The sequence below is a fragment of the Lissotriton helveticus genome, chromosome 5_1, assembly GCF_964261635.1.
Source record: "Lissotriton helveticus chromosome 5_1, aLisHel1.1, whole genome shotgun sequence".
NCBI lineage: Eukaryota > Metazoa > Chordata > Amphibia > Caudata > Salamandridae > Lissotriton > Lissotriton helveticus.
This window is the reverse complement of record NC_136065.1, coordinates 1,846,087,076-1,846,663,791: the sequence shown is the minus strand read 5'-3', so window position 1 is coordinate 1,846,663,791 and position 576,716 is coordinate 1,846,087,076.

Genomic DNA, 576,716 nt, shown 5'->3' with positions numbered 1-576,716 from the left:
TACGCTCCTCTCAAATCAAGCTTTGTATATATCATGGCTGCTCTGACCTGTTCCAACAAAACCGGAATCAATGGAAGCGGGTATTGGTTTTTTATGGTAATGGCGTTGAGGGCGCGATAGTCGATACAGCACCTCTTCTCTCCGTTCGCTTTGGGGATAAAAAACAAAGGAGACGAAGCTGGTGATCTCGACGGACGGATGTACCCAATGGCCAAATACTTGTCCAGGTAGGTGCGCAGATAGTCGTTTTCAGGCACTGTTAGGGCGTATAACCTTCCATTCGGAACGATGGATCCCGGAATAAGGTCGATCAGACAGTCAAAGGGCCTGTGTGGAGGAAGTTCTTCGGCTTGTTTGTCACTAAACACTTGTTTATAGGCGGTATAACAAGAAGGCAACTCCACATCCTTTTCTGCGGCCGTGGCGACCTTATGTAACAGGGCCAGATTCCTTGATGGGCCATCCGTTGTTACCAGGCAGTGCTCTTTGCAGAAATCAGAAACAAAGTTGATCTTCTTGGATGTCCACTGAATATGAGGTTCGTGTTTTTGGAGCCAGGGCAACCCCAAGATGACCCCATATTGTGGGGCTTGTATGATGTTAAATGAAATCATTTCTTGATGCGTGTCGTTGTACATCAGCCTATACTCCGGCGTCTGATACTTTATGGGTCCTGCTATCAACTCGCTGCCATCCACAGCATTCACTAGTTCCGGCTGTTTCTTGGTGATTAAATGTATGCCCAATCTTGTGGCTTCTGCGTAATCCATGAAGCACCCAGTCGCCCCGGAGTCCACCATCGCGTTGATCTCTTTTTCTCCCGAATCTACCATCAGGGTCATGGCCAAGAACACGTGGTTCCTCTCTTGTTCACTACCAGGATTAATCGAAGGGATGATGTTCTTGCTTGAGAGTCCCCCTCCGTTCTATCTCAAGCACTGGAGTTTTCCGCTCCTTTGTCAGACGCTCCTGCGGCTGCTTGTCCAACCTTGTATTTGCTGGTCTTGGGCTTCACCGGACAATCCCTTAGGAAATGTCCTTTCCTGCCACAATATAAGCAGAGACCGTTCTTCCTACGATATTCTTTTTCGTTCAGAGTTAACGCAGCCCTGACTGCTCCTATTTCCATGGAGTCAGACGACGAGGTGGTCTTTTCTCCTCCGCCTCTCTCATAAGCCGCCACTGTTGGTTCTTTCTTTTTCAGTTCGCCTTTTCGTTCTCTAATCCTGTGGTCCAGGCGAAGGGCAAGATCAATAAGAGCGGAACATGTGCGAGGTTGAGGGTCAATGTGTGCCAACACATCCTTCATTTCGTCGCACAAACCCTGATAAAATAACGCTGACTGCTTCGCTTCTGGCCAATCTGTTTCTGCTACCAGGCGACGGAAACTGTTCAGATATGTCACCAAGTCAGAATGGCCTTGTTTAAGGACCAACAACTCTCGGTCTGCTGAAAACGTTTCAGCTCTTCGATCAAACGTCTTCTCGAACTCGATTCTAAATTCGTCCCAATCATAGAGCAGGGGGTCATCTCTCCTAACCACTGGTACAGCCCATTGAGCCGCCTCCCCCCAAGGTAGGAGATTAGAAAAGCCACCCGAGCCTGGTTCGTTGAAAACATCTTTGGTTTACACATGAAGTGTAATAACACTTGAGTCAGAAAAACTTGAACCTTCTTGTTGTCCCCATAGAACCGTTCAGGGGGAGCTAGTGGTATCTGAGTGGGCATGTCCACGACTAAGGAGGGGGGTTGGGTAGCTTGACTCCCTACATCAAAGGGATTCCCCTGCATTCTATCCATCCTAGCCCATAATTGCGCGTTCTCAGTTCTAGAAGCCGCCACTTCTCTATTGGAAGCAGCCAACTCCGTCTGAACCAACGCCAAAGCTGCCAGTACATCGTCAAGCGTGGCCATTTCTTTTCAACACAGCCAAGAGGAGGATAGTATTCTTGGGCCGATAATTCTGCCAGGCTCCGTCGATATACTCCTCGGGACTGTGCAGAAAAGTCCAAACCCACACCCACACAACAACTCCGGAGCCTGACTTAGTATACAGACTCACGGAACCATTCCGCGGGCGCGGGAAAGGAAGGGGACAGCGGGGAGGGAGATCTGTAACGACAAAAGACACTACAATTAGAAGAAACCCCCCCCCTTCGTAACCTACTTGGATTCCTATCACTACCAAGTCTTATGCAATCACTTTTATCACATAACCCCTACCTGAAAAGGAAAATACTGTAGGCGGTGTATACAGGAGAGATAGGTGTATTACCAGAGACTGCAACCAACTACAAAAGGAACAGTAAACAGGATGTAGCGATGCAGTATATCCATAGGGTTACATACACAACATCTTTCAGACATAACCTACCACATACTGCTGTGTTCTGACTTGGGCTGCTCATGTGCTCTGTGTAATACCCCCCCAAGGAATGTTCTCTCCTGCACTGGATAAAAGAATGCAAAAAAAAGGTTGTGCAAACAAAGAAATGAAAGAGGACACTGTCGGTTGAAATCACCACAGTTCTGTCTTGCTTCACCCAAGGGTTCGTGAAGAGGTAAGAATCCTTTATATCATTACTCAGTCACTGATACACAAATGAGGCGATTTGCACATAAAACCTTCTTTGAAGATAATATCGCCTGAACCAAAAAAGCAAGATTTGAATTGTCCCAAATACTTCAGAACGGAACACCTCAGTCTCCTTTACTAGAGTTCCAAGGTTATGTTCCCTGCATGAGAGAGCAGGCGCTCCTCTCGTCCAACAGGGAACCAATCACAGTTTTTACCCGCGTAAACAGTTCGTTTTACCGGGTAAGAATTGCACTCTCGGAGCTGCCGGTATTACAACTCTGTGACCCCCAGCCGGGCGTCACACAAGGCTGTCTTAACACAGGGAGGGTTTTTTTTTACTCACGGACACGCTGGTAACGGCTTACCGACCAAGGCACCTTCTCAGGAAGAATTATCGGCGTCTTCCTGTGCTTCCGCATCTCCATTTGATTCCTTGGGTGTGCGTGCGTGACGGACGTCCTAGCGCTACGTCACCGCAATGCTGCTGGGTATTGTAGTTCGGTCCGACCGGCGTGCCGTTTGTCACGCATTACGCGGACAGCGGCACTCCGATGACGGAACCCTGACATGAGTTTTTATGATATCATAACTTCATTTCTATTATGTCATTTCAATTTTCTTATTTCTTTTTATATATAAATTTTCTTCATAGAAAAACAAATTATACAAAATTCATACAAAATATTAAATTTACATGATCATTAGATACCATTTTTATATAAACAAATCATATTCAAAAGAAAAATGTGTTTTCCTGCTGTGAGGTGTAGCGTCTGTTACTGCATGGAGGGGTCTCCTGCTGAGGGCCTTCAGACGCCGCCGGTTGCTGAACAGGCGTGGCTCCATTGTGTGGACGGCGGCGCCTTTGCTGAGTGGAGGCTGCAGTGACCTGTGGGCCATACGTTGGCAATGTATTTACCCTCCAGGCTGCCTCTGAAGATCCTGTGCATTGAGGCGCTGGGTCTCCTATGTTGATTTGGCTTGGTGGCGGTACATTCACAGCTCACCCCTGTGGTGGGTTCCTGCGAAGAGTTGATCTGACGCGAGTCTGCTTTGCTGCCCTCCTTCCTCCTCATTATTGTGGTGGTGGTCTTATGTGGAATTGAAGCCCCATATCGTCGCCTCACCTGCGCTCGAGGCATTGCTTCCCTGCCTGATCTTCACCTGCGACTCAATGACTCCCTGCCACTAATCGGACTGGCATCACTGTCTAAATTATATGTGCTAACTCTGCTGCATTGCTCCCTCCCTTGTGCAGCTGTGCCTCTATACCAGCCATGTGCAGTGCCTGCAACTCTCTTGCTGACCCGGTTTTGACTGGAGACCTTCTGTCTGGCTGGCATTTTTCCTGTGGGCGGGCCTGGCTGGGGATATTGGTGGCGAGCTGCGGGTCCACTGCAAAAAAACATTGTGCTGCGGACTGCTCAGTGCCTCCTTCCTCTCGCCATTGCATCATTTCTCTGTGGCATGCAACCTGACGAAGAGAGACTCACCTCCTTTTTTATTTTCCTGTCCGGGCCTAGCTCCGACCGTCATAGACTGAGTCATCATCATGGGCAAATCCGGACGCGGCCAGCTGTGTCTCATGTTTGAACCACGCAAGACTAGTCGGGCCTCTCAACCTGCAGCCTCTGATTCTGAGGCAGACTGTAGTAATGAATGTCCACACGTGGTAGAATTCAAGAACCTTTATAAAGTTCTATATAACACAGGTGCCCCCAGCTTGACAGGATAGTCACAACAGAACATTCTACTGCTGCCTTCAAGTGACAGCACGGGCCATACCAAGTGGGAAAGAGGCAAGGGGGGAACAGGGAGGAATGGGTGAAACCAAGGGTAAATTACAACACATCATCCTCCCTAGGGAGACAACAAAGGGATGGGGAGAAGGGCAGGAGACACGGAGGTGGGTGCGGAATGGAGAATGGGGAAGAGCGGGGAAAGGAGAGACGAGTAAGAGAGAGAGAGAGAGAGAGAGAAAGAGTGAGAGAGAGAAAGGCAGGTGTACACAGGAGGACATCATAGCGCCAAAACCAAAGGTGGGTCCTACAAGGAGGACCCAGGCCCCGGTGGGACACCGGGATCTACCCTATATGATAAACCATGGCCTCTACCAGGCTTGGCAGAGTGCCCCTTGATAACTATAACAATGTCTATGACAGGGCGGGGAGGCGAAGTCCTGTGGCGGGTGATAGTATCCTGAGAAACCAGGTTCTCTGCCCCCCCTTTCCTACCAATAGTAAACTTGACTGCAAGTCCCCTTCACCCTCCTAGTCATCTCTAATGGTGACGGGAAGAAACTTGGCCAAAAACCCCAACTTCCCGTATGCCCCGGCCACCCCTCAATTCTAAACAACAGAACGGTAAACAACATGCTCCTAGTAGTACATCTGTCTGTAATTGAGGAATCATGTAGACTCGGGTTACCATGGTTCTCATCCGTTTTAAGTTAGCAGGGAGGGTTACTTTAACCAATGTTCGTTAGATCAGTGTAGGCCCCTCCCATAGTCTGTCCCTTCCATTTACAAGGAAGGGAACGTATAATTAGGAAACGCAAGGGCCTGACGATGAACAGAACTTGTGCTCAATAGCAATTTCTAAATGCATCAGTGCACCCCTTAAGTTTGCTTCATGGTGAGGGTGAGTTCCTCAGGCTGCCACTGGCCACGGCGGTCACTTTTACTATTTAGCTCTAGTCCGCCATGACTTGTACCCTTCTCCACTCAGGTGGGTGCCCACCCTTACAGATTTTTTTTTTTTCTTAGGAAATTTCCTGGACCATGTAACGCTGCGTTTACACCAACTCAAATGTCCAGTTTCCTTCTCATCATAAGGATCAGCATCGGGTCTAACGACAGTTCTCTTACTGCTCTCAGCCTTTATACTCTCTCTTTGGTTCGCTCACACTTGAGTCCACTTTTCTTTCCTGTTGGCCATTGACCACATAATCCTCCACCACTTTAGTCTTGAACTCAGGCGACATGGTTCTTCGCCCCGTCTCTTTGCACTTGAATAGGTTACTCTTGCATTTTAACTTCTTCCTCTCTTTAGCTGTGGCACTTATGCGTTCTCCCTTCCTTTCGAATACTTCTTCTTCTCCAACTACGTCTTCACTGCTTATAATTTCCTGTTTCTTACGTACTTCCCTCTCATCCACCAAACATTGGTAAGATTCACGTTTTCCTTTCAGGTTGCCCTTGGCTATATATTCCCCACGTTCTTCAATACTTGCTGCACCTTCAACCATGGTGATCGGCGTGAGGACCTTCAATGCACCACCCTTAGTTATGCTCATGCTTTGCTTCTGTGCTTGCTTCTTCACTTGTTCTATTCTGCTTCCATCAATTGATATTCTCAATTTCTTTTGATCCTCCCACCCTAGCATGGTGGGTCCACTTTCTGTTATATATATGGCACTCCTAGTATAATTTCCCTTGTGCATTAAATCCATGACTTGGAATCCTATTACTTTGATGTCCTCCCTGTATACGTCTTCAGGGATATGTTCGCCTCTTTCAATACATTTCCATGTTTTTTAACTAATTTACTATTCCATTCGCTCTTGCTTACCAAGCTTTGACGTGATCCTGAATCTAATATCATATCTGTCATTACTCCGCCTATGCAGATAGTACACCCCGGCTCTGTTTTACTTAGATTGACTTCCACGTTGCTCCCCGTTCTTTCCTTGCACACTTCTTCTCTTGTTACTTTTCTCCACGAGGCATGTGCATAGTATTCATCCAGCACACTCAAGATGTTCTCGTAAATATTACTGACTGTCCCTTCCATGAATGCCTTTTCCATTTCGCGGTACGTTTTCTGTCCCCCAGTTCCTAAACTGTGAAGCAATAATTCAGCCTTTTCCTTGGGTACAAAGGATACTGCTTTTTCCTCTAAGACTGAAATGTAATTTTCAAAATACTCTCTCCATACACCCCATTCTGCAACATTTTGCTCATCCCTCTCCATAAACGGCTCTTGTGGCGGAAAATTATACTTCTGGCCCCACTCCATGTTGCACGTGCTGTTGTATCTATGAATGCTCAAGAAGATGTAGAGTTCACCTCCCGCCTAAAAATGGCGAATCAAGTGCGCCTCGTTGTACTCCCTTTTTCCTCCGGATGGTTAAAAGTAATGTGAAGATGGGGTAAGACACATTCAGTAAAATCGCACCTTCAGGCCTGCTAGTAGCGGGTTCCTCCTCTTCCAATGTTCCAAATGCCTCAGAAACCGGAACACAGACTTGCCAGTCCAGCTATTTCGCCACTTTCAGCCACGCGGAATTTCCTCAAAAAATAATACTCTCCACCAACATGCTCATTAAAATCATTAGTACCCCTTTATATATATTTTTTTTTTTTTTTTTTTTTTTTTTTTTTAGTACTCCTCTCACGTCTTTTAAAAGTTTAAGTCTTTATTCTTTATTCCCTCAATACAGGATTGTAAAAAGATTGCATTGAGAAGAATAGCCCACTGGGTGGCAGTGCAGTATGGCGTCTGCACCACTCTCGAACTGTAGGGGGTGACACTTGCGCCTGTCAAACTTCAATACTTTATTCTTCTGAAAAGGAGAGCTGATATTCTAAAACCCACTCTAAATTCTCCTCACAATCAATTCATTGGGTGCACACCTCAGGGTGTCAGGGACATGTCACAGTACGGCCGGTTGGACTATCTTCTATCTCACGCTTAACACGCAAGAACTCCCCCCGTACTCAGTAAATCCCTTGACAAGCAACGTTATTGTTTATTTCAAAGGCGTGTGTCAGTAACTCACTCAGACTTCACCTTTGCGACTTTTTTTTTTTTTTTTTTTTCTTGACTCATATCTTCCTCTATGAAAACCAAACACTACACGATGTCATACCTCAGCTTCACCGGGGTTTTTGTGCCGCCGACAGCTACTCAATCTTGAGACGTTTTCTGACTGAATATGTCTCTCGGTGAAGCGCCGAACACTCTGTATCTTCAGTACAGCTCACGGCTGGGGCCGTGTGACAACTAGTCTTTGGCACCTCGTCCTTATCGCCTCTCACCTCGTCTTCACACCTCCTCCCCCGGTGACGGATCTCCTTTGCCTTAGTTGTACCCAGGAATACCCCACACCTACGTCTGTTAAGGCTCCGCCTGCAGCACCCTCCGGGATGTTTACCGATGTCGCTTCTTGCTCTTCAACCCAGATCAGCTTCGTGCTGCATTGCGGTGGCGCGATGCCAGGAGAATGGCGGCGTGCTGACCAGCGGAGGTTTTTTTTACCTCAGGTAAAGATATTCACTGTTGCTGGGGGTCAATTAACTTCCTTGCCTCCCAGGCTCATGAGATTAACTTCACCAAACATAGAACGAATTATAAATACTTCCGTTCCTCCTCCGCTCAGCATCTTAATGCTCTGCTTTCCACATTTGCATCACATGCTCACCTCACGAACTTTCGCTTAGTTCAAAGTGCGTCAGCTTATCAACTCGGGTCTTACTCCTCATCAGCTTCTATCTCGCCAGAACGCCCGACGTAGCACATCAAATCTTTTCTTCCCCAGGTTTTACCTTCATTAGTTTCAACTGCTCACCTCACGAGCTTTCGCCTCTTCCGATGCTCTTCAACTCGGGTCTTACTCCTCCTCACAAACTCACTTTTCATAAGAACGCCCGAAGTATATCATCTCTTAATATGCTTCAGCTGCTTTTTTCATGGATTTACTTCCACAGAGCTCATTTCACATTTTTTCACCAAGGCTTTTAATATCCCTTCAAAACGCGGTGGGAGCGATTCACTGCAATTTCGTCTCCCGCTCCGCTCAGCCTTCCTAATTAGCTTCAGCTGTTCTCCTCGCTATATTTCGTCGATTTCACTGCTCTTCCATTCGGGTCTTACTCCTCTTCACCAACACATTTTCATCAGAACGCCCGACATAGATTATCACTTTACATGCCTCAGTTGCTCATTTCAAGGACTTTCTCCTTCAGTGCTCTTTTTCAACTTCATCACCAAGGCTCATAATTTCAACATCAAAACGCGGTGGGAACGATTAACAGCAAATTCGTCTCCCGCTCCGCTCCTTTCCTCATTAACTTCAGCTGCTCACCTGACGAACTTTCTCTCCGTTCAAAGTTCATCCACTCGGGACTTACTCCTCTTAAGCTTCTAAATCTCCTTGGAACGCCCGACGCAGCTTATCACCTCATTTCTTCATCTATTCTCCTTGTCCAAGCTCAACTCACTCCAGGGGAGAGCACCCCACTGACCCTGGCTCAGCTCCGTTTCCCTCGTCGCCACAAATGTAGTAATGAATGTCCACACGTGGTAGAATTCAAGAACCTTTATAAAGTTCTATATAACACAGGTGCCCCCAGCTTGACAGGATAGTCACAACAGAACATTCTACTGCTGCCTTCAAGTGACAGCACGGGCCATACCAAGTGGGAAAGAGGCAAGGGGGGAACAGGGAGGAATGGGTGAAACCAAGGGTAAATTACAACACAGACGCTCCCGCTGATCTCCTCACTAACATAGTCTTCAGTCTTCAGGAGCGACCCCTGACCCTGCTTGCAGGACAGATCACTCTCCACCTGCCGCACAGCTCCACCCGTGTGCCGGTGCCTTCCCTCCTCGCTGCTACTGCTGAGCGCGATTTCGATCCTGCTGTGCCCCCTGAAGCGTGTTGACTGTTTTTATGCTCTTTTCTGGTAATCCCCTACGCATTTTACTAGTAGTGTACTATATTGTTGTACCTGTTGTGCCCTCTCTTCCCTCATCACCCACGCACTGCCCCCCTTTTTTTCTGAACCCCCAGGCCGATTCCCGCCGCTGCTCCCCTACGGCCCCGCCCCCTGCCTTCCATTCACCGCCCCGCTCCCACCTCCCACCTCCCAGCTGCTCCTCCCTCCCTCCCCGCCTTAAACGTGCGGCCGCGTGCAGCGGGCGTGCCGCCGGCATGCCAGAGGCAAGCCAATCTTCGCACATCCACGCCTGGACCGCACGCAGCGCCAGAACCCCAGGCCCCCGCAAACGGCACGACAGCAGAATCCACTACGACGCCAGCACCCTCCACGCACTCAACGGCAGCCGAAACCACACCTGCTTCCAGGCAGCCCTGAAACGGACCCACGGACCCTTCTCCTGCCGCACCTGCAGCTTCACCTGCGACAGAACCACCAAACCTCCAAGGACTGGACCAAACCACCTCCTCTGCATACTACTTAACACCAGCTCCGCACGCAAACATGCCGTCGAGCTCTGGGATCTGATCGACACCTCCTCCCCAGACGTGGCCTTCCTGACCGAGACCTGGTGGAACGACTCCTCGGCGCTCTACATCGCCATAGCCATCCCGGCCGGCTACAAGATCACCCGTATGGATCGCGCCAACCGGGTCAGTGAAGGAATAGCCATCGTCCACAAGTCCACCCTCAAGGTCGCCACCCACGCAGACGACACCCTCAACACCGCCGAACACCTGCACTTCCGGATCCACACCGACCCCAACACCACCCTCAGAGGAGCCCCCCGACCCCAGACTTAGTTCAGCTACTCCATCGCCGACCTCGCCAGCACCCACGCACTCGCCTCCACGGACTACATCCTGCTCGGGGAACCTGAACTTCCACCTTGAGAAAAACAACGATGCCAACTCCACCACCCTGATCGACAAACTTGCCAACCTTGGCCTCAGACAACTCGTCACCGCACCCACCCACGCCGCCGGCCACACGCTGGACCCCGTCTTCTCCACAGGCTCCCACATCACCTTCGACCACACCACCGAACTCCACTGGACCGACCACCGCTGCATCCATTTCATCTTCAAGAAGCCAACCACACACCACCGCACCCAACAGCTACCTCGCCGCTGCTGGAGCAAAGTCACCGACGACCAGCTGATCACCACCCTCGCCCAGAACCCACCCACCGACCCCACCAACCCAGACACCACAACCCGCAACCTCAGACAGTGGATCGACGACTGCGTCAACACCCTCACCCCGCTCAAGAAACCCTCCAACAGCCACGCCAGCAAGAGAGCCTCCTGGTTCACCTACGAGCTCCAGACCTCCAAACGTGCATGCCAGAAACTGGAGAAGACATGGCTCCACGAACGCACATCGGACAACCACGCAGCCTACAAGGACGCCACCCACAGACATCACCGCCTCATCAGACTAGCCAAGAGATCCTCCTTCAAAAACCGCTTGGACAACAACGCACACGACAGCATAGAGCTCTACAGCATCGTAAAGGAACTCTCCAACCCCAGCACCAACACCAACGACATCCCGCCCTCACAAGAACTGTGGGACTCACTAGCCATCTTCTTCCACCGCAAGATCGCTGACATCCACGACAGCTTCAACACCACGACCACCCGAACTACGCCAGACGCCACCTCCCCTGTGAACACCACCATCGCTAACCGTCTGACCTCCTGGTCCAACGTCAACGGTGACGAGATACGCAAGATCATAAACTCCATCCACTCAGGATCCCCATCAGACCCGTGCCCACACCAGGTATTTAACAAAGAAGACGCAGCCATCGCACCCAATTACGGAAGGTCATCAACATCTCCTTCAAAACAGCGACATTCCAGGAAAGCTGGAAGCAGGCCGAAATCAACGCCCTCCTCAAGAAGCCCAAAGCGGACCCCAAGGACCTCAAGAACTTCCGGCCCATCTCCCTGCTCCCGTTCTTGGCAAAGGTCATAGAAAAAATTATCAACATGCAATTGTCCCGCCACCTGGAAGACAACAACATCTTGGACCCGTCCCAGTCCGGGTTCAGATGCAACCACAGCACCGAGACAGCTCTCATTGCCGCCACAGACGACATCAGGCGCCAACTAGACAACGGCGAAACAACAGCCCTCATCCTCCTGGACCTGTCAGCCGCCTTCGACATGGTATGCCATCACACTCTAAAGACACGCCTCCTAGAAGTCAGAATCCAAGAGAAGGCCTTTCACTGGACCACGTCCTTCCTCTCAGGCAGAACCCAGAGAGTCCGCCATCCACCCTTCCGATCCGAAGCCACCAACATCATCTGCGGCGTCCCCCAGGGCTCATCCCTCAGCCCGACGCTGTTCAACATCTACATGGCCCCCCTCGCACAAGTGGCCTGCCCTCATGACGTCAACATCATCTCCTACGCCGACGACACCCAGATCATCCTTTCCCTCACCAAGGACCAACAAAAACAACCTCCATGAGGGAATGAAGGGCGTCGCTGACTGGATGAGGAGCAGCCGTCTGAAGCTGAACTTGACAAGACGGAGGTCCTCATCCTCGGACCCACCCCCTCAGCCTGGGACGACTCCTGGTGGCCGACCACGATGGGAACAGCACCAACACCCACCTACCATGCACGCAACCTAGGATTCTTCCTCGACTCCTCCCTCTCCATGTCTAAACAGGTCAACGCCGTCTCCTCCTCCTGCTACAACACCCTCTGCATGCTCCGCAGGATCCACAAGTGGATCCCGACCGAAACAAGAAGAACAGTGACACATGCCCTTGTCAGCAGCAGACTGGACTACGGCAACGCAATCTACGCAGGAATCCCAGCCAAACACCTACGACGACTACAACGAATCCAAAACGCCTCCGCCCGACTGATCGTCAACATCCCCTGCCGCAGCCACATTACCCCCCACCTGAGAAACCTAAACTGGCTCCCCATCGACAAGAGGATCACCTTCAAGCTCCTCACCCACGCACACAGAGCACTCCACAACGTCGGTCCAGCCTACCTGAACAGCAGACTCAGCTTCCACTTCCCCACCCGCCAGCTCCGCTCCGACAGGCTCGCCCTTGCCGCTGTCCCCCGCATCCAACATACGACCTGCGGCAGCAGATCCTTCTCCTACCTCGCCGCCAAGACCTGGAACACCCTCCCTACCCACATACGGCAGACCCAAGACCTACTCGCCTTCAGAGGACTCCTCAAGACCTGGCTCTTCGAACAGTAGCAGCACCCCCTCCTCCCCTCAGCGCCTTGAGACCCTCACGGGTAAGTAGCACACTTTACAAGTACTCTGATTGATTGATTGATTGATTCAGTCCATAGATGGAAAGATTGACCATCTGAACTTAAGCATGGATCATATGTCCGCAAAACTGGACAAACATGCGCAACGCCTGGGGGAAGCGGAGACCTGCATATCAGACGCGGAGGATGATCTGCAACAAGTTAATGCAAAAGTGACATCCATGGAAAAGGTGCTGGCAGTCATACAGGCCCATAATGAAGATCGCACCGCAACTATGTGCGCATTACGGGCCTACCAGAGTCCACAAACACGGGCCGTTTAGAAACGTACCTGGAAAATCTTCTTTGTGAGATCTTTGGGTCGGAACAGTTGTCCCAGTTCCTGATTGTGGAATGAGCTCATCGTTCTTTGGCTGCCCGCCCTCCTCTGGGTGCGCCGCCGCGCTCTATCATGGCCCGCCTTTTGAACTATAGAGACCGGGACACTGTGCTCCGGCTGGCAAGCGTGAAGAGCTCCATCACATATCAAGGGAACAACCTTGCCTTTTACCCTGACTTCACGGTGGCGATACAGGAGGCTCAGAGAGAGTATCAACCCGTAAAGAAGATCCTCAGCGCAGCGAAAATACTGTATGCCATGCTGTATCCCCCAAGACTGCGCATAGAAGACAATAGAAAGCACAAGATCTTCACTTGCCCGAAGGCTGCGATGACTTTTGCCTCTGGTGCGGGGCCTAAAGCCAGGGGAAATAGTGAACCGACAGATGAGAGATAATGTCTATTATCCACATGTGATGTCTTGGATTTCGTTTAATGTGTTATTTTCCGGACAGAACTGTCGTCCATCAATCACATTGCCATACTGACCTTTACCGCTAGTGTTGTTGACAATTGCCATGCATTGCTATAATGATGAATCTGATGTTTGGTTGAAATATTTGCCCTGCGCTGATGGTTCTTTTATTGTTAGGCGATGCAACAAGTTGGCTGGTGGGTGCTATAATGATGGCTTGGCCAGCTCCTTTTTTCACCGGGAGAGATACTTTGCTCAGGTGCCTCCCTAATGGTTACTTCCTTGGTATTACACTTGGCAATTGCTCCTGGGGATTTGGGAAGACTTTGGTATTTTGAGGCCGCTAAAGTGGGTGGGGGGTGCTGGTGGGTGGGGGGTGTTGTAGGGGTTGTTAACATGACTGACTCTTTTCTAAATCCTCTAACAAATGCATGTATGCACCTTCAAAGAACCACAATAGTGCTTGCTTAGATGGTGGGGATAGGCTTTTGATGCATTGGGCTGTTTTTGTATCAGATATAATTTGCTACAATTATCCATAACAATGTTATATTCATCTCCTGTTTAACAGGGAATGTACGGGGGCTTAATTCGCCAAAAAAGATTCGTCGGGTACTGGGGCACTTGGATCGCCACGTTATTGGCATTGCCCTTATACAGGAAATGCACCTGTCACAAATTACTGATAGGCTAGTGGGCTGTTGCTGGGCTGGATTTCGGCTTCCTTCTTCCTGTTCATCCTATAGCCGTGGGATCCTCACCCTTGTCAAAAAAGTTCTTCCATTCACTGCAATCCAAACTCATGCCGACACTGCAGGGCGCTATGCCATTCTACATGGGAAGCTGATGGGCACACTTGTTACTATTGTTAATAACCAATGGTCCAAACATTGATGACCCTACACTTTATTAGAGTATTCTTTCTGTTCTGCGTGGGCACACGAACGCTATAATTCCCCGGGGCTGGGACCTAAATACACACTTGGATCCAACTAAGGATAAATCCAGCGGCAGGGAGGGTCATTCTCCTGGAGCAGCGCGAGCGATCAAAGATGGATTGACGGACTTGGGACTGCTGGATATCTGGTGCCATAGACATCCTGACATGCTGGAGGGCACCCATATTTCCACAGTGCTTGGCAGCTGGTCCTGCCTCGATTACTGGTTAATAAGTGAGGGGGCAATGCGCTGAGTTGGCGGAAGTGGTTGGGCTGCCGCGTACACTCTCGGATCACTGTCCTGTTCGCCTTGTCCTTTCTGTCCCGCAGAATGTCCCTAGGGCCTTTACGTGGCGCTTTAGGCCTGAAGAGCTATTGGACCCGGTTTACATGGAGACGATCCTGGAGACTACTTAAAAAAAAATTAGAGCAGTATTATGAAGCTGCGCCTTGTGAGTCGACCCTAGCTTCCATTAAAGATGCTGCACTTGAACATGCGAAATTGGCGGAAGAAGAGATGAGGTATATTTGTAACCGCCATAGAACTCACGCTTATGGAGAGGGTGGCAGGCCGGGACATCTCTTAGCTAATTAGATCAAACGCCGTATGGAGAGAGAGGTCATTACTAAAATCACGGATGAGGCAGGACAAGATCACTACAATGTTCCAGACATTGCCAATCAATTTTGGCAATTGTATGCGAAATTATACACCTTCCAAGGTGAAACTGACGTTGCCATCCTTGATGAATATCTCTCACAGATGGTCATCGCATGGCTGTCAGATGGTCAGAGGGAATACCTCAATCAACCATACATGGTGGAAGATATTCGAATGGCGATAAATGCCTTACCCAATAAGAAAGCGCCAGGCCCTGACGGCTTCCCATGTGAATTTTATAAGGCCTATGCTGAAGAACTCACACCTTATTTATTAGAAATGTATGCTGAAGCATATGATTTAGGTAGACCACCGACGTCTCTCCGCGAGGCACTTATCATAACACTACTCAAGAAAGATAAATCCCCCACTACTTTTGAATCATACAGGCCTTTGTCCCTTATTAATATAGATGTAACAAATCTGGTGAAGGTTCTGGCCACTCGTCTCCAGCCACTCATGCAAAAATTGGTCCTGCCAGACAAATCTGGCTTTATTCCAGAGCGCTCTACCTCCCACAATCTACGGACGCTGTTTGCTATGCTTCACACTCTCAATCCTGAATTGCCGCTGGCGGCAGTCATGCTTGACGCCACAAAGGCATTTGATTCCATAGAGTGGGGTTATTTTTTTTATGTGTTACAGCGGATGGGGTTTTCACCTTTCTTTATTAACTGGGTGCGTCTCCTGTATGCCGGGCCTACGGCGCACGTCCGAGTAGAGGGCTATACTTCTGACCCAATACAAATTACCAGGGGCACTCGACAGGGGTGCCCGCTCTCACCGATGTTATTTGCCCTGACATTGGAACCTCTAGCCTGCCTTATTAGGCAATCTCATAAGTATGCAGCTCTCAATTTTTTACATCGGTCAGTCATTATCTCTCTTTACGCAGATGATATGCTGCTTTTTATACATGTACATTGAGAAAGGGTCCCAGTACACGTTCATTTAAAACCAAAGAGATAATAGGAAAAAAATGTAAACATATACCAAGTCAGACAATCAAGCAGGTACACTGTTATTTAATCATAAATAACAGTGTACCCGCATGATTGTCTGACTTGGTTTATGTTTTCAAATGTTTTGCTCCTATTATCTCTTTGATTTTAAATGAACGTATACTGGGACACCTTCCCAATGTACTGCTATACACCCAGGTCCCAGGGACATTAATTGGGTATACCCTTCTTGGTAACACACGCTTTTTATACGTGAGCCCCGCACCTACTTAGCGGCAGTTATGCGTGAGTATATCCGCTTCTCACGTCTTTCTGGCCTCCACATTAACTGGTCCAAGTCCGTTGTGATGCAGCTGCCGGAGAATACCATCTCACATGAACTTGAATTTCCCCTTGTGTGGGCCATGGATTCGGTTAAATATTTGGGTGTATGGAACCACCGTAATCCAGAAGTCGTTATCCGAGACAATTACGGGACTGCCACTGTGATTCTTGAGCAACAAGTGGATAGATGGGTAAAACTCCTGCTTTCGCTTACAGACCGTATTGCATTGATCAAAATGGTGGTGTTACCCAAATTTTTATATTTTTTCAGTAACATACTGCTTCAACTCACGCATGTTTTAAAATAAAATCTGCGCACTCTGCTGCTTTGCCTCATCTGGGGTGGTCGACAGGCACGGGTGAGCTGGAAGACTCTCACACTGGATTACAAAAGCGGGGCTTTCAGTGTACGCGATTTTTATCTTTACCACCTTTGTGCACATGCACTTCTGGTTCACCTCCCATGCATTTGTCCCCCACGTGGCTGTGGAACACTGGGATGCACAACCCATCCCATTGAGTTATTAACACATAATCATAGGCCTACACCCAGCAATAACTTAATCACTATTAACTCGAAGATTGCTGCTTGGCAGGCATTGGGCCGTGTGGCGGGAAAACTACCATTATACTGGCATATCAGTAACACATGAACAGGGAGCACTGTGTTCACTGGCGCAGGTAGGCATTAATAAGCTGCAAGATCTCTTTCCTGGTGGCACTTTTCTGGCAAACACTGACATGACTATAGTCAGAGTAAGACACCGCTCTTCGTGTTTTACATACATAGACTAAAAAAGTTGTTGCAGATTCACTATCCCACATTCCCGACGGACCCACCAGAGGCACTGGCGCTGCGCACACTGACCATGGCCCCTACTTGACATAAAGTAGTTACTAAACTTTATCGCGCTGCTAAGGAAGACAAGCCCCTCTTATGCGATAAGAGCCATAGCAAATGGAATGAGTATCTTGACCCACAACTCAAGCAAAAGGAATGGGAAGTCTGCTGCCAACTCACTAGCGCCCTCAACTCTAATGGAAATTTGTGTATCATACACTTTAAATATCTTCACCAGGTTTACTACACTCTGTTTAAACTTCTTAAATATGGGCTCCGAGACACGGATGCTTGTAAGCAATGCTTGGCTTTGGGGGCAGATTTCTGGCATCTAGCTTGGACCTGCAGACGTGTGTTGGAATACTGGGCTGCTGTGATTACCACCCTATCAAGGTCATTGGGATTGTGTTGCAATGCTCCCCACAAATATGCTTACTGGGTCTTGTTCCCTTCCTAAAAGGTGTCACGGGCACTCCTTATCGCCAAGTGGCGATGGTGTGGGATAGAGCACTGAGCCCCACCTTAGAACAGTGGCTTACAGATTTGGTATCATGTAGAGAAAATTTGGTCCTGTATGTGGAGAGCTTCGTCCTCTAGGCCCAATGACATCTGGGAGCCCCTGTGGTTATACTTGCGTTCTACTGCTCAGTCAGACCCCCCTGAAGTTGAGTCTATGTGAACATCTATGCTACATGCTGTATGTAATGATGTCAGTCTGTTTAAGTTCTCTCTCATGTAACCTCATTTATAGTCACGTATTGGTATATTGGTATTGGTATATTAGATTTCTATAGCGCCTTATCACCCAGGGGTCTCTAAGCGCTTTGCAGAGAGTGAGCACCATGCTAGAGGGAAGAGAGTTAGGCAGTACCCCAAGCCTCCTGAAACAACACTGTTTTTAGCTTTTTTCTGAAAGATAAAAGATTTGTTTCTTTGCGCAGGCTCTCTGGCAGTTTGTTCCATGCACTGGGGATTGTATGGGAGAAAGTTCGCCCTCCAAAGGAGGAAAGTTTGAAGCGCGGACAAATCAGTAAAGCAGCGTCTGCTGATCGTAAATTCCTGCTTGGGGCGTATGGAACTAGACGTTTCTTGATATATTTTGGGGCTTGTCCGTACAGTGCTTTATGCGTAATGCATAGGCCCTTGAATTTGGCCCGTTGTTTCACCGGCAGCCAATGGAGTTTATGGAGGAGGGGAGTAGCCTGAGTCCTCCTAGGTTTATTGAAGATCAGTCTGGCGGCATCGTTCATGACTATCTGAAGTCTACTCAACAGTTTTTGAGAGATATTGTCATACAGAACGTTGCCATAATCCAGACGTGCCAGGATCAGTGCTGATACTGCTCTTCTAAGCGTGTCTACCATCAGGATCGGGGATAGTTTGCGCAATTGCCTCATTAGCCCCACACAAGTACCCACTACGGCTGAGATTTGGGCAGACATGGTGAGGCTTGCATCAATAATCAGGCCCAAGCTTTTCACTGCTTCAGCTGGTATTGGGGATGGCCCTAATTCGGTAGGCCAGAGGAGATTGTTCCAGGGGCTGGATGCCGTTGTAATCGCCAACACCTCGGTCTTATCGGGATTTATTTTTAATGAGTTGGTCGTCATCCAGTTCACAGTGAATTTTAGGATGTTCTGCATTCTCTGGTATGCCATTGGACAGTTGTCAATTTGAATAATAATCTGCGTATCGTCGGCATAGTTGTATATACTGCAGTCCATCTGATTTAATGTTGAGATGAGAGGTTGCAGGTAGGCATTGAACAATAAAGGTGATAATGCCGAGCCCTGAGGGACTCCGCATGTGATACCTACTGCCTCCGATACCAGGTTAGCCAATTGCACTCTCTGGACCCGTGACTCCAGGAAGGATGTCAGCCAGGCATGGGCGGTGCCCTGAATACCGAGATCCCACATCCGCGACAACAATAGGTCATGCCTGACCGTATCGAATGCCGCGGAGAGGTCTAACAGCACCAGGGCACATGGGTCCTTCCTGTCCGCTTTAAGTCTCAGGTCGTCCAGCACGGAAAGCATGACCAATTCCGTGCTATGGTGGGCCCTGAAACCAGCCTGGTTAGGCTCTAGTAGAGAGTTATTTTCTAGATGTTGAGAGAGAGTGGGCAATACGTGTTGTTCCAAGATTTTTGCTAGGAACGGTAACTGTGAAATGGGCCTGTAGTTTTTCAGGATCTTAGTATCAGCCCCAGCCTTTTTCAGGAGGGGGATCAGGCGAGCCTCCTTGAAGTTGGATGGAACCTGTCCAGTTATGAGTGAGCTATTCAGAAGTGATAGTATGTAGTCCTCTAGCCCTAACCATGCTTGTTTAAAGACCCTTGGGGGACACGGGTCCGCCGGTGAACCTGATTTAACTCGGCCCATCACTGTTCTGATAGTTTCCTTAGTGAGTAAGGGTATTGAGGTAAGGGGCTGAGTGTTGTTGTTGTTTTTTGTTTATTTCTCTTGATTATTATCTGATTATGATGTACAGAATGCTGTTTTTTTTATTTCTTTTACATTTAAAAAAAAAAGATTATTCAAACGGCGCCAAAGATATCGGCAAAATAAAAGAAAACGCTTTTTGAATAGAAACTACCTACTGGCAAGCGCCAGTAGGTAATATATATATGGGGATTCTGTTGAAACGCGTTACAGCACGATAATGGAATAAAAAGCATAAAAAACTGAATCTGCGGTGTCGGTGTCCGGTTCAAAAGGAAATACAGGGTTTGATTTGAATATATATATATATAAAAATAAATATATATATATATATATATATATATATATATATATATATATATATATATATAAACGAAGGAGACTCCACACAACCTCCAGCAAGCAATGAAGCAACGCCGGCGAAGAAGGGGGTGGACCACCAGGCTCAGGTACGATGTTTTAGTTCACCACAACAAAGAACAGTTACGCGTTTCGGGCTCAAAAGCCCTTGTTCACACTGCAATTGTCAATAATGTTTGTTTCTTTTTTTATATGCTTAGTGATACACACCCTTGTTGATTACATCACCGATCACATGATCATGGAAAGCGAAAACATACATGTTGTTATTTTCGTTTTTTCCTTTTTCTTCTTACAGAATAATTCCTGTTGTACAATATGTTTTCATCATTTGAACAAATATTAATCATGAGTATTTTAGTGTATTCAATCGCGTTTTATACACCCTCTATTTTTATTTTTAAAGAGGTTTATCGTATTATTTAATATATTTATATATATGACCAAGAGCTTGTTTGCTCGAAACGCGTCTTTGGTTTTGCCAGTAATTAAACAAATATTTCGTAAACTGTATCGGTATGGCTCATACTTTGACGAACTGGAAGAGTTGCCCATACACATACCGGAGTGTGGCGGTGGTGCAGTTGGGGGACACAAGGAGTCTCGCTATTGAGGAAGGCTTTGTGGGACACTGTGAGAGCGAGCCGCCAGATGGTCCTGCATTCTCCACACTTTGGCGGCGGTCCTGGCAACCTATGGCATGCTGGGATCGGTAGTTCGCCTTTCCAACGGAGGACTCGAGCAGGTGACACTGAACTCTGCTTGAGGGAGGAGCTAACAAGAACTTAACCTGTATCAGGTGGGACAGAACTGTTTGGCGGCGCAATCATTTTCTGTTACATGCTGGGCGCTGAAGAGGCCACACGGCCGAAATGCGTACGCCCGCGCCCCTTTGCCTTTACTGCAATAAAGAGCCTCCGAGGTATTCCCCCTATGCGGCCTCTGACTTTCTTTTGAAGGTGTTTGGGACATATATATATATATATATATATATATATATATATATATATATATATATATATATATATATAAATATATATATATAACTATATATGTATACATATATATATAATTTTTTTTACCAATCCTGGCAGCGGCGAAAAGACAAGCACCGACTCCGTGAGATGATGACAAAGAGAATTTTTAATCCAACAACGACCTATACGCATTTCAACGGCGAACTGCCTTGATCACTACATCAGGTACATTTAGATATTCTGTATTTATGCAAACCACTCACTGTTAGTTGTCACGGCAACCCGTGGTTGGGCAATAGACATAGAAGTATCATATGTCTATACTTGCATGACAGTGACATTTTAAATTTATACAAACACAATGAATGCACCAAAGGAAAAATAAAATATCAATGTTAATAGATCCTTCCTACAATAGCACAACAATACGCAAACTAATATTAAGGGTTTAAACACATCATGAAATTAAAATGTGAAAATAATCCCTGTGACAACAATAGACATAGAAGAAGTAACATTATGTGTTGATGGGCTAAATAATGTACAAATGTATGAACCGGTTTAGTTGTGTTATTAAACTCTCATGGTAGAGTCTGTGTTACTTGGATAGGTAATGTGGCCAAATCTATGTGTGGCACAGCGCATGTAAATTTCAAACTAATGGAAGTCCTCTAGTGTGTAGCGCATGTCAGTCACAACTCATACAGTCTAAGTCTGACGATAGCCATAACATTGAGTATGAGAGACCCATTGGGGATAGGAAACACAGAGGCTACAGGGATCAAGCCCAAGTGGGAAGAGTGTTCCAGACTCGATTCACTTGACAGTGAAATCACTATTAAAATCACCATACAAGCAGCACCGCATACTATCTCTATGTTAAAAAGAGTACAATGTGGAAAGAACTAAAGTGAGTGAAAAACGTTAACGTAAGCAAAAAGAAAATAAAAGTGAAATGTGACCTAACATTATGGAGACTGGTCAGGGGCGGGACAAGTGGCTCAGACAATTTACAAGTGCACATTTAGTGCCTCATTCACATTCATCCCATTGGGGATCTTTGATTTGAGGAGGATGATGTATCTTGATTCTAATCTTCTGAGTGTGAACTGTCTGTTCCGTCCCCTTGGGCTTTTGCGAACTGTGTCGATCACATAGAAGAAGAGGTCTTGGGCATTACCTCCATGAGATGCGTTTATTTGTCTGGCAACAGAATAGGTTTGGTCATTATTAGAAATGGCCCTAAGGTGTTGCAATATGCGGACATGTACGGAGCGGATTGTACTACCCACGTGTTTCTTGATGCATGTGCATTACAGGACGTAAACTGCGAAGTCACATTTACAATTAAAGCTGCCTCGGATTTCGTAGGGTGAGTGTCCGAAAGGCATTTGAACTGTGTTGGTGTTTGCACGCCTTACATTTCACGCTCTTGTGAAAACCTTTTTGAGTCTTAAGCCATGAGCAACCTTTTGTTATACTGGGGGCATTGTTGACTAGCTCCTGGCGCATGGATTTGGCCCTCCTGAATGTTACCGGTGGTGCTCTAGTACATGTTGGGCCTATGACTGGATCATTCATCACTAAGCTCCAATGTCTGTGTAGGATTCTGCGCACTTTCGCGTGGTAATCTTTAAAGCCTAGGATAAGCCTGGGGGTATCTATTTTGTTAAGGTTTTGCTTAATCTCTGCCTTTTCTTTTGTCCTGAATAGCAGAGCCTCCCTCATTATGTTTGCACTTTTGGCTTTTGCTTTCACTAGTGTGTCTGTGCTATACCCTCTAAGTTCTAATTTATCGCAGAGGTTGTCAGTGGACTGTTCTAACCCTTTATTTGTGCTACAGTTACACTTAATGCGCAGGCATTCTGCATATGGTATACACTCTTTCAGGGAGGTGGGGTGGAAGCTCTTCGCATGGAGTATAGCATTACCCGCGGTAGGCTTTCTATATGTTCTTGACTGTAATTTGTTATCCTCCACAAATATTTCTAGGTCTAAGAATTGTATGCACTCAGTACTTGTGATACACATAAAGGTGAGATTAAGGGAGTTGTTATTTATTTCTTCCGAGAATGTTTTGGCACTTTCTGCGGTACCTTGCCGCAGAATTAATATGTCATATATATCTGACATATAGGATGACGTTTTCAGTCATTTGTTCTTCCTGTTTTTTCATGAGTACTTGTTCATCCCACCAGCCCATATGCAAATTAGCATAGCTGGGGCAAAGCAAGTACCCATGGCTGTGCCCTGTAGCTGTTTGAATGTGAGTTTGTCAAACATGAAAATGTTGTTACCTAGACACATCTCGGCCATCTGTAATAGCATCATGGTATGTTGGTGTAAATGTATGGGTCTCTTGCCAAGGTAATGGCCAAGAGCATTGAGTCCATCTTTCTGTCTAATACTGTTATACAGTACGTTCACATCTAGTGTCATCAGTATATAGTTTGTTTTCCACGATATATCATAATTCTTTGTCAAGAAATCACCAGTGTCTCATATGTACGCAGGAAGTTCACATACAGCCGGTTGTTCCCAGGGGGTCCTAGGGATTTTTGTGTATTTTGGGAAATAAATACAGCTGGGGTGTTACTGGGTAGTCTGTTTTCAAAAATTCTAATTCTTGTTTAGACAACAGCCCAACTCCTCTCTATTCATACAGGGCTTTGTGGAATTTCTCTTTGACTCCAATGATGCTATTAGGACTGATGCGGCTGTAGCATTCTCTATCTTGAAGTTGGTTTAGAGCTTCTTTGTTGTATTTCTCTAGCGGCCAAAGGTCAACATTGCCGCCTTTATCCGACCATCGGAAGACTATATCTTGATGTTGCTTTATTCTGTGGACGAGCTCATTATATTTGGTCATTTTGTTCCGGTTGGTGCAGATAAACTCTTTGCTACTTTTGTGAGCTAGCTCTTTCACATCTCTATAACATCCTCTGCAAAGATGTCAAGTCCATCTTTTGGCATCAGTGGGATGAATACCGATTTAGGTTTACTAGGTGTGCGCACTGTGCTAAAAATGTCAATACCTGCTGTAATGGCAAAATCAGTTGTGGTTTCTTGAGAGTCTGATTCTTCCATGTTGACCAGATTCTGAAGGAGGGACATGTCTCCCACTGTAAGAGCATTGCTGATATCAAAGTTATTTGCCGTGTCATTGCATTGTCTTGATGTGTTAAAAAAAGTGTTTTTGCAATTTAAGTTTTCTCATGAACTGAAACAGGTCTACTCTTGTCTGTGCGTAATCAAAGTTGGTTTTGGTACTGAAAGTCAGACCTAACGAAAGAATACTTTGTTCTTCATTAGTAAGCTCCATATTTGTAAGATTTATTACTGTCTTGTCATAGACTGTAAGCATGTCTATCTCCGTCTGTTTCTTCTGTATGGTTGTTTGTTTGGTTTTTGAGTGTCTTTTGCCCCATCGTCTGTCTTTTCTCCTCTTTCTCCTTGGATTCTGGCCGTGTATTTGGCTTCCGGGCGCAGGCTCATTATTCGTTCTAGCCGTAAAAAAACAAATATGGTGGGCATTTTCTGCTTTTCACTGCCTGCTGATTCCAGGTCGGACTCTACTACCGAACTTACAGCCTGATTCATCAACGGGCCGTTTTGCGTGGCCCTAATAGCGAATCATAGCGACTCGCTATTGAGGACACACAAAACGGTATTCATGTAGGAATTGCTAAATAAATAGCGATTCCTACATGTTCTCTATTTGCGAGTAGCAATTTGCTACTCGCAAAAAAAGGAATAACTCCCCATTCATTCCTATGGGCCAAAAGGCCCATAGGAATGAATGGGGAGTATCCCTTATTTGCGAGTAGCAATTTGCTACTCGCAAATCAGATAGCGATTTTAAGGGTGCCAGGGGTGTCCAAAGGACACCCTGTAGCACCCCTTAAATGCACATTTGAACAGGTGTTGCGCACACACATGTCCAAAGGACATGTGTGTGTGTAACATGCAAAAGAAAAAAATGCATTAAAGTGCTTTTTACACTATTTTCGCAATTTACCACCAAGTCAGACTTGGTGGTAAATTGCGACCAAATATTGCTATTTCGCAATTTCTAATTGGTTGATGAATTGCATTTAAGGAATCTCTATTAGAGATTCCTTAAATCCAATTCCTCGCAAATATGCGATTTCGGTAATAGAGATTTTTGCATTTGGGATGATGAATCCCAAATGCAAAAATCGCACTCGCAAAGGGCCAGATTCTCAGAATCTGGCCCTTTGCGAGCGCAAATCAGCTTGATGAATCAGGCTGTTTTCAGATCCGCTCGGTTCTGTTGGTCTCATTTGTGTTTCTGTGGTGGCGGATAATTGTTGTCGGCGTATATTTTCAAATTTCTTAGAGAATGTGTATACCTTTCCATTCATATAGTCATTTCTGTCTCGCTGAAATTTGACAGCCTTTCTGTCTTTTATCGATTGCTCATATTTACACAGCCTTACTTTCATGTTCGTGAGTATTTTGCCGATCTCATCTTGGTTTCCAGATGTATTCAGTTCTTCAAACAATACATCTATTTTCATCAGAATGTCTTCTCGATCACTCGTGGCGTATTTTATGAGTATTTGCAACATTCTCTTTGATGAGTCGGCACTGTTGTCCGCCTATTCTTTCAGCATCTCAGGATTTATCTTTTTTTCACTCACTGAGGAAACCAAAGGTTAAAGTTATGTTGTAGTTAACTGAATATGTTAATCACAACATTAACATTTTGAACAAATACCAAACACAGTAATTCATCAGGGCTTGCTAACTATAATTTGCACCCCTGCCATGCACTGCTCATGACTTAACACACTACATCATTATGACATCCCTGTGGCATCTCAAATGGCAGTGAATTTCTATGGGTTTTCTTTAAACAAAAATAGATATTTTTATGCCACCTAACTATAACGTTACTATAACCTTTGCTTTTTTCAGTGATTTAGTACGTTTTTTTTAAAGGTATAAAAATATTTTATTACATACGTAAGTCAACCCCCCGCCAGTGGCCAGGTCCTGCAGTTAAATCCACAGAAGGCAGCCAACCCCACACTGCACACTGCCTTTGCCGTACGCAGCATAAGGTTGACCTTTGGGCCCTGGAGACCCCATCCAGGGCCAAGTACAAGGATAAAGGGGAGGTGTCCATGCGGCGTCCCCTCCCTGACCCTTATTAGGTCCCAGGGACCCCATCCCCGGGCCTATATAAATAAAAAAGTGGAGAGAGGCCCTGTGACTAACTTCCCCAAGCCTCATTAAGCCCACAGAGGAATTTCAGCAACCTCATCACTGACCTCTTCACCCCCCCTGCCCTCAGGTCCAAAAACTCCTCAGTGACCTCAACTTTGATCTGGATGATGCCACCGACGCCAACACCGCTGGCCTTCTGGGCAGCCTCCTCAACGTCGGCCTTACACGGATCATGACTGGCCCCATGCACACAGTAGGTTCAACACTGGACCCCATCCTCTCCACTTGCAACACAGTCAAAGTCAACCACACCCTCGCAATCACCTGGATGAACCACTTCATCATCCATTACAAAATCTTCATCACCCTCACATGCCAACAGTAACACCCCCTCCAAGAACCGCAAGAGGAAAAACATCACCCAACAAGCATGGATCAACACACTCAACCTACACTATCCTTCTCTCTTCGACACTGCTAACAGAAATGCCCAGTGTCTCAACAAATGGCTCACCTCCTGTGCCAACATCCTCACTGCCCTCAAGGTCATCAAACCCAGAAAAACCCCAAAACATGCACACTGGTACACAGACCTCAGGAACTCCAAGAAACGCTTCAGCTAGCTGGAAATCCTTTCAAAACCCCACAGACAGGAGCCCATACAAGAAAGCGCTCAGATCCTACCACCGCAAGCTTTTAGAGTCAAAGAAGATAGACTTGTCCCAGAGAATCAAAGAAACAGCAAACCTGAAGAACTCTTCACGATCATCAAAGAATCACCCACCCGCAGCCACATACAACTCCATCTCAGGACCTCTGCAATTAACTCTCAGGCTTCTTCCACAAAAAAATCGCCAACATATACAAGAAGGTAGACCCTCCACCTCCTCCCACTAAACTCCCTCATGCACCTCATTCCGTCACCACAGGAGCAACAAATCTCTCCAACTGGACCCTGTTGACTACTGAAGAAAACACTACAATCATGGCATCCACCCACTCGGGTGCACCCACGGATATCTGCCCGCACTGCCTTTTCAATCGTGGCAGCCTCACGATAAACTCGGTGCTATAGTACATTATCAATACATCCATTATGAGGGGGGTGTTGCTAAGCCGGACCAGATGGAGGATGTGCCCGACTAGAGCTCTGCATGCCAGCCTCAACAAGCTGCAGGCATCCTGATTGGTGGAGCTCAGCAGGGGTACGAAACAGCGCCTGCCCACCACCGAACTCCTGGGGCACAGGCAGAGACTGCCAGCGGCAGTGACATGGGGCCACACTGCAAGATTGATTGGACCCGACCTTGAGTATGCTTCCCCTCAAAATGTCGGCCGGCACAGACAGAGCACGGAAGTAGAGGCAAGCCAAGAATGGCCGAAAGCGGAGAGAGGCACCGGCCCGACCCACCACTGCATCCTGCCTGCGGCTGCTGGGCCACTGCAGGCGGGAGGCTTGATGGTGGGAAGCGGAAGTGACCGGACCCGCTTTCCCCTTCCCCCCACCAGCGTTGAGGTGCCCCCAAGCAAAAGTTGTATTCCGATGGCCAGACCAGGGGCCGACACAAACGAAGACCCTTACCTCCACAGCTCCTTACTATGGACGTGGGGGACCGGGGACCTCCTCAGAATCCCCATCAGTAATCTAACATCTGGCCCTGGCAGCGGGAGAGGCGGAACACATAGAACATCAGTGAGCTGCAGCCCACGCAGAGCAAAGGCCGGAGAAGTACCGGCACACAGTCCGAGGATCGACCTGGGAGACTCCGACAACATGACACAGAGCTCCCCCCTAAGAGCAGAACTGAGGGGAAGCAAGAGGGCCACCCCATACCAGTCAGCAGCCACTCATGGGGAGGCACTCCCACCACTGAGTGCCCGACGCCATTCACGCCGGGGGCCCGGAACTGACATAGAGTCCTGAGTTGGCGATCCCACTATCAGAGGGAACCCTACCAGGACTGGCCCAGACTGAAGCAAATGTGTGGCCCCCCAGATGAGGTGTCTATCCCCCTCAACAAACCCTCCCCCCACAGGATCACCTGGGCAGTAAGCAGATGACCTCGGAAAGTCTCCCGAGAGCCACTGGTGCACGGAGCACTGAGGAGGAGTGCAGAGGCTAGACTTTGGACCCACCCGGGAAGAAGGGAGTCAGCGGATCCACCCTGAGGCAAAGCCCCAGGTTGAAGCTATACTGGGCGCTGAGGACTGGACCACTCTGGAGGCGCCCAACCAGACCGCAAGCCAGAAACATAACACTCCAGAATGTCGATCCAGCGGAGCACACCCAAGCAGCGGGAGAAAAACAAGAAAGCATGCGGAAGCAAAATGCAGGCAAAGAGCCAGATAGAGGTGAACAAGCACACAGCCAGTACCGTACTGACTGATATCGCGCCGGGGCACACGAAAGGCAGTGAGCAACAAACAAAGCTTGGGACACACTATCCCTGCGCCAGATAGCGACAGGGGAGCCCCGGGTGGACAAACCGAGAAACCCTGGAGCTAGGGTCAAGCACCTCCAAACAGGACACAATCCCACCATACCTAGGTGCCACCGAGCGGGGGACCAAGCACACAGGAAAGAAAATCTGCAGAGGGTGGTCAAGTCATTGTGCAAATGAGGTTCTCAATTCCTTCGCTCGCCCTCGCCTCCAAGGAGCTGCCCCCCGGCAGAGGCCATGCCAGCCACACAGGCCGCCGTAAACAGCGGACCTCATCAGACTGCTCCAGGTGCCGCATAAGTAAGAGATCCCGCCACGCTACCGAGAACACCATGGGACGCCCATGCCAAACTATGGGATCACAGACACTAGTCCCTGACCGACATCCACCCCTGATAATCTGTAGCCCGACCTCAGAGATTGGGCCGGCTACTCCACAGTCAATGTCCGACAATCTGGACAAAGTGCTAGTGGCAATCAAGCACTCGCGGGCCACAGTGGAGGACAGGTTCGGAGCCCTGTCATCGGACCTTGGCCTACTGCGAGATGATCACCGTGAGCTAGCCGATAGGGTAACAGATGGGGCGAAGACCCTTGCCACCCTCCAACCGATAGCAAAATCACAGGAGGAAGCTCTACAAGATCTCAAAACTAATATGAACAGGCTGGAGGAGAGAACAGACTTGGAAGGACAGTCACAACGCAGTGATCAACTTACCAAAAGGGGTCGAAGGACCCATCCCGGTCGCATTTGTGGAGACATGGCACAAGCCGTTCACACCAGATACCAAACTCACCCCCTTCTTCTCAGTGGAGAAGCCCACATGGTTCCTGCCCGACGACCCCCCTCCTGGGATGCCCCTGCAACCGCTACTCCTGAAGCTGCTCCACTTTCGGAACTGAGTCTCTATGCTGAGATACAGGGTTCCTGCCTGACTACCCCCTCCTGGGATGCCCCCACAACCGCTACTCTGGAAGCTGCTCCACTTTCGGGACAGAGACGCTGTGCTGATAGTGGCCGGGCAACATGGGCCACTCCTAGTGGAAGACAAACAAGTGATGGTCTTCCCGGACTACTCCAGGGAGGTGCAGAGACAACAGGCCTATATCCTGGAGGCAAAGAGGATTCTCCGTCAAAAGGGTATCCAGTATTCACTTCTTTTTCTAACCCGCCTCAGAATTATACACAATAGGAACACCCAATTCAAAGTCAGTGTTTGACTGGATGGAACTCCATGTGATGAAGGACCTCCTGCGGGAGACGGCCCCTGACACACGGGTGCCGCAACGCAAGCGCCAAAAATGGAAAAGAACATCCCAGCGGCAGGGACCAAAACATCAGAGCCCAGTGGTTGGCCCTCCCAACCTTGAGGAAAAGATAACAGAGCGAAGAAGAGCTATGCAAGTGGTGGCTAAACCTTGACCTGGCCCAGTCAGGCTCGGACAGAGAGGACGACCCACACATCTTCTCCTCTGAAGAAGACTCCAGGGACACAAGTAAGTATATCCTCAACTCAACAAACCCTCACCTGGTGACTCCCCAAACGGCAGATACAATGATCTGAGGGAACACGACATATAGGAACACATTTTCTCCCTTTTCACTTTTCGACCCCACCCAACTGAAACACCCGCACTGCCCACACCTCGGGGGAGACAAGTTGAGACTATACTGCCTCCCCAGACATTTTGCGACCCACAGCTCTTCTCTACGCACAATTGGCTCCACCTACACCATACCTGGGAACATAGGCCATCACAGACGGCAAAGCAGCACCCCAAACATGCAGCCCCCCACACAAAACACTTGGACGTTAGTATAATGCACAATGTGGACGTATCGCCAGTTGTGATAGGTCTGAAATGTTGGGACCTGGCCCTCACAAAAGGTTCATACTTCCCTTCAGTTATACCCCATCCCCACGAACGTAACTCCCTCCAGGGCAAGCATCTCCACAGGGCGTCCTCATATGACAAAGGGTAGGCTCAGAGCAAGGTGTCCTATAGCCATCCCTCCAATACCAGAACACACCCAGAAATGCAGGTAACAGCAGACACTAGTATCATGTCCCCCAATGTCCGGGAAAGGCACACAGCACGCAAAAGGTACTCAGTCTACTCCTATGCTAAGCGCCAGAAAGCTCAGATGATACTTCAGCAGGAGACGCACCTCACAAAGGTCGAACTGGAATGGGTGCAAAAGCGCCCTTTCTGCGCCACCACATTCTCTGCGTTAGCGCTGATTTGGATAAGATCTAAGGGTCTCGTTCAGGGAAACCTGCAGAGTAGTGGATAAAGATGAGAGATATGCCTTAATGGAAGGGCTCGTAGATGTCAACCCCTACTCCAAGGCAGTATCTATGCCCCAAACACTGACCAAGGGAAGTTCTGGGATTCCCTATCAGCAACTCTGATGCAGTTCACAACATCGCCCTGGGTACTGGGGGGAGACTATAACTGCTTGCTAGACCTATCCCTAGATCGTTCACACCCCCAAAAGCCGGCTCCCCTGCTAAAGCACAAGCAGAGCGGTTCCGTTCATGGGTACAGCAATGGTCCTTAATGGACGTATGGCGGAACCAAAACCTATCCTCAGCGACCACTAAGACCTACAATGCAAAGCAGAAGCATTTCTGTATCTGGTGTAGGGATAACAATCATTATCCTCTTCGAATTACACCTCCTCAAATTCTCTAATATTTGTTGGATCTAGCTAAAACTGGACTTAAATATTCTTTAGAGTCAATCTGGCTTCAATTTCAAGATTCAAAGGAATGGAACATTCATCATCTACTTTAAACTCTCAGTGGATTACAAAAAGGTTTGTAAAAGGGCTCTGCAAAGCATTCCCACCTATTTGACATTTTCCGGTCTCATGGGACCTTAATACAGTATATGTATCAAAAAGAGAGGGGGGGACCAAGGAGCTTATAAGGTCCAGTGTCCGTGCTCCGAAAATCAATGTTTAAACAACAAGGAGGACAAAGTTCCTATGCCAGGGAGCAAAAAGTCACCCATGCATCGTGGTGCAAAAAGTCACCCATACTTAACAAATTGGAAGAAAAAGAAAGGAAAAAGAGAAAGGGGGATTCCTAGGTATAAAAGACCCAAAGTTATGAGAGGGAAAGACATTGTGTTTCCTCTGTTGCCCTCACACACCCCGAAGAGTGTCATGCTTCATCATCGGGCGTTTGCTCCTCGTAGGGCCGGCGCTGCAATTCCCTACGGGTCCACCGAAGGGTCACTTTATCGGAGATCTTTTAGAGGAATGCCGGATGATGCATGCGGGTGTGCGGGTAATGAGTCAAGAGGAGGGTAAAGAAAAATCGTGCCAGTGTGATAGATTGAAATTAAAACAAGGGTAAACATGCAGCGATATGTTTAAAAGTATACCCTTGGCAGTCAATACTGCTAAAAATTATTGACCCAAGAGGCCTATTATGCCTAGGTGTCAATTGTCAAGGTCAACATGTTTCGCGCTTCCGTTGCCCATAGGTCGTTAGCGCTTCGTCAGGACCATAAAGAATATATAAAGTGCACGTGATTTAGTGAGTATAAAAATTACCCTCTTATCTCAATCAGGGTGGAGTCGAACCTGTGTACCCTTATCATGGTCACAGCTAATAGGTGGAAGCCACTCCTGAATGAAGCCTGCTTTGGCCCTCCAGTCCTCTAGTCTTGTCTTTCAAAGGTTTCTTTTCCGATGTCCAATCTTGAAACCCTTCCTCCGTCATGCTGTTGTTTCCTGCGGCTGAAGGCCGGGCTGGGCCTCGGTTTGCCTTAGGACACCCCCCGATACATAAGGTGCAGTCGAAATTGATCTCCTGGAATACAGCACTTCTCCTTGTATTGACATCTGCAAGGAGACCGAGTGCAATTCAAGTGTTCACCATCAAGGAACCTTTCCTCCGCTTTACAAAAGAGAAAGCAATTTTGAGAATCAACCCTTGATTCATACCAAAGGTTCCAACTGCATTCCACCTAATTGAACCTGTCCTTCTCAGATATTTCATTCCGAATCTATCGAAAGCAGCATAAAGATAATTGCGTTCATTGGACTTGCATATACGTCTCAGGTTCTACATAGCATAGACGTCCCAGGTTCTACATAGCCAAAACAAAGGACATACACACATCAGACCAACTGTTTGTGTGTTTTGGACAACCACAAATAGGTCATCCCCTGTCTAAACAGGTGATAGTTAGTTGGCTCTGAGCCTATATTACCCTCTGTCATAACAAGAATAAAAGTCCACTCAATGAAAGAGTGAGTGCACTTTCTACTAAGAGCATGGCATCAACTGCTGTGCTTTATGTTGGTGTGGGCTTGAAAGATATCTGCTGTGCAGACAGCTGGAAGAGCAGGCTCACGTTCAGGAAGAACTACTGCCTAGAAGTGGAAGTGGAGGCTGACAGCAGTCGGAGAGGCAGTCCCGAGAAACCTGTTTTGATAAAGATGAGCCTACTTCCCGCTTTTCTTATGTCTAATAAATAATGTGTACTACTTGCTATTTAAGCATGTGCATATATAATAGATTCAATGTTGGAGAAGAAATTAGTTACTTTCCTGTAACTCCAGCTCTCCAAATATTTTAAATATACACATGCAACCCTCCCTACTCCCTGGCCAAAGGCTCCTATATTATTTGCTCTTCTCACACTTATGCTTTGAAATCTGAACTATGGTGACCTCTAGAGGGAGTAGGAGAGCTTAAGCTTCTACCTCATTGGCTGATGTTTGGGTTCTTTCAAATGAGATGGATGTGAAACTAAATAGATATTGTTGCTTCAGGCCTAAGGCCATTTTAACAATGTACACTGCTATTTTAATGTCCTGAGAATTCCCAGCCTGTCGACGGGGAATAATTCAAGCATGTGAATATGTAAAAGAGCCAATGTTGGATATATACCCTGTTTGGTATTGGCAAAATTGGACAAAATTCTCAGGATGATTAAACCATTGTAAATGTAAACATTTATGAAAGTAGGCAAAGTGTAAAATTGAGGCCCATTGGATACATAAATTTGATTTGTAACCACATTCGACTACAGCAATCATGAGGAAGTGTAAAAATGTATAGAGGCATGACAATGAGGTATAATGTCAGCAGCTATAATAGGTATAATGGGAGGTTGGATGCAGGTGGAAAAGGGCATTTGCAAACAGATTAAGGAAAATAGTATGGTAAGCGGTACGAAATGCTGGTTCGGCACTTGCCAGTTAATAATGAGCCGAAACTGAATGATGTACAATAGAGTAGACATTTGAATTGGTGTAAAATCGTTAACTTGTATGATTAGAATTTACTATAGAAAGTGTTACTGTAGTATAACAGAAACGACACCTTGAGGGCACCGGCCGTATAGAGTAACATTAGTGGAGTAGCACTAATTCCAAATGACTGTGCCTACAAATACTATACAATGTGTTGAAAATCTAAATGTCCACAGCAAGTTAGGGATATGAAATTGATATATTCTCTTGAATGAATTGAGCATAACAAGAAAGTATTACTGTTGAGAACCGTTATGGATTTGCTTTGTGCAAAGTCTTGTTTCATTTTTTATTTTATTTTATCTTTATTTAATGCGATTTTATACAACGCGAACTTTACCCGAAGGTGTCAGAGCGCTTTACATAAAAACCAGTTGCAAAACATAAGGATTAAGGATTACATGCGTTACATAAAAGATACAAAAAAAAAAAAAATTGCAAATGTACAAGATGTAAAGTCACACAAGGAAGAGATACACACCTAAAGAAAAATTGCAAATGTACAAATAGTAAAGTCACTCAAGGAAGAGATACGAATGGATATACTCTAAGAGTCATATAGGAATGGTAGAGAGTACAAAGGTCTACTGCATATACTAGTGATTAGAGTTATCTCTATATACATAAGGAAGGGATACTAATGGATATACTCTAAGAGTCACATAGAGAGTACAAAGGTCTACTGCATATACTAGTGATTAGAGTTATCTCTATATACATAGGGAAGGGATACAAATGGATATACTCTAAGAGTCATATAGGAATGGTAGAGAGTACAAAGGTCTACTGCATATACTAGTGATTAGAGTTATCTCTATATACACAGGGAAGGGATACGAATGGATATACTCTAAGAGTCACATAGGAATGGTAGAGAGTACAAAGGTCTACTGCATATACTAGTGATTAGAGTTATCTCTAAATACAGAAAAGCAGAGTTCCATTAAGTGGGGTCGGAGGGGGGATGCAGTCACAGCACCAAGGGAGGGTGGGAGGGATATAGGGGTATGGAGAAAAGGCAAATCAGAAAAGGGAAGAAACATTTGAGGATCGTCAAGGGGAAAACGAGGGAAAAGGGTTAAAGGACGAGGGAATGGGAAAGTTGGCGTGTCGGGCTCCAGAGAAAAGCGGCCGAGAGCAGCAGCAAAATGGCGGTCAGGACAAAAGAAAAAGTAAAGAAGTCCAGGAGAGTCCATGGCGTAGTTTCTTTCCTTCTAAGTGGCTGCAGGGATGCTGCCTACATCTGGTGTTTTCATGGTCCCGCTGTTTTGTTTTGCGGAGGGGTGTGTGTGCCCCGAGGGCCGCTCAGCACGGGCCCTCTCTACTGGCCCAGAATTGCGGGGGCTGCTGCAGACGTGGGGCGGCCGGGGAGCGCGGCCAGGGTTCACCTTTCTCGGCGGGGGCTGCATGGTGGCATTGTTCATGATGAAGTGTGGCATTGACTTGTTAAACCACAAAATAGAGATGTTATAGACCCTCAGTCAGCAACATTAGTAACTAAGGGTAGGCTTGTTATAACAGCCAAACAGACCATTTAGGGATTTGATGGTTATAACATGTGTTTTAGCACAAAATGGTTTCGTACTTCACAGTATACATTTCATTTGTCGGCAATAACGTAAGAGTAACTGGACACATTACATTGTTCATGTCAATCATTTTTTGATCACACTTTATATTGCACCATAACATCGGTGTGATGGCGATTCAATGTGAACATTCCGAAGCATTACTGTACTCAAGTTTTATACATTATGCAATGCTTGCTGCATGACACTTTGTCTGTTTAAACGCAATTGGACAGGTCAATACACTACTACTGTATCTACATTGTGATGATATTTGTATTCAAACATTGTATGTTAAAATTTCACCACTCCAAATGGCAGCTGTACTCAGTATCGGGTTGGATCTACGACGTAGTCCTCTTTCTACTCGTATGTAATGCTTATATACCGCAATGTATTCATGTAATAGTTGGTGTGATCAAGCCGGTGGGACTGCAGAAACGCGTATAGATTTATGATGCAATAACTCTATTTTGTATCGATATTGCCTGGCTGTTTCCTGAGTGTGCGCTTACGTGTGGTGTTTTGGATTTGTTCGCTGTGTACTCTGCCGGCCCTGCGCGCCACCTCCCAAGGGTCTGGGCTTCCCAGATGGAGTGATTTCAGTTTCGGATACTACAAATATATATATTTGGTCGAAACGAGTAGGTCATTTGTTTGTTACTGATGTATATAGCACTTTGCACTTTTGAATGGAAAATATTTGGGGATAGAAATACAAAACAGAAATAAAAATTAAGAACGCTTGAAAACAACTACGACTTGCCTCAGTTTTGCTGCTGTAAGTGCTGCCTCTCTGTGTTCCTCTGGAATTCCTTGCAAGCATCGGAGGAGAAAATTCAGGAAATCTGTATATATATATATATATATATATATATATATATATATATATATATATATATATATATATCCACAAACAAACTCTCCAAATGTCGGGAGCCCCCATCCCTGCAGGGCGGCTTCAAAACGGGAATGGAGAATCCCGTAAACGGCTTCGCGCCGGCAACACCAAGAAATAATGAAGCCACAACTCAATGACTTTCTGGCATTTATTACCAAATGGATTGGCAGCATGTCAGTCTTTACGCGTTTCAGCAAATAGCCTTGTTCACAGGTGAGCACTGTTGTAGTACTTAATTTCTCATACCAAGTGGTCATGTGACTCGGGTAAGAAACTACTATGCCCAGCATGCACCAAGGTTGTTGAAATAACACCCGAACTGTGTAAAAATGATCGTTCTTCTAAATAGCGTTTTATATCACACAGTCTCAATGTCTTTTAAATAAAGTGCAAGTTACAGAAAAATAAAAGTCACATCTTCATTGCAATAGTACCAGCGTTGCTCATTTTATGCTGCCTTACTGCAAATCCTTGCTTCCTTCAAAATGCCAGGTTCAGTCAGAGTCGGTAGGAAGAGATAATTCCCCTCCTCTCCCTTTCTCCTGCTCGTGGACAAATCCCTTGGAAATCCATTCAGGGTCACACAAGAGCGAGCGGGACATGCTCCCCAATTTAAATCCACAAACAAACTTTCCAAATGTCGGGAGCCCCCATCCCTGCAGGGCGGCTTCAAAACGGGAATGGAGAATCCCGTAAACGGCTTCGCGCCGGCAACACCAAGAAATAATGAAGCCACAACTCAATGACTTTCTGGCATTTATTACCAAATGGATTGGCAGCATGTCAGTCCTTACGCGTTTCAGCAAATAGCCTTGTTCACAGGTGAGCACTGTTGTAGTACATAATTTCTCATACCAAGTGGTCATGTGACTCGGGTAAGAAACTACTATGCCCAGCATGCACCAAGGTTGTTGAAATAACACCCGAACTGTGTAAAAATGTTCGTTCTTCTAAATAGCGTTTTATATCACACAGTCTCAATGTCTTTTAAATAAAGTGCAAGTTACAGAAAAATAAAAGTCACATCTTCATTGCAATAGTACCAGCGTTGCTCATTTTATGCTGCCTTACTGCAAATCCTTGCTTCCTTCAAAATGCCAGGTTCAGTCAGAGTCGGTAGGAAGAGATAATTCCCCTCCTCTCCCTTTCTCCTGCTCGTGGACAAATCCCTTGGAAATCCATTCAGGGTCACACAAGAGCGAGCGGGACATGCTCCCCAATTTAAATCCACAAACAAACTCTCCAAATGTCGGGAGCCCCCATCCCTGCAGGGCGGCTTCAAAACGGGAATGGAGAATCCCGTAAACGGCTTCGCGCCGGCAACACCAAGAAATAATGAAGCCACAACTCAATGACTTTCTCGAATGTATATTGCCACACGAGAGGGGAGGAGACCAGGAACGAAAGCTGAGATGTAGAGAATCAAGACAAATTCGGAATTTCCGAACAATGACCCCATGGGGATTAAATCAGAGTGAAAAACTTTATGTACATTTATAAGTCTTCTGTGGAGGGGTGTTTTGACAATAATTGATCCTTGGATTCAAGAAAGAGACAGTAGTAGTAACAATATAAAAAAGACAATGAAAAATGAAAAAATGTAGATACATTATAGATAAATTGGTTGATAACGATATGATGCACTGAGAGAGCATGTGTGAATCAGGCGGCCTCTTATCTACTAAAGACAGCAATATGTGCGGAATGTAGCCCTAAGTGTGTTGTTTATAATTTAAGGTTAACCTTAGTGGTCTAGATGTGCTACAGTTGTTTTTCGAACACCAGCCGCTATAAAACAATATAATGTATACAGAGTTAAGTTAGGATTGTAACTACTCGTTGAATTATGTAAATCGTAATAGCCCACCAGAGGGCTGTATTGTGAGAATAACACCCTAACGATAAGCGAGTGTAAGTTAAGAACGCAGTTGGATGTGCCCACTAGAGGGCGAGATCGTCCATTATCTAAATAATAATGCGACATGAATAAGTAATAAAGTGCATAAAGAGGGTAGACCACCGGATAAACATTGAGGGCGAAGGATATACAAGATTAACGTGTATTACAACTTTGCCGCCTGCCGTAATGATAAATTAATGCCGATAAATGCATACATATCAAATGTAAGTTATTTGTGCAAAAAAACTACATTTCCCATCTAACTTCCTGTAACTTAACAGGAAGTGAGATCACTATCAGAGAGTTTCTGACGGGTCCTTCGTAATATAGGAGGAGCAATAAACATTGTTGTACTAACCGTGAACAAGTGACATTTAGTTGCGAAACGCGTTGGTTTTTTACTTCGGAATGCTGGAGCAATGACAACAAAATAAAAGATTGGGAAAGGAACTTTTGTGAGTGCTGACTTATTCTCTTCGAAAAAGAGAGTTGTGGAATATATCAAAGTGTGGCTCTGTTTGGAAGTCAAAGCACCGGTGGATAGAGCGCCATTGGACCACAAAATCGAGCCAAGGCTGAGGATATATATATATATATATATATATATATATATATATATATATATATCAATGCTCGAAGGTGTCCACCTTTGAGTAGAACGCGAACAGCAGCTTGGTTTATGTATAGGTGAGGACGGGGATCCACTCGTAGACGCCGCTCCGTACGGGATCTGCCCGACGCGTTTCGAAGCTCCATATGCTTCTCTTCAGGGGCTTTAACGGAAGCGGTGTGCGCAACCGCCGACCCACTTCCCCATGTTATATATAACACACCCACCGATGGGAGGCTCAAATGAGACTGTGCATTCTGGGAAGTGTGGTCCGGGAAGCACACAATCAAGTCCTGTATGGACTCCACAAGTGGGCCCGTCCTCGATTCCAAGTACGACTGCTGCTTCACTTAAGTGACCCCCAGGGTACCGGGGTGGTGCATACTCCGCGGCTGGACGGGCGCGTATAAATCAATGCTCGAAGGTGTCCACCTTTGAGTAGCACGCCAACAGCAGCTTGGTTTATGTATAGGTGAGGACGGGGATCCACTCGTAGACGCCGCTCCGTACGGGATCTGCCCGACGCGTTTCGAAGCTCCATATGCTTCTCTTCAGGGGCTTTAACGGAAGCGGTGTGCGCAACCGCCGACCCACTTCCCCATGTTATATATAACACACCCACCGATGGGAGGCTCAAATGAGACTGTGCATTCTGGGAAGTGTGGTCCGGGAAGCACACAATCAAGTCCTGTATGGACTCCACAAGTGGGCCCGTTCTCGATTCCAAGTACGACTGCTGCTTCACTTAAGTGACCCCCAGGGTACCGGGGTGGTGCATACTCCGCGGCTGGACGGCCGCGTATAAATCAATGCTCGAAGGTGTCCACCTTTGAGTAGCACGCGAACAGCAGCTTGGTTTATGTATAGGTGAGGACGGGGATCCACTCGTAGACGCCGCTCCGTATGGGATCTGCCCGACGCGTTTCGAAGCTCCATATGCTTCTCTTCAGGGGCTTTAACGGAAGCGGTGTGCGCAACCGCCGACCCACTTCCCCATGTTATATATAACACACCCACCGATGGGAGGCTCAAATGAGACTGTGCATTCTGGGAAGTGTGGTCCGGGAAGCACACAATCAAGTCCTGTATGGACTCCACAAGTGGGCCCGTCCTCGATTCCAAGTACGACTGCTGCTTCACTTAAGTGACCCCCAGGGTACCGGGGTGGTGCATACTCCGCGGCTGGACGGCCGCGTATAAATCAATGCTCGAAGGTGTCCACCTTTGAGTAGCACGCGAACAGCAGCTTGGTTTATGTATAGGTGAGGACGGGGATCCACTCGTAGACGCCGCTCCGTACGGGATCTGCCCGACGCGTTTCGAAGCTCCATATGCTTCTCTTCAGGGGCTTTAACGGAAGCGGTGTGCGCAACCGCCGACCCACTTCCCCATGTTATATATAACACACCCACCGATGGGAGGCTCAAATGAGACTGTGCATTCTGGGAAGTGTGGTCCGGGAAGCACACAATCAAGTCCTGTATGGACTCCACAAGTGGGCCCGTCCTCGATTCCAAGTACGACTGCTGCTTCACTTAAGTGACCCCCAGGGTACCGGGGTGGTGCATACTCCGCGGCTGGACGGCCGCGTATAAATCAATGCTCGAAGGTGTCCACCTTTGAGTAGCACGCCAACAGCAGCTTGGTTTATGTATAGGTGAGGACGGGGATCCACTCGTAGATGCCGCTCCGTACGGGATCTGCCCGACGTGTTTCGAAGCTCCATATGCTTCTCTTCAGGGGCTTTAACGGAAGCGGTGTGCGCAACCGCCGACCCACTTCCCCATGTTATATATAACACACCCACCGATGGGAGGCTCAAATGAGACTGTGCATTCTGGGAAGTGTGGTCCGGGAAGCACACAATCAAGTCCTGTATGGACTCCACAAGTGGGCCCGTCCTCGATTCCAAGTACGACTGCTGCTTCACTTAAGTGACCCCAGGGTACCGGGGTGGTGCATACTCCGCGGCTGGACGGCCGCGTATAAATCAATGCTCGAAGGTGTCCACCTTTGAGTAGCACGCGAACAGCAGCTTGGTTTATGTATAGGTGAGGACGGGGATCCACTCGTAGACGCCGCTCCATACGGGATCTGCCCGACGCGTTTCGAAGCTCCATATGCTTCTCTTCAGGGGCTTTAATGGAAGCGGTGTGCGCAACCGCCGACCCACTTCCCCATGTTATATATAACACACCCACCGATGGGAGGCTCAAATGAGACTGTGCATTCTGGGAAGTGTGGTCCGGGAAGCACACAATCAAGTCCTGTATGGACTCCACAAGTGGGCCCGTCCTCGATTCCAAGTACGACTGCTGCTTCACTTAAGTGACCCCCAGGGTACCGGGGTGGTGCATACTCCGCGGCTGGACGGCCGCGTATAAATCAATGCTCGAAGGTGTCCACCTTTGAGTAGCACGCGAACAGCAGCTTGGTTTATGTATAGGTGAGGACGGGGATCCACTCGTAGACGCCGCTCCGTACGGGATCTGCCCGACGCGTTTCGAAGCTCCATATGCTTCTCTTCAGGGGCTTTAACGGAAGCGGTGTGCGCAACCGCCGACCCACTTCCCCATGTTATATATAACACACCCACCGATGGGAGGCTCAAATGAGACTGTGCATTCTGGGAAGTGTGGTCCGGGAAGCACACAATCAAGTCCTGTATGGACTCCACAAGTGGGCCCGTCCTCGATTCCAAGTACGACTGCTGCTTCACTTAAGTGACCCCCAGGCTACCGGGGTGGTGCATACTCCGCGGCTGGACGGCCGCGTATAAATCAATGCTCGAAGGTGTCCACCTTTGAGTAGCACGCGAACAGCAGCTTGGTTTATGTATAGGTGAGGACGGGGATCCACTCGTAGACGCTGCTCCGTACGGGATCTGCCCGATGCGTTTCGAAGCTCCATATGCTTCTCTTCAGGGCCTTTAACGGAAGCGGTGTGCGCAACCGCCGACCCACTTCCCCATGTTATATATAACACACCCACCGATGGGAGGATCAAATGAGACTGTGCATTCTGGGAAGTGTGGTCCGGGAAGCACACAATCAAGTCCTGTATGGACTCCACAAGTGGGCCCGTCCTCGATTCCAAGTACGACTGCTGCTTCACTTAAGTGACCCCCAGGGTACCGGGGTGGTGCATACTCCGCGGCTGGACGGCCGCGTATAAATCAATGCTCGAAGGTGTCCACCTTTGAGTAGCACACGAACAGCAGCTTGGTTTATGTATAGGTGAGGACGGGGAGCCGCAGAGTATGCACCACCCCGCTATCCTTGGGGGTCACGGCAGTGAAGCAGCAGCCGTACATGGAATCGAGGACAAGCACTCTTGCGGGGTCCTTACAGGACTTGATTTGTGCTTTCCGCACCACACTTCCCATAATGCACAGTCTCATTCGAGCCTCCCATTGGTGGGTGTGTCATATGGAAAATGGAGAAGTGGGTTAGCGGTCATGCACGCCGCTTGCGTTAAAGCCCCTGAAGAGAAGCATATGGAGCTTCGAAACGCGTCGGGCAGATCCATTACGGAGCGGCATCTGCAAGTGGATTCCCGTCCTCTCCTACACATAAATCAAGCTGCTGCTCGTGTGCTACTCAAAGGTGGACAACCTTGGAGCGATCATATATATATATATATATATATATATGTGACTGGAACTTCGCCATCCGCCCCAGCAGAACTGGAAATCGAATAACGAAACGGACCCATTCAGGTTGAATTAAACGCTTAGTTTATTCTGTGCACCCTCTTGTCCGCCATGACGCGTTTCGGGCCCTGGAGCCCTTGATCACATGACATGGTCAAATTTCACCTCGTGATTTGTAGTGCAGAAAAGGTCACATGTTTCCAAGCCTATAGAAATAAAAAAAGTATTTCAGCCTAATCGGAAATGTTTTTTTAAAAAAAATGATGTTTTGCAATATACAATCGTTTTCACAGTCTTAATCATTCCCTCATTATTTTGTACCCCACAGTGATGTGCAAAATTCGCAATAAATATAATAAATATTTAAAATATATATGTACAAGTGTTTGCAAAATTTCAGTCACAGTTTCAACATTTATATACATCAATATTAATTTGCATTATTTGACCAATATGTACACATTTCCTTTGAACTATTCTATAATTGAATTTTTTTTAAAACAAAGGAAAACTTCTGTGCAAAGTTGGCAAAAATAAAGTGCATGTTGCTTAACTGAACTTGTTTCACTGTGGAATTTAGTACTCAGAGAGGAACGTATAATACTACCCTAGTGGGCAGAGTCATTGAGTTTCCAGATCATTGCTACTATACTGCTTGGACCTTTTGTGTAATTCCTGCACTATGAAAAGAAATAGTGTGGTTTACCCTTGATATTGTGATTAAATTGATTCTGTTTAAAACCTGGCAGCGCTAGATGGTATGCTATGTTTGACGACATTTATGCCCCTATCACTCTTATAGGGCTACTATATCTCTCTATAGATTTATATCACCTGTCTTGTGATGTTATTCCAGATGTAAACAAGTGTATAAATCTTCAGTCGCGTTTAGGCCATACGGTGTCTTGGTATCGAGCTCCAGAATGTAGCGGGTTTCTAATACTCTTAATCGTGCTTCCCTGTTGCCCGCTCTTCGTAAAGGCTGTACCATATCTATTGCAAAATATTTCAGGCAGTTTACATCCCCCTTGTGGCATAAATTAACGTGCCTCGCCACAGGGTATGCTTCATCTTGATTTATTACTGCCCTCATATGTTGCAATATCCGCTTGTGGACTTGTAGCTTAGTGCTACCAACGTAGCACAGCCCACAAACGCATTCCAATACGTAGATAACATAGTCTGACTTACATGTTATCTTCTTGGAAATAGTGATCTCTGTCTCACTAAATGGAGAACTATATGATGTTTTATTCTTCCCTATGGTACATGCTTTACATACAGCACATTTTAAGAAACCCTTGCTTTTACCTAGCCAGTTGTCCCGGATCGATATCTCTGGACTGCTCTTAACCAGCATGTCACTCATGGACCGGGCACAACTATATGTTATTGCAGGAAAGGCTGCCATAGTTTTTCCAATCACAGGATCCCCTGTGATTATGTGCCAATTTTTCTTGACAATATTTTGTATTTGCCTGTGTTGGCAACTGTATCCCAAAATAAGTCTTGGCTGACACCCTGCATTATTAGCCGTTGTACTTCCTGCCTCCACGACTGCTATCGCGGACGGGAACATATCTGCTTTGTTGGCCCTTATCATTGCTTTTGACACCACACTTTCTGTATAGCCTCTCTGTAAGAATCTTGCTTTACTTTCATTTTGTGCTAAAAAACATGCAGCATCTGTGCTACAGATTCTTCGAATCCTTAGCATTTCCCCGTAGGGGATGCTTCGGATTAGGTGGTTGGGGTGCTGGCTGGAGGCATGGAGGATTGTGTTGCCTGCAGTTTCTTTGCGATGTAATTTAGTCTGCAGTCTTCCTTCTTCCACATAAACCTCTACGTCTAAAAAATCGACTTTGTTCTCACTTATAGTGCCTGTGAAGTTTAAATTCAGTTCATTCTTGTTGATATCACAAATGAATTGTTCTGCTTCACTCGCTGTCCCCTTCCAAATTATAAACAAATCGTCTATGAATCTGTACCAGGTTACCACCTTGTTAGCTATGATCTCACTAAAGGCATTGCCCAAGACCTGCTCCTCCCACAGCCCCATGTGCAAACATGAGTAACTGGGGGAGAAGCAGGCCCCCATTGCTACTCCCCGCAGCTGCTGAAACATTTGATTTTGGAAAAGAAAATAGTTGTTATTTAAACACATTTCCAACATTTCTATCAACATGATGTTATGCTCCAACATACACACTGGTCTTTTGCTAAGAAAATGTTTAACTGCCCTCACTCCATCAACATGGTTGATACTTGTATAGAGAGCAGTAACATCTAGTGTGACCAAAAGATATTCTGTACTCCACACTACTGATTTAATTTTTTGCAAAAAGTCCATAGTGTCTCTGATGTACGATGGCAGGGATTTGACAAACTCCTGGAGGAAATGATCAATATATCTGGACACCTTTTCAAATGTTCCCCCACAAGCCGAAATTATGGGCCTCCCAGGTGGTCTAATACTGTCCTTATGGATCTTAGGAACCAGATAGAACACTGGGGTTATCGGATGGTTAGTTTTTAGAAATTTCAATTCATCCCCACTCAGAAGTCCTTGTCCTCTCCATGAGTAAAGTTTTGTATTCAACTTATCCCATGCTTGTTTAAATGCCTGTCGATCACATCTGTTATAGCACAATCTATCGCCCAGTTGTTTGAGTGCTTCCACCAGATAAAGGTTCAGAGGCCAGAGGACGACATTGCCCCCTTTGTCTGATTGCCTAATTACAATTTTTTCATCATCCTGGAGTTTTTTCATTAGGCTACCAAAAGAATTGTTATACTTTGTTGTTCTTTTATTCGCCATCAAAGTTTTTTTATTTAACTTCTTGATCTCTGTTGTTATCATGTCACTAAACACATCGATATTATCATGCGCCATCACTGGGTTAAAAGTCGATTTGGGTTTAAATGAGGTATTACCTGGATTGTTAGTTATAGTTGTGCTCACTGTTTCTTGAATATTTATATATATACTAGCAGCCCGTCCCGACGTTGTCCGGGTATGAGATGCTGCCGGCCAGTAGTATATTGTTTTGTAGGATTTCGTTTTGATTGCATTTCTTATCTGTGACAGGCCTGTGAAACGCTCCGATTCACAGTGCACTGCTGATGCACTTAAGAGTGCGCGTTCAGTAGTGTGTGAACTCGAGTTTCCCTACTTTATTTTTCCTTGCAATATTATATAGCGCTAACTCAACAACATGGCATGAGCACAATTTACATTACAGAAGAACACATTCATTTATGGTAGGCACGGGGAGACAAAGCGATTTGCCTGGAATCACAGGATGTTGAGCTGATGCAGAGATTCGAACGTAGCTCCCCAGCTCTAAAGTTCGCAATTCTAGAACTTGTGGCAGGAGGTGTGTCTAAAAGTGTAAGTCGGTGCTGGCCATCAATGAGAGAGACCTGTGCATTTTTCAAATCGGTGGTGAAAAAATATAAGTATGTTGCTGGAGATGTGGGCCGCCGTGCCACCAATGTACTTACCGGGGGAGGGTAAACAGCAATTATTCCGCAACTTTCTTTCCGCATACCATCACTCCGCATACTTTCATTACGAAAGTACCATGACTCCGCAATGCCATTATAACGCATGGCATTACATTTTATATGCTTTTACCATGCATACATTTACGAAATTCGTTGTAAATGCATGAACGCTAAAAGCATCTTTTTTTTAATGTTTGGATAAGGTAAGTATGGGTATAGGGTATATGTTTTGGGGTACTGAGGTATATGTTTTGGGGTGTTTGGATATTTTAAGTGTTCAGATATAGTTTTGGGTTATGGGGTACAGGGGTAGTTTTAGGATTTAGGGGTAGGTATGGGTTTTGGGGTACAGGGGTATTTTAAGGGTTCAGGGCTAGGTTTGGGTTTTGGGGTACAGGGGTATTTTTAGGGTTCAGGGCTAGGTTTGGGTTTTGGGGTACAGGGTATATTTATAGGGTTGAGATGGGTTAGTGTTTAAGGGTGTTGGGGTATTTTAAGGAGTAAGGGTGGGTTATGATTATGGGGTGCAGGGGTATTTAAAGGGAGCAGGGTGGACACCTGGAGCTGGAATGTACAGAACCTTGGAACAAAAAACAATGAAATATTGGGCACAACGCTGGCTTTTTTTCCCATAATCCTGCGCCCCGAACACGCCCACACCCCCAGCACACGCCCACAGCACACGATATGAGACATGGCATGAAGGGCGGAACGTACCACACGCCCCCAGCATTTGTCACGCCCCCCAGCACACGCCCAAAGCACAACGAAGACACGCCCACAAGGGACTACTTTGCTGGCACGGTTCTTTTACCTTTTAAATGTATATGGTGGGCGTCTGCATAGCCTATGTCCTTCTGCTGCAACTGCCCTTTCCAACGCTGTATTGGGTGTTGTGATTGGTGCTGTGGTTCCTGAGATTATCCGCCTCAAACGTTTGGGCTCTCTCTTTATTATATTAGTATAGATATATATATATTTATATATATGAAATTAAAAACTCCTCCTCAGCACGCTCTGCGCTCGCAGACACCGCCTCCACGCCAGCATGAATGAGGAACGGACCAGCAAAGTCAGCAACAGATGGATTTATTACAAAAACAGAACCAGCGACGCGTTTCGAGCTGCAAAGCCCTTGATCACGCTGCAACATGTTTAAAGGTAATAATGCTTTTTTATATGCTTATAGTGACAATATCACCGCCCCCTAGTGGTGATCACCGGTGAGCAACAAATAGTGAAAACATACTAACGCCGTAGTCTTTCTTTGTTTTTTTGACACATAGTACATAGAGTCAATGCAATTCCTGGTTAAATCCAATTATCTTCTAAAAATCACATTGTAAAAAGGTTTTCTGGCAACCACAATTATTCTATGATATACTTTTTTTGTGCAAAATAATGCATTGTAGCAGCGAAAGTCTAAAGTGCAAATAAGTGTATAAAAAAGTGCATCAAATTGGAAATATGTATAAGAGGTGCTAAGTGCAAGGAGGAGCCGCGTTACCATAAAACTAGAGATACCTAATGCTACTTATTGATTAACTTTTTCAATTTCATAGATTCACAGATCTTTGCTGTGTTTACTAACAGGTTCTCTAAAAGTTATTAATGGTAAAAGTGGATATCAAAATTGTTTAAAAACTAAAATATGTAAAAATAATTCCATATTTCATATATATACACAAATATATTCTCTTATCAAAAGCCAACAAACTCAAATATCCATATTATACAAAAAAAGACCCCTATACCAAAAAATTAATTAATACATAATAATGAACAAACATACGAATTGATATACAAATATTTACATGCATGTACATTTCAACCCTTCCTAGCAAACACAGACTAGACTCTCTAATATCAGGATGAATCCAATATGTAAAATACTGATAATCTGGAAGGAAGTATATGATAAAATACAGTACTAGTGAAATCTTAACGCTCAGAAATCATATGGCACACAAACATTACACTAATACTTCATAATGTGGCATCACGAATGGAAATACGGTATATTGTGCCCTCTAATAGGGAACCTAACTAGAGGGCCGGAGTCCACATATAGAACCGAAAACTAGAAGGACGCTCACTGGATTAAGAAACTGCAACCCAAAACCTAGATGTTTATAAATAATGGTGCATTTCTTCAATGTTATTGAGCCCATTAGGCCAACGTCTATCCAGCTCAAGGATAAATCGAGACTCAAGTTTTCTTAGCTGTAATTCTTGATCACCCCCTCTTTTCAAAACTGGTACAGCTCCGATGACAAAATAGCTAAGATGTTTTAAATCCTTGTTGTGTACCCGTTTAAAATGCCGGGCAACCGGATATGCTGGGTCGCTATGTAATATAGCCCGCAGATACTGTAGTATCCGGACATGCACCTGCAGCTTAGTGCTGCCAACATATCTAAGCCCACAGGTGCATGCCAAGACATACACAGCGTGATCTGTTCTGCAGGTATAATGACCAGTAATAGGTTTAGAAACAGTGCTGAAAGGGGTAGAGTAGTGTGTGGTTGTAGTGCCAAATTTGCAAGCCCGACAGCTCGTACACCTGTAGAAGCCTCTAGTTGGACGCAACCAAGGTTTTTTCACTTTTAACTCAGGAGCTGTTTTATCCAAAGAGTTACCCATGGTTTTGGCCCGTCTAAAAGTCACAGTAGGGGTAGCTGGTAATCTAGTGTTCAGTATAGGGTCACTTAACACTATTGGCCAATTCTTATTTAGAATGGCTCTAATTTTTCTGTCCTCCCTGCTGTATGTAGTAATTAGACGTGGGCATTCCAACTGGGGCTCGATAATGTTGGAATCTTCAGTATTAGGCGTAGATGTTGGAAAGAGACTTTCCCTCGATCTAGACAAGGATTTGTTCATGGCTGCTTTTAAAATGGTGTCCGAATAACCCCGAGCTCTTAATCTCATCATGAGGTCTCCTACACAGTTGTTATAATTCTCTGGGGAGCTACAAATCCTTTTGAGTCTCAAAATTTCGCCATACGGGATTCCTGAAATGGTGTGTCTCGGGTGCATGCTTGTGGCGTGCAAAGTAGCATTGCCCGCTGTCAGTTTTCTATGTAGTGTTGTATGTAGTGTATTATCAACAACATACACTTCAACATCCAGAAATTGAATTCTGGTCTTATCAATATGTGCTGTGAAGTTTAAATTGAATAGATTGTTGTTAATATCTTTGATAAACTGAAGGGCTTCCTCTTTACTACCTCTCCAGGCAATAAATATATCATCAATATATCTTAATAAGCACATAACATGTCTATCAACACAAGCTTTATGGCGAACATTGAGGACCTGCTCCTCCCACCAGCCAACGTGCAAGCACGCATAGCTAGGAGAGAAGCAGGCCCCCATCGCCACTCCCCTCAATTGTTTGTATATTTCTTTGCCAAAGGAGAAAAAATTATTGTAAAGACACCATTCTATAAGGCTTGAGATGACTTTGTTGTGCTCGTAATACATAATTGGCCTGCTAGAGAGGTAATATTGTATGGCGGAGAGTCCTTGCATATGGTCAATACTAGTATACAATGCCTCTACGTCTAAAGAGATAAGCCACATATCACTGTCCCACTTGATGGTAGAAATTTTTGTGATAAAATCACTGGTATCCCGGATGAAGCTGGGGAGGTGTTTCACAAAATCCTGGAGGAAAAAGTCGATATATTCACCCACTTTCTCACCCACGCTGCCAATGGCCGATACAATGGGCCTACCAGGTATAGGTTGTACATCCTTATGCACCTTCGGGATAAGGTAAAGAGAGGGCAAGATAGGAAAATTAATGTACATAAATTTGTATTCTTCAGATGAAATCAAGCTCTCTCTTTTCCATTGACTTAACATCTTATGGAGTCTAGTGATAGCATTCTCATATTCTTTTTGTGATGATATGGTGTAACAAAGAGGGTCTCCGAGTTGGCGCTTTGCCTCCCGAATATAGTCTAGTTTAGGCCAAATTACCAGGTTACCCCCTTATCGGATTTCTTTATCACTATATCTGGGTTTTCTTCCAATTTCTTTATCAATTTGTTGTAGGCACGCTTTGTATGTATCTCTTTTTTTCGGTGTTTATTGTTCACCTGTGTGTACAATTTTTTGATGTCATTGGTAACGCAGTCATTAAAAGTGTCTATCGCATCTCTAGGCATCAAAGGAATGAATTTCGATTTGCTGGCAAAGGGACTCAGGCCAGCACCTTTTTGGGCAATGGGCACCCGCATTAGACGACTTTGTGTTGCCTCATCACATTCTGATTCCAAGTCGCTATTCGAGTCCATTAATTCATTGGCGTCCAAAAAGGTGTGGGTGTCTGATGCGCATAATTCATGTAGCTCATTAGACTCAGTTTCCTCATTTAGATCGTTGGTTTTGTGAAGATCTTTAGCATTTTTTAAGGCAAAATGTTTTTTTAATTTCAACTTCCTTATGAAGCGGAAAAGATCCACTCTCGTCATGGCATAGTTCAGGCTTTGTATAGGCGAATAATTCAACCAAGTGAAAGCAGTTGCTCCTCAGCTTTATTGAGTGTCACGTTGGATAAATTTATGATGGTATTCTCGCCTACCGACGTTTCCCCCAATTGTTTTTCTTTTTCTTTTGCTGTTGTTGTTGCTGCGCCCCTGCGCTGTTTGGATCTGCGCCGTCGTGCTTTCCTGCGTTGGTTCCTCCTTTGCCTGTTTGTGAATTGGGTTGCCATGACCTCAGAGTTTGCAGTCTCTCCTCTACCACAAAATCCATTTCTTGCTGGAGATTGAATGCTTCCAGTCCCATTGAGTTTAAATCTGAGCTAGTAGAGCCAGATGATAAGGAATCAATACTAGATAGGCTTGTTATGGAAGAGGTCTCGTTGTTTTGTTCAGCCCCCTCATTAGTGGAAGTACCCGATGCAGTTGCGATAGCATTTGTAGCTAAATTAACATTGCTGGTGTTGCCAGTATTACCTCCCATAGCATTTTTCCTCTTGGTATAGGCTTGCCTTATCGCTGTATTGTATTTTCTCGAAAATGTGAAAATCCTGCCATAGCGATAATCATCAGCATCACGAGTAAATTTAGTAGCTTTTATGATTTTGATTTTTTCTTCATGTTTGCGTAGCTGTTCATTCATATTGTCATTTAGTTGTTTGATTTCTGCTGTATCTGGGCAAGCATTTATTTCAGTTTCCACAGTTTTGATTTTATCCAGCAATTTCGCTCTGTCAGTTACGGCATATTTAATTAGAATACAAACCAGATTCATAGACGCCGCTAGGTTGCTTTCCCCCCACTCCTGCAGCATCGCTGGATCTGGGTCATCAAAACAAGGTGCCAATATGAGGCGCAATCCACGGGGAACCCGACCAACTTGTTCATATTTACTGAGGGATTTATGCTCCCACCATTTTGTGCATTCAGCTTTGCGCAGCTTTGTTAATTCTTTGAAAAGATATTTCAAGTCCCTTGTTTGTGTGATATTGCGATTATCCTGCGATAAGGCTTTATTTTGGTTGGGAGAATTATATATAAAAGTGTGTGTGAAATGTTGAACTCGTCTTGTGGCCCACACCTGATTTACTTCACAGATGTTGATCCTATATTTCAAGCCTCACTGCACTTCTCGTTTCTAATGCTTTATGTTGGATGCAATGTGTAAATGTGACATGCTATTGACTTCATGGCATGCCTTATGCTCAGCTTGCTATGCCTTTGCCCATGTCTATGAGTTTGCATACTAATGCTAGTCTTGAGTCATGGCTCAGTTTTCCAATATTTGACATACTCCATGAATGACAGACCTATGTTATAAGCCATGTGGCTCAAATCAACTTGAAAACCATCATGCTCACTCACAAATCTCCTAGAAAACTCCCAATAATGAATAATAGGCACAATCTACATCAACCACTTACATCTCCCCTCATTTCTCTATAAGTGGGATGAGATCGGTTCACGCTCCTTACACATTAAGAAGGGAAGCATCTGTAGGTTTGAATAATGCCATATGTAGGAAGTACACATGCGCTTGCATGATAGAGGGATGCACTTATCATGTGACTTTTAGCAACACCTCGGCATGGAGCTAAGAGAAGAGGAATGAGAGACAGAGTTGCTTACAATTATGCTTCCCATTGTTCACAGTGTGCCCTACGTAGGAATTATTTTGATGATGTGTGATGACCCGAAGGGTACACTTATCATGTCACGGCTGTCTTGCTGCTCCACATAAGTGTGCATGGAGTGACACAGATTGAGAGACACATTTCCTTATGCTGGTACCTATCATCTACCATCTTTGTTTGGGTTTCTCCTACTTCATAGAGTAGACAAATGAGGAACCCAGTTACAAGTCGTATAGCTCTTTGGTCTTATCTCATTGTTACTATATTTAAACCCACGCAAGCTAGTTCTTGACATGAACAATTCAATTTAAAAAAAAACTTCATTTCAGCTATTATAGCCATAAAAGCACATTTAAATTGACAGCACAATAAAATCTCAAAAAGGGAAAATGCTAAATCATCAAGAACACTGGAATGTAGACCTGTAGACATAGGAAAGCCACTATAAACGATGGGGAATACAAAATCGTCATTATGGGCAAATAGAAGAAATAAAACATACATTAAGAATATAATTTAAGCTAAAATATATAAAAAGTAGTTAATCACATCCATTATTTTTATAAAGCCCAGGATCAAAGTGCCAGCCAGCTGGGAGGTATTTCTATCTCTCATATAGAATTAACTCCCAATACCTGACTTACATGCTTAGTTTTTACATTCTAAATAATCAGAGCAAGTTACAGGAAGGAGCTAGTTGTTGCTTGAAATCAGGTCAGATTTTTAGTAGGTGCCTTCGTTTAGACCACATAGCAAAAAGGAATTTCGAGATTGCAACAACATAAACCGGGTTAGGAGGGGGCGTGGCTTAGCAAGCCACGATGGCGGCTGTGTCCTGCTGAGGCTCCGCGATCGGGCTAGCATCTTGCCCAGTTCCCGAGATCGCCGGGAGCCTCAACTCGCCCAAGAAAGCACCTGTGATGTCCCTACACACTGGGGCGTCCATCGACAGACCCGGAACTGCTGCGGACGGACGGCGCGAGCCGGACTGCCTTCTGCCGGAGCCGAGTGGCGCCAACCCCTGAAAATGGCGGACGCGGCTCTGGCCTGAGGGAGGGCGAGCCGCTGAGGAACGGCTCCCTGAACGGCGGCCCCGGCGAACGCGGTCGGCTGACTGCTGCGGAGGAGCCTGCGGAGGTGAGGAGACCAGCCCGCCGGGAGGGCGCACCGGACGGCGCCTTCCTCCGTTCAGCGTCCCGACACCCAAGATGGCGGACACCACCCAAAGGCTCCGGTGCTCCGGAGCTGTCTCCCCGCCAAGGACCTGACCGGCCACCAGCCTCAGCCGGCCTGCCGCCGCGGATTGCGGGGGGCCAACGAGCGGGTCGCCTTCGCGAGCGGGGCACTCCGGAAGCCCGCAACCTACACAGAGGGCGGTGAGTGCGGATTTCTCCCCTCCCCCCCCCGAGGATCTCGACGCCGGCGCCCTGGTGGCCCCCTCCTCCCTCGGGGCCCCATAGGAGGTAGCTGCCTACCTGGGGGACCCAGAGTGCGTTCACCGCCACACGTCGCCTGATGATCCCGGGTGCCTGACCCTAAAATGGCGCCCATGGAAGCCTGACGCAGAAGCAAAACGCGAGCCTCACCCCGAGGGCGGGGGTGCCCCGCTCGTGCTGAAGGAGGTACCAGTGACCACGAAGAGTCCCGGAACAACAGCGAGACCGGCCCTCAGAGGTCTGCGCCGGACCGCGCCCTCTCCCTCACCACCCCCTTGTTGTAAATTATACCCTCTCTCGCTCCAGTGCCCGAGCGCGCAAAGTGGCAGCCGCTACACCGGGGCTCCAAGGTGCCGACCCTGATCACACACTGGGAGCCTGATCGCCCTCCGATCTGCCACCAAGAGGTGTGGAAGACCTCGAGACGCTGCCGGTGGCTGTCCGCCGCCTCGGTCCTACTCGGATTCCCACCACCTGACCTCTGGCCCCCCCGGCCGGGGTTGACACTGCGCCACCCGCAGGGCCTCCTAACGCCGTGGCCATCGGCCCCAGCAGCCACGGACCACATCTGGCGCCCTGAACTGGTGAAGGCTCCCTGAGACGGAGGAGAGCCGCCCTGAAGCCGGGGAGGACGGGGGGGCCGATTGACACTGGACTGCCTCTGGCCCTGATACGTCTGCTATCCCCGGAGGGCGCGGAGACCCGGTGGCCCACCCGACAGTACCTATGGGGAAGCCAAGGGCCCCGCAGGTGACGGCTGTCCCTGAAACGGCCGTTGAAAAGATGCCACACACCAGGACGTGGACGCAAGCCAATACGTCACAAACAGACCCTGCACTGTCGGCGAAACTGGACCAGGTGTTGGCGGCGATCGAAATGTCTCGCCTATCAATGGAGGAGAGGTTAGGTGCCCTGACGACGGACATTAGCTTGATCCGAGACGAACACCGTAAACTGGCGGACAGGGTAAAGGAGGGCGAATGGACCGTGACCGAGTTACGACCCGTGGTGAAGATGCAGGAGGAGGACATGAGAGAGGTACTTCGTCGTGTGGAGGCCCTAGAAGAGCGCACGGTGGACTTGGAAGGACGCTCGAGAAGATGTAACATCCGCGTCCTGGGCCTGCCGGAGGGGATTGAAAATTCGGATCCTCTGACCTATATGGAATCCTGGACCAGATCGTTCACCCCGGAGAGTGAGAGATCACCGTACTTCTCCATCGAACGGGCCCACAGAGTCCCGGCCCGGGCACCCAAACCCGGCCTCCCTCCACGACCCATGCTAGCTAAATTCCTACATTTCCGAGACCGAGACGCGGTACTCCGAGCGGCCCGGACAGTGGGCCCCCTGCAGGTGGAGGATCAACATGTTATGGTGTTCCCGGACTACGCCCGGGAGGTCCAGCAGCGGCGATCCACCTTTCTGGAAGTCAAGAGGCGCCTTCGCGCTAACGACCTACAGTACTCCTTGTTGTTCCCAGCCCGCCTCAAAGTACTGTACAATGGGAAAGCCCTCTTCTTCACCACGGCGACGGAAGCACAGGATTGGGCTGAACTTCACTGCCCGCTGATCCCTAAGCCCGGACCCCAGAGGGCCCGCAACAACGACCCCAGACGATCTAGACGGCGGGGTGCGAACCGTGCCCAGACTGGCCGCCCCAAGAGCCAGGCGTCCTCCCCCACAAGGTCGCCCGACCTCGCGCAAATCATGCAAGAGCGGCGAGATGCCCTGCGAGCGGTGGTCGAGCTTCACACGTCACCCCCGGCATCAGACCTAGAGAGTCACCCACACCTGTTCACCCCAGAGAAAGACCGCGACAGCGATGGAACGATGTCGGGATTTGGCCCGATCTCTTCCCCACTCATGGCGGCACCTACATTGGACGCTACCCTGGCCGACCAACCTAACACCTCCTCATGAACAATGAACTGTCGATTCCTGTATCCTTCTAATGATCACCTGTTGTATTGCGCGATGTCTAGGTGCCTAGACTGTTTTGCCTGATTATAGCATGTGCATCCGAGCGATGGACTCTTCTCCTACAGGAGCCCGACCCGCGCACAGGCCCAGCAGCGACACATGCTGCCACCCCCGCAGTTAACTGTTGTATTTCTCCCCTAGTGGGATACTAGTTTGGATATGCCACCTCCGGTGCTATATCCCCAGTATTGGGACTGTTACCCACCCAAGGTTATACTAGTTGTTACTCCCCTTCGTCCCTCCCCTACAATTGTGGAAGCTTGGCGCGCAGGAACACACGTGACCCATATACACAGGCGACTTTTGGGTATTATAGGGGGACCCTCATCCCTACCACGGCACCCCAGGAATGGCAGTCCCACGCTCAGACATTAACATCCTTACTTTGAATGTACGGGGCCTGCACACGCCCAGCAAACGATACTCTGTGTACGCCTACATTAGACGCATGTCAGCCAATATCGCACTCCTTCAGGAGACACACATAAATGCTACCGAACTCACTCGCCTGCAATCTAAATGGCGTGGAACCCTCTGTGCCACGCAATACTCAGCGTTTGCACGCGGCGCATTGATCTGGGTCAGACCGGGTACTCCCTTCCGGGTGCTCCGACGGGTGGTGGACAAAGAGGGGAGGTATGCACTTCTGGAGGGAATACTGGACGGGCAGGGAATACTCCTTGGCAGCATTTACGCCCCTAATACAGACCAGGATAAATTCTGGGATCACCTCACGGGCATTCTGGCCCAGTTCACCACAGTCCCGTGGGTACTGGGGGGCGACTTTAACTGCACACTGGACACCACCCTGGACCGCTCACATCCTCCTCCCGCACATTCCCCGGCCCCCCGACAGGCAGAACTCTTTAGGACCTGGGTCACACACTGGGCGCTCACTGACGCATGGCGACACCTCCACCCACTGGCTCGCATTTACTCCTTCCACTCGATCCCACACAACCTCCGGGTCCGCCTAGACCGCTTCCTCTGTTCTGCGCCAATTCTCCCTAAGATCACGTCTACGGACTACCTGGGCCGGATCCTCTCGGATCACGACGCTCACATTGTGCGACTAACCTGGCGCCCCCCCCACCCACCGGTCCCCACCTGGCGCCTTCCTCGGGATTGCCTGACCGACCCAGTATTCAGAGACATGCATGAAACTTGCATACGGGACTACTTCGCACATAACGCGAACACGGCGTCGTCGGTGCTTGTGGAGTGGGACGCGTTTAAGGTGGTGGCTAGGGGAGAATGCATCAAACAGGTGGTGGGGGTTCGCCGCACCCTGGAGCGGACGCTCCTGACCTCGGAGCAGACTTTAGCCACACTCACTAAACGACTTGACGACTCGGAAGAACACGCTGTGCTCACGGCCGAGGCCAAGACGGAATATACGACCGCCTGCGCCGATCTCCGGAAGTATAATTTCAGGGCTTACGCCTCTAGGATGCATAAGGACAGGGACAAAACGGGGGCGCTGTTGGCTTGGATGGCGAAGCAGGACACCGAACTTAAGCCGATCACAGATATTATCAACCCGGACGGTGTGTTGGTGCGCTCACAAGCCGAGATTCTCCTGGCGTTCCAGCGTCATTATACACGAGTGTACGGGACCCCGACCCAGTACTCCCCATCTTCTGTAGACAATTTTCTAGACCCTCTGACTCTATCCACAATATCGGACACCGACAAACGCTCCCTCGACGCCAAGATTGCCCCATCTGACATCACCCAGGCGATACGGGCCATGTCTCGTAACAAAGCGCCGGGGTTGGACGGCTTCCCACTGGAATACTACTCGATGTTTTCCCCCCTGGTGGTCCCTCGTCTGTCGCGGGTGTTTGGGGCGTCTCTTCATCTAGGCAGGCTGCCCCAGTCACTACGAGAGTCCGTGATCGTCACCTTTCCCAAGCCCCACAGAGACCCACTCCATTTGGGGTCGTATCGCCCCATCACGCTCCTGTCTGCCGACTGTAAGATCCTGGGGAAAATCCTGGCGGACCGGTATGCGAAGATCATTCGCCCATTGGTCCACCCCGACCAATGCGGCTTCGTGCCGGGAAGAAACACCTCCCAGAATCTCCGTCGAGTCTTCCATGTCCAGGATCAGGTGCGTGACCGCTTTCCTCGCGCCGCCTGTCTCATTATGGACCTGGAAAAGGCATTTGACACCCTCACTTGGCCCTATCTCTTCTCTGTCCTGCGGCGCCTTAATATCGGTCCGACACTCATGGCGTACACACGCCTCCTGTATACCGATCTCACCGCCCGAGTTCGGATCGGGAAACATATATCACCAGCATTCGGAGTTCGGCGGGGCACGAGACAGGGGTGCCCCCTGTCGCCGCTCTTATTTGCGTTAGCGGTCGAACCGCTGGCGGTTCGGCTACGCCTGGAGGGTGTGAACTGGGGCATTCCCCTAGCGGACGACATGCATTGCGTGTCCATGTACGCGGACGATCTCCTCATATACGTCCGGGACATCGAAACGGACCTGGCCCCCATAGGAGCGACACTGGTGGATTTTGCAGACGCCTCGGGCCTACAGGTGAACTGGGACAAGTCCACAGTTTACCCCCTACACCCGAGCCTACCCCCCCGGGAGGTCGAGCTCGGTCCACATACACTCTCATGGTCCGCGGAGGCTCCCCGATACCTCGGTGTCCGCTTATACCATTCTCCGGCGGCCATGCTTGAGGGTAATCACCGCGCAGTGCTTGCTAGTCTGCGCCCGACTGTCGCCTTCTGGAATAGACTCCCCCTGGCCCCGATAGGACGGATAGCCCTAGCTAAAATGGTGATGCTTCCCCGACTCCTTTACCACTTCACAAACCTACCGGTTATACCACCCAGGTCCTTCTTCCGCGCTGTCGATTCCCTCCTAGGAACCCTCATCTGGGGCGAGGGCCGTCACCGGGTTGCCCTGAAAACCCTCCAACTTCCCACGACGCAGGGTGGACTCGGAGCTCCATCCTTTGAGGCGTATTTCCTCGCGGCACAACTCCAATGGCTGTCTTACTGGACGGCGGACCGCTACCCTCAGGAGACTGTCACTTCGGCCGGCAGAATCGCAACCCCAGAACTCACCCGTCTCCTCCTCCCGGGCACCAAGCCTCGGCGCACATACCCCCTTCAAGAGGCGATGGCGCGCCGGTGCATGATGCGAATCCACCGGCTGTCCCCTAATAGACCTCCGTACTCCCCGCTATTGCCACTGATAGGCGGCCCCAGACAGGACTCTTACTTCACCGCTCCACTGCTCACCGAGTGGTCTCTCTGTGGCATCACGGATTTGGAATCACTCTTCGAGGATGGCCAGCTAAAATCGCTGGACCGCCTGACCGCTGAATACGGACTCCCCTCAGGCCAATTCCTCAGATATAGACAGCTGCTTGACGGATACCGGCCCCATTTTAATCTCAGCACCGGCGAGCCAGACACGCATCCAGTAATACACACAATCCTACAAATGGGGGTGGGACGCCACTTAATCACCTGGTTATATAAGTCCATCCGGGAACTCTCACATACTCCCCTTACGACTTTGAGAGCCACATGGGAGGAGGACATAGGTCGCGCACTACACGATTCTGAATGGACTAAAGCACTTGAGGCCCCTAAACGCGTCTCTAGAAACGCCCGCTTCAAGAACATCCAATACTACATCCTACACAGGGCATACCTCACCCCAGCGCGCCTGCAGAAGTTCTATCCCTCCACAACATTCCTTTGCCCCAGATGCTGCTCCCCTACGGCGGACTTTCGGCACATGTTCTGGAGTTGCCCCAACCTTCACCCCTTTTGGCGGGCGGTACATGACACTCTGGCAGACCTCACGGGTCTCACTACACTAGCTACCTGGGAGTCCAGTGCACTAGGCATCTTTCATGTTCCCAAGGGAGACCCAGTGCGCAGACGTTTCGTATCATTAGCACTCCTGTTGGCAAACAGATGTATAACCATGCGCTGGCGCTCCCCGGAGGGTCCCCCTGTAGCGGCATGGAGGGGCGCGGTTGGTAAATGGGCGGCTGCGGAAGAGGATGCCCTTAGAGAGGAAGAAGCCAGGGGTGCGCGTAAAATTCCCTTGTCCATGGACTGGGCCATGCTCCTCCACAGCTTCCGACAGTCCACACATGCAGAAGACCAGCCTACTCCTCCCCCCCCCCACCCAAGAGAATCAATAACCTCTACATGGTACCTACCGTCCCGGGACCGTCTCCCGGCACCCTCTACATCCTGCTCACACTCTCGTATGCCATGCCACCCACCTCGATGCCTGCATCCCCGGGGGTACTCACCCCCTGCTCACCCCTCTTATCCCCCTCCCTCCCCCTCTCATGGTGCGCAGACCAACTAGCTCCGAGGCCCCCCCCCTGACGCCCGTCGCCAGTATCCCCTTGCCTAGACCCTGCTAGCGCCCATATGCTTCCCACCCACGGTTTTTGTCCCCCTCGTTATCAGGTGCCACCACTGTATGGACAGTGCAGACCTTGATCCAACGCTCTCAAGGTGGGATCCTATATACCTGCTATTATCCACCGCCCCATTGGCGATATAGATTCACTGTTTCCCGACCTGCGGACATGTTTGTACGATCTACATTGATCATTCAAGAAAATGTATGTTAGCACCAGTTATATAGATACTAAAAAACGTTGCACGCCTGGCTGTTCGTGGCTGAATGTTGAGGCCATGTCAGCAGATCAATTACACTGTACCTGTATACTTTGATGCAACAATAAAATAAATTTCAGCAAAAAAAAAAAAACATAAACCGGGTTAGTATCAGATTTTAGGATCCTAAAGAATTCACGAAAGTTCCTAATACCCAGGTTTATACAAAGTTGTATAACACATTTAGACCTAGCCTGTTTGTATGCCGAGCAGAAGAGCATTACGTGGATTGCTGTTTCTTCCTCCGCTAGGCATCCAGGACATAGGCGGTGGGTTACACCCGCCCATTTATTGGTTGTGGTGTAAAGGGGGAGTGTCCCATATCTAAATTGCAAAAACAACTTCTTAGCTAATAACGGTTGTGTTGAGTCCAACACCAGCTCAAATTTGTATTGGGACTTAAAATCCAAAAACCCATGTTAAACTCGAAGGGTTTACTGCCTGTAAAATGCTAATCAATTTGTGCTCTTTCACTGCATTTGCCAAATTGATTAGGAATTTAGTATAATTACTTACGTATATTATGTCTCTTGTTCTACTTTAGCTTTTATATTATTTTTGTGTTCCTATGTCTTTTTTTCTTTTTCTTTATTTTATTTTTTTAAGATATATGTACTCCTGCTTATCATTACTGGATTGAATTATTGAATTATTGAAAGATTGTTTATGTTATTTGCTGACTTGTTGAATAATAAAGACATTTAAAAAAAAAGGTTAGGACATCATGGTCTTCCATCCATTCCTGCAATCTTCCCAGTAACACCCTTGCAAAGATTTTTTGTGTTACATCAATAAGGCTAATTGGCCTATAATTAGCAGGTTCAATGGGGGACCCTTTTTTATGAATAGGGATAATCTCTGCACCAGCCCACGTAGAGGGGGCTGGGAGGCCATGAAGCATTGCATTAAAAAGTGATTGGAGATATGGGGCCCACACTTTCTATATAGGTCCCCAGGGAGTCTGTCTAATCCCGGTGCTTTATTGGGTAATAACTTGGCTAAGGCAGATAATACATCAGCCGTAGTACAAGGGGGGTATATCCCATAGAGAATCAGGGGTAAAACTACACAACGTGATTTCACTCACACTTGATACAGCAGGCGGGCTTAAATATAACTCCTTAAAATAAAGACGCCATGCTTCCTCATCAATATTTGGCTCGATAATAGTCCTACCCTTGGTTTTACCAGTGTGGAATAAACGCCAAAAACCTCTCATGTCTTTTGAGTCCAAGGCAATCTTGATAGCCTGCCATCTATCTAATTTCCATTCGGATTTTGCTTGTAAAAGGGTTTTCTTAAAAAAAGCCCAAGCTTCCCTAATACACAAGCTATCACCCACCTTGAGGGATGATAGCAGGGCTCGCTTAGCTTCCCTACAACTCCTGCCATACCAGGGGTTTTTATCACTACAGTGGTTACACTTAATGGACCTGGTACTATAAAAAAAATCCGCCAGTGTTGCAACCATATCCTGATGAATTTCCCCTAAGTAATTACCGGGTCCTAAGTTGGCAGTATTTCCTGGTGCAATGCTTGCCCTTTCTAGCAGAGGGATAATACTATTATACATGTTTGACATTGTTTCCGGGGATTGATTTATTGTACCCCAACAGATACGTCTCCCTCCTTCAGTAATGACTAAATTATCTTGGAAGGGGTTATCAGGACCTAGTTCTGTTTTTGCCATGTGAAAATCTAGCAATGCGACCAGAGGATTATGGTCACTTTCAAAGCTCAAATTGACGCTAAACTTTGCAACATTATGGCAGATTTCATTACTCAATAAAATATATTCAATAACTGCTGCCTGGCTAGGTCTCTCAAAGGTGAAATTACCTGAATTATCACCCGGAAACCGTCCGTCACAAGCCCTCAATGAAAAAATGAGGGTAATAGAAGTCAATTGGAGGACGAGTGGGGTCCACCCCCATATCGAGTATGTGTTAGGCACTGGGATTGACCAGGTTGAATCCTCGTCCCTAGTAATAGGTTTAATCAGACCATTGAGAGGTTCAAAGTGGCAATTAAAATCCCAGCCAATTAAAAAGTATACATTCCCCGAGAGTGAATTAAGGAGGCTTACCAAACAATCTAAAGTCGGGGATGTCCCACCATGCTGAACTGGCCGAGAATAAACATTAATGATGGCCAGTTTTGGTAGGTTTCTATGGGTCAGAAGAATGCATATAAAATCAGGAGAGTGTGTTTCTATTCTCTTTACCGTACATCCTAAGTGTGTTCCCACCCATATACATAAACCCCCCGAAGGTCTGACCCTAGGGCCCTTCACTGCTGCTTCTCAATATGCTGCGAATCCTACTCTGTATAGGGGATTTAGGGCCCAAGTTTCTTGGAATAGACAGATGTCATGGGAGTCAATGTAATCTCCCCAATCGGGCAGATCTAATTTAGCCGCCAGGCCTGCAATATTCCAGGACAAAATTCTAGGACCACCAGGTCGCACTTCCAAACCACTCCCAACAGTTACCTCCAATTCACGGCTATCTAACAGTCCAGGGGATTCAAAGCTAGTAGCGGGAGGGGCTAATTCTTGGGGATATGGTCCAACCTCACAGATTGCGGGAATAGTTCCAGTTTGAATATTAGGATTCCCAATCTCCTCACCTATATTAGCTGTACAAATTTTGCCACTTTCAGTAACCCCTAATACATCGCTTTGCAGCAGTTGTTGGTTTAATACCCCAGCCCCCAACCCCCCAGTTTTATCACACGGCTGTTTGGTAATTATCAGTAAACAGGAATCAATAGGGGTCAGTCAATCCACCAAATCTAATACACTAAATCTATTGCTGATTGGGACGCTTGGTGGACACGCAGTGCCCTTCTCTATAACCCTGCATTACTGGTTGGCCAAGCCTACCCCTGCTATTTCCGTGATAAACAAAAAAAGCCATATGGTTTGGGGGAGTATAGCAGTAACTCAGGACCAGGGTCCGGATGGTCGATCTCATATTTTTAGAAAAAACCCGCACAGATATATTCCACCGCCCTACTGTCCTTAAAATTAATAACAATGCAATCCCACGCTATATTTTTGGGTCTACATCCTACCCATCCCACTCTTCGAGCAAACAGGATTTGGCATTGCACATTTGGGGGAAGAGGTCTATTATTATTCAACCAATGAATCGTTTTGTTCTTTAATTCAATGTAGGATTCAGCTCTACCAGTTTCCAGTTCTGGAACCCCAGCCAAAACAACAACAAAGGGTGAGCAGTCAGGGGGTAGATCTATGTATGGAAGAGTGTTCTTAGGGTCATTGCCATTGAGATTCCCCTTAAAAATTCCTTTTGATTTATGCATCTGACCCTCTCCCAACGGATATTGATTTTCTGTCTCTCCTTGGTTGCAGGCCATGTTTCGCTGAGCCTCTAGACCAACAGTAGTACTTGTGCTAGCCGCTTCATTCCTACTCGAGGGAGGGTGCATTGGATTTGGAGCAAGGCTATGAGTCAATAGAGAGTTTGTAACAAAAGGACCCTGTGATCCTTTTTTCGCAGGTTCATGGGCTTGGACTTGGCCACAGTTCGCCATTTTGTGCTTAATACATTCCAGACTAGACATGGTATATTCTTTGAATTTTTCCAGCCTATTCTCAATTGACGCTTGTCTTTCTAATAGGGGCCGCAAAGACGATGAGGCCACCTACTTTTAGCCAAAAACCCTCATCCAGCTAGGGCAGTGAGACCACAGTGTCGGCCACGTTCGTAGTGATTGTAACGGGCGACGTCTCCTGAGGTGCTTCGATGGTTATGGAATCTAAGATTGTCGAGTTGCCGTTCTTATAAAGTTTCTGTATCTTTGGCTTTTTCCCCCTTTGGGGGGCTCCTCCTCGCTTCCTCTTGGAAGCCGCCCCCTGTGCATGCTCCGGGGGTTGTGAAAAGTCTTTAGGGGCTTCCACGGTGCATGTAGCTGTGCCACTATCGGGGTTTGGCAATAGATTGTGAGTAGATGGCACAGGATGGGAGACATCTCCAACCAGAGAAGTATTACCTATTTCTTGAGATAATTGGCTATTACTCTGGCTCAAGGACCCAGAAACAAAAGCAGTTTGTGTGTGCCGCTCCGGTGTCCATGCTTTCATCAAGCCCCCTTGTGAAGATCGTTTAAGAAAAACTGGATCCTGTGAGAGACGACGCTCTGTAATAGCTATTTCGTGTTCCAGCACAGACGTAGCCCTTGTGATAAATTGGTCAAGAGTCCCGGCAATGTAGCCACCCATTGTCGCTTTCTTCCCCTTACCAGCATGCCTAGACATTATTTAGAAAATATGGCAGAATGTAAACTAGTGACACTTATTAAGGATTTACGAAAACCAGCCCTAGGAGGATAAAACTTTGGAGGGGGGGCCCGGCCTCCTCCGGTCTTCAACGGGCTCAAACGGGCCCGCCCTTCGCCCGGGCTTCACCCGGCCCGCACCCTCACGCGTTCTGCGCAGCGGGTGCCGCGAGGAGTTAAGTAGGGAGGGGCTGATGCGCCTCAGGCGGTGCGGGCGAACAAAGTGTTCCTGGGACCTGGAGTCCCTTCCAAAGCAGGAAAGACTCCCAACAAACTCCTCCAGCGATGCGGCACCAGCGCAGCGGGTGCCGCGAGGAGTTAAGTAGCGGCTGGAGGGAGGGGCTGATGCGCCTCAGGTGGTGCGGGCGAACAAAGTGTTCCTGGACCTGGAGTCCCTTCCAAAGCAGGCAAGACTCCCCAACAAACTCCTCCAGCGATGCGGCACACTTGACATGAACAGGTAATATCGCATGACACTCAGACTACAAGCCTTGCCTTGGGTGCTATGGGAGAAAAGACCATTTTCAACGTGGAATGTGTAACTTACAGTGAGCACTGGACAAGAGGACCTGACTACCTCAGCAAGCTGATTCACGCCAATAGTTACTGAAAAGTGAAATATGAAGCAGCGAGAGAACCTGGTTCACCTCTTCCTTTCTGCTCTAATGCACCCTGCCATCTCTCTCCCTCCCCCATCTCACTCTAAGTGTATTATAAAGTACACGAGTACAAACAGAAAGCAAATTACTTTAATTCCTCCAGAACTAGTAGGCATCTCGTTTGCCACTCTTTGCACATTTGAGGAATGATGTTAGAATGTTGTGGCTCAGCTCATTATTCTGTATTTTTTGCATTCCTCATACTTTTGGGGCCCTGTGGTACTACATTATGATGCATCTCATAGTTTCCTATGTTTTCTTGTCCTCACACATTTGGGGACCGGAGTTACTTGTTTATGGCTTGGTTCATTATTCTTTATATTTAGAAACTCATACATTTGGGGCATGTGTCATTCATTAAGGCGTGCCTCATTGATTGTTTTATATGTCTGCCAGATCTCATGTGTAGGAAAGTCCCCTTTTTGTATGGTCCGCACCCCCCACACACACACTTTTTGCTCCAATGCTGATGGTTATGAATCTGAGAGTGCACTGGAGCCTGATAACCATGCCCAAGTGCCAGTCCCCTCTCCCTAAAACTGATACATGTGAATTAGTAACCCCAATTGGCAAGGACTTTAACTCCCTTATAAGTACCTAGTATATGGTACCAGTAGTACCCAAGGCATGGGTGTTAAAGGGGTCACCAGGGCCTGAAGCTCTGTTTGTGTCACCCTGAATGACCCACGTAAACAGATGAGAGCAGTCCTGCCATTGCAGATTGCGGAAACAATGCAAACTGCTCAAACTTGACTTTGCCCTCACTATGTGGGGCAAAGTCAATGCACTAATTTTAATATATGTCATTCACCCATAAGGGATGGCTCCTGAGCCCTGTAGGCAGGGTGCCTTATATGAAAATTGAGGACATATAAGTGCAGGCTTACGTGTCCCTATAGATGTCTTCTCTATTAAAGGCTAGAAGTGATAAGCTGTTGACAGGATAACATGGGCTGGCACCCTCATAGATCCGTAGACCTGTGTGAGTTGATTATAGCGCAGCTCATTATGCAATATGTTTGGCACACCTCATAGATTGGGGGTCTGTGCAACTTCATTATAGCTCGCCTGATTATTCTATATGTTTGGAACGCCGCCTAGATCTGTGGACATGTGCGGCTTCCTTATGGCTCAGCTCATTATGTAATATGTTTGGCACACCTCATAGATTGGGGGCCTGTGCAACTTCGTATGGCTCGCCTCATTATTCTATCTGTTTGGAACGCCTCTTAGGTTCGGGGAAATATAGTTCGGTTCATGGATCTATACGTTTGCACCGCTGCTCATAGATCTGTGGACCTGTGTGGCTTAATTATAGTGCGGCTCATTATGCAATATGCTTGCCACGCCTCATAGATCGGGGGCCTGTGCAACTTCATTATGGCTCACCTCATTATTCTATATGCTTGGAACGCCTCACAGATCTATGGACGTGTGCAGCTTCCTTATGGCTCAGCTCATTATGCAGTATGTTTGGCACGCCTCATAGATTGGGGACCTGTTTGGCTTCCTTATAGCTCGCCTCATTATTCTATCTGTTTGGAACGCCTCACGGCTTCGGGGACCTGAGTTCATTATGGCTCAGTTCACGGCTCTATACGTTTGACCCTGCTTGGGGCCTTGGGCTCGTGTTTCTGTTCTCTCAGCTCTCTTGATTGTTTTATAATAGTCTTTCTTGGAAGCAGGCCCGGGTTGGAAGACTTGGCACCGAGCGCACAAGCTCAAGCTGCTTCATTCTTGTTCGCAGCCGAATCCCCGATTCTTATTTTATTTTATTTTTATTTTTATTTTGAAAGTTTTGTATAGCGCGAACAAGATCTTCGCAGATATCAGAGCGCTTTACAGCGGAGGGGAGCATGTATACGCAGATACATCAATCATGTTAACGGTACATTGAAGTGATATCATAAAACAATCAAGTAAGTCAATTTAAAAGTCAAGAATAACAAATATAAGTGTTCGAACAATTAGTACAGATGAGTAACGAGTCTTTGTAGTTATTCCTCAGTAGTCATTCAAGTGTATTTAGCCATGAGGATCGCTTTTACTTCTCTCTTGAAAAGTATGGTGGAGGTGATAAGCCTTGTTTCAGGGGGGAGCGAGTTCCAAATCCTGGGAGCCATTCCTGAGAAAGAGCGTTTAAAAGTTTTTTCCTTGCGGAATCTTTTAGGCTTTAGCAAAAGGTTGTTTGTGCCTCTAGTGTTTCTGGAGCCTCCAGAAATCGTCAGCTTCTGAGCGAGGTATCTAGGTGAGCTCAGGTGGACCGCCTTGTGGGTCAAACAAGCTATTTTCAGGTGTATTCTGGCTTCAAACGGCAGCCAGTTCAATGATTTGAAGTCCGGGGAAATGTGTGAGTGTTTTTTTGATCCAGTGATAAGTCTCGCTGCGGCGTTTAGAGAGGCTCTTATGGGTGCCGTAGTCGCTAGGGGGAGGCCGCAGAGGGCGGTGCTGCCATATTCTATCCGAGGTATGACTAGTGATTGTACCGCAGTCTGGAAGTCTTTGGCTGGAAGGAAAGGTTTAAGTTTCCTAAGGGTGTTGATTTGGTAGTTTGCTCCCTTAGTTGCTTTGTTGATGTGTTCCTGCATGCTGAGATTGGTGTCAAGTGTTATGCCCAAAGATTTCGCTGAGTCCACGATGGTGGGTTGGACATTGAGCGCCGTTAGGTCTTTAAGCCACATTTGTGCGGTAGTGATCTTCGCTGGAGGTGAGATCAGAAGGAACTCTGTTTTTAGGGCATTGAGTTTGAGGTGATTAGTGGCCAACCAGGATTGGGTGCTTCTGATCGTTGAGTTCAGGAGTGTGATGTCTTTGGGTGATTGCAGTTTGAGATAAAGTTGGGTGTCATCAGCATACATGTGGAAGTGTACATTAGATTCTTGCAGCAAGGTTGTGAGAGGTTCCATAACTAGGTTGAACAAAGTTGGGGATAGGGAGGATCCTTGTGGTACGCCTAGCGATACGGGTCTTGGAGCGGACATCAAGTTGTTGCTCTTGAATTTCTGCGATCTGTTTTGCAAAAAGGAAGTGAACCATTTGAGCACAGTTCCAGATAGGCCCATTCTTGTGTTTAATAGTTCGAGTAAGCTCTCATGTTTGACGGTGTCAAATGCGGAGGAGAGATCAAGGAGGATGAGGAGGCAGGTATCGTTATGGTCTAGGATTTGGAGGGCGTCGTCGATTATGTGAATCATGGCAGTTTCCGTACTGTGATTAGCTCGGAAGCCTGATTGATGAGAGTTGAGAAGATCAAATTGAGTAATGTGTTTAGTCAATTGTATTTGTGCGCATTTTTCCAGCAGTTTGGCCAGAGTCGGAATGTTGGTAATGGGACGGTAGTTGTTTAGGTCAGAGGGGTCGGCTGTAGGTTTCTTTAGCAAAGGTGTTACTTGTCCAACTTTGAGGGAGTCGGGAATGATCCCTTGTTGAAGTGAGCTGTTGATGATTTTGGTCCAGAGTGGAAGGAGCGCCGGGGTAAGGACCTTGACAGCATTAGCAGGAAGGGGGTCCGTGAGGTGATTGGATGGTTTCAGAGTGCTGAGCAGTTTGCCAATTTCTTCTTCCGTGTAGGTGACAAAGGTTGACCAGGTTGCATTGTTTTTTGGTTTAGTGGGTGTTATGCGGTGGGGTTTGGGATAGAGGCTTGCGTCCATAAGGAGATCATTCTTTATGTTGTCAGTTTTTTGGTTAAAGAAAGAGGCGAAGTCTTCGCAGGAGGGAGCTTTGCATATAGTGTTGAGAGGTTGGGGTTGTTCTTTGGTTTGTGTTCGGATAAGCTCAAACAGCTTTCTCGGACGATTTTTGGCTTGGTCGAGCTGACGGCTGAAGAAGTCTGATTTTGATCGTTTTATTTTCCTGAAGTAGGCATTTCTCTTTTTCTTCAGGTTTTTTAAGTTCAGTGCAGAGGGAGCTGATCTCCAGGAGCGCTCTGCCATTCGCATGGCGCGTCTATCGTCATTGAGACTCCCGTCGTACCAGGGATTGGAGATTTTTGTGGTGGCTTTTTTTAGCTGCAAGGGTGCGACTTCATCAATTATTGCGGTCATATTGTTAAGATAGTGATCAGTCAGGGATTGGACGTCCTTAACGCCAGCCGGAGGAAGTAGTAGGTTGCAGCTGTTTGGGGGCAGAGAGTCTGAGTTTAGTTTTTTCATGTCTCTTTTCCAGACTTTGGGCCCGGCGGATTGAATAGGGTTAAATTTAACTTTTTCATTGATGAAGAACGTGATAATATGATGGTCCGACCAGTCACAGGGTTGGATAGATTCGAGTTGGATAGAGGCCTCTTTGGAGATGATAAGGTCGAGGGTAGAGCCTTTCTTGTGTGTTGGACTGTTGCAAATTTGTGTAAGGTCTAGGGCATTAAGGAAATTCTTCAGGCCTTTTACCACCGCATCCTTATGATCGTTCCAGTGGAGGTTGAAGTCCCCAAGGTATATTTGTGTGAGTTGCCGCCCTGAGTTGGTTGAGATCATGTCCATGATTTGTTGGGAGAAGGTGAGGTTGTCACCGGGTGGGTGGTAAACGCCGTGAAGAGTGCAGATCGGTTTGCCCTCACTGATAATATCTAGGCTGATGTATTCATAGGACGTTGGGGAGGGTAGGGGAGGGGAAGGAACTTTCAGGACAGAGAGGTTGCTCCTGTATATAACTGCGATTCCGCCACCTTTTTTATTGCCAGACCTGTCAAGTCTAGTGATGTGGTAGTTGGGGGGAACCAGAATGTCCATTATAGGTGTAGAAGATTCTGTTAGCCAAGTTTCAGTCAGGATGATTAAGTCAAGATCCAACTTTAGGATGAGATCGGCGATAGCGGTGGAGTGTCTAGCGGCTGATCTGCAGTTTAGGAGAGTGCATTTGAGACGGGGTGTGTCAAGGGTGGAAGGATGTTCTGGAGCGAGGGGGACTTTACTCAGGTTACTGTGGATAGCGACTCTGTTGTTCAGTGTGGGGGGTCTAAGGGGATTGGAGTGAATCGTAGGTATGGCAGTGAGAGTGTCGGGTGTGTTGCTGAGGGGAGCTGAGTCATAGGAGCGGAGGAGGATGATTGTGTCTAGGTCCGAGAGAGGGTTGCAGGAGCGATGGGGGCGGTTTTCACGATTGAGAGCAGGGATTGAGGTCCAGTGCGGTGGGGGTCGAGTGCGAGAGTTCGCCGCCCGGGTGGGGGACCAGTTGGGAGGGGAAGTGATGGTGGAGACGCGTGAGTGATGTCTAGGGTGTGTTCTGAGCAGTTGTTTGATGATGTGAATGTCTTGTTTGATCTGGTGGAGGGTGTTGGGTGGGGGGTGGCTGGAGTGTGATAGACAGAGTAGTTGTTGTTTGATGATGTGCATGTCTTCTTTGAGTTGAAGGAGTGAGGCCGTAATGTGGTCCGCAGTGGGACATGTGTTGGAGGTGGGGATGGGAGGGTCAGGCGTGGATGACATAGGGGAAAGGTTGGTGGTGCGGATGAGAGTATTGGTGGAGGGCGTAGAGTGAAGGGTGGAGGATGTGCACTTATTAGTGGTGGCGGGGGTGGGTGTTGGGTAGTGGGGGGTGAGCCTGGGAGGGGAGTGGGATTGTAGATGGGGTCGAGTTGAGTTGATGGGGGTGGCGTGTTCTGTGTGATTGGTTAGTGGGAGAAAGTGGGGGCTGAGAATGGGTGGGGGTAAAGGGTGGGGTTTGCCTTTGTGTGTGTCGGTCTGATGTTGATCTAGAATAGGCCTGTTGCTGGAGGGATCTGTGGCATCAGGGGTGAGAGGGACGGGGATGAGAGGAACGGGGATGAGGGCTGGTGTGTAGGTGGAAGGGGTGGTGTGGTTGTTGTAAGAGGGAGAGAGATCTATGTCTGTGCTTGAGGGATGTGGGGTATCTACGGTAGGTGGGATGAGGGCTGGTGTGTAGGTGGAAGGGGTGGGGTGGTTGTTGTAAGAGGGAGAGAGATCTATGTCTGTGCTTGAGGGATGTGGGGTATCTACGGTAGGTGGGAGAATGACTAAGGTGCCGGGAGTAAAGGGGTGGTGCATGTCTTTTTGGGTGGGGGCTGTGGTATCAGGGGTGGTGAAGGGGATGAGGGCTGGAGTGTGGGGGGAAGGGGTGAGGCGGTTGGTGTAAGAGGGTAAGTAATCTATGTCTCTGCTCGACGGGAGGAAGGTAGATACGGTAGATGTGTGAGACACTGGGGTGTCGGGAGTAGAGAAGAGGTGCATGTTGTTTTGGGGTTGGGCTGGGTTAGAATGAATGTGGTTTGAGGCTGTGGTGTCAGGGGTGACGGGAATGGGTGTGGTATGGGAGGGTGACAAGGTGAGGTTGTAGGGGGGGGAGAGGGTAGATGGGTGAGTGACTGGGGTGTCGGGAGTAAAGGAGAGGTGCATGTTGTTTTGGGGTTGGGCTGGGTTAGAGTGAAAGTGGTTTGAGGCTGTGGCGTCAGGGGTGACGGGAGTGGGTGTGGTATGGGAGGGTGACAGGGTGAGGTTGTAGGAGGGGGAGAGGGTGCCGCTGGAATGTGTGTGTGTGGGATCTATGTCTGTAAATGTGGAGAGCGAGGTAGCTACATTGGGTGGGTGAATGTCTAAGGTGCAGGGGGTGGAGAGAAGGTGCGTGTCGATTTGTGGTTGAGCTAGGTTAGAAGTGTTGTTGTTGGGGGCTGTGAATTCAGGGGTGATAGGCCTGCGGGTGCTATGAGTGGGGGTCAGATGACTGGCGAGGTGCTGTTTGAACGTGGGGAACAGCTTGTCTAGTAGTTCCAGGTTCTTGTCAGTGGATTGAATTAGGATAATTCCGTTATTGTATATAGTTATGGTTGTTTTGCCCGGGAAGAGTTGTGATGGAGTGATGGAGAGTTTTAGGCCATGCGCGAAATTCCTGGAGGTGGCGACGGTGAGTAAGGTGCGGAACGTGTTTCTCCATTGGGCTCTGCGTGTGGTGTGGAAGATAATATCAATGTTCAGTGAACCATTGACTGGTGAGAAGTAGGTGTCTGCACAAGGAGTTTCCGGGTGGGACCTCAGGAGGTTGTGTTTAAAGCGTTTAGCGGCTTGTTTGGTGAGTGAAGGTGGGTAGTTGATTTTGTATGTGTGGTTGCCGATAGGTTCCATAATGGGAGGACAGTCTAGGTAGGTGTAGGAGTGAGGGTGTAGGGGGGAGGGTGCACTGTCCTAAACAGTTGCAAGGGCCTAAAGTGATACTAGTGCGTGCACATTAATGTTATGCGCAGAGTACCGCTGCAGACAATAATAGTGAGATAATTGGGAGCGACACTAGTGCGCGTATTTGAGGTAGTAATTGGTACATACAGGATTGACTGACACTAGTGCGTTGGCAAGGTATTTGAGGTAGTACTCGGTGCATACAAGATTAACACTTGAGGTGGGTGCGAGTTGCACAAGTATAGGGTGCGCAATAAGGATATAAGGGTGCAGAAAAATGCAAGCAGATAACACATATGCGGTAGTGGTCAGTGTATACGGGAAGGGACAATGTATGTGCAGGTTACATCAGTGACAGGTCTATGTGAGAACAGCGATAATACAGTTTAGGTATAGGAGTGAGGGGTGACAAAATTGAATAAAAAACTGCGTACGGTACAGGAGTCTGTGGCAGAATATCATTGCACATACAGCTTATATGAACCAACAAGTGACATTAGTGATCAGCAACGAAAAATGTATAAGGTATAGAATGTGAAATGTGAAATGTAGCACTGAGAAAAATACTTGAATAAAGTAAACTAGCTGTGCAGACCATAAAGAATATCTAAATCGAAGGTGCCAATAGTGAGTTAGTCAAAAATCTAAAATAATATGAAGGTACAGTGAGTCTGCGCCAGGGAACCCTTGCACGTACCACTTATATGAACCAGCAAGTGACATTAGTGAGCAGCAACGAAAAATATATGAGATATAAAATATGAAATGTAGCACTGGGAAAAATACATGAATAAAATAGACTGTGCAGACCATAAAGAGTAACTCAATCGAGGGAGCCAATAGTGAGTAGTCAAAATAAGTAAGGTACAGTGACAGAATACAATTGCACACATAGATTTAGATGACACAGACTAAATGGCACAGCAGGTGGTATTAGCGAGCAGCAAAAGAAAAAGAGAAATGTATGAGGTAGCAAACGGTGCATTACCGTTGACGATAAAGTGGGACGTGCAAACTACAGTTAGGAATATATAGAGTATAATGCTTCTGTACGAGGCAGAAATATATGGGTAGCAATTGCGTTTGCAATTGGTGCAGAAAAAGTGAAGTGTGCTGGAAACAGTTAAGGAATATAGTAATACATATCACTGCGGCCAGGAAAATAGGAAGTACCAGTCGGTGCATTAGCTACAAGTAGCCCTTAGACTAAGCAGGCCACCTCAGTGGATGACTAGTCCAAGATGGTCGTCCGAGTATCCTATATGGAGACAAGCTTCCCTTGTAGTAGTCCTTTGTCTGTTGTGGATGTCTTTTTGAGAGTTTTGTTTCCCTTTCTCTCCTCTGGGGCCGATCTGGTTAGTCCCTCATCTATGTTCGTTGGTGGGGAGGAGAGAGTCCCTCATCTATGTTCGTTGGTGGGGAGGAGAGAGAACATCTCCAGTGTTGCAGGGAGGAGAGGAGAGCGTCTTATCTCTTTTTTGGTAACCCTTGCCCCTTTGGAATGTAGCCTCATGGACGTCTGGTGGGCAGTGGAGGCGATTTATAGCTCTTCTTTATGGCCCCCGCCATTTTAGTTGGTGAAGAGAGCAGGAACGCTTTGTCCGGAGAGATAAGATCTTGCAGGCATAGAGACTTGCATGTAAAGGACCCCTGTAGTGGTCGGTTTTGCACATTCAATATAATTGTTTGCGTGCAAAAACCTTCACGAGTCTCGAGTTCGTCATGCCTACATTGGAGTTCTCACTGTCGAGTTCTCACTGCCTACATTGGAGGGGGGAGGGGGTGACGGGGTGCATCCAGCTGAGGGGTTCGCTAGCTAATTCCGCGTTGACCCCGAGAGAACCCCCGGGAATGAGGTCGCTCTCCCTTCTCTTCACTTTGCCTCCCCTCGCTTTGCCTCCCCTCTGTGCAATATACAGCTCACCTTCCTCCAAATGTCGCCGCGTTGTGCAGATTCATCCCGGGGCAGGATTTAGGCGCCGCGCAGGACAGCCCGGCACCCTGCTTGAGCGGGGGCACCAGTGTTGCTTGCGGCGGTGAGCGTGATTGAGCAACGGCAGCTGCAGGCAGGCAGGAGCAGAAGTCAGGCGACCAGCCCGCAGGACAGCAGGCTCCCGCCGTGTAAGGGACACCAGGGGTATCGGCTGTACCTGTAGGCAGTGGAGATGACTCGTCTGCTCCTCTCCTGCGAGGCTCCGCGCACCAGTGCATGCAGGCTCCCGGAGCCTCAACCGCTCAGTCCCGGCAGCGCGTTGGGGGTCTGTTGTGTCCAGTCGCACTGGTGATCCACTGGATAGGAGCCAGTGCCGGCCGGGTCAGTTCAGTATCCGACCGCTTGTGCTCCGGATTTCTTGGAATGGACGGGCGGGCGGGTCCGTTCTCGGGTCTCGTCCTTTTTGCAGCTCCGGCTTAGCTACCGGCGTCTTCTACCGGCGTTTTCTGCCATGGGACCGGCCAAGAGGGGGTGTCTCTCTAAACCCTCCGAATCCACCGATGTTCCTCTGCTGCAGCGATGATCCGTGGGGAGGTGTGGGCTCCAGGATTTTCAGGCGCACAGTCCAGCAGCGCGATGTGGGTACCTGAAGGCGAGTGTTCAACAGCCGATCTCTGGGCTTTGCATGTTCAAGCTTCCATCGATCAGGTAAACAGGCAGTCCGGAGCAATCCAGTTACTTTTGTGTTGTTCCAGTTACTTTTATGGTTTTTTCCAGTTACTTTTCGTGAGGGCTGATGGGTGCTGACAGGGATAAAGCCTTAAATGGGATCCCGAGCACTCGGAGCTCTTAACGGGAGCTCCTACCAAGCGGCCATCTTGAGATCTTGGATCTGCCTTTGCTTGTGATTGTTTCCCAGTTCTCTCTGGGCGAGGGAGGTGGGCCTCGTGGCTTTTGTTGTTGGCGCTTCACGCTTCCTTAAGTGGGGCGTTGCCAGGCAACAGTGCCATCTCCGGAGAGTGAAGGGGAGACGTTTGATGAACGGGAATGCTGGCCAGCTGCGCTCTGCTCAGGTGAGGCCTGGCGCGAGCGTTGGCACGAGGCGGAGGCGGAAGGGACGCCTGGCTTGCTGGGCCTATTATCCCGTACAATGACGCTGACTCACTCCTACAGATGTTTGGCTCGCAGTGAATGTAATTTCTATTTAGCAGTGATTGTTTTATTTTTGTTTGTGGGATTGGGTCAGAGGATAGCTCGGCTGTCCTAGGCACACGCAGCCACCAGCTGTGGAACTTGAGAGCGGAGAGAAGCCCAGGAAAGGTCAACTTATTCCATGCCCGAGAGATAACAAGAATTACTGGGACAGTATAAAGATAGACCCGAGCAAATATGTATTTTAGACGTGCTTTGGGAAAAAAGATTATGTAAACAACGAGGTTGCTGTCGCTAGTTAACAACTCATTCGTCTGTTTTGTTGTAGAGCACCTCAGACTCTATATTAGTTTACTTGATTTTGCCTATGGTTCCTTTTAAGTAGCATCGTTTGATGATGTTGCATGCCCTGGCCCCCAAAGTGTTTTCCAGTCCAGTTCAAAACTTTACAGCATGACCGCCATAGACTTCAAAGGCATGGTCCTGATGCTGCAGATGCAGGAGATGGAAGATGTTAAAGGATGCTCTTAGTGCTTTGCTGCAGACCGTGGTGCCTTTGCTGTTATTCCTCCATCCACGAGTCAGTTGGGGTGACTTTGGCCACAGAGATCAGTGTCCCTCGATGTCCTCTTTAAGACAATAGAAGGCCAGCTGCAGCAGGGCTACCAGTCTCTATCCTCAGCAATGCCCAGTGGATGCTGCTGTCCCTCTTGGGCAACCAAATTGGAATCAGACAACACTTCTGGGTCCAGCTGACTTGTGTGTCACTTTTGGCTGTCGAGGATTGGTCTCTGGGATGTCCAGCAGCAGTCAGCAGTGATTCTTCCAAAGTGGCTACTAACTTGCCGATTTGGGCTACTTCAGCTTTGATGGCCTTGGTGCTCGTTCCAGGTTGTCAGCCAACTGTCCCTTGGATTCACTTCTTTGATCTGGGGCGGGGAACAACTCTTCCTCAAGCCAAAAACCATAGGCACAATCCTTTCTTGACTAGTCCAAGGTGCGGCAGGTGCAGTTAACAGATGGTGCAGCCTCTCTTTGCCAAGTCCAGAGGTCAGCAAGGAAGTCCTTTTTCGGTCCTTTCTCTAGTTACGGCATGATCTAAAGTTCAGGGTGCCAGGGGTGACATATTTATCCCTAGAAAATGCCCTGGGAAGATGATGCGGTCACTAGTCAATGGGCTACCCAGGCCCTTCTATCTTGATGACAACTTTCTGGCTATTTGCGGCATCTAGGTCTGAATCCTTCTTTGGATGGCAGGAGCTTGGTAACCCACCCTACAGGTGTGGCTACCTGTGGGCTACATGCCCATGGGAAAATTTGTTTGGGCACCCTTTTCTATTCATGCCCCCTTTCTATCTACTTGAACAAAGAGCAGCCGTTCCGGAGTGGGATTGCCATTTGCCAACAAAAGCCTTTTGAGCCAACACCCTGAGTGGCATCCTGTGAAGGATAGGTAACACCTCACTCTGTAGCTGGCTGCTATTGTTCCTAAGCCTGAGAGTCATTCACATGACTGCCCGAAAGCTGGCATAACAAAACTTGAGGGGGACCCTCTGCAAAGGATATAGATGGGCCCCCCTCCAGACTCACTCAGGAGCTCCCGGGCCTGGATACTGTGCTGAGGGGGCACCATGAAGCTTGGGTCCACCGCACTGCAGGGGCCTTTGTTATGTCACTGGTCTAGTGGCCAGTGACCATGTGGGCCACTGGACAAACAGAGCCACAGAGTGGCGACTTTCTAAAAGTGGCGTTTTTGAATGCATTAAATTCGACTTGGACATGAAGTCGGGTTAAACGCCATGATTAGATTGATAACTTACAGGAGCCATCTAAGTAGTCCCACTCAGAAGTTAGCCGGGCTGAGTGGTCCGCCAGTAACCCTGTGCCAATGGGGCTACCAACTCTCCAACAGCAAAACAATAATTTGGAAGAGTTCCTCTCAAGACATATATATGTAAAAAATATATGTCCTGCTTAATAATATACAGTTCCCTGCCTTAGAGCTTGATAGGCCTTGGAGACTTACATATATTATTAAGGGAAGTGGGGGCTTTATCATTGGTTTGATAGGTTTCATTTTCCGATGCCCCGCCCACTTACACTTACGCTTATGAGTTGGCATAATGTGTCTAACTAATGATATAATCATTTATACATCTACGTTTATATTCTCCACTTCATTATTCATTTATGCGTGTGATATTATTCCGTTTTCTTAACTTAGCTTGTGTGCCACCATTTTGGAATGCTTCTCTCTGTGTGCGAGTCGCACTTGCTCACCCCTCCCGTAGGAATAGAAGAAAAAAAACCTGAACGCAGCTGTTCTCGTTTCTTGGCTAACTGTGATCGAAACAAATAGCAAAGCTTCTTATCAGCACTGTTCCCATACGCTGGAGACGCTGAGGTCTGGCTCCGTGGCCTTGGACCCAGATAACCAAAATGTTGCTATTGCAGGTGCAGATGCCTCTTGTGTGAGGCCATTGTTCACTCTCTCCGAGGTCCAATATTTTTCCAGTATGGGCGGGTTTTACTCCACTGTACCATGTTATAATGTATTGCTGTGATGAGATTAGGCAGTCCTCTCGGCGCACTCTTAGGGGTGAGGTCGGACAGGGCCCTCTCATATGGGAGCTTGTGGCCTAATAAAATACTTTGTTTATTCTTCTCTACTGTCCGGCTGACTCATTACTTGGTAACTATAGGTGAGTGCGGTAAGTCACTCGGGTGGATTTGAGCCACGCTTATCAGATGGTGCCCAAACAGGGACCCCGCGATAAGGATCTTTCTCACCCGTAAGTGGGTAGCAGAATACCGGGGACCCTCTGGTCAGCACGGTGGGTCTGGGTACCCACTTTGATGCCGAGCTTGGTTCTCGCAGCGCTGCCCCACCCTGCTGATCGGGAGAGGTCCCGGTTCATGATCCTGCGCCGGGGTCCGGAAGGCGGAACTTTGGAGTTGACCGTGTTGGTCCCGGCAGCCGGCGGTGGAGAACGGTAGAGGTCGGTACCGCGTATAGAAGGTGAGTGGTCCGACTCTTGATTGAGGGAGCTGGGATGCTCCATGAGACCGGTGTGTCTCTGAGACCGGTGCGTCTCTGGTGATTGGAGGAGCCGGTGTGCTCCTGGGGCTAGTGTGCTCCGGGGAACTCAGGGTGCGAGTGGCGCCCTGACAGACTTGGTGGACATTGGGTGGATGTTTGTTTTGGTCATCCGACCGGATGGTACTGCGGTCGAGGCGTGGCTCACTGCGGGCGGATTCTGAGACTTACCCGAACCCCTACGGTGAGTGGTTCGCTGGGAACAGGTCCCGGGTCTCACGTGGTGTAGTGCGCAGCAATCTGTAGTGCCGCCCGGGAGGCGGATGTGTTCCTCAACTTCGGAACGGTGTGTGTACTGTTCGGTCTGCGGTAGGGTCCAGGTTCCCCAGGACTTGGTCGACGGACCTTGTCCCATTTTGGTAACACGTGTTTGGCAGGGATTTGACATATAGGAAGAGTGAATATATGTATGTACTTAGTAGTGATTGTGCGGTCTGGGAGTTGGTGAGAGGGTGAGTGTACATTTTGTGCTGGTGCGTGACTGAGTGAGTGAAGATGCTGTGTTTCAGTAAGCTACGGTGCCTCGGGTGTTGCTGCAGCGCCTCAGACACTAGATTGGCTGAGAGTCAACCCGCCCCGGTGGAGGGCTCACCTAATTTTGAGATGTATGTTAAACATGGACTGACTCCAATTTTGTTTAATACTTTGTGGCATAGATATACCAAGGGAAATGTAGATTTACAGTGACCCTTGACTGGTTCTTTCGATGTGGCAAAACTAGATTATTTACAGGACAGATTATTTGCTAGGCGTAGTCGCCAGAGTATGTTCGATTCCTTGAGGATGTGTATGTATGTATGTATAGGCATACTTTTATAGTGCATAACTGTCACCAAACGGTCATCCTGGCGCTTAGACTGTTATGACACATACATGATGTTTCCAGCAGCAGAAGCAATTACAGTATCCTAGGGAACAAGTGTGTTTTTAAGGCCTTCTTCAAGGAAGAAAGGTCTCCCAAGCCCCTCAAACCTAGTGGCAGTGAATTCCACAGTCTTGCTGCAGTAAACCTAAAAGAACGACCACCCATCCGGGATCTCAGAATCTTGGGCACTACTACCAAGTAGGCCGAGGCCGAACGGAGTGATCTAGACGGGTTATACCAAGAGAATAGGTCCTGCAAAGGGGACGGACCTTGTTCTTGAAGAGCCCTAAATACCAGACACAAAGCTTTAAAGTCAATGCGCTGAGGGACTGGCAGCCAGTGGAGGTCCCTAAGTGCCGTGGCAGAGGAGTCCAAGCGTCGGCGCGAGAGTGCTAGTTTGGCGGCGAAATTCTGTACACGCTGCAACTTTCTCACCAAAGTAGCCGGCACCCCCAGAAGTAGTGCGTTACAGTAGTCGAGCCTACTTAAAATTATCCTCCGCACTACCTCTGGTCTAGCCTGTACAGGGAGCATGGGTAAGATCTTCCGAAGCGAGCAGAGTAGTGCCATGCAGGTGGCCACCGTTTTATTCACTGTGCAGCAACAGATACTTCTGCGCGCGATTGTCAAAGTTAGTCTGACCTGTCAATAGGAATGCTCCACTTTTAAGTCCCTTCTCAGACACGGGAGTCCTGCAGTGAGATCACTAGCCCCCCAACCAAGATGGTGCCTGGTATTCGGCCCTCCCTGGTTCCCTCACCTAAGATGGCAGCTACAATCACCGCGACGCGATATCTCCCCGAGCCCAAGGTGCCCTAAAGTGCTCTAAGTCCCACAAAGTGCGGGGTTAGGTCCAATTATGGTGCAGGTGAGAAGCTATTCTAAATACTGCCCCCCGATGACGAGCAAGGAAAGGTTGCGCCTAGCGCCAAAGATCGTCAGCGCGAACGCGCAATAGAACAAGTGATTTTAAAATAATTAAAATGAGCAGTGCAGCAACAGATCCTTCTGCGCGCGATGGTCAAAGTTAGCAGAATGTGGCAGAAGGAAGTAAGAGAATGACAGATGAGAGAAGAGAAGGTGGCTCAGAAGAGAGTAGCGCAGACGATGGCACAAAAAGCGAGAGAACATACTAAGAAAGAGAATGAGAAACAGATTGAGCGCGCAGATAGACTTCATAGGTTACAGACAGGCAAAAGCTATGTAGTAAGAGAGGAAGAGCAGGATGAGATGGAGGATATTCTGAATGCCCGACCCCCTCCCCTGTATGCTCCGCAATCATTGTACCCCTTGCTGAGTGGTTCTGCTTTCCCTGGGGTGGTTTCAGTTCCACAAACGGTTACTCCTCCCTTGATTGGCACTTCTACTTCCTCTGTTTCGGCCCCTACTTTGTTAAGAGATGTTGAACAAACCCTATCTTCCGTCACCTCTTCCATGACCGCGCCCTTGCTTTCTTTCTTTGCGACGAGCCCGCCTGCCTCCTCTGTGATCTCTTCTGCACTCCCCACTGTTTCTGCTAGCGCTACCCCCCAAGGTGAGTTGCCGACCCCGACTCGAGGTGCGGGAAGTGGGCTACTTACCCAGGTATGAAAATTGCTTACACGTTCTACTGTTGGGTTGGATGAAAAAATGGTAATGGCTAATCAGGCTTGTCAGTGGGCTAGGAATAATATTTATGCACTGGAAGACATCTGGTCCACGATGAAAGATTATGAGCCCCTGATGCAGCAGCATGCTTTATGGCATATGTCAACAACATTAATAGCGTTGTGGGAGCAGGGCTATGGTGGAGCGGCACCCCAGGTTCTTTATGACATTAAGGACAGAGCCTATAGGGCTAATACAGGGGTGAGGGATGTGTTACGGAGTCTGCGGACTTTGTTGGAATATAGAAATGAGTTACCGGCATCAGGAGGACCCCATTTTCCTGGAATACATCCAATGCGTGAAGTCCACCCTATTTTCCATCCTGAAGTGCCTGAAGTGGTAGACCCAGTAACTCATAATGTGACCAGGGCTCATGTGGAGGCTCATTTCCAGGAACAGTGGGTGTACACACCTTGGAAAAGGAGCGAGGTGTTGGCGCTGAAAGCGCAGTTGCCTGATTCTAGAAAAAACCCGACTGCTTATTACAAAGAGTTGACGGAAGCAGCTTCCTCTACAGTCATGACTTTAGCAGACATAGAATTGTTTTTTGGATTACTGGTTCCGGTGGATGTGTGGAGACGGGTAAAGGGTACAGATCATGCGGAGGAATTTGGTGGTACTTGGGAGGAAATTAAGGATTGGGACAAGGAGCGGAAACCAGGGGAGAAGCCAAAAGCTGAGATTTTAGCATTACCAGGGCGAATAATAAAATATATGCACTCCCTTATTCCTCCAAAGAGGGTGGATTGGGATAAATTGACTGCATGTAGACAGAAAAAGGATGAAGCAGTTTCAGATTTCTTCACTCGTTTCGAGGAAGCCTTTATGGATTTTAGTGGTCAGGATCTCTCACAGGGGCTTACGACTTTTTGTTAATAGATTCGTAACAAATTTGTTACCAGAAATATCGGCTAGATTGCAGGCATCGGAGAGTACATGGACCACATCCACCCCCTCTGGTATTCTGAGTATGGCTCAGTATTATGAACATAGAGAGAACAAGAACAAAGACAGACAGGAAAAGAAAGCCAAAGATTTGAAGACCAGGGTGTTGCTGCAGCAGGTGTCGAAGGGTCGGGGACGTGGAGCCCCACCTATGGTAGTGGGTCGAGGTGGAAGTAGTTATAGAAGGGGGATAAGAGAGAGCATTTGGGGCCGAATCAGTGTGCGAACTGCAAAAAGGAGGGGTACTGGTGGAAAGATTGTCCGGAGCTTCGGTCCAATGCTGGAACAGGCAGAGGTAGAGGTCGTGGTGGATTTCGCAGGGAAGACAGGCAGTTTGATGAAGGAAGGCGACCAGGGAGAAATTGCTTTGATGAGGAGAGGGACCGACAACATTTTCAAACAGAAGGTGACCATAGCAGAGACAGGCAGTACTACAATGACGCATACACTTTGGATGACTTGACTGGATTCTCCCATAACTAGGACAGCGTAGGACAGAGCATGGGACCGGTTTCTGTGGATGTTGATCAACGAGGACCCTATGTGACTGCGGATTTGTTGGGGTCCCCTCAGAAATTTTTGGTGGACACGGGTGCTATGAAAAGCTCTGTAGCACGTTCTCAGGTCCCAGGGGCGGCTCTGTCTGGCAAGAATAATATTTCCGTAGGGTTCTCAGGTACTCCGGTGATTAGCCCCATTTCAAAGCCTCTTGCTCTTACGAGAGGTCCTTTCACTGTTGACTCTCCTTTCCTTTTGACTTTGCATTGTGACGAAAATTTGCTAGGTTTAGACTTGTTGAAGAAATTAAATGCTACCATTTACTGTTCCCCGGACGGTGTGTACGTCACTTTGGGTTCCACTGTTGCACCTGCGCAGCAGTGTTTCTCAAAGGACAAGCCTCTCCCGGCTGAGTTTGTGGGGATCCCTGAGACTTTGTGGGCCAGTAGTGATACCGATGTGGGAAAGATGGATATTGCAATCCCCGTGTCCATCAAGGTTAAGGTGGGAGCCCAATTGCCACGAATACCACAGTACAAGATATCCAGGGAAGGTGAGAAAGCCTTGCTACAAATAATACAGGATTTGATACGATCAGTTGACGTGGAAGAGACAGATTCAAATATTTGTAATAGTCCTATTCTCCCAATTCTTAAAAGACCCTCTGCCGATGCAAGTGATGGTGCACCTGATGTCTATCGATTTGTGATTGATTTGCGCCACATTAATAAGGTGGTTGAGCCCCAATATCCGGTGGTCTCTGATATTACCACGATTTTGACAATGATCTCTCCCACGGCCAAATACTTCTCTGTTCTGGATTTAAAAAACGCATTCTTTAGTATCCCTGTACACCCTGATAGCCGTTACCTTTTCGGATTCTCATTGGCTGGCCGAAGCTTCAGATTTTGTAGAATTCCTCAAGGCTATACCGAGAGCCCCAGCATTTATAGTCAGGCTTTGAAGGCTCAATTGGATGATTTGAAACTCCCCAAGGGCAATGTTTTATTGCAATATGTTGATGATATTCTCATAGCATCGGACACAGAGGATGGGTGTCGAGATGCTACAGTTAAATTGTTGCACCATTTGGCTCGCAAGGGACACAAGGTGTTACTTCCCAAATTCCAATACTGTCGACAGGAGGTTACCTACTTAGGTCATCTTCTATCGAAGGAGGGGAGGAGGTTGACACCGGAGCGCATCAAGGCGAAAGCTAACATGGCTGTATCTAACACGCAGCGAGAGGTGCGCGCGTTTCTGGGCATAACATCATATTGTCGCCAGTGGATACCTAATTATGCCTTGCTAACAAAACCCCTTTTGTATCTGACTACTAAAGAAGTGCGCGAACCCCTACGCTGGACTCCAGCATGCCAAGAAGCTTTTGAGTTACTAAAAACTGCTTTATGTTCTGCACCTGTTTTTGGAACTCCTGATTACCAGAAGCCTTTTGTGCTTTATGTACATGAGGCGGAAGGTTGCGCGTTGTCTGTCCTAACTCAATGTTTTGGAGGGAAACAGAGACCTTGCGTTTACTTTTCTGCTATGCTTGACAATGTGGCGAGAGCGTTGCCGAGCTGTCTAAGGGCTACAGCGGCTGGGGTTCGTGCTGGGTTCAGATCTCACAGTAATTATACCGCATGTTGTGGACATTTTACTGAACAGGACGCAGATGCAGCATTTAACTAGTGCTCGTCTTACTGGTTATGAGATGACATTATTTGCACCCCATGTTACGATTAAAAGGTGTGCCACTCTGAACCCGGCCTCGTTGCTACCCATCCCTTCAGGTGAAAAGGATGATGAAGTCCATGATTGTTTGTTTCGGACAGAGGAGGAGACGAAGGGAAGGATAGATTTAACGGACACCCCCCTCGAGAATCCTGCCGGGTAACTGTATGTTGATGGTTCTTGTTTTAAACTTGCGGATGGTACCTCAACTGCAGCATACGCAGTCACAACATTGAAAACAGTGGTGGAGACATCTAGGGTCTCGTACCACTCGGCCCAAGCCGCAGAAATAATAGCATTGATCCGAGTGTGTGAACTGAATGAAGGACTGGATGTGAATATTTACACTGACAGCCAATACGCCTTCGGCGTGGCTCATAGTTACGGGCGACTGTGGGCAGAAAGGGGGTTTTTGACATCACACGGACAAAGGATTCAGAATGGTCCATTGATATTACGACTATTGACAGCATTGACGCTTCACAGATGACTGGCTGTGATCAAATGTAGTGCACACAAAGCGGTGGTGGATGACGTAGGACGGGGAAATGCATTTGCAGATCAGACAGCTAAGGAGACGGCTAGGACAAAACTCCCACGAATGTTTGTGGCAGGACCAGCTAGGTGGGTACCGGACGTTAATATGTTCGCGAATACTGTACAAAGTGTGCGGAACATACAAGAAAAGGCAACTGAGGATGAGTTAAGAACATGGAAGGATGGTGGGGGGGCGGTTGGACTCGGATGAGTGTTGGACGGATGTGTCAGACAAAAGACGGTGGTTAGTCCCGGATGCATATGTCCTCCCCGTGGTGACAATGGCTCATGGGTCAGCTCATATTAGTGCGAAGGGAATATGTAAATTACTAGATCCAGTGTGGAGTAACAAGAACATTTCCAAGGTGGCAACCCATTTAGTGCAGCAGTGCATGGTTTGTTTAAGACATAATCCTGGAAAAGGAACACCTGTTCCGGTTGGCAATTTTGCTCCTCCCTCTTTCCCTTTTGAAGTGATCCAAATGCATTATATTGAAATGGAGAGGGTCAACAATCTTAAATATGTCCTTGTGGTGGTATGCTCCTTTAGCAGGTGGGTGGAGGCTTTCCCAACTAAGGATTGTACGGCTATCTCAACAGCTAAGATGTTGATAAAGGAGTATTTTTCGTGTTATGGTTTGCCCCGGGTGATCTGGAGTGATAACGGTACATCTTTTAATGTTGAATTGATGAAACAGATATGTAAGGGACTGCAGATATCTCAAAAGTTCCATGCAGCACAACACCCCCAGGCTGCGGGTTTGGTAGAGAGGTTCAATGGGACTCTGAAGTTAAAGATGGCCAAGATACAAGAGAGTACAGGGTTACGTTGGCCGGATGCACTACCCCTGGCTTTGCTTTCCACTAGAGTGACAGTAAATTCCAAGACAGGTGTCTCACCCCACGAGGTCATTTTCGGCCGACCGGCCAACATGTGGGGTGTCCCTAGACCTAAATGTTTCTCAGAAATATAATATCCTTTGTTGATAGATTACCTGTATGCTTTGACTAAAGATCTCCGTTCTCTTCATCAGCAGGTAGCAGACACCATGAAACCGCTGCCGTAGGGGCCAGGCCACGCCATACAACCCGGGGACTGGGTTGTCATGAAGAAGTACCAACGGAAGTCCTGCTTGGAACCCAGGTGGTCGGAGCCAAGGCAGGTGCTCCTCAACACCCGCACCGCACTTCGGATCCAGGGCCGCAAAGCATGGACGCATGCATCTCATGTAAAACGCGTCCCCTTGCCGCTGCCATATGACGAATGGGTGAGAAACGGCGTCGCTGACCACGAATGCGAGGTGGTTCCTCGGTATATACCCTTCTCGGATGCTTCGTTGAGGGGTGAGGAGCCGGATCAAAAAGCAAAGAGGCCAGCTCTGATTGCAAGTGGTGAGGCCTCTCCTGATCACAGTGAGCAAGCATCAGAGGATAAGTCCCCTGCCATTGAGCCCCCCCATTCTGTTCACAGATCCAGAGGTGCGAGGGAGCACTCGTTATAATCTGCGGCCCAGAAAGGAGGAGAAGAAGAACTAAGCACTGGAAGAAGGGCTGAGATATGGATTAGATGAGAACAGTGCTGAAGAATAGTTAAGTGTTAGGGATGGACTGCTGGTAAGAGCCCTGGTGCACTGTCGAGACATTGTCAAATGGGACACTAGGATTGCGCCTGGGCCGGATTCAGTGCTCCTGAGTTGCAAAAGCTGTGCGACTTCGTCGTGGGATTAGGGAACGAACAATAGAAGCCTGCCTGTGAGGCTTTAACGGACACAGGGAGAAGATCCCTTTTGAGGGTGAAGAACCCCTCTGGCCGGCTTCAGAGTGACTGGAACTGTTTGAATACCCTTTTAGTTTAGTTTTGGACTTTTAGTTAGGGAACATGTACCCCTTTGGCCGTCCCATTCCTGAGGAGGAGCAACCTTTTGCAGCTCCTCGTAGATTGGAACAAGATTCTCCATGGCTCCCTTTGTCACAGAAATGGAAAATGGTAGTCATCGTAATATTGATCATTGTATTTCTAATAATTCTCGGAATACTATTTTTCCTAGATGAAGCTTATCCTATTCACAAGTTTATCCCTACCCCTTCTGCCCTTCCCGAACATAATATGGTTACTGTTGATTATGGTGAACAATGTATGTGAAAGGGCTACCGGGATAATGTTTTTATCAAGACTCTACATCATGCCCATGCCGTGTATATTATGACAGATTGTTGGGTTTGTGGGTTGCTCCCTTCTGCTGCATATAAAAAGGATAGATTGCTGGCACTTCCTTTAACACCTGTGAATAGTTGTGTGGGTTGGTACACCTTAATTGGCATGGTAAAATTCTTTCAACCTGATTTTCTGGACCCTCGATTGCCTAGCAAAGGATCGACTTTGACGATGCGAGTACGCCCTATGCCCACCTCTTCCCTTGGACGGTTGTTTACTGACGGACGTTTTGATCAGACATTTCTGGAAACGTGCTCGAGGAAAGTAGAACGATTTGTGACCCCTAACGACACTGACAAAGTGAGGGAGAGTTTTCTACAGTTGATCTCTTCCCTAGCTTATAGACACCCTCCTTCGACAAATAGTAGTGGTCGTTCTTTGGTACCCCTGGCAGTTGTTGGGCCCTCACCATTTTTCTGTATCCTAGGGAGGGGTCCTATAAAGGTTGGGAACAGCTCCTGCAATCTGACTGCCTCGATTCGTCTACCCCTTAGTCCTTCTTTAGTCACTCCCCCGAATATTTACTTTGTTTGTGGAGATAATGGATATCTATGGTTGCCTGAGGGTTGGGGTGGGGTCTGTTATCTGGCTTATTTGCTTCCTCCTGTCTATGTCGCACCCTTAGATTATCATAAGACCCATCGTCGGTTTGCTATAATGCCCGGACAGCGTGAAAGGAGGGCTCTTCAGGTTGAGGATGTAGACCAGACCGACACTTCTTTGCAGCAATGGACGGATTTCTCTATGGGTTTATTGCCGTTCTGGGGTCCCATCTTTAGTAGTAGAGCTATTAGGAGACTGTCAAGGGTGATGGAAAAGGTGGTAAACACTGAGGAAGACATTGCAGCCAATATGTCTATTGTGATGCAGGCTATGAGATTATTTATGATCCAGAATTGGATGGTGCTCAACGTCATCCTTGCAGATAGGGATGAAGCCTGCTGCGTCATCGGGATGTCTTGTTGCATGTATATTCCTGACTCGGCCCGACTGTTAACTTAGCGGTACAGAAACTCCATAGATTAGCTGTTGAACTTCATCAAGATACTGGTACTTAGTTACTACAGACATGGCTGTGGGGTGTTTTCTCCTCTTGGGGCTGGAAAATTTTGATGGGTGTTGTAGGAGTCGTTGGTATATTGCTGACTTGTTGCTTATGTGTTTATTGCCTTCCCCCTTGTTGTTCCATGTGTGCCAGCAATTTGTGAGTTCCTAGGAGACCAACACGCCAATATCCTGTTTCAAATGATGTTGAGCTCCATGATATTCACTGGTTGATGCTTATTGATGATGATATATTCGATTGATATGTTGCCTCGTCCCTAGAATGTTGTGTAAAGACCCTACCTTTTGGTTAATAAAGACTGCGCCCATGTTAGCCACATAATGCTAAAAGGAGGGTCTGATAGGTTTCATTTTCCGATGGCCCGCCCACTTACACTTACGCTTATGAGTTAGCATAATGTGTCTAACTAATGATATATTCATTTATACATCTACATTTATATTCTCCACTTCATTATTCATTTATGCGTGTGATATTATTCAGTTTTCTTAGCTTAGCTTGTGTGCCACCATTTTGGATTGCTTCTCTCTGTGTGCGAGTCGCACTTGCTCACCCCTCCCGTAGGAATAGAAGAAAAAAACCCTGAACGCAGCAGTTCTCGTTTCTTGGCTAACTGTGATCGAAACCAATAGCAAAGCTTCTTATTAGCACTGTTCCCGTACGCTGGAGACGCTGAGGTCTGGCTCCGTGGCCTTGGACCCAGATAACCAAAATGTTGCTATTGCAGGTGCAGATGCCTCTTGTGTGAGGCCATTGTTCACTCTCTCCGAGGTCCAGTACTTTTCCAGTATGGGCGTGTTTTACTCCACAGTACCATGTTATAATGTATTGCTGTGATGAGATGAGGCAGTCCTCTCGGCGCACTCTTAGGGGTGACGTCGGACAGGGCCCTCTCATATGGGAGCTTGTGGCCTAATAAAATACTTTGTTTATTCTTCTCCACTGTCCGGCTGACTCATTACTTGGTAACTATAGGTGAGTGTGGTAAGTCACTCGGGTGGATTTGAGCCACGCTTATCAAGTTTGAATGGCAAAGTCAAACTAGTAGTGTTAACACTTTCCTCCCAGTTTGCAGTGGGAGGCTGGAAGCCATTTTTTGACTTTGTCATACACAGGGTGGCACAATCAGTGCTGCAGCCGTGGGTTGGAACTCTGCCTACGTGCCCTGGGTATCATATACTAGTGACTTATAAGTTAGCCTGTCTGCCAATTGTGATAGCCAATTCGACATACACTTGGTGAAGGGTTAGAACTCTGGCACTAAGGTCTGGTCAGCAGGCCACAGTGCACTTCCAGAGTCGAAAAAGTAGCACCAGTCCAAAAATGTGGGCAAACATGCAAAACAGCCATTAACGTACAATATCAAAAATGCATTGATGCAACACAACTAAGATTCTGTTTCGTGCCTTACCTTAGTAGTATCTTGACGATGTGCATGACAAAAATAAAATACCATTTCCTTTTAGAGTGGCATACATTTCACTCAAAGCTTTTTTCCCTGAACAAAATAATGTTGTTTTTATAGGTTTGAACACCAGCTGAGTCATGTTTCAGATCTTTGAATAAAAGACAAACCTGGTGCTGTTTTTACAGTAGACATGTCACTCTCACACTCCTTCTGCCCCTCTTACTGCTTCAAGATCTGACAAAATGTTTAAGTATCCACTTTCCCTGAGACGGTCTTCAACATCTTCCCATAGTCTTGATCAAGAAGCAAAGGTCTCCGCTTTACCCTCTTTCCTACACTACCAATTGCAGGTGCTTCCAGGTTCCCCGATGAGCTGACTGATGTTGCAGCCTGTACTACGAGGCTCAAGGAACTCTATCCAGATGTTTGATAGTTTTGTGAAGTACCAACGAAATAAACTAAAACCTGCCCCCATCTATGACTACAGGCACCAAATTACCACTGCAAAGACGGTCACAACCTCAGGTGCCATATTCAAAAGTTCTGAAACCTGAGATAAGCAATGCTGAAAAATGTCATAGCATCTCTAGCAAACCTCGGCATCCATGCAGCTTCTCCCATCTAACAGCCATTGGTGGAAACAAATGTGCTTCACTTGGTGGAAGGTAAGTCTTTGGAAATACGTTTTATAGTATGATTAACAAAAACATTTCTCCCATTTATACAAAATGTCTATGGACAGAGTGGTCAAACAATGAGTGCACAGATTTCTCATCTTTATCACTGTTGACTTTGCCTCACTGCCAATGCCAATAACACCACGAAAACCGTCATGCTCTCTCACAAAGCACCTAGACAACTCACAATAATGAATAATAGGCACTATTCACATCAACATCTTGCATCTCAATTAATTTCCCCATAAGTGGCCTGAGGACTCATCACACATTTAATCTTGGAACCTTTCGGTCTCGAACAATGAAGCTGAACAAGGGAGTACCTCAGGTTATCCTGTCTCAGTCCCACTCTCTGTAATATTTATGTGCCCCACTTGCGAAAATACTTAGAGAATTTTACTTTATTCCGATCTCATTTGCTGACAATACTCATCTCCTACTATCATTCAACAGAAAGACCAACAAGACATACTAGATGCGTTCCAGCACTATTATGCCACCGTGTACAGCACTCAGACACACTATCGGTAGGATGCGGCCTCACAATTCCTAGACTCATTGCCACTTCCCCATATCGAGAAAGCAACCAGGGACACCCTGGATGCGAAAATCACAGCGACCAACGTCTCCAGCGCGAGACGTTCCCTAGCTCGAAACAAGGCCCCAGGCCTTGATGGGCTACCTCTCGAGTACTACAGTACCTTCTCCACATTGCTGACCCCCCGGTTCACGGCCATGATCGCGGACGCTCTCGAGCGAGGGGAGCTCCCGAGCTCTCTCCGAGAGTCGGTGATTGTATCCTTTCTCAAACCGCACAGAGACCCGCAACAGCTATCCTCCTACCGCCCCATCACACTCCTTTCAGCGGACTGCAAAATCCTGGGGAAAATTCTGGCCACCCAATTTGAACAAATACTTCGTCCCCTAATACACCCAGACCAAAACGGTTTTGTCCCCGGCAGGCACACATCCCAGAACATCAGACGATTCTTTCATATTCAGGACCAGGTGGGCGACACCCTTCCACGCGCGGCCTGTCTTATCTTAGATCTCGAAAAAGCCTTCGATACTGTTACCTGGCCATACCTCTTTGCTGTACTCCACTGGATTGGAATAGGTCCCACCCTTACACAATACACTCGACTGCTCTACACTAATCTGACATCTCGGGTCAGACTTGGGAAATACATCTCGGCCCCGGTGCGAGTCGAAAGGGGTACAAGACAGGTCTGCCCCCTATCACCGCTGATCTTTGCCTTAGCCGTAGAGCCATTGGCGATTCGCCTGCGAACAGGAGGGCGCGGCATGGGGCATTCCCATAGCTGATACGATTCACTGTGTCTCCATGTATGCGGACGATCTTTTATTATACGTCCGGAACTTCACCAGGGACCTAACCCCAATATGGACAATCCTTTCCGAGTTTGCAGAGGCATCTGGCCTCCGAGTGAACTGGAAGAAATCGGTGGTGTGTCCCCTGCATCATTCCCTAAACCCTCAAGCAGTCCAGATCGGTATGCAGCACCTCTCCTGGGCCGAGGGCGCCCTACGGTATCTGGGAGTCCGCCTCTATCGGTTGCCCACTGATATGTACGAGGGCAACCATCGCAGAATCCTCGTCAGCATCCGAGCCTCGGTAGGCTTTTGGAAACACCTCCCACTGGCTCCTATCGGTCGTGTAGCACTCGCAAAGATGGTCTTCGTCCCCCGACTATTGTACTATTTCACCAACCTCCCGGCTGTCCCACCTAGAAGCTTCTTCCGCGAGTTGGACACGCTACTCCGCACACTGGTGTGGGGAGACGGCCGGCATAGAATAGCCCTCGCCAAACTTCAACTACCCACCACACAGGGAGGCCTGGGTGCCCCTGCCTTCGAGTCATATTTCCTAGCAGCGCAACTCCAGTGGCTGTCATACTGGACGGCTGGCAGACACGCTGGGGAAACTCACACATCACACGGCCCTATCCCCACACCAGAACTCTGTCGCATGCTGCACCCCGGTACCAAGCCCCGCCGGACATATCCTCTGCAGGTATCGGTTGCTCGCCAATGTATGTTATGTATACACCGTTTGGCGCCAGGGACTCCTTGCTATTCCCCCCGAATACCACTAGTGGGTTGGCCGTGTGGGCACTCATACTTCACGAGCACCATGATGTACGTATGGACAGAATCAGAGATCACAGAAGCGGAGACGCTATTTGCGGAGGGCCAACTTCGTCCGTACGACCAACTTATAGAGGACTACGACCTCCCGCCCGGACAGTTTCTGACACACCACCAACTCATTGACTGCTTCCGCCCACATGGGAACCTAACAGCAGGCGAACCTGCAACGCACCCCGTAATTCACTCCATCCTTTACATGGGCTGTGGCAGACACCTTGTCACTTGGCTCTATAAGTCAATCAGGGAACTCACATACAAACCTTTACTCACTCTGAGGGCTACTTGGGAGGACGAGTTCGGATGGCAATTGCACGACGGGGAGTGGGATAGGGCGCTCGAATTCCCAAAGAAAGGTTCGAGAAACGCAAAGATCAAAAATATCCAATTCCATATTTTACACCTGGCCTATCAGTCCCCTGCACGCCTACAGCGGTTCTTCCCCGACACACAGTTTCTATGCCCCCGATGTCCTACTTCCTGGTGGTGCCAATACTCGGTGGCCATCTTATTCGGTTGACGCTCCAGTCTTCCTCGAGCCCTGACTACAAAGGCTCCTAGCTCTGACTCGTCGAGTCAATCTTGAAACTGATCACTTCTGCGCTAGCGCACTGGGTGACAACATAGTATTGTATTGTTGCAAGTGTTTTTTAAACCACGTTTTGGGTATTTTAAAAATATTGCTGCTCTTGCTAAATGCTAATTGTGCGCTGACTCCCCGGTCCACCGCAGCGATTTAGGCTGTTTGTTGTGGAGGGAGAACAGAGCGCTCCTACTTCCTGGTGGTGCCAATACTCGGCGGCCATCTTATTCGGTTGACGCTCCAGTCTTCCTCGAGCCCTGACTACAAAGGCTCCTAGCTCTGACTCGTCGAGTCAATCTTGAAACTGATCACTTCTGCGCTAGCGCTCTGGGTGACAACATCGTATTGTATTGCTGCAAGTGTTTTTTAAACCACATTTTGGGTATTTTAAAAAGATTGCTGTTGTTGCTAAATGCTAATTGTGCGCTGACTCCCCGGTCCACCTCAGCGATTTAGGCTGTTTGTTGTGGAGGGAGAACAGAGCGCTCCTACTTCCTGGTGGTGCCAATACTCGGCGGCCATCTTATTCGGTTGACTCTCCAGTCTTCCTCGAACCCAATCTATATGAGACTTTGTTTCTCCGCGCAGCGGCACGCACAGCGGGAGCGCCGTAGAGGCGCCGAAGAGGCGCCTAAGAGAAGCCAGTCTGCGCCAGTCCGCGTCCAGACGCTCCCAGATCCCAGTCTCGGCCCGGCACTATGGCAGGTAATCGATTTATAAATAGTTCTTCTTCCCTGCACACTTTAATATCCACCGCTGACCCGCTATGTTTACATTCGGTCCTCCCTATAAACAATAAGGCCCGTTGCAAAATATGTAACTGGGGTCTGTCTACTCCAATCACAGGGAAACGCCCCCCAATATATAATTGGAGGATGTTCCTTCTTAATTGTCGATCGTTGCCGAAACACTGCGCGGAACTGGCCTTGCTGATAGAGGAGCTCAGCCCTGATGTCCTCTTTCTAACAGAGACGTGGCTCCAGCTGGAAACTGATCCTGCTACGGTATGGGCCACCCCTCAGGGCTACACTCTAAAGCGACTGGATCGCAAGATAGGTAGAGGCGGAGGGCTGGCCATCATTTACAGAGACAACTATAGATGCCGTGTCACTCCCTCCACCATGCCAGTCTGTGAGAGCCTACACTTTACTCTCAAATTCACCCCCACTAATACCTTCTCAGGCATTTTAGTTTATCGACCGCCTGGTACCCCTAATGACTTTGTCGCAAATATGACGGATGTAGCTGCTAACTTAGTGCTCACCTCGGCAAACTTTACCTTGCTGGGTGACCTGAATCTGCATCTAGACGACCCGCTTGATTCAGCAGCTAACAGTCTTCAACTGAATCTTCAAGCCATTGATCTGCTCCAGAAAGGCTTTCTCCCGACACATACTAGGGGGCATCTTTTAGATCATATCTATAGCAATCTGGACAGCCTAAAGGTCGAGTCACCTATACCACTGCCTTGGACCGACCATTACCTAATACCTTTTATATGGTCTATGAGTGCCCCCCCACCCCCATCCTACAAAACCATAAGAAACACTGGGGGAGGAAATGGGCATCGCTTCCCTTTTCCAAGTGGGAATCGGCTCTCGCCGAACACATTCCTCCGAAGGCGACCAACCCCAATACAGCCACTGTTAATTTTGACAGTTGGATTCTTAACTCTCTTGTTCAAGTTCTCCCGAAGGAATCCCTGCATTTGATAAAAAGGTCTAAAGTAGCTCCCTGGTACTCCCCTGCCTTGAGAATTATGAAACAATCCTGTCGCAAATTGGAGAGAGTTTGGAGACAAGAACACTCACAATCCAAGAAAGCAGAGTATAGAGCCGCAATCAAGCTGTATAAAAATGAATTGAAATCCGCACAAGCCCAATTTTATGAATCTAAAATCAACCTTGCGGCAAACTCCCCCAAAGAAATTTTTTAAATTGCCAAGTCACTGATTTCCCCTTCCCCCGAACGTCTGTCATCTGACGGCGCCCGAGCCCGATGTAATAGCTTAGCCACCTTTTTCTCCCAGAAGATTCAGGACATCTACTCCTCCTTTACCACTGGTAGGAATGATCTGGAGAATACCGCCATTGCTAGTTCTGACCTGTTGGGTTCCTGTTCACTTGACGAGTTCCCCCTCCTGGACACCGTCTTATTAGACAGAATGATCCTTAAAGTCACCTCGGGATCTCCCAACAACCCGGCACCCCCGCAGGCCCTCACCAAGGTCATTGATGCCATTCGCCCGGTCATTCTAGATGTCCTCAACTCCTCCATCATCTCAAGCTCTGTTCCTGCTCCGTGGAAATGTGCGATGGTTAAATCTCTTTTGAAAAAGCCCTCTTTAGATCAAAACAACTTGGCCAACTTTCGCCCAATTTCCCTGCTTCCCTGGATAAGCAAGTTGCTTGAGAGGCACATTAATAACATCCTAGTAGACTATTTAGAATCTAACAATCTGCTATGTGCCTCTCAGACGGGATTCCGCCCTCAGCACGGAACCGAAACAGCTCTGCTGGCAGTGACGGAAGAAACTAGATCTGTCCTGGACCAGGGAGGGAAAGCAGCCATCATATTATTAGACCTCAGCGCCGCGTTCGACACGGTTAACCATGCCACTCTATTACATCGTCTGAGTGGCATGGGCGTGTCGGGTGCGGCCCTGGCATGGCTGACTTCCTTCCTGGATGATTACAAAAAGGGGGTGGTGATGGACAGAGTATCTGAGTTAATCAGAACACTCCTACCCAGTCAACAGATCAGGGCTTGATCCATCACCGTTCTTTAGCTCACTGCACCATCCCAGTTCAGAACCTGGCTATATGCAAATTAGTCTGTCCCTGGCCCAGTGCATCATGGGAACAGGGCAGACCAAACTACCAAGCCAATTCTTCACTGGAAAGGAAACAAGCTTCCGGGGACCGGTTTCTGGCATTACAGCCGTCTTCGGCCCGGCTTGCTTGAATCCTGATGGTGCAATGAGCAAGGGACTCATGTCTGAGCATACCCTTCCACACTCATGGTGGCCAAAATAATTACAAAAAGGGGGTGGTGATGGACAGAGTATCTGAGTTAATCAGAACACTCCTACCCAGTCAACAGATCAGGGCTTGATCCATCACCGTTCTTTAGCTCACTGCACCATCCCAGTTCAGAACCTGGCTATATGCAAATTAGTCTGTCCCTGGCCCAGTGCATCATGGGAACAGGGCAGACCAAACTACCAAGCCAATTCTTCACTGGAAAGGAAATAAGCTTCCGGGGACCGGTTTCTGGCATTACAGCCGTCTTCGGCCCGGCTTGCTTGAATCCTGATGGTGCAATGAGCAAGGGACTCATGTCTGAGCATACCCTTCCACACTCATGGTGGCCAAAATAATTACAAAAAGGGGGTGGTGATGGACAGAGTATCTGAGTTAATCAGAACACTCCTACCCAGTCAACAGATCAGGGCTTGATCCATCACCGTTCTTTAGCTCACTGCACCATCCCAGTTCAGAACCTGGCTATATGCAAATTAGTCTTATTAGACAGAATGATCCTTAAAGTCACCTCGGGATCTCCCAACAACCCGGCACCCCCGCAGGCCCTCACCAAGGTCATTGATGCCATTCGCCCGGTCATTCTAGATGTCCTCAACTCCTCCATCATCTCAAGCTCTGTTCCTGCTCCGTGGAAATGTTCGATGGTTAAAGCTCTTTTGAAAAAGCCCTCTTTAGATCAAAACAACTTGGCCAACTTTCGCCCAATTTCCCTGCTTCCCTGGATAAGCAAGTTGCTTGAGAGGCACATTAATAACATCCTAGTAGACTATTTAGAATCTAACAATCTGCTATGTGCCTCTCAGACGGGATTCCGCCCTCAGCACGGAACCGAAACAGCTCTGCTGGCAGTGACGGAAGAAACTAGATCTGTGCTGGACCAGGGAGGGAAAGCAGCCATCATATTATTAGACCTCAGCGCCGCGTTCGACACGGTTAACCATGCCACTCTATTACATCGTCTGAGTGGCATGGGCGTGTCGGGTGCGGCCCTGGCATGGCTGACTTCCTTCCTGGATGAGCGCTTCTTCCAGGTGTTTGAGGGCGAGGTAACTTCCTTCAAGCAACCACTTAGTTGTGGGGTCCCTCAGGGCTCCGCCCTAAGCCCCACGCTTTTTAATGTCTACATGAGACCTCTAGCAGAGATAGTCCATCCCTTCGGTGTGCGTATTGTCACCTACACGGACGATACCCAATTGGTGGTCTCTCTGGACCACAATGAGGGTTCGTCCAACACACTGGGTCCCTGTCTAGAGGCTGTAGCCAAGTGGATGCAATCCTCTTATCTCAGACTAAACGGGGAGAAGACGGAGATTATGCTATTGGGCACCCCTGCACCGACCACTCTGGCTTCCATCTGGCCCACATGTCTAGGTTCTCCTCCCCTCCCTAAACCTCAGATAAAGAGTCTTGGAGTTTGGCTCGATAAGGCCTTAAACTTCTCCGTCCAGGCCACTAGAACAGCATCTACTTGTGTCGGGCTAATGAGAATGCTTCGGAAGGTGCTCCCTTTGCTTCCATTCCAGGCGAGGAGAGTCATGGTTCAGGCCCTGATTCTTTCCCGCCTGGACTACGGAAATGCCTTATATCTGGGAGCCCCGACAGCAATGACCAACAGACTCCAGGTCACTCAAAACTGCGCTGCCCGATTATTATTTAACATTCCTCGTTGGCAATCAGCCAAGAAGGCCCTAAGAGAACTACACTGGCTTCCAGTGGCTGCAGGAGTTCAATTTAAGGCCATGTGCATTCTGCATAAATCTTTCCATCGAACAGGTCCTGCCATCCTGTTCCCCCTAGCTGTGCCCTATATTCCTTCCAGAGCCCTCCGCTCTAGTACACTGCATTTAGCTACCACAACCAAAATCAATAAAGCCCGTTGGGGCGGCCGCTCATTTTCGCACACCGCTGCGAGAATTTGGAATTCTCTTCTCTGGTACTCAGAGAGAACAACAACCGGGTGGCCTTTAGGAAAGCCCTAAAGACCCACTTGTTTGGAAAAGCGTGTTAGTCTACCCTGTACCTCGCGATAGTAATCAGTTAAAGCGCTGCGAGGCCTTCGGGTAGATACGCGCTATATAAATATAATTTTTCATTTCATTCTCCGGACGCACACTTCCTACACATGTTCTGGAGTTGCCTGACTCTTCAATCCTATTGGTCGGCCATTCTTGACTCATTTGCACCCTCACGGGCCTTGCAGACCTTCGCTCCTGGGAGGCAGTTGCGTTGGGGATCTTCCGCCGGCCGAAGACGCACAAGGTACAAGTCAGATATGCAGCCCTATCCTTTCTCTTAGCAAAAATGAACATAGCCATGCAATGGTGGGCGGCTGCCGGCCCCTCATTTGAGACATGGGTGGGAGCGGTGAAAAAATGGGCTATGGCAGAGGAAGATACACTGCGGGACACTGGACACTGGACCGACCCTGCGCCTGCACGCTATTTAAGACATAGGGGAGTGAAGACTGCTACGGAAATCGGGGCGCTGGTGGGATCGCGTGGTGGAGACGGAGAAGTGCTAGCTGGAAACTGTAACTACAGTCAACGGAGTAGAAGCTAGCCAGGAGGAACATTCCAAAACTGACGAGCTGCGCTAGTTGATGACGGAAGCCTCGGTTCGCCCGTTGGCGGAGGCGGAAAGGGAACATCTGGCACCAGACTGAGAACGTTAAAGGTAACTGCAATGGGGCGACAGGACGCTAGACAACCAAAACTGTCCTTTGACTCGGCCCCACCATCTAAGAAAAACGCCAGGTTGGACTCGGATTCTGGTGGCTCTCACAACGCGACTGCAGCGGGGACCAGCCATGGCGCTACTGCACCAGATATGCACCTTATCCTGCAGGAGATGAAACAGGGCTTTGCGACAGTGGTGGACAAGGTGGATCGGCTCTCCTCCAGAATGGACGCTATTGCACAAAAAATGGACGTTCACGAGGAACGCATCACAGCGGCAGAGATGAGGATATCGGACAATGATGATCAGGTGGCATCCCACGATACCAGGCTGACCAGAATGGACAACATCCTTCGGGTAATTGCTGCGAAGAATGAGGAGTTGGAAGCGCGCAGCCGCCGCAATAATATACGCGTGATTGGTGTGCCGGAATCGACGAACACTGGGAGGATGGAAGACTATGTGGAACGGATACTAAAAACGGCGGTAGGAGCGGAGGTTTTTTCACAGCAATTCATCGTCGAACGAGCGCATCGCTCATTAGGCCCAATACCCAAACCTGGTGCGCCGCCCAGACCGATCATAGCACGATTGCTGAATTATCGAGATAGGGATACAGCTTTGCGGGCTGCAAGAACCTCGGAACAGTTGTCATGTGATGGAGTTAACTTTTCCCTGTACCCGGACTTCACGCCGATGGTACAGGACCAGCGACGGAAGTTTTTAGAGGTGAAAAAGAAACTGAGAAACATGAACATTGATTATGCTCTACTATACCCTGCAAAGCTCAGAGTCACACACCAAGCGAAACAACACTTCTTTGTGAATCCGCAGCAGGTTGAAGAATTCCTGAAAACACTGAGAAAGGGGCAAGGTCCGCGCCGAGCAGCGGAAGAAGCGGGAGGTGAAGAGGATTGACCTACCGTAGGCAACTATTGGTGTGGAATTCCGTCTGACTTGCGACTCGAGGAAATGACAGTGGATAGCTTCAACTGAAATGCTGGACTAATGACTTTGTATGGAAACTGGTGATGTGGGACCGAGATGCTGGGCCAATCGGCGTTGGGACTGACGGTGGTAATGTATGCCAGGCAACACCCCCTTCTCTCGTGGAACCCTCCATAGGGAGGTTCGTAACGGAGAAAAGGGTGGAGGGGGTGATGACGTGCGCAATCTAGATGGCCCCACTAGGGTGTGCCCCATTAACATTGGATTTTGCACTGCAGCTCATTGGGGGTTTGCTTGCGGTGATGGGGGAGGTGGGGGGAAGAATTGCTGGAGAGTTGGGGATGCTTCAGTGGGAGGGGGGTGGGCGGGGAATGCAAGCGGTATGGATGATGGAAGTACTACTAAGGGGATTGAGGATATGGAAGGATGTTATAGACTCTGATTGGGAGGAGGGAGGGGCGATTGGGGTGTTTGACTCGGGTGGGGGGGGATAGGGAAACCACGTTTGGTTGTACAGGTTGGCTACCTCGGACAAAGGTTGCACAGGACGCAGCATTCTATTTGGAGGATACGCACTGAGATGGCTGGCGGGGGGAGCGGGGTAATGTGTCTGAGTGTCATTATATGTACCACAGGACGATATGGCTGTTAAATCTGGAAACTTGATCTCGATTATGTCATGGAATGTGAGGGGCATTAATGATGCGAGGAAAGGAAGAAATGTCCTTGCTTATCTGGATAGGCATAATGTGCACATAGCCCTGTTGCAGGAGACGCACTTTAGGCCGCGGCTGGACCCACCTTTTGCTAGGAAATGGGCTGTGATCAGGAAATTTGCTTCATATTCCTCGTACTCTCGAGGCACTGCTGTACTTATCAAAAACTCTGTGCCCTTTCAGTTGGTTGGTGAGATACTTGACCCAAATGGGCGCTTTGTACTGTTATGGGGAAGATTGGGCACAGACACTGTTGCTATTGTGAGTTGTTATGCTCCAAATGTTGACACTCCTGATTTCTTCATGCAGATTTGGGGGCATGTATTAGGGACGGGGGCCTCTCCTGTTCTATGGGGGGGGGATTTTAACGTGGCTTTAATTCCTGGTATGGACAGATCGGATGGTTGCGCACAATACAACAGACAAGCGCGAGATATATTGGTAGGCATCATAGAGGAAGCTGGGCTGGTGGATAGTTGGAGGCACACACACCCCACACACAGGGAAGGTACACACTTCACATCTTACACTAACACTTGGGCTAGATTGGATTACTGCTTCGTGACGAAGGGACTATGTGAGGGGATGGGCACGGTAACACACTTGCCAAGAACTTACTCCGATCATTGCCCGGTGCTGCTGGGGCTGGCAGTGCCGGGTCATAATAGATTAAGACCTCCCTGGAGGATGTTACCAACCATGCTGTTAGACACAGTGTTTAAGACTGAGCTGGGGGTTGAAATCGAAGACTTTTTCCCTAGGAACAAGGACTCGGTGGATAGTGCGGAAACGGTGTGGGAGGCAATCAAAGTCACAATAAGGGGGGTCTGCATATCTAAGGGAGGTGGAGTGCTGAGGGACATACAGGGGACGTTGAGCAGGTTGGAGCGTGAACTGAAAGCGCTTGAACTTGACATGACGACACGACCAGACGCAGGATTACATAAGATGTTTAGAGATAAACTAACTGAATATGAGGTAGAAGCGGTAAGAGAGATCAATTTCAAAGGGAAGTACTGGACGGCGCGTCGGTATTGCGAGGGAGAGAGACCGGGCAAAGTACTGGCTGCAATGACGAGGAAACCACGTTTTAGTTCCAACGTGTTGGAAATAGTGGCACAAAATGGGGTGCGGTATTGTGATACTGAGGGCATCCAGAGGGAATTTTTGACGCATTATGGTCACCTTTACACCTCGCAACAAACCACTGCGGTGGATGTGAGTGGCTTCCTGGATGACATCGCACTATGTTGGATTAGCGATGTACACAGGGCATTCCTTAGTGCGCCGCTGGAACTCGAGGAAATTCGCGACGCTATAATGTCATTGGCGAACGGTAAGGCGGCGGGACTGGACGGACTCCCTGCGGAGTTTTACAAATGTTACATCGATATCATGGCGCCAGTCCTTCGTGAAGTATATACGGACGCTCTGGAAGCTGGAGTGCTGCCGAGATCAATGAGGGAGGTGGTCATTACCTCCTTGTTGAAGCCGGGGAAGGACCCAGCAGATACAGACTCCTACCGTCCGTTGTCTCTGATAAACTGCGACGCTAAAATTCTAGCTAAAGTTCTGGCGACGCGTCTTTCACTGATAATGTCTCAATTAGTACTGCCGGATCAGGCTGGATTTGTACCGGGCCGTGCAACGTCGCATAATCTAAGAACGTTGTTCTCTTTGATTCAAACGATTGCACCTGATATCCCTGTCGCCGCCGTATTCCTAGATGCCACTAAAGCATTCGACTCGGTTGAATGGACCTACCTAATTGCCATCTTGCACAGGATGGAATTTCCGAAAATGTTCATCGGCTGGGTGGAACTGCTATATACTGCGCCGACGGCCAAAATAGTCATCAACGGACTCCTGTCTACCCCCATCCCGATAACCAGGGGCACTAGACAGGGGTGCCCTCTCTCCCCATTGCTTTTCGCAATAGCAATAGAACCCCTGGCTTGTCGTATCCGGCAACTGCACAGGGACAGTGCCTTTCGCTGCTTCCAACGCCAAATTGGTGTATCATTGTATGCCGATGACATTACGATTTACGTGAAAGATCCGCAAACTAATCTAAATCCTATCTTACGGGAATTCCTGGTCTTTGGCCGACTGTCAGGAGTACAAATTAATTGGAAAAAATCTCAATTTTTCCCGCTCACGGAAGCGGTTCAGAGGTTCCCGCTGGACTATCCGTTGGAGTGGTGCGATTCGGATCTTAAATACCTGGGTATTCAGATATCCCTGTGCAGAGAAGAGACGGTGAGGATGAATTACGGTGTGGCCATTTCGAAATTGGTGGATAACGTAACGCGGTGGAAAACACTACCGTTGTCAATGGCAGGAAGAGCATCGCTAATAAAGATGGTGATACTGCCACAGTTTTTATACCTCTTCCAAAACATCCCGTATTATCCAGGGGCCTTTTTCTTTAAACAACTGAGGTCGGAACTCCTTCGTCTGTTCTGGGGGGGAAAACAACCAAGATTGCGATGGGACATTCTAACGCAACCTTATGAGAAAGAAGGTTTTGACATACCAGATTTCGAGACCTATTATAATGCTGCGCAAGCACAGTACGTATACCACTGGATCAAACCCATGCCTTTTATGCCACAAGTCGCTGCTGCAGACTGGATTGCACGACCGCTGCCACTTAATGGCTTGATATACGGAGCAGTGCGGGATATAGACACGCCGTACACTACGGTGACATGCACCATAGACGCATGGACTCGCATAGCGAAGGGGCTTCATACCACGCACCTATATTCGCCTGCCTTGCCACTAACATACCACCCTAAAATGCCACTCCTACAGGAGACAGGCTTCCAGCTGATGTGTAAACGCCTAAAGGTAGCCACTTGGGGAGACGTGTTCCTCAATGGCCAGGTTCGCACCAGGGCACAACTATTTCAGGATGTCGAGCCTTCCCCTTTGGAGGTTTTCTACTACGTCAGGCTTAGACAGGGACTGAGAGCGCTCCTGCCTGATTTCCCAAAGGAACCTGAAGTGGTGTTGCCACTACACGCAATGCTCTTATCTGATGGCCGCCATCTTGTATCTAGGCTGTACAATAATATAAGACTCCAGAGCCAGGGACCTGACAGCTCAGCTCGTAGCCAGTGGGGCGAGGACATGGGCGTGGAGATCACTGATGATCAGTGGTATTACTGTTGTGCCATCACGGCCAGGATCTCGTCTAGTAGTAGGCTGAGGATTATACATTTTAAATTCTTACAACAATTGTACTATACACCTGTTAAAAAGATGCGATTTGGGCTGGCAGATAATGCTCGTTGTGAACGCTGCAAAGCAGAGGGGGAGGGCTTTCTCCACTTAGCATGGGAGTGCCCTGGGGTACATGAATATTGGATGCAGGCACTAGACGCTCTGCAGACTATGACTGGAGGGGTGCTCAACAGAGATCCGCTGACACTGCTGCTGGGATACACACGGGATGTACCTAAACCTGTACGCAAGTTTGTAGAAGTTGCGCTCCTGTTAGCCAAAAGACGCATAGCGTGTAGATGGGGCAGGGGGAGGGCCCCAAAGTTCAAGGATTGGATTGCCGACATGGTATATTGTCAGGATCAGCAGTCTGTATATGCTGAGTTGCTTCCACTACGAAGCAGGCCGAGCGACATTTGGGGTCCATTGCAGAACTATTTATTGAGAGGCGCGGAGGCGTCAACAGAGTCGGAGGCAAGTAGTCAAGAGTAGGAGATGCATTGGTTTCTCCACCGCTCCTACTAGGAGCACCCACTAGACACCTACAAGGGATGATTCACTCACCTACTCCGGAGCGTGGGGTCCCTCCTTCTTACAGGAAGACTGGCTGTGTGAGGCTTAAATGAATGTGAGAAGGGGGATGTGATTTTGAGCATGTAAACCGTCCAGTATCACGAGACTGTGGAACAGTCATTAGGCAGAGTCCTCATGCATATTGTTCAAATGGGGATGTATTGTTGTTTACCCTTCACAGATGACATGCAACTTTGTATTGTTTTCCTGCTATATAAGATTGGTTTCTCACGTTGTGGAACAGCGTGGAGACCTGTTGTATGTTGGGGCTCGGCCTGGTCGGGTCCGCTCATTGCCGTATTATAGTTATGTATGCGCTTACGGAATGTAATGTGGAACTGTGTAACCTACCTGAAAGCCGTGATAACCTGTAGTTTTGTCAAGAAAACGTTATAAATAAAGAGTTAAAAAAAAAAAAAGCAAGCAAAAAGAGATAAGAAAGATAAGAATATGTCAGTACTATAAGGTGCTGGGCAGTTTAAGGAAGATGGAGAAGAGCGTGCGAGTGAAGTCTCAGATAGACAGCGTTGCATGGCCATTGATAAATGTTATCCGGCCTTGCCGTCTTCTCCTCCGAAAGTGATTGAAGATCTTGAAAAAGATCCTTTGATCTCTCATCTACTAAGATTGCCACCCCCTTATGTGCAGGGTGCTACTGCGCCTCCATTACCCCCAGTTGTTCCACCCTTTGTTGTTCAACCTCCTGCTGTTGTTCAGCCACCCGGTGCTCCACAGATGGTTTTGCCTCCTACTGCGCAACCCACTCTAGGGTCACAAGCTTTGCTACCAGCTTTGCCTCAAACTCCTTTGCCTTCAATTCCTGTATCTTCGACTCCTACTGCTCTTGTCACTATACCTCTTTTGCCTCAAAATACTTATTCTCCTGTTCTTATGTCTGCTTCTTCTCCTTCTGCTCGAAAACGAATGACTGAGACTGTTGTTAATCTGTTGTCTCCATTGTTTGGGTCACTGAGTATGACCCCTGTTTCGGAACGAAAGCAGAGTCGTAGTCAGCTTCCTAGTTCCGAGGAACGGACAGTGTTGGATTTGTTGGCTTGTAAATGGATTTTAAATGCTTCCAGGTATAATTTGCCAGCGGTTATGGATGTTTTCTTTCAGTGGGAGCCGCCTAAGCAAAGGTATGTTTTTGATGTAATGTGTACTTTTCTCCGTCAGGAATGGGAAGATAATGAGTTGGGTCCGATTCCGCAGGAAGTGCTTGATGTTCAGTCCGAATTTGCTAAAGGGACGATAGTGGAATCTGATGTTACAGATGCCGTGGAGACGATACTTGTTTTTAGGTCTAGATTACCGCCTCAAACATTGTATGGACCTGATTCCTCTGTTAGGAGGAAAGTGAAGCAGTATCCTATGAGAGAGGTTCCTCCTGTATGGAGAGACGCAGTTCAGGCTGATGCCGCTCATAACATTAATGCTGTCCCGGCTCATTTTCAGCGAGTATGGGTACATATTCCTTGGAAAAGAGCAGAGGTCTTGGGTCTTAAGCAGACCTTGCCTGATCCCCGTAGGAATCCTGCTGGTTATTACAAAGAGTTGTCCCAGACAGTTGATGTGTGTATTATGAATTTAGCTGACATAGATATATGTATATGATGGGTAATGTAGTCCCTCAACCTTTGTGGGTGAAGATTCGTCATGAGAATCATGCGCAAGAATTGGGAGATACGTGGGCTAACATTGTTGCTGCAGATGGTCGGCAAGTAGGAGGTGCCAAACCTGAGCCCTTAGTTGCAGAATTACCTGGTAGGATTATTAATTTAATGAAAACTATGATGCCTGCTTTGCGAGTGAATTGGGACAAGTTAGCAGCATGCAAACAAAAGAAAGACGAAAGTGTGTCTGATTTCTTCACTAGGTTTGAGGAAACGTTTATCGATCATAGTGGTCAGGACATGAGTACGGAAGGTGGTCAAAGGTTGTTCGTGGACAAATTTGTCTTTAATTTGCTTCCCGAACTTTCTAATAAGTTAAAGGATTCTGAGAGTTCATGGGCTGTTTCTTCGTCGGCCCAGATATTGGCTACTGCACAATATTATGAGAATAGGGATAAAGATGAGAAGGATAAAGCAGAGAAGAAAACTAAAGATCTAAAGACGAAAGTTCTTTTGCAGCAAGCTTATCGGCCTCGTCAGATTCAGCCTCAGTTTCAGCAACCTCCACAGTTTCAGAGATTGTTACAAAAGCCTGAGCCTTATGCTCCGCGATTCTTTCCTGGTCCTAACCAGTGTGCTTATTGCAGAGAGGAAGGTCATTTCAAGAATAGTTGCCCGGCTTTGTTACAGCGTGCGAATGGCGTATCTGGTCAGAGAGGTCGTGGTGGTTTCCAGCAAGCTCCTAGGGGTAGGGGACGTGGTATGTTACCCCAGAACGAGCGTTCCTCTTCCCTTCAGAATTCTGCGAATTATTTTGACAGACAGAATGTTTCGAGTGGTCAGTCTGCACAGTACTATGTTGATGATTATTATGTCGAGAGTGAGAGTGCTGGTTATAATGATAGTTAGGACAGCCATGGGCAAAGAGAGGGAGTAGTGTCAGTTCCAGTAGATCAGAGTGGACCTTATGTTGAAGTGATTACATTAGGTGTGGCAGAACCTTTTCTTTTGGATACTGGTGCGACGAAGAGTTCTATTATGCACTCTAAACTTCCTGGCACACCTTTGTCTGGCTTGACCAATGTTTCCATAGGATTTTCAGGCGCCCCAGTTCGTAATCCGGTCTCTAGTCCTTTGTCCCTTTCTATTGGACCTTGTGAGTTGGAAGCTCCACTTATTCTAACGACTGGTTGTGGTGAGAATCTGTTGGGTTTGGACTTGCTGAAAAGACTGCATGCGACATTACATTGCTCTCCTTCGGGAGTACATCTTACGATGGGTAAGAAAGTGATTTCCCCGATGTATTTGTCTAAAGATTGTCTTCCACTGGAATTGCGTTCTCTTCCTGATACACTTTGGGCTACAGGTCCTAATGATGTTGGTCTTTTGCAGATTCCACCCTATGTTGTTACCCTTAAGTCGAATGCTAGGCTACCTCGTATTCCCCAATATAAAATATCTAGTGATGGCGAGAGAGCTCTTTTGGCGATAATTTTTTGGTTGAGAAGGGTGTAATTGAAGAAACGAGAGGTAATGTGTGTAACAGTCCTGTTCTGCCTTAAGCGTACTGATGCTTCTCAGCCACCTGTGTATCGGTTTGTGATCGATCTTCGAGAAGTGAATAAGATTGTGGTGCCACAGTTTCCTGTTTGTCCCTGATATCACTGCTTTGTTGACTCTGATTCCTGCTTCGGCAGCCTGGTTTTCTGTTATCGACTTGAAGAATGCTTTCTTCAGTATTCCGATTGCCGAGGAGAGTAGAGATATTTTCGGCTTCTCTTTAGGAGGCCGCAGCTTCCGGTTTAAGAGAGCTCCTCAAGGTTATTGTGAAAGTCCCTCCATCTATAGTCAGGCGTTGAAAACTCAGCTTGATGGTTTTGTGTTGCCTACTGGTGCTACTCTTATTCAGTACGTTGATGATCTGCTGGTCGCTGATGATGATGAAGAGATTTGTAAAGAAGCTACTCTTTCTTTGTTACGACATTTGTCTGACCTTCATCATAAAGTGTCACCTTCAAAGTTACAGTATTGTCGACAAGAAGTAACCTACTTAGGTCATCTCTTGTCGAAGGAGGGAAGAAGGTTGACCCCAGAACAAATTCAAGCGATTGCGCAAATGAGTGTGCCATCCACACAGAGAGAAGTGTGTGCTTTCTTAGGTATCACCTCGTATTGTAGGCAATGGATCCCTAATTTTTCCCTACTAGCGAAACATCTGTTAGCACTGACTCTTAAAGATACTCCGTATCCTCTCCCTTGGTCTGATGATTGTCAGAAAAGTTTTTCTGAATTACGTGATGCATTGTGTTCGGCTCCGGTATTGGGTACTCCGGACTACAGTAAACTTTTCACGTTGTATGTTCACGAGAGAGAAGGTTGTGCATTGTCAGTATTGATGCAACAGTTTGGAGACAAGCAACGCCCATGTGCGTATTTTTCAGCGACGTTAGATCCGGTAGCTAAAGCGTTGCCGAGTTGTCTGAGAGCTACAGCGGCAGCGGCTGTTTCTATCCGACAGTCTGCTGGTTTGGTATTGGATAATTCGTTGATTGTGATGGTCCCACATGCAGTGGATACCTTATTGAATAGGACTAAGACTCAGCACCTTACTAGTGCACGTCTGTCAGGTTATGAGCTGACTCTTTTGGCTAGCCATGTTCACATTAAAAGATGTAATGTGTTGAATCCAGCTACGTTCTTGCCGATTTCTTTAGAGACAGATGCTCAAGAACAGCATGATTGCTTTCTTCGGACAGAGGAAGAAACGAAGGCTAGAGTTGATTTAAAAGATACTCCTCTTACGAATGTTGATGGTACCTTATGGGTAGATGGTTCGTGTTTCAAGCTTCCGAATGGTGAGACGACTGCGGCATATGCTGTCACAACTTTACATACAGTTGTTGAAACAGCACGCATAGCACAGAATTCTGCGCAAGCAGCAGAGTTGATTGCATTGACTAGAGCGTGTGTGTTGTCAGAGGGAAAGCGAGTGAATGTTTATACTGATAGCCAGTATGCGTTTGGTGTTGCCCATAGTTTTGGGCATTTGTGGAGAGAAAGAGGATTTCTTACTTCCCATGGCACGAAAATTCAGCATGGGCAGTTAGTGAATGAACTTTTGGAATCACTTACTCTCCCAAAGCAGATTGCAATTGTGAAGTGTAGTGCCCATAAGAAGGTTGTGGATGATGTGGGTCAAGGAAATGCGTTTGCGGATGAAGTTGCGAAGGAAACGGCGAATGACATAATGAGCCGTATGTATGTTGCAGGCCCTGCTAATTGGGTTATGGCTGGTGGAATGTGTGAAGACACAATAGAAAGTGTGAAGTTAATTCAGGCTGAAGCTACGGAAAAGGAAGTGAGTACGTGGAGAGAAAGTACGGGTATGTTGGATTCGACGGGTTGTTGGGTTGAGTTGTCGGAGCACCAGAGATGGTTGTTGCCTGATGCGTATGTGCTCCCAGTGGTTACTATGGCTCATGGAATGGCTCACATTAGTTCAAAAGGGATATGCAAGTTGTTGGCTCCAGTATGACAGAATGCTAGAATTCATAAATGTGCTGAGAATTTGGTATAGCATTGTATGATTTGCTTGATTTGCTTGATGCATAATCCTGGCAAGGGAACCCCAACTCTAGCTGGTCATTTTGCTCCTCCGGCGTATCCGTTTGAAGTGATACAGTTAGATTACATTCACATGGAGAGATGCAACAATTTGAATTATGTCCTTGTGGTTGTTTGCGCCTTTTCCAGATGGATAGAGGCCTACCCCCTAAAGGATAATACTGCCTTGTCTACAGAGTAGAAAGAGTATTTCACTAGGTATGGTTTGCCGAGAATTGTATGGAGCGACAATGGGAGTGAATTTGTGGGCCAGATCATGAACAAAGTGTGTGCGGGTTTGGGTATCAATCAGAAATTCCATGCTGCGAATCACCCCCAGTCAGCAGGTCTGGTCGAGTGCTATAACGGCACGTTGAAGCTGAAACTAGCTAAGATACAAGCGAGCACTGGTCTTACATGGCCAGATGCCTTGCCGTTGGCTCTTTTGTCAACAAGTACGACAGTGCATTCTCGTGTGGGACTTAGCCCATACGAAATAGTTTTTGGTCGTCCAGCGAATGTTTGGGGTGTGCCTTGTCCTAAGAAATACACTCCCCCGAGAAATGCGCATGCGCGGCCGCCCGCGCATGCGCATTGGTATCCAGGAAAAGGACGCTATTCAAAGAGGGAGACCCGGACGAGCCCCGGACAAGGTAAGTGCTTTAAAGTTGTTTTAATCCGTGTAATTGCTTAAATAAAGTATCTAGTGGAGGGCGGGAGGGAGGCGGGTGGCGGCCGACTCGGCTACGCTCACGGAGTGGGCGTAGTGTTGCCGGCTACGCTGTCTACGCAAAATGCGTAGAAGGCAACACTACACCTACTCCGTGGGCGTAGCCGATTCGGACGCCCACCCTTGCATACGATCCAACCTGGAGAGTACATCTTGATCAAGAATTTTCAACGAACCAAAAACTTGGAACCAAGATGGACTGGACCACAATTGGTCCTTTTGGTCACTAGAACTGCTGTTAGGGTAGCTGGTAAAAAAAACTGGGTGCATGCCACCCATTGTAAAAGAGTTCCTTTGCCCCTACCGTATGATAAGTGGGTGAGGGATGGAATAGCCGATTCCGAATGTGAAAGGATTCCTAGATTTGTACCTTTTAGTGATGCACATTTGATATGGACTCAGTCAGAACGCGAGGATGGCGACATTCTGCAATCTGCTGTGCCTTCGCATTTGAAACTTGACACCACGAATCCAGAAACACTTTTTAAGGATCAAACTGTGCCTGGCAAAGAGTGCTACAATCTGAGATCGAAAAAGATACATAAATGGACAAATAAAGATTGAATTTTTTTTATGTAGTGAAATACACCTAGTCAGATCAAGAGACTTTTTTGCTTTTTTCTTTTTCGAGTCACCATCCGGACTCAGCTGCAGGGTCACGGTACAGCCTTAAGGGGTGAGCCGCGTATTGACATAAGGTCTGTGGTTCATGGTCGTGACGCACACTTAAGTGAAGAAGGTAATAGCCGTGAGCAGCACGTTAGAGGATGGAGTCTTTTGAGTCTGATGAGGGCATTAAGAGAATCAAGTTTAAAGTGAAAATGTGTTTATTGATCCGTAACAAATGTTTTTTAATACTGTGTTTTCTAATGCTTTTGAATATTACGTTAGCTTGTGTGGGTTGGATTGTCTATGTTATACAACAGACGCATGCCTCTACCTCCCAACCTACTCTTTCTTTTTCTACTGTTTCCCCACATGAGTTTCCTACGTTGCCTGAACATGAACAGACACGAAGATCAGAATTTGTGAACAATTCGTTTGTACAGATGTTGCATCAGCATCAGTTAGTAGTTAATACCACGAACTGCTGGGTTTGTGGTCTTATGCCACATACGACAGATAAGGGAATGCCATATTTAGTTTTGCCGTTTTCGCCTAATGGGTCAGTATGGGCACTCCAAGCAATGTTTATCTATGCGAATAAAGGATCTCCTGTACGTTCTGTTAAAGATATTGCGAGTAATAATGCCTTGATACAGGGAATAGTAGATATGATCAGAGATATTGATGCGTATAATGCTATCCCTAAAGATGAGGTACGAGCATATGTTGGTTGGAACAAGACGAGATATAGCATTAGTCATTTTTGTCTGCAAGGTAATGGTCAGAATCCGAGAGCTCAGCTTGGTAAGAGTGTGTGTGTGCACACCTATGTCTATACATCCCAGAAATCTCCACCGTTCGTGCCAGCTAGAAGCACGTATTTTGTTTGTTATGACAGAGCATATACATGGTTGCCTTCTGAATTTTCAGGCACATGTTATGTGGCATTTTTGCTTCCCCCTACATACACAGCTGCTTTCAATTACCATAAGACAAGATATGGTAGATATGTTATCGATGCGAAAGATACTGTCGCACAAGAAGCTGGAGACTTCTTTATGGGTTTTCTGCCCTTTTGGGGTCCTATGGCTAATGGTAGAAATATTCGTCATCTTACGAGAGTGGTCGAGGCCACTATAAATGAAACTGCTGGTGCCCTTAGCAATATTACAGTTGAGCTTCAAGCGGATCGCCTTATGACATTACAGAACCACTTTGTTTTAGATATTATACTTGCAGATAGAGGTGGGGTATGTAAATTGATCGGGTCTAGTTGCTGTGTTTTCATTCCAGATAACGCGCCGACAGTGTACCAAGCCATCTTGAGGTTACATAAGTCTGCTGAGTCTATACATGTAGACGAAGGGAACTGGTCATTGATAGAATGGTTTTGGGAACTGCTGTCCAAATGGGGATGGAAGATTCTGATGTTTCTTGGTATGGCTTTAGCAATCCTTTTCTCGTCTTGCTTATGGATCCAGTGTGGTCCCGCCATTTGTAGTCTTTGTGCTACGATCTGTGTGAGAAGACCAGTCCCGAGAGAAGTGAAGGATAATAAGATGATGTTACAGCAACACCTTGATGACCTGATGAGAATAGATATAGACCTAGATTCAGATTGACGTGAGTTTAGGTCATTGCCTACGTAATGGCAAAAGGAGGGTCTGAGGTTCCGTGATTTCGAACCAGACTCCATTTTGTTTGCGTTGTTCAAGACGCCAATCTGTGTTGCCCTCACGTAGGCCGTGGAGGTAACCGAACGAACAAAGTTGCATGGGCCTCATTGTTCATGTATGCATTAACAGGCCCTTTTCTGACTTGTGAGTGAACTGCAAAGATGCTGACCCCGTCACCTGAAACTGGCCCTTTGCGAAGCCAGTTTTCTCTAGCTGATCGTTGTCTAAAATTGCCAATCAATGTTCAGGATATCGTTAACTTTTAGTTTCTTGCACATATCTTATCCTACTCTACATCTGAATTGTTTCTTTCCTTACGACTTTTCATTACATGGGTAGTGCTTTCAATTATGGGTTTGTCAGGCTTGTGGAAATTGAATTTGGGACAGTCCTAATAATTAACTTTTGGGTTGGGTTACTGTAAATTGGGTTTTTGTTAATGTGATACTCAGTTAGAAAATGTGTCCTATTGGTCAGAATTTTGCGCAGTGGGTCTACATTTGTAATGAGAATATGGTGTATAAAAAGTGATGTCTTGTTCTATGAAATTGAGCAGTTTCCTGAGTTGTACACCTGAGTTGTACACCGTGTTGTATTGCTTGGTTTACTGTTACTAGCTGCAGCTAATAAATTTGATCTTTGACGCCAGAAGTATTCCGTGTCTCTGTATTCCAAGACAGGAGAATCCGAAGACTTCGGGTGTGTCCCTGGCACCGCTGGGTTCTAAGAAAACCCGGTTCTTCAGGTGGAGGACAGGGGGGCAAATTATAAGAGGCAAAAGCGCCAGCCAAACATAGTGAAGGGCATAAAACAACACATAGTGCCCCCATTTGTGTCCTGCCTGAGGGGAAACAGCCATGACCTCTCTACTGTTACCATGCAAGACCTTAACCACGCAGTCTTTACCACACAGATTAGTATTTGTACCTTTTCCATGAAGTACTTTAAGACCGAGGTCAGTATTTTGTTTTTAATATCCTACTTTTTATATCATTTAAAAAAAGAGATTTTAGGATTTAGGGATGGGTAGAGGTAAAGAGAGGTAAGGGCAAAGTAAAGGGAAGTGAGGGTGACTTGAGAGTTCAGTGATTGTTAGAGGTAAAGAGGGGTGAGAGTGACTTGATGGTCAAGGCTGGGTAGGGGTAAAGGGAGGTGAGGGTGACTTGAGGGCTGAGGGGTGGGTAGAGGTAAAGGGAGGTGAAGGTACGTTGATGGTTATGAGGTGGGTAGAGGTAAATGGAGGTGAGGGCAACTTGACAGTTCAGCGGTGGGTAGGGGTAAAGGGAGGAGAGGGTGACTTGAGGATTCAAAGGTGTTGAGAGGTAAAGGGAGGTGAGGGTAACGTGAATGTTTAGGGCTGGGTAGAGGTAAAGGGAAGTGAGGGACACATGAGGGTCCAGGTGTAGGCAGAGGCAAAAGGAGGTGAGGGATACTTTATTGGATACTGTGATATGATATGGGCAGTCATTTTATAGTATGGTATGGCATGGGCTTTCATTGTAGGGTATGTTACGGTTTGAAATGGTTTGTTGTTGTATAATATGGAATTTTCTGGTCAGTGATTGTATAGTTTGGTATGTCATGGCCTGTTATAGTATAGATCATGTCAGGTGCGCCTTGCTCCGAGCGCAACGCACTTCTGTTAACACGCTGTTAGGGTGGTGTGTGGGACATGGAAATCCGCGTCAGGATCTACCTTCAAGCTGAGCGGTTAGGTGCAGGCTGCGGGGGTCACACAGATGGTTCAAGGTGCACCCTTGGAGCCAGGTTTCTTTGACATTCTGGGCAGGTAGCCCTATCTTGGATTATTAAGCAGCCCAATCTAAGATGAAGGGCATTTTCTGCCTGTGACTTGCTTCCTGTTCCTGGTTAATTAACAGTATAGAAGGTTGCTAGACCTCGTCAGGAGAGCATCAGAAACATCCTCATTATGTGCACACACTCCTAATGAATTTTTTGTGTTCTTACTGGTATGCCTGCTTTTTTTGTCCTTTATTCCAGGTTGGTCCTCTCCGTTGTCTACAGCCCTTCTGGGATTTTTCCACCATTGGCTTTTCCTTCTCCAGAAGTGGTTCCTTTCACTGGGCATCCGCTAGCTTGGGATCTTCTCCCTGTTGGCAGGGTGGCTTCAAGAAGGGATTGTCCTTTCTTCAACATCAAGATATCCAGGGTTTGAAGCCAACCACCATGACCATCGATTGACAGTATATTATGGTATGTGCATGGCAAAGCGTGTTATTGAAGCATACATCCTATGAAATGCTTAAAACACACACAGGCATGCATTTAGGCAAGCACCAATGTCACCAGTTGGTACAATTTTAAAACATGTAACTTATGTTGGCTTACCACATTGGAAAGGAAGGCAGCTTTACAGGAAATGCAATCAAAACAAGGACAAGTCATTATCAAACGCACCCTTAGTGAATGTTTAAATATATAACTTTACTAGAAGTTATTAAATTGTGTTGGTGTGTTGATAAGTGACTTGATCAAGACTGGCTGGAGAAAAGCAGCTTACTGGAAAGTGAATTTTTTAAAAACCTGGAACGCAAACAACGAGTGAGGGGAGCTGCAGGTCCAAGACGAAAAATCGAAAATAAAGGGTCACAAATGCAGCTAAAAAACTAGACAGAGCACCACAGTTCTGGGTGAAAAGAACATACATATAAACAATACACTCTCAATACACACTCACTAAAGAAAGTACCACAATCCGAGTTCAAGACAGGAAGAAGAACACTGATCAAGAACTGAATCAGTACTTAGTCCATGCTCCAGGGAAGAAAACAAAAACAGAGAGAAAAAATGAAGCTGACATGCGCAGACACACTTCACCAATGTGGAGGGAAAAAAATAGGCGTGACAATAAAGCTAACCGATAGTAAGTAATGGGTGGGCTAAATGCTCTTTTTGGAGATTTTTCTTTAGAAACAATAGACCATTGTATGCGACAGTGCATGCACGCTATCTCAGGAAATACGTAATATTAGTGTATGCCAGAAAAATATTTTTGGGGTAGGCTGGAACAGCTTTTTCATGCCACAAAGACAACTTTCATCTCAAAAGCAAGTCACACCTGTTCTAGTGTTTGGGTTTTCCCTTTGGTTCCTCTTCCCAGCGCGTCACATTCATCTGGCCTACCGTCAAACTGGACATTTCTTTTTGATAATGATGGTTACTGTTATTCTATACTTAGAGTCCTTTGCTGCTGAAGCACCCAGTCATGATTAGTGCTAGCCCAAGTGCACTTGTGGAAGGAGGCCCCAGAGTGGCCCCATAACTCTTCGACTTATAATTGGAGGTCATGTGAAGTCTTACGAAGGGCAATTCCATTAAGATAAAATGGAAAATGTCTACAGGTGTAGCATGGTGAATTACATCTAGATCAAAAACCCTGAAGTGTCATGTATTCCTATCGGTTCTGAATCGATCCCCCTATTCCTGACCCTATTCTAGTTAAACAAACCAACAAGTTAACTAGCAGTCAGCCCATGAGGCAGAAAACCCCCATGATGCAGATACCGTTATCTGACGCAGTCACACTACGGCACAGGAACGTGTTATCTGATTAGGTCATAACGCTTGCGATCTAATTAGACAAGCGATATTCCTCCAGCCCCTGATAAGGCATACGGAGTTCTCATAACAAATCAAACCTATGACAACCTGGGCAAAACCCTGCGGCCATTGTTTTGATTTCACCGAGAACTTTAGTAAAAGAATGTGCTAACGAGCAAATCGTATGACATCTTTATTGACGTATCTATGTCCATCCTTACGTCAATCTCGGCACCTTAAAGGTATAAATATTACCGATCTTGCCATATGCAAACACACGCATGGTGACGAGACGGAGCAGCCATACTTGCCGAAGCCGAGAGCAGAGCAGACCCCGCTGGCAGCAGCCCCGCCTTCCTGACGCGCTGAGACGCGCTGCTTTCTCCTGCCGAGAATCCAGCACCGGCGTTTCTGGGTAGCCCTCGCAGGCAGCCTGGAATATCGAGACCAGAGAAAGAGATACCATTCCTCATTCATCCTAACTTCCAGGTACAGAACTGAATAACCCCTCACAGAGAATTCTTTAGTTATTCACTTGGAAAAAACAAACTTAACTTAAACTGTAACTTTCTATTCCCGCCCACGTATTAGGCTTAGGTCAGGTACACGGGGTAGGCGTATTTAGAAACACCAGTTGAGTACGTTTAGTCAAATGTATATGTGTATGTAAATATATTTTATTCATTTTAAACATCATATGGCTTAGAAACCATATCAATGTTTTTACAGTATTACTTTATACTATTGCTTTTAATGTATGCACTTTACTTAACTATAAGTATTGCAATAATATCGATCCATTTCTCTTGTATGAGAAAAGAGACTGATCAATAAATAACACTTTTTTATTGAACACGCCCGTCTCTTCCTTTTCTCTACATTCTGATGAGACTAAGAATGCACGTACTGACTGAGTAAAATAATTTGCCTTTTGTTCACACGACTCTCGAGATTGACTCTTGATTAGGGGAGAGCAAAGTTGTCATGTTCTATGGTTGTCAGAAACTAAATCCCTTCTTGTCTAATCAGGGAAGTTAAGTCCTCCTTGAACATTCGAGAAAGTTTCTAGCGAACTCTGAGCTACGCTGGCAAACCCAAAACTTTAAGTCTAGTATCGACAGTAGTAGACCTAGTTAACGTCTGGCCTAGGCCTTTACTGCTGTAGGTATTATTCCAATGCGCAGAGCCTATTGGGAAGATAGGAACTACACTACATGGCGCCCAACGTGTTTGGAAAGGGCGATAAAACTAACGTAAGACATTTAGAGTAACTCAGTCGTGCTTTCTCACTCAGACCCCTTTTTCCATAATACTCCAAAGACGTCTGGAGTGGGTGAAAGGTTATATCCGCCAGACCTCGCAGGAGGGAACTCCTATGTATGGTTCTTGGTATAGTCAACGTTGAAGGATAAACAGTTCCAACATATTGTGCATCTAATCTTTGTTCCATAAGAAACCTGATCTGCAAACAAACAAAATAACCTTCAGGACAGTAAAATGTCAGAAAATGAAGAAGAAAGAGAGGCAGTTAGATTAGCAGCTGACATAGCAGAAGCTGATACTGCACTACAAAATGCAGACCCGGATATAATACTCATCCCGGTCATTAAAAGAAAATCTATAACCTTGAAACTTATAGAAAATGGACTGACACCTAGAGGTGGCACAGTCATATTCGTAATTGAGGCACACGAATGTCGGCAGACAGAGGTATATTATTCATGGATACATTTTCCAGCAGCAAATGCTGTAACAAAGTACTTCCACTATTACAAAATAGAGGAACCTCCTAATGAGTACACTCCTTTCGAGGAGGTGGAAGTACCACTCAAATTCCAAGAGCATTTGCTCTTATTTGATGGCGCCCTAAAACATAATAATCACATCACCAGGCTCGGTCCTTTAGGTAGACCAGGAGCAACGTGGCCGGTCCTAGCCGGATACACACCACATCCAGACATCAATGGGATGTCTGCAGCAGAGCTGTTAACACAGCTAAAACAATTAATAAAAATTCATAGACAATTAGTTCAGTATGTGATGCGGACATCAACAATTCAGCCAGCGATTAAACTTCCACAGCTGACCCCTCAACAAGGGAACACAAATAAAATTACACCACAGAACATCCAGTCCTGCCTAGGTAAAGTACCGGCTAAACGGGAACAAATACCATTCTGGTTGGCACAGAAAATTACCCAAATAGAGGCGGTGTTTCCTGACACCACCCCAATAGAAAAACACAGGATTCTGACTATCTGTCTCCCAATGGGAATCGCACCACACATTGAGGACTGTGACACTTGGGGTACAGTCTTTGCTTCCATCTACACAAAAACGCACGGTGTTCCATCCATTTCGGTGATACCAGATGTGCTAAAACAAATTCAAGACGAATACGGTCCAGAGCCCGCTTTAACTCTTGGTATGAAATTACTGAAAGACTTCAAGCAGGTCTCGGCTATATTATTAGCCAACATAAAAGGTGAAGCAGCCAACGTGGCGATCCGCCAGAGGTTAAAAGAGACAGATATAGCAGACCAACCAGCTGAAATTGCCAGAATCATAGAAAAATCCTATGAGGAACTAGGTAGAGATAGTTTAGGTGGAATACCAGTAAAACCGCAACTGACTGAAAGTCCAGAAAAAATATTTTTTAATAATAATTCACCAAAAAAGAACTGGGATGGAAACAAACAATCCAATCCAAAAGAAAAGAAATTCCAGACCCGAGGAAGGTCTCCTAGGCGAAGGGAGAAATCTCCGAACCAGAGACACAGGTCACCCCAGAGTGACCCTTCTGGGAAAAGATATAACCTTAGAAATAGGGATAATATAAAAAAGCCTGATAGATATCAAGACATTGATATACGTCCCTCTCAATCTTTTCAGAATTCCTCGCAGAAATCGGAAAGAAGAGGACGATCAGAACAAAGAGAAGAGCACGCCAAGTCCAAAGACAAGGAACCTGCTCAGCTAAAAAAGAAATTACAATTTCCAAAAAAGAAGGTAGCCAGTATCAAGGTAGTTAACAATGCCGAGAATACTGAGGACACAACTGAAAAACGGAGAGTGGGCTCAGACAATGCTAGACAGCGCAGCAGAAGTGAGCATAGCTCGCAAAGTCCTTATGAATCATCTGGAGACAGTGGACACGAATGAATATCTTCAAGTGGAAACTGCAGACACCAGGGTTAGCAAACCCCACAAGATATACGAGATAACATTACGTATAGAGGGAGATAAGACTAGGAAAATAAGGGGACTATTTTGGGATAATCTCTCCAAGGGCTATGATATCCTTCTAGCTGAAAAAGACTGGCCACCAGAGTTTGTCAGGGAGTGCCCTCATGGCGAAGAAGTAATTATGCCTGCCTTCTCAAATCAAATTCCAATTCATAAAAAATACACACTTGCTAGAATGTGGGCAGTGGCTCTAGCTCCTGCTTTATATAAAAATCACGTAGGATGGGATGAGGACTCCCCTCCTCACAAAATCCAGTTAAAATCACAACCTACTGCACAAAGGCAGTACCCAATTAAGCAAGAAGCTAAAAAACAGGTAAATGAAATACTAGATCAGCTAGAATACCAGGGGGTGATTGAAACTTGCACCTCACAAATGAACAACCCTTTGTTTCCGGTCTCCAAACCAGACAATTCATATCGTCTAGTTTTGGATTACCGACACCTTAACACATGTTGCAAAACTTTTGCAGTGCAAAACTCACACAGTGCTGCACTAATGAATAACATAGTGCGCAAAAAATACAAAACAACCTTGGACATCTCCAATGGATTCTTTTGTCAAAACATAGCACCAGAGAGCAGATATTTAACTGCATTCTCAGTAAATGGCACTCAAAAGCAATTCTGTCGGTTAGCCCAGGGGTACAAGAACAGCCCGGGGGTATTCTCAGCGAGAGTAACAGAATTACTTCAACTATATGATGATGAAGCATTATCTTATGTCGATGACATCTACTTAACAGATGACGACTTGGAGACTCACTTGAAAAGAGTGAACACCATAATACTTGGGTTCGCAGCAGAGGGTTACAAATTCAACTTTAAAAAGTCCAGAATTGCCCATCTGACGGTCCTGTACGTAGGATATGAATTATCAAGTATAGCCTGGCTGACAATTTTCTAAGAACTAGAAGAATTGAAAAATCTAGCATATGAAGAAACATATCCTCTGCCAATCGACATTCTGCCTTTACGACATTACGCCTGTGTAATCTATACAGACGGACATGCTCAACCGTCCGTTTGGGGGGAACAAGCATACAACCCCACATGTGAGATTACAAAAGAAGTGTGGCGCGGAGGTAAACTAAAACCTCTATTAACAAAGACACACTCAGTAGAAAGTAATTCAGAACAACAAACTGAAATATTAGCTTTAAAAATGGCGCTAGATAATGCGGATCGCGAATTCCCGACACTTATAGTGTCAGATTCATATTACTGCGTCAAATCATATAACAGCGATTTGCAGACATGGATTCAAAACGGTTACAAAGATGACACAGATGCACCAATAAAGCAGAAACTGCTCTGGGAACAAATAGCTCTTTTACAGAAAGAGCTACCAAAGACTCACGTGACACACTCACTGAGTCATCAGCGTGATGGCGTTCACGTTGTAGGGAATTCATTGGCTAAGACAGCCACAGCGGCAGCCACTAAATCGGCTCCCGTAGATCGAAAAAAGCGTACATTAAAATACATTGACGGTGAAACAGTGCTGGCAGTGAAAACGTCATCAAAAGGCGACTGCTCAGCGTTACCGATCAACTATCCACTCAATTATACATACATAATCGATGCAAACTCCGTCCCTTTTGCTCGAATCCCTGGAGTGGGGGATAGAGTGATTCCAAACATGGACAGGAGAAACTTGTTAATCGCAGACGCACACATGGGCGAGGGTCTCAGACACCTTAAATTAAAAGATTCTCTGGAAGAATTACAATCACGGTACTGGTGGCCAGGCATGAGCCTGCGTCATACCATGTTTGTAAAAAACTGCCCAAACTGTAACAGAGATCGCAGTAGGGAGAGAAACAGTTTAATACCTCGTCGTTCTACTCCAAGAAAAATCAGGAGTAATAAGGAAGGGTTGCGATTAACATATACAGGCTAGTTCCACTTATAATGTAGATCACCAGCACTCGGCTGACGTCCGGACTGCTATACAAAGATTTGCGAGTCTAAATGGCATAGACGCTAAGCGCATGCTACGTTTGACTATTATTTTCACTCAAGCCCTCCAGCCTGGGGAGAAACATGGTCAAATGAGCACAGTCCAGCGGGAATCTTCTCACTTCCTTCCTGAGGGTACGGGACGGTGTAAAGAAAAAACCAAGACATAAAGCAATCTATAATGGAAAGGATATTAGGTTCGGGAGCTGGGTGGGTCAAACATCTAATAAGTGTCCAACGTAGTCTCAATAACTTGCCAAGAAATTCTCTGAAGGGATTCAGTGCGTACGAATTATTATTTGGAACTAGGATGATGATCTCTGACATTGATAGTCAGACTTCAGTGGTGAAAGAAAAAAGCTTTGATATCAAAGACCGTTTGGCTATTTTGCAGGACTTAAACAAAACAAGAAAAGACCTGAGCAACATTAAGTTGAAACAACAGCCAACAACCACTGAAGAACCACCACCTGTCCCAGCAAGACCTGTCTGGATTCCAAAAGTCGGGGATCTAGTCAGGGAGAAGATCGCGGTAAAGAAGGAATTTGGGCCTTCTTACAGAAAAGCAGTTCCTGTCTTGTCTGTCAACGGGACAAGATCAGTTGTACTACCGCCACTTGCTGGTAAAAAGGAGAACCGAGTTGTATCCATCGACCTGGTAAAACCACAACATGTGGCCGATAACAAATAGTAGGCCAAGTGGACTCCCAATAAGTAGCAGAACACCAAGGTTTGCTACCAGTACAGAGGTCCTAACGAAGAGGCTCATCACTTTCGAAACGCCTACAGAAGAACAACAAGGACTATGCAACAATGCAATAGAACTCAGACCTCTGAAAACCCAAATAAAAACATTTAGCAGAGACACACCAATCTATAATGAAGTACCAAGTGACAATGCAAGAAACAAAAATCCTGAACCAATTGGAACAATTGACAGAACTGCATCCGGCTACTTCATAAACTTCGATGATTCCTCTGAGGGCTTCAGCGAATCAAAGACACAGCCATCATCAAAAACCTTTGAAGACAAAGCTAAGGAACTTTTGAAACAACTGAAAGAAACATATCTGATTTCTCCATGGATTGAATTTTGGGTGGGTTTTGGTGCATTTATCCTCATACTTTGGCTCATCATGGTACTTACTTTGGGACGCTTCATTGAGGCAAAATATGCTAAAATGGACACAGCAAGTCAGAAAATCAACTTGATCCTCAAACCACACACATCTTCACACGTCGAGAAAAGAGAACTTTCTTCAGCCAACTTCACAGCCAATCCAATACCTGGTGGGGTAGCCTGGGACAACACTGACTATGAAATTTATGGTCCGGTCGAGATCCTGAAATATCCACACCAAATTAAGATCTCATTGAGTGACTTTGCAAAACCAAACTCATTTGCTGATGATTGGGACTTCGAAAGCATTAATAACATGATGTCTGACTTAGTAATGTCTGCTAAATTTACCAAACATGATTATTTGCAGGGTTCTACAAATTATGACAGTATGTATTGCTATAACCACTATGGTAACCACTTTTTACATAGATCTGCACAACCTAGAAATGTTTTAAATTATAATCAATGGGAACATTGTGCAACACCTCCAAAAGGGAGCTCAAGAACCGTTTACGACAAATATTCATATTTTTCAGGTTTTAACACAAGTAATGCTGAAGCATTTTATTTTAAATTGTCAAACAAGACAGGAACAAAAACCATGATAACCAACACAAAATTGTTATATTCAGACTCATTTTTCGAACAAATGAATACTTTTGGTTTTGATTATTGGGACAAAAATGTTGAATTGAAAAGTGTTTGGGGCACAAAAGAATGGCAAGTACAGGGTATAGAAGCTTTGTTTAGAGCCTGCATGATCCCAGAACAAATGATATTTTTAAATGACACTGTTCAACAAACCACCTGTCTTGGCTTAGCCAAAATCAAAGATTTAAATAAACCGTCTATTCCAAAGCCAATAATGTTTAGCAATAACTCTGATACAGATGAAGAGATAGACGTAAACCATATATTAAACCAAAACAGAACACATCCTGATTGGAAACAGTGGTTGATCTGGCCCACAGATACTAATAACTGTCAAGACAGATTCCTGAACAAAACGCAAGGTTTCAAAATGACCAGGCCAGACCCTAGATATCCCCAAAGACATCACCCAGGGATAATTACCACCTACAGTGTGGGCAAATTATGCCTTCAATGGCTACAAACTTCCACACTGCCTGAAATTAAGCAACACCTAACTTTACTTACTGATGGTGCTGACTTGCGTGATTTCACTTTGGGACCACGCAAACAGCGTCAAAAACGTTTCATAGCAGCCTCTGTATATGCAGCATACAATGAGGCCTGGAAGGTTACTCAAATTGAAACAGCAGAGAGAATACGGGAAATTGACCGTATTAATTTGGAAAAATCACTTTCTGTAGTGGACAATGGGTTAATGACTCTGTCCTCCAGAATTTTTTCATTGGACAGCATTGTGTCGTCAGCAATCGATATATTATCGCAAGACTTACTGTTATTACAACATGGTCAGTCACAATTGCGTTCTATTGTACAGCTTGGCTGGACGTTACAAAATCTGCGTTCAGGCTATGTGCTTTGGCGTTTAATCAACACAACGTCACTATTCCAAATCTTTAACCTTACTGATAGACAAATCGGTATGGCGCAAAAGGGTGCTGATTATACAATCTTGAGCATTGAAAAACTAGAAAGATTACCAATGACAATGTCAGAACGACCTGTCAGTGAATGGATAATACACGGAATCATAAATATTCCAATCTCAACCTTCAGGTTTCAATACTGCCAAAAATATATACAGGCTGGCATGTACGAGAAATTAGGAAAGGGGTACCTTAAAACAACATGGAACCTGCCCTATTCACATGCATGTGTCAGTAATAAAGGCCAGAAAGTGTTTCTTAGTGGCAACAATTGTGCGATGTCACTAAGCGGCACGCTTCTGTGTAACGGAATTAGTTTGCATGGAGCCTGTGAAGGGAATTCATACAACCTTTCATGTCACCAGCAAGGCGCACCTGCAACAGAAATAGAACCATTCTTTCAAAGACTCTATAATGGGAGTTACATTCTTATTGTAGACTGCAGATGTTGTAGTCTTATGCCGGGACTCCTTATCTAGTAACTACTACTGCGAAGGTCAAGTGCTGTGGACGCACATTGTTCCCCAGCTCCTTCCCAGACAGGGAGGCAAGGGCATGGCCCGATTTGAAAATTACTTCTATTCGAATAGATACTTTAAGCAGAATGAAAACAGTCCTTCTTCAGACGCCTACCAGGCTCTCGTCATCAAAAGAAACGTATGATCTACAAGTCGCAAGGACGACTGCAGAGATACATACATTATTATCAACTAATTCCCCCGTACATTTCGCGGAAATCCTAAGTGAAATCTTAAATATTTCTGATACCAATGGGATCTCAGGGGTATTTAAGACAGTATTTTCGATGGCATTAACACCATTCAAAGCCATACTGGGTATTTTTCCAGATTTCGTCCATTCGATTTTTGGCGGACTTCCCCTGATCCTGGGACTAATTGCAGGAATCCTATTCTTAGTCCTAATTTTTCGTTATGGCAACCCATGTCACAGACAAAACTCTTGCGACAAGGGAAGAAACAATCCTAGCCATTGGATACCGGGACCGGATATAAAAAATCCTGGGACTCTCCCGGCTTAGAGACCTGAACATGACTTGGTTTCTATCATTTCGACCAATGTGGCAAAGATGTGTTTTACCTGTATTGAGGTGTCTGCTATGCGGAGAAGAATGCGTGTTAGACACCTGTCTGACGCTACAATCGGATGCGCCGATGGATGCAGAAACATTGTTGAGCCCGATCAAGGTTCATGCTTTGTGCTGCCCTCAAAGGCTACCAATCCTGATGACGGCATTCGTGGAAGCTTCACCACTACGATTGATGGGTAGTGAAGTTCAAGATGAAAGCAGCATTGAACAGGTGCGACCTTCTGTCAGTAATGCAAATCAGAATGTCAATGGAGACAATCATGCGCAAGAATGCATGATTACACCTATTTCCGAGTTAGTGGAACTTTCCCAGGAAGCTGTTGACAGTTTTTTCGAAAGCCTAAATGATATGATGTTCTCACCCGAACAGAAATAGAGACTTTTGAGCAAGCTCGCACATGGCGTTCCCTGAATTCGGCCTTCAACTTTAAAAATAAAGTCACATGAACATTTTCGCTCCAGTTCACGGACAGCAGTTTTTCCAGCAGCCCCAAATATTTTTGCATATTTTTCGGGATACTATCTTCTGCTTAAAGTAAGAACTATTCTTAAAGAACTAAGGTTTCTAAAAAAAAATTAAAAATAATTTTTTAGATAACTTATAGACATTAGCTGCCCGCTGGCATGTTCATAAAGATATTTTATTCTGTGATGGAATGGTCTCGAAACTTTTTTCTGTCAGAAACCATTTCATGTGTAATTCTCATATACGAAATAAGCAATAATGTATACAAATGCAGTTACTTTGGCATTTTTCTACAGCTTGAGTGCATACCATATATATATGTCTGCAATTTTTCCGTATATTTGAAAATTTCAAAATGCATTTATGTATTTTGGGGTGGTAAGGTATACACACTACTCTATAGTATGTTGTACTATGTTATACTATGCCTAGATTAGTAAATATTTCCATAGTTAGCGTGGAGTGGGTGTCATGTATTCCTATCGGTTCTGAGTCGATCCCCCTATTCCTGACCCTATTCTAGTTAAACAAACCAACAAGTTAACTAGCAGTCAGCCCATGAGGCAGAAAACCCCCATGATGCAGATACCGTTATCTGACGCAGTCACACTACGGCACAGGAACGTGTTATCTGATTAGGTCATAACGCTTGCGATCTAATTAGACAAGCGATATTCCTCCAGCCCCTGATAAGGCATACGGAGTTCTCATAACAAATCAAACCTATGACAACCTGGGCAAAACCCTGCGGCCATTGTTTTGATTTCACCGAGAACTTTAGTAAAAGAATGTGCTAACGAGCAAATCGTATGACATCTTTATTGACGTATCTATGTCCATCCTTACGTCAATCTCGGCACCTTAAAGGTATAAATATTACCGATCTTGCCATATGCAAACACACGCGTGGTGACGAGACGGAGCAGCCATACTTGCCGAAGCCGAGAGCAGAGCAGACCCCGCTGGCAGCAGCCCCGCCTTCCTGACGCGCTGAGACGCGCTGCTTTCTCCTGCCGAGAATCCAGCACCGGCGTTTCTGGGTAGCCCTCGCAGGCAGCCTGGAATATCGAGACCAGAGAAAGAGATACCATTCCTCATTCATCCTAACTTCCAGGTACAGAACTGAATAACCCCTCACAGAGAATTCTTTAGTTATTCACTTGGCAAAAACAAACTTAACTTAAACTGTAACTTTCTATTCCCGCCCACGTATTAGGCTTAGGTCAGGTACACGGGGTAGGCGTATTTAGAAACACCAGTTGAGTACGTTTAGTCAAATGTATATGTGTATGTAAATATATTTTATTCATTTTAAACATCATATGGCTTAGAAACCATATCAATGTTTTTACAGTATTACTTTATACTATTGCTTTTAATGTATGCACTTTACTTAACTATAAGTATTGCAATAATATCGATCCATTTCTCTTGTATGAGAAAAGAGACTGATCAATAAATAACACTTTTTTATTGAACACACCCGTCTCTTCCTTTTCTCTACATTCTGATGAGACTAAGAATGCACGTACTGACTGAGTAAAATAATTCGCCTTTTGTTCACACGACTCTCGAGATTGACTCTTGATTAGGGGAGAGCAAAGTTGTCATGTTCTATGGTTGTCAGAAACTAAATCCCTTCTTGTCTAATCAGGGAAGTTAAGTCCTCCTTGAACATTCGAGAAAGTTTCTAGCGAACTCTGAGCTACGCTGGCAAACCCAAAACTTTAAGTCTAGTATCGACAGTAGTAGACCTAGTTAACGTCTGGCCTAGGCCTTTACTGCTGTAGGTATTATTCCAATGCGCAGAGCCTATTGGGAAGATAGGAACTACACTACAGTAGGACACTGTAACAAGGACTTGATGATATAAACAGTGATGTCATCGATTATGCCATTAAATGAGGCATGGCCAGGGAAGAGACTTAGCAAGATGTGTCTTCTCTGAGCTCCGACGTAGAGACCCCCATCTCCCCCAAAATATGGCTGTAAACCTAGAAGAACCGGCCCAGTCAGTTGACTCTTCAAGCCCTGATGATATGAGGGACGGCGATAGCCCTGCAAACCGGCCTCGAGCAGCGACCCAGATGAGTGGACAATATGGCGGCCACCTTTTCCCCAGAGTGGTACTAGGCCCTCAGGCCTCCTCTAATGAAGATTGCAGAAAAAGTCACTGGACTAATGCAAGTAGGAGCGGTGAGCCTGGGCAGCCGCTGAATGTGCGGAGGTTCGAGCACTGTGAGTGGCAGCACTATCTGCAGAGCCACAGTGGAACCAGGTGGAAGCTGGCCTGAGTCCTACCGTGCTGGGTGAGAAGGTTTAGCAGTTGCCTTGGGCCAAGGTGTTAGGCTGGGGGGGCACGAAGACATGGGTGTGACTAAGGGCTGGAGCAGAGAGCCTACGTCTAGTGGGGGAACGCTCCTGATGCAGCACACAGTGGATCACCAACGACGGGTGAGTGATTACCTGGCGTGCGGGAGACAATATGTAGGCCTTCTCCTGACCTTGATCGAACAACATACCTAGAAAACCTAGAATGCGACCCTGCCACAATGCAAGACAAACTCTACAATCTAGAAAATCGATCAACAAGCAATAATGTAAGGATCAGGTGCATCTCTCCAGCGGACCTCAATACTCATATCCAAGCCTTCTTCATTCACATTCTCCAGCCAGTGGAGGATGCCTCGATACTTCTAGATTACACCAAAAGTCTACTTTGCATATCAGCAACAAAAGTACTTCACACCGCATGTCCTCACTAGGATCCACTACTTTCGTATAAAAGAAAAAATTCTACAAGCAGCTCACCAGAAAGAACCTGTGGTGTTCCGAGGTGGACACCATCTCCTTGTTTCAGGATGTCTTGGACCAAATGCTTATGTGACGAAGGGAATTGAACGAAATCATGCACCATCTGCACAAAGAAAAGATCCCTTATCAATGTGGGTGTCCCATCTACCTGCTCTACACATGCAACGATAAGCGATATGTAGAGCGCACTCTGACAGAACTGAAGCCCACCCCCTCTCTCCCCACCTCCTGCAGGTGGCTCAGTCCCAGGACTTACCAAACATCAACTTAGCAGACAGGGGGTTATCTGGCACTTCCAGTCTTCATGCTCCACTTGTGAGAAGATCGGCAAACAACAATGCCAAGGAGAAAAGGAAGGTAGACTTTCCTCATCGGAAGAAGACACATTGCCGTAAAATTGTCTTCTGGCTCAGGACATTACCATGTGGACAGACTCACCAGAACTTAATGACTTGCACGTCAGCCCTGCTGGTGGTGGGGGCTCCCACAATAGTCCCAGGAGCCTGCCCCTACTTTCCATGGCTATACACACTATTCCATAAGTCATGTTATCCCCAACACTTATGTCGGATCCACAGCCTTTACAGGGGACCTTGACGTCCATTCTATCCATCTTTTTGCAGTTACCCGTTTGTTCTCCAGTGTTACTGTGTTTCTTTCAATCCCAGTTGTTGGAAGCAGTGGTTGTCTGGTTGGCTGAGATGAGAATCTATTCAAACAAAAGTTACCACTCACGTCAAGGGCAGGTGATTACACTAGCTGTGTAACCTGAGCTCACCCTTGGGTAGGTTGGCACTGAGTGGCCAGGCTTATTTCAGAGGCAATGTGTAAAGCATTGGCACAGGACTCTCTCACAATAAATATCCGGCACAGTACAAGAGACTTCATACAAGGTGTATGTAAAAATCGTTTGTATTCAACACACATAAATAATCAATGCAATATGAACATCATGTACTTTTGGTTATAAATTACATTTGGAAATGTTACTAGCAGTACTAGACCCATTTGTGTTGTGATAATATGAAGAATATGCAAACTGGGACAAGTCCTAATCTCACCCCCAACCCAGCATATAGCACCCTTATGCGGTGCAACACATGATCTATCCCAGGTCCACCCCAACAATCCTTTCAATTAAATCCTGCACAGTTATAGGGGGCACCCCGGGTCATAAGGAAATCAGAAACATGAACATTCAGGAAATTAGACCACTTTTTAGCAGCACTGCGGACAGGTTCAATTCGGGTAAAACAGGTGTCAAATGCAAAGGGCTTTTGGCATGAAATCAACGTAGAAACCCTCACCGCCAGCCAATATTGTGAAACATCAGTAGCACACACAGTGCCACTCTCACACACACTCACTCTGCACTGCTATGCGGCACCACTCATACCAACCTAGTCTGTACGGAATGTTCTTGCACTCACATGCACTCAGCACCCTAATGTCGTGAGCTGATACTCAGAAGGTCAATTGATAACACTCCGCGACCCAAACCTCCCTCCACCCTCCTATTCACGCTGTTTGTCAGGTCCCACTTAGTCTGGTTCTCCGAAGCAGATGGAGGAAGTAACAAGTTTAATTAAGATGTAGATGTAAACAACAGGGGTGTTAGTCTCCACTCAGGAAGGTCACCCACAGATCGCAGAACACAAGGGAGTCACGCAGTATTCTGACTCACTCCTGAACTGTCTCAGAAGCGTTCCTCTAACCCAGTCAATCTTTTTTGCTAGTACCTGGCACCACAATGTCTTTGGGAGGGGCCAGGTGAGGAGAGGCCAGTGGGTCAGCCAAAAAGAGGGTCAGGAACGGGAGCAACGATGAAAAGGAGAATAACACAGGGAGCCTGCTGGATGCAGTAGGCACCCCTCATGTTCACATTGATCAGAGTTGAACCCATGCAGTCTGGGTACCAGGTTTGGTGTGTGTTGATATGGGTCGCACCAGACACACACAATGAAGAGATGTAAATTCCGTACCTCCCTGGATATGAGGCACAACGCCCAGCGCACATTGATATGGGTTACACCAGACCAGTCCGGTCACACACACAGGCACAAGTTCAGCCGAGCCACATGAGGTAGAATGAGGCACTACTACGGGTACATCCCTACCTCGGAGGGTTGCACCAGATGAATCAGTCACCACACGCAATGAGCATGCAGTCGCCGTGACGCATGAGAGAGATGCGGTATGAAATACCAAATGAGCCATGTGGGGTCCCACAACCAGTGAATCCACTCATCTCCAACAAGACACTTATGAATGTCGGGGTCCCTGCAGTACAGTAACCACAAACGTTAGATGCGGACAAGATCTCTGGGTCTTGGCACAAGGCAATTTGGTCTCCAGTCACAGTTCTTAGTCCTACGCCCACGCCTCGCTGCCCGATAGGATGCAGCAGACGAAGTAGGCATTTATGAGGGCACCAATCTCTTAGAACAGGCGGCCTACCAACGGGCCCTTGGAGAGCACAGGTCAGGGCACCATACATCAGCAGGTTGTTAGCCCAGGTCAGCCACCATTTGGACAGTTAACCTCTGTGTGCACAACAGAATCCTTCCGGCAGTGTGCACCATGCAGTCCGGATTCTCTGGTCCCACATCCCACAAGCGTATCTAACCCTTTGCTGAAGGTTGGCACCAGTAGTTATATTGAAGTGTGCCTTTGAAGTTGGGGGTGGTTCACGGGGTCTTCATCTGAACCACAGATGGCTCCCCTAAAATTCGGGCATGTCTGCCATGAGCCCATGGAGTGCAGATCCTAATCTTTAGTCGGACCATGATCCGGCCCGAGAGGCTAAGTGTCAAAACCTCGCCCACCAATCAATCCCACTCAGCCCTCAAATGGTGTAGGTCTGTTGTTCCAGGGCAGGCCCAGGGTTTATAGCTGCCTTTGGGAATGCACAGATGTGCTCTACTGGCCCCCCAGTATCAACTGGAGCCATGACCCAAGGCACACAAAGAGTTTTAGAAGATAGAAACGCCCATATTCTACATGTGGCATTTCTAGTTGAGCTATGCCTAAACCACCTTTACCAAATGGAAAGGGTTTGGCACTTCGAGTCCATTGATAAGAAACACCATGATGCTGCTTCACTGCAATCCACGGTAACAGCCCGAAGTAATGTCAAATATTCTCCATGTTGGCCTATCAGAAGAGCAAGTCTCATAGGTATTGAAATCACACTTTGGTATTCTACACTACCTGAGCACACGTGCACAATTCTGCACCCAGGTCTGCGATGGCAGGCTGGACACATGGACCCTGGCACCATCAGTGTCAGAGCGCTCACAGAAGCTTGCAAGGGCAGGCTGGGTACGGGTTTAACCATCCCTGGTGCAAGGGCACCCTCACATGCCTGCACTGGCAGGCCAGACACGTAGTCACTGGGACCATAGGTGCAATTCCGTATGCACAGGCATGCAAGAGCAAGCAGGACACTTAGTCCCTAGCACCATTGGTGCGAATGTGCACACACTAGTCTGCAGGGCAGACAGGACACAAGTCCCTAGCGCCATCTGTGCAAGTACGTACGCACATGCCTGCCCTGGCAGGCTGGACATGGGTTTACCCCATATGGGGGTAAGTGTGATCACACATGCCTGCAACGGCAGGCCAGACATCTAGTCACTTACAACACGGGTGCAAGCATTCACACTCAGTCCGGTAACTGTAGGACTGACCTGGGTTTTTGGAACATCAGAGGTGTTGGTATGCACACACCGTTAAGTGATAGCAGGCTAGGCACCTAAGCCAGATACCGTAAATGCTAATGCGCACCCAACAACCTGCAATGGCAGGCTAGACGTGTATTGAAGCCCGCCCAAGGCCAGGGCGGACACCAAGGCCTGCACCGGAAGGCTGAGCACACAGGTCTGAAATGGCAGACTGGCCATTTCTCAGACATCGTGTCAGCACCACGTAATAATGGGAAACAACCTTTACAACGCAACCATTACAACGCACTACGCTTACTATGCAGACATTACATCGCAACATCCTTTACAACGCATGACACTGCAACGCAGGCATTACAACGCATACCATTACAGCGCATGACCCTACATCACATATTACTGCAATGCAGGCATTACAACGCATACAATTACAACACATACTATTGGAGTTAGAATAGTAATTTTTAACCCCTTTATTATCCAAAACTTACCCTACTGTTGCACCCCCTTGAGTTAGAATAGTAATTTTTACCCCTAAATTATCCAATACCTACCTTAAATGCAATGTAATGGTATGCATTGTAATGGTATGCATTGATAAATGTAGTATGCGATGTTGTAAAGGTAGTTTTTAGGTCGAGCTGGAGAAAGCAATGCGCACGCCCAGGCCGGCGCAGTGCACATCTCCTGTGTCAGATTCACAGCAAGACAGCCTCTCGCCGCTCTCAATCGCGCGCACACATACCACACTCACGCATGCGCACACACACACAGGCACAATGCATCAGGGCGCACGCACACAGACCCCCATATACACACGCACAGCTAACAGACACGCAGTCACACATATACATACATCCACATGCACAGCTACACACCAGCGCGCACATACACAGCTACACCCATCCCCCCTTTCCCTCGTACCTCACCGGGCTCTTGTCGCTGTGCATCTCTTCATCATCTGGCACACGCGGGGCTTCTCTGCCAGCACGACGCGGGGCTCTCCCCATAGGCATGGGAGCCCTGCAGTGCTTTCCGATGTTCTTCACCCGGCGCTTTGGAATAAGCTGCCTCCTCACCTTCTCTCTATTAATGAGCATCAGCAATTTCGTAAAGCCTTGAAAACATGGCTTTTTCCTTAGCAGGGTTCCCCTGTCCGTTGCTTCGATGCACGCTCTGTTTTTGTCTTTTCTTAGCCGGTTCTTATGCTGCAAGCGCCTTGAGACCTTGCGGTGACAAGCTGCGCTCTATAAAAACATATGACATTGACATTGACATTGACACCCGGGCCCCCTCCTGGGACCCGGGACTTCAGCTGCCGGACCTGGGAGGGCGGGGGCTGCCCGCGCATGCACGGCATTTGTAACCGGGGCTCTTCAGAACTAAAGTTAGAAATGCCGGGCAAGCGCGGGCAGCCCCCGCCCTCCCAGGTCTCCTCACAGCCCGGATACAGAGCTTGTTGCTTTTGCCTTCACTATTTGAAATTCTTCATTTCGATGTGGACAAAATAAAAGTGGACTCGAGAAAGAGGATTTTTAAAAACAATGCCATTTGCATAAATTGTAAAGCGATGAGACAACGAGGATGATAAATCAGTGGTAAGGCTATGGCAATATACTATGTATATGATTTGCTTTCATAGTAACAAACCTCGATTTATTTAGCACTTCCTTTAAATCTTTCCATTTAAGTTAAAATAAGTCGTTAGCAAACACCCTCAAACTCCCAAATGTCCAACATAGTGCCCCAGTAGAGCTAGTGCACTAGCCACCAGTCTGTACCTGCACTACCACAAACATTCCGGCCCGCATCCTGGCATTTGGTTTCTTTTCTGGGGGCACTGCCGGTTCGGAGGCTGATGCATGGTACTTCCTAATTGCAGAAATTAGTCCGACCTTCCAACAGTCCAATTACAAGCTAGATACAGCCAACAAGGTTTGTATTTTTTTTTTGGGAGATATCACATGGGGTGGGGTGTGGTCTCTTTAGTGGTGCTAGAGTGTTTTTTCCCCTCCATAAATTTGTGCAAACCCAGGAGCACATGACGTCTAGACTGCACCCATTGTTGGAGCCTTTCTATAGTAACAGTCGGATGTTTGGGGTCTTACATAACAACTGTTCTGCTTCGCGGCCCCTTCTTATCAGAAAGTACCTAGTGAAAAGGGGTGACAGCCTGGATGGAGACCCAGGTGGTGTAGGTATATACTAAGTGGACATGCCAGAGTAGGCCTTCATGCCAGCATGTGTAGGGGGAAGCCTCTAGGACCATTACTTGATCGTTAATGGGAGTCACCAGTTAGGAAGCCAGAGTATTTTGATGCTTCAAGTCTTGACGCTCAATCTTACAAAGAGCCATGTCTAGATGTCAATGCTGTTAGACCGTGTTTGGTGGGTCTTGGATGGAATCCTTGGAGGTTAAGAGCTGTGTAGCTACTAAAGAAACTCATTCTCTGGCACTCTTGCGCTCCTTTGCATGTTTGTAACTCTGCCTCTTAAAGTAACCCTCCATTCTCCTGTTAGGTGATTATCTTCTTAGTCTTTGAGTGCCACCCCCTCTCCCGGGTACTTTGTCAATATGGGAATTAGGTAAACAGACCACACAAAGCACGTGGGTTGTTGCAGCTGTTTCTCCCACATGCAAGACATCTGACAAACAATATTGTATGATTACTGTTGGCTAAGGTAGAAAATGTCTTTGTAAACAGTTAAAATGAAGGGATTTCGAATTTTGGGTCAAGTGTGCAGAGCAGTACTGTCCCTGTGCTCTCTGCGCAGATCCAAAACCCGTCTTCTCTCAAAACAGCAAACAATTGTAAGGCACACACACTCCACAAGTGACCTCTTTGTGTTCGGTTAGAAATAACACAAAACTAGTTCAAATATGTTCTCTCAACGTTTCAAGCTTTATTACAAATGTCACAAAAAAATGTTAATATTCCACTTCTGTTCTTGGATTTTCGTCACAATACAATACAATGAACATAATCTTCACAAAAGTTATTTACAAAAGCTATTGCCATTATAAATGACAATAACTTTTTTAAGTATTCATTATTTAAAAAAATAAAAGCCATTTTGATTTGTATATCAATACATCTAAGTCACGTAAATACAACACATATTGTATTACACATGCGATAGGTGTCACATTTGCAAAAGTTAAAACTATTGGCATTGGAAATGACAAAGCTATTAATTTCGCTATTTTCAAAACCAACACATAAATAAAAAATGTGTCATTTACAATACCAATAGCTCAAACTTTCCTAATGCGAGACCTATTGCATTGCAAATGCTTGTTTAAAATGCGATGTAGTGCCATGCGATGTAATGGAATGTGTTGTAAGTGCATACGTTATAAATGTATGTGTTGTACCATCATTTATTCCATACTAACACGTGTAGGAAGGGGCTTGCACTTCCCACTGTCTTTATGATGAGGAAGTGCCCCGGGCCCTACGGTCACTCAAGAGCACTGGCAACACATGAGGAGTACTCTGTGAGGGTGGCACACCCAGTGCTTTGTCCCAAATCTAACCAGTGCTCTACCTGCCCCAGGTATGTGGGGTACCTGTTTATGAGTTATGCCTAGGTACATTACCGTAACCAACCACATACACACACCCTTCTTAGTAGATGCAGGATGTGAGGTTCCGTGATTTCGAACCAGACTCCATTTTGTTTGAGTTGTTCGTGACGCCATTTCTATGTTGCCCTCACGTAGGCCGTGGAGGTAACCAAACAAACAAAGTTGCATGGGCCTCATTGTTCATGTATGCATTAACAGGCCCTTTTCTGACTTGTGAGTGAACTGCAGGACGCTGACCCCGTCAGGTGAAACTGACCCTTTGCGAAGCCAATTTCTCTGGCTGATCGTTGTCTGAAATTGCCAATCAATGTTCAGGATATCGTTAACTTTTAGTTTCTTGCACATATCTTATTCTACTCAACATCTGAATTGTTTCTTTCTTTACGACTTTTCATTACATGGGTAGTGCTTTCAATTATGGGTTTGTCCGGCTTGTGGAAATTGAATTTGGGACAGTCCTAATAATTAACTTTTGGGTTGGGTTACTGTAAATTATTTTTTTGTTAATGTGATACTCAGTTAGAAAATGTGTCCTATTGGTCAGAATTTTGCGCAGTGGGTGTACATTTATAATGAGAATATGGTGTACAAAAGGTGATGTCTTGCTCTATGAAATTGAGCAGTTTCCTGAGTTGTACACCGTGTTGTATTGCTTGGTTTACTGTTACTAGCTGCAGCTAATAAATTTGATCTTTGATGCCATCCAGAAGTATTCCGTGTCTCTGTATTCCAAGACAGGAGAATCCGAAGACTTCGGGTGTGTCCCTGGCACCGCTGGGTTCTAAGAGAACCCGGTTCTTCAGTTGGCGCCCAACGGTGGGGCGACTTCAGCGGTACCGGTCCAAGCCCGAGGATCGTGAGGAGCCCCGTGAGGAAATTCTGGAGGAAGGCCAACCACTTCATCGACCCCTGTATGTCGACGTGGCCTGAAAGTTTTTACTGCGAGGCTTCCCGCTTTCCAACGGCTACGAAGGACTGCTGCCCTGACTGTCGCCCTGTCTTGGACCCTTGATTGATCCTTTGTAAAGCGAGACGATAGACGGTCTTCTGGTGGCGTGACAGACATTTTGTTTAAGTATAAGTGGGTCGCTCCCACGATTTTGTTTTGGTTCTTGGTTTTGTTTGATTTGATTTTTGCAAAAATCGAAGCCGAGGGGCTCGTATATTTACGAGTGTATCAATAGTTAATAACCCCTTGAAGTTTGAAGCTAGATTAGTGAGCTATAAGATGCCTGGTCTTAGCAAAATTAGGAAATGGTTTAGTTGTGGTTGCATCAGGGATTCCCGATTGGAGGATTCATGTCCGATACCTCCGGCTGGAACTCCGACTTATGAGCTCTATTCAAAACACGGAGTGGGTCCTATTACTTATAATGAAGTATGGGTTCGCTATACAAAGAAAGATGGTGTTTTACGATGGCCCCAACATGGTAGTTTCGAATTAAATATTTTAGATAATCTGGAAGTCGCGCTATTTAGGAAGAAAGCCCGGCTGGCAATGTTTGACTCTTTCCGCCTTTGGCATAAGGAAGCCAAACAGCGAGAAATTAAGCAAGCAAAAAGAGATAGGAAAGATAAGAATATGTCAATACTACAAGCTGCTAGGCAGTTTAGGGAAGATGGAGAAGAGCGTGCAAGTGAAGTTTCAGATAGACAGCGTTGCATGGCCATAGATAAATGTTATCCGACCTTGCCGTCTTCGCCTCCAAAAGTAATTGAAGATCTTGAAAAAGATCCTTTGATCTCTCATTTACTGAGATTGCCACCCCCTTATGTGCAGGGTGCTACTGCGCCTCCATTAACCCCGGTTGTTCCACCCTTTGTTGTTCAACCTCCTGCTGTTGTTCAGCCACCCGGTGCTCCACAGATGGTTTTGCCTCCTACTGCGCCACCCACTCTAGGGTCGCCAGCTTTGCTACCAGCTTTGCCTCAAACTCCTTTGCCTTCTACTCCTGCATCTCCGACTTCTACTGCTCTTGTCCCTACACCTCTTTTGCCTCAAAATACTTATTCTCCTGTTCTTATGTCTGCTTCTTCTCCTTCTGCTTGAAAACGAATGACTGAGACTGTTGTTAATCTGTTGTCTCCATTGTTTGGGTCACTGAATATGACCCCTGTTTCGGAACGAAAGCAGAGTCGTAGTCAGCTTCCTAGTTCCGAGGAACGGACAGTGTTGGACTTGTTGGCTCGTAGATGGATTTTAAATGCTTCCAGGTATAATTTGCCAGCGGTTATGGATGTTTTCTTTCAGTGGGAGCCGCCTAAGCAAAGGTATGTTTTTGATGTAATGTGTACTTTTCTCCGTCAGGAATGGGAAGATAATGAGTTGTGTCCGATTCCGCAGGAAGTGCTTGATGTTCAGTCCGAATTTGCTAAAGGGACGATAGTGGAGTCTGATGTTGAGGAAGCCGTAGAGACGATACTTGCTTTCAGGTCTAGATTATCGCCTCAGACAGTGTATGAACCTGATTCCTCTGTTATGAGGAAAGTGAAGCAGTATCCTATGAGAGAGGTTCCTCCTGTATGGAGAGACGCAGTTCAGGCTGATGCCGCTCATAACATTAATGCTGTCCCGGCTCATTTTCAGCGAGTATGGGTACATGTTCCTTGGAAAAGAGCAGAGGTCTTAGCTTTTAAGCAGACTTTACCTGACCCCCATAAGAATCCTGCCGGTTATTACAAGGAGTTGTCCCAGACAGTTGATGCGTGTATTATGAATTTAGCTGACATAGATATGTTGATGGGTAATGTAGTACCTCAACCTTTGTGGGTGAAGATCCGTCATGAGAATCATGCGCAAGAATTAGGAGATACGTGGGCTAATATTGTTGCTGCAGATGGTCGGCAGGTAGGAGGTGCCAAACCTGAGCCCTTAGTTGCAGAATTACCTTGTAGAATTATTAATTTAATGAAAACTATGATGCCTGCTTTGCGAGTGAATTGGGACAAGTTAGCAGCATGCAAACAAAAGAAAGACGAGAGTGTGTCTGATTTCTTCACTAGGTTTTAAGAAATGTTTATTGATCATAGTGGTCAGGACATGAGTACGGAAGGTGGTCAAAGGTTGTTTGTGGACAAGTTTGTCTTTAATTTGCTTCCTGAACTTTCTAATAAGTCAAAGGATTCTGAGAGTTCATGGGCTGTTTCTTCGTCGGCCCAGATATTGGCTACTGCACAATATTATGAGAATAGGGATAAAGATGAGAAGGATAAAGCAGAGAAGAAAACTAAAGATCTAAAGACGAAAGTTCTTTTGCAGCAAGCTTATCCGCCTAGTCAGAATCAGCCTCAGTTTCAGCAACCTCCACAGTTTCAGAGATTATTACAGAAGCCTGAGCCTTATGCTCCGCGATTCTTTCCTGGTCCTAATCAGTGTGCTTATTGCAGAGAGGAAGGTCTTTTCAAGAATAGTTGCCCGGCTTTGTTACAGCGTGCGAATGGTGTATCTGGTCAGAGAGGTCGTGGTAGTTTCCAGCAAGCTCCTAGGGGTAGGGGACGTGGTGTGTTACCCCAGAATGAGCGTTCTTCTTCCCTTCAGAATTCTGCGAATTATTTTGACAGACAGAATGTTCCGAGTGGTCAGTCTGCACAGTACTATGTTGATGATTATTATGTCGAGAGTGAGAGTGCTGGTTATAATGATAGTTAGGACAGCCATGGGCAAAGAGAGGGAGTAGTGTCAGTCCCAGTAGACCCGAGTGGACCTTATGTTGAAGTGATTACATTAGGTGTGGCAGAACCTTTTCTTTTGGATACTGGTGCGACGAAGAGTTCTATTATGCACTCTAAACTTCCTGGCGCACCTTTGTCTGGCTTGACCAACATTTCCGTAGGATTTTCAGGCGCCCCAGTTTGTAACCCGGTTTCTAGTCCTTTGCCCCTTTCTATTGGTCCTTGTGAATTGGAAGCTCCTCTTATTTTGACAACTGGTTGTGGTGTGAATCTGTTGGGTTTGGACTTGCTGAAAAGACTGCATGCGACATTACATTGCTCTCCTTCGGGAGTACATCTTACCTTGGGTAAGAAAGTGATTTCTCCGATGTGTTTGTCTAAAGATTGTCTTCCACTGGAATTGCGTTCTCTTCCTGATACACTTTGGGCTACAGGTCCCAATGATGTTGGTCTTTTGCAGATTCCACCCTATGTTGTTACCCTTAAGTCAAATGCTAGGCTACCTCGTATTCCGCAATATAAAATATCTAGTGATGGCGAGAGAGCTCTTTTGGCGATCATTTATGATTTGGTTGAGAAGGGTGTAGTTGAAGAAACGAGAGGTAATGTGTGTAACAGTCCTGTTCTGCCTGTCCTTAAGTGTACTGATGCTTCTCAGCCACCTGTGTATCGGTTTGTGATCGATCTTCGAGAAGTGAACAAGATTGTGGTGCCACCGTTTCCGGTTGTCCCTGATATCATTGCTTTGTTGACTCTGATTCCTGCTTCGGCTGCCTGGTTTTCTGTTATCGACTTGAAGAATGCTTTCTTCAGTATTCCGATTGCCGAGGAGAGTAGAGATATTTTCGGCTTCTCTTTAGGAGGCAGCAGCTTCCGGTTTAAGAGAGCTCCTCAAGGTTATTGTGAAAGTCCCTCCATCTATAGTCAGGCGTTGAAAACTCAGCTTGATGGTTTTGTGTTGCCTACTGGTGCTACTCTTATTCAGTACGTTGATGATTTGCTGGTTGCTGCTGATAACATGGAGATTTGTAAAGAGGCTACTCTTTCTTTGTTACGACATTTGTCTGACCTTCATCATAAAGTGTCACCTTCAAAGTTACAGTATTGCCGACAAGAAGTAACCCACTTAGGTCATCTCTTGACAAAGGAGGGAAGAAGGTTGACCCCAGAACGAATTCCAGGGGTTTCCGCAAATGAGTGTGCCATCCACACAGAGAGAAGTACGTGCTTTCTTAGGTATCACCTCGTATTGTAGGCAATGGATCCCCAATTTTTCTTTGCTAGCGAAACCTCTGTTGGCACTGACTCTTAAAGATACTCCGTATCCTCTCCCTTGGTCTGATGATTGTCAGAAAAGTTTTTCTGAATTACGTGATGCATTGTGTTCGGCTCCTGTGTTGGGTACTCCAGACTATAGTAAGCCTTTCACGTTGTATGTGCACGAGAGAGAAGGATGTGCATTGTCAGTGTTGACGCAACCATTCGGAGACAAGCAGCGTCCATGTGCGTATTTTTCAGCTACGTTAGATCCGATAGCTAAAGCATTGCTGAGCTGTTTGAGAGCTACAGCGGCAGCGGCTGTTTCTATCCGACAGTCTGCTGGTTTGGTATTGGATAATACATTGATTGTGATGGTCCCACATGCAGTGGATCTTTATTGAATAGGACCAAGTCACAGCACCTTACTAGTGCGCGTTTGTCAGGTTGTGAGTTGACACTTTTGGCTAGCCATGTGCACATCAAAAGGTGCAATGTGTTGAATCCAGCTACGTTGTTACCGATTTCTGTAGAGACAGATGCTCAAGAACAGCATGATTGTTTTCTTCGTACAGAGGAGGAAACGAAGGCTAGAGTTGATTTGAAAGATACTCCTCTTACGAATGTTGATGGTACCCTATGGGTAGATGGTTCGTATTTCAAGCTTCCGAATGGTGAAACGACTGCGGCATATGCCATCACAACTTTACATACAGTCGTTGAAACAGCACGTATAGCACAGAATTCTGCGCAAGCAGCAGAGTTGATTGCATTGACTAGAGCATGTGTGTTGTCAGAGGGAAAGCGAGTGAATGTTTATACTGATAGCCAGTATGCGTTTGGTGTTGCCCATTGTTTCGGACGTTTGTGGAGAGAGAGAGGATTTCTTACTTCCCATGGAACGAAAATACAGCATGGGCAGTTGGTGAATGAACTTTTGGAATCACTTACTCTCCCAAAGCAGATTGCAATTGTGAAGTGTAGTGCGCATAAGAAAGTTGTGGACGAAGTAGGTCGAGGGAATGCGTTTGAGGATGAAGTTGCGAAGGAAACGGCGAAAGACATGACGAGTCAAATGTATGTTGCGAGCCCTGCTAATTGGGTTATGGCTGGTGGAATGTGTGAAGACACAATAGAAAGTGTGAAGATGATTCAGTCTGAAGCTACTGAGAAAGAAGTGAGTACGTGGAGAGAAACTACGGGTATGTTGCATTCGACGGGTTGTTGGGTTGAGTTGTCAGAACACCAGCGATTGTTGTTGCCAGACGCGTATGTGCTCCCAGTGGTTACTATGGCTCATGGAATGGCTCATATCAGTTCGAAAGGGATATGCAAGTTGTTGGCCCCAGTATGGCAGAATGCTGGAATTCCGAAATGTGCTGAGAATGTGGTGAAACATTGCATGATTTGTCTGAAGTATAATATTGGAAAGGGAACTCCAACTCCAGCTGGTCATTTTGCTCCTCCGACGTATCCGTTTGAAGTGATACAGTTAGATTACATTCACATGGAGAGATGCAACAATTTGAAGTATGTCCTTGTGGTTTTTTGTGCCTTTTCCAGTTGGATAGAGGCTTACCCCCTAAAGGATAATACTGCCTTGTCTACAGCCAAGGTTTTGCTTAAAGAGTACTTCCCTAGGTATGGTTTGCCGAGAATTGTATGGAGCGACAATGGGAGTGAATGTGTGGGCCAAATCATGAAGAAAGTGTGTGTTGGTTTGGGTATTAATCAGAAATTTCATGCTGCCAATCACCCCCAGTCTGCTGGACTTGTCGAGTGCTATAATGGTACCTTGAAGCTGAAAATAGCTAAGGTACAAGCGAGCACTGGTATTACATGGCCGGATGCTTTGCCGTTGGCTCTTTTGTCAACAAGGACGACAGTGCATTCGCTTGTGGGACTTAGCCCATACGAAATCGTCTTTGGTCATCCAGCGAATGTTTGGGGTGTGCCTCGTCCTAAGAAATACAGCGAGATCGAGTACCCTATGTTGGTGGATTACTTAAATGACTTCACTGCTAAATTACGTGTTCTCCACCAACAAGTCTATGACAGTTTGCCGACAGCTACTGCAGATCCAGGCCATACGATTCAACCTGGACAATACGTGCTAACGAAAAACTTCCAGCGAACCAAGAATTTGGAGCCGCGATGGACGGGTCCCTATTTGGTACTATTAGTAACTAGAACTGCTGTTAGAGTAGCTGGTAAAAAAAACTGGGTACATGCTACCCATTGCAAGAAGGTCCCTTTGCCCTTACCGTATGATAAGTGGGTGAGGGATGGTATAGCCGACGTTAAATGTGAAAGAGTTCCTAGATTTGTGCCTTTTAGTGATGCTCATTTGAATTGGACTCAGTCAGAACGCGAGGATGATGATGTTCTGCAAGCTGCTGAAGCTCGACACGACGAATCCGGAGCTCCTTTTTAAAGACCCAACTGTGCTTGGTAAAGAACGCTACAATTTGAGACCAAGAAAGACTGTTCTCATGGACAAATAAAATCTGAATTTTTTTATATAGTGAATTACACCTTGTCAGATCAAGAGACTTTTTAAACTTTTTTCTTTTTCGAGTCACCATCCGGACTCAGCTGCAGGGTCGCGGTACAGCCTTAAGGGGTGAGCCGCGTATTGACATAAGGTCTGTGGTTCATGGTCGTTAGTACGATATTCACTTAAGTGAAGAAGGTAATAGCCGTGAGCAGTACGTTAGTGGATGGAGTCTTTTGTATCTGAGAAAAGTGTTGAGAGAACTAATTTCAAAATGAAAATGTGTACATTGGTCCGTAGCAAATGTTTTTTAATACTGTGTTTTCTAATGCTTTTGAATATTACGTTAGCTTGTGTGGGTTGGATTGTCTATGTTTCACAACAGACGCTTGCATCTACCTCCCAACCTACTCTTTCTTTTTCTACTATTTCCCCACATGAGTTTCATATGTTGCCTGAACATGAACAGACACGAAGATCAGAATTTGTGAACAATTAGTTTATACAGATGTTGCATCAGCATCAGTTAGTCGTAAATACCACGAACTGTTGGGTTTGTGGTCTTATGCCACATACGATAGATAAGGGAATGCCATATTTGGTTTTGCCTTTTTCGCCTAATGGGTCAGTGTGGGCGCTCCAAGCAATGTTTATCTATGTGCGAATGAAGCATCTCCTGAACGTTCCGTCAAAGATAATGCGAGTAATAATGCCTTGATACAGGGAATAGTAGATATGATTAGAGATATTGATGCGTATAATGCTATCCCTAAGGATGAGGTACGAGCATATGTTGGTTGGAACAAGACGAGATATAGCATTAGTCTGACAGAAAAGGAGAGACAGAAAAGGTCTCCTCCTATTTGGATTGTACCCCACCGAGGACATTTTTGTCTGCAAGATAATGGTCAAAATCCGAGAGCTCAGCTTGGTAAGAGTGTGTGTGTTCACACCTATTTCTATACGTCCCAGAAATCTCCACCATTCGTGCAAGCTAAAGGCATGTATTTTGTTTGTTATGATAGAGCATATACATGGTTGCCTTTTGATTTTTCAGGCACTTGTTATGTGGCATTTTTGCTTCCCCCTACATACACAGCTGCTTTCAATTACCATAAGACAAGATATGGTAAAGGTGTTATCGATGCGAAAGATACTGTCGCACAAGAAGATGGGGACTTCTTTAAGGGTTTTCTGCCCTTTTGGGGTCCTATGGCTAATAGTAGAAATATTCGTCAGCTTACGAGAGTGGTCGAGGCCACTATAAATGAAACTGCAGGTGCCCTTAACAATATTACAGCTGAGCTTCAAGCGGATCGCCTTATAACATTACAGAACCGCTTTGTTTTAGATATTATACGGACAGATAGAGGTGGGGTATGTAAATTCATCGGGTCTAGTTGCTGCGTTTTCATACCGGATAACGCCCCGACAGTGTACCAAGCAAATGTTGAGGTTACATAAGTCCGCTGAGTCTATACATGTAGACGAAGGGAACTGGTCATTGATAGAATGGTTTTGGGAACTGCTGTCCAAATGGGGATGGAAGATTCTGATGTTTCTTGGTATGGCTTTAGCAATCCTTTTCTCGTGTTGCTTATGCATCCAGTGTGGTCCCGCCATTTGTGGCTTTTGTGCTCCAATCTGTGTGAAAAGACCCGTCCCGAGAGAAGCATAGGATAATAAGATGATGTTACAGCAACACCTTGATGACCTGATGAGAATAGATATAGACCTAGATTCAGATTGACGTGAGTTTAGGTCATTGCCTACGTAATGGCAAAAGGAGAGTCTGAGGTTCCGTGATTTCGAACCAGACTTCATTTTGTTTAAGTTGTTCGTGACGCCATTTTTGTGTTGCCCTCACGTAGGCCGTGGAGGTAACCGAACGAACAAAGTTGCATGGGCCTCATTGTTCATGTATGCATTAACAGGCCCTTTTCTGACTTGTGAGTGAACTGCAGGAAGCTGACCCCGTCACCTGAAACTGACCCTTTGCGAAGCCAATTTCTCTGGCTGATCGTTGTCTGAAATTGCCAATCAATGTTCAGGATATCGTTAACTTTTAGTTTCTTGCACATATCTTATCCTACATCTGAATTGTTTCTTTCTTTACGACTTTTAATTACATGGGTAGTGCTTTCAATTATGGGTTTGTCCGGCTTGTGGAAATTGAATTTGGGACAGTCCTAACAATTAACTTTTGGGTTGGGTTACTGTAAATTAGGTTTGTTAATGTGATACTCAGTTAGAAAATGTGTCCTATTGGTCAGAATTTTGCGCAGTGGGTGTACATTTATAATGAGAATATGGTATATAAAAGGTGATGTCTTGCTCTATGAAATTGAGCAGTTTCCTGAGTTGTACACCGTGTTGTATTGCTTGGTTTACGGTTACTAGCTGCAGATAATACATTTGATCTTTGACGCCATCCAGAAGTATTCCGTGTCTCTGTATTCCAAGACAGGAGAATCCGAAGACTTCGGATGTGTCCCTGGCACCGCTGGGTTCTAAGAAAACCCGGTTCTTCAGATGGGCGCGCGCACCTTCCCTCAGTTTTACAGCCGGAAGGTGTCCAGAGTCCTAAGGTCATGTGGAGAGAGTCAGCAAAAGCTAGAAGGAAAAAGCAAAAAGGTTTGGGGTAATTTCTTTAAGAATGGCCATGTCTAACACCAGTTGCCATGCAAAGCATACACCACAGGAGATAACACACCCACAATCCATTCCAATGCTCACACTCAAGGTATATGTGTGCAACAATACATTAGACACTATGACACCTCTAAAACTGGTATCACTTATTGTGCAGGGCCAGAACTCCCTGATTAGTAGCTGAGGTCTATTGAAATGCCTCAGGAGGAAAGCGGCAGATGCTATACTGTTACAGGAGACCCATCTCCTTTAAACAGATACTGAATGCTTATGATCGTATTCGTACCTAGTGCAATTTTCCTCCTCGTATATATGCAAGACATGTGCGTTGGCAATTATTTTCCGCAAAGCCTTATCCTTCTACATAGATAGTATGTACACCAACCATGAGGGCCGTCAGGTGAGGACACGGGGAACCCTGGGTAGCATCCCGATAACTATGGCCCGAATAAGGACGAAGAAAATTTCTATACTGGCCTCTTCCCCATAATTTTCCATTACGGAATGGGCAATATCATAATAGGTGTGACCTCAAGACCCTCTTGAACCCAGGGATGGATCGCTCCAACCCCAGACATGGTGACCCACACCACTTCCACATCTCTGACCTAGGGGATAATAGACCTGGCTTTGGTAGACACCTGGGGCTATCATCACCCAAGAGAAAAAGATTATAAATTCTCCTCTAACGTCCCCAGAACCTATTCACGCCTCATTTCCTGGTCTTACAGAACCTACTGCCCAGATTAATGGACTCAAATATAGATAGCAATGTCATACCTTGCCAAATTTTGGCTGCTGGTGAGCCCAGCCACACCACAAAAACAGTTTCCAAAACCATGGGTCTTAGACAAGATAACGAAAAGAGACCCAGTCCTGAGGGACTGCACCAAAGAAACCGTAGAACATTATTTTCACCGAAAATGATCATAGGGATGTGACTTCCTCAACCCCCTGGGACGTGGTTAAGGTGGGGCACTCATCTCTCACACGTTCAAACGAATGGCTGAGCATTGTGAAACAGAGTTAGAGTCTAAAATCTCTCAAGCCAAGGAACAACACTTACAGGGGGGCATGACTAGGGGGTACAACAGTAGGGTAAGTGTTGGATAGCGTAGGGGTTAAAATTACTTTTCTAACTCCATGTCTGGCCCTACCTAATTTCTACTCAAGAAGATGGCTTTATCAGAATTTGGCACTCGAACCATAACACAACATTGGGGATGACATTCCTGGGGCCTCATTTATGAAAAGTGACGCATCGCTGCGTGAAAACAGCGATGCGTAACTTTTCACTGCGCTCTCCCTGCAACATGATTGATGTGTCATATTTATAATATGACGCATCATGTCGCAAGGAGTTACAGATACGTCAGTATTTCTGACGTATCTGTAGGCGCAAAATTGACGCATTGCTGGAGTGTGTCACAAAAGTGACGCAACTCCAGCAATGCTTCCTTTCACATGGGGAAAGCCCCATGTGAAAGGGCTTGCGTCAGTCTTATGCCTGCTGTGAGGCAGGCGCAAGATTTTGACGCAACAGCATCCTAAAAGTGACGCAGTGAAATCTCATAGATTTCACGGCGTCACTATTACGAGGCTTTTTGCGGGTGAACGCCCCCTCTGCATACATTATACCTGACGCAGGTATAATGTAGCGCAGGGGTTTACAAAGTGACGCATCTGCTTAGATGCGTCACTTTGTAAATAGTGCGCATAAGGAGGCATGTTTTACGGCGCCGATGCGTCACAAAAAGTGACGCATCGGAAGCGCAAAACTCACGCAAGGCCTCATAAATGAGGCCCATGGAGGGGCCGAAAAACTAAGCCAGCTGATGGCCAGTCTCTCTCTTTAGATGTCGAGGTCTTCCACAGGCTGCACTAGCCGTACCTATCAAAGTTGCTGGACAGAAGTCATATGACAATGAAACTTAAAAGTAATGGGGAATTCACATCAGACATCCCCCTACCCAAAGGCACGAGGCAGTGATGCATGTTGTCTCCCCTAATATTCACCCTGGCCATGGGCCCTCTGGTATCCACGATACAGAACAATTCAAACATCCATGGCGTGAAGGTGGGAAGAAAGGAGCATAAATTAGCCTTTTTTGCAAATGATATCCTATGTTTTCTGACTCATGCAGAGACTACAATACCAGTGCTGCAGCAGGAATTAGACCACTTCACACACATTTTTCAAATTAATGATTCCAAATCTCAAGGGGTAGCAGATCAACATGACAAACTAAGGGGACCTAATCAGCGAGACGGGTTTAAGAGTCCACTAAAAGATATTAGGGATTAACCTATCATCACACCTGTGGGAACTATACAATAGCAATAATCCCCCATTGATCACTGCCTTATTCAAGAATCTATATTGCCGGGGCAAACTCAAAATCTCTTGTTTTGAGCGGCTGAATAGCCTTAAAATGAATGTTATGCCCTGTCTCCTTTACATATTGCAAACCGTCCCTCTAACAATCCTAAAAACAATGCTCACACTAATAATATAAGAGTATGCTAAACTTTGTATGGGAAGGCAGGCCTTGCTGTATTTACAGACTGGGTGAACAACGCGGTGGATATGTTTGCTACGTCATTTCCTCCCAGGTTTTCTAGGGAGTCTCCTTCGAAACCCTGGTTCACCCCGTAACTTAAAGCGCTCAAACATGAATGAAAAGTACTTCAGCGGAAGTGGCGCTGCAGTGACTTCTGTCCAGCGGCTAAGCTGCAATTTAGGCTTACACAAAAATCTATTATGAGGCCATAATCCAGGCCAAAAGGTGCTTCTATTCAGCATGCCTTGACTCGGCTAACGATAATTCCAAGGAAATCTTTGCAATTGCCCAGAGCTTCACGTCTCCTACTGCCCAATCAAAGACGTCTCCATCCACGGACTCGGTGTGACAATCTTTCCTGCTTTTTCAGGGATAAGATCTATACCATACAGGCGTCTTTTTCCTCTTGTGACAGTGCTGTAGGGGTTTTGGCGGTGTTATCATCGGCTAACCCTACCCACTCCCTCCAGGCTTTTAGTCCAGTGGACCGGTCTGATTCTCTTAAAATTCTAAAGGGCCTGAAGTCGGGCTCTCCTTCGGACCCTTGCTCAGCTCAGGTTGTTGGCTGCTGGGGCTAAGACTATCAACACCGAAGAGGACAGCATAATTAATTTGTCCCTGCAGAATGCTTATGTTCCGTAGGTATGGAAGCAGACAAAGATTCTTCCCCTCTTAAAAAAGCCTTCTTTAGGCCCTCTCAGCCCAGGGAATTACTGCCCCATCTCCCTCTTGCCCAGTTAAGCTAAGGTCTGTGAGAAGGTAGTGACTAAACAACTCAATGAGTTTGTTGAAAGCGCAGGCCTCCTGTACCTGGCTCAGTCAGGGTTTAGGGCCTCATACAGTACCGAATCAGCCCTAGTAGAGGTCTCGGAAGCCATCCAGGAGTGTTTGGACACCGGGGGTAGGGCGGCATTGATTTTCCTGGACCTGTCAGCAGCGTTTGACACGGTCCTCATTCACGACTTCTTACGCAACTTACTGAGATTGGGGTCTCTGGCACTGCGTGGGGCTGGCTCAGGTCCTTTCTGGATGGACGAGTCAGGCAGGTCTGGCTTCCGCTGTTCTCTTCCGCTCCCCAGACAGTGACCACAGGAGTACCCCAGGGGTCCTCGCTTAGACCCCTCCTTTTTAACGTTTATGTTACACCACTGGTTTGCCTGGCAGAAAAAGGGGCAGAAAAACTGGGAGCAAAGAGTATCGCGTATGCTGACAATACACAGCTCCTTTTCACTTGGGAAAAAAATACAGACTCAGTCTCTTCTGCGAAGCATTGTTTGTCCTCTATTTTTAAATGGCTTGCTTCCGCGCAGCTCAAATGCAACAAAGAGAAATCCATGATTCTTCTCTTCGGGAAGTTTCCACCTAAGTTTAGGGACACTCTCTGGCCTTCAGTGTCCCCCCTGCCTTACTCAGTTGGAAAGCCTGTCAAGAATTTGGGGGTGTGGCGTGAAGAGAACCTTTCCTTCTCCACTCAGGTCAAAAAGCTTACCGGATCTGCATTAGCCTTCTTAAAACCCTAAGGAAGTTCGTTCCCCTTTTGCCTATAGCTGCAAAGGAGACAGTTATCCGCGCCCTTGTTCTATCTCGGCTGGATTACGCCAATACTCTTTATGTGGGTATCCCTGGCTACTTATTGAGGAAGCTTCAGGTGTTCCAGAACACGGCAGCCAGGCTTCTCCTTGATATATCTTCCAGAAGTAGTGTGAGCCGCCACTTGTGCTCATTGCACTGGCTGCCCGTGGCTGTAAGGGTGAAGGTTAAATCACTTGTCATTGCCTATCGTACTCTCTACGGCTCAAGCCCTTCCTACCAGCAAAAAATGCTTCTCTTTTTATGCCCCTCTGAAACAACTGCGCTCTTCGTCTCAACTTTTGGCTCGGGTTCCCTGCTTAAAATGCCGAGGCTGGGGGGCAGCTCTCTCGCCCGGAAAGCTGCAGTGTCATGGAACGCCCTTCCCTTTGCCTTTTGGAACACTAAGGATCCACTGGCTTTTAAAACACATCTCTTTATCTAGTTACTCTTTCCACCCCTCATATGGCTCCGTGCCGGGACACTCCTGAGTATCTGTGCGAGTTATAAAACAAAATAACATAACATAACAAGGCAAGTCCCCGCAAGTGGTGAAATCGACCCTCTCGCATCCAACAGCTCAAGGGGACTAAGCTTTCCCAAAGTAACAATGTACATGCTGGTAGCTAAAATACGCCCCTCCCTGGATTGGAACTACGACCCTGAGGGTATACCATGGATACAAGTAGAAGAAAAATTCTATAACGAACCAATAAAAGATTTATTGGGCTACCAAGCAAGATGTGGATACAACCCTCCCCACTCTTGCCTCTCAAAGTCAAGCTATTGACCCACTGGCAAACTATAATGCACAAACAGGAATTTCCTACCTACCCTTTCCTCTTGACCCCTTTGGCTAATAATCCGGACTTCCCCCGGGCATATCAGATTCCTCACCTGGAATCAGGGACAACCCCCACACCTAAAATATTTTTATAATGGTGATGAACTCCAAAGAAGGGAAGACCTCATTGAAAAATTCACCTTTACCCTGTGAAATGCTTATAGGCTCACACAAGCCCTGCAATGCATGGGGGTTGCCTGGCCCAGAGAACGCTGTTACGCATGCAGCACAGATCGAATCATTGTATCATAACGCAGACGCAAAGGGATATCCTTGATTTACTGTTCTATCCCATCCCTTACCTCCAACTAGAAAACATGCCTATATTACACAGTAGGAGATGGAACTGCAAGTAGAAATTCCACAGGAGACCTGGAAGACCATTTTGCATAGAGCTTAAAAGTCCTTAATCTTCATACGCTACAACAAAAGTCATATAAATACTGACAAGAATGGTAGCTCACCCCCATACATCTACAAAGGATGTTCTGCAGCCCCGAACTTTGCTAAAAAGACTGAGGAGATATGGACACCTTCTTGCATACATGGTGGTTGTGCCTGCAAGTCAGGACCTTTTGGGACGAGGTCCTCACATCAACAAAGACAATAAGAAACATTACTTACCCTCATAATCCACTCCTTATTCTTTTGGGGAAACCTGGGGAACAAAGACTCTACCCTACGGCGACCCCACTGCAGACACTGTTCCCTCACCTTCTTTCTCAGGCCGCATGCATGAACATAGCCCAGATGTGGGAACAACAGCAGGCGCCGACCCTCAACTTGTGGTGGGTGAATGTATGATCTATATATGTCATGGAGAGACTAACCACTCTACTCCACGATAGGGTCCATACATTTGAAAAAACATGGAGGCGATTTGTCATGTATATAAAAAGAGAAAAAAGAGCCAGCAGAATCCATATGATGATGTCTAAGACTTTGCGTGTTTCAGGTATTTGTGAGATATCCTACTCTAAAGCTGACAGCCACTCATCTTACATAGCTCAGGCAAACTAAGCGCTAGACAAGCGGACAGATACTCATAACACAATCGGGTTGAGGCAGACAAGGATGGCCCCAGTTTGCAGTGAATAGTATTCTGTGTGTTTATTATGGGCTACCCTCTGTTGCTTTGTATACTAACAGTTATACAGTGTTAAGAAATGTGATATGGCTCTGTGTGCACTTTACCCCTATTAAAACCTAAAATAAAGTTGCTAAACATAATTATGCCACTTAACATGTCATGAGTGATGTAATGTGTAAGGTGATAAGCAGTGCATGATGGTGCGCAAGTTGTAGTTAGCTCAGTAAACTATAAGTGGTGAATTTCAGTGGTTTTATTTTGGTTTTCAGCATTTATGCTTTTAAATACCTATGATGTCACTTAAGCCTTTGTTTTTTGTTCAGGGAATATACAGACACACACATTATGCATAGTAGGTATATATAGTTAGGATTTTTTCTCTATGGGTTTTTTGAAAATTCTATGTCTAATAACTTTGGCGTTTGTGGACGGAATTGGCTGAAATTTTCAGGAAAATGGCACATTTTGTTTCTGAGCAGCCCCTGAAAATTGGGGGGGGGGGTTCGTCCAGGGGGGGTCGAGAAAAAAGGGGGGTCCCAAAACGTGTTTTTAACATTGAGTTTTCCATAGGGCGGTTGGCCTCACTTTTAGCCCGAACGGCTGAATGGATTTGCACGAAACTTGGCAAAATTGTAGGGACTGGTAGCCCGATGTGCCTTTTGTATATGTGCTCCAGTGGATTTTGAGAAATTAACGTTTAAAAAAAGATATATATCTGTAACAGCGGACCGGGCAGCGCTCCAGTTCGCGTACTTTTCGCTCAACGGAGCTTTGTGAAGCAAAGCTGATTGGTTCTCCGGCATCTGTCAACATTCCAAACAGTCCGTAGCGGCCGCCATCTTGTCTCTCGGTAGGATCGAGAGACAAGAGGAGGCGAAAGGGAAGGGGCAAATGACGATAAGGGGGCATAGTAGATCCTCCCTGACCTCTTAGGTTTGATGTACCATTTTGCCAAGTTTGGTGTAATTCCGTTCAGCCATTCAGGCTGTAGACGTATCTAAATGTCAATAATCGAACGGCTGAATGGATTTGCACGAAACTTGGCAAAATATTAGGGACTGGTAGCCCGATGTGCCTTTGCTAGGTCTCAATATATGTGCTCCTGTGGATTTTGAGAAATTAACGTTCAAAAAAAGATATATATCTGTAACAGCGCTCCGCTTCGCGTACTTTTCGCGTTACGGAGCTTTGCGAAGCTGATTGGTTCTCCGGCGTCTGTCAACATTCCAAACAGTCCGTAGCGGCCGCCATCTTGTCTCTCGGTAGGATCGAGAGACAAGAGGAGGCCAAAGCGAAGGGGGAAATGACCATAAGGGGGCATAGTAGATCCTTCCTGACCTCTTAGGTTTGATGTACCATTTTGCCAAGTTTGGTGTAATTCCGTTCAGCCATTCAGGCTGTAGACGTATGTAAATGTCCTATGGAAAATTGCATGGGGAAAACACATTTGAAAGTGTTGAAATTTAGAACCAATTAAAATGTTACTTTGGTTTTGTATTTGTGTGTGATGAAAGTTAATTGGTTATGTATATATGTCAAATGAGAGGAAACCACAGCCATTTTGTGATACTACTGTCTGAGGTACATTTGTGAGGAATTTTTGGTGGTGAATTTCTGGTGTTTGATTTACACAGTACTAACACTTCTCCTACTTTTAAAAAGGTGAGTTGTTAATTTGTAAGGGGAACTATGTTGTACACTTGAAGATAATTTGAAAAATGTTTTCTGTTATTTATTTGCAGTCCTTTCTGTTATACTAAATACTTGATAAAGTTAGTTTTATATTATGTATTACTAAAAACGATAAATGAAAGTGATTATTTTTTTCTGCAATTTACAGCAAGCAATTTCAAAATAAAATGGCTCACAATGAAGAGACCGTGGCAATTTCTTTTGAATTGTCCACTACATTGATTGAAATTGAGAGCACCAATAATGAAATATTGTCACATGTAGGAGATGACTTGTATGATTCCATTAGATTGATTGAAATGGACAGCACCAATAATGAAATATTGTCACAAGGAGGAGATGACTTGAATGATTCCACTACATTGATTGAAATTGAGAGCACCAATAATGAAATATTGTCACAAGGAGGAGATGACTTGTATGATTCCATTAGATTGATTGAAATGGACAGCACCAATAATGAAATATTGTCACAAGGAGGAGATGACTTGAATGATTCCACTACATTGATTGAAATTGAGAGCACCAATAATGAAATATTGTCACGAGGAGATGACTTGAATGATTCCACTACATTGATTGAAATTGACAGCACCAATAATGAAATATTGTCACAAGGAGGAGATGACTTGAATGATTCCACTACATTGATTGAAATTGACAGCACCAATAATGAAATATTGTCACAAGGAGGAGATGACTTGAATGATTTTTTTGATCAATCTGTTGATGGCGAATTTATCGAATGTTTGGAGACCATAGAGTTACAAGAATCATCATTGCAGACTTTTCATGAGGAAATTGCTGATGAGGACATGTTACTAGTTCTTTCAAATTTAGAAAATTCTGAAGAATAAATTTATATTTAGAAATCAGAAAATTGTTTGAGACATTATTCATTTTTATTTTTAATTTATGAGGTTGTAGCGAAGTGATTGTAGTATAAAATGAGACTTATAGTATAGAGTGCAACATTTTTATGTTACATGGTAAGTTTACTCATATTTACTTCCCTTCTGCCACTATATTATCTCCAATGTGTATTTGACATCTCTTCTTCATCTCCGGCCTCCTTTCTCTCACTGTGTGTCTCCGATGCATCTTATCGCTGCTATTTTGTGTAATTACAGAAGAGAGTAAAATAAAATAGTTCGGAACGTGAAAAGGGGGCAAAGTAGAGTACCCCTCACCCCGTAGGCCTTTTCAGGCGGTCCCAAAAGGACCGCCTGAAAAGGACCGCTAAGCGCGAATATCTCCAAAAAGTTATACCTGCCCTGAGCAGTTCTTAGCCATGTTATCCAATGGGAGGTGGATAACATGGCTAAGAGCATTAGCTCGGTAATGCATGAATATCGCTGACTTTTTAGCGATATTCATGCATTGCGGCCGTTTTTTATCGCATTTGCGATAAACCTTGATAATAGCAAGGTTTATCTTCGATAATTTCTGACGATGCTTAGCGGTAAAAAATTCGTTGGTAAGCATCGTTAGCGATAAATATCGCTTAACTTTGGTAATATGCACCAACGTCTATTAACGTTCGATTCGAAGGAAATGAGGAAGTGTTGAAAAACATTGTTTGCGCCATCTTGCCTTTTTTGAAATGCCACACTTTTGTCGTGCACGGCAGCCATTTTAGATGCCTTGACCAGACCCACTCTCTGCACGCTGTCGATTCGTAGCATGGCTCCCCACCCTCGCAAGCATCTTCCCCAGGCACTGGTCACCCCCGCTCTCTGTCTTATGCATGGGCAATAAACCTCCCCCCATCTGCGCTGCTCTTCCCTGAGAATCACACTCTGTGCCCGCCCGACACCTCCCTTTCGCCCTATTCACTACCGCACCCTCTGACACTCCTCTTCCTCTGTGTCCGATTGTCCAGGCTATCAGCTAGCCCTGCAGATGTAGTTTATGGCTCCAGCTGTAAAGAATCACCCCTCTTTAAAGGAGTTATAGTAGATCAAGGCCCACACCCGATGAGATCCGTCACACCACACGTGTTCCTACTATCTGAAAACCATCCTGTATTGTGATTGGGGAGGGGACCGAGCCTGAAGCGGAAGATTGCAGGAATGACTCTTTGTACATCAAAGTTTTTACAATTATGTGTCACATTAAAAATATATAGCACTCCAACAAAGTAGTAGGAATATAAAACTTTAATAACATATAAATATATACAACAAAACAAAAACAGTAAAAACATTTAAACAACGAAGAGACCGTGGCAATTTCTTTTGAATTCCTGATGAGGACATGTTACTAGTTCTTTCAAATTATGAAAATTCAGAAGATGTTGCCTGGGGTGGTCAGTAGCAGTCTGTTGTGCGAATAGTTCCAAGGCAGCAGAACGCGCTGAAATCTAGATTGCATGAAAGTGATGTCTAGTAAGTTGCCGCCCAGCAAATAATGGCGTGGGGCGCCGCGGGGGGTGGATTGTCAGTAGCGGTCTGTTGTGCGAATAGTTCCAAGGCAGCAGAAAGCGCTGAAATCTGGATGTCACGAAGGTGATGTCTAGTAAGTTGCCGCCCAGCAAATAACGGCGTGGGGCGCCGCGGGGGTGAGTGAGTCCAGTAGGCACCACAGCTATTCTTACCGGCATTGCAGAATTACTGCTGGGGACAATGCCTGTGCTGTAGCAGGGTCACAGCAGAAACAAAAAGGATTCTGTTGAAGATGTTGTTGGTTTTCAATTTGAAAACAGTTCTGGTGTCAATTGCAATGCTAATGTAGTGGTTAATGTTTTGTTTTCTCTAGAAAATGTAAAAGAGGGGGAGGCAGTCCAAAGTTCCGTTAAAAGGGCAAAGGAAAGGATCGGTGGTTTGAACTATCAGTCAAAATGGGGAGGGGGTGCAACAATTTTTCCTACCGGGTCACACTGTGCTTTCACCGGAACTGAGGTCTGCAGGATTCTAGTAATTCAAAGTGAGGCTGGCGCCAGCATGGGAGCGCCGACGTCCCGCGGATACAGTTTCGTCACTCCACGGGCGATCATGGCAGTCATTCCCCATCGGGGGTGTCTGCGGGGGTCGGAGACTCCCGCGGCTCCTGTAGAATCTTCAAGGTCGTGGAGGACTACGGTGGTGGAGTCAACCAGTGACCGGGCCATTTCTTTATGCTGGGCCCGCTCTTGCCAGGTCGACCGCCATTTTGAGAGTTCGGTAGCTACTGGCGATCGCGGGGTCAAATGAGCGGACGGGCTCCACCCTGCCGGGCGAGACGTTGCAGCATCGCCACAGTGGAAGAACCCTTTTCCGGGCGCTTGGAGCGCTGAGGGTGCAGGTGGGAAGCCTCCACTGGGGAGGCGGGAGAGGCCTGTTCGCATCGTCTCTCCCTCCCAGTGCATCCCACGGCGTCTCGCTTGAGATTTGTTATGGCCGGACCAGGCGATGAGGACGAGGGGGTCGGAGGCATGTGCAAGACATCCCCCCCCAGTGTTGTCGCAGCCATTATTCAAGAGAGAAGAAGTGTCCCGTCCGTCTTCGGGCCGGGCTTCCGGTGGATGTCGGCCGGACGCCCCTGGCTCTGGCCCCATGAACGGGTTTCTTGGTTTATCGGCTGCAGCCGGATCCCGTCGGCCTCGGCCCCCCGACCGTTGGTGGCCGGACCGGAAGAGCATGTGGCGGGACTACCTGCAACTCTCAAGGGCCACCGCGGCCGGACTGGGAGAGAGAGGGGAGGGTCGAGGAGACATTCCCCCCCCCTGAAACTCTTCAGCGTTGTAAAGGCAATCCCCTGGCCGGGTCCCGCTGGCCTCGGCCTCTCCTCCGGCTACACCCTACGTTAGGATCTCCTGGCCGAGGCGTGGCAGCAGGATCCGCCTTATATGGGCTGCTCCCGGCTGGGCGTAGCCGCAACCCTGCCCCACCTTGGAAGTTTCCAGAGTGGGGGCGGATGTTCTACTGACTTGCATTTTCCCTAGTCTATCGATTTTTTTGGCGTGGCAGGCGGTGGGACAGCGAGGGGTGATTTGGTTTCTCTTACTGTTTTTCTGGTCTCTCACCACTGGCATATTTCTAACGTTTTCTTGTTTCTAGGACATTTATAGGTTTTATCATTACGTTATGTTATCGTTTCTTTGTTCGTTGTTTAATAAAAGTTTATGTTCATCAGTGGCCTACTGATTTTCGTTTTCCTATTCTTTTCTTTCCAGGTTGTTTCATGCTAAAGTTTCTGTTAACAGGATACAGTGATCACTTCGTTATTATTGCATATGTCCTTTTCACTAGGGGTGCTCTCTGGTCGGGCCAGATGACGTATCTCTAGTAAATGGTCCGGGTGAAACAGGTGCATCAATCAGTGGGGAGTAGATAGGCATGACAGATTACAACGGGGGAGAAAGGTCCGCATTACGTACCCTTTCACTATTTGCAAAGATTTTCCTACGTATATTTGCAAACAGGGAATACCTCCAAAAAGAACCAATTCCCAAACAGTCAATGTTTGGGGAAACAATCAATCAATGAGGAACGAAATAGGCACGACGTGTTAAAGGTTTGCGTTACCTACCCTTCACTATCTGCAAAGGGAGAGAGAATATTCCTATTCTTCCTCGTTTGCAGGCAGAGAAGATTTTTAAGAGAACCAACTTCGAACAATTCAATGCTCGAGTCAAACAATCAAGAAGGGGTACTGTGAACACAAATGAACGCCGCTTATGTACATACACATTGGTATTATCAACAGGTTGTTCCTAATGTTTCTATTTTAGGGAGGTCAAAAAGAGATCCCATTAGTGGCCTACTGATTTTGCTCGATTCCTTTTCTTTTTTTACACGATTTTTCGCTATCTGCAAAGACTAAACAGAGTATTGCGACTCTGTGCTTGTTTGTAAATAGAGAATGAACCAAAGAGAACAATCAATCAAATGGAGAGAGAAGCAGGCACGACGGATTACAACGGGGGCAAAGGCCTGCGTTAACTACCCTTCACTATCTGCAAAGAGAGAGTACTCCTAATAGAAATGAGGGGTGGGGGGCAGCATTCAAAGCAGATCAGTGTGCATAAACACGAAAATGTTTTTACTTACCACGTACTTGACATTCGACAGCTTATGATATTTGCTATTAAAAAACCATTGAAATTCACTGAAAAAAACATAGGTTATAGACCATATATAGTTAGGAATTAGCATTTAAAAAACCTTATTTTACTCACACAAAACCATTGAAATTCCATATATAGTTAGTTGCACTAACTATATATCGCGCACCCGCAATCCACTGCTGATCATGTCACATATTACATCATTCATGACATGGTCAGTGACATCACTGATGACATCAGTGATGACATCTCAAATGACATCACTGATGACATCACTGATGACATCTCATTTGACATCATTCTTGTGCTAATACGATAAACCTCTTCAGACTCTAATATAACCTTAGATACACTCAGTGTATACAGACACTCACACACTGCCACTCATCCATGGAGTTACTCACACACCCAGTCAGTCATGCAAAGAAACAATCTCACCTCCATTTCTTCAACTATACAGTTAAACACACCTTACTTATTGAAACATATACTAACACATATTTACTCTCTTATACAATCCCTGATACAAGTTCACAATGATCGATACAACCACTCACTCATTCAGTGGCTCTCATGCACAGTTATTTATATATGCCAACTCTCACATGTACTGTGTTTTACATATGTATTTAGTATGACATGTAGCATTGAGATATCCATTCACTCATCAATACACTCATGCACACAGTCAACTGCCCATGTAGCTGTTTCCACATGCACTCTTGAACTCATACACCTAGTGAATAAACTGCTCACACATCTATGCACAGAGTCACACACCTTACAGCCACCCCCACACAAACTCAATCTCCCATAGAAATACTTGGGCAACCAATTAATAACACATATAGCCTCTCGTATAGCTAATGATCAACACATGCAGCAGTTTACATCACAACAGACATAATGATGCACAAATTAAGACAGTTTAGTCACTAACCCATGCATTCAGTGAGACATATTTAATCACTCACTCATACAGTCAGTCACGCACCTACTAAATCCTTCATCCAGACACTTATACATCCACTCATTCTTCAATATGTAAGACATATTTTAACTTTACAGAAACATACAGTCACTGGATGTTGTCATCAGTGATGTCATCAGTGATGTCATTTGAGATGTCATCACTGATGTCATCAGTGATGTCACTGACCATGTCATGAATGATGTAATATGTGACATGATCAGCAGTGGATTGCGGGTGCGCGATATATAGTTAGTGCAACTAACTATATATGGAATTTCAATGGTTTTGTGTGAGTAAAATAAGGTTTTTTAAATGCTAATTCCTAACTATATATGGTCTATAACCTATGGTTTTTTCAGTGAATATATATATATATATATATATATATATATATATATATATATATATATATATATATATAGAGAGAGAGAGAGAGAGAGATCCTCTGAACAATAAAGCACGCATCTGACTGAAAGCTCTTTTATATATATATATAGTAAGGCGTTTGACCCCCGCTAGCCGGAATTACAGCAGCAGCAGAGACTCTTGTCATCGAACTGCGGTATACGAGCCCACGCGGAAAACGTGGTGAACCGGGAGATTAAGGTACCGGCAAATATTTTCTCGCATACCAACGAAATTCAAAACACGGCTTAGCGGGTAAAGAACAAAGTGCATTGGCGCACTGTTTACCAATTATCACATCGGGGCAGATTAGACGCCAGACTAACAACTTTAAAATTGCAAATATGTCGGCTGACAGTGTTCGAGATCGGGAAGCATTGGCAGTTACAATGTTTTCCGATAGCTCTCCTCTCCCAGTTAACATTCGGGGGAGAAATAATGATGGCGCTAGTAACGGCAGCAGTACAGCGCTCAAAGATCTCTTCAAAACCCTGGAAAAGAAATCCAGGAGCGAACAGTCCAAGTGGTGGGAATCAAAATCGCTTCAGCGATATATTGAAAGTAAATCGGATCCCACGTGGTCTACGAATGTTGACTGCCCCCACCTACGAGGACCCCAACCCTGATCTAATGAGGGAATGGGCGGAGTATAACCTGGAGGCATCACGTCGACAAGTCCAGATACTCATCAAATATGCTGACATAGATCGTGCAAAACTACTAACGGAAATAGCTACCATTCAAGAGCAATTGGAAACTACGGTGGAAGACGAGGAGAGAGCCAAACTAATGAAAGCAATGAATGAACATTTGAAGAAGGAGGAAGCCAAAATTATAGAGAGAAAGACATACAAATTCCAGCGTGATCGTAGTGATTACGAATTGGGTCAGATCTTCACGTTCTCCAGGAAATATGATGCTTTTGGCAGTGGTATGGCCAACCTCAATCTAAACCCAAGCCCAACAGACAAAATCAAGAACAAATTGACTCAAGCAATTCCGCCCTCAGCTGTGATGTAGATACTGAATCTGATTCAGAACGCCGGAAACAAGCACAAGCCGGTGCAAACCCAAAACCATCGCTGGGACAAGAGATCAGTTTTTTGTGCCAGGAAAGACTTTCAACCTTAAGGCCCCGGACGCGACAAAATTACGCAAACAGTGGGCAAACTACAGGAGACGCAGAAGGTGCAGAGCGTCCAAAAAGAAATTACCAGAGAAGAAAGAGGGGCGGAGGGCAGGGAGCTGCCAACCAACAGGAATAAGCGGTGTAAAAAATCAAACAATAGTAAATTTAACCTCTGTTATTTTAACATCGAAGGAAGAGGAAATACTCAATTTGGGTTTAACATTTGCACCTATGTGTATTCCAATTATCCTACAGTAAGATGCGATCTATACAAACCAGTAAGAAAACTCAAGCTACGGAAATTATACACACTGAAAGCAAAAGCTAAAGAATCTACACTGCTACAAAGTGGCAATGAGGAGATGTCGAGCAGTGCATCTCAAGACATGGAGGCTATTACTGAGCTTTGGGAAACTGATGGTGCCGGATATGAGAACTCTCTACCAGCCACAGATGACATGGGAAAAATAGATGCAGTGGGGAACAGGATTTCACAAAAAAACCATTCAGACCCCCTTCAACATTTACCCCTGTACTACCAAGAGATGCCATCGACATCTTCCATGAGAATGTTGTTACACAATTAAAGGATTTACAAAGAAAGGTTTCCAACACCAAAAAGAAACATGATGCTCTATCACAACGATACACAGCCCTTACAACTCGATTCACCAAAGAAAAAGACATTATAATTCGAGGAAGTGATAAGGGTGGGAACATTGTCTTGATGACTAGAGCTGACTATGATAAAGAGGCGTACTCACAGCTGAACGACAGGAACTGTTACGAACGTATAAACGTCCAGGTTCTGAATACAATCAAGAAAGAATACCATCAACAACTGGTAAGATGGAAATCCACTAAATTAATCAGCGAGTTGGAATATAAATACTTAAGAAACGACAACCCAGTGACACCCATAATGTATTTTATCCCTAAAGTACATAAAAATTTGACGCATCCCCCTGGCAGACCTATCATCTCTGCCAGGAACAGCTTGTTGGATCATACATCTGTATATATAGACTATTTTCTTCAAGGATATGTACAAAAACTTGAGTCTTATGTACAAGACACTGGTGATTTTTTACAAAAGATCAGACATATTGATTGGGTGGAAGGGGATTGGCTGATTGCACTGGACGTTACAGCCCTTTACACCAGCATTGCACATAGTGATGGGTTGTCAGCGGTAAAACACTATTTATCAAGACGTGGACCTCTATTTAAAGAGCACAGTACAATGTTAATATGGATGTTGGAATTTTGTCTAAGTAACAACATTTTCATGTACAACAAGTTACTGTATCGCCAATTACAAGGGGTGGCAATGAGGGCCAGCTTCTCCCCAAGCTTCGCATGTTTACACATGGGAGCTTGGGAGGAGGTGGTCCTCAAAACCACACATGAGCAGGCATATGTGAACAATGTAGCAGGATGGTATTGATTTATCGATGATTTGCTTATAGTGTGGAGAGGCAGCAAAGAGGATGCTATAGGATTCATCCATGATATCAACCAAAATGAACTAAATTTAAAATTCACTGCCTCACTTAGTCAGAATTCAGTAACATTTTTGGATATAGCGAATGGACGACTGGAAACTAAAATACACCGCAAAACCACTGCGGGCAACAGTATTTTACATGCGGCCAGTGCACACCCCGCACACCTTGTTTCTAGTATCCCTTATGGGGAGATGCTGCGCATGAGAAGGGTGTGCAGCAACCCCATTGACCTAGAGAAGGCTCAACAGGAAAGCAAAGTTCGTTTTCTGGAAAGGGGCTACACAGAACAGACAATTGAGAGGGCCAGGATTAAATCATTGACAAAGACCAGAGAGGATCTGCTAACAAAAAAAGATAACAAGACTGAGAATGCCGTTGTGCCAGTGGAGGGTATTAGACAAACTGAAAAAGAAAAAACCTTCAGAATTATCACTGGCTACAACAAGCAACATAGAGATATTTACAAAATTGTAAATAAGAATTGGCCCATTGTAACCAGTGATCCAATTATTGGAACTAGCCTACCCAAGAGGGTGTCATTAACATTCAGCAGGGCACCCTCTCTCAAAGACCAAATAGTTGACACCAACCCTGAGCCAATTGAAAAGACTACGTGGTGGCAGAACAATAAGGGATTCTATAGGTGTAAAACCTGCAAGGCCTGTAATCACGGCATAAATGTCAAGTCATACACTGATAGGTTCAGTGGCTTCTCACATCCTATTTCTCAGGTTTTAACATGCAAAACTGAGTTTGCAATATATGTATTGCAATGTCCTTGCTCACTTCAATATGTGGGAAGTACCAAGCTACCGGTACATAAACGTATCCTCCAACATTTGAGGGCCATCACCAATGGAGACAATACATATCCGGTAGCGAGGCACTTCCGTGAGTTCCATCAAAGTATGAACTCTTCATTAAAATACTTTGTCATTGACGCAGTTAAGGCCACTAGACGTGGTGGAGATAGAGAAGCCAAATTACGTAGACGGGAGACCCGTTATATCCTCCTATTCGACACAAAGGCCCCTGGAGGATTAAATGTAACTGAAGACATGTACACATGCCTCCCTTAATTCAAATAATCTAACTGTTCTGTTTTAGCCCCTTCAAAGGTATCAATATCATGAGCCTGTTTCTTAATATTGTTTCCCGGCTGGGAAACGGTAGTATTGGATTTTATTGGGGATACAACAATATACTGATGGATTAATATGCTATCAATATCTTTTGATAATTTGAAGTAGATCTATTGAGAGCCTTAATTGCTGCTGTTTATATGAATTATGTTTCCTAAAAGAAGGGCTAACATCATCTTTAAGACCAGATGGGTCCTTAATACCCGGTTGGTCTTTATCAAGATGATGTTATTCATAGTTTTTATTCACATTAAGAAGGAATTTCACCTACAGGACAATCAAAGAGGTAATTTATAATTACTTTTTTGTGGATTTTATGCACATGGGCTGTTTTAGGACTTGTAATTGTGATAAAACCAGGAATATGATGTTTTATCAATAATCAGATAATGAATTGTGGCTGTTTTTAATGTAGTTTTTAATCCATTTGAAAATGTGATAACATGAAGGCAGTAATTTTGCAGTTTTTGCACATATTTATTACTACATGCACTTTAAAATGTTCGTATTATCAGAACATGCTATTTGCACTATTGCGTATTTTGCACAGAAATCCGAAAAGATTATTATCTGAGGATAAAAATATGTTGCACTATTGCGTAATTTGCACCAAGCCTACAATGTAGCAATACAATTTTACTGCACTATGAACTAAACAGATGTAAGAGATAGGAACAACATACGTTAAACAGCATTTTTCTGGTTGACTTGAATAATGGTATTTGACCGTAATTTTTCTTGTTTTGAAAAACAGCCCATATTATTGCTTTTAAATCCACAGTATTCGGCTTCATTAATGCAGAGATCATGATCACAAAATGTATCTACTATTAATTTTATATTGTATTATTTTCTGCAAAAAAACTATACTGATTCATACAATATCTCTGCTTGTCATTCCGCCTCTAGTATTTTGTCTATGTTTATTACCAGCCCGACCAGGTGATGTTGTTTTAACTAATTACTGGCACTTTAAATGAGCGTTCTCTACACTAGAATGTTGTCATGTGAGCAAGGCTCCTTGGAGCCGAAACATCATGCGGCTGAATTTGCACAAATAAATATTTTCGGCACTTACCTGGTCCGTGTCCGTGCTGTTTCTATCGCGGTGGGGAAGTGAGCCACTGGTTGGAGACGCGGTTTGCCGGATGTATATATATATATATATATATATATATATAGATATATATATATATCTATATATATATATATATATATATAGATATATATATATATCTACAATGCAGGAACTGCAATGAACATGATGCATAGAGGCGGATTGCCGACCATGACACGCCCATTGGGGCGAGATGTAACAATAAAAGAGAAGGTCCTACTTTGGTTTTGGTGCACATTTGCATGAGGGGCTCGTGAACATTGACTACTCGTCTAAAACGCGTTGATCCAGCATATTAGAAATGGGAGAGCTGTGAGCTGTGGAGGCCGTGTCCTCACGTTCAGGATTTAACCTTCCGGGAGGGCGCCTCCAGATTGGTAAACTTTATTTTGTGTCTGGACAAAGCTATACCTCGCAGAAGAGCTCTTATTAGAGTGAAACACTGTGTCAGGGGTTGCATTTACTCATTTCAGGTTGGCTTGAGTTGGTATTTTACCAATTCAGAGCTGCAATACTGTGCCTGGAGTGATAAATTACTTTTGACATTTTACAGCTCGGCAAGGACAGTATTGTGCTAGTCCTATGCTTAAAGACTTTGTTGTAGAAATGGCAAAAGACTTTGTCCTTTTCTATCTCGGCATGGATGGCACTTTGCTAATCCTATGCTTAAAAACTTTGATAGGCCCACTTGCGGGGTACATACAGGACTTGATTATGTGCTTTCCGCACCACACTTCCCATAATACACAGTCTCATTTGAGCCTCCCATTGGTGGGTGTGCCATATGGAAAATGGAGAAGTGGGTTAGCGGTTGCGCACACCGCTTCCGTACACCTCTTCCGTTAAAGCCCCTGAAGAGAAGCATATGGAGCTTGGAAACGCGTCGGGCAGATCCATTACGGAGCGGCATCTACAAGCGGATCCCCGTCCTCACCTACACATAAGTCAAGCTGCTGCTCGTGTGCTACTCAAAGGTGGACAACCTTGGAGGGACAATTTATACGTGGCCGTCCAGCCGCGGAGTATGCACCACCCCGTCATCCTTGGGGGTCACTGAAGTGAAACAGCAGCCGTACACGGGATCGAGGACGGGCCCACTTGCGGGGTCCATACAGGACTTGATTATGTGCTTTCCGCACCACACTTCCCATAATACACAGTCTCTTTTGAGCCTCCCATTGGTGGGTGTGTCATATGGATAATGGAGAAGTGGGCTAGCGGTTGCGCACACCGCTTCCGTTAAAGCCCCTGAAGAGAAGCATATGGAGCTTCGAAATGCGTCGGGCAGATCCATTACGGAGCGGCATCTACAAGCGGATCTCCGTCCTCACCTACACATAAATCAAGCTGCTGCTCGTGTGCTACTCAAAGGTGGACAACCTTGGAGCGACAAAATATATATATATATATACATATATTCCATATGCAATTGCTCGCAATTAGAAGACGCCCACACGAGGTACCTGTTCGGCAAAGATGCAAGCAGAACAGTAAGCTGAAATGCAAGTCTTACAGTGACCTGATGGAAGTTATTTTTGGAGGGAGAAGCACAGGGAAAGCTACTAAAGACTGTGACGACGGGACTACAAGATCCAGCATTCCACTGGCCACGCCCACTGAGGGAAGATTGCTTTGTAACCACACCCATAAGAACTGTGTTCGCTGTTTCTTTCCCCCAAGATGCCAAGCCAATGAAGAAGAGAGGACATCTCGAAACACGTATGGCAAGAATTGGCGTATGTTTCCACTGCAAGGCTTACTTCCAGTTAGCTGTTGTCTCCCGAATAAAAGGATAAAGCAAACGTTGTGTGGGCGTCTTCTAATTGCGAGCAATTGCATGTGGAGTATATTGTGGCCCGCTCTGGTCACGAAGATCGCCCCACTGCTTTTCAGCAGGTTCGTGTGCCGTGTTTACATGGCATGGAGCGAAACGAGGTGCCTGTTCGGCAAAGACGCAAGTAGAACAGTAAGCTGAAATGCTTAATTCAGGATGCAAATGCCTCTGATAAACACGGCCATAGAAATGAATGCGGATTCTAATACGATAATATTACCCACTGGGTATGGAACTATCTTCTGTAAGAAATATGGAGGTTAATTTACTCACCGTCAGCTCAAGGTCTCGGTAGCTCAACGAGCAAGAGCATGGTGCATCAGATGTATTTTGGCATCAAAAGACCAGGGTTCGTGTCCCGCATGATACATCATTTTGTATCAGGTTTTATTTTGTGTAATTAGCACATGTTGGCATATGTATTTAAATGCAAACAACAATGTTATGTTTAAATTAATTGCACTGATGATTTACCGATTGACATATGAGAAATGTAGTCATCGAGTCAAATTTCGAAAACAGTCATGAAATGGACATGTAAATACCGCGCCTGCAAAATGAATTTGTTATTATGATTCAATGTTGTAGAGTTGCCGTTCTAGCGCTCACGCTACGTCACCACGTAGCGTGAACGGCGGCCATTTTGGGTCACGCGCCGAGAGCGCAAATTCAGTGCCGGAGCGCGAGCTGAGTGCAGCAAGCTCGGCGCTCTTCGTGATTAAGCCATAACATATGAATAAATACAGTGAATTACATAAGAAGTTGTCCTGTCGTAATTAGGAGGAACCACACCTTCACAGTGGCGACGAGGCTGGGACCTGGAAAAGAAAATACTACCACAGGAAGCAACCCACAAAAGCACCAAGGCAGGACAGCCACACAGCAGCACAGGCAGGCCCCACACTGGAGAGGCCGGAAGATCACGGTGAGCGCGGCAGAAGCGCAGGAAACCACCAGAGCCAAGAGGGAACAGCAAAGAACCAGGTACAAGGGTACTGCTCACCCAGAGGCAAAAAGGGGAATCACCAGAACCAAGAAGGGTGAGGGGAGCAGGAAGACAGTCAACCACAGCCACCGCACACCCAGCACAGCACGCAGGGGCGCTCCAGGGTTCAGAGGGAACCCCGTCTGAGCAGAAGCACTGGTGCAATCAAGGGGCAGTGAGGAAGGAGACGCAGAGAGCCCCCACCTCCAACCAGAACAGGGAGAGGAGAGCAGTGCGCCAGGCAGCCCCAAAAGTCAGAATACAGTACCGGATAAACGCGATACCATGGGCGCGCAGGCGACTTCGGCGACTTCGGCGACAGCCCCAATATCATTTCTACCTAAACCGGGTGAACCCCTAATGAAGTGGGATGACTGGCGGGAGTACATCCTAAATTACATAGAGGTCCTAGAAGACGAAAATGAGGAGGCGTTCACGAGCAAAAGGAAAAGAGGAATTTTGCTGCACAACCTAAGCCCGGAAGGGATCAGGGTATTCAAGAACCTAGTACCCAAACCTCGGCAAGACACAGACGATTGAAGAACTCAATGAGCACTACCGGCCGGCAGTGTGTGTGTCGATAGACCGCTATAACTTTCAGCAGCGGAAACAAGAAACCGGAGAATCCATTGACGAGTATGTGGCAGCATTAAAGAAGTTAGCGTCGACATGCAAATATGGCGCACTCCATGATGAGTTCATCAAGGGCCAAATTGTGATGCACACAACAAATAAATCGGTGCAAGACAAACTATGGGCGAGCGGAGAAGCCTCATTGAAAGAAGTGATCGCGATAGTGAAGAAGGCGGAACTGGCGCGGAGATGCGCAGACGCTGCCAAAAGAGAACCAGCAGTAAGGCCGAAGGTGAACAAGATTGACGAAGAAGGACCCAAAGGGGGGACCAAGAACATGAATACGGCTTACAGAGGCCCCAACAAATGGCCGGGCAAGCCGGGTCCACAGGGGAAGCAGTCGAGAGGAGTGAGGAATCCCTGCTACCGTTGCGGCAGTTTGACCCATGAAGCACATGACAAGAGATGCCCAGCGTTCCGCGTCAAGTGCATGTTTTGCGGTGTGATGGGACATTACGAAAAGGTATGCCGGAGGAAAGCGAGCCGCAACACGGTGAAATACATAGACCAAGACCAAGAAGGAGTGGAAGGGAGATGTGAAGAGGAAGAAGACGAGGTGCTATGTATAGAGGAGCAAGTTCTAAGTGTGGACAGCAGGAGATCGAACAAACCGGTGTTGGACATGTTAATAGGCGGTGTGATGATAAGCATCGTGGCAGACTCAGGATCGCCATACACGATAGTGCAGAGGGCAGTATGGACTGAGAAGTTCATGCCTCAACTGGGTCTGCAGTTGGAACCACCAGACATCAGACCTGTCACGTACCTGGGAGACCGCATCCCAATAGTGGGATTTAGACCATTGACATTTGAGTTCAGAGGACGCAGTGCCGCTTGCAAATTATACGTAGCGGAAAAGGGCCCGTCGTTACTAGGCTGGATGGATCAAGGAGACCTGGGCATCAAGCTGGACCCCGGCGGAGCTGTACTGGTGCTGATGATGGAGCCGGAACAATGGCCAGACCTAGAAAAGTGGAAAAGAGACTTCCCCAAGGTGTTCGGTGGAAAAATTGGGAAATTGGAGAAATTCTCTCACAAGATCGTCCTCAAGGCGGATGCCACGCCGGTATCACACAAAGTGAGGAATGTGCCGATCGCTGTGAGGGAAGCGGTGCAACAGGAACTGCGTGAACTGGAAAGGAATGGTATAATCGAACCGATCACGTGTGCGGAGTGGCTGGCGCCCCTGGTGGTGGTCATGAAACCTAATGGCAAGGTCCGGTTGTGCGTGGACCTACGTGAACTAAACAAAAGTATCGTTATGGAGAAGTTCCCGTTACCCCGCATCGAAGAAATGCTGGCGAAAAACAAAGGAAAAAAATGGTACTCCACCATTGATTTGACGTCGGCGTACCACCAGATAGCGTTACACCCGCATAGTAGGAAGCTGACGTCGTTTGAGCGCAAATTCAGTGCCTGAGCACGAGCTGAGTGTAGCAAGCTCGGCGCTCTTCGTGATTAAGCCATAACTTATGAATAAATACAGTGAATTACATAAGAAGTTATCCTGTCGTAATTAGCAGGAACCACACCTCCACAAATGTAATGATGGACCGTGTATATGAGCACATTGAAAGTCACAAAGTCTGTTTTCAGTTACCGTTGTGAGAAGGATCACATGGTGTGTTTTTGAATATAACTTTATGGAGATGATGGTGCACCCATACTCGTGACAAAGAGGCTGAAGCTGCGAAACGCGTCGGGTGAGGTGATTGTGCCGAAATAAACTTCATGTGAGGAATGATTATGGGCTGCAGCTTTTTGTTTTATTGACCGAAGAAAACAGCTATTCTGTGTATATATATATCTATATATATATTCACTGAAAAAACCATAGGTTATAGACCATATATAGTTAGGAATTAGCATTTAAAAAACCTTATTTTACTCACACAAAACCATTGAAATTCCATATATAGTTAGTTGCACTAACTATATATTGCGCACCCGCAATCCACTGCTGATCATGTCACATATTACATCATTCATGACATGGTCAGTGACATCACTGATGACATCACTGATGACATCTCAAATGACATCACTGATGACATCACTGATGACATCATCCAGTGACTGTGTGTTTCTGTAAAGTTTAAATATGTTTTAGATATTGAAGAATGAGTAGATGTATAACTGTCTGGACGAAGGATTTAGTAGGTGCATGACTGAATGTATGAGTGAGTGATTAAATGTGTCTCACTGAGTGCATGGGTTAGTGACTAAACTGTCTTAATTTGTGCATCATTATGTCTGTTGTTCTGTAAACTACTGCATGTGTTGATCAGTAGCTATATGATTAACTATATGGGTTATTGATTGATTGTCCAATTATTTGTATGGGAGACTGAGTGTGTGTGTGGCTGGCTGGGAGGTGTGTGACTCTGTGCAGATCAATGTGTACTTGTATCAATGATTGTATAAGAAAGTAAGTATGTGTTACTATATGTTTGAAAATGTAAGGTGCTCTATGTTTAACTGTATAGACAAGAAAATGGAAGTGTGATTGATTCTTTACAGGACTGACTAGGTGTGTGAGTAACTCCATGGATGAGTGGCAGAGTGTGAGTGTCTGTATAGGTGTATGAGTGCATATGATAGTGTTGTAAAGATGAGTGATTGTATGTATGAATGATTGTATGGGTGAATGAGTGAATGTGTGTGTAGACGTAGGAATCAGTGAGTACGTATGTAGTAACTAGTATTGGTGTGTCAATGGTTTCAAAAATTATACTCTGTATTTAACACTGGGTGAAACAGAGGTTATATTAAAATGTGAGGAGATGCATTGTATTGTCACATGAATGATATCATCAGTGATGTGGTCATTGATGTCAAATGAGATGTCATCAGTGATGTCATCAGTGATGTCATTTGAGATGTCATCAGTGATGTCATCAGTGATGTCACTGACCATGTCATGAATGATGTAATATGTGACATGATCAGCAGTGGATTGCGGGTGCGCAATATATAGTTAGTGCAACTAACTATATATGGAATTTCAATGGTTTTGTGTGAGTAAAATAAGGTTTTTTAAATGCTAATTCCTAACTATATATGGTCTATAACCTATGGTTTTTTCAGTGAATTTTCAAGGTTTTGTAAATGCTAATTCCTAACTATATATGGTCTATAACCTATGGTTTTTTCAGTGAATTTCAATGGTTTTTTAATAGCAAATATCATAAGCTGTCGAATGTCAAGTACGTGGTAAGTGAAAACATTTTCGTGTTTATGCACACTGATCTGCTTTGAATGGTGCCCCCCCCCCTCATTTCTATTAGGAGTACTCTCTCTTTGCAGATAGTGAAAGGTAGTTAACGCAGGCCTTTGCCCCCGTTGTAATCCGTCGTGCCTGCTTCTCTCTCCATTTGATTGATTGTTATCCAAGTATTTACTGTTTTAGAATTAGTTCTCTTTGGTTCATTCTCTATTTACAAACAAACACAGAGTCGCAATACTCTGTTTAGTCTTTGCAGATAACGAAAAATCGTGTAAAAAAAAAGAAAAGGAATCGAGCAAAATCAGTAGGCCACTAATGGGATCTCTTTTTGACCTCGCTAAAATAGAAACATTAGGAACAACCCCTCATGACAAATACAAAACTAGTGAGATGAACTGAACTCCACACAATGATGGCTGCAAAACAGCTCGGCTCCGCCACCCACCCCGCCCAAAATAACGATAAAGAGCGGCTGCCATGATTGGTTGCGGAATGGCCACAACGGAGCTACGAAATGGTGCTGCTCTCATGCTAACCCCAGCTTCGGTCTGAAACATCCAGAAACACTGTAGACTACCAATTCGATCAGTTCCGGTAGCGCCCCAATGTAACCCGGTAGAGAAGAACTAGCCCTCCCCTCTTTGACTGATGGTTCTTGTTGCCTGTCCCTTCTGTTGTCATTTAACAGAACTATTTAGCCTGCTGAAAGGGGTTGTGTTTCGACCGCTGGTTGGTGGAGACATTTTGACTATATTCTGGACCTGCGTTGTCGCGTAATGCGTCATATGACGCGCCGCGTTAGCGCATCCGGAAGTCATCCGGGGCGCGCAGCGCGTAACGTAAGCATAACAAGTCATGTGACTTGTTAATAAAACTTTTCATTGGTTCATTTTACTTTTCTTATTCTAATGATGAAAGCCTTGGTCATATCACCTAAAAATTACGCTTTTAATTACTTCCGAACATTATTTTCTCTTAAATATATGTTATAATGTTCCAGGCTAATGTACTTTCCCGGAAATTTTACAACTGTCCTGCAAGTAAAATATATTCTTTTTTCGAGAAAAAGAGCGTTTCTTCGTCCCATGACGGAGCCGTTGAGCAAAAGAGGGTCGACCTGCTGTCTTAGTCGCCGATACGCCTGAATATGAGATTCTTATCGATCACTTTATGTTGCAGGAATAGAAAACACAACAGCCCTTGACCATTTATCTTTACTGCGTTCCTTCGTATTATACCTTTTACCCTTCATGTAATTGGTCTGCTTTATTTCACTTGCCTTTTAATGATTCTAAAACAGTGACTATTATTAAAAACTTTACCAATGTATACACTACTACCATGTTTTCTTTTAAAAACCTTTATTGTGAAAATTTCATTATACAAATACGAGCCTATAACCACGTGGGCCTGCCACGGAGCAAACTGTAATCGTATATGATGAATAGACATTTACACTGTAGAGGAACGTAACGGGCGGGCCATTAGGTTGCAAAAACTAAGGTGTCTAACAGTTACGGAATCGGTGGACGTACATTTTATAATTAAAATACGACAGGGCCAGTTACAATAAAATTATCTAGATATACATTTGCGGGCAAGTACCATGGGTGACGTTAATTCGAATTTTCAACAGTACAGTAATCAATAACACATCAGAACTTAATATCAATAGGGATGTCGAAATATTCAATCAATTCTCGTCCCCGCCCGCCATGTGCTTCAAAACTGCATACGTATCTCGTGATTTCAAGGTTCTGCAACCAGTACACAACAAGGAGTTACGAGTCCCATTTATTCCGGCGCCATTTTGGGCGAGGACGGGCAGGTCCAGGATATAGTCAAAATGTCTCTACCAACCATCGACTATGATGATGTTCATATGCTGTATTTATTAGAGTAACACTCATCTGCCCACATGAAATTAATTTACCACAATCTAAACATGTCATTTTAATCTTTCCAAAGTTCTTCTAAATATTTGGGACCGTTTCCCTTGCCTCTGAAGCTCTCAGTGCCACTTCTTTGATGAATGTACTAGCAGGTCAGGGGTTCTCCTCCAAATCTCTCTTTTATGCAGCACTATAATTAATTGGTGCCACCTCTCCATATGACGATGCATGGTATAGTTACCACAACTATATATTTTTTCGGTTCCTCTGGAGAGTTCATCGTGGCAGATGAAGCGTGTAACATACCGGGCATTTACCTTTTTTTGCATGTACAGGAAAGGAAAAAAAAATCGAGCGTTCAAGTTCTTAGGTGTCCCAGGGCCATTTTAGTGGACCAGGCCCAAATCCAAAGAACAGCTATCTCACAGGCTAATGGGGCGAACCACGCCGAGTTTCAGCATTGTAGGATGACCACACAAGTACAGCAACTTGCTAGACATCACCTCGGTGCCATCCGGATCTCGGCGCCCCACTGCAGATGAAGTGCCTCTCAACTATGAAACCACCACGGTGACATCCGGATCTTGGCGCGTTGTGCTGCCTTCGGCCTATTCGCACATCGGTCCGCTACTGACGCCATCTCACAGGCTAATGGGGTGACCCACGCCGAGTTTCAGCATTGTAGGATGACCACACCAACTTGCTAGACATCACCTCGGTGCCATCCGAATCTTGGCATCTCAACGCCTAGTGGTATCTTCCATACAGAAAATATTGTTACGCTGCCTTTGGCCCCATTCGCACATCAGTCCGCAACTTAGACATCACCTCGATGCCATCCGGATCTTGGCATCTCAGCGCCTTGTGGTGTCAGTCAGAAAATATTGTTGCGCTGCCTTTGGCCCCATTCGCACATCAGTCCGCTACTGACACCATCTCACAGGCCAATAGGGCGCCCCACGCCGACTTTTACCATTGTACGATGGCCACACCAGTGGCACAACTTGCTAGACATCACCTCGGTGCCATCCGAATCTTGGCATCTCAACGCCTAGTGGTATCTTCCATACAGAAAATCTTGTTACGCTACCTTTGGCCCCATTCGCACATCGGTCCGCAACTTAGACATCACCTCGGTGCCATCCGGATCTTGGCATCTCAGCGCCTTGTGGTGTATTCTCTTCAGAAAATATTGTTGAGCTGCCTTTGGCCCCATTCGCACATCGGTCCGCAACTTACACATCACCTCGGTGCCATCCGGATCTTGGCATCTCAGCGCCTTGTGGTGTCTTCTACTCCGAAAATATAGTAGAAAATATTGTTGCGCTGCCTTTGGCCCCATTCACACATCAGTCCGCTACTGACACCATCTCACAGGCCAACAGGGCGCCCCACGCCGACTTTTACCATTGTACGATGGCCACACCAGTGCCACAACTTGCTAGACACCACCTCGGTGCCATCCGGATCTTGGCATCTCAGCGCCTTGTGGTGTCTTCAAATCAGAAAATATTGTTGCGCTGCCTTTGGCCCCATTCGCACATCGGTCCGCTACTGACGCCATCTCACAGGCCAACGGGGCGCCCCACGCCGACTTTCAGCATTGTAGGATGGCCACACCAGTGCGGCAACTTACTAGACACCACCTCGGTGCCATCCGGATCTTGGCGCGTTGTGCTGCCTTCGGCCTATTCGCACATCGGTCCGCTACTGACGCAAACTCACAGGCCAACGGGGCGCCCCACGCCGACTTTCAGCATTGTTGGATAGCCACACCAGTGCGGCAACTTACTAGACACCACCTCGGTGCCATCCGGATCTTGGCGCGTTGTGCTGCCTTCGGCCTATTCGCACATCGGTCCGCTACTGACGCAAACTCACAGGCCAACGGGGCGCCCCACGCCGACTTTCAGCATTGTAGGATGGCCACACCAGTGCTGCAACTTGCTGGACACCACCTCGGTGCCATCCGGATCTTGGCGCGTTGTGTTGCCTTCGGCCTATTCGCACATCGGTCCGCTACTGACGCCGCCTCACGTGCCAACGTATTTTCTCCGCATTTTATACCCTATGCCGCATAACAGGTCATGTGACTTGTTTATAAAACTTTTCATTGGTTCATTTTACTTTTGGTTTCCTAATGATGGAAGGCATGATCATGTGACCTAAAAACAACACTTTTCATAGGATGAAAACTTTTTTTTTTTCCCAAACGATGAAAGCCCCACCTTGTTTCTGGATGTTTCAGACTGAAGCTGGCGTCAGCATGATAGCACCACCATCTCGTGGCTCCGTCGTGGTCATTCCGCGAGCAATCATGGCAGCCGCTCCCCACCAGAAGCCTGCAGGAGTCGGAGCCCCCAAAACTTTTGATGAATTCTCAAGGCGGAGGGGACGCTTTCGAGAATGGGGTCCAAGACCTAGCAGACAAGCGTCCGATTTCCAAGGTGTCCCAGGGCCATTTCAGTGGACCAGGCCCAAAAAGGAAACAGCCTGCCGCCATTTTGAGAGTCCTGTGACAGCCGCCTATCGCTGCACCGCAAGAGTGGGCGCAACTCAGCTGAATTGCGGCTTTTGACACAGTGGACCAAAAACGGACGGAATGGCAACTGAAACGGTAAAGGGGCGCCCCACTACAACAGATGACACTCCACCTGGAGAGGCCCGTTCACGCCGCCTCCCCCGGGGCGCTCCACGCCGTTATTCGGAGCAGCATTGTAGGATACCAAAACCAGTGCGGCAACTTACTGGACATCACCTTGGTGCCATCGTTCTGCTGCCTTGGAACTATTCGCGCAACAGTTTGCTACTGATGACCCACCCCCCGCGACGCCCCATGCCGTTATTTGCTGGGTGGCAACTTACTAGACATCACTTTCGTGTCATCTAGATTTCGGCGCGTTCTGCTGCCTTGGAACTATTCGCACAACAATTTGCTACTGATGACCCACCCCCCGCGACGCCCCACGCCGGAAATCTGGACGTTGTGCTGCGTTGGGACTATTCGCACAGCCGACCGCTACTTCGTTGTTTTTCCCTAAAAATGTTTATATGTTATTACTATTTTTGTTTTCTTGTATATATTTATAAATTATTAAAGTTTTATAATCTTACTACTTTGTCGGAGTGCTATATATTTTTAATGTGACACATAATTGTAAAAACTTTGATGTACAAACAGTCATCCCTGGAATCTTCCGCTTCAGGCTCGGTCCCCTCCCCAATCACAATACAGGATGGTTTTCAGATAATAGCAACGCTTCTGCTGTGACGGATCTCATCGAGTGTGGGCCTTGATCTACTATAACTCCTTTGAAGAATGGTGATTCTTTACAGCTGTGGCCATAAACTACATCTGCAGGGCTAACTGATACCCTAGGACCAGCCTGGACAATCGGACACAGAGGAAAAGGAGTGTCAGAGGGTGCGGTAGTGAATAGGGCGAAAGGGAGGTGTCGGGCGGGCACAGGGTGTGATTCTCAGGGAACAGCAGCGCAGATGGGGGAGGTTTATTACCCATGCATAAGACAGAGAGCGGGGGTGACCACTGCCTGGGGGAGATGCTTGCGAGGGTGGGGAGCCATGCTAAGGATCGACAGCGTGCACAGAGTGGGTCTGGTCAAGGCATCTAAAATGGCTGCCGTGCACGACAAAAGTGTGGCATTTGAAAAAAGACAAGATGGCGCAGACAATGTTTTTCAACACTTCCTGATTTCCTTCGAATCGAACGTTAACAGACGTTGGGGCATATTACCAAAGTTAAGCGATATTTATCCCTAACGATGCTTAGCAACGATTTTTTTACCGTCAGAAATTATCGCAGATAAACCTTGCTATTATCAAGGTTTATCGGAAATACGATAAAAAACGACCGCAATGCATTAATATCGCTGAAAACTCAGCGATATTCATGCATTACCGAGCTAATGCTCTTAGCCATGTTATCCACCTCCCATTGGATAACATGGCTAAGAACTGCTCAGGGCAGGTGGTAGCTTTTGGAGATATTCGCCCTTATCTCGAATATTTCCAAAAGTTGATAATAGGAGATAGCGATGTTAGCGACTGTTTCCAGTCGCTAACATCTTGGCATGCCCACTTTGCATGTCATTAGTGATAAATATCACTCACATGCAAAGTGGGGCCCAAGATGGTCGCTATCTTCTACTAGCCGTCGCTAACTGGTGTTAGCAACAGCTAGGTAATACACATATAATTTTATCTCCGCGAAGCGGAGCGCTGTTACAGATATATATCTTGTTTCTGAACGTTAATTTCTCAAAATGCACTGAAGCACATATATTGAGACCTAGCAAAGGCACATCGGGCTACCAGTCCCTACAATTTTGCCAAGTTTCGTGCAAATCCATTCAGCTGTTCGATCCTACCGAGAGACAAGATGGCGGCCGCTACGGACTGTTTGGAATGTTTACAGACACCGGAGAGCCAATCAGCTTCGCTTCGCAAAGCTCCGTAACGCGAAAAGTACGCGAAGCGGTGCGCTGTTACAGATATATACCTTTTTTTGAACGTTAATTTCTCAAAATCCACTGGAGCACATATATTGAGATCTAGCAAAGGCACATCGGGCTACTAGTCCCTACAATTTTGCCAAGTTTCGTGCAAATCCATTCAGCTGTTCGATTATTATTATTTTTATTTTTTTTTGCCCCGCGGGGCCCTTTTAAAACCTCCACATCAAACCTAGGGGGTGAGCGACAATGTACTATGCCCCCTTATGGTCATTTGCCCCTTCGCTTTGGCCTCCTCTTGTCTCTCGATCCTACCGAGAGACAAGATGGCGGCCGCTACGGACTGTTTGGAATGTTGACAGACGCCGGAGAACCAATCAGCTTCGCTTCACAAAGCTCCGTTGCGCGAAAAGTACGCGTAGCGGAGCGCTGCCCAGTCCGCTGTTACAGATATATACCTTTTTTTGAACATTAATTTCTCAAAATCCACTGAAGCACATATATTGAGATCTAGCAAAGGCACATCGGGCTACCAGTCCCTACAATTTTGCCAAGTTTCGTGCAAATCCATTCAGCTGTTCGATTATTATTATGTTTATTTTTTTTTGCCCCGCGGGGCCCTTTTAAAACCTCCACATCAAACCTAGGGGGTGAGCGACAATGTACTATGCCCCCTTATGGTCATTTGCCCCTTCGCTTTGGCCTCCTCTTGTCTCTCGATCCTACCGAGAGACAAGATGGCGGCCGCTACGGACTGTTTGGAATGTTGACAGACGCCGGAGAACCAATCAGCTTCGCTTCACAAAGCTCCGTTGCGCGAAAAGTACGCGTAGCGGAGCGCTGCCCAGTCCGCTGCTACAGATATATATCTTTTTTTGAACATTAATTTCTCAAAATCCACTGAAGCACATATATTGAGACCTACAAAAGGCACATCGGGCTACCAGTCCCTACAATTTTGCCAAGTTTCGTGCAAATCCATTCAGCTGTTCGGGCTAAAAGTGTGGCCAACCGCCCTATGGAAATTAACATGGGAAAAACGCGTTTTGGGACCCCCCTTTTTTCTCGGCCCCCCCTTGACGAACCCCCCCAAAATTTTCAGGGGCTGCTCAGAAACAAAATGTGCCATTTTCCTGAAAATTTCAGCCAATTCCGTCCACAAACGCCAAAGTTATTAGACATAGAATTTTCAAAAAACCCATAGAGAAAAAATCCTAACTATATATACCTACTGGCGACCGCCAGTAGGTAATATATATATATTTATATAGATATATATATACACACACTATGTGCATATATATGTATGTATATAAATATACACACACATATATATATATGTATCAGGCGAAACGCGTCCCTCGTGAGCTGACCCAATAAAAGGATTTGGTGGCCGATACACGGTGTCGTCGTTCTTGACTGGCCGTGCTACGTGGATACATTTTGACGAGATTAAGGACCGGTACTTGGGCGGTCCTCCTGATGACACACCCGCTGTTTTGGAAGGCGACGGCTTTTTCCAAGCTTGGAGGAGTAAAAAAAAAAAAAATATATATATATATATATATATATATATATATATATATATATATATATATATATATGTATATGTATATATATATATATATATATATATATATATATATATATATATATATATATATATATATATATATATATATATATATATATATATATATATATATATATATGTTTATAGCTACATATATATATCACCAAACACTCCTCGTTAGTAAAGGATGTTGTGGACACTTTAAAATTTGCAATTAACTTCACGCATTTCAGCCATAGCCTTGGTCACAGTAAGGGAACTGATGTGGTCATTACATACAATAGGTAAGTGACCTGAACAACAGACAAAATTGAGTGACAAGTAAAAAAGATATCGAAGGCAGCCGAAGCTTCAGCACCAACCCCTGCCTGCCAGTGTGCCCTAGGAGGGAGAGGAGATTATTGGAGTGAGCCAGGTCCAGTGTGGAACCCTGCATGAGGTTTCCATCAGCGAGGTGTGAGGCTGTGCACTGATTGGGCTGTTGCCTCTGTGCAGTATTGACTCTGCAACCCTCATATGCCAGGAGAGGGCCATCTTGTTTTTAGCAGTACTGGAACCCCCCTGCAGGAAGTACCAGGCTGCACTGCTACGGGGACCCCATATTCTAAAGGAGGACACCAGTGAACTGATTTTGGGCAAGAAGCACAGGACTTGTGATTGTCGATTCGGCAACCCTGTATACCAGAAGGGTCTGCTGGTATCACTCTGGCCTAAGGTTTGGGTCATCGTCTGAATTGGAGGAAGACTGTTGTGACCAATGTGACCACACCCTGTGATCTGTACCTGACAAAGTCCTCGAGGTTCACCTAGATGCCACAGAGGTTGGTGTATCCTCTTTGGGATTCTGGTCAGGAGCCAGGGAAGAGGAACACACCAGCATTACACACCCCTGCTAAGGGGAAGAGCGAAGTACCTTTGTGTACGCCGAACGGGGGCAGCTCCAATCACTGCTCGATGAGGAGAGACTGCGCCACAGGTGCTGCTGTGCTGGCTGGAGTGTCCAGACTTCGCAGTACAGGACCTGAACTCATAAGCACCTGTACTCGCTTCATCGCTGAACACTGCTACATGGCTGGAGTGCGTAAGACTGGAAACAAGGGGGACTTGCTGCTAATGTTGATGGGGCACCATAGACACTTTGACTAATTCCAAAAGAGGCAAAGGGAGAGCTCCTGAGTACGGCCTAATAGTTTGCCTTCCCTGGATGTGACCACCAGTGCATGGGAAATAACCCTGAACATGTTACACGAAAGAGGGTGGGACAGGGACCTGTGTGATAGCTACTTGAGTCCCGACCTCCAGGGGCATTGTGTTATTGCTTTTGAATGCTGTGTACATTTGCATGTAGAGAGTTAGAAATAAAAATACTTATTTTTTAAAGGCAAGTATTTGATTGGACATTGATTTATTGTTTGTGCAGTGTGCACGTTCGAGTTATAGGTTGTGTTCTCTGACCTGTATCTACATATTCCCCTCCCCCCGAGGAGCCTTAACTGCTCGACCACAGCTACAATTGAGAGTCAATTGCAGAAGGGGTACTTAGCCCAGTTTCTCAGGACCCATGGTAGGTCAGGCCCTGGGACATCAGGCGCCTCAACCAGCACAGCTGGGCCCAGTAGCCACTGCGTGCCCCATGGACCTCTGAAAGGGGTTCTGACAAATATACCTGCTTAAAGGGGCTTTGAGTCAGCCCTCTTCATCCATTGGTCTGTTATTATGTCATTTACATCTTTGTTCCGCCCAATACTAGCACTGGGTAACTTCACTGTGGCTGATGGCATTCTACCCTTCACAAAGAACACATCCACATACAAAGCAGTTCCATTCAGTGCCAGGGATTACTTTGGCATGTGTGCGTTAGAATAAATAGTTTAGCTTTTAGCATTTTTTTCTTTTTAACTGATGATGGCTTGGCAGTTTCCCCACCAATACAAAAAACCGTGACAAAAAAAAAGAATTTGCAGAAGGCTGGCACCCAATGAAATACATATTGACTTTGCCAATGCTTGTTCTTCCTTTGGCACTGTTTTCCTACCTTACCCCTCCTCCTTTGTTTCCACTTTTTATTCTTTCTCTCTCTTGTCCCGAGTAAAAGTCTGTTGATGAAAATAAGCCCCGGTCCCCAGAAATTAATGGTAGTTCCATCAGCTGCAACCACTGGTGCAGATCAAACACTGCCATGTGCCGTTCAGCATAAGAAATTGTGAGATCAGCTCACTCCAAAATGCAAACCGACCTCTAGCTGACCTCTGTCTGCAAAATGGCTATGCTTTTTTTCCCAAGCTACCTATAGAAGTTCTGGGTTTTAAATACTAGGGGCCATATTATCAAGAACGGCGATAACATTATCGTCGCTGTAGCAACAGGAAACTGCCGCTAAAGCGGCCATGAGGGGCTTGATAATATGCCCTTGTGAATTCCCATAGAAGCCCAAGTTTGATGTCCTGCATACCAGAACCTGGGTTTCTATGGGAATTCACAAGGGCATATTATCAAGCCCCTTATCGCCGCTTTAGCTGCAGTTTCCTGCCGCTAAAGCTGCGATAATGTTATCGCCGTTCTTGATAATATGGCCCCACAAGTGCAAAGGCACAAACAAAAGCGGAGTTGAACAGAGGGGTACTCTGGTTAGTATATTCATTGTAGAGGGAATAACTCAGGAAGATAAAACGTTGAGAAAAAAGTTAACAAAGGAGCTCCACGGCTGTTTTAAAGCAGTCCTATGACTGACATCAACACAGGGAGAGGGTGACTCAGGAAGTACAAGGCAGTGAGAGGATGGAGACATTCCAGCACTGAAACAATACCAGCATTTCACAGAGCAGATTATGAACACTAAGAGGGTGACTAAGACAAGGCAACATACAAGAAGGCCATTGATGTAAACAAGATCCCGAGTCTACACATCACCCACCCTCATATCGCCCACTTGCAGAAATGACCACTTCAGCGCCCCCAACAAAAAGCAGGTCACTCAGTTAATAATCTCCTCAAGTAACAACAAAATGAAATCTGCACAGCATTAACCTGGTCGAATTCAACTGAGCATTCCCCACTATCAAGTAACCCGTGAGCAGCACTCCATCAAGCTTCCAAGCTCTCATGGTGAAAGGATGTCTCATGCCTTCAAGTGGGAATAACAAAAAACACAAGCCAAGACCCCTCAAAGCACAGACTACAATTGAAGTTTAAATATTGAGAAAACATGATAGAGACCTTGAAAGGAAATGGTGAAAATCAAAACTTCATGCACACCATTTAGTTTGTCACATATGCCATCAGGATAACAAGCATGGCATAGCCCAGGCTGCAAAATCTTACAGTCACTAACAGCTGAGGCAGACAACTCCCTGAAAGAGCTCGTACTTGCATATTGGTGAACTCGTAATCTCCTCACGGTGACATCATGACATGCATCAACAAGATAGGCACGCTCCAAACTAACATCACCCCTCTAACCAGAGCATCACCACCCCTGCCTCTCCTCTGAGATGAGATCATGCGACCCACAAACTTCCACAATCTTTTTCCAGTCTCTCATGGAACTAACGAAATCCTCAAACCTTTTACCCTCTAACACATATCAGCATTGCGAGGTTCCAAGCAGGAATGAGGTTTTTTTCTCCTTTATGGTCAAGTGTTTATAAATGAATTTCACAAAAAAGCACTGGACCTCATTAGTGCAAACCCACGATACTCACACCTTTTTCTGGAAAAAATTTAACAGCGATCCAGCAAATGTTGGGAAAAACCACAAACCTGCCTGTTGTTTACTCTGTATGGTAAAAGCCCTGATAATATAAGTCATGTTCCAGCTCATTTGATATTTGGTGCATCCAGTGAAGCGTCTGTCGCCACAGAAATGGAAATCAACTTTTTAAACATCTGGCAGGAGTTGCCTGGCTCCATGGAAACAGAATATGAAGAAATCTTGACATCACCTACAGAGTAACCGAAGGTTTTTTCAATACCTCCCAGATTCCGCTCACAAAAACCCTTGACAGGTGCCATGTAGGCTATGCAGATGACAGCCAAGCCACATTGACCTCAAATTGTTAAAGGGAACTAACGAGCAACTGCAAACCATTAATTGCTTAATGGAAATTCCGAACTAGGTGAACTACAACTGCCTCTGCTTGTATGGTGCTGGGAATTAAAATCTACTCATTTGCCCAGTAATGGAGCCTCTTTTAGCTCTGAAGCAAAATGTCCACTCACTCGATATACTTACTGACCCCTCAAATTTAGAAATTGTATGGTCCATTGGTTTACATGAACCTTCGTACACAAACGTTAAACCAAACATTACAGCCAATAATGGTGCAAGGTGAATGGATCAGCCCTGAAAGCCAATGAAGGACAACCAGTGCCATTGAGTGTAGGAGTTTGTGGGAGTGTGGGGCTCTTAAGTATGGAGGTCTTGGTCCACCACCTGAGCCATTTACAAGACTTGGTATTGCACAACCCTGGAGCTAGAGCGTACACTGTCCATTATTGATTCATAGGGTGTCTTTAGATACCTTTTTCTAGGGCAGCTCATTTCCCTTCCTTGTTAAACCACTTCAAAACATCTAGGCTAGATCTTTAATGTGACAAAAATGGAATTCTACCATCCAGTTTCCTCTACCCCCAGCAAATCACACTATTTCTTGCTTTAGGCATGTTTTGTCTCAGTTTCCACAACATGATATACATAGAGAAGGTTCCTCTTATCTTCGGCCAGAAAAGTTCCGACCGTATGTCCCATTCATAACGGCCCTCCACTGATTCATGATCACGGATAGATCAACCTAGAAAATCCTGTGCCTCCGTACACAGCCATGCACCCGGGTGGTGACCAGACTAAGAGCCAAGATCCAACTGAAACAACATTCATGGTCCGCCTCCCCAAACAAAACTGCCTGCATGCGGCCCATTACACATGCTTTGGGTATGAACTCTTCATACACAAGATTCCATCCTCTGTAATTCACTCCCACCATAACTGTGCCTGAAACAAGACTTCATGAAGTTGATTTGTGCCTTAAGAACCAAACTGGCACAAGCACATTCACACACAAACAGCATAAGTGTTAACGCAGGGCATTCATTAGTATCTCATTGTTACCACAAAGACTTGGACGTAAAGCGACATCCAGGATTAGCTGAAAACCTGCTGAAGAGCCATTATCTTTAGCTTTCCATGCAATGTATGTACCTTTAGCTGACTATAATACCCTGGAGAGAAGTTTTCGATTGTTGTGAACTTTGAACCGGTTTACTGAATGAAGAGAACTTTCCCCAAAAGCCAACATATTTGTGGAGGAAAGGTCTACTACATTCTCAAAAGAGATGTGTTGCCTCAATGTAATATTTGCTATGTATGAAGGAATCTTTTGTCTTCGTTTGACCGGGGGACCATCTGTACAGTCACAGAGCTTTTCATGCTAAAGGTTTAATAAACAGGTATGGTGGTTCAATTTAAGTGAACAATAAGGACTGTCTGTTCTTGCCCCAGTATATTGAATATAGCTACCAGAGCTTATCAGCAGACCGACACAGATAAACTGAGGACAGACTAAGCCAGACTCATGTGAAGCTGATAGGGTTTCCTGAGATGCCCTGCTGACGTGAGCTCAGGGCATAAATGCTCAGTGGAGATCTTTGAAAGTTTCACAAATGGCCCTGGAACATTCCTCAAGGTGATGGAAGAGGAGGTTGGAACAGGTCAACATCTGCATGGGGGCAGCGTCCCCAACAATGCATGGAAACAGTCAGAAAACAGAAGATCAAGTAAAAAGGTCGAGGGCTTGAGGATTGACACTGGAGGAACTGTGATTCAGCCATGTTGGTGTACATATTCCTCAGATTTGGCGTTAATGGTATCAGTGACACATTATATGGTTTTGCCAGGTTTAAACTATTGTGTGGAGTATACAGAAGCCTTCTTACTAAAAAAGGATGACAAACTCCAAAGAACGAAAAGTTATGCTGCCCGCTGCCTTCTCGCTACGGAGCGCATCTCATTTCTCGCTGACATTGATGTTATGCTACTGCCTTCCGATCAAACAAATAATCAGAATCAATACCTTACCTTGTAACTGACTTCTGGGAGTTCAGAAAAGCCTTGAAAATGTCACACTTTGGATGCCCCCAAAACTGACTGTAGCTGAAGAAGCAGCCGTCTGAGAATATGTGTTCTATGAATCTGGCTACCCATGACCACAGCACCTAAGCTGGTGGTAGTCGTAGGAGATATCAGCTAAGGACCAACCACGGCCATCACTCTGCTGACTTTGATAAGGAAGATCACATTATACAAAGCATAGCAAGGAGCAAGTAAAGCCTGCAGTGACACGGCCGGAGTCCCAGTCAACACTTCCCATAGACCAAGTAAGATGAAACAACATTAGACCTGACACTCCCAACCTGGAGGAATGCTAGAGCCCTGACTATATGTGCCTCGGAGGGGTGTAGGTATGTATCACGCCTGGTAAAATCCGATACTCGGGAATTTGGAATTTATCGGGTGCAATAAATTCTGCCTACCACAAGATTTGCCCTGAAACCTGGTCATGCAGCGCGGTGCAATCCATATGTCTCAGTAATTACCAGGCCTTTTATCCGTCTTTAATTTTGACCAGCTGAAATTTAACAAGGGGGAGCGGGGCATGTGTGGACTTTAGTACACCCATTAATAAACTCCGCAGGCCTTGTGGGGATTGTGGAAAATGTTCTAAATTACAGTTGTTTGGTGATCGAAAAGCTGGTCAGGAGTTTATTGTCCCTCGTTCCATGTGGTCATCTGGTTACTTTAACCATTCAGATTCTAACACAGTATAGTTGAAGTACGAGCTTTGATGATGATGAAGACATGTATATAGTGTCCTATAAATAAGTGCCTTCAAAACGCTGTCAGTGCTTAATCTGTAAAAAAAATAAAACACTGGGACCGGGGCTAGAACCAAACATTATCCTCCCTGTAAGAATAAAACGCCGGACTCACTCCTTCTCTGACGCTGAGAGTCTGTCGGACCAGTGAGGAAGTAGAGATGAAGAAAGAGTGACGGCTCGAGGCACCAGGACTCCCATGAGCCTATCACAGCACAGCAGCACCGCACTCCCTAAACCAGCACCCATTCCAGGCCAACTGGATGGCAGCAGGGGCAAAGGAGGATAGGCAGGACAGTGACTGCTGGCCAGATGGGCATGGCTCGCCAAGGCATGTGTAGACAGAGAGATGCTTGTGCCCGCTGACTGCCAGTTAAAAGCATCAGCCACAGACAGGCCAGGCAGAGGGCGGTGGCAGCCTCTGCTGTGAATACAAACATGTGACACGCATAAGGCAACGCAAGGGTAGGCCTTCACCCCGTCCCACCTCCAAAGTTATAACCCATTTCAAATCCCAAATTATCCAGTTCCAAGAAATAAGTAACCACCAGCACAAATTAAGCAGGGGGCGCTTTAGAATTAGCTGCTGGAACCACTGTCCGTACTAAGACGAATGAGATGAACACAGGTGTGTTACTGAGGATTTAAACCGAGGCTATTAAGGTTGCAATCTTATCAATAATATTCTAAAGTTGGACGTCCCTAGTAAATAGGCTTCATCCCTTTACTATTTACAGCTGATAAAAGAAAGGACTTAAAAGGCCTTTGTTAGCCATTTAAGCATTCTTATTTCCTGTAGATATGCTAATTGAAGACTAGCATACTTTGGGTTCATCCATCAGGGCATCTATGCAACAAGAATGAGCATTTAAATTCAATTATGCTTACAAATTTCAGATAGTGAAAGTTTCTTCTCTCGAGATACATATTCATATTTTCCCAGGCCACATCGATCCAGAACCCTGAGTTCTGGGCTATCAGGAGCCAGCAAGTCAGCCTGTTCCTAAACCCAGATCAAGGGTGTCTGGAACTGACCAGGGCTCCTCCCACCAGAGCACACAGATAGTCCAAGATCAGACAGGCTACTGTTCTGAATGGAAGCCTTTCTTGATTGATACATTGTTGGTTTGAGGCTGCATTGTAGGGACTCAGTCCACTACAGTACATTTTTTATTACTTCAAGGGCTGAAGAATTCTAGAGGAACCTATCAATGTCAGGTTAGCTAAGTTACTTCCCGTGATAGCTCCGCACACTTGCAGGAGAGGGTCCTTGAAAGCGGCAGCGCCACCCCACCAAAAGTGTAGAGTTCGAATGAGGGAGGAAAAACAAAAGAATATTTGTAAGAACATCAGATCTTTCACTTAGGCATAAATATAAAAAAAATGTGAAAAAAATATTGTGTGCACAAAAAGTGGCGGAATTTGGAAGGATGGAAACATTCGCTTTTATAAAGTGCCAGAGTTCTAAGTCAAAGGGCGGCAAAATGAAGTATTTGGGAAAACAGAGGACCAGCGGGAAGGCCTTCAAAGTAATCAACGACCCAAGTGGACGTTGAACAAAGCATGGCAGACAAGCAAGGTAGACAAAAGCTTTCTGCAGATGTTCATTAGAGGAGGAAGTGTGGGCCAGAGGTAAAAGAATGGAAGGAGGAGATGATGTGTGCGGAGGAAGACCAGGAAAGAGGAGGCACTGGCACATACTTTTGGGCAGCAGTCATGGCTGAATTTTTTTTTTTATTGCTCCCAGCGCCAATAATACAGGTGCAAGCAGTCGGTCAGATTGCAGAAGAGCCAGGGGGACTGCAAGAGGCCAACTGCAAGTGGCCAAAAGGTGCAACCGTTTGGATTGGACAGAGCAGGCAGAAGATTGTGCTGGATGCAAGACACCATCTCTAGAGCCAAACACAAATCATCCCTGATCACACCACACGTCACGTGGTTCGTACAAACAAACAACGTGTCAAAAGAAACAAAAGCATAAGAAATAGAAACTGCATACAAATTACATGCAAAAATGTTTTGCATATATTGTGGAACCCAAGCACACTGCCCTTTGTTGTTGTACAAGAGAACAAAGAGTTTTAGAAAGACTGGGTACCTGCCCAGTGTACCACTCACCTCATGATCACCAGATGAAAACTGGGCACCAACTAATGCTTCATGCCTGTCTGGGGCACGGTACTAATTCAAGAGGGCATGGCAGCCTATGCTGTGAATACAAACATGTGAAGCGGCATGCGGCAACACAAGGTCTACGCATACCTAAAATACATAGATCTACTCATATCTAAAATTACACCAGCCTGGTATAATTGTATATGTGAATACATCTCCTCATAGGAGTTGGCTTTGGGCCTTTCAAGACAGGGGTACCTGCGAGGCTCGGTGAATCCCCACAAGCTTGCAAGATTGTAGCCATTCCCAAACCTTTTACAAAGTCATGTATGAGAACTCCCGGAAACTGCAATATATGTAAGGATTTTTCAAAAATTTCGAGAAAGTCAGAAATTTGCTCCAAATGTGTTAGTAACTTTATGTTAAGCAAATATACAATTTCTTTTTGAGTCAGGGTCAAGTTATTAGTGAAAGGGAATGTAACGATCTGTTCAACTCCAAGACAGACTACCTATAGACTAGCATAAAAGGGACGTGTGTGGTGTGTAAAACACACGGCAGCTGTGGAGCTGTGAGAATAGTATGGTAGCTCACCTTTCCCACTATTTGTGTTGAATGAGGAAGGCAATAAGACCACAACCTTTCTTTGAAGGCCCTAAGGAGATCCAGAACTACTTTGTATCAATGAGCACAACGTAAATTGTGGTTCAAATCACTCACCGACTTTTTGCAACCTTCACAGTATTTTGCAATGTGAATGAAGTCCTAATCATTGTGATGCAAACCCTAAATGCACAGAAGGTTGTAGAAGCCTCCTGCACCATGAATATTATGAGGCAGGTCACATTTTGCAACCCACTATGAATAGCTGCGAATGCAGGGATGGAGGCCTGTGAGGAACAGCAGACCTCCACCCTTGCCTTTCCACTCCCAACACACAAACATTTAAAAGAAAAAGAACAGGTCGGGTAAAGATGCTGCTTTGAAATGTGTGAAGCTGTGAGGAGGAGCATGAGGTTGTCAAATTGGCCCACTGCCTGCTTCTCCTGAGTCTACAGGGACAGCTCCCATCTGCAAATCAGTTACCTTCACATGTCAGTGACGGCCGGGACAGGTAAGAGCAGTGGGGCGGGGTGGTGGGGGACAGTCTTCAGACAACGACGAGGGAAAATAACATTTAAAAAAAGAAAAGCATTTACCTTACGCTCGTTGCATCACCGATTGCGATTGCTGCATCGACGACTCGGCAATGCGGCAAGGTGTGTTGTTTTCTTTTTTAAATTCTATTTTCCCACATTGTCGTCTGTCGACTACCTCCCCCCTCCCCCCTCCCCAACAGTCATAGGGGGGTTGCAGTGCGTCCTCACTGCCCTGGGCCGCTGGTACTGCACTGGATGTATTCATGTTAGCTATGCACCTGGATGCTGGAGCCTGAAGCCTTTCTATCATTCCACAGTTGTAAAGTACAAACTTATCACACCTAAGGGTATCCAGGCGCTGGGGGCATCGGTGAGATAAAGTGAACTATTGCCCAGTCACATGATGCTGAGCTGATCTGCCTCTGGGAATCGAACCGTGAGCCCCACGCTCCGGAGTCAGGTGCTCTGGCTGCTGGGCCATGATAAGGGGAAGCCTCACAGGAACTTTACCAAATACTAATATTGCAGTTATGCTTCTTTATTTACCATTAATAAATTAGCTCTGTTTAGGATACACTTGCAGAAAACAGTGTTCCGTTCTGGAGCTGTGCCACTCAGCATTGAAAAACGCAGCAAAAGATGTACTTGCAGTAAATTTCTGCAAACTTTTGCCATTCTGGATATGATATGATATGATAATTATAAAGTGCCCTGCCACTCAGTACTGCGAATCCTGGCGCTAGCTCAGCAAACAAACATAGTAGACCATCAGCTAACACAGAAGAATGTAATATTAAGACCCGAGGGGAGTAAAGTGAACCTAGAAATCAGTCGGGTGGATGCCTGCAGGATTCGTCAGAGAGAAGTGTTGAGAAGTTTCCTGAATTCCGTTTCACTGTTAGTAAATCTGAGTGGGCCAGGAAGCTGAGTCCAGATTTAGAAAAACTTTAAAAAGGTAAAGCTGCAGGGAACATTTTGCCTACATTTTTTAGCGCGACGGAGTTCAACTAGAGTTAAAATGATCTCACTCTTTGGTGAAAATTATTTAGCAATTCAAAAAACACCATGTACAGGCAAAAGTTAACCAATTGATGGTAATAATTGAAAAACGTCATAATTGTCCATTTCGTATTAGGCGCCGCTCATGAAGCAGATCCTCGACAGCACTACATAGAAAGGCCTAGCTATCTTGACTGACTCCATTGACCAAAGTTTGGTTGATTGAAGCCTTTTCAACTATTTTTTTTTAAAAACTGAAAACACTGTGAGCACCATTCTTTTTGACCAAACTCTGTCACCAGACCCCCTTTGCAGGCCACTGCTGCTGTCAACAAGAACAGTTTCATCTGGATCCCTCGAGATACGCCAGCGGGTGAGCGAGATGTCCGCTTTCACCACAATGGCTGCTGGTAATTACTCTGTTGTGACTCTCAGTCTCACTCTAATATACCTGCGAGCTCTGCGCTCAGGGGTTGGGTGATCTTTGACCGTAAGATTATAGCATAATTTAATTTATAGTAATATAATTTAGTTGTAAAAAATGCCTAGCAGGGGAGGAAACATCTGGATGCTGTTAATATGAAGAAAGACCCGGGGCCAGATGCTACTCGTCTAAAAGTGCTCGAGGTACTCCTGGCCAGGCAGCTTTATTAAACCTTTTTATGCACCAATGAAAAAGGGTTTGAAGAAGCTGCACTGGGAAATGCAGAGAGTGTCTACGAGTAAAGAGTGCAGAAAGAGTGAGACAGGAGAAGCATTTTTTGTAGGTCTTCTATACTTGGGTTATAATATTTGATCCTAACCTGACAACAGTTAGAATTTAGTGAAACATGCAGTTTTTTAGCCGCTACACGTCGGTTGAAAAAAAAAAAGATTCTTTAAGCATTCGAAATCATCTAAAGAAGCTACAGCAATAGAAGTGTAGAATAAAGATCTTTTGTCAATTTTATGCTGAAAGTTTTTTTAGTTCTTTCACATTTTCTTCCCCCATAGTATATCTACATTTATATATCACGTTTCACTGCTTTTATTGCTCAAAATACAGTGATACAAAAACATATTCCAGAAGTACCCATAATGACAGCTCCACTTTTGCAGGGCTTTACCATTGTTCATTGAATGATCAACTTTGTATTCATGGAAAGCAAACACAATCTGAACATTCTAATTCCAATCAGTGGCCTTTGTTAGCTGCATCTCTCCCTTCTACAGACACAATGTGTTTTTAACAAAGCAAAATGTGCTTTTTCTAAAACATAACATTCTTCACTTTGTAATTATGTTTTCTCTTCTTTATCCTAAAGACAGTCTAAAAGTATACTCCAGCATTTCTCCGTTTTTAATAAAAAATAATTCTTGTTTGAAGACCCCTACTTTTTATTATGCCCAAAAAGAAATAGCAACATAAAAAAGAATAGTTAAATGTTTTATGTACCTATGTGGACATTTCAGGTTCTGGTGATATTTACAAAACACACAGCATTCAGTCCTATGGTTTATGATTCCACCAGTATGTGTTGATTACAATATGGAAAAACAACAAGTGATGGACTGTCCTCGGATGCTTGATTCCGGTCTGGGAAAGATATGGCTGTTGTAGTTCGGACTGGACTGTTCCCATGGGGCAACAGGGTCAGAGCTGATTTGCATAAAGCCATTATCTGACCCAGGGTGGTGTGGAGTGCAAAAAAACGATGGATTTGGGCCCAGATCTTTTGACTGGGGGAGTGTGTGACATTGATCCACATTCAGTCCATCACTTGTTGTTTTTTGATTACAATATGGGCCATAATACATGGTTATCCTATATATTTACATGAAATAGATAGACAGATAGATGGACAGATAGATAGACAGATAGAGGCATAGATAGATAGGTAGATAGATAGATAGATAGATAGATAGATAGATAGATAGATAGATAGATAGATAGATAGATAGATAGATAGATAGATAGATAGATAGATAGATAGATAGATAGATAGATAGATAGATAGATAGATAGATAGATTTTTTCATGCCTGATTATTCATTAGTTTGTTTGGGTAAATGTCATAAAACCTTCCATTGTTCACTGGCATGCTTAATTCTAGCTTTTTAATGGACAATTTCAAATAATGCCATGGAAAGGGTTATGAGCTAAACCTTCAGTGCCAGAGACCACCGAATCCACCACAACAAGACCTGGGTTCTGAACTATTTTCACATGTAACCCTATCAGGTGCGACCCCCAGACGAATTCTGAAAACTCGGGCTAGTTCGCAACGCTGAGCTAAAGTAGTGTAACTTGCACGCAGGCCAAGACGAATATCTTGTGACTCCACCACGCACAGACTGCACTCACAGTCCTACTTTCAAATGAAGGCATGCTGGAACAGATTCATATGTTAACATGTTTTCTGAGAGCTATATTAAAATTCTGAAATATATATTGCCAATATATTACCATGAAACCGTATACCTAGGGCTATGCAATTCACATGTTGGCCACGCAGAGAAAGATTAAGGCCTGGATCTGAGTTTGGTGGTGTGGGAGCGGGGTGGCATGCCGATTACAAATTGCCTCGTTGCCTGGCAGGCTGTCCTTTGGCGTTACCAATGCGGTGCCTATTAAAATGACACCACAATGGGAATTAATGCAAAGCTTTCTCAGCAAGGAGAAAGCAACTCTGAGCACTACGTGAGTGACACACGGGTCTTATTCCTTAAATGATATAGTTATTCTTGAGGTAAACCATGAAATCTTCCAAAGTTCAAATTCTTTATTTTTTCAAGATATTAAGGGTGTTGAATCATTAATCAACGAATTGTATATTCAATAGCATATCTCCATGATTGAAAATGTTTTAAACGATGATCACACATCCCGATGCATTTCGGGCAACGCCCTTCTTCAGGGGATAACTCTACAAAACAATCCAAAATAAATGATATTCAAATACACAGTAGTATGAGATCAAGAATGCAATGTGTCGAGTAGTAAAGCAGATCCGAAATAGCTAAGAACAGAAGAACGCTAAATGGTGAGTAAAATCCACATAGTTAAAGAACCAAGGATACTAAAGGGTGAATACAACTATAACTGAACAAAACATGCCGCAAAGGATATAACAAGTGATGAGTGAAAGACCGTCACCAAAAAAATCGTGAGACGCTCAACTAGGTAAGTAGACAGAAATATGATAAGTGAGAGACCGTCATCAAAAAACATCGTGAAACGCTCAACGAGGTAAGTAAACAGAAATATGGTGCGTGTAACCAGTTAGCGTGATTATGGCAAGTAACGTGCCAAAGTGTGAACCAGCCACGAAGTCAAACAAGGTGAAATCCAATAAGTGGGTGCCGCATGCACGGTCCTAAATCTAATGCCTTCCCAAACGGGTTACTTACAAAGATGTGTCCAGATACACGCTCCACGGACAGTCGCCGAGAGCAGGTTGAACCGGAGCTGATACCGGTCCCCGGTAAAGTAAGACGTGCCAGTGAATAGAAATAGAAAACGGACTACCCTGTGTGGACAAACAAGTGAATAGACATAAAAAATTATTAAACCTAAAAGGTAGGTAGAAAGAAAGACTCAATAACTCAAGTGGTAAACAGATCAGAAATCATAAAGAAGAATTACCAATAATAGTTGAGAAAGAAAATAGATAAAAATAACAATAAAATAAATATGGTTAGAACATATGACAATTTCAGATAAATGCTTTACAAATAACAAAGGAATTCCATCCGATCATTAAGCCCATCGGGCACCATGGTGGACATAAAGCGGATCCAAAAGTTCTCTCATTTCAGTAATGTGTTCTTGTTGTTAAATGTAACCTTGACTTGTTCCAAGATCAGAAATTTCAATTGCACCACACTGTGTCTGTTTTCATGAAAATGATTCGCCACACTCGATTTCTGATTGTGGGTGCGAATATTGCTTTTGTGTTCTAAAATGCGAACACGGATCTTACGTTCAGTATGTCCTATGTAGCATTTACCACAAGGGCATTTCAACATATAGATGACATTGCTGCTGTTACAGGTGGCATTAACTCGCAGTTTGATCGTATGTCCTTTCATCGGGTGACGTGTAGTGTTACCCGGTATACAATTGTTACAGTTACTACAATTATAACAGGGTTTGAGTCCCGTGTATGCTGAAGGAGTCATGGTGGATTAGGGTTGACTAAGAATTTCCTTAACGTTTCTGCCACGAGTAAATGCAAACAAAGGTTGTTGACTGAATAATCCCTGAAAGTCAGGTTCCATGGATAGAATGGGCCAGTGTTTGCGAATTATGTGTTGAAACTTGTTGGATATCCTCGAGTGTTTAGAGACCACGACCATGCGGTCGGAATGTTGCTTGGGTTTAGGTTGCAGCATTCCGACCGCATCGTGGCACAATTGAAATTTCTGATCTTGGAACAAGTCAAGGTTACATTTAACAACAAGAACACATTACTGAAACGAGAGAACTTTTGGATCCGCTTTATGTCCACCATGGTGCCCGATGGGCTTAATGATCGGATGGAATTCCTTTGTTATTTGTAAAGCATTTATCTGAAATTGTCATATGTTCTAACCATATTTATTTTATTGTTATTTTTATCTATTTTCTTTCTCAACTATTATTGGTAATTCTTCTTTATGATTTCTGATCTGTTTACCACTTGAGTTATTGAGTCTTTCTTTCTACCTACCTTTTAGGTTTAATAATTTTTTATGTCTATTCACTTGTTTGTCCACACGGGGTAGTCCGTTTTCTATTTCTATTCACTGGCACGTCTTACTTTACCGGGGACCGGTATCAGTTCCGGTTCAACCTGCTCTCGGCGACTGTCCGTGGAGCGTGTTTCTGGACACATCTTTGTAAGTAACCCGTTTGGGAAGGCATTAGATTTAGGACCGTGCATGCGGCACCCACTTATTGGATTTCACCTTGTTTGACTTCGTGGCTGGTTCACACTTTGGCACGTTACTTGCCATAATCACGCTAACTGGTTACACGCACCATATTTCTGTTTACTTACCTCGTTGAGCGTTTCACGATGTTTTTTGGTGACGGTCTCTCACTTATCATATTTCTGTCTACTTACCTAGTTGAGCGTCTCACGATTTTTTGGGTGACGGTCTTTCACTCATCACTTGTTATATCCTTTGCGGCATGTTTTGTTCAGTTATAGTTGTATTCACCCTTTAGTATCCTTGGTTCTTTAACTATGTGGATTTTACTCACCATTTAGCGTTCTTCTGTTCTTAGCTATTTCGGTTCTGCTTTACTACTCGACACATTGCATTCTTGATCTCATACTACTGTGTATTTGAATATCATTTATTTTGGATTGTTTTGTAGAGTTATCCCCTGAAGAAGGGCGTTGCCCGAAATGCATCGGTATGTGTGATCATCGTTTAAAACATTTTCAAACATGGAGATATGCTATTGAATATACAATTCGTTGATTGATGATTCAACACCCTTAATATCTTGAAAAAATAAAGAATTTGAACTTTGGAAGATTTCATGGTTTACCTCAAGAATAACTATATCATTTAAGGAATAAGACCCGTGTGTCACTCACGTAGTGCTCAGAGTTGCTTTCTCCTTGCTGAGAAAGCTTTGCATTAGTTCCTTCGGATTCTACACTGCCAGGCCAGACAGTGTTTTACTCTAGCAGCACACTACAACTTTTCATTATCTCTCAACCTGTGATTTATCAAGCTGTGCGGGTTCCTCCCTATCATAGTAGTTACCACAATGGGAATGCCAAAGCAAGTTCCTGCACAGCATGGACTGATATGTCCATGCTGTGCAGGAACTGGGCATGCATGCAGACAGGGGGGGCACTACATGTGCCCCCCTGCATGCATCCCCATGGCCTGAGGCACTAGGGCCTCCTTAGTTTCCTCACCACCCGCAGTTTGATGGCATGAACACCACCTTGAGACCGCTGGCAGTGAGGAAACTCGTAATATGCATGGTGGGGTCACAGCAGCCCCGTCAAGCACATTGTGGGCTCATACCAGTGGCGTAACAAACCTTGAGGGGGCCCCCCTACAGGGTACGTGAAGGGGCCCCCTCCGTACTCAATCTAGAGCTCCCCAGCAGAAGTGCGGTGCTGACGGGGCCCCCTGGAGGGTGAGGGCTCCCCCGCAACGCGGGGGCTACAGGGGCCTGTGTTAAGCCCCTGGCTCATACTGCCATGCCATTGCCAGGGATCGCGGAAGCTGACGGTTGCAGTAGTCCCATGGAGGTCCGACCACCAAAGTTGTAATTCGGCAGTTGGACCAGCGCACCACCGCGGGTTTGGCGCTCCAATGGACTGCCAAACTCCTTTTCTCACCCTAAGTTTTTGAATCAACGTAGGCTAGTGACTAGTAGTGAGATGCCGTGCTCCGGCTGGACTAGTGAGGTTTTGCATCTCGCTAAACATTGGCCTCTGCTAATTTAAAGCTTTCCAAATTATATATGTGTATATTTTTGTTTTCGCATGTGAATCGCCGCGTATTTGTGAACTCTCTATTGACACAAAGTTGTGGCATGTCAGAAGTCTTGCTTCTTAACTGGTCTTCTGAGGTAAACTGATGTTTTTTGCAATATTTCGTGCAAAAATGTGAGAAAGACAATATTGACAATTCGGGTCATATCATCATCAGCTATTAAATGTCAATGTGATTGAAAATTATTAAATTATTAAAGTTCGGATTAAAACAGAATGTTGCGTTGAAACCCCGGAAATTCTACAAGGTATGGGGTGACTGGATTACGTATTATTCCTTGGAGTTACTGGTCGATTGACTACAGGCGTTGTAGTGGGTGTAAATGTGTTATCAATGTATGAAATTCTGCCATGGTCTCATCTACCGTTTTCCCTCTCACAGTGTGTCGACTCAATGTAATCTGGGGGAAGGGGGATGTGGGTTTTATTTTGCTCCTCCAGGGGTGCACGCCTGGTGCCCCGTTTAGCTGTATTGTTTGTTTCTGTGGCAAAATAAAGTAAAACAGCCAAAAAGCAGATTTTTGCTTCAACCAACCACATTACAATCAAAATTATATCAGTCATGTTCCATCTGTACTACAGTTCCTTAAAGTGTTCCATAATTAAATATTCGCCCTTATTTTGGGGCTTTGCCGTAGGGCAGCGCCGCAGGCCTCCCTGCTGTGCTGCCCTATGGCAAAAGGAAAGGGCAGGAATGCGATGTATCTATATGATACGGTGCATTTCTGTTCTTTTTCTAAGGGGACCAGCGCACAAAGGGCTGCAGTGCGCCAACGCAGGCTCCTTTGCACCATGGTGCAAAGATGCCTGCATTGCGGGGATGATTGATTTTGTGCAGGAAGGGACACGTACTGCACAAAATGAACCCATTCAGGCGATTTCCTTTTTCTATGTGTGCTACACAATGCAGCATACATAGAAAAATGAAAAGCATGAGGAGAAATGTTTTCATTTCTCTTCCTTGCGCCTCCCTGACGCCATCCCCAGGGAACACCCACAGCAACACCCATGGAACGCCCCTTTCATGCAGTTTTCTGCATAAAAGGGGCACATATTTATAAGGCCATGAAGAGCCATGTAAAGTGGCTTTACGTGGCCTTTTAAATATGCGGTGGCACATTGTGCCACGGAACGTCAAAAAAGTGATATTGCGGTGGTGCAAAAGTGCCAGTAGTGCCTCATAAATGAGGCCCATGGTCTAAACGACAAGTTAGTGACCTTGGCATGTAAATATCTGGGTTTTAATCTTGTTTTGAAATTTAACCGAAAAAGGTGTGACTTTAGGAAAACTGTACTCCTTGTGCCTTATTTGTAAACATGTGAAATTGATATATATATAGAAAATAATTGCACCATATGCAGACTACTAGTTTCACAATTATAGGTAACCCATGTCTTCACCCATGATATCCTGGTTTCTGATATCTCATCTCAGCGAGCCTCAATACACCTTCATGCACTATGTGCACGCCCGCGTGTTTGAGATGCTCCTACTATAAGTGGGAAGGAGTTTTCTGCATCCTTCAGAGATTCCCCCTGGTAAATATCGGCAGGTCAATTTTTCTGGCATTTACTGGGTAAAAGGTCCTTCAAACATTGAGACCTGTTCATGTTGGTACAGAAAGAGCCAACATTTCCATGGTATTCCAAACATAAAATCCGCATTCCACAATCCAACGTAGGAAAGTTATAGTAGGTGAAATTTTTTGCACCAGCTAAATGCCAAACTCCAGGGTATGGATATTTAATACTTGCAATACGTAACACCAGTCCCCTGGGTCTTAGAGTAATGTGCACAGATGTCAGTGTTTGAGGCTTTCAACTTTTCTGGCTAGTGCTACTTTTTCAAGGATCACTGTGTTGTCAACAAGCAGAAAACCCAAGCAACAGAATTCAGGTCAACATTCTGTTGAATTATTGGTCCTCATGTGTTGTAGCAAATATATGATGTTACAACACAAACAATTACAACGCATGCTTTTACAACACAGTTTTTAGATTGCATTATTTTACAACGCATGCCATTACAACGCATTTTTAAAAATACCATTCCAACACATTCCATTACAATACATACCATTACAACGCATACTATTACAACGCATAATACTTTTAGGGCAACAGTAGGGTAGGTTTTGGATATTGTAGGGGTAAAAATTACTATTCCCACTCCAGTGAGTGCAACAGTAGGGACAGTGTTGGATAGTGTAGGGGTAAAAATGACTCTTCCCATGTAACCCAAAACCCATACCCACCCTAAAACATAAAAATCTCCATCACATACCTTATAATGCGTTGTAATGGCATGCGTTGTAATAGTATGCATTGTAATAACGTGCACTATAAAGGAAGTTGCGTTGTAACAGTTGCGATGTAAAGGTTGTGCGTTGTAATGACTGTGTTGTAATGGATGTTTCCTGTACTAGCATGCCACAATCACAGTACTCTATGTTATTGTCAGGATGACTATCATTTTTTTCTGTTGCAGCAATGCATTGTTTTGTTCAAAGAGGGTTTTCACAACAAATATAGAACCTATTTCTAGTGCGACTAGAATCAGTGCTGCTGTACTTTAGAAGCGTTGTGCATTATTCCAGTACTGAGATCTCGGGTTAGCAGAGTCTTTGAAATCTGGTCATGTCATGTGGCAAAATGGCACCACATTAATGGTTTGTGTGCACGTCTCCTTGTCATATGGTAGGGAAGAAAGTACACAGCAACAGTGAGTGTCAAGGAACAGTGAGGTTCTGCCTCTCCTGCTATGCTTTCTTATACAACAGACTCTTGTTACAAGTCTCTTGACAAGGGCTCTACGTGATTTTCACATGTTATTCGCTAACAGAGTACTAGCCTCTTGGGTGATAATAGGTATGCCGAAGTGGTAGCCTTTTAACAGGGGTGTCTACTGTCCCCATGACTAGACCATGACACTTTTAATGGTTGGTGGCACCGGATTAAACCCTCCTTTTCACATGTGCTCAAGTGAGGAGACTGCGTAAAACTTCTCCTTTGTAAATAGTTATAGCTTGTCATGATTGGGTGCACCAATTTTACGTCAAATGAACAATAGGGTTTCAGTACACGAGATGTGGGGCACCCGTGATGGGGATCCCCCAATGAATGTACGTAGCCTCTAAGGTTGTAGGGTGTCATGTTAGTAAGTGCTTCTGTCTCTTCGTCTCCCTGCAAGCCTTCTGTGCTGCGCTCCTATTTTTACTCTTTCTGTAGAATAAATTGTAAAGTCGAGTGCATGTGTCTGATTTTGAATTCACATCCCTTCAATGGAGCAGGACAGATGTATTCCACTTCATGGATATAGGCCAAGCCACTCCCAGCAGGGCATCCAGTGGCCTAACAAGAGTAAAAAACCTCAACAATGACTGAGGCAAAGGACCTGGGCAAATGGGTGTAAAGCTTACACTAAGGGGTTAACTACCTGCCCATCTCCACATTAGTTCTGTTCTGGTGAAAGGCAGGCAACAGCACCTGATTGGCCAGAGGCGGTCTGAATTTTAATGCACCACCAGAGAAAGATAGCTCCTTTGTGGCTAGTTGCCATGGAGCTGTGGCGCACCTGGAAGGAAAATGCTCTGATAACACTGACTTCCCTCAAATGTTTGAATCAGCGTGGTCAGTCGGTCAAGTACAAGCACCACTGTCGCGGAATCAGCTTATTCTTTAGGCCTATCCATTGTTCTCCTTGTACCACAATGATTTCTTCTGTTTGCGAAGATCTGAGCCAAGGCTCAGAGGCAGAATGCTTGTCGGTCCTACGGTCCGGAGGTGCGGGCTGTTCCTCCAGAACTGAGGCAAAGACTACACTGTGGGTGCACCTGAAGATCAGAAGGATGTAAACTACCCTGCACTTCCCTTTTCCATCCAGAAACCAAAGCCAGCATTTCACAGCATTGCTCTAAGTAGAAGAATGGTTCCTATCTGAAAAGATCAGAAATCTGCACACCACTGCCCAACCCACCCACTGATATCCATTGCAAGCAATCCTGCTGCCTGCTTGAGAGCCCGAGTGCTTCACTTCTGCTTCTGCCAGGTGAACCTAACTGCTGGGGACACTATGCCGGCGCCCCAGTGTTCCCAAGCGAATAACCTGTCTTCAAAAACACCATTAACAACATGAGGCCAGTGGGTCAGTACCTTGCATTGCCATTGTAGTTCGCCCTCTACAATGACATTGGTGTCAGTATGAGGCCTGTGTGCCTGCATCCCACACTGCCACTGTAAGCACGCTTCTTCATCAAAGTCAGTGTCAGTATGAGGCCCGTGTGCCTGCATCTCCTATTTGCCACTGTGGTGCCCTTCTGCATACAACACTGGTGTTAGAGTACTGCCCAAGTGCCAGACACTGAAGGAAACACAAGGAGATGATTGACGGAGCGCTAAAACTTTTCAGACACTCACCCCAAGTCACAGTTCTGGGTTGAATCCATCATCGTTCTTTAGTTCACTTCACCACCCCAGTTCAGACCCAGCTAAATGCAAATCAGTCTTGACCCTGTGCCTCATGGGAACAGTCCAGCCCGAACTGCCAAGCCATGTCTTCCCTGGACCGGAAACAAGCATCCTGGGACCGGTTTCAAAGTGCCAGACAGCAGCACTGCTGCTGCGGACCGCTCTACTTGATCCAGTGGTTGCCATTCAGGTCGGTGTCCTCAACCAGCCGCTGCCATCTTTCTACTTCCCAAACTATAACTTCTGCTTCTTCCTCCGCAGCGAATAGTCAAGAACTATACGACCACTGCCTGACCAGAAGAGTGCTGAGCAGTGCAGCCTCTGCATGCATCTCATGAGACACTGTTCATGCTGTACTCCTTGATTGCAACAGATATAAATTTCAGCGGAACCAGATGTCCCACCCCAGCACCACTCTCCAGGAGTAAACCTTGATTGCTAGACCTGGCTGACCCCCTCACAGAAAATCATAAGGCGGAGGTGCATGACCTTTCAGTAAACTTGCAGTCGGATCTGGCTCCTGCTCTTCCAAGGAGCTGGTAACAGACCTTTGTAACAATATATAATTCCAAAGTGGGTACGTTTAAAGCTGCATGGTTGAAAGAACATTGAAACCTGAAACAGGGGTCCCACTGATACTTGGTCCTTTTAAACCAACAAAGAAGAAATTGGCACAGATGCTGAAATATAAAAGAGCATCTTTATTAACCTCAAATGAGTGAGACTACGTCACACAGAAGCCTCAACAACTGAATGAGGCAGTCTGAGGAGTACAGAAAACAGAGGCTTTATATATGCCTAGGGTTACATACTCAGCATAAGACCAAGGGGCAGTCCTGGCTCATGTAAGCATGCAAAATGACTAATATGGGTACACAAGATCTGCTAGCTCAACAAAGTGGGAGGAGATTTACTTCTCCATACAGCAGCAAAAATAGCCTGACAGTTATACTAGAGAAGCAGGTGCATTCTACTAGCTAGGCCCTTCTGGGCATGTGCGAAGTGGAAGATGCTAAATATAATTTGTCTCTAGGCAGACTACAAGAGCAGTTAACAGAAAGGTAGGACAGAGCACATGGCAAGCACATGGAAAAAAAATGGCTGCCAGAAGTACAAAATGGCTTTCAGCTCATGCTAACAAATCCGTCCAATATTTAACATGGTGGTAGTGCCCTAACGATCAAGTTGTGTTTTTTATGCTACCAAAACGGACATATCTTGAAAAGATTCTCTTTTAAAACTGCATCATGTTTATAAATAGGCTCCTGGCATCAGTCGACCACTAAACTAAAAACAAAGCCCAGCGTGGGGAAAGCAGGGCTTGATTCAAGCTAGAACTATTACAGGATGTCCACATAAGATAAAGGTACTAACACTGAATCCTAATTCAACCCAGAGTTATCCTGAAAATATGACTTTGATCCAGGTTTCCTGGGCATTCACCGGGCAGCCTTGATTTAAATCAACTGTACCTGTAAAAAGTCACTTGGGAACGTGGGCACTTGTCACTGGATGTTATGTTATGTTATTAATGGTTTTGTAGCGCGCTCAATTACTCAAAAGTATCCTGGCGCGTAGAAATGCAGTGAGGCGGGATAGCTGGAATAATTACAATGACAGTTTAAAAAGGTAGGTTTTAAGTGCTTTTTTAAAAAGATTGAAGTCCTGGGTAGCGCGTAGCGGCAGGGGAAGGTGCACTATTTCCAACTGATTGATCAATAGTAAGGGTGTGCACACTTCCCCCCGAAATTATGCAAAATGTTCGGAAAGTTATGTGAAATTTTATGTTATTTGTGTGAAGTGCGCTTTGCGTTATCTTAAGTGAAATCTGAATGTGAAGGCATACCTTGCTTTCAAACCTCACCCAAGCTCTAGGTAAGGGGAAAATATCTGTCACCACAAATTTTCTGCTAGAGCTCCTCTTCTGCAAATAATTTTCTGATTGAATCAGTTCCCTGCAGCATAAGTGTGTGAGAACTTTCACACTGAAGTAAATTTCAAACTTTTGTTTAAAGCGACATTGTAGGATTTATAATAATTGCACAAGTGTAACTCAATAGTTTGCATGGGCCTAGTCAACAGGTCACTCTGAAGAAGACGCAGCGTTACACGGCGGCAGGACCCAGGAGCCGCAAGGGAGCCCACGAGACCAGCGGACCCTCCCCCTTGCTACGGGGGGCATTATCTTGGACTTCGCGGGAGACACAGCGTTACACGGCGGCAGGACCCAGGAGCTGCAAGGGAGCCCATGAGACCAGCGGACCCTCCCCCTTGCTACCGGGGGCATTATCTTGGACCTCGCGCCTCCCGCTTCGCGGGAGACGCAGCGTTACACGGCGGCAGGACCCAGGAGCCGCAAGGGAGCCCACGAGACCAGCGGACCCTCCCCCTTGCTACCGGGGGCATTATCTTGGACCTCGCGCCTCCCGCTTCGCGGGAGATGCAGCGTTACACGGCGGCAGGACCCAGGAGCCGCAAGGGAGCCCACGAGACCAGCGCACCCTCCCCCTTGCTACCAGGGGTGATTTAAGCAAGCGCCTTTTCCGGCGCGCGGGCGTGCGCCGGGCTGAGCCCGGGACAAGGGTGGGGCCGCCAAGTCGTGTTTTTTCTGCTACCAAAACGGACATATCTTAAAAAGATTCTCTTTTAAAACTGCATCATGTTTATAAATAGGCTCCTGGCATCAGTCGACCACTAAACTAAAAACAAAGCCCAGCGTGGGGAAAGCAGGGCTTGATCCTAGCTAGAACTATTACAGGATGTCCACATAAGATAAAGGTACTAACACTGAATCCTAATGCAACCCAGAGTTATCCTGAAAATATGACTTTGATCCAGGTCTCCTGGGCATTCACCGGGCAGCCTTGATTTAAATCAACTGTACCTGTAAAAAGTCACTTGGGAACGTGGGCACTTGTCACTGGATGGTATGTTATGTTATTAATGGGTTTGTAGCGCGCTCAATTACTCAAGAGTATCCTGGTGCGTAGAAATGCAGTGAGGCGGGATAGCTGGAATAATTACAATGACAGTTTAAAAAGGTAGGTTTTAAGTGCTTTTTTAAAAAGATTGAAGTCCTGGGTAGCGCGTAGCGGCAGGGGAAGATGCACTATTTCCAACTGATTGATCAATAGTAAGGGTGTGCACACTTCTCCCCGAAATTATGCAAAATGTTCGGAAAGTTATGTGAAATTTTGTGTTATTTGTGTGAAGTGCGCTTTGCGTTATCTTAAGTGAAAACTGAATGTGAAGGCATACCTTGCTTTCAAACCTCACCCAAGCTCTAGGTAAGGGGAAAATATCTGTCACCACAAATTTTCTGCTAGAGCTCCTCTTCTGCAAATAATTTTCTGATTGAATCAGTTCCCTGCAGGATAAGTGTGTGAGAACTTTCACACTGAAGTAAATTTCAAACTTTTGTTTAAAGCGACATTGTAGGATTTATAATAATTGCACAAGTGTAACTCAATAGTTTGCATGGGCCTAGTCAACAGGTCACTCTGAAGAAGACGCAGCGTTACACGGCGGCAGGGCCCAGGAACCGCAAGGGAGCCCACGAGACCAGCGGACCCTCCCCCTTGCTACCGGGGGCATTATCTTGGACCTCGCGCCTTCCGCTTCGCGGGAGACGCAGCGTTACATGGCGGCAGGACCCAGGAGCCGCAAGGGAGCCCACGAGACCAACGGACCCTCCCCCTTGCTACCGGGGGCATTATCTTGGACCTCGCGCCTCCCGCTTCACGGGAGACGCAGCGTTACACGGAGGCAGGACCCAGGAGCCACAAGGGAGCCCACGAGACCAGCGCACCCTCCCCCTTGCTACCGGGGGCATTATCTTGGACCTCGCGCCTCCCGCTTTGCGGGAGACGCAGCGTTACATGGCGGCAGGACCCAGGAGCCGCAAGGGAGCCCACGAGACCAGCGGACCCTCCCCCTTGCTACCAGGGGTGACTTAAGCAAGCGCCTTTTCTGGCCCGCGGGACGCACACGGGGGTGCGCCGGGCTAAGCCCGGGACAAGGGCGGGGCCGTCTGTGGCCGTCAGGGGCCAGAAGAGGCCGGGCCACGGACTTTGGTTTTACTTCTTCGAACCCTGCCAAAAACTGTGAGATTGCGACCTAATTATTGATTTTTTAGTTTCATGGACCTTGTGTAATGTGTAAGAAATAGAAGTCACTGCTGGGGGACCCCATTTGGCTGTTACAGCATCTGTGCTATTAACTTTTGAGGAGCCAGTAATAGTGACCTAACCCCCTTACAATATCTAAACTCAGATCGGCAAACTTAACGACTGAAACTAGGACATTAGACAACTATCTTGTAAAGGTGGTTAACAAAATAAACAAAGAAAGCCGCCTCTCATTAAACCGGGGTTGCCCTTTACTCTCACCAACAAGAACGCAACCCCCCTTAGCCTCCCCGGGAGCTTCTCCTGTCCCAGTGGGTGGAACTAATGCAGACGTGAATGATGGTTCTAGTATTAATGATGGAATTGTAGAACAAAGGCAGGATGAGCGGGAAGAACTCCCTGAAATCATCGCTTGTTTATCTCCGACACCCTCCTCGAGGCATTCCCCCACACCAACACCGTCTCCATCACCAGTGCGAAGATCAGTGAGGGCATGTAGGAAGGCCCCGACTAAAAGGGGGGGGAGGAAATCAAAAAAGACGGGGTCAACACCTACTAGCTCTGGTAGTGTAACTGAGACCATAAATGATGTGGACGCGATTAACCTGCCTCCTGCCCATATTGAGTTCCTGGCACGTGCTATTGAAGCAAAACTTGACCTCATGATTAAACCCCTCGTTGTTAAATTAGACCAGGTCACTCAAGAGGTATCTAGATTAGGAGCCCTCTTGAACTCACATTTAAACCTGACCAAAACAGATACATGCCTTAAGGCAGGTAACAATGTTACAGGGGTTGTGGGTACCTCTAGTAATGGGGAGAATAGGGCTACTCATACTTCACAATTGGCCCAACCCCTTAAACCATCTTTGGTGCTACCCTCCAAGTCTCCCCAACCGGTAGTTCCAGCAATTCAACCTGCTCTAACGAACCCTGGTAACCAGAATCACACAGCTGGGGGGAATAACAGGGGGAGAAACATGCCCAGGAGAAGAGTTCCAGTCAATCTCCCACCAGAATGTGTGCCTTACACTGTTGTACTAACTAACGTCCCTGAGGTGGAGTCCCATCTTACTGACCCTAGGCTAGAAACACACAAGGCCTTAAGAAATAAAGCATTGGCATGGTCAAGTAGGAAATGCGGCTTTCCTCTTGCATTCTCCAATGACATAATCTCTACACGTAGAGTCAGTTGGATTGGAAATTCCAGGAAGAACACTAGGGGGGACTGTATCATTGTAAACTTTAAGCATCCACAACACGTTGCTACAGTCTTGCTAAGAGCAGCCTCCTTACCTATAGCGGATAACACTGTATGTGCACGGCCACTTGGTTTTTTCTACAACCATCTTAGTAATACCCAGCCCTTACAATCTGCCCAGTCTAATTTTACTGCCTCATCACACCGACGGGGCTTTGCCACTTGTTCACAAAATGTTTATCAACCCCCAGTTAGACCTGACCCATATGGAAAGCGGTTGACAAGGCAGTACAATCATTTTGATCAAGTTCTACCCCTAACCAATCGCTATACACCCTTATCCTCACTGGAGGAAAATGATTGACTGTCAAGTGAACCTAGGAATAAAGTGGAGTCTAAATTAGAAAGTTTTAAAATTGTAACCTGGAATATTGCGGGGATTAAGGCTAAAGCAGGAAATGACCAATGGATTAGGTCATTAAAATCCTTTGACATTATAGCCCTACAAGAGACATGGGATCAGGGGAACAGTTTCTCTTTGGATGGATTTAGCCATTTTTGCATTCCAGCCACTTGTAGTGTGGCAGGTAGAGCAAAGGGTGGTCTATTGTGTCTATTTAAACTTGATATGAAGGGAACACTTTCTCAGTGTATTTCAGGAAGTGAGAACTGCTTAATTATTGAACTGTCTACCCCGGATAAGACTAAGATTTTATTTATAAATTTTTATAATTCCAACGCAAATGAGTGCACCGGTCATAATTTGGATGTACTGGAAACATTTTTGTCAGAGTACAGTGTAAATGTAAATACTTTTGAAATAATACTCTTTGGGGATTTTAATATCCACCCGTGCAACCTACCATGTGCTAGTATGGAGGGAGATGGCCCTCCTTATTCTGCAGCTATTCACCTGGAACATACTAGACGGGGGGAGTATCTTGAAAATTTCCTGGCGAGATGCAACTTATATAAGTCGGGTTGCGGGGATGGTGGGTGTAGGCTCCCTACATTCAAGGGAATAGTCGATGGTACTATTATTGATTATATTTTTATGTCTTCTTTTTTGTTGTCGAAGGTTTTAATGTATAAAACGGAGATCTCGGTCTTTAGTGATCATAATCCGGTATTCATGGAGGTAATATCAAAAGATCTTTTCTCCATGAAGACGGTCCCACATAAAGATGGCGTAAACCTGATAGCTAAAGATCAAGGACGCAGGATAAAATGGTCAAAGATAGTCCCTGAAACATTCCTGCCTGAGGGTTTGGAAAAGGTTGAGGAGGAGGTGGCCACATGCTTAGCAAATGGGGAGCAAGATAAATCAGTAGTGGTCCTTGCCTTTGATACCATCTGTAGGGAAATCAAGAAAAGCCTACTAGCCGGCCCTACTAATAGGACGTACTGTGGCAAGAGATGGTTCGATAAAACATGCTTTAAGGCACATGGAGATCTACTTAGTGCCCTGAAGGCCACTCCAAATGATCAAGCCCTAATAGCTAGCCTTAGATCCACATACAAAAAGGCTATCTTTACAAGAAAAAAAGAGCTGAAAGATGAGGCCTGGGCCCAATTACTTGACCCAGATATTCTAAAAAATAGTGGATCATTCTGGAAAAATTTTAATCAACCATTATTCTCAGGTGAGGAGAATTCACCACTTGAGGCCAATAATCCAGATGAGGGCTGGATAAAACATTTTAGCAAAATATATTCTGACCCTAGTAAAGATTCTCAAATGGAGGACCCCACGTTTTGTACTGAGGGCCCGATTGTAATCTTCGAAATCGCAGAAGTGGAAAGAGCGATAGATCTGACTCAAAAAAATAAGGCTCCTGGACCCGATGGGGCTCCTGCAGATGTTTTTAAATGTGCCCCAAAATTTTGGTCAAAGGTCCTGTGTAATGTTTTCAATGTTTTAACCCATGATAACATACCGCCATCATGGAAAAAATCGATCATCATCCCGGTCTATAAGAAGGGAAACAGGCAGGACCCCTCTTATTATAGACCCATCTCTCTAATTGACTCCTCAGTCAAAATACTGGGGCGAGTCATTTTGTTTAAATTGAATGAATGGGTGAATGATAGAGGGGTTTTGTCCAATGTACAATATGGGTTTAGACCAAAGAGGAGCACACTAGATCAATGTCTCAACCTGCACCTACTCGTGGAAAAATATACCAAGGCCAAGGAGGGTTCCATGTACCTGGGGTTCATGGATCTCTCGTCAGCTTTTGACCTTGTAAATCGGTCTAAGCTTTGGAAAATCTTACTTAACATGGGCCTTGATAGGGCTTTAGTTTACCTCTTGGCGGACCTACACTCTGGGTTATCAGCTTCCGTCAGGGTTACTTCGCAGGGTCGTTGTTCTAGTCATTTTAATTCAGAAAGGGGGGTCAGGCAAGGGTGCATCCTGCTCCGCTTCTATTTACGATCTATATAAATGCTTTGGAACCCGCATTAATGGAGGCCACACCTGACATCCCGCGTGTAGGTGACCTGGGTATTCCAGTTCTCCTATATGCGGATGATGCTGTCCTCCTTTCACGGACGGGGGTTGGTTTACAACGTCTTTTGGATGCTTTTGAGAACTTTATGGGCTCCTTGGACCTAAAAATAAACGTGAAGAAGTCCCAGATTATGATATTGGGAAGGTGCTCAAGGTAGAAGTATGTCAAAACCTTCACCTGTGGAAAAGAGGAACTCTGCAGAGTCCCTCCATTCCCCTATTTGGGGCTTACCTTTGACGATCGAGGAAACTGGGGACCGGAGTTAAAAAATAGAAACATTTCTCTGGCAAGATCTTCCTCTGCTCTTCAGGGTTTCCCAAAGAAGTTGGGGGCCAGGCCAATAGCAGCACTAACGAAAATTTACAAAGCAAAATGCATTGCAGTGGCCACTTACGGTTGTACAATTTGGTGCTATAGTCCCCCTGATTGTTTACAGATCACGGAAAACAAATTCTTGAGATCTGTCCTCTCTGTGCCACAGTCTACCCCCTCACATACAATCCATACGGAGTTGGGGATAGGCTTTATTGCAGATATGATAAAAATGGCCCCGCTTTTAGCATGGATGAAGGAGACTCCTTTAAATCACTCCATCTTGAAGGATTGTCTAAATTTAGATAAAACTAATAAAATCAAGTGGCCGACATATATCAAAAACAGTTTTGTCAAGCTAGGGAGACCCGAGTTATTTACTTCACCAGAGTCAATAACATCAAAGGACATTGCCCAAATTAAGGGTTCAATGGGAGAAATGCTAAGCCTGGAGAGGGAACAATCGAAATTAAATAAACCTACCGTGAGGATTAACCTCATTATATCTTCCCATGAAGGACCTGAAAAGTATCTAAATATTGTGAATCGGCCTTTTCATAGGTTCCTCCTAACCAGATTTTGCTTTAACATGATCCATTTGAACCTAGGTTATTTCCCCAAATGGAGTACCCCTGAAAACGCAATACCGTGTACTTGTGATAATTTTTCTACCCAGAACACAATGCACTTTTTGATGTTCTGTGGTCATTACACGGCATTAAGGAAGAAATTTCTGGTACCTATTTTAAGGGAGGCTGGTTTTATTCAGGTTAAGCCAGCCCTCTTGTATTTGCAATTACTGCAAACACCTAGGATCATGTTTCATGTCGCCAGCTTTCTAGTAGGGGCTGTTAGGACTAGGAACAAGAATAGGGATGATAACTCTTAAATGCGTAAATGAAAAAGGAACATTTGGAGTTTTATGTTTGCATTAAGAAATTATAATCAGGTTGACTATATTGTATGATGGCTCCTTCCTTTTTATTATGACCTAATTATATGAACTTGTTTTAAAAAAAAGGAAAATGTATAGAAAATGTATATAAGATTTTTGATACATAATTTTTTTATAGTGTATAATTAACTCTGATTTTAATATGTATATTTAATATGTCGTAGTATTTTTATATTCTGTATAGTACCATTGCCTTTTTATGATATTGAATTATCGAAATAAAGTATTTTGACTGAATGCTTCATTGTACATTAAAGTCTACAGCTAGACAATGGTACACCTTCACCTTGAAAAGCCAGAAGACCAGACTCTTCTGGTCAGTGCTCGCCCATCGTTGTCCAGTGCTGTTACCTGCGTATTCATTTCAACCAGTTTTCACTAGCACCACAGAGCCGTGGTCTAAGAGGCGGTATGCAATGTGGAATAGAAGTCCGTCACAACACAATGTAAGACAACAACACACAGAGCAACGTGTTTGTGTTACCTTCAGATCACCCTCATAAATCTCTGCACTGCAGAGTCAAACTTGCATTCTTCCAAGTTGCTAAAATCTGTTTCAATTATTGTGGAGATATTAATAGATGTTATAAGTTCATTGAAGATTTACAGAAAGTGCTAGTTAAAAGTTAATACTATTTTATTCGGAACCCCCACTACAAGTGTGCAATAACCTATAATTTTTTGTTGTCCAATACTGTTGTCCTCTTCATACATGTCATACCATGGTTTTGTTGGGATAGGGCGGAGGGGGGTGGGCGAGAGTTGTATCCATAAAAAGGGAGAAAAACACTGCTTTAGATGATATGGTTTAATATTGTCGTATATGCTTGTAATATTTGCTATGGTCTATATATGCGATTTAATAAATAAAAAAAATGTAAACATGCATAGTTATCCAAGCAAACTGCACGTTGAGATTGGGCACTTTAAGTTTATCTTTCTTAGGAAGAATTGTGTTTTACTGTACACAACCTCTTCTCACCTTCATCTAGCAGAACTAGCTCTGACCACATTATGGGCCCATCAATGAGTCACAAAATACGACCCCCCACTCTTTCCTCTTGAACCTATGTGCATGCCTGCCGGACTTTTTTCAAAATGTCTTCCTACAGAGAACTCACAAAAACTATCCCCAAAAGTGTTTATATGACTCCTAAGAATTTTGTGAAATCACACATGTTGCACTGTACAGGCCCTAGATCTGAACAAAGGACTCATTTACAAAGCTTTGCTGGCAAAAGTTAGAAGTCTACTCCCCTAGGCCAATCATATGTTTGGTGTGCATTTCTGATTTGTTGAGGGTTTATAAAGTGTTTAAACTTTGCTAATGGAAACAAAGGATATTCGATACTCTTTCTTACCAAAATCTACTCAGGCAGATTTTGTATTTGGTGAAACATCTGCATGAGTAAATCTTTTAGAGGTGTGCATTTACTCACTTAACTTTTTTATCTTAAGGGAAATAATTTTTTTCTTATGAAAAAGCCCTTCCTATGCAACATCATTGAATATGGTGTCATCCTTTCCTACACTGTAGGGTACCTGCAACTCCCTTCTACAGGAATAGTTCTACACATGGTGAGAAGTTATCTGAGAAATGTTTGGAAATATCTACAAACATGTATGTTTGGGAGAGTTTACTGCACTTTGTATTCTTTCATCCACTTAAATGGCCCTTTAGAGCACTAACCCTAAATATACAATGGTGCAAAATCCACTAGAAAATCGGATTTTCCACTGCAACAAGCACACTTTACAGTTCAGAAATTCCACTCATAATTTCATTAGTCACGGTGTGTAATTTTAATTCATCAACAGCTTTTGGGGCACACCAGTAGGTGAGGGGGGGAAGCACTGACACAGACAACCAGATTGTGTGACAAAGGCCGCTTTATTGGAATCAGGTGCACCTACAATACAATCCCCCTTGGCCTGTGCCGAACAAAACTACTGCTCACTAATTAATAACTGCCTGACAGCCCCCCACCCCACCCCTAAAGTTAAACCCCAACATTGCAACTGCAATACAACACATCCGCTCAGCCACCTACCCCTCTATGAATTCCACAGTGACCTCCATGACCTCACCCCCGTCTACCATGCAGTCCCAGGCCTCCAGCAAACCACCCTCTCTCCTTAGGAAAGCGCCCCCAGCAACCGCACCTGTTCCAGCGACAACACAATTTCCCTAATCAGTGCACCATCAACCAACAAAACCCCTCAAGACCAGGACCAACCCCCCACTACCCCATAAACCAAGGAAAATACGTACAAAGGGAGGGAGGGCGGGACACAAGATTTCCTACGACCCCCTGGCTGCTGTGTCACTGCCACGAAAACGTGTGCATTGACCTAAAATGGCCGGTTAAATACCGCAGCCAGCCCAAAAGTAGCCCAACCAGCCCACCAGCCCAAAACCAGCCCAAAAACGCCGCCTAAGGATACTCCCGAGGGACAAGCTTCTTCCTTCCCCCCCCCCCTCCCCTGGTGCCCCAAACTTTCCCGGGGGGGAGAGCCTCCCGCTGGTCGGCCACCCCCCAAATCCCCATTGGGGCACACCAGTAGGTGAGGGGGGGGAAGCACTGACACAGACAACCAGATTGTGTGACAAAGGCCGCTTTATTGGAATCAGGTGCACCTACAATACAATCCCCCTTGGCCTGTGCCGAACAAAACTACTGCTCACTAATTAATAACTGCCTGACAGCCCCCCACCCCCACCCCTAAAGTTAAACCCCAACATTGCAACTGCAATACAACACATCCGCTCAGCCACCTACCCCTCTATGAATTCCACAGTGACCTCCATGACCTCAGCCCCGTCTACCATGCAGTCCCAGGCCTCCAGCAAACCACCCTCTCTCCTTAGGAAAGCGCCACTCAAAAGACGCTTACGCCTTTCGACCCCCCCCTAGGACTCCTGCCTCCTAGGATACCTGAGCACCCCCAACGCCCCGTCCAATGCCTCCCTCAGCTGGACTAAATACAACTCCATGCCATACCTGGACAGGTGAACCCCATCCTCCCGGAAAAAATACACGGCGCCGTAGCGCAACTCCGGGTGCTCCATCTGTCCCACCCCCTCCTTGGCACAGAATTCTCGCATCTCCCGATTAATTTTCCTCCGTGCCCTGTCGATGGCCCCTGGGCGCTCCGCCCCCCTCCACACCCGCCTGGGAATAAACTCAGACCAGATAATGTGGCATCCCGCCCATTGCTTCTTAATTTCCCGCAGGTCCCTCTTCATTTGCTTAAGCAGCGCCAGCCCCTTGCACTGCACCAAGTCGTTCTCACCCAGATGAATCACCACTACATCCGGGCAAACCCCCCCTCTCACCACTGTGTTCAACAAAGGCATTAACTCATGCCACCACCTACCCCCTTTTCCCCGCCAATGACACCGATACAACCCCGCATCCAATCCCAAATTGAGTGTCCGATGCCTGTCGCACTCCGCCTGTTCTGCCCTCTTGACGAATGAGTGTCCCACAATATATAAATTCAGAACAGCCACCTCCGGCCCGCCACAGCACCTGCAAAGACACACATATCAATATCTGGAATCACCATTACAACAACCCCTCCACCGCCCTCAACCGCACGTACGTCCTATAGCAATCGGACTTCCACCGTCCTAGCCTCTGTATCTCTTCCTTACCCCAACCCTTCCGTGCCGCCTCTGTCGCCGCCCCGATCCGAAATGAATGCGTCCCGAACGCCAGGGGGTCCTCTCCCATGTACCGCAGGGCGTGCCGCAGAACCCCCAAAGCCTGAGATGCCGTCACTCCGTCCCCCCCTTGCCGGCCAAAAACCTCCCCCTCCTTCTCGCCACCGCCTGCCATCAACCTCCTACCCCACGCCGCCGGGCACACCCCCTCCCGGCCGCCCGGCCCCAATACCACCCAGGTCCCCACCCCACGCTGATCCGTCTTTGACCGCCGCAGATACACCGCCACCTCCCGCGCACGCACCTCCACTTCCCCCCACAACACCCCCCGCCTCCCCTTCGCACCCAGCAGCTCCGACACTCGAAACGCTCCAAAGAAAAGCCAAGACATCAAGGTAGAAAAACGTACCGCCTCGCCCTCGTCCCTGCACACCGCCGGGAGCGCGCTAATTACTCCCTCCAGCAAAGCGACCGTGATGGGACGGCGCAGCCGCACCTCCGCCCCCCTCTCTCTTGCCCACCCCTCCAGCAGCCGGGTCCCCAACTCACCCGCCGACGGGGGGTAACCCCACCACAACTTACCCATGAAGGCCACCGCCGACAACTTGCCCGCAATCGACACCCGCGTCAGCCCTCTATCCATGAGCGCCAGCATGAACCTTACCACCTGTTCCTCGCGCCGCCACCGATCCCCTTGCCATACCGCACCTGACTGCAGGAACTCCTCCAATGCTAGCTCGTATGCCTTCCACGTAGACACTGCCACCGACGTCTTCACCAACTGAAAGACCCGGCCTCGCCCACTGACCACATTTCCTCCGGCACCGGCGTCCTGACTTCCTCCGCCTCCGTGGCTAGCCCATGGAACCTCTCCCACTGTGAACGAGACAAGGCATCAGCGATGTCATTGTCCACTCCTGGGACGTGGCGCGCCTGAAACAGTATGTCATTCTCCAAGCAGCGCAAGACAAACACCCTCATCAGCTTCAAAACCTGCGGGTCCCTAGCCGACTGCCTGTTCACCATCTGCACCACCGCCATGTTGTCCACACGGAAAAGCACGCGCTTGTGAGCCAAAGCCCCCGCCCACACCGAGACCGCCACCACCAAAGGGAACAACTCCAAGAACGCAATGCTCCTCCCGCCCGCCTGCCAATGCTCCGGCCACTGCTCCGCACACCATCGTCCCTCCCAGTACAGACCGAAGCCGCCAACGCCCGCCGCATCCGAGTACATGGTGACGTCCCACACCCAGTCCTCCGCCGGCGCCATGGGCACCCCATTGAACCGTTCCAAGAACGCCCACCACATGCGCAGGTCCTCCTTCATCCCCGCCGAGAGACGCACGTGATGATGCGGCAAAGTCAAACCGGACAACGCCAAGCCCAAACGCCGGCAAAACGTTCGGCCCGCCCGCACCACTCGGCAAGCAAAATTCAAATGTCCCAACAACACCTGTACCTCACGCACCATCACCTTTCTTTTTGACAACATACCATCCACCAAAACCATCATTGCCGACCTCTTGTCTTCCGGCAGGCGTGCTTCCATGGCGACTGAGTCGAGCTCGATGCCGAGAAAGGACAACACCGTACTGGGACCGCACGTTTTCTCTGGCGCCAGGGGAACCCCAAAGTCCCCCATTAACCCGGCCAAACCATCTAGCAGCCGCTGACAGTCCACCGCACCGGGCCGCCCCACCAGGAAAAAATCATCCAGATAGTGCGTCACTGACTCCGAACCTGTGCGCCTGGAAAAAACCCACTGTAGGAAAGAGCTGAAGCGTTCAAATAACGCGCAGGAAATGGAGCACCCCATCGGCAGCGCCTTGTCCACAAAGATGAGACCTTCAAACTGGATCCCCAGCAACTGGTGATCCGCCGGGTGCACCGGAAGCAGTCGGAACGCCGACTTGACATCGCATTTCGCCATCAACGCCCCCCGTCCCGCCGCCGCGACGAGCTTGCGCGCGACGTCCACCGACGAGTAAGTCACCGACGCCAAATCCGCCGAAATGTAGGCATTGACCGTTTCCCCCTCCGGCCACGACAAATGTTGTATCAGGCGGAATTGCCCCTCCTCCTTCTTGGGCACCACCCCGATGGGGGAGATGATCAAGCCCGGCAACGGAGGTGCCGTGAAAGGGCCCGCCATCCGACCTTCTCTGACCTCTTTGAACAGTTTCTCCCGCACAATGCCCTTATGTGCGTTCACCGACTTCAGATTGTCCGCCCAGCGAGCAATCCGAGGGCCCTCGTACCCCAGCCTGAACCCCTCCCGAAAACCCCGACGCAACACACAGTGTCCTCCGCCCACGGATACGCCGCCAACCAAGGCTCCATCCGCTCAATCCTAACCGGCGTACGAGCCTTTTCCCAGAGCCCCCGCTCCTCCCCCTCTGCCTCCACCCCTCCCCCACCCGGCCCCCCTCTGGCTGGGGCCCCTCCCAGCCCAGGTTGCTGCCCCGGCAGGCCTCCGAGCCCCCAACAGCGCAGCACCGGGTGCCTTCGTCCGCATGACGAGCACTTGTGCCGGAACCGGCATGCCGCCCGTCCGCAGGCTCCTCTATTAAAATCCCAACAGGCCCCGACCGAGGCCTGGCTGCCAGAGTCTCCCTGTCCCACCCCTCCAGGGGTGGGGCGGGCCGCAAAGGGGGGTGGCACCAGCGGCAAACCGCTCGCCGTGTAAATGGTGCGGCCAAACTTGGCCCCTCCCATCGTTTGCTGGTACAGATCCGAATCCAGCTCCCCCCATTGCGCATCCGGATCCGCCGCCATGCGCGCCCGGAACTCCTCGTCGTAATGCGACCACGCATAACCGCCGTAAGTCACCTGAGCCCTCCGTACCACATCCATATATTTAAACAGCGCGACGCACCGGTCCGGGAACTTCTCGCAGTACACGCTCGCGTATATGAGGAATGCCGCCGACCAATTGTCTAACGTCAGGGGCACCTTTGGGCGCCTAGCCAACTCCTGCTCCTCTTCCTTCGACCCTTCTTTGGACGTCAACTCCCGGTGGAGAAGCTTCAAGAGGTCAATATACTCCCCTTTCCAGATCTTCTCCTTCGTCGCGGCAGAAAGATGTGCCCCCAGTGGCTTGGTCAGCCCCATGTACGGTAGCTTACGCACCGGCACCACACAACTCTCCTTCCCTCCCCCCGCCGTCGCTGACGCACCCGCCGCCGCCGCCCCGCCGCCCGCGCTCGACCCGTCACTGCCCGGCGCCGGGCCGTCCGTGCCAACCCCCGCATCCTGTACATATCGGCTCTGCACCAACCGCCACCCATCCCCCCCGTCTCCCCCTGTCCCCACCGAAACCTCCACACAACGCCGCTTGCCACTCCCCGCACCGTCATCCGGCTTACCTGGCGTCAAGGTCGGCGTCCTTGCTGGATCCCGCCGCCTAACCAGTGGAACTGAGGGGGCCGTCACTCTGGGCTCAACCTGCCTTGCTGGCACCTGCAATACACTTTCAACAACGTTACAAGCCCCCCCGTCCTCCCTAATCTCACCCTCTTCCTCCGATTCTCCATCGGCCAGCTCCACACCACCCCGGCCCCCCACTTGGGGTTCCAGCCGGCTCAAACCCGCTCTCTCACGACACACCCGCATCAACTCTCCCAAATCCACACTCGCCCCCTCCTCATCCACTCTCGCAGTCAACGCAGAATTGTTCTCATCCATCCTCACTCCCCCACCCCCGGCGGCTGTAAAGACCCTTCGGGGAGGGGCTGTCGGAGACGCATCCCGCCTCCATTCGCTGCGGTCACGAGTCAGGTCCCTCGTTGGAGCGCGGCCGCCCGCACCAGACAGAGCCGGCCCATCCCCTCGGTGGGTGGGAGCCGCATGCTGCTCCCCCGAGCGCCTCGCAAACAGCTCCTGCCAAGGAAAAAATGTGGAGTCCAGCAAGCCAGGGTGATAAAACCCCCCATCTCCCCCCCACGCGCCACTCCCCCCCCAACTCCCCCATCCCATAGCCGCTCACCCCCCCATCCTGCCGAATGACCTCCGCGCCTCGACGGAATTCCCCCGAACCCCAGATCCCACCCCCCTTCCCCGGCCCAGCCCCCAGGCCCTCCCCACAACCCGGAACCCCAACCCGGCCCCGCCCCCCCCACACCCAGCACCCCAGGACCCCCACCTGCCGCTCCCCACCCCCTCGCCGCCACCCCCCCCACAGCGCCCACCACTGCCCTCCGCCCGCCCGTTCCCCTGCCTTCGCACCTCCGACCCACCCCCCCGTCCCCGACCTACCTCTCCCGCCCGCCGCCCTGCCGCCTCCGCGCTCACCACCCCTGATCTCAGGTCTGTCACGCCCGTCCGCCCAACCCCTCCCCCCACCCCTCCCCCGCAGCCCCGGCGGCGCCAACCCCCCAGCGCCCCCCACGCCCCCTCCCTCCTCCGAGGACGATGAACCCCAGTCCAGCTCCGTGTCCTCCCCCCCCAAGTCCTCCTCCACCTCGGTTTCCTCAATCAAAAGCGGGGAAACCGCCCCTCCTGTCCCCCCCTCCCCCTTCCCCCCTTGACCTGCGTCCCTCAGACTCCCTCCCCCCCCAGCTGCACTCCCTTCCCCCACCCCGGCCCCCTCCCCACTCTCGGCCCCCTGCCCCCCCTTCCCACTGCCCCCCCCTCCCCCTGCTGCACTGCCCGTGGACCTTCACCCTCCCCCACCCCCCCTTGCTCTCCCAGCACCACCCTTGCTCCACGAACCGTCCCCGGCCCCCCCTCCCCCCACTGCCTCCACGAACTCTAGGGGCCGCTTCCTCGCCTTCTGCCCAGCCTTCTTAGCGCCCTGTGCCTTCCCCCCCCGAGTGCCTACCTCCGCTCTGCGCACCACTGCCCCCCCTCCTCCCCCGCTGAGCCGGCCGCGATCGAGGCGGCTCACATGCCGCCACAGCCGCAGCGACGCCGCTGGCAGCGCGCCGCTGCGGCCTTACCTTGAGGTCAGGCCGCACGATGTCCATGCGGCCCGCCTCGCTCAGGAGCCGCAATGCTTTCGCTACCCGCGGGTCCTCACCGTCCGCCATCTCGCCCACCACGAGCGCCACACAAGCTGCACACCGCGCCGCGGCCCGGGCCACAACCGAATCGTTTAATTCTCCGCCGTCACCGACGCCGCTTCCTCCACCGAGCTAGTTAACCCCCAAAAACAGGCACCGGGCACCAGACAACACTGGAGTATACACCACAACACAAGATTTCCTACGACCCCCTGGCTGCTGTGTCACTGCCACAAAAACGTGTGCATTGACCTAAAATGGACGGTTAAATACCGCAGCCAGCCCAAAAGTAACCCAACCAGCCCACCAGCCCAAAACCAGCCCAAAAACGCCGCCTAAGGATACTCCCGAGGGACAAGCTTCTTTCTTTCCCCCACCCCCCCCCCCCCTCCCCTGGTGCCCCAAACTTTCCCGGGGGGGAGAGCCTCCCGCTGGTCGGCCACCCCCCCAAATCCCCATTTTAGCACTTTTACTGTGCTCTTACATGTGCAAAAACCTAGGTGAATTGAATCTAGGAAACGTATATTCCCATTACAAACACATGGGAAAAGAATGCATCAATTTGAGAACTACGCTCTGAAGTCTACATTTCTGGCCATCGCCTCCTACACAACAGGGATAAATATATTACGGCGGTGTTCTATTCGCAGACACTGACACCATATGCTTGTGATTATCACTATATAATGTGTTATTGTTCTTTCATAAGGCCGAACTCCAGTTTCTGGTAAACAGCTCATACCATTGTTACCCATTACAAATGGCGCTGCCTTTGTCCACCTCTGAAGGCGTAGAGCTGCGCTAGTTTGAGTCACTGAGCATGGCTGCGGGTTTTCTCATCTCACTAGCCGGCCTAAACAAAGACTCCGACTGTTGAGAGCATCACAGGGCCTGGCTGGACCATAAAATTAGCTCTTGGCAATGAAAACTATCTTTGGAGATCAGAAAGTTCCACCGCGAGGCCTACGAGGGGAGAGATAGGGCTGATCGGTTTTTAATTTGAAAGAAAAGTTAACGACTAGAAAGCTGCTCTTTGAGCACATTTCATCTCGGGGTTTCATGAGTCTCGGTCTTCTGGTTTATATCACCACAATGAATAAATGCATAAAACACATGTTTGTGTGTTACCTTGGGTATTTTATATAACTAGAACAGTATTGACTTATTTTGCGCTTCATACCTGGGCAAACCCCTGTTTGTCTTGCTCAGAGTTCCAGATCTTAAAGGATACAATTACAAAGTGTTTTGCATTGACGTTATCAATGCTATCAATCAGTAATTTGCAGGTTTTTTAGTGAGCTCCCTTTTTAGGTCTCGCCTACTCTGTGCCACTCCACTCCTCGCCACTGTACTCCACACCACTCTACACCACTACACTCTATACTATTCTAATCTATGCAACTTTGCTCTACACCACTCCATACTACTCTACACAATGCCACTCTACAGCACTCTATGCCACTCTACTCTAGGCCACTCTACTCTAGGTCACTATACTCCCCACAACTCTACCATACGTCACTCTACTCTAAGCCACGCCAATCTACACCACTCCACTCTATACTAATCTAATCTATGCAACTTTACTCTACACCACTCCTGACTACTCTAGACAATGCCACTCTATGGCACTCTACTCTATGCCACTATACTCTCCACAACTCTACCATACGTCACTCTACTCTATGTCACGGTACTCAACGCCACTCTATTACACATCAATTTATGCCACTGCACTGTATGCCATCCCACTCTATGCCACTCTACTCAAGCCATGCCATTCCACTCTACTCTACGCCCCTCTACTCCACTTCACCCCACTCTATACAAATCTAATCTATGCCACTCTACTCTACTCTACGCCACGCCACTCCACACAAGGCCATTCCACTCTACTTAACGCCACTCAATCCCACTCTCCATCAATCTACGCCACTCTGCTCACAGCTTTACGCCACTCCACTCTAAGCCAGCCCATTCTATGCCATCCCACTCTTCGCCACTCTACTCTACTCTACCGCACTACATTCAACTCTACTTTACTCCACTGTACGCCAGTCTACTTCACTCTGTGCCACTCTACTCAGTGGGCCCGATTCACAGAACTAACATAAGACAAAATCCTAAACTTACTACCATTTTGGTATTCACAGAAGGCGCTTACTCATTTTGGTATTCACAGAATGCACTTACTCATTTCGGTATTCACAGAAGTTAGGAGTCCTAACTTTAGGACTCCTAAATGCCTTCTGTGAATACCGAAAGTCTTAAAGTTAGGATTTTTCTCAGTTTAGGAGTAGTAAAGTTAGGACTCCTAACTTTAGGACTCCTAAATACCTTCTGTGAATACCGAATGTCTTAAAGTTAGGATTTTTCTCTGCTTAGGAGTAGTAAAGTGAGGACTCCTAACATTAGGACTCCAAAATGCCTTCTGTGAATAATGAAAGTCTTAAAGTTAGGATTGTTCTCACTTTAGGAGTCCTAAAGTTAGGACTCCTAACTTTATTACTCCTAAATTAAGAAGAATCCTAACTTTAAGGCTTTCGGTATTCACAGAAGGAATTTAGAAGTCCTAAAGTTAGGACTCCTAACTTCTGTGAATACCGAAATGAGTAAGTGCATTCTGTGAATACCAAAATGAGTAAGTGCCGTCTGTGAATACCAAAATGGTAGTAAGTTTAGGATTTTGTCTTAAGTTAGTTCTGTGAATCGGGCCCTATGTCTCTCTTCTCTAAACCTCTCCATGTCATTGCGGTCCATCCACACAATGCCACTCCAAGGCCCTCTGTGCCATCATACTCTATACCATGCTACTCTATGCCACTCCACGCCACTATAATCTACACAACTCCACTCTGCAGTACACCACTATGTGTCTGTCCACTCTATTGTGTGCCCCTCTGCTATATGCCACTCCACACAACTCTCCTCCATGCTGCTCTACTTCAGCCCACTCTTTGCCACTCTACTCTATGCAATTATAATCTATGCCACTCAACTCTACGCCACACTACAGCATTCCTCTCTATGCCACAACAGTCCTCCTCACTTACCATACCCTATTCTATGCCAGTCCACACTATGCCACTCTATGCCACTCCACTTTACTCTATGCCAATTCACTCAATGCCATTCTTCACTGCTCCACTCTACCCTGCTCTACATTACTCCACCTTATGCCACTCAACTCTACACCACTCCACTGCAAGCCACTCTATCTCATTCCGTTCTTTTCCATTCCACCATAGTCTATGCACTCTACTCTATGCCACTGTACTGTACGCCACTCCACTCTATGTCACTCCACGCTATGCCACTCTAGGCCACTCCATCCTATTCTGTGCACCTCCACTCCACTCTATGATACTCGAAACCACTCCACTCTACACAACTTCACTCCACACCACACCACTCTGCCCCACTCCACTCTACTCACCTCTACTCTATGCCAGACCACTCAATTTCAGCCATGCTGAACAGCAGCCGCACTGATGTACAACATGGCTAAAAACATTGGCAAAGCCAATAGCTGTCCGTAGATGAGACCTATTGGCTTTGCCAATGCTTGATGTAAATTAGCTGAAGAATAGATCCTTGCCATGATTTTGGTGTAAGTTGTAGATGTAGGCACTAGTTGAAATGAGGGGGTAACTACAGAGGCCCAAAACTCAGGGGCAGATTTACAATAACTGGCGTATCCCTGCATGTCAGCAGGGATGCGCCAGTTATTGTGCGCCATGCCTCCGACACCATGAATGTGCCGCATTTACAATGCGGCGCACCATGGGGCAAAAATGGCACAGATGCATGACGCATCTGTGCCGTAAAGGCGGCGCATTGCTGGAGTTGCGTCGCAAGCGCGACGCAGCTCCAACGATGCTCTGGGGGGGGCCTATTCTTCCAATGCTGCGTCAATCCGTACGCCTGCTTCAAGCAGTCGCAGGGTTTTGATGCAGCATGGGCCCAAAAGTGACTGAGTGAAATCTTGTAGATTTCACTCAGCCACTTTTAGAAGGGGTTCCTGCACCGAAACGCGCCCCCCTCCCTGCGCAGGAACGCCTCCTTCTGGCGCAGGGCTTTACAATGTAACGCATCTCCCAGATGCAGCTCGTTGTAAATACCCCGCAGCATGGCGCATCTTTTGCGCTGCCGCTGATTCACAAAAGTAACGCAACGGCGTCGTAAAAGAGGCGCAAGGGGCTTGTAAATGTGACCCTCAGAATCTATTTTGAAGAGGCCAACTGGTATAGCGTTCAGTCCTGGGGCCCTCTCTTGTTTGCCTTTTTTTGTATTGTTTGGTCCATTGCGTGGAAGCTGACGGCGTAATTGGCTTTCCCTGAAATCGCAGAAGCTTTTCTATACTGGCCGACAAGGACCACTCCTTTAGGGTCGGCCACCAGAAAGAAGGAAGGGTCTTGGTTTGAGTAGAGTGTCTTGACATATGGAATCCACCGGTCCTAAGAGATATATTGCTTCTGGATAGTTGTTGTTTAATGCGTTGTTTGTCACCCAGAAAGACCTCTGATTCCTTTTATTGCAGTCAAAAGTGAGTTTGACTGAGTCTGGCTCTGGCATTCCTTTTTGTTTTCCAAACTAGGTTTTTGCTGAGTTTTTGCATTATTTTAATTTTAAGTAAAGAGTTGCTGTCTTGATGATTATATAGGTGTAACCTGATTGATTTCTGAATAGACCTTCTTTGTTCATTTAATTCAGTTGTAAAACAAGGATTTGGGTGGTTGCCAAGGCTTTTGTGGGAGCTATATTTTAGTTTGATATTTTCGTTTGCCTCTGATGTAATCTCATCTGATAAGCCTTCCCATATTGTGATCCAGTTGATTAAGTGGAATGTCAGATTCGTTTGCAAGGAGACCAAATGAGAGAATAAGCGCGGACCATTGTCTGAGATATTTTGCCAGTCGCCCCCCCCCCCTATTTTAATTTCTCAGCAAACCCATGCGTGTAAGTGCTTGATGTTGACATAAGGAGAGTCATGGAATAGAACTTCAAAAGCCTGTGGCATATGATCACTCTCAACTCTTTTTTTGATTTTTAGGTTTTCTACGAATGCCAAGAGTTTAAAGTCCACCAAAGTCTAATCTAACATTGACGCTTTGCCAGATGAAAAAAAGGATTGAGTTAGCTGGCTTGTCGTTTGGAAATCTGCCATTGAGAATTCTTAAAAATGCTGAAGTTATGGCCTTGCTAAGATCTGCTCCCATGGATCTCTTTTTCTGTGAATTGTTGCAATTTCTGGGATTTCAGCCATTTCATCGAGTAGCAAAGTGATCTCATCCAGTGGCAGGGGTGTGGCGCAGCGGCCAGAGCGGCTGACTCCGGAGCACGGGGCTCACGGTTCGATCCCTGGTGCCAGTGTCAGCTCATCTCAGCATTATGTGACTCTGGGCAATAGCTCACTTAATCTTCCTGAGGGCTCCCAGCGCCTTGAAACCTCAAAGGGTGATATGTTTGCGCTTTACAAGTATGGATTATTATCATTTCATCCTCAGAAATAAACTAAGTTAGATTTGAATTGAAGTCACCTGTTAAACCCCTATTGTCATTGGGAAAACAGTTTTTAGTGAGGCCATGGCATACTTCATTTCTAATATCACCTTTCTTTTTGATTTTGGAGCAGAATTGATGTAGACATTAGTTAATAATGTAAATGACTGTGTATATGCTGGCCACCAATTTTCTAGCTATAATGCTTTCAGGAATTTCTTTTCCGTGAGTATGTATGATGATTTCGGGTTAAAATCAAGGTCGTGTGGCCTGTTTTTTTTTGCTTCTCTTGTTGTACATTCATGTAAGCCTGGGAAGCCTAGCACTCCACCTTCAGATTCATTCCCTGTCATTTTTTTTCTCCTGAAAATCTGTATATTAACTTTTGTACCGCACACAGACAAATAACGAAACTGAAACAGAGGAGAAGCGGGACGCTACGTTGGAGCTCCACGCCTCCACGTAGCACCTGGGCTTCCTGTTCCTTGCTCCTCCCCCCTATTCGGCTCCTCGAGGTTGATGGCGTCAGAGGAGGTTTTACAGCGTTCTCACCGGTGCCTGTGAAGTCCGTGCGGGCTGAACTATAGGACTCGTGCTGGGATTTCTGACGTGCTGTGACCGCTGTGATACAGGTTGCTGCCGGAAAAGCGGAGGTAGCGAAAATTACGAAGAAAATGACCTGCTCAAAAGGTACATGCTCGTTATGAAGTCGCTGGGAGAGCGCATGCTGTGCATCTAACAAGAGAGGCATTTTATTAAAAATTAAGCCTTTAGACGTTTCAGAGGCGCTCATAGCATATCATTGAAAGCAATGCGATAATCAGCGACATCATTGATAAGAAGTGTGGAACTTGGTATTGAGCACGCTGAGCTCGGTACCTTTATTGGCAAATTCTGGAAGAACGCTTTTCAGTGCTGCAGCCAACTTAAGTGTTCCTTAGAGGCTGGGTTCGAAAATCTTATAATTCCAGACTGGAGTAGCAAGTATTTAAGAACCGGCTGAAAGGCTCGAAACTTTTGGAATGATGACTGATTAAGATTGTGTTATACCCACCATATTACCTATATTACGGGACACTAAACACTGAACAATGAACATTGTTGTTGATAATGCGGTAAAAAAGATAAACTTCAAGTCCCAGCATTCCTAGCGACCTCAGAGGTTACTGGCCCTTTTGATTTTGAATACTTTCCCCTGCTACTTTTACTATATAGTACTGGGTTGAAATTGCTGTGTGGTCAAGACATCGAATAACTGGGGCCCTGCCAGCAATAGGAGATATCGCGATATAGTGAATCATAAGTCCTAATATTTCTGACGCTCTGGCTTTCCTTGTTATCTAATACACCGACTCTGTCCTGTTAAAGATTGAAGATCAGTGACTTTGAGGTGAGAGTACTTCGCCTTGTGTTCTGATTATGGCCAAACAATTGACGGCTAGGACCAGGGCGATAAAAAGACGTCAGCAACTGAAATCAGAAAAAGCTAAACTGGCAGGATCTGCTACAGAGAAGGAGAACTCTTCTGCTGAAAATTCGGAGAGCTCTGGAGAGGGTGAAAATAATCTTCCAAGTGAAAATATAACACAGGCTCAGCAACAAGATTCCGGTAACTCTATTGCTAGTAAGGGGAAGGAGGCGACGGAGGTATTAGAGCTGCCTGTGGTTGGAATGGATATGGCCCTATCAAGCTTAGTACTTAAATCACCAGGAATGGTACAAGGGGTGAATGCTATTCTAGCACATGATCCACAGGCCCCTAAAGATGCCCTGGTAATTTCTACTCCTAAGGTTTCTAAACAATTCCCGTTATTTGAGCGAAAGGGCATAGGGTATGCAATTACTAATATCAGCACGAATGCAGTTGGGACCAGGGCAACTTCACCAGAGGCCCCAACCCCCTTAAATCCTACAGATTCAACGACGTCAACTAGTAATGTAGTCAATTTAATAGACTCTCCGTCCGTAGATACAAAAACTGCATCTTTGAGTAAGAATGAAGTTTCAACTCTTTCTTCTACGACTGTCCCCTCTGCTGCATTCTCTATCTTGCCGCAATCTAAATTAGATTTGAATGACGATGCTACAGCATATGCAACGACACAGAGCCCGATTTTGGAGATGGGCACTAAGACTACTGGAGACTTTCAAATCTCAGTAAAAGATATGTTAAATCTGATACTAGGAGAAATAAGAGAAATGAAGCAATTTCAAAAGGCTGAATTGGCAGTGATCAGTAACCATCTGGATAAAAGTGAAGACTCAGTGGCTTCTTTTACAAATCGATTTCAAGAATCCGAAACTAGAATTTCAGGGCTGGAGGACAATATGATCACTGTGCAGAAGGAGGTGTCTACTATCTGTAAATCTTCAAAAGCCTTTGAAATTAAATTGGATGAGTTAGAAAACTATAATAGAAGGTCTAACCTTCGAGTTGTAGGTGTGCCAGAGAATATTGAAGGTTCGGACATGATGCAATGGATTACTTAATTCTTTTCTCGAGAGGTTATCCCTGAATTCAAGGGAGACCTAACAATTACATGTGTGCACCGAGTTCCAGCTCGTCCATTTTCTAACTCTCCTTTTCCTCGGACAATTATTGTTAACTTTGCTGATGTGCGGGTCAAAGAAACAATCTTATCACAAGCCTTCAAGCAAAGACAATTTCATGCCAATCCTACTACTAAATGTCGGATTTTCTCCGATATGTCGGCGGCTGCTGCGAGACGGAGAAAAGACTTTGTAAAGATTTTGAAATTATTTAAAGAAAAGGGTGTCCAAGCGTCAATGGCACAGCAGGCAAAGTTAAAAGTTCTGATAAAAGGCAAATTCTATTTGTTCACTGATCTGGATGAGGCACGTGAGATGCTTAATCAACTGCAGAGTTAATCGAAACATGATTGTGGGGGGGAGGGTAGGGGAGGAACAGGGGGATCACAGGGTTAGAGGCGCAATAACAGGCGCCTCCATGAGAGGGGTGAGTGTCAAGTGGCCAGCGTGGGGAGGAGGTGAAGGTGAAGTGCAGGGCCACAGGACTGGGTGTTGGAGGGGAGCACCTGAGGTGGGGTGCGGGGTGGGGGGAGGGGAAAAAAGGAAAAAATTGAAGTTCTTGTTGGATTTTGATGGGAAAATAAGTTGGCAAGATGTGTGTTTTAATAAATTATCATTGAGTTATATATATGTCTATTGGGGGGCTTAGAGTGATTTCCTTCAACGTTAATGGGCTGAATAACAAAAAATAAATGCGACCAATTGAGCTCTGGGTTAAATCAGAACGACCAGCGGTTGTAATGCTTCAAGAAACTCATATTTCTACAGACAAAATTAACTCGTTTTCTATGTTTAAAACCTGGTCATTATATAGAGGGTTTTCATGTGCGCAAGAATCTAAAAGTGGGGTCGCGATTTTTCTAAATCAGAATCTAGACGCAGAAATTGTTCAGTATGAAGATCGGGGGGCAGGACGGTGGTGTTGGGTCACGTGCTTAATAAAAGATAGGAAAAGACCAATTACATTTGTCAGTTTTTATGCCCCAGTGGAAGATCGCGCCCCAATCTATGACAAGTTATTTCAATCTTTATTGTTAGTTAGGGGGGCATAGTGATAGGTGGTGATTTTAATATCCTCATGGATATAAAATTAGATTCCACTAGTAGGCCAAGCAAACAATCTAAACTTAAATCAAGAAGGTCCATTATGCAGAAAATATCTTTATTGAATCTCTGTGACCCATGGCGTGCTAAATTTCCACAGAAAAAAGAATTCACGTGTTGGTCTGGGAGACATAGAGCCTCATCTCGACTAGATTTTTTTCAGGCTTCAAGGCTATTAAAATTTTCCTACCAAAAATCTTTCCATAATGGTTTTTCAGACCACGCCATGTTGTTAATTGAATTTGAAGTAGGCGATGAGATTAAGCCATCTAAAAGATGGATATTTAATAAAATGTACTTGCAGGACAATAATTGGATCTCTTTTTTAAAAATTGAAATTACTGACTTTATAGCACGTAATCTAGATACAACCCCACTCCATATTGTATGGGACGCATTAAAAGCTTTTATTCGTGGGATCATAATCAGTAAAGATGCGGAAGAATGGCGCACTATTAAACAAACTAACACCTCACTTTATCAAAAAATCCACTCATTTACTCTGTTGCGCCAAGTTAATCCTTCCAGTGATGTTCATAAAAAATTAAATGAGGCTAAACGTGAACTTAATACGTTTCTTTTTTCACAGAGTGAACAGCAATTCTCGATAAAATCTCAGAGGATTTACGAGGAAAATAACTTTTCTGGGAAACTCCTCGCATGGCAGGCAAAAGAGCAAGTTGCCGCAAAGTTAATCCACTCCTTAAAGTGCCCTGTCACTCAAGTCGAAGTATAACAGACGGATGCTATTGGCACCATTATGTTGTCCCACTATAAACAGATTTACAGCCAACAGAAAATAATAGATAACTCCAAGCTCTTAAGTTTTTTATCCAGATACAATATGCCCTCCCTAGCGCAGGTAGATAGTGATTCAATGCAGCGGTTATTTTCCAAATCAGAATTAGAATTAGTGGTTAAAAATTTACCAATTGGTAAAGCATGTGGCCCGGAAGGCTTTCCGGCTGAATTTTTTAAGAGTTTCTTTACTGCGTTCTCTGATTTATTAATACAATTATTTAATTATATAATAATGGGTGGTCAAGTCTCGGATTCTTTTGGGTAGGGGACTGTTGTTAGTTTTCCTAAGAAAGGTAAAGATTTAAAAGACCCTAACTCGTACAGGCCTATCACATTACTTAATACCGATTATAAGATCCTTACTAAATTACTTGCAATACGTTTTAATTCAATTGCAACTGATCTAATTCACTTAGATCAGAATGGTTTTGTGGCAGGCCGACAGTTAGTGACCAATACCCATTTTCTCACGGAAGCGTTAGATTATTTTCAAGTTAAAAAAATCCCGGCCTTAATTTTAATATTAGATGCTGAGAAAGCTTTTGATTTAGTGGTTTGGACAACTTTATTTTTTATTTTAAAACACTTTGGTATCCCTTCACAAATTATTAGTTTAATTCAAAATTTATACACGGATGCCAGAGCAAAAATAATTATTAATTCTGTTATGGTAGGCACAGTTTCGGTCCAACGGGGCACCAGGCAAGGTTGCCCCTTATCCCCCATCCTTTTTGCTTTTTTTATTGAACCGTTAGCCATTGCTATCTGCGAATCTGTAAATATCCCTCCACCGATTACATCTATGGCAAAAATTAAACTTTATGCCGATGATATCATGTTGATAATCAAGACGGATATTCAATCTCAAACTGCTGTTTTGCAGCTTTTTGAAGAATTTGAGGCCTTAGGAGGTTATCGAATTAATTAAAAAAAACTGAAATATTAGTGTGTGGTGGGGGGGAAGTAGATTTACATGCGGATTTAGCTGGTTGTATTAATTTAAGACCAAAGCGGTATTTAGGGGTTATGTTTTCCCCCTTGGTATCAGAATTAGTTAAGCTGAATTTTGACCCGCTTTTACGAAAACTACAATCTTTATTCACTAGATGGGACTCATTACCACTCACTATTATGGGACGGGTGGCGCTTATAAAGATGTCTGTACTTCCACTATTTAATTTTTTATTTTCAGCTATTCTGTGCTTCCTACCTAGTAGTTTTTTTTCAAAAGTAGAATCATTATTTTCAAGCTTTATATGGGCTAAAAAACGTCCTAGGATGCAATGAAGACACTGTACGTAGATATTGAACTGGGAGGCCTATCTCTTCCCAACCTTAGAGATTATTATAGTGGATATTTTGCCCAATATTTAGAACGATTCAAATTAGGAATGCAGAGTGCAAATTTATTTATCAATTTCTTTTTTGACCAAATTAGTCAAGAGGTAGAAACCCCAGTTCCTTTGCACATCCCTAAATTGCCAAAACTCACCCGATATAAAATAATGTATCGGTTCTTTGGAGAAGTGTGGCTCAGGGGTTAGAGGCAGCAGACCCGGAAGCTGAGATCGGTCCAGGACCAGGGTTCAATTCCCGCCTCGGCGGGTCTTGGGCTAAAAATTCCACGGACTTGATAATTCTCGCCCCGGTGCCTCCTCGACTCACGGGTTCACACTCTGCGACTCTGGGCAATAGCTTGCTTAATCTCCACAACGGCCCCTCGCGGCGGGATGCCTGACTTTCACCTTGTGGATACCCTGCTATCTCACAGGGGAATACCAGGAAGGGTTCCCTAAGCAAGCGCCGGGAAACCCACTGCGGGTAGCTGTGCGCTATTTAAGCTCAACTACATTTACATTTACATTTACATTCTTTAAATGTCGTGACGTGCTTCTAAAAAGATATTCTCTTCCGCAGTTCAATTCTAGAACTCGTCTAAGGAATGCTCTCATTTTTATGGGAATTAAAATTGGAGCAGATATTGTTTGTCAATGGGAGCAGGCTGGGTTTTGCACTCAATCAGATTTTTTAAGAGAAGGGGCCTGGCTGTTACCAGGAGAGATGCAGCAATTAATCTCAGGAAAGTTTATGTTATCCAATTCATATGTTTCGATTTTTAAAGTATTGGGACAAGTTAAGTTAAGAATGATCGACTCTCCTTGTCAGTTGTGGGATGATTTGTTTTTGATTCCTCAGAATAAGAAGCCAGGAGCATGGAAACGTTATTTAGCTCAATATACTGAATTAGATCTTAGCACAAGAGTCATTAAAAAATGGCAGCAACGAGAGAATCATGTTCTTACTATGAATATCTGGAAATGTATAAACAAATTGAATTTTAGTGTTCTTCGTGGCTCTAACTGGAGGAGAATGTTTTTTTTAACTAAATGGCTCCTATATCGAACTCCTGCCGTCATCTGAAAAATGTATACGAATGTTAGTGCCATCTGTTTTAGATGTAAGCAATATAGTCCTGCCAATTGGTCTCACATTACAGTTCACTGTGTTAAAATTGTCCCTTTCTGGAATGAGATATTCGAATATTTACAAAAGTTTTGTGGGATTCAGATTGTCTATAACGTCAAACTAATACTCTATGAATATGATACTGATCTCGGTTTGCTAGAACAGTTGGTTAGACTACTATTTATTGTGATGGCAGTAGCGAGGTCCTTGGTGCTTCAGAATTGGAAATTAACACAAGCTCCTACGTTTAATGCCTGGCTTCAGAAAATGAGAAATGTTAGAATAAGTGAATTTCGTTATGCACAGCGAATTGGGGGGATAAGGATAAGGAAATTTGATAACATTTGGAAATCATATTTTGAGTAATGTTGGAAATTGTACTCTGTAAACTATGATTTTGTATTCTTTGGTTGTCAATATACGTACTTTATTTTTACTAGTTGAAACCTGATACAAGAACTTCAATAATAAAAAGTAAAAAAAACAAAAAACTGAAACAGAGGAGCCACAGGTACCCGCGCCACTCCCCCTCTCCCTCCACCACCACCGTAGCATCACTACATGTCTCTTGGAGACACATACAATCAAAAGACTGTAAATAAGTGGTTGCCTCCGGGTCTTCAGGCAGCTTGGAGAGACAAGCTATGTTCCAAGAGCAGAAGTGTACTGAGTTGGAGGCCGGTCATTCCTTTATACTTGATTCCAGGGCTTCATGCTGTGTGGATCCACTCCCAAGATTCTAGTTTTTGCCAAATCTGTATATTAAGTTTTGTACTGTACACAGACAAATAACGAAACTGAAACAGAGGAGCCACAGGTACCCGCGCCACTCCCTCTCTCCCTCCACCACCACCACCACCGTAGCCAGAGACGTTTTAAGGCATGGGCAAAGTGGGCTCTGGCCCAGGGCCCCAACCTTTCAGGGGGGGCGGGCCTGATAGAGCTGGTTCTGTTCTTTGGAGAGTCTTGCCGTGATGACCTTTAATAATTCTTAAATAGATTGATTGAAATACCCTTTTCTATTAATTTATTGTTAATGTGGGTGATGTGTGAGAGTCTGTTATAGGCATTTTGCAGATAGATATGTGTGTTATATGTTTAAAAAAAGTTTCTTTTACATAAAACATGACCTCACATATGAGAAATGGGAGGGTGTCACAGAGATTATTTGCAGTAATATTAGTGAGCTGCTGCTGTGTTACACTAATGAAAACACGTCACTATCCCTAAATATTACATGTTAACACATTTTGAATCTGGACGAGTGTACCTGTTCACTGTTCGTGACCTGGCCAAAGAGGGCACGAAAGAGCTGGAATTTGATCATAAATTCAAAGCTGTTCCGAACAGGGGCCCCAAAAAAACGTTTTGCCCAGGGCCCCCAAAATCCTTAAGATGTCCCTGACCGTAGCATCACTACATGTCTCTTGGAGACACATACAATCAAAAGACTGTAAATAAGTGGTTGCCTCCGGGTCTTCAGGCAGCTTGGAGAGACAAGCTATGTTCCAAGAGCAGAAGTGTGCTTAGTTGGAGGCCGGTCACTCCTTAATACTTGATTCCAGGGCTTCATGCTGTGTGGACACACACAGCATGAAGATTCTAGTTTTTGCCCAATCTATGGTGGAATCTCCACCTGGTGGTTTGTCTGTCCTTCTGAGTTTGATATTCTGCTCTCCAGCGTCTCTATTGCTTTGTTATTGGTGGAGGCTGAGTTTCTTAGGGCCAATAGGGGGTGAGAGTATGGTGCATTGGTTTTACCTCCAGCTAAGTTTGAGTGGTGGCAGTTAGCTATGACACTGAGCGTAGGGATTAAAAGGGTTGGATATAGGTCAGGGGAGGGTTGCTGATTTTAATGTCCATACTATGAAAAATTTCCTTTTTCAATAACATGTACGATGCACACTCTTCAGAGTCCCAGGTAAGTCTACTTGATTTGTTCAAGTGGTTTGATTGCGGAGAAACAAATTCAATGGACATTATGTTAGCAGAATTAGGATAACATAGATTGTCATGGGCCACCAAGAGTTTTGGGATGTTGCCTCGGGTGAGAATGTCAACATTTTCTCTCGATTTGAATTTGGGCTAAACATCTGATGCATGTCTAACAGGACATTCTGGTTTAAGGAAGATGGAAGAGGTGGAACAGGACCTGCCTTCATCTCCCTGTCTTTGAGAGAGGCTGCTTCGAACGTTGATAGTCACTGGGGTTGTTTTAAGGTGCCAAGTCGGTGGGGGGCCTGGGCTGCCAATATGCATGTGCCCAAGCCCGTGGAGGTATTTATCTAGAAGTTGTCTACCTTTTTGGCCTGTATAAGAAGCTCTTTGGCCTGAATGTTAGGCTGGAGGTTAACCAGATCTTTGCCGGGAGATGCAGTTTTGGCCTTTGCAGTGATTTTGATGGCCACGCTTTATAGAATGAAATTGTGTTGAATGCTGATGAGCACCGGAATGTTCACAATGTGGTTGGGCTTTTTGCAAGCCCTTCGGGCAGCCGCTAGAACTTTGTGGATTATTGTGGGCAGAAGAAATCTTACTTTTTTCGAATATGGGATAGCAAGGGGTTTATTGTAATGGGTGATAGCCTTTATAATGGTCGATAGCTTTGCTTTTTCGTTGTGGGTTTTCTCATCCATTTCTGTTGCGAAACAGTCGGAACACCGTGGTCTTAACCACGCGTGTTCTGACTGTGGAAGTTCAACCACGCTTGCCATAACCACACATATGCGTGGTTAAGGCAGTGCGTGGTCAGCTGGCTGCTGCTGTGGTGAAGGCGGAAGCAGGAAGACGCCAGGAAAAGTTGCAGTGAGGTAAGTGGGGCTGGAGGGGTAGTTTTCAGGGCTGGGAGGCCTGGGGGGATTTGGTGGGGTTAGCGTAGTTTTGAGAAAAGCGCGAGGGGTGGGGAGAGGGTCAGGGTAGTGTATGTAAAGGGGCAGGATTTAGGCCTTAGGGCAGGAGGAGGGGAATGGGCAGTCGGGTACTATTTAGGATGGGGGGTCGGTAGGTCTCATGGCAGTGGAAAGGGTTGGTGTAGTTTAAGAGACAGTGTGGGGTGGGTGAGGGGTTCAGAGTACTGTAAGTAAAGGGGCAGGGGGGTTTTAGGTCTTAGGGCAGGGGGAAGGGAATGGGTACTCAGGTAGTTTTAGGCCTGTGAGGTGGGGGAAGGTCTATGGGGAAGGGGTAAGTGTAGTTTAAGGGACAGTGCAGGGGTGGGTGGTCAGGGTAGTGTAAGTATGAGGCAGGGTTTTAGGCCTTAGGGTGGGGAGGGGAATGGGTATACTGGGTAGTTTTAGGGACCACTGGGGTGGGGGGGTCAGGTAGTGTTTGTAAAGGGGCAGGGTTTTAGGGACAGCACAGGGGCAGTCGAGGGTGTGGGGATGGCAACCTTAGACACACATGCCCCTTTACCATTCATAGCTATACCACGAAATTGCATTGTAAAGGCATGTGTGGTAAAGGAATGCGTGGTTATTTGTGGTAGAGGGATACGTGGTTTAACCATTCGTGCCTCTATCATACAACAATTTCTGTTACCTCTTGACAATGCACTCTGGATGCTGGAGATGTTGCATATGTTCTAATGTAAATATAGCACTTCCGTTCTTATCAGTCTGGCAGTGGGGTTGGCTGGGGGTTCCAAAATTTGAATGGTGCTGTCATCCGCCTCATTGTGTACTTGTACTTTGTGAACTAGTGGGAGAGGTGTGGCGCCGCGGCCAGGGTGACTGACTCCAGAATCTGGGAATCACGGTTCGATCCCCGAGGCCGGCGGCAGATTAGCCCAGCACCATGTGACTCTGGGCAATAGCTTGCTTAATCTTCCTGACGGCCCCCAGCGCCTAGAGACCCTAACGGGTGATGGTTCGCGCTTTGCAAATGTGGATTATTATTATTATTATTATTATTATCATTATTACTACTGTTGGCACTGGAGGCTTTATTTCCACCACCGTGTTAGTGGCTGGTTGCTCTTCCACAGAGTCGAAAGCAGGTGAACTTTGGTACAATTAGAAGATTGGCTTCTGAAGAGCGAAGTGGATGCACCAGACGATACTGATGTAATTCTGTCTGAAGGTACAATGGACCAACTTTATGAACTGATTTGTGCACCAAACATAAGGATTTAAAGATGATCCTTTTGGGGCCTACGGACAACGCAATTTTTTAAACACTTCAGTAGCTGAAGAGCCGTGAGGTGGAGGTAGGGCTTGCTAGCCATGCTGCGGCTGTCTGAATCCTATGCAGCCATTGGAGCAGGTAGTCTGGAGAGCTCAGGGAGAGAGGAGTACCATAGTCCAACCTACTCAAGATTGTTGCCTGTACTAAGATGGAGAGAGTAGAGGTAGAACTTTTACCAGAGCAAAACAAGTCAATCATGGACTCTTGACTGGTAGGCATAGCGACCGACCGATCGGTATCGAACCGCTACCTCAGATCCCTTACAGCCATAGATGAGGCTGATGGAGCGTCCTCCGGCCAAGGCCAGAAATCAGATGGAAAGGGCCTGGGCACCTTGTCCTTGGAGTAGCAGATCATCTTTCTCACCACTGAACATAAGTTAGTTCGAAGTCAGCCATTGGTAAATGTCCATCATATCTGTAAGGAAGGTTCCATGAGGAGTGGGTGCCAAAGGACCCACTGAAATAGAGTGTTCTGTGTTGTGTGCATAATTCATAAACAAGGCACCATGATTAAGAAATAATGTGCGGGTTTCTTTTTTTGCATTCTTTGGCATCAGGTGGCTAAAGCCGTCCAGCTTTTATTCCGTATATGCAATTGAACCTGCATTGTTTGAAAAAGGTCAATTTGGAGCACGAGTTTGCTGGACTGGAAATGTAAGTTTGTGGCTGATTCATTCAGAGTTGACATAAGAGTGACCACAGCCTGGGTGGCGAGGGCCTGCATAGACTATGGGTAGTGGAGGGGGGGGCTCCAGTCAGGCTCTGGACGGCCTTGAATGTATTCGTTTTCTCTCCACATGGGAGAGCATGTGTCATAGATGAGCCTGGGGGCGAGGCGCTTGGTGGGTTTTGGGACTGGATCAAAGGGTTTTGGTTTGGTTGTGAGTGGGATTGGGGATGTTTAGCCATGTGAGCAACGGCAGTCTAAGGCCCCAAAAGTGTCTCACCATCCTCAAGTGCTGCATCTGTCGTAGAGAAGAGGGCGGGGGTTCCATGAATAATGGCGGTTTTTGGAGTAAGCACTTTTGGTTCTTGGGTAGGGTATTCCTCCCTTTTTTGTTTCAATATTTAGTCTTCAGTTTGGCCCAAAGGCATTGGTTTACTGCGGGTGGCAGTGGTTGGATCCGAAGTATACTTTCCTCCCAGGGCTACTTTGTTTACATCTGTGGAATTTCTATGTATGGGTAGAGGTGCAATTTCCGTTCTGATTCGGCCCCCCTCATCCTTGCACCGCTTGAATATAAGGGACCTGCTGAAGAACCGGGTTATTTAAGACCCAGCGGCGCCAGGGGCACGCCCAAAGTCTTCGGGTATCACCTGCCTTAGAACACAGAGACACAGAATCTTCTTGGTGGCGTCACAGATCAAATTTATTAGCTGCAGCCGGTAACAGAGATCCTAGAAGTACAACACGGTGTATGTTCTCAGGAGACTGCTCAACTTTACAAAGCAAGCCATCCCTTTTTATACAAAAAATTGTGCTTCAGGCAAACATTCCTTATTTACAGTTTGACCACTCACATGTTACCACAACAAAAAGCAGGATCATGATGACAAGCCCATTTTCCAGTTTGTCCAGCCCATAATCAATCATTGGTTAAACTTAACATTTTTCATCAGACAGGTCGATCGGACCCATAATAAAAACGGGCACATCCCCATCGTAAATAGGTCATAAAGAAGGAACAGAAAGAGATGAGACGCAAGATAGAAAGGTGTGTGTGTGTATCATAAACTCAGCAATGTCCTGCTCTTTGATCTCTATCTCGATCAGCTAAAGGGCATGAACTGGTTTGGCAAGGTCAGCTTCAGGTAGCAGGGTCAGTTCATTTCAGGTCAAACAGGAGTCAGCACAAACTCAAACTAAGGTGCACGTGTCCCAGAAACTTGTTCAGCCACAGTCATGGGCCAATGTGAGGGCAACCACAAAATGGCTGCCATGCACAAAATGGAACCCAAGGGTTTCAGAACGAAATCGTCAAATACACAGTGAATCCATCAGTGTAACATGACGGAAAGACTCATGCTTGCTGAGCTCACTGTTTACGGTTCGCTGTTACCAAATTCGTAACAAAACCACGACCATTATGACCCAGGGTCAGAATTCACGGAACCTCACTGCCCCCTAAACATTTCCAGCTGAAGAAAATGAAATAAAGAACGAGTGGACTGGGGGGGGGCGAAGGCTGGCTGTTTGTGGTGGAGATTACCATTCCTTGTGTGCATCCGGTATCAAGGGTAGGCTTATAGGCAGACTAGCTTATTCAGACATTTTCAACAGGTTTATGCGCTCAGTCTTTAGGGCGCCCACATACGTGATGAGCGAAGAGCGTCGATTTACATACAGGTCGTCATCCCAGAGCCAGCCTAGCTGAGGGCCCTGAGGCAGCAAACTGCAACTGAGCTGCCTTCCCAAGTAGGGCGACCCGCAACACCACCAAGGCCAAGAACACGCCTCTGCTGCGCCGCTAGGCCCGTTCCCTGGCTACCAGAGTGGTGACAGGGGCTAATGTGAAATATGGGCCCAGGAAGAAGCTGGCCGCCTTGCCCGGGGGGCACGAGCTTTTTCGCTGCTTCCATTGCAGTCTGTGAGTCTCTCCAGGATTCAAAGCGCAGCGAGTCGACTGTCTTGGCGCATGCTGTAGCACCAGGACTCACCAGCTCGTAGTGTCCCCTGCGCTTTGTACCACTGATCCAGCCGGGTGTCATTGGGTGAATACTTTTTGGCATATTTAAAATGGCCAAAAGAAAAAATAAAATGAAAATAACGAATCGTTATTATCATTTTATTTTTCCTATTGAAGTCAGTGGTTCGCTGGGCGGGGCTGGTCACAGTAGGGGGGGGAGGAGTGGTTTGCACTCCTTAAGTGCGCATTACGGCTTGGCCGGCGCTCTTGGGCTGTCCAAGCAGTAATGTGCAATTTGCATGTTCCCCACCAGGCTGCATTGCACAGCCTGGTGAGGAACATGCACAGCCTCCTGGTCCTCTTCTGAGCGCCGAATCATGATGCTCAGACCAACCACAACATTGCATTGCATTATTAATTCCTGTATTTCCCCGCAAAGAAGCAGTGACCTCTTAATGAGGGCCTGAATCATGAAATGGTAACACCTAATAATTAGAGTGCTTAAAAGTGGCATATGTGTGGAATATTATCATTATTAGTAATAGTGAGTACTCTTGGTCGAAGTGCATATACTGTTAGGAGGTCCAGGATACGTGATTGATGCCATAGGCACAACTGGCACCTGGCCACATACTAAGTAGGTGACAATTATTTCCACCCATCTTCCATAATTACAATGTCAAAATTCAAAGCCTTGCAATCTCAGTGTATTTTTTCCAGACATCGTGAAAGCACTGAATCTTTTAAACAAGAATATGCGGATTTCAACCATGGCAGTGATGGGGACATTTTCACATTCCTGTCATCATTTCCTGCCACTGGCTATCTGGATTAAGTTGGACGGAATATCAAACTACAGAGTTGTTCCTTGCTGACATTAGTAGTTGCCCTAGTCCTGAGTGACAGTGGGAAAACACAACACCCGCAGCAAGCAAGCTGAATCATCTCTTTTTCCCGCAGCTAGCAGTCCCAGGGTGAGTCTTCTGTCAGCAGGGAACAGAGACGTGTGTGGTGCTGCTGAAAGCAGCTTCTGAGGGAGTGTTCGCAGCCCTGCTTGGCAGCAGGAACATTCCTCTCTGGTTAAACGGTTTATAAATCTGGTGAGGTTGTATACTCACATTTAAGAGGGGCCAGAGGGAGGCGTGGCCCGTGAGGGAAGATGGTAGACATTTTTGCTCCAGTTACTTAACGCATCCAATAAAAATCTTGCTACATCTTTTCACCTGGCAACGAAAATAGTTTCTCAGCTGGTCCGAGAGGAATGAGATCGCCAAAATGCCAAGGACTTTCTCCTGAACAGATATTTCAGGACTGACAGAATTGACTGGACTTTGCAGGCAGGCTATTAAGACAGGACTTAAATGGCAGAATAATTGACACTGAAGGTCTAGTGTCTGCATTGCGGTAGTAATGCCCATTTTGAAAAAACCATCTCTCGACCCCACAAAATCGGAGAACTACCGCCCGATTTCGCTTCTCCCGTGGCCAGCCAAACTCGCGGAGGTGCATGTTAACACCGCCCTCACTGATCATCTGTCGCGTGCCAACATTCTGGACGATACCCAGAATGGTTTTCGGGCTGGCCACAGTACGGAGACAGCATTGTTATTTATGGTCGAGCACCTGCGGGCAGTTCTGGACGCAGGTCAAACGGCGGCGCTTGTTTTGTTAGATCTAAGCGCCGCCTTTGACACGGTCTCCCATGAAATTCTCCTGCAGCGTCTTGAGGAGATAGGGGTGACCGGTACTGCACACCAGTGGTTTCGTTCGTTTCTCAGGGATCGTTCCTTCTGTGTGGCGTCCCCGCCCTATCAGTCCAAGTGTCATCCTCTGTCTCTTGGGGTCCCGCAGGGTTCCTCGCTGAGTCCCACGTTGTTTAACATCTACGTGAGGCCGCTGGCTGAGGTTGTGAAGCTCTGTGGTATGACCATGGTGTCGTACGCAGATGATACCCAGCTAGCGGTCACGATCAGCGGGGACTCCGGGGTGGATGCCCCAAGATTCAGAGAAGGACTTCGGGCGGTAGCGGGTTGGATGACGTCCAACTGTCTCCAACTAAACGCCAAAAAAACGGAGGTGATGGTCTTTGGGAAGCGGACGGACCTATGGGGAGACACTTGGTGGCCTCCTGAGCTGGGTCCCACCCCCACTCCGGTTGCGGAGATCAAATATCTGGGGGTTTGGCTGGACCCTTCCCTCAATTTTGTTGGCCACACCAAAAGGACGGCGGCGTGCTGCTTCGGCATCTTGCGCAATTTGAGACCTGCCCTTAAGTATTTCGATGCCGCAACTCGTCAACTTGTGGTACAAGCAACGGTTCTGGCTCGGCTGGACTATGCCAGCTCCCTTTTTATTGGGTTAAACCAGGCCGAGCTGACCCGACTTCAAAGAGTGCAGAACGCAGCGGCCAGAGCAATCGTAGGTCTTCCTAGGTTTTGCTCGGCCGGTCCAACTTTGCGAGTCCTGCACTGGTTACCCGTTAGGCAGCGGATCCACTTTAAAGTGCTGTGCATATCTTTCAAGATTCTGAAGGGCCTGTCGCCTCCCTTATTGCGCCAACTTTTGTGCCCTTATATCCCGGGCCGCACTCTGCGTTCGCTGGACCAAGAATTAGCGGTAGCCCCTCGGTTCAAACTCAGTCGGGCGGGGGGTCGCTCTTTTAGGATGCGGGCAGCCGCACTCTGGAACGCTCTCCCCTTGAAATTCCGGACTCTTGGCAACTTGCTTTTCTTTCCGCAAGGCCGCTAAAACTCTTCTGTTTTCCCAGTTATGTTAAAATCTAAATCCCCCATTTTTAATAACATTTTCTGTTTCCTGTTGTGTTGTGTTCGCCACCTTGTCGATGCGCCGGGACGCTCCTTCGCTGGAGCAGCCGTGCGCAATACAAATAGCACTAACATAACATAACATAACATAACATAACATTTGAAGCTGCACAAGATATGGCGAAACCCCAGTAATTTACTGTAGCAAACCTGGTCAAATCAACCAAATCACTGGAGGAATGCTCCGAAGATGCTGAGGGGCGAGCACACAGAATAGCTTACGATTTGTGGGGTTTGCTGAATGACTTGCAGTGTCTAACCTTGATCATTTTCTGATACAATGGCACAGTTCTGTTCTCATTGAGTGCGACAATCGAGCACTACAGGAGAAGTCGTCTCCAGGGGCTCTGCCTGACCCATGATTGCTCATCTCATTAATTATAAAAACTCAAGATGATATTCTCAAATATGCACGTGAACAGGGTGCTCACCATCATCAATCAGTATTTGTATTGCGCGCTTATTACCTTGGGGTATTCAGGAGCTACCTGGGGTGGGGCTATGCAAACATTCTTGTCTTGAGGCCGCTCCTGAGTTCCCCGAGGAAGGTAGAGGTTCGGAGGTGGATGGGGAGGTCAAATTCAAATTCAAATTCAAAATATCTTTATTCGATTTTCAGTATGAAAGCCACAAAAGTACAAATTTACACAGAAAAACACCATTAAAAATAGACAAGAACATTAATAATTCATGATATGTTGAAAAATAAGGTCTCTTATTCTGTTCAGTACATTTACTGGAGTCCGTGTTAAGAAAAGTTCTCAGATTACTCATAGATTCGTACGGTGTTTAAGGCACATTCTAAGCTAGTGTGCCACAGATTTTGAGACTAGGGGATTCTCCAAGAACTGCAGTGCCAGAAATGCTGGACGACATCTTCTGACCTTCATTACTTTTAAAATTGGTAATATCCATCTCTTACGGAATGGTGAATAAAAAGTACAAAAGAAAAGAACATGGATTGTGGACTGAGGAGAGTTAAAGTCACAAGGGCACGCTGTTGTGTTATGTGTCCAGTTGTTCTGGGTGGGGAATGAAACGATGATATGAAAAAGATTGAGCCTGAAACGGGTGAGCAATAACTTTTCAAATTGAGTCAGGTCTTGCTGCAGATATGGTTGTATAGATGGAACAGTTTGTATCATGAGGCAGTGTTGTACTGATGGTTTGCCTATTTCTGTCATCAGCCTTAGTTGGGTTAAGTGAGACAGACATATCTTTTTTAGCTCTTTTTTAGCTATGTCTGTTACTGACTGTGGGTCGTTAAAGAACCTCAGAAGGCCAATATCTGCAAGGAAGGTTTTTACATAGTGTAACCACTTTATCTTTTCCATGTGCTCTAGGTTCATGCAGTCCTCAATAATTGCTCTAGTGAGTGTACATTCATCCGTAGCCCATATTCTACGCCATAGCATTATGGGTTTGATCTTGATAAGGTCGGAGATATGTTCCACTCCAAGTTCTAGGTGGCATCCGAAGGTGGTCGTGCTCTTAGGAACTGCTAGTAAGAATTTGAGGAAGGTGTTTTCAATTCTTTGAATTTGTTCAGCATTTGCGATTCCCCAAACTCCTGCTCCGAATATGGCCGTGCTAATGCATTTTGCATTATAAATCTTTAACATTTCTACCAGGGTTTTTTTCCCTAGGCGCAGAGAGAAGGCTTTTAGAGCGCCCACTGTTCGTATAAGCGATAGCTTGCGGGAATTGATTACGTCTTTCCATTTGAATTCCTCGTCGATGATGATACCAAGATATGGATAGGTTTTTGTTGTTTCAAGCGGTAAATTGTCCACAAAGATTGTTTTCATCCTTTTCCCCTTACTGCCAGCATGCATCACAAAGGTTTTCTTTATGTTAACTTTCAGGTTAAGATTAGTCATGAAAGAGCAATAGTTGTTTAAAGCTCTTTGTAGCTGAATCGGAGTTCGAGCGAGGATCACCGCATCATCGGCATATAACAATGCCGGGATTGGTCGCCGGCCTGCTATTGGAAAGTCTTTTGTTCCCTGTAACATTGCTGCCTCTAAACCATTAGTGTACAGCGTGAATAGGAAGGGGGCCAATACACACCCCTGCCTGACCCCCTTCTTTATTGGAAAGCTATCCGTAAGTTGTCCTTCCAGCCCGTATCTTACCTTGCCTGTGGCGCCAGAGTATAGCTCACGTAAAAAGTCCACTATTGCAGAGTCAATCCCCATTTCCAGCATTATTAGCCAGAGTTTGGTGTGTTCCACACAGTCAAACGCTGCCGTAAGGTCAACGTAGACCATGTGGAGACTAGTTTTTTTTACAATTGTATATTTTGCGGCCAATAGAGTTAAATTCAGAACTTGGTCCACGGTGCTCAGGCCAGCCCTAAACCCGTATTGAAGGTCTGAAAGGACCCCTTGTTCCTTGGACCACTCCTGGAGACGGTCAAGAAGTATCCTTCCTGCCATCTTTCCCACTGAGTCCAGGAGCGAGATGGGTCGATAGCAGGAGGGACTGTCTCTGTTGCCTTTCTTAAAAATAGGGACCAAGATTGATGTTGACCATGAGTTAGGGAGATTGATTTCCTTGGCTGCATTCAGTACTTTTGTTAAAAGTGGGGACCAAAGGTCAGGAAGAAATTTGTAGAGGTCCATTGGAACGGAGTCTGGACCCGGAGCTTTGCCATTTTTTGCCAAGTTAATAGCTTTCTGTATCTCGTTGATGGTAAAGTGTATATCTATCGGATATTTCACCAATGAAAGGACAGGTCGAGAAATTAGGTCTCCAGTTTTTGCCTCTCCAAAGACCCCTGCAAAATACAACACCCAATCCTCCGCATTTATTGCGATGTCTAAGGATGGGCCCACATTGTTCCCAGCTAAGAATGGGATTTTGACTATTCTCCAGAATGCTAGGTTATCTTTTTGCAAACTGCTGTCTAAAAGCTGAGTCCAGAGATTAAGTTGTATCTCTTTTTTCCGTTGTTTAAGTGTGTGCGCGTATGATTTCCTTAATTTGACTATCTCTTCCCTATTTCGTTCTTTCTTTGCTAGGGCTTTCTTTAAATTAGAATAGGCTTTTGTACACTTGGTATCAAACCATCCTTTTCTTAGTGTGTTGTTTTGTTTTCTAGGTTTGGTTAATTCATTTCCTATGGTGTTCACTATTCTGTCATAGTCGCTCAGGATTTCATCCGCAGTGGCAGAAGGATTTAAGCAGTTATCGATAAGTGTCTTACATTTTTCAACTATTCTTTTAGTGGTCAGTTCTTGGTCTAAGATGCCCCATTTTAGGGTGAAGCCGTTCAGCCTGTTTAACGTAAGTTTTTCTTGACTCAGTAAAGCAGAATGGTCCTTTGCTGGATTCTTGTGGTGATCAGGTTCTAAGTATGTTAATTTAAGGGGATAGTGGTCACTAAGTACGTTATTAATCACTTCAAAGTGCTTTATGCGTTCTGCGTTAATGATAGAGACCAAGATGTAATCAATTGTTGTTTGAGCGCCTCTACCATAAAAAGTTGACGTGAATGGGATTGTTGGTGACATTAACATATTCGCAAACCCTAGATCCATCTCAAACATAGCGGCTTCTATATTAGTTCCTTCCTCCGTATGTAGAAAATGAGTTAGAGGGTTATTTTGTTCATCGGTAATCCCACAGATAGGTGTGTTACTTTTGCCGCAGATATGTAAGTTGAAGTCTCCGCCCCAAATTATTGAGTGTGTGACTTTGGCATATTTGATTTTTTGAATGTTTATTACTTCAGTGATTTCGCTTAGTGTTTTAAGTAAGTCCGCCGAGCTCATATTATTATAAAAGTTTATTATTGTGTAGGAAATTTGATTAGTTACTTTAATGTTGATTACTTGGTAGTTCTGGTGAAGAGCTATAGGCGTTATTTCCTGGCAGGGCCAAAGGTTCGAAATGTATGTTGTTAAGCCCCCTTTACTTCTACCTGAGTGTGATTTTGTAGCTTGCGAGAAGTAGGTTCTGTATCCCACCAGGTGGACTGGGTCATTCAGCCATGTCTCCTGAAGACCTATTAAATCGTTTGTGTGGGCCAGGTCCAAAAAGGCTTTCTCTTTGTGCTTGGTTGCGAGACCCGCCACATTCCAGAATAACAGGTTCCTCTCGACATTGGTTGTATTGTCGATAGGATGGGTCGTAGGGGGAGGGGATACTTCATATACCATTAGATTTGGTTCGTCTGCAATCTGGACCAATTCAGGCATTCGCTTTTTTAAGGGAGATAGTGGCAGTTTCTGCAGAGCTGAGACCAGATTGACATGATGTTGTCTGGTTTTAAACTGTCATTCTTCGTTTTGAGTTAAAGGTTTTGGGGTAGCGTCTTTCGTTCTTAGTTGTAATGGGCTTTGGGCCTTTCCTAAAGTATTTGGTATAGAGATACCAGGTGGTGAAGGTAGTGACGTGCTAGGTTTGTGCAGTTGACTTGGCGTGTGGGACTGTGATGGTGGTCAGTCGACCATATCTAAACAGCTAAAGTGATTAAAGGTCGGAATTCCCGACCATGGTTCGTTGTACGTTTGTTGATATGATCTCCTACCAAAATTATTCCAGTCACCTCGTTCTCTTTGTTCATATCCCCAATCCCCCTGAGGGTGGAACCTTTGGATATTTCCTTGTCCTCTGTTACCCTGATGCCAATTTCTTGGTCCTTGCTCGGGTTGACTCCAGGACCAATTTGATGGCCAACTGGGGTCCTCAAAGCGGTGATTTTGTCGGGGGTAGAAAAAGGATAGGCGTTTGACGTTTATTCCTTCGTTATTTTCTGAAGTGTCCCAGGAACAAATGTAATCGACTGCGCGTGGATTTTCGAAGTTTACGATTATGCAGTCTCCAGAGATTGTTTTTGGCTGATGGCCTATCCAAGGAACCCTTCTTACCGTGTTTATTCTGGTGTTGTTATTAGAGTGGTTGGGCCTGTTGATATTTAACCAGTATCGCGCTTTATTTAGTAGAGACCAGGTGGGTTCGTCCATGTCTCTGCTTAATGGGGAGGTCATTCCAGGTGGCAGAAGGCCTGTCCTCTGGTTCCCATGCGCTCGATGCGGGGGGCGGTGACAAGGACTAGGATGGTGGGTAGCTGGTGGAAGGTCAGGCGGTAGGTCAGGTATTCTGGTCCAGTGTTGTGGGGGGTTTTGTAGGCATGAGTGAGCAGTTTGAAGTGGCATCTCTTCTTGAGGGGGAGCCAGTGCAAGCTATGGAGGTGGGGTGATGTGGGATCGTTTGAGCAGGTCCAGGATGATTCTTACTGCTGCGTTCGGGATAGTTTAGAGACACTTGAGGACGAGGGTGGTGGTTCCGGCATAGGGTGGTGGTTCCCGTAGTAAAGTCGGCTAGTGATGACAGCTGTTGTGGTGGTACTTCTGGTCTCTGATGGGATCCATTTGATGGCCTTACAGAGCATTGTGAGGATGTTGAAGCAGGTGGAGGCAATCAAGTTGACCTGTTGTCTCATGAATAACTCACTAACGAAGGTGATACCGAGGTTGCGGGCGTGGGTGGTGAGTGCTGGTTCGAGGGCGGAGGGCCACCAGGAGTTGTCCCACATTGAGGGGGAGTCTTCCGGAGAGGAAAACTTCTGTTTTGCTGGTGCGAGTTTGAGGTAGTTGGTGCTCATCCAGTCAGCAACATCGGTCATGTCATACTGGAAGTTTGCTCTGGTGCTGTTCATGTCTTTGGTGAGCGAGAGTATGAGCTGGGTGTCGTCGGCGTAAGAGATGATGTTAAGACTGTGGCTGCGAGCGATGGGTGCCAGCAGTTTCATGTAGATGTTGAACAGTGTGGGGCTGAGTTAGGAGCCACAGATGATGCACTTGGGGTCAGAGCTGTATGGTGGGAGGTGGATTCTCTGGGTGCGCTCGGTCAGAAAAGAGAATAGTAGCTTCAGGCGTTGCCGTAGATGCCAATGTGGTGAAGTCTTTGGATAAGGAGGTGGTGGGAGTCTGTTGAAAGCCGCAGACAGGTCGAGAAGGATCAGGGCTGCTGATTCACCGTGGCCAAGGATGGCTCTGATGTCCTCCCTGGTGGCTATAAAGGTGGTATCTGTGCTGTGGTTTGAGTGGAAACCAGATTGGGAGAGGTCAAGCAGGTGGTTGGATTCCAGGTCGTCTGTGAGCTGGAGGTTGACAGCTTGAGCTTTCTCCAGAACCTTGGCTGGTAAGGGGAGGAGCGTGATGAGCAGTAGTTCTTTAGTTTGGATGAGTCTACTGTGTGTTTCTTCAGAAATGGTTTGTCTTCCGCGTGCTTTCAGGAGTCCAGGAAGGTGGCGGATCTGAATGCTGAGTTGATAATGCTGGTTAGCGGCGGTCCAATTTCTTTATGTCCGAGGTTGAAAGCTTAGTGTGGGAAGGGGTTAGTTGAGGCTCTGGCATGGATGAAGTTCATGCTGAAGATTGTGGTTTCAGTGTAGAGAGGTGTGAGGTCGGTCAGGAGGTAGGGCGGGAAGAGGGTTGGAGGAGCAGGAGGTCAGGCTCCGGTAGTTGGGCTTCGAAGTTTTTGTAGGTGTTGGCAATCTTGGTGTGGAAGAAATTGATGAGTGCATTGCAGAGGAGCTGGGCAGGCTGGATAGTTGTCAGGGGAGGAGAATTCGCTGACAATGAGGAAAGCTATTTGGTGCGGTTTGTGGACTGGAACGGATGACGAGTGTGGCTTTCTTTGCTTCTCTGATGGCGTGGTGGTAGGATTTGAGGGCCGTCATGAATGCTGTGAGGTCGTCTGGGTCTTTGCTGGTTCAGCAACATCTCTCCATAGGTTTGAATTTGCATTTTTCTGCTTTGAGTTAAGGGGTGAACCTGGTGGCGTGCTTCATGGTTCTTTTGTTGCTGAGGGTTTTGATGGGAGCAATAGAGTCTGCGCTAGTGGTGGTGATCCATTCTGATAGGAGCAGACAGGCTTGATTGACGTCGTCGGTTGTGTGGCGGGTGGTGGTTTGAGGGTGGTTGTCCATTAGGAATTGATAATGGTGTTCCAGCTGCAGTGGGCAGTGGGGGGCAGGGTGACGGTGGCTTGTCGGTTGACAGCGATGGTGAAATGGACGATGCTGTGGTTTGTCCAGGTGAGCTTGGTTGTGTGGCTGAACTGGACTTTGTTGCTGGATGTGAAGATGTGGCTGAGGGTGTGGCTGGAGGTGTGCGTGGGGTTGGTGATGATGTGTTTGAGGCGGAGGTTGTCAGAGTAGTCTAGCAGGGTGGCTGAGTTGGTATCTGAGGTGGTCTTCGAGGTGGAAGTTGAGGTCGCGGAGGAAGAGGTAATGTCTGGACTCCAAGGCGAGGTGGGTGATGATTTCTGTGATGGAGTTGCAGAAGGGGGGTCGGGTCCAGGTGGTCTGTAGGCGCGGGTACCTCTGACGGTTGAGTAGGCGTTGGCTTGGATGTCGAAGTTGTGCAAGTGTGAGCGTTCCTCCTTGTGACAGAAGCAAATATATGTAAAAAGAAGAAGAATGAAACTAAATGTTGATTACTTTGATGAAAAATAAAGAAGAAAAAACAAATGACTAATTTGGTGGCATATTTTGTGATGCCTAGTTAAGCAGTGCACCCGGCGAGGGGTGGAATCACTCCCTCTTACAGTGCGTTTCATTTAAGTAACGTGGCAGGGCTGTCCACGTCAACCGGGGCAGCACGCGACAGAGAGAACAACAGGATAAACATAACAGAAATGTAAAGAAAAGAAGGTGTGCACCGTGACCCTCATACAGTGAAGTTGTGCATGTTTCATGTCGGGTAAGGGGGGTCATCAGAGGTGGTGAGCTTGATGGTATCCTTGTGGATGATGGCAATTCCTCCCCCGGTCTGACTGGCCAGTCCTTGTGGGTCAGTTTGTAGCTTGTTGGAGTTGTGGTGTCTATGTCGGGACTGAGGAGTTCTTGAGCCAGTTCTCTGTGAGTAACACAACGTCGGGCTGGTGGTGGTGATGGTGTCCCAGAGTTCGATGGCGTATTTGGTCAGGGAGTGGACATTTAGTAGCATGCATCGTGTTTTGGGCTGGTGGTCGGTGGTCGTGGTCTTTGTGGGGACCCATGGTTCAGTGGAGTCACAGGTGACGTGGCAGTGGCTGCAGGCGAAAGCTTCTTTGGTGTCCAGTGGTGAGCGGATGCAGCAGAGGGCGCTCCGGCATCCTGGGCCCATTCCTTGAAGAGCAGATCTGGAGTAGCGGTGGATGGTCAGTGGGCCTGGGGTTCTGGCTCTGGGCACTGTCGGGACGAGGACAGGCGCAGACGAGCTGGCCTTTGGCATGCCTTTGGTGCACCCGCTGCACAGTCTATAAGTAGCCTGGGGGGGTGGGCAGGGCGGTCGGTGGGACAGGGTCGAGGCCTGCAATGCACTAGTGTCATAGGCCGGTAAAAGGCATCCAGCCGGTTGCCTAGCAACCGGTCGCGATGGTGGCAGGGGCAGCGAGGATCGGAGAGCCGAATCAGGTCTAAAGGCAGTCAGGCTTCAAACGTCAACGGCTGGGAGATCAGCGGGTTACCAGATGTTGATCAAGACAGTGGGTTCGCGGAAGACACAGGCTCGCTAATACCATGCAGCGTCCAAAATTAAGTTGCATCGCGGGTTGGGGGGGCTGGGCGGTGGGCAGGACTGGGTGTGAGGTCTGCGTAGGCCTGGAAAATTTTGGCACGCCAGTTGTCTAGCAACCGGTCGCAATGGTGGCAAGGGCGGCGAGGAACAGAGAGACAATCAGGCTCTAGAGGCAGTCAAGCTCCAAAAGTCGAAGGCCTGGAGTTCAGCGGGCTCCCAGACGTCATGCAGTAGAGCGGGGTCTTGAATCATGAGCTTCCCAGATTATACCAAATACATCCAATACCAAAGAAGATCCTTCAATGGGGAGAAGATGAAACTACCAGCAATGAATGCCCATTACATACTCCACAGTGAAGCCAAGTTGAAAGTCATTTTCCAGTCACATGCTTTTTAGGGCTTGGCCTACATCCCACGAAGTGGGTGTGGCTTCAGAGTCCTCTCGAGAGCAGTTCGCCATGCTAACCTACGAATTCCAGAGAAACGCGTGAATTGTGTTCGGAATTTATGGCAGCTGCATGTCAATTGGCCCGCGCATGGCTGTGTTTTTACAAGCCAGCACGCAATAGGCCATAGGCTTTTGAGCTGCTCCGCGTCCTGCATATTCCGTGCGGAGACGCGCACCAGAAGTCTATATTTCATCAATTACCAGCTATCAGGGGCTGCGGTAATTGAAGCCAGATGCTCGTCGCGCATTCACGTCTATGCACTTACTCTTTTTTTCACATGTGTGTGCGTGCATGCTGGCTCCCTGCCAAAGCTTTCTTTTTTTCATACGTGCAACATTTTTTAGAATTGGTAACGGTAGGCAATGTGTGCAGTCCACTGCAACGTGTTTTATTGCCAGCAATATGCACGGTATATTCGGAAAAATGGGTCATTTAAGGGAGTTTAGGACCAATCATGAATAAGAAATACGGTCCGTGTTATCCTCGCGAAGGGCCTTGCGCTTCTCTTAAAATGCAGTGTTCACAGCGCATGTCTGAGTGGCATTGGTTTATTACATTTGTTATTGTGTGGCCAAAGGCTGTGGGCCAAGACACAATAGTTGGTTCATAGGGCGACTACGATATAATGTATCACTTCTTTTCACCCATTGTGTTTGAAACGCACAGAAAGTTTAACACGAGTAATTCAGGGGCGGCATCCGACGTCCAAGTGCAAACGGCTAAAAACCAAAGTGCGCAACACCAAGGGACGAAACAAAACGTACTTATAGCAGCCTGATAAAGTCCGTCAGAGTTGGGAGTCCGAATTGCATGAAATGCGACTCATGACTGATACTCTCCAGGCTGTTTAAATTGCGGTGCACTTCGGGGGCGCAATGTTTTTAAAAAAAAAACAAATTGAGTGTGAGTGCAGAGTGTGAGTGCAGCGTGTGAGTGTGCAGAGTAGTGAGTGTGCAGAGTAGTGAGTGCCGAGTGCCTGTTCCAGAGAGAGTCCACACCGACCCCAACACGTAGTGAGTGCAGAGTAGTGAGTGCAGAGTAGTGAGTGCAGAGTGTGAGTGCAGAGTGTGAGTGCAGAGTGTAGAGTAGTGAGTGCAGAGTGAGTGTGCAGAGTAGTGTGTGCAGAGTGAGTGTGCAGAGTAGTGAGTACAGAGTAGTGAGTGTAGAGTAGTGAGTGCAGAGTGAGTGTGCAGAGTAGTGAGTGCAGAGTGTGAGTGCAGAGTGTGAGTGCAGAGTGTGAGTGCAGAGTGTGAGTGCAGAGTGTGAGTGCAGAGTGTAGAGTAGTGAGTGCAGAGTAGTGAGTGCAGAGTAGTGAGTGCAGAGTGTGAGTGCAGAGTAGTGAGTGCAGAGTGTGAGTGCAGAGTGTGAGTGCAGAGTAGTGAGTGCAGAGTAGTGAGTGCAGAATGTGAGTGCAGAGTGTGAGTGCAGAGTGTGGATGCAGAGTGTGAGTTCAGAGTGTGAGTGCAGAGTGTGAGTGTGCAGAGTGTGAGTGTATAGAGTAGTGAGTGTGCAGAGTAGTGAGTGTGCAGAGTAGTGAGTGTGCAGAGTAGTGAGTGTCAAGGGCCTGTTCCAGAGAGAGCAGGGTATGCTTGTGCGCTTACACGGTGCACTGACACACAGGAGCTAAAACAAAGAACAGCTGAACACGTGGGAGATTCATGGAGGCAGCCGGCCCTCGTGAGGGGAGCAGCAAGGACGGGATGCCTCAACCAATCAAGCACAGCTACTCACAACCTACTGTACGATTACAACACAGCCCAAAGGGCAGAGCTAGGTCTTTTCGCATTACGGAGGCTGAGCAGTGTGTGAGTGTGTAGGGTGAGCAGTGTGTGAGCGTGCAGGGTGCACCTCCACAAAACTCACGCTATATACGGCTGAAAAATAGCACTAGGCGAGGATAATGAAATTCAACAGTACTGCGAAAGCATGGCTTACATTACAAACAAAGTCTTGCAGTTGCCCATTGTAAATGACAATGCCATTTATTTAACGATTAAGCTATTGGCAATGTAAATGACAATGCCATTTATTTATGATTTAAAGAAATGTCATGAACAATGCCAATTTATTTATTTATTTATTTGCGGGTTTATACCGCGCTAGGATCACCTCCCGAAGGAGTATCTCCGCGCCTTTGAAAACCTTTTTTCAGCTTGCAACCGTAGGTACACAGATGTCACTAGTTAGGAAATAGAAAGGTTTTTAACTGTTTTCTGAAAGGGAGATATTCCTGACAGAGTCTCAAAGAGAGAGGGAGGCTGTTCCACAACCTTGGACCGGCTATAGATAGGGCTCTTCCACCTTGCCTGGTCTTTCTGGCTCTTGGAACCTGTAGTAAAGCTTGGTCACTGGATCTCAAGGACCGTACAGGTTTATAGAGGGAGAATCTGCTGTTTAGATACTCAGGGCCTCTATTCTGGAGACTTTTATGTATTGTACACCCTATCTTGTACATCACCCTTTGTTTGATGGGTAGCCAATGTAAGGTGTTCAAGAGAGGCTTCGATGGTGTACGGGGAGGCTGATTTAGGACAAGGCGGGCCGCAGTGTTCTGGACTACTTGCAATCTCGCAATAACTCCCTCGTTTGCTGATAGGAGCATCCCGTTGCAGTAGTCCAGACGGCTCAGTATTAGGGCCTGCACTAACGTTCTCCTAGTTGAGTCGGGGAGCACAGGAAAAACTTTCCTCAACATGGCAATCACATGAAAGCATGAGCTCACCACTTGATTGCTGTATTGTTTCAAGGAGAGCTCCTGGTCCAGACGTACGCCGAGATTTTTTACCACCTGTTTTGGCTCTGGGACTGGGCCGAGATCTTGCGGCCACCAGTCTGGGGACCATAGGAGCTTTGCCTCACCGAACAGCATCACTTCCGTTTTTGCAACATTACACTGCAGGAAGTTAGATGCCATCCAGTGGGCCACTGCCTTCTTTCCCGAGGAGAAAGAGTTCCTGACCGTCTCCGTGAGATGTTTGAACGGAAAGAGGAGTTGGGTGTCATCCGCGTATGACATAGGGATGAACCCATGGGATCTCATGATGTTTGCCAGGGGTGCCACATAGATATTAAACAGGGTCGGGCTTAAACAAGAGCCCTGTGGCACCCCCTTTGAGATCTCCAACTCCTCTGACCGATAGGCACCCAGGGTAACAGTCTGGGTGCGGTCTGTCAGGAAACTCTTTAGCCAAGCCAGGGCTCCACCTTCCAGACCGATGTTCACAAGTCTGGTGGTCATGATGTCATGTGACACGGTGTCAAACGCCGCAGACAGATCCAATAGAACCAGGATGACGGAATAACCCCCATCCTGGTACATATGTAGATCGTCTGCGACTGACAGTAAGGTGGTCTCGGTGCTATGTCTTGGCCTGAAACCCGACTGGGAGGGGTCCAGCCCATGTGTTTTCTCAACGAAACTGGACAGATGTCCGTTAACAAATTTCTCTATCATCTTGCCCATAAAAGGGAGGAGAGAGATAGGACGTAGGTTGGCAAGGTCCGTCCAAGGAATGGTGGTATTTTTCCTTAGCGGTCTTACCAGTGCCCGTTTCCAATCTCTCGGAACTTCTCCCGTACTTAATGATAGATTAATTAGCTTCTGGATACCTGGACCAAGAGTTTCGGCCAACATAGGCATGATCCGAGCGGGGACAGTGTCCTGCGGACTACCGCTCTTAATCGTTTTTGTAAGAGCAATGACTTCCTCTAGGGAAATAGGGGGGAAGTTTTTTAGGCGACTAGCCTGTATGTTCTGCTGTGAGCTATTGTGAGGGGAGATATTAGAATCGGCCACGTTGGTCGATTTAGTGGCCAATATCTTTACATAGATCGAATCGATTTTCTTCATGAAGAAGTGTGAGATCCAATCACATAGTTCTTGAGAGGCAACCTCCGCCGTCTCGCATGCTGCAGGCTTGGTAAAAGTTTGCAGGATTTGAAAAAGAACTTTAGAGTCCTTCCCAGCCTCTGCAAGTTGCATAGCAATGTGGCTTTTCCGGGCCATCCTTATAGCCTTATGATAGGATCTAAGGGATGTTAAGTAGCATTGTTTATCCTCCAGCCTCCGAGATTGTCTCCACACTTTTTCCAGCTTCCTGGACTTTTGTTTCATATGTCTCAGGTCTTCAGAGTACCAGACTTCTTGTCTGGCTGCTTGGCGGGGTTTGTACATTTTCAACGGAATGATGCCATCAATTGCTTCATTTACAGCCTTTACAAACCGATTGAGCTCAATTGGCATCGTTCCCTTGTGATCATTAATCATAGGGACTTGATAAGCTTCTCGGAAAGAGTCCTGTGTTAATTTGTGCCAGGGTCTTCTCTTGGTCGCTAAGGTTATCGGTACATTTGATTTAGCCATGGGCTTAGTGTAAAATTTTAAAATAAAATGATCTGTCCATTCTACTTGAGTGGGGGGTGTACACATATTTAAGAATGTGTTGGAGAACACCAAATCCAACGTGTGACCTGCCTCATGTGTGGGTCCCTGATTCATCTTTTTAAGACCTAGATATTACATGTCCGTAAGAAGTGTTCTGGCCTCCAAACATGTCTCTAATTCACTGTGGAAGTTAAAGTCTCCCACTAATAAAAAGTGCTGATTATTTGAGATGAATGGCGCAAGAACCTCCATGAGTGAGATCGAAAAATCCACACTCGAACCTGGGGGTCGATATAAGACCGCACCCCTTCTATTCTCCCCAGAGGCAGAACTGAGTTTAAAAATCATTAGTTCCATCAGAGGGGTACTGATTTCCTCCAATATTGTGACAGTTAGTTCCTCCCTATATACGATGGCTATTCCACCACCTATTTTGTGTGGACGGTCCAATCTTGAGACCTTGTAACCCATCGGGATGCCCAAAGTAATGGCTGGGACTGAGTGAGGCTTGAGCCAGGTCTCTGTTAAAAAGCAAAGATCAGGCTTCTCTGTGGATATCAGGTCCCACACCTGAGAGGCGTGCTTTGGCAATGAGCGCACATTACATAGTAAATGTTTGCTTCCTATAGGAGTGGGATCTTTGATAGTCTTTACTGGGCCAGTGTTATGTCTAGTACATGGCGTTTTAATTGGAACTCGCAAGGGATTATTGGCCACCAGGTCAAGGCCGAAATGTGTATGACAGTTATCACATGTAAATGGGCCTTCTAGATTTGAATGGAAAGTAACATCACAAGTGGAACCTATACTGGGACGTAGATCCCATAGTACCTGTGATGAGTATGTTAGGTGACCGGTGTCAGGGGTCCTCGTGATGGTGGATGGGACAGCCATGGACTCCTGCCCCTAGCCCCGTCCAGTCACGGACGGGCACAGACGGGCTTCTCTCTGGCTTGTCTCAGGCGCGTCCTCAGGCGCTCCCCTGCGCGCGACCGCTGCGCGCTCAGGGCGACGAGGGGGCTAAATAGCCCCTCCTTGTGGGAGGCTAGACCGCTAACCGAAGGGCAGGCGGAAGTGTGGTAGTTTGTCAGGCTCTTACCTGTCCGCCCTCCGCTCAACGGCAACAATTGCCGAGTCGGACCAGGGCGGGCAGGCTACAGCATCGAGCGCTGACTTCACAGTGCAGGTAAGTCTCTAAATCACCCCCAATACACTGGTCAACATGCAAAACAGATTTTACAATATGAGGCAGAAACGAGTGGTTTTAAAATCAACCAATCGCGTTTTTAAAATTGTTCAGTTTTCCTGATTTCAGGCAGTTAAAAGCTCGTTACTATGTACCTGACCTGATGCAAGCTGTTGTCATCAAGCAGAACGGGCGACACTGCCACTGTCAACCCTATCCGCAATCAGCGCGCAGCTCCTCGCTGCCTAAATAGCCCCTCCTTGTGGGAGGCTAGACCGCTAACCGAAGGGCAGGCGGAAGTGTGGTAGTTTGTCAGGCTCTTACCTGTCCGCCCTCCGCTCAACGGCAATAATTGCCGAGTCGGACCAGGGCGGGCAGGCTACAGCATCGAGCGCTGACTTCACAGTGCAGGTAAGTCTCTAAATCACCCCCAATACACTGGTCAACATGCAAAACAGATTTTACAATATGAGGCAGAAACGAGTGGTTTTAAAATCAACCAATCGCGTTTTTAAAATTGTTCAGTTTTCCTGATTTCAGGCAGTTAAAAGCTCGTTACTATGTACCTGACCTGATGCAAGCTGTTGTCATCAAGCAGAACGGGCGACACTGCCACTGTCAACCCTATCCGCAATCAGCGCGCAGCTCCTCGCTGCCTAAATAGCCCCTCCTTGTGGGAGGCTAGACCGCTAACCGAAGGGCAGGCGGAAGTGTGGTAGTTTGTCTGTCAGGCTCTTACCTGTCCGCCCTCCGCTCAACGGCGGGCGGTCAATAGCTCTACCTTTAATGATGCCGAGACCATTGCATTGTAAGTGCTTATTTTTTATGCATCTGAAGTGGCTTTGAAATGGGTGAAGAAAAGAGACATACTTTCATGAGCTAATGACTTATCCCCCTTCAAAGGTTCTAGTGCACCCACAAAAGAAGCATACATCTCTCTAGGTCCGCATTATGTGAATTCTCTCCTCTCTCACCTAGACAGGTTTAAGCACAAGCTGAGACTATGCTCACAACTGCGCACATGGAGACTGATCATAGCAAATGATCATACGAGATCCTCAAAAGGAAAGCTGCAAAGTTTGCTCTAATAACTAATAAGCAGATCGGTATCACACCATACAAGATTCAGTCCCGAGAGGGAATCAGATGGGGATAAAGAGGGAGGAGGGCATCAAGAAAGAAAGATTGTCTTTTAGGGCAGATTTACAAGCCTGTTGTGACACTTTTGCTCCGCCGTTGTATCACATTTTGTGAAGCAGCAGCAGCGTAAGCAATGCCCCACATTGTGGTCCATTTACAACGTGACGCATCTAGGGAGATGTGTCACATTGTTAAGCCCTGCATCACATCACATCTGCGTCAGGTATATGTATGCAGGGTGGGAGTTCCCACGCAAAAAGCCATGTAGAACTGACGCAGTGAAATTTACAACATTTCACTGCATCACTCTATGCCTTTACTGCGTCGAAATCCTTACGCCTGCTAAAACCAGGCATAAGGAATGACACAGGGCTTTTCGAATGGGACTCACCTATCGGTTGTGGCGAAGTGTTGGAGTTGCGTCACTTTCATGAGCAACTCCAGCAATGTGTCACTTTTGGGTCAACAGATACATCAGAATTTCTGACGCATCTGTCAATTATTGTGTCATGGTGCGCCGTATTGTAAATACTGTGCATCCATGGCGGCACATGGGTTTCAAATGGAGGTGCAGGGAAAATGACACATCTGTACAGATGCGTCAGTTTCTTGTAAATCTGACCCTTACTCTTTTCTATGCATTTGGGGGCAAGATTATGGGTAAAGATTACAGCCCAAATATATGATTTTTTTTAGGGTGGCTAGATTAGGTAGGGAAGTTCTTCGCTTTGGTGACCTGTTGTGGTTCTATTGTATGACCGAGGCTTCATGTTTCTGAAGTGCAGTGGCAACTACGAAGAGTGGTGAGCGGGCAAATGGGTGGTAGGTGGGTGCTTGCACAGGTGCCACATGTCATTCAGATAATTCAAGCAAGACATGGATTATACAGAACGTTTTTCAGTAATATTATACAGCCCATTAAACATGCCAGTAAGGAGGTTTTAGTGCCAAGAAAAAGATGAATGCTCTTATATATTGCGTGCGGTTGGACCTGTTCCAGGTTTTCAGGATAATTACATGAAGTAAATTACATGCAAAAATAGTGAATTTGAATGATTTCTACCCGCAGAAATTATCATAAAACTACTTTCAGTGCCTGACATGGAACTGTAATGGGCAATCACGTTAGTGTATCACAGCAGTACAAGATTCCCTCACACAAAGAAAACAGGCATGGGCGGCTATACGGCACACATGCCAGTGCCACCCTGCACACACACACTCTCTCTCTCTTTCATTCTCTCGCTCTATCTCGCGCTCTCACTTTTTGTTATTCTTACTTGCCATTCAAGAAGAACATTTTCGTAATGACAATGACACATGCATGAGGATGGTTTGCTTGTACAATTTTAGTTGTGCGTTGTTTATGGTTGTGCATTGCTTATGTTCCTTGTGGGCTTGTGTCACAACCTAGCATAATTACACTAAGAATTATTTCTCCATTTTCCAGTGTGAAATGTGCTGAAGATCACAGGGTGTACCACAACCGCCTGGCTACCTAGTAAGAAATTTCAACTCGTCACATGTCTTAAGGGAGTTGAGGGCACCCATAGGAATGTATGAACTGACCAAGGCAGCCGATTATCAAACAATTGGGTCTAATTCTTGTCTAGTTTATTGACATCATGATTTCCAGTTGCCCCTATTGCTTCTAAAGTCAACAAATAAACACATTTATTGAGTCATAATTCGTTCTGTGTGATAGTGCTGTGGCTTGTCCCTTTAAAATGTACAACAGAACCACTGGGTATTCATAAGGGCAGTGAGCTCCGCATGGCAGCTGCCTCATGTATGGAAGCAACCGGGTGCGGCGGCACTGGGACTAGCATTAAATGTCACTCTTTCATTTACAGCCTTTCTCAGTTTATTGACGATGATTTGTCATCTGAATATTGCCTTACCCATGTAGGCAGTGCTTAATTTGTAAAATTAGAAGTGCAGGTCACAAAATGTTTTCGTAGGAGGCCACCACCCACTTTCCTGGCTCTACCCACATCCTCCATTGGCCCCACCCACTTCCACTATTAGCCCCAGTGATATGTACCCCATGATGTGGCCTAGATCATGACTAGGCTGTCCGGTTTTATGTTTAAACCAATATTAACTGATAAAACCCCAATGAAAGAGAAATAGCCCTTACCAGTGAAAACATATAAACACTGAAAAAACACCTGCACAACCACAAACTAAATGCTATTCAAAGACAGGAAAAAGAGAGTGAAAGAGTCTTTTTTTCTCCCTGAAGGGGCCAGTACAATGTAACGTATACAAGCTAGCAGTAAGAAAGTCTGGGCTAACATTTTTCTGTTTGGGTTTTGTTGTTTAGGGATGCCACTAAAATATTGTTTCTTCGTCCTTTTGTTCCAATTCTGTGGCCCTTGGTCTAAAGATGCAGGGTTTAGAAGCATGTTTTAGGTCCTTTTTTATTATTATATAAACTATAGAAAATCAGGAAATATCAAAATTATATTTGATATTTTGGCTGCATTTATTCTTTCATTGATAGGAAAAATGGCTGGTTTCATGAGAATCTTTCCTTATATGTGTCATCACAGTTACCCACAGGGAATGGGTAAAAACCCTAAATACATCAGCCCCCAGTTTGTAGTGAGTCAGTATTGATAGTAGGCGAATTACCAACACCTCAGGCTTTAAACATTCAATGCAAAGTATAGTGAAAAGTATATGTGAAAAAAAGCACTATCACCAGGCATCTGGGGTAGTGGTTAAAACATGACACCATACTTTTGGAATACATTGAACACAGTGTCACTTGGAATGCACTGCAAAAAAGGTTCTTTCCAAGTTCAACAAAAATTGTAGTACATTGTTTGTATATGCAGTCATTTAGCTTTGTATATGAAAAAGTTGTGTGATGATGTCAAAATTGAAACCTGAGCTGAAGTGCTGCCCTGTAAGAGATTGTTGACACTTGTTAGATGGTATGCTGAAAATATCTTTACAATCTTCAGAGTTAACGAGGAATGCTATTGACTTTTTAGTCCATTCTTGTGCACTGTTTTCTTATGCACAGGAACCAAAACACAACTATTTATCATTTCGTGCTTTGTGTGCCTTCAAAGAAAGAGCCATCCCAACTGTGACCCTTAGCTGATGGTTCTCAATCCAAGGGGCAATGAATGCTATACTATCCATTTGTTACAGAATTTTTGCTGAGTGATGATGCCATAAGCAAGGAACGTGAGGATCTTTGATCACATATTGATAGCGATGTGAAAAAGTACACTCTACTGCATTCTTAGATTTTTACAGGAAAACATAACTGTTGTAGTGGCCATAATAAAAAATTTTTTGTCTATAAACACCCTTGTCTCCAAGTATTCAGCATAATTGGTGTAGATGTGAAAAATCTCCTTAATAGTTGGCTGGGTGACACCTTTAGTGACTTTGGCCCTGCAACATGTTCCATGTTAGAGTGCTTGTCGCTTGGTAAGCAAAGCAATGGTGAAGAGCAATTCAGGAACCTTTATTTTACAAAGTATGAGAAATGGCTTGCAATGATGCATAGAAATGTCCCTTCACCACCAATGGCATTTGAAGTCAATGAAACCTCACTGGGGTACTCTGTTCTAGATCCCTTCCATAAAGGGGAATGTCCTCTGTAGTTTCAAAAGTGCTGCTTCATTTTTGACCGCTTCAATAACTCTGAGGGCATAAGCACCCAGATCAGTGCAAATGTTGCAGAACCTGCCCCGAGAATCGTAATCTTCAAGTGAACCAGTATTGACATTGAAAGCTATGTCAGTGGCTAGAGTTAACACATTGTGTACTAGCTGTTGACCATCTCAAGTGCCAATGTTGAGAGGGCCTTCTCACAGACGTTTACATGGGATGGAAAGAGCGAGCACACATAACCAAAGACTCACTGAAGAAGTATTGTATGGTGTAGTACAATAAATTTAATTTGCAAAAAATCTATTTGGACCTCATATACACTATACTGTCTATTTACCATACGCTATCAGTGCAGAAAGTAAGCAATAATAAAAGTAAAACTTTCCATAAAACCGGAAAAATACTGTTTCTGTAGTTTTTAATGGCGCGAAAATGTGTAACGACTGATAACCTCTGTTGTATTGAAATCACTTGAAAACACTAAAAAAAACACCAGAATTTACCAAAACACAGAAACTGAAAACAGGAAAGCCTAATAATGGCTGATTAAGCAACTTAGGCTATGAAGGCTAATAAGTCAAAGTCTAGACAGATTTCTGTGCAACGCTCATCTTGAGCTCATGTTTTTTGAAGGCGCTCTAAAAGTGAAAATTAACAAAAAGGCTATTCGCTTGTTGAAATAGACTATTTGCTTATGATCACACCATTTGATCACGCACGAAAGCCAGGTTTGACCCCAGATTCTCCACTTTCACACTCTGCAATTTACCAATTAAAATCACATTTAGATGTGTAATTCATTCTGGCATCAATGTTTAACACTTTGTCCTTAATCCAAGGGGCATAAGATTAGTGTTGGAGGGACTAGCAGCAGCCACATTTTTTTGTGCTGTTTTACATGGTGCAAACCCTGACGTGGACAGACAGAGCGAGCATGAGGCAGACACAGACTATGTTACACTTTTATTCCCGACACATCCAGATTTGCTAGAATTCAAAGGGTGATGCCGAGCCCAGGGATTTGAACCTGCTTTCCTATGTCCCTCCCCTGCCTTTGCCTTCCTACAAGCTCCTCAGACTTTCAGCAGCCTCACCCACCTCCATCACAAGTACACACACACATACACACTCACACATACAACATTAAGCAGCAATGGCCCAGCACTGACAATGGTCTCTATATTTGCCTAAGATCACACGATTTTGTTTAGCAGGAAAGCTGGGATTCATCCCGAGGAAAATGCCCAAGTTTTGAACTGTGCAATTCAGTCACAATGATTAGATGGGCATACCTTTCTGACTTCAAGGGTTAGTGCTATGTCCTTAATTTATGGGGGATGAGATTTGACATTTGGAAGTGCTTGAGGTGTGCCATGTTGGAAATCCTGAATTGATGAGCTGATGACCTCTTTTTAAAAATATTTCGTGTCAGTAGAAATGTCTTGCCCATAGTAATTCACGCAGACCTCAGGTCTGACCCTGGCGGCGCGCTACTATTGATCATTCTATACATTAGCAGCAGCAGCACAAAGGGATCCACAAAAGGGGCATATACGAAGACACTGGAGCCTGAGCAGACAAGTGATTTTAAGGATAATAGTAACTTAAATTTGCTAGACACGCTATAGCATATCATATAACAATTTCGGACCCAGAGCGCAAATTATCTATCATCATGGGGGCAATCATCTCATTTCGGGAATCATTTTATCAAGGTCTTCAAATTCAAATAACAATATCTCCATTTTAAAAGTACACACTCGGGGGCGTGGCTTGGCTGCGAAGCGGAATGGCTGCCTGATCTCGCAGCTCCGCTGACCGAGCCAATTAATCCGGCAATTATCGGCACTTCTGAAGTGTAGAATCGGACCTTCCTCCCCCAGATATCAGCTCAACGGTCGGACAGCTGCCCGGTGGTGAAATTGGTCGCAGAGCGCAGGCTGGGGCGAGGTGACCGCGGACTGCCTGTGAGCGGAGCGGAGGCCTGGTGGACGAGCGGAGACCGGGGGCTCGCGTGAATCCTTGGCCCGGAAGGGTGAAGTTGGACGCCGCGCAGGACCGGAGCCAGGTGGGGGGGGCCTGTGCACGAGAACTGCGGACACACATCGGACTGCGGGAGGCACCTGCGGGCCGGTCTATGCGCACCGCAACACCTGGTGAGCAATAACTTGCGGAGGAATCCTAGCACTGCAGCGCACCACGTGGGCGAATTGCCGCGGATCACCCTAACGGTCTGTGCGGTGATTTGGCGAGTCTCCTGGTGAAAGGTCCGGTAAGGATCCATCAGGGCGTGAATTGAGGGCTGCCGGCTTCCGATCTATTCGGAGTGCTGTACACTGTGTGGTTGCCTTTGCATCAAGCCTTCGGATTTACTGTAGTGGGCGGCCGTGCCTGAGTGTCTTACGGCGTATACTTGCAGACTGATCCCCCTCGCTCTTAACCCTTGCTAAGGCATTACTCGAGGTCCTTTGCTGATGCTCTGAGGCCGCATCGTGATCGGCGCAAAGGCGTGTAAGTTGTGTGGGGGATCCAGTGAAAAATGCTACGGTGACCCGGGACGACTGTCTGAGGCGCCAGCGATAGTGAAACGAGAGAGATCGAGGAGACGAGCGGGGCCATTTTGTCCTGTGTTTGCCCCAGTGTTAAACCCTGTCGCTTCGGCCTGGAAACATGTTGGAGATTTGAGGGCCCTGAGACATTTGTGGGTGCTGTGCCGGCCTTGAAGGGATACGCCAGAGGCTCTGACCACAGGGCAGCCCCGGAGGCACATTGGACTCGGCGGGCGCGTAATAGGAGGCCCTTGCGGGCGCATTGGCGCGCAATCTGTTGCTGTTGGGAGACCAGACACAGTAGTGTGGAAGTATTTACTGGAGCGTGACACTGCATATATACTGCTGCGACACAGCCACTCCTAACTTGCCGTGGTGTTTGGGGCCAAATATGGGGAAGCCAGACACGAGGCAGCCGAGGCTAACCTTCGACAAGACCAAGCAGAAGGCTGCTGGCCAGGACCAGTCGGAAGACGACGCGACGAAGAGTGACCAGTGTGGCTCGCAAAATGCGGAAATAAAATCCATGTTCCAAGAACTGAAAACGAGCTTGCAGGGCATAGACCACAAGATGGATGATTTGGCAGCCCGCATGGACAGTATCACCAGGCGTTTGGACAAGCAAGAAGGTAGAGTGGGGGTGCTCGAAACGCGAGTGACTGAAACGGAGGAGAGTCAGACTGATATGGACAAAAAACTACGCGGCATGGACAAGATTCTGTCGTTAATTCAGCAGAAGAACGAGGATTTGGAGGCCCGCTCGAGACGCAACAACGTCCGCATCACGGGCATGGCGGAATCGACAAACATCACGAAAATGGAACTGTATGTAGAGGCAATGATGACCGAACTTTTTGGAACGGGGCTCTCGCAGATGTTCCTGGTCGAAAGGGCGCATAGAACCTTGGGCCCCCAGCCTAAGCCGGGCGCTCCGCCCAGACCTATTATTGCCCACATCCTGAATTATAGAGACCGTGACACTATATTGCGCATGGCAAGGGACACGAAAGATCTACAATATCAGGGTAACCACATCTCAATATACCCGGATTTCACCATGCAGGTACAGGCAGCCAGAAGGGAATACGTACCGGCTAAAAAGATATTCCAGCAACTCGGCACCCAATACTCGCTTATCTACCCGGCGAAGCTGAGGGTGCAGGGCCCAGGTAGACCATCCTTCTTTGTGGACGCAAAGGCAGCACTGCAATACGCCAAACAACTGTCACGAGATCAGAAGAATCAGACACACTCTGAAGAGCCGGAAGAGCGGGAGCGGCTGAGTGACATTGAGTGACTGAGGGTTATAAACGGAACTACATATGATGTGCCTCTACAACCACGGGTGTTGGATGACGAAGATGTCGGCCTGTGACACTGCTAAAATGACCTGTACAGATAAGTTGCCAAACGTAAATACGTGTGGGGGGGTGGGGAGTCCTTGAGCAATCACTACCAGGCCAGCGCTCGGTCGCCCTGGCAAAAGTACAGGGTTAGTAGGTGACCAACCTGCGTTCCCCAAAGGATGATTCCCATTGATTTGTGTTTGCTGGAGAATCCTAATGGGTTCTTGAAGTTGGGGGGGGAGGGGGGGAGTTGCACGACCTGATTGGGGGGTTGGAGCGGGAGGAGCTAGGGGTGGTTCGAGATTGGGTTGTAATGTTGAGTTTTGTTTAACTGTGAGTGATATGCCGTATGAAGCAAATACCAACACTGTATGGTGCACTAGACAGCACGGGCTATTTGGCCGGCAAGGGTATCGTGCAAAATGCTGTCCGGGGTTGGGTAGAAATGCGAACTGGATAGTTGCCACTCTGATTACATGGATGCAGGAATCTGGGTTGATGTATAAATCCGACTGCTAATGCTACTGCTGTGCTCCGACACAGTAGATGGGGGGAGATTGTGCACGTGCCTTATTCAAACTACTCACGTGGGGTGGCGATATTGGTCAGAAGAGGCCTTAATTGGAAGACGTCAGAGGTGGTACGGGATTTTGAGGGCAGGTTCATATTTCTGGTGGGGACGCTATGTGGTATGCGTATGATACTGGTAAATGTATATGGTCCTAATGATGATATTCCTGATTTCTTTTGTGATCTTTGGCATAAGATTCAGACTCGTGGCCAGGCCGCGGTTGTGTGGGGGGGAGATTATAATGTTGTATTGTCGGACACCATGGACAGGCAAGGGGCGTCCAGGGAACATCACCCTAGGGCAGCGACAGCACTTGGGGATATAATATCAGATGCTCAATTGGTAGACTCATGGAGGTTACTGCACCCCGAAGCCCGGGAGGGTACATGCTTAACGCTACATAGGGCGGCATGGTCCAGATTGGACTACTGGCTTCTGACAAGGGATATACACGCCTTAACGCAGGAGGTAGCACACCTGCCTAGATCGCTTTCGGATCACGCCCTAGTCTGTCTGACGCTGTCTACCCCATCACAATACGCCCAGCCTTTCAGCTGGAGATTCCCCTCTCGGGCTCTTCGTGATTAGGTTTTCAGGCATGAGCTGAGGGAAAAGCTTGAGGAGTACTTTTAACTAAATGACGGCTCGGTGGACTCCCCAGGCACACTCTGGGAGGCATGTAAAGCAGTGACAAGAAGGTATTGCATGTCACTGAAAACAGGGGTACTCAGATCCATCAGGGACACCCTACAACAACTAGAAACCGAACTGGCAGCGCTTGAGGCTCTGTTAACAAAGGCACCAACAGATAGAGTCCGGGCTGATTTCAGAGCGAAACTCACACAATACCAAGAGGAGGCAGACAGAGAGGTGAAGTTTTTGTCCAAAGACAGCCAAGCTCGACGATATGGAGAGGGCGACCGGGCTGGGCGTACCTTGGCTAACATGCTTCGTTCACCGAGGGGAACGGATTATGTTTTGGAACTTACAGATGAGGGAGGAGAGATTGTTAGGGAACCCCAAGCCATACTCAGGGTCATGACTGATTACTACCGAACACTGTACACATCCAGGGTCACACCGGATGACATAACACTTACAGACTACCTAGACACAATTGCCATGGCGTGGTTCAACAATGGGGCCAGGCAGTACATGGACATGCCGTTCACACAAGAGGACATAAGAGCAATAATTGCAGGCCTGCCTCCAGGTAAAGCACCAGGGCCAGACGGACTCACAGCAGACTTCTATAAGGAGTATGCGGACATACTAGTACCCAGACTTCACAGGGCCTTCGAGGAGGCGGTAGAATCAGATACGCTCCCACAGACGATGCGGCAGGCAATGATTATTACGCTACTCAAGCCCGATAAAGATCCCACAAATCCGGACTCGTACCGTCCGCTTTCGCTCATAAATATTGATGCTAAAATCTATGCGAAACTGCTCGCGGATCGTCTTAAGTATATGTTGCCGCAAATAGCGCTCTCTGATCAATGTGGCTTCGTTCTGAAGCGGTCCACTTCGCATAATCTGAGGGTGCTGTTCGGACTTCTACACTATCTTGATCCCAAGGTGCAGGCTGCTGCCGCGCTACTGGATGCAACTAAAGCATTCGATTCTCTTGAGTGGAAGTTTCTACTCACCCTTTTCACCCGTATGGGATTTAGTCCACTATTCGCCAGACGCATCGGCATTTTATACAACAACCCGACCGCTAGGGTTAGGGTGAATGGACAGACCTCGGCTCCTTTCCCGATAACGAGGGGTACCAGACAAGGGTGCCCGCTGTCTACGTTGTTGTTCGCTATTGCAACGGAACCACTAGCGGCACGCATGCGACAACACCATACCCAGCGAAGCATTGGCTTCACATCGCGCGGTCAGCTCATCTCTCTTTATGCCGACGACGTAACAATATACATGGTGAATCCGGCAGAGAACTTTGACCCATTGATGAGAGAAGTGCTACGATACAGTGGCCTTACTGGTATCAATATTAATTGGTCGAAATCTACCATGCTGCCGTTGACGGACGGCACGACCAAATGCCACACTGAATTTCCGATAGACTGGGTAGTGGATGAGGTCAAATACCTGGGAATTAGGGTCAGCCGCTCTATACAGGACATTTGGCTGTCAAATTTCGGAGTGGCAATGGACTGGCTTGAGGGCAAAGTTAAGAAATGGAAGTCCCTACCACTGTCACTGACAGGCCGCATAGCTATCGCCAAAATGGCGGTGGTCCCCAAATTTCTTTATTTATTTATAAACATACCCCTTCCCCTGACGATGGCGTTTTTCAGCCGGCTCAGGTCTGCTTTAATCGAAGTGGTCTGGGCGGGAAGGCAGCCTAGAGTGGCCTGGAACCTTCTTACTCTTCCATTTCATCAGGGAGGGCTGGCTGCACCGGATTTTGAGCTATATGCGTATAGTGCGCAGGCCCAATACCTGCACTACTGGCATCACCCGACCCCATATCAACCGCACGTGGCAATAGAGACTGACGTGGCGGTCCCCTGCCCCCTTAAGGCTGCGGCGTACAAGAAATACAAACGGTCCCAGGAAGACATTGATACTGTAGAAGTGGTGCGCTGGGCTTGGACGGGTATTGCTAAAAGTGCAGGGGTCAGCGAACTGTATGCCCCGAGCATGCCATTGGAGGGTAACCCACTGCTGGGGCCACTAACGGACGCGGCGGTAGTCCGCAGAGCGTGCGAACGGGGTCTGAGGGTAGCGGGCGATTTGTACCCCAAAGATGTGTTTATTGCGCTGCAAGATATGACTGAGTCCACTGACCCAACGGCCTCAGAACTACTGCTGTATTACCAACTACGGGCTGCGTGCAAAAAAAGGTACCCGGTCTTCCCTGAGGTCCCACCGACACTGGCGGCTTTGGAGGACGTACTATCGAACGCCTCCTCGCATAAATTGATAACACGAATATACAGGGCTACACAGAATGCGACGCCTGTCCCACACATTGACTCACGGGTGGCCTGGGAGGTGGAGGCGGGTATAAGCATCACGGAGAAACAATGGACATTTTGCTGCACACAACTGGAACACCTTTCGCCCAACTATAGGTTGCGGCTCATACACTTTAATTATTTACATAAAACATACCGCACACCCCAGCAATTGGTTAAAATGGGTCTGCAGGCGGATGCCTTTTGTTGGAGATGTGGTGCGAGGGAGGCTACATTCTATCACCTGGCCTGGGAATGTGGCCCAATACATACATTCTGGGAGGCAACCTTCCGTAGCATAGGGCAGATAGTGGGTGCACCCATGGGCCCTGACCCGCTTGTCGCGCTACTGGGATTTGTCATGCCCATACCTAGTGCATCCCGGAAGCTGGTAGCCCTCCTGTTACTACTTGCCAAGCGACAAATAGCACTTCATTGGAAGCAAAGGGCTCCTCCTACAACATCCAGTTGGGTAAAATCTGCACTGTACTGTAAAGACCAGCTGTCAGCCTATTGGGAACTGATGCCATTGCGTTCCAGGCCAGCAGACATTTGGCAACCATTGGTGGACTGGCTGGCTAGATCGGACGGCAATGAAAGTGACTGAGAGATGCGGGTGGGGTGAGTCTGGGGAGAATGAGTGGGTGGTTCAAGGCTTGCGACCAGCTTTAGTGGACAGCAGCTGATAGCAGCAGTGCCCAGGGATATGCATTTGGACTATTGCTTGCTGATATGCGACACTCACTTACGTATGTTGTGGTTAGTTGATGAGTTCTAAAAAAGTGTTGACACCATGCACAAGTGTACGCCTTATAATATCTGGATGTATAATGCAATGCAATCAAGCTGCCTGCCTCCGGGTTGTTGGCTAAATAGCGGTGTACTCATTGAAGATAACAATAAAGGTTTTCAAAAATTAAAAAAAAAAAAAAAAAGTACACACTCAACATGGGACTTAGACGCCCACACTCCACATAATAAAGCATGAAGAAGAAAGCACAAAAAAAGGCCCAGATACAGGAATTAATAGATCCCAGTTTAAGTAATTGGACTAAATAATCCATTAACGGAAGAGAAGAAATTTTGAAGACAACCTAACCCGCCACAACACCCACAGAGGCATTGGCAACTCTTTTGCAACCTCGATTTAGTACACTAATTAGATGTTATGGTTCAGACTTGAATTCAATTACTATCTCAGTTGCAGATACAGACCCAGATGAGACTTAGACTCAGTTTCACACGTCACAGGCATATATGATTCTAACCTGACAGCCCTTCCTGTAACTTTTACTAAAACGATTTGTCTACACCAAATTACATCCATAAGTATCACTAACTAAAATATCAGAGACACTGATTAAACAATCTCCGTCATCAGTCAATCCGACAGCATTATTAAAAGAAATTTCTCCGAGCACGCAGATACTAAAGTAACGCAATAAAGACAGTTTTGTTACATGTCTCTTGCACGCACATGGCAAAAAGCAGCAAGGGCCCAGCACCGCCAATGGTTTCCTCTGCTTACCTGCTCCAGGAGGGGCGATTAATTAATTCATGCACACCAGATCGGTGTCCACTACTCATTATTACATGCGGTGCCGATGCCTTGTGCATTTTGCTCAGCTGATCCCCGTAATGTTGTGCTTGCCAAACTCAAGCAACGGTAACGTAGCAATTAAGGTGCTGGCAGTCAAGTGCAGTACAGTCTGTACAGCACTCGAATATAAAGTGGTCCCATGGGAGTCAGTGGTGGGCAACGAGCACACCAACAAAGGTGGAATTACAGCCATTTTACGAATGTAACCAGTGAGGCGGACAAAATGTACATACACACTTTCAGCTCGCTCTTCATTTACTACACAGGCCTTACTGAACACTTCATCTTGCGCCTACGTTGTCCCTGCCTGCCATGCCTTAGCTCAGGTCTTCGTGGGTGACAAAGTATATTTAAATCAGAGCATATTTCTTGTGAAAAATGCATATGTAAATTTCGCTCTGGGGTCGTCTGTTTAAAAATTATTTGCAGATATGTCAGCGGTCCAAAAAAGCTGGCCAGATAACATTTCAATATACTCGCCATAGTTTTACAAAAGATCAAGCAGAGAATGCTTCTAGCCCTGCACACGCGGCTGCAGCAGTCGCCTGCTTTACAACTCTGCACAACAGGTTTTCTGCTCAAGTCCCCAACGAGGAAAAAATACACACTCGGCGCAGGAGTAAGAAACACGGAAATTACGCAAGATATATAATCACTAACGGTGATGATACATTGTGATGATTGTGCCAGGACCTCGGTGGGCCAGTCAGTAAAAACAGATCCGGAGCCACCCGAAGGAAAGGTACATTTATTTTTAAGTAATTATCAAGTTCACTGCTCTGGCCGTGTCAAATAACTGCCTGTGCTGAGCACCAGAAAGCACCGGCACAAATTAAGCACTGCTTGTAGGCACCATCTTTTATACAAAGTTTGTTTTTGTAATTCTGTCAAAAATCATATGTCCGAGACATGAGGTACTGACTGATGAAATACGTGTTTGCAATCTAAACGTTGCATAAATTGTGAATGGCATTAAATCACAATGTAACTTGAAACAGTTTAACTGGTATGCCGCTACCTTTCAAAACAAAGAGAACTAATATATTTATTACACAACACATATTGCATGATTCACAATCTTTGTATTCAATCCCCCGCTCTTCCCAGAGTCAGTTCAAACGTGTCTATATTATAAAATAAGAATGCGCTTACCTTGCTTGCTGCATGCTCAAGTTCAGTGTTCTTCTCTCCAGGTTCCCGCGTGGGACCCAGCCTACTATCCTAACCAATCCTGACGCCACCAGCATGAGAGCCGGCCCAGGATTGGAGGGAGCAGGGCTGCTTCTAGGTGTTTTGCCGCCCTGGGCGAGAATTGAAAAATGCCACCCCCTCCCTTTTTCTCCTAATTTGCTCATTTTTTTTAGCTGTTTGATTTCAAATTAATAAAAAAAATCCTCCTTTTGCCACCTTAGGCGGCTGCCTAGTCTTGCCTAATGATAATAACGGCCCTGGGAAGGAGCAGCCTCACTAACAGCCTGATTCATCATTCTCCCGTTTTGCGAGCCCCTAATAGCGATTCATAAGGAATCGCTATTAAGGACTTGCAAAACGGGATTCATGTAGAAATTGTATAAAGAAATGCGATTCCTACACATTCCTTATTTGCGATTAGCAAATTGCTAATCGCAAATAAGGAATAACTCCCCATTCATTCCTATGGGCCTAAAGGCTCATAGGAATGAATGGGGAGTTATTCCTTATTTGCGAATAGCAATTTGCTAATCGCAAATAAGATAGCGATGTCAAGGGTGCCAGGGGTGTCCAAAGGACACCCTGTAGCACCCCTGAAATGTAATCTACATTGATGTTGCGCACACACATGTCCAAAGGACATGTGTGTGTGTAACATGCACCTTAAAAAAAATGCATTTAAATGCATTTTTCTAAGTTTTCGCTATTTACCACGAGGTTTGACCTTGCGGTAAATAGCGGCCCAAAATAGCGATTTCGGTATTTTAAAATGGTTCATGAATTGCATTTAAGGAATCTCAAATAGAGATTCCTTAAATGCAATTCCTCGCAAATATGCGAATTCTTTAATAGCGAATTTTGCATTTGGGATGATGAATCCCAAATGCAAAAATTGCACTCGCAAAGGGCCAGATTCTCAGAATCTGGCCCTTTACGAGCGCAATTAAGCTTGATGAATCAGGCTGTATGTGCTTCTAAGAGCACTGGAGGCCTACACTTTCTCTAACCAAGCTGTTTAGGACAGCTAGGTGCGAGAAGTTTATAATGTGCATGTCTGCTGGCCTTTGCAAGACAGCGGCCAAAGTGGCATACGAACTCTATACTTGAGTGCACAGCTCACTGCTGCCACTCAGCAGCAATGGCCTGTCCTTTCGGTTCAGGACAGGTTGGTGAAATATATAATGGAAAAAATGAATTTATTATCATTTTATTTTTCATCTCTGGAGCTTTTCTGGGGGCATTTTAGTAGTGGGGCGATGCTCCTTCGCTCAAATGGAGGCGCCGCTCCTGCAGAATTGTTGGACCAGGGCGGGAAATTGGCACAGTCAAAGAGTTTATGGTCTGTTTAACCTTTAAAGGGCATCCGTCAACATGTTCCAAACCACTGCACTACCTTTACAATGTGGCTGACAGGTACATGTTAACAACTGAACAGGAAAATGCTTCAATAAAAAATATATATATATATATATTTTTTTTTCAAAAATCAAAGTTGGGAAGCGGGGAAAGCAGCTTTCCTCATGTTCAAAGTTTTATTTTATTCTACGTTGTTATGTGCAGCGCACTGTGCGTACTAAAACTAGAGCAAAACAAAGTAAAACAAGTGAAAGTGATGTAGTCTGCTTTCACTTTTGACCGACGCCAGGGGGGCATAACTCTAGCTTCAAGCACCAAGAAAGGGGATCCTGTCAAGCCTATATGGTCTTTGTATTGCTCCTGGTTTAATTGGTCCCGTTGCAGACGCTTGGCCCAGTCACATGCGCAGAGTACCGTTTTGATCTGGAGAAAACTGGAACACTGGGTGGTAGACATTTTGTGGATCCCTGCAGAATCTGGAAATTTTCCTCACAGAAATGAAAGGAAAATGCATGATTTTAGCCAAAAGTTGAGGCTTACAGGGAATTCTGGTTATGAAACAAAGTGCGAACCACGCAATTACCACCACTATCTTGTTTTAAGAAATGTCTGGGTTTGGTATGTTTCATTGAGTGGTGACCTAGCCCAGGTCCTGGTTCCGCAGCTATTTACATTGCAAAAAAGATTTGATTTTGATGGGGACAATTTGATGCCTCTGTCTTTACGCCCTATGTAGCAGAACTTGACGAACTCTGATTGTAACCAGTTCAAAGCGATGCTGTTGATGGGATTCTGAAGGAATGTAAACTATCCCAGTTCTATCACTCTTTGGTCATCAACACCCAAGATTCCTTTGATAGCCTGAGATGGGAATGGGAAAATAATATTGGTGAACTGACAAACGATGAATAGCCGGAAGGCAAAGTGGCTCCATGTGAATTGATATTTAGCACACAATTTAGGCTGATGCAGCTCAACTGTTTACACTGCTCCTACGTAACTAGAGAGAGGGTCTGGAAGATGGGCTAGGCCAGGTCCCTGGAGGACCTCAGATGCAAACGCCAGTCTGGAATCATATTGCACACAATTTGGCAGTGTTGCAAACATAGACCTGCTGGGGTGTATCAAACGATGAATTGAGGTGCTGGGCTGGGAAATAGCACCTGACCCCAAACTCGCTCTGCTGCATGACTTAGACGATAAATTGGCATTGTTAGGGACAGAACTAAACAGCAATAAGTTGGCATCCTGCAGAGCACCCTTCCTTGGCAGTTTGGTGAAAAGGAATGTTTGGACTCCCCACATGAAGCTAAGTTCATAGTGACTTTTCTTAAAGCCACCATCATATTACGCCCAAAACTTTCAAACTGATCAGAAACACTTAAAACATAAGCTTCTGTTAAGTATCTTTTTTAACCTTGTCTTTTTTTTTAAACTTATGTTTGTGATAACAACTATCTTTCTATGTACTTTTTATGATTATACAATTGATAATCGAATAAAAGTTATTGAACTGAACTGAAAAGGAATGGATCAATGCATAACTCTTGAGATACCATCTATAAGGCAAGCGGGAGCACAATAAGATCTGGGTGGACTAGTGTCAATACAGAGGCATAATATTTGATGCACCCCCGGCACCTGACTCTGGTATTGATGACCAGGAGTTTAATTATTCATGAGGTGGACAATTTCATGTATCAAATCTGATCGACATTCTGCAGAAGATGAATGAACTTTATTGTACTGTTACTGCTATTTACTATTGCGTTCAACAAATCAAATAAAACTTTTTCCGCCAAAAAGAGAGTGTAGTGCCAGCGAGTCTATGGTTTCAGGTGATGCACTGCCCATTCGGCACTGCCTCAATAAGGGTGAAGTAAGTTCCACACCTAAGATTTCCCAACAAATGTTCATGTTATATTCCTGCGAAGATGATCATTCTTTCAGTGCTAAGCAGTTCTAAACCCTGTACATCTTTCAAGGCTCCAGACCTGATTCAAGAGAGTGTTCAAATCGTGGTAATTTCTGGACGAATACATTCTCGAAGGCACATGCATGTCAAACATGTGAGATGAGCATCACAACGTGTCACCAGACAGCTGCTGGTGAGACCTGGGATTAGCCAGCCCTGCAGAGCACTCATGCTCTAGGCTGGGAGGCACAAGACGCATTTCTCCGCTCCCTCTGATCCACGGGTTAAATTCTTGTTAGAGTTGAACCTCTGAGATTTGTCAAGGTCTGTGCTCCTTGGCTGCTCCTGCACTACTCCCTTTCGGGGATCCCTGCTGGATATCCTTATTAAGTGTGAAATGTAAGCAGGGCGATTCCACGGATATCATCCTTGACAAGCTTGAGCCGGGCGCCTGGACCGCAGCGGAGATCCAGTTATACTAGATCAGCGCAGGCCGTGAAATCCTGGGTATGACTCCAGTTCGAAATGTAATTCATCTTTACAACTGTTTAAATCTTACACTAATGAAATAGATCTAAAGTATTAAGGAAGGGCCGCAGGGAGAGCCAAGCAAAGGTAAAACCCAAGAATACGACATATACTATGGTTAAAGATAAACATCTCTCAACATATTTATGTCAAGAGCAACAGTACAGAAAAGGAAAACAAATCAACACACTTGAAATTAGTTACAAATATTAGTATGGTATGTGTATAGAGCACACTATACACGCTTAACGCTCATCGTCCTAACCTGCACAACTAATTTCAGCTCGTGGTATGACTCCTCCCCAGTCTCTCTGTGTTCTTAACAGAACAATACGTGCCTCACACTGCTGTGAAGGCACACCTGACATTTTGGGCCATATGTAAACATTTGAAAGACTGCGACTATTTAATTGCGATTGTTCACTGGGTTTCATTTAGCAATTCCTAATGGGGTCTTAATTGACCTACCTCATGGATATTAATGAGGTAGGCCACAATTTGCAACCCTTTAGGAATCACTGCCATCACAGGGATGGTGGCCTACTGAGGTCAGCAGACCACAATGTCTGTGATTGGTTTTTAGGTCTCGCCTGTCGATGCGCATGCGCATCGAGCAAGCGAGACTATAGGGGCTCATCCACACTTTATCTAACTTGCAAGGAATCGTGGCGATTCCTTGCAGTGCCCGTGACTTTTAAGCTCAATGCGCATGTGCATTGAGCTTAAAAGCGCGTGCACATGCACCCAGCCGCCTACTCTCTCTCTCAGCCTTCCCACAACTCCGCCCCCTCACTACTTGATTGCACGGCCGCTAGGCCGTGCCTCCCCTACTCTCCTCCCCCCTCCTCCTCTCCTCCCATGCCTGCCTGCCTCAACTCTCCGCCTCCCGCCCCCTCCCCCTAGCACCCCCAGCCCGAGGCAGCTTCCCCTGCACAGACCTGCTCTCGGAGGTTCACGACGAAACCATAATGTTATTTGTTCCTTTACACATACTCTCCTCCCCCCTCCTCCTCTCCTCCCATGCCTGCCTGCCTCAACTCTCCGCCTCCCGCCCCCTCCCCCTAGCACCCCCAGCCCGAGGCAGCTTCCCCTGCACAGACCTGCTCTCGGAGGTTCACGACGAAACTAACACAGGTACGTGAAAAAACCAAAAATTTACTTAACGCTACCCATTCGACAATCAGACGGAGCAACTTGGGCATTAGAACGGCAAAAGTATGGATCGCTTCTTCAATTCTCCTCATCCACCCCCACCCTAGCCCCTTGCCTTGATAAAGCGGACTATTTCTGCCAATATTCCTGCCTGCCTCAACTCTCCGCCTCCCGCCCCCTCCCCCTAGCACCCCCAGCCCGAGGCAGCTTCCCCTGCACAGACCTGCTCTCGGAGGTTCACGACGAAACCATAATGTTATTTGTTCCTTTACACATACTCTCCTCCCCCCTCCTCCTCTCCTCCCATGCCTGCCTGCCTCAACTCTCCGCCTCCCGCCCCCTCCCCCTAGCACCCCCAGCCCGAGGCAGCTTCCCCTGCACAGACCTGCTCTCGGAGGTTCACGACGAAACTAACACAGGTACGTGAAAAAACCAAAAATTTACTTAACGCTACCCATTCGACAATCAGACGGAGCAACTTGGGCATTAGAACGGCAAAAGTATGGATCGCTTCTTCAATTCTCCTCATCCACCCCCACCCTAGCCCCTTGCCTTGATAAAGCGGACTATTTCTGCCAATATTTCTGAAGATGATAGAAGCTGCGGCCAGAGTTCGCCACAGGTCTATTTTCTCCCTTTCTCCTGCCCTCTCTCTCTCTCCCCCTCCCCATCCCCCCCCCCCCCCCCACCAGCACCACCTGCTGCTCTGTGCTCCGGTAAGGTCACCCCAATGCAATGTAACACCCAATGCAATTTAACAGGTGCGCTCGTCATGCAGACGAATTAATGGCTGCATGCTTATGAACAGCTCTAATGTCTCACACCCCCTATTCTTTCTCCCCCCTCTTATTTTCAACAACCCCCCTTTCCATTGCCCATTACTGCGTACTCCGTGTGGAGAGGCATGTAATGGCTGCAGGTTTATGAATCTCTCTCCTCACCGTATTCCCCTTTGTCACCCCCCCCCCCCCCCCTGCCCCCAGTAATGCCTCCATGGCAGGTGCTCTTGGTGGAATGATTAAAGCGGCGGCTGGTTTAACCAATGCACTTTCCGGATGGTTAAGTTAACGAGCCTTGAGAAGATACATCTCCTGGCCTGAAAGCTTCTATTAAATAAAGAGATTTATGCACATAACATGCAGCTATAAAGGTTTATCATGGGGTGAGCAGTGGAGGGCAGAGATAGACATAGCACTCCAGTGCTCCATGTGGGAGGATTGCACACACTAGCTTCGATTTATTGTGTTTATATTGCACCAAGTTGTAGCCTTATGGTCCCTCTCGTGTACCATGCAAACAGTTGAGTAACAGCCTTGGCAAATACAATAGATCTGGATTGAATTTGCTAACACAAGCAGTGTTCGCATATTAGAGTGAGCCAGCAGGAGAGAACAGAGAGGGCAATAGTTCTAAAGTACTGCCACATGCTGTTAAATGCAAAAACTTGCTTGGAGGTGGAAGGATACACACAAAAACCCAATAGCATCAAGTGAGAGATAATAATTACTGGATTGAGCCAAGAGAGACTGACAAAGAGGCAAACTAATAACTGGGGACGCGCTGCCACCAGATACCTCACCGCTGCCAGTTGGGACTCCAAGTCCCAGGGTGCTGCTTTGCCCAGAGGGAGGAGCCTGCCGTCACCGCCACAGTCCATAGCGCCCTGTAACACCACAGCGCAGGACGCACTGCCACCAGACACCACACAGCTGCCAGTGGGGACTCCAAGTCCCAGGGTGCTGTTTTGCCCAGAGGGAGGAGCCACCCGTCACTGCCGCGCTTAATAGCGCCTTGTAACACTGCAGCGCGGGCCGCACCCTCACTCACCCTCACTCACCCTCACTCACCTTCACCCTCCCTCACTCACCCTCACCCTCCCTCACACAGTGCAATAGTTCTCAGACCATTTCAGTTAGAGCTTTTAGAAATGTTTATGGCTTTTTTTATTTGTAATACTTTACCATTGGCTACAGGAAACAAAAATGCTAAACATTTACAAAAAAAACCCATAAACAATTCTAAAAGCACTAACTCTAATGGTGCGAGACCTATTGCATTTCCAATGCTTGTTGATAAAGCAATCGTTTTTTAAAAAAAAATTTATGCAGCTCGGTTTCCTAAAAGGAAAACAGGATGTATTGTAAAAAAAGAAAATGAAACTTTAAAGTTTCATTTTTTAAGAGTAGGCAGTGGTCCATGCTAATTCTTTCAACACTCACAAAGGTGAAGGGGTCACTTCCCTTTTGCAAATGGTTACTACCAACCTTGAGTTGTTGGTAAAAATGGAATGTATTGTCACCATAATTTGCACGAAAAATATTCATACATGCCACTGCCATTCGTTATTTAGAAGGGACACTCTAAACACGCCCCTTCCAAATACCGAACTGCTACACCCAAATTGTGATTCGGAAACATGTTACCGGATCACAATTTGTGTTTTGTGCATATTAAAAAGCATTTTTCACCAAATGGGGTCGCACACTGCTAGTACACCAGCGGGATCACCCCTAAGGACCATGGTAACTGTAGTACTGTTCTCTGCGATACATCTTCTTTCGAATTCTCGCGTATCTTCAAATCTTCGCCATCCCTGTACACGTGTTTTGGGGTATTTACCCCTCATCAGCAGGGATTAGGCCATCTTCTTATCTTCTGGGGTTGCTGCGTTTTTGCTGTGGGAAAAGCACGATTCTGTGAATCGGGTCTTTACCGACCGCAAACAAGCTTTTGTGCATATGCCCCTATGTTATTACTCAGCTCACCCAAATAAGGGAGATGTGGACTAACGGCCAGTACTGCTAACTTTAGAACTAGGGAACCAAGTTCAAGACACCGTGTCGGCTCAACATTCTGTGATTCTAGGCAAATCACTTAATCTCTCCATGCCTTAAAATAATAATGCTGTTTTCTAATGTAATCTGGTGCTCATGTAATGCGCTACGATACCCTTGGGCCAAGTTTGCGCTATATAAAAACTGCAAAAAAATAAAATATAAAATAAGTGGAACCTAGTCGATTCTGATGCAAGCCCATGATAGCTGGGCTTGTGGCCTTCCCTGGAAGGACACAGAGCCCCTTGATAGTCCATAGAGAAATGTGTGGGCAACCGGGCCAAAATGTCATCCCCTGGTGTAGACTAATTTCCTCACTACCCCAAAGAGCCAGATGAACGGAGCACCCAGCTACAATGAATGCCAGAAACAGTTGCAACGGAATCTATCCCCCAACCCTATAAGGAAATAAAATTCCTTATATCCCTTCCTTATATCCCCCTTGAAAGCCAGATCCAATAAGCCAATCATGCAAATTATTTTTGAGAGATGCTAAGGTGACATGAAATCTCACAGCCAACCATGAACCTACTCTTCCATAAATGAGACAACAGACAACACAAGCATGTGAAAAGAGTAGGTAGAAGAAAAACAACCATTGCAACAGAAGTCTACCACCCTGCAAAAGACAATTCAGGGGGCTGGGATTGCAGGAAAGCAAAACATCTAATGGGGGGCAGAGGGCACAGGAGCAGCCGCACGCATTCAGCAGCAAATAGGCCGCTAAACCTTTGACCCCACCATCTTGTAAAGGTGATTGTGCCACACCCCCAACCTCCCACAAGCACATGCGTCCTCACCAGAAGCAGACATCCAGAAGGGTCTCTTTAGGCACTGAGGCCTTCCCGTGCCACACCAAGGCCGCCAGTACTCCTCGTCTTCCGGTGCCAACCCGAGGCCTACTCCTAACTTCAGCTCCTCCCCCCAACACTACACTAAATGCTAAATACAAATACACTACCCTACACATAACAAACTCTAATACACTACCCAAACACTACACTACCCTACACTACTCAAACACTACCTCACAACCCTAAACCCTAAATCACTACCCCCAGCTTGACCCTGCCCCTTCCTCCAGTCCTGTCCTTACTTCCAAACACTACCCTAAACCCTAAACCACTACCCTAGACTACACAACACCACAACACTACCATACAAACTAAAATACTACCCCCTGCACAACCCTCCCCTGACCACCAGTCCTGTCCCTACCCCCAAACACTACCCTGCACGACACCCCGACACTACCTTAAACCCTAAAACACTACCCTACACTACACTAACACCTCAACACTACCCTAAACCCTAAAACACTATCCCCGGACAACTCGCTCCCGACTCCCAGTCCACCTCCTATACTACAATACTACCCTGCACGACACCCCAACACTACTCTAAACCCTAAAACACTACACTACACTACACTAAGACTACAACACTACACTAAACCCTAAAACACTACCCCCTGCACAACCCTCCCACGACCCCCAGTCCTGTCCCTACACTACAACACTACCCTGCACGACCCCCAACACTACCCTAAACCCCAAAACACTACTCCTCAAACATAACACTATCCTTAATCCTAAAAGACTACCCCATGCACGACCCTCCCCATAACCTTTAAAAACAGCCTCTCTTACCTCTCTCTCCTCGTGTCCTCTGTTCTCTTTCTTCTGCGTCATCAGAGGGGTGGTGATCGTTGCCCGTTACAGTGATGGGTATACAGTGTGATGCTCTCAGGAAAAGGCACTTCTGGAGGTGTGGCGTATACATAAATGGATGCAGATGTTAATGTGCCATAGTAGTGGTGGCGGATAGATAAGTATGCACCATCCAGTATTCATCCTTTAAGGTTGGAGCACAAGGTGTGCCTGTGAATCGTTACATCTAAGAAGCTGTATTAGTCTTTATATGTGTTCCACATCCTAGCGTAAGGTTCTAGTCAAAATATGAATGGTCCTAGGCTTAAAGAACATTGTGAGATGTATAGGATAGGTGAGAGTCGTAAATAGAAAGGAACCATGATAAGCTCCTATCCGGCGAAGAGTAAAACTCTGGTGTTTCAGCCTAAATTAAATGACTGGCTTACCAACCCAGGCACTGAATTATACTACTTTACGAACAGAGGAACACTTTTTTTCAGGCAAAATGCCATCACTCACAAAGAATTAGAGCAAGCGTTAGAAATGGTTTACCACATAAAGTGTACATTCATGGGAATAAGTAGAATGTGAATGTCATTAGAACAGATATACAAGGGCTGAAACAAAGATAATCTATGAATGTTTTGATTACAAGGGCTTGGCAGGCCTCCTATAATGTCTAGCAAGGATTATCTCAGTGCAAATCTTTCAATCACTGCCATCTGGCAAAGAAAGAATCCAATACCAAAATCCTTGCCTATTGCTGTAATCTATGAGATCTATGCAACAAAATACCTGGCCACTTTTCACAACAAATAAGTCAGGCCTACTGCCTTTGTGGTAATGATTTATATTAAACATATCAGGTATATATCCTTACTCATTGGCTCATCACCATAATGAACTTTGTCCTGATGTACTGAGCTTTAACTTTCCCACAGGGCAAGCAGTGCAATTCTTCAAGCCCTCTTTTTCAGGAGAAGCACACAACTTCTGCCACATTAAGATCTGTATTGAAGAAAAACAATATTTGGGCAGAGCCAAAGCCACTTTTGCAGTAGTGCTTTTATGGCACTTTTCCTATTGTTTCTAGAACCTTATGACAGATATTACGCAGGCAGATATTATACATGTGACTACTAGTGCTTCCAATAAAATACTTTAATTCAGCCTAGGAAGGCCAAGAAGGCACAAGGGATTGCAGGTTATGTAATTACATACATGGAATATGGCAAAATCTGCTATGCTGCTGCCCCTTTTGAGACCCCTGTTGGGACGGGAAGTCTTCTGCATGTCTCTGGATAGAGTGATTTCCCTGACTTATGCTGATCTTCAAGCAAGTCACTTACAAGTTACTGTGTGGTTTCTAGATCCCTACTTCAGTGGGCATGACAGTTATAAGTGTGCACTGGGTGTCTCCTGGTTTACATGGATTGAGGCCCTAGAGTTTGGCTCTGAGGTCAGGGGAGGCATGCATTGTCCACCCCTATTTCATGAAGCGGCTACTGCCCTCTCTTTACACAGGCTGTGATAGACTGACAGTGGTGGCAGCAATAAATATATAGCTGGGCATACCTGTATAGTGGAGAAGTGTGGCTCACTGGTTAGGGCGGCAGACTCTGATGCAGAGGTCTGGCCCGGACCAGGGTTCAATTCCCGTCGCGGCAGGGTCTTGGGCTCAATGTCCTCGGACCCGATAATTCTCTTGCCTCGGTGCCTACTCTAATCATGGGTCCCACTCTGCAACTCTGGGCAATAGCTTGCTTAATCTCCACACTGGCCCTACCGCTAGGATGCCTGGCTTCACCTTGGGGTGTCCAGGAGTGGGCACCTCACAGGAACAGGCCAGGACGGGTTCCTCAGCAGCACAGCGTCGGGACACATTGGCTAGTGTAACCAGGCACTTTATAAGCTCAGTATTATTATTATCTTGGTATTTTAACAATGATGGATGACTAACTACTCTTCTGATCGTGTCTGTGCAGTGTCTTCTGCCGGTGGTGCTGATGCATTTGTCTACCTGACGTGTGTTTGAGAGCCCGTGGGTGTACTGGGGAAGGATGGTGAGTTGAGCCATATTGTGTAATGTGGACTGTTCTGCTGGACATTCCAGCTCCCCGTGCCCCTCTCAATTCATTGGACAAGTTGGGCTGGGGGTAGGCACTCACTTTTATCTGTGTTCAGCTGCCCTAACCCTACCGGGAGGGACCCTTTCTGTTTGGAGATAGTCAGGCCACCCCTGGTCTGTAGTTAATTGAAATCCTTTCTAAGGAATAGTCCGAGCTGGTACGAGGGAAGACGGTAGATCATCCTTTGCATGCTTTGGACACGCATGGACATGCGATAAATGTGCCTTGTAATTGGAGTGACACCCAGGATTCAAAAGTAGCCATTGGATCAGCCTATTAATTAGAGGTGCTAAAAGTCTGACTTTAGCAGTCAGTGGTTGTTCAAGACTGGTCTATGATTCTGAAGAAGTGACTCTGCATGGGGTCTGTCTGAGGAAGCCATTTACGAACCACAGTAAATGTGTTTCGATTTATATAGCGCACTAATCACCCAGGGGTCTCAAGGCGCTTGCTTAGGGAACCCGTCCTGGTATTCCCCTGTGAGATACCCCAGCAGGGTATTCACAAGGTGAAAGCCAGGCATCCCGCCACGAGGGGCTGTAGTGGAGATTAAGCAAGCTATTGCCCAGAGTCGCAGAGTGTGACCCCGTGAGTCAAGTAGGCACCGGAGCGAGAATTGTCGAGTCTGTGGAAATTTTGTGCCTGAGACCTGCCGAGGCGGGGAATCAAACCCTGGTCCACGGCTGATCTCAGCTTCCGGGTCTGCCGCCTCTAACCACTGAGCCACGCTTCTCCACAGTGTGAACGCAAGATAAGAGGCTTGCTCACCCGCATCTCTGCACACCCCTGGATGGGGGTTAACTTGAAGACGTTTTCTCTGTGATGGATGGACTATGCTGCAAATTAATTTGCCAGTTTGACAAGAAGCAGCAGCATTGGCCAGAGTACCAGCTATTCCTGTGAGGCTTGTGGAGCTGGCGCTCTGAACAAGGAAACTGCAGGTAGCTACTCAAGATAAGGAAGCTTGCAGCACATCAACGGAGACAGAGGGAGACAGGGGCACTTGATCTCAGTCCTTGAAGGTGAAATCACTTTGTCCAGACCCCTCCCCTGTGCTATGGGAGCCTGTGTGGAACTTCCAATTCTAATCTGTAACTGGCAAAGGATGCCCGGTGGAAAAGGCCCCCCACCTTCCTTTTTGTGATATCTAGGGGTATCAGGGTGTACTGTCACTCTGGCCAGCCACTACCCTCCATAAGCTAGCCAGTGGCTACTGGACTAGTGGGGCTCTACGAAACAGTACCAAGACATCAGGCACCTGTGATCAGATCCTTGACCCCACTAGAGCTGTGTCCTCGCTCAAGGTGTGAAGGCACTTCTGTTTCTTTGGGTGGAGGGTTATAGGGCTGATCAAGAACATTTGACTTCACATTTATTGCTGACACTACCTAATTTCAGTACAAGGATTGGTATCATGGTCCTAGCAAATAAGAGCAACTCTCTGCAACATGGTCTGTAATATGCAATGCTAATTGTGTGTCTCCATGTTAACTGTGTTTGTATAGTGCTTGGCGTCTAGGTGCTATAATACGGTTTGGGTCAGAACTCTGTCCCAGAGAGTTGTAGAGACATCTGGTTTTCAATGTTTATCCTAGTTTTATGTGTAGTATAATCCTCGTGTGTGTATTAAAGAACTTTTCTTTTATAAAAGGCAAAGCACTGACTGGACATTGATGTTATCAGTGGGTTGTACGATGTGCACTATATTCTGAATGTCTAACCCCACCTCACCTGATTGAGTAAACCTTCTACTGTTCTGTCTCGCTACCCTGAGAGTCAGGTGTTGGAGAGGAGTACTTGGTTATCCAATTTTGGGTCCACCAGTATTGAGGCCACAGGACACCAGGGGGCTACACTCCAGTTGATGCGAACGGAGCGCAGTAACACCCGAGTGCCCTGGTACCCAGGATTCCGGGTCTAATAACCACCAAAGGAGATTATTGCTCAAACCGGTCTTTTGGGCCCTATAGGCACCACGTGCCAGGAAGCATGTTGTTTTCTTATAATTATTTATATCATTCTGTCACTTTACAGTATATGTGTTAGAAGTTTACACTTAAAAGCTGCAATGTGATCTGTTGCCATGGTTTTCAGAATTCTATATGCCATGTAACAGATTTGATGGATCTGCTTGGCTGAGCAGTTGCTGTACTGTGTTCCTCTACAATAAACTCTTCTTTTATAACTTTTGGATCAAACTACTACAATATTGTTTCTTGAAACAGGTTGAGCGCCTTCAACAGGTTTCAAGAATATTGTTCCTTGGGTGCTGAATGATGCGCCAAATTGATCAAAACACTTAGGAAACAGTTCTACCCAACTACCGTGGCCGCACCCAGTCATAAGCAAAGGGCAAAACCCAATAACAAAATATGTTGTCAGAGCGGGGAAGGACAAGAGGTAAATGGGGACTTCAATTAGGGGGCAAATGGCGTGGTGCATTTCAATACGATCTGCATGTTATCTAGCTTGTTAGATTAAGACCTAACTGCATGACCTTGGCGGCTGGTTTGCTACGTTTAGCCCTAAATTGTCTTAATAATGCACCGATTGCCGTCTGTAATTGCACATTGGTTTATTACACATTGTACTTTTAATATTTAATTGCTTTTGACCTGTTTTTATTTCATTATAATGTTTTTTATTAACTAAACAATAAAGTTTACTACTAGTACTTATGACACAAGAAAACAAGCTTTGGTTGGGCTAATAGGTAAATGTATGGAAGGATATTAGACAAAAGCGAGAAGGGAGTGAGGTGCAGGGAAAACACTCCGAGGATTCCAGAGGGAGACTGGCTAATAGCGGATACTGGAATGAAGAAGAGAGTCTGAGCTGCAGATCAGCAGCCAGGACAGGGAGATGTGAGAACGGATTCATGGCGTGCGTGGGAGCAAACAGGAAGGGTCAAGTGAAGACAAGGTCATGTCTTCACGACATAAAGGCATGTGATCACTTTATTACTCCCACGGAGAGCACATGGGAGTGCATCAAAAGTTACCCGCTCTCACGGCACCCAATACATTCTGTAGACACAAGAGAAGATTCTCGAATACAACTTGGCTGTATTGAACCAGGCGTTGTCTGAGGCTCTGTTGCTTTATGCCCGTCAAGTATCTGTTTGTTTTCTTGCAAGACCTCTGAAAACCGCGCGCTCGGCGGTGCTCACTGCTTCCCTGTGAAATGTAGGACTTTTTTCAAGTATTTCTTAATGCACCTAAGCTACAAACAGTTTTGAAGCACTCGCGGGGAAAAGCCAAGCAAAGCATGCACGCGCATCAGAAGCCTGCAGGTTACTGCACGGCGTGGTCTCAGAACTCTCACGGAAATGCCAAGCAAGGAATGCACGTGCACTCAGAATGCTGGCAGGGTTCTGATGCCCACTATGGAGAAAACCACATAAGACAATAATTCAACTTCTCGCACAATGAAAACGTCCCAGGGGCCTTCCACTTCTCCAACAAATACAAGCCAAACAAGAGAGGGCATAACATTTCTCACTACCCATTAGCAAAGCAGCACTGAGGCCGTACGAGAGACAGTCCTGCCAAGTATCACGCATCCGGCGTGACTCTAACGCATTTCAGTGTGGTGATCCGCATCACCGCACTGAAATGCATTGTCACGCATTTGCATAGTGTCTGCGCATCAGGGAAGCACTACCTAAAACGGTAATATTATGGAGTGTGGCCGGCAGCTAGCAGCGCGGGCTGCTCCTACCGGTTTGGTGCTGTAGCCGAGCTAGGCTGAGTGCTGATAGGCAGCTCACTGGCTGCTACAATGGATCGTAATTTTGTCAGCTTCGCGGTTCTCAGCTCTCGCACAATAGTGCACAAAAGCTACTAACATCACAGCAAGGGGGGGGGGGCAGTGAGATCAAGCCGGGTTACGTCACGTCCTGTTGCTGAAGGCGGGGAGTTTGTTTTGGAAGGAACAGTTAAGCAGCGAGAAGCCACAGGGGCAGTGACCCTTGGCCGAGACCAGCATTATTGTCTTTTCAATATCCATGGTGGGAGGCAGACAGGCCCTGTCTGGGGCTTGATAGGCTGATTGTGACTGTGGAGCCGGAAGTGGTGAGATGCAAAGGAGGGGAGAGCGGGAGGAGGTCGCCTATTTGCCATGCTTCAGTCAGTGTTGTTGAATGTCTAGGTTAACAACCCATGCAGTTCCCCGCTGTGGCGTCTCTCGGTTCTGTGAATGGTGCCCCCACGACGTGCCTGCTTCAGAACAGCTGCCTGGGGGGAAAATGACCGCCCTGAGAAGAGGTCCTGACGCATCAACAGATACACTGGTACAAGTGCACAGTGAGCAGCCCGAAACTCTAAGCAGATAAATAGAGACCGAACAAGCACTGGGTACAGGTTTGCGAGAGAGAAAAAGGTAAGCTTTAACAAGCATTGACAAAGCTCTCTTTTTTAGCCATGCTGTGCAGCATCGCGGCTGCAGTTCAGCATGGCAAAAAAAAAAAAAAAGGAAATGCTTGATATTGTGGCTGCCATGTCATTTTACAGGTGTGCATGCGTTTAATACGCATGCACAAGAGGACTTTTTCTTTTTCTTTACCAACCTCAGATGGATCTGCAGCACAAAAGCACTTCAAAATGTATAATAGATTAAAAGAATGACAGGAGTGGGTTGGTGTAGAAGCAACACAGCAGGTGGGGGGGGGGGGACGCAACAATGAAGGCTGAGCGAAAAGTGGCATGGTTTGAAGCAATGTTAGAGACCACGTGGCTCACAGGGTGGGCATGGCTGAAGCACAGAGAGGCGAGAGAGCAACACAAGCCTCAGTGGGGGAAGAAGAAGAAGAACCATGTTTTGTCGTGATAAGCATGACAGCTTGCACTATCTGGTAGACTTGACCTAAAAATGAAGTGAAAAGAGGATGGAAGTAGGGAAGTGACAAAGGCACAGTAAAAAGCGGGAAAGCAAGAACTAAAACAAGCATTAACAAAGCCTATAGGTCTCGCCTTTGGGACCTGTTGGCTTTGTAAATGTCGGCAGCATGGCTAAATGTATTTAAAAAAAGCTTTTGACGTGGTCGGCTCTTTTTCTTTCTAGTTATGTATCTGTGTTTGGGGCTGGGGTGAAAGCAATGGGGAGGGCAGCAGCAACACATTGGGACAGGGGAACGGAAGCAACTCAGGGGTGGGTTCGGGAGCAGGGCGGAAGCAAAATGGCAGGTGGGGGGATGAAAGATGGCTCTAACGGAGGGTGCAAGTGGGGCGGGGACGAAAGATAGCAACATGGAACCAGCAGAGAGTGCACACAGGTGAGATAGAAATGTGGGGGAGTGGGAGGGAAGCACACGAGTAAGAAAGAGTAGCATTGAGTGTTATGGGGAGAGAAGTACACGACAAAGACAACTGGATTACACATGCACTTTTGTGGACTGCTTAAAAAAGAGAAAAAAGTAGTGCTTGAAAAGCAAGAACTGGAAGGACACTTGTAATACTACAAGCTCCAGGGCAGTGGGAAAAGCTCGAAGAGGAAGGAAAGCTCACACGATTTAGCAGATAAGAAGCAAAAAATAGGTGTGACAAAAAAGGAATCAAATGGTAAATACTGTGTGAGCTATAAGCCCACTGTAAGATATGTCTTGCACCAGACTGTGCATGTGCTGTCTAGTAGGCAAGACTTAAAAAGGGAGGGCAAGAGTGGATTCCAAAGAATAATAACGAAGATTTATATAATATTTGGTTGATATTTGTTTAACTCCTTATAACACATATATGGTGACATGTCACAGGTACAATTGGCTATAATTGCAAGCACCATTGGTGCAGTTCATGGTTATTATAGGTAGTGTGGCCCACCGGGTGGTGCTCAGAGGTGGTTTTGTTTTTTGTTTGTAGTTATGATAAGCGTGTGACACAGGGACATAACTCAAGGCCTTTGGAGTTCCTATGGCGAAGAAGGGCCCTCAACCCTTCAGGGGTCCCCTACATTTCAAAGGGCTCACATTCAGCCCAAAACAAATTACTATTTGTGAGATATGGGACACCCAGGGGCCTCTAGTCACATTTTGCAGGGGAGCCAATAATTTTCTGTTAAACTACTGGCGTCAGAATAATACTTTAGAGTGGCTGGGATGTCACAGATTAGACAATGCTCTTCCGTGCCCTCCGAGAACTAGTCTGATCTGTAAAAATAAACAGTCAACTCAGTCACTGGGAGGAAAGGGGACTGAGGAGACAGAAAGTGGTAGTAGACAGTCTGCGCCTATCTCCGTCAAGGAGTCTGTCACTCGTATGTTTTGAGAGAGGGCGATAGTTTTCCCCAAAAAGAAGACCGACTGGATTAAGATAAGAGGAAGCTACTGTGTGTCACTAGTACCTGAATTGTTACAGATTCCCTCTGGAGCCCTCACTCTATGTCGTCCCCCAGTGACCTACTTGACCCTACAGTAATAGTATTACATCCATAGCTAAATAAGTGTTAAGTGTATTAGTGAAGAACATTACAACCACATTACACTCCCTCTCACCTCGACCAGTAGGATAACAAATGGTACTTCACACTTGTGCCTAGAATTCCATAACATGCATAGAACTTGACAAAGGCTTATTCCATTGGGCAAACAACAATACTGAAGGCGGGAGGCCGGAAATTCCCTGGAGAGTATCAGACTCACCAATGGTGCGTCTTTAAAAAGGCCTGGCATTGAGAAGGTGCCCACCATTTCTGTTCTTTATGTCAGTTTATGTGCTGGTGTTTCTTAATTATAGACACCATTAGATCAGAGCTAGGGTTTTCTTTCTACGTAATTGTTTGTATTTTAGCTGTTGAAATATTTACAGGCACATGCATCAAAGGATTTTGCGATCGCAAACGGTGCGAATCGCAAAAATCGGCCGTTTGCGATCGCAAAATCTGCTTTTGGAATACATGAAGGGTCAAGGCCCTCGCAATTTAAGAATTCGCAAATATTTGCGAATTCTCAAATTGCGATTGCATTTAAGGAATCGCAAAATTTGCGATTCCTTAAATGCAATGCATGAAACTTTAAAAAATTGCGATTTCGCAATTAAGGGGAGCAAATTACCATGAGGTAAAACCTCATGGTAATTTGCGAAAACTTTGAAAAATGCACTTTTGTGCATTTTTCAAAGTTTCATGTTTTGCACACACATGCCCTAAGGGCATGTGTGTGCACAACATATGTGCACAGATTGATTTCAGGGGTGCAACAGGGTGTCCTTTGGACACCCCTGCACCCTTGAAATCACATTCTCAATTTGCGATTCGCTAATTGCTAATCGCAAATTGAGAATGTCTTCCCATTGATTCCTAAGGGCCTCCAGGCCCATAAGAATGAATGGGGAGAGATTCCTTAATTGCGACTCTCAAATTGCGAGTCGCAATTAAGGAATATTAAGAAATTGCAATTTTGTTGGCAATTTCTTGATGCATTGCATTTTGCAATTCCTTAATTGCGATTCCTTATTTTTCGCAATTAAGGAATCGCAAAATGCAATATTGATGCATGTGCCTGTAAATGTATACTACATTTCACTGTAGCCAAAGAGTGATATAAACCTTGGGTTCACAGTCTTTGACCGTAATTCAGAGAAGGTACACAAATAGACAATTATGCTTGGCTAATAAAACCAAAATTCGTCTACTACACAGGCACCCAGACTACTTACACAATGGAAGAAAAGGCGTATGCATCAGTAAAGGTTAAACACGGGGTTAGGAGGAAAGTCCACAGCTCCCTCACACAGCTGTTCCGTCCTGACAATACTTGCTTTTCAGCCTTTAAAATGACCTATCTGCAATTCTTTACGTGGTGCTTCTGATCCAGAGACTCCTCAGGTGATAGCTTTAGCTAACCTGATTGAAAATCCGAAAGTGCTCACCCTTTCATCATCAGGGAGTTATCTTCTTGGCTATCCCATTGGCATTTCCTATAATTATTTTGGTTGTTTTTGAGCTATGCCACTAGAAGTGTTCCAGTGCTCCCAAGTGACACCCCCGGTGTCTGCTGGAATACTGCAGACCACAAAATGATTCTCATACATTTCTGGAAGGGGTACTGTTAGGAAGTGGGTTATAAACTCCACGTTTTTCACCCTTTGACACCAATAGTTTGACCTCTGCTGTGTGATATGTCTCCCTAATGAAGTCTCACACACTCTAAATTCTGTTCAAATTGGATTACTAGTTTCAAACTGTAGTTACAACTTTTAATAAGAGGTCCACTGCTAGCGGGCAGCTATGGTAAGAGGCTCTCTGTAGGTTGGGGCAGACATGTATGGCGAGTGCTTGTGCACTGTACATGTTGCGTGTGTGTCTTTACTGTGGAGGGACAGGAATCCATTTTGTAACTCATGTATGTATGCTACCCAAATTGGGGGAAGGAGAGAGCCTGCAGTCAGAGGTGTAGATTGTAATAACATTCCTGGGTTCCTTTGAACTGGACAAGGCTTCTATGGAAGGAAAGAGGGAGACAGATGCCCCTTTGAAGTCCAGGGACAGTCCCTGCTACTCACCTACTCATTCTGCCCCCAGAGGTGTCACTCTCAATAGTTTGAGAGGTTCCTGTTTGAGGAAGCCTCTCATTCCTTTGTGCCTTCTCTGACAGGGAAATCCCAGTCAAACTCCTCCTAAGTACCTACACTGAAGCACAAAGACTATCTTGACAGGTTTGAGAGGGATACACAAAATTGTTTGGAACTGCCTAAAACAATCCTTGAGGTGGATCAGCAGAATAGACATTGTTGCCAGAAAAATTCAGATAAGTGATTGGTGGAAACCAAAGTCGGTGTACCAGTGTTCTAATAGACCAGTGAAAGGACACACAGCAGGGTAAGTGAAAAATCCTTCTGTACTGTAGCCGGGATCCTTCCAGGTGGGAACCATTGCCAGCAGAGCTGTAGAATACCTTGATAAGATAAGAGGAGTTACTGCCTGCCAGAGACAGGGGCTTGTTGGACTACTCCCCCCAGAGGATCAGCCTCCTTTGTGGAGTCATCCTGCTGCCTGGTGACTAAGGAGCTATACAAGGGACATAGGTCCCACCCTTACTGCAGAAGCGGTATCTAGTGTTGCCCGAGTGCTCGGTAGGAGGAAGCTGTCTATAAAAGTAGAGCTCAACTGTGCAGAAAAGACTAAGACAGTTAATCAATGCCAAGTACCTAGAGCTCAAGGTGAGGAGTAAGGCCTGTATTTTAGCCTAGCTCGGTGTGCCTTTGACTGATTTTGTGGTGTTTGCATTGGGTCAAATTGTTGCAACCCAGATCAAATCCGGTCAAGAGTTAAGGTATTACAATTAAAATGCCTGCTCATAAGCAGGTTTTATTCAGCTCTGCACTGTGCCCTGAGGCTGGAGCCATCATCAGCCCTGGAAGAAACTGACCATGATCAACTGTTTTACCTGTTTTGCGCCTCTGAAGATTTGGGACAAAGAAAATGTAACTTACACCTGTTGGTTTTCCCTTCTTTCCTTGAGAGGTGGGGAAGTCGCCTGATGACCCCTCTTTGAGTGGAATTAGCAGGTGGGCTCCTCCCCCGGGCACTAGAATGCTGGGATGGCCACTCACTTGGTACTCATGCCCTGTATCTATGGAGCATCAGAGTGGGCAGGCAGGGGGATCAGAAAGAAATGAGGAGCATAGAGCTGGGGGGGAGGAGATGATCTGCCAGGAACATGTGGCATGAGTGTGACTGCCATATGATCCTCTTTATTGCGCCGGGCTTGAGTCGGGCGGCCGCATTCAGTAACAGTGTGTTGCCCCAGGAACCCACATGCTGGGAGAAAATCTTTTTTTTTAGTAAGTGGAACCCTGACTGCCCTTGAAAAATTAGCATATTTGTTATCAGTCTTTCATAAGAACCAGAGTACCAACTTGATTGGTGGAGGGCTCCGCCAGGAAGGTAGCGGTGCCTCCACGAGCCCCACGGCTGGAAAAATTGCACAGCTGGAAGCCTCCAAGGAGAAATAAGGTGCCGAGGAAGGGCAGGTGATAGTATTGAGTACATCACTGGGGCCTACCGGAGAAAAAAGCCCTGGGAGTGTGACGCGTTTTAGATTTGGGGCCCTGAGAGAATGCTTAGTAAGCACCCTCAAAAAGCAGGCATACTTTCTAATACTGTGATGTGCATTTTGGATGAAATGCTCCTTTTGAATGAAAGGTACATTTCTGGTGACACAGTAATTTTTGGGTAAATGTTTATTGCCTAATAATATTCTGAAAAGTGTGCCAATGGATCTGTCTTTTAGAAATGTAGGGCAAATAGGGTTATTGTTTAAAAAGTCTCGGGGACTGCCCAATACAGTAGTCTTCCATTACTTACTGTGTGCTTACCTCTCAAAGCCTGTAGGTTTAACTATTCATTAGTTATCTGTAAGGTGCATTTAGAAAAATATTATTAAATCCTTGTTCCCGCTGTAATTACAGCTGAGTATGCTATTTTACTAAAAGTATTTTGTGTCTATATATTTTAATCTATAAATCGTATTTGGCTTGTGTACGCCAAAGCATTTTTCTTTTTTAGAGGTAGGAACACTGACTGGACTATGAATGCCTGAGTGTTATACGCGTTATTGTGTCCTGAGTTTCCAACCCATATCACCTCAGTGAGGAAGCTTTGGACTGCTATGCTGCTGCTACGTAGAGAGTCAAGGGCTGAAAGGGTGTTTTTGGTTTTCAATTTGGATGGCAACACTACCTGGATGACTACTACAAAGCTCCCCCCACTGGAAGGAGACTCCCGGTGCACAGCGTTGAAAAGACAATCCAGTCTTATGCCAGTATTCCAGTTCAACCAAAGTTCAATCAAAAATGCTGGAAAAGTTCCTCATTAATTTATTCCATAAATCAAAGTTTCCAAAACACGATTCATCAATGTTTCAAGATGCCTGTGACGACATCCTCTTTAAATGATCTCATCCAATTATCAAATGATCTCATCCAATTATCATACCTCCCAATGCATTTCGGGCTGAATTAAAGCCCTTCCTCAGGGGATCGCTCTATGAACATAAAGGAAAACAAAGTGGTATCAATGCCCTTGTCATACATTCGTTGCCCCGCCACCATGTCCTCCAAATCATGCTACTGGATACAGCACATATTGTGTGTAAAATAAAATAAACCTCGCCCAATGTGCTCACGCGTCAAGGAAACGTGATAGTCAAACTAAAATAAAACGAGTGCACATGCCGATGAAACAAAACACGCTATTGTGCGTGACCGTGATCATTGCCCCCAGTGCCCAAATATAACGCGCTGATGTCTAAGCATGCAAAGCGCGAAGAGTGTGCATCGAAAGAACCCATGTCAACGTGAATTAGAATCGTGGCAGCTTAGGTCTCGTGAGAGAATCAGTGAAAGTACGCGGTATTAATCACGATAAATAGTTAGTCAGGGTGCGTGTCAGAAATCAACAAAGGTCAAATCTGTTCATAACGTCCTCAGTAGAGGTACTTACATGCTGCGAAGTCAGCGGACCGGCACAGTATGTAACCAGCTCCCAGCCCCAAAGTACGAGATTGCATGCAAGTAAATAAACGCGTGGCGTGTGAAATGGAAATAGGACTGAAAACCAGATAATCGACGCCATCTTGGAGTGGTGTAAAACGGAACTAAACCAAAATGTTCCCAAATGCAGTGAACTCAAAAACCCAAAACAAGATAAAACAAACTCGCCCTGTGGACAGAATAATGTGTATGAAGTACATTAACTACGAAATAAGCGACATGCAAGGCAAATGTGTGTATCAAAAAACATATGGTGTGTCAGGCATAAATGCAATCCAAAACATTATTTACAAATGCTCAATTCAGATGTAGCACAAAAATTCCATCCGATCATTCAATCCGTGTGGCTGCATCGTCGCCATGAAGCGGATCCAAAAGTTCTCTCTCTTCAGTAAGGTGTTTTTGTTGTTGTGTGTCAATTTCACTTGCTCCAATATAAGAAATTTCAACTGAGCTACTGTGTGTTTTTGTTCAACGAAATGAGCTGCGACTGAAGATTTGATGTTACCAGTCCTGATATTACTCTTGTGTTCCAGCAGCCGTGCTCTGATTTTCCTCTCGGTATGACCCACATAACATTTCCCGCAGGGACATTTTAACATGTATATTACGTTCGCAGAATTGCATGTGGCATTCACTTGTAATTTGATGGGGTGACCCTTCATGGGGTGGTTGGTAACATTCCCTGGTATGCAATTATTACAATTGCTACAATTGTAGCATGGTCTTAGCCCTCTGTAGGTCGTCGCTTGGTTCTGCTCACTTGGTTTCGACAGAATCTCCTTGAGATTGCGTCCCCTGGTGTATGCAAATAAAGGTAACGATGTGAAGGCTCCCTGGAAATCAGGCTCCAAACTTAGTAAGGACCAATGGTTGGCAATGATTTTTCTGAATTGGCTGCTCCTAACAGAGTACTTGGAGACCACTACCATCCGGGTGTTCTCAGTTTTGGGCCGGACCTGCAGAAGGTCTTCTCTGTTCATGTTGCCACAACAGGTCATCGCCTTTTCCAGTGTCTGTTGTGGGTACCCACGGCCTTTAAATCTGTCAGCCATGTTTAACATTTCTTGTTGGCACACATCCTCCATGGATACAATGCGTTTGACACGCATCAATTGCGAGAGAGGTACATTTCGTTTCAACCGAGGTTGATGAAAGCTCTGATGATGTAAAATAGAGTTTCGGTCCGTCGGTTTACGAAAGATTGTCGTGGTCACCCTGCCATCTTTTCGTTCCACTTTCACGTCGAGAAAGTGAATACATTCCCTGTCATATTTCCAAGTGAACTGTATTCGGTTGTTCACGAGATTCCAAGAATTAAGAAAATCTAAGAGCTCGCTTTCCGTTCCTGCCCAAAGCATAAAAATGTCATCTATGAATCTCAGGTAAAGTTTCCCCTTGTTGAGCCAAGCGGATTGATTCAAAACGTACGTTTCTTCAAAAAATTTCATGAAAAGGTTAGCGTACGACGGCGCTGCACAATTGCCCATGGCAGTCCCGCATAGCTGGTGAAACCATTCATCAAGTGCTGTGAAGTAACTGTGATATAAGGTAAATACCAACAGTTCTAAAAGAAAAACTTTTAAATCAGCATCCAGATCAGAGTTGACTAGTTCATGTTCGACAGCCATTATTCCAAGATCATGTGGTATGCAAGTGTACAGTGAACAAACATCCACTGTGCACAATATCAACTCCTGGTTAGCAAGTGGTTCAACTGCTTGTTGTAATTTGATGAGAAAGTCAGTGGTGTCCCTGACATGTGATCTGGTCTTTTGTACGAATGTCTGTAGATATCTATCCAGGAACTTGCCTGTTGTTTCATGTATGCGCCCTTTGGTGGAGACTATAGGTCTCAACGGTGGTCTTGTGGGGTGCTTGTGCACCTTAGGCAGCATGTGCAGTGTTGGAGGTCTGGGATTCATGGGGGTGAGATAACGTCTCACGCGATCATCAATGGTCCCATTGTCAAAGGCCTGGCTGATCATATCAATGAGAATGGAAGCAAACTCATTGGTGGGATCCGTTGTCAAAGGTGCATAAGTGTTCAAATCCGAGGTGTGAGCACGAACCTGTTCAGTGTAATATGTGGTGTCCATGATCACGAGTGCGCCTCCCTTATCTGCAGTTTGACACACAATTGCACTGTTGTTCGCTATTTTTCGCAGTGTGTTTTTTTCGCTTCTAGTTAAATTGTCATGTTTTCATGTTTTTTTGCGTCTAGGCTTCCATATTTGCAATGCTTTTCAGCTAGTGTCACTGACCAGAGATCACTTGGGAGATAGCTCTGGTGTGCCACAAGCCGAGGTAGGTTCTGATTGAGGAGCCCTAAAAATGCCCATTTTGTCATCCCCTGGGACTCAATGTCCTGGTGCATCATTGGTGAGTTCCTTGCTGGTGGCAGTAAGATTGAAGTGATAAGATGTAGCCTTTTATGTACTCCTTGGGGATGATGAGATCTTCTGTCTGCGCTCCGTGTTGTGTTCTCCCGTGTTTATTCTGTGTGCATAAGCTTGTGTGTGTGTGCATGAACACATGCAAGTAACCCGATTCCTCTGGAGAGGTACAAAGGTGTGCATGAACCTTCTCATTTGCTCAGGAAGGGATCTGATGTTATCATGTTTTATGTAACCCTGGGCGTAGTGTGCGGAGTGGGGCTCCGCGGAGCTACGCGAAGTGGGCACATAACTACGCCCACCCGCGCACTCCGCGTAGCCCCACTCCGTGCCGCCCGCCTCCCTCCCGCCCTCCCTAAATACATCAATAAAAGTATAAAAAGCTATTAAAAACACTTACCTTGTCTGCCGCGTCCCCGGGGCTCCCTCTCGCCGTCCCGCGATTCGCGCCGCCACCGACCCGGATACTAATGCGCATGCGCGGGCGGCCGCGCATGCGCATTCCTCATGAGAAATGCGCATGCGCGGCCGCCCGCGCATGCGCATTAGGACCCGAAATGGCGGCGAGAATCGCGGGATGGCGAGAGGGAGCCCCGGGGACGCGGCAGACAAGGTAAGTGTTTTTAATAGCTTTGCATACTTTTATTGATGTATTTAGGGAGGGCGGGAGGGAGGCGGGTGGCGGCCGGCTACGCTCTGTCTGCGGAGCGCGCGTAGTGCCGCCTGGCTACGCCCGCTACGCAAAATGCGTAGGAGACGGCACTCCGTGCACTCCGTGCACGGAGCGTAGCTGGCCGCCCACCCTTAGTTTTATGCCCTTCTCCCACATCCTGCTTGCAGAAGATGTTGCTTGGTGGCATTCTGACTTCAATCTGAAATTTACATCCACCTCCACTCGAACCCAGTTATAGTGTTGCAACCCGAAGAAAGTCTCATTAATCAGCTCTTGCTGTTATTAGCTGGCTGTTCAGGTTGGAGCTGCACCTCTCTACAGCTCCTCCACAACTAAAAATATAATAAGCCGGATGCCCAGTACTCTGAACTTTTAACTTGGCCTGCAGGCTTGTACTGGTGCTGCCAGGATGTAAATGGGCCATGTTCCTCCTATGGAAAAACTGGAAAGATGTGCCTGAGAGAAATGTCAGTCTCCCCACTTAAGTGCTGCCTCTTGGATTTGGCCAGTTTGAGGAGCAAGCGCTTAGTCGTTACCCACCTCTAGTCTCTGCCCTAGAGACTCTGGATATTGCCAGAGGTAAAAACAAGATAGAATTGAGAAGTGGATCCAATATTCCAAAAAGAATAAAAAAACAATATACAAAGTCAGGCGAGAAGCTCTGGATCAGTGACTGAATCTTTAGCTTACTCCCCAGCATCAATTAAAGAATCTGGTGACCTTCACCAAGAAAGACGTTGACGGACTGGCACGTGTAGCTACACCAGACCAGGACCTAGATGCTTCTTTTGCCCCTTTCAGACAGCTCTGGTACTGTGGCCCGGCAACGAATCCCATGAACATGGCAAGGACCTCATCCACCTAAACTCTTCAGAGATTTACATTGACCTATGTTTTGGCCCTTTTGGATAACACTGTGAGGTCATGGATGAGCAGCCGCGCTCTGACAGGCACCTTGGGATTTCACTATTGTGCTATACTGGATCCCAGTCCTAACCTCCAAATATCTATCAGGGTAAGCCTTGATTCCTCAACTAAATACACAGTGCCCTGGGGAAGTAGTAGGTAAGAACAGCAGTGTTAAACACTAATGCCGCCCAGTGCTAAGCACCCGCCCTTGGTCCTGGAGGAAAGACCTTAAACAAGGAAATGTATGGACTTGGGTTAGGTTTATTGCTTAAGGGGCTGCACTGTTTTGTCATAAAAAATGTAAACACTGGGGAGCATATTTACAAGCCCCTATCGCCACAGGAATGTCAATTTTAATCTTGTGACAATAGGAGCTTCACCTTATTTACAGAGTAGCGTTAAGCCACTTTAAGGGGCTTAACGCCATCTTGTAAATAAGGCTCTCTTTCACGCTATACTTAGCGTGAAAGGAGTGGGCAATTGGTGTTGCGTTGGGTGTTCTGCCAAAACACCCATTGATTTTGACACTGCCCCCTATTTACAAGGGAAAATGTGGTCTTAACATGCGAAACAAGGAAAAATGCTTTCTTTCTCAACGTTTTTGATGTTTCATAGAAACAGCAAAACACTTTTGATTGTTTATGTGGAGGAAGGTGTCCATTCCCCCACATAAACTATCATTCAAAAAATGACAATATGCAGCTTTTATGTGTGCCGCAAAATGCAGCACACATAGAAGTTTCAAATCGCCATTAGTGATTGTTTATGTGCAGGAAGGGACACCTTCCTGCACGTAAACAATCCTTCCTTCAACACAGGCATCCTTGCACTATGGTGCAAGGGTGCCTGCGTTGGCGCTAGGCAGGTTAATTTAGCACCAGCGCTAGAGAAAACACAGGGATGTGCTGTATCTTTACACATCTCATCCTTGCGTTTTCAGAATGGCAGAGAGTAGCCTTAGCATTTTATACTTAATGCCACGCTCCGCCATTCCTTTGGAAATATGCCCCTGCAGTTCCTGAAACCATGGCCTACTGCTATCTGGATTCTAGGGACCCGTGGTTAGGATTTCATAAACCCTTTCAAGGGGTAGCGGACACCCTTTTTGCTAGAGCAGAATGATGCAAAAGGAATTGCCTGACTGTATGAAGTCTCCACTAAAGCATCCTCAGACTTGAAGCACGTGCCCATATTACATCAGATTACACAGAGGTAGGGTGACCAACTGGCATTGGTGCAAATTCAGGACGGTGAGTGTAAAAATTCAGGACAAAGGGTCAAAATTCAGGACACAAATTCAGGACAGGTGGTCAAAATTCAGGACAAAACTTCAGGACAATAGGTAAGTTTTACAGACACATCAGGGGTCGCGCAATAGTATATAAGTAAGCCCAGCCATTTCCAAACATATTCAACCATTTGCAAACCTATCCATCATGTATCCTTCCATCTACCATTTCACTCATCCATCCCTTCATCCATCCTTTCACTCATCCATCCATTATCCATCCATCCACCCTTTCACCCTATCCATCTGTACACTTATCCATCCACTCTTCATCCCATCCATCCATTCACTCATCCATCCATCCAGCCATTTACCCTTTCACCAATCCAGCCATCCTTTCACTTACTAATCCTTCCACCCATCCACTCTTTTGTCGTCCATCCATCCTCCCTTTCTCTCTCCATCGACCTTTTCACTTAGCCAACCTTCCTTCCTTTCATCCATCCATCCACCCACCCATCCATCTACTCATCCACTCATGAATCCATCCATTGAACCTCTCACTCATCCATCTATCATTTCACTCCTTCACACATCTATTCATCCTTTTGTCCATCTACCCTCCCTTTCACTCACTCATCCATCCTTACATCCACCCTTTCACTCATACATCCATTCATTCACCCTTGCACTTATCAATCCATCAATTCATCCATCATTTCACTCATCCACCCACCCATCATCCACCCAACCATCCACCCACCCACCATCCACCCACCCACTCATCCATCCTTTCACCCACCCACTCTCTATCCATCCATCCTTTCACCCACCCACTCATCATCCGTCCAGCCATCCTTCCCCTCATCATCCATCCATCCTTCCCCTCATCATCCATCCATCCTTCCTTCCACCCACCCACTCATCATCCATCTATCCATCCTTCCTTCCCCTCCATCCATCCATCCATCCTTCCCCTCCATCCATCCCCTCATCCATCCTTCCCCTCCATCTATCCTTCCCCTCATCATCCATCCATCCTTTCATCCACTCATCCATCCATCCATCCCCTCCATCCATCCCCTCCATCCATCCCCTCATCCATCCATCCTTCCTTCCCCTCATCCATCCATCCTTCCCCTCAACCATCCATCCTTTCACCCACCCACTCTCCATCCATCCATCCTTTCACCCACCCACTCATCAACCATCCATCCATCCATCCCCTCATCATCCATCCATCCTTCCCCTCATCATCCATCCATCCATCCATCCACCCACCCGCTCATCCACCCAACCATCCACCCACCCACCATCCACCCACCCACTCATCCATCCTTTCACCCACCCACTCTCTATCCATCCATCCTTTCACCCACCCACTCATCATCCGTCCAGCCATCCTTCCCCTCATCATCCATCCATCCTTCCCCTCATCATCATCCATCATCCATCCTTCCTTCCCCTTATCCATCCATCCTTCCCCTCATCCACCCATACTTCCCCTCATCCATCCTTCCTTTCATCCATCATCCATCTTTCCCCTCATCCATCCATTCTTCCCATCCCCCCTCATCCATCCATCCTTCCCCTCCATCCATCCATCCATCCATCCTTCCCTTCATCCATCCATCCTTTCGCCCACTCATCCATCCATCCATCCTTCCCCTCCATGCTTCCCCTCATCCATCCTTCCCCTCATCCATCCATCCTTCTCCTCCATCCATCCTTCCCCTCATCCATCCATCCTTCCCCTCCTTCCATCCATCCTTCCCCTCATCCATCTTTTTCCTCATCCATCATCCAGCTACCCTTCCACCCATACATCCAGCTATTTACATTTTCTCTCATCCATCCTTCCCCCTCACTCATCAATCCATCCATCCTCTCTCATTATCCATTTATTTACTCTTTCATTCACCCATTTACCCTTTCACTAATTCATCCAGCCATCCACCCATCCCTTCACTTACTTACTCGCCCACCTTTCCATATTAATTTTGAGCTGAGCCCTTTTGAGAAGAGGCCCATCAAGAACTTCACGACTGAGACAGAAGCCACCCAGGGCAGACATGATCCACCATAGGGGGGACAAGACCCATCACAGGAGGGGGAACAGGATCTACCAGGGTGGGCACCGGGGTGGGCATGCAGTATTCAAGTATCATCTTGGGCTCCTCGCCCCCTCCTGCACAAGAGGCTCTATGTCCAAAATGCCACCCCCCACTGTGATGTACAGTACTTACAGGAGATACTCTAAGAGAACTGATTGAACTGATTGTCCTCCATACTTTGTTAATCAGTGTGGGTGCGATTGTGCCATTTCTTAATTTTATTACATTATAGACTGCATGTTTGAAGATCCGAGGTTTGCTTACAATTTAGTGACAGTAATTAAGCTCTGTGAAGAGAACCATGTGCTGCCTCGGTGTAATCTGACTGAGCGGAGTCTAAAATGTTTGGGGCCCTGGGTAGAAATGGAATGTGTGAGCCCCCCTCTAAACTGCAGAGACGTGACGCATTCAGGGCTGTTTGCATCTGAATAGATGCCCCTGCTCCTGAAGCTGCAGCCCCTCCTCTCAGTCACCTTCGAAGCACCTCTTCACAGGTCATCTCGGGCTGGAGGTGTCAGGGCTGCCATCCCGCTGTGCCTTCCAATGCTGCTAGATATCTGCGCTTTGATACTGCATCGGAGTCGAGAAGGGAGGTGGGTGCAAGCTGTGCCGGCTTTAGGGTGGGGCGACCGGGGCCGGCTAAAATGACGGACAAATGGCGTCCGTTAAAGAATCCTTCACGGACAACGGACAGACGGCCGAAATTACGGACTGTCCGTGAAATTTACGGACGGTTGGTCACCCTACACAGAGGCTCGATGCAGGCGACTGTGGCATTCATTCCAAAGGTGCCCTGTAGACTGTAGAGCTCAAACTGCTATTAGTGCAGCTGAGAGTCAGTGATTTTAAACTGAATTATAATTGAGGTGGAGCCCCTGCTTGGAGCGCAAGAAGAATAGAAATGTACCTCTTGCCTTACATTAATTTACCTGGCAGCAGTAGGTTCATTTTGCAAAAACTTTTGCCATTTTGCACAATACTCTCTTCGCGCCGAACCTTACGTTTTAATCATTTAAAAAAGAAATCTGCCAAAATTGAATTTGTTGGTTGTACTCTGGCACTTTAGTGAATAGCTGGGAGGTGGAAGTAGCTAAAATTAGAGCCGAGCAAAAACAGCCATTTTTCCTTCTTGTTGGACAGGTAGAGGTGCCATATTAGGGCAATGTGCGCTCTAGTTGGTCCAGGACACATGAACAAAATGGGACATGCGGCAGCAGTAGGTCAATTTTGCCATTTTGCACACATTTTTGCCTTTTTGCACAATGCTCTATTCGTGCTAAATCTTATTTTTTAACCCAATTTAATTCTTTTCTTAAAAATCTGTTGTTCTAAAATTTAATTTGTTGGTTTTTCGCTGGCACTTTAGTGAATAGGGAGAAGTGTGGCTCAATGGTTAGAGCGGCAGGCCCTGATGCAGAGGTCTAGCCCAGGACCAGAGTTCAATTCCCCGCCTCGGCGGGTCTTGGGCTCAAAATTCCACGGACCTGATCGTTCTCACCTCGGTGCCTATTCCAATCATGGAGTCCCACTCTGCAACTCTGGGCAATAGCTTGCTTAATCTCCACAACGGCCCCCACAATGCTAAGGATGCCTGGCCTCCACCTTGGGGGTGCCCAGGAGTGGACACCTCACAGGGAAAGCCAGGATGGGTTCCACAGTGGTATTCGTACAAGCGCCTTGAGACCCTTGCGGGTGAGTAGTGCGCTATACAAGTATCAATTTACAATAGCTGGGAGGTGACAGTAACCAAAATTACGGGCAAAAGCAGCCATTTTTCCTTCTTGTTGGACAATTAGAGGTACATATTAGGGCAGTGCACACTCTAGTTGTTCCAGGACACAAGATTAAAACGGGACGCGCTGCATGGATGTGCCAAAGGAGCACTAAAGGCAAGCCCGTCTGCACCCACCAAAATCCCGAAAGCGTCCAGCCCAGCCAGGCTGCCGCTGTTCATCCGAAGCTAACCCTCCTCTATGATATAGTAGAGACTTTCTTTGGAGTCTCACCCGTGCAATGAAATGCGATGTTCAACCGCCCATACTCTTCCCCCAAAATGGACTATTCTTGCCCCAGTTACAACTTCCAGCTTATCACCCCACCAAGAGAGAGTATCAGTTCCCCTGTGATGTGAATAAGGGATCTCTGACAGAATATCGAGGCTGAAAATATCGACAGACAAAATATCGATGCTGGAATATCGAAGGCAAGTATATCGACACCCTATCTACAACATGGTAAGTACAAAAATATCGAAACTAAAATATCGATGTTAAAAATATCGTAATTAAAAATATCGTTTAAAAAAAAAAAGGTAAAATTAAGTAAATAGTACTTATGTATAATTTAAACTTATGTTAAAATGTGTTATAATGTTTAAAATGAATAAATAATACATATTTACTATTAAACATTTAATTAAAAATAATAATAAAATATATAATATATACTTAATTAATTATAATATATACATATTTTTTTAATAATTATAAAATATTAACAAATACTACAATTTAAAAATACATAAACACTCATAAAATATTAACATAAATAATAATAAATAATTATATTTAATAAATAACAACAATTAAATATACTTTCAATATTTTTAAAATTAATTAAATACAACATTATGTAACATCTTAAATACATACATAAATATAAATAATATTGAAAAGCATAAGGGTAAAAATTACTATTCAAACTCCAGAGGGTGCAACAGTAGATAAAGCGTTGGATAGCGTAAGGGTAAAAATTACTATTCCAACTCCAGTGAGTGCAACAGTAGGGAAAGTGTTGGATCGCAGGTATGTAAAAATGACTATTCCCACTCCAATGAGTACAACATTAGGGAAAGCGTTGGATAGCGTAAGGGTAAAAGGTACTATTCCCACTCCAGAGAGTGCAACAGTAGGAAAAGCGATGGATAACGGGTGGGTAAAAATTACTATTCCAACTCCAGTGAGTGGAACAGTAGGGAAAGCATTGGATAGCGGGTATGTAAAAATGACTATTCCCACTCCAATGAGTGCAACATTAGGGAAAACGTTGGATAGCGTAAGAGTAAAAATTACTATTCCCACTCCAGAGAGTGCAACAGTAGGGAAAGCGTTGGATAGCGTAGGGGTAAAAATTACTATTCCCACTCCAGAGAGTGCAACAGTAGGGAAAACGTTGGATAGCGGGTGGGTAAAAATTACTATTCCCACTCCAGTGAGTGGAACATTAGGGAAAGCGTTGGATAGCGTATGGGTAAAAATTACTATTCCCACTCCAGAGAGTGCAACAGTAGGGAAAACGTTGGATAGCGGGTGAGTAAAAATTACGATTCCCACTCCAGAGAGTGCAAAAGTAGGGAAAGCGTTGGATAGCGTAGGGAGAAAAATTACTATTCCCGCTCCAATAAGTGCAACATTAGGGAAAGTGTTGGATAGCGTAAGGGTAAAAATTACTATTCCAACTCCAAAGGGTGCAACAGTAGGGAAAGCATTGGATAGCGTAGGGGGAAAAATACTATTCCCACTCCAGAGACTTCAACAGTAGGGAAAGCGTTGGATAGCATAGGGGGACAAATTACTATTCCCACTTCAGTGAGTGCTACAGTAGGGAAAGCGCTGGATAGCGTACGGGGAATAATTACTATTCCCACTCCAGAGAGTGCAACAGTAGGGAAAGCGTTGGATAGTGTAGGGAGAAAAATTACTATTCCCACTCCAATGAGTGCAACATTAGGGAAAGTGTTGGATAGTGTAAGGGTAAAAATTACTATTCCAACTCCAAAGGGTGCAACAGTAGGGAAAGCGTTGGATAGCGTAGGGGAAAAATTAATATTACCACTCCAGAGACTTCAACAGTAGGGAAAGCATTGGATAGCGTAGGGGGAAAAATTACTATTCCCACTTCAGTGAGTGCTACAGTAGGGAAAGCGTTGGATAGCATACGGGTATAAATTACTATTATAACTCCAGAAGGTGCAACAGTAGTGAAAACGTTGGATAGCGTAGGGGGAAAAATTACTATTCCCACTCCAGAGAGTGCAACAGTAGGGAAAGCGTTGGATAGAGTAGGGAGAAAAATTACTATTCCCACTCCAATGAGTGCAACATTAGGGAAAGTGTTGGATAGCGTAAGGGTAAAAATTACTATTCCAACTCCAAAGGGTGCAACAGTAGGGAAAGCGTTGGATAGCGTATGGGGAAAAAGTACTATTCCCACTTCAGAGACTTCAACAGTAGGGAAAGCATTTGATAGCGTAGGGGGAAAAATTACTATTCCCACTTCAGTGAGTGCTACAGTAGGGAGAGCGTTGGATAGCGTACGGGTATAAATTACTATTATAACTCCAGAGGGTGCAACAGTAGTGAAAACGTTGGATAGCGTACGGGTGAAAATTACTATTCCAACTCCAGAGGGTGCAACAGTAGGGAAATGGTTAGATAGCGTAGGGGGGAAAACAACTATTCCAACTCCAAAGAGTGCAACAGTAGGGAAAGCTTTGGATAGCGTAGGGGGGAAAATTACTATTCCAACTCCAAAGGGTGCAACAGTAGGGAATGCCAATTAATAAATATTTACAAAATATATTACACATAAAAAAATTTAATTAATTACAATTAAATTACTTCCCACCCTATTCCCCTATAAACCCACAACCCACTCTGGTACTAAAACATAACATTTAATAATAATTAACATTAATTGCCAATTAAATAATTAATTTATCAATTAAAATAATTCTTTGCCAATTATTAATTAAATCAAAAATTAAATATTTACAATTAAATTACTTCCCACCCTTTTCCCATATAAACCCACAACCCACTCTGGTACTAAAACATAACATTTAATAAACATTAACAATAATTACCAAATAAATAATTAATTTATCAATTAAATTAATTAATTGCCAATTAATAATTACATTTAAAATTAATTAATTACTATTAAATTACTTCCCACCCTATTCCCCTATAAACCCACAACCCGCTCTGATACTAAAACATAACATTTAATAAACATTAACATTAATTATCAATAAAATAATTAATTTATCAATTAAAATAATTAATTGCCAATTAATAATTAAATAAAAAATTAATTAATTACAATTAAATTACTTCCCTCCCTATTCCCCTATAAACCCACAACCCGCTCTGGTACTAAAACATAACATTTAATAAAAATTAACATTAATTACTGATTAAATAATTAATTTATCAATTAAAATAATGAATTGCCAATTAATATTTACAATTAAATTACTTCCCACCATATTCCCCTATAAACCCACAACCCGCTCCGGTACTAAAACATATAATTTACTTAAAAATAAATTTATTAATATATAAAAATAATACACATATAATATAAATTAATTTAAATACTTAACAAAAACATATAACACATACATAATAAAAAAATATATATACAAATATCGATATTAGTAACATCGAAATTAGTTACATCGATATATATGCTATCGATATTACTAACTTCGATATTAGTTACATCGATATAAATGATTTTGATATTACTTACCTCAGGGTCGATATTCTGTCCTACGATATTCTTGACATGACATCGATATTCTGTACCTTCGAAATTTTAAACACGATATTTTGGTAGGTCGAAATTTTCAACTCGATATTTTGACTGTGCACCGTGAATAAGAAGAGCAATGCCCAGTGTTGTGCTGCACTGATTAATGCCCACTTGTTACAGAAACACGTAGATAACATCTTAGACTTGTTGGGGCAGGGCACTCTGGACATACTATTCGTAACTGAGACTTGGCTTTCCGATACTTCAAACCCCTCCGTCACCTTCGCCATCCCTACTGGTTTTAGGATATATAAGAAAGATTGCCAGTCAGGGAGGAGAGATGGTCTAACCCGGATTCCTAGGGATGACTGGGAATGCCAGTCCTTCGAGATCGAGGACCTGATGGACTATTGTATTACTCTATCGCATAAGCAATCAGTGACTGGTGCATTAATTTACAGACTGCCGGGCCGGCCAGTCCATTTTTGAAATCTCTAGACAATGTGGTTGCACACTTATTCACATTTTATGCTCTTAGGTGACATCAGTTTGCACATGGATAAGGAGCATGAAAGTGAGGTAAAGGAGCTTAGAGAAATGTAATCTTGCTTAGACCTCAGCCAATATGTATTTAAACCTACCCTATAAGTGGTTAGTAGTTGGTTTTGTTTTAGACGGCACTAACAAGAGAAATGGGCTAGGGCAAGCTGCCTCCTGATGAGAACCCATAGGGAATGCTTCAAATTACATCTGAGGAAATACCATGCTGTAATGAAACCAGCTAAGCAAGTATACTTGAAGACAAGATTGAAAGAGCAAGGAACTAACCCGGAGAAATGTTTACAATTGTTAAAAGTTTCATGTCACCAGCAGCTAGTGCTAGGTTTCACCAGTCCTCGGTGGAGTGGTGTGAACAATTTGCCAGCTATTTCCATGCTAAGATCTTGAGCATTCAAGCCAGCTTATCCTCTGATATGTGGCAGGAAGAATATCTACTGGGCTTTTTGCAACGTATGGTCCCCTCATATAATGTGATTCTTGCCAGCTTCCAGCTTCCAGCCTATTTTAATGAAGAGTTCGCTGACAGCCCTCTGAAATCAGTCTCCCTATCGGACCCGTGCCCACCTAACTTGTTAGCCTCAGCGGTCTCTATTATCAATCCTCTGGTGAACATGTTACTAAACACGTGGCTAGTGCCAACTATGGGTCCCTGTTCCTAGAAACTATTGAAGATCTTGCCTTTGGTGAAGAAACCATCTGTGGACCCAAGTATTCCATCCAATTACAGGCCAATCTCTTTGCTGCCGGCATTATCCAAGATACTTGAAAAACACGTAAAATCAACAGCTTTCCCTTTTTCTGGAATTCAATAACTTGTTACACCTGAGCCAGTCCAGCTTTAGACCCCATTTTAGTTCCAAAACATTGCTTATTGAGGTCTCTGAATACATCAAAGCTATCCTTGATACAGGGGGAAGGGCTGTGTTGATTATGTTAGACCTATCAGCAGCCTTTGATACGGTTCCCCATTTCAGACTTCTGGTGTGTCTCCAGTCTGTTGGGCTAACAGGGCTAACTGGCGGAACAGGGAAAACAAAATAAAATAAATGCACTTACCTTGCACTCGCCGCATCGCTGTGTCGGCAATGGGGTGAGCGCAAGGTAAGGGTTTTTATTCTTTTCTTGATTTTGTATTCCATGTTCACTCGTTTGTCACTTCAACCTCTGCACGGGCTGCCACTGACTGTGCCTGCTGAAGCACTTCCAGATTTCTGCCCGGCTATACCAACTCTTCTATTTCTCGCTATAACGAGCTATGGAAAAACTGAGGGGCATATTATCAAGAACTGCGATAAAATTATCGCCGCTTTAGCGGCAGGAAAGTGCAGCTTAAACGGCGATATTGGGCTTGATAATATGTACTTGTGAATTCCCATAGCAGCCCAGGTTCTGGTGTTAACCTGGGCTGCTATGGGAATTCACAAGGGCATATTATCGAACCCATTATCGCCGTTTTAGCGGCAGGAAACTGTTCTTGATAATATGCCCCTCTGTTACTTATTTACAATTTTCTTACTTTAGTACATTTTACAGCTCCTTCAACTAAAGCTCCATGATATCAATATAATAAAGAAAATCTGGCCTTTGTGCACAAAATAAGGCACAGACAGGGATCCACGTGTATCCAGGTGCTGCACGCCCTCTGACAGGCGCGCGCTCTCCCACAGCGGAGGCATCTTCCGCCCTGAGAGGATTAGTTCACGATTCCAGGGCATTCATCTTCAAATCACGTGGCGGAACCGGCCGTATATCATCCCCAGATCCGAGCGCGGAGCCCAAGGTGGAGAGACAGCACTGTGTGACAGAAACAATGCGTTGTATGCCCCCATGCCGAGAACAGACCGTCTGCGGCTCCAGCGGCCCCCGGAGGACAGGAGGCTGCGGAGGTTCCGACCATTAATCACCGCGGGTCATGGTTCTCGTCAGACGCTCTCCGAGAGCACATCTTGTGCACTCTGGTGTTGTTCTGTAGCTCGCGTCATATCTCTCTCCGTCTATCCATTTTTCCCTTCACTGCTTACTCCTGTTTTCGCTGTTTGTTTGACCATCTCTGGAGTAGTAGACATGCGCCATCTTCCTTGTCATGTTTTTATTCTCACAAACCTGGTAAGTTTTTCTGGGCACGAGCGCCCCATCACGTGTCCCCTGACAGGTGCTCGGCATGCTTCTGAATGCTGCTCACCAACAGACTACTAAATTGCACTGCAGTTAAATTCCATCTTAAAATGGTACTCCTTTCATCATGAGTGACTACCGGCCCCATGACAAGAGCATGATACTGCTTCCACTCGATGGCAGCTTATTTTTACCCAAGTGCCGCCTTACAGCTATGCCAGTGGTCAGACCACCTCCCACCTTTCCCTTTATAAATTAATAAAGTCTGTCCCCTTGAGTGCAAGAGCTGTGTGCAATTACCGTTTTGATAAATGAAGGCCGTGTGTGTAGGTAGACCAAGGCTGTAGAGTGCTCCTTAAGGTTTAGTGATAAGCAGAGCTGTAATGTCCTATTCTATGCATGTCCTCCTGTGCTGCCCTCCACCCCTTGCTGAAAGCCCATACAAAGCCACATGCATGTCTCTGCCTTGGACTCCTATAATGTTCAATGGAGCAGGAAGATTTCTTTGTGTTCACCTTCAGTGGATGAAATCAGTATCAGGAGGTCACCCTACGGCACAAGAGGTGAAACACCTGACTTGGTCCTTTGTCTGCAAAAGTCTGTGGCCAAGGAGATGGCCACGGTGACATACCCACACAGAGAAGATGGACACAGAGAAGATGAACTACCTGCCCATCCTGCTTCCTGATCTGTTGGAGAAACAAGAGCTCAGCATCAGCTCCTGATTGGCAAGATGTTGTCCTGCCTCTTACAAAATACAAATGGATTTGTTGGGATTCCTGCTGTCCCCACACAAGTAAGAGTAAATTGCACCCTTGTTGTGCGGTTGCATTGTACCTGTACAACTGATAGGAACATGCACTTTGAATTCAATGGTCCATCCAAGTATTTGGGAATAACGTGAAATCTAGAAAGTAGTCATTTGGCACTTGCCTAAGTGGCACTGTTTCTGTGCATAAGCTAGCCATGTGAGCCATTTCAGAGTTTACACTTTGACTTTAAAAAATCTCTGTGCACTCTATGGAGATACACAGGCCAGAGGCATGATAGAGAGCATACTCCAGGACGTAGAAATAGACTTACTGCAGCCGTAACCTAAAAATTAAACAAAATAGTCAGGGAAGCTGAAAGTACAACTAGCGTTTAGTCCAAAATAACAGACAGCAGAAGACCAGAGGGCAATTGTCATTTTAACCTACTAGGGCTCTCACAAAAAAGTTGGTGCATAAAGCTGAAAGTAGGCAAAAAGGAACACAAGCCAATGAAACTTAATCATGTGAGAGAAACTTTTAGCTTTCGCCAAAAACTTACCTAAGGAGCAGATGTCAGGATCTTCTCCTTGAGGAAGTGCTACATGACTGTAGGGAGAAGATATCATTCCTAAATACACTAGTAGGCTCATTGTTCTCCAAAATCCTGCTGAACTTGCCAAGTTAAAAAACCAGCCTGTGCCTTTAGGAAATTAACAAATGTACTACTCTGATATTCTGGCTTCAGCGCCTACTTGAGCTATTAAAATTAGCAAACATTTTCATTGCCATAGGCAGCTTCAAGCTACTATAAAATGACATCTATATCTGATTACAAAATGTTAGTGCATTCTTGAGTATATGTGCGGTGATAAACACTGTACTACCCAGGAGCATATTGACATGGTACAGGCGAGATTTACGTTTTCACACACCTAAAAAGGAGAAGAGGATACAGACTGCCTGGCTTGAAGAAAACCTGACTTAGGACCAGGTGTTCCATGCAATGTCATGAGGAAACTTGTTCAACAGTTACTGCACAGGTCAGAGACAAGAGACTGGTGTCCATCCGAAGTCAAGACGGTTGTAATGCTGAAATAAGATTTGTTGAGAGACACAATGCCATCAGATGATGATGCTTCGTCCTTCCCACCTGGCATAACTCTAAAGTGTGAATGATCTTGGAGTGTGACTGTGGTGGGAGAACCCTCAGAGGTGTGTGATTGTTTCTACGATCACTTCGAGACCTCAGCGATGCAAAGACTGTCGGTGCCACTGGAGGTCAATAAGCTTTCTTCACCGCCACTCAAACATCTCTTAAACACGATAATGTCTGAATGAGAACTCGTAGACATAAACTAGGGACTCACCATCCCTGTGTCAGAAAAGCTAAAGCCACAAGAGGAGAGTGTCTGCCTGTCTCTTCTACTGTAGAGGCACCCCTGCAGATTGAAAATGTAGAAATCATGCATCAACATCGGTCTGTTCAGGAGTTCCGCAGTCCTTGCAAAACTGTACACACTGAGTGTGCACCCACCCAGAACTGAGTAAGACTGAAAACTGATGAAACCATAAAGCTATTTAGATTCAGACACCACACATTTGCTACTTCTCCTTGTACCGCTGTGGAGGGAAATTTCTGAAACACAGATCCAAAAAGCACAGATGGAGATGCAAACTGTTTGCGGGCCCTTAGTCAGAGTTCGATAGTATATGCCCTATTTATTTATATTACCAAACGTTTATACTTAATAGAAATAAAGCCTTGTTCCTTTATCCTAAAAACACAGTACGTTGCTGGGACTTAGATTTAGTGTGAGAGTTCCAAGTGCTAGCTGAAGTAACCATCCTACCCTACAACAAACCTTCAGGTGGAAGTAATCCTTGACTGTTCGACCTCGCTACTCCCTGAAACCGAAAACCTAGAGTAGGTGCCTGTCAAATCAGTGTGCTTACAGTACCATCTGGATCCTTGGCCCCCGTGGCAATGCAATCTGTGTCACAATGATTGTTTAGCATTCCTCATGTTACCCAGACCTGAAGAACCGGCCCAACACCTTGAAACGATCTCCCCCTGTACTGTTTCATGGATGGATAGTTAGTGATGATCCTCATGCCGAAACCTGCCAGGCACTCAGGATTCTCAGTTACTATTCATATTATAATTCTGCATACACACAATCTGATTGGGCCCATTTACATATTTGAAGGTAATAGCCAAAACCTGACAGATCCATCCCCCAACAGCATTTTTGAGTACCTGCATATATAGATATTTTCTTCCTCTTCATGTATCACACCTCTCACCCTACCCCTTGCACAATTCAATCAATCAATCAATCAATCAAACAGATTAGTAGAGTGTTTCTTGTCAACAGCAATGGTATCCAGGAGCCTTCAGGGTCCAGTTGATTAGCCGAATATCCAGGTCTTCGGGGACTTTGGGAAGTCTGAAAGCGATGGGGAGGTCCTATCTAGAAGTTACATACCTGTAACAAAGATCATCGGTATGCAGATTTTCTTAAAATGCTAAGCTTAATGACTCCTAATGACATGTTAATATGAAGTACTCCGATACAGTCTAGCTACTTGATATCCCCATCTCCTCTGGAGCTCTCTTGGACCCTCTTCTTCAAAGGGTCTGGAAGGCTGAAACCGCTGGCCTGTGATGCTCATTATCGGCGACGTGCAATCTTTCCGTTTCTACAGGCTCGGTTCCTGTAGAGTGATAAGAGGCCATTGTGATTCCTCTGCAACAACTCTACTCACTGCAGACCTGTATATCCTGACTAACTTTCGGCCTGTTTCTCTCTTACCATTTCCTGTTATGGTCTTGGAAAAGTATGTTAATAGATACATTTCTTCCTTTTTTAAATGTTATAAGTTGTTGAATATAGCTCAGTCACAGTTCCATCCTGCCCACGGAACTGAATCTGCCCTTTCAGCGGACCTTCGATTGGCGGCAGATTGAGGACACTGTGTCTGCAACCTTTGATACAATCAATCACATCTTGTGTCCAGGAAATATGAAAACTAGAGGTGCAGCCTTGAGGTGGTGTCAATCCTATTTGCAAAACAGAACTTGAGCCGTCCATGTCCCATCGTTTAAAACTGAATGCAAATGGGCTAGCCAGGGAGTCTCCCAACGATCTTCCTAGAGTCCAACTCTGGTTAACATCTATCTCCAACCTTTGGCTCAACTGATTAGATCACATGGAATTAAATTAATGAACTACATCGATGACACCCTGCTAATCATATCAGTTGATCTCACATCTCCTGCCCCTTTTAAAGAATTCCACCAGTGCATGCTGGACATTATGGCTTGGTTGGGCCAAAAATGTTACATGGAGAAGACAGAAATTATGAGCTGTTTTCCTGTCCAGCCATCTATTCCCTACAATCTCTACCCATACACAGATGACTCTGTCCCAACAGCCACTAAATCTGTTTGAAACCTCAGGGTTTTATAGTTAAGGACCTATCGCAAATTTTGCGATTCCCTATTTTGAACCCAAATTGTTTCATACATACCATTTAGCGAAAATGGGTTCGCAAACGCTGAAATTCTGTGAATTTCGGCATTTGCGAACCCATTTGGCCTTGATACATATGGCCCCTATTCCTTTCAAGTCATGTTAACAAATTGTCCTCCTCTTGTTTGTGCCTGAAGAAGGTAATGCGGAAAATCATCCCCCACGATCACACTCGACTATTGGTGGTGCATTCTCCCATCTTAAGTAACAGCTCTCTGTTTTGGGAATATTTTTTGAAACTTCTCAACCACATTCAGGTTACAGCAGCTAGACAAGCTCTATCTCGCCATCTCGCTCATGCTACACCACAGCAACAGAAATCTTGAACGCTTTGCACTCGGTGCCTTTACAAAAAAGGATGATATTCAATTGACTTTGTATAGTGCACAAGGCCATGCATCAAATTTACAATGTAGATATATTGCCATCCATCAAATCGCCCCCTGGGATTTACAATGTAAATTTGTGCACTACTGCCCAAGCTCAATTCTGCACTCTGCCAATGCCAATCTACTTACCCTTACGAATCTTGTGATAGAACCTTCCCATTCAAGCTGCACACCTGTGGTACAGTATTCCCCCCTCCCTCCGTGCTGTAGATAAACTTCTGATGTTCAGAAATTATTAAAAATGTGGATTTATACACTTTAACTTAGCCTACTTGATGGATTCTGCTTTGCTTGGTTTGTAGCTTTCACCACTAGCGCCAGAGCGCCTGTAAGGTAGCAGTGCGCTCTATAAGGGTGTTTTGTTTTTTTAAATCACTTTGGTTTTACTTAGCACTTTCTGCTAGAGTTCCTGTTCCTGCGGCATTAGTGAAAAGTTTTTCTACTCAGGGGCGTTGCGCCCACAGTTCTAAAAGGGTTTCAGCCCGAGCTACTGTGGGCTCGCCTGGGCAGTGTCTGGAGTCTTATCTTCGGCACGCCCGAGTTTCTCACAGGTCTTTAAAGACCATTTGCATATTTACATACCTTTGTAAACTGGTTACAGAGGCTTCGTTTTTTTCTGGGCCCCCACTCTGCCTATTCCTTACATTTGCATTTTACATTTAACACCAAAGTGTGAGAATGCATTTCATGAAAAGAAATATAAAGTAGGGTTGGAAAAAGAAAAATGGCAGCAATATGTTGTTTAACCCCTTCCGTGCGGCCGCGATTACCCCCGTGTGCGGCCGCGGAACGAACAGGACGGGGCCGTGACGAACCCCAGCCGTCATCAGCACACGAGCACCGTGGAGCGTGACAGCTGGGGTTCGTCACCAGCATGGAAGGGGTTAAAGAGTTTGGAGAGGCCGCAAAGACCTTGTCATGCCACTAAATAGAGTTATGAATAAAAATGTATGTATTCATTTGTAATGTGACTTTTCTCTCTTTGCTCCCTTTAATTAGCAGTCATGGATCATCCAGGCAGCCACAGAACACAATTAAATGTGCTTTCTAGTTATATTTGCTGTACGAACTATACACAGATAAGTGCTGAAAATACAGCTTTAGGTGACTGCTTATTTTTGTACCGTCTAGGACATGAAAAGAATGAGGTGGCAACCCTAATCATAAGACTGGAAGTTTTCTGCAGGATCAGCACATTTTTTATTCCTCCACCCTCCATCCCTGATTAATGCCATGATAGCAATAGTTTAACTTATACCTGAAACCCTACAACGCCGTCAATTACATGTTGAGTTACTTCAAGTGTCTGAAAATGCCCCTGGCATTCAGACAACTCACTCCTCATTCTCATCCTTCACTTTCACGCTCACCCTGAACTCACAGCGATCACAATGCACTCACACTGATCACCATGCACTCACACCATTCACCCGCTCACCCTGCACTCACAGAGATCACTCTGCACTCACAATGCATTTGTGCTGTTCACCCTGTACCTCATCCTGCAGTCGCACGAGCATATCACTCACCCTTTACTATTGTGACAGTTCACTCACCTGTCCCCCTCACTGCTCAATCGGCAATCTCACTCAAACAAGCCATCACTAACTGTGCATTAATTCATCCCACTCTGCACTTACATCTGCACCCAAATTCATATGGTCACCTCACTCACTCTGCAGTCACTCCTCTTACCCTTCTTCGTACACTGTTGCACCGCTCACCGTGCATTCACATGGGCACTCCTGTCACCTACACAGCACAGACGGTTAATGTGCCTGCTACAAAGAATGTGTACCATGCAGATTGCAGAACTGAGTGTGAGTAAACTATGAGGAGCACTATAAGAAAATTAAATGTTTGTCAGAAAGGAGCTATAGAGAGATGAGGTGCATTGTTGGTGATTGGTAGTGAGGGAATTCATGGAGAAGGAGGAAATGGGGGTGGGGGTTCCAAAAAAAAGACTGTTTTACCGTGTGCGACCAGTGCTATGGCCAGCCCTGGCCGGGAGTGTTAGCCCCACGATCCCCTCCCCCCAAAGATCGGGTCTAGTTGCACCCCTATTTCTATCACTCAACTCAATGGCTCTTGTTTTATGGACTGAAGAAGGAAGGAAGGCTGAGCTGACCTGCAGAAATTGTGCTCTTCAGAATGCAGGCAAAGTGCTGTAGAAGTGGTGTAATGCCACTCAGTTACCTTACTGGCAATTCCATACCCTATTGGATCAGAGGAGTCTGCCCTCCCCGCAAACTAAGCTTACATGTTTCTGACCTATGACTATAGGCTGGTGGCAGAGAGTAAATGCGTTTGTGATGGAAGAACATCCTTAAGCAGTTCTGTCTTTGGACAAAAAGGTTAATTTGCAAGTACTATGTTTTTAGATAATGGTATTATTAAGTGACGTTTATGACACTATCCTGAGATGTTTCAAGAAGTCATTACATATAAAAAGAGAGTGTTTCCCAGTGAAGAAGTGACATCCAGTAAAAACGTGACTTTCCATGGCTTGCATGCATTCATCTTGAGGTTAATATCCAGGATAAAGGGTTACGTGGTGGCTCTTTGGTGTGAATATTGACATTGGAAATATATATCTTTTTTACTTTAAGTGCTTTTCTGCCCATTTACATTTTCCTTTCCTCATCATATCATTCAACTCGTTCAATAGTAAAAAAATTGTCACAAAATGGCCCTTTTCATAAAACTATACCATCGTTATCTACGGAGAATGGATATATGAGAAGAAAGAGATATGAACAGGGGAGTGAGGCAGCAACAGATCACTTAAGGACGCCATTAATTAACCATTTATGGCCCGGGTAATGTAAGCAGGCGCTTGCTTTAGCACCTAATAGAATATATTGGCGCAGTGGAGCCAGGGTTTCACCCCTCCGGATCACCCTTTCGATGTATGTGTCGATATTATACTGGGAAAGGCAGTGCTTCCGGTAAGTCCTCCGCCCGCGTGTCACCAGTAAGAGAAATGAGAAACACTGTTTCCGAGAGGACTACGTTTGGGCCAAATAATGGCACATTTGTGCGCATTCGTTTGCATTTTAGATGAGTGCAGCTTCTTTCCAGTAATTATCAATGTCGCAGTTAAATGGAATGAGACACTTATGACGGTATTGATTTCTGCCATGACATCCTGACAGCAAATCTGGATATTTTATCATCTGTGAAACCCAAGAAAAGCTGCTCCGTGTGAGATGTGACCGGCTCGCATCTGTGTATTTCTGGCCTTAAACTGAAGATTATTGTATGCTAAAAATATTGGTACTTGTTGAAATCCCCGTTTAGAGATCCCCCAGGATAAACTGTCTCTGTCTTTGCTCTCGTCGCTCTCAATCCAGGAAGGATTCATACCTGCTGCAAGGCCTCCCCAAAGGGCACCCACCGTCCCTTCACCTGCCTGAACTGCAGCTTCTCTTCCTCGTAAGCGCCGAGATGCCCGCCACGACGGAACACAACCAGCTTAGATGCATCCTGATCAACACCCACTCCGCACACAAACACGCCGTCGAACTCTGGGACCTACTCGACACCGGACGTCGCCTACCTGACCAAGACCTGGATGAATGAAGCCTCCTCGCCAGACATCGCCATAGCCATCCCAGATGGGTACAAGATCACCCGCAGAGACCGCACCAACAGGGCCGGAGGAGGAATCGCCATCGTCCACAAAAACACTATAAGGGTCTCAACAAACACCAACGACACCTTCAGCACGGCCAAACACATGCACTTCCAGATCCACACGGACCCCAAGACCACCCTAAGAGGCACCCTCGTCTACAGACCACCAGGAGCCCGGCCTCAATTCTGCGACTCCATCGCCGACCTCATCAGCACGCACGCGCTGACCTCCAACGACTACATCCTCCTCAGAGACCTGAACTATCATCTGGAGACTGAAACAGCTCGTCACGACGCCAACCCACATCGCCAGTCACACGCTAGATGCCATCTTCTCCTCAAGCCCCCACGTCACCTTCAGCCACGCCTCCGAACTCACCTGGACAGACCACCACTGCATCCACTTCTCCTTCCGAAAACCCCTCACACACCACCGCACCCTACAGACCCCCACCGCTGCTGGGGAAGTCACTGAAGAACAACTACAGACAAGCCTCGCACTCAACCCTCTGACCAACCCCACCAACCCCGATGATGGTGCACTCACCCTCGAATGCTGGATGAACGACTGTGCCAACACCGTAGATCTGCTAAAAAAAAACACCAACAGAGACACCAGCAAAAGAGTCAGCTGCTTCACCCCAGAACTCCTCGACTCAAAGCGCACCTGCCGGAAATTGGAGAACATATGGCACAGCGACAAGACGCCAGACAGCCGCGCTTCCCACAAAGACGCCATCCGCAACCACCACCACATCATCAGGACCGCCAAAAGAACCTCCTTCACAGACCGCCTTGACAACAACGCACACAACAGCAAGGAGCTCTTCACCATCGTGAAGGAACTCTCCAACCCCAGCTCCAGCACCAAAGACATCCCACCATCGCAAGCCCCGTACGACTCCCTCGCCACCTTCATTCACCGGAAAATCACCGGTATCCATGACAGTTTCAAATCCTGGACGACCCCTGCAGACCTCGCCACACCGGACCCACCGCGCCCCACCCCACCGCCCACGACACCTTGACAACCTGGGCCAACGTGAGCATCGTCGAGGACACAATCAGGACCATGGGCACAATCCACTCCGGATCCCTGTCCGACCCTCTCCCACACCACATTTTCAACAAAGCCAGCAATTCCATCACACCCCACCTGCACAAAATCATCAACCTCTCCTTCGAGACCGTCACCTTCCCTGAGAACTGGAAGCACGCAGAGATCAACGCCCTACTGAAGAAACCCAAGGCGGATCCGAGTGACCACAAGAACTTCTGACCCATCTCTCTGCTTCCGTTTTCAGCAAAGGTCATCGAGAAGATAGTTAACACCCAGCTCACCCGTCACCTCGAAGACAACAACATCCTGGACCCTTCCCAATCAGGATTCCACAGCAACCACAGCACCGAGACCGCTCTCATCGCCACCACAGACGACATCAGGATCCTTCTAGACAACAGAGAGACGGCGGCCCTCATCCTCCTGGATCTCTCCGCCGCCTTCTACACCGTCTGCCACCGCACACTTCGCACACGACTCCAAGACGCAGGCATCCGGGAGAAGGCCTAGGACTGGATGACCTCCTTCCTCTCCGGCAGAACTCACAGAGTCCGCCTCCCCCCGTTCCGTTCCGAGGCCTCCGAGATCATCTGCGGTGTCCCACAAGGATCTTCCCTCAGCCCGACGCTGTTCAACATCTACATGACACCACTAGCACGCATCACCCTACAGCACGACCTCAACATAATCTCCTATGCCGATGACACGCAGCTGATCCTCTCCCTCACCAAGGACACTCTCACCGCCAAATCCAACCTTCATCAGGGAATGAAGGCAGTTGCCGACTGGATGAAGGAAGCCGACTTAAGCTGAACTCAGACAAGACGGAGATCCTCATCCTCGGGTCCAACCCCTCAGCATGGGATGACTCATGGTGGCCCGCATCACCGGGGACCCCCCTGGCCCCCACCGACCACTCACGCAACCTTGGAGTCATCCTCGACTCAAAACTCACCATGACCAAACAAGTCAACGCAGTCTCCTCCACCTGCTTCAACACCCTCCTCATGCTCCGCAAGATCTACAGATGGATCCTGACAAACACGAGGAAAATAGTCACCCAGGCCCTAGTCAGCAGCAGACTCGACTTCGGTAACGCCCTCTACGCCGGAGCTTCGTCCAAGCTCATCAACAGACTGCAGAGAATCCAGAACGCCTTTGCACGCCTGATCCTCGACGTCCCGCGCCGCGACCACATCACCCCCCACCTGAGAAACCTGCACTGGCTCCCCGTCGACAGGAGAATCTCCTTCAAACTCCTGATCCACGCACACAAGGCACTCCACAAGACCGGACCAGTCGACTCTCCTTCTACGTACCCAACAGGAAACTCCGCTCTGCTGACCACGCCCTGGCCACGGTCCCGCGCATCCGCAGAACCACTTCCGGAGGCAGGTCCTTCTCCCACCGCGCCGCCAAGACCTGGAACACCCTTCCCCTCTACCTACAACAAACCCAAGACCTGCTGACTTTCAGGAGACAACTCAAGACCTGGCTCTTTGACCAGTAGCAGCAGCACCCCCCCTCCCCCCAGCGGCTTGAAACCCTTACGGGTAAGTAGTGCGCTTTACAAATTAAATGATTGATTGGTTGATTGATTGATGGTAATGGTATGGTAGTGTTTCCTAAATGTGACTATCAATCTTCCCTAAAGACTTAAAATCCACTTTCCCATTCCCTTTAAGCGACGTTCTACAAAAAAATGGAAGATGTATGCAAACTTACGAACTCATTAACCTTACAACGTCGCACATTTCTTGCCTGTGAACATCGGCGTCGATTCACTAAAACGCCAGGGAGGTGACATCACATGTCACCCTCCCCTCACCTGTTTGTTAACTGTCTAACTTTTTTATTATCTGTCACGTCTTTCTCACCTGTTGCTGACTCTTTCTCACCTCTCCTTTCTATCTCAACTGTATCTTTCTCATTGATCTCCTTATAATACGCCTTCCCTTCGCTCACCTGACTTTCTCACCTGTCTGTCTCTTTTCCCACTCCGTTTCACCTTTCTCCCACATCTCCCTTATTTGTCCCTTCTCGCCTGTCTGTCACAGTATTATTGGTGTCTCCTTCATCCCTTTGTCCCTCAAACACACATCCAATCCTCCTGTCTTTCGTCTTTGATTTCTCACCCTTCTCTCTGTAGTGTCTTCTTCCTTTCATTATTCTACCCTCATTTTGCCCCTTCACCCTTCACCCTCTTTCTCACTCCTCCTCTCCCCTGTATTTCTTTCTTGCTCCCTCCACAAGCTCAGTGGAGCAGGGGCCACGGAGACGATCCACACCACTTGCAACAGTAAATGCTTATTTTAAAAGTTAACTGCTGTCCTTTGAGGTTGGGGGCTCACAGGCACAGTGCTAGGAGTCTCAGGAGGCAAGCCAGGGGTCCCCACTGCGAACCATGGTGACCCCTAAATGACGTCCATGCCTGTGAACATGTCGTAGTTTGAAAGAAGACAGGGGTTATGAGAGACTCCCTGCATTGCAGCCGGCACTCTGCCGCTGCCTCTGAAGCCGTTTACTTACATGTTATGTTATGTCATGTTAATTATATTTCTTAAGCGTGACAGTTACCTGAAGGTGTCCTGGTGCTGGGTGCTGCCTTCCGGTTGTCAGGGTGTGAGTAAACCTAGGAGGTAAAAAAACAGGTTTTAAGTCCCTTCCTGAATGTCAACAGCTCTTTGGAGTTCCTGAGGTGGAAAGGAAGCTCATTCCAGACCCTGGCGGCGCATGTAGTAAAACTTCTTTCCCCCCAATTTACTACCACAAGTCTTGCTCTGGTCGATCGGAGTGCTCTCTTTGGAGCATACCATTTAACCGCATGCGTGCGGCGCGAATTCCCCGCCCATGCTGACTCCGCCTTGCGCGGGCGGAGTCATGACGGAACGGTTCCGTCATCAGCACAGCTCAACCGACGCTTATGACGGAACCGTTCCGTCATCAGCATCGAAGGGGTTAAAGCACTGTTTTAGATGTTCCGGACCTCTTCCATGGAAAGCCTTTAAAACTGTGCATAAGGATTTGAATTGAATCCGCTGTTTGACAGGGAGCCAATGAGCTGTTTTATTCCTTTTTTAATTGAGATACATTTTGGTGTTCCAGTCAGACTGAAGTACCGAAAATATTATCACCACCCAACTTATATCATTCTTACAAATAACCCCTTATACCAATTACCAAAGATGAGTCAGTCAGCCCTTTAGAAGGTCCAATCGTTTATTATGACAAACAAACTCTGCCAGAGGAGCTCCTTGTGACCTACACCCCACGAGGTCCACCAAGAAGACTGCTGGCACATTATCAGCAACCCACATATACTACTGTTACAATTCGAAAACCGCTACCTAAGATGGAAAAATACAAGCTGGTACAGGTTGGTGCAGAAGGAAAGACCATATATGGAACACAACCCCTCCTCAGTATAGTTCTGCTCATTATAGCAAGGTCGAGAGGGTGACTCCCTTCTGCTAACTTCGGTGGAGCGTACCCCGGGAATGTGCTTGCCTACGCTACCCCCACCTATAACCTTGACAGGCCTAACGTACAGAAACAGCCGATTGCTATAGTTGCACTATTTCACAGGGGAACACGTCTAAAGAGAGACGAAGGGGGTTCATGTCAGTGCTGGAGGCAAACTATGCTACAAAATGGCGCTGGTCTAGCCAAGTAATATCTGCGTGTTAATAGACAAACCGTGTTATGGGAATACACGGTCATGTTTTAAGCAGTTATATGTGCATGAACTAATATTGGGTAACTATAGTCATAAGACAGCTACACCACGCTAATTATCAAAGTCCAGTAATACGTTTAACTGGGCCCAGGTCGAATTCTGGTTCCTCAAACCCTCCTTTTAGCGTGATGTAGCTAACTAAATGGGAAATGCTAATCCTCAAAGATATCCTCATCTATGGCCATGAGTTCACTAATCTCCTGTTGGAGCATCTGAGTTTTAAAGGGCATGGACGATGGGGTGAGCATAGTTGTCACCCTCGTCGCACAGTACGAACAGCAAGCCAGCCCACATTGCATGCAAAGGCAGCAAGTAAAAAGGATACCGGCCGCTCCAGCAACTATCATCAAGATCTTCCAACCCCAAGCTGACAGGAGCCCCCAGAACCAACTAGAGAGTGACCAAGACCCATTTTCAGTATGCATTTCGGCTGCAATGCGGTGTAATTTCTGAATGGCCAGATGAACAGTGCGGGCGGAGTCAGTGATATACACACAACAAGAGCTGCCGATCACCCGACAGGCTCCTCCCCGATCAGCCAAGATAACGTCAAGAACCATCCGGTTCTGGAGCAAAACAAGTCTTGTAGCCTGAAGCTCTACGGTGATGTTGGTCATGATATGAGTAGTGATATTGATGACATTCTCCACTATGCGGGACAATCGCCTTATCTCCCTACTCTTAAAGATCGGTCCCCAAACTGGGGCCAACCCCTTCGTGAAGTCTGTAAACTGTTGCAGGGATGTGTCGGTCTGATCTACTTCGGTCATATCGAGCTGTCTACGTTGTCTATGGGAAACAGGCATTGCACCCTGTAGTTTATGCGTTCTGTGGTAATCAGAAGGGGCTAAATAGACTGGGGGGTACAAGAAAGAGAGATAGCACTGTCCCGCCCATCCCCTTGGTAACCAAGTATAAGCGTTTTCTCCACAAACGAAATACACATTCGGGGGGGTCAGCAATGGGGGGCTGCTAAATATTTTCATTCTGTAGGTGTGGTTGCAGATGCTATTCCCAACCTGAACATGTCCCATTCCCTGTACACAAAACTCAGAAGAGGTATTCAAAATAGGAACAGGCATAGGGCCCGATGTAGGTCGGTCGGTAACGGCCGAAAATCGGTATTTTCGGCCGTTTCCGACCGGTATTCAGTAATCGGTATGTAGGGACACATTATTTTACAGATTCGGTAAATTTACCGATCGGTAAATTTACCGAATCTGTAAAATACCGAATCGGTATTTATACCTATTCGGTATATTTGATATGTAGGTGGGACTCTTCTGAGTCCCACAAGCCTTACAGAATCGGTATTTTACCATGAAATCCAACTTCATGGTAAAAAACCGATTCCGGTGTGCATGCACATGTGTGCATGCCCACCTGTGCCATATGACAGGCAGACCTGCCCTTAGGGCAGGTATGCCTGCCACATGGCCCCCGAATCTTTTTTGGGGGTGCTAGAGGGTGTCAAAGTGACACCCCCTGCACCCTTGTCAAAATCTGTATTTACCGATTCGGTAAATACCGACCGGTAATGGCCCATTCATTCCTATGGGCTTCAAAGCCCATAGGAATGAATGGGCCATTACCGGTCGGTATTTACCGAATCGGTAAATACAGATTTTTACCGATTCGGTAGCAGGAACATCTGGATGTTCCTACATCTCAACCCCTTAGATTTACCGATTTTTAATTACCGAATCGGTATGATTCGGTAATTTAAAATCGGTAAATCTATTTTGCCTACATCTGGGCCCTAGTACGTTCTCTGGTAACATTTCTGTCAACAAAATGCTGAAAGTACTGTGAATGGTTGAAATTAGCAAAGTCATACAATTCGTCCTTTAACCAAGTGTTGTTCTCATTAGTAGTGTACAGATTCATGCAGGCCCCTGGATCTAGGGATCCCTCACCCCCATTGCCAGTTGGGTCAAATCCTTGGTGAGTTTCTATGTATGCTAGGATCATGTCGTAGTCTTTTTCCGTGTACTGCTTAGGATGTTCGACGTAATGATTGTACATGGCAGAAAACACTTGAAACCAGGCCTCACAACTACCTAAATACGACAAGGGCAGAGAAAGGAATAAATCATGCTTATGCATGACTGATGGCAAAAGGCCACAAACCCAACAATCGGTCATGTTGGTGGTACTATGGGTTTGATGGAGCATTTCTACGAACACATTCTTTGCATAAGTCTGGCGGTGTCTTTCTTTGTGTGGTGCTAAAGTAAACATCAAATGCTCAGGTGGGGTAACAGTTGAATGGATCATAGCTTGCATAGGGTGCATATACTCTAAATACACGAAAATAACCATAAAGATGGCTAATATAACAGTTATTACCAATACAAATGCTATCTTTACACGCATGGTCCAAGTGGAAAACATTGGCTCATAGAATGGCAAATAACGTGGGGCAATAGGACGCTCTTCTTCCAATATAATGCGACCAATAGGGTACATTCCTAACTATAAGTCCAAACCTAAACTCGGGCACAGCATTCCGTCCTGCCAGAGGGTTCTTCTCCCTGTGTCCGTCAGAGTCTCACAGGCAGACTCCTATCGTTCATCTCAGAAAAAACAAGAAATAGCCTCTCAATGGGGTCAGACGTACAACTGGCCTTTCTTCAGATGCAAGTCTTTCTTTCTGAACAGAGCACAACAACAAAGTTCCAGCTCTCAACGGGTTCAGTCCAGTGTCTTGCTCAGTACCTCCGACTTAGGGATCTAGCAAACCCTTTCTACTCAAGTCTTTCCTTATCTCCTGACCGTACTGTCTGAGGTACCGCAATGTTTTCGTGGCCGTAGGTTGTATCGCTCATGACCCGGTGTTTCCTGATCAGCAAACAACAAAACAGACACTCCCTCTGCATGGGAGCCTGTCCTCGGTGGGAGATCAACAACTGGATTGGGCCCACTTACACGTTCCGAAGAGACTGGCTTGTTTGGTCTCGTTACTCCTTCTTTTTGCCTTGGCTCTATCTCGCAGGCATCGGAAAAAGGAACAAATGTAGTGGCTCTCTCTGTTTCCTGGGTCAAAATTCCACCGGCTTGTAGCTGATCAAAAGGAAGCGGAAGCGGTAGTTTCTTCAGGTGGGACACATGCACCCAGTGCTTTCGCTCGTCCACCTTCACTGCCGTCCGTGTCGCAAGCAAGATCTGGTGTGGCTCAGACCATCTCAGAGCCAAGCTGGTGTCCCGCTCGTACTTCTTAATGAGAACCCACTGGCCGGGCTCCAATCGGTGTCCGGGGCCCTCTGGCGGAGGCTGCAGTACAGCTGCTACCTGCTGATGAATAGAACGGAGGTCTTTAGTCAATGTATACAGGCAATCAATTAACATAGGGTATTCAATATCGGAAAAAGATTGTGGTCTGGGTACCCCCCATATGTTTGCTGGTCGCCCAAAAATGATCTCATAGGGGGAAAGGCCAGAACGGGAATGTGGGGTAACTCTCAGTGACATAAGAGCCAGGAGTAGGGTATCGGGCCACTCCAGGCCAGTGCTGAAGAACCGGGTTTTCAGAACCCAGCAGTGCCAGGGGCACGCCCAAAGTCTTCGGATTCACCTGTCTTGGTATACAGAGACACGGGATACTTCTAGGTGGCGTCAGAGATCAAATTTATTAGCTGCAGCTAGTAACAGTAATCACAGCAATACAACACGGTGTACAACTCAGGAAACTGCTCAAATTCGTAGAGCAAAACATCACTTTTTATACATATTTTACCCATTATAAATGCACACCCACTGCGACAAATACTGACGAATGAAATACATTTTCCCACACATTATCACATTGCAAAAAGCTCGATTTACATTGTACCAACCCACAAGTTAATTATTAGGAATGTCCCAAATTCAATTTCCACAAGCCGGACAAACCCATAATTGAAAGCACTACCCATGTAATGAAAAGTCATAAGAAAAAAAAAATTCAGATGCTGAATAGGATAAGATATGTGCAAGGAAACTAAAGTTAATAATCTCCTGAACATAGATTGGCAATCTCAGACAACGATCAGCTAGAGAAATTGGCTTCGCAAAAAGGTCAGTTTCAGGTGACGGGGTCAGCATCCTGCAGTTCACTCACAAGTCAGAAAAGGCCTAGTTAATGCGTACATGAACAACGAAGCCCATGCAAATTTGTTCGTTCGGTTACCTCCACGGCCTACGTGAGGGCAACACAAAATGGCGTCACAAACAACTCAAACAAAATGGAGTCTGGTCCCGAGAATCACGGAACCTCAGCCCTCCTTTTGCCATTATGTAGGCAATAACCTAAACTCATGTCAATCTGAATCCATGTCTATTTCTATTCTCATCAGGTCATCAAGGTGTTGCTGTAGCATCATCTTATTATCCTTTACTTCTCTCGGGATAGGTCTTCTCACACAGATCGTAGCACAAAGACTACAAATGGCGGGACCACACTGGATGCATAAACAACACGAGAAAAGGATAGCTAAAGCCATACCAAGGAACATCAGAATCTTCCATCCCCATATGAACAACAGTCCCCAAAACCATTCCATCAATGACCAGTTCCCTTCGTCTACATGTATAGACTCAGCAAACTTATGTAACTTCAAGATGGCTTGGTACACTGTCGGGGCATTATCTGGTATGAAAACACAGCAACTAGACCCGATCAATTTACATACTCCACCTCTATCTGCAAGTATAATATCTAAAACTATACGATTTTGTAATGTCATAAGACGATCCGCTTGAAGCTCAGCTGTAATATTGCTAAGGGCACCTGCAGTTTCATTTATAGTGGCCCCAACCACTCTCGTAAGCTTACGAATATTCCTACTATTAGCCATAGGACCCCAAAAGGGCACGAAACCCTTACAGAAGTCTCCAACTTCTGGTGCAACAGTGTCTCTCGCATCAATGACACCTCTACCATATCTTGTCTTAGGGTAATTGAAAACAGCAGTGTATGTAGGGGGAAGCAAAAATGCCACATAACATGTGCCTGAAAAATCAGGAGGCAACCATGTATATGCTCTGTGGTAACAAACAAAATACGTGCCTTTGGCTGGAAGGAACTGTGGAGATTTCTGGGATGTATAGACATAGGTGTGAACACACACACTCTTACCATGCTGAGCTCTCGGATTCTGACCATTACCTTGCAGACAAAAATGACCTCAGTGGGGTACAATCCAAATAGGGGAAACCTTTTCCGTTTCTCCTTCTCTGTCAAGCTAATGCTATATACAGTCTTGTTCCAACCGATATATGCTCGTACCTCATCCTTAGGGATAGCATTATATGCATCAATATCTCTAATCATATCTACTATTCCCTGTATCAAGGCATTATTACTCGCATTATCTTTGACGGAACGTACAGGAGATGCTTCATTCGCATAGATAAACATTGCTTGGAGTGCCCATACTGACCCATTAGGCGAAAAAGGCAAAACTAAATATGGCATTCCCTTGTCTGTCGTATGCGGCATAAGACCACACACCCAGCAATTCATAGTATTTACAATTAACTGATGCTGATGCAACATCTGTATAAATGAATTGTTAACAAATTCTGATCTTCGTGTCTGTTCATGTTCAGGCAACGTGTGAAATTCATGTGGGGAAACAGTAGAAAAAAAAGAGTAGATTGGGACGTAACTGCAAGCGTCCGTTGTGTAACATAGACAATCCAACCCACACAAGCCAATATAATATTCAAAAGCATTAAAAAACACAATATCAAAAAACATTTGCAACGGACCAATGTACACATTCTCATTTTAGAATCAGTTCTCTCAACACCCTTATCAGATTCAAAAGACTCCATCCTCTAACGTGCTGCTCACGGCTATTACCTTCTTTACTTAAGTGTGCGTCAAGATCGTACTAACGACCAGGAACCACAGACCTTTCGTCAATTAGCGACTCACTCCTTAAGGCTGTACCGCGACCCTGCAGCGGAGTCCGGATGGTGACTCGAAAAAGAAAAAGAAAAAAAAGTCTCTTGATCTGAAAAGGTGTAATTCACAACAAAAAATTCAAGTTTTATTTGTCCATTGATTTATCCTTTCTCGGTCTCAGATTGTAACGCTCTTTGCCAGGCACAGTTTGCTCTTGAAAAAGTGTTTCCGGGTCCGTCGTATTCAACTTTCGATCGATGGTACAGCAGCTTGCAAAATTTCGTCATCTGCACGTTCTGACTGAGTCCATACCAAATGTGCGTCACTAAAAGGTACAAATCTAGGAATTCTCTCACATTCAGAATCTGCTATATCTCCCCTCACCCACTTGTCATACGGTAAGGGCAACGGAACCTTTTTACAATGGGTAGCATGTACCCAATTCTTTTTACCAGATACCCTAACAGCAGTTCGAGTGACTAACAAAACTAAACGCGGTCCAGTCCACCTTGGCTCCAAGTTCTTAGTTCGTTGAAAGTTCTTGTTGCGCACGTAGTCACCAGGTTGAATCGTGTGGCCTGGATCCGCAGTCACTGTCGGCAAACTGTCATAGACCTGTTGGTGGAGAACACGTAATTTAGCCGTCAAGTCATGTAAGTAATCCACCAACATAGGGTACTCAATGTCACTATACTTTTTAGGCCTCGGCACACCCCAAACATTGGCCGGACGACCAAAAACAATTTCATATGGGCTAAGTCTCACACGAGAATGTACTGCCGTCCTTGTTGACAAAAGAGCCAACGGCAAGGCATCTGGCCATGTAAGACCAGAGCTCATTTGTATTTTAGCCAACTTCAATTTCAGAGTGCCATTATAGCACTCGACAAGTCCAGCAGACTGGGGGTGATTCGCAGCATGGAATTTCTGATTGATACCCAAACCCGCACACACTTTCTTCATGATCTGACCCACGAATTCACTTCCATTGTCACTCCATACAATTCTCGGCAAACCATATCTAGGGAAGTACTCTTTGAGCAAAACCTTGGCTGTAGACAAGGCAGTATTATCCTTTAGGGGGTAGGCCTCTATCCATCTGGAAAAGGCACAAACAACCACAAGGACATACTTTAGATTGTTGCATCTCTCCATGTGAATATAATCTAGCTGTATCACTTCAAACGGATACGTTGGAGGAGCAAAATGACCAGCTGGAGTTGGTGTTCCCTTTCCAGGATTATACATAAGACAAATCATACAATGCTTCACCACATTCTCAGCACATTTAGGAATTCCAGCATTCTGCCATACTGGAGCCAACAACTTGCATATACCTTTCGAACTAATGTGAGACATTCCATGAGCCATAGTAACCACTGGGAGCACATACGCATCAGGCAACAACCATCGCTGGTGCTCCGACAGCTCAACCCAACAACCTGTCGAATCCAACATACCCGTACTTTCTCTCCACGTACTCACTTCCCTTTCCGTAGCTTCAGCCTGAATTGACTTCACACTTTCTATTGTGTCTTCACACATTCCACCTGCCATAACCCAGTTAGCAGGACCAGCAACATACATTCGACTCATCATATCCTTCGCCGTTACCTTCGCAACTTCATCCGCAAACGCATTTCCTCGGCCCACATCATCCACAACCTTCTTATGGGCACTACACTTCACAATTGCAATCTGCTTTGGGAGAGTAAGTGATTCAAGAAGCTCATTCACTAATTGCCCATGCTGAATTTTCGTACCATGGGAAGTAAGAAATCCTCTCTCTCTCCACAAACGCCCAAAACTGTGGGCCACACCAAACGCATACTGGCTATCAGTATAAACATTCACTCGCTTTCCTTCTGACAACACACACGCTCTAGTTAATGCTATCAACTCTGCCGCTTGTGCTGAATTCTGTGCTATACGTGCTGTTTCAACAACTGTATGTAAAATTGTGACAGCATATGCTGCAGTCGTCTCTCCATTTGGAAGCTTGAAACACGAGCCATCTACCCATAGGGTACCATCAACATTCGAAAGAGGAGTATCTTTTAAATCAACTCTAGCCTTCGTTTCCTCCTCTGTCTGGAGAAGACAATCATGCTGTTCTTGAACATCTGTCTCAACAGAAATCGGCAACAACGTAGCTGGATTCAACACATTGCACCTTTTGATGTGCACATGGCTAGCCAAAAGTGTCAACTCATAACCTGACAAACGCGCACTAGTAAGGTGCTGTGTCTTGGTCCTGTTCAATAAAGTATCCACTGCATGTGGGACCATCACAATCAGCATATTATCCAATACCAAACCAGCAGACTGTCGGATAGAAACAGTCGCTGCCGCTGTAGCTCTCAAACAACTCGGTAACGCCCTAGCTACCGGATCTAATGTAGCTGAAAAATACGCGCATGGACGCTGCTTGTCTCCAAATTGTTGCATCAACACTGACAATGCACAACCTTCTCTCTCGTGTACATACAATGTAAAAGGCTTACTGTAGTCTGGGGTACCCAACACCGGAGCAGAACATAATGCATCACGTAATATAGAAAAACATTTCTGACATTCGTCAGACCAAGGGAGAGGATGCGGAGTATCTTTAAAAGTCAAAGCCAACAGGGGCTTTGCTAATAAGGAAAAATTCGGAATCCACTGTCTACAATACGAAGTGATACCTAGAAAAGCACGCACTTCTCTCTGTGTGGATGGCACACTCATTTGGGCAATCGCTTGAATTCGTTCTGGGGTCAATCGCCTTCCCTCCTTCGACAAGAGATGACCTAAGTAGGTTACTTCTTGGCGGCAATACTGTAACTTTGAAGGTGACACTTTATGATGAAGGTCAGACAAATGTCGTAACAAAGAAAGAGTAGCCTCTTTACAAATCTCTTCGTCATCAGCAGCAACCAGCAGATCATCAACATACTGGATAAGAGTAGCACCAGAAGGAATGCAAAATCATCAAGCTGAGTTTTCAACGCCTGACTATAGATGGAGGGACTCTCACAATAACCTTGAGGAGCACGCTTAAACCGGAAGCTTCGACCTCCTAAAGAGAAGCCGAAAATATCTCTACTTTCCTCAGCATTCGGAATACTGAAGAAAGCATTCTTCAAGTCGATAACTGAAAACCAAGCAGCCGAAGCAGGGATCAGAGTCAACAAAGCAGTGATGTCAGGGACAACAGGAAACTGTGCCACGACAATCTTATTAACCTCTCGAAGGTCGATCACAAACCGATACACAGGTGGCTGAGAAGCATCAGTATGCTTAAGGACAGGCAGGACAGGACTGTTACACACATTACCTCTCGTTTCTTCAACTACACTCTTCTCAACCAAATCATAGATAATCGCTAGAAGAGCTCTCTCGCCATCACTAGATATTTTATATTGCGGGATACGAGGTAGCCTAGCATTCGACTTAAAGGGTAACAACATAGGGTGGAATCTGCAAAAGACCAACATCATTGGGACCTGTAGCCCAAAGTGTATCAGGAAGGGTACGCAATTCCAGTGGAAGGCAATCTTTAGACAAATACATCGGAGAAATCACTTTCTTACCCACTGTAAGATGTACTCCCGAAGGAGAACAATGCAATGTCGCATTTCAGCAAGTCCAAACCCAACAGATTCTCACCACAACCAATCGTTAGAATAAGGGGAGCTTCCAATTCACAAGGACCAATAGAAAGGGGCAAAGGACTAGAAACCGGATTATGAACTGGGGCACCAGAAAATCCTACTGAAACATTGGTCAAGCCAGACAAAGGTGCGCCAGGAAATTTAGAGTGCATAATAGAACTCTTCGTCGCACCAGTATCGAAAAGAAAAGGTTCTGCCACACCTGATGTAATCACTTCAACATAAGGTCCACTCTGGTCTACTGGAAGTGACACTACTCCCTCACTTTGTCCATGGCTGTCCTAACTATCATTATAACCAGTACTCTCACTTTCAACACAATAGTCCTCAACGTAGTACTGGGCAGACTGAACAGTCGGAACATTCTGTCTATCAAAATAATTTGCAGAATTCTGAGGGGGAAAGGAACGCTCATTCTGGGGAAACACACCACGTCTCTTACCCCTAGGAGCTTGTTGAAAACCACCACGACCTCTTTGACCAGATACACCATTCGCACGCTGTAACAAAATCGGACACCTGTTCTTGAAATGACCTTCCTCTCTGCAGTAAGCACACTGATTAGGTCCTAGCGGGAGTAGCAGAGCTAAAAACTCTGGCTTTTGTAACAATCTCTGAAACTGTGGGGGTTGCTGAAACTGAGGCTGATTCGGACGAGGCGGATAAGCTTGCTGTAAAAGAACTTTCGTCTTTAGGTCTCTAGTTTTCTTCTCTACTTTATCCTTCTCATCTTTATCCCTATTCTCGTAATATTGTGCAGTAGCCAATATCTGGGCTGATGAGGAAACAGCCCATGAACTCTCAGAGTCCTTAACTTATTAGAAAGTTCGGAAAGCAAATTAAAGACAAATTTGTCCACAAACAACCTTTGACCACCTTCAGTACATGATCGATAAACGTTTCCTCAAACCTAGTAAAGAAATCAGACACACTCTCGTCTTTCTTTTGTTTGCATGCTGCTAACTTATCCCAATTCACTCGTAAAGGAGGCATCGTAGTTTTCATTAAATTAATAATCCTACCAGGTAATTCTGCAACTAAGGGTTCAGGTTTGGCACCTCTTACCTGCCGACCATCCGCAGCAGCAATATTAACCCACGTATCTCCTAACTCTGGTGCATGATCCTCATGGCGGATCTTCGCCCACAAAGGTTGAGGAAATACATTACCCATCAACATATCTATGTCAGTTAAATTCATAATACACGCATCAACTGTCTGAGGCAACTCCTTGTAATAACCAGCAGGATTTTTACGAGGATCAGGTAAGGTCTGCTTAAGAGCCAAGACCTCTGCTCTTTTCCAAGGGACATGTACCCACACTCGCTGAAAATGTGCAGGTACATCCACAATACCCTGATTAGGATTAGCAACAACTTCCTCTCTCCATACAGGAGGAACCTCTCTCATAGGATACTGCTTCACTTTCCTCCTAACAGAGGAATCAGGTTCATACAGTGTCTGAGGCGGAAGTCTAGATCTGAAAGCAAGTATCATCTCTACGGCGTCTGCAACATCAGACTCCACTATCATCCCTTTAGCAAATTCTGACTGGACATCAAGCACTTCCTGCGGAATCGGACCCAACTCGTTATCTTCCCATTCCCAACGAAGAAAAGTACACATTACATCAAAAACATACCTTTGCTTAGGCAGATCCCACTGAAAGAAAACATCCATAACCGCTTGCAAATCATACCTAGAAGCATTTAAAACCCATCTACGAGCCAGTAGATCCAACACTGTCCGCTCTTCCGAACTAGGAAGCTGACTACGACTCTGCTTACGTTCCGAAACAGGGGTCATATTCAGTGACCCAAACAGTGGAGACAAAAGATTAGCAACAGTCTCCGTCATTCATTTTCGAGCAGAAGGAGAAGAAGCAGACATAAGGACGGGAATGAGTATTTTGAGGCAAGAGAGGTGTAGGGACAAAAGTAGCAGGAGTCGGAGATACAGAAATGGAAGGCAAAGGAGTTTGAGGCAAGGCTGGTAGCAAAACTGGCGACCCTAGAGGGGGCTGCTCCAGAGGAGGGAGAACATTCTGTGAAGCAACGGGTGGCTGAACAACAGCAGGAGGCTAAACAATAAAGGGTGCAACAACCGGGGGTAATGGAGGTGCAGTAGCACCCTGCACATAAGGGGGTGGCAATCTCAGTAAATGAGACATCAAAGGATCTTTTTCAGGATCTTCAATCACTTTTGGAGGAGAAGGTGGCAAGGCTGGATAACATTTATCGATGGCCATGCAACGTTGTCTATCTGAGACTTCACTCGCACGCTCTTCTCCATCTTCCTTAAACTGCCTAGCAGCTTGTAGTACTGACATATTCTTATCTTTCCTATCTCTCTTTGCTTGCTTAATTTCTCGCTGTTTGGCTTCCTTATGCCAAAGGCGGAAAGAGTCAAACATCACCGGCCGGGCTTTCTTCTTAAATAGCGCAATTTCCAAATTATCTAAAATATTTAATTTGAAACTACCATATTGGGGCCATCGTAAAACACCATCTTTCCTTGTATAGCGGACCCACACTTCGTTATAAGTGATAGGACCCACTCCGTGTTTCGAATAGAGCTCATAAGTCGGAGTTCCAACCGGATGTATCGGACACGAATCCTCCAATCGGGAATCCCTGTTGCAACCACAACTAAAGTTATTTCGAGTGTGGACACCCGAGTAGACGCGCACTGTTCACTTGGTGGTGTGCACCTTCACAATATGAAAACAAACTGTTCAAGTATACCAAAAGTCTTTTAGTTTTTTTAGTACTTCATTTTATCCTTTTGTTTTTCTTGTACTTTTTCACAGTGTCAATTATTTACACATATTAATGTTACATTTACTTCGACATGTAATAGTATTTTCCCAATTTACATTTCATTGTTATATGATCATGCTATGACACAGTATCACTGTCCTGCCCAATGCATTTCGGTACACTGAGGTACCTTCATCAGGGGCCAATCTGCAATGAAATTAAAAACGAAAAGAAATTGTAATTATGATATGATGTTAGAGCGCCCATGGGTGTGGTGTTGAAGATATTGTGTTTATTCATTTATTACATGTCGAAGTAAATGTAACATTAATATGTGTAAATAATTGAATTCTAAACAAGGAGTGACTATCCTTATTAGCTGCAGCACCATTGGATACATTTGTTGAAAGTGAGTGCTCCTCACACCCCCCTAACTCAATATTATTGCAACCACAACTAAACCATTTCCTAATTTTGCTAAGACCAGGCATCTTATAGCTCACTAATCTAGCTTCAAACTTCAAGGGGTTATCAACTATTGATACACTCGTAAATATACGAGCCCCTCAGCTTCGATTGTTGCAACGACCGAATCAAAACCAAGAAACAAAACAAAGTCGTGGGAGCGACCCACTTATACTTAACCAAAATATCTGTCACGCCACCAGAAGACCGTTTATCGTCTCGCTTTGCAAAGGATCAATCAAGGGTCCAAGACAGGGCGACAGTCAGGGCAGCAGTCCTTTGTAGCCGTTGGAAAGCGGGAAGCCTCGCAGATCCACGTCGACATGCAGGGGTCAATGAAGTGGCGGCCTTCCTCCAGAATTTCCTCACGTGGCTCCTCACGATCCTCGGGCTTGGACAGGAACCGCTGAAGTCGCCCCACATTGGGCGCCAACTGAAGAACCGGGTTTTCAGAACCCAGCGGCGCCAGGGGCACGCCCAAAGTCTTCAGATTCACCTGTCTTGGTATACAGAGACACGGAATACTTCTAGGCGGCGTCAGAGATCAAATTTATTAGCTGCAGCTAGTAACAGTAATCCCAGCAATACAACACGGTGTACAACTCAGGAAACTGCTCAAATTCGTAGAGCAAAACATCACTTTTTATACATATTTTACCCATTATAAATGCACACCCACTGCAACAAATACTGCCGAATAAAATACATTTTCCCACACATAATCACATTGCAAAAAGCTCAATTTACATTGTACCAACCCACAAGTTAATTATTAGGAATGTCCTAAATTCAATTTCCACAAGCCGGACAAACCCATAATTGAAAGCACTACCCATGTAATGAAAAGTCGTAAGAAAAGAAACAATTCAGATGCTGAATAGGATAAGATATGTGCAAGGAAACTAAAGTTAACGATCTCCTGAACATAGATTGGTAATCTCAGACAACGATCAGCTAGAGAAATTGGCTTCGCAAAAGGGTCAGTTTCAGGTGACGGGGTCAGCGTCCTGCAGTTCACTCACAAGTCAGAAAAGGCCTAGTTAATGCGTACATGAACAACGAAGCCCATGCAACTTTGTTCGTTCGGTTACCTCCACGGCCTACGTGAGGGCAACACAAAATGGCGTCACAAACAACTCAAACAAAATGGAGTCTGGTCCCGAGAATCACGGAACCTCAGTGCTTTCTTTGATTTTTGCCATTTTCAACTTTAATATGCCATTGTATTTCTCTATCAACCCTGCTGACTGGGGGTGTCTAGCTGCATGGAATTTCTGTCGTATATGTAGGCCATTACAAATGTGATTAACCAGGGCCCCATGAAAATGTCCCCCATTGTCCAACCAGATCAAACGGGGCAGCCCGAATCGAGGTATAAACTCTTTGATAAGGGCCTTTGCTGTGGCTAAGGCTGTATTCTCTTTAGTCGGATAGGCCTCAACCCATTTGCTGAAGGCACACACCACCACTAATACATATTTCAAGTTGTTGACGCGCTCCATGTGGATATAATCCATTTGGAGTACTTCAAACGGTAGTGTTGGGGGTGCAAAACCTCCACTCAGAACATTCTCTGCTTTTACTGGATTATGTTGCAGACAAATCATACAGTATTGGACTAAACGGACAGACGTTTTTTGTATATTGGGATTATTCCATACTGGGTCTAACAAGGCGCATATTCCCTTAGCCCCCACGTGAGCTGGGCCATGAGCCATAGTCACAACAGCCTGTACCGGAGCATTCGGCAGTAGCCATCTTTGCTTTTCCGTTAAATCAACCCAACAATCGTTTTCATCCAATCTCCCCACTTCCTGTTCACACCGCTCCAATTCAGCCGGGGTGGCTTCTTTTTGTAATTCTTTCACACTCTCTATGGTGTTGACAAACAAATTAGATTCCTTCATCCATCTTGCAGAAGATGTAACAAACATAGTAGACATCATGAACTGAGCTGTCTGTTTAGCAGTCTGATCGGCATAAGCATTCCCCTTGCCCACCTCATCCACTACTGCCTTGTGTGCGCTACATTTTATGATGGCTAATTTCTTGGGCAAAGTCAGGGCATCTAACAGTCGCAACACTAGTGGACCATTTTGTATTTTCTGGCCATGAGAGGTGAGGAAACCCCGTTCCCTCCACAGCCGTCCAAAACTGTGGGCCACACCAAAGGCGTATTGGCTGTCTGTGTAGATGTTGACCTCTAGCCCTTTACTTAGTTCACAAGCCCGCAGTAACGCCAACAGTTCAGCAGCCAGGGCTGACCGATAGGGAACACGAGAAGTCTCAACTACTGTTTTCAACGTGGTGATTGCATATGCAGCTGTTGTTGTGCCATCTGCTAGTTTAAAACAAGACCCATCCACATATAATTCCCCTTGGGGGTCAGATAGAGGAATGTCTGTGAGGTCAACTCTACCCTTCGTTTCTTCTTCCGTTCGAAATATGCAATCATGCACATCATTTACAGTTTCATTCGAAGGGAGTGGTAGCAACGTGGCAGGATATAATATGTGGGGCAAAGAGCGTTAATTCATAACCAGTGAGGCGCGCACTCGTAAGATGCTGTGTCTTAGTTCTGTTTAGCAAGACATCCACAGCATGCGGCACCATCACCGTTAGACTAGAATTTAAAACGAGTCCTTCTGACTGTCGGATGGCCACCGCGACAGCTGCCGTGGCCCTCCGACAGCTTGGAAGTGCTCTGGCCACATTATCCAATGTGGCCGACAAGTAAGCGCAAGGCCTCTGTTTACCACCGAATTCTTGGGTCAACACAGAGAGTAAACAACCGTCGACCTCATGCACATAGAGTACAAAGGGTTTACGGTAATCAGGAGTACCCAAATCGGGTGCAGAACAAAGAGCAGGTTTCAGAGAAGAAAAAGAATGCTGACATTCATCGGTCCAGGGGAGGGGTTCATGCACATCTTTAGTCGTTAGGTGTAACAAAGGTTTAGCAAGAAGAGAAAAATTAGGTATCCATTGGCGACAGTAAGAGGTTATGCCAAGAAAAGCAGGAACATCTCGTTGGGTGCAAGGAACAGACATGTTAGAGATAGTATTAACACGCTCAGGAGTCAATCGCCTACCCTCCTTCGACAGTAGATGACCTAAGTAGGTCACCTCCTGTCGACAGTATTGAAACTTAGACAAGGGCACCTTATTACCCTTCGCTGCCAAGTGGTGCAACAATTTAACTGTAGCCTCCTTACACTCGTCTTCCGTGTCGGACGCTATCAACAAGTCGTCCACGTACTGTAAAAGCACGTTACCATCAAGCAGGACTAGGTCGTCCAACAGAGCTTTAAGGGCTTGACTATAAATGCTCGGACTCTCTGTATAGCCTTGGGGAGCACAACAGAATCTAAAGCTTCGCCCAGATAATGAGAATCCGAAGATGTGCCTGCTATCAGGGTGAATAGGGATGCTGAAGAAGGCGTTCTTGAGGTTGATGACCGAAAAGTACTGAGCAGTGGGCGGGATCATAGTAAGGATGGTAGTGATGTCAGTCACCACAGGGTACTGTGGTACTACAATCTTGTTAACCTCACGCAAATCGATCACAAAACGATATGCATCACCCGTCCCTTGCGATCCCGATTCAGGTAATTTCTTCAAGATCGGAAGAATCGGGCTGTTACACCTATTCGCAGCTGTCTCTTCAACTACCCCTTTATCAATTTAAATCCTGTATGATAGAAAGCAAAACTCGCTCTCCTGCTGGTGCTATTTTATACTGCGGTATACGGGGTAATTTAGCTCCTTGTTTCAGGGTATTATGGACGGGAGGGATGTCCAACTTTCCGACATCCGCATCCCCTGTAGCCCATAATGAGGCAGGGATATCATTGAACTCAGGCGGGAGGGGCTCATTCTTACCAAACATTGTTTCATGCCATCTGCATGGGGTTGTATAGTTAAATAAACACCATCTGGGGAGCATTTAACCTTTTCAACATATCCAAGCCTAATAAGTTCTCACCACAATGCGAAGTCAACAAGAAAGGGGTATCAATGGTAACAGGACCAATCGTGAAGGGAAGAGGTTTAGAGATGGGACTTACCACTGGGACTCCTGAAAATCCCACTGATACATTATTTTGCCCGGACAGAGCCGCCCCCGGAACCAATGATCAAGCAACTGAAATATTCATTGCTCCTGTGTCAATTAAAAAATTCTCAGAAGTCCCAAACAACCCTCCCTTCACATAAGGTCCTTGCTGATTAACTGGGATCAACACCTGGCCCCTACTCTGTCCCTGGCTGTCCTATGGGTGGTCATACCCATTGTGCTCACCAAAAGCGTAGTCTTCGTTATAATACTGTCTTCCCTGAGCGTTATCGAAATGGTTTCGTTCAGACCTGCCTTGAGCCAGCTCCTCCCTGTGCATATCGCTCCGGACCGCTTCGTCCTCGGCCTCGTCCCCTCACCGCTCCACTCTGGGCAAGCTGTAGCATACACTGAGCTTTCCAGTGTCCTTCCTGTTTACAATATGCGCATTGATTTATTCCTAGTGACTGGCCCGCGCCTGCGCCTGCGCCTCGGCCTGTGCCTCGGCCTGCCCCCTCTCCTCTGGATACTGGCCCTCTTACTCCTCTCCCTCCTTGTCCCCTAACGACTTTCTGTAACAATACTCGAGTCTTGAGGTCCTTTGCTTTCTTTTCAACTTTGTCCTTACTTTCATTTTCCCTGTGCTCATAGTACTGGGCCATACTCAGTATCACAGAAGGGGTAGACGTGGTCCAAGTACTCTCTGCTGCCTGTAATAGAGCAGAAACTTCAGGAACCAAATTAATTACGAACCTGTTTACGAACAATCGTACCCCACCTTCTGTTGCTAAATCTTGTCCACTGAAATCAATGAAAACCCCTTCGAACCGAGTGAAGAAGTCGGAAACGCTCTCGACCTTCTTTTGTCGGCAAGCGGTCAATTTATCCCAGTCAACCTTTCGAGGGGGGATCAGTGTGTGCAAGGCAATAATTTTTGCTGGTAAAGTTATTATTTCGTTTCTAGGCTTGTACCCGGGTTTTCGATCCCGGCCCCACCCCTTCAATTCATCCCACGTTCCCCCTAGTTCAACAGAGTGATCAGTGTCATGCACCTGTCGCCATATATCAACCGGTACGAGCAGCCCGAAGAATAGTTCTATGTCTGCTAAGGTCATTACTGCCGAGGCTGCTGCTTCAGTCAGTTCTTTGTAATAGGCCGTGGGATTTTTCCAAGGATCGGGTAATTGCGATTTCAAGGCAAGAACCTCGCTCCTCTTCCAGGGGGTATACACCTATTGTTCTTGAAAACGAGCGTCTACCCCAGCTCGTATAACTTGGTTAGTATTATCACGTAGCTCAGGGATCTCAGGATGAAAAATAGGATGTACCTCCCTCATGGGGTGCTGAGATGTCCAATTGGGAATTTTAGTAAACATTCTGCCTCGATACTTTACCAATGTTTCTACATTTTTATACACCTCTGTAGGATCCATATTGAACTTATAGGTCCACTCTCGAATATTATACAGTACTTGGGGAGCCATCCCATCCTGGAAGCACACTTCCCAGGCTTCAATCAAATAACAAGACATCTGATATAGGGCATGCTGTTGCATAACCGGTTCAAGATCTTTTATGGTGCTCCATAAATCAGTTACAGTATAGATATTATCTCGAATCCATCTGGCTGCCTGATCCGCTACTGCTTCTTTTTCTCCATATTCTACGGAGGCCCTAGTAAATAGTCGCTTTGCCTGCATACCCCCATCTCCTTTTGATGACGGAGGCACCCCAGCTCCTGGGGTCGTGCTAGCCGACTGGGAGGTCAAAATGGGACTTGGGGCTGCTAATACTATCTGAGACGTGGCCGGGGGTGATCGTGTATCCGGGAGAAGAGTAGCCGTGGCTCTCGATGAGGTAGGAGTGGTACTGTTGGTACCTAGAGGAACGAGAGACACGTCTACCTCTGGGGCGGAGGCTGGGGGAGCTGTGCCCGGTTGCAGAGGCAGAGCAGGATACACCCGCTGGGGCGCATACGGGGGTGGTGGTCGTACATCCAATAAATCCTCTTTTTTGTCTTCTGCCTTGTTCCGGGTCACATAACTTCCATCCACCTGTAACCTAAACTGTCTATCTGCATATTCAATGTTTCGTTTGGTTCTATTTTTGTCATGCGCAATGGCTTTCTGGGTTACAGTTGCCCTTGCTGTATCTTCATCAATTTCTCAGACCGGATGCGTCTCCGTTTTGCCTCTTTCTGCCATTTATTAAGGGTGTCAAACATGGACTGTCTGCTACGTTTGGCGAACAGGCGTTCCTGTAAATACTGGATCTTTTTCTCATCGAAAGATCCAGTTTTTGGCCACTGGAGTTCTACATTCTCTTTGGTGTATTTGCGCCATAACGTATTAAATAAGAGGGGTCCAATTCCATGCTTGCAATACATATCATGGCTAGGAGTTCCCTCTGGAGGAGCGGGCTGGCTTTCATCTAACCTGGTACCTCCCTTGCTAAAACAGCCGCAGCATAGCTTACTAAACCGTTAGCTGAAAAGGAAAAAGGTATTAGAGATTGCAAAATTATTGTTTACAGTGCTCTCATACACATGGCCATGTTCTAAATTCAAATTCACTCATACAATCACACACTCATGACATATTCATAGTTCCATACTACATAAAACAATATCACAGACTTCGTATTTCAAACAAGAGGTGGAGCCCGTCGACTCCCACCTATGGAGAACTCTTCCCAAAATCTCAAAAAGTCCAAAGAAAAGAAGCGAACGGTCTTATCCTTAGACCGCCTAGAGATTACCACACAGGTTCCTCTAAACCACAGACTGACCTACGGATCGTCTGACGGCATTCATGGTTCACCTCCCGGACTATTCCGGCTTAGCCTGCTTTTTCAAGCGCCGCTCCAGATCTGTCCGAGTGCTACCCAATCTCAGCCGCCAGAGTTTCTGAGAGCAGTCTGGCCGGGTGTATACTCTGTCACAAGTTACACCAAGGCGTCTGGTTCAAATCTCTAGTTATTCCCAAATTCAAAACAGGAGCGTCTGCCCGTGCAGTCTCACCATTGCCCCGTCAGACCCCATTATGCGAGTTTCTCCGTGACCAAAAGTCACCAAATTCCACCAGAAGATATCCAACATGAAACAAGACGAATCACTCACCTGGTGCACTCAGGTCCGATTGGGCATTCTCCACTGCCAACTCCTATGGACCAACGTGGTCCGTTCCCGGGTTACACCCAAAGGACTCCGGCGTGGGGCCACTAGCAGCGGGGGCTCTCTCGATCGGGAGAGCGGAGCGGACCCCAATTCTTCGGTCGTTCCTTTCCCCCGATCAAGATCACCCTCTTCAAAAGTCCTGTGTTTCTGATTACAGAGGGACGACCCCAACGCGGAGTCCCGGCGGAGACGCCAACTGAAGTACCGAAAATATTATCACCACCCAACTTATATCATTCTTACAAATAACCCCTTATACCAAATACCAAAGATGAGTCAGTCGGCAGTGTAGAAGGTCCAATCGTTTATTATGACAAACAAACTCTGCCAGAGGAGCTCCTTGCGACCTACACCCCACGAGGTCCGCCAAGAAGACTGCTGGCACATTATCAGCAACACACATATATACTGTTACAATTCGAAACCCGCTACCTAAGATGGAAAAATACAAGCTGGTACAGGTTGGTGCAGAAGGAAAGACCATATATGGAACACAACCCCTCCTCAGTATAGTTCTGCTCATTATAGCAAGGTCGAGAGGGTGACTCCCTTCTGCTAACTTCGGTGGAGCCCGTGCAGCGTTCCCCGGGAATGTGCTTGCCTACGCTACCCCCACCTATAACCTTGACAGGCCTAACGTGCAGAAACAGCCGATTGCTACAGTTGCACTATTTCACAGGGGAACACGTCTAAAGAGAGACGAAGGGGGTTCATGTCAGTGCTGGAGGCAAACTAGGCCACAAAATGGCGCTGGTCTAGCCAAGTAATATCTGCGTGTTAATAGACAAACCGTGTTATGGGAATACACGGTCATGTTTTAAGCAGTTATATGTGCATGAACTAATATTGGGTAACTACAGTCGTAAGACAGCTACACCACGCTAATTATCAAAGTCCAGTAATACGTTTAACTGGGCCCAGGTCGAATTCTGGTTCCTCAATAAGTCATGCTGCTGCGTTCTGCACAAGTTGAAGCCTGTTTAAGATGTTTCTTCTGGATGTTTAGGTATAACCTATTGCAGTAGTCCACAGGTGATAAGATTAGGGATGTTATCACTACCTTGTGGCAGTCTGCCGGCAAGAAGGACATCATTTTCCTTATCATCCTAATAAGATGTAAACTTGTGGAGGTAACCGCATTCATCTGATCTTCAAATGTCAGTTTGTTGTCAATTAAGACACCTAGGTTTTTCGCTTTCCTAGTTGGCTACCTAGTTCTTCTGGCCACCAGTCTGCTGTCCAAAAGTTGGCATTCCTGCCAAATATGAGGACCTCCGTTTTGCTTGAGTTCAACTTCAAACAATTAATTGTCATCTACAGCCTGAATGCTTTTATGCAGTCATGGAACTTTTCCCTTTTTATGCCTCTTGTCAAGTTTGTAGTGTCATCACTATTTGCGTGTTGTCTGCGTAGGACATCAACTGGAATCCAAAGGATCTGATTAGCACAGCCAAGGGTGTCACATAGACATTAAAATGTGTGGGACTAAGGGAGGACCCCTTACGTACTCCACAAGTCAGGGAAATGGTTGTGAGCGAGCTTTATCAAGGTACACGGTTTGAACCCTTTCTGTAAGGAAGGATTTTAGGAGATTCCAGGCCATGCCTACTACCCCACAGTCTGCTAAACGGTCCATCAAAACATTGTAATGGACCGTATGAAGGCCGCAGAGAGGTCCAGCATGATAAGTGCTGCATTACCTCCTTGGTCCAGAGCTTCCCTTACTTCCTCCGTGGATTTTATCAAGGCTGATTCTGTGCTACGTTCTGCCCTGAACCCATATTGAGTGGAATCCAGCGAGTTCCTTACTCGGAGATTGGTACGGAGTTGAATATTCGTAGCTTTTTCGATCATTTTTACTGGCAGAGGTAGACGAGAGATTGGCCGCTAGTTGTTGGGGTCCTTATGATCGAAGTTGTGTTTTTTGTGTAGTGGGAGAATGGACCCCCTTTTCCATTTATTAGGGAAATGCCCTGATTCAAATATTGCATTGAAAAGAGGAGTCAATGCCATGCTGATGAGCTCAGTAACAAGTTTGATCAAAGAAACTGGGCGTGGGTCGTTTGGGGATCCTGGTTTAATAGAGGCAAGAAGATTAAAAGTGTCCTGTGTTGTCAGAGATGACAATTTATCTAGCGTTGGTTGAGGCTCGGTTATGTTTCTCATCGGTATGGCTGGCTCCCTGATCTGTGTAGTTGGGAAAAGACTAGATGAGGAGAAGACATCTTCCACCTTCAGTTGGAAGAAAGTGGCTATTTCTTCACAGAGCTCTGGACTGCTATGAGATTTTGGAATGGATGGAGCAGTCAATTGGACTTCAGTTTCTAAAGAGTTCCTTCATGGAGGATTTTGCCTTTGTGATTTGCTCCATGAAGAAGGCCTTTTTGGTATTGAGCAGTAGTCGTTTATAAAAAGCAATGCTCTGTTTGTAGGATTCTTTGTCGACATCTGTCTCATTCCCCCCTACCCCCGTTGATGATGCATTTGAGTGACAGCTGTCCCTGCTGCCCTTTACTTGACAATGGTGAATCTCAAAACCCTGCAGTCTGATATTCCGTTCATCAGCGGCCTGACACAGATCCCTGCGCCATAGGGGGTGGGGCTCCCAACCCTTCAGGGGCCCCATTCATCTCAAGACCAATGAATATCTGTGAGATAAGGGAAACTCTGGGGACCCTTTTCACATTCTGAGGGGCCCCCATCATTTTTCATTACGGCGGGGTATCTGACTGCAGCGATCCGGGCGGGCAAAGTAAAACTGAATACTAGGAGCTTCATACTTCTTCGCTTGACTTTGCTGGTGAAGGACACCATTTTGCCCAATTATAGGCAGAAGTTGACATCACTAATATAATCAATAAACAGCTATATATGCATTTTTTAGATGGTGTTCAGACAAATTAGATTTCACAATTGATGATGTATTGCTGCGAGGCCAGAGCTAGGGCCAGTTTATATATAAGATGTGGCCACCTACCCATGACTTGTGCCAATTTTAGCCTTTGATTCTTTTTTGGCACATATGGCTTGGGGGTACATTCTATGGAGTGCAGGTTTGGTAAGAACCATCTCATGGTAGTTTAGTGTCTTAAGGACAATACCTTTTCTAGCCTTAACCTTTCTTTTTGGGTCCCATATAGCTTGACACTCATTCTATGGGTTCATTAGTGCCATTCCCATCAGTAGTGTCATATGTGTGCACCAGTGTGGCCTACGCCTAGAACTGGCTATATTTGTGGGTTGACACAGAACCTGAATAAGTAATTATGATAAGCAAGTAGGTAAGGTTGGAGGCCTTTAAGTTCAAGGCACCCCCACTATGCCTCTTTCAGCTTGACTGCAAACAGTGCCGATTTTTTGCCCACCAAACTCCTTAGTAGCAGTGTTGTTCCTTGTACCACTACTTTACACAAATCCACATAACGTGGTTCAATGGATGGATCAGCTATTGTCTTGCTGAACTGGTCTGTTCAGCACATGTATTAGACCTGGCTTCCTGGGCCCCAGGCCATTCAGGGGTTAGTGCGCTCCAATCGCATCAACTGGAGTGTTCCCCGCTGTTGTTCTGGGGCCTCAGTACTAGTGGACCCAAAACTGGATAATCAAGTACTCCTCTCCAGCACTTGACTCTCTCGGGGTAGCAAGACTAGCAGTCCAAGGTTTACTCAAGGAGGTGAGGTAGGGTTACAAATTCAGAATACAGTGCATACCGAACTTGCCAGCTGATAAAATCAATGCTTTACTTTTTTTTTTTAAAGAAAAGTGCTTTAATACACACAAGATAAATATATTACACATAAAACTAGGATAACAAGTAAAAAACAGATGTCTGTACAACCCTCTGGGCCAGAGTTCTGACCCCAAACATTATTATAGCACCTAGATGCTAAGCACTATAAAAACACAGTTAACATGTACACACACAATTAGCATTGCATATTACAGACCATGCTGCACAGGGTTGCTCTCATTAGCTAAAGCCTTGATACCAAGCTTTGAATTCAAAGGATATAGTTTCAGCATATGATGTGAAGTCAGAGGTTCTTGATCAGTCCCATAACCCCCAACCAAAGCAACAGAAGTACCCTCCTGTCCTGAGCGAGGACATAGCTCTAGTGGAGTAAGGGATCTGACCACAGGTGCCTGTTGTCTTGGCAAAGTTTACTGGAGTCCCACTAGTCCAGTAGCCACGGTACTGACTCACCAGAGTGCCAGTTCACCCTGATACCCCCAGATATAACACAAAGTAAGGTGGTAACCCTTCACCAGATACAGATTGTAACTGGAAGTACCACACAGGCTCCCACAGCACAGGGGTCTGGGCAAAGCAACTTCACCTTCAAGGCCTGGGATCAAGCTTCAACCATCTCCCTCAGCCTCAGTTGATGTGCGCAAGTTTCCTTATCTCGAGTAGTTGTCTGCAATTTCCTTGTTCAGAGCACCAGCTTCACAAGCGTTATAGGAGCTGCTGTTAGCCTGGCCGATGGTGCTGCTTTTTGTCAAACTGGCAAGCTACTTTGCACCATAATCCATCCATCACAGATAACACTTACTCAAGTTAAACCCCATCCAGCGTTGTGCAGAGATACGGGTGAGCAAGCCTCTTATCTTGCCTTCACACTGTGCTTCTTAAATGGCTTCTTCAGACAGACGCAATGTTCAATTGAAGAGAACGTATTTTCGCTCCCGCCGGAAGCACAGCTTGTTTACGTACTATGTACCAAAGATGCCACAATTCAATCCGTTTCATAGCTTTATTAGGTATTCCAGTTTTCATTTATCAATTTTTTCCTCCGTCACATGAAGTGTTGTGAGTTACTAGCAGGAGTACGCAGATTAATACATTGAATTTTAAGACAGCTTTATAAAATGAGGAACATACAGTGGTATATAATGAAAATTTTACAAATACATAGTCTAAAAATTTCGTTGTCTACATTTGTAGTGAACCCCTGAAGAAGGGCGACGAAATAGCTCGAAATGCATTGGGAAATAATCACTGCCATTATGTATGTTTTCTGCCTTAGAAAAAGGCCTGAATGGGCATATCTACTGCATCAGAATAAAATACATATTGTTTTTTTCATGTGACGGAGGAAAAGAATGATAAATGAATACTGGAATCACCGAATAAATCTATGAAACAGATTGAATTGTGGCATCTTTTGTACATAGTACGTAAACAAGCTGTGCTTCCGGCAGGAGCGAAAATATGTTCCCTTCAATTGAACATTGCTTTTGCCTCACGTGGTGTCAGACCCAGACTACGTCGTCCCTTACCTTGTTCAGCCACAGAAGTATTTTGGACGATGTAGAAGATTTCGCAGAGACGCAAGGGACCAACTTCCCGAATGACTAACTATAATCTCGCTGATCATAAATTACAGCCAAAATCACAACTAGAAATTAGGGAGGAGGGCCGGTACTGGACGTGGAAGAGTTGGATGATACTTGCTGTCGACCTGCGAAGCAACAAGTAGCAAGGATTTACTCAAAAATCCAAACTATACGTCCAATATTCTTACAACCTCCAAAACTATTCCCCCTTTGATTAATCTTTGTGTTGAGAACTTCCTAGACGCCTACCTGCGATCAGTGTTGTCTTGTCCTTCATCCAGTATTTCTTGGTCTCGTTTTGATGAGAAGTCGTCAGGTGTTCTTGTAGATGAGTGTGGAAGAGAGGTCTTTGTGTGAAAAAGGATTCAGTTACCAACTATTCCCTTATTTTACCTTCTATTAGGATTTTCCCCTTTCAGCTCCTTAACTTACTTGCAATTGTTTTCTAAAGATTGTAATTGTGGGATTCTGTAATGCTCTTGTGCCAAAACCTGTTGAACCCAACGAGAGGTCCACAACCTACACATTCGTTACTTCTAACACCTTTGACTTCTTTTCTTTGAGTCACTTATCTAACTATTACATTACAATAACTTCTTGCAATGTTTCTTAGACACAAGCATTAGTTTTGCATTATATCGTCAAGCAAAGTTTCTATTCATTAAGCAATTAGTTTACAAGTCTTTAAACAAAGTTCGCAGCTATAAATCTCAAAGTCTTTAAATGAAGTTCGCAGATTTTACTCTTGCTGTTTTCTGTTTAATAGAAAACGGATTTGTTCCAAAAATTGTATTCAGACTTTCTTGCGATGGGCGCCTGTCTTTAAGAAGCTAAATTGTACTTATCTATGCTTTCTTTGTCTTTCAGGAATTCAGGATCAAGGAACTGCCGAAGCGAAGTCTCCAGATGCAGGATTTCTCCTATCAGGTAGGTCTACAGCAAAAGGCCCCAGACGCGATCCTTCTTCTAGCTGGGACGGAATGCAAAGCGTCTTCCAGAAGGCTGGGTGCGGTTTAAATAGCAGACGGCACCCAAAAGGAAGCGTGCGCACGTCACGTTCACGGAAAGCCTATGCGAGCAGATTTGCTCAGTGTGGCTTTACGGTGAAGGGAGTCAGAGCACAAAAGAGCGTTCCAAGTAAAACATGCACTTTGAATGGCCACAAACATAATTAAAAGGAACATTACAGGATACATGAATAAATAAGCACAATAACTGATTCTAAACATGAGTATCTGACGACTGTTATCAGCACACAATGTTAATCAGCAAACTACAAAACTCAGGAAGTGCAGGCGCACGGGAATGGGGCGGGATTTTTTATAAGAGAGAACCTGTTAGTGCTACCAGTCTGGAGCATCATGACACGTGGTTGCAGGGTTGACCACGTTACCGGGATGCACGCAACATACAGTTTCAACTGAGCAAATTGAGAAAATGATGAAAAGGTGTGCACTCTACCCCTCAATGTGTGACATGTACTTCTTCAGACAGACCCCATGCAGAGTCACTTCTTCAGAATCATAGACCAATCTTGAACAACCACTGACTGCTAAGATCATACTTTTAGCACCTCTAATTAATGGGCGGATCCAATCAGAGGGTCTGCTACTTTTCAATCCAGGGTGCCACTCCAGTTACAAGGTACATTTATCACATGTCCATGCGTGTCCAAAGCACGCAAAGGATGATCTACTGTCTTCCCTTGTTCCAGCTTGGGCTATTCCTTAGAAAGGATTTTAATTACCTCTGGACCAGAGGGATCTGACCATCTCCCAACAGAAAGGGTCCGTCCTAGCAGGGGTAGGGCAGCTAAACACAGATAAGAGAAAGTGTCTACCCCCAGCCCACCAGGCCTGCTCAAGGAATTGGGAGGGGCACGGGGAGCTGAAATGTCCAGAAGAATAGTGCACATTGCACACTATATCTCAACTCACAATCCTTCCCCAGTACACACACAGGTTCTCAAACACGCGTCAGGTAGACAAAGGCATCAGGACCACCGGCAGAGAGACTGCACAGACCTGATCAGAAGGGTGGTTAGTTATCCACCCTTGATAAAATACCAGGATACAGGTATCCCCAACTATAGATTCATTGCTGGCGCCACTGTCAGTCTATCACAGCCTGTGTAAAGAGAGGGCAGTAGCCACTCTGTGAAATAGGGGTGCACTATGCTTGCCTCCCCTCTACCTCAGAGCAAACTCTCAGGTCTCAATTCATGTAAACAGGGAGGCCTTCAGTGGAATGTACGATTGTCATACTCACTGAAGTAGGGATCTAGAAACCATACAGTAACTTTTAAGTGACGTGCCTGGGGATCAACATATGATTCAGAAAAGGGGGTGGTGATGAACAGAGTGCCTGAATTAAGCAGACCACTCTTACCCAGTCCAAAGATCAGGGCTTGATCCATCACCGTTTTTTAGCTCACTGCACCATCCCAGCTCAGAACTTGGCTATATGCAAATTAGTCTGTTCCTGTCCCAGTGCATGATGGGAACAGGGCAAACCAAACTACCAAGCCAATTCTTGTACTGGGAAGGAAACAAGCTTCCGGGGACCGGTTTCTGCCATTTCAGGCGTCGTCGGCCCGGCTTGCTTGAATCCTGATGGTGCAATGAGCAAGGGACTCACATCTGAGTATACCCTTCCACGCTTATGGTGGACAAAATGATTCAGAAAAGGGGGTGGTGATGAACAGAGTGCCTGAATTAAGCAGACCACTCTTACCCAGTCCAAAGATCAGGGCTTGATCCATCACCGTTTTTTAGCTCACTGCACCATCCCAGCTCAGAACTTGGCTATATGCAAATTAGTCTGTTCCTGTCCCAGTGCATGATGGGAACAAGGCAAACCAAACTACCAAGCCAATTCTTGTACTGGGAAGGAAACAAGCTTCCGGGGACCGGTTTCTGCCATTTCAGGCGTCGTCGGCCCGGCTTGCTTGAATCCTGATGGTGCAATGAGCAAGGGACTCACATCTGAGTATACCCTTCCACGCTTATGGTGGACAAAATGATTCAGAAAAGGGGGTGGTGATGTCCCTTGCTCACTGCTCCATCAGGATTCAAGCAAGCCGGGCCGACGAGGCTGAAATGCCAGAAACCGGTCCCCGGTAGCTTGTATCCTTTCTGGTGAAGAATTGGCTTGGTAGTTTGGTCTGCCCTGTTCCCATGATGCACTGGGCCAGGGACAGACTAATTTGCATATAGCCAAGTTCTGAGCTGGGATGGGGCAGTGAGCTAAATAACGGTGATGGATCAAGCCCTGATCTTTGGACTGGGTAAGAGTGGTCTGCTTAATTCAGACACTCTGTTCATCACCACCCCCTTTTCTGAATCGTTTTTGGCCACTATAGGTGTGGCAGGGTATACTCAGACATGAGTCCCTTGCTCACTGCTCCATCAGGATTCAAGCAAGCCGGGCCGACGAGGCTGAAATGCCAGAAACCGGTCCCCGGTAGCTTGTATCCTTTCTGGTGAAGAATTGGCTTGGTAGTTTGGTCTGCCCTGTTCCCATGATGCACTGGGCCAGGGACAGACTAATTTGCATATAGCCAGGTTCTGAGCTGGGATGGGGCAGTGAGCTAAATAACGGTGATGGATCAAGCCCTGATCTTTGGACTGGGTTAGAGTGGTCTGCTTAATTCAGACACTCTGTTCATCACCACCCCCTTTTCTGAATCGTTTTTGGCCACTATAGGTGTGGCAGGGTATACTCAGACATGAGTCCCTTGCTCACTGCTCCATCAGGATTCAAGCAAGCCGGGCCGACGAGGCTGAAATGCCAGAAACCGGTCCCCGGTAGCTTGTATCCTTTCTGCTGAAGAATTGGCTTGGTAGTTTGGTCTGCCCTGTTCCCATGATGCACTGGGCCAGGGACAGACTAATTTGCATATAGCCAGGTTCTGAGCTGGGATGGGGCAGTGAGCTAAATAACGGTGATGGATCAAGCCCTGATCTTTGGACTGGGTAAGAGTGGTCTGCTTAATTCAGACACTCTGTTCATCACCACCCCCTTTTCTGAATCGTTTTTGGCCACTATAGGTGTGGCAGGGTATACTCAGACATGAGTCCCTTGCTCACTGCTCCATCAGGATTCAAGCAAGCTGGGCCGACGAGGCTGAAATGCCAGAAACCGGTCCCCGGTAGCTTGTATCCTTTCTGGTGAAGAATTGGCTTGGTAGTTTGGTCTGCCCTGTTCCCATGATGCACTGGGCCAGGGACAGACTAATTTGCATATAGCCAGGTTCTGAGCTGGGATGGGGCAGTGAGCTAAATAACGGTGATGGATCAAGCCCTGATCTTTGGACTGGGTAAGAGTGGTCTGCTTAATTCAGACACTCTGTTCATCACCACCCCCTTTTCTGAATCGTTTTTGGCCACTATAGGTGTGGCAGTGTATACTCAGACATGAGTCCCTTGCTCACTGCACCATCAGGATTCAAGCAAGCCGGGCCGATGAGGCTGAAATGCCAGAAACCGGTCCCCGGTAGCTTGTATCCTTTCTGGTGAAGAATTGGCCTGGTAGTTTGGTCTGCCCTGTTCCCATGATGCACTGGGCCAGGGACAAACTAATTTGCATATAGCCAGGTTCTGAGCTGGGATGGGGCAGTGAGCTAAATAACGGTGATGGATCAAGCCCTGATCTTTGGACTGGGTAAGAGTGGTCTGCTTAATTCAGACACTCTGTTCATCACCACCCCCTTTTCTGAATCGTTTTTGGCCACTATAGGTGTGGCAGGGTATACTCAGACATGAGTCCCTTGCTCACTGCTCCATCAGGATTCAAGCAAGCCGGGCCGACGAGGCTGAAATGCCAGAAACCGGTCCCCGGTAGCTTGTATCCTTTCTGGTGAAGAATTGGCTTGGTAGTTTGGTCTGCCCTGTTCCCATGATGCACTGGGCCAGGGACAGACTAATTTGCATATAGCCAGGTTCTGAGCTGGGATGGGGCAGTGAGCTAAATAACGGTGATGGATCAAGCCCTGATCTTTGGACTGGGTAAGAGTGGTCTGCTTAATTCAGACACTCTGTTCATCACCACCCCCTTTTCTGAATCATTTTTGGCCACTATAGATGTGGCAGGGTATACTCAGACATGAGTCCCTTGCTCACTGCTCCATCAGGATTCAAGCAAGCCGGGCCGACGAGGCTGAAATGCCAGAAACCGGTCCCCGGTAGCTTGTATCCTTTCTGCTGAAGAATTGGCTTGGTAGTTTGGTCTGCCCTGTTCCCATGATGCACTGGGCCAGGGACAGACTAATTTGCATATAGCCAGGTTCTGAGCTGGGATGGGGCAGTGAGCTAAATAACGGTGATGGATCAAGCCCTGATCTTTGGACTGGGTAAGAGTGGTCTGCTTAATTCAGACACTCTGTTCATCACCACCCCCTTTTCTGAATCGTTGGGGATCAACATATGGCAGGGAAAGCACAGAGACATGCAAAAGACATCGGTCCCAACAACATGTATAAAAGATATATATATTTCTTTTTAATCAGTGAATCGGTTGTAGGAAATGTATGCTGTTTTGATTTGAGAAGTAAAACGTTAATAGAATAAATATTTACCTCCCCAAATTGAGGGTGGTACGTGTTGTGTCTGAGAACTGTAATTCTTTTTCACTGTGGTCCAAGCTCATATGCCTGGCATGGCAATCAGGAAATGGAAAGAAATTGACAGAAGGGGGGCTGGCAAGGGTTTTTTTCTAACAGAATCCTTGCTTCCTTCAAGTTCTCTGAAATGTATGTATGCATGTATGTATATATGCATGTGACATTTGTGTATCTTAAATCTAGTTGAAAGGCATTGGAGAGCAATGTTCTGAGAGTGGAAGTGGACTGCTACTGCGTCGTGATGTATTGTCCATCAAATAGTGCATCTTTAGCTCTTTCCTAAATAGCAAAAAACACAGTTGATGGACAGAATGTAGAACAATGTCATACATTCACCCCAGTACAAGTATCTGGGCCTAAATCCATCGTTTTTTTGCTCTCCACACCACCCTGGGTTAGACACTGGCTATATGCAAATCAGCTCTGACCCTGTGCCTCATGGGAACAGTCCAGTCCGAACTACCAAGCCATGTCTTTCCCAGACCGGAATCAAGCATCCAAGGACCGGTTTCTGGCTATCAGCCTTCATCAGCCTGGATAGCTTGACTCCAGTGGTGTGGAGAGCCTGGGACTCACGTCTGAGCATCGCCAGCCCAGTCGGGGTGAAAATTGCAAAAAACACAGTTGATGGACAGAATGTAGAACAATGTCATACATTCACCCCAGTACAAGGATCTGGGCCTAAATCCATCGTTTTTTTGCACTCCACACCACCCTGGGTTAGACACTGGCTATATGAAAATCAGCTCTGACCCTGTGCCTCATGGGAACAGTCCAGTCCGAACTACCAAGCCATGGCACAGGGTCAGACTGATTTGCATATAGCCATGTCTGAAATGGGGTGGCTGAGTGGGCTAAAGAATGGTGATGGATTAAACCCAGATCAGTTGACTGGGGGTGAGTGTTTGATTTGCTCAAACGCTCCGTCCATCATCCCCTTTTGTATCGCTTTGTTCGCCCTAAGTGTGGCAGGGTATGCTCAGACGTGAGTCCCTTGCTCACTTGGCCACTGGATTCAAGATAGCCTGGCTGATGAGGATTATGAATCCGAAAGCGGTCCCAGGATGCTTGTTTCCGGTCCATGGAAGACATGGCTTGGCAGTTCGGGCTGGACTGTTCCCAAGAGGCACAGGGTCAGACTGATTTGCATATAGCCATGTCTGAAATGGGGTGGCTGAGTGGGTTAAAGAATGGTGATGGATTAAACCCAGATCAGTTGACTGGGGGTGAGTGTTTGATTTGCTCAAACGCTCCGTCCATCATCCCCTTTTGTACAGGGCCGGACTGGGAACCGAAACAGGCCCTGGCAAAGTGCTCGGCCGGCCCTCCCTCCCCCCCGGGGGTTGGGGGGTGCGACCGCGCTCTTTGCTAGGGCCGGTTTTCGGCCGATTTTGTTACAGTGCCGTTTTTGCAGCTATGCTGCAAAAAACGACCCTGTAACAAAACCGGCCCCCTGGGGTCCAAAACCGGCCCCCATCCTCGCGGCCGACCGGGGGATTGCCCGGTGCCTGCAAAGGCCAGTCCGGGCCTGCTTTTGTATCGCTTTCCTAAATAGCAGCAGGGATGTGAGATTGGAAGTATTGCTTGTGATGGTGGGCATGCTCTGAGTGGCGGGGATGATCATCTACATCCTCCCTTTGGACAGCGTAACTTCAAGTCTTTGAAAAACATAACAACAAAACCTAGGTAACCTCCATGAACTTACAACAGGTGCACTGTTACATTTTTCTACAATGTAAATCTATTCTTCCAATTACTTCTCAATAAAACCGGAACATGAATATCTCAATCTGTGTCACTCCACTACTTAATTTTGAATGGTTCAAAAATTATTCACATAAAATGGATCTTCTAAAGCAACCAATTTTTCCAAAAAAGAAAGCAAACAATTTAAAGATCTTCAGAATTTTGATTATTTTCCTTAGTAATAAACCCACAATATTTCTGGGTCGCCCCCTTCATGGAGCAAAATGATAACATGACTCAAATGTTGCATTTTAAATACTACCGAAGAGTAAGATTTTATACTGTCAGATCTCACCGGAGGGACAGTCTCAGAACACTGACAATGCCTCACTAAACCGCAAGACGCCACGCTCACGGAAGGGGGGTATTTCCTCTATTCCGGAGAAGCGGCGGGTGCCGTTTACTGTAGCCGCTGAGACGCCTGGCGCTTGTGAAGGTCCTGATAAGGGTGCACCTTGCACCACACACCCCTCGTTGTTGTTTTTTGAAGCGCTCGCAGATGTGGCAAAAGTTATCGTGAATAAAGTACTCGCTTCGCTTGCACCGTTGGCTGAACCCATTTCCGGGTTCTTGCAAAGCAAAGTAGCACTGCTTGTATTGTGATTTAAAACGACCGGCAAGGAGGTGTATTCCTCGTATAACAATCTTGTGTTGGGGTCGGGAGGCGGCTGTCTATCCCTGCTCCCTCAGCATTCTCTTGTGTTGGAGAGTTGGTACAACTCATGCAGAGAGAACGCATGCACCTGAAGAAACTGGCAGCTTTCATGGTGTTGATATTTCTTTTTATGGTTATTTTGGTAGCGCATTTAAAAACAGAACTTCCCTGGGACCTCCGGCTCAGAGGATTCAGAGTGTGCTTAGTTATTGATGTTGATTAAGGACATCCTATCCATTAATAGGAACCTGACATAAAACCTATCGAAGTATATTCTGAGAATTATCAGATAACTGAAGGTAAACATTGTCCACTATAGAAAAACTGGTTGATAGTGGAGTAGTGTGAAGAACCAATCCTGTTTAATGTCAACCTTCGTATTCACCGCCTTTACTAAAGAGCCTATGCATTGGGGCCTTCTTTTTGTATTATTTCACCACAGGGGAACCTGAACCTACTCAAGTCAACACTGCACCGCTGTTCTAACACGCTTAACATATCTACGGGTAGGTGTTATCACAGGCGCAAAGGGAGGGGTAGGTGATACTTGTGCATATACGTTGTACCATGTTGTTTCATCCTAAGATGTGTATGGAGCCTTGTGTACCCTTATAAGCTGACTAGAATACGGAGGAATTTTGTTTTACAGGTATATAGACAACACCATAGGCACCTGTAGGCGTTGCAGTGTATGTATGTGTTTATCTTACTTTCCCTAGTTGTTATTCTTGTTACAAGTCTCCCTCCCCGCTGTTCCCATCCTTCCCTTCCCCCTCTTGATCACTCCAACATACGACCCTGAGGATCCAAGGCCGCGACAGAGTAAACGGTCCAAGTATTAACATCCTCCCCGTCGGAAGTTGAATATGACCACTTTGGAAGACATTATCGCTGCGCTGGCCTTAGTAAAGACTGAACTCACGGTCTCCAGAGCAGAAACCGCAACCTTACAGGCAGCGGTGGATAGGATACAAAGGAATCTGTTCAATTCAGACGTAGTACAAGCATCGCACACAGGCCCTATGGTAGTGGAAATACCTACACCCATTCCGTTGGCCACTCCGGAGAGTTTTCATGGGGAGAGTAGTAAGGTACAGGTATTCCTCACGCAGGTGATGCTTCATTTCTCTTGCAAGATAAAGACGTTTACAACAAACCCCGCTAGAGTCGCGTTCTTAATATCATATTTGGCTGGGGACGCGGCACAGTGGGCGGTACCTCTAGTAAAAAGAGACGACCCATTACTATATGATTGGGATTCCTTCATTAGGGAATTTGAAAAGACTTTTAACCGCTGATCGGCTTCGCTCTCTGCAGATCAGGATTTACTACAGTTAAGGCAAGGAAATCGGGATTTCATTGCGTATCTCAATGACTTTCGCAGGCTTATCACAGAAACCGAATGGCCCGAGGCTAAACAGACAGCTATCTTCCATCAAGGGCTTAGAGAAGAGATGAAAGATATATTGGTGCAAAACGACCCACAGCCAGTGTCGTGTGAAGACATGATAAGCCTAGTGTTAAGGCTGGATCATCATCTCAATGAACGCAAGGGCGAGCATAAAAGACGAGAGCATATGCCCGCTCGGTTTGATCCGATCCGTCCAACAGACAACCCACAAGCCACCAGGACCGAACCCATGGAGATAGGAACCATGCGCTCAGCGCTAAAATCGGAGGAGAGGGACTACTGAAGAAAGAAAGGACTGTGTATTTATTGCAGCAAGAAAGGTCATTTTATCAGAGAGAGCCTCCTGAGACCGAAGTATCCTCGTTCAGAACCTAGAAAGGTGCCATCAGTAGCCTCCACGCTACCGGTGGGAAACGATCGTGCTTGAGGATAGGAAAAGGGATCCCTTCAAGCCAAACCTACATCCCTTTGCTGGATAATAATTCTCTGTGTAAAACAGAATATTTCTTCTTGGACGTAAACCTCAGGGTACAAGAAGAATGGTGTTCCGTGCAAGCTATGTTGGATTCTGCAGCAACGGGTGCTTTATCGACCTTGGACAGGCTCAGGCTCTAGGCCTCAAGTTTCAAGAGAAAGACATTGCGGTGGACGGAAGGCGTTTGGATGCCGGTCCCATTCGATTCCACACTGACGAATTGGAAGTTCAACACGGCACCAACCACATGGAAAAATTGGTATTCAACATCATTCAGGCTCCCCATTACGGAGTCATTCTGGGATTACCATGGCTGAGAACACACAATCCCCAAGTGGATTGGGTGGAAAAGACCCTTTAATTTACTTCTGAGTACTGCCTACTGAACTGCTTACAAGCAAAGAGCAACCCGGCGAAGACATTGGCCGGGAGACATCACATTGCTACCGCGGCAGAACATATGGTACTATTACCTGACGAATATGAAGAATTTGCAGATGTCTTCAACGAAACGATGGCGGAAACGTTGCCGCCTCACAGGCAATACGATTGTCAGATTGATTTAATACCAGGGGCATTCATACCATCAGGGAGGGTGTATGCCTTAACAGAACCCGAGAATGTCCATCTCCGTGAATATCTGGACAAGTACCTTGCATTGGGATTTTTCTGGGTTTCCAAGTCACCCGCGGCGTCTCCCCTATTCTTCATTCCCAACGCTAACGGAGAGTTACATGCGTGTGTAGACTTTCGATCACTTAATGCCATTACGGTAAGAAAACAATACCTGTTGCCTCTCATCAACGTTCTGCTAGAGCAGGTAAAAAAGGCCGTAATCTACACTCGCCTGGACTTAAAAGGAGCATAACATTTGCTGAGGATGCGCCAGGGCGACGAGTGGAAGACAGCATTCAAAACACGCTACAGCCTATATGAATATTTAGTGATGTCTTTCGGGTTGTGCAATGCTCCAGCGGCCTTCCAATATTTCCTCAACGACGTGCTGAGAGAGTTCCTGGACTAGTTCGTAGTAGTGTACATAGATGACATCCTGATTTACTTGCCCAACGTAGAGGTCCACGGACTACATGTACATACCATCCTACAAGCACTACGGAACCATCAGCTATACTGTAAGATCAGCAAGTGTGAGTTCAACGTTACTACCGTGGAATTCCTTGGCGTGATGCTGACACCATGGGGGCAAGGGATGTCGGAACGCAAAATAAGGGCATTGAAGGAATGGCCTACTCCCACTACGGTGCAGGATATTCAATGCTTCCTGGGGTTCGCCAACTTCTACCGCCGGTTTATCGGTCAGTTCTCCAGGCTAGCAGCACCACTCACACATTTATTGCAGAAGAAGGTGGTATTCCAGTAGACGGAGGGCACACAACAAGGATTCGAGGCAATGAAGAATGCGTTTGTTTCAGCTCCGGTGTTAAGGCATGCAGGTCCTGACTAGCCGTATATAGTGGAGGAAGACGCATCCGAATATGTGGTGGGGGCGGTTCTTTCCAAGCATCACCTAGAGACAGACCAGCTACATCCAGTGGCTTTTATGTCCCGGAAACTTAACCCAGCTGAATGCAAATATACGATCGCGGAGAAAGGACTGCTAGCTATCAGGAACGCATTCCAGGAGTGGCGACAATATTTAATTGGATCCAAGCACATAGTCACCGTTTTTACTGAGTTCATGTCGGCAGCAAGACATCTGACCCCTCGACAGTTGCGTTGGATGTTGTTTTTTGCCGAGTTCAACTTCCTTGTTACATATCGCCCTGGAAGCGAAAACAAAAAGGCCGACGCTTTGAGTCGCCAAACCACCCTGATTATTCCTGACAGTCCCCCCGAAAACGCCATCGTGAATCCCTAGGAACGTGATAGGTACTACGGTCACGGAACAGTTCCTTAAGAGCGTACAAATCAATGTAAGACTCGACAAGTGGAAGGAATAGCTGGAGAAAAACAAGGACTGGAAAGTGAAGAGCGGACTGCCGTTACGAAGAAACCAGTTGTTGTTACCTATAGCTTCCTTACAAAAACAAGTGCTCAAATGGTGTCATACCTTACCCAGTGCAGAGCACAATGGCATTGAAAAGACCACTGAGAGGTTGTTGCACCAGTTCTGGTGGCCTATGATCAAAAAGGATATAAAAATATGGGTTCGAGACTGTGCGGTATGTTGCCAGATGTAGACGGCTCACACCCGGCCGGTAGGACTTCTACAGCCTCTTCCAACCCCTGCCCAGCCCTGGGAACGATTTCTCTTGATTTTGTGGTAGGGATGCCTTCTGACAAAGGCTACACAGTTGTTCTCGTAGTGGTTGATTACCTGACTTAGGGGCCAATTAGGATGGCGGTGAATCCGCATCCTCCGGGCCGGCGGAAGCCACTGCCGGACTGGAGGATGCGGATTCACCGCCGCGGACATTGGAAACACCCATCCGCCACATTAGGATGTCGGTGGGATCAGCGGCGGACGGCAAGTCCGTCTGCCGCTGATCTGCGGTGTATGCAGGCTAATATGGTGGCGGGGTTTGCAAGACACCGCCAGCCATATTAGGATGCAGGCTGAAACATGCTTTTCCACGGCGGCTTTCCCGCCGTGGAAAAGCATGTGGTCTTTTGTGTTTGGGGGCCCGTTGCGGGCCCCCAGGGTGTCGGGGGGTCGGGGGTGCACATGGGGGGTGCCCCCCAGCATTTACATGCACAAAGCGGCAGGCACCGCGCGGTGCCTGCCGCTTTGTGCATGTCAATGCAAAGCATGCATTTTTAACCTTGCGGCGGGTGCTGCTTCAAGCAGCACCCGCCGGAAGGTTTAAGATACGGGATGTGACCGCCAGGGTGGCGGCCACATCCTAATTGGTATGGAAGGACTGCCGCTGCCCCTGCGGACGGTCCTTCCACCTCGGGGGTAGCGGACGGACGCAGGTCCGTCCGCCATCCTAATAGGCCTCTAAGTTAGCCCATTTCATCGCCTGCAAAAAGATATCCACGGCTGGCGACCTGGCACGAATTCTGTTGAGGGACGTAGTAAGGCTACATGGGCTGACAAAAATCGTGGTATCAGACAGATGTACCCAATTCACTGCTAACTTCTGGAAGACATGGTGTTGTGCGATACAGATCACCTCTAGCATGTCCACCAGCTTCCATCCCCCAAACAGATGGCCAGACAGAAAGGGTTAACCAGACATTGGAACAATATCTCAGATGCTACGTGGATGTTACTTCCGAGGCCTGGGTAGATAGTTTATGGTTGGCGGAAATAGCATACAACAGTGCAGTACATAGATCCACTAAACACACACCTTTTTACTGCACCTATGGGTTTCATCCTTATTTTTTCCCCTTGCAGCATCCTGTGGGCCAGGGATCAGTGCCAGAGGTGAAGGAACGGGTAACACATATCCAGACCACTCTACGGAACGCGCATAGAGAGTAACAGAAGGCAAAGACACAGTATAAGGCTTATGCGGACAGACATAGACGAGAGGGGCCCACTTACAAACAAGGCAATTATGTGTGGTAATAAGAACATAAGATTTAAAAGATACGGGGCCTCATATATGAGAAATGATGCATCGCTGCGTGAAAGCAGCGATGCGTCACTTCTCGTTGCGCACTCCTTGCGACATGATTGATGCGTCATATTTACAGTATGACGCATCATGTCGCAAGGAGTTACAGATACGTCAGTATTTCTGACGTATCTGTAAGCGCAAAAGTCACGCATTGCTGGGGTGTGTCACAAAAGTGACGCAACTCCAGCAATGTGTCCTTTCACATGGAGAAAGCCCCATGTGAAAGGGCTTGCGTCAGTCTTACGCCTGTGGTGAGGCAGGTGCAAGATTTTGACGCAACAGCGTCCTAAAAGTGACGCAGTGAAATCTCATAGATTTTACTGCGTCACTATTACGAGGCTTTTTGCGGGGGAACGCCCCCTCTGCATACATTATACCTGACGCAGGTATAATGTAGCGCAGGGGTTTACAAATTGACTTTGTAAATAGTGCGCAACAGGAGGCATGTTTTACGCCGCCGATACGTCACAAAAAGTGACGCATCAGAAGCGCAAAACTGACGCAAGGCCTCATAAACGAGGCCCACAGTATCTTCAACCCCGATACATCGGCCCCTATAAAATTGTCAAACTGATAAATCCAGTGGTGGTAAAACTAGCTTTGCTGTCCTCCTTGCGTATTCATCCTGCCTTTCAAGTTTCCCTACTTAAGCCCGCACGACACGGGGTTAGGAAGAAACCGTTTTCAGTCTTGGTGAATGGGGAGGTGGAACATCAGGTGAGGGGTATCCTGGACGCTAAGATCTATCACACCAGGTTGTGGTATTTGGTTGCCTGGAAAGGGTATGGTAACAAAGAGAATTCCTGGGAACCGGCTACTGGGGTTCATGAACCGCGATACATCAGCCTGTTTCACAACAGATTTCCCCGAAAACCCTGCCTCTGTCAGTGTTCTTCAGGAGAGGGATGTACTGTCAGGTCATCAATGGAGGGACCGTCTGAGAACATTGAGAATGCCTCACTAAATCGCAAGACGCCAAGGACGTGACAGAAACAATGAGTCCCATGATGCAATGGGAACCGGGTTGCTGACATCATGCCGCTCACGGAAGGAGGGTATTTTCTCTCTTCCGGAGAAGCGGCGAGTGCCGTTTACTGTAGCCGCTGAGACGCCCGGAGCTTGTGAAGATCTGGTACGGGTGCACCTTGCAACACACACCCCTCGTTGTTGTTTTTTGAAGTGCTCAGCGGATGTGGCAAAAGGTATCATGAATAAAGTACTCGCTTCGCTTGCACCGTTGGATGAACCCATTTCCGGGTTCTTGCGGGGCAAACGAGCACTGCTCGTATTTGGATTTAAAACAACCGGCAAGGAGGTGTATTCCTCGTATAACAATCTTGTGTTGGGGTCAGGAGGCGGCTGCGTATCCATGCTCCCTCGGCGTTCTCTCGTGTTGGAGAGTTGGTACAACTCAAGAAGAGAGAAAGCGTGCACCTGAAGAAACTGGCAGCTTTCTTGGTGTTGTCATTTCTTTTTATGGTTATTTTGGTAGCGGATTTAAAAACAGAACTTCCCTGGGATCTCAGGTTCAGAGGATTCAGAGTGTGCGCGGTTATTGATGTTGCTTATGTACTTCCTATCCATTAATAGGAACTTGACATAAAACCTATTGAAGTATATTCTGAGAATTAACAGATAACTGAAGGTAAACATTATCCACTATAGAAAAACTGGTTGATAGTTGAGTAGTGGGAAGAACCAATCCTGTTTAATTTCAACCTTTGTATTCACCGCCTTTACTAAAGAGGGATCCATGTTAAAATGTTGATATTAAAAAGATCGATGAAAAAAATATCGATGTGAAAATATCGCTAACAAAAATATCGACTCCCTATGCTTAAAAAGGTAAGTACAATATTATCGACTCACAAATATCGATGTAAAACATATAGATGTAAAAAAATATTGACTTTAAAAAATAACATAACTTAAATTAAATTAATTAAATAATATTATTATTATTAACAAATTCAATTAATTTTAATATATATTTTAACTAATTATAATAAATAAACTAAATTTAATTCATATAAACACAAAAAAGTGTACATATACATTTATTTACTCAAATACATTTTATTAACTATTATCTTTAATTTATAAACTTTATTATTATATAAAAATAAAATAAAACATATATAAATAATTTAAAATAAATAAAAATCTTTAATATATTCTATATTTATTTAACAAAACTATAAAAAAAAAATAATATATACATTTAATAACAAAATAAAAACATTAATAGTTAAAACGTTAGATAGCGGGAGGGTACAAATTACTTTTCCCACTCCACTGAGTGCAACAGTAGGGAAGCGCTGAATAGCCTAGGGTTAAAATGTAACATTCCCACTCCAGTGAGTGCAACAGTAGGGAAAGCGCAGGATAGCGGAGGGGTAAAAATTACTATTCCCACTCCAGTGAGTGCAACAGTAGGGAAAGCGCTGGATAGCGTAGTAAAATACATAACATTAATAATAAATCGATATTTTAGTAACCTATATTTTTGTAAACAATATTTATTACAGCGATATTTTTGTAATCGATATTACTTACCTGTCAGTCGATATTCTTGTCATCTATATGTTTGCTGTCGATATTTCTTCCAAACTATATTTCTGTGGCGATATTATTGTCCCACGATATTTCCCCGTCGATATTCCTGCTCTGCACCACTAAAGAGCCTATGCATTGGGGCCTTCTTTTTGTATTATTTCACCACTTGGGAACCTGAACCTACTCAAGTCAGCACTGCATCCCTGTTCCGACACGCTTAACATAGCTATGGGTAGGTGTTATCACAGGCGCAAAGGGAGGGGTAGGTGATACTTGTGCATATACGTTGTAACATGTTGTTTCATCCTTAGATGTGTATGGAGCCTTGTGTACGCTTATAAGATGACTAGAATACGCAGGAATTTAGATTTACAGGTATATAGAAAACACTATAGGCACCTGTAGGCCTTGCAGTGTATGTATGTGTTTATCTTACATTACGTGGTTGTTATTCTTGTTACAGGTCTCCCTCTCTGCTGTCCCCATCCTTCCCTTCCCCCGCTTGATCACTGCATTGAGTCTGTAATACTAAACCAGACCATGGTGGTATCAAGAGGTGGACCATAAAGAGCAACATACGACCCTGAGGATCCAGGGCCGTGAAATTCTTTGTTCCTGTGCATATTTTTTAAACCTGGTCACAACTTAAAAAATGTCACACTATTTGTAACTATTTTTTAAAACATTTGCAGGAAGAAAATAGATTTTTCAAACAGCTGTGCGATGAGCCCGTGATCCCATTGACCAATAGACAGTCCACCAGTACAGAGTAATTGATGGTGTTAAATGCAGCAGGCCGATCTAACAATATCCATGCACTGACGCTGCCAGAGTGTCAGTCCAGTGCCATGACAATCACAGAATTGGTGGTTTAGCCTGGTCTAACATCAACCTACATAGGATTAAAAGGTCTATGTAAAGCTGCATACCAGTTACTAAAAGTTTTGTTGCAGCTCACAGGAAAATGATAGGGCAATAATTGCTAAATTCAGGAGAGACTGCTTTAGAGTTCTTCAAAATGGGGTAATTATGGCATTCTTGAATCAATCTATGACAACACTAAAAAAATTGGGTCTTGGACTTTAAGGTTCAAGGTTACTGCCACTTAGAGATTTGAGTATGTAGATAGGACATTGGTCCTGATCCTGACAACTTACAAGAACCAAAGACTCTGGGGCTGTGTTTTATTGAATCTTTAAGAGGGGCAACTTTTTCTAAGAACACAGAGGGCACATTTAAGAATGCCTCATAATGTTCTGTGACTGAGACTGAAGCTCTAACAGAGGGCAGCGGGGATTGGGCATTGGTGAGTTGGTTAAAGAAGTAGTAGAGATTCATGTCCATTTATGCAGCTGGACTTTCTTTCGATCACAAATGTCTTCAAAAATTAACAATCTTAAGGCAAAACAATATTACAATGGTTAGACCAAATAACCTGAGTAACAGTTAAGTTTGAGAAAAGGACACCAAAGAAACAAATTTGATCAGAACAAACCCTTTCATATGAGTAGGGAGCTCAGGTTTAAAGAGTGAAGGAGTTTAAGAAATGCCATGCATATTTCTCAGTTGGGACTTCAAACCAATAATAATATCCATTAAGGATTAGAATAGCGTAACAAATCAGCAAGTGGGTAACTAACTCAAAAAAGCAATGCAAACATTAGAAATAGACTCAGTAGGGTGAGAAGACCCAAACGCAGGGAAATGTAGGTAGGTAGAAAAAGCTTTATTCGAGTTATACACTCATAAAAGCACACACATATAAATTCATACATTTCTTAAAAACATCAAACATTCTATAACAAGTAATTTGTGGTTAAAAATACCTAATACATAAACATAAAAATCATTTATCAATTGGAATAAAAATAAGCTTTTTCATAATATGCGGAAACTAGATGCATGTTACAATATAGAAACCTCCGCGTTACGGACCATTCCCGAGTTTATACAATAAAAACTCATACCATACGTGTTAGCCGCATTTTAAAATTAAAATTCATATATGTCTCCCAGTTGCTATCTGCAAAGATAAATCATACATAGGAATATGTAAAATTCAGAACACATTAGTGGATAGAGCCCTCCTCCTTATTGACCATGCCCACCCCAGATATTTGGCAGTTCCGACTACGATGGACATTTCAGTGGAGGAACAAATAATTCTCAGCCCCTCAACACCACTTAGGACACCAAGGTTCCTACAAACTGGAGCCAACCAAGATTTTCTTGGAGTTACATAAGCCACACATAAAAAAAGAAAGTGTGCGATGTTTTCATTGGGGGCCCCACATGACGGACAACACGCGCTACCTCCAGTTTTCCACCTGGACGTCATACACCTCAGGGGGAGAGAGCCTGCCCTTAACTGGAAAAATAATTTCCTATCTATTGGGACAGTTATACTGTCCCAATACTTTTCTAAGGATGGTCTTTGTTTAATTTCCATGAATCTACCCCCCATGGATTCCGAGGTTACGCTCCTCCAAAGTTTTTGATCAATGTGGTTCCAATATAGTTCTTTAATACTGGATTTACTAGGGAATACTTCCCCAAGGGGGTTTTCCCACAATTTGGAGAGCCCAAGCTCTGCAAGGACATCCCTTAACGTTTTTAGCCATGTAATTTTATGGAAAACATCTAGTTTGGCTAATGCTAAGAACCCCTCAGCGTAGTGTCTTATTTCCACGGTTGTCCATAGCCGTCTCCAATAAAGGATAGGCCTCAGTCGGGCACGGTCACTAAGCGATCTTCTACCTAAATCTAAACCAAGCGGTATCAGTGGGGTACTTTGAGGGAGACTAGTTATCCCTCTCACAAACCTGTTCTCAGATCTTTGAAGGGTGGTAAGACTCTCAAAGCCCCAGACTTCAGCCCCATAAAGGGTTGCGCCCAGGGCTTTTGCGTCATAAACCATGAGAACAGGTTTTATAGGCCTGGTTTTGGATTTTACTTGCTCGACCCTGAGTGCTCCAGAAATCTGCTGGTGTTTCAACACCGCCTTCTCTATGTGTCTTGACCAACCAAGTTTACTTGATATCTCGACCCCAAGGTATGTAAAAACATTTACCAACTCTAGTTTGATATTGTTCAAAGACACATTGGGTCGAGATTGACGCTTTTGCCCAAAGGCCATCAACTTGGTTTTATTTACATTAACCTCAAGACCCCGTTCTTTACAGAATGAGTCAAAAATGTTTAAGGCTCGCTGGAGACCCGACGGGGTTTTAGACACGATCAAAGTATCATCAGCGAACATCAGAATTGGAACTCTGATGCCCGCTAACGAAGGTGCGTCAACCATTGCGTCCAGTATCCTATCTACAATGCCATTAATGAACAGGGAGAACAGCAGGGGTGCCATAGCACATCCCTGCCGGACCCCCCGCTCGACTGGGAAGTTGGTGGTGGATTCCCCATTCCTCCCCCACTGAACCTTTGCATAGTTGCTTTCATGCAGACGCATTATCAGCGTGAGCAAATCAGGTGGGACCCCTATTTTGTACAGAACCTCCCACAGCGTGCGCCTGGGCACCAGATCAAAGGCGGCCCTTAGATCTACAAATGCTACATAGAGCCTGCCTTTGCCCAGGAGTACAGTCCCCCACCGCAGCATGGTGAAGCGAAAAATTTGGTCGACCGTACTAGTTGCACGTCTGAATCCTGCCTGGAAGGGGGATAAAGCATTGTTGTCATCTACCCAGGCCATAAGTTTGTCAACCAACATCTTCCCCACCACTTTTTGCATGGTGGCCAACAAACTTATTGGTCTATAATTTGCCGGGAGTGACCGATCGCCTTTCTTAAAGATCGGTATTATTATTGCCCCCTTCCATATATTTGGGATTTTTGCCCCTTTCGCTAGACCATTTCCCAACAAGGTCGCGTATTTTGCCCACTGGGCCTTGTCGTGTTTGAAAATGTCTGAGGGGATTCCATCTAGCCCAGGGGCTTTCCCCCCCTGCAAACTTGCTATTACGAGTTCCACGTCCTTGGATGAAAATAAATCACCCTTGCAGAATACCATAGGGATTGGTTCTATGGCCATAATATCCCTACTCTCAGCATACTAGGGTTTAAAATACTCGACCCACAACGCCTCATCGACATTGTTGTCGGGATTGTTGGGGGCGCCCCCTCTTCCCCATTTCACAATTTTCCAGAAAAGTCTGGAATCCTTTTGCCCTGAGGCCTCGAGTAGCTCCTCCCAGTACTCCTCGTCCCACAACTTCTTTGCCTTACGGATACTGTCATTATAAACTTTCCTAGTGGCGCTAATCGAGGCCTTGACCCTGCTTTTGAGTGCTCTGCCCAACTCCAGTCTGGCTACCCTGCACTGTTTGTTGAACCAGGTCGCCATAGTGATTGGTACTTTTCTGTTAGTCTTTGATGACTTGGTAAAGTGCGGTTTTATCGCGGAGAAGAATGTGTCATGTATATCAGTTAATTGGACAGAGTCTGGTGTTACCGGATCTACTTTCATCATGGCAGCAATAGCATTGTCTGTCTCCAATTTAATGGACTCCATAGTGGACAAATTGGCCAGGACATATGGCCATCTCACCCGTCTTGAGTCATTAGTCATAACAGGTACGCTCCCACTACCTGACACAGAGTTAGTTCGTGCGGCCCTCCACCATGAGTGGGAGACACAGAGGGGGTTATGGTCACTTTCTACTCTCCCCACAATTTCCATGTCACCCACGCCACACCATAATTCAAGACTACAGATGACATAGTCGATCCTACTTTTATTATGTCCATTGTCGAATGTACAATTGCCACCTTGGTCGCTTTTTGTCCTGCCATTAAGGGCCCTCAAACCATACTCTAGACATAACGCATTCAACAATAGAATATCTTTTGACCACCGCTTCACAGGTATGAGGTTTAGATTTGGGATGCCCCAAAGGGCATCTTCCTCCATTCCTATTGGATATGCAGTATTTTCTAAAGGCTCAAATGTCCTATTCAAATCACCAGCCAAAATTACTCTGTTTCCAAGTGACTGGGATTCGAGGGAGGCGGATAAGACCTCTAGGGTAGCAGAATTCCCAAGACTCTTGCCCCTAGCATATATGTTATAAATGTCTATCAAGCCACCCTTTCCTACAGATAGTCTTAATAATTGTATATCCTTGCACCCTAGATCAATCATTTTTACTTTAACATTTGAGTTTTGCTTGATCCAAATTGCGAGGCCACCCATAGGTCTACCCCTGGGGCCTCTCGTAGCTGGTATACAAAAATTTAGGTAACCAGGGAAATATATTGGGTCGCAAGCCCACGTCTCTTGGAATAGGCACATTTCGAACCCACTCACAAAATCAATCCAATACTGTGACAACAGTCTAGCCCCCAGCCCCGCTACATTCCATGACAAAAATCTCTCCAGGGTGTTTTCTATACAAGTCCCCTTTTCGATAGATACCATGGATAACAAATCATCCAGCGTCCCACAATCACAATCCTCTCCTATAACAGTGTTTATGCAATTAGCAACTATTCCCTCCTTCATGCAAATAGTAGTTGGGGTTGCTAGTTCACCCACACAGCCCACCGAACTTGCAATGATACTCCCATCACTCACATTCACTACTTCAGATGTTAAACTCATTACCTCTTCATTGTTTATCATTGTTTCAACGGGGTTACTTCCCCCAACCATTTCCCCTTCCAGATGTAATTGCTCATCTGAACTCTGTCAATATCCCCACCTCATCTGTCCCTGCCCATTCTGGGGGATGAATGCCGGTATGTAGTAATTATTTGTTCTTAAAGTGGGCACAGCAGTGGGGCCAGCCTCTACCCCAGTACAGAGACTGGATCTCAATTGCTCCCTACAACCCCCAGGGAAATGTTTAATCGGGAGTAATCTGAGCTTTAAATAAATTCTGAGGACTATAGCTTCCTTTGTGTTTCTAATTCCTCAAGCAAAGGTCAATGTAAAAAGCCTTTATGACCAGTGACAATATCACATGGGGGCTGGAGGACCAGAATGTTATCACACAGATTGGAGGGATCCTTGAAATAACAACATGAACAATATTAAACACAGATTTCTTTCCAAAGGGCTAGAATCACCTGTAAAAAGCCCCTTCACGGTAGTAGAACCCATCTGCAAATCACAACATGTCAAGATGCTTGATCACAAGCAGAAATAGAATTGCACTCAAACATGCAAGACCTGACAGCAATACATCTTGTTGTAGAAGAGTTCTTGCCTTTATCATACAGGTAATAGACACTAACATATGCTATAAAGAACATGGAGGGGTAATATTGAGAGCTCTGTTAAGAGAAGCTCAACTTATTTGGTTGTGGGTAAAGCAAGGACTTTCACTCACTACATCACATCTAGCATCAGTACATCATAACAAAATGTTTTTAGAAGAACACAAGAGGGGAATGACACTTAAAGTTGTGGTACCAGAATATTGAGTCCTAATTATTGTCAGAAAAAATATTGTGTCCTAAACGGTGTTTAGAAAAATATTGCCACATTAGAGTTAATCTAAAAAAATCTAAACCAATAGAATGATATCTTTGTAAAGGAAATTTAGGAAACATATATTTATGTCTGTCAATATTTTTGTTATCTATATTCCAAGATACAACTACACTTGAAACCATCTTCCCCAAAAGGACTTTTTTTTCGAGATAGGGATGTTTGCTATAGCAGCATTGCAAAATGCTAAACTTCACATCTGGATTTCCAGAATGGTGACTATTTGGAAATGCCCTTAATTGCCAGACTAATTCCCTGTAAATCATTTGGTCCTCATGGCAATCTGGAAATTCAAGATATCTAGAACTAAGCTGACTTTGATCACTCCCACCCAACCACACCCCTACTGGTACCTAGCACATACAACTTTCATATCAACGTCACTGAAGGCTGCCTAGGAGGAAGACAACATCTTTATGCAGGCTACATAAAACAAGGCTAGATTTTCCATCCTAACTTGACGCTGTACTTGCCAGACTAACTCTTGAGGTTCTCCGCTACAAACCTCTGACTTTCCTGCACATCGGACATCCAAAAGAAGGTGAAAAGACCATCTCTAAAAATCTGTTTTTCCTTCATATGGAAGAGATTCTCACTTTAATCTAGGATAACCAGCTAACTCCAGGCCATTAGTGACACTACCGCTTGTCCTGTACTTTTCACTTACAAATCACAGGTTTTAGTTGTCTTGGTTTAATTAGGTCAATGTAAGCAAAATAAGGCTACAACACTCCTAATACATTAGGCTATCACAAAAATGTACAAGACTGGAAACAATATCTGCAAGGGACACCCAAATTTGGGCTTTTGGTCCACTGGCCTATTACATCCACTGCAAGGATCTTTGTTTTATCCCATTGTTGCAAATTCGGAACCCTTAGTTGTTTTTCTTTCTGTTAAAGGGATACCATCAGGTTGGGTACTCGTGAGCATCTTTTATATGTGAACAGTGTAAAAAAACTCCCCAGAGGTCAAGTCATGTTGTTATGTTGTTTTGTGCATCAAGGAATGGTTCAATTTCTAAGGAAAAGCTGACACCACACCTATGGACCATTATGGCAATCTCAAAAAAATGGAGGGATTTCTCCCAAAATTGAATATTATGAAGACTTTCCAAACAATCGAACATTTTCTAAAGCATACAGTCAGGAGTTTAGCTATAGCAAAAACTTTAAATTAGAATTGCTGAGGGAGAACCATTAAGATGCAAGACAAATTTGAGGGATTATGGGAGATAAAAGTGTCTGTCAATATATAAAAAAGAAAGCTTAAAATGATGAGATTTGGCAAACACACAAAGGGCAATCCAATCATATACATTTGAAAATGGGAATGTGTATGTAAGGACTGTAATTAAATCATTGCGTAAATGGTGAAAATTCTGGTTTCTTTTAACACAGAAGCCATCATAAAATGTATTGATAGTCCAGAAATTATATAAACACAATCATTTTATAGGGTACAAGAATATGAATATCATGTTCTACAATATAAAAAGCCATTTAAAATAACAGATGAGAAAGGAACATCGAATGTAGGTATGCTGCCACTTTCAAACAGCCAACAGTGTAAGAGTATTGCAAAGTTACCCCTTTTTGTGTTATCACCCCCAGTTTTTAATTTTTTGGGGCTCGCCAGCTGGTTATCTTGAATTTCAGCACTGAGACTCTACTATTCAGTAAGCATGGGCGGATTTTGCGAATTGGAAATCCGCGAAATTGCGTATTTACGGATTCGCAATCCGCAAAATCCGCGAACTCTCGTGAATTTTGCGGATTCCTTTTTTTTGTGTTCGCAAGTGTTTCTGCCATTTCGCAAGGGTTTTTTACCAGTTCGCAAACGCGAACTTACTTGTCGGGTAGCAACGGTCGCGACCATGTTGTTTCTACGTCTGGTTCATCACAGCACCCTCTGTTTCACCACTGCCACCCTCTGTTTCACCACTGCCACCCTCTGGCTCACCCATGCCACCCTCTGGCTCACCCATGCCACTCTCTAGTTCATCACTGTAGATTATGGGGGGAAAAGCACACCTGCCCTGCCTCAACTGACATGAATGAATTAGGGGCTGATTAATGTGTCACTGAATTTGAACTTCCAGGCTGGCACCTGCTTCCATATCTGTAATTGCTTTCTGTTGCAGGGGAATTTTTTTTAACAGGCCCTTTGTTGTATACTTGCAGCTATTATCTGAGCCTGCTGTGAGGGTCAGAGCAGGGTCATAGAATAGTTGCAAGTAGGCAACTGAACTCTGAAGGGGCCCCTCAGGAAGCACTACAGGGAATGGTTACTAATGATAAGATTGAACTTTTGCACCTGCTGAGTGCTTTCAGTTTTGCAAACATCCAAATATCCAGCAGCATCCACAAAAAGTAATCCTTCCAGGCACTACAGGGAATGGTTACTAATGATAAGATTGAACTTTTGCATCTGCTGAGTGCTTTCAGTTTTGCAAAAATCCAAATAACCAGCAGCATCCACAAAAAGTAATCCTTCCAGGTCAAGATCCAAATCAAAGTGACCAGCACATGAAGAAAGCACTGGAAGGAGCCTGCTGGACAGGAACAGGAAGTTGGAGACTGTGGGGCACTTCCTTCCTCCCACCACCCCCCAAAATGGACTCCTTGCAAAAAAAAAGTGCAGGCAAATGTCAACCTGAGGAGTTATTCTGATAAAAATCATAATTTTCAAGGTTTATGCTGCCTGCTGGTGGATTTCTTGTGCGAAATTGCAAATTTTGCAATCTCGCAATTGCGAGATTGTCGCTGCCCGCCGCATCTACGTGTTCGCAAGTGTTTACTCCCGCGAAATTGTATAGTATTCTAGTTGGCAAGTGCGACCAAGCAAAAAATCCGCTTCGCACGGATTTACACATTTTCGGCAAGTTCGCGAGAGTTCGCAGATTGCGAATTTGCCGCAAATCCGCAAAATCCGCGAGCGGAACGGATTTTACGCCCATGCTTACTATTCAGTTCCCAGTGCATATGCTCTGACCCCTAAAACATGTCGAAACTTGCTGAAAACCAGCTTGACACATTTAACTTTCTGCTAAGGCCATAGTATATGGTGCAGAAGAAAACCCTTAGCAGGGTAAGTTAATTGTCTCTTGTGGACAGTAGCACCTAATGTGCCACCCGCTATGGTGGCAGTGAAAATATGGCTTCAACTCTGTGTAGCATTACAACAGCAACTTGAACCCTGCTGCATAGGCCTGTCAAAATTACCCTTTTAAAGGTAGGAAAACCGGACTTCAATATTATTACAGAAGAGTCATGTTCCCCCAGTGACTAGGCCCAAAGAACATTGTCGCTGGTCAGGCTGTAGATGGCACTTAAGAAAAGTCAATGTATAGATTATACACCTAAATCTATAATTGTTGACCTGTACTAGATAGAGACCTCATTCAATGACTGACTCTATATTTAATAAACATCCAATCTTTTGGTAAAGTTTTATTTTTATCAGCTATATTGGAAATTTTAGTTTTAGAAAGTTACCTTTATCCTCCCTGAAACAGCTGGAGGCAAATTTGCATGAAGTCTCCAGATGTTCATGGTCTGAATGAATTGTGAAAGAGGTGTGAAAACTGCTCCCAAAGCATAGACGATGGCCTGGGATAGCGGAAGTATTTTCATCCCTTTCGAGGAAGACCGGTTAGGGTTTACCCAGGAACTTCATTAACTTCAAAAGGGCCTGCCATCTCACATGCAAATATTAGGTGACTCCTAGAAAGATCCAGCCTTAGTCCTATAGTCAGGCTGGTACCAAACACAGTTGGAGGAAAGCTACCCCCAGAACCAGTTAGTGACCACAGAGGAGGGAATGTCTTATTTCATTTTGCCTTACCTCTGTATAAGCACATAGCTCTGCACAAGTGGAAAAGGGTTTGCCCATCTTGAATTTTGAGAGTGAGGGGCACTGTGGGATTGTTTGTAGTAGACCACAGAGGAACTGCTGAAAAAGGTGGTACAGATAACCGGGGAATATCTACCCCGTTAGTTAGGTGGTGCCCAGTTGTCTCCTCCCCCACCCCGTCACTAGCTGGTGCCAAGCATAAATGTGGCATCCTCAGGAACTCAGAATGCTTTCTGGACCTATTGAAGATCAGGAGATGAGAGGTGTCAGTCAGAGGTCAACAGCAAAATCCAGTCCATGTCCAGTTGCCACTGGTGAGTTTGGTACTTAAGAGAAAATTCCTTTTGCAGCATGTCCTTTTAGATACCAAGATGTCAGCCTACTGACCCTCGGAGTCAATTTCTTTATCCTGGGTGCAAGAGGGAACAAATCCAGTCCTTCAGGGTTCCACTGAGGTCATAGACAGCAGGTCCAGTCCTCTTCTGTTCTTCCACCGATCCAGACATGCTCTGGAGTGGATACCTGGAGATGCTACATTTATGTTTAGTAAGAGCTAGTGGGTGGGACTGACTCCTGGGCACACACTAACCAATGTGGTAAAAGTTCCTGGGGTCAGCACGACCCATTTTGGGTATTTTCAAGAAGGCAAATGTCTTCGGTGACACTCATCTTGGGCTTTGAGGGCTGGGAGTGTGAGGGGAGTGTTCTATGGTAATCCTGTAGATCAAAAACGAGAAGCACACTTGTATGAATAAGCCATAAATGAAAACATATCTCATGGGAAGATTCTACCCATTAATACTTAGTAGACAAACATCATGACACAGAAATTAGATATCAAACAATATTAGACTTCTTTTTTCTTGCACTTTTTAAAAGCAGGTTCAAGAACACAACCATTGTGTTTCGGCCCTAAACATAGAGACTTCTTCAGGACATAAAGAGGTTTATTTGTTTCACTGTCCAAAAAGTTGAGGAGGAGGTGACTAAATACGTCCCCACAATGCTATAAAATGTGTCCCACTCCAACAAAATTTTTAATCAGAGATAGTGTTTGTCAAATGATCATTGCATCTAGTATCAATCCAGTCTCACATATCCATATTGAATAATGAGTCCCGGCAGGATTATCATGTGAAGACACCCTGTTCCTGAGCATGCATCACAATGGCAATCCTAGTGTCCTCCAAACACTCAAATCCAATTTGAGGCAGCCACTGTACCCCCAATAAACACAGAGACCAAAGTCTGGTAGGATAAAACCAGGGTTTTCCAGACAGTGGCTAGACAAGAAAGGTATTGGCGTCCTTTTTTCTTCCTTTCAAGTATTCCCCAAGTGGTATTTGTGAACGCAGCAGACCCATCAAGCAGGCTTACTCGAGCAGGATTTAACACTGTACTGTCAAAAAAGGTACTCACAGCCCCCATCTTTCTGCTGAGCTCAAGGGAGTCATTCCTGCCACTCAGGTCGACCTTTCAATCACAGTGACCTGTCATGTAGCTCCTCTGAGGGAAATTTCCCACCTCATTCAAATCTGATTCAGGACAAGTGCAGGCTGAGGGCAGATGGAAAATTTATGGAAATTAGCCTCTAGGATCTACAAACAGGGACAAGGTAACTTCCTAAAGGTTACTTTTCCTTAATGTTTATTGAAAATCCTTCTTTACTATTAAATACATTTTTAATTATTAAAAATAGGTTTCAAACTTTTTCTAGCTAGTTCAATTCCTGAGATACAGTATTAGAATTGTAATCTGCACTCTGGTTTTCTCTGTAGGGCAGCTAGACCTGCCATAGTGAAAATAGCGTCTATAGTCTTCACACTGCAAGGGTGTGCAGTGCGCTTTGAACTGGAATCACTTTTGAATAAACAGACAGGTGCTTGATATAGTTTTGGCTCAGTGGCAAGGTCAGGATTAGAAATCAGAAGCCAGCATCTGCACTGTGGCCGTTGGATAACATTTCCCCATGGTTATGCACACATAAACCATGGGTCTTTGACAAAACTAGGACAGGAGGGTCTTTTACATGCACGGGAGCCATTAGACTTCAGCTGCCAGACACCAAGGCTCCAGCCATACTGCTTCTTTGTGCCCCTCTCGGGTTCGCCTTACTCCTCGCTGCCACCATGCTGCCCGGGAGATGGGTTTTTTGGCACCAGCCTCCTACCTGGGTGGATGTATCACTGATGCAGGAGGTGGGCTTAGTGCTAAAGGCGTTGTGGGACCGTACACCAGAGAGAGTGGAGCAGCGAGCCTGTGAAATAAGCGTCCCCTTCTGCACCATCCTCATTAACAGGGTACTCCTGCAACGGGGCATGGAGCTGGCTGCATGGCCAGCTACCCTCGGTCATGCGCCAGATCTATTAAAGGCCACGGGTAAGCGAATCTTTGGGCTTTGTGTGCCCGTCTGTATGTATTTATGGGTAGACATGGTACCCTGATATAGACATGCATGTTCTGATGTGGGATGTGCATCCTGCTGTGGATTTTGTGTGGATTCTGTTACATGAATACCAGACATAGACTCTTCTAAACTGTGCAGATGCATTCATATGCACACCTCTATATCCTGATGTAACCATGGTGATCTGGTTGATAGGCCTGTGTGTCTACCAACGGACATGTATTTTCAGGAAAAACACACACTGATACTGTCTTTGGTATCCCTGAATAGGCATATGTATGCCGATATAGACATAGTTATCTTAATTTTTTGCCTAGCTTTGGAGGAAGTGTATATGCAGCATTTGCCACCATTCCTATACCTTACCAGACAGTGCATTGGGAAGGAATAGCGACAGGGCTCCCCTTTTAAATTTAAAGAGGGTATCGTTGGAGAGAGGCTGCTAATCACTTGCTTTTCCTGAGCACTGCAGGTTTGGGAGATGGGAAGTGTGAATGGTAGGGTTGCAGTTTTCATTGCTCAGGTGAGGACATTTCTGGCAGGGCCTCTCCTTTGTTGTTTCCGATTACTGCTACAGGAAGGCCGAATGACAGCCAGATGTAGGCTCACACGCTTCATTGTGCCCATTCTATGGGTGCTTCAGATTGGAGACAGCACCAGTGCTACCTGCCCTGAGAAGCATTACTTTTACACAAATTCCCTAAAACAGACGGTTATCCTTCACCCCGCCCTGATCACCTAATTGAAAAGGGAAGAGCATCTCATGCACATCAATTAAATTATAACATTCCTGTTTTGTGATTTCCTTATTTATTTGATGTATTTATCCGGTGGGTGATGGTGTGTGTGTGAACACATGGGTTCTCATGGCATACAGTGGTAATGTAACACATGCAAATAAAGTTCTTTCTTTTTACAGTTTTGCATGCTATCTCAAAAAGACTCCACCATATTTCTAAATAGACTGCTTGAAAAACCAACCATGACCTAAACGTCTGATTGTACACTCTCCTTTTTTCCTTCAAACGATTCTGTCCTTCATGTCCATCTTCTGCATGCCTCCTCTCTCTGAGGATGTATGACGGTACGACGCATGGTTTTACCACGCGTACCGTTACAACGCGGTTTTTACAACGCAAGTCGTTACCACGACTTGCGTTGTAGGGGTGCGGACTTCGGAATTTTTTCATTTACTATTCCAACACCAGCCTACGTACAGCAGGGAAGGTGTTGGATAGTAAATTAAATTATTCCTTGTCCTGTTGCGCCCTCCAGCGCACGACTTGCGTTCTAAAAACCGCGTTGTAACGGTATGCGGATTAAAATCCGCGTGGTAAAGGCTGTTCTCCCTCTCTGATCACGGCCTACTCTAAATCACATGCATGTATGCCTTAATCCCCCAAAATATAAAAACACCCCTCCCATGATGAGGAAGTGGCAATAACCCCTGCATGCCCTGAAAGGGGGTAATGTCGCTGACGTAAAGTACTGCGCCCAAAGGATAGAAGGATAGAAGCAGGATCAGGATAGGACTGGTTAATGCCCCAGGGGCGGGCGAGTTCCAGATCATCTACCTGGGGCTGGAGTCTTGTAGATAAGTTTTTCTGGTAATGCTTTCTGGCGTCATCAATTCCCAGCGAGTTGGAAGGAGGGGAACCACAAGGGCAGGTTAATGCGCGCCTGTACATTCTGCTTGCAGGGATATTGTATATCGATGCTGTCAGGAACGCGCTGTAAACGATTCCCTTTCATTTTCGTTTATTGTGACTGGAAAGCTACAATTTACTGAGTGATCTCATGCCTACCCGGGATGTGCTGTAGAGTCTCTCCTGATCCAAAGCAGGTGATGCGGGGCACCTGAGGGTCTGGGGGAGGGGGGCGACCCAATGTCTGGACTCATGATGTCAGGACATCAGAGAGCTCGAGCCGGCACTCTCCACACACATCCACAAATGTTGCACTGATTTAATAATGTTTCCCAGATTAGGTAATGACCTTGGCAGCGATTCATAAAAGTACAGAGGAGGGATTTGGAACTCAGGAAACACAATCCCTGAAAAAACATGAGAAAGGGATCTGCCACACACATACATCAACTTTCTGTCTCTTTCTATTTTCTCTCAATTTGTGTCGCTCGCTGTCTCTCTCCCCTACCCATCTCTCTTCCTTTTCGGCCCCTCTCTCATCTTAAGAAACTCTACCATGTTTCTTCCTTACCCTCACTCCTGCGTGCCTGACTCGTATTTAAATTCCCCATTGTTACTCTATTCTTTATTTATCTGTTTTAGTCTAACTACGGTATGTTTTCTCCTCTATCTCTGTCGTGTCTCTTATCTGACTGCACGTTCTTCCTCTCTACCTTCTTGTAGTGTCCCTGTCTTCTACATTCCTCATGTCTTCATTATTCTGCTCTTCTCTGACCTGGTCCTATCGCTTCTTTCTCTCATTGGTTCCTGAGACCCTCTACAATGCGCTGCTCATTATGTCACTGTTTCCTCCTTTTCTCTGTTCTATATCTTCCTGTATGTATGTACAGCTAAACGTCTGTTGCCACGGTTTTGCCTGCTTTTCCTTATTCCAGCGTCTTCCTCTCACTGGGTGTAACCCAGTATTCTTACTCTTTCCCTTTCTTTACATTTTCTTTGTCTTTGTGTGGTGCATTTTATTGTTCATTTCATTGTTCCTTTTAAGCTATCTGTGTTTGTGTGCTTGGCTACCTCTCTCTCTCACTATAGCTTTGTGCAAGAAAGTTTGCATGGATTTTCAACCCACCTTACAAAATAGCATTTTGCCATTTGGATTTCTTTGTCATCTAATTACAAGGCCATTTGCTCTCCTTTTCTTGTAATGTGGCGCCAACAGTCTACGCCTTGTTTTACTTTTATGGCTGTACTGGCTCAGCTTCCAACTCTGTTTTTCCTAGAACAATAAACAACTGGATAACTGGATACCGAAAAATGGTTCCAGTTTTACATCCTTTTTTGGAAATATTCGTAATACCCTATACAGCATCATTTTCACTTGGTATTACTTTTACACTTTTAATGCCTATGGTATATGCTTGCACGAAAATAGAAAATGTGCATGCTTGCCAAGGCAGACCTGTTAGACCTGTCAGCTTTTGGGTAGTCCCTCCCATTATTTATTTATCTTTGTCCCCTTTGTGCCTCCTAACCTTTGTTTTTTTATGTCCACTGAACTTTTTAGGTGTTGACCTAGGGGTTAGGTGCTCCTTGTCCCTATTGTCTTTTTTCCCTGCCTTAGGTGCCTTTTCTGACTGAAACTACAGGATACACAAAATGGTGGCTTTCAACTGTCACCTGCCTGGCTACCTCAGGAACCAGGGCCATAGAACAGTATGAGGGTTTCCAGAACCTTCTGGACTTCCCTGGATATTCTAGGGTCAGCCTATAAAAGGTGGAATGTTGGGCAGCCATTTTGTAGAGGATGGTGAGGAGTGTTCTTAGCTGGAGTAGAGGCTGTGGAGCGAGGAGATTAGTGCGTTGAGAGGGGACCTGACTGCCTCGAGGGGTTGCTGCCCTCACTCCTGATACTGTCCCTCTCCCATTGACCTGCCCTGGCAAGAACAGACAAAGTTCACTTCTAACAAAGAAGCTGTGGAAAGTGAGATGAGAGGGTCCGAGCCTGCCTCCGGTCTGAGGCCAAGACTGATACGAAGTGCCATTGCCTTGCGCCCCACCCCTCCCCCTTTTCCGGACACAGCCTGATTTTCACGACATTCGGTCTCGGTTAGTTCATTAAAAAGAGGAACTTACCAGCGACCCGTCTGTAGTCCCTTGGTCTCCCTGGGTTCCCTGCGTTAGCCTGACCTGGCTGCATCTGGACCATAGGAGCGCCCGTGGCCGGTGGAGGTGCGGAGCTCGTGAAGCGGAGCTTGCCGTGGCCGCCTGTCAAGCCTCCGATTGTTGGTTCGGGAGGCGGGAGTGAGGCGCGGGCTGGTCCGAGGACCGGGACCTGTGGGAGAGCCTGTGAAGAGGGGTGCTCTACGTTGTGGCTTGAGAGTGAGGCGGCGGAAGTCGGATCGTAGCCCCGCCTCGACGCTGTTTAGAGGAACGCCTGGGGAGGAAGTGCGGCGTGACAGGAGAACTGAGGGAGGAGCCGGCTTTTCCTGCGGCGAGAGGGAGGAAACTGACAAAAGGAGAGCCGCTCACCCGGCGGAAGACGGGTCCTGTCTCCGTGGTCCTGCAGACTTCATACCTCGGCAAGGACTCGCGAGTGAGTTTTCATGACTTACCAGCCGTCAGACATCGGCTGTGTGGACAGAGCAGTGCCTAGGAACATAGTAAGCTGGGAAGTTAACTGCGGGGGCTGAAGGGAGGAAATTGGGTGCATAGATTCCTCGGCTCGGCCTCGTAAAACTTGTGGGTTCTCCCGCCCCTAATAAAAGACCAATTGGCTGGGCGCAGAGGCCATTTAAGAGAGAACTGTTAGGAGGGATTTCCCCTATACCGCTTGAAGGGTCCAGAGAACTAAAGGACAGCCTTTATTCTTCCCATACTCAAACAGGCTTACTGTGAAAAACCAATAGAAGTCAGTTAATTCATGAGGGCAGTAATGTAACTCCTATGTTTAAAGTACATGAAGCAAGACCCGTCCTTTATTCCTTATATGTTCAAGCTACATGAGAAGGAGTCCAATTACAACTGCAAATGAGAGTGATAGGTTCTAGGAGGTAAATCACTTCTACTTGTAATTTTGACATCAGCTAATTGATGGTTTGTGCACTGCCTAAATATTGCTAACATAATTTGGAATGGATGATCACAAGGCTTAACTATAGTCATTTTTGCATGAGATCAAAAGAAAGTCTAGCATTGAAATATAGTCTGTGCTGTACCGAAACTTGTGATTAAGGTTAGGATTAAGTAACATTTCCTTGTATTCCATGATTTATTGCTGAATTGTTAACTGCAGAGTATTAAATGCGAATTGAGAAGCTACTAAGAAAAACGTGATTGAAAGCACACTTGAAGAGGAAAAGATAAACTTTTCTACTTTTATAAAATTACGGTGTAGTGTCATTTTTGAGTGGATGGACGCTGTGTTACTGTAAGGGTGCGACGCAAGCTTAATACTTTTTTGCCTTGGGATAGACCTTCCTAATTCGCGCCAAGCTACCCTATGTAGTCTGGTGACCCCAGGTCTAACATAATTGGTGTCCAGCGGTGGGATGAGAACTGTGCTTGCGTCCACTCAATAGTATCGTAGTGTACTCCACAGACCTACACCTGGAGTTTTCTCCTAGCGGACTCCCTAATTATATTTTTGTTTTTCCAAATTTACTCCTGCCGGTGGGTGGAGGTAGCTTCTAATTACCCTCTTAACTAATTTCTTCCGAGTGGCTGTCCCTGACTCTCATTGGCAAAAATGGAATTTGCTCTGGAAGAGTTAGAGACCTATACTGTGCCTCAACTCCGAGAATTTTGTCAAAATATGGGAGTGTTCTTCAAGCGTGGTGCTAAAAAGGGGGAACTCCAAACCAGCATGAGGGCGTGGGTGGCATCTCACCCAGATGGGAAGGAGGAGGAGGAGGAGGCAGCCCGGGACACTGTCATCGGGGTAGATGGATTGTACCAACCTGAAGTGGGGAACCTACTACCGGGTCCTAGGACACTTTCAAGGGAGGGCAGCAGTGTCTCTGGAAGAAGCTTAACCTAAGCTGAATTAGCTGACCGGAGGGAGAAAAGACAGCTGAAGTGGGAGTTAGCCCGGTTGGAAAAGGAGAGGGAGGAGCAGAGGATGGCTCATGAGTTGAAACTCAGAGAGTTAGATCTCAAGGCCCTACAGGCAGGGACTCCCAGTACTCCTAATGGTGGCAGCGAATCCAAAGATACAACCAGGGAACCCAGACCCTATTTACCAAAGGACGTAGTTGCCAGCTATAGTGCAGGGGATGACATCGCCAAGTGGCTGGCCGCCTATGAGGTCTCCTTAAGAGCCCATGGAATACTGGAGAAACACTGGGGGGTGGCTTGTATAAATACATGCCTCCTGCAGGAAGGGATACCCTATTGGCCCTAGAGCAGGGAGAGCAGACCCACTACCCCACCATGAAAGTGGCGCTAATAAGGAAGTTTGGACTGACTCCAGAAAAATACCGGCAGAAGTTTAGGGGTAGTCACAAACTAGGCACACAGAATTGGGTGCATTTCTTGGACTACGCAAAGAAGGCATTAGAGGGTTGGGTACAAGGCAGCGAGGTGAGGGACTATGAGGGGTTGTACGATCTTATTCTCAAGGAGCACCTACTCGAGAAATGTTTTCCCGAGCTGCGTCAACACCTGGTGGACAGCAAGCTGACCAGCCCCCGGAAGCTTGCTGAGGAGGCGGACATCTGGGCTGGTACCCGGGTGTCCTCAAAGGGGACTGGAGGGGATTCCCAAAGGACCGGACAGGGCGCCCCCCAGAGGAAAGAGGGGGGAGATAAAAAGAGGGAGTTCTCAAAAGGCCCCCAAAACAGTTTCCAGGGAAAGGGAACAGGATTCACCCCTAAGGTCAACCCGCCCAGAAACCCTCATCCTGGCCAAAGTCAGCAGCCAAGGGTTGTCCACTGCTTTGAGTGTGGTGGCGTTGGACACTATAAGGGAGATGTCAAGTGCCCAAAGAGACCACCCCCTCCCACTGGAGGAAAGGCCCCGGGAGTAGCTAGTGTAGTGCTCGGGGAGGAGTTGCCCTTAGATAAGGGGGGGAGTGGGCGGGTGTCACCTTAGTGTCCCTGGGAGATCGGGAGATGGTTCCTAAGATCCAGGTGCCCTCAAATACTACAATGTATGGGCAGTGGGTCACCATCAATGGCCAAAGAGGGGAGGCTCTGAGAGACACAGGAGCCAGTATGACTATGGTAAGGAGTCAACTGGTGTCTCCAGAGCAGGTGATTCCACATGTACTCCACCCAGCCGCGATGGCTGACGGCAGATTGGGCCACTACTCTGTGGCCGAGGTTCCATTTGAGTGGGAAGGGGTTGCAGGTTCACTTTGAGTTGCCGTAAGCCCTGCCGTGCCAGTCGATTGTCTGTTGGGGAATGATATGGAGCACAATGCTTGGAAGGAGGTGGAATACCGGACTCATTCTGAGATGCTGGGTACACCTGACTGGGCCTGTGCTAGCACAAGGTCCGCGACTACCCGGAGGGGGAGTTCGCTTGGGCTGGAGCCTGGAACAAGGGCCCAGCCAGCTGCCAAAAAGGGAAAGAACCGAGGACAGAAGAAGCCTGCCTCGGCTTCCACGCCCCATGAGACAGATAGGCCACCTGTGGTGGTGGACCAGGAGTCCGTGGAGGGGGAAGTTGTCTCCCTGGAGGACTTACCTATCCCTGCTGAGTGGCATGTGGAAGGAGGGCCTACCAGGGAGGAGTTTTGTAAGGGCCAGAAGGAGTGCCCTACCCTTGAAGGACTGAGGCGACAGGCCGAAGCCCAGGCAGCCGAGAACGTTACAGGGAGTTACCATATTTACTGGGAGGATGGACTCCTCTACAGTGAACTTAAGGCACCCGTGCACGGTTCATCATGGGCCTTGGTTGTCCCTCAACGTTACCGAGCCTTTCTTTTAGAACTGGCTCATGAGATACCCTTGGCAGGACACTAAGGACAGGACAAGACCTTTGCCCGGCTTGTCCCCCACTTTTATTGGCCTCAGATGAGGGTGGCATCCGACACGTACTGTCGGACATGTGTGTCTTGCCAAGCCAGTGGGAAAACAGGGGTGAAGCTGAAAGCTCCCCTGGAACCACTTCCTATCGTTAGCACCCCCTTTGAAAGGGTGGGCATCGACATTGTGGGCCCATTGGATCCACCAACTACAGCTGGTCACAGGTTTATCCTGGTTTTGGTGGATCACGCCACACGGTACCCAGAGGCAATTCTTCTGAGGACCATTACTGCACCTGCAGAGGCTAGGGCCCTGATGGGGATCTTTACCCGAGTGGGTTTCCCCAAGGAGGTTGTGTCCGACAGGGGGACCAACTTCATGTTAGCATACATGCGGGCTATGTGGAAGGAGTGTGGAGTTACCTACCGGTTCACCACTCCTTATCACCCACAGACCAATGGTCTGGTGGAAAGGTTCAACAAGACCTTGAAAGGCATGATAAGAAGTCTGCCTGAGAGCCTGCGGAGGAAATGGGACATCCTCCTACCCTGTCTGTTGTTCTCCTACAGGGAAGTTCCACAGAAGGGAGTGGGCTTCAGCCCCTTTGAGCTTCTGTATGGGCACCCTGTGTGTGGACCTCTCAGCCTGGTGAAAGACGGATGGGAAAAGTCTCCCAGGAAGCTTCCCCAGGATGTGGTGAGCTACATGCTGGCCTTCCAGAGCCAAATGGCTAAGTTGTGGAAGCAAGCTTCAGACAACTTGGAAGCCAGCCAAGCAGTGATGAAGGAGTGGTATGACCACAATGCTCACCCGGTGGAATTGGAGCCTGGCCAGAAAGTGTGGGTGATGGAACCTGGAGAGCTTAGTGCCCTCCAGGATCACTGGACAGGCCCCTTTGAGGTGATGGAAAAGAAGGGTAAGGCCACTTACCTCGTGGACTTTAAGACCCCCCGACTGCCCCTACGGGTGCTTCATGCTAATCGCCTCAAACCCCACCATGAGAGGCCCGAGGTCATCTTAATGATGGTGACTGATGGAGCAGAGGAAGCGGAAAGCGAGCCTCTCCCTGATCTCTTTTCATCTCAGGAAAAGGATGGGTCGGTGGAGGGAGTGAATCTCTCACCATCCCTGACTCCTGAACAGCTGAGGGACTGCCGCCAGGTCCTGGAGCAATATTCCTCGCTGTTCTCCCTTGTCCCGGGAAGGACCCACCTGTGTACCCATGATGTGGACACAGGAGGCAGCCCACCAGTGAAGCCTAAGACCTACCGGCTGTCAGACAAGGTGAAGGCCAGCATCCACAGTGAGGTCACAAAGATGCTGGACCTAGGAGTAATTGAACCTTCTAGTGGCCCCTGGTCCAGTCCGGTGGTTCTGGTACCAAAAGCTGCCCCACTGGGCTCCACTCCAGAACTGAGGTTCTGTGTGGATTACCGGGGACTGAATTCAGTGACCAAAACTGATGCACATCCGATCCCTAGGGCGGATGAACTTATTGACCGGCTGGGAGCTGCCCAATACTTGAGTACCTTTGACCTTACTTCAGGGTACTGGCAGATCTCCCTTACAGATGGAGCAAAGGAACGGTCAGCCTTCTCCACACATGAGGGCCACTACCAGTTCTGCGTAATACCCTTTGGACTCAAGAACGCCCCTGCCACCTTTCAGCGGCTGGTGAACCAGGTCCTCTCTGGGATGGAGGCTTTCTCCGCTGCTTATCTGGATGACATCGCCGTCTTCAGCAGCAGTTGGGAGGACCATTTGTGTCACTTACAAGCTGTTCTCCAGGCCCTGAAACGGGCTGGCTTGACAATCAAGGCCAGTAGAGGTGGAGGAGTGTGGCTCACTGATTAGAGTGGCAGACCCTGATGCAGAGGTCTGGCCCGGGACCAGGGTTCAATTCCCGACGCGGCAGGGTCCTGAGCCCAAAAATGTCCACGGACTCGATAATTCTCGCCTCGGTGCCTATTCTAATCATGGGGTCCCACGCTGTAACTCTAGGCAATAGTTGCTTAATCTCCACTACGGCGGCCCACCCGCTGCGGGATGCCTGGCTTTCACCCTGGGGACACCCAGTAGGGGTTATCTCACAGGGAAAAACCAGGACGGGTTCCCAAGGCAAGCGCCTTGATGCCTTCGGGTGATACGTGCGCTATATAAGTCGCAATACATACAGTAAATGTCAGATCGGGCAGGGGTTGGTTGTGTACCTAGGCCACTTGGTGGGTAGGGGAACGGTGCAGCCCCTCCAGGCAAAGATTGAGGCTATCATGGCCTGGGAGCCCCCCAAGACCCAAACTGAGGTCCGAGCCTTCCTGGGCCTCACAGGTTACTACCGTCGCTTTGTGAAGGGGTATGGCACTATTGTGGCACCCCTAACTGAGCTCACATCCAAGAAGCAACCTCGACGGGTAGTCTGGACAGAGGCTTGTCAGCAAGCCTTTGAAAAATTGCAACAAGCAATTTGTGCTGCTCCAGTTCTAAGGGCCCCAGATTTTTCCAAGGAATTAATTGTCCAGACAGACGCATCAGAGCATGGCATTGGGGCAGTGTTATCGCAACTCAATGAAGAGGGTCTGGATCAGCCTGTTGTCTTCCTGTCTAGGAGACTGCTTCCCCGTGAACAGAAGTGGAGTGCCATTGAGCGGGAAGCCTTTGCAGTGGTATGGGCTCTGAAGAAGTTGCGGCCATACCTGTTTGGCTCGCACTTCCTGGTTCAGACCGACCATCACCCCTTCGTTGGCTGATGCAAATGAAGGGGGAGAATCCCAAGCTGTTGAGATGGTCCATCTCCCTACAGGGAATTGACTTCCGGGTGGAACATCGACCAGGAGTGGACCACGCTAATGCAGACGGTCTCTCCAGGTATTTCCGCCTTAGTGATGAGAACTCCCAAGGGATTGGGTAGCTCTCCCCACTTTCAGCTAGGGGTGCGCGTGTTAGACCTGTCAGCTTTTGGGTAGTCCCTCCCATTATTTATTTATTTTTGTCCCCTTTCTGCCTCCTTTGTTTTTTTTATGTCCACTGAACTTTTTAGGTGTATACCTAGGGGTTAGGTGCTCCTTGTCCCTATGGTCTTTTTCCCCTGCCTTAGGTGCCTTTTCTGACTGAAACCACAGGATACACAAAATGGTGGCTTTCAACTGTCACCTGCCTGGCTACCTCAGGAACCAGGGCCATAGAACAGTATGAGGGTTTCCAGAACCTTCTGGACTTCCCTGGACATTCTAGTGTCAGCCTATAAAAGGTGGACTGTTGGGCAGCCATTTTGTAGAGGATGGTGAGGAGTGTTCTTCGCTGGAGTGGAGGCTGTGGAGCGAGGAGATTAGTGCGCTGAGAGGGGACCTGACTGCCTCGAGGGGTTGCTGTCCTCACTCCTGATACTGTCCTCTCCCATTGACCTGCCCTAGCAAGAACGGACAAAGTTCACTTCTAACAAAGAAGCTGTGGAAAGTGAGGTGAGAGGATCCGAGCCTGCCTCCGGTCTGTGGCCATGACTGATACGAAGTGCCATTGCCTTGCGCCCCCCCCCCCCTTTTCCGGACACAGCCTGATTTTCACGACATTCGGTCTGGGTTAGTTCATTAAAAAGAGGAACTTACCAGCGACCCGTCTGTAGTCCCCTGGTCTCCCTGGGTTCCCTGCGTTAGCCTGACCTGGCTGCATCTGGACCATAGGAGCGCCCGTGGCCGGTGGAGGTGCGGAGCTCGTGAAGTGGAGCTTGCCGTGGCCGCCTGTCAATCCTCCGATTGTTGGTTCGGGAGGCGGGAGTGAGGCGCGGGCTGGTCCGAGGACCGGGACCTGTGGGAGAGCCTGTGAAGAGGGGTGCTCTACGTGGTGGCATGAGAGTGAGGCGGAGGAAGTCGGATCGTGGCCCCGCCTTGATGCTGTTTAGAGGAACGCCTGGGGAGGAAGTGCGGCGTGACAGAAGAACTGAGGGAGGAGCCGGCTTTTCCTGCGGCGAGAGGGAGGAAACTGACAAAAGGAGAGCCACTCGCCCGGCGGAAGACGGGTCCTGTCTCCGTGGTCCTGCAGACTTCGTACCTCGGCTAGGACTCGCGAGTGAGTTTTCTTGACTTCCCAGCCGTCTGACATCGGCTGTGTGGACAGAGCAGCGCCTAGGAACATAGTAAGCTGGGAAAACAACTGTGGGGGCTGAAGGGAGGAAATTGGGTGCATAGATTCCTCGGCTCGGCCTGGTAAAACTTGTGGGTTCCCCCGCCCCTAATAAAAGACCGATTGGCTGGGCGCAGAGGCCATTTAAGAGAGAACTGCTAGGAGGGATTGCCCCTATACCGCTTGAAGGGTCCAGAGAACTAAAGGACAGCCTTTATTCTTCCCATACTCAACCAGGCTTACTGTGAAAAACCAATAGAAGTCAGTTCATTCATGAGGGCAGTAATGTAACTCCTATGTTTAAAGTACATGAAGCAAGACCCGTCCTTTATTCCTTATATGTTCAAGCTACATGAGAAGGAGTCCAATTACAACTGCAAATGAGAGTGATAGGTTCTAGGAGGTAAATCACTTCTACTTGTAATTTTGACATCAGCTAATTGATGGTTTGTGCACTGCCTAATTATTGCTATCATAATTTGGAATGGATGATCACAAGGCTTAACTATAGTCATTTTTGCATGAGATCAAAAGAAAGTCTAGCATTGAAATATAGTCTGTGCTGTAACAAAATTTGTGATTAATTTTAGGATTAAGTAACATTTCCTTGTATTCCATTTGCTGAATTGTTAACTGCAGAGTATTAAATGCGAATTGAGAAGCTACTAAGAAAAACGTGATTGAAAGCACACTTGAAGAGGAAAAGATAAACTTTTCTACTTTTATAAAATTACGGTGTAGTGTCATTTTTGAGTGGATGGACGCTGTGTTACTGTAAGGGAGCGACGCAAGCTTAATACTTTTTTGCCTTGGGATAGACCTTCCTACTTCGCGCCAAGCTACCCTATGTAGTCTGGTGACCCCAGGTCTAACAAGACCTAATAGCTTTATCATTGCTTGTTTAGTTTTGTTGTTGTGGGACATTAGCCCTTATACAGGTACTGTAGGACTCAGGCACTGGGTAGAAACGTACAGTATGCTTCACAAGTTCTGCTTCCATAAAAGTGTATGTCTATGGAAGTGTGTCATGCCTTAGTGTCAGCATGGCGTACGGATTCCTTTTAAGGAACATCGCGGTTGATCCATGTGATTGGCTTAGGAAAGGATATAGATGAAGGACTGGGTGTGTGACTACATCACCACCCACTTTATCGCCTTGAACCTACAACTACATCATACATCTATATCCTATAGAGATACCACCACTTAAACCCTATAACCCACATCACCATCCTCCAGTCTACACCATCACCTATATGCTACATCCCCATAACCAGCTACACGTCACAACCAACAGTCACTCTTTATAATGACCTCTTTCAACTGACACCAATTTAAATTTACCACCTACACTCCAACCTATACCAGCACTCTACATCCGTGCCTACACCAAATACAGTTTATTGTCAACCTATTACTGCCTTAACAGCCATCTACAACTTGCAATCAAAATCACCACATGCACCCTACAGCCAACCATATACCATTAGACAGTACTACACTTTACATCATTAAATACACCCTATCCCACTGCCTTCACCACACCTTACACCATGTGCATCCCTTACTGACCCCTACATTAACCTTATACAGTCAGTACAATTATTCACCAACTACACCAACTCCAGCAACAAGACCCTGAACCACCATCGGAACCCACAGCAGCATAGTTTCACTTACATCCTGCGCCGTGAACCACATGCTACACCTATACCATTTTAATTATCCTACTGTTTTGTATCTTGCCTAATCCCATGTCATCTTAGGTCCATTTTGCAGTACTAGATATAGAAAAGATGAGAAAGTTGGGCATAGACCCCCAAGAAGTAAAACGTCTCCACTGTCTATTGAGTGCCAAGTGTTCTCCAAGATGAGCACTGCCGCCATTTTCTCTTTAGTTGAGGGCATGATCACTTCCGAATCACACATGAAAGGAAGATCACTACGGAATCACACATGAAAGCGAGTACAAATTTGGCAGGCTGTTCCATCCTTCAAAGGTTGGGTATCCCAGTACCAGCACGGTCTTCAGAAAAAGATTCCTCAACAAGATTGCTTTACGGGCCTTTTGAAGGTTGTCAGGCTGAGCAGGGTGTTGAGTTGGCGTTCTACAGCATCTCTTCGGTGCCTGACCAGTGTTGCTGATAAATATCTCCATGTTTGTTTGTTCCTTGTCACATTTTGAGTTCGAGATACTGACTATGCCCGGAGATACTTGATCTCAGGATTCACCTTGGGAGCTAGCGAGGAGACAATTTTCAGTGGTATTGAGGACTGTGACCACAAAACAGTCGGTAGGTTACAAATAAAGTTTAAAAAAATTATACTTTGCTTCACCATTAACTAGCTTTAAATGATGTTATCAGTTTTATTTTCAAAATAAAGCATGACCTTGCAGGTGAGCCTTAATTCTCAGTCATCTTTACATCTCTTGTTAGGTGCATGGTTGTGAACTATGGTCAGCAGTCTGCCTACGCTCAAGGCATATCTATCCGGAAGGACTCCTCGCATTGTTTAAAGATAAGCTGCACATGGGGTTCCAAGGCTGTGAATTGTTTTTATTGTTGCAGACTTTGTGCCCACAGCCTCTACCTCTAACAATAGATGACAATGAAGCTTTTTTTACAGCTAATTCTTTTATATTTCTTAAGCTTGCAGTAGGTTGTGATTTAAAGCTTCATGCAGTCTTTCATTATGTGTTGCTTTTTCTGTCTAATCCTTCATCTGACTCAGTTGAGATATCTCTAATGCAGGAATCTTGTGAGTCTGCACATAAAAGTAAAACCCTGAAAATCTAAGCTCAATTTCAGTGACATAGCGAGGGTGCCATCGACGTTATTGCATGCAAAGATAATGCTTCAATTACTTACCGATAATTGCATTACTCTGAGTCCTACTCCCTCGCTTCCCTTACTTACATCCCTCCCTCCCTCCCTGATGGTCCAGGCCAACCTTTTGGTATGGTTTCGATCTGTGTGGTATTACAGGAGGTATGAGGGGGCTGGGGGCTCTATAAAGTCCCCACGTGACAAATCACGTGGGTACGGGTGTCTGGTGAGGCAGGGATGCCTCAATTCTGTAAGGAAGGGAAGCGAGGGAGGGACGATGAGGTAATGGGCCTCCTGTTTGGTGTTAAGGGTGTGATGTGCTATCAGACAGGTCACATAAGTGGTTGCAAATTGTTCACTGACTTTTTTGCGACCGGTCTCATTTTGCAGTGTGACCTACATGCTAACAGGTCACAGAAGAACCTGACTAATGATTGATTAATGAACATTAATTAGGCAGATCACTATTTGCGACCCTGTGGGATTGGCTACAAATATCTTTTGCCAAGGGTTAGGGGTTCTATTCTTGATGAAGACGTGTTAACCTATCAGCAGAATATGGGGCACAATGTGTTATACTTTGCTACTGTTCTTGTACAGTGATGTGTAGGACTGGAACAAAACTGGAACAATCGCTTAGCACTGGAGAGTTGGTCACTCTGTAGAATTGGACTCAGATGCCTTTATTTTAAGGGGCAGGTGGTCTATTCTTGGCGATGCTATGCTAACGTTGGACTAGAATATTGGGCAACAATGATTTAAACATTGTTTACTGTCTCTTGTACAGATGTGGAACAAAGGAAGAGCCTTCTTATTCAGGGATGCGACTGTGCATATCAGTAAAACCGAATGTATTGTTTAAAATATGCTGAATATATCCGCTCAGTTGAGTTATGCATCACTAAGGCTCCTCTTGTGCTTTCATCCTTCCACTGCTGATAGAAGGAGGACAATTGAGTTAGTTAACAATAAACATACATTTTTCGTCTATACTTTACAGACCCTCACTCTTTGTAGCAAACATTCTCCCTACACATTTCTAGCCTATAAGCTGTGATATATGAGCGCATTACTCTCCTGTTCCACTTGAAAGCGCACTTCAACTTAACGAGTTTCAAACGTCTATTAAAAGCTCTGCTACAGTCCGCAGCTGAAGAGAAAAGGCCTGCACAACTAACACACACTTCACAACCCTTGTCATAGTGAAACTCGAGCCTTCAACAGTTCGACGTGGGAAGTCGTGAAATTGACGTCTGCATAGTGACTTCCAGCAGCATCAGTTCGTTGCTAAAGAAGCAAAAGTGTCCTGTAAACAACTCCTGAGCTCTCCAGAAAGAAGTGGCAAGGTCCTTGGGTCTATGTAGCTGTGTAGATTGTGGTGTGGAAGTAGGTGTCAGTAAAAGTGGAATTGCGGTGGAGGGGTGGACTGCTCTACTTGTGCTTTAAAGGAACTATAACCCACGCCCTCGTTGTTAACAACGCTGTTCATGGCAGGAGCGTGAGTTACAGTTACTTTAGGGCACGAGTTATAGGTACTTAAGATAAATTTAAATGGTGATTTTCAGTGGTTTTGTCAGTTTAAAAGGGTATGTTTTAACACCTTAAGTGCTCATGACGAGCTCAGCTCGTCATGAGGCACGGTGCTCAGGTGCTCATGACGAGCTGAGCTCGTCATGAGCCGTGGAACGCTCACACGCAGGGATATTTCCCCTGCTGTGCTGAACGTTCCATGGAAACGGATGTGGTCATGACGAGCTCAGCTCGTCATGAGCACACGAGCACCGTGCCTCATGACGAGCAGAGCTCGTCATGAGCACGGGGGCGCTGTGCGCGCCCCCACGCCCCCCAGCACAGCAGGGGAATTACCCCCGCTGCGAAGGGGTTAGCTGACATATTCACCTAACTATAACATCCCTTTAACCTTTATTTTGTTTAGTGAATTTATATATTTATGTATGTGTGAATTTGATATAGTATGAACCTAGCAACCAGAAAACCAGTGCGGCAGAAGGAGTTACATTATATCAGAGGGAGGAGTGATATTTTTATTTATTTTACGGAGTTTTATATAGCGCAAACTTGACCCGAAGGAATCGGGTATGAAAGCGCTTTACATAGCACCAATTGTGTTACATAAGGACACATTCATTTTTTGTTAGGCACGGGGAGATTAAGTGATTTGCCCAGAATCACAGGATGTTTAGAATCGTTGCCAACACTCGAACCCCGTTCCCCAGATACAAGGTCCACTGCCTTAGCCGTTAGGCCACATCTAGGAGTCTAGGAGGGTAGTTGGATGGGGAAGAGGGTGGTGGGTAGCACAGCAACTGGAGGTCTTGGGAGTAGAGCTGGTTGCAGAGGTGAAGCAGAAAAGGACATTTCTTCAGGTAGTTTGGTTACAGGAATTCACACACTGGTGAACTGAAGATGGAGGAACGGATTCTTGAAATATTTTCTGAAGCAGATGCTGATATCAATGGCACTCCAAACCCTTAAACAGGAGCTGCAACTTGTGTCTTTGGGACGGCCCACATTTTTTCCAGCAAGTTGGCAATGCTACCCACACATTGTCACAGAGCTCCTGGAAGAGGACCCAGCAGTGATGGTGACAATAAAGGACCAGTGAGAGCAGCATAACGTGGTTCCAGTGGGAGCCATGCAGCAAATAGGCAAGCCAGACACACCACTCACAAAACACAGACAGCAGCCACATAGAACAGCAACCTGCAGCTACCTGAGTGCCCCCTAGCTGTTCAAACACCCGGCCAAAGACACTCTATGGCTCAACCTAGCAATGCAGTGAAGATGAAAGCTGGAGACATAGGTGAGGGTCCAGCAGAGCACTGAAGAAGTGCAATGGGCATGCAGGATCAAAGACACCATGGCAATCAGAACAAAACATTCTGCCATTTCATCTTCAGATAAACACATACACATAAACATACTGTCTGGATGTTGGTGTGATTACAGCAGCAGTGTTCCGTGGCGGATATGACGTCAGCACGCATAGCTGCATGATGACCTCATGATATGTCCACAAACTAGGGGTGGATGGCGGGGACAAACTCCACCATGCGGCGAAATCAGAGTTTTTTGCCAAACTCTGCGCTCCCAGTGGAGCTCCGAGTTGAAAAAAATGCTGGTGGAGGGGTGTTCTCCACCAACCTCTACTACTATATGGCATCAAGGAACTGCAAGCAAACTGAAAGGCATTGCTTTAGAACCTTGTTTTTATCCTCAATATTTTGTTATTTGTTATTCAAAGATTGTTAATAAGGGTTACTTTGGATTCTAAAGTTTTTTGGCACACTCAACAACTGCATAACGTTTTAATCTTGACTATGTGTTTCTACAGACCAAGGGGCAGAATGAAGGAGCATGGAGTTAAGCAAAACTTGCTAATGCCAAGCTCTGCCATTCTGAAAACTCAGGGATGCACAGTATTTACAAAGATACCAGCAGAGTTGAGAGCGTGTCAGTGTTGAGGGTGCACTAAAAGTTCAGGTAAAATGGGTCATTGTCTTTTCTGCCCCTACAGCTTTGCATTCATTTGTCCCCAAACAAACCCATCTGCTGCTTGCCAAGACTAGGAGCTTTAGTCTAGCGCTAGCTGCAACACAATGGAAACAGCAATGTCCTCTCTATCTTTTAATGCCAGAGTAAGTGGTCACAGTGAAGGACTTTGGAATGGAGAGCAGAGAATCGGTCAGAGTAAGTGACTGACTCTTTTCTCGCCTCTTCAGTACATTTTAAGTGAAAAGGTGTGGAACTCTCGTCTTACTGCAGCAACCCTCAGTTTTCACACTGTTGCTTCACATTTACATACACTTGTAATGTTCAAAAACTGCTTTTTTAAATGTGTGTGTTGGGTTGTTTGTTTTTGCTGTTGTCCCCTACTGTCATTGTAAAAGAGTTATTTGATGTTAAATTTCTTGAACAAGTAGATTGAATATAACCTGTACAGAACAAGTAGTGCTAGAATTACTTTAATACAAAGGAATGTTTTTAAATACGTTCATCATCGTGTGGTGTAAATTCTGATAACTTTTTCAGTATTCTTCTTTGAGCCATATTGCTGAAGTAGCATTTATGTTTCCAATCATAGACATAAGGTGGGTTATAATCTGCTCCTGTAGAGTTCATTCATGAATGCCAGTTTCAGGGTTAGGTCTGTGGTAACAGAACTATAAAGTGAAAAGTGTCAGTGGGGACTGGTCTTGAAAATGAGTAGTTATTAACACGGGTGCCCAGTTAATCTCCTCCCACTAGTATTCACTGGACATTCCACAACTTTAAAAGTGTTACACCCCGTTCCAATCAGTAATACATTATTGTGTCATAGTGCTTTGCCATCTATTATACTGCAAGTTAGCTACAAATTAAAGGCGCATGCACTATCTGATGTTCTGATTTCTTCGAAACAGGGTGAAGAATATATTTTATGATAAACTGTGAATAAACTACAAATAACCTGTGAAGTTGATCGTTTAGCCAATGGACGTGGTCTTTGAGTCTGAAAGTGGTTTGATAAATATGTTTTAAAAAAAGAGCACAGACAAACATTTCAATAATACAGCATGGTTTTTTTAATACTAGATATTTATATTTGTAAAACTGCTTGAAAGAATAGTCTGATTACTTAAATAAAACCTCTTGCTTCACAGACACCTCAGTACTCCTACACACCCATCCAGGGCAGCCATCAGGTTGTTGTAATTTGCAGTCTACAGTCGCACTTGCACCTTCTCCTTCAGACCCATATATTGCAAACATGTTTTACTCGGAAGGGGGGAACACAATTTAGATTTTCTGAAAAAAGGTTGATGTGGGTATAATGATAAAATGTATCAGAATTATCATATTTTACCATATTCCTTCTCCTGTACTTTTTACAGTGTTTGTGTAGGTTAATACATGTTCGTATGGCTTGTCTTCAGGACAAAGAATGTGTCTTCTTCAGGCCCACAATGCTATACTAGCTTACTGTTCTAATACTATACTGGATTATTGTAACTTCATTTGTCACTTAGTGAAGAAGGAGCAGAAACTATAATTTAGTTCAGCCCACCATCAGTGCTAGTCAGCCCACTACCCATTTTAGACTCTCCCAATCTTGGAGCTAGCAGATCAGTTTTCAGGTTTCGACTGCATAACAATTGCACTGTTTTTGCTAACTCTGTTTTTTTACAAAAATCTTAAAAAGGGCTTAAACCCGCCCATTTCCTATCTTTACTTACCACTGGCCGGCTCCAACGTGTCTCCCATGTCACTTTACTTGCCATTGGCTGGCTCCTACTTCACTGTACTAACCATTGGCTGACTCTGACGTCCAGCGTTGACCATATCATAGCGTTATTTAATTTTTACTTCAAGCCATGCTACACAGCAACTTGCACTGCTGTGTAACATGTCTGAAAAAACATTGACAAAAACAATAGATTTTGCAATTGTGCAGAGGTAAAACTTATTGCCATTGCCAATGCATGTTTCTTTTACATTTATCTGATGAAAACTCAGCTGGTTAATGCAACCACTGCAGATGTGTCTGTGTGTAACTAAAGAGAAACAGAATTGAACACTGGTTTGCACAGTGGGGACTAATGCCGTTTGTACACTGCTACAAAGTCCCAGTCTGCAACTGGAAGAATTGGGAATACGCAAATCGTTATTTTTTTGAATACCACAAAATGTGTAGACATTTAGTGTTTATTATAAAATGTTTTTAAAGTCTATATTTTTAGCTATATGCTATCAGACTGAAATGCTATTTTTACTGTATTAATTACAAGGACGACGCACTTTAGAACTCGTAACACCTTTAAATTATCTATAAAAAAAGAATAAATGTTTGTCACCACGTAGCGTCACATGGCTCTAAAGACAAGCACACCTTATTGTGTGGCAGGAAGGAATATATGACGTTACAACACAAGCAATTACAACCCAGTCTTTACATCACAACTACCATTACATCGCATGATTTTACAATCCATTCCATTACGTTGCATAACATTACAACGTATAATACTTTTAGGGCAACAGTAGGGTAAGTGTTGGATAGCGAAGGGGTAAAATTACTATTCCTACTCCAGTGAGTGCAACAGTAGGGTAAGTGCTGGAAAGTGTAGGGGTAAAAATTACTGTTTATATTTATTTTATTTTATTTTGTTTCTTTTATAGCGCAGGAATTCGACCCCCGAAGGGGTATCTCCGCGCTTGCGTTCTTACCACAAGCTGGTTAACTTAAAGACAATCAGGCTGGAATGGTGGGAAATGTATTACTATTCACATGTACCCCAAAAACTATTCTTTTTCTCAATTACTTACCTTATAATACGTAGTAATGGCATGCGTTGTAATGGTATGCATTGTAATGGCAGGAGTTGTAGTGACATGCGTTGTAATGGGATGCGTTGTAATGGCATGTGATGTAAAGACAGTTGCATTGTAAAGGTAGGTTGTTGTAATGACTGCATTATAATGGATGTTTCCCGCAGGAAGGCTTGAAATATTTCTCAAGCAAGCACGCCAGTCCTCTTTTCATGTTTTGAGATTTTGGAAGCGGCAGTAGGTTAGTAAACTACCTTTTCAGGAGTATTTCTGCTGTTTCAGGAACTTTTTAGATCTTCTCAATGCTCAAAAGCATGCAATTTCTGCTATTTATCTTTTTCAATCCACTTCATTGCTTTATTTTACTCACGAGAAAGTGTCACTCTTAGTGTCACACATTTGGTCACTGAATGTCACTCATAAGAACACTGAAACCATGAAAATGTCACACATAAGCATTCTGAACACTTGGCAGTTATGTAATCTATGAAACTTCACTTCACTCTAAGACAATCTACGAAACTTTATAACACTTCACCACTCTACGCCACTCCTCTCTACTACTCCACTCTACAACATTCAACTTCACTCTACAACTCTCCACTCTATGTACATGATTCTACATTTTACTCTACACTACAATTCCCTACCCCAATCTAAGCCACTCCACTCTAAGTCACTCAATGCCACTCTTCTCTATTCCATACTACTCCACTCTACTCTGCTCTACTCCATGTCACTATAATTTACCCTACACCACGCTAGTCCATGCTACTCCACTCTAAACCACTCCACTCAATGACACTCTACTTCACCCTATGCCACTCCACAAAATTCTACTCCATGCCACTCTACTCCGCTCTACTTTATGTCACTCCACACTATTCCACTCCACTTTAGTATAAAATCTTTTTATTGAAGAAAGCAGCTCACATAAGAACAATGATGCCTTGCGGCTCAAGGATATGCAATACAACGATAGGGCCATTAAAATGCTATGACAGCTACCATGGAACAGCCCCAACCTGCCGCAATGCCCTCCCACACGGGGAGACTGAAAAGCAGAGACTGCAACAATGGAGGAAAAACAATACCCCGTCCCCGCCCCCCACCCCCAGCTCCCAACCATCCCCCAGCCTACCCACCCCCCACCCCCGTTCCAGGTCCAGAATCCCCATACATACAAACATTACTAACATTCTTCCACACCAGAGCCTCTCAAGGTTGAACTTGTGACAGTCAAAGCAAACGCAGATACCGGGGGCAAATTACCTCTCTGAATTCCGTGGCCAACAGGGACAGGAAGGGCTGCCACAGTTCTGCATCCTTCCCCCGCTTTGATTAAGGACAATTTTTCCATGCCGAGCACTGCCCAGAGGCGATACAACCAGCCCTGGAAAGTGGGGATTTGCGTGGTGCGCCAGAAAGAGAGAACGTTCTGAACTGCAGAGCCTAGGGCGATAGCAATCAGCCTCCCCCTACGTGATTTCAACGGGTAGGTCAGAGCATTCGGTAGACCCAGCAGGATGTAGGCAGGGAACCTTGGGATCTCAGTATCAAAGTGTATATCTACCTCGTCTACAACCAATTTCCAGTAACCCTGGATCTGGGTGCAGTCCCATAACAGGAGAACTAACGCCAGAAGGCGGCCTCCCTCGTGGGGTCCATTTCATGTAGCCTCTCGGGTGTGTAATACCAATATGTTACTAGTTTGGTAAAGGTGTCTGTCAAGCCCATGTGGTATGCTGAGTGTCGCGCCCGGTAGTAGATGTCCCCCCTCTCCTTATTGGTGAGCGTCCGTTCCAGTTCCCTCTCCCAGCGAACCCTGCTGGGATTATACACCAGGGCAAACCGCGCCAGCAGCATGCGATACAGATCCGAGATGAGCCGCTTATCCGCCGTCCGCGTGATTAACCAATATTCATATGGGCTAAGCTTTCGATCCATCTCCGCTCGCACCTGGGCATTAAGTGCACAATGTCGTACTTGCAAATAGTGCAGCCGCTCAGTCTCTGGCAGGCCGTACTCCCGCCGCATCTGGTCAAAGGGCACTATCCCTTCTCTCGTGTATAAGTGGTACAGAGATCTGCACCCTGCTGGGCGCCACTTGGCGAAGGCCTGAGCGTCAAATCCCGCCCCAAAATCCGGGTTGTCTACCAGCGGCGTGAGCGGGGAGGGAAATGTGGTCAACTCATGCATTATGTTTGTCTGGTCCCATACTTCCTTGGGCACCCACGTGATGAGTGAAGCGTATAAGTTGGGAGGACGGTGCGCCTTGCAGAGGAAAGGAACCTCCTGCAATGGCCAGCCCGCCACAGCCTGGTCCTGGAAGAGCCAGTGCTTTTCTGACCCCCACCTGCTCCTTTCCACCAGGGTCCGGAGCTGTACCGCCTGATAGTAGAGCCGCAAATCCGGGAGGCCCAGGCCCCCCTATTTCGGCGGTAACATGGCCAGTCTGAGCTTCATTCTCGGGCGTTTGCCATTCCAAATGAATTGGGCGAGTTCTGACTGTGTCTGTCTGATCCAGCCCTCCGGGGGACGAAGTGGGATAGCCCTAAAGACATAGAGGATCTGTGGCAAGATGGTCATTTTAACGGCAGCAACCTTGCCGAGCCAGGACAGAGGAAGATGTCTCCACCTGCCGAGTTCCGCCCGTAGCGTCTGACGCACCCTGGCATAGTTGATTCGCACCGTGCCTGGCAGAGTGTCCGCCAACTGGATCCCCAAATATGGGATGGCCTCTGACGCCCACCGAAAGGAAAAATGCGTCTGCAGGTAGGCCCGTGTCTGCCCGTTTAATGAGAGGTCCAGCGCCTCCGACTTTGCCATGTTAACTTTGAAACCTGCTGCCCCCGCAAAGGTCTCCAGGATTTCCGCACACGCCGGCATCGAGGCTCTGGGGGAGCCTAGTGACAGTAGGATGTCGTCCGCATACAAGCTTATCGTGTGTACAAATGCGCCAAACTTCATCCCATGTACCCTCGGGTAGAGTCTCAGTGCCTGAGCTAGCGGCTCCATGTACAGTGCGAACAGCAGGGGCGACAGTGGGCACCCCTGCCGTGTCCCCCGCTCAATGGGAAAGCACGGGGATGAGCATCCATTGACCCTCACCGTCGCCGTGGGAAAGGTATAACAATTCAGGACCCAGGTCCTGAACTTCACTCCCAACCCCGCATTTGTCAAGACCCGCTCCAGGTATGGCCAGTGGACCCGGTCAAATGCTTTTTCTGCATCAATTCCGAGCAGCATGTATTCCCCGCCGGTGCGCGTCGCCTTCTCGATCAGATGTAAGGCTCTCTTGATGTTGTCAATCGTTTGGCGCTCAGGGATAAAACCTGCTTGGTCCGGGTCTATCAACCCCGGCATAAGCGGAGCTAGCCGTGCTGACGGTATGCCCGTGTAAATTTTAAGATCAACATTAAGGAGCGATATAGGGCGATACGCCCCACACTGTGCATGGTCCTTCCCTGGCTTGGGGATGACCGAGATGGTGGCGTCCAGTAAGTCCCGTGGGATCGCGCCCGGTTCCTCAAAGGAATTAAATAAAGCCGTCAGTAGGGGCGCTACCTGGGGGCAGAAAGTCTTGTAGAAAAGGCCCGTAAACACGTCCGGGTCCGGCGCCTTGGCCAACTTAAGGCGTGAGATCGCCGAGATTACTTCTTCGGGTCGTATATGACTGTCTAACTGTTCCGCTTGTTCCAGGGCCGGGAGGGAAACAGACTCCAGAAAGGCCTCACTGACCGCGGAATCGAGCCGTGCTCCCGCATAGAGGGAAGTTTAAAAGTCGCTGAAAGCCTTCGCGATATCACCGTCTTCAGTGACGCGTCCTCCATCCGGGGTGTCAATCTCCTGTACCATATGCCATTGCTGTATCTCCCGAAGCGCTCGACCCAACAGGTGCCCGCACCTGTCCTCCCCAGTGTAGTACGCGTGCCGTGTCCTCAACGCCGCAAACTCTGCCCTATCCTGGTCCAAGGCCACCAATTGTTGTCGTACTTGGCGGAGTTGCCTCCACACCCGAGGCGCTCCTGTCCTCTGGTGCATCTGCTCCAGCTCCCTCGTCCACAGCGACAACTCCTCGCGTTTACGCGCTCACTCAGAAGTTTCTGCTGCTGAAATCGCTATAAATTCCCCGCGGAGGACTGCCTTGAGTGCCGCCCAGTGTGTAGCCAGAGATGTGTCTGTAGTGCGATTATGTGATAAGAAGTCTTTAATAGCCCTATTGATTTTCTCCACGTTATCCTTACGGTGTAGCAATGTATCGCGCAATCTCCAGCAGCGCGCAGCCCTAGGCACCGGTGGGAAGGAGAACACCACCGATAACGGTACGTGATCAGAGAGCGCTGCAGCCCCAAACTCTACCTCTGTCGCCAGCAATTTGAGTGACATGGAGGATAGGAAGTAGTCTAATCTTGAATAAGTTTTGTGAGCATTAGAATAGTAGGAATAGTCCCGGGCTCCCGGATGAAAGCTGCGCCACAGGTCAACCAACCCCACCTCCTCCAGCCTGGCCAGCCCCTCCCGTGAGAGAGTACCCGCCTGTGTGGTGCGTTGCCCCGATCTGTCCAATTGTCAAACACTAGATTCAGGTCCCCCCCGATCAGAACATGCCTGTCGGGTGCAGCCACTGCTTCAGTAAGCGTGTGGTGAAAGAACTTCTCTTGGCCTTCGTTAGGTGCATAGACTGAGCTAACGGTAAAGGAGGAATCTAGACTATAGAAAAGTAATCTCCCCCGGATTTCCGCCACCTTCCTCCCAACCCTCCCCCTAAAGTGTTGGGCCACCAAAATCGCCACCCCTGCTGTCTTTGTAGGCCCCGAGGATAAGAACTGGAGGGGGAAGCAGCGCGATTTCATCCTGAAAAAATCCTTGGCGAGGAGATGCATTTCCTGAAGAAGACAGATGTCGGCCTTTGAATTCTCCAGGAAAGATAGGACCGCTCGCCGCTTTACGGGGTTGTTTAGGCCCCGAATGTTCCGGGTGAGAATGCTTAATTCAGTCGCAGGCATGGTCCTTCACCAACCCCGGATTCCCTGTGGCCCTGTGTAAGGGTGTATCTACCCTCCAGCAGACTCCCGTCACTCGTAGCAACCCTTCACGCACACATACACCCATTCGTGGACCTGAAACCCCCCACCGCCCTACCCTCAAACTCTCGCATGTTTGCAATGAAAAAATCCCCCCACAACAAAAAGGATATAGTCAATAACATTGTCCATCATCCGGAGATGAGTGGTAGAAGGTAACACTGGGGTAACTTGTCAGATCGAGGAGTGCCCTCCCCCCCGCCGACAGCATACTACATGAAACATAGAAGACCCTGCCAAAGGTAGTTATCCCCAAAGTCAACTGGGATGAGACGACTCGGCGCCCGATGATACTGCCTCCACTGCAGCCCTCTGGCCATCTTTGATCTCCGCTGCTGGCGGTTTTCGGATCCGACGTCTTCTGGACTGTTGGCGCCAACGTGGTCTACCGTCATCCACTTCCGTTGCAGGCCTCTCCATCTCTTTCGTTTCAGCTGGCGGGTTGAGACCCAGTAATCGGCATGCTTCCTTCAGAGACCAGAGCTCATGCAGTTTGTTATCTTTTTTGAAAATCAGACGGAAGGGATGGCCCCAACTGTAGGAGATGTTTTGCTGATGAAGGTAGGATGTGAGGGGTTTAAAGCAGCGATGTTTCTGCAGGGTAAGAGCGGACAAGTCCTGAAATAGGACCGGGGACTGTCCCTGGAAGGGCAGAGGGTGCTTCTGTCGTGCCTTCGACAGTATTTCTTCTTTGGTACCAAAGTCCTGCACACAAGCAAGAATATCCGGTGGTGGGCCCTAGGAGGTGCGCAAGGGGCCCACCCTGTGTACACGGTCAATTCTTATGTCTGTTTCTGCTGGGCAACCCAGGATGTGGCGGAACAATGCTCAGGTGAAGCCAAGGAGGTCTCTGGTGCCCTCGGTCATCGTCACCCCCCGGATACGAACATTATGGCGCCGAGAGCGATTCTCCAAGTCCTCCACATGTGATTGGAGATCCACTTGCTGGTCGTGAATCCGGACTATTTCCTGGCGAATCGCTTATATTTCAGTGTCCCTGGAGTCGCTCTTCATCTCCAGGTCCGCCACCCGCTCTCCTATGCCATCCACGTCCCTGCGGACCTCCTTGATTTCCTCTGTGAACTTCTTTTGCAGGGCATGTATATCTCCCCGCAGTGTGGTAAAGAGCGACTCCAGGAATGCTTTAGTGATCGGCTCCGAGCCCTCAGCTCGCTTCGGTGTCTGCGGTGCCGCTTTGGCGGCCATCTCCTTGGCCTGCTGACCCATCTGGGCCTTAGCGAAAAGATCTTTGACTGTTTTCTCCTTCTTCACCTTCGCGGCAGACATCTCTGTGATCCAGTGCCACCGAGCCCAACAAGGGCCCTGCTTACTACTTGGGCCCACCGGGCGTCGCAGCCCTCTTCCTGCACCTGCTAAACCACTGTCCCGGCGGGAAGTCCACGGTCATAAACGCACCAGGGAGATACCCCGGGTGCTAAGCCCGTTCCGCCGTAGAGGCTAGAGGCTCAGGCGTGGGCTCGCGTGGTGCCCCTCAATGCCGTCCCTGAGTGTCTCCACTGTTTCCCAGCTCCTCCGTCCCGCTGGGCTGTCTCACGTGTCCCCGCAACACCAAGCGGCTGCGCTCCCAGCCGGTCTTCAAGCTGCCCCTACCGTCCACTGATAGCCGTGCCCCTCTCAATCCAGCTCCTCTCCACAACGAGCGGAGGGGTCAACTTGTACTCCCCACTGTCACTGCTTGGACCACTCCGTCGACAGTCCCACACGGGGCTCCCCGGTGCCTCGGGCTCCCCGGCCGCCGGATCAAGAGAGCTCTCTGCCGTGTCCACCCGGGCTCGACCCAGCCCCCACAGCCCGCCAGACACCGTCCGCCACCAGGAACTTCAGGTCTCCTCCAGTCTCCGCCGCCCTCCCTGCGCTGAGGCCCAGCCCTGTGGGGACCCCCGACCTGCTCCGCAGCAAAATGGCGGCTCATCTCTGTCCCGCCACCGGGGTGTTCACTCTGCCTCTGGGGTCTCTCAGCGTGCTGGGTCTCCGCCGCGAATCGCTGCCCCACAGGCCGGCAGTCAATTGGAGCTGTCACCACCGCCCCGGAGTGTTCCTCAGGGCCTCTCCCTCCGCAGGCTCTGGTGCTCCCAAAATGGCAGCCGACCAAGCCGCCGACTCTTCTGCGGCCGAAGTCCGGCGGCAGACCGCAAGTCGCCCCAGCCGCAAGCCGCACCAGCAGTCGCCGTCTCGCGGTCCCCTGATCTCGATGGTGCCTCTGCTCCGACACCCAGGTGGCTACCAGATCAGGAGGCTGCCGCCGTTCTGTGTCGCTCGCGGCTCACGCCGGACTCCTCCCCAGCTGCCGACCCGCCAGCCGCCGGTCGTGCTGTTCCTCCCAGACTCGCCGAGCAGGGTGCCTATCACACGTGTTCTGCTGTATCCCGTATTCTTGGGGATGCACCCACTGAATTCAGGCGCCGATGACCGCCATGTTGGGCCTAGGGCCAGTGCTGATTCAGGCTATCGGCGGGAGCTCCGGCAATGCGCGTCTGTTCACGTCGCCATCTTGGCCACGCCCCCCTTCCACTCCACTTTAGGATAATCGACTCCACTCCGCAAGACTCTACTCCACAGCACACCAACCCACTCTACAACACTCCACTCCACGCCACTCTTCCTTTACACCAATAACTTTAAAGCGGGCTGAACAGCTGCCACACTGGCGTAGAACATGGCTAAACCACATTGCCAAACCCAAAAGCTCTCACTCAGGCAAGACCTACAGGCTTTTCCAGTCCCTGTTTTGTAATGCTATGCCACTTTAAGAAGGAAGTGGATTGTTCTTCTTATGTCGGTCTATGGGGTTGAGTCATTATTACGAAATGTTCTGGGTTTTTAAAATTGACACTTATGACTTGATCAACTTTGGACTGTCTAGATTTCTGTATTATGCATGGATTTTGAGAATGTGATATGTTCCATAGTGTAGTATTTAATGCTAACAAGGCCTAGTTCTACACTGCATTTCAAGCCGTTTGTAAATGTATTTGTGTTTTTATAAAGTACACATCATGATGGAATATCAGCATACGGATTTTATTTCATTTTATGGGATTTATTGTAAATTAGTAATTGTTTCCATGTTGATGAAATTGCAATGTGTGGATCTTATTGTGTTTTTAAGCACTTGCTCCCGAAATAAACTATTCTCAACTACAACTGTCAAGGTAATAGTAAAAGCAGTGATGGTAGGGAAGTATTGGCAATTCATTTTTTTAAGGTCGAAAACTGAGTACATGTAAGATGAAGTTCAAGAGTCAGGATGGATATGTCCAGTTTTTCTGTACCAATACAGGTGCTGAACCAGGCTCCCATGTTGAGTTATCTGAAGGTATTTTTTATGGAATGTGAAAAAAGTGGTGGGTGTTCCTGATAATTATGAACCAGGAAATGATGTGGTGAGTGAGAGGCATGATGCAGTAAAAGAAAATGAAATGGATGAAGGTACACGGTTAAATCTGGTACGATAATGGAAACTTCCATGCTGGATGGAAGAATGTGAAACTTATTAGAGAATTGCATTTCTTTCCTTCATGAGTGTATTGTGGTAAATAAATAAATAATACCTCTATTTTTGAATGGATAAATGAATAACAGATAGCTCAATAAATAAGAGTCAAGATTCGAGGTAGTAGGAGTTTTGCAGGTTTATTACAGCATAAAGGACAGGAACAGGACAACCTGCACAGGAATAGGATGGCAGGGCCCGGCAGCTGCCGGGGCTGGATCTGGGATGAGCGCGCTCTGGGGAAAGGACTGGCGTAACATTTAATAACAATACACAAGCATATATAGTAAAACAGTTGCATTACAGTACATATGATAGGCGGAGCAGTGGGTGGAGCAATAGCAGTCGCGAAAGATAAGGGTGAAAATGGGTGTAACAGGGGCGTATACATAGACATGTGATGTAAACGTAACAGAATATGTCATAAATGGGGTGAAAACATGGAGGGGGCTACCTAAGGAGCCGGGACCTCTAACCTAATGGTGCGCGCAAACTGGCAATGACGTGTTACTAGGAGAAGCTGGGGGCTATGAACTCTGTGCTAGGAGCAGAGACTGAAGTCTGGAGAGTCAGGGCGACATGTACCTAAACAGTATCTAGTATCTGATGTTTAGAGAACATGTTGATATAAACTAGAAGTCAGGAGGGGAAAGGCTAACTTGATTCTAAGACTGGAGCATGCATTATTCTACATGTAGTGCGTGATGAAGAATATTAAATGATCATTAATACAGTATTTCTCTAACATGGAGACGTAAAGGCTAGACTATGACGGTAACTATTGATGCGATTCAGTAGCTTTAAGAATGCAGAGAAGGAGGGCTGGACTGATAACTAGAATCATAACATACTCTTGGCAGACTCAGAGGCAGAGCCAGGCTGAGCCGGGCACTGTGAGGCAGGAAGTAAGTGAAGGGTCGAGGATACAGGTGGGGGCTGTATCGCTCCTCAGCGAGGCTCAGGAGACAGGAGCTGAATCTGGTGTCCGGGCCCTTTTGAGGCCTAGAAACGGGGACTTTACAATAAAATAACGTGCACACTGAGAAACGTGGCAACGTAACTTTAAATAGGCCTGATATTCGTAGTATTCACGAGAACTGGAAACTGGCATACTAGAGATGGACACAGCTATAATTGCGTCTTTAATCGAACATGGTGAATACATATGCATATTAATCATGCGCACATAACATATGATGGATGACACGTAGGGACACAGAACATGGCAAAATTTACTTTTCCACATTCCCTCCTTGTCACTACGTTTCCATCAGGAAACATCAATATTCATGATACCATCTATCATTTCATACAGCATCAATTGTTCGTCTCGAATTTTCTTGGAACGGGATTTAGAACGGGACTTGGGACTAGGAATACAAGAGGTAGCACAAATGCCGCAAATCGCAGGGCCACATTGTATACAGAGGCAGCAACTGAATATGATCGCTACTGCAATACCTAGAAAGGACAATACTTTCCATCCCCAAGCGGAAATTATATTCCAGAACCAACCGGACCATGTCCAGGTGCCTGGATCTTGGTGTAACAGATGGGCAATTTTATGGAGTCTGGTTATAGCTGAATAAACAGACGGCGCGTTATTTGGAATGAAAATGCAGCAACTAGATCCGATGACTCTACATGCCCCGCCCCTATCGGCCAGTATGACGTCAAGGACGAGACGATTCTGGAGCACGACAAATCTCATAGCAGATTGCTCTTCGGTTAAGTTACCTAGAGCAGAGGCAGTCTCATTTACTACAGCTTCAAGGGTTCTGGTTAACCTACGGATTAGCTTACTGTTCTGGATAGGGCCTATAAAAAAGAAAAAACCTCTATTGAAATCTGTATACTGTTCTAGAGCAGTTTCAGTATAATCGACAATTGGGGACTCAATCTCCCTTCTATGTCTAAGGTGTACTAGATGTGTGTTTCTATGATAATCAGATGGGGCTAGGAAAACTGGTGGCAGTAGGAAGGCAATGTAACAGGTTCCCTCCCAATCGAGGGGCAGACGAACATATGCGGTTTGACCACAAATAAAATAAGAATGACGTGAAGCTTTGAAAATAGATTTCCCATTGTCACTATACTTGACAATAGTAGTACAATCACTATGGCCTACATGTACGGAACCATTATTTCGGACACATAATTCACCTTTGACTGGTAGTACCGAAATAGCAGGTAAGTCTGGAGTAGTAGCAGACTGAACATTCAGGACCATGAAATTCGAAGAATAATTTCCTAAATTGTAAACTTCGTTTTCTAGATCTAACCCTGTTCTGTGGGGAAGACCTTGCTTGTCTGGAAAACATGTACTGTTAAGAAAAGACATATCTGTTGAGGATGACGTTAACGTGGACCATGCTCCACACGAACCATTATGAGAAAATGGATAAGGAAAGAGTGGCAGAACTCCCTTCGGTGTCTGGAAAGGGGGGAGTCGACCACACACCCAACAATTAGTGGCATTGCTGGTCTGGTGTGAATAATGTAACATGCGGATAAAAGAATTGTTACGCATAGCGAGGCGATAAGAGAGTTCATGAGGAGGCAGATCACTAAACGTGTGCTCTACTGTAACATTAGAAGACTTATTTACATGAGAAACTGGAAAATACAAGTAAAATGCATAACTGGTGCAGGAAATCATAATGCTGAGAAATAATATGAAACTTAGAAAAACGATACATCGGATTGAGTTTTGACTAACTCTCTCACTATGGGGGTCTATTTTATACATGTCAGAAACCGGTCTAACCGTTTCACCTAGGGGAGGACTTAGACAATCAAACTGGCTGACTTATTTTACTAGACCTTAGTTTTAATTTATACTCCTGTTGCGGAGTTTCCTCTAACAGGGAGGGTGCAATATCATTGTCTTTTGCGGGACAGTCCTTAAGAATAGTACTTTGGCAGTCCTTTAAATGATCTGAAATGTTCTTTGAAACGGGCTTCAATCCATAAAACTTTTTGATATGCGAAAGATGCACCCAGCCTTTGCGTCCCTCCAACTTCACGGCTGTACGGGTGGCCAGGAGGACCTGTCGGGGCTCCTTCCAGCGAGGCTCCAGCGGACTTGAACGATCAAAGTTTCGCACTAGGACCATGGATCCGGGAACGATTTCATGCGGTGCCACCTCGGTATTGTCTGGAAATGCGGCGGCAACCTGTGAACGACAAGAGTTGAGGGCAGACATCAAGGAAGCTAGGTAATCTGTCAGCATATTACTTGAAACATCGGTAATACTTCGAGGTCTAGGTGTACCCCACATGTTAGGGGGGTGGCCGAAAACGACCTCATACGGGGACAGACCTGATCTGGAATGTGCGACCATGCGCATATAGAACAGGGCAACTGGCAGAGCTATTAGCCAGTCCACACCTTTCTCTTGACAAACCTTTGCAATTCGAATTTTCAGGGTCTGATTATGTCTCTCTACTAGACCTGCTGCTTCTGGATGGCGTACACAATGGAACTTCCACTGGTACCCTAACAAAAGGGACACGTGTTTCATTAGCTCGGATGAGAATGGCTGGCCGTTATCAGAATATACGACTCTAGGGAGTCCGTAACGGGGGAAGAACTCACGAACCAACTGCTTGGCAGTAGTCGTGGCTGTGTAATCTGGAACTGGATATGCCTCCGTCCACCTGGACAAAGCGCATACAACTACGAGGACATACTTGAAACCTCGACATCGCTCCATCTGAATGTAATCCATCTGGAGGACTTCAAAAGGGTGGTCAGGGGGCTGGAATCCACCTTATCCACCGGGACACTTTTACCTGGATTAAACTGACAACATATCATACAGGTACGGACTTTCTGCTTGGCTGCAGCTCGTAAATGCTTGTTGAACCAAATGTTCTGGATACTGTCTAACATAGCTTTTTCTCCTAAATGTGCTGGACTATGTGCGGTATTAATAATGACTTGAACCATAGAGTCGGGGAGAAACCATGTGGCTCTACCCTTCGTTAACCATCCTTGATCTGTCTGGACCCCTCCTTGTTCGGACCATTTCTTGATTTCATCGGGAGTAGCATGTAACTGGATATCTATGACATCTTGAGTAGGGTCCTTAACTGTCATACATGTAGTCGGATCTGGAGTGTGTGTCGGTGTCTTATTAACTGGAATGTCTGGAGTCTGAGCTGTAAGCTTGGCTGTGCGATCTGCTAGATCATTACCCTGGGAAATAATGTCAGTAACTTTCGTATGTGCTTTGCACTTCATGATAGCAATGGATGTCGGTAAGTGTATTGCATCTAACAGAGCTTGAATAAGGAGACCATGCTGAATCTTGGTTCCATGAGAAGTCATGAAACCTCTCTCCTGCCAGAGCACTCCAAAGTCGTGTACGACTCCAAATGCGTAGCGTGAATCTGTGTAAACATTAACTTTCAGGTTCTTGGCGTGTATGCAGGCTTGAGTCAGAGCAACTAGCTCCGCCGCTTGAGCAGACAGGGTGTCAATACGGTGTGTCTCTATAACTTCAGTGTCAGTAGTCACTGCATACGCGGCGACTAGTTCTCCTGTACTTGTTCTCATACATGAACCATCCACATAAAGCGTCAGGTCGGGATCTGGTAATGGAATATCTGTCAGATCTTGTCTTGGCTTTGTCATGATGTTAACTACTTCCACACAGTCGTGTGTGGCAGGATTCAAAGTAACTGATGGTAACAATGTAGCAGGGTTTAGGACGTTGCAGCGTCTGATTTCTATGTGTGGCTGAAACAGTGTCAATTCATAACCTGTTAAACGTGCAATTGTCAAGTGCTGAGTTTGTGTTCGGTTTAAAAGAACTTCCACAGAGTGTGGAACTTGTACTGTCAGAGAGTGTCCTAATACTATGGAATCACTTTGTCTGATAGCTAGTGCTGTGGCTGCAACTGACTTGAGACACGCAGGCAGAGCCTGGGCTACAGGATCTAATGTGCTCGAAAAATAAGCACAAGGCTTGTATTGTCCTGCTTGATCTTGTGTGAGAACAGATAATGCTGTACCTTCACGTTCAGTGACGAAAAGTGTAAAAGGCTTACTGTAGTTTGGTGTAGCTAGAACTGGAGCTTGGCATAGGGCTTTCTTTAATTCATTAAAACTAAGTGTATGTTCAGATGTCCAAGGGAGAACAGTCGATACGGCTGCCTCCTGTGTTGTTAACTGTATCAGTGGCTTGGCTAAGAATGCATACTGAGGAATCCATTGTCTGCAATAAGAAGTAAGGCCGATAAAAGCACGTACCTCCTTCTGGGTCTTTGGCTGAGGAAGACTCGCTATTAACTGGATACGGTCTGGTGTCAACTGCCTACCCCACTTGGACAGTAAGTGGCCTAAGTAGATCACTTGCTGGACACAGAATTGAAGCTTCGAAGGGGACACCTTGTGCCCCATCTCGGCAAGGAAATACAAGACTGTAAGTGAGGCTTGCTCGCAAGCACGTTCAGAACGGGCTGTGATCAGGAGATCATCGACATACTGGAGCAGGGCAGTGTCAGTTGGCATGTGAATGTTGTCTAGTTGTCTCTTGAGTGCTTGACTGTAAATACTAGGACTTTCTGTGAAACCTTGAGGAGCGCGTGTGAACATATAGCTCCTTCCATTTAAACAAAATCCGACAAGAAACTGGCTGTCCGGATGAATGGGGACACTGAAAAACGCGTTCTTGAGGTCTATGACTGTAAAAAATGAGGCTTCGGAATCAATGGCTATCAATAGGGAAGAGATATCTGGGACAACTGGGTACTGGGGAATAATGCATTTATTAAGTTCTCGAAGGTCAATCACTAATCGATATACTGGAGGTGCATTTGGATCAGTACGTTTCATGACTGGAATAATCGGAGAATTACATACATTGGAGTCGGTCTCCACAATTACTCCCTGAGCCATGAGCTCGTCAATAATTTTGGATAAGGCTGCTACAGCCTCAGGTGGCAATCTGTACTGCCTGATTCGTGGTAACACTACACCTGGTTTAAGAGTCACACGATGGGGTGTGATTTGCATATAGCCAACATCAGTTGGGCCTTGCGCCCATAGATGCTGCGGAACATTGGACAATCTTGGATCAAAATCTCGTAATACATAGTGACCCTTGAAGTCACGTAGGAACAATCGTATTCCCTCTGGGGAACAGCATATAACTGCACCTAATTCTTTCAGTGTTTTAATGCCTAATAGATTCTCTGGACATGACTTAGTAAGTAACAGATCAGTAGTGCGGGACAGTGGACCTACTTCTAGGGTAACTGGCTTTGATATTTCATTTACAATAGGTTTTCCTGAAAATCCAAGGGAAACATTTCTAGAGCCTGAGAGCGGAGCCCCTGGAACTTCGGCGTGACTTATAGTGGTCCTACTTGCCCCTGTATCAATCAGAAACTTTCTGTCTTTCCCTAATACTTGACTGTGGACATAGGGACCTTCTTGATCTACAGGTATCTCGATGAGAGGCAAGCCTACCTCCCTCTCTAGACTGTTTCATGAATACGGTTGATACTCTGGATATTCTGACTGAGCATACTGGTACATCTGCTGTGTAACATGCTGTGTTGCAGCGATGGGCTGCGGTACAGTAACTGTCTGTTGTGCATTCTGTGGCTGAGAAGTCTGTGAAACTTGCTCTTGTCTAGGCGGACGTGGTCTTTCTTTAGTCTTACCGGTAGCTATGTTGTGTTTCAGAACTGCACACTCGTTTATAAAATGACCTGGCTGTTTACAATAATTGCAGTTCCCTTTAACGGGAGCTGCAGGATGACTGGCTTGATTTGGTCCCCTCTTCTGACTGTCTTGAGGAACAGATTGTGCAACTAGTACTTTCATTTTCGTGTCTTTCATACGTTTTCTCTCGTGATCTTGCTCTTCTCTGATTCTATTCTGGTGGTATTGAAGCATCTGTAACATCTGGGACGGGGTATTAGCTTGCCAGGTACTTTCGACTTTCAAAACTCGATTCTTAACTTGTGGACTTGAATTCTCGACTAGTTTAGTAACAAAAAGATGAGGGTATGACTCGCTACTCGTCTTGAGGCCACTGTTTATAATAAAACATTTTTCAAATCTAGAGTAAAAATCACTAGTGTCTTCGTCTTGTTTCTGTTTACATGCTGAGATTGCATCCCAGTCTTCCTTTTTAGTTGCTAATAGTCTGGGCAAAACTTGTATTAACAGTTCAGGTAATTCTTTACATTTATCTCCAAGACCGGTACCTGGTACTCGTGCCTTATCTTCAGCTTCTAGAACTGCCCAATCGATCTTTTTCTCTCCCACCTCCCATTCTTTTTCCTTGAGTTTCTCATATACCCCTGCGGGCAACAGGACCTTTAACATTTTAATAATATCTGGATACGTATATTCTCCCATACGGAGCATGTCTTTTAATTCTCGGTGGAACCCTGCTGGATCTTTATCATGACAGGGAATTAATTTTTTCATCTCTAAGAGTTCCATCTTTGTGATAGGGGTGTAAACAAACACTCGTTGCATTTCACCACCCTCTGTCTTAACTGGATGCACTTCTCGTAACGGATTCTGTCTGTCTATGTAAAAGGGTTTACTTTCTGGGGGTGAGACATGAACAAAATGCGGGTTCAAAAACATACTATATTTGTGGCGCTGTTCTAGAATGACACTAATTAAATCAGTACCTAAACCTTTCCATTTATACTGGAGTAACTCGTTCAGGACATCATGTAACGGACCTGGATCAGAATGTTGACCCTCATACAATGTAATGAGGTGCTGGATCATATACATACCCGCCAGTCGCTGCTCGGCTGGGGGCAATTTCAGAAACATTTGTGCCACTATTTCGTCTGGAAAAGTGGTAGAATCAGTAATCCATCGGACTGCTGATCGGACTAGTTCTTGTTCATGCATAGTACTTAACTCGTTATAACCGATTCGTGATTTCAGAATGTGATCGGTAGCTTGAAATACTTGTTCTAGAGAACCTTGTTCTGGTGCCGGGTGATGGAAAGTTGACTTGTGTTCTAGGCGTAAATGGCGATCTGGAAATCTAGATTTTCCTACATACGCTATTCTAGTGGGATTCTCGTCCTCTACCTCTTCTGTAGAAGAGTCATTTTCTTTCTCGCTTACTTGTGCTGCTTTACGTTGTTTGTGTAACTTTAGTATTTCCTTATGAATTTTCTTGTACATACTCTCTGTACTACTGATAGTCTTGTGCTTACCCTCGGCTATATTCTCACTCCACCTTGTCAGGGTTCTCATTTCGACTTGATCTTTGGTCGGATAATCTTGTTCCCTTATTAGACAATTAATCAGAAACTTTAATATCATGAGCTGGATCTCAACTTTCCTTTGAGACATGACTTCACTAATACTTTCTGGATCATCCCCTGTACGGATGAAACGATATATTCTGTCTAGATCTTCCTTCATATTCGGTAAAGTGACCAAGTACTCGGACACCTGCCTAACACGCACGGAAAATATGACCATACTATCCTCGCCTGGAACTGGATCATAACAGCATTCAGTAAGAGCTCGCCTGATTTCTGCAATGGACTGATATTTAGGCGTACGCTGTAACGCACGTTCATGTAACTCGACTGCTCCTGGACGTCTATTTGGCGGCGGGGTCTGAGGAGGACCTCCTCCTGCGGCCCCTAGACTGGAACCATCGACTGACATTCTTCGTACTAGCGCGGCGGGAAATTGTAATGTAGGCTGGACCTGGGGTACCGTAGCAGGTACTGCAAGGGGTGCCCCGGTGTCTGGAGGAGCAGGAAGTGCCTGATTTACAGGGACTGGCGGAGCGGGATTTGCATATTCTGGGACTGTGTCGTCCAAATAGGACGAAATGAAAATATCAGCTGCGGTCGGTTTGTGACGTAGCTTGAGCGGAACTAATGGTGGCGGGAAATTACTGGATGCCTCCGGGGTCGCTTTTGGCAAGCCCTCGGCAAGAAGAGGATACATACCCTTAATAAGGGCATGCCTCTGTCTGTCTGACTGTTCGGTTTTGACTCGTTCACCAATCTCGATTAATTCCCTTTCTTGGGCTCGTTCTAAGGATTCTCTACTTAATTCTGACTTTCTGATTTCTTTTTTGGTTCTTTTATGAGATTCTTTGCGCCATAACTCGATGGCATCTTTCTGTGACTGTCTGGCTTTCTTTTTCCATAATGCTTCTTCTACTCTCATGATGCACTCGGCATCCCACGTACCTGATACGGGCCATCTATACTTTTCTTCTAACTCCTTGGTATACTCTACCCATAAATCTAGATATAATATGGCGCTTATGCCATGCTTCTGATACATAAAATGACCTGGACTGTCCCTAGGCGGGACAGGAACTGCTTCTTCTAGCAGACCCTTTCTAGTTTTTAACTGACGTAATCTCGAAAAGAGGGACATTGCAAACTTGAATCTGAACACAATACAATACACGAGGAACAATAACAATTGAGAAAACAATTCAGGCATACCACGACATTGAAAATACATTGAATAACATTATGAAGCAACAGTTCGGACAGAATACTACCTGGAACACTGAGAACAGAAACACATGAATTTCTCGAGAACGGAACAGACTAGAATTACTGGATGCGCTGCTGAAACAGCACGGAACATACCGGTCCCATAAAGGGACGCATCAAGACCCGTATCCACCTAGGTGAACACTTCGTTTCAGATCTGCGTACCCAGACCCATCGGACCAGAGACAATTTAGATTGACCCTGTCTATATACTACCCCAGCAACGGTACTCACCGGGCAGCAAGAACGGAAGGCCTCGGACTGGACTGGACTGCTTCGACACCGGACGGACGAACTTCGGACTTCTGTTACGGGTGGGCCTCCGGATACCTCGGACCTTGGACTCTCGGCTTGGGCTCTGGTCGGGACTCGCCGCGTTCCTCCACCGTCTCGTCTGGATGCTGGACCGCCTCCTCCGTCTCCTCCGTGGGCCTGAGGGATACTTAAAGCAGAAATATCTGCCGGTGCGCAGAAGAGTTCCGTCACGACTGCAGAGGGTCAGGGGGCCGGCGTGGCTTCACCGACGCGTGGGGAAAGGGCAAGTCCCTGTTCGGGCGCCATTATGTGGTAAATAAATAAATAATACCTCTATTTTTGAATGGATAAATGAATAACAGATAGCTCAATAAATAAGAGTCAAGATTCGAGGTAGTAGGAGTTTTGCAGGTTTATTACAGCATAAAGGACAGGAACAGGACAACCTGCACAGGAATAGGATGGCAGGGCCCGGCAGCTGCCGGGGCTGGATCTGGGATGAGCGCGCTCTGGGGAAAGGACTGGCGTAACATTTAATAACAATACACAAGCATATATAGTAAAACAGTTGCATTACAGTACATATGATAGGCGGAGCAGTGGGTGGAGCAATAGCAGTCGCGAAAGATAAGGGTGAAAATGGGTGTAACAGGGGCGTATACATAGACATGTGATGTAAACGTAACAGAATATGTCATAAATGGGGTGGAAACATGGAGGGGGCTACCTAAGGAGCCGGGACCTCTAACCTAATGGTGCGCGCAAACTGGCAATGACGTGTTACTAGGAGAAGCTGGGGGCTATGAACTCTGTGCTAGGAGCAGAGACTGAAGTCTGGAGAGTCAGGGCGACATGTACCTAAACAGTATCTAGTATCTGATGTTTAGAGAACATGTTGATATAAACTAGAAGTCAGGAGGGGAAAGGCTAACTTGATTCTAAGACTGGAGCATGCATTATTCTACATGTAGTGCGTGATGAAGAATACTAAATGATCATTAATACAGTATTTCTCTAACATGGAGACGTAAAGGCTAGACTATGACGGTAACTATTGATGCGATTCAGTAGCTTTAAGAATGCAGAAAAGGAGGGCTGGACTGATAACTAGAATCATAACATACTCTTGGCAGACTCAGAGGCAGAGCCAGGCTGAGCCGGGCACTGTGAGGCAGGAAGTAAGTGAAGGGTCGAGGATACAGGTGGGGGCTGTATCGCTCCTCAGCCAGGCTCAGGAGACAGGAGCTGAATCTGGTGTCCGGGCCCTTTTGAGGCCTAGAAACGGGGACTTTACAATAAAATAACGTGCACACTGAGAAACGTGGCAACGTAACTTTAAATAGGCCTGATATTCGTAGTATTCACGAGAACTGGAAACTGGCATACTAGAGATGGACACAGCTATAATTGCGTCTTTAATCGAGCATGGTGAATACATATGCATATTAATCATGCGCACATAACATATGATGGATGACACGTAGGGACACAGAACATGGCAAAATTTACTTTTCCACAGTATGTAATGTTGTTTAGTTAATGATTGTCCGGTTACCACTTTGTTCCTTTCACTTTCCTAAAAATGTGCATTTCATGTTATTCTTTATTGTTTGCTAGTTGAGTGTGCTACACGGATAGGGGCTATGTTGCATATAGTTATATGTATGAGTGTTACTGATGGCGGCAGCACTTTAATATTACATCACCTCCAAGTTACCAGGCTTATAGATTGGAATCTTTATATTGATTTAGAATGCAGTTTCAACGGGTCCCTTGAAAGGATGGTTGTGACTTCTATCTGAACTCACCAGAGGGTACCTGGTGGTTCCACGAAGAAAGGGGAACTTCACAGGAGCCTTAGAGGGCCTAACTTGGAATTAACTCACAATGACACGGGGACGCGGGTCGTGCCTGGGAGGAAGTTACCACTGATCTGTCAGGGCTCAGAAAGAACGCACTCTAACCTGCCACTGCCAGCAGCCAACACCCACTGATCGGGCACTACTGGGAGATGGTCACTTTAGATGACACTTATGAGCTATGCCTTAAACTGAGAGGGCGTTTTAGGAGAAAGGTCACTGTTGACACTGCTGAGAGGATGCTCAGTATTTGCACTGTTGGGTGAAGGCTGCATCATGGAGATCCCACCATCAGTGAATTGCCACATGAATCACTGACATACGAGCACTGGAATGGAGATTAAGTTACTGTGCCCTGCTGACAGGAAGCTCAGTTTTGCATTTTTCATATTTTTGAACATGGTGTTTGAGGAGATGCAAAATCAGTGTCAAAGAGCCTACCCTGAAGGACCTTCCGAAACCATGGGCGACGAGTGGCAGCTGGAACGGAAGGTTGTTCCCAACAGAGGAGCTGGCTGAGCCTCCGTCTTTGTAAAGTAAGCCGATCTCCCATCTCACCATGTAGCTGTCGACCCAAGAGTTTGTTATATGTTGTATTACCACCAACTACTAAATGCGCCTTTTTGTCTGAAATATCTCACCACCTTTGAGTGTATTTGGTGCTCATATTTAGTTAGTGATACCAGATGATTTCATGCCACCCTAGTCACAATGCATCAGCCTCGGGCTGTGATTCACAATATAATGAGGTAGTACAATGCAGGTCACGTAACCCAAACCTACAAATCCCAGAATACGCTAGGGCCCTCATTACAAGTGGTATTAGTTCATCCTGTTATAAATAAAACACAACACGTTGGGAAGCCCTCCTGTCTAACATGCATTTTACGCTAAATAGCAAGCAGCAAAACAAATAAAAAGCAATTGTCACTTTAACTGACTAGAGCCCCTACTAGAAAAGGGTGAGTTGTAGCCTCGTGCTAAAATACATGAAATTTAGGACAGTTTTTATATGTTTTTGTCAATACAAGTCGGTGGAACCTGATCACGTGACAAAAACTTGCTACCTTCAGGAAAAACTTATCTAAGGAGAAGGTGGTGGGATTCTCTTTTGAAGGAAGCACAAGACACCCTTGAGGAGAAGATATCCTTCATGAAAACAATACTGAGATTATTATTCCCCTAAAATCCCACTTCCAGCTGCCAAATCCTTTAAACAAGGATACGCCTTCCACAAATGTGCAACTGTACTAACCTAAATAAAATGGCTTCTTGGCCAAAGGACACTTCAGATCTTTTAGAAATGACTTCCATATTTAATTATGGAATTTATGGGTATACTCAGTGATATCTAGACATGTAAAACACTAACTTTGATGTGCATAGCAATTAACTCTGGGTTAAATACCACTAGCTGAAATTACAAGTGTGTCAACTCAGTGCCCAGAATTATCACGTTCAAAATCTCTGGATTTGGTGCTGCACGCCAGAAGACACTGGGTCTGGGAGATTTGCTGCAGAACAGTGCCTGAGGACAGTAGCATTGCCCGGCCCCCGTCCGACATCTGCAGAAGACAGGGAGGTGGGGGTTGGGTATACCATACATTGCTCCTGTTAGACAGCAACAAAGGTACCTTGAACCACAGAGCAGCTCACCATACCACACGCCTCACCTCAACCCCATTCCACCAGCCCCGAAGGTCACTGTTGACACTGCTGAGAGGATGCTCAGTATTTGCACTGTTGGGTGAAGGCTGCATCATGGAGATCCCACCATTAGTGAATTGCCACATGAATCACTGACATACGAGCACTGAAATGGAGATTAAGTTACTGTGCCTTGCTGACAGGAAGCTCAGATTCAATAGGAGTAGTTTTGCATTTTTCATATTTTTGAACATGGTGTTTGAGGAGATGCAAAATCAGTGTCAAAGAGCCTTCCCTGAAGGACCTCCCGAAACCATGGGCGACCAGTGGCAGCTGGAACGGAAGGTTGTTCCCAACAGAGGAGCTGGCTGAGCCTCCGTCTTTGTAAAGTAAGCCGATCTCCCATCTCACCATGTAGCTGTGGACCCAAGAGTTTGTCATATGTTGTATTACCACCAACTACTAAATGCGCCTTTTTGTCTGAAATATCTCACCACTTTGAGTGCATTTGGTGCTCATATTTAGTTAGTGATACCAGATGATTTCATGCCACCCTAGTCACAATGCATCAGCCTCGGGCTGTGATTCACAATATAATGAGGTAGTACAATGCAGGTCACGTAACCCAAACCTACAAATCCCAGAATACGCTAGGGCCCTCATTACAAGTGGTGTTAGTTCATCCTGTTGTAAATAAAACACAACACATTGGGAAGCCCTCCTGTCTAACATGCATTTTACGCTAAATAGCAAGCAGCAAAACAAATAAAAAGCAATTGTCACTTTAACTGACTAGAGCCCCTACTAGAAAAGGGTGAGTTGTAGCCTCGTGCTAAAATACATGAAATTTAGGATAGTTTTTATATGTTTTTGTCAATACAAGTCGGTGGAACCTGATCACGTGACAAAAACTTGCTACCTTCAGGAAAAACTTATCTAAGGAGAAGGTGGTGGGATTCTCTTTTGAAGGAAGCACAAGATACCCTTGAGGAGAAGATATCCTTCATGAAAACAATACTGAGATCATTATTCCCCTAAAATCCCACTTCCATCTGCCAAATCCTTTAAACGAGGATACACCTTCCACAAATGTGCAAATGTACTAACCTAAATAAAATGGCTTCTGGGCTAAAGGACACTTCAGATCTATTAGAAATGACTTCCATATTTAATTATGGAATTTATCGGTACACTCAGTCCTATCTAGACATGTAAAACACTATCTTTGATGTGCATAGCAATTAACTCTGGGTTAAATACCACAAGCTGAAATTACAAGTGTGTCAACTAAGTGCCCAGAATTATCACGTTAAAAATCTCTGGATTTGATACTCCACGCCAGAAGATACTGGGTCTGGGAGATTTGCTACAGAACTGTGCCTGAGGACAGTAGCATTGCCCGGCCCCCGTCCGCCATCTGCAGAAGACAGGGAGGTGGGGGTTGGGTAGACCATACATTGCTCCTGTCAGACAGCAACAAGGGTGCCTTGAACCACAGGTCAGCACACCATGCCACCCGCCTCACCTCAACCCCATACCACCAGTCCCGAACATACTCTCTGCCTGCTCAAAGCAGGTTGAAAATATATTTGAGTTGAAATGGTGGAAAACTGCATAGTAAAACACCATGTAAACCCAGGTATGTGCAGTTATTCCCTTGTTCAGGGGAAAGAACTTGCAATAGTCAGACTTTGCAGCAGAAATACCAGACGATACATTTAATTCCAGCCCTGTGGTAATTCCTCTGCTGGCTGCTGCAAGGTCCAGACAACTCGTAATGGGGGCCTCGGTAGCACAATTGGTGCACTGGGGTGGGTCCTCTGGTGAACCTATATTTAGTGCAATGATTTTGAAAATAAAATGCTTGATTCCTTTGTACGTCAGCCATGTATGCAATTGTACAGTAAGTGGTTACTGAAAATAGGTTTTATTAAATTACACATTCTTTGTAATCTGTTTACAGATGAGTCATCATGAATATAACAATAACTGAATATGTAGGAAGTAATTTTGTTATTGGAAAATTAGGTTATTCACTGCTATTCACTGGGCTATGGGAGTTGGGGGTCAGATTACAGGAGGCCGAGGGTATTGGATGATGAGAGTGGTTTTTTTTTTGCTTTATGCAGGGCTAATGTGGAAACGGGTCTAGTTATGGGGCTATGAGTACTGTGGGCGATTGGATCCTGGAATAGCTAAGTAACTTGAAATAGGGAGAAGATTGTCGATATAAAAGCCTAGAAATGTGACTATGTGCCTGATTACAAGTTTGGTGCTGTGGCAGCTGGGCTGCCACGCCAGCGCCCCGCTGCCAAATCACTAAACCACCACAGAGACTGCCCGCCAGATTCCAACTGGAACCTAGGTCGGGCAGTCCTGATTTGGCGGTCACACGGGTGCCCGTGCTTAGGCTCATATGTGAGCCTTAGCAAGGCATTACCTTGGGACCACCAAAACGCGTTCCTGCACAGCATGGACGATGAAGTCCATGCTGTGCAGGAACTGGTGATACATGCAGGCAGGGGAACACACCATGTGCCCCCCTGCATGCATCCCCTGGTGGTTTGGAAACAGGGGACACTGTAGGGCCCCCTTAGTATCCTCACCGCCACCGCCATGAAAACTGCAGTGATGAGGACACTTGTAACGTTCTCGGCGCCATATTGTGGGCCTCAGACTGCAGATCCCTGGCGGTAGCAGTGGTCCCATGGAGGTCTGACCGCCCAACTCTTAATATGTTAGGTGGACCGCCAAACTAATTATTAGGCCCTATATGTGTATGGAAATTGGCCTGGATGGGGTGATTGTGGATAATGAGTTGTTTATGGGGCCATGCTTAATTTGTGCAGGTGGGTCCTGTTGTACCCCACTGACACTTCTTCTTCACAAGTGGCACTCCTGCAATGCTTGCTTGTGTATTAGTCCCTATTTCTTATGTTCGTAGGACCATCTTTAAATTGTCATTGACATCAATGTGCTCATAATACAGTGGATGGGACATCAGCCACTTTTTAACGGATGTCCCATATATGCCCAACTCTAAATGAGCCCTTAGGGGCATATTATCAACAACTAGCGATATTTATCAATCAATCAATCAATCAATGCATTTATATAGCGCACTACTCACCCAGAGGGTCTCAAGGCGCTAGGGGGGGGGGTCCGCTACTGCTCGAACAGCCAGGTCTTGAGTTGCTTCCTGAAGGCGAGGTGGTCCTGGGTCAGGCGGAGGTGGTTCGGGAGGGAGTTCCATGTCTTGGCGGCGAGGTAGGAGAAGGACCGTCCCCCTGTGGTGGCTCTTCGGATGCGGGGGACGGCGGCGAGGGCGTGGCTGGTCGATCGAAGCTGGTGTTTGGGAGCGTAGAAGTTGAGGCGGCTGTTGAGGTATCCTGGGCCCTGGTTGTGTAGGGCTTTGTGTGCGTGGGTGAGGAGTCGGAAGGTGATTCTCTTGTTGACTGGGAGCCAGTGCAGGTCTCTCAGGTGTCCGGAGATGTGGCTGCGACGGGGGATGTCCAGGATGAGTCGTGCTGAGGCGTTCTGGATCCGCTGGAGTCTCTTCTGGAGTTTGGCGGTGGTTCCGGCGTAGAGGGAGTTGCCGTAGTCCAGACGGCTGGTGACGAGGGCCTGGGTGACCGTCTTCCTGGTCTCGGTGGGGATCCACCGGAAGATCTTCCGTAGCATGCGCAGGATGTTGAAGCACGACGAGGCGACGGCATTGACTTGTCTGGTCATGGAGAGGGAGGAGTCCAGGATGAAGCCCAGGTTGCGTGCGTGGTCTGTTGGTTTGGGTGCGCTGCCTAGGGCGGGGGGCCACCAGGAGTCGTCCCAGGCGGAGGGTGAGGATCCCAGGATGAGGACATCCGTCTTGTCCGAGTTCAGCTTCAGGCGGCTGTTCTTCATCCATTTGGCTACCTCTTTCATCCCTTCGTGAAGGTTGGCTCTGGCCGTGGCGGGGTCGTTGGTGAGGGAGAGAATCAGCTGGGTGTCGTCGGCGTAGGAGATGATGTTGAGGTTGTGCTGGCGTGCGATGTCTGCGAGGGGGCTCATGTAGACGTTGAAGAGGGTAGGACTGAGCGAGGAGCCTTGAGGGACTCCGCAGATGACTTCGGTGGCTTCAGATCTGAACGGGGGGAGGCGGACTCTCTGTGTCCTTCCGGCGAGGAAGGAGATGATCCACTCCAGTGCCTTCTCCTGAATTCCGACGTTGCTGAGTCGCTGCACTAGTGTTCGGTGGCAGACAGTGTCGAAGGCCGCGGAGAGGTCTAGGAGGATGAGGGCTGCTGTTTCTTCGTTGTCAAGCAGTGCTCGGATGTCATCGGTGGCTGCGATCAGGGCGGTCTCGGTGCTGTGGTTGGCCCGGAAGCCAGACTGCGAGATGTCGAGGGATCCGTTCGTCTCGAGGAAGGCGGCCAGCTGCTTGTTGACGGTCTTCTCGATGACTTTTGCAGGAAACGGGAGCAGCGAGATGGGGCGGTAGTTCTTGAGGTCGGTGGGGTCGGCTGATGGCTTTTTTAGTAGAGCGCTGAGTTCGGCGTGCTTCCAGCTCTCCGGGAAGGTAGCGGTGTCGAAGGAGGTGTTGATGATGTCCCGCAGGTGGGGTGCGATGACAGCGTCGGCCTTGTTGAAGACGTGGTGAGGGCAGGGGTCAGTAGGAGATCCGGAGTGGATGGAGTTCATCGTGCGGACTGTGTTTTCGGTGCTGATCGGGGTCCAGGCGCGGAGGGTGGTTGTGGGGGGCGGTGGTTCGGTCGAGGCGAGCGTCGGTTGAGTGCTGAAGCTGTTGTGTATGTCCGCGATCTTGTTGTGGAAGTAGGAGGCGAGGGAGTTGCAGAGGTCTTGCAAAGGGGTGATGTCGTTGTTTCCGGCGTTGGGGTTGGAGAGCTCTTTAACGATGTTGAAGAGTTCCTTGCTGTTGTGTGTGTTGTTGTCCAGTCGTTCCTTGAATGCGGTTTTCTTGGTGGCGTGGATGAGTTGGTGGTGTTTTCGGGTGGCGAGCTTGAGGGCAGTCATGTTGTCCGGTGTTGGGTCTCTGCGCCAGGTTCTCTCGAGGGCTCGGCAGTTCTTCTTGGAGCTCTTGAGTTCGTCGGTGAACCATGGGGCTTTCTTGCTACCGGGTCTGCTGGGCGGGGTCTTCAGGGGGGCGAGGTCGTCTGCGCAGTTGCTGATCCACTTCGCGAGGTTGGTGGCCGCCTGGCTTGGGTTCGTTGCGCTGGTGGGAGGGTTCATGCTCAGGGAGGTCGCGAGCTGGTCGGCTGTGATCTTGTTCCAGCTCCTGCGTGCAACCTGTTGCTGGTGGTGGTGGATCGTGGTCCTACTGAAGCTGAAGTGGACGCAGCTGTGGTCCGTCCAGTGGAGTCCGGTGGCGTGGCTGAAGGTGATGTCCTTGCTGGATGAGAACACGGGGTCGAGTGTGTGTCCGGCGTAGTGGGTGGGGGTGGTCACCAGCTGCTTGAGACCGAGGTTGGCGAGATTGTCCAGCAGGGTGGTGGTGTTGCGGTCGTTGTTGTTCTCCAGGTGGAAGTTGAGGTCCCCGAGGAGGATGTAGTCAGCGGAGAGGAGGGCGTGCGGGCTGATGAAGTCGGCGATGTCTTCGCTGAATTGTGTGCGTGGTCCCGGGGGTCTGTAGATGAGGGTGCCTCTGAGGGTGGTCTTGGGGTTGACGTGGACCTGGAAGTGCAGGTGTTCGGCGGGTGCGAGGGTGTCGTCGATGTTGGTCGTGATGCGGATGGTGTTCCTGTGGATGATGGCGATGCCTCCTCCGGTCTGGTTGATGCGGTCCCTCCGGATGATCTTGTAGCCGTCTGGGATGGCGATGGCGATGTCGGGCGCTGAAGAGGCGTTCATCCAGGTTTCCGTGAGGAAGGCGACGTCTGGTGAGGTTGTGTCGAGCAGGTTCCAGAGCTCGACGGCGTGTCTGTGGACGGAGCGGGTGTTGAGCAGGATGCATTTCAGGTGGCTTCTGCTGTTGCTCGGCTTGGTCTTGGTCGGTGCTGGAGTAGTGCAGGTCCGGATGCAGGTGAACTTGCAGGCGTTGCAGCAGAAGGGTCCGTGGGTGCGTCTCGGGGTGGCTCGGTAGCATCCCGGGATTCGGCCGGTGTTGAGTGCGTTGAGGGTGGTGGCGTCGTACGTCCGGCGGGTGGGCTGGGGTCTGCGAGGGCCTGGGGTCCTGACACTGGGCGCGGTCCAGGCGCGGACGGGCGCAGACGGGCTTACCTTTGGCGCACCTTCGGCGATCGGGCGGTGCTCCCGCTGCGCGCGTCCGCTGCGCGCGTCCGCTGCGCGGTCGCTCTGGGGGCGTCATAAGAAGGGGGACGTGAGGGCGGGTCAGCTGGGCGGCGGGAGCGGCTCGGCAAATGGGCCGGTGGTGGGCGGGGCCTGTGGCGAGCAGCGGCGGGAACTGGCGAGCGGGCGGCTCTGCTGTGGCTGGGCCGCTCGGGGGGCCAGGGGGGTGTCGGCGGCGGAAAAGCGGCAAGGCTGGCTGGCAGGAGCAAGACTGGCTGGCAGGAGCAGGGGGCGGCAGGAGGAGCAAGGGGGTGACCCGGCCTGGTGAGAGGCGCAGCGGTCACTCCCGAGCACTCTTAGCTGTCCCCTTAAGAAGGGGGACGTGAGGGCGGGTCAGCTGGGCGGCGGGAGCGGCTCGGCCAATGGGCCGGTGGTGGGCGGTGCCTCTGGCGAGCAGCGGCGGAAACTGGCGAGCGGGCGGCTCTGCTGTGGCTGGGCCTCTCGGGGGACCAGGGGGGCGTCGGCGGCGGAAAAGCGGCAAGGCTGGCTGGCAGGAGCAAGGCTGGCTGGCAGGAGCAGGAGGCGGCAGGAGGAGCAAGGGGGTGACCCGGCCTGGTGAGAGGCGCAGCGGTCACTTTATCGCTAAATAAGCTTAGTGACAATTTTTCTATCGATGTGCATCGCCGAATTTTATCGCAGAGATAACGTGCTATTAGCAACGTTTATCTCAAATGCCATAAAATATCCGGCGATAGCGGCTTAATGCGTGAATATCGCTGGAAATCCAGCGATATTCAGGCATTAACGCCAATAGGGTCTTAACCTGAATATCCACCTCCTATTGGATATACAGGTTAAGAAGTGGTCTGAGCAGGCGTTAGTTTTCAGCGATATTCGCGCTTAGCGCAAATGTTTTTATTGCTACGCCTGCGTTGATAATAGGCGATAGCGATGTTAGCGACTGCTTTCAGTCGCTAACAGGTTGGGTACACCCACTTTGCATGTCATTAGCGATAAATATCGCTGACATGCAAAGCGGGCCCCAAACCGCTCGCTATCACCTAAAAGCTGTCGCTGACTGATGTTAGCGACAGCTTGCTAATAGGGCGATGAAGTTATCGCCGCTTTGCGGCCGAAAATGGCCGCAAAGCTGCGATAATTTCATATCGCCTGCCTTGCTAATATGCCCCTCAGTTCCTTGACATTTACTATGGGCTTTGTTTACAGTTGTACAGTTGACATGGAGCCAGACAAAATCTTGCAAAGTTAAAAGTTTTTGATAAGCTGATGTTGAGATCTATCAAAATCCCCCAAAACACAACGTTATAAAACTCACCTCTCAAAAGTGAACCTTTCACTGTCAAAGCCCTTTGAAATGGTCTAACTAACTGGCAACAGGAATTGTTTCAGAATGCCAGAGAAGTCAATGGCCTTGAAAGTTTACGGAACCACCAGGAGTCCACCAGTCAATGCTCGATTCACAAAGGTAAAGTTTGACCAAAAGCCTAACTTAGAACAAAAGTCTAACTTTACCACTTTTAGATATCCAAAAAGGTAAGTTACTTATAGTAACTTTACTACTAGTAATTTTCTAGGTAACTTACCTCTGTGGAAACCCGAAAGTAGTAAAGTTAGACTTTTGGTCTAACTTTACCTTTGCGAATCAGGCCCTCAATATGTGTGCTGTATGTGGGCCCAATTCACAAATGTAAAGTTGGATGAAAAGTCTAACTTTACTTCTTTTCGGTATTCACAAGGGAAAGTTACTACTAGTACCCTTGATACTAGTAGTTTTACTTGCAGTAGGTTTACTAGTACTATATTTACTGTAGTAAGTTTACTAGTAGTAACTTACCTTTGTGAATACCGAAAAGTAGCAAAGTTAGACTTTGGGTCTAGGTTAGACTCTTGGTCTAACTTTACATTTGCAATTCGGGTCTCCCGTGTTCAGAGGTAAACATACTTAGGTCAGGTGGAGAGCAATTACAGCTTGAACTAGTCTCCAAAGTAAAAGTTCAAACATAGGTGAATACCAGTTTTGTAAAAGAATACAGAACCAGCAGTAATACCCTCCATTATCTGATTTTATCTTTGGAGAAATATATCCCAAGGGACCTATATCTTGGGAGTATCTAGCTGTTATTGAATTATTTTGTGGCAGTGGCACTCAAAGGTCATGGAAACCCAAGGAAAGAACCAAGCCCCTTAACAACTATTTAAGTTGTATTTAGGTTAATTGCCAACTTGTGCCTGCAGTGACATCTCTAGAACTGTAACTCGTAGACTAGGTTTTTAAACATTCCAGAATGAGGGTGGCCAGTAACATCCGGAAGTACTTTTCATCAAAGTCTAGAATAAAATGGAAAAAGCGACTGTGACCTCATGTGCCGGAAAAGAGGTGATACATTTCATTTTACAAACTGGGTTGCCCACCTCTACTAAGTTTGCACGTATTTTTGCACAATATAATTATTCTATTGCTTGGTATTCCAAAGGTTCTGATTACTGATGGTGAAGCTGGGATTCTCATCTAGATTTTCTTACCAAATTCTAGAATCCCAGGTCAGGTCGACTGAACCTTTTTCCCTGTCTTAAAAGCGTGGAGGGAAGATCTTTGTTATCATCTCATTAAACAACATTGCAATCCAAATTTAACTTAAACTCAAAGGACCACTGACTACGAAGTGGAATTTTTAAGAATGTATTACATAGCCTAAAACAATTAATAATTGGATGTACAAACATCTCAGCAAAAGATTCAGGAAATAAACCAGAACTAATACATATATGATCCTACGCAGGAGTCTCAGACAACTCAAGATGAAAAGCAAAATCAATTCAAGGATCATTAGGCAAAGAATTACAATCCCAACTTGAGTCTGAGACTGCATTTACAAAAGGAAAAATATTTTTTGGTTAGACTGTCCCTACACCGACTCTAAGGTGACATCCCTACTTAGCATTGTACCCAGGTAAGAATAAAGGTGTCAGCAGTGAAGACTCCCTAAGAAGTACACTCCCTTTTCCATAAGTAGTTTCTAACTACCGAGATCGTTCTAAGATGCTCCTTCATGCACCCTCTCTGCCTTGGGTTCACAGTCTACCTACATCCTGCTTTTCCCAAAGCCCGTACTCTTGTCCTAGTCTGCTCTCCACTAGAAATTACTCGAAGCTGAATCTCCACCCTCCGGTGCTGTCCCTAATACAAAACCCCAAAAACAGTCGACACGCCTTCAGGCACGCCCCTCTGGCAGGTGTGGGTCTTCGGATTTTTCCAGTATGGCTCCTCTCCATCAAGCGTCCGTTGGAGTGTCCTTGGGTCCCAGGCACCTTTTCCGCTAAATGTTGCACTCCCAAATTCCTTGGCATCCTTTCTGCACTCGCTCCTACCAACCTAACTCCTAAACAATGGTTCCTTCTACCTAACGAGGCCCATGGCCTTGCACCTGCAGGCTGATGTACGTGAGAAGAAACCTTGCAACATTCGAAGTTACAATTCAACATTTGCTGTGGACAGCCTTTCCCAAAAATAAGAAAACATTTGCTTCGACTAAAGCTAACCAAGGAAAAATACAATTAGGCCTCTACTGGCTTCAGCACATCTCAGGCCCTTATACTTTGAATGCATTTCTAACAGAGCATAACATTACATTTCATCGTTCTAAACGTTAATTCTATTTTCAATGCAAGCAATGCATCTTTTCATATTAAAAACCTAGGATAATTCACTCATTAATAAGCATATGTATTTTCTACTAAGGCAAATTACAATTAATGCGACATTTCACCTGTGACTACATTTTCTACGTTATGCAAACTTCTATTATTGTTAAGGCACTATTTTATCTATGTTTAATAAACACTCCATTACTTATTGCACTGATCCCCGGCTCAAACGTTACATTTCTAAACTACATTAGTGAAAAGTCCTCTAGATATGTGGGTGCTGACTACGAGTGATTATAATGCACCCCTACAAATTTCAAAATAACATAGCGCTCTCTCACTGACAGAGGGTCTCAATTCATTTCAAAATTCAGGTGTAAAGAGCTAGATAAAAAAAGATTGTCTGTCTACCAGTTACCATCCAGAGATAGAAGGACAGACTGAAAGGTTGAATCAAAGTATTGAACAGTATTTGAGATACCAAGCCTTGTCCAAGGAGGGTGGATGGTGGAGACAATGGCCAGTGGGTTAGTGCAATTTACGTAGGGCAGGGACAATAGGCAGTTAATTTCAGTAAAGATGTAATTAATCACTTCCTAGTTCTTGGTCACTTTAGGGTGAAGATAGTTTCTAGACACATGTAGAAAGTTATGCTTGCCCACATCTGGGCCTACCTGTCCCACACAGGGCAACCCACTAAAGTATATAAAATAGTGATAGACTGCTTGAATAATCTCAGCTACTGGTAATTACTTGGGTCACATTCCAGTCCATCGTTATTTTGCACATCATGCCACTTTAGTTTGAACCCAGCCATATGCGAATTAGTTTTGAACCAGCTTCAATAGGAACAGTCCAGCTTGAACTACCAGTCATTGTCCTCCCTGAAATGGAACACAAGCAACCCAATACCATTTCACCCTACTTAGGGGTCATCAGTCAGGTATAGCTTGGTTCCAGTGACACAGTGTGCATGGGACCCACGTTTGGGCATACCCATCTCACTTCGGGAGACACACTAAAGTATGCATAATAGTGATGGATGGAATGCTTGAGTTAATCTCTTCCACTGGGCCCGTATCCCAATCTATCCTTGTTTTGCACACCATGCTACCTCAGTTTGGACCCAGCCATCACTATTTGGTATATTTTAGTGTGTCACACTAAGTTAATTCAAGCATTCCATTCATCACTTTTTTGTATGTTTTAGCAGTGTGTTGCGCCAGCTTCTTGAGGCCTTTCAGTTGTATCTTGGTCAGCTTCTGGCTCATAACAGCACTCTCCGTTGCTAGAACCTTTAAACATAATTTCCTCTGGGTTTGAATATTTGGTTCTTGAATGGAAAGCCTATTTACCATAAATCCTCTGTCTTTCAGCTTGCATAGATCTACCCATTCTGTGATATCTAGACAGTGTAATAATGCCTCTTGAAACAGACAAACCTTGAAGTAGTGTGGATGGCATTTCAGGATTTCTTCTTGCCATTTCTGGAATTCTTCCTCACTCTTTTCTCTTTTTCTCCCCTGAATTCTATGTACGGGTGAGAGTCCCTCTTCACTCACTGGATTAGGTGTTTAGGAATGACAGAGCTTTCGATAGGTCTAGAATCCAGAACCTGACAAAGATGTATTTAGCAGAGTGAACATAAAATAACACTGAACAATCGTCTATTTAAATGTTACCCTTATTTTGTATGTAGGGCTATCATCTTCATAAATTACCTTTGAATCAATCCCTGTTCAAATTGGGGTGCTCTGTGCAAGAACACTTCACTGTGTTAATTGATAACCAAAAATCGGACAGAAAGCCTTTGAAAAGGCTAAGGATGATTAAAACGTCATGTTTACCATACAGGAAGCAGAGCTAGAGGTCTTGCTTACCTCTTAAAACTCAAATACAGATGAACATATTTCAAATCCATTCACAGCGAGTCCATCTCAGGCAAGGAAATGCAGGTGTCCCTGTACATTTTTGGCACTGTCTAGATTGAGTGTGTTGAACTTGGCATCCTCTGCGGGGTCACCCCCAAACTTATTGACTTCACCCCTCCTGTGTTCTGAACCAGTTTTGTTGGCTTTTAAGACTCTGTGAATATGTATGATAGGAGTTCAAATGGTGCTCTGCACACAGTATAGGAAACGCTGCCACAGTTTTAAAAAATGTATTGCGCTCAGTATCACAGGCTGCAAGCAGCATAAAATAGGCTGGCAAAAAATGTGTAAAAAAGAATCAGGGCCTCATTTACTATATTTTGATGCACTGCATCAAAGCAAGCCTTCCTGCTGTGCTGCCATGCGCCAAAATAAAAGGGCAGGAATGCGCAGTATCTACATGATACAGCGTATTTCTGCCCTTCTTCCCTGCACTGGCACATAAACAGAAGCCGTCCGCCAACGCAGGCACCCCTGTGTCATGTCTCAAGGGTGCCTGCATTAGGGATGATTGTTTTTGTGCAGGAAGAGACGATCGCTGCCCGGGCTTCCATGCCAGTCGTACAAGATCCACACTGGGGGGTGGGAGCTGACAGTCAGGCACTCCCACGATGGCCACAAACATGCGATAAAAGGGCCACTTATTAGCATAAGGCCCAAATGGCTCCAGTGTCCCAAAGGAGGATCAGCGCTGGCAAGCCCCACCTCACTGCCGGGCCTGCACTCTCAGCCCTCACAGCTCCATTCAGCTAGGGCAGATTGCTCTCTCCTTCGACAAGGAGTGTGGTGTTCTGTCGCATTGGGGGTGCGGACAACCCACTTCTCGTCACGCACCCTGCAGTACCGCTCACCGAGGCGCAGGCCCGTGGCCGCTTCTCCTCTCGTACCCGCACCTCAACATGCTCTCTTAGGGTATAGCTGGTGGTAGAGGAGGTAAAAGGTAGGATATAAGGGGTATTGTTGTGGAGCTGTTTCACAGAGCGTCCGCCATGATGTCTTCTGTAGCCACGCCCCCCTCTTCTATCATTATTGAACAGTAATCGCACTGGAAAGGCTTCAGCATGATTGGTTAGCAAGTTTATGTGAGTTTAAATATTCTCTTTCTTATATTACATGCACTCCAAACATAATAACAGGCTGATGTCTAGATCAGGGGTCTCCAACCTTTCCAGTAGTGAGAGCTACTTCTGTTCAATTACTTTATTAACTTATGGAGTTCATAAAGGCCAAGTGACTTAAATGCTGCTCCTAGAGCACCCAGTCCTGCTGCACTGAGCACATATTATTCAAGGCTGTATCCTGTAGGGTCCCCAAGGAGCTGTTCGTCCCTTTCTTCTTGTTTATGAATCACCTGTGAGAGATGAGTGTCTTACTGGGATTCTCCTTGTGGTGAAATAAATGGGCTGACACAATAGCCCTGTAACTAGAACTAGGGCCCAGAAGACATCCAATATCTTGCTAAGTGTCCTAAAGACCATTAGTTGATGTACAGAAACTGGCCCTGTCTTTATGATTCTAAATTAAGAATATCATTAACTAGTGGCAGGAATTGGACATGTTTATTTGCAAGGCCAACCCTTGAGTTTTCGTGCCTGTAGAAGAAAATGCTCAGGTACTCTCAGACTCCCAAACCCACACACACACAAAATAAAGCAGTAATACATTTTTTAACTACATATTTCAGCCTTAACCATGTGCATTAGCAAATTACACCTATCCCAATGTCCATGGGTATACACGTGAGGCAAACATGAACCACAAATTAATTAATGAAAAGATTGTTTTAGTAACCTGACTATTCTTAAAGAAAGGAATAAGAGAAAGAATAAAAAAGGAGCGGAGGAAAGAAGAATGAAAAGAAAGATGGGAGAAAGAATTGGAGGGAGGGACAGAAATCAACAAAGAAGAGAGGGAAGGGAGAGAAGAACAGAATGCAAGAAGAAAAGGAAAAAAGGCAGAAGGCAGAAGCACCGCAGTCCCCCCTACAAAAGCCTGCCCCCAAGGACAGAAGATATCACCCCCACACCCCCCCCAAACAACTGGAAATCCTTCAACCCCATCTCCGAAGCAGAGATCGTCAAAATGATTTCCAGCTCCAAAACCTCATCTCTCGTCTCGGACAGCATTCCTGCCCAACTGGCCAAAAAGCTCAAACTCATCCAAGCCCCGCTCTGGACCAAGATTATAAATAGCTCCCTGAGAACTGGAGTCATGCCTGATTGTCTCAAAATCAGTCAAGTCAAACCGTTCCTAAAGAAACCGGACTCTGACACGAACAATCTTAATAACATCAGACCAGTCTTCAATCTCCCTCTCCTAGCTAAAATCCTGGAAAGATGCATTCTTCTCCAACTTACTCAACACATGGACAACACCAACCTCCTAGACCCTCACCAATCAGGTTTCAGAAAAGGTTGCAGCACAGTGACAGCATCCTGAATGTCATAGAAGATATCCACAAATCACTCGATACAGACCAATGCTGTCTCCTCATATTCGTGGACCTATTGGCAGCCTTTGACACGGTTGACCACAAACTACTAATTAAGGTACTTCAAGAAAGGGTAGGAGTGGAAGAGGTGGTCTTACAATGGTTCACCTCCTTTCTACAGAACCGCACCCAAAGAATAAAAATCAAAAACTTCATGTCTGACCTACTACCAATCAGCAGGGGTATCCCCCAAGGTTCAGTCCTCTCCCCGCAACTCTTGAACATCTACATGGAACTCCTCTCACCATACTAAAAAAAAAACAACCTTCCACCTTTATGCAGACGATACCCAGATCTATCTCGAATCCTCCTCCATTGATGACATTCAGAGACTAAACTATAGAAGTCCAACACTGGCTTGCACTGAACCACCTGAAACTCAACTTAGACAAGATGGAAATCATCCTCATCTCCAACAAGGAGCAGAACCCCCAAATCACAGAATGGCTAAAAGCTATTGATGCTCTCAACTGCAATCTCACCCTGGCCAATTCCATAAAATCGCTGGAAATCACTCTGGACCCAAAATTAGACATGGCCAAACACATCGAGAACACCGCAAAGAGCTCCTTCCTCAACCTAAAATTACTCAACAAAATAAAACCCTTCAACCCTCCCAATGACCTCAAACAAGCTACTCAATCCTTGGTGTTATCCAGACTGCACTACGGGAATGCAACCCTCACAGGAACAGCTAAATCTCACTTAGCTCCCCTCAGATCCACTCTTAATACAGCAGCCAGAATGGTCACCGGAGTAATGAAATATGAACACATCTCAAGCGGCGATAATTTTATCGCCCTATTACCTAGCTGTTGCTAACACCAGTTAGCGACAGCTAGTAGGAGATAGCGATCATTTTGGGGCTCACTTTGCATGTTAGCGATATTTATCGCTAATGACATGCAAAGTGGGCTTGTTAAGATGTTAGCGACTGGAAACAGTCGCTAACATCGCTATCTCCTATTACCTACTTTTGGAAATAATCGCGCTAAGCGCGATTATCTCCAAAAGCTAACGCCTGCCCAGAGCAATTCTTAGCCATGTTATCCAATGGTAGGTGGATAACATGGCTAAGAGCATTTGCTCGGTAATGCATGAATATCGCTGACTTTACAGCGATATTCATGCATTTCGGCCGATTTTTACCACTTTTGAGATAAACCTTGATAAAATCAAGGTATCTCAGCGGTAAAAATCGTCGGAGTGCGGCGATGTTATTTTAGCCGCTAACCATGCATAGCGATAATTATCGCTATTGCTTGGTAATATGCCCCTTTGTTTTTTACCTAAAAAATACTCTTCTTCGTCAACACCAATTCCTTCTTCAGCTTTAACTTCACCTCGTATCGAAGCAACGATGGCAGGTGTTGCGTCATATCATCATTCCTCATCGCAATCTGCCACTACTAAAACTTCTCCATCTTCTTCGTCTTCTAAATGTCTAAAGCATGATCCTCCTTCTCCTGACAAGCCGTCATCTCCCATTTTCTTGGAGATGTTGTTGGAGGAAATCCGCGCCTTACGCCCTTTTGTTGAGGAAACCAACAGCAAAATGCAATTTCTGGAGGAGAAATGGTCTATAATGGATAGTAGAGTATCTTCTATTGAACAGCAACTTTCAGTGGTCCAAGTTGACTCTCACAGGCTCGCTTCTTTAGAAAAGGAGGTTCGTAATCTTCAACAACACACAGAGGATTTGGAAAACAGAAATAGGAAGAACAATCTACATATTTACGGATTGCCTGAAGCTCTCGAAGGTGATGATCCCGTCTCCTATTTTTCCTCCTTCTTGCTGAAGCTCTTAGATATGTCTTCTTCTACATCTCTTAGTATTCAGAGAGCCCACAGACTGGGTCCACTTCCTTCAAGTTCTACATCTCCGGTCAAACCAAGAGGAGTCATTATCCTTTTTTTAAAAAATATTCTGACTTGCTTTCAATTCTCTCTGCAACTGGAGCCAAACAACAACTTTCTTGGCTAGGTCAGAAGGTGTAGCTTCCTCAAGATGTATCTAATGCTACAGCAGACAGAAGGAAGAATTTCCTTAATCTTCGAACACCTCTATCATCTCTTGGTGCTCTATATGGTCTTTTTCATCCTTGCATTTTTAAGGTGAATTATCAAAACCAGACTCGGTCCTTTCAAGATGCAGAACTTAGGAAATGTATCCACTCCCACACTACAAGTGACATGGACACTGCTGGCCCTTCTAATGGTTCATTCTCCTGTTTACTTAGTGTAATATTATTTTAGAAAATGTTCTGGCCATGACATGGTTTTTTGGTTGATCCTTCTATTGGTTCATTAATTGTCTATTTATAGCTCTTGCAGTGTATTATTCATTTATTTTTATCATTCCTTCCAGAGTTGTTCATTTAAAGTTGCATATGTTGTACATGTCTGTCATTCTTCTTGTCATATATGCCAGTCATACAATATTTTTGTATTTTTTAATGTTAATGGTTTCCTTTGTATATTCCTACAGGTACGTTTGTGTAGTTTCAATCCGTATGGTTCGTTTTCCTTTTTCTTCCTCGTCACGATGCGGTCCGAACTCTCTAGGTTTGGGTGTTCCATCTTTTCGTGTGTTGTTCTTACCCCAATGTATCTTTCTTTATCCCCCTTAGGTATGTTTTTTCAGTCATCCTTTTTGGATATGTACTGTCTCTTCTTGCTTCTCCTTTCTCTTTCCTTTCTCCCTATTTTCCTTCTTTCTTCCTTTTTTCTAATGGATATATTCTTCCCTTTTCTTTTTCTGTCTGATCCTCTCATCTATATATCCTGTATTCTTCTTCCCTATTACCTTTTGTTTCTTCCTATACTGATGCTGGACGATTTTGCTATTCTCTCAACTCTCCTTTATTTTTCACCTTTCTCATTTCCCCTATTTATTCTTTATCATATCACTTTATTCCTATTACCTGTTTCTCTCAATATTTCAAATGCTCACTTTTCATTTTATGCTCATTTGTATTTTTCAATAGTATACTGTTGTGTATATGATGTTAATCTTTTTCATTCAGTGTTGTTACATGGAACGTGAAGGGTTTCAACAATACTATAAAGAGGCAGAGAATTCTTTCACATCGAGCCTCATATAAACCTGATTTAGTTCTGTTACAAGAAACTCATTTATCTGAGGCTGAGGCTCTCAAAACTAAGCATAATTGGGTTGGCTTAGTATTGGCATCTCCTACTAACACAAAAAAGAATGGGGTTGTTATTTTATGTCATATAAAAATTAAATGAACTGTAACCTCTATGGTCCAACTCAACTCGATCCCTCTTTTTGGCCCAATGCTACCCATTTTTTCAAAATAAAGATGATTTTTTTTATACCTGGAGGTGATTGCAATCAAGTAACAGACCCTTTTATTGATCACAAATCCCAGATACGTTTTATTCTCCACAAAACTCACAAACAATTTCTTAATACTATCGCACAGACTCAATTGGTTGATGCCTGAAGATTATGCAATCCAGACCAATCAGAATTTTCCTTTTTCCCCTCCACATGGATCCCTATCCCGGATTGATTATATATTTCTTTCTAAATCCTTGGCCCAAAACCTAATCTCCTCCTCGATTGAGCCCATTTTGATTTCAGATCATGCCCAGTGGCCGCTGACTTTGACTTACTTCCTCCTCATTCTAAAATGTCTAGGTGGAGATTTAATATTTATCTTTTACAGGATCCAGTACTTTCCTCCTCTTTGACCTCCTTTGCTGAATAATTTTTCTCTATTAATGAAGATACCTTTGTGTCTCCTGTTTCGGTGTGGGATAGTTTCAAATCAGCTGCTCGAGGTTTTATTATGGATTTTGTTTCTAAGAAAAAGAAACAATCCTCCAATAAACATAAAGCTTTATTATCTTCTGTTAAACACTTATAACATCAGTTTTATACTTCTTCATCTGAATCTACTCTGCAGCAACTTATTCGTGCTAAGATGGAATTTAATAAAATTCTCTCCTGATTACGCTTCCTTCACCATACTTTGTAACTGTGCCAGATACTATGGTGGTCGAAATAAAGTTAGCTCACTTCCTGCTAATTATTTAAAATCTAGAAAAGAGAAAACATTAATTGAGTCCATTTAATCAACCGACGGTAAACATCTTTTCAAAGATAAGGATATATTAGCTGAATTTACGAAATGTTATAGTGTTGTATACACTCCTTAGTCACCCCCAACTGATTTACTCATTAATGAATATCTCAGTACTATTCCTCCCCCTTCTTCTTCTGATCTAGATTTCACCTCTCTAAACACGGATCTTTCACTACAGTAAATCTCCTCCTCCTTGAATTCTTTAAAGAAGAATAATTCCCCTGGTCCTGATGGTTTTTTTGTAGAATTTTATCTTCATTTTTCCAATTTGTTATTACCAAACATTTTCAACCTCTTCCAACATTTTTATGCCACAGGTACTTTTCTAGAAGCTTCTATTTGTCTTATTCTTAAGGAAGGCAAGGATCCAAAATTTTGCAAAAATGATCACCCCATCTCCTTGATAAATGTTGATTATAAAATCTTTGCTAAACGTTTAGCATTATGCCGTGAATCCTTCCTCCCTCATTTAATAGGACCGAGCAATGTGGATTTGTTAAAGGTAGACTAACCTCTGATAACTCTAGTTTATTTTTCAATGTTCTCAATGAAGCCTCTTCTTTATCTTTTCCTCTTGCAGCGATCTCTATTGATGCGGAAAAGGCTTTTGATAGGGTAGATTGGTCCTTTTTGTTTCAATCTCTTCGATGGCATGGTTTTGGTGCTAAATTCATTTCCTTATTTCCCTCCTGTTCTCTATCCCCTCTGCTTCTACCATTGTTAATGGTCAAATCTTGCAACATTTTTCACTTCATCGAGGTGTTAGGCAGGGATGTCCATTATCCCCCCTTTTGTTTTTTCTGTCTCTTGAACCTTTTCTTTCTCGCATCCGTCAAAATCCCTCTATTTTTGGATTTCCATATGGAGACCAGCATCTGAAACTATCTGCTTATGCTGATGATATTCTGCTCTTTATTTCCAATCCAGATTTTCCTATCCCTTCCTTACTACAAGAAATCTCCGATTTCTCAGATTAACTCTGATAAACCAGAAGTTTGACCAATTACGACATTTTGTCTCAAACAACAATTTGAGTCTACTGGCTTTCATTGGAACAGTTCTAAAATCAAGTATCTTGGTATTTGATTTTCCAATTCCATTACTGATTTAGTTAAATTGAACATGAATATAGCTCTTGATCGTATCTCCAAACTCTTCACATCCTGGACTCCTCTTTTTCTCTCCTGGTGGGGTCGTCTTGACTCCATTAAGATGATGATTACTCCTATTTTATTATATTACTTTTCAAAGATTCCTATACATATCCCCGTCACCTTTTTTAAAAAAAAAAATAGACTCTCTTCTCTCCAAATTTCTATGAAAAAACAAAAAATCTAGATTTTTTTTGATCTCGCCTCAGAAAACCAAGACTTGTAGGTGGGGTAAACTTCCCAGATTTTCGATTACATGGTAAGGCTTTCAGTCTAAAACACGCTTCTCATTGGCTTCTTACTGAGTCCTCTCCTTTCACTCCTCTATAGGTCAATATTGAATGCTGTCTGCTTATTCCTTTCTCAACTAATGAAATTCTTTCTTTCACTGCCAAAAATGCCCTCACATCCCTTCCACTATTTAAACACACTTGCTCTCTTGTTAAGACCCCATATTCAGCCAAAAATAATATCCAGAAATGCCTTTCTACATTCTCCTGTGTGGCATAATCGTCTTATAACCATTAATAATAGACCTATGTACTGGACTTCATGGAGAACAAAGGGGATTGCCTGGGTTAAAGACTTATTTGATGGCACTTCTCCTTGTTCTTAACCTGATTTCCACACTTCATTCAAATGCCTCTGTTCTTTTTTCTATACATTTTCCATACTTATGGAATTACTCCTAAGCATTTTATATTCCCTTCCTTCTGATGAAACTTCAATCACTCAAGATTCACTTCTCAAAATTTTAGCATCAATTCCAAAAGCCTCAATAATTTATAAATTCTTGTGTGCAACAAATCCAGAACTTGACAAAACTAAGGTGGAACTTGCTTGGGAATGTTATGTTATGTTATGTTAATAATTACTTATAGAGCGCACGTTCACCGGGAGGTTTCATGGCGCTGGCTCTAGCGTGTGCCGGACTAAACGGAAGTTACAAGTGGGACTGCGTAAATAGCCAAGGTTTGAGCATCTTCCTAAAGCTTAGGAGATTGTTGCATGATCGGATTTCCAGAGGAAGGGAATTCCATAATCTGGGGGCCAGGGTGGCAAACCTGCATCCGCCCAGGCGTTGAAGCTTGAAAGTCAGGATGGCCAAGAGGTTGAGGTTGGTGGAGCGAAGGTAGCGGGAGGGGGTGTACCTAGGACGGAGACTTTTAATACATTGGGGGCTGCGGCCGTAGAGGGACTTAAAAGTGATACAGGCCGTCTTAAAAGCAACGCGTTGGGAAATTGGGAGCCAGTGGAGTTTTCCTAACAGGGGTCTGGCAGATTGCCAGCGTGGTTGCTGGTAAATCAGTCTGGCCGCCTGGTTCTGGACCAGCTGAAGGCGTTTGCTAAGGAAGAGTGGGAGACCCAGGTAAATAGAGTTGGCATAGTCCAGGTGTGATAGTACCAGGTCTATCACAACCTGGATCAGGGCCGAGTGGGTGAACATGCGGCTAATCTTCCTGATCTTACGGAGGTGGGAGAAACAGGAGGACTCAACCGTACCCACTCGGGTCTTCAGGGATAGGTCATTATTGATGATCACCCCTAGGCTTTTTACCGAGGGTGATGGGATGGGCGGAGGGCCAAGTTCTGTAGGCCAATAGCGTGGGCCACAGAGGGTTTGGCTGTTCCCATTCAAGACTAGCTCGGTTTTACCGGGGTTCAGCTTTAGATGGTTTAGGTCCATCCATTGGCGGATGTGAAGCATTGCACCCTGAAACTCCCAAATTGATTCGGGGGAGTTGTCTATTGTAAAGATCAGCTGGAGATCATCCGCATAATTAAACGTGATGGTTTTAAATTCCTTCAAGGACTGGATCATGGGTAACAAATACAAGTTGAACAGTAGGGGGGAGAGTGAGGATCCCTGAGGGACCCCACATGTTGTGGAGAGTTCGGGAGCAGTAAAAGGGGCTAAGCGTACTGCTTGAGTGCGGTCCCTGAGAAAGGACCTGATCCACCTCCAAGCCGAGTTGCGGATGCCGGCCTGTTTGACATGGTCCAGTAAGATGGCATGATCGACCGTGTCAAACGCGGCCGAGAGGTCCAGCAGGACCAGGGCCTGAGGAATTCCTTTGTCGGCATTTCCTCGTAGGGCATCCAATACTGCAACAATGACCGTCTCGGTGGAATGGGCAGGGCGGAACCCTGCTTGGTGGGGGTCTAGGTAATCAGACTGCTTCACGAAGTTGGACAGATGAGTAGCTACATGTGCTTCAAGGACTTCAGCCAGATAGGGGAGCAGGGAGATGGGCCTGTAGTTAGAGGGGTTTTGGGGGTCTGCTCCTGGTTTTTTCAGGAGGGGGACTATGACTGCCTCCTTGAAGGCTTTGGGGACCATGCCTTGAAATAAAGATTTGTTGAGGAAGGTCAGGATAGGGAGCGAGTGGAGCAAAAAGGCGTCCTTTAGAACATGCGGGGGCAGCAGTCCATCTCTCTTTGGGCCGGGGCTGTTTGTTTTTGCTGTGCTTACCTCTCATGGCACAGTTCAGTAAGCGATGCCGATGCATGCTGTTTCCAAACTCTGCTGCCTGTGGGCGGGGCCAGGGCCTCATGTATTTGCTGGGCTGATAAGCTCACAGCCCTGAGGCTTGTGAGGTCATCACCTTGGCAAAGACATTGCCTAGTAGGGCCAGTCTCCACCACCTGATGACGTGGGGGTAAAACTAGCCCCAGGCATTTTAGACTGAAGCCCTTATTCACAGGGGATTCCTGTCAGTCAGGGAGTGGAGAGGATGGTCACCCCACCCTTTCCCAACTCGTCACAGGAGGAGGTTCCACCCTGTGACGAGTTGAGAAAGGGTGGGGTGAAGGCTGCAGGCAGGCTGGTAGCCGAGAAATTGAGTCTGCACAGTTTGTCATTAGAAATTGTGAAGACGCAGTGCGCAGACTCGAGTTGTCTGCTTCCTGCTCTGCTGTTAACAGCAGGTCCGTGTGGACACCATTATTTGAGTTCCACTTGACCTGTTCTGTCAAGGAGTAGCTGAGAAGCAATGAAAGTCCGGATGGCTAACTATTGCAGCTCTTCGTGTCAGTGCACTATGGCACCAAGCTACTCGGTAAGCAAAAGAAACAAGCATTTACAATGCAATGGTCTCAGCATCATTAAAGGTAGAGCTATTGGCATTGCTCATGACATTTCTTTATTTTTTAAATCATAAATAAATGGCATTGTCATTTACATTGCCAATAGCTTAATCGTTAAATAAATGGCATTGTCATTTACAATGCCAATAGCTACACCCCTACACAGAGCCACCCTCACAAAGACAGAGCCACCCACACATAGAGCCACCTACAAAATAAGCTATCCACACAGAGCCACACACACACACACACACACACAGAGCCACACACACAGAACACATTCCCTTATTGCACACGGGGATGCCTGATATGCCCAGATACAACAGTTATTTTTGTAACAGGGAATGCATGATTGCCCCCACTACTACTACTAAATCGGTTCTATGGTTTCAAGAAGTGACATGTAATATAGCCCGATCGGTTATGTTATAAAAGTAATCTCTTGAAAATGGCTCAGTGGGACATATTAGTTGTTGCTACCCACGAGATGCGGTAACCAACGAGATGCGGTCTCACCCATCCCTCGATTGTTGCGACACTAGACCTACGTGTGCCAGCACAACCGACAACTTGTAACACACTGTTTGCTACCTCTTACATTTTGTTTGCTTTCGATACTTGCACAAGTGCCACCATTGCCTACGTAACGTTTGTTCTTGTGTTTGAGTGTCCTCCATTTATTGCAGTATTATACCTCTACGTGTACTTTGTTCGCTTTTGTAACCTGCACACTTGCCACTTTATCGTCCTGTAATGCACCGTTTTCTCACGATTGGCACTTTTGCCTCATGTAATGTAACTTTTGCTTTTGTAATTTGCTCACGAGTAATGTTGTAATGTTCTCATGTTTCAGTTCTGTCCTATTGTGAAGCGCTCTGACACCATCGGGTAAAGTCCGCCCTAATGTAAATGCATAAATAAATAAATACCTCTAACGTGTAGAGGAACCCAATTGTCGAGGCGTGCACTCCCATTTTATGACGTGCACGTCTAGTTATTCTTTGGCTACAATCTCAAATAAAAATACAGACGGAACAACTCCTTTCAAATATCTGAAAGTTTTCACCTACTAGTGGTCTGCATGCATCGTCATTCCTTTATTATTTATTTAAAATGTAAATACATGTTTCAAATGCAAGGGGTCTGACGCTATTAGAGAATGGTTATTGAGCTGAGACATCTTGGTCCACCATTTACAGATGAAGAGTCTTTATCCAGGCAGCACATAAACATGTATCAGCAATAAGACGAATACAATGGGGGCACAGGTGTGGGGCTGCTGTGTCCAGCCCCACTGCCTGACCAAACGCACAACCCTGGAAACCACGTCGCGCTTAAAAGAACGGAACATGGTAAGGCAACATTGCATGACATGCAACAATCACTGGAAATGCTTTCATGACAATGCTGCCAAATTTACATAGATCAAACGCGTATTCAAATATACAGGCTATATATACATGTCTGTCATCAAAGTAGGTTGATATGTTCATTTTGAACACATCTCACTAGCACCATCATGGAGGAATTTAACAGATTATATGTCGCGAATGATGCAAGGGCTCAGTCAAGCACCGGGGCTGAAGCATCCAGCCTTGCAGCCGGAGCGGACACGCCCCACGAGTTCTCAACATCAACAAAACCCTCGGGGTTTTAGCAAGTTCTCTCTTCCGTAAAGTCCGGTGAGAAGGGGCGCCGCCTGTCAGTCCTCTCACATACACGCGCGCACACACAATGCATGTTGACATACAGAGAACGCGAGAGCCCGTATTACGGTGACATGTGCCTGTTACCTTTTTTCCTTTCTTCTTCCTGTGGGCGTGCTTGCATGATTCTCCTTCGCCTCCTCGCTCATTTTACAGGGTGAAGGTGCGAAGCCGGGTCACTTTCCGCCCGTATGCCAACATCCAAATCTGCAATAAATAGTCAAAAGCCAAAAAAAACAAGAAGTTAAAGATCACACCAAGGGGTCCATTAGGATGGCGGGCGGACAAAGTCCGCCCGCCACCCTAACGGAGATCGGGACCGCCCGCCATAAGGGCTGGGGTCCCGTTGGGGGTATTAGGAAATGCCCGCCACAGTGGCGGGCACATCCTATATGTTTTACATTGTGGCGGGCGGTGCTCTCTGCACCGCCCACCACAATGCAAAACATAAGTTGACGCATTTACATATGCAAAGCGGCAGGCACCGCGTGGTGCCTGCCGCTTTGCATATGTAATTGTGGGGGGGTACCATTGGTACCCCCCATGTGCCTGGGGGCCCTGTAGGAGGCCCCCGCAGCAATCTCCGCCTGCAATGCCGCCACGGAAAGGCCCCTACATTGTGACATCGTAATATGTCTGGCGGTGTCCATTGGACACCGCCACCATATTAATCTATTACCGCCGCGGTCGCAAGGCGACTGCGGCGGTAAAGTGGCGGACGGTCTTTCCGTCCGCCGCTGTCCCCTCCGCCATCCTAATCTTGCGGAGGGGAAAACGAGAGTGGTTGTCGGGCGGATTGCACTTCATGCCCCCGGAAACGGCCATTTTCGGTCCTTCTTTCGCCCCTGTAAGAAAGAAAACATGACAAGGAGGGGTGCGGGGGAACACATTTTTTTTGTAACTGAGTGCTCAACCATAAACAGGCCACAAACAGCAAAAAAACGGACCCCAAACTGACTTGTCAGACGAGCCCTTCGGGCATTGCAAGATTACCCTATAGGCCACTCCGACCCTGGTGTCCAACACCTTAAATGTGTACCTGACTTCGACAGGAAGCCTGGCGCCTTAAAGCAATCCTTGTGTTTTCAAGAAACCAAGGTGACCTCAGCCGGGAGCAGATCTGGTTTACTTGTGGGGAAATCACTTAATTACCCTGTGCCTCAATTCCTTCCTCTGCCAAACAGGAGCGCTATACGAAGGCTAATGCTAGTATTTAGTTATATATAAACAGTGAACATTAACATTTATATAGAGCTCACATGGGTGTCATCTCCTGCTCAAGATACCTTTGAAGTGTGCCAGAGCTCAGCAGGATACAAGGAGGTGGGCGCGCCCTATTTTGTTACTTGTCTCAATACACACTGCTGTCGATTAAGCCAGTGTTATCTTTCAAGTACACCCGATTTTAAATTAGTAACAGCAAACATCTAAAATGCTTACAATATAAGTTTTTCGGTCACGGTCCCAAACTGGGAACCCACGTTTGTGTGTTACAACGTGTAATCTGGTAACACGGTGACGCTGGTGTGATCTTTGACAGAGCCCTTGAACCTCGATTTACCACATTTGTGTACATACAAAAAACCTTGAGAAGATGAACTCTTGTTGAATATTAACAAACGTCAAAAATTGAAACAAGAAACTCGCTACATATAAAGCGATCTCTGCAGTCGATGTAAAAAGCGATTGATGCATTAACCCACGAGAGGCTCTCCCGACAGTCACATCAATGCATGCATACATAAATAATAAGTGACTGTGAGCAGACAAGAATGACAACATATGTCGTGTCCTTGTAGCCGGACTGCCACCATACCACGCACAGGGCACAGGTGAGTGTGTGTGTAATCTTCTTTATTGTATTTGCAGCAGCCTGCCTCAGCACGTCCTGTCCCCTTGGTCAGTCCTCTTTCTGTCCCTCCTCTTCCTGTTCCCTAACAGGATGTGGTGTCTGGTGACCTGGTCACCTCCCTCATGACCCACAGGGTCCTAGTGTCCCCTCATGTCCAGTCGCCCATCTGTCAGGTCACTACACCTCCCCCCTTGTCGCAAACAAATCTTTGGTACATACAACAAATCTTTGGTCCATTTCACCAGACATTGTCACCCTCTTTTATGGTAACAGTATTCGCTCATGATACTGGAGAGGTATCGAGAGAGAGAGAGAGAGAGAGAGAGAGAGAGAGAGAGAGAGAGAGAGAGAGAGAGAGAGAGAGAGAGAGAGAGAGAGAGAGAGAGAGAGAGAGAGAGAGAGAGAGAGAGAGAGCTAGACATTGATATACGGAAAAATGAGTCCACCGGTCTCCGTTTCTTTGCATCTCCTCAATCAGTCTCTTGGGCTTCTTGCCTTCTCTCTTTGGTCTTTGTTCTATTAAATCCTCTTGTGCTGTTTCCTCTTTGGCGTCTTACTTCAGCCCATGTTTCGGCCGCTCCTCTTCTTTTGTCTTCAATTCTCTAGAGTACGACCCATTGCTGGTGATGTGGTATTGTCCTGCTGACGCCGTTATCATTTGCCCTTTCACTTCCGTTACCGTCAGTGGGTCTTTTGCGAAGGTGCTCTCTGACTTCCGTTGTTGACTTTGTCGGACTAGCGCAGTGTCTCCTTCTTTCGCTTTCGCATCTGTTGCATGTCTCTTCCGATCAGCATACGCCTTCATTCTTGTTGTCGCTTCTTTGTCTCTTTCAGCTATGTCTTTTTGTTCCACCCTTTCCACTTCTTTCACTTGAGGCAACCTCGTCCCACTTGATCGCCCCAACACCAGCTCTGCAGGGCATCTTCTTGTGGGGCTGTGTGCGGTGTTTCGACAGTCTCTCAGCACCTGACATAGTGCTTGTCCAATTGAGATCTGTGTTATCTTATTGCTCTGTATTGCCTTTTTGATCGTTCCCATAGATCGTTCGGCCATTCTCTTTGCTTGCGGCCACAGAGACGCTATTCGTCGATCGTTGATCCCAAGGTACTCCATGAGCCTTTTGCCTTCGTCACTTGAGAATGGTGGTCCATTGTCTGTTTGTTGTGTCTGCGGTGACACCCATGCTGCCAATATGTCATCCAGAGCTGGCAAAGTTGCGTTGGCTAATATGGAAGCCACTTGTCTCACTATGGGGAATCTGGAGAATTCATCTCTTACTACCAGTAGGTAATTTCCTGTTTCCAACTGCCCGTAGAGCTCAGCTGCCAGCTCTGTCCATGCTGCTTTTGGAAGTGCGGACATTTGCAGTGGCTTCTGCTTTGATGTGGGCCCCGTTATTTGGCAGATGTGACAGTACATCACACTTTCTTCTCCCATGTTGTCACGTCCCGGGACCCTTACTTTTTCCCGCGCCATTTTCCTTCTTCTCAGCGTCCGTGGTATTACTATCCTGGTGCCTCTCATCACTATTCCGTTCTCGCTTTCTGATTGTTCTTCGCTAATCTTTTTGAACGCCAACAGCTCTTCCTTCAATACTTTTTTTTTTCCAGCTGCTGTTGTTGTTGTTGTGCCTCCACCTTTGCTCTTTGGTCACCTTCATTATGGTCTGTATGGTGATGTCTTGTTTTGTCTCTTGTTCTAGTTCCTTTACTGTTATCGTTGCCGGTGTGTTATTCTTTCGTGCAAACTTTAGATGTTCCTCCGCCATAGTTGTCGCTTGGGACACTTGTGGTAGGGTTTTCTTTGACATATTGTCTGCTGTGTGGTGTTCCTTCCCTGGCTTGTGTATCATTTTGACGTTATAATCCATCAGCCTTGTCCCCCACTTCTCTATCCTGGGCAGTCTCTTTCCGTTTGGGTGTCCGTATGTTATCATCAGTGCTTGGTGATCTGTTATGATTGTGAACAGCTTTCTGTGGATGACCATGTGGTAGCGTTCACACGCCCATCTTGCCGCCAAGCTCTCTTTTTTCGGATGGGAGTATCGCGGCTGGGAGTGTCCTTCTTCTATGTTTGATAGACTTTTGCTCCCATATGCCACCATGTGTCTTGGGGAATCTGTTCCTGCTTTGTGTTGTGCCAATATTGCTCCCTGTCCCAGTGGGCCAGCATTTACAGTCAGTTCAGTGCGCTGCTTGGGGTATTCTTTTAGGATGTTTCTTTTTTCTGGCATGGCCATGAGACCCATTGTCTGGGCTGTGATGATGCTCAGCAAGCATGGCGCCGGGATGTAGCCCTTCAGCACATGAATGTCCTCTTTGATCTTTTGGTCTTCATGTGTCTCTTCTTCTGTTAATTTCCCAATGTTTGTCACTTGTTTCCGTGACCCCCAAGTTAGACCCTCAACTCGGGACAGTCTCAACGTCTGCTTTCTCTTCATCTTTTCGTATTCCGATATACACCTGATGTTACATGTTGCACCGCTGTCCCACACAAACTTTGTTTTGTGTGATCCTCCTCCTATAGTCACGTGCTCTGTCTTTTTCATTTTTTTGTCCACCAGGCACCCTCTTTTTCCTTTTTTATCTTCATCCGTTAATTCTGTGGTAACATCCGTCATAAGATAGAGTCGTTCAGTCTTTCCTTCTTCTTCTTCCGATTCTGGTGATGAATTCCTTGTTCCTGTTTCAACATGTCTATTTGTTGACACTTGCAATCTCCATTGTCTTCCTCTGTCGTTCCTGAGCTGCACTCCTTGGCGTGCGCTGGCATATTCAGTTCTCCCGTTCAATTTCTTGCGTGTCTGGCCAAATGTTAGGCATGGGCCTCGATGTGGAAATTCAAATCCACCTCTGTAGCGTCTTCCTTCATGGTCTTTCCTCGTGGCCTTTTTATTCCTGTCTTTTTTCCAGCTGCCCGCGCGATCTTGTTCCATTCCTTTGTCTTTTCCTCGCTCCATTTCTTTAGCGTGTGCTGTCGCTCTTGCCTCCGCTCTTGCTAGCGACGTGGTATTCTCTAGTGACGTTGGTTCTTTTATTCCTAGTTGTGGCTCAGACAACTTCAATGGTGGCGATCTTCTGTATTGTGCACTCTTTCTTTCTCGTTTACTTTCTGCCATCTCTTCAATTGTATGTGCTCTTCCTGGCACTCTTCTATTCTAGGTGCTCTTCCTGGCACTCTTCTGTTTTCTGTGCTCTTCTTGGCACTCTTTGTTTGAGGTGCTCTTCCTGGCACTCTTCTCTTTTCTGTGCTCTTCTTGGCACTCTTTGTTTGTTTCCGTCGCTATCTCTTCTTTTCTGTGCTCTTCCTGGCACTCTTTTGTGTGCTCTTCCTGGCACTTTTTTGTTGTTTCCCGTGCTCTGCCTGGCACTCTTCTGTTCTCCGTGCTCTTCCAGGCACTCTTTTGTTGCTTCTTGTGCTCTTCCTGGCACTCTTCTGTTCTCCGTGCTCTTCCAGGCACTCTTTTATTGTTTCTTGTGCTCTTTCCCGGCACTCTTCTATTCTGGTGCTCTTTCTGGCACTCTTTCGTTGCTTCCTGTGCTCTTCCTGGCACTCTTCTGACTTTTACTCTTTGTTGTTTCTCCTTCCCTTTTTTTTTTTTTTTTGTATTTGCCTGTGCTTTATTGCTCCATTGGTGCTTACGTCGGCACTTTTTTGGCTTTTCTATGACCCTTTCTTTCGCTTCTCTTGCTCTTGTTTCAGTCTTTTCCCTTCTCTTGCTCTTATTTCAGTCTTTTCCTTCTTTTTCTTCTTTTGCCTGACTCTGTTATGGCTGCTCTGTTGTTTCCAATGCCCTTCTCTTCTGATGTCCTCTTTAAAATGGCCGCTGCTCTTCTCGCGAGATTTCGCGCTCGAAATCTCGCTCTCACCTGACCTTAAGATAGCCGCCCACCACACTCTCGCTTCCTATTGGGCCAGCCGCCTGGATCTAAAATGGCCGCCGAGACTCTCAGCCTCTCGCGAGAGCTCGCGCGTCTAATTTCGAAGCTTCGCGCTTACCGCAGATGTTCCTTCACTTGCTTCAGAGGCGGTCGGGTGGGCTCCGATATCGCTCCTCTCCTCCTTTCTTCTTTTTGAACAGCTTATTCAGGGTGGGCACCTGGTTACTCCTGATGGCAAGGTCAGCATGCAGATGTCGATCCACGCGTCGATCTGCGCGTCGGCTCGTTTCCCTTCGTCGCCAGTTGTCGTGTCCTTGTAGCCGGACTGCCACCATACCACGCACAGGACACAGGTGAGTGTGTGTGTAATCTTCTTTATTGTATTTGCAGCAGCTTGCCTCAGCACGTCCTGTCCCCTTGGTCAGTCCTCTTTCTGTCCCTCCTCTTCCTGTTCCCTAACAGGATGTGGTGTCTGGTGACCTGGTCACCTCCCTCATGACCCACAGGGTCCTAGTGTCCCCTCATGTCCAGTCGCCCATCTGTCAGGTCACTACAACATATAGCTATGACTCTGCGATGCAATACATGTGCGCCAGTGTTGGAACAATCCAGAGCACGGCAGTCTCAATAGTAAACCACTACTTGAATGCAAGAATAGCGAACGGATCTGTAAAGCGCTTCGAACCCTACACTAAGTATTGCCGAGAACTCACCTTCCTAGAGGGCACGAGACACTGTGCTCAGCTTCCCTCACTGTGTTCCAGTCTCTGTTAGTGTTAGGGACCCAGCGTCTCCCCACTCCGCTTGGCTCCTGCCCGGTCCCTCCCTGTGAGCTTGGCTCGCGTGTTTCCCTGCTGCTGCCGCCTCTTGGCTCCTGGGACGCCAAGATGGCGGAGCTGCTGAGGCTGCAGGCATGGGGCCGGTGGCGGCAGCCACTTTCACTCACTGAGAGAGCAGGGACATGGCGGGGGAGAGGCTTCCCTTCAATAAAAAAACATTATTAGTTAAACATAACCCAGTGGTTATGCACAGCCCATAATTGAGTAAAAAAACATGCTCGGGCGAAACAGACCGCGCTGAAAATTATAACCGCTCCGAAAATTTCGGATTCGGGGGCGTGTTTTGGCGTTCTGAGTGACGGGTGACGTCACAGTCGAAAGAATGCAAAAAAATACGCCCCCGAATCTGAAAGAGACGGGGCTTTAAAGGAGTGACGCCTGTCTCCTCCAATGGCTGGCCTCCGTTTAGGAAGCCAGCCAATGGAGGAGAGAGGAGGAGAGAGGCGGGTTCAAGCCCCCATACTCCAAAACATTAAATCTCCTCCCGGAGACTGCGCAAGCGCAGCCTTCGGTCCTCGACCTAAAAACTTAGCAAGTATCCAGGCACTGGCACCCTGAATTTACTGTAATTCTGTTAAGCAAGTAAAATACTTAAAAAGTCACAGGGACTGGAGTTCATAGTGAGGGAGATAATTGCTTGCTACACTACACAAAGTGCTTGTTTTAATCATCTCGAAAGTAAATGCGCTCATGGCCTGCTAGTGCAAATCTGCTCATTGGCCTCTCAGTAAAAGACAAAACAGTGGAAGGGGGTGTGGCAGGCTGGCAGAGGGGAATTCCTCATGTAGATAGCAACAACCGTAAATCCACGCTCAGGTGCCTGTCTGCAGACCCTGCCACAACATCTCTCCGTACATTACTGTGAGACTGTGAATAGTTATGGTAATGAAGAAAGTGCCATATTGACAAAAGGCAGCACCATATTTCTACTATTTGCATGAGGGCCTTTTCCGATATGAGACAATTTGAGAACGCACCCATAGATAGAGCTTGATTCACATCTTCATGTTTGTGTAAAAATGGCTACCAAACTCCTGTCTCTCAAACTATGTTTATGTCATTACTCATAGCTTATTCGCCACCGTGCAAATCCTACTTTTTCTTTTAGGCAGTGAATGTCTATGAGGTTGCATGTGACCCTTGCAAGATTATCACCTCTATCGGCTCTAAAAAATAAACAGAAGAAGGAAAATCAATGTTGGCACCAGATGTTGCCAAATCCTGTAGCTCTCTCTGTTCTCCTGTGTAGCGTTATTTCCATCAGGGCCCCTAGGTTTGCATTCAGCAAGTTTTCAGTTTTCTTTCAATGTATTTGGCAAAGGGACTAAAACGTTGTCAAAGTGCCACTGTACTAGATCAAACTATTTCCCTATTATTTTATGTAGAGAAAAATGTGTGCCTTCTCCACAGTTGAATTTTCATAATGGTCCTTGCCATAAGTGTTGAAGTTATTCAGAGAGCCTCAGGGGACATGGAAGTGGCAGGGGTTAATGTAAGACTCAATCAGTGGGAGCTGTCTGCACTTATAAGTACTGCACATGCTGCTGCCTGGCAATGCACTGGAGGTGGCTGTCGCCAAAGCCCACGTTCTCTTGAACTTTCAACCGGAAATGAAAGGTACAATGCTGCACTGATAAAGTTTGAAAATGATGATGGATGCAGCCCTGATCTTTTCTGGTCCTGAGCTGTGAGAGGCTATTCCATCGGGGTATTGCCTCACTAGACTGGACAGGGAGGGCCGACGTGGAGGAGGTTTAGGTATCCTGGTTAGGGATACTTTTACCTGTCGGTCAGAACAGCTGACCTCAGCTCTTGACCCCTATCAAGCATTATATTTTTCTATAAATTCCACTCCCACGGAAAGTTTCTCTGGGATTCTGTGCTACAGGCAACCTCGCCCGAGGGCCTCCTTTAGCCATGATCTAAGCAACCATTTAGAGCCTTATCTCGAGCGTACGAATTTCACGCTCCTCGGGGATTTCAACTTCCATTTAGAAAATAATATGAACCATGACACCCAAACTTTACTAGAATGTATGAATGGTTGTGGCCTTCCACAATTATTGAATACCCCCACTCACATTGCGGGCCACATCCTCGACGGAATTTTTTCGAATGATGATCGAATCCTAGTGGGCGCGCCCCTTCCGCTTTCGTGGTCAGACCACTTTACAGTTCCTTTCGAATTAAGGGCCACTACTTTAGGTAGCTCTCAAAGTTGTTTTGAAAGCGGTTGAAAAACGAAATCTCACTCTGATTACAAATAAAGCGGTCGCCACTGCTCTCGCTAACTTCCAGCAATCGGACCATCATTACGTAGATACGGCTGCAGGAAATCTTTCCAAAAAAATTACTGCTATGATGGACTCTCTTGCCTCCAAAAAACTGTTATTCGGCCAGGAAAATGCCCTCCGCTCCTTGGTTCTCTAATCGTCTACGAAATATGAGACAAAAGTGCAAAAGGAAGGAAAGATACTGGCGAAAGATTTGGCTCACTCTGGCAGGGAGTCACATAAACAATGTCTGAAGGCATATAAAGCAGCTATAATTGAGGAAAAGGAAAGATACTACTCCAAGATCACAGGGGATATCACCACTCCTAAGGAGCTCTTTAACATCTTTAACTCCCTTGCTGCTCCTACAGTCTCTGATAAAGTGGAGCCTTCACAGGAGCTCTGCGACAGCCTATCTTCCTTCTTTTGTTCTAAGATCTCCGATATGTATGATCAGTTGGAGATTCTAAATGTCAGTCAGAAACCTGATGCCTCCTCTGAAACTCTCCCCAACAGCTGTTTTAGTGAAATGACTTCGGCAAGTTTTTGTGCTTTTCCGATGTTATCACCCGAAACTGTAGACCTCTTGCTTAAAGGTATCAAATCCGGGTCACCTTTGGATCCCTGTCCCCTTAAAGTCGTGAAAATGGCCAAAGTGGCTTTGATCCTGCATCTCACGACTGTCCCAAACTTAGCCATATCTTCGGGCCAATATCCTCTGATCTGGAAGGCTGAGGTGGTTAGGACCATCCTAAAAAAGCCTGCCTTAGATCCTCCAAATTTAAAAAACTTCGGTCCCATTTCCCTTTTGCCACTCCCTGCTAAAATCCTTGAATCCAATCTGAACTCACACCTGAGTGCTTACCTGAGGGACTGCCAGATCCTGGACGGTTCCCAACATGGGTTCAGATTGGCTCATAGTACGGAGACCGCTCTCACTACAGTGTTGGATAATATTCGAGTTCAGGTGGATGCAGGGCACACCACTCTCCTTATCTTACTCGACCTTACCGCCGCATTCGACACCCTGTCTCCCTTGAGATTGGTGGAGCGTCTCAAGGAGACAGGGGTTGGGGGCCGGGCCCTGGACCTTCTTGCTTCATTCCTTAGTCAGCGGTCTCGAACAGTTAGAATGGGCAGTTTTTACTCTGAGTCCTCCCCAGTTGTCTGCGGAGTGCCTCAGGGCTCCTCCTTGAGCCCCACCCTCTTTAATATCTACATGGCCCCGCTGGCTAGGGTGGTGAAATCATTTGGGCTGGAGGTGTTGTCTTATGCGGACGACACTCAGATCATGGTCTCTATTACACAAAAGATCAGGGACTCCGCGCAAAACTTTAAAGACTGTATGACAGCTGTCTCATCATGGATGGTTCAAAAACTACCTCAAATTAAATGGCGAGATGACGGAAGTCCTTATTTTTAGGGACAACTCTGACATCTGGTCGAGTGAGTGGTGGCCCAATTTCCTGGGTACCTGTCCTACTCCTGTCTCGCATGGGAAAAATCTTGGAGTGGTGGTTGGTGACTGCCTTTCCATGACTCGTCAGGTCTCCAGAACAGTGGCCACTTGTTTTGGGCTTATTCGAGTCATAAGAAAAATGTCCCCGTTTTTGTCACTTGAGGCTCGTAAAAAGGTGGTTGTGGCCTTAATATTGGCCAGACTGAACTACTTCAACACCCTTTGTCTGGGAATTAACAAGGGTCAACTGCGACGCCTTCAGCTGGTGCAAAATGCTGCTGCAAGGCTGGTGCTGAATCTTCCCAATCGTCATTCGGCCTCATCTTCTCTCTGTTCGCTGCATTGGCTCCCGGTTGACCGTAGAGTCTTGTTTAAGACCCTATGCCTCACCCACAATGCATACTATGGAAATGGTCCGGTGGGCATAAAGAATATCTATAGGTACGCTCCTTCTAGGAACCTCAGGTCAGCTAATAAAAATCTGCTCGTGGTTCCTAGTTTTTTAAAGATGAGATGGGGTGGGAGAGCCTTTTCACTGGCTTCTGCCAAGGCATGGAACTCTTTCCCTGTTTCCCTCTCGGGACAACAAGTTCACTCAATCTTCCGTAAGACCCTTAAGACCTGGTTGTTTCCTGCGAGACGGGTTTGAGTATGAATGCTGGTTTTGTCTGTAGGTTTGTCTGTACCCAGCGCCTTGATACCCTAGGGCTTAGTCCGCGCTTAACAAATTGCCCATTCATTCATTAATCTCTTCAAATTAATCTCAGGTCCTGTGTCCTAAATGTTTAGGCTGAGACTTTACTGTGATGTTGTAATTTGAACATGTCATATTTCTACAGTTAAGTGCAGACAAAAAGGTTTTCCTGTTAAAATTATATTGTATTTAGATATCATTCGTTTATAGTAAGTGCAGTATTTATATTATGGCGCTCCACAACTGTTCAGTAGCCACCAGTCAAATTAACATAAATCTTCCTTTACCTTCCATGGTTACTCAATAGAGGACTGTAGTGTCAAGATGGGAATTGATCCTAAAATGCCACTCCCAGAAATGGTTTTTAAAGTGTTCCTTCAGTAGCACTTAAACACAGAAGAAGGAGGCTGCCAAGTCTTACCACAGTTGTCTTGTGGTTGCATCTATCCAACATTGATGTTCTCTCATAACACATTTCAGCTTTTTATTATATTACTAGCTTAACCGTGGCGCGTTGCTGTGTTCTCAGAAGAAAGGAAATTTAAGGAAACTTGTTATGATAACATTCAATTTACATTGTGTCATCTTTATTGAAACTTTTTCATTTTAATATGGAAAACATTTCAAAGTGTTGTTTTAATTCAGATGCATGATATTTTTTGTTTTTCCGTCTGGTGCATAGACGAATAAATCAGAAGGTTTTCTGACGCGTGAGCTGCCAACATACAGTTGTCCAAGTGAGAAGCACGGATTCTCCAAATCTAGTCCACACACTTGCAGCAATTGTCCTTGTGCTTTGTTGATGGTCACTGCAAAAGCGAATCACACGGGAAACTGTAAACGTTCAGTATTGGAAAGATTATGAGGGTCCTGGGGTGTCGGGGGGCCGATATTTAACAAATCTTTCTCTTTTTTTTTTTTGCCTGAAACCTTCGCGGGAGTGTACTCAACAACTTTTAGAACATTTTTTTAATTCTTTTTTTTTTTTAGCCAGAAACCTTCGCGGGAGTGTACTCAACAACTTCCCAAAGTTTCATGTCGATCGGATGAATGGTGTAGTAATGCATAAAGGACAAACGGACATACTTTGGTTTTTATATATAGAGAGACATAAGTACAACAGTCAATTACCTATGTATTTCCACATTTTAGAGAGCTATAAACCTGACTGTTCTTTGCATAGTTTGGGCGAAACTCCATGTCCTTTGACCATCCCTCTTGCTTGATGATGATGTAAAATGGATGTAAAAGGCAGAATCTGCAGTTGTCTGATGGTGGTGCTGTGTGAATGCTTGAAAATCTTTACTGAATTGATAACATTTAGCAGCATAATTCTTATTGAAGAATGTGCCATTTATGTAGCACTGCTGGCTGTAGCCAATATTGAGAGATGTGTATTAAGTTCTGTTTTACCGCCTTAACTTTCCCAATTAATGTTTTTGTTGTAATAGGTGAGTGATAAAGTGATTGGAAGCTGCAGGATGGAACAATGAAGAATAGACACTGCCATAAACATTTTGTTTTTGTTTAAAGATGGTACTGTCATTGCATAAACAGATTTTTTTAAACTTAGTCTTATATGAATATTCTTTCAGCTAATTTCCAGGAAATTTAGCTGGAAGATTCACTGTTCCACTGCCATTTATAAGAGGTCTCCTTGGGAAATAAAAACTTTAACACTGTGTGCGAGGATAAGGTTTGACTGGCACACCACAAAATTATTGGAAATTGTTTTATTAGTGATTCTTCCAAACCCCTGGAATTGTAGCCAATTACGTGAAAATACTGCCATGAAATATGCTATTTAACCTATCATTTCCAGAATTTTCTCTGGAGATCTCTACTGCCACTCCGAGTAGAAGTGGGGCCTACTTGCTCTGCCACTTTTGAGTCTTATTATCCTCAGTGTCTCAGCCTGACTTGTATTCACATGGAGGTAAGAGAACTAATTTTCCAAACATTTTGTGAGTGGGACACCAATCATAAACATTTTGCCTGCTGCACACATTCCTAAAGAAGGAAGTCTGGCTTGCCTATTAAGCCAGAAAATTTCCAAGATACTGTTCAAAACATATAAAAAGCTATTGCGTTTTTTTCATTGTCTTTTAAAACATTTTGCTGGAAAATGTATTATTTTATCCCATTGTTTAAAAAGAAAAAGATTTGAACGGGAAATGGTGACTGGCCTCCCAAAAACTGCTGTGTCCCCTTAAAGTGAACCCCAACACTGCCCCCGGGCCCAGGTCAGCCTCACCACTCTCAAACTTCACCAGCTGCCACTGCTGTGGGCTATCCAGGAGCCTGAACACTGCTGGCAGGGCAGGAAGACACCATGTATGACCCAGCGATACATCTTCCAACAGCCAGGCCAAAAGCTGTTAATGAGCCGCACATGCCACACTAGAACGGAGTGTTACTAATATGGGTCAGTATGAGTTCCGACCCTGAAAATTAAAGAAATGGAGTCACAGAGGAACTTTGCAATCCAACCTATGAGCTAAGGGCACTGTGGGCTATACAGGAGCTGGAACACTGCTGTCAGGGTCAGGGAATCTCATGTATGACTCAATGACACATCTTCAGAAAACCAGCTGCAGATGCCACCCTGGAACAAATCAGGAATATGGCAAGGGTGGGTTGTAAGAAATTGGCTTATTATTTGTGAAGGATGTCAGTCCCTCACAAGTAATCCACAATTATTTTTTTACTGGGCACCAAGTACCCCATTGTAGCACTTGACTCTCCCGGGTAGCAAAGCAGAGCAGTCCAAGGCTCACTTAGGGGAAGTGGCATGGCCGGGTAATCACAGCTCACCCGTACACAACACTCAATAAATCATTGTCCAGTACTTTTGTCACACATGTACCACCATAGTCCACATATTAAATCTCAAATGCACATATTCAAGTAGATGGAAGTGCCTTTCGACACATCCTCTTATTATGTTCACACTCCTAGTGGGTCCTAAACACTATATGCATGCTATCCCCCACCACAACTAGATACAACATCACAATATAAGGGGGTTTCATCATCAATAAGAGATACGGAGAGCCTGTTCTACTTAGTCAATGACATACTATTGAAATTTGCCCTTTCTTCAGGGTCACCCCAGATTTTGTTCCTTTTTTGCTGAACCCTATTTTTCCTGGTTATAGACCTCTGTGCACTTTACCTCGTCTAACCTGTGGTAAAGTACCTGTGCTCTCCTTTCAACATAATGTAATTGGCATATTTAATTTAGATATTAGACCCTGGTATATGGTACAAACTGTACCAAGGGCAGGTAAGTTAAATGTCACCTGTGGACAGCGGCACCCACTGTGGTAGTCACTCCAGGAACAAAGTAAACATAGCTACCATGTGGGGCCTAGCTTTTGCAGTTTTAAAACTGCAAATTCGACCTGTCAAATGTAACTCTTATGGAGGGGTCAAACCCGTCCTTTTAAATATTAAAGGATTATCCCTAAGTAGGCCTTAATGCCCCTAAGGCAAGGTACATGGTATTTCAAAGCAGGACATGTAAATGTCTACTTATCCACATGTCCTTACAGTGTAAAAAGCCCAAAAGCGATTTTCACTGGTGGAAGGCTGGCTGCTCCATAGGAAAACACTGGGTTATAATTTTACATTTAATAACACCAATTTTTGAAGGAGTTGTTATTTCTGGCTTGCTGGACCAGACCTGTCTACTGCCTGGCTCCTGGTTCTCTTCTCCTGCTTGTGGGACATCCTGTGCAGATCCTCCACAGCCAATAAGCAGCACATCTTCCCTGAGACACTACCAAGGTCCCACAGTCTCCTGGCTACTTGCAGGGCACCAGTGTGTCAGCAAAGTGAAGGGCCAGTCCACAGACATTTCCGGGCAGACCATCCAGGTTTCCCCAGCAGGTCCATTACCCCACCTGTTCCTCAGGGGGTATAAGGGATTCAGCGCAATACCCTGGAGAGACTCATCTTCGTTCTGGAGGTTAGCTGGAGTCAAACTCACAAAGTGCATCCTGGCAGGGTCATCAGGTGGCTTCTCTTTCCAGCTTGGCATTCTTTTGCTGTTGGCACTCCCAGGTCCAGTGTCTTTTCATATGTCTCACCCTTGTGCAGGGGTTTTTAAGTGGGGGTGGTAAGTTCTAGAAGCCAGGCAGCCCTTGCCAATCCTAGGGTGCCAAATCATCACCCCCCCCCCCCCTGTCACTACCCTCCTCCACAGCTTTCTGAGACAATCCAGTTTGGTGATTTTACGTTGTCTGTGGATAGAGGTTCCTTGAGCCCCACACCTACACCTCCAGCTGCCTAATCCCTTCCCACCAAAACTACAAAGGCAGGCCCTTCTTGTGTTAGCTCCAGCGGTCTGGCTCTTCTCCTTTTTTTCAGTGGGCCTGGGCTGTACCAGCCTAGGTGAAGTGAGACAAGCTAATTAAGGGATGCAGATTCCTCCCCATCCCACCCTTTCCCAGGAACTGGGCGAGGCACTGGTAATTGCTCTGTTCTGTGGGGAGACTTATGATCCTTCTACCAGGGAGAAGAGTAATTAACTTTATCCAGTATGGGGGACAAAGACCTGGAATTGGATTATGAGCTGAGCCAGGGAAACATGACAATTCTTAAAAAGTGTAATAAGGTGTGTACGTATGATGTTACAACAGCAGCGGTCCATGCAGGTGAGAGCGGTGGGGCTGGGTGGGGGGACATTTCAGCACACGCCGATGAGGAGAAATTAATTATTCATTTAATTTTCCCTCGTGGTTGTCTGTCAAATCCCCCCATTCCGGCCCCAGCGCCTCACCGCTCTTACCTGCAAGGGCCGCTCCTGTGTTACAGACTGAAAATCTACAATTAAGGTGCATGTTTACCCCAAGATTGGTGCCTCATTGAACCTTGTAGGTGTAAGTGAAATGATACTGTAATTTAGTAGTTCTCTTATAATGAGTAATACAGTGTAAGTACAATCGACCTTCAGTAAGCACTACATACCGAAACGGTGAATGTTCACTTACATTATATGGCTTACCCTAGGTCAGTCCCAATCCTTGAAGAGTCCCTTCTGTGACAGACGACCTGTGTGCTGATACTGGGCTGCACAAGATGGTAGTCTCACATGCTCAGCACGCACATGTGCTCTGAAGCGTGTGCTCATGCATTTGTGTGTAACCATCCCAGAATATCTTACCCTAGCTACGCAGCAGCACTCATCTTCAAAGGTGGACACTGGAGAGAGCACTCTCAGTCCAATAGCCTAATTAGGGTGCGCTAGATTAGTGCATTGCTAGTTGATATATATATATATATACATATATATTACAGCACAATATTACAGGTACTTTACTACTTCAATTTTTCACACTGGAACAAGGCAAAACTGCCAATCCAGCTACAAAATATGTAAACTATTGTTAAATGATAATGTTCATGTTCTTTCTCAAAAATCAAGACTGACTGGGAAACTGAGGGGTAGATTTACAAAAAGTTGTGCAATGCAGTGCAGCCCCCCAAGAGGCTGTGCTGCATTGTGTGACAGTGAGGGAGCAGGGGAGTGCCATATCTTCAAAGATAAGGCTCTCGCCTCCCATTTCCCTTGCACCGAAGCTGATTTCAGTGCTGTGCGCCATGCACACAACCTAGCGCTCTAGCGCTAGGGTGTGTGCATGAGTGTAGCATAGGTTTTGTACAGGAAGGGTAGCCTTCCTGTACAAAATACTATGCTAGGCACTAGGGAAAGCTTTTCCCACTTTGCATGCGTGCTGCACAGTGCAGCATGCATGCAAGGTTGGAAAAGGAAGGAGAAATGCTTTCATTTCTCCTTCCTTGCGCCTAGTTGAAAAGGGGGCAGTTTTCTCATGCTAAACCCTATCTACTGATTTAGTAAATTGGGTTTAGCGTGAAAGACCTTGGGTGGTTTCATGGGAATGCCCATGTACCACCCTTGGAACGCCCCATGGCGCTAAGTAATGCGAAGCAGTGCAATGCGCTGCTTCGCATGACTTTTACGTTATTTCCAGTGCTAAACAAGTTTAGTGCTGGAAAGTTAAATAGGAAAAAAAGATTTTGCTCTGTTTTGCATCCCTTTTGTGATGCAAACACGACAGTAGCGGCCCATGGAGGGAGTTCCGCGGGGCAGTGGGGCGGGGGAGGGGCATCGTGGGGGCTAGTAAACTACGGAATATGGGCGAACAGAAGTAAGTAAATAAATAAATAAAACAAATTTCATTGTGTGCGCTGCATTGCCAAATGCAACCCAGCGTGTGCAACAAAATTTGTTTTATTTATTTATTTGTTTACTTACCTCCATTCGGCCCTATCCCGCAGTTTACTAACCCCCACCGTGCCCCTCCCCCGCCCCGCCCACCATCCCGTGGAACTCCCTCCACAGGCCGCTACTGAAACACGACGCAAAATCTTAGTAAATCTCCCCCTGAATGTGAGGGAATTATCTCGGACACTGATTGGTCCAGTCATTTACAACCTGTATCAAATAATAGGGCTAATCTACAAACGGTTTTGGTTCAACAAGGGTTTATTGGACACCAGTCAAATGAAAAAGCTTGGCTTGTTAGAGTCTGGGAGGTTCTAAAGATGTAAAGGAATGCAGTTTCACTACCATGATATGTTCATAAAATGTCGAATAATATCAGTGTTTTGGAAAAAAGATATTAGGTGAAAATTGAATTTAAATACAGGTTTGATATCACCAAACAAAGTTTTTCTTTTTGATGTCACTGAATAGTGGGAACAAGTAGTAAATAGCAATCAAATGTCACTACCGGGAGGATTTATGGTTGCAAAAATTGTTTTAAGAAATTGGAAATCCAACAAGAAGTCGCACATTGACACCTCGATTCAAGTAATGGCTAATTTAGCGCAAATAGGAAAAGTTTAATTCAAACTTGGAAGTCAATTGGATTCATGTATTCTATTTTGGGAAGACCTAGCTCAATAGAATCAATATTGTTACTTCTAAATAATTTGTTTTAAAATGGTTATTTGTATTCACTTAGGCACAATTCATTTACTGTTGAAATTCTGTAGAATGTATTCCCTGCTTTTGTCAACACAGTGTAGTAGATATTATTTGTTTAATTTTCCTTCGTTTATACACACATTTCTTTAAATAATACTTGATATAGCTGGAAGGAACTGAAGTTTCACAGATATGTTATTTTATTATTATTTCAATATCATTTGTAAATGATGTACTATATGTATCTGTTGGAATGAAATATTGTGTTAGTAGTTGAAAAGAATGGAACGAAAAAGAAGCATTTGAAAAGTAAAAGAGTGACCCACCAGCCCTATTCCTGAAGTGCAATTATTTTTAAGCTGATGTGCACATATGACCAGGGAGTGCAAGAGAGCAAATGAATTAACCGGTCGGCCGTTAGCGTCATGCTGTGGTAAACCGAATCCAAAATGTGAGTGACAGTTGAATAATCCAATGAATGAAGAGGGATGATCCAAAAACCCTGAATATATGTATATCGGTATGTATTTTTATTGGAGATTTTGGTTAAATATATCAGGCTGGCAAACCAACTCGAGTTGTCTCTGGGCCAGACCTAAAAAAGTACAGACATCACAATCCACTTCATATAGTTCTTTGCGGTCCTTAAGGCATATCCAAGTTATGCGACCTGTCTACTGGGTTCTGTGCTGAAAAATACATAGGTTATTTTCAGACTATTTTCCTACTTTCAGTCGAATTGATCAATTATATCAAAATATATGGAACGCCTTCCTTTCATATTTTCATGTACACTATATAATGTAATCAACAATAAAAGTGTCTACAAGTGCAAGTAATCTCTGCACTCAAAGTGCTCTATTATCAGGCAGATATAATAAATCCTGCAGGAGCACCCTACAAAGTCTTTGACTGTCTTCTTGTCTGTTCTGCTTTGTTCATATTTGGATATTTGGAAGGGTATTTCTAGAGCGCAGACGTTCGCTCCGGAGGGAGCATCTTGGCGCTGGATGCAGCTTCTCTGCTCACACCTCCTCTTACATATCCTTAGCCATCATTCCATGTTAGACCTAATATTTGTAGCCAGTGTACGGATACAATTCAGTTTGCCAACAGCAAACTCAGCAACATAAACCTGTGTTGACCACAGCTTCTTTCCACCGCACAACTGTTAGATATTAGATTACGATGTGAACATTACCGGCGCCATCTTGTCCCGCTTAGGCCTTTGCGAGCGCGTAAGCGGCAGCCATTTTAGACACTATGGCCAGTTCGTAACATTGCCCATCGCCTGCACGTCTCCCCGACCTCGCAATCATCCCCCACTTGCTGGCAGCCCCCAAGCACACATGCTAGAGTCATAAAAGCATCCTCAGGGCGACCCTGCCCCGGAGCCACTTCCCGTGCCGAGCCCACATACCCTTTCATCCTTTGCGCACGAACAGGCCCTTCGACAATCTCCTCCCCTGCACCTGGCTGCTCGAGCCGATCCCAGGCAATAACCAACCCCTGCGGATACAGTGTATTGCCCCATACAGTAGGATTCCGCCTCTCATCAAAGGAGCCAGAATTAATCAATGCCACAACCCCATGAGATCCGACCAATTGCGTGTATTTCAGCTCCTGCAGGAATGCCCAGCTGCGCGATAGCAATCACCTACTGAGACCGGGGGTGGGGGTACAGTACTGTTGATATGTGTGGGAACGGGCTTGAAGCCTGAAGCGGGGATTCCAAAGATGGTTTATAATGCATCAAAGAAATGTGTTACACTGTAATAAAGAAATAAACCCATGTATAAATTGCCAGGCCACAGAGATGCAGTGGGAGCACCTCGAGACGACACCCTGCTTGTCTGATCTGACGCGCTTTCCTTCGAGGAATAAATCCGTTTCCTGCTTTCCAATATCCAGCGCCCGCCTCTTAATTTGATAATTACGATTGAATTAGAGGCGACTAACGCCAAAACAGTGCTTGAGGATATCTGGGGAAAATCTGCTTTGTTCAACAATTGGCGGCCCATCAGCGACACGTGGGTCCAGTGAGAGAGGTCCTAACGACGGAGTGAACGACTGCAACGATCGGGAAGAGCTCCTGCCTGATAAACCCTCGTCTGGCAGCCAATCATCTGACCTTCACTGGTTCTGAACGGACCTCTCTCGAGTGATCTACGGTCCTGACTGGGATCCCACAGGAGTGCCGTGGCAACAACGGAGAATAGAGGACGATTGGGCGCTGGAAGTGGAAGACGAGAAACAGTCCATACGGTCCGGGTAAGGTCGTGCAGCACGACTGTTTGGATTGATTGATTGATTGATTGTTTGGAAAATACTAGTATTACTTATATTTATTGGTTCGTTTAGCCTTCGTTGCTACTCGGTGCATTTGATTATTTATTGGTTCGTTTAGCCCTCGTTGCTACTCGACATATTGGTTCTCTTTGAGATATTCTCTGTTTGCAAACAACGAAGAATAGAAATATTCTGTCTAGTCTTTGCAGTTGTGAAGGATAGGTAGTGCGGACCTTTGTCCAATATTATTTGAGATCTTCACTTGTCCGATATACGTCATGCCTACCTTCTCCCCACTGATTGGAAATTGGTTCAACCCGGACCATTTTTTAGAGGTAGATCATCCAGCTCCATTGGAAGGCACCCTTGATAAGGACATGTATGTTAAATATGGACTAGTCACCATAGCTTACAGTAAACTATGGCATAAAAATACCAAGAAAGATCGAGAAAGTCAGTGGCCACTGATAGGATCTTTTGACCTCGACAAAATAGAAGCGCTAGAAATAGCCCTTCGCAAAAATAGAACCATGCCAACCATGCTTGACAGTCTTGGCATGTGGCGCAAAGAAGCAACGCAACGTAAAAAGAGAGACGAAGCAAAGAGTGATAAAGAACTACGAAAGGCAGCTCACTTAGCTGGTAAAAAGTTGAAAGAGGAAGTGAAAGAAAACGAAAACACTAGAAAGGAACGAGAATCAGAAATCTCAGGCCAATGCCCTGTTAGAACACCCTCAGCGCTTTACCCTGAGCCACCATCAAAGCAAAGGACGGACGATGATTTACTCTTAGGTACCCCAATCATCTACATGCCTCCTCCTTATGCCCCTACCCATCCCTTAGTACAGCCCCAAGGACCTCAGAACTTAACTGAAGGTAGTGCCAGAGCCTCGGTGCTCACGGCCTCCACGCCGACCAAGCCTCTCGTACTACACACCCCGACAAAAGACACCTCAGAAAGGATTGAAACACAAGAAAAGGAACCGGCGAGAATTCCCCGTTTGAGCACAACTGAGCGGGCCGGCATCGACAAAGTAGTTAAGACCTTAGTCGATAGGAAGGAAACCGAAGAGCATATCACAGACACGTGTAGCTCATATGCTGGCAATTACAAACGACATTTCGTTGTGCGTTTTTGTTATCACACCCTCACAGCGTATGAAGAGAAATATAAGGAAACAGGGCCTGACCTACTCATGGCTCTATATAGGAAGGTGAACACAGGGGACGAGAGTGAATGTAATGTAACCGAACTCTTCTCCCACACCTTAGAAGTCTTCCGCCACCTCAGAGAACAGGGACGAATAGTTAAGACATCACGCCTGTGATAACTGAACCCCCGATAGAAAGATTTGACAACATGATGCCCATAAAAGAAGCTGCCCCCTATTGGGCTCCCCCTAGAGGACAAGGAACTCACGATGACATAAATCACCAGGACACAAAAGGAAGAGTAGTATCAGCCTTGGGATAGACAAGACATCCTGACGTTCCGCAAATCCTTGCCGGATTTGCGAAAGAATCCCACCGCGTTCTATACGGAATTAGATACCGCCTTGGGATCAACGATCATGACCCTTGCCGACATTGACTTGTTCTTTGGGCTATGTCTGCCAGCTGACGTGTGGAAGCAAATCCGGACAGTCAACCACACCGATCTGTTCGGGCATACCTGGGAATAACTTGACAGTCTAGATAAACAACGAAACCCTGGACAGAAACCCATAAAAGCAATATTAGACCTTCCAGATAAAATCGTACAAAAGGTAAAAACTCTAATCCCCGAGAAGAAGGTAGACTGGTCTATAGTGACAGCTTGCCGCCAAAAACCCCAAGAAGATGTCTCCGAATACTTCTTCCGGTTCGAAATGGTGTTTTCCGATTACAGTGGACAGGACACGACCACTGCAACTGGACATCACTTGTTCGCGCAGAATTATGTTAAAGGTTTGTTACCGGAAGTTTCGCAGAAATTGCAAACTAGTGAAAGCAGTTGGGCTGCCTCAAAGCCCGCGGCCATCCTCCAGATGGCTCAGTATTACGAGCACCAGAAGAACAAAAGCGATAGAGCTTCCGAAAGGAAAAAGAAAGATTCAAAAGAACGGGTTATGATAGCCCAATTGCAAGGCGTGAGTATAGGGAAAGAACAGTATAAGGGAGGTTATCAACAGAATACCCCTAGAACTCCACCGCCCCGAAGCAATGCACTCACACACTACGCTGGACGTAGAGACTTAGGCGAGAACAAATGTGCTTTTTGGAAAGAGTACAGGCATTGGAAGTCTCAATGTCTGGTCCTGTTAGAAATGAATAGGAACAAAGAGAAAAGAGAGCTAGCAAATGGATTGAGAAATAGAGGACGTGGACGAGGGTACACAAACGACACTAGTGACAAAAGACCAGGTAGAATGAATACATTTGACCGTCCCGACAAAACCAGTACCAGCAGTCTGACTACGACAACGCATACGACTATGCATAGGACTGCCAAGGGCAAGGGAGGGCTCCAGTCGAGCTCTATGTTGACCAGCAAGGCCCTTATGTTACAGCAAAGGTCCTAGGTACAAAGTCTCCTTTCTGGTAGACACGGGAGCAACACTTAGTGCATTTTCCAAACGACTGATTCCAAGGGCATCCTTGTCTGGCTCACACGTGACATCAATAGGATTTGATGGTACGCCCTCCACCAACCCCTTGTCCAAACCGATCCCTTTTGATCTTGAAGACAATATCATTGACACGACATTTCTCCTCTCCTTCAATACCCCAGACGCCATTATGGGTCTTGACTTGCTGAAGTATTTTCGAGCAACTATTAGATACTCGCCCGACGGAGTCCGAGTCCTCCTATATGACAACCCTGGCCCACTCAGATCTTGCCCTTCATGACACATGTACCCCATTGCTTACACAGACGTATCCCTACTCGATACCTTGCCATCACACTTATGGGCGAAAGCTGACTGTACGACAGGATGCAACCCTACCGAAAGTACCCCAGTACGAGATATCACCAGAAGGCGAGAAAGCACTAATTGAAATAATACAGTCACTAGTAGAAGCAGGAGTAGTAGAAGAAGTAGTTAGCAACATCTGCAACAGCCCAATTCTACCAATCATCAAAAGACAAGGAGAGGGAGATGAGAAAGCGTACCGCTTCATTATCGACCTACGAGAGGTCAACAAGATAGTTGTGCCACAGTACCCTGTAGTCTCTGACATCACCACCATCCTGACCCTGATCCGGTCCACTGCCACCACCTTCACTGTCATCGACTTAAAAAATGCCTTCTTCTCCATACCCATTCACCCAGACAGCCGCTACCTCTTCGGATTTACCCTAAGATCCCGCTCGTATAGATTCTGTTGAGCACCCCAGGGGTACACCGAAAGCCTGAGTATCTATAGCCAGGCACTCAAGAGACAGTTAGACGCAGTTCAGTTACCGGACGGAGTGGTGTTAATACAGTAGGTCGATGATATCCTTTTAGTAGCCGACACCACTCCACTTGCAGTCACAGCCACCATCCAGCCCCTACACTTCCTTGCAGAGAATGGTCACAAAGTTTCCCGAAAGAAGTTGCAGTTTTGTAAATCCCAAGTAATCTACCTAGGACACCTCTTATCAAAGGAAGGAAGGAAACTCACACCTGACAGAATCCAGACTATTCTAGATACTCCCGTCCCTAAGAGCCAGAAGCAAGTCCGCTCCCTGGTAGGCCTCACCTCATTCTGCTGACAGTGGTTGCCGAACTTCAGTCTCGTTGTTAAGCCCCTACTTTCCCTTCTAGCCAAAGATGTTCCCTTTCCCCTCCCCTGGACCCCCGAATGCCAGACCGCGTTCAAAGAATTACGAGACGCCCTTTGTTTGGCACCCGTTCTAGGAACCCCAGACTACTCCAAACCATTCTCCCTTTTCACACACAAAAGAGAGGGATGTGCATTATCTGTCTTGACCCAATCGATGGGCCCCAAACAGCGCCCTTGCACCTATTTCTCAGCCACTCTTGACCCCGGAGCCAGAGCATTACCAGCTTGCTTACGAGCTGTTGCAGCCGCAGCAGTCTCGATACGACAGAGTGAAGGTATTGTGCTTTCCAACCCCCTTACAGTGTTAGTACCCCATGCTGTTGACACCCTCCTGAAACAAACCAAGACCCAGCACCTGACTAGTACACGATTGACTGGATACGAGTTGACCCTATTAGCACCACACATTACTCTGAAACGATGCACCACTCTGAACCCAGCTACATTGTTACCACTGCCTGAAAACGACCCTAATGTAACTCCCCTACATGACTGTGTGACCCTCACCGACGAACAGACAAAGAGTAGAGTAGACCTCCGAGACACTGCTTTCCCAGAACCTGACGGGGAATTATGGGTAGATGGCTCATGCATCAAACTCCCCGATGGCACCACCTCCGCTGCATATGCCGTCAAAACAGCCCGAACCATTATTGAAACAGCCCGAATTGCCCAACGATCCGCACAGGCGGCAGAACTGATTGCCCTCACATGAGCATGTAATTTAGCAGCAGGGACGACAGTAAACATTTACACAGACAGCCAGTATGCCTTTGGGGTAGTTCATCACTTCGGACTTCTTTGGAAGGAAAGAGGATTCCTGACTTCACACGGCACACCGATCTTACATGGAGATCTAGTCTCCGCCTTGACCGAAGCAGTCCTCCTCCCCAAGCAGCTAGCAGTAATCAAATGCCAAGCACATAAGAAAGTAACGGACATTATAGGACAGGGAAATGCACTAGCTGACGTTTCTGCCCGAGCCACAGCTGAAAACTATTAGGGATATCTAGCTGACGAGTACACCACACGAACTGACTGAATGGGCTCGGGTGGGACTAAAAGACGATGAAGGCTGTTGGAGGATGAAGGACAAAGACAAATGGCTGTTACCCAATGCATATTTGATCCCCATATTGACCATGGCACACTTACCGGCACACATAGGTTCCGCCCCCATGACCGAACTAATCACTAGAGTATGGCATAATGACAGAATAGCAGATTCAGCGAAACACCTAGTTCAGCAGTGCGTGGTATGCCTACAACACAATCCAGGAAAAGGGACAGTAATACCATGGGGAGGATTTGGAGTCCCGACCATCCGTTTGAAGTCCTCCAAATGGATTACATACAGTTAGAAAGGTGCAATGGTCTGAAATACGCCCTAGTTATTGTATGTGCATTCAGCAAATGGGTAGAAGCTTTTCCCACCCACGACAACACCGCCACCACTACTGCAAAGGTGTTGTTAAAAGAGTTTTTCCCACGCTATGGCCTTTGCCGAATTTTATGGAGCGACAATGGCCCCCACTTTGTAGCTGAGGTTATCCAACTCATATTGAAAGGGTTGGGAGTAAAACAAAGGTTCCACACAGTTTTCCACCCCCAATCTGCAGGCCTGGTAGAAAGGCACAACGCCACACTAAAGCTAAAACTAGCAAAGATAGTTGCCAACACAGGACTGAAATGGCCTGACGCCCTCCGACTGGCATTGCTATCAATGCGCTCCACCCCAACCAGACACCACTTGACTCCGTACGAGGTTGTCTTTGGCCAGCCAATGAACATTTGGGCTGCGCCAAAGCCGACTTCCATCCACGATGTCCCAGACATCCTAATGTCTGATTATTTGCATAACCTTACCAAAGAACTAACTGTTATCCACCAACAGGTGCAGCAAGCCATACCAGACGCATCCAGGGGCCCCGGACACGACATCAAACCTGGCGAGTTCATCCTGATCAAGAACTTTCAGAGATCGAAGAGTTTCGAACCCAAGTGAACGGGCCCCTGGCAAGTCTTGATCACCACCCGAACTGCACTTTGAGTAGAAGGGAAGAAGAATTGGCTGCATGCACATCACTGCAAGAGAATACCCCCACCACTGGCAACGAATGAAGACGTGGACACCCAAGAAGAACTCCTGAACAAAGACAGACCAGCCCTGAGTTGTTACCCAGAATCAGAGACACTCGAATTGGCAGAATTTCCCGATCCCACTGTGCCATCCAGGAAAGGGTACAACTTGCGACGAAAGGAGAGTGCCTCGACTAAGCAGACCACTAACTAAGTCTCAGAGCAGTAGCTAACACTACAAAGGCTACCAGGAGAGACGTCAGACAAAGTATGTGGTCCTGCCAGTCACCGAGCCTCTTGAAGGTGATGGAAGATCCCCGACGACCGAAGACCCACTGTAAAGAACCCAAGACTGCCAAACTGCATAGCACAAAGACAATTGTACTTTTCATCGTATCCCTCCTCTGCCTCTTGCTGATGGCCACAGTCTGGATCATAGAAGAGAGCACTCCTGCTCACCAGACAATTTCACCCACGATGCAGCCCACCACCAAGAAAGAACATTATCTTGTCTCAGTATCGCCCCATCTCCAAGAATGATGCAAAGAATTTTGGAACAACTCCTTTGTACAAATGCTGCATCAACACAACCTTGCTGCTAATACCACAAACTGTTGGATCTGTGGGCTGCAACCACATGCAACCAAACACTCCATTCCCTTTATCCCTTCACCCTTCTCTGTTCATGGCTCCTGCCTTGCCTGGCGAATGCTCCTGCAAGAGAGCTACAAAGACAATGCCCCATCCGACATAACAATGACACAGTTCTACAACAAGTTCTGGCTGAACAAAACTGGAAAAAACCTTGCTCCCTTTTGCCCTCTGACCTCAAACGCTACCTTTCAAATGAACATTCCGGAAAAAGAACGAATCGAAATGCAAGTGTTCAACAACCCAGCCCGACCCACCTTCTCATATCTACGAAAGCGGACTGCAGCAACTCTGACTGTGGCCCTATCTGTGGTGAACGTCTCAGGCCTTGTTTGCATTGAGGGCCATGGGACGAAAATCGTAGGCCAAAGCTCCTGCCCCATAAAAAGGACTCTGAACACTATCGACCCTCCTTCATTTGTGGCATCACCAAATATGTGCTTTATCTGCGGTACAAAGGCTTACACCTGGCTCCCAAAAAGCTGGGGGGGCACATGCTACATCGCTTTTGTCCCTCCTCCAACATACGTGGCACCAGCAGCCTATCACAGACAGAAACGCTCAAAAGACATAGAGCAAGCAGGCTCCACCGCACGGCAGTTCCTCGATGCAGCAAAAGGACTCATCCCTCTGTGGGGTCCGATGGCAAACAGTCGAGCCATCCGACATCTGACCCAAGCAGTCGAAACAGCTCTGAACATCACGGCTGGCAACCTCACCAACAACACAGCTGAACTGCAGGCGGTCCACCTTGTGGCTTTGCAGAACCGCCTTGTACTTGATGTTGTACTGGCAGATCGTGGAGGAGCATGCCGCATCATCGGTGCCAGCTGTTGCACCTTCGTCCCAGACTACTCACCTTCCGTCTACAAGGCAATGGAACACCTTCATAGACTGGCATCAGAGATCCATCGGGAACAAGAAGATTGGACACTTGGAAGCTGGTTTTGGAGCATTTTGAAAGACTGGGGCTGGAAACTGTTGATAATAATATTGGTGCCAGTTTTTGTAATATGTGGTTGCTGCTTAGGAATACAATGCATACCACCCTTATGCTCTCTTTTTATGAACTCGATATGCCCTAAGACTTTGGACACAAAATTTGAAAACATGAAAGCATTGTATGACAAAGAGATACAGAATATGAGGAACATTTACATAGATTGACAAGATGACTAGGCATGTTCCAAGGAAGGACTGTTAGATATTAGATTACGATGTGAACATTACCGGCGCCATCTTGTCCCGCTTTAGCCTTTGCGAGCGCGTAAGCGGCAGCCATTTTAGACACTATGGCCAGTTCGTAACATTGCTGATCGCCTGCACGTCTCCCCAACCTTGCAATCATCCCCCACGCGCTGGCAGCCCCCAAGCACACATGCTAGTCATAAAAGCATCCTCAGCGCGACCCTGCTCCGGAGCCACTTCCCGTGCCGAGCCCACATACCCTTTCATCCCTTGCGCGCGAACAGGCCCTTCGACAATCTCCTCCCTTGCACCTGGCTGCTCGATCCGATCCCAGACCATAACCAACCCCTGCGGATACAGTTTATTGCCCCATACAGTAGGATTCCGCCTCTCATCAAAGGAGCCGGAATTAATCAATGCCACAACCCCATGAGATCCGACCGATTGCGCGTATTCCAGCTCCTGCCAGAATGCCCAGCTGCGCGATAGCAATCACCTACTGAGACCGGGGGTGGGGGTACAGTACTGTTGATATGTGTGGGAACGGGCCTGAAGCGGGGATTCCAAAGATGGTTTATAATGCATCAAAGAAACGTCAGGAATGTGTTACACTGTAATAAAGAAATAAACCCATGTATAAAAGGCCAGGCCACAGAGATGCAGTGGGAGCACCTCGAGACGACACCCTGCTTGTCTGATCTGACGCGCTTTCCTTCGAGGAATAAATCCGTTTCCAGCTTTCCAATATCCAGCGCCCGCCTCTTTATTTGATAATTACGATTGAATTAGAGGCGACTAACGCCAAAGCAGTGCTTGAGGATATCTGGGGAAAATCTGCTTTGTTCAACACAATCACCATCGATAGGTACTGAGTAGGTACTAGCCTGACCAGTACTCCAGCCTTCCCTGTCATGTCTGCAGTCTGATGACTAGTTCCTCCATGAATTCTGCACTTTGGGTCCCAGCTCCCTCACTATAACTAGGGCATGCCTAGCAACGCTGATGATATATTTTACTAATCAACTGGAATCAAGTACCTTTTGTGCTAATGAATTAAACTGCATCGGTTTCAACCTGGCATTAGTGGAAATTTTTTGAGGAGTCTGCTCGCTCTGGTCCTTTCCGCCTCCATCAGTGGTTCATGACGCGTCTTGTCCCCTTTCTCTTTGGCCGTCAGTACATACATGGATCTTTCATCCTCCCGTGCCCTATAAAGGACAGATGCTGTCATATCCCATTCTGCAAGTGCTTCCATATAAACTTGTTGCTGTTTCTTCTGGCAGAACTGGGAAGGGGCGGCAAGTCTCTTGAGCGCTTCTAAACAATTCTGCATCTTTTAGCAATTGTAGCCTGTATCCCAGACTGCTCCAGTGCTTCCTCAAATCGAGGTACTTGCCACTGGCAATCATATCCTCCATTTTCACAGATCACTCTAGTAGCCGCAGTCATATCTTGCCTCGTTTTCTTAAAATCTAATCAAAAACAAGTGACCTGGTCTCGATTTTACATTGCTGCTTTTTATTTTGGCAGACTGAGTACCTGAACCAATTAAATTCTTAGGTACTTATATTTTTAATCATTGTGCATTTACATCATATATTTGTACACATTTGTAATTTTCAAAATGTCCAAGTTTGACACATTACAAATCATTCAAATCAATGAACACTTTTTCAAAAACAATATATATACACCAAAATGTGAGAAAAATAATTGAAAACAATTAAGTGCATTTACACAAGCATGTATAACATTACATAACAACAGTACACCAGTTCTTTTTCTTATAAAAAAAAAGTCCTATCACATATACCTATTTAATATCACAGTATGTTAGGACTATGCTCACAAGGGATAACCTTTAAGGGATGTAACTTTATTCTAAGTGTCCACCACTAGGATGCACACTATTGGTCTGGTAGCCCTTTGTGAGTGCTGTATACTAATTGGTGGAAAAAGCTGACGCGTTTCCAAACCCGTTACTAATTTCGCGGGGTTTTCATCAGGGCTGGACTGTGTACCTGTCAAATGAAAAGGGAACAAATAAATGTGGGGATCTTCTCTCTCATTCTAACTCACTTTGTCAATCTGAATAAAGATAGTTACCTCTGAATAAATTCAGAGCAATTATTTTGAAAAATTGGCATCTAATCTCCAATTTGGAGATGCCATTGGAAAAACCATTATTTGCTCTAAAAAAGAACAAGAGTATTGGCCATCAGAGCAGATTTAGGCATGTCAAAAGCTAAAAGGGACCTACACACTTTATGGAACCTCAAACCTGTGGAGGGTCACCACAAATGTGGGACCTGTACATCATGTGCCAGCACAGTCGAAGGATCAGTGTTTGAATTTAATTCCATCAAATGGACCCACAAAGAGTTCACAAACTGCAAAAGCCGACACTTAGTATATCCCATATCATGTCCGTGTCCAAAATTATATGTTGGAAGGACCAGTCAACAAGTAAATCAAAGATTGTCCCAACATCGTTCAAGAATTAAACAAAAAGTGCTGACTGCTCCCAGCTGCGGGAGCTTTACTCTCATACTCACACACATAGTATCACACACTAGGTACTTATATCAGCGGTCTTTACAATGGAGGATGAACATGGCCTCACGTTTGGGGTCGACGAGATCGACAGAATTCTCACAGCCATCAACCCATTCGAGGGCCTCAGCAACCCAGAAACAGGTCCTAATATTAATGATTGGAACGAAATAGTAAATCTAAGACGCAACCAGATCAAAGCAGCTCTACATGGTCTACTAATGACAGAGTACCTCCGGAATAAAATGGGCCCACCGGGTCTGATCGTCAAAACCGAACCGTTTATATTCCAGTCTGATGCCCAGTTTAAAAAAGAGTGGTCCCTGATCTCCTGGCACTGCACCAGGGACTGGTTAGTCCTCATTATCAAAACAGCGGCCAGAATAACACAAGAGTTAAAAATTGAAATTCAAAAAATTGAGGTACAACTAAGCACTTACATCTCACCTGCCGACCTCAAAATAAAACTGGATGAACTTAACCAACAGATGACGGAGTTCGAATACACCTTGAAACAAAGCAAGTTCAGCAAACTTAGAAAGGATAAAGATAAATTTACACCGGAAGGAGCCTATCCATACACAAAAGCAGACTATGTGCACAAGAACCAAAATAGCGACATAGACAGTGATGGGTCAGACAGCTCAACCGGCTCTAACTCAGGGAATGGCCAAAGGTACCGCCAAAACCGAGGCGGTTGGAGACAAAAAAGACAACAGTTCCCGAGACAACGAGGATGGAGAGGGTACCCCCAATTTCCACAATACATGGGTCCCCCACCGTTCACCCCTTTCCAGTTTGACCCGACAGCAAATGCTCAGGGGTATCCACAATGGAACCAGGATTTTGATGGTGCTTTTTATGACCCACAGCCTTTTTTAGGCACGCGCCCGGGACCACGGGGAAGAAACCGCAAGGGAAACAACGTCACATGGGAGGACCCGAACCAAGGAAACCCCCGACAAACCAGGAGCATGACGGGTTCCCTACCCAACCAACCGTCGTCCAGCAACCAGAGAGGGACTTAGTGGTCAATCTCACTCCAACACTACTAACGAGTCTACAAACCCAGGTGTTAAATAAAGGCCTAGGCTTTGTTCCTACACAAAGACCGGACATCTTTAAGATGAACATTGAGATGCAGGAATTCATACGCAAATTGAAATTACAGGCCTACTTCATGGAAAGACCATCACCAGTTCTGAGAACCGATACTGGCCTCAGACCTAAATCTACTTTCACTCCACCAGATCCCCTGGTCCCCTTAGAGCTATTGGCCTATGAAAAAGCTATCATGACAGAAGTCAACAAACTGGATGTGTCGTCTACCAGAATTTTTCATAACACCACAAAGGAGGAACAACAAGCCCTGAAATCGCTATCTGAGGACACCAATATCATAATAAAGCCAGCAGACAAAGGCGGAGCCATCGTCCTACAAACTGCCGAGGCCTACGACAGTGAATGTCTAAGACTTCTGTCTGATAGACGCAACTACATGATCCTACAAGAGGATCCAACAGAGAACCTGAGAATTAAGATTGGAGGGATGATCGAAGAAGGCCTTGCACACGATTGGTTGAGCAAGAAAGAGGGTGAATTTTTGGAGCAGAAAAAACCGCGGATCCCGTATTTTTACAGCATCCCCAAAATTCACAAAAGCCTCACCAATCCCCCTGGAAGACCGATAGTATCAGGGATCGGTTCTATTCTAGAACCACTGTCAAAATTCGCAGACGCTTTCCTGCGCCCTCTAGTACAATCTACTAACACCTACCTCAAAGACACTAAAGCGGTGTTACAACTCCTACAGGACATACCTTTCGACCCGGGCAGTCAACTCTTAATGAGCCTGGACGTCGAAAGTCTTTATACAAGCCTTCCACACGACGAAACACTCATGATCATTGAAGAAGTCTTGTTCTCAACACAATGGAAGTACCAAACACCACGAGGACTGGTTCTTGAGTGCATCTCACTGGCCCTTGAAAAAAACTTCTTTCAATACAAGACCACGATCTACCAACAGTGCCATGGAACCAGCATGGGTAGCACCTTTGCGCCGAGCCTGGCGGGGCTCTATGTACACCACCTAGAGACCACGAAAATTCTCAATGAACGAAATCCATTCAGAGCAAACATAAAATGCTGGAGGAGGTACATAGATGACGTCCTGGTCATCTGGGAAGGAGACCGACACTCTGCGGAGGAATTCCAAATATGGCTGAACAACCAAAATGCCTTCCTCAAATTCACCAGTACCATGTCATCCAACCTATTAGTTTTCCTGGATCTAAACATCTATGCAGAAGATGGGGGTCTAAAAACCACTACCCACTTCAAGCCAACATCGAGAAACTGTCTGCTAAGATACGACAGCTTTCACCCCAGGCACTTGCGTGAGAACTTGCCTTATGGACAATTTTTACGTCTGAGACGTAACTGCACAAACATGTCCAATTTCAAATCACAGGCGAAAGACCTGAGTGAAAAGCTTAAGCAACGAGAGTACCCCAAGAGAATCATTGCCAAAGGACTAAAAAGAGCTACGAATAACAACAGAGAGGCCCTACTGGAGGACCGAAACACAGAGGCAAGGGAGAACAAAAGACCTATATGTGTGACAACTTTTAATACCTTGTCCAATGAAGTCTCAAAAATTGTGAATAAACACTGGAGGATACTAACCTGTGGCAACCTAAACTTTGAGAAACCTATGTTTGCACACCGAAGAGGGCGTAACCTAAGAGATATGTTGGTACACACAAGACCAAAATCAAAAACAACTGTGATGCAACCATCTGTTGACGTCCAGGGCCATTTTCCCTGTGGAAACTGCAGTAGCTGCCACCTGACCAAGAAAAGCAAAAAACTTTTCTTCCGCAATGGAACCACTTGGGAACAAAGGAAGTTTTCAAATTGCAATACTAAAAACGTAGTATATCTGATCAAGTGTCCCTGCAACCTCGAGTATGTCGGCATGACAACGAGGGCCGTCAAAACAAGAATGAACGAACATAAGAGCAATGTACGCTGTAAGAAGAGCACAACAAAAATGGCAACTCACTACCTAACGGCTGGACACTGCGTAAATGACCTAAACTGGACAGTCATTGAGCAACTACCCTCCGAAGCTGGCCTCTTCCAGAAGGAACAGAGATGGGTTTTCAGGCTTGGAACCCATATAATTGGGCTTAATGACGATGTACCGTGGACCCAATTGACCAATGACTAATGACCGGTGAAACGGTCTTTCACATATGCCAATAATAGTCAACAAATATCCCCGAAATTATAGACTATTATAACTGAGCAGGTAAATAGAGCGGGACCACAATCATAGTGTCCTAATGTACCGAATCGGGATACTACTGAGACCAAGAAACTGAAGTTTTTACGAACCAGCTTCAATATGAAGGAGTCTGCCCCATTTAAAGCGCAGACAGTACTGAAAGGACCGCCGTAAATCAATAAGCGCATGCGCGGTAAATCAGTGCCTTCCAGAAATGACAACAGCGATCGCGCATGCGCCGTTTCTCACTGGCATGCGCATGCGCGAGTGATCAGCTACCATGCGCCGACGGGGAGAATCACCAGACGTTCTTGCCATGTCATTACATGATTGAGAGACATGCGCGAGGCTAATTAACGGACGTTCCAAACATGGGCATTTGTCAATTAACATGGGGCGGAACACCCATGTTAGGAAACACAGTTACTTCCGACCATTAGGAAACGGGGTATAAATAACATGACCACTGGTCTACCATTCAGAACCAGCGGAGCAGCGTGTGGGGGTAGACGGTGTCCATAGCGTCCTGTAAATGTGAGTAATCCACAGTCTGATCAGTTAAGACCAACGTCCTAAAAGTGAGTAAGAATGAGTTATTAAATCCTGCATCATTCTTCTCAATAGATTGCAACAATAGCAACACCCCAGACGTCCTCTATGCTCATGAGGCAAAAAAAGAAAGCTTCTAAAGTAGGACCAACAATAACTCTAAGTACCAGTACATGTGTGTTCTATGTTGTATGTTGTGTGAGTCCTTTTCCTTCCACAGGCTTTAAAACAAGCATAATGGTGAGGTTCCAGGTGACTGCACCTGCTTGAACTACCCACTACAAGGGTAACCAATGTTGTTTTCTCCTTTTTGTCTTTCTGCAGGTCATTGTACTTGTAGCAGACCGCTGTAGGCACACTTAGCCTATTTTTTCTTCACTTTTCTGTATAATACACTTTTTAATTTTAGAAAAACGTGAGTAAGGTGGGGAGGTTGTGCCCCCGTCCTGAAGAAGGAGCTTTGCTCCGAAACATGTCGACAACGCACACCAGAGGTCCTGTTTCCTAAATATAACAGCCCTGACCTCATTCTGCACTTCTTTTTAACAATACCAGCCAGAGTTCAGAATAAATTTTTCATCAAACTCATGCGCCAGGTATTTTTTAATTTTTCACCACATCCCACCACTCACTTAACCTAAAACACCCCACACACCTACACCACACATAGTCTTTACCATTAGTGCTCCCGCGTAGTCGTAGGTCGCAGCACGCCGCATCCCGATAGAGGGGTGCGAAGACCCCGATGATGAAGCATGACACCAAGGGGCCTTTTGGTGTGTGAGGGGTATTTTTCAAAACACTGAGTGCTTCAACACACGTTGAATACACTCTCCCCCCCCCCCTATCCTTAGTTGGATTCTCTGTGTTTATCTAAATATGCTCCCATGGTCCAACATTTCTTAGAGAAGAACCATACAGAGAAAGAATTCAAGTGGACAGTGCTTTCGGGCATAAAAATTCCTCCGCGTGGAGGAGATGTAGAGACTATCCTATTGAAGAGAGAAGCCTATTTGATTTTAAAATTCAATTGTGTGACCGATGGATTGAATGTCTGAGATACAAAAAACAATCCGGTAAAGTCCCCTGTACGGACGACCCATTTGATCCATTGCGATTTCCAGCAGATTAACAGTTAAACGAATATAAACCACTTTGCTCAATCCCTTACACAATATCACAATTAAGTCCGCTTCATTTTACAAAATGGTCTTCTACTCAAAAAATCCAAAATATGGCAGGAAATTCTTCCGTTCAAAACATTTACCCTAAGTTCAATTCATGAATTGTAAAACGATAATTATGAACATTTCCAGTCCAAATATGACTACAAATGCCACAATTCATGTGTACAAACGCCTCCCATCACTCAACACGTGATCAAATCCACCACTTCCGCTTTACGCGTTTGAAAACACACAGACTCGTGCAGTGTGTAATGTTGGGGGCGCTAGGCCCACATTGCTAAATGAATGTGACACGGACACCAGATTAGTAGTGGGTGAACTGGCCCAGAGCACATGGCTCGGCCCCTTTTATTAGCTGAGTCACCTGACCCGGTGACATCAGTGGTGGGTGGGTGTTCAGTGTGCAGGCATACAGACACTAGACTGCTGACTGTGATTCTGGATCACTACATCCCTCCCAAACTTCGGGGAAAATGAAAACAAATGAAAGTCCAACCTGTGGAAGAAGAATGCAGTTCGCAAACCCCACGACAAAGTTCAACCTGTGGGATAGAAAAATGTATATACAAATGTAACCCAGGACTCTGTAATTTGGGGTGAGTCTCTTTGGTGGACTGCAGGTCGCAGATGGTGTAGTTGCTGCATCCAGGATTTATGAGTCACTGTGGCATGGCTTGGCATTGTTCAGCGGGTCCTATCTTCTATCTGCGCCGCTTGGACATTGTTCTCGGTCTTGCCTTTGCTTGGCACCACTGGTGACAGTTGGTTGTTAGATAGAAGGGTGACGCGATCCGAGTATTGTTTGTCTTCTCGGTTCTCCTCTTCAGTCCTGGTCCTTGGTGATGTCTCTGGGCAGGCTTCAAAGTGTTTCTGGGCAGATGAAAGGAGTAGGTGCATACATCCCTCTCACTAGGATGCCCCTCTTCGCCGGTATTCCTCTCTCACAGGATGTCCGGGAGGACCTCTTTGCCAGGCTTCCACTGGACTGGTGTTGTCGGTCATGTTGCTCCACCATAGCCTTCGGGCCGTGAGCGGGGCGCTCCACGATCTTCACCGTTGTGTCCTAGTTCCACCTGAAGGTTACGCTGTTGACTCTTTTCTTGCACGCAAAGCTTTCCTCTCCGTGGGTCTTGCAGACGCACCGTTGTGGACCTGTCTCTCTTGCGGGACTTGCTGCCAGCAGAGTCCCTTGAGGCCTTTGCTTCTTGGGCTGCCACGGGTTGATGTGGAGTGGTCAGTTCCTCAGCCGGATGTGTGAGCACTCTCACCATTCAATCGTCTGCTCAACCCCAAAGGTAGATTGTTGTCAACAGTCCAAACTTGCCCTCTTCTACGATCGCCACATGGATGGATGGCTTGTAGGTGGATATCTTTGACTTGTGCCGCCGGTGTTCATGCCAGGCCTTGTTCTCTGTTGCACTCCGGTGTTCTGGTGCATGTCACCATCTTCTTCTGATGGGTGAGTGAGTTGACTGATCACACCTCTTCACTTCTTGTGATCTTCTAGTGGCACCGTGGCACTCACTACCCTTCTTCTCCTCCATTCCTTTCACGACGTGGTTGGTCCGATTTCTTTTCTTCAACCACCCAGGCCATCTCCGTGTGGCGTGCACTCCACACGAATCTCCCTGGTTGCGTCCTACCCTTAGGACACGCCTTCTCTTCTTCCGATGGCCAAACCAGGCATCGCACCTTTCTTCCTGTCACTCCTTCTTCACTTCGGGTCGGTGTCATCAGACCTCTTCTGGGTCCCGTCCGTGGACCTCTTCTTGATCTGTTCAGTTACTATGCCTTTGATCTTCTGGCATGTCTTTGCATTCGTGATCTTCTGACTGTCCGCTTCTCCTTTCTTTTCTTTCCGGGTGACCAACGGCCTGGTCATCTTCTCCTTTTCTGTCCGGGTGACCAACTGCCTGGTCATCTTCTCCTTTTCTTTCTGGTGACCAACTGCCTGGTCCGCATCTGGCGGTGACTTTTTGGCAAGTCATCTTCGCTGTAACCTACTGACAGGTCTCCGAGGACGCGATTCCTGCGTCACTCAGTCGTGGTGGCGTGGAGTTCCTTCACTCCTTGCACGGTCCTGCGCAATGCTGTTCTGTGGCATTGGGGTTCCTTCACCCCTTGCGCTGTCCTGCGCAATGCTTTGCTTCTGGCGGGTCCCGGCGCCATTTCCTTGTGTGTTCCTGGATTTTCCGGCGCGTTCCTGCGCTGTCTCCTGGATACTTCTTGCGTTTCCTGGAGGTTTTGGCGTGTTCCTGCGCTGTGGTACGGTTCCGTGCTTCTGGCGTGTTCCTGCGCTGTGGTACGGTTCCGTGCTTCTGGCGCGTTCCTGCGCTGACTCCTGAACACTTCTTGCGCTGCAGTCAGTCATTTCGCAATGACTGTGGTGGTTGCTGTCCTCGGCTTGCGTTGCTGCAGGCTTGTCTTGGGTTGGGTTCTGTACTTGGTAGGCCCATTGGCTTGTTCCTTTGTGTGGAGCCCTTCTGGTTTCTGGTGGTGGCGGCAGCACTACTGGCAGACGTGGATGTGGCTCATCCACTGTCTTCTATGGCACTTGGTTTGTCCAATGCTTGTATATATTGTCATTCTCCTGCGATACTGGAGGCAGCCCACTAGATGGCAGTGTTGCCTTGTTCTCCCTGCCTGACTTTGCCTTCTCGTAAGTTTCTGCACTGCAGCCGGCTTACTTATCTTCCTGGACGGGGCCCTCTTCCTGATGCCTGCTGCTTGCTGTTTCAGCCTCTCGGTCGTCGTTGGGGCAGAGGCGAAACGAAAAAGAACGACCAGCCACTTATGGTGAGTGCAGCCTGCCAGGGCCGTGCTGTGTTGCTGGGGTCCGTGTGAAGCCTCTGTAGGTGGACTCCTTTCTTTGTGGGCAGTCAGTTCCCTTCACTGAGGGGCAGGGTGCCAACGCCGCTCTCAACGGCCGCATGTGTTCCTGCCTTTCACAACTTTCCCGCAGCAGGCCTTTTCTTTGTAGCGGCCTGCGCGGGGTGCCGGTGCTCCACCCGGCTGACCGCTGGTTCTTCCTCTTTGCTCCCGCCCGCAGCCGCCTCTCAGTTCATGCGCTGCGGGGGGGGGGGGGCAGGAGTCGGTGCGGCAGTGTGGGTGACTGCGGGGACAGGAGGCGCTGACGGCAGGCCGCGGGTGGGCTCCGCTGGCTCTGCTCACATATGGGACAGTGTTCACTGTAGCAGCGGGTGGGCTCGGCTTTGTTAGTCGGCGCCCCGCAGCTCCTCACACGCTGCGGGCGCTCTCTGGTACAAGTTAATTCCCCCGCCGCCGCACTTCACACACGCGGCGGGGGACGCTGCAGGCAGGCCGCGGGTGGGCTCCGCTGGCCTTGCTTCTCTTTTTGTTCACTCTCGGCCACATCGCGCCCGGCCAGGCGCCATGGTAATGCGGGTGGGTTCCGCTTCGGTCACCACGCGGTGGGGCCTATCTGCGGCCTGGTTGCGGCCGGGCTCCGCTCGGTCTCTCATGTTGGGGGACACTTCAGGCAGGCCGCGGGTGGGCTCCGCTGGCCCTGCCATATTCACTGTTGATTCTCGGCCATATCACGCGCGGCATAGCGTCCTGACTATGCGGGTGGGCTCCGCTTGGTGTACCGTCACACGGGGCTCGCTTCTGGCATACGCGAGCCCTCCCCCAGCATTTCCTTGCGCTTGGGCTCACCTCTGGCCGACGGGCCTTCCTCCTCCACGCGGGTGGGCTCCGCGCAGGTTTCACCGAGCGGTGGCGGCCGATGCAGGTGGGCTCTGCACGGCTCTCTCTCTTCACCCCAGGCAGGGGCGCAGTCGCGGCCGACGCGGGTGGGCTCCGGTCGGTCCGCTCTTCATCACCCCACGCAGGGGCCTTGCAGGCTGGGCTCGAAGGTGTGGGGTAGGCTCCCGGTCACCTTCGTGTCTGCAGGCAGGCCCAGGGCTCGGCTTACGCCCTGCAGGCCTCTCAGCGGCCTGCACCGCTTCCCCAGGGGAATGCCCTGCGCATGGGCACTTCCCTTCTTCTTTCCGGGGTTTTTCATTTAGCTGCTGGCACGCATGGCATCGCGTTACCGCCTCGACGCCAATGTAATGTTGGGGGCGCTAGGCCCACATTGCTAAATGAATGTGATACGGACACCAGATTAGTAGTGGGTGAACTGGCCCAGAGCACATGGCTCGGCCCCTTTTATTAGCTGTGTCACCTGACCCGGTGACATCAGTGGTGGGTGGGTGTTCAGTGTGCAGGCATACAGACACTAGACTGCTGACTGTGATTCTGAATCACTACACAGTGCTGCTGAATGCGCACAGATTCCATAGAGAACGGGAGACGGACAGCTCCGGTTTAAAAAATACGGTGAACTTGAAAGTGAGACGCAGTAATGAGTAGCTTCGAACGAATGTGTCCGGCGGGATATCGGAACTATTTAGAAATACGTGATTTATTTATTCTTTTCATACAGACTTAACAAACATATGAAGCGACAAACGCGGACATGATCGTTGAAAGCAAATGCTAAAGATGGAACACTCTAAAGTCACAATGTGTTCCACCGGCTATTTCAAGTAAGTCCCAAACAAAACAGTTATTAGGACTTATAGACACACGACATGCAATTAGCTAACAAACCCGCACATGATTTATCGTCCATAATAGATAATACCATCCCTGCCCGACTTCGCTTCAAAGACCTGTTTGACAAGTACCACTCCGTAACAAGCGTGATTGCATGTCCCCAAACATAACCAAAAAAGCAGTAAGTGATTTATTGGCATGTAACACAAATACTATGCAGTAATGAAGCCATGAATGAACTGATTCACATAACCTGAGATAAATGCTTTATCTCCAATACTCAGGACTACAAGGTGTTTCTGAAAAACGCCAGAGTACTGAATTTAAGAGGTCCCAAAAAAGACTTCAGATTGACAAAGTGAGGTAGAATGAGAGAGAAGGTCCCCACATTTATTTGTTCCCTTTTCATTTGACAGGTAAACAGTCCAGCCCTGATGAAAACCCCGCGAAATTAGTAACGGGTTTGGAAACGCGTCGGCTTTTTCCACCAATTAGTATACAGCACTCACAAAGGGCTACCAGACCAATAGTGTGCATCCTAATGGTGGACACTTAGAATAAAGGTACATCCCTTAAAGGTTATCCCTTGTGAGCATAGTCCTAACATACTGTGATATTAAATAGGTATATGTGATAGGACTTTTTTAAGAAAAAGAACTGGTGTACTGTCGTTATGTAATGTTATACATGCTTGTGTAAATGCACTTGTTTTCAATTCTTTTTCTCACATTTTGGTGTATATATATTGTTTTTGAAAAAGTGTTCATTGATTTGAATGATGTGTAGTGTGTCAAAATTGGACATTTTGCAAATTACAAATGTGTACAAATATATGATTTAAATGCACAATGATGAAAAATATAAGTACCTAAGAATTAATTGGTTCAGGTACTCAGTCTGCCAAAATAAAAAGCAGTAATGTAAAATCGAGACCAGGTCACTGTTTTTGATTAGATTGATGATGTCCTACCTGGTCATGTAAAGACAAGACCCACCTTTGGTTTAAAGTCGTTTTCTTAAAAGGCAATATGGTAAAACATTTCGGCAGACTTTTGCCTTTCTTGAAAAGACCGCTCTAAGGTTCCTCTTCATACACTCCCTCAAAAAGATTTTGCCCCCATTTGAATCCCTCTGAAATTAATCCTACCATATCTTTTATTCATAAAATAGAATTTAAAATCAGGAAGGCCGAGCCCATCCCTTTCATAATGCTGTTTCAGAACATTCAACCGTACCCTGCGGAAGTGCCAGAACATATCAATTTTACAAATAATTGGCTTTAAATACCAGCGTGTTAAAAAGCACTATAATCCCTGTAGAGAATGGAGGCACCTGGACCTTTATAACCATACCCATTTTGTACTCAAGCAGCTGTTGAGTATCCAATTTAAAAAACAAATAACACAACGAAATACCTGGTTCTAAACAGGAAGATAAAGGATTTGTATGTAACCTAAGATGCAAAGGAAAGTTTCCTTTTTAGGACATGAACCCTCACCCATCAGTGGTGGCATGATTCATCATAGGTTTCCTCCTCACACCACAACACAGAGTTGTGGTGCAGGCTACAACTCCTAAACTAATTAGAAGGAGTTCTTCGGATGTTTTATTGCAACTCTATGTGAATCAATAGTCTAGGTGGGTAATGCAGAGTGTGACAATACTAGTGTGTAACCGGAGTGAACAAAAGTGAATTAAAACGAACTCCACAACAAATGTCAGATTTTATTATTGTCTGTGTCGGGTTGGGATTACAGCTACATAAAAGCAAGAGTTTCTATGGTCTTCAGTCAACATGTTTCTGCCTTCAAAGTAACCTTCTCTAAGGTGCGGGGGCATTCATCAGGAACTATATTTAGTCACTTCTGCTAATCACTGTAATGAATGACGATCAGTGCTCAAAATAGTAAAAAACATATACAGCTCTTTGTTGTGGTGTGAGGAGGAACCATATGATGAAGTAAGCCATAATTGGTGAGTGAGGCTACTTGCCCTAAAAAGGAACTATTGCCTTCCTCTTAGGTTACAAACACATTTTAGCTTCCTGTTTAGACCCGGTATTTCATTTAAGTTTTTGATTGTATTCTGGGAGAGAACAACTGCTGGTCTTTAATTGCCTTTTTGTGTGCTTGAGTATGCAATTTAGAAACCCAGGTACCCTGGAGTTGTCTTCGTATCAGTCCAAACTCCTCTAGCTTCTCTAACCCCTTACACCAAGAGCACTGGGTCTTACAGACTCATATATCTGCATTGACATTGCATGAATAGTAGCTCCTACTCTGCCAGATTTTCCCAAAATCTACACACTACAAGCCTCATAGCAAGCAAACACAGTATTGACAAGAGACGGCAGTCCTACCAAGCTCCCATCTCCAGGCCTCAACTTTATAACAATTTCTCTCCCTCCCCACAGGATTCCGATTCGTGCACCAGGTGCAGTAGATAAAAAACGGAGCCATCAACACAATTTAGCCCAAGGTCCATGTGCTGAGGGACTGCCACCATGAATTACAGTCAGAAGATGTCCAGTGAGGGCACAACGTAACATTCCTTCCCAAGCTTAGTTGGTCGATATTATACAATTGTCCTCTCAAATGTGGTGTTGTTTTTAGGGGGGGAGGTGTGAACCAGTATTAATCAGGGTACACTAGGCAACTTATCACTTGAAGAAGTCTGGCCGCCAAAGCCCTACACAGTATTTTGAAACTGGTGTTTTTCTAACCAAAAGGGTCCTGCAGAACATGTATTCGAGCAGGTCCAGCCAGGCTTAGGCGAATCGTATTCACTGTTTTCATCATTGATACCTTCATTACTCCAAACTCACTTAGCATCCGTGAAGACCTTCAGGAGTCTGTACCCCTAAAACCTCACAGCTCATTAGCATGCCCAAGAGTTGGGTGGATCGGAGACAGTGTTCACCTCAATTTCATGAGGCAATGTGTCCCAGAGACGAGGTACAAAACAGCAGTTCAAAATACTGTAAAAAAGGGAGAACTGACTCAAAAAGTGAGTTCTAGAGCAAAATTTTAGAAAAAAACATGTAGGTTTATCACAAAATTCATATGTAGTTCAATAAAGAAATCGAAAAGTGTAGATGCAACAAATCCCATTTAAATGCACAAAAGTATTGCAATAAAGGCTCTCAGTAATAGAACCAATGAAGAATAATAGGCAAATAAATCATAAGCTAAGTCTCGTATGTGCAGCAAAATCAGTAAGAAATCGCAAAAGGGTACCCAGAAATAGTCAGTCGAACCCCCATCAATTTGTTCTTAATTCATGTAGGTGTGAATTGGTACTTAAGGAACAAAGCTCTGACGTGGAGAAACCAAGGAAGAAATATACAGGATTTTGCAATTCACAGTAGTTTTAAACCTATACCTGTCAGCCTGTTTTAATGTTTGATAGATGGTGGTTGCAGTGCAACTTTTTGTGCATGTAGAACACAATCTGCAGTGCTCTTCTCAATTGGGTTTCAGTCTGCCATGGTGGCACCTGTCTGTAACTTGTGCCGTCCAGCAGTTTCTACTTGGATGACCATGGGTCATTATTACACAAGAGCTTTTGTGGTGTAGCACTTGTATGATTCACACCTGCCCTCACTGGTCGCACTGAGTGTTTGCATACAGGGTCCTCTGGTCTCCCTACACAACTCTGTCATTCAGCCTTTCTCCAAAGAGTTATCCCGTCTTCGCTAGTAGTTCTCATGTACCGGACTGCTCTGGGACATCAGATAGTAGCAAGTGGTTCTCAGTTTCTCAGTGATATCCTCCACCTGAGCAATCTACTTAAACGAGAAATGAATGAAGGCTTCATGCCTGGTTAGGGGGCATATTATCAAGAATGACTTTAAAATTATCGCGAGGAAACTGCCGCTAAAGTGGCGATAATGGGTTTGATAATATGCCGTTGAGAATTCCCATAGAAGCCCATGTTCACACCAGAACATGGGCTTCTATGGGAATTCACAAGGGCATATTATCAAGCCAATTATCGCCGCATTAGCGGCAGCTTCCTGCCACCAAAGCGGCTATAATTATAAAGCCCTTCTTGATAATATGCCCCTAAATGATTTCAAAATGGAGTACTTGTTTATTGCTCTAGGGAAATCTAATTGACGTTTTTAGTCAAACCTGACTTTTGCAACCAACAAGTAATTTGCACTGTAACCACTGTGGTGGATAGTACAACATCATTAGACATTCAACTTGGCTCCAAATTCTCACTCTGTGTGAAGATTGTAAAACACACTATGCTACCCGCAGTATCCACTGATCCAGTTGTTCAGACGGATCAAGTCATTTCACTCTCATGACAATTTCCGCTCTGTGTATGCCAACTCTGGTGTTTTCATGCGAATGGGAAAGAAGGCAGTAATGACAGGCAAGACCAAAGACACCCAACTCCAGTGAAAAGTTGTTTTCATTCTGATACCTGTTTTATTTATAACTGTTTTACAAAGCTTTCCTTGTTAGGCAGACTCTGTACTTGACTTCTAAACTGCCCCTAGTTAGCGCGGTGGTGCAACGCAAAATGATGGGGCCCCACTGCAAAATGTGATGAGGGGCCCCTGTGTCTCGCATATCTCACAGCTACTCAGTGGACTTGGGCTGAATGGGGCCCCATGAAAGGCCGGTGGCCCCTTGAAGGGTAGGGCACCCATGTTACACCCCTGCGTTACTGGGGTGCATGTGTCCAGTAGCACCTAGTGTGAACATCTCGACTTTACCCTGCACCTTGTTATTGGATTGTCTTATCTTAACTCCTTCGGTGCTCATGGCGAGCCCAGCTCGTCATGAGTCACAGTGGAGCTGTGCTCATGATGAGCTGGGCTCATCATAACGGCTGCGCTCCGCTCACTCGCGATTGATTCCCCGCCTGTGCGGGAGAATTAATCAGTGGGCGGAGTTGTGACGAGCACAGCTCCACTGTGACTCATGACGAGCTGGGCTCACCCTCTCCCCTACCCCCCCCGCACCGTGGGGGAATTACCCCCGTAGCGAAGGGGTTAATGATTGGCCACCTCATTAATTTGCTTTTTGTAGAATCTCAAAACGTTTTAATTCAAATTAGTAGCACTTGATTATATTAGGTTTTTTCCCTTTGCGCGGAAATTTTCACCGTAGCTTGGCAGTAGCTCTGGGTGGGCTAAGCTTGGAGCAGGTAGAGATTTAGAGCTTTTGCCACTTGTTTCTATTCTTTTTAGGTCTCGCGCCTAGCGATGCACTGCGCAGGAGTGCCGGCGCAGCAAGAGTCCTTTTGTCCGGGGTTCTGAAATGGACCCTGGAATTGTACTCACTCGTGCGTGTGTTTTTAGTTTGGTCTTCTGTGATTGGGCTTTGAGTGCGTGTATTTTTTAAACAGATCTCGCAATAGGCCAAAGGCGGGCGCCTTGCTCCACCCACTGCGTATTGGTGTCTGTTACGCGCACCAAGGCCCATGTGGTTTCAGTTGTTGTGCCCAGAAACGGGCGCGATAAGTAAAACCATATGGCTGTGTGTGGCGTGCACGCGCACCACTCGCGAGCGTGTTTCTTTTTTTTTACAATAGCGGCTTTCAGTGCCGCTTGTTTGAAATAGCACTTTGCACTTCAGCACACAGGCCTCTCCTCTGCACAGTGTTTCCTAACCGGTCTTGCATTGGGAAGACGTGGGTCCAGATAAGGGGTATTGTTTTGGAAATACAGAATTGTACGTACAGTGTGTGAGCGCCGAACCATGGAGAGCACTGTGCTTCTGTGCTACTGAGCCGTGTGCTCCTGTGCAGTGTGCTCACGGCGCCTTCCCGCCTTGCTCCGGTGGTGTGTGTGCAGTAGGAAGCGCTGCTGCTCCGAATGAGGGGGACATGCCTTGGGAGCCAGTCTCTTCTGCATGCATCTGGCAGAGGGGTGACGATACATGTTGACAGAAGCTGAGCATGCCCAGCTTCCAAAAGCCCTGCCGGTGACAGGCACCTGGCGGGGAGCGCCTTTCAGTGCTGGTGGTCCTCTGGCCCAGGGTGGATAACGTGTTCATCCCTCGTAGTGCAAGAGAAACATGAATTGGTCAAAACCTGTTTTCCAGCCAATTCGCATCAGCTATTTACAAAGAACACTTCCTATTCGAGATTTCCTAGCTGGGTGACATGCCACCGAATCTAAACAGTGGCGTAACACAAGATGATCGGGGGGCCCGCAGAATGTGGAGGAGCCCTAAGTCTTGCATATCTCACAGACTGATACTAGAACTTGGGCTGAATGCCCCTCCCACATGCCGCTGGGCCCTCGTTACGCCCCTGGTTTTCAATACTTGGTGCACATTTATTGCTAACTCTCGGGATAACTCGGTGGGTAGGATGATTACTGCAGAGGGCGTTGCAAACCCTGCAACTCATTGGTTGGGAATCTTAACAGAACCACCTTTAATGTGTTATTTGAGGCCTACAGAGAAAGTAGTGTTGAGCAATAACAGCTGTTTTTAATAAGCAAATGCACACAATTCAGCTGTGGTGGGCTCTGTGTAAATGCCCAGTATTATTAAAAGTGCAGGCAGACATATACTGTGCTTGAATTACGTTTTTATTCTGGCACAGCACCTTCAGTTAATATGCATTCAGTGTGGGCACTGACTCTTTTGTCTGGTTTCACTGACAGAAGTCATTATGCAGGAGGTCGCCGGCACTGGCCTTTCCCCTTTGCTGAGCCACATTTGAAATCTGTGGAGACTGCAGCGACCTGATCTTTAACCTACTTGTAACGAACCTTCGTGCTTCACACCACAAAACCTTTTCGTTTCTAGGATGAGCCAGTGCAGTGCTGGAATGTTTCAAATATCAGCTGGTCCCTGTTGTTCGTATTTTGTGCCTTCATTTGACGGTTACAGTTTGCTACCATAGTTAAAATCCACAAACGGAACTACAATAAAAACGGAAGGCAGCTCAGCAAGACTTCATTTGCTTGCATTTCTCATTACGATGCTTATTAAGCATCACTAAAATACGAAAGATCAATTGCTTAGAGTGTTTTCCTGTTTCTCTCTGTTTATTGGAACGCCTAGATAATGCTCTTAGTAGCAGAGGTTCACCTGTTAACTTGACTATGCAAACTCTCTGTACCAAGGGGCCAACAAGGCCGAAATACGTAGGCCACAGAGAGTACAGAACGCTGCAGCAAGAGCTATTCTGGGCCTACGTAGAGTCTGTTCGGTGACCAGTACAATATGTTGCCTTCATTGGCTGCCTGTGGCTCAATAAATCGAGTTCAAGGCTCTTTGTATAGCCTTCAAGATCTTGAAACTGTCTGCCCCTAATATCTTGACATATTTGCTCTCTTTTTATGTCCCGTCCCGTCCGCTTCGCTCCATGGGGCAACATTTACTGGTGGTACCTCCGGTCAAGAGAACCCGGGCCGGAGGCTGTTCCTTCCGGTATAGAGCGGCAACTCTCTGGAACTCTTTGCCATCCCATTTTCGAGGGCTTGACAACTTGTCTGAATTTAAAACCTTTCTTTTACCCACTATGTAAACTGCTTCCTGCGCTGATGTTGCCTATTCTGCTACTACCGCCGGGACGCCTCTTGGCTGGGGCAGCTGTCGCGCTCTATAAATGAATTAAATAGAAATAGAAATTAAAGAAGCTGCCAATGTTGGCAAATACAGAAATGGAGTCACAGGCTGATAGAGTGGACCACCTGGGGTGACGCCATTGAGTCGGGGTAGTGCCCGGATGATAGTTCATGTCTCCTGCTCCTAGAATCACCACCAGTTATTCCCCAGCCTACATGTAATTCTATCCCTGGAGTCTACTAATGTGCGCCTCTTCCTCACTTACTCTTCCCCATTTCTCTCTCACAACCTGGCCTCACTATCCCCCTCTCCAGACCCCAGCCACTTTATCTCAATTTTCCTCTCTCCCTCGCCATCTTTGTCCTTGCACTGTTCCACACTTGCCCGCCCTCTTTGTGCCTCTCGCTGAATGTCTCCCTGTCAAGCCCCCTTCGTCTTGCACCCTGGTGTCAGCTCTTGTCTGCCATTCATCTCCAGCCAGCCCCTCGCGACGCGCTATACACCCCGCCTGAACCTCTGTCTTAATGCTTGATCTGGCTTCTTGACATCCATTTCAAACCCACAGAGGCATGAGACAGGCGCGCAATTCATTAAGCAACTATGGGGTTCGCATTGGTTTTCCTTCATGCACTGCCTTTCTTTTTCACTCCTCCTTGTTTGCCTGCATGCTTCCATTGCTTACTCTTAGCAAAAGAGTATGAAAAAAACGTGTTCTTTAAAACAAAGCACTACACACCACACTTCTGCTGTTTCTAAGCGCTATAAAAAACAATCAATCACACAGGAGTTATAAAGCGCAGCTATTCACCCGCGAGGGTATCCAGCCCTGAGGCTGCTGGGGTGGGGACGGTGGACCAACGAGGTCTTCCGTTTCCCTCTGAATACCTGAAGAGAAGGTGAGCTCCAGATATGGCGCGAGAGGCTGTTCCAGGCCTTGGGGGTGAGGTAGGAGAAGGAACGCCCTCCACTGTTGCTTCGGCAGATGCAAGGGGTGTGAGTGAGGTAGGGGGAGCGCAGGTGTCTGGAGGGTTGGTGGTGATAGCATTCGTACTTGCCATGTATGATTTACCAAGTGTTGTTTGAGAAGGCTGCAGCAGTAAACGAGGGTTGCTCGCTCATAGTTCGTGCTATCAGATAATTAAAGCTATAAAAGGGTCCGAACGTGCAAGTCTAATGAGAAGATTTGAACTTGTTTTTGTTAATTTTGTACCACCGGAACTGTGCAAGGAAGATAGCCAAAGCACTTAATGAAACTGCCCTCAATTTCTTTCTCCATTTTTTCCAATTTTTTGCTTCTTGGATGCTAAAACACTCGTCACCCCTGTTTTCTGTCCCCACATTCCCATACCCCTCTTGTATGCCCCTCTTGCATTCTTCACTTTCTGTAGTAATTGTTGGCCGCTGGCTCCACTTTCCGTCCCTTTTAAGAGTAGCAGTAATGGGTGAGTTGAGTATCCTCACCCCATCATTGTTCCAAGTGAAACTCCTCGCGAGTGGCTACTGAGCGAGCATGGCAACAGACTCGAGTCTAAGGAATTGAGCTTGTATGAGGCTGCCTGGGCTGGCATCTGATAAAGAAAGTAGCGGACAGCGATGAAGGGGGGTCTGAGATCTGGGGCGCAGCAAATGTTTTCACACTAACAGAGCTCAAACCGTAATTAGCCATTTTCGTAAGAAGCATATTTGACCCTACACGGTTTGTTCATTGTTGCAAAACATGTAAACCCCCGGTTTCTGCATGCATGCTACAGGAGGGGAAACTGGGGGTGCAGGGTACCTTCAAAATGTTTTCTGCCCCGTTCTTCTTGGGCTGCAGTTCGATAGAGTGCCAATTCCGCAGGTTGCCATTATTAAAGTTTGAACTATTGGTATTGCATTATTTAGCAATGCCAATAGCTCAAACTTTATTAATGCGAGACCTGTTGAATTGCAAATGCTTGTTTTACGTTGCGTTAGTGTTTCAGGACTGTAACCTCTCATTAATGTTCTACAGGGTCCCAAGGGCCTCCTGGCGAGTTCATTCTTTATCTCAAAGATCTATAATAAATAAACATTGGGTGCGGAAATGATGGAGCACTTTGTGTAGAAGACAGAGCATGCCCACTGTCCTTGCAGTCACCCGGAGCCGCTGGGGTTTAAGGAGTGAAGCTGATGCGTGGTGGAACGAGCTGGGAAAATCCAACCTTCAGTACCCCAGGCTCCGCGCCACTACGAGGAGGATAGCTTATTTGGGAAAACATGGAAACTAGACCTCAGAAGATCAATCCGATAAAGCACTGTTGAAGTGAATGTTTTAATAGGACTTGCGGATTTAAGGTTCCACCGACACGATCATTTAAAGTGAATATAAAATATGACCCTACGGTCATGACACAACCCAGCCTGTAGATATTAAACTTTATCAAATATTAACCAAGTTGATTTAAACACTAGTTTAACAAAAATGTAAATAAATAAAAAAATCTTTAAATTCAGAAGAGTTAGGGCACATGACCCCAGTTTTATTAAGACTGGTATAGTGTGTTTTTGTGCTTCATGGTCTCAGATGGCCCCAGATAGGGCGATTTTCCCTGAGTTTGGCTTTTACTCCTGGTGACCAGCTAGGATAATATTATTTTGTCACTTGAGATCGCTGATAGGTTTACAGCTGTGGGAGAGTAAGAATACCTCCTAGGAAGTCATAAATCTGGACCAGTTACAAATGGCCGAACACTCTTCAGCTCATACAAGTACCATGGGCCCCGCCTGAAGAAGAGACCCTTGAGCTATGAGCCTGATAAAGGAAGTCTGGCCCTGAATACTAATAGAGTTAGCTTTTCAAAATGATCAACAAATATACAAATATTCTACAGTCTATTTTTATTGTGAGTAAATATCCCTAATACATATTTAGGGGCCGATTATGATGGCGGACGGACCTGAGTCCGTCCGCCACCATAGAGTAGGAGGGAACCTCCGCATGCCCTGCGGAGTTCCCTCCTGTGCAATTAGGATGTGACCGCCACCCTGGCGGTCACATCCTCTATTTTTACCATTGCGGCGGGTGCAGCTTCAAGCTGCATCCGCCGCAATGGTAAAAATGCATACATTGCATTTGTATGCAGGAAGCGGCAGGCACCGTGCGGTGCCTGACGATTTCTGCATACAAATGCAGGGGGGTACCAGAGGTACCCCCCATGTGCACCCCCCACCCACCCTTCACCCAGAGGGCCCGCAACGGGCCCCCGCAGTGAAGTTACACATGCTTTTCCACGGCGGAAAACCCCCCGCGGAAAAGCATTTTGCACAGCCCATCCTAATATGGTTGACGGTGTCTGAGAGACACTGTCACCATATTAGAGCTTTTCCGCCGCGGTTGTAAGCCAACCGCTGCGGAAAAGCTGCGGACGGAAACCAGGACCCACCAGCCATCCTAATGTGGTGGTGGGTCTTTGGTGGGTCCGCAGAGGAATTTCCGCATCCTCCGGGCCGGCGGTGGCTTCCGCCGACCCTGAGGATGCGGAAAATCCTCCATCATAATCGGCCCCTAAGTGTGTACATGCTCAAAGCTGGACATGATGCTATTATTTGGTGTACCAACAAGCCCAGCCTTTAAAAAAACATTTTTGATAGATCTAGGGAGCCATTCCTAAACACACTGTACAAAGATAGGAAAAAGGTCTGGGTAGCAGGGCAGGTGGTCAATCGACAGCTGTTATAGGTCGGTTGCATATCTACTGCTTTCAAAAATAAAAAAGTGGTCATCCTGAACCAACAAGGCCTACATCATCTCAAAGGAAGTCTAGTCAAGTGGTTCGTAACCTTTTGACTTCTGTGGACCCCAACGTAATCATTACTGGAACCCAGAGACCCAACTGAATGATTATTGGAATCCGGAAGCCCTAACTGAGCCAATACTGGAAGCCAGAGACCTCGACATAAGCACTTTTGATAATCTTATCCGCAAACCATACAACAAAAAATACAGAGGCAAACAAATACACAAATTATAAAAAAAAAATGTAATTTACAAACAAATATATATATAAAAATGTAATGGGAAGTTTGGAGTTTTTCTAACTACAATTGATGCTACTTCTCGTCCCTGCTATATTCTGTCAATCAATCTGAGGATACTAACTTCATGTTCAGCCTCCTATTTCAAACTCCTTGACATTTATAGTACGTTTTCAACTTTTCAATTTTACTTCTTGATTTATATACACTTTATTAATATGTTAATAGTTTGTAATATTCTACGCCACCGTGGAGCCCCTGAGTAGCCTTCACACCCCCCCAGTGCTTAGGATCACTGGTCTACTACTCAAACTGCATGTCCCATATTACAAATATTTTTTTTAATGAAAAGTAAAGATATTCTGAGGCGATTGTACAATTACAACTTCTATAAAGAGAACTGTGATAGATGGAGACCTTGCAAAGATCAGGAATGAGACCCAATGTAAAGGAAGGTGTCTTAGATGTCTTAGCAGGCCAGAAACAGTTATTAAGACACTTCAGCATTGCGGCTTCTGTAGTTCGACGTGACTGTGTAATTACTATAGCAGTAAATAACCACAACATAGCGTTTATATAGCATTTACTGCCACTTGCTTGCAGCTTCAAAGAGGTGCAAATGACACGTTATTATGACGGTAATTAAATGGTGCTGTGGCCGAATGATGAAAGGTCGAGCTCCGTGCACCACGCGGATAGATCTTAGAGTCTTAGAAGATGGGTCTTGGACAGCTGGGCCGTCTGCGGCACGCGCAGCAGAAGGTCAGAAAAGCTAGGATTACATTTACTACAATAAAATGTCAACACTCATAGGGAGAGAGCAAAGCTTGTCCGCTTGTCTGGATCTGCAGTGGCTGCTGGCAGACCCACAGCATTATTCGGGTTTTAGACAGAGCCAAGTTGTGGCGTAGAGCCCCGAACAAGGAAGTTCATTAAGCCTAATAAGCAAATCTGTAGAAAAATATGAAAATCTGTGGATATAGTTTTACTTTACTGGAGTAAAAGAGACAACATCTTGGGAAATTACTGCAAAAAATATATTTAGGTTTCTCAGTACAATGGCAAAAATAATAAGAAAAGTGCATCACACCGCAGCGACAATTTTCAAAATCTCAGAATATTTGGAAAATGGAAGTTATTGAAATATGTAGAGTTTTTGCTTTCCTTTTTCACATTTCGCTACAGTTTGAGAGCCAATGTGTCCAGGTCTCCTCACTCATACACCTCGCCACCACATACCCCTCAGCAGCCTTTGTGTGTCTTGATGTCAGAGAATCTGCCCAAGACACACCCTTCTACAGGCATCTCTTTGTATGGGTGTGCATTCCAGATTCGTCTCTTTGTATGGGTGTGCATTCCAGATGCATCCCTTTGTATGGATGTCCATTCCAGCTGCATCTCTTTGTATGGATGTGCATTCCAGATGCATCTCTTTGTATGGGTGCACATTCCACATGCATCTCTTTGCATGGGTGTGCATTCCAGATGCATCTCTTTGTATGGGTGTGCATTCCAGATGCATCTCTTTGTATGGGTGTACATTCCAGATGCATCTCTTTGCATGGGTGTGCATTCAAGATGCATCTCTTTGTATGGGTGTGCATTCCAGATGCATCTCTTTGTAAGGGTGTGCATTCCAGATGCATCTCTTTGTATGGGTGTGCATTCCAGATGCATATCTTTGTAGTCGTTCCCGCTTTCATTTTCCAACACTCTATCTCTAACTAAAAAATCAGGAAAAAATAGAAAATGTGCAGGTAATTTCCAAAGATTCACAAGTCCATGGAAAATTTGCCAAACATTAAGATATCTGTGGGGAATCAATAATCTTCATTTCCATTGAACAGTCTGCAGTGCTGCAGATTTTGACTGTTTCTACTGATGAATCACTGCAAAGCTGGCCTAATTTACAAAATAAGAAACACAAGCGTTCACAATGGAGAAAATGATAAATCTGAGACAGAATTGTTGAATTATAGAACATTTGTGCTATATTTGAAGAAACACACATCCAAAGTAATTCTTTACTTTATGCCATTAATGTTTCTTGTTGAACATGATTTTGTTCTGCAGGTCTGCGACAAGCAAGATCCCAGCATTCTTAGTCACTTGAGACCTGCAGATCAGGACATAAGAGACTCGGAGGTGGTTAGCATAATCTAGTACTAAATTACTTAAGTACCATCAGCTAAGGCTCTCATAATCAAGGAAGAACACTGGATATTTCTTAGCCAAGTTAAGTGAATAAAGATGTTTCTAGAAAACGGTATCATTTGGGCCATCTTAGATAGAACATCTTCCCATAAGAAGCCTTAATTCTTATCTTTACCGGTTAGAGCTATTTTCTATCTCAAAAGATGAGGAGAGGAGGCTAGGGGGTCGGCGTTCGACAAGTTCCCTCTATTTCCAAACAATTTTACTTAGATTTTCTGACATTTAGTTGCAGGCAGATGCCCTGCATCCAAAGCAGGCTAGCATTGTGTAGTTTTTTGAGAGACCGACCCAGCTTACAATTTGAGCATCACCAGTTTGGGATTTGTAGCATAGATCACGTTCCTTGATAAAATGACTAAGAAAGGTCTGGCCTTAAACCCAACTAGGCTAAAACATCTAAACCGGGTGAGGGAATTGAATAGAGAGGATGTCTGAAGGGATTTGACTTTAAAAAAGAAAATTTGATTATTCAGCCATTAACCTCGTTATTCATGAGCTGGGCACAAATCACTGACAACTTTGTGACTACACACACGCTTATGTGCTCAAGGAAAATCCTAGCAGTCCTCCTCAAAAGATCTTACTATGGTACTTTAAGAGTGATCATGCCACCTTGTGACTGCTTCAAAGGTCTTGAGAAGGGGAAAGGAAAGTTCAGGTCATGTGTTAGGGTCCTGAATGAGTCGTGAGGCATTATGAGGCATATGCGACAGAGAAAACCTGGAACAGATGAGGGTTTTGACCTTTTCAGAACTTCAGGAGGCTGTACTACAATATGAGGTCAGACGGGATGGAGAGCCAAGGGGTAGAGCCATGAGAGTGGAGGGAACCCTCACAGAGCCATTTGAGTTTACCCTATTGGTTGGATAGTACATTCAGGGAGCCTGGCATTAGTCAACTGGTAGGACAAGGCCAACTTAGTGAGGTGCCAAAGTTCCTTTCCTAGCACACAGAAATAATTCAAATAAGAACATTCCCTTCCTCTTGTCCCTCTCAATGAGTATATGGTCCCAGAAGAGTGATGTCTTTCCTTTTATAGAAGCTCCTATTGATATAATTAGTGGTTCACGTCCTGGGGAGCAGATATGCCCTGTATGGGCCTTCTTCTCTCCTGTACATAACCTCCTCCTTAAAGACTCTGCCAAACCCACAATCCTGAAATAAGGAGTTGTTTTCAGTGACTGGGGCTGGCTGGAATACCCACATGTATATTTCAAGTTAGGGCTCATCCAGTTTGCTCAGGAGTTCGCCTGAGAAAATAAATGTAGTGGTTTTGAATGTCCGAGAGCATTAACGTTTGAATAGTGTTTATTTCTTATTGTAGGCTCTAGCCTTCCACACCTCCCTAAATCTGTATAGGTTTTGGCACATACTTTAAATAACTTCATAGGCCGATGGCAAATAAAAAAACACGCCCAAACAATCAAAGGAACCAGCTAGGGGAAGCCTTCCTGCTTAACCCCTGGAGCTGCCACACTAGGCATAAATGAGTGTATGTCAGGTTGATGTATGTGTTAAAAGCATTGACAGGATATAGTAAGAGAGCAACTTTGCACATAGATGTTATCCGTCTGCCTACTCACCAACCAGTGTGCACACATAAAGGATAGCCCAGGAACAGCTTGGCTAGCCTCCACACATCTGTGAAGCTGCCCTCGAAATTGTAAACCAGACCAAAGGAAAACTGAGTAGCTGGACAACCAAGGGGGAACCGACAAGATGAATTAGTACACCGATAGCCACAACTGCATGTGAGCAAAGGGTTGTGACCTAGCCTTGTGGATTCACACAATGCATCATTAACAACAAAACATTAACCAAGATGCCAACTAGTTTGATGGTAGCTCTTCTGCTGAAATCATTGGCTTGTCAACCACTACAGTGATTTGTTTCACTGAATACACCTCTTCTTTCTGAGGCTACTCCAGGCCCCTCAGCATGACACTGTGAAGTTAGGCCTGTGATACTGCTCTCCTCCTCATGTCTGCACACCTCTGTGCACACCCATCACCTTCGCTGACCTCTGCAGCGTCACAAGGGTACTGCACTAGTACTGCATGACAACTGTATCCTCATGCCTAGCACAACTACCCCACTCTTCCAGCCCCCGATCAACCCAAGATTTATACAGTAGACCACGAGCATCACAGTGCAAAGGTCACAATCTGCAGGCCTTACTAAGAGCTACAATTCCTAAATGACCCCAAAAACTAGCGATACCGAAGGAAGCCAGAATATACCAGGAGCAACGTATTGGAGGTCCCCATCAAAACCAGAAAATCCGAACTGCAGTACTGGGAAGCAAGATATAAGATCATTGAGTCTGCTGGTGACCTGTACCACTTGCTATGTGCTAGCCAAATATCATCGAGCTTTATGGCATCAAAGCTCAATCAGATAATTAAGAACCAATATATAACTTCATTTTACACTGCCTTGAATATTTACCCTATCCTCATTACAGACACCGATGTCATATGTTCATACCAATGAAATCTTCCTTTAGAGTTCAAGTGTGAAACATTTCAGGGGCAAGCACAGTCTGGAGCCAGGTATATGGCTGAGACAGCGACAGCATGTTGTGTTGAACCCTAGGGTAACTTTGGGATATTGGGTACCATTAGCCCATTCTTTCAAAGTAGGTGCTTGACAGTGGAGATCATGAATGTCCGCCATTGAATATTTTTTATTTTCTATTATACAATGAATAGCATGATGTGAAAACTCCATAGTCCCGCCTCCAACCAGAGGACAGCCATGACAAGCCAAGCCAGGACAAACATCATCCCAATGGTTAGCATTGGCCAAAACATATCATCAAAAGACCCAAACTCAGGTCTGTAATGGAAGACTTGAAACTTTGTGCAAAGCTACTATGGCCAGTCGACAGCTCTGCAAGACCATATCAAGGCAGACTGTGAAGTATAGAAACAGCAATAAAATATTAAGATACAACATAATATACCATTTATGCTGTACTAAAGCTGGTGACAACTTCCTATGTTTTACGACATGAGAGGTCCAGGTTCGGCCACCAGTGGATAGTCAGGAAGAAGATCTGTTTAACCATTGCAGAACTTCTAGGCACACTCTTGGGCAAGTAGGGAGAACTTCAGAAACAGTCTTAGTAAATACAAATATTTGCTCAAGTCTAAAAACGTCATAAATCATGATCCAAATGCCCCAAAAAACACTTGGAGCTTTTGCAATGTTCCTACACAAACGTCATGTACTTTTCTCCCGAAGGTCACAAGCCTTGGTTGGAAAGTTTGAATTATGGGGCAAAACAGCTGCAAATTCTCTTTCCATGGCACATCTTCTGCAAGCAAAGTGAGGCAGTGAAAAAACGTGAACATTACAAAACCTCTCACACGAAATGTCAGTTTCGCCCAACTCAACATTCTGCATTAGAAATGGGGTGAAAGGGACGTCGAATGGGATGCAGAATTGTACTTCTTATGCATTTCCGAGGGCCTTAAGCCGGCTGTGAACTCACCACCCTCTCCAGGCCAGCCAATCACTCCCATCTCATCCTTTCCATCCATGGACACCTGTGAGTGCCTGTTCCACGAATATGAGCACGCTGGGAATGTGTAATGCCCTCATGAAGGATTAATGACTGATCATACCTCGGGAGGAGAGACTGTAACAGGAGGCAGCTCCCTGAGCCCTTTGAAAAGTGTCTTCCTACCCTGATAGCAGATGCACATATGGACACAGCTGGGCCCTTCTCTTGGCAGGAGGCAGTTTGTGTAATGCGACGCTGCAGAAAAGAGACACATTAACAGTGAGTCTAACCACTAACAGCTTTACTACTAGATTTTCCATTCCAAAGAAACCAATTAATCATACAAGTCATTGTACCACGAAGCAACGATCACTATCTTTTTTGCAGTTTTATTTAGCGCAAACTCGACACGAAGGTATCAGAGCGCTTTACATGAGCACTAGTTGCTTATAGACGGGGACATTCAGTTTTTGCCCAGAATCACAGGATGTTGAGATTCGTTTCCGAAACTCGAACCAAGTTCCCATGCTACGAGGTCGACCGCTCTAGCCATTAGGCCACATCCTTTCCCCAAATACTATACACCCTGGGGCAGATTTACAAGAAACTGACGCATCTCTTCGTTATAGCAGAGATGCATCCGTTTACTTGCGTCACTCAAAAAAACCCTTGCGCCACCATGGATGCATCACATTTACAATGCATTTACAATGCAGCACACCATGCGCAAGTTTGACAGATGCATTATGCATCTGTTGGCGATAAGGTAGCGCATCGCTGGAGTCATGTCACAGGCACGACGCAACTCCGGCAATGCTCAGGAATGCCTATTCCTATTGTGCTCCGTCACTCCTTTAGCAGGCGTAAAGTTTTGACGCAGTGTCATCGTAGAAGTGGCACAGTGAAATCTTGTAGATTTCACTACGTCACTTTTACAAGGCTTCCTTGCGTCGGAACGCCCACCCTGCATACATTATACCTGACACAGGTATAATGTGGCGCAGGGCTTTACAACGTGACACATTATAGATGCGTCACGTTGCAAATGTGTGGCAATGTGGCACATTGTTTACACCACTGCTGCATCACAAAAGTGACACAATGGCGGCGTACAAGTGTTGCAAGGGGCTTACAAATCTGCCCTTCTATATTTAAGCAAGGGTGGTATGGGAATAAAATATTTTGGCCCAAATGCTGCCCTAGAAAAACCAACCAAGAGGAGGCATATTTTTCATGCTTACTACTTTCATACAGTTTAAAAGCCTGCCTGTCATTAACAAAAGATTCACAGCAATGGACTGCATGGAGAGACTGCCGTACTCAATACGTGCAGCTGAGACTGAGGCCACACGAGAAACATGGACAACTTCAGACAAGGGACTGCAACTTCAACCTGAGCTCACATCACTTACAGTCTTACAAGTAGGAAGCCAAACTATAAACATTAAATGCTTCGCAGATACGTTCTGTGCCGCCCTTCACCATGGGCTCAGGCTAGGACCCACTTACTTACTTGTAGGAAGGTGTTCAAACTACACACATCCAAATTTGTCAGATGGTGTAACTCACACTCTAGACTAAGCCTCGCCATCAGTGCTTAATTTGTAAAACTTTAAGTGCAGGTGCTCAACTTTTTGGAAGGAAACCACACCCACTTCCTTGGCTCCACCCACTTCCTCTACTAGCCTCACCCATGTCCTCTATTGGCCCCACCCATATCCACAACTAGCACTACTGAAAGCCAGATGTAATAACCAATCTCAATTTCAGTGTGCGACTCTCTACAAGATGAAAGATCTTTCTTTCCAACTGTGACTCACATTTCTTGATGGAGAGCTATTGGGGAAAGCTGGGCAGTGATCTGTGTGCTGCAACATTTGCAAAATGGGGCCCTGATATCAGACAAAGGCCCTCTTCCACCACTACCCTTCCCTAAGTTTAATACCGAACCACCTTTGACAGCTCTCTACCGAACCAGAAGACCTTCCTTCTCAATAGGAGTAGAAAAGAGATTGAGGGACCCACCGATCCTGAAATGTACTTTCAGAAACAATAGCTATACAAATCTATTCAAAGACCTCGGAGAACAAATGCCAGTCATCAGAGATGGAAGAAGATTCCTGATATCCAACTAGATTGAGTCAGAGCCCTCAGCACAACATTGAAACAGTAGAAATCACCTATAACAACCACAAGGCCATTATGGTGTATAATTAATCTTTTATTTTTTTTGCCAGTTACAAACACCTGGAATGAAAATTATCTTTTGATGTTTCATAGACCCTCCACCACATTCTGTCTCTAAATCCAAACACCCACACTGTGCACAAATATCATCTGCAGTCCCTTACACATACCTTATGCATTCATCATCTAAAGTATGTGTGAGTGACTAGAAACAACATTTACAGGTTAGTTTAACAATTTTTGTGGTTCACTCTAACAAAGATTGTGGCTGTTTCTAGGGTAGGGTTTCACATCTGTCAAACAACAACCCAGTTTTTCACATATGCTAACCCAGGGACCCATCCCTGTGATTAAGTTGCAAAAGAACCAAACTAGCATTTCTTCAGCATTATATTGAAAGTGGTCCACTGTTCTGCTATGGTTTAAAGATTGAGTGCTCCAAACCAGTTGAAATCTTAATCATGAGTACTATCCCTGCTTGTATAATACTATACTGAAAAATAAAAGCCAAGTCAAATTTGCTTTATTCGAGGTAAAAACTCATAAAAGCACAATAAAACATTTTAATTCCATACTAAAACAAGTTTTACAGACATCAATAAAATTCCCGGGGCGTGGCTACAGCGCCGACCGGGATGGCTGCGTGAGCGAGTTGCTCCGCGCCATGCCCCGTCTCTTCTCCTGATTGACCGTCGCCCCGCGCTGCCTGGCGGCGGAATTCGTGGTCCGAGGGGCTGGTGAGCATTGGAGGAGCGTTTGGCCCCGTCGGGACCCTGGCCGGTGGCAGCGGGCGGGCCTGGAGTTCGGCGCGCCTGCCGAGCGGACGAAGCCAAGATGGCGGCGCCGACTCCCTGAGGGCTCCGGGAGCGGTGTGTTGTGGCGCACTGGAGCGGTTACAGGCTCCGGCGGAGCTTTTGAGCAGCTGTGTGAGGAGCGGGGGCTCGTCGGAGCGGACCCTGCGCAGCGGGGGGGCCCGGCGGCGTTTTGCCGGTGTTTGCGGCGTGTGTGGCGCCCCTCCCCCACCTACTGCTGGGACAGCAACGGAGCGGAGCCTGCCCTGTGCTGGGCCAACGAGGGCACTGCTGGCCTGGGAGGCCGTCCACACACCGGCCACCACACTGTAGGGCCGACGGACAGCTGGAGTGGACTACTGGCCGGCGGAGAGCTGGGGAGGGCGGCCGCCCACGGCGCTTAGACATCCCGGGGCCTGGCGGATCGGAGGTGGCTGCCCGCCCGATCAGAGGCGGGGGTACTGCCCCCTGGGCGGTGAGGACGCGCCGAGCTGGTGGCGTAGTGTTGGGCCCTACAGCAAGTAGTGTTACGAAGGGGCCGGTGTAGCCCGGGGCCTCGCCGGAATCGTGGTCCGCCCCTTTCGTGGACTCTGTTCCCACTGGCCCTGGTGGGCTGCGGGTGTTCCTTGAGTGGCTGTGGGACACCGTGGAGCGCACTTCCACCCGGGTGCTGATCGAAGAGCTGTGCGTGGGGTGCAGTTGGCGCCGCGAACACCCGCTTATCCTGCAGATTGGTGCGTTGTGCTCGGCTGGGTGCTTCTGGTGGGCCTAGCCTTTGTTTGAAGGGGCTGCTCGTGTGGCCGAGTACTTGCATCCAAGATGGCTGCACAGGGGCTTGGCGGCGCCGAGCCTGCTGGACTGGGGAGCCAGAGGCAGGAAGATGTGGCTGGCGGCCCCCGGACGGAGTCCTCGCCGCAAGAACAGAGGCTCAACCTCCGCCTTGACGCTATCTTGGCCGCGATAACCGCCACGAAGGAGGAACTGCGCCAGGATATTGCGCAGGTGGCGTCTGGGCTCGGCCTGTTGCGGGCAGACCACACCAAGCTTTCGGACCGGGTGAAATCCAATGAACAACTGCTCCAGGAACTGAAACCGGCGGTGGTCACGGCGGAACATAAACTCGATGACGTTGCCCGTCGACTGGCGACCTTGGAGCGTAGGGTGGAGGACGCGGAAGGCCGTAACCGCCGGAACAACGTGAGGGTGGTAGGGCTTCCGGAGAAGATTGAGAAGGATGATGCAGTGGCCTATTTGGAGGACTGGTTCCGCACTGTGGTGGCGCCTGAGGGCCTTTCCCCCTTCTTCTCCCTGGAAAGAGCGCATAGGGTGCCCGCAAAACCTCCCTTGGAGGGCCGACCGCCTCGGCCGATGGTGGTCAGACTGCTGCACTATAAGGATCGGGATCTGCTGATCCAGAAGGCGAGGGATCGTGGGCCCTTCCAGGTGGACAACAGTAAGGTGACCATCTTTCCGGACTACACGCAAGAGGTGCAGCGGAACAGGGCTTCTTTTCCTGTCTGTGAAAAAGGAGCTGAGAGAGGAGGGGATTCAATATTCCTTGCTTTTTCCAGCCAAGCTGCGGATTGTCGTTGATGGCAAGACTCACTTTTTCCACGCGCCCGATGAAGCTTGGTCCTGGCTGGAACTGTATCGAGCGGGGACGGATCGGGCACACAGGCCGACCAGGGATCGGGAACAGCCGGTCAGGGTCCGGAAGTCGCAGCGCATCCGCTCCCGGAATCGACGCCAACGAGCCGAGCGAGAGGCGCAAATGCTGGCCGATAGACGGAGTGCGTTGGAGGCCACAGCGAGTATAACGGGGTCGCAGCAAGAGGACGCCTCCAGGGGTTCGGCGTCGGAGAGTGAAGGTTTGAAGACTGGTGATGAGGACTCGGAGGTGGGGGGAGCGCTGGGGCCGGAGGTTACTCCACAGACATCCGATGGTATCTTTAATGGATGAGGCTTCTGGCGGATGGACTTTGGCATGGCCTGGACGCTCCTGATTTTTCATGGACTGCCAGGTATGGGGCTGCATTAGCAGCGAGGGGCTGTGGGCGCGGGGTGGTTGCTCTGTCGTCCTGGTTCGGGGCTCCATAGTCCCCATCTGACCCCTAAGGTCCTCTGTGGTGTCGACCACAGTTTAGTGTGATGTGTGGGGAGTTTGAGGTTTGGAACGGGGCTGAAGGTGGGTTACTAGGCCCTGTCCTGGGGAAGGGGAGGGTGGGTGTTGTAGGGGATGTTTTGAGGGGGTTGTACAATTGCTGCGATGCGGGTTCCATTTCTTGGCGTGTGCTACTGTTGGGTTTGATGCTCTATGGGGACGTTACCTAATCTGAAATGTGTCACATGGAATGTCCGGGGTCTCCGTACTATGGTCAAGCGCCACAAGGTGCATGCCTACTTGGTGAGGCGGGGCGTCCAGATAGCGATGCTTCAGGAGACTCACTTGACGCAGCAGGAATGCGGGGCTTTGCAGAGGAGGTGGCGGGGCCAGGTGTTTGGCACGACTTACTCGGCGTTTGCCAGGGGAGTGTTGATCTGGGTCAGAGCAGGCACGCCATTCCAGGTTACGAGTCAGAAAATAGATCCGGAGGGTCGTTATGTAGTGGTGGAGGGACGGCTGTATGGAAGGGAAGTAGTGCTGTGTACCATTTATGCCCCCAACGCTGAGCAGGCCCACTTTTTCGAGAGCTTGTCGCGCTCACTGGCGTGCTACTTGGCCGGCCCTATCCTCCTGGCAGGGGACTTTAACTCTATTACGGATGTGCAGTTGGACAGGTCTCACCCGCCTTTGGTGGACTCCCCGGTGCGCAGACTTGCGACTCGTAGGCGGGAGTGGCAGGAAAGATGGGGTTTGGTGGATGTATGGAGGGCGCAGCACCCCGAAACTCGGGATTACTCCTATTTCTCGGCGCTGCATGATCTGCATGTTCGTTTGGATTCGGTGCTGTGTTGTGAGTCTTTGGCGAGGGTGGTGCGGCACACTGAGTACTTGTCTAGAACCATCTCGGACCATAACCCGCTGCTGATTTCGGTGCAGTGGCAGTTGGCGAGATCGGCGGTCCCCACGTGGCGACTCCGTCCGGAGACGTTGGAGGATCCGGCGTTCTGCGATACGGTCCGTCAAGGCGTTGACGACTATTTCGCGGTCAATGCTGGGTCGACGGCGACCAGAGCGAATGAATGGGATGCGATGAAAGTGGTGGTGAGAGGGGTATGTATGGGCCGGTTTCTGACTGTGAGGGGTGCCGTGCTGGCTGATCTCGCAAAGGCGGAGTTGGTGCTGAGAGAAGTGGAACAGCAGCGTCCGGAGAAGCCTGAGCTGCAGGACGACCTGTTGCGTGCAAAGGAGGCGGTGGCGAGTGAGACTGAGAGACTGCGGTGCTATGACTACAAGTTGTATGCGGTGAAAGTGCACGAGGAACGTGATAAGGTGGGCACGCTCCTTGCGAAGTTGGCTGATCCGACCCCTAGGGGTTGTTCGGTGCTGAGTATACGAAGGGGAGATGGGGTGGTGGTTTGCTCGCAGTCCGCGGTCCTGGAGCGCTTTCAATCCTACTACACGGGCCTTTATACCAGCCACCTTGAAGTGGAGGCTACGGCCATTGGCGATTACTTAGATCCGATTCCTCTACCGGTATTGGATGAGGAGGACGCCCAGGATATAGGGGGCCCTGTCACCCTGGCCGAAATTAGAGGGGCGATTAGCCATATGGCGCGGAATAAGACCCCGGGGGTGGATGGGCTGCCGATCGAGTTCTATGCCAAATTTATCGACGTACTAGCGCCCAGGCTGCAGGCTGTATACGTGGAGGCGAAGGAGCTGGGGCGACTGCCTGAGTCTATGACGGAGGCGCTGGTTGTGCCCCTGCTGAAACCGGGCAGGGATGCTTTGGATGTTGCCTCTTTCCGTCCGTTGTCTATGTTGACGGTGGATTATAAGATTCTGAGCCGTATCCTGGCCACCCGTCTCTTGCCATTGATGACCTCTCTGGTACATAGGGATCAGGCGGGATTCATCCCCTCCAGGAGTACCTCGATGAATATCCGTCGGCTGATCGGGGTTATTGATAGTGCTGCCTTGTCGGATCCGGGCCCGGTGGTGCTGGCGGTTGATATTGAGAAAGCGTTTGATAGCCTGGAGTGGGATTTTTTAGATGGTGTGCTGTTGAAGTTCGGGATCGGGGACGGGTTCCGAGGCTGGACAAGAGTGCTCTATTCATCGGCCAATGCACGGGTGCGGCTAGGGACACTGGTCTCCTCGGTTTACCCGGTATGTAGGGGTACGAGGCAGGGCTGCTCGCTATCCCCTTTGCTCTTTGCTCTGGCGATGGAACCCCTAGCTGCACAGGCGAGGCTGGGAGTTGCTTACGACGGGATTATGCAGGGACTTGACTCGCATTATATATCGTTGTACGCTGACGACCTATTGCTGTACCTCGCGGACGCTGGAAAGGCTCTGGAAGGCGCGGTGGATATGCTGAGCAGGTTTGGGAAGCTGTCAGGCCTCAGGGTGAACTGGACTAAAACTTGTGTGTTTCCGCTGCGGAAGGCCACGCGCTGCCCACAGCTCATAGGGTCTGTGAAGTGGGAACCATCTTGTTTTCTGTACCTGGGGGTACGCATCTACCATGCTACAGCGGACCTCCTTGAAGGGAATGTGGGACGCTGCATTAGGGCGTTGAGAGGTAGTATGGACTTCTGGGCCTCCCTCCCGTTATCTGTATTGGGCCGAGTGGCGCTGTTGAAGATGGTAGCACTCCCGAGACTGCTCTACTATTTTAGAACGTTGCCGGTGTGGATCCCGCAGGGCATCTTTAGGGAGCTGAGGACGATGGTGACTGGTTTTCTCTGGGGCCATGGTCGCAGACGGGTAGCACTGACCACCCTGCTGAGACCCAAGTGTGAGGGAGGGATGGCCGTCCCCGATTACGAGTTATACTATTTGGCGGCGCAGCTCCAGGTCCTGACGCAGAATGTGGCCAGAGAATTCAGGGGGCCCGAGGTTGGCCGGGGGGTAGGCGTTCAGCGGCAGGTCTTGTCGTCCATCGTGATGCATCAGAGGCTGGCCAGTAGGGAAGTCACGATGGAGGAGTGGACCCTCAGATTGTGTTGGAATAGATATATGAAAAGGGCTGGGAAGCGCCGGCCGTATGCCCCGGAGATCCCGCTAGGTATGCTCACTATTTTGCCGCATGGGGGGGACTGGTCCAGATTGTTGGAGTGGGAGGACCTGGGCTTGCTGATGGTAGGTGACCTGTATGTGGATGGGACGTTGGCCCCGTTCCAGACGTTGCAGGAGCAGTTCGGCCTGCCGAATGGTTCCTTCTTGCTGCATGCGGCGGTGGTCGCGGCTCTGCGGAGGCACTGGGGGGGCGGATTGGCTGAACCAGAGGTGTCGGAGGTGTGCCAATATGTGGTGATGGCTGCGGGCACCGTCAAGGCGGTGACCTGCCTTCACAATAGGATGCTGAACGAGGGTCTAGCTCCGTTGATCGAGTTGAAGTCGCGTTGGGAAGCCAGCATCGGTAAGCCTCTACCGGACTCTGTTTGGGGTCAGGTGCTACACAGGGCCTGGAAAGAGACAAGGAATGCGAGATTCCAACAGGTGCATTATTTTGTGCTCCATAGGGCGTATTTGACCCCGGAGAGATTACGTCGCCACTTCCAGGTGCATGACGCCATGTGCCCGAGATGTTTGGAGCCCGGGGCAGATTTTGACCACATGCTGTGGGGCTGCCCGAGGTTAGGTGACTACTGGGCCGAGGTGGGGGACCTCTTGAATGCTGTCACGGATCGGGAGGTGGACTTTGACAAGGCCACGTGTCTGCTTCTGTGGTTCCCGCATACCAAAAAGACAAAGGTGACGAGTAAATTCATTGGGTTGGGTCTGATATTGGCGCAGCGAGAACTCACTTGGCATTGGAAGTCTAAAGAGGGGCCGTCTGTACGGAGGTGGAGGAACGAGTTGGTGAAGTGGTCGGGCTGTGAGAGTGTGTCACGGATGCGCCAGGCGACTAGAACGGGTAATGAAAGGAGCTTGGATTTGGCACGGTCATGGGAGATGGTGGTGCAGGCATTGAGGGACCACTTGACTGACGACGATGAGACTGATCAGTTATGAATCAGGATTCCATGTGACCGCTTGTTCGTTACAACTTCCTGATGGCTGTCACCCTAGAGCAGGAGGGGCCTGGAGATACCCGCGTTAGCAGCAGTTGGGGGAGGGATTAGAGTAGGAGTTGTGGGGTGGGGTGGGTTGCCAGCGACTTCCCGGAACCGGTTGGCCCAGGAACATAGTCGGGTTGATTTTGTGATGTGACATTGATGTGACCGGGGATTGGGTGGGGAGAAGGTGGTTGGTTGTTTTGGGATAAAAGCAGGAACGAAGTGCTGCACGTGACCCGTGTCCGGCATTGGGCATATACCAGGGTACCTCCAAAGAACTGCTTTATTGACGCGCCGCCCAGCCTCCGGGATGTGGGCTAATTGGCTGTGTATTACATTGCTATACTGCTGCATGATGGGACCCGCTGGTACTTGGGTTGGTTTGTTGGCTGTGTTTATTCCTGATCCTGCAATAAAAATACATTTAAAAAAAAAAAAAAATCAATAAAATTCCCTTGTTGATAATACATTTACAGATTTTAAAAAGAGCAATATTTTCTAAAATTAGATACAAAGCCTTTTGACAGTCTATTTAAACATCAAAAGAATCAGTAAAATCACAGTTCAGGGTACAAATTTCATTCTGATTGTCCATGCCCACCCCAGAAATTTTGCGGCCGCTTCTGAAATAACCGACAGGGAACTAGTGCAGATTAGTCTAAGTGCAACCTTGCTATCCCTTGTGCCTAGCCTTTTGCACATTGCTATTAGCCAAACACGTCGGGGGTTGAATAAGTCCTACAGACAAAGAGAAGATGGCCAATGGTTTCAACACCATTTTTACAAGCCGGGCAAACACTGGAATTGGCTTCAGCCCATCTGCCCGTCAATGATCTTACTGGGAGGGACCAAACTCTGAGCTGGAAATAAAGTTTACGATCCCCAGGCTTTGTAATCTCGTCCCAATAGGGTTGCAACCTGGGAAGGAGTTTCACTTCCAAATATCTACCCTCCATAGATGAAGGAGCAGCGTCATCCCATTTCTGGTAGGCAACCATTTCCCAGTACCTAGCTTTTAGATCTTCTTTCGAAGGGAACTGGGCGAGCTCTGGATTCTCCCATAATCCCTTCATGCCCATTTTGAATAAAATTTTGGACAGTTCTTTTAGCCAGCTTATCTTGCGAAATGTATCTGTTTTGATTACGTCCAAGAAACCCTGGGCGTAATGCGCAAGCTCCGGCGTGACCCAGATACGACGCCAATATAATATTGGTCTCAATCTGGCCATGTCCGAAACTGCTTTCCTGCCCAATTCATAACACAACAGTCTTATAGGTGTACTTTTGGGGACGCCAATAAGATTACGCAAGAATTTATTTTCAACAAGTGTCAGTGGCCCTAGATTATCATAGCCCCATATTTCTGCACCATAAAGAGCTGAACTGATGGCTTTTGCCTCATACACTTGGAGTGCTGGCTGAATCGGTTTTGTCAAGGATTTTCTATACTCCACAGTTATGGCTCCTGAGTTTTGGCGAAATTTAAGAGCCGCCATTTCTATATGCTTCCCCCAGTTAGCTACCTTTGCTATGTGGATGCCCAGGTAGACAAAATCCGATACCTTTTCCACTTTTTCACCCTCCATAAAAAAGTTCCCTTTAAAGCTATGGTGCGGGTTAAAAATCATGAGCTTTGTTTTGGTAATGTTAACTTCTAGTCCACGGTCAGTGCAAAATCCCTCAAAGGTCTTTAGGGCTCGCTGCAGTCCACTTGGGGTTTTAGATACAATAAGCGTATCATCCGCAGATAGTAAAATCGGAATCTTCACTCCTACCAGAGAAGGGGCATCTACATCTCCTGTCAGCATGCATTCAGCAACCCCATTGATATACAAGGAAAAGAGCGTGGGTGCCATGGCGCACCCTTGGCGCACACCCCGCTCGACAGGAAAGTCGTTGGTAACTTGCCCATGCCCCCCCCACTGAATTTTTGCATGGTTTCCCTCATGCAATCTCATCACGAGTGATAAAATTTCCGGTGGCATACCCATCTGGCTTAAAACTTCCCACAACTTTGACCGAGGTACAAGGTCAAATGCTGCTCGCAAACCTATAAAGGCAGCATAAAGGCTGCCTTTGCCGAGCAGGACCGTCTTCCAATGAAGTAAAGTGAAACGGAATATCTGGTCTGTCGTGCTGGTTAACCTGCAGAAGCCTGCTTGAAAAGGGGACAGGATTTTTTCTTCTTCTGCCCAGACCATTATTTTCTCTAGGGTCAATTTCCCTATCACCTTTTGGACTGTGTCTATTAGGCTAATAGGCCTATAATTCCTGGGCAGCGCTTTATCGCCCTTCTTATACATGGGGATTATAACAGCCCCTTGCCAAGACTTCGGAACCGGGGCCCCTAGCGTCACTGCATTGGCCAAGTTCATTATATAGCTGCCCCATCGGGCTTTATCGTAGAGGAAAACATCCGCTGGGACCCCATCGGGTCCAGGTGCCTTCCCCTGTGAGGTTGAATTAAGGGCCAGTTCTACATCACTCATATTAAAAGGAGGGACTGAATGGAAAATAATGGCTGGGGGATCTCCAGACTTGTCCTCCGGTCGAGATGTATATTGGGGGCCAAAATACTCAATCCAACTACTCTGAGTTACATGATTAGTTGGTGGTTCAGGATGTCCTCCTATCCCCCACTTAACTATATTCCAGAAAAGTCTGGAATCCTTCGCAACACTGGCGCTTTTTAAGTCTTGCCAGTGTTGCTCGTCCCTTTGTCTTTTAGCCCTCAGAATACAGGTCTTATACTCCAACCTTGCTTCCCTGACAGCAGGCATGTCTCTTTTCCTAATAGCCAGACCTAAAAGTAATCTTGCAGACCTGCAAGCCTCATTATACCAACCCTTTCTTTTGGGCCTCTTGTTGTTATCTACTGATTTGGGTACTACCCTGTAAAAGTGCCCCTTTATGTTTTGAAAGAAATTATCGTTCAACTTTGTAATTTCTTTCAAATCATTGGCAATCTCTGTTCCAACCTCCAGCCTGTCATCTATGGCGTTACTGGTTTTATCTAGTTCCTTGCTAATGCTCTCGAGCACTTCCCTTTTGATCATAACTTAGGCCCATCTTACCCGCCTCATGTTGTTTGATGGGACAATCTCCCCAAGGGCCCCCTCACAATCGTTTAGCCCCTGTGGCTCTCCTCCCCATAGAAAATGTGTAATACATAAAGGATTGTGGTCACTCTCCTGCCTTTCCACAACCTTCATGTCCTTGATCAGGTGCCAGATAGCCATACTACAGACAGCATAATCAATTCTGCTCTGCGAGCGACCGTTGTCAAAAGTGGCTGCTCCTTGGATGTCACTCACAGTTCTTCCACTGAGTGCTCTAAGCCCTCTCTTGCTACACAAAGCATTGAACTGTAGTATGCTGTCTGACCATTTCTTTACTGGTTCGAGGTCCAGCTTTGGAATCCTCCACTGGGATTCCTCGTCCTCCCCTACATGCCAGTCATCTACTTTGAGAGGCTCGAAGGTCATGTTTAGATCCCCTGCCACTATTATATTATTCTCAACGGGCTGGGTATCAATCAGCTGATCCAGAGCAACCAGTGCCTTATATTTCCTGCCTCCTGTCCCTCTAGCATACAGATTGTAAATGTCCAAAAAACCCTCTGCTTCAGTCATGATCATTATCAGCTGGATGTCACTGCTGCCAGTCGGGAGCTCTAGCACTCTAACAAAGAGTGCTTGTCGCACCCAAATGGTTAACCCCTCTTTTGGGCGGCCCTTAGAACCCTTGACAGCCGGGACAAAAAAATTCAAGAAACCCAGGAGAAACTGGGGCTCGCAGCCACAGGTATCTTGAAATATACAGACATCAAAGTTGCTTATAAAAGAAACCCAATGTGGTGATTGTAGTCTAGTACCCAATCCAGCTATATTCCATGAAACTACACTTCCTCCTTCCCTGCAGACTTCACACACCGGTGGTGGGTTTACTAGACCATATATGCTTATACCCTTTTCATTCAAGGATTCCAGACCTGTATTTAATGATGGGCTAGAGTCACCAGATACCACCCCGACAATGTCCTGTTGTACCACATTTTCTGGTTGACAACTCCCTGGCAGTTCTATACAGTCCGACACATTAATCAAACTACAATTGGGGCCATGATCCCCCTCGGTAGCCCACACTTGGTCATTAACGACCCCTATTCCACTGTTGGGTAGTCAATCAATGGAATCCAGCCTGGAATTCCAAGTCCTAGGCCTGGTTTCCCCCTGAGACATAGATGGGACCAATAAGAACGGGTGCGGGGGCATCTTCCTCAACTGGATGCCAGAGTGAGTCGGAGGACTAGATCTAAATTCCATCCGAAATAGGTTCTCAACTAGATTCCTTGAGGACAGAGTTAGTTCGATAACATCATGGGTAGCCCCAGGGTGACTTATTCTCCTTGCTTTCAGAATGTCATCCCTTATGACCGATCTACACCCTCTGACGTACCGTAGCCAGTGAATTGCCTTGTACGTCAGAGAGTCAACCTCTTCTCTCGGGCACCCGGCCCGCCTAACTTGCTTGGGGACACTGGTCATAAATATCTTGTTTGTTGGAAAGTCACCCTTGTTGTAAGCCTGGCCCCTACTTTGCACTGTGCTAAGTTTTGAAGCCACTTAATTATGAATTATGGGGGTGCTGGGAATTGAATCAATGTCAATATCAATAGCAGCTATGTGTGTGGTTTTACCAGTCTCCACTTCTCCCCCTAGAACACCCAATTGGCCATGTGGTATAGATCTAGCAATTGAGGTGAACGGCCTAGCCGCAAGAGATTTAGCCTGGATTCGAAACATTTCTGGAATGGTAATAGGTGGGTCTACTGCCTCAAGTGTGACAGGCTTCCGTATCACCTCCCCGGCAGATGGAACAAGCACCTCCGCTGGCCCCAGATCAGCGGACAGAATTTCTTGGCAGTCATTCACAATGGTGTAAATAGCATCTATACGGTCCATAACACAATTCCTAGCGGCGTGTTTTGGCACTCCCTTTGTTTTTTTGTTCTTGGACTGTTTGGGGCGCTTGGCTGCCTCAATGGCCCCCCTCCCCCTTCCATAGTTTTGCGTTTCCCCATACCTTAAGATAGTTTTTGATCCAGAACTTTAAGTTAATGATATTATGAGTATAAGCAGGCTACAAGCTATTTACAAATACAATAAGTCTCACTTGGGATTGTACTAACCGTGAGTTATGTATAGAAGGAGGTAGCATGGCCTGGTCCGTCTTCCGTCGTCCACGGAGGGCCACAGAGGGCCCGCCCTTTGTCCGGGCTTCGACCGGCACGTCCCGCGCAGCGGAGGCCGAGTGCTGATTTATAGCCGAAGTTCCGGTGATTGCGGGGGCGTGGCTCCGCACAGGTGTACTCACGCACGGGCTCCTGGACAATGGAGTCCCGTGCTGCGTGCAGAGTAACCCTTCATCAGCGATGACAGCGCTGTTTGATGGTGCTAAATGATGGATTCCAAGCCCCTCCAGGGGCGGCGGCAGGTCGGGTGTCGGTGCAAGGAGACACACGAAGTGGGAAATAAAAGCAATGTGTGTTGACATTTGCCCCAAATAGGGGTTTTGCTCAATTTCTCTTTATTCCAGGATCTGATAGCTATTACAATATGAGAAGAGTGTCAAACCACCATGATTTTCGCAATGCTTTTAATTTTGCCCTTCTACATTACTTCCAACTTAACATCTGTGGGCACAATAAACCTATTAAAAATCTAAAGGCACACTATCGCTAGATTGAAGGGTGTCAATCTGTAGGGCCAACATTCATACTGACATTATGCAGTCTGTGGGTAGTACTCAAGAAATGCCACCTTCTTTTAAAAAAAAAATATGAAGAAACTTGAAAAAGATTAATTTTGGTTAACACTTTTAAGCAGCCGATCAGGAGCACAAGAACTACCACTTATAAAAGAGAACATTGTTGTAATCCCTTACTCCAGCTCTTCACCTTATTTCGTGGCAACAATGGATTCCTGGAAAGGGACAGAATGTATACATAGGGATAAAAAAAAACCTTAGATGCAAAATAGCTGAGAACTGTAGGAATACTCATTAAGCATCAACAAGCACCTTATATATGGTCATTGTAGTTATTGGTTTGCGAACACACAAATAAGCATTTGGCTGCAGCAGACTCACGGTGTGCATTTTGGACAAACATTATTGATTCATCTATTGGCTGGTGGGATTTAGGGATATGTAAAGATTTTTTTAAGCATTGCTCTGGACTTAATTCCTTAGTGAAGTTTCCAAATATTCCCAGTTTAACTATGCCTTCGCAGATGAGCAGATTTTTGTGTGCACTCCAAGCTAATTTTCACTATATTGTGATATAACTGCCACACTAATCGAACCCATCCAACATGCAAAATATATGGAGACTTTATCTCTGAAGGTTTAAGTTTTTCCAAGATTTTTTTTGCTCAGTGGCAAATGTATGCATGATTTCTATGCAAATGTAGAAAAAGGTAAAACGTTGCAACCATTGTAAAGTTGCCAAATCTTCCCTAGACCCTCGTGTAGATTTCAAATAAATACATCAATAAAAACGTTCACTCCTCTGGTGTCACTCCACTAAGGAGAGGTTTCCTGCAGAATAGGCGTTAGTAGACTGTGACTACAATAGTTCTAATGCTTTGGGATCAAAATTTGGGTTATCATCTCTGGGACTCAAAGCACTTGAGATATAGCAGATGACATGCAGAATGTGAACTCATGGCCCACATTGCAACTGTAGAGCAGAAATGGTCACTCGGCCATACTAGCTCTGAAACTCACTTGACAGTCATTAATGCTGTTTTTTGAGGGTGTGGGGGTTAATGCATTAACAAGGTAGGCTTTGGGCTTTTTTCGAAATTTCTTCTCATTTCCCCATGCATTACTTCTTTGAAATATATAAAAGGTCTGCTTTATTTGTGACTATGTTTTGTGATTGGATTTCTGCAGCACAAATAGATTTGAATACATTTCGAAATTGAAGTGTGTCTTTTCTGCACTCTGGCTGCCCTCGCCTTCTCAAGAAACCGTATTTTGAGGACACACAGCAGGAGGGGCCTATTGTTAGCTCTTGGAAAAAGCAGCGCTAGTTTATTATTTGGCAGTTGATAGCTTTGCTGGGAGGACATGAAGGTCTAAACAGCTGATTTACAAGTAAGGCTGTGGGTAAAGTTTCCAGTATTCACATGTTTTTGGGGTCCATCGGGAGAGGGGGGGGAGATAGCACCGACCACAGACACAATGTATGGTGTGACAAAGGCCTCTTTATTGGAAGCAGGTGCACCTTACAAAACACAAAACCCTTGGCCTGTGCCGTACAAAACTAAACCTCACTAAATATGAACTGCCTAAAAACCCCCACCCCCACCCCTAAAATGGTTCCCCAAAGAACAACATAACCACAACTGACTAACTGCACAATGCCTGACTACCTAACTAAATAACTTGCCATATGTAAACCCCCCCCATTTCCAGACATCCCAGGCCTTCTACCATGTGCCCTCACAGACTAGGAAAACCGCCCCTTGCCGTCCACGCACACCAGCACCTGCTCCAGCGACACGAGAACCCTTACAATAACGACCACCCTGATGCACCGGCTTCCAAGAAAACCCATCCAAAACCCCTCACACCGAACCCCCCCCTGGCCATCACCTCGCCCCAAGAACCCCCCTCCCCGAAGTTGACCAGAGCCCCAGGAAACGGGGCGGGAGGGCGGGAAAAACGCTACTACACCGCACCCAACCCGGCTGCTGTGTCACTGTCACCAAAATGGTGTCCAGTGACACAAAATGTCCGGCTTTATCCCCCCCTGCCCAAGCCAGCCCAAACCCAGCCCAAGTCAGCCCAAACCCAGCCCAAAACCAGCCCAGGCCTACCACCAGCCCAACAGGCATCCAGCCTACTTCCTGTGCCGGCACTACCTTCCCCCCCCTCCCAGGGCCCCAAAACCCCCCGGGGGTAGCAGGCCTCCCGCTGGTCGGCCGCTCCCCCACAAAGCCCGATTGGGGCCCATCGGGAGAGGGGGGGGAGACAGCACCGACGACAGACACAATGTATGGTGTGACAAAGGCCGCTTTATTGGAAGCAGGGGCACCTTACAAAACACAAAACCCTTGGCCTGTGCCGTACAAAACGAAACCTCACTAAATATGGACTGCCTAACAACCCCCCACCCCTAAAATGGTTCCCCAAAGAACAACATAACCACAACTGACCAACTACGCAATGCCTGACTACCTAACTAAATAACTTGCCATATGTAACCCCCCCCATGTCCTAGCATCCCAGGCCTCCGACCATGTGCCCCTACAGACTAGGAAAACCGTCACTCGAAAGCCGTATTAACGACTTTCCACCCCACCATAGGACACCTGCACCCTCGGATACCTGCGCACCCCAATAGCTTGATACAGGGCCTCCTTCAGTTGAACAATATACAGCTCCATCCCATACCCAGACAGATGTTTACCATCCTCCCTAAAAAAGTACACCGCCCCATACCGTAGCTCCGGATGCTCCATTCTGCCCAAGACCTCCTTCTCACAAAAGACCTTCATCTCCCTGTTAATTTTCCTCCTCGTCCTATCTATGGCGGCTGGCCTCTCCACCCCCCTCCAGACCCTCCTGGGAACAAACTCCGACCAAATCACATGAAACCCCGCCCAGTTACTCCTGATTTCCAGCAGGTCCCACTCCATTTGCTTTACCAACGCCAAACCTTTACACTGGACTAGGTCATTCTCTCCCAGTGACAATGAAACAATTGTTTGTCCAACTCCAAATCAAGATTCCGATGCTTTTCCCACTCCGCCCTCTCAGCTCTCTTTACAAACAAGTGGCCCACAATGTAAATGTCCAACGCCGCCGCAGCTGGCCCCGCCACAGCACCTGAAAAGACACACATGTAAGAGAGCAGGCAAAGCTGTCCTTTCATTGATCCACCCCTACCCCCATCCTGACATAAGTCCTGTAACAATCCGACCTCCAACGCCCCAACCGCTTGATGTCCTCCTTTCCCCATCCTCGACGCGCCGCCTCTGTCGCCTCCCCAGTTCGAAATGAATGCGTCCCGAACGCATTTGGGTCCTCACCCATATACCGTAGGGCATGCCGCGGACCCATAACACCTGAGCAGCTGTCACTCTGCCTGCACCCCTCCGACCAAAAACCTCCCCCGACAGCCGCCACCGCCCTGCCACCAAACGCTTCCCCCACACCGCCGGGCACACCGCTGCAGACCCCCAATACCACCCACGTCCCCTCCCCCCGCTGATCCGTCTTCGAACGCCGCAAGCGCACCGCCACCTCCTGTTGCCGTATGTCCACGTCCTCCCACAGCACACCTGGGCCCCCTTTTGGGCCAACCAACTCCGAGACTCTAAAAGCCCCGAAAAACATCCACGACATGAGTGTGGAAAACAGGCGGTTTCCCCCCAATCGCGGCAAATTGCTGGTAACATCTGCAACAGGGCCACCAGCAGAGCCTCTGTAATGGGCCTCCGCTGACTCACCCGCAACCCCTTCTCCCTCGCCCAGCCTTCCAAGAGGCGCGCCCCCAACTCCCCCGCCAACGGCGAGTACCACAACTTCCCCATAAACGCCACCGCCGACAATTTCCCCGCAATCGTCACCCTAGACAAACCCCTGTCCATCGAACTCAACATGAACTGCACCACTTGCTCCTCCCGCCGCCCTCGGTCCCTCTACCTTACCGCTCCGAATCGCTGAAATTCTTCCCATGCCTGCTCATACGCCTTCCAGGTGGACGCCGCCACCGACGCCCTCACCAGTTAAATGACCCGGCGTCTCCCACCGACCAAAGCTCCGCTGGCACCGGCGTCCTGTGCTCCTCCGCCTCCATGGCTAGCCCATGGAACCTCTGCCACTGTGAACGAGACAAAGCATCCGCAATGTCATTGTCCACCCCCGGCACATGACGTGCCTGAAATAAGATGTCATGCTCCAAGCAACGTTACACGAAAACATGCATCAACTTCAACACCTGCGGGTCCCTAGCTGAGTGCCTGTTGACCACCTGCACCACCGACATATTATCCACCTGAAACAATACCCTCTTTTGCGCCAACTCCCGCGTCCACACAGTAACTGCCACCACCAACGGGAACAACTCGAGAAAGGCAATACTCCGCCCCCCGGCTTGCCAGTGCGGTGGGCACTGCTCGGCACACCACCTCCCTGCCCAGTAGAGTCCGAAACCCCCAACCCCCACTGCATCCGACGAGAGCGTGACGTCCCATTCCCAATCCTGTGGAGGAGACATGGGCACCCCATTAAAGCACCCCAAAAAGGCCTGCCACATGCGCAAGTCCTCCTTTGTCCCGCCGACAACCTCAGGTGATGATGCGGCAGCGTCAAACCAGACAATGCCAGCCCCAGGCGACGGCAAAACGTCCGCCCCGCTCACACCACGCGGCACGCAAAATTCAAGTGCCCCAACAAAACCTGCACCTCCCGCACCTTCCGTTTGTCCCAACATGGTGCCTACCAGTGCCAACATTGCCATCCGCTTGTCCTCCGGTATGCGTGCTTCCATGGCCGCAGAGTCGAGCTCTATACCAAGAAATGACATCACCATACTGGGACCGTGGGTCTCCTCTGGCGCCAGGGGAACGCCCAAGTAGCCCATGAGATCCATAAAACCGTCCAGCTGCTGCTGGCAGTCCGTCGAACCCGGCTGTCCCACCAGGAAGAAGTCGTCCAGATAGTGTGTCACCGTCTTAGAGCCTGTGCGCCAGGAAAAAGCCCACTGCAAGAAGGAACTGAACCTCTCAAACAATGCACAGGAGATAGAGCACCCCATAGGGAGCGCCTTGTACACAAAAATTGCCCCGTCTAACTGGATCCCCAACAACTGGTGATCCGCCGGATACACCGGAAGCAGCCGGAACGCCGACTTAATGTCACACTTCGCCATGAGGGTGTCCGGACCGACCGCCATCATGATCTTCTGCGCCACATCTACTGACGAATACGCCACCGATGTGAGCTCCGACGAGATATAATCATTCACCGACGCCCCCTTCGGCCACGACAAATGTTGTTTCAGGTGAAACTGCCCTGGCTCCTTCTTGGGCACCACCCCAATGGGGGAGATAATCAGATTTGATAGCGGCGGCTCCGGAAAAAGGGACCCGCCATCTTGTCCTCTTTCACTTTCTTGAACAACTTGTCCCGCATGATCCCTTTGTGAGCGTTGACGGTCTTCAGGTTGTCTGCCCACTGAGCGATTCGCGGCCCCTCGTAACCCAACCGGAAACCCTCCCTGAAACCCCGTCGCAAAATAGGCTGCCAGCAGGGGCTCCATCCGGTCCAGCCTAACCGGCGTATGAGCCTTTGCCCAGGGATCCTGCCCCCCCTCGTCCACCCCATCTCCCCCTGCCGGCACCCCTGCCGCAGCGGGCTGCTGCCCCTGTGCACCCCCCAACTCCCCAGCAGCGCACCACTGGATGTCTCCCTCCGCACTTGGAGCATTCATGTCGGAAACAGCACACCGTCCTGCCGCACGCCCCCTTATTAAAGTCCCAGCAGGCCCCGACGGAGTTCTGCCCGGTGGCCTCGCCCTGTCCCACCCCCCCATGGGTGGGGCAGGCCAAAAAGGGGTTCGGCGCAAGTGGCAACCCACTGGTCGTATAAATAGTGCGGCCGAACTTTGCCCCACCCATCGTCTGGTGGTACAAATTTGAATTCAGCTCGCCCCACTTCGCCTCTGGGTCCGACGCCATCCATGCCCGGAACTCCTCATCATAATGGGACCAAGCATAGCCACCATAGGTAACGTGAGCCCGCCGGACCACCTCCATGTACTTGAATAGCGCCACGGCCCTGTCCGGGTATTTCTCGCAGTACACGCTAGCGTATATGAGAAACGCCGCCGACTAGTTATCAATCGTCAGCGGCACCTTGGGATGTCTGGCCAACTCCTGCTCTTCTTCCTTCGACCCCTCTTTCGCCGTCAGCTCCCGGTGAAGGAGCTTCAAGATCTCCACATACTCCCCCTTTCAGATTTTCTCTTTATTCGCCAATGACAGATGTGCCCCCAGTGGCTTAGTCACCCCCATATACGGGATCTTTCGCGCCGGCACATCGCAACTCTCTTTCGTCCCGGTGCTCCTGGCCACCTCCCCCTCACCTTCGCCTTCCCTGCCGGTGTACCCTCGACGCTGGTAGCCCTGGAACTCCCCGCCTTCTCCGAGCCCACCCCTGCATCCGTCACATACCTTCCCTTCACCAGAAGTACCGTGTCCTCCCCCCAGGCATCCGTACCCACCGACACCTGTGCACCACGAGGTTTGCCCAAACCACTCCCCGCTCCACCTCCATGCTTACCTGGCATCAACGCCGGCGTCCACACTGGATCCCGCCGCCTAACCAGTTGAGCCGGGGGGGCCATCACTCTCGGCGCTTCCTGCCGGGGGCGTACCTGCAAAACACTTCCAACAGCATTACTCGCCTCTCCCTCCCCCTCCCGCAGTTACCCCTCCTCCTCAGACTCGTGGGCCTCCTCACCTACCCCTTTCCCTCACCGCACGTCCCGGCCGCCCCCTAGGGACTCCAGCCGGCTCAGCCCCGCCTTCTCCCTGCAAGCCCTCATCAAGTCACCCAAATCTACACTCTCCTTCCGCCCGTCCTCTGCACGTGACCCTGTAACCTGCTCCACGTCATCCACTCTCCATCCTCGACCCCCAGCGGCCGTCTGGACCCTTCGGGTGGGGCTGACGGGGACCCACCATCCCGCCGACCAACGTGCTCCCGTGCACGGTCCATCATTGGAGCACGACCGCCCGTACAAGGTTGAGCCGGCCCATCCCCTTGATGGAGTGGAGCCACATACTGCTCTCCCGAGCACCTAGCCAGCCGTTCCTGCCAAGAGAAAAAAGGTGGAGTCCAGCATGCCGGGGAAAAAATACTCCCCCCAAACTGCCACCTACCCCTCACCCCCTCTACATGCCCCTACCCCACCCCACGGAGTGACCCCCCCTCAGCGTGGGCCGCTCTCCCCACCCTCCCCCCAGCTCCCCATGCCTCTCCCCGCCCCCCACGTCAGCTCCCACTCCCTGCCTCGAGCCGATCCCCCCTCCCCCACACGCCTTGCACCCCCTCGCCTCCTCGCTCCAGCCCCCGACCACCCCTCCTTCCCCAGCGCGCCACCCCAACCCCCATATCGATCCATCCCCCCTGCACCCTCCCCCCACCCCCTGTCCCACGCACAACCCCGGCGACGACGGTCTACTTGGTCCCACTACACTACCCTCCCCCCCGAAGATGATCCCTGTCCAGCTCACTCATGCCGCCCCCCCCTACCGTCCTCCCCCTCGGACTCCTCAATCATTAGTGGTGACCCCGTTCCCCCCTGTTGGTGACAACTATTGGCATAACAAGACTGAGCCGATCCACGGCTTAAGAACACACTTAACTTAGTGGTTTATTTGGGACATCACACAGTGTCGTTGACAATTGAACCCATGGGGTTGATTCGGGGCCAAGCATGGGAAATGGTCATAATGGAAGTTAATGCCGATATACTGCCTGATTGTTGACAATATTAACTGTATGTGGAAACTATACAGTGTTGACTGTTGGATATAATGAATTCCATAAAAACTCTGTTGGCATTATACATGTAAGATGGTTTTCTTTGTGTTAAATTCCCAATGATAATACGATTGGAAACAGTGTTAAAATGGCTGCCATTAGAAAGTGTTTACCAACTTTCCGTGGATTGCCGTCATCGCTGTTGTTGAACGGATGATGGGTATGATTTAAAAATGCCGCCTTGCAGTGATTGTAGAAAACACTGACGAAGGACCCAGTCCAAAACGCGTCTGTTTTGCTGTCTGCTGCTGGCTGAATAAACGAATTGCCTTACATATACCGAGTGCTCTACTTTGTTGTAAAAGAGCAACGGAGTTTGGAGCATTGACATTGACCAGGGCACCTACACGGAGAAGCACCCACCTACGAGTGCCTCGACACTTTTGGTGCAAAGAGGAGCGATTTTATATATATATATATATATATATGTATATATATATATATATATATATATATATATATATATATATATATATATACATATATATATATATACACACGCACATGTATACACACACACACACACACACATCAGCTCCACACTGAGATATTTCTTTTCACGCATGTAAAGTGCATGGTGAGGTCGCTGTTTGGAACTGCTATGCGACTGGATGAATGTTCAATTAATCTAGGTCGTGCTGTATTAGATGTCGGACTTTTAAAAGATACACAAAAAACAGAAGAGGGACCCTGAACCTAAACCAGAGGAAAAGGATACGGGAGGGGGACTTTTAAAAGAACCACCAAAAATGAAACGAGACTTGTCAAACAAACAAGCATCAAGAGTCCACAACAGATAAGCTCTCCTATCCAGCTGTAACCCACTCACGTTTTCTTCAGATGTCAGGGCGGAAGAATCCTGCTTACCTCATGACCGCTTGAAAAAAAAAGTGTGCTTGCAACCTCTTTCCTGCGGATTTCATTAAATAAAAGGTTTGGGAGGTCTTGTGTGATAAGCATAGCATCACGAAGCTGATAACGCAAGCAGAGTTCCAAAGGAACAATCAAATCAAAATGACAGGACCCCTCCCCTCATCCCACCTGGCCTGGGTTTATGGTCTCTACTGCACTGAGCATGCATTCAGGGGGCTGCAGCATCCAACCAGCAGCTGGATTCAAAGTACAGCTGTTGCAATCCAGAATGCAGATTTTGTAGGCAATGCCAGTCACTGTCATGGTGGTGGCTGAATAACCGGTTTATTTAGAACCCGGCGGCGCCAGGGGCACGCCCAAAGTCTTCGGGTTCACCTGTCTTAGAATACAGAGACACAGGACTCTTCGTGGTGACGTCAAAGATCGAATTTATTGACTGCAGCCAGTAACAGAAATCCTAGAAATCATCACGGTATGAGTTCTCAGGAGACTGCTCAATTTTACAAAGCAAGTCATTCCTTTTATGCCAAAAATCACATTCCAGACAAATACCTAACATTTACGTACTGTCCAATCACATGTATCCACACCAAAAGTATCGCATGACGGTAAAACCCACTTTTCAATTGTTCGGCCCGTGATCGATCATCGGACAAACCCAACATTCTTCTTTAGACAGGCCGAACGAACCCATAATAAAAAGGCCACAACCCATATCATAAATAGACCATAAAGAAAGAAACAGAAACAGGTAAGAGTAGGATAAGGCATATTTGTGTGTAGTAAAAACTTTACGATGTCCTGCGCTCTGATCCTTAATCTTGATCAGCTAAAGGGCGGGAACTGGTTTAACAAGGTCAGCTTCAGGCAACAGGGTCAGTTCACTCAGGTCAAACAGGAGTCAGCACGAACTCGAGCTAAGGTGTACATGTCCTTAAAAGACTAGTTCAGCCACAGTCATCGGCCTATGTGAGGGCAACCACAAAATGGCTGCCATACACAAAATGGAACCCACTGGTTTAGAATTCACAGAACCTCAGACCCTCCTTTTGCCCTTACATAAGCAATCACTCAGTCTGTATCTGAATCGATGTCAATATTCATCAGGTCTTTTAGGTGCTGCTGGAGCATCATTCTATCTCTCTGTACTTCTCTCGAGACAGGCGGTCTCCTTACACACGTAGTAGCACAAAGGCCACATATGGCAGGACCACACTGTACACAAAGACAACACAGAAAAAGAATTGCTAAAGCTGTACCAATGACCATCAGAATCTTCCATCCCCAAGTGGATAACAGTCCCCAAAACCATCCAGTCAACGACCAATCTCCTTTGTCCACATGTATAGACTCAGAGATCTTATGCAGTCTGGAAATGGCCTCGTATACTGTAGGAGCATTATCTGGAATGAAAACGCAGCAACTCGATTGGATCACTTTACATACTCCACCTCGATCTGCAAGTATGACATCTAAAACCATACGTTTCTGTAACGTCATAAGACGATCCGCTTGAAGCTCAGCAGTCAAATTACTAAGGGCACCGGCAGTTTCATTTACGGTGGACTCAACCACTCTTGTCAATTGGCGTATGTTCCTACTGTTAACCATAGGTCCCCAAAATGGCAGGAAACCCTTAAAGAAGTCTCCCACTTCTTGTCCAGCGGTATCTTCCTGATCGAAGACACCTCTAACAACTCTCGTTCTGTGGTAATCTGCAGCAGCAGTGTATGTAGGGGGCAACAAATACGCCACATAACATGTGCCTGAAAAATCAAGGGGCAACCATGTATATGCTCTGTTGAAGCAGACAAAATACGTGCCCTTAGCTGCTAAAAACGGTGGGGAAGATTGAGACGCAAAAACGTACGTCTGAGTACATACACTCTTCCCTAACTGAGCTCTCGGATTCTTGCCATTACCTTGCAAACAAAAATGACCTCGGTGGGGTACGATCCAAATCGGAGGCGACCTCTTCCGTCTCTGCTTCTCACCCAGACTAATACTATATCCGGTTGCATTCCAACCAACATATGTTAGTAACTCATCCTTGGCAATTAGTCCTATACGTTTCGATATCTCTACTCATAATCGTAATTCCCTCCATCAAGGCCTTATTACTTGAGTTATGTCTCATGGAACGCAGGGGATAGACTTCGATGGCATAAATAAACATCGTTTGGAAAGCCCATAGAGACCCATTCTGACTAAACGGTAGAACCAAATAGGGAATACCTCTATCCGTAGTATGCGGCATAAGACCACAAACCCAACAGTTAGTGGTGTTCACTACCAACTGGTGTTGATGCAGAAGCTGTACAAAAGAATTATTCACAAATTCCGACCTTCTAATCTGCTCGTGTTCAGGTACGATATGAAAAGAATGCAAAGAAGTAGTAGTAGGAAAAGACATAGGTTGGGAGGTTGGTGCAGAAGTCAATTGGGTAGTAAAAACAATCCAACCCACCAATGCTAACGACATGCTTAAAAACATCAGAACACATGCTATCAGAAAACATTTGCTATGCATTAATTTACACAGTTTCATTTTAAAGTTCATTTCCTCTGCAGCTCTCTCCATCACAAAAAACTCCATCCTCTAACAGTGCTGTTCGCGGCAGTTGGTTTTCTTCCGCTAAGGAATGCGTCTGTCAGTCCAGGGAATGCCCTAGGACCAACCAGAACCGTCGACCTTGTGTCTACACGGCTGAAATCCCAAGTCTTTATACCGCGACCCTACAGCTGAGCTCGGATGGCAGCTCGAAAAAGAAAAATAGGCCAAAACAGTTTCCTGGATGAGAGAGTGCTGTTCTTCAAAAAAAAGGAAAAATTATGTTTTTATTTGTCCATTGTTTCTCGGTCGTAAATTATAACGGCCTTTACCAGGCACTGTCTGATCTTTAAACAGAAGTTCAGGCTCAGTGGTGTCCAATCTCAGATGCGGAGGTACAGCTGCTTGCAAAATGTCGTCGTCCTCTCGTTCAGACTTTGTCCATACTAGATGTGCATTGCTAAACGGCATGTACTTCGGCACTCGTTCTGTCTCTGAGTCACCAATACCTTCACGGATCCACTGGTCGTACGGCAGAGGTAAAGGCACCCTCTTACAATGTACGCCGTGGACCCAATTCCGCTTCCCGAAGACCTTCACCGAGGTTCTTGTCGACAGGAGCACCTGGTGGGGGCCGGTCCAGCGAGGCTGCTCATTTTTGGTTCGCTGAAAGTTTTTCACGAGGACCCAGTCACCGGGATTGATGTATGACCTGGGTCCACAGATGCTGGTGGCAAGTTATCGTGAACCTGTTGATGCAAGACATGCAATTTAGCCGTCAGGTCATACAAATAGTCCACCAACACAGGATACTCGATGTCACTAAACTTCACTGGCCTCGGCACTCCCCATACATTCGCCGGGCGTCCAAAAACAATTTCATACGGACTAAGTCCGATTCGGGAATGCACTGTAGTTCTAGTTGACAAAAGTGCCAACGGCAAAGCATCGGGCCATTGGAGACCAGAACTCGCCTGAATTTTAGCTAACTTTAGCTTCAAAGTGCCATTGTAACATTCCACTAATCCAGCTGATTGGAGATAATTTGCAGCATGGAACTTTTGTTTGATGCCCAAACCCTCACACACTCTCTTCATAATCTTCCCCACAAACTCACTTCCATTATCACTCCACACCATCCTTGGCATCCAAACCTAGGGAAATATTCTTTAAGCAAGACTTTAGCTGTGGACGAGGCAGTATTATATTTTAGGGGGTATGCCTCTACCCATCTAGAAAAGGCACATACAACTACAAGGACGTATTTCAAGTTGTTGCATCTTTCCATGTGGATAAAATCCAATTGCAGAACCTCGAACGGATACGTCGGAGGCGCAAAGTGACCTGCTGGAGTTGGAGTTCCCTTACCTGGATTATACATCAAACACACCATACAATTCTTGACCACATTCTCAGCACATTTAGGAATTCCAGCATTCTGCCATACTGGAGCCAACAACTTACAAATTCCTTTCGCACTAATGTGAGACAACCCATGTGCCATCGTAACCACCGCAAGCACATACGCATCCGGCAACATCCATCTTTGGTGTTCTGATAACTCAACCCAACAACCAGTCAAATCCAATCTACCCGTAGTTTCTCTCCACACACTCTTTTCATTTTCAGTGGCTTCAGCCTGGATTGATTTCACACTCTCAATCGTATCTTCACACATTCCAACTGCACCAATCCATCTCGCAGGGCCTGCAACATACATTTGACTCATCACATTTCTTGCTGTTTCTTTCGCAACTTCATCCGCAAATGCATTACCTCGACCAACATCATCCGTAACCTTCCGGTGAGCACTACACTTAACAATCGCAACTTGCTTCGGCAAAGTAAGTGACTCAAGAAGCTCATTCACCAACTGCCCATGTTGAATCTTAGTCCCATGGGATGTGAGAAATCCCCTTTCTTTCCACAAGCGTCCAAAACTGTGTGCAACACCAAACGCGTACTGGCTATCGGTATACAAATTTACTCTCTTTCCCTCAGACAGAATACACACTCTCATTAATGCAATCAATTCCGCTGCTTGTGCCGAATTATAGCTCACTCGTGCAGTTTCAACAATTGTGCATAATGTCGTCACGGCTTATGCTGCAGTCGTATTGTCGTGTATTTCTATAGGTTCTGAATCAGTCCCCCTATTCCTGACCCTATTCTGGTTAAACTAACTATCAAGTTAACTAACAGTCAGCCCATGAGGCAAGAAAACCCCCATGATGCAGATACCGTTATCTGACGCAGTCACACTACGGCACAGGAACGTGTTATCTGATTAGGTCATAACGCTTGAGATCTAATTAGACAAGCGACATTCCTCCAGCCCCTGATAAGGCATACGACGTTCTCATAACAAATCAAACCTATGACAACCTGGATAATCCGTGCGGCCATTGTTTTGATTTCACAAAGAACTTTAGTAAAGAATGTGCTAACGAGCAAGTCGTATGACATCTTTATTGACGTATCTATGTCCATCCTTACGTCAATCTCGGCACCTTTAAGGTATAAATATTGCCGACCTTGCCCTATGCAAACACACGCGTGGTGACAAGACGGAGCAGCCATACTTGCCGAAGCCGAGAGCAGAAGCAGACCCCGCTGGCGCAGCCCCGCCTTCCTGACGCGCTGAGAGACGCGCTGCTATCTCAAGCCGAGAGACCCAGCACCGGCGCTTTCGGGCAGCCCTCGAAGGCAGCCTGGAATATCGAGAGCAGAGAAAGAGATACCATTCCTCATTCATCCTAACTTCCAGGTACAGAACTGAATAACCCCTCACAGAGAATTCTTTAGTTATTCACTTGGCAAAAACAAACTTAACTTAAACTGTAACTTTCTATTCCCGCCCACGCATTAGACTTAGGTCAGGTACACGGGGTAGGCGTATTTAGAAACACCAGTTGAGTACGTTTAGTCAAAATGTATATGTGTATGTAAATATATTTTAATCATTTCAAACATCATATGGCTCAGAAACCATATCAATGTTTTTACAGTATTATTTTATACTATTGCTTTTAATGTATGCACTTTACTTAACTATAAGTATTGCAATAATATCGATCCATTTCTCATGTATGAGAAAAGAGACTGATCAATAAATAACACCTTTTTATTGAACACGCCCGTCTCTTCCTTTTCTCTACATTCTGATGAGACTAAGAATGCACGTACTGACTGAGTAAAATAATTGCCTTGTGCTCACACGACTCTCGAGATTGACTCTTGATTAGGGGAGAGCAAAGTTGTCATGTTCTATGGTTGTCAGAAACTAAATCCCTTCTTGTCTAATCAGGGGAGTTAATTCCTTCCTTGAACATTCGAGAAAGTTTCTAGCGAACTCTGAGCTTAGCTGGCAAACCCAAATATTAAGTCTAGTATCGACAGTAGTAGACCTAGTTAACGTCTGGCCTAGGCCTTTACTGCTGTAGGTACTATTCCAATGCGCAGAGCCTATTGGGAAAATAGGAGCTACACTACATGGCGCCCAACGTGTTTGGAAAGGGCGATAAAACTAACGTAAGACATTTAGAGTAACTCAGTCGTGCTTTCTCACTCAGACCCCTTTTCCCAAATACTCCAAAGACGTCTGGAGTGGGTGAAAGGTTATATCCTCCAAAACCTCGCAGGAGGGAACTCCTATGTATGGTTCTTGGTCAAGTCAACGTTGAAGGATAAAACAGTTCCAAAATATTGTGTATCTAATCTTTGTTCCATAAAGAAACCTGATCTGCAAACAAACAAAATAACCTTATTGACAGTAAAATGTCTGACAATGAGGATGAAAGAGAGGCAGTTAGATTAGCAACTGAACTCGCAGATGCTGATGCTACCATGCAAGCAGCAGACCCGAATATAACACTCATTCCGGTCATTAAAAGGAGATCTATAACCTTAAAACTTATAGAAAATGGACTGACACCTAGAGGTGGCACAGTCATATTCGTAATCGTGGCACACGAATATCGGCAGACAGAGGTATACTATTCATGGATACATTTTCCAGCAGCAAATGCTGTAACAAAGTACTTCCACTATTACAAAGTAGAGGAACCTCCTGAAACATACACTCCTTTCGAGGAGGTGGAAGTACCACTCAAATTCCAAGAGCATTTGCTCTTATTTGATGGCGCCCTAAAACATAACAATCACATTACCAGGCTCGGTCCTTTAGGTAGACCAGGAGCAACGTGGCCGGTCTTAGCCGGATACACACCACATCCAGACATCGAAAGAATGCCTGCAGCAGAGCTGTTAATACAGCTAAAACAACTACTAAAAATTCATAGACAATTAGTTCAGTATGTAATGCGGACTTCAACAATTCAGCCAGCGATTAAACTTCCACAGCTGACCCCTCACCAGGGGAACACAAATAAAATTACACCACAGAACATCCAATCCTGCCTAGGTAAAGTTCCAGCTAAACGGGAACAGATACCATTCTGGTTGGCACAGAAAATTACCCAAATAGAGGCGGTGTTTCCTGACACCACCCCATTAGAAAAACACAGGATTCTGACTATATGTCTCCCAATGGGAATCGCACCACACATTGAGGACTGTGACACTTGGGGTACAGTCTTTGCTTCCATCTACACAAAAACGCACGGTGTTCCATCCATTTCGGTAATACCAGATGTGCTAAAACAAATTCAAGATGAATACGGTCCAGAACCTGCTTTAACTCTTGGTATGAAATTACTGAAAGACTTCAAGCAGGTCTCGGCTATATTACTAGCCAACATAAAAGGTGAAGCAGCAAACGTGGCGATCCGCCAGAGGTTAAAAGAGACAGATATAGCAGACCAACCAGCTGAAATTGCCAGAATCATAGAAAAATCCTATGAAGAACTAGGCAGAGATAGTCTAGGTGGAATACCAGTAAAACCGCAACTGACTACAAGTCCAGAAAAAATATTTTTTAATAATAATAATTCACCAAAAAAGAACTGGGATGGAAACAAACAATCCAATCCTAAAGAAAAGAAATTCCAGTCCCGAGGAAGGTCTCCTAGGCGAAGAGAGAAATCTCCAAACCAAAGACAGAGGTCACCGCAGAGTGACCCCTCGGGGAATAGATATAACCTTAGAAATAGGGATAATATTAAAAAACCTGATAGATATCAAGACATTGATACACGTCCCTCTCAATCTTTTCAGAATTCCTCGCAGAAATCGGAAAGAAGAGGACGATCAGAAGAGCACGCCAAGTCCAAAGACAAGGAACCTGCTCAGCTAAAAAAGAAATTACAATTTCCAAAAAAGAAGGTAGCCAGTATCAAGGTAGTTAACAATGCCGAGAATACTGAGGACACAACAGAAAAACGGAGAGTGGGCTCAGACAATGCTAGACAGCGCAGCAGAGGTGAGCATAGCTCGCAAAGTCCTTATGAATCATCTGGAGACAGTGGACACGAATGAATACCTTCAAGTGGAAACTGCAGACACCAGAGTTAGCAAGCCCCACAAGATATACGAGATAACATTACGTATAGAGGGAGATAAGACTAGGAAAATAAGGGGACTATTTTGGGATAACCTCTCAAAGGGTTATGACATCCTTCTAGCTGAAAAAGACTGGCCACCAGAGTTTGTCAGGGAGTGCCCTCATGGCGAAGAAGTAATTATGCCTGCCTTCTCGAATCAAATACCGATTCATAAAAAATACACACTTGCTAGAAAGTGGGCAGTGGCCTTAGCACCTGCTTTATATAAAAATCATGTAGGATGGGATGAGGATTCTCCTCCTCACAAAATCCAGTTAAAATCACAACCTACTGCACAAAGGCAGTACCCAATTAAGCAAGAAGCTAAAAAACAGGTAAATGAAATACTAGATCAGCTAGAATACCAGGGGGTGATTGAAACTTGCACCTCACAAATGAACAATCCTTTGTTTCAGGTCTCCAAACAAGACAATTCATATCGTCTAGTTTTGGATTACCGACACCTTAACACATGTTGCAAAACCTTTGCAGTGCAAAACTCACACAGTGCTGCACTAATGAATAACATAGTGCGCAAAAAATACAAAACAACCTTGGACATCTCCAATGGATTCTTTTGTCAAAACATAGCACCAGAGAGCAGATATTTAACTGCATTCTCAGTAAATGGCACTCAAAAACAATTCTGTCGGTTAGCCCAGGGGTACAAGAACAGCCCGGGGGTATTCTCAGCGAGAGTAACAGAATTACTACAACTATATGATGATGAAGCATTATCTTATGTCGATGACATTTACTTAACAGATGATGACTTGGAGACTCACTTGAAAAGGGTGAACACCATAATACTTGGGTTCGCTGCAGAGGGTTACAAATTCAACTTCAAAAAGTCCAGAATTGCCCATCTGACAGTCCTATTCTTAGGATATGAGTTATCAAGTGAAGGCAAAAGCCTGGCAGACAATTTCCTAGAGAAATGTGCGGTAATCCAAGCCCCTAAAACACTAAAAAACCTACAGTCAATTCTAGGCTTCCTAAATTTCGGAAGAACATACATTGCAAATTACGCAGAAAGGGTCAAACCCCTTTATGATCTAATTAAACCAGACTTTAAAAGATCCAATTGGACTCAAACACACACAGAAATTTTGAGATCCTTACAAACAGACATGCTAATTAAAACAAAATTAGAAACACGTGATAACACACGCAACCTTGTGATCCGAGTCATCCCAGGGAGATGCAGATTCACATACCTGACCTCTAATGAGGGAGAAAAGGTACCAATTGCATTTAAATCACACTTGTACACAGAAGCTGAACAGAAATTCAGTAATACAGAAAAAATAATTCGTGCAGTTCAAACCGCAATAGCTAGAGAAAAAGACATAGCTGACGGTAGACATATCACAGTCAGAACAGCAGAATCAGCCTTTGAGGCACTAACAACACCTTGTAATTTACCAACAACAACATTGAATCCGGAATGGATACAATGGGTAAATTCAATCACAACGGACAAAGTATACTACTACTTTGATCCAGAACTAGAAGAATTAAAAAATCTAAAATATGAAAAGACGTATCCTCTGCCAATCGACATTCTGCCTCTACGACATTACGCCTGTGTAATCTATACAGACGGACATGCTCAACCCTCCGTTTGGGGAGAACAAGCATACAACCCCACATGTGAGATTACAAAAGAAGTGTGGCGCGGAGGTAAACTGAGACCTCTATTAACAAAATCACACTCAGTAGAAACTAATTCAGAACTACAAACTGAAATAATAGCTTTGAAAATGGCGCTAGATAATGCGGATCGCGAATTCCCGACACTTATAGTGTCAGATTCATATTACTGCGTCAAAGCATATAACAAGGATTTGCAGACATGGATTCAGAACGGTTACAAAGATGACACAGATGCACCAATAAAGCAGAAACTGCTCTGGGAACAAGTAGCTCTTTTGAAAAAAGAACTACCAAAGACTCACGTGACTCACTCACTGAGTCATCAGCGTGATGGCGTTCACGTTGTAGGGAATTCATTGGCTGAAACAGCCGCAGCGGCAGCCACTAAACCGGCTCCCGTAGATCGAAAAAAGCGTACATTAAAATACATTGACGGTGAAACATTGCTGGCGGTGAAAACGTCATCAAACGGCGACTGCTCAGCACTACCGATCAACTATCCACTCAATTATACATACATAATCGATGCAAACTCCGTCCCTTTTGCTCGAATCCCTGGAGTGGGGGATAGAGTGATTCCAAACATGGACAGGAGAAACTTGTTAATCGCAGACGCACACATGGGCGAGGGTCTCAGACACCTTAAATTAAAAGATTCTCTGGAAGAATTACAATCACGGTACTGGTGGCCAGGCATGAGCCTGCACTACACCATGTTTGTAAAAAACTGCCCAAACTGCAACAGAGATCGCAGTGGGGAGAGAAGCAGTTTAATACCTCGTCGTATCAAGGCAGATAATATTACCAGCAAAAAGAATGGCTTGCGATTAACATATACAGGCTAGTTTCCACTTATAATGTAGATCACCAGCACTCGGCTGACGTCCGGACTATTATACAAGATTTGCGAGTCTAATTGGCATATACGCTAAGAGCATGTTACGTTTGACCATTGTTTTCACTCACGGCAAACCAGCCTGGGGGGAAAACATGGCCAAATGAGCACAGTCCAGCGGGAATCTTCTCACTTCCTTCCTGAGGGTACGGGATGGTGTAAAGAAAAAACCAAGGCAGAAAGCAATCTATAATAGAAAGGTATTAGGTTCGGGAGCTGGGTGGGTCAAACATCTAATAAGTGTCCAACGTAGTCTAAATAACTTGCCAAGAAATTCTCTGAAGGGATTCAGTCCGTACAAATTATTATTCGGAACTAGGATGTTGATCTCTGACCTTGATAGTCAGACTTCAGTGGTAATAGAAAAAACCTTTGATGTCAAAGACCGTTTGGCTATTTTGCAGGACTTAAACAAAACAAGAAAAGACCTGAGCAACATACAGTTGAAACAACAGCCAACGACCACTGAAGAATCACCACCTGTCCCAGCAAGACCTGTCTGGATTCCAAAAGTCGGGGATCTAGTCAGGGAGAAGATCGCGGTAAAGAAGGAATTTGGGCCTTCTTACAGAAAAGCAGTTCCTGTCTTGTCTGTCAACGGGACAAGATCAGTTGTACTACCGCCACTTGCTGGTAAAAAGGAGAACCGAGTTGTATCCATTGACCTGGTAAAACCACAACATGTGGCCGATAACAAACAGTAGGCCAAGTGGACTCCCAATAAGTAGCAGAACACCAAGGTTTGCTACCAGTACAGAGGTCCTAACAAAAAGGCTCATCACATTCGAAACGCCTGCAGAAGAACAAGAAGGACTATGCAACAATGCAATAGAACTCAGACCTCTGAAATCCCAAATAAAGACATTTAGCAGAGACACACCAATCTATACTGAAGTACCAAGTGAAAATGCAAAAAACAGAAATCCTGAACCAATTGGAACAATTGACAGAACTGCATCCGGTTACTTCATCAACTTCGATGATTCCTCTGACGGCTTCAGTGAATCAAAGACACAGCCATCATCAAAATCCTTTAAAGACAAAGCTAAGGAACTTTTGAAACAACTGAAAGAAACATATCTGGTTTCTCCATGGATTGAATTTTGGGTGGGTTTTGGTGCATTTATCCTCATACTTTGGCTCATCATGGTATTTACTTTGGGACGCTTCATTGAGGGAAAATATGCTAAAATGGACACAGCAAGTCAGAACATCAACTTGGTCCTCAAACCACACACATCTTCACACGTCGAGAAAAGAGAACTTTCTTCAGCCAACTTCACAGCCAATCCTATACCTGGTGGGGTAGCCTGGGACAACACTGACTATGAAATGTATGGTCCGGTCGAGATCCTGAAATATCCACACCAAATCAAGATCTCCTTGAGTGACTTTGCAAAACCAAACTCATTTGCTGATGATTGGGACTTCGAAAGTATTAACAACATGATGTCTGACTTAGTAATGTCTGCTAAATTTACAAAACATGATTATTTGCAAGGTTCTACAAATTATGATAGTATGTATTGCTATAACCATTATGGTAACCATTTTTTACATAAATCTGCACAACCTAGAAATGTTTTAAGTTATAATCAATGGGAACATTGTGCTACACCTCCAAAAGGGAGCTCTAGAACCGTATATGACAAATATTCATATTTTTCAGGTTTTAACACAAGTAATGCTGAAACTTTTTATTTTAAATTGTCAAACAAGACAGGGATGAAAACCATGATAACCAACACAAAATTGATATATTCAGATTCATTCTTTGAAAAAATGAATACCTTTGGATTTGATTATTGGGACAAAAATGTTGATTTGAAAAGTGTTTGGGGTACAAAAGAATGGCAAGTACAGGGTATAGAAGCTTTGTTTAGAGCCTGCATGATCCCAGAACAAATGATATTTTTAAATGACACTGTTCAACAAACCACCTGTCTTGGCTTAGCCAAAATCAAAGATTTAATTAAACCGTCTATTCCAAAGCCAACAATGTTTAGCAATAGCTCTGATACAGATGAAGAAATAGACGTAAACCATATATTAAACCAAAACAGAACACATCCTGATTGGAAATAATGGTTGATCTGGCCCACAGATACAAATTACTGTCAAGATAGATTCTTGAATAAAACACAGGGTTTCAAAATGACCAGGCCAGACCCTAGATATCCCCAAAGACATCACCCAGGGATAATAACAACCTACAGTGTGGGCAAATTATGCCTTCAATGGCTACAGACTTCCACACTGCCTGAAATTAAGCAACACCTAACTTTACTTACTGATGGTGCTGACTTGCGTGATTTCATAATGGGACCACGCAAACAGCGTCAAAAGCGTTTCATAGCAGCCTCTGTATATGCAGCATACAATGAGGCCTGGAAGGTTACTCAAATTGAGACAGCAGAAAGAATACGGGAAATTGACCGTATCAATTTGGAAAAATCACTATCTGTAGTGGACAATGGGTTAATGACTCTGTCCTCCAGAATTTTTTCATTGGACAGCATTGTGTCTTCAGCAATCGATATATTATCGCAAGACTTACTGTTATTACAACATGGTCAGTCACAATTGCGTTCCATTGTACAGCTTGGCTGGACGTTACAAAATCTGCGTTCAGGCTACGTGCCTTGGCGTTTAATCAACACAACGTCACTATTCCAAATCTTTAACCTTACTGATAGACAAATCGGTATGGCGCAAAAGGGTGCTGATTATACAATCTTGAGCATTGAAAAACTAGAAAGATTACCAATGACAATGTCAGAACGACCTATCAGTGAATGGATAATCCACGGAATCATAAATATTCCAATCTCAACTTTCAGGTTTCAATACTGCCAAAAATATATACAGGCTGGCATGTACGAGAAATTGGGAAAGGGGTACCTTAAAACAACTTGGAACCTGCCCTATTCACATGCATGTGTCAGTAATAAAGGACAGAAAGTGTTTCTTAGTGGCAACAATTGTGCCATGTCACTAAGCGGCACGCTTCTGTGTAACGGAATTAGTTTGCATGGAGCCTGTGAAGGGAATTCATACAACCTTTCATGTCACCAGCAAGGCGCACCTGCAACTGAAATAGAACCATTCTTTCAAAGACTCTATAATGGGAGTTACATTCTTATTGTAGACCGCAGATGTTGCAGTCTTATGCCCGGGACTCCTTATCTAGTAACTACAACGGCGAAGGTCAAGTGCTGTGGACGTTCTTTATTCCCCAGCTCCTTTCCAGACAGGGAGGCAAGGGCATGGCCCAATTTGAAAATTACTTCTATTCGAATAGATACTTTAAGCAGAATGAAAACAGTGCTTCTTCAGACGCCTACAAGGCTCACGTCATCAAAAGAAACGTATGATCTACAAGTCGCAAGGACGACTGCAGAGATACATACATTATTATCAACTAATTCCCCCGTACATTTCGCGGAAATCCTGAGCGAAATCTTAAATATTTCTGATACCAATGGGATCTCAGGGGTATTTAAGAAAGTATTTTCGATGGCATTAACACCATTCAAAGCCATACTGGGTATTTTTCCAGATTTCGTCCATTCGATTTTTGGCGGACTTCCCCTGATCTTGGGACTAATTGCAGGAATCCTATTCTTAGTCCTTATTTTTCGTTATGGCAACCCATGTCACAGATCAAACTCTCGCGACAATGGAAGATACGATCCTAGCCATTGGATACCGGGACCGGATATCAAAAATCCTGGGACTCTCCCGGCTTAGAGACCTAAACATGACTTGGTTTCTATCATTTCGACCAATGTGGCAAAGGTGTGTTTTACCTGTACTAAGATGTCTGCTATGCGGAGAAGAATGCGTGTTAGACACCTGTCTGACGCTACAATCGGATGCGCCAGTGGATGCAGATACACTGTTGGTTCCTACCAAGGTTCACCCTTTGTGCTGCCCTCAAAGGCTGCCAATCCTGATGACGGCATTCCTGGAATCTTCACCACTACGATTGAAGAGTAGTGAAGTTCAAGATGAAAGCAGCATCGAACAGGTACGACCTTCTGTCAGCAATGCGATACAGAATGTCAATGCAGACAATCATGCGCACGAATGCATGGTTACCCCTATTTCCGACTTAGTGGAACTTTCCCATGAAGCTGTTGACAGTTTTTTCGAAAGCCTGAATGATATGATGTTCTCTCCAGAACAGAAATAGAGACTTTTTGAGTAAACTCACACACGGCGTTCCCTGAATTCGGCCTTCAACTTTAAAAATAAAGTCACATGAACAATTCTTCCCACCAGTTCACGGACAACAATTTTTTAGCAGCCCCAAATTATTTTTCACAAATTTTTCGGGACACTTATCTTCTGCTTAAAGTAAGAAACTATTCCTAGAGAACTAAAATTTCTATTTTTAGATACTTTATAAACTTTAGTTGCCCACTGGGATGTTCACAAATATTTTATTAAGTGATGAAATGGTCTCGAACTTGCTTTCTGTATAGCCATATTAAGAGCCATTTCATGTGTATTTCTCATATACCAATAAGCAATAATGCATACAAATGCGTGTTTACTTTTGCATTTAAACCATAGCTTAAGTGCATACAATATATATGACTGCAATTTTTCAGTATATTTGAAAATTTCGAAATGCATTTATGTATTTTGGGGTGGTAAGGTATACACTATACTCTATAGTATGTTGTACTATGTTATACTATGCATAGATTAGTAGATATGACCATAGTTAGCGTGGAGTGGGTGTCGTGTATTTCTATAGGTTCTGAATCAGTCCCCCTATTCCTGACCCTATTCTGGTTAAACTAACTATCAAGTTAACTAACAGTCAGCCCATGAGGCAAGAAAACCCCCATGATGCAGATACCGTTATCTGACGCAGTCACACTACGGCACAGGAACGTGTTATCTGATTAGGTCATAACGCTTGAGATCTAATTAGACAAGCGACATTCCTCCAGCCCCTGATAAGGCATACGACGTTCTCATAACAAATCAAACCTATGACAACCTGGATAATCCGTGCGGCCATTGTTTTGATTTCACAGAGAACTTTAGTAAAGAATGTGCTAACGAGCAAGTCGTATGACATCTTTATTGACGTATCTATGTCCATCCTTACGTCAATCTCGGCACCTTTAAGGTATAAATATTGCCGACCTTGCCCTATGCAAACACACGCGTGGTGACAAGACGGAGCAGCCATACTTGCCGAAGCCGAGAGCAGAAGCAGACCCCGCTGGGGCAGCCCCGCCTTCCTGACGCGCTGAGAGACGCGCTGCTATCTCAAGCCGAGAGACCCAGCACCGGCGCTTTCGGGCAGCCCTCGCAGGCAGCCTGGAATATCGAGAGCAGAGAAAGAGATACCATTCCTCATTCATCCTAACTTCCAGGTACAGAACTGAATAACCCCTCACAGAGAATTCTTTAGTTATTCACTTGGCAAAAACAAACTTAACTTAAACTGTAACTTTCTATTCCCGCCCACGCATTAGACTTAGGTCAGGTACACGGGGTAGGCGTATTTAGAAACACCAGTTGAGTACGTTTAGTCAAAATGTATATGTGTATGTAAATATATTTTAATCATTTCAAACATCATATGGCTCAGAAACCATATCAATGTTTTTACAGTATTATTTTATACTATTGCTTTTAATGTATGCACTTTACTTAACTATAAGTATTGCAATAATATCGATCCATTTCTCATGTATGAGAAAAGAGACTGATCAATAAATAACACCTTTTTATTGAACACGCCCGTCTCTTCCTTTTCTCTACATTCTGATGAGACTAAGAATGCACGTACTGACTGAGTAAAATAATTGCCTTGTGCTCACACGACTCTCGAGATTGACTCTTGATTAGGGGAGAGCAAAGTTGTCATGTTCTATGGTTGTCAGAAACTAAATCCCTTCTTGTCTAATCAGGGGAGTTAATTCCTTCCTTGAACATTCGAGAAAGTTTCTAGCGAACTCTGAGCTTAGCTGGCAAACCCAAAAATTAAGTCTAGTATCGACAGTAGTAGACCTAGTTAACGTCTGGCCTAGGCCTTTACTGCTGTAGGTACTATTCCAATGCGCAGAGCCTATTGGGAAAATAGGAGCTACACTACAGTATCACCATTCGGGAGCTTGTAGCATGACTCATCAACACATAGCGTACCATCAGGATCCAAAAGAGGAGTGTCTTTCAGAACGACTCTACCCTTCGTTTCCTCTTCTGTCCTCAAAAAACAATCATGCTGTTCCTGACCATCTGTATCCACAGAAAACGGCAACAATGTTGCTGGATTCAACACATTACACCGCTTGATGTGCACATGACTAGCCAAAAGCGTCAACTCATAACCCGACAACCTCGCACTAGTAAGGTGCTGAGTCTTAGTTCGATTTAATAAAGTATCCACTGCATGTGGAACCATCACAACCAACGTATTATCCATCACCAATCCAGCAGACTGTCGGATGGAAACAGCCGCTGCCGCTGTAGCTCTCAAACAGCTTGGCAACGCTCTAGCTACAGGATCTAAAGTTGACGAGAAATACGCACATGGACGCTGCTTATCACCAAACTGTTGAGTCAAAACTGACAATGCACAACCCTCTCTCTCGTGAACATAGAGTGTAAAAGGCTTACTGTAGTCAGGAGTACCCAACACTGGAGCAGAACACAACGCATCACGCAATTCAGAAAAGCTTTTCTGACAATCGTCAGACCACGGAAGAGGATTCAGTGTATATTTACAAGTCAAAGCCAACAGAGGTTTCGCCAATAGAGAAAAATTTGCAATACGACGTGATACCCAAGAAAGCACGCACTTCTCTATGTGTGCTTGGTACAGTCATTTGCGCAATCGCTTGAATTCGTTCTGGGGTCAACCTTCTTCCCTCCTTTGACAAGAGATGACCTAAGTAGGTACCTTCTTGGCGACAATACTGCAACTTAGAAGGTGACACTTTATGATGCAAGTCCGACAAATGTCGCAACAAAGAAAGAGTAGCTTCTTTACAAGTTTTCTCATCATCAGCGGCCACTAACAGATCATCCACATACTGTATAAGAGCAGCACCAGCAGGTAACACAGGAGTATCGAGCTGAGTTTTTAAAGCCTGACTATAAATGGAGGGACTTTCACAATAGCCTTGGGGAGCTCTCTTAAACCGGAAGCTTCGGCCTCCTAAAGAGAAGCCAAAAATATCTCTACTCTCCTCAGCAATTGGAATACTGAAGAAAGCATTTTTCAAGTCTATGACTGAAAACCAGGCAGCTGAAGCAGGAATCAAAGTCAACAAAGCAGTAATATCCGGAACAACTGGAAACTGTGGCACAACAATCTTGTTAACCTCTCTAAGATCGATTACAAACCTGTAAACAGGTGGCTGAGAAGAGTCAGTGCGTTTCAGGACAGGCAAAACAGGACTGTTACACACATTACCTCTCGTTTCTTCGATCACACCTTTCTCAATCAAATCATAAATGATTGCTAAAAGCGCTCTTTCACCATCGCTAGAAATCCTATATTGGGGAATGCGTGCCAATTTAACATTCACTTTAAACGTTACAACATAAGGTGGAATCTCCAAAAGACCCAAATCATTAGGACCAGTAGCCCAAAGAGTATCAGGGAGAGAACGCAATTCTGGTGGAAGCCGATCTTTAGACAAATACATCGGAGAGATCACTTTCTTACCCAATGTAAGCTGTACTCCCGAAGGAGAACAATGCAATGTCGCATTCAACCTTTTCAACAAATCCAAACCTAGCAAATTCTCACCACAACCTGTCGTTAAAATGAGAGGTGCTTCCAATTCACAAGGCCCTATAGAAAGAGACAAGGGACTGGATACTGGATACGAACTGGGGCGCCAGAGAATCCTACCGAAACATTGGCTAAGCCAGACAAAGGTGCGCCAGGGAGTTTAGAGTGCATGATAGAACTCTTCGCTGCACCGGTATCCAAAAGAAAAGGCGCTACCACACCTGATGTAACTACTGCAACATAAGGCCCACTCTGATCTACTGGAACCGACACTACTCCCTCTCTTTGTCCATGGCTGTCCTAACAATCATTATAGTCAGCATTCTCACTCTCAACATAATAGTCATCAGCATAGTCGACTGACCAGACGCAATTTTCTGTTGATCAAAACAATTCATAGAATTCTGTTGGGGAAAGGAACGTTCGTTCTGAGGAAACGCACCACGTCCTCTACCCCTAAACACTTGCTGGAAACCACCACGACTTCTTGGGGCCGGCATACCACTTGTGCGCTGCCGTAAAACAGGGCACTCATTTTAATAATGACCTTCCTCCCTACAATACGCACACTGATTCAAGCCCAAAGGTGTCCTTGGAGGAAAATACCCAGCCTTCTGTTGCGGTCTCTGAAACGATGGAGGTTGCTGAAACTGTGGGCGTTGCTGTGACTCTTGCTGATTCAAGCGAGGCGGATACGCCTGCTGCAAAAGAACCTTTGTCTTTAAGTCTTTTGTCTTTTTCTCTACTCTTTCTTTCTCGTCCTTATCCCTATACTCGTAGTACTGTGCAGTCGCCAATATCTGGGCCGCTAGGAAACAGCCCAAGAACTCTCAGAATCTTTCAACTTATTACACAGTTCAGGAAGTAAGTTAAAGACAAACTTATCTACGAACAATCTTTGTCCACCTTCCGTACTCATATCTTGACCACTATGATCTATAAATGACTCTTCAAACCTGGTGAAGAAATCAGATACACTTTCGTCCTTCTTCTGCTTACATGCTGCTAAATTGCCCAAATTTACTCGTAACGCTGGCATCATCGTTTTCATAAGATCTATAATTCTGCCAGGTAGATTTGCCACTAGAGGCTCAGGCTTAGAACCACCAACTTGTCTATCGTCCGCGGCTACAACATTGACCCATGAGTCACCTAATTCAATCGCATGATCCTCATGACGAATCTTTGCCCATAGAGGTTGAGGTACTACGTTACCCAACAGCATATCTATGTCGGCTAAATTCATGATGCATGGGTCAACTGTCTGGGACAATTCTTTGTAATAGCCAGCTGGATTCTTACGGGGATCAGGTAAAGACTGTTTAAGGGCCAAAACTTCTACTCTCTTCCATGGCACATGCACCCATACTCTCTGAAAATGAGGCAGAACAGGTGGATTAGCATTTGCATCCCCTTCTCTCCAAACTGGGGGAACCTCTATCATTGGATATTGTCGTACCTTTCTCCTAACTGCGGAATCAGGCTCAAACAGTCGCTGAGAAGGGAAATCGCTCCTAAATGCAAGTACCATCGCAACTGCTTCCTCAATTCCGGGACCCACTATCGTCCCTTTCGCAAACTCAGACTGGACATTTAGCAACTCTACTGGGACTGAACCCAAATCATTATCTTACCATTCCTCACGGAGGAAAGTACACATTACATCAAACACATATCTGTGCTTGAGTGCTTCCCACTGCAGGAAGACATCCATAACTGACTCTAAATTATACCTCGAAACATTTGAAATCCACCTGCGAACCAGGAGATCCAACACTGCCCGCTCTTCGGGACTAGGTAACTGACTACGCAGTTGTTTACGCGAAGAAAAGGGGGTCATACTCGACGACCCAAATAAAGGAGACAAAAGACCAGTAACAGTTTCGGCCATCCGTTGTCGAGCAGAAGGAGAAGACGTCATAAGGACAGGAGACAAAGTATTTTGAGGCAAAGTAGCAGAAGTCAAAGGTTAAGGAGAGTAAGGCAAAGAAGGTCCAGGCAAAACTGATAGCAAAGTTCGCGGCTCCAGATGAGAGTAGGAGGAAGGACCAGCTGAAGATGAGCCGGTGCTTGAGCAGGACCAGGAGGTGGAACAACTGGAGGTGGAGGAGGTGCCGTAGCGTTCTGTGCATAAGGGGGTGGTAATCTCAATAGATGTGACATTAAAGGGTCCTTTTCAGGGTCCTTTGTCGCCTTCTCAAGAATAGGTGGCAATGCTGGATAACATTTATCAATAGCCATTTTATGTTGCCTATCTGATACCTCAATTGCTTTATCTTCTTCGTCTTCTTTAAACTGCTTGGCAGCTTGCATTATCGACAACCCCTTTTCTCTTTTAGCTTGTTTGATTTCTCGTTGTCTGGCTTCTTTACGCCAAAGGCGAAAGGAGTCAAACATTGCCGGCCGGGCTTTCTTTCTAAACAATGTCGTTTCTAAATTATCTAAAATCTCAGTTTCAAAACTACCATATTGGGGCCATCGTAAAACCCCATCTTTCCTGGTATAGCTGACCCACACTTCATTGAACGTAATGGGGCCCACGCCGTGTTTAGAATAGAGTTCATAAGTCGGAGTTCCAACTGGAGGTATCGTACATGAATCCTCCAATCGGGAATCCCTGTTACAACCACAACAGAATACCCTCTTAATTTTGCTAAGACTAGGCATCTTCGCTCACTAATCTAGCTTCAAACTTCAAGGGATTATCTACAACGATAGTCTCGCAAATATACGAGTCCCTCGGCTTTGGAAATTGCAATACCCAAATCAAAGACCCAAAAACTAAGTACTCAAAGAACCAAAAAACAAAGAACTGGGAGCGACCCACGTATACTTAACTAAGGTATCAGTCACGTCACCAGAAGACCCGTCTATCGTCTCGCCTTACAAAGCTGCACAAAGGGGGGTCCAAGACAGGGCTGCACTCAGGGCAGTGGTCCTTCGTAGCCGCCTATAAAGCGGGAAACCTCGCAGCAAAGACCTTCAGTCCACGTTCGACATACCGGGATTGATGGAGTGGGGGCCCTTCTTCCGGAATGTCCTCACAAAGCTCCTCACGATCTTCAGGCTTGGACCAGTACCGCTTGATGTCGCCCCGCGTTGGGTGCCAACTGAAGAACCGGCTTATTTAGAACCCGGCGGCACCAGGGGCACGCCCAAAGTCTTCGGGTTCACCTGTCTTAGAATACAGAGACACGGGACTCTTCGTGGTGACGTCAAAGATCGAATTTATTGACTGCAGCCAGTAACAGAAATCCTAGAAATCATCACGGTATGAGTTCTCAGGAGACTGCTCAATTTTACAAAGAAAGTCATTCCTTTAATGCCAAAAATCACATTCCAGACAAATACCTAACATTTACGAACTGCCCAATCACATGTATCCACACCAAAAGTATCGCATGACGGTAAAACCCACTTTTCAATTGTTCGGCCCGTGATCGATCATCGGACAAACCCAACATTCTTCTTTAGACAGGCCGAACGAACCCATAATAAAAAGGCCACGACCCATATCATAAATAGACCATAAAGAAAGAAACAGAAACAGGTAAGAGTAGGATAAGGCATATTTGTGTGTAGTAAAAACTTTACGATGTCCTGCGCTCTGATCTTAGTCTTGATCAGCTAGCGGGCAAGAACTGGCTCAGCAAGGTCGGCTTCAGGCAACAAGGTCAGTTCAATTCGGGTCATGTAAAAGTCAGCACAAACCCCAGCAAAAGGGCACGAGTCTTAAAGACTCATTCAGCCACAGTCATCGGCCTATGTGAGGGCAACCACAAAATGGCTGCCTTACACAAAATGAAAATTATGGTTCGGAACGGAATCTTCAAATACACTGTAAATCCTTGTTTGTAACATGGCGAAAACACTCGTACTTGCCGAACTCATTAAGTACGGTTCATTGTTACCAAAATCGTAACGGAACCATGACATTTAAAACATGGGTTCAGAATTCACGGGACCTCATGCCCAACCCCATAATCGGCAACTGGCATCTTCACGGAAATTACTGTCGCCAGTGACCGATAAAAGTGTCCTGAAGTGGAGTATAGGCCACAGCAATAAACCAATACGGACTTGAGATTGTTTAAAAAAAAATTAACAATATGGGTGATTATTTGATAGGAAGAGGCAGGATAGAAACTGGTACATCTTGAACGGAACACCTCTCTGGAGAATTTAAAATCAAGTCGAAAGTGTCAAAATCTACACCTCGGGGCAAATAAATAAATCTTGTGTTGACCTGGGCTAACTTCCAGTAGTACACTCAGCCAGGGTTGGAGAGAGCCGTGCCATGTAGCAAACGCATAAATAAATGAAACTGCCACTCTGCTATTCACAAACCGCCTCCCATCACATTCCCGGAGTGAAAACCGGTCAAAGTGATGCAGTCATGCAGCCCAGAGACGACCTCTGAGCCCACCAGAAGAAGCTTGCACCACAATGGTCAGTGTCATTTTTGGGCCGAAGGCGGGGCTGGAGAGAATTAGCGAGACACTGGCATACACCTCGGAATGAGTGCCACTGTCAAGGAGCTGCTAGGACCACTCGCTGCACGTGGCAGTCTGTGCTTGAGAGGCACCAGCATTCACCCTTTCTGGAGATAGCCACGCATCGGCCTGACGAGTTTTCTTGCAGACCTATGCCCGATTCCACCCCGTTCTATACCACAACAGCTCGAGTTCAGCATAAGCCAATCTTACGACCTCAATAATAAATGCCTGCTTGAGGAAAGGACGGAGACTCACCTTTTGTGCCTGCAGCTCCTCGAATTCAATTCCTGGATAAGCAATTAATAATCTGTGCAGCATCAAGGATTCAATGCTTTCATTCTTAAAATGTTCTCAATGCAGGCCTCCTGACAGCTGCCCAAAAATCGGGGTTACCCGTCCAACGGGCCTCAGCAGCCTTGAACTTTCCCAGCCTGCCTTGCCCCTCACCTCACCCACGAGCCCGCCCTGAGCCGCAATTATTCAAATGCAAATGGCAGGCGTCAACTGCCGACATCACTAACGGGATGCAGTCATCATGCCTGGACGTGGGTGGGCCGTTCTCTGGAGACATACCAGGCAGGAATCTGAACCGAAGGAGAACAGGACGGGTAAGTGTGCATGTATTTTTTATAATTACTGGGCCCAGGGGAGCAACACTTTAATAGACCCGGCCCTGTAAAATAAGTGCTGGTGCTAAGCACCGGAAAGCACCGGCACAAATTAAGCACTGCTCGCCATCACCTTCAACTTCACAGAAAGCTATGGTGGCAGAGTGCTTATCACACTCCTGGGTGGGGAGGAGTAGGTTACTTTCTCTCCTAAGTGGAAGAGAGAGTAGGATTTCCTCTACCACTCACTCACTTGGATGGAAAAACGTGGGGTGGGGTGGTTCTGATCTCTTCAGGGTCGCAGGGAAAGTAGGATGCCCAAGATCACATGCTTTATGGGGTAGAGTAAGGTGACTTACACTCTTCCATTCTCTGTGGACGGAAGAGCATAATCCCCTCCATCATAGTCTGCATAGGAAAATTAGGGTGTCTGGAGCTGCTCTCCTTTGGCTGGAATGGCGAGTGGGATGGCCACTCTTGCACCCATGAACGAGGAAGAGTATGGTGTGTGCAACTCCTCTGCTGGATACCCTATCTATCCAGCAGAGGAGTTGCACACACCCTACTCATCCTCGTTCATGCGTGTAAGAGTGGCCACCCCACTCGCCATTCCAGCCAAAAGAGAGCAGGGTGGACTCCATTGCTCTCTGGGTTGGAGGAAGTGTTGAATGTCCTTCATAATTCTCCTTGATAAGAAAGATCACGGTAGAGTAGAGAAACTGTCACAGCTCATTTTTGTCAAAATTTTTGTCCAACATTGCTCTCCACGAGAGACAAACAGTAGAGTAGCCAGGAGATGAAATCTCAAAAAAGCCTTGACAGATAGTTGAAATAAAAGTCACGACAAAAAAGTCTGGGTGTATAGCTCTTTCCGGCTCTGCACTAACTAGTGCAGAAAAAAGTACTGATGTCAGCTCACTGACTTGGCACCTATCCGGCACCACGCACGTCACATCTGGTGAAGATGCCACTGAGCTGAACAACGCTACCTTCTAGCACGCAGGGGTACTGTTGGAAAATGTCCAGATTCAGTCTGATGCCTGGGGAATATTCTAAGGTAAGGAATTTGCGGCTAGAAGTCTCAATCAGATATTCAGGTTGTCCCAGGACAAGAGTTAGAATCCACTCTAAAGGAGATCAAGAGTGAAGCCGAGAAGTACGTTTACTCCCTCACGCCTTCCCAGGAGTTCAAGAGTGGAGGGAAGGGGCAGAGTACCACTTCTACTTTTTGTGCTTCTTTTTTGACTTACCCAAAAACTTTGACCATGACAAAGATCTGCAACGGGACTTCGGGAGCAGAAACCGGACTTTGAACCCTGCAGCTCTAGAGGGGGATATTTCCATTGCACAATGGTAGCTTAAAAGTAAATATTTTGTAGGAAATAGTCTAGTAAAGAGACGAGGGGTAGCTTCGAAACTGCATCTGGTGTCGCAGAAAGAAAGGACCTGGTGTTGGCGAGGACCGGTGGTGCTTAGATGTAGCTCTGCACGTCACTTCTGGAGCAGACAGATGTCGCATAGAGCCACATAACGTCATCTACTGACACGCAGGGGTACTGCTAAAGAATTTCCGGATTGAATTTGACATGTGGTGAGCGTTCGACAGGGGATGAATCTACGGTTAGAAGTATCCACCTGAAATTTATTTATTGATTGTTATTGCCTGTTTTATTGCATTCTATCCATATCACCTCCCTGAGTAAGCCTTAGATTGCTCAACTACGTGACCCTTGTGATAAAGCGCTCTACACCATGCTCACTTCTGCGCTAAATTGTAGGATAAATCCTCAGAAAACCAGTGATAAAAGGGTCTACAATCTGAGCCCAGTAATCACTGCTGCTCTTGACTCCTGCAAACACCCATTGGAACCATTGTGTATGACTGGACGAGGGCTTTGAGGACGGGCGTCGTTTCCTGGGTCTGCAAGAAGGGGATGTAAAAGCCAATTGCAACATGACACACTCCTGGTGATTTTATATGACATGAGTGCATCGCTCCAACAAAGCCAGTAGAGTGCTGTTTATTTCAAGTAATCCGTTTGCGTGCAGCTAGCTTCGAGGCACTTTGGCTATAGAAGAGCCAGGCTATGATCCCCGTGCCCCACTCCCTGGGCGCCATGCCATCCTCATGCCACATCACGCGAAGTTTGACTCTGACTGGATGGGACAGAGGCCCCCGTGTCTGGGAGGGATGCGGTCTTACGAGGATGTTCGCCAGCCCTGAGGGAAGCGGATCTGCTGGACACTAAATCAAAGCCCTGACTTCTGGCAACAACTGTACAGGAATATCAGCCCATCCGCAGCGAGCTGACATCCGAGCTGGCAGCGCGCCCCCAGGGGGCTCTGCTGAGAGCACCCCAGCTTCGAGAGCGCTGCCCCTCCATGGGCCAGGAGGAGCAGCAGCAGGGAGGCAGCCCTCCATAAACACTCATGATCGAACTCACTGACTCCTGTCCGGCCCAGGCGACAAGGAGCTATAAATTCCAGCTCGGCTCCCTCGGGGGCCAGAAAGTGCAACACAAGAAAAAGTATAAACATTTCCATCGCTAGAGTTTAAGAGGCAGGTGTCACATTTCCAGAATTTGAGATGCTAAACCTGTTTCTGCTCAGCTGACAGGGCGTTAGGTGTTGCCATATGTCAGTCTTGAACAACAAAGGAAGGTATGCTGCAGCGGCCACATGATGTGCGGTGTGCAGGGACCGCAGCTGGCCAGGAGCACGTGAACAGCTGAAGGTGTGGGCTCAGGAAGAATGCTGGTGTGGAGGTCAGAGGGCTCGAACCTGACCAAGGTCACGGTGCCTAGACACCGTCAACATTCAGTAGCAGGGGCCGCAGTGAAGTATCATCAAGCTGATGGCAGGTGTGTACACATCTGCATAAGGATTTTGCTTCGAGGTAGCACTGGCAAGTTGAGTGATGAGCCTTATTCCCGAGACTGTTTTTTGGAATCATGTTCTCCACTGACTGTGGTTAGCCTGACACATGCTCCTTTCAACCGTATGACATATAGCCCCATGTGTCACTGTTGGATGGTTTGCAATGGACACCCAGCCCTGTCACTACGATGGTCGTTTTCCAAGGGTCAGAGGTCACTGCTTATTAAAATTAATTACAGGACAGGTCAAACATCGTGGTGGAGACAAGGGAGGGAGTAGCACGAACAATTGTTCCTTGCTCCATGGCTGGGTAATAAAAGAGTGACAATATTGAGGGAGGGAGGGCAGTGGGTGCACCACAGTCCTGGGCCCCGGTACTGCCACTGCACTGGATGCACTAATGAGAGTTAAGCCTCCGGTGGAAAGCATGGCTTTTTCCAAGTCTGCATCTCCCCCTCTTGTGCTTTCCCTTTCAGTGAGATCTCTATCATGAATCCAAATTATTCCAACTCGTTTTTTTATGTTTGTGGTCAGCCACAAATCATATATTACAAAGCTCAGACGCACGCATAAATAAATGCAGTGAACTAACACAGATATTCACAAATGTGTTCTGCTTGTTGGGAGAATCAGCAGCGTGCCTAAAATATTTATCAGAACATAACCTGCCAACATTTCTTGCAGGAACACGACGACACCACAGCAGTGAAAGGCCAGTGCATGTTTACACTGTATTCTGAGGCTCAAGCAGCATGCGCTTCCCACAATGTCCTGGCTCCGGAATGAGTGTGAGTGGCCCCATTTCTAATGATTAGGAGCCAGATAGAAATCAGTAGACATTATTAACTCTTGCAGGACTGCTCTGCATAAGCTCTCCTGCGGCTCGTTTTAGAGAGCCACAGAGCCCACCCAACGTTTCTCTGTGCCATGAGACTAACCACCTATCTCTCTAAACCCTTGCTGGTCTAAGTAGGCCAGGATCTACCAAGTCAGCGTTCTGACAAAAAACAACAGGCATTGACTAAGCCAATAGGTTTCGCCTATGCAATAGATATTATTTTTGCCAATGTGTTCTATCCATGTTGTACTCTACCGTGGCTGATGTTCAGCATGGCTGAAGTTAGTGGTGTAGAGGAGAGTGGCATGGGTTGGAGTGGAGTGTCTTAGAGTTGAGTAATGTGTTGTAGAGTGGATTTGCATAGTTTGGAGTGTCATAGAGCGCAGCAGCGTAGAGTGAAGTATTGTTATTATTATTATTATTTATTTATTAGGTGCACAAATCATCCCTGAGTGGATCTCTCGGCGCCGAGGCCATCAGATACAGGTCACACATCCATAAGGCAATTAAAGATCGAACAGACATGTTTTAGGAGTTTCTGGATGTAGATTAGGTCTGAGCAAGAACGAAGAGGCAAGGGTAGCTGATATAGATATATGGCTGCAGTTTGTTTTTAAGATAACATGCACCCTTCCTATGTAGCGATTTTAAAAACAAACACATACGTTTGGAGAGTGCATGCTTTTTTATGAGAAGCCAGTGAAGGGAATCTAATAAAGGTTCAGATGGAGATTACAGAGAAAGACTACAGACGAGGCGCACTGCCGTGTTCTGTACCACCTGAAGTCCGGAAAACATGCCTTCATTCATAGCGCCCATAAGGGAATTCCCTTAGCCCAGGCGGCTCACTATCAATGCCTGGACTAGGGGTTTCCTAGTATGCAGAAGAGCCCAGTGAAAAGCTTTCCTAAGCATGCGCATCAGACCAAAAGGTTCCTGAAAATATTTTGACATGCTTGTTCATGGAGAGATTATCGTCCAAAAAGACACCCAAGTCAAGTATAGTAGAGTGGTGTATGTTGGAGTGTTGTAGAGTCGGGTGGTGTAGAGTGGAGTGGGGTAGGGTATTGCAAAGTGGAGTGGTGCAGTGGTGGAATGTCAGAGCGGAGGAGAGTGTCGTAGAGTGGAGTGTCAGAGAGGATTGGTGTGGAATAGAGTATCATAGAGTGAAGTGGTGTAGAATAGAGTAGTGTCGTAGAGTGGAGAAAATTGATAGCGTAGAGTGAAGTGGTGTAGAGTGGAATAGAGTGCTATAGAGTGGAGTAGCATAGAATGGCATAGAGTGAAGTACAGTGGAGTGGAGCATAGTGGAGGAAAGTGTCATAGAGTGAAGTAAAGTAGAGCAGAGTAGTGTGTTGATGAGTGGAGTGGCATAGAATGAACTCGTTTAGAGTCTCAGAGTGGAGTGATGTAGTGTGGAGTATAGTTTTGTAGACCGGAATAGAGGAGAGTGGGGTAGATTAGAGTGGGATAGAGTGCAGTGATGCAGAGTGCAGTGACGCAGAGTGGAGTGACACAAAGTGGAGTAAAGTGTTGTGATGTGGTTTGGAGGAGTGTCGTAATGTAGAGTGTCATGGAGTGGAGCAGAGTTGCATAGAGTGGAGTTGATTGGCATAGAGTGGAGTGGCTTAGATTGAAGTGACGTAGATTAGAGTGCCGTAAAGTGGAGTGGATTAGAGTGGGGGCGTTGAGCAGCATAGAGTGGCGTAGAGTGGAGTGAGGTAGGGTGGAATAAAGTGTCATAGAGTAGAGTGGATTAGAGTGGAGTATGCATGTCATGGTAGCGCACCACCGTCACAGACAACACATTTTCGGTATTCAACCAAAATATCGGAAAAAAATTGAGATGCAAAATTATCAAGGTGCAAATATCGAGATACATAAATATTTTGCGCAAATGTAATGCTGACAAGAATATTGATTTTAAGTTAAGTAATATCGCTGTTATAAATACCTATGTTATTATCAATGTTAAAAATATCTATGTTGTTAATATTGCTTAGAAAAATATTAATAATATATATATAATAATAATATCATGTTTTTATTATTCAGATGTATTTTAGTATATATTTTATTTATATGTGTTACAATTTGTTTGTTTACTCATTGTTTGTAAATGTTTAGTTGCTTTTAAATTTAATTTAATAGTTTATTGTTATTTTTAGTACTACTGTGGTTTGTGGGTTATATAGGGGTATAAGGTGGGAAGAAAATGTATTATAATTAATGAATTATTACTGTTTTATTAATATCAATTATTTAATTGATAATGAATTATGTTAATTGTTCAATTTTATTTATTGCATTAAGTTTTAGGTGCAGGTTGTGGGATTTTTAGGGGTATAGGGTAGGAAGTAATATAGATTCTACCTCAAAATTGATGGGGAGAGTACTTTTGGGTAGACTAGAATCCTGGGCCTCTGAAAATAACATCCTTTCAGAGGCCCAATATGGGTTCAGGAGAGGGATAGGAACAATCAAACAATGTGTAATTTTGGATCTCCTGGTGGGTAAATATACTATAGCCAAAGGGGGCAGTTTACATCTTTGTTTCGTTGATCTCACCAGTGCTCTCGACCTGGTTAATCATGAAAAATTGTGGCAAACGCTGGTTGAGATAGGAGCCCCCAAAGATATTGTTGTTTACCTATCTCAAATTTATACCTTTCTCTTATCTAGAGTCCGATTTGGCCCAAAGGGTGAGTGCACGCCAGATTTTAGGGTAACACGTGGGACAGCCTCCGCCCTATCTCCCTTCTCCCTTTCATTAGCAAACTGGCTGAGAAACACGTTAATACCATCCTTTCCAAATTTATCGAGGCGACAGGGGGCCTGGACCAATCACAATCTGGGTTCAGGCCCAACCACAGCACTGAATCGGCCCTCCTCTCTGTGACTGATAAGATCAAAATGTCACAGGATAGAGGAGGCTCCATGATATTAGTGTTGTTGGACCTGTCTGCGGCCTTTGATACCGTGTCCCACAACATCCTTCTCAGCCGCTTGCAGGGAGTAGGGATTGGAGGCTTAGCACTATCTTGGCTGGAGAGTTTCCTTTCCGGGAGATCGCAATCTGTCAGCTTGGGCCCCTATCGTTCCACCTCGAAGGCGCTCACAAAGGGGGTGCCACAAGGCTCATGTCTCAGCCCTACATTGTTTAATGTATATGTGGCCCCCCTTGCTGAGATTGTGCGGAAGTATGGGTTCATACCGGTTTCCTACGCTGACGACACCCAGCTCCTCTACCCTTTCAGCTCCCTTGGCCCTACAGTCAAGGAAAATTTCGCTAGGGGTATGAGGGCAGTGTCACATTGGATGGCCGCAAATTGCCTCCAATGCAACGTTGCAAAAACAGAGGTTATGCTCTTCGGCAAGGCGAGCCTCCTCTGGTCTCCTGAATGGTGGCCACTGGACTTAGGCCCTGTTCCCACATCTAAGCCTCATGTTAAAAATCTAGGGGTTAAGATTGACCAAAAGTTGACCCTTAAGGAGCATACCAATCACATTGCTGGATTATGCTTCTATACCATTGGCCTCCTAAGATGAGTATTTCCATATCTTCCTGATACTTACAGGAAGACACTCGTGCAGGCCCTGGTTACTAGCCGCCTGGACTACTGCAACGGCCTGCTGACGCTAGCAAATGCTGATGCGGTAGGTCGTTTGCAGATAGTCCAGAATACGGCGGCTAGGTTGGTCATGGGTGCGCCGGCCAGGACTCCCTCTAAGCCTTTGTTGGTAGAGCTACATTGGCTCCCTATACGGCAGCGCATTAGTTTCAAAATATGCTGCACGGTCCACAAATGCTTATATGGGGACAGTCCTAAATATCTCTCTCAATCTCTTGAACTGTACCAACCCAGCCGGTCACTTCGTTCAAGTAATCAAGCACTCTTGAAACCCCCTACAACAAAAAGAGCTAGGCAGGGAGACCGAGCATTTTCATCGGTTGGTCCTGCTCTATGGAATAAACTTCCCATAGAAATGAGGATGAACACCAACCACCTATCCTTTAGAAAGGCCCTGAAAACATTCCTTTTCCAGGAGGCATTTCAGCCCCTTTAAATGCACTTTATAGACTACGATAACCTTTTGGCTGGCAAAGCGCGGAGATACCCTTATGGGATTGATTCCAGCGCGATACAAGAAATTAAAATAAAAATAAAAAATAAATAAATAAAATAAAGGCAGGGGTGCGTTTAAGCACCCCTATTATTCTCATTGTATATAAACAATGTCGACTGCTGTTTGCAAAATATTAAGGCTGACGCACCAAAAACCTTTGTTATGACCTGTGGCAGAAACAAAAGAATGATTAAACAACATCACGTGGATGGCATTATGATTGAAAGGGTTTCGAGTTTTACTTATTTGAGTTTACTTTTTAATAAAAACGGGACATGGGGATCACATATTAACCTAGCAAAATTAAAATTTACTCGAAGTATGGAAGGGATTTCTAGATTTTCAGAAAAAATAGGGAATAAACCTGTGAGGGAAATTCTCTCTTTGTATAGAAAAAAGCAGTCTCAACTGCATGTTATGGTGCAGCATTATGGGGCAGAGCTAGTGCAGTAACCCTCCAAACACAGGAGAATACGTTTTTAAAACGTTTGCTAGCAGCTCCAAGCTCTACACCTAACTGCATAGTTCATAGAGAATTGTCCGTCCCTTATATCAGCAACTTCATAAAAATAGGCGGTTTAACATTATGGCATGGGATTTGGTCACATGAAGAAGCTAGGTTTACACAGAATATACTATTAGACGGTCTGGCCCTAGACAAGAGAAGAAAAATAGCGTGGCTTTTCTAGAAATCTGTAACATCAAGTTAGATTATATAGAACCAATGTTAATTATAGAACACAGTAAGAAAGAACTGAAAAGAAGATTCATTGTTGCTATGGACTTAGCGAGGGAGGGAGATGAAATTAAAAAACAAAGTGTTACATCTTATTATGAACGTCCTTTCTTTATGTGTATACAACCCTACCTTGTTACTATAAGAAATGTCCAGCTAAGGTTCTATTTTACTAGATTAAGACTAATTAGTCTACATTACTTGGTTGCATTCCCCGCAAAGAGGAAAATGAACCACTCATTACCAAATTGCCCATGCGATGGTAAATCGCCACAATCAACGTTGCACTTCCTATTATTTTGCGCTTTTTATAGGGACATTCGTAACCTTACTTTGAAATCTCTTTTTAAAACAAATGTATATTATCATTATAAGCAAGCCTTTAATATCATTTGTAGCTTGGAGAATGAAAAAATTATGAATGCTGCTTGTAAATGTGTCCAAATGGCAATTAAGAAAAGAAAGACTTATTCATATTTAGAGATTTGAATATATGAAAATTATGAAAACTAATGATACTTAGATACTTTATATTTGTAATACTGAAAACTGAATGTATTTTATATAACATGTGATTACCTCTTTTTCTAATTAATTGTGAATTAATGAGATTTTAAACAGTATTTATTGAAATATGTTTTGGTCTTACTTAACATGGACTGTATTCGTATATTGATAATGATTGTAAATTATATATCTGATATTTTGGTTTTTATAGTATGATTTTATGGTCATGGAAAATGTACCGAATAAAGCTTTGTGATTTGATTTGATATAATGAATTAATTTTTTATTATTGCTAATTATTTAATTATAATTAATTATGTAAATTGAGTAATTAATGTAATTATTTTATTCACATTTTTTGGTGTGGGTTCTTGTTTATGTAGGGGTAAAGGGTGTGAAGAAAATTAATTATAATAATAATTAATGTTAATTTATTAATAATTCTTTAATTGATAATTATGTAAATTGCATAATTATGATTTGTTTAAGTTATATATCAGGTGCGGTTTGTTGGATTTGTAGGGGTCAAGGGTCGGATGTTAATTAAGTATAATAATGTATTATTAGTTAAACTGTTATTAATTATTTTATGGATAATTCATTATGTAAATCATGTAAATAAGATATTTTGTATTTATATACTATGTGTGCATTGTTGCTTTTGTAGAAATGAAGGGTGGGAAGTTAATTAAATAGAATTATCTTATTATGAGCTAATTACTATTAATTGTTTAATTGATAATTATGTAACATTTCTAATTATTGTACTTTTAAGGATATATTTTAGTTGTGTGTTGTTTGGCTTGTAGAGGCATAGGGCAGGAAGTTCTTCCAGTTATAATAAATGTAAAAATAGTTCTTTCTTATTTTTTAAATGTGCTATTTATTATGTATTGCGTTAATTGTGTTATGCTTTTAAATTGAAAATAACATTACACTTGTTGATTGTTATGATTGTGAGAATATAGGGGCCCATTATGATAGCGGATAATCCGCATCCTCCGGGCCGGCGGAAGCCACCGCCGGCCCGGAGGATGCGGATTATCCGCTGCGGACTGAGAAAAGACCTCCCGCCAGATTAGGATGGCTGGGGTATCTTTTTTCAGTCCACCGCTTTTCCGCCGCGGTCGCCTTCCGACCGTGGCGGAAAAGCTCTAACATGGCTGGCGGTGTCTATCAGACACCGCCAGCCATATTAGGATGGCTGTGCTCCTATGCCTTTCCACGGCGTAATTTCCGCCGTGGAAAGGCATACGGTGTTTACTTTAGGGGCCCGTTGCGGGCCCCCAGGGTTGAAGGGGGGATGGGGGGTGCACATGCCTGCCTTTGCGTGCACGAAGTGGCAGGCACCACGCGGTGCCTGCAGCTTCGTGCATGCAAAGGTAAACATGCCTTTTTTAACATTGCGGCGTGTGCTGCATCAAGCAGCACCCGCCGCAATGTTAAATATACAGGATGTGACCGCCAGGGTGGCGGTCACATCTCAATTAGCACAGAGGGACCGCCGCTGCCCCTGCAGACGGTCCCTCCTCCTCTGGGGTGGTGGACGGATGCAGGTCCATCCACCATCCTAATAGGCCCCATAGTGTGGTATTTTAATTATATTAATAATATTTGTTTTAATTTAAATTATTTATTAACCATTGTAATAAATATGTAAGTTTTTTAATTTGTATAAATATATTTTATATTTAGAAATTTAAATGTCTTGTTATTTAATGTATGTTAAAAATATGTTATTTGTTTGAAGTGAACTACTCTGTCTAATATTGTATAGACTGTATTGGGATTAGTAAATTGTACCCCTTCGCAATTTAACCGCTTTCTCTCCTGTTGCACAGACTGGAGTGGGACTAGTACAGTTCACCCTTCCTGAGTCCAATCCCTTTCCTACTGTTGCACAGGCCGGAGTGAGAATAGTGAAATGTACCCATCCGCAATCCAGCACTTTCCCCACTGTTGCACAGACTGGAGTGGGAATAGTAAATTTTACCCCTCCAGAGTCCAATGCTTTCCCTACTGTTGTACAGACTGGAGTGGGAATAGTAAATTTTACCCCTCCAGAGTCCAATGCTTTCCCTACTGTTGCACAGACTGGAGTGGGAATAGAATATGTATTTTTCCTACAATTTTATAGTTATGTTTAGATTGTTTAAATTTATATTATTATGATGTTCATATGTATTTTATTATATTATTTTTAATTAGTAATGTTTGTAATATGTAATATATTTTTAATACAATTTTTTTTCTATTGTTTACTTTTTTATGTGTAATTAAATTGTTATATTTTGTAAATTGTTTCCAGTTTATTTGTTACACTTTTTAATTGATTGTGTATATGTATTACTTTATATTACATATATATGTGAGGGTGTGTGTGTGTATATATATATATTTCTTGTATTATTAATCTTGAAAAAGAATTAGTAAATTATAATATAAATTAAAATAAGTATTTTAATAATAGTTTAAAATAATATATGTTTAAATAAATATACCCATATACAAGTGTTTCCTTTTTTGTAAAAAAGTATAACATTTATATCATCATCATCACCATAAAAATTTTATTTCGGCCAAATATGGCCATAAAAGCATAAGTAAACAAACTATATCAGATTTGTTAAAAAGAACTAAAATTGATATCATTACAATCAAGCATTGTCATGGGCCGTTACCTTAATGGGGACACCATCATAAAAGTCATATACATCATGCAAGCAATCTTTCAAGTAATAAAGTGCTTGTGCATCATACAATATCCATTGTCCCTAATCTTTGAGGTTGCATTTATAAAAGGCCCATTCATATACAGCTGAGAGCACCTGCTAATTGAACATTATAGTTAGAAAAAGTTTGTTTAACAATTCTGACTTCACATCTTTCAATTTAAAAGGAATATCTAAACTAAAAACAAAGCTCAATCAGGAAAATATGATATAGTGTGTTCTCCCATACTAACAAATTATCTTTAAAATGGCACTACCAGCACACCACATTGAGAATAAAAAACGTGAGATGGAAAACACAATGGGTGGGTGTGTATTATATTTCAATACCCTGTATGCCTCTCTGCAGTGTCTAAAGCCCACGTTTCTGCATATCTGACGGAGCCAAAGAATCCTTATATTTATATATATTTTTAAATTATTTAAATATATTATTTTACATGATACTTACTGTTCCTTTTGATCATATTTAAGGTTCACTATATATTTAATTATATATTTTTAACATTGATATTAGTGTACAGCAATATATTTTTTCAATATTTTTGTCATTTACATTATAAGTAAAGGATAACAATATTTTAGGTATGATATTTTTCATTCGATATTTATATACCATGATATTTGTGGTTTCCATATTTTGTCTGTGAACCCACATTTTCAATTGAAATTACCATTACATTTGCACAGACATATAGTTTTACTGATAAATTATACAGTGCCGTGCACAAACAATAATGTGTGTAAATTGGCATCACCTAGTGTATTGATTTATTTGGATCATATTAAAATATTTGCTTCCACCACACTTTAGAATAAAAAAGTGCTTCATTTGTGCTGCCCTAATTCTGAAATATTCTGAAATATGTGTACAGTTCATTCACAAGCATTTAAATTGTGTAGTGTACTATAAAAAACATCCTACAGCTTTTTACATTCCCATACTCAGCAAGATTGTCACAAAAATCCTATAGTTTGTACTCAGAGATAGAAAAGTAGTAAACACCAACCTCCCTCTGAAAATTGAGCCTAACATTTGACATATATTTTTGAATGCAAAGTAAATGTGACAAGATAAAAACAAAATGTAAAGGCCTGTTTATTGCTCATTCACTTCTGAACTCCAACATGTTTATTTGGGGGGTGAGGGGGCTGCAGGATCCAGCACTCCCTTTCTTACAGTGCCTATGGCATCGGCATGAAATTAAGTAAGATGATTTTTAAGTTATGCTATTAGTAAAGAGCACTAGCCAAAACTAACAAGCTAATAGACAGAACAATGTTCCTCACAGGAATGCGAGATTGATGAGCGGTAGTGGTAGAAATAAAGAGAATCAGTCAAACAAAAAGATAGGTGGCAGGAAACCTTTTCATAGAAATAAAGCATGTTTACTGCTGTGAACTAGCATAAGGGAGACAACTGAAAACACATCTACCACTCTCCTGGAGTGCCTCACGAAAAAGAAAAAAAGAGTTCCCAGAAAGAGAGCACTCATCGAAGATTACAAGGAACCTGTCGTAGAGGTGGTAAACAGGCTGTGGTCCACGGTAGGGACAAAGGTATGCTGGATAGTCTAAAACAAATAAAGCCAGCACCCAGAATGGAAGCAAATGTGAGTTACAAAACACAAAGCCCATGGTAAGCAATGAGTGAAATGCATTCCTAGGGAAGCTTTCAGCATGTCCCGAATATGCTGTGCTGTCTGGTAGGCTTTGACCTAAAAATGGACATTGATTCTATGGAGACCTCTATTTCTCTCGTTCACAGGCTGAAAAAGCCCTTCTTACCTTCCTGCCTGTTACCTGCCAATACTGCATAGCAATGTCACCAAAAGTCGCCTTCGTTGTCACCAATAGTCGCTTTTGTGACACAGGGGCTAAGTGCCAGGTGCCTACTGTTGTTTACCATTGCTGGGCCAGGGCTTAAAGCATTACTACATTGCAAATGAATAACTAATGTACTAACACTTACCTTTAAAGTTACCCTGTCAAGCTTTTTATTGCTTTAGGCACAGATAAAGGTGCTACATAAAGTATTAAATAAAATATCCTGCTGACCTTGATCATGCTTTGTACAAGACCCCATTTATGATTTGTCAAACATAGGATGCTATCTCCCATGAATTTATTCCATAGGCCATGCTGAGTGTAAAGGCCTCTCAAGCCACACCCGTTTTAGGGACCACCACCTTTTCTATGCCACTTAAAGCATTGTCCCCCTTTATAGGCCATTCTATTATTATCTCGCTTTGTTCCTGGGCTCTGCATCACCTCCAACTGGAGCCACTAGCAATTGCTGATACAGGCCCTCCAACTTAGACCCCCACAACTTAAGAACTCCTTTTGCACCAGATATAAGAGGACTGTCATTTGCCTGCCAAGTAAGATAGCAAATTGACTGTGAATAGCAAAACAGGGATATTTGTACAGCACACATTCACCAAAAAGGGGGTTTCTTGGTGCTTTTGACAGATAACAGATGTTTATTGGTTTGTACTACTGAACATCGACCGCAACAATATCATGGCATATTAATATTGAGGACAGAATAACAAGGAACATAATATCAAAAGGTGCATATAAGAAAGTATAGATTTAATGTTCCTAACTCCACGTCTACGTATCTTGAAAATATACGTACTGCATAGGTACATATTGTGGGGTTAGGCATAGAAAATCTAGATTTACTTCCACCTTTATTTTCAATATTCTGTCCCATCAATATTGTTGTTTTTATTTTTAAGGGGCACACCGTTTACTGTTACCCAGTTCAATCATATTTATTTTGTTGACCTCAGAAGGATGAAATGCTGAGTGGGCACACCAACATTAGAACCAGTGACAATGGATTCTAATACAGGTCCGTGTGTTGGCTATATGAGAACCCTGACCCTCCCAACCCTCCATATTGTAATATTTACAAGGTATGTATCTAACACAAATGTTCTTTTGGTACAGTTGCATACTCACTTTGGTTGCTGACTAGAGAATACATATGTGGTTAGCAGAATATTTAAGTAGTGTCAGGCACTCATTTTCTCTCGGGGGAATCAGGATGCAGGTTTTGCAATACATATTGTATCCTCAGCTCCACCAACACTTCCCACCATTTTTGTGAGGTAAAACGTGTTGGAATTTGTGCACAAAAAAAGACCAGAAAAATACTTTCATCTTCAGAACTTGGGAAATCACACAGTATAACTGTACTTTCCCTCCACTTTGGGGTGCAGTATTCTGAATGATGCTGTAATACAACGCCCAGTAAAACACAAAGGTAGCAGTAATTCCAGGTACTGCATTACTGCATCACTTTACTGTGAAAGATCAAAGGAACTTCTCCGTGGTACAGTGGTAGAAGTGATGGAGATCTGAGGAGCCCATACTTTCTTGATTTTAGAAAAACAGTTCCCCTACTTTTTGTAAAAATGCAACCATCCAGGGACAGTTAATTCCAACAGTTGAAATGCTTCAGCTGAAGTGTAAGTCAGGGACCCTCCTTTACTGTAAACCAAAGGAGAAGCAGACAGCTAAACAAGCTAAACAAGCCTTCTTGCCAAGGTGCCTGCTTGCCTGAAATAAATGTAAATGCGTGCAACTGGTCAATCTGCAAATGTAAAGGGTACTTGGAAGCTGGTATTGGCTTTAATTAACGGAATCAGTTGAAGTTTCCTGATGACACACAATTATTCATTTTGAGAGGTACTGTAAAGGAACTGTGTGAATTGGTAATCCCAATTGGCAAGGCCTTGAACCCCATTATAAGTCCCCAGTGTATGGTACCAGTGGTACCCAGGGCATGAGTGTTAAAGGGGACAACAGGGCCTGTAACACTGTCTGCACCACCTTGAGTGAGCCTAGTAAACTACTGACAGCAGGCCTGACATTTCAGATGAAAGAAGCAGTGCAAACTGCTGAAACTCGGCTTTGCCCTCACCATCAATGGCAAAGTCAATGTACTATTTTTAACATATGTCAATCACCCCTAAGAAAGTCTTCTTAAAGCCCAAGAGGCAGGGTGCATTATATTAAAGGTGTGGACATGTAAGTGAAAGCTTATATGTCCGTATAGTGACCTTTACCATAAAAGGATGCCATAAGGGACATAGGGTCCATAAGATAACATGGGCTGGCACCCGCTCATGCCCGAGGTTGGCAGTTCCATTATGGTAATGCCTAAATATGTCATGTTTGGTGTCAAGCAACGTGCCTGCTCACCCCTATCACCAATCTCATGTTGAGGGATGTTACATGCACCCAGGTGGCTACCTTAGAGTTGCCCACCTGGTTGCCCTAGCCTTTCCTGTGCTGTGGCTGGTAGCCCACGCTTGCTGACACCAAGACAGGTTTCTGACTCCACTGCCAGGAGTTGTGAGCTCTCTCAAGTGTCAGAAACAATGGCCTGGATTGGAAGGAGGTCAAATATCCCTCCCTGACAGGCTGGCTTGTGAAGTGGCACATCAAGGGGTTGAGCCCAATGGCCACTTGCTCTCACACACCTAACGCCGCTAAATCTGAGTTGTAAGGGCTAGTCCTGACACCAGTACCTGAGTCCTGATCTAATTTGCATGAAAGAGGACAAAGAAGAGACCAGAGCATGCAACAACAGAACTTGCACAGACCAAAAGAGGAAGATTCTGCACCTGTAAAAATACTCCTGGAGTGGCACTATTGAGGCTCGTCCTAGGCTAAAGGTCAGTTCCCCAGGCAGAGGGACCCCTGTGGGAGCCAGAAGCAACCTCAAACTACCCTGGACTTGTGGCACCAGCCTTCTGCAAACTGCAGGTAAATCAACGCTCTGTCCTGAAGAATTGCTGGCCATCGGGCCCTCAGAGAGATTGCCTTAATCCAGATGGTCTAGAGTATTGTAGGAACTGTCGAACTGCCCTCCACTAAGTTTCAAGCAGCTACAGTGTTACCCAGTACTTCCGGGTGTTGAAGTAACCATGTTCTGTGCTTACCGCTGCCATGGCTTATTGGTCACCTGTCCGCCAAGGGACTCCTTCACTTGATGCTGCATCTAGAGTGAACTCTATACAACTTTTGGCCAATGTCAGCATCAGCCCTGTTCCCTGTTGTTGATATTTTGCACCCTGTTCCCCTGCAGCACCATGTAAGCTGTAAAAGCAGCTCTCCCGCGGCTCGCGACAGCCAAGACAACTCCGCACCCAGGCTTCACGGGCCAAGTAAAATTGAACTGGTCCTGGTCCTGAGGCCCACATCATCTTTACCCTCCTTGGGTTCCACGCAACTCGACATGCAAGGGAACATTTGTCACTAGTAGTTTTTACCTTTGACTGCAATGATAACATTTCACTGTATTAGTTTGCGCTAATTATCGATTGCTTCTAAAATCCATAACTCTTTTATATGTATCTGATTTTGTTCATTTTGGTGTCTAAATTAACATAAAAATTGGCTTTATTTTTATAAATTGGTGTTGGATTTCTTTTAAGTCGTGTAAATTACTGTTAGTCCATGTTGGGAAATTCTTAAGACATGTTCCTCTAGTAAAGCCTAACTGCTCTTTGTCACTCTACCAGGAAAGAGCTAAGGATTTAATATTGTGAATCCAAAGACCACCTCTGAGGTTTGTGAGAGTATTGCATGGTGAAGCCTAACTAGCATCACCGCATAATACTCCACCTTCCCTCGCCAGGTCTAGAAGATAGAAAATGGGTTCTACATTAGGAAGAGGGGGGCTTACTTCATCCCTATCGCCTCTAGAGTACGGAAGAGTATTATTCAATGAGTGGTATTGATTGCTGTGCACAGCTAGAAAGCTCTGACCCCAGAGGCGAGTTTCGAGCACAAGATATAAGGGGAAACGGCCATTACAACGAGGCCGTTTCAACGAAAACCATAACCACGCATGCATTACAACGCATGCGTGGTTACAACGACAGCTTTTACCACGCATACTTTTACTACGATGTACGTAGTAAAGGCATGTGTGGTAAAGGGTAAAAATTAAAAAGGGGGGTGTTAGGGGGGCTTGCCCCCCCAAAAATAAACCACTAACCTTTAGAGGAGATGTGCAGGAAATCGGCGGCGCAGGGGAAGGAAACGGCCGTTTTTTTTTTCATTTATGACGTCACCACGGAAAAAACGTGGAGAAGGAAAAGCGTGAAAATAGTATTCCGTTGTAACGCATGCGTGGTAAAGGCATGCGTTACAACGGAGTTCGTTGTAAGATCATACATAAGTTGCCCACGATAAAGGACCACAAGTCACTTCATGAGCTAGTCTACAACCAAACGGGCTGCCACACAAAACTTCAGTACCTTGTGGGGATAATGGATATGGTACACTTGAGATTAAATGCACCGGGCAGCATCATATCCATAAGTGCATCACCGGTGGACTTACATGCCTTTTATTGAGATACCATTAATTGATATAGAAAGTCACTAGCGAAGAGTTTGACTGCCTGGTGAAAATGATTATTTGGATAATACCCATTTCTTCACATTGTCTCACCACTATCAGCAGTGATGAATTTAGGAGGCTGGGAGACCCTTTTTTCAGTTTTCCAATCACTTTTTAAAGCCTCAGTGCTTTGAAATTAATGGTTGCTTGCTTGGAAAAAAATAAGGCACAGCGTTGTCTTCTTACAGAAAATAATGGAAGGTTCAGGATTCCACAAACAGCCTCCCACGTACAATGTCCAGTTATGGTATGGAGCACCTTGGGTTTTTGCTGGAAAAGCCTCTACAGATCCCTGTGGTACCGTAGGCCAATGGCGTAACTGCAAGCTTTCTTCCATGTGCAGTATGTGTAAGTTAGACAAACGGTTCACGTTGGACACGTATCACGTGCACTGCAGGAGGTCGTCTACATGAACATTTGCGCTAAGTATGCCCTCGCGCGACAAGAGGCAGCTGAGATACCTGCTCAATGTTTTTGCTCGTAAAGTTTCTCAGGGCAGGAAGGTTGCCAAAGCAGCGCACGGTTTCTACTCGAACCATGCGCCCCAAGAGCAAAGATTTAGCAGGCAGTGACACACCAAAAATCGTGCAAAAATACGGGTCACGTAATAATCGAGCATTTCGCAAGTTCGCTCAGTAAACATGTTGCAAAGCCTTTTGTGCCAGGGTGAATGTTCGGCCCCGCTGCATCGGCTCTGGACTTGACCTGCACAGCAGAAGCAAAGACAGGCAGGGGGTCAACAACCTGCCGCAGCAGCTCTCATCAGCTCGTAGCAGCCACAGTCAACTTCAACTCGTGCTAAATGTCCAACTGGAACATATACAGTGAGCCCATAGACTTAGCTCAGACTCCAACGCAGCTCGTGAGAGCTGGTGACGGGCCATCTGCTTCAAATCCAACATCTCGTTTCAGATGCAATACTGTGTAGTGCACATTTTTCTGTGTCAGGATCTCTATCCTTCAGGGACGCCTCCAGATATTCCTTTTTCAATTGTAATCCAATCATTTACTACAGGAGGCCGCAAAGCATCATGAACTCCCACCCAGAGCTCCACTGGACAGGCAGTGATATCGTCACTAGGCTCTTTCTTTCAGCCATACACAAGACAACCTGCCTATGCCTTCAGCACTGCGGGGCATATTTACAAGAAAGTGAAGCATCTGTAGAGATGCGTCACTTTTCCGGCGCCACCCTGAAAAACCCTTGTGCCACTTTGGATGCGCCATATTTACAATTCTGCGCACCCCCAGGTTACTCTATTTTGAGGAAGGATCGTGGGGGAGGCAAGGGGGTAGAGTTGCAATTATCAGCAAGATGGACCTTCCAATCACCTGTACTCCCATGGAAGAAATTGAAGGGGCTGAGTGCCTTAGTTTCCAGTGCACTATTTCTCCCCATCAGTGCCTAGCTGGAGTCCTAATATATAGACCCCCGGGCCATGCAGGGGACTTCCTGAAATCCCCTAGTGACTCCATCGCGCCAATGGCATCTGGATTTAAACACTTACTTGTCCTGGGGGATTTTAATGTCCACATGGATAATCGGGATATCCCAAATACTGTCTCTCTGCTGGAATCTATGGATGCGCTTAATCTTGCACAATATGTCTTTTCTCCTATGCATGACAAGGGCCACACCCTCGACCAAATATTCTCCAACATTGAAATCCAGATAGATGCTCCTCTACCTTTACTATGGTCAGATCACTACTTGGTGGGCTTTAGGCTACCGAAATTAATGAAATGCCTGCTGATCCTGGCAAAGCTGCCACCTTTTACATCTAGGCCTTTTCACAGAATTACCCCGGCTACCCTCAAATATGAACTAGCCCAACATCCTCTCACGCTGAGTGGCAATATAGAGTGGGATGCCCAGGCCCTTGAAAGCTGGGTCAAGCAAGGTACCTGGGCTCTTGCCCCCTGATTTATCGCTCGCCTAAAGCGGTTAGATGCTCAGTTCCCTGGTTAAATGTTAGCTTAAGACAGTGCAAAAGGGATTGTAAACATCAGGAAAGAATGTGGAGGAAAGATTTTAATGAGGAAAATAAAAGAATTTACAAAAAGATCTTAAGAGCCTACCACAAAAGGATCCAGGAAGTTAAGAAGAGCTTCTTTGCATCTAAAATCGAGTCCGCAGGGAATAAAAGCAGAGACATTTTTAGTATTGTAAAAAGTTTCTCTTCGCCCAGTGCTGTGACCAGACATTCCGTCCTTTCAGCTGATTGGATTGGACAGTTAGCGAATTTTTTTCACACGAAGATCACAACCATCCAATTCTCTTTTGATGCTTTGTGTGGGAAAGAGGTGCAGGCCTCCCCGCCGATATACCCCCAGATTCAGGCGGGTAGTGCCTCCCTCTCCCATTTTCCTCTCCTGTCCGTAGAAACTTCCCTGACAATAATGAAGGGCCTTAAGTCTGGCCCCCCTTCGGACCCTTGACATGCTAAATATCTGGCCTCAATGGCGAAGATTCTCAATCCTACAGTTAATAGCATTTTGAACGTGTTTCTTCAAAATGGCCAGGTCCTTTTAAGCTGGAGGAGCGCGAAAATCATTCCATTACTGAAAAAACCTTCTGCTGATCCAACGGAATGACAAATTACAGGCCTTTTTCATTATTGTCTTTTTTTGGAAAGACAATACAGGAATATGTTCACTCGGTGATTAGTGGTTTTGTTGAAGCCAATAACCTCCTTCACTCGAGCCAGCCAGAATTTTAGTACAGAGACAGCCTTGCTTGAGGTCTCCGAATCCATCAAAGAGACCCTCGATAAAGGAGGCAAAGCGGTTCTTATCCTCTTAGACCTCACCGCGGCTTTCAACACTGTGCCCCACGGCCACCTCTTGCAGAGAATATGGGAGTGCAGTCTGGGTAGCACGGTGTTGAAGTGGTTTTCCTCCTTTTTGGAGGATAGAAAACAAGAACTCAGGTCCCCCCCTTTTGAAGCCAGTATTCCGGCCTTGAAAGTTGGCGTTCCACAGGATTCCGTTCTGAGCCCAGTATTCTTTATTCTGTAATGGCTTCCCTGGCTACAAAGTCGGAAGCTGGTGAGGCAAAGATTATATCCTACGCTGATGACACTCAGTTATGATACACATGTAAGAAAGGGGAGAAGATAAATAAATGTCTTAGAGAAGTTTTCTCCTGGTTTAGACATAATCACCTCAAATGCAATCCGGAAAAGTCTGAGATTATCTTCTTTGGCTCCCCTCCGCTGGACGTTTGGAAACAATGGTGGCCAGCTGGCATTTCCCCTCCCGAGTCAGCAGTTAATACTGTCAAGAACTTGGGAGTGAAAATGGACGATGCCTAATCCATGAAATCTCAAGTCCAGTCAGTGGCAGGCATGTGTTATGGTCTCCTGAAAATGCTCAGAAGATTTATCTATCGGCTGCCGACCTCTTACAGAAAGACGGTCGTTCAGGCCCTTATCACCTCCAGATTAGAGTATGTGAATGTCCCCTATCTGGGCCTGCCAGAGCGCCTATTGAATAGACTTCAAGTCGTGCAGAACGTGGCCGCCAGGGCAGTCCTTAGACTCGGGCCTAGAGACCGGATCTCTCACCATCTGAAGAACCTGCATTGGCTGCCGGTCCGATGTAGAATTCTCTTCAAAGTATTAGTCCTGGCTTTCAAGGCTCTCCAAGCATGGGGGCCCATTACATCCATAGAAGAGTCTCACACTATGTTCCAGGCAGATCCCTTAGATCAGCACACCAACATCTGATTGTCGTACCCCATTTTTCCAGAGCCCACAGTGGCGGCCGCTCTTTTCAGGTGCAAGTGGCCTGAATCTGGAACACGCTGCCACTTCCATTCAGGCAGGTCACGAACATACTGGCTTTCAGGAAACAACTGAAAACTTGCTTGTTTCAGCAAACAGCATAGTGGCTGCTACCCCAGAATCGGAGTTTTCCTTAGGTCCCCGTGTCTTCTGTCTTAGCGCCGGGACACTCTATTGAGTAGCTGCCCGCTCTACAAGCCTCTTTTAACATAGTATAACATAACCATGACACAAGGATTGACAGATGAGTCAGATATTCTGGCGCATCTGTTGGGGCCAAAGTCACGCATTGCATCTAGCAATGTAGTTTGAGGCCTATTCCGACTACACTGCGTCACTCCAAGCAGGCGTAGGGTTTTGCGCACTGGCGTCCTTGAAGCGACTCAGTGAAATCTTATAGATTTCAGTGCGTCACTTTTACGAGGCTTTCCTGTGTGGTAAGGCCCACCCTGCATACATTATACCTGACTCAGGTATAATGTGATGCAGGGCTTCACAACGTGACGCATCTCCCTAGATGCGTCACTTTGTAAATTGGCTGCATTTTTTATGCTGCTGCTGTTTCACTAAAGTGACGCAACGGTGGTGCAAAAGTGTCGCAAGGAGCTTGTAACTCTGCCCCTAAGTTCATTCATTTACAACAATTAATTCACTTTCTATTACCCTACAAGAAAATTTGCATTGTAATCCTCATATATTTTGTGTTGGTGCTAGCACGAACACCTGTATTCTACAAGTTCTGCAATGTGGGATTATGAGCCACAATCAAATAAATTCTTAAAGATGTATCTTCAGCCCCTACCTTAAACATCTTAGGTTTGCAGCGAAATCACCTTCAGCATTCTGCTTTAATGTTCTTACCCATGACCGTGCATCATGGGCTTGAGTGATATGTAGCTGGTGCTTAAAGCGCTTCTGGTAAAGGCACTTTTAGCCTCTGCCTGTGTCATCTTCAGCCCGTGGTTAAATTATCTTCATCCTGTGGTTACTTGTTGTTTTTGCAATTGCCGCCCTAAGTGCGCTGGGGATGCCCAGACGTGGGTCCCAGGCACTCCACACCACTTGGAGTCAAGCTAGCCGGGCTGAAGAGAGGTGTTACCTCGAAACCGGTCCGGTCCTCGGATGCTTGATTCCGTTCTGGGAAGGACATGGCTTTTGTAGTTCGGACTGGACTGTTCCCATGGGGCAACAGGGTCAGAGCTGATTTGCATATCGCCATTGTCTAACCCAGGGTGGTGTGGAGTGCAAAAAAACGATGGATTTGGGCCCAGATCTTTTGACTGGGGGAGTGTGTGACATTGATCCACATTCAGTCCATCACTTGTTGTTTTTGCAATCATCCTGTGGTTACGTCACCGTAAGTCCATAGACGAATCATCTTCAATGTATAGATGAATCATCTTCAGCCTATAGAAGAATTGTATTCAGCCTACAAATTGCCTTCTTCGGCATACAATTGGATTATCTTCATGTTGTGGTTGAATGATCTTGAGCCTATGCGTGAATGATCTTCAGCCTGTGGTTGAATCATCTTCAAGCTGCAGTTTAATCTTCTTCAGCAAATGCCTAAATTATCTTCTGCCTGAGGACAAATTGTCTTCAGCCTGTGGTTGAATCGTCTTCAGCCTGTGCACAGGGTATCTTCAGACGGTGCTTACGTATGTTTTACTCAGTGATTGTTGTCTGAAGTTTGACCTTGAGCCATTGTCAGCCTGTGCTTAAAACATCAGCATCATGGCTGAATCATCTCTCCATCCACCCATCTGGTCTATACAGCATAAAGCATTTACCCCAGCTAGCATGCTCAATTCGACACCACTAAATGTGGGTTATTTACTAACGATTTGTGTGGGTGCTCAGGTGCATCAAAATCAAAATGGCACAAAGCGATGCACATATTTGCTTAAAATATAAAAACCCACAAGTGCACGACAAAATTGTACAGCAACATGTGGGTACCCAAGCAATCCTCAGCAAATTGTACAAATGCGCTTTTTACTGTAAGTTTGTCTGTAAATCACTTGTCCCAAATTGCCAATCACTTGCCATTGTCCTCGTGTTCGTCATTTGATCATTTCCTCAGACTGGTTGTTTGCTGGAATGGATGAGCAACATTTTTAAGAGCATGTTGAAAGATAAAATATATAGCTTTGCTAGAAATATGCAAAATGGAACTATATTTGTAAACAACCAAAAATATAATATGGCAGATGTCCCGCCAGCATTTAAAACCTAACCCACCAAAAAGGTTTTCTGTTTCTTTCCTCGAATAAGTCATCAAAAATCCTTATTGATTCGTGGCTTACTCAACCTACCCTAAACATATTTTAGCTTAAATTCTCCACACGCAACACCGGAGCGTTTTGTTACTGGCCTAGCTTTTTTATGTATCTGCCTTGGATAATTAGCAAACTATCAGCACTGTTTCTTGAGTAATGATAAAAAAGATTCTGGGGCATATTCTCAAGGACTTATTGCCGAGTTATCAGCACTTTATAGCAGCCAAAGAGGCAATAAATGTATCACCCCATTCACAAACTGGTGCTAAAAGCCCATATCACCTGCGATAGCAGCCGCAAAAAACATCGCCACAGATGACCCCGGCAAATATCGCTAATGAGATGCAGAGTAGGCGTTCCCGTGCAAAAAGCAGCGACAACTCCACTCCGCAACATTCTCAACGACCAGCCAGTTCGGCGATAAGATCAGAAAACAGGCGATAAGGCGCGTTAGCAGCAGGAAACTAACACCTGCTCTGACCTTTTGTAAAGTCGGACAACAGCTTGCCCCAGAAAAGGGAGCCCAGGCCAGAGCCTCACTTGAAGGGCAACAGATGCCATAGAGCCACTGATAATGCAACCAAGCCCTAACAGTGGCACAACACCCTCCGCCACCACCCCAAGACCATCCCCCCTGGACAACCCCCTCCCGCAGGGCACAGACATGTCACATCCACTTCACGGAATCATGTACCAAAAAATTGGCCTGATGTCGCACAATCACAACAGGTAACATGCACGTGTTATCACAAAAATGAGCATCACACATTCACCTTCGAATTACTAACCAAAAATGTATTAAAAAAAAAACCCTCAAATCAACATTATTGAAGACTCATGTCAGGTCTCCTCGGGACAATCTGTAGATAACAGCCTGCAAGACAATAGTCCAGATAAGGTGTGTCATGCACTCATCAAAGGACAGAGATAGAGCGAAGGAGAGAGAGAGATACAAAGAGAGAGGGAGAGAGAAAGACAGAGAGAGATTGAGAGAGAGAAAATCGGAAGGAGAGGGAGAGAGAGAAAGACAGAAAGAGAGGGAGAGAGAGGAAGAGAGGGAGAGAGAAAAAGACAGAAAGAGAGGGGGAGAGAGAAAGACGAAAAGGGAGGGGGAGAGAGACACAGAGAAATGCAGAGAGGGAGAGGGAGAGAGAGTGCCGACACTGCGCACCCAGTCCTCACTGCTCAGCTGTGTCTCCAACCATGTGCCGGTATGTACTGCAGTTCACCAGGTCCTGCATCTGAAACAGATCCCTCTTCTGAAACAGAGTCCAGATACATGAATGGTAAAGTACATACAATTGCACATGCCATCATCGCCGGTCCGCCCCTGAGCACCCAGGCAGCTGCACTCCAGCCCCTCCCACTACCCAGCGGTGCATGCCCGCCCCTGCGCACCCAGGCAGCTGCACCCCAGCCCCTCCCACTGCCCAGCGCTGCATGCCCACCCCTGCACACCCAGGCCTCACTGCTCACCTTCCACCACCGGCGTGTCGCAAAGAGGGCCCACCGTGTGCCGATGCACCCACAAACATGGCACCCTCCACATCATGCAGCCCCGCTCCTTGGGCCACCAGGTCTCACATTTGATTCTGGGTCTTGTTTTCGCTATGACAGAGATCATATCAGTGCACACAGCATCATCGCAGGCTGCACACCCACTCAGCCCTTTAGGTGCCACTAACTCTGTGATTCGTGAGGCAACGCCCGCTGGCTCAGTCACACACTCAGGGTTCACAACGATCGGCACCAGTCCGGACCACCAGGACAGGGCATCATCAGAGGCTGCACACGGGATGTACGTTGTTACAACGCATGCTTATACCACGCATGCTTTTACAATGCAGGTTTTTCAACGCAAGTTGTTACAACGACTTGCGTTAGTGGGTGCTGGATAGTGAATAGTTTAATTTACTAGTCCAACTCCAGTCCCCGTGGATAGTAGGGAAGGTGTTGGATAGTAAATTAAACTATAACCTATCCTAGAGCGTTGTAATGACTTGCGTTGAAAAACCTGCGTTGTAAAGGCACTGCGTGGTAAAAGTTGCATCATAAAGGATGTTTCCCCTGCACACGTGCTCAACACTTAAGGTGCCCCTACCTCAGTGCACCGGAAGTCACCGACCCGTGGCTGTGTTCCTGTGCCGGCCGCAGTGTATCCGGTGCCACCAAGTCTGTGTCCCACAAGTCATGGACCCTCTATGATTGAGTATCGTGGTGTGGACGCCATCATGTCACCTCCGGCCCTGGGGAATGTGATGTTGCAGGGCCCTAGGCCCTCATGCCTACTTTAACACCACACGGATACACCCAGATAGAGAGTGGAAATGGCGTCGAGCACGTGCGCCCGGACCTTTTTATTGGCATGGTCACATGTCCTGTTACGCGTGTCCTGGATGGGTGTAGTGTGAGTGTAAACCAGCCTTGAGTGAGTGGCTGTGCCATGCTGACAACTAGATCTGTGATCAGCAGATCACTACAGGGAAGAGCTGGGACATGTAGCCTTGCTGTCCCCCCCTGTGAGCGGAGTGGGTTGGCCTGGTGTATGCCAGTCCATCGTAAGGGTTTGAACAATGACCCCGGGGCTCTGGGCATGGTTCCATACTGGGCTGGACAAGAAAGTAACTAATGTGTGTCTCCGTTGTTGTGCCGGCGCCACCCGGACCGCATTTGCCAATGTGTCACGCTGTGACCCAAGTCCAAAGACATGAGCAACATGGATGTAAGGGGAATCACTGACCCTACATGACATGACACATCTGTGTGATTATGTATGTTTAATGCACATTTAGTGGAGTGTTGCAGCTGGAGCAGTACTGGGCCATGCAAACCCCACTTTACAATTTCGTAGGGGGCCAGCCAGAGTCCTTCAGGGAATGACGTGTCCAAAGGAAGAGGAAGAGTTCAGTCTGCAGTCTGATTGCTGTGTCATTGGTGCACAAACAGAATATGGCAGTCCATTTCGAGGTCCAAGGTGAGTGTTGCAGAGTGTATCGGGGGACAATGGAAAGTGAGGATGCAGAGGGCAGACCCAAGCAGAAACTGGCCATATGGCGGAGAGGAATGCAACAGTTTTCTTTGTACCGGTAGATGCAACCGTATCTTCTTCCACTGCTGTTTCATGTGTGGGTGGTGGTGGCCTGTCTCCAGCACTGTGTGGCAGTGACGCCTCAGCGGACGGAGGTTGAATAACTGCCACACTGTGTGGCACTGACACTTCAGGGGGCGGAGATGTGAATGTTGTGGTAGCAGCAGCATTCATCAACCCCAGGCCCTGTTGCAGCAATTCCATGTGGATGGTTTTGAGGTATTTGAAGAACCCAGCTACCTCTTGCTGGTTTGCAGCCGTGGCAGCCGCTCTTTCCGCCTGCTTACCCTCCATGGTCTCCATTAACCTCCGCATGTGTTCCAACTCCCGTGTGACATCGCTAGATCCACTCTGACCGGACAGTTGTTCTAGTCTCTGAGTCAGGGCTCCAGCGATGTCAGCCATGGTCCATTGCAGAGCATGGAGCGGACTGTGGGTGTCCATTAGGGACTGTGAGTGGTCCCTGATGGGACTTAGACACCAACGTATGGCATCTAGTTTGACTGCCGTGCGGTCGAAGCCCACCCGCACCTGTTCAGCCAGATTCTCCTGCCACCCGAACACACGGCATTGGGAGGCCATGTGTTCTTTGTGGGGGTCCTGGGAGGCAGCCGTGGTGGTGGGTGCTGCCTGCTGTGTGGTCTGTGCAGGGGGTGGGGTCTCCTTGTAGCAGCTGGGCTGCCCTGCTCCTGGAGGTGGGCTGCGGAGGCTCTCCACGAGCTCTTGGAGGGCGACGAAGGTGTGGTGGTCCTCTACATCATCAGAGAAGAGAGGTTTGGGCTGCTCTGCAGGAGGTGTTGAGTCTCCCTCTGCAATGTGAAGGGGAGATGCAGTTTAACAATGTATTCACATGTATGTTGTCGCATTGTACATGTTTACATACAGACTGCATGACTGAGGACACTTTGACTGTTTGGGAGGAGCTGCCTATCTTATGGGGGACAGTGGACATTTCGATAACATCACGGATGTGTGTTTGTACTTGTACATTATCAACTCACTTTCCCTGCTATGCCAAATATGATTGGCCACTTTCTACACATATGCGGCATCAGTTGTGTCCTGTGTTCTATTGTGGACAGGTTGCGGTTTGTACCACATCGTTGTCAATGTTGATGTGCTCTGCATGTTATGTGTGTGTGCTGCATTTTGTGGGAATCACCCCTTCAGCTCTGATTTTGCTGCCCCTTATCCCTTTCATGGGGTGTGCCTTTGACTTCTGTGCCTATGCAGTGCTGAAATGTTGCAGACTTGGGTACATTGGTCTCTTGGTGGGAGTTGGGGGTTGGGGCATGGTTTGTCCGCAGATGGGCTCTACTTAATTATGCATGTGTGCCATTGTCCCCATCTC